At 40.4% G+C, this 521,218-nt stretch overlaps 2 protein-coding genes and 1 non-coding gene across 3 annotated transcripts; 2 read left to right on the top strand and 1 right to left on the bottom strand.

The window, feature by feature from the left end:
- The first annotated feature begins 35,432 nt into the window (after positions 1-35,432).
- On the top strand, positions 35,433-299,033 carry Ext1 (exostosin glycosyltransferase 1). The gene is made up of 11 exons (XM_076835598.2): positions 35,433-37,052; positions 264,432-264,525; positions 266,055-266,162; positions 270,247-270,366; positions 278,848-278,980; positions 281,370-281,488; positions 282,590-282,685; positions 287,350-287,439; positions 292,736-292,896; positions 294,703-294,874; positions 298,530-299,033. Exons 1-11 carry the CDS (start codon positions 36,091-36,093, stop codon positions 298,713-298,715), a joined length of 2,241 nt encoding a protein of 746 aa, XP_076691713.1. The 5' UTR covers positions 35,433-36,090; the 3' UTR covers positions 298,716-299,033.
- A 52,206-nt stretch (positions 299,034-351,239) lies between these two features.
- On the bottom strand, positions 351,240-374,279 carry LOC143382048 (uncharacterized). The gene is made up of 4 exons (XM_076835901.1): positions 374,230-374,279; positions 356,591-356,664; positions 353,677-353,885; positions 351,240-351,328 (listed from the first exon to the last, which is right to left on the bottom strand). Exons 2-4 carry the CDS (start codon positions 356,646-356,648, stop codon positions 351,284-351,286), a joined length of 312 nt encoding a protein of 103 aa, XP_076692016.1. The 5' UTR covers positions 356,649-356,664; positions 374,230-374,279; the 3' UTR covers positions 351,240-351,283.
- Positions 374,280-388,423: 14,144 nt separating this feature from the next.
- Positions 388,424-388,496, top strand: Trnaa-ugc (transfer RNA alanine (anticodon UGC)). Its single transcript has one exon. It is a non-coding gene; the product is annotated as a tRNA-Ala (tRNA).
- Positions 388,497-521,218: the final 132,722 nt, after the last annotated feature.

Genomic DNA, 521,218 nt, shown 5'->3' with positions numbered 1-521,218 from the left:
TGTTATTATTTTTATCCCTTCTGCTAAGACCATGATCTATGTAACCTAGTTCTTCAGTTTCAAAAATTAAAGAGACTCACAGGATGGAATTAGAATGAACATCCACCATTCCTGTAATACTTTTCAAATATAGCGTTCAACTAGTTAAATGCTACCATAAGGTTTTAGCTTATCCCAGGATAAAACTGCAAAGTGACATGACTTCTCATTTCTGTAAAAGCCACTCCCAAAAACTGGGGTGAAAAAAATTAACAACAGTAACAATAACAATAGTAAAGATAATAGCTAACTTCTCTTGAGTACTTACAATGTTCCAGGTACTGAAATATTTTCATATTTTACATTAGGCTCTCTACAAAAAGACCCAGATAAGGAATTAATGTGAACGATCCCAGGACAAATAAGTAAAGGAGACTTATTTTGGGTGAAGTCTTACGACAGCCTGAATTCTGTTTTCTTTGTGCCTTGGCAAAACAGCTCTAGCAGCCGGAAGTTAGTCATTAGAAAGATGTTCCGGCACTGACCTTCCGGAAGCACAAGGAAGCCAGGGGAGGAATACAAAGAAACGCTGAACAGGATTGCGGAGAATCAGGACAGAGCTCTGACGATGTCACTACAGCTTACTGTCTCATCTGTCCTCTGCCTTTCAGTTGAGAAAACTGAAGCTTAGGTAAAGAACCTTGCCTGATCAAGAATTCAAAACCAGATATTCTGTTCCTGGAGCCCACTCACTTCTTATACCTACTCTTGTTCTACCAAAGAAAGTTTATTCTGAAGCTTAGTTTGAAGAGCGTCTTGAGCCACTGAACCCCTTCTAAAAATTGGGCTCCTATGGAAAGTAAGTAGCTTTCCTAATCATGCTTGAGATTTCTTCATGCCACCTCACTGCTCCACTGAACATAGGTGAAAGTCACCAAACCCATCTACCTCCCTTATTTTGGTTAGGGAAAGTAGTCACAAAGAGGTTAAGTGATTGGCCCAGAGTATGCATGGAGAAAGTTAGTGTAGGGAACAGAAGTTGACCTCAAATTCCTGGGTTACTGTGTCAGGAATTGAACACAGGTCTTTAAACTAATTATTAAAACTGACTGTTACAGTTTAACTTTCCTTAAAAGGCTGAAGGAAAGATTGAATATATGAATTAGATACGTGAAGTATATATCCCTTTATATGTATGTGTATGTATATATGTATATATCATGTATGTTATATATATGACGTATATATAAGATACATATAAGATACATGTATATCTTAAGGGAAAACTAAAATGTTGAACATGGAAAATTAACTGGACAAAATAAAGCAGTTAGATATTTAGATATTTCAGAAAAATTAGAGAACTTAAGGATATAGCAATAGAAATGAAACAAAATGCAACACAGGAAAAAAAGAACTAACTTGAAAAATGAACAGAGTTGAAAGTTGAACTATATTACAACTTCTCAGCCAAATATAAATGTAACTGAAGGTCTCAAAGGGGAGAGGCTAGAAATACATTTGAGTAAGTGGAATCCTAGCACATGTAGCATCTTCTGAGTTACCCCAGTACTGTCTAATTTCAATTCTGTGTGATGGCAGATAAAAGTTATTACAGTATCCACTAGAAACCAAAGGGGGGAAATCTGGTACTGTCAACAAACAAAGTAATGAGAGCAAAAGACTTGTAGGAGAAAACACAAATTGTGCTACACTAAATTATACCACAAGAGACTTTTATAATGAAAAGCTAGAGACAATAAAGGGGAAAAAAAAAAAGGAAATTCTGCAGGATGTATAGAGAAGATCTTGAGAAGAGAGTCACAGAAATCAACATGAAAAATGAGACTTTGCAGAAGCCATGGTCATGGATGTTTATTGAGCTTGTTAGGGATGCAGTCATAGAAATCTGCAATAAAGATCCCTATATGAAACTTGGGCTACAGCAGACTAAAAATAGAAATGACTTTCAGCTGCAGTTGATTTGGGCACTTTTCCTTTTAAAAGGTCAAAAATATGCAGGTTAAAACAACACCATCCTAAAAACTAGAAAGATTAGCATCAAAGCATTATTGTCTGCTGCTCTTACATTTAAAGGTTAAGAAGGAAAGCAAGAGAAAGGGTGAATTTTCCCAACAGATGTCAGACAAACAACATTTGGAAACTAAGCAGTTTTTAAGGATAGCCTAGGTGTTGAGTTAGCAATGCATCTTCAGTTCTTGCTTGATTGATGCCCCAGTTATAGCCCAAAGCACATAGCAATTGCTGATGGTTCAGTGTGAGTTACTTCCATCTACTTTTAGCTAGTAATTTTCAGCTATTTACCTTTTTATTTTACATAATGATTTCAAAGCTAAAAATGCATTATTTTGTGAGTAAAGAAACAACTTACTAATAAATTAGTTAACATAAAAAAGGACTAATGGTTAAATATTTTCGAAAATGTTTAAAAAGTATAAATTTGCATATTCAAGAAGCTCAATAATCTCAAGTACAAGGAACATAAAGAAAAATACACTAAGGTATATTATAATAATCTTATTAAAACTAGTGATTAAAACAACACTTTTTAAAGCAGCTTGTGACAAAAGCCATTATGTACAGATAAACAAAACTAAGGATGACAGCAGATTTCTCATCAGAAATAATGTAAGCTATAAAGCAATGGAGAAAAAAATCTATCAACCTAGAAAATTTTTACCCCATAAAAATACTTTTCAAAATAGAAGACAAAGTTAAGGATTTTTTCAGATTTACAGTGAGTTGAAAGAATTCATCAGCAACAGACTTGCATTTCAACCGGAAGGAAAAGGATACCATATGGATATCTGAAGCTATATAATGGAAAGAAGAGCCCTAGAATGGGTAAATATAAACTCTCTTCTTTTTAAAGAATGTTTTAAAGATAACCAATTATTTAAAATAACAGTAATAATAATGTATCTGTGGTAAATATGTATGTACTTCTATATATTCAAAACATAGTTCCCTAATAGTGGCACTGTTGACATTTGAAGCTACACAATTCTTCACTGTGGGGCTATCTTGTGCATAGCAGGATACTTAGAATCCCTCCCTCTGCTCACTCATTTTCAGCACTGCTCTCCAGTAGTAAATCTGAAAATTGTGTACAGACTTTACCAAATACTCCCTCCTGTGGGTGGTGAAAGGGAAAAATTATTTCAATTGAGAATCACTGGAATAAAGCAATCAAGCGCTGTGGTACTAGTGGTAAGATGGGCAAGTAGATCAGTGATACAGAATAGAGAGCCCAGAAATAGGCCCATACACATATAGTTTATTGAATTTTGTAAAAAGGTACATATGTGATTCAGTTGAGAACAACAGTCTTTTTAACAAGTGGTACTGGAACAATTGGCTATCTATATGCAAATAAATAACTTAATCCATACCTCCAATTATATAAAAAAATGAAGTAATAAAAATTTATAATGGACATAAATGCAAAACTTAAAACTATAAAACTTCTAGAGGAAAACAGGAAAACATTATTGGAACCATGGATTAATTAGAGATTTCTTAGATAAGGCACCAAAAACACAATCTACAGAAGAAAAAATTGTTCCATTTTTTCATCAAGATTAAGAACTTGTGTTGTTTGGAAGACTCTTAAAAAAACACTCAAGCCAAAACTAAGAAAAATATTTGGAAGTCACATATCTGATAAAAGACTTGTATCCATAAGAAAATAATACTCAAAATTCAATTATAAGAAAACAACATCCCAATTTAAAAAGCAAAAGATTTGAAGTAATAGAGATGGCAAATAAGCTTATTTAAAAATGTTCAAAGTCAGGTGTGGTGGCATAAAACTCAGCTACTTGGGAGGCTGAGGCAGGAGGATCACAAGCTTAAAGCTGGCCTACGTAGTTTAGTGAGACTCTGTTTCAAAATAAAAAATAAAAAGGACTGGGGATGTGGCTCAGTGGTAGACTGCCCCAGGGTTCAATTCCCAGTAACACACACACACACACACACACACACACACACACACACACAATATCAACATCATTAGTCTTTAGATAAATACAAATTAAAATCACAATGAGATATGACTTCACATCTACTAGAATGGCTGCAAATAGTTGTAGACCATTACTAGTGTTGGTAAAGATATAGATAGACTGAAATTCTCACAAATTATCCAGTGGGAATGTAAAATGGTACCAGCCACAATGGAAGTATGTTTTGCACTTTCTTCAAAGTTAAAGGTACATCCATTAAATCACCTAGCAATTCTACACTTAATCTCTACTCAAGAAAAATGTAGGACTGGGGTTGTGGCTCAGTGGTAGAGCACTTGCCTAGCATGTGTGAGGCTCTGGGTTCAATTCTCTGCACCACATATAAATAAATGAATAAAATAAAGGTCCACCAACATCTAAAAAAATATTTAAAATAAGTATTTAAAAGATATTTTAAAAAATATTTTAAAAATCTATAAAAAGACTTACATGCAAATGTTCATGAGAGTATTATTCATAATTGTCAAAACGTAGAAACAATCCATATGGCCATCCACTGATAAAATGATTAATAAAACACGGAATAACCACACTGGGGAATAGTACTCAGTAGACAAAAAATAACAAACAATGATCATGTTATAACAAGGATAAATCTCAAAAACAGTATATTAAGTAAAAGAAAGATAGATGCAAATGATCACATTATATGCTTGTGTCTACACGAAATGTCTAGAAAGACAAATCAGTCAAGAAAGTATTGGGATTGCCTGTGGCTGCGGTAATAGCAATAAATGCAAATAGTGTGGCAGATTGCGAGAGGCTGTACGTAGTCTAAAGCTGGGTTGTGGTAATGGCTGTACTCTGTGAATTTCCCCAAAATCATTGAATTGTATGTTTATAATGGGTGAATTTTACAATGTGTAAATTATACCTCAATGATCTCTATTTTTAAAAGCATCTTTTGTATGTTCCATTTTGCATTCTGCTTTTTTTTTGGGGGGGGGGGGGGTACCAGGGGTTGAACTCAGGGACACTCAACCACTCAGCTGCCTTCCCAGCCTGATTGGTATTTATTTATAGACACGGTCTCACTGAGTTGCTTAGTGCTTCAGTTTTGCTGAGGCTGGCTTTGAACTCCTGATCCTTCTGACCAGCCTCCCCAGCCCCTGGGATTACAGGTGTGCATCACCACACCCAGCAATAAGAATCATGTATTTTTTTTGTTTCAGACATGCTAGGAATCAAACTCAGATCCTCACACATAGCCAGACAAGGGCTCTACGGCTAAGCTATATTCCTAGCATTTGCATTCCTCTATTTTCACTAAAATAATACCATAAAATATTTGTGAAGGTTGTTAATGACAATTTGAAAACATTTTTCTAATAACTACATAAATGTATTTCATATACACATAGTCAAAATTTATGCAATATTTTCGCTTTAGATCATTTATAGTTTTTTAAAACAATGCTTTGTTTATGCACATTATCTGTGTGACCTCAGACATGTATTCAACCTTTTTTTTTGTTTGTTTTAATTTTCTCAAAGGAAAATGGGCATGATTAATAGTTCCTGCCTTGTAGGTACAATATGGTTGTTGTGAGTTTTACATAAAATCAACTGTGAAGCACTCGGCATGGTAACAGGGAACACCAATTAGATGTTAGCCATCATTACTGTCATCAGCAATGATTTTCAAACTTGAAATTTATGATCATTTCCTCAGGATGGAATAATGGAAATGAAATCCCAGGGCTCATTTTTTAAACATTGCTTTTTAAATTATAACCAGGCAGAATACATGCGTGGCTCTTTTCCACTCTTTTTCTGATACTGGGAACCCAATATGGTTCTTCAGATTCTTGCTTGGATGCTTTGGTCTAATGCTGTGAGAATTCCATGACTCTGTGTTGCCCATGTCTCCAACCAAAGCCATCAGTCCTGGTTTCTCTCTCATTGGGGAACGGAATGAGTGGCCTTGGATGAAAATATTGGACAAAAGTCTGGATGCCGTGGTGCACATCTGTAATCCCAGCAGCTCGGGGGCGAGGGGGTGGGGCGCGGGGCGGCAGGGGTCGGTGGCTGAGGCAGGAAGATTGCAAGTTCAAAGCCAGCCTCAGCAATGGCAAGGCACTAAGCAACTCAGTGAGACTCTGTCTCTAAATAAAATTCAAAATAGGGCTGGAGATATGGCTCAGTGGTTGAGTGCTCCTGAGTTCAATTCCCAGTACCAAATCCACAAGGACCACTAGGGTTACAAACCCAGACTATTGGAATATGAGGTCTTTGTGATTCTCCAAAAAATCTGATGGGAAAAAAGGTTAGTGTTTTTTTTTTGTTCCAATCACAGACCATGTGGCTGTGCTTCCTGCATCCCTTAGCATGTACACAAAGCCCTTCATGTTTTTACCCCTTATTTACTTCTCCAGCTCCATCTTGCTATTACTCCCCTGAAGTCATACCGTAGGCCTTGCCATTCCCCGAAATGTGCCATGCTTTCACTCCCATGAGGCTTTGCACACCATGTTCCCCTGCATTGAACATTCTCTACCTATCCCTACCCTCCTTCATGTGGCTCCTACTTATAACCCAGGCATCCTCCCAAGCACTATATCTTCACATGAGATTCCGTGTCCCCAAGTCTGAGTCTGGTGCTCCATCTTTAGGCTCCCTGGCACCTTGTCATCACCCTTCCTGGATGTAAATTGCCTGTTTATTTGCCTTCTTCCTGGTCATATGTGGCAGCCATGGGGTTGTGTCACTTTGATCTCCCTTCAAGAGAGAACTTGCTATTTAGCTGCAAGGAGTGCAGTTAGCTGACAGCCTCCAGCTGTCAATGCCTTCAGGAGCTGCTTCAGCTGGAAAGCTGACACCGGGCAGCCCCACTCGGGCAGCCCCAGCCAATGAGTGAGCCTAACAGTGGAACCAGGGCCAACTCCAGACCCCTTCAGTAGGAAATCTTTGGATTGGCTGAGACTGCGACTGGTCCGCCTTGTGGTCTGAGGCTCTCTCTTCCCTCTTCGTCTCCTTCCTCTTTTCCTTTCACAGATGCGGTGTCTGCTGTGTGGTCTGAAACATTTCCCTGCCTGCTCCTGCTTCCTCACCCTTTCACGTCCACGGGCTTTCTCTCTAATAAGTCTCTTGCCCTCCTAACTTTGCATCTGCCTCCCAAAAACATCTGACATAGAGAGTGACCTGTTTGAAGGTAGAGGCCACATTCTTACCCAATTCTATCTCCAGCTCCCAGAATAACACATTTTAATATGATCTCACTAAATAACCATCGAATGAATGCAGGAATGAATAAATGAATGAATGCTCATTGAATGATGATATCTTGGTCAACCTTTGAGAGCATTCTGATTTGAAAACTTAGATTCGTTTATGAAATGTGCTGCAGGAATGATATAATTGTGCATTTTCAAATGGATATTTTTCAATGGTTGGATTTATGCCAAATATGTAATTTTCCCCTTAGGATAATCCCTTGGGCTAAGGTAGTTGAACATGAGCTACACTAGATATTTGTACTTGAAATTACATAATAGCTATAAAAATTGTTATTTACCATAAAAATAGCCAGTTTTAAATATTGCTGCTTGTGCCTGAAAAATCTCATCTAAATGCTGCTTTATAAAATAACATCCAAAGGCATTAAAAGACTCAGAATCTAGGCCCTGTTCATTTGTCACTTGCCACACCACCATCTGTAGGAAGCACCTAGCTGGCTGACTCCCCTCTGGACTGTAAGCTCTTTCAGGCTCGTGAACCACACAGGTTTCTGAATCCCATTGATACTGCTGTTGACCAGTGACGAGTCCTTGCTTCCCCAATGTTGAAGAATAACACCAAAGAAGCATGCAGAGGCAAGGTCAGAGTAGAAATTAGAAGTTTATTAAAGGACAGCAGAAAAGACTTCTCCCGGAGGAAGAAGGGGACCCAAGAGGTGGAATCCGTGGAAGTGCGGTTGTCTCCCCTTTTTATAGTTCTTTCAGTGATGGAATGTAGGTGGGAAGGCCTGAGGGCTGGGACACAGGTGGACCAAAGAAGTAATCTGGTCAGGGAGGACTTCTGAGTTAGCACCTTCAAGTTTGCTGGGGGCTGTTTTTTAACACTTCTTTGGGATGGGCTATCTTCAAGTTTGCTGGGGGCTGTTCATTAACACTTCTTTGGGATGGGCTTTGGGCCTAGGGCTTTTCTCAGGACTTCATTAACATTCCAAGAGTTGTTCAACTTTTCTGGAAATTCATTCTCAACATGGCCTCCATTTTAGACCGATTTACCTAACTACACTGACTACCTAACTTTAAATCTGGCTTCACCATCACCCCACCCTGACTTAACCTCCAGAATCCAGTGAGGGTGTTGGGAGACACATGGATTTTGAGAATTTCAGTTGACTTACAAGCTTCATTGTTTAGCAATGGTGCCCTTCAGCTTGAAAAACGCATCTTGGTCTTTCACTTTTAACCCAGTCTAATAAAAATCTGTAGTGAGGATTGGAAATAATATTTCCTTCCTTCCTTTTCCTTCTGTCTTTTTCCCTCTCCTCATCTTCCTAGCCCCTTTCCATCACATTTTTTATGATGAATTTTTATTTTATTAATTAAAATAATATATAATAAATATGATACATTATAACATTAATAAATTTAAAAAATATAACAAAATATAATAAAATAATATATTAATATTTATTACTAAGAGATCATTTTATTAACTTCTTTTCAGATGTGATTAGGATTTTTTTTTTGGGGGGCGCTATTGATCCTAGGGACGCTTAACCACTAAGCCACATTCCCAGCCCTTTTTATTTTTCTGTTTTGGGACAGAGTCTCACTAAGTTACTTAGGGCCTGAATCAATTGCTGAGGCTGGCTTTGAACCTTCAATCCTCCTGCCTCAGCCTCTTGAGCCACTGGAATTAGAGGCAATGCATCACCATGCCCAGCATGATAAAAGACCTTGAGAGAAGAGGTGGGCCCCACACACCATCACCAGTACCCTTATAGGAGAGACACACAGAAGGCCAGGAGGCAATGTGACCAAAGAGGTAGCAGCTGGAGTGCTGAAGCCACAAGCCAGGGAATGCCTCCAGCCACCAGAAGTGGAGGAAGGGAAGAAGGATCCTGCCCTAGAGCCAACAGCGGGAGCACAGCCCGGCCAATACTTGGTGTTGGATTTCTGGTCTCCAGAACTGTGAAAAAATGCATGGCTGGTATTTCAAGCCAGGTTTGTGATCATTTGTTCTCACAAGATGCCAATGCAAGGGAGTAAATAAACAAGGTGCTCAAACTCAGAAAGGGGATTTGGGAAATGAGGGCAGAGATTTCCATCCTGTGTCTTCCTACCTTCTGTATTTTGAGGCACTTTAGAATATCATTTCACATTCTGGGCTGTATCCCTTAAGATTTTTTTGTACTTTGCACTGTGATGTGGTACAAAGTGCACAGATGGACATGGTGACTCTGAGCTTTTAATCCAGCTTCTGATACCAATTGGTGTGCAATCATTGAGTCATTTGGTCATTCATAGGTCAGTTTCCTCCTGTATGAAATTAAATCCATTTGGGATGGATTTAACCCCAAAGTTCTCCTCTGGCTTTAAAAATAATCATAATTAAATAATAAATACTTTTTACAGAGTCTGGGATTGTGGCTCAGTGATAGAGCGATTGCCTGGCATATGTGAGGCACCGGGTTCTATTCTCAGCACTGCCTATAACTAAATGAGTAAAATAAAGGTCCATTAACAACTAAAACTTAGTAATATATACATATTAAAAAATACATTTTATATTTGTTCCAAAACATTTATGTAATTGGCTTGGTGTCCTACATAACCAATTCTGTAAATAAGGATTTTGCAAAACCCATTACCTAAATGGAATAGGATCCACCCTCTTAAGTGCTGTGTGTCTATTGTTTTGCACAACCTGAATGAGTTCCAATAGGTGTATAAGGAATCACAAGCTGACTATGCCCCCCAAAAAAACAAGCCTTAAAGTCATATTTTGGGAATCTTTTTTTTTTTAAAATGTTATAAATTTCATAGTGTCAAATGCTATTGTTAAGCTTGAACAAGTAGTATAGAAGCTGAGTTATTCAACAAGAAGAGGTTTGCCATCAGATTTCCATAATGAGTTTGGCAATAAACAGTCCCTATCTGGTGCCTGTGGTTTATTCGTTATTATTATTCATTATTCTAACAAGTTGCTGGGTCTGTGCTCTACACAGACCAAGTCTGAACATATCTCCTCTTCTCTCACTGGTCTCTCTCTCTCTCTCCGCACCTCCTGTAAGCTCTGTGACATGGGATAATATTAGTCACTTATATACAGCAGCAGATATTTATCAAGGAACCTACTTCTTCACCTGGCACTGCAGGTATCAAAAATGTATGACACACGAATGGCCCCTGCCATCAAAGAGCTTACCTGTGCTTATAATGCTAGGTGTTCCTGTCAGCAGCTATTCTTAGGGCCAGCATAGGAGGACTTGAATTTGTTGTAGAATCACAGACAGGAAGCAAGTACTTTGGTTTGTTAAGCTGAAAGTTAGGTCAGGGATCTAAGCCATCCAACACACTTATTGTGTTCCAGTCTTAGCAAGGGTTCTGCAATTAAAGCAAGCACTCCATAGATATGAATGGAATGGCTAAAAGGTTTGGTCAGAAGTGAGGAGCAATGGTCAGGGAAAGGTTCCCAGAAGAAGAAGGACAAAGTTGGGCTTGAGGGATGAAAAGATGTGAGATGACCAAAGGCAGGAGGACCCCTCTAGAGAGAATATAAGGAAACTTCCAGAAATAGGCTCTTTTCACAGAGATGAAAGCATGATTTGGATGCAAAATGAATTCTTAAAAGGTTAATGTCATTTCAGCTCAGGCTTCTACACTGTTGAATAGTCAGAGCCTGCCTCTAACATTTGTTAATTTTGGCAGTGGAAGCAAGAGGTTCAAGGTCCAGGGAGAGCTGCATGGCCTCCTGCTGAGTCTGACATGGAAAAACTTTCCTAATCCAGTGCTCATGTTTTTAGGTGTCTCCAAAACCTCCAGATATACAGTGAGAATCTTTAGTTGAGGCCACACGATGTTTGTGGCTATTGGTTTCTGAGTCTAAGAAGGCATAATTTCATGTTAAAATTGACTGGAGCTACAATTCCTAGAACACAGGACATTAACAACCATCTAAAATTTTCTAGCAACAACAACAGGGAATGACCAGGATGGTGTCTGTACCCTGATTCTTCCTAGCCCTCCTTTATTCTTCTCCCTGGACTTGGGGTCTCTGGAACTGAAAATCCAAATCTGATTTTTCTTCCTTGCTCACAGCCTAGTAATTGCCATGGAATCCAGTGGCAGAGCAAATGTAAATTAAGTATGAAGACGCTCCATTTAAGACCCATGGGATGGGCTGGGGATGTGGCTCAAGTGGTAGCACACTCGCCTGGCATGCATGCGGCCCGGGTTCGATCCTCAGCACCACATACAAAGGTGTTGTGTCTGCCGAAGACTAAAAAATAAATATTAAAAAATTCTTTCTCTCTCTCTCTCTCTCTAAAAAAATAAATAAATAAATAAAGACCCATGGGACTTCTGTTACTCACTAAGTCGAAACTAATATTCATAGTCTTTATTCAGAACTCTTCACCAGAGTTCCATGGGCTACCTTATTTCTGTCTCCTTACCATACATCTTGGTTTCTATATTTCTTTGTATCATGGAAATTCAAACATCAGACTGTCTCTTAGCAAGCAGCTTGCTGGATGGGTCACTGGCTTCGAAAGAGTAGAACTTGTTTTTGAGGCATGGATCTGTCATTTATCGGCAATGTGACCCTCCTCTGACCAAGCTTCATTATCCACTAGGGTGAAATGAGAGCAGTTATCCTCATCTTTACAGGATTATTAAGAAGACTCTAATAAGATCATGCAAATGTAAGGCACATGTACATGAAGAAACTATTCTTTTCATTTTTGTGTCTTCTATAAGTATATATGACAGTCTCAAATTACGGGAGTATATACAAACATACTAAGACTTTCAAAACACCTGAGTCAGGGAAGTGATGATAATGTTCTTTGAACTTCATAATGTTTTAGAATTTATTTCTATAACTTCTTATGTTATTGTTAGTTCCTAAATATTCTTGTCCCTTGACTAACACTCTGGAGTGCTCAGTAAATGTCTGTGAATTAATATATGAGTAACTCAATGTTTATTAGTCAGGATTGACTAGGCTATGTTGCAATAACAGATATATCCCAAAATCTAGGTGACTTAGCCCAGTGTTTCTCACTCATGTAAAATCCTGTGCAAGTCATGCAGCAGGAAGAGACTCCTAATGACTCAGAAAACCAGGACCAGTCTGCACTGTGGATTAAGACATGAATTCCAAAGTTGGAAGGAAGGGTAAGGGGAGGAAAACTTAGGGCTTCATCAGTGCTGGCTTAGAAGTGATACATGTCAATTCCACTCACACAGCCTATTGGCCAGAACTAACCCTACCAAAGTGCAAAGAAGGTTGGAAAATAAAGGGGAGCAAATGAAATATTTGTTGAATGCCAACTTTCCTGCAACAGGATGCCCACCCATTTAACAGGAGGAGTCCTTGTATGTTACATCCCGGATACTGTTCTGGGCACAGGGAAATAGAAAAATACATAAGACAGACAAACTGCCTGATTTTGTGGAAGGTAACTGAAAGTGGAAAAGGAAGGCTGTGTTCCAGTTTTACAATACCATGGACTGTCCTTTAACTTTGATTATTATTTCTCTTTTTGCTTTAGTAATGCCATTTTCAAGGGTGTCAAAGATTTCTGAAAGAATGAGTCTGGGACCATTTTAACAGCTCTGTGTTTCTCCCTAGGGAGGTAGACTTGCCTCCCTTGCTTCAGCTCATGTCTGCAGGTCCTGAGGTTCAAAAGTCCCTGTGGTTTGAGCAGGGAGGAGAGCAGAGGGAAGGAAGCCCAGCGCCTCCCAGCTGGATTGTTTGGATTGGCATGGTCTCCATAAGCAGCCGTGACTCCAGAGCTGCTGCAAAATGAGCTTATCACCCTAGGGGATTGAGTGGGAAGGAGAAGATCCCAGCTGATAGGATCGGAATGAAAGCTAATGGAAAAATGGGCCTCAGCCTTTTGGAAGGTGAGCAAGAGGAAGATGTGGGGCCCAGCTTCAGGGTGTGAGCAAGCTGTGATTAGCCTCTTCACTCTCCAACCTGACAGAATGGAATGTTTGTTCCTTTTCATCAGGTGAATGAGAAAACCCTGCAGTCACATTTCCTTCTTCACAATTTTCTTCTGAGAGTCTTCCGTCATTGCGTTTCCCTCCAGCCTAGAGGAAAGATTATTGCAATGTCTGTAAAACCTTGTCACTAATCTCTGAGCTGACTTCACCCACCATGGATTGCTCCTCCAGTACAGACTTTCTTAATTTTCTTTGCTGCTCTTGATACTTGTACTAGGTGTTGTGAACATCCACTTCTACCATCTCTAGCTCCACTATGCCTTATATCATGTGGGCCAGGAAGCTAAAAATTACATTTCCCAGGCTCCCTTGCTGTGAAATTGGTGCAAACGTAGGGTCTGCCACTGAGTCCTGCTTTCATGAGATTGAAACATGGAAGGGAGGAGGGACACCCTTTTCCAGTGTTGCCATCGGATGATACACATGCTCTTCAAATGAGAGCTTTTGCAGTGTGGGTTTGGGAACCAGGTTTGGGATAGATGTGCTAGTGAATGTGGTTTCCTGCAGTTTCCTGACCAGAGGTGCAAGAGAATATTTATGGCCTATTGGTGGACTTGTGTCTCCTATTCAGACCATCTTACTTATAAATGTACAACCCTTTATTTCCCTATTTTAAACCCTATTATGCTTATTTTTTTTTTTTTTTGGTACCAGGGATTAAACCCAGAGATGCTTAATCACTCTGTCACATCTCCAGTCCTTTTTAAAATTCTTTTGAGGAAGGGTCTCACTAAGTTGCTTAGGACCTCACTAAGTTGTTGATGCTGTCCTTAAACTTGCAAGCCTCCTGTTTCAGCCTCCTGAGCTGCTGGAAATTTTATTTCTCACCATTCTGAAGACTAGAAAGTCCAAGATCAAGGTGTCCCCAGATTTAGTGTCTAATGAGGGCCTGATTTCTGGTTCACGGGCAACACCCTATAAAAGTGTCCTCACATGGTGAAAGAAACAACTTCTTTTATAGCAGCATTAATTCCATTCATGAGAGCTTTGCTTCCAAAGGAGCCATATATGAACTTCAGGTTATACAAACATGCATCCCATGCCAAATAGCTAGAGTAGGTTCTATTTCCCACTCTTATTGCCTGATTTATGCAGCATTTCTATACACTGTGTCACTCCAAGACTCATTGACATTACAGCCTATTCAAAGTCGCCCACTCAGTGAGGGTAGAGTCAGGATGCAGATGTTAAGACCCTATTCTTATCTCTATTCTATGCTACTTCCTTTCTTATCCTTTGGGACAATAATCAAGTTTCACCTCCATCCTCTCCTCCTCCCTGATTTTCCATTCCAAACTGATGTCTGTCTCACACCTGTTTTTTCTAACTCATTTGGTCTAATGTTGATATTTAATTTTCCCCTCTAGTCTTAGTCACACAAAAAGAAAAGATAAGGAAAGTTAGCACTTATGAGCAAGATAAAATGCTTTCTCGTGATTTTTCTTTTTTTTAATTTTTATTTTTTTTCATTTTTATTAGTGCATCATAATTATACATAATGGCAGGATCTGTTGTTACATATCCACATGTGTACAAAATATTACGATATAGTTTGGCCAATTTCATTCCCTAGTATTCATGGATATTCTGAATATTTGTTGGATACACAGTCTAACTCACAGAGCACAAGAATGCAATCCAGAGGGAAAATGACCAAACTTTAATTTAAGCTGATACTTCTCCAAACCAAATAACTCTAGGGCAATCCTGAGGACTACTGGGAGACAGGGGCGCACATCCTGGTGAATAAAGAACCTATATTGGCGACCAAATGGGGGAAGAGGAGAAGCCAGAATGAAACTATCTAGGACTTTCTCATACAGGAGGCTCTGGGGTTTTTTTTCCTCTGCTAATTGGTCACCCTTTTGCGTAATTTTCCGTGTCCTCTATAGTCTCCTTGTGCCATTATTTTACAGCACACTTCAAAGTGACTCTCCCTCCCCTGATTTACACCTGTGCAGCTGGGCTAGGGGAAGCAGACCCCAGAACAAAGTTATCAGCTGTGCCTGCTGCTGGCTTTCTGCAAAGGAAACTTTGAAGTGTTTTCAAAGGTTAAAGGAAACTTGCCAGTCTAGAAACCACCAGAAGAATCCAACACCCATTTGACTTTGTCCCATCTAAAGAGGTTGAGTCCAAAGGCTCAAGAAACTGTAGCCCACTGCGTGAAGAACACCAGGTAACTGAGAAGTCAGCAATGAGCATCTCAAGGGTGATATTTGCAACTGGGAAAATCTCTTTCGGGGGCAAAGTTAGGACTTCTCCTTCAGTTCTACCTTATGACTTTCCCTTGTGACCTGCTCCAAAATTTTGGCACTGGTTCCAGCTTCTCAGTTCATGAGAATCGATGTGAGCATCCCCAAAGCTAGGGCTTCAGAATGAAAGGATCAGAGAGGTGAACAGTGTCCAGGGACAAAGTGGAGGAGTGGAGAGAAAGGAAGGATGGAGGGGTTATAGGAGTGGAAGTGGAGAGGGAAGAGTGGGGAGCACAAGAACCCCTAGGGGCAGGAAAGCAGACAGAAAAAACATTTCTGCAGCGGAAAGATCCTTGTCCAAGGCGCTCCTTCAAAGACCAACCTGACAGACTCTTACAGTAGTCATTGTATGGCTCTCTCGTTTTGTACCCATTAACCAGTAAGTCCTTTATATCATTTTTGTTTGTTTGTTTCCTCCAGTGTTTTGGCCACCGCTGTGTGGTCTCTAGACCACCTCCAGCAGCAGCAGCAGCAGCATCTGCAAGTTGTTAGAAATGCAGAATCTCAAGTCCCGCTCCCTCGCTCCGGCCATGCTAAATCAGACTCTGCATTTTAACAAGAATGCCCTATGATTTAAAAATTCAGAGGCACTGCCCTGCAACCCCGGAAAGAATGAGCAAAAATACTGACAGTGAAAAGGAGTGGGTTTGCTGCGAGGAGGCTGGTGTGAAGGCGAGTGTGTACTTTGTTCTATTGTAGGAAGACTAATGAAGATTAGAAATAGATGAGCTGAGCCTCAGCAATAGAGAGGCACTAAGCAACTCAGTGAGACCCTATCTCTAAATGAAATACAAAATAGGGGTAGGGATGTGGCTCAGGGGTTGAGTGCCCCTCAGTTAAATCCCCAGTACCAAAAAAAAAAAAAAAAAAAAAGGAAGAAATAGATGAGCTGATAATAGAATAAGAGCATCGCCCTCCACAAACCAGTAAAACCTGGTTGTACCCTAAACTAGTGGTTCTCAAAGTTTTGTGTTCATTACTGTCACCTGGGGAACTCATTAAAACACAGATTGCTGGACCCTCCCACTGACGTTTCTGGTTCCATAGGTCTAGAGTGGACCTGCAGATCTGCCTATCTAAGCAGTCGCTAGGTGATGCTGGTGGGGTGGGGCCAGGGGTGACACAACTGCCCAAAGCAATGAAGATATTCTGATAAAAGAATCTCGGGTCCTACAAATTATTTGGGATAATGATGATCTCAAATCCCCTATTGAATTTGTCACTGGAGACCAGAGCACTTTACAGTGACTTCCAGAAAGAGCCCCTCATGGGAAAGCCGGGCTGCATTTCAGGCCGCTGCATTGGGCTGAGAGCTAATTAGGAGGGAGGTTGCGATGGTCCTGCTTTCCCAGGCACGTTAGCCAGCAAACGCAGAGACAGTGGGTTGTGGAAGAAAATTATACAGACAAGGCCCAGAAGCTGCCATTTCATTGGGGAAGATTTTGCCTTTTCATTACAAGAGAAAGCTAACATTTCCCATCTCTCCCTCCACCAAAAGCAGGCGAGCATAAAACCAAAGTCAATTTCTTACAATTTAGTAACCTCAGTACCAACCAATTATATTCTGGGACATGAGAAACAGCTGTTGTAACATTAGAGCTCGAACAGTTTCATCTCAGCTATTTAAGGGGATAAAAGAGCCAATATTTTCATTCCCTTGTGATATTATCAAGACATGATAAACAACCAAGACTATAGTATTAATTACATTAATTTGGAGAGGAGAGAGACCACTTTAATTGCTCCAAGCTGGAGAATAATTTTTTATGGGCAGACAATCATTCCATAAATTCACATTAGAAAGGGTACTTTGTCTTATTCTATCAGCTGCAGGACTACTGGAAGCAGAAAACAACCACCATCCTCTTTTAAGGTGGACTTCAATAGAAAAATCATTTCTCACTGTCACTGTGTATCCATTATTGAACCCTGACACGTTGAGCTAGTGGTAAAAAGCATAAGGAAGGTATTTGTCCTAAAAGAATTCATGATGTAAACAAAGAAGTAGGAATGACACAGTTCAATTTAAATACTTTCTTTTTTCCCCATAGCTTTATTGAGATAAAGCTGAAATACAATAAAATGCACATATTTGAAGTATGCAATTTGATCGTTTTGACATGTATGTAACTAATACAATCAATATAAAAAGCACTTCCATTATTTTTTTTAAAAATTTAAATCATACAGACTGTGTTTTCTGCATGATTTATTCCATTAGAAATCAATCACCTTCGCTAGGCGCGGTGGCACTTTCCTGGAATCCCAGCAGCTCGGGAGGCTGAGACAGGAGGGTTGCAGGTTTCAAAGCCAGCCTCAGAAATGGCAAAGTGCTCAACAACTTAGTGAGACCCTGTTTCTAAATAAAACACAAAATAGGGCTGGGGATGTGGCTCAGGGTTGAATGCCTCTGAGTTCAATCCCTAGTACCCCTCCCCCCCAAAAAAATCAAGATATATAGAATCTCATCCCCACATCAACAATTTCAAAATTATATGGCACATTTATAAATATCTCTGAGGTCAAGGAAGAAAGCACAAGAAAAGTAAAATATATAAAATGGGTATAAAAATGTGTTGCTTCCCTCTCAGGGTTAAGAAGACCAAATGAATGATGGACATCGAAATGCTTTATTAGCCATAATACCCTATAAAAGCAACAGAAGAAAGGAAAATGCCATTTATTGAGCACTTTCTCCTCTGAGCTAGGTGTTCTACTTTTATTGTCATATTTTAATATACATAAGAAGTTTTAGAAAAATACAAACATTAAAGAGAATGGAATAAGCAAACAGTGAAAATTTTGCTTATTGTGGGAATTTTGTCAATGTGGAAATTATTCAGATAAAGTCTATGGCTCATATTAAGTACAATGATATGATAACACCACGTACCATGAGAATCCTCTTGCCCACCAAATACATATGATACATATTTGTATACCTGGTAGGTAGTCATATTCTGAAACCAACCAAGCAGAGACTAACAGTTCTGGAATGAAGATGTATACAAGTATATTCGTCTACTAAGGCTCTTGGATTAAAAATTACATTTAGTTCCAGTGTTTGGGATGGGAGTGGACATATGAATTGCCTTGAAGAATTCTGGGTATTCCAGCCAATAGCTCCTAGGAGCTGTTGAATGAAGCAAGTGTTGCTGAGCCTTTGAACTAGCCATTTATAATCTAGGGCCCAGGGACTCCATGCAGGATTCTAGAAGCAGTTGTTCTAGAAGCTTCCCATGAATAGTGCTAATCATGTCATTTTTTGCCAGATTGCCATGCATAGGTGTCCACAGTTACTGGGGAGCAGTTGTAGGGAGTGGTGTTCCAGTCCCATGACTGCTCTGGAAACTTGTGTTGAGGATGGAGCAATGCAGCACGGGACTAACAACAATACTCACCCTAAGGAAGAAGAGATGAGAAGAAATTGAGAGAGCACTCTCAGATTGTGCTCCCCAGTCATTAGAACCAAGCACAGTACTGTGAGCGGGGAGCACTAAATCAGAGTGTGAAAAGCTCTCTGTATTGCAAAGTTCTGGACCACAGAGTTCCTTTTAATGTAGAAATAGTTTCAGAACACAAATGTCCACTAGTGAAATTGCTTGAATAAAATGTGAAACAATGTTCTGAACACAAAAGACCATGCAGCAGAACTGTCTATATCAATCTGGAATAATGTATAAAATATACTGTAGGGAGAAAATTTCAATTACAAAGCAGTATTGTTCAATGTGATCTCACTTTTACTTTAAAATGTACAAATATGAATGGAAAAAAATGATGGAAATATGTGTGACAATATTAACTTTGGTTATTGCTTGATAATGGATATAGGTCATTTTTATTTTCTTTTGCTTATCTACGTTTTCTGAATTTTCTATAGGCCTATATAACTTGTAAAAATATTTTTTTTTTCTGAACAAATGTCATTTCTCTTATCACCAGGATAAACAACATGTATTGAAAGCTCACCACTGCACACAGTGTTTTTACTTCTGTTAGGTCATTTTCTCTTTGGGATGGTGTCTTTTCAAGGGAGGGGGAGGAAGCAGCCAAATCAACATTAATTGTAGAATTTTGTGTGTTCTTTCTACTACTCCTACTAAGCCATTTGGAAATTTGCCTCTTCCTGATTTCTTACTACAGAGGTTATTTTGGAAACAGGCAGTACGATTAGAAAGAGGATGAGTTGGGGAAGATGACATATGGACAGGTGTATGTTTAAATACAGAAAGAGGAATGCATGCCAGTGTTGATACTTTCAAAGCCCAGATACCTTGTGGACCTGGAACTAGCAGCTGACACCAGACTAAATCCATCAAGAGACCTCAAGCATATCCATACCCAAATGATCCCCCCAAATGCTGTTTCCTTCTATGTTATGATGCCCCAGGGAGACAATGATATGACTGTCATCCAAATATGCTATTGGTTTGTTGTCAACCAGTGTTTCAGAGCTTAATTGTCATGAACACATAGATCAGTGCATAGATCTGGGGCCACTGTGCCTTCTTCCTGCTAACTCAATCCAAATTTTGTTTGGGTCTTGAGCAGCAACACATAGAGAAGCAGACTCAGCTGTGGCAGAGTATTTTTAGCCTAAGCCAATCATGACCATTGTAATCTGATTTGCTGGTGATTATGAGCCACATGATAACTTTTGGTCAATGAAGTGTAAGGAGACTGCAATGGAGTAGGGGTTGGAGGACATTTTCATCTTTGATAAGAAAAAGTGAAGCACCAGGGGAAGTCTCTGTGGCTTACCTTTTCTTCGGTTTTTGCTAAATTTTATGTGAGAACAACATGCGTGGAGGTGGGACACTAGTGCAGACCTCACAGACAGACACAGTAAGAATTGGGAATGCTGGGCACAGTGGCACACACCAGTTATCCCAGCGGCTCGGAAGGATGAGGCAGGAGGATGGTGAGTTCAAAGCTAGCCTCACCAAAAGCGAGATGCTAAGCAACTCAGTGAGACCCTGTCTCTAAATAAAATACAAAATAGGGCTGGAGATTGGCTCAGTGGTTGAGTGGCCCTGAGTTCAATTCCCAGTACCAAAAAAATAAATAAATAAAAAGAAAAAGAATTGGGAAACAAGAAATCATTAAAACCCTGGATTCTTTTTAAAATTTTTAAAATTTTATTCTTATTAGTTATATATGACAGCAGAATGCATTTCAATTCATATTAAACAAATAAAGCACAATTTTTCATGTCTCCGGTTGAACACAAAGTAGAGTCACACCATTCATGTCTTTATACATGTACTTAGAGTAATGATGTCCATCTTGTTCCACCATCTTTCCTACACCCATACCACCCTTTCCCTCCCTCTCCTTTGCCCTATCTAAAGTTCATTTATTCCTCCCATGCTCTCTGCCCCATCCCTGTTATGAATCAGCATCCTGATATCAGAGAAGACTTTATGGCATTTGGTTTTTTGGGATTAGCTAACTGCACTTAGCATTATATTCTCCAACTTCATCCATTTATCTAAAAATGCCATGATTTTATTCTCTTTTAATGCTGAGTAATATTCCATTGTATAAATATACCAAAGTTTTATCTATTCAGCTACTGAGGGGCATTTAGGTTGGATCCACAATTTAGCTATTGTGAATTGTGCTGCTATAAACATTGATGTAGCTGTGTCCCTGTAGTATGCTAACACCCTGGATTCTTAGTGACGGTGATGACCTAATACAGTAACCAGTGCCTGTCTCTAGACCACCAGTTAGGCCACTTTTAGTTGGGAAATGTTTCGTGAGCCAGCCAGAGAAAAGAAAATTCAATTTTCTTTTATCATCATATTTTGTTAATCTGTTTTTTTACAGTTTGCTCTTTATAACCATTTAAGTCATCAAATTAGAAACTAACAAATGTATCATTTCATGTTTGCCTGCAGACACTGAAAGTCATCTCTGCAGGAAGGCAAGAACTCTAAGGAAACATAGATGCCTTCCACTAATGATGTTTTATTCCCACTATGCTTGGCTGGACGCATCCCTGCAGTTGGAGGAGAAAGCAGGAGAAGATGACCTTTTCTCTGTTGCTCACAGGTGGTATCAATGCTGCTGATCACTAGGATTTTCTGGGTTATTGGAAGAAAACAATAGTTACATCTTCTAAAGGGTAAAAATGGTTTTCTTTGACATTATAGTTTTGTAGTAAGTTTCATCTGTTCTTGTCTCTAAGAGAAGCCTTTATTTTAAGAGATCTACAGTAGGGGACACTTTATTGATGGCATTGACTGTGAAGCAGAGGAGACGCGTATAGCCTTGGGCTTTGGCACTGGCCTCCAAGCCTTTCCTCCTCAGGAGGCCAGGCCAGGCTGAGTTAGGAGATGCTACAATGCAGGACTTGGTGTTGGCTTCCTGGTCATGGGGCTGCTTTGTTACTGCAGGGACATCACCCTAGGAAAGCTAATGACTTCTCCTAGAGCCAAATAAATTGCATACACAGGTGAAGGATTTAGCTTTGAAAATTAGTTCCAGTCAGTAGTAAACCTATTGAGAATAAGGCAAATGGGCTCACAGAATAATATAGCAATCCTAAATGTGTGCCTCCCTTTACTGATTACAAGCAACCCTGAAATACAAATGAGAGTGAATTTATTGTAAAGAAATGTCCATTTTTCCTTTTGGCCTGTATATTTCAAAGATGATTTATCAGGCTGATTAATTTTCAGGTAGTATTTGTTTCCAAGTTTTCAACTTAAAAATTTTCTTTTCCTTTCTCAAACTTTCCCCTACCCAAATCCAACTTACATCACATTGCATTACATTGTTATTAGAAGGATTCCATCACTGCTTCATTCATTCACCACATATTTAATGGGCACTTATTGTGTATTGAGAGCTGGGCTAAATCACCTGGGTCCTCAGGAAGTTAATGTTCCTTCTGAGTTTTCTATTATGTTGTTGTGTTACATATAATTTTTAAAAGAAATTTTTAAAGCAGGCATGGTGATGTATGCCTGTAATCCTAGTGGCATGGGAGGCTGAGGCAGGAGGAGCGCAAGTTCAAAGCCAGCCTCAGCAATTTAGTGAGGACCTAAACAATTTAATGAAAACCTGTCTCAGAATAAAAAAAAATAAAATAAAAATAAGAAGTGGCTAAGTGCCCCTGGGTTGAATCCAAAGTGGGAAAAAATGCTTCTAAGAGTAGCAAAGTGCAGAACAAGGAAATGTAATAGGTGTAGGATATACTATTACATTACTTTGATCAACAATGGAAGAAGAGGTGAACAGCATTACTGCCCAGGCATGGGCAAGGCACAGGGATGGATGCACCAGGTGTGACCCACTTCACATGGAAGTCTTCCATTCAAAACAGATTTATTTTTTAAAATTTTGTTTTAATTTTTTATTTGTTCTTTTTAGATATATATATATATATATATGACTGTAGAGTGTATTTTGACATAGTATGCATACAGGGAGTATATATAACTTCCCATTCATGTGGCTGTACATGATGAGGAGTTACACTGGTCACATATTCATACATGAACATGGGAAAGTTATGTCCCACTCACTCTACTGTCTTTCCTATTCCCTTCCCCCTTCCTTCCCTTCATTTTTCTTTGTCTAATCCAATGAACTTCTATTCTTCCCTCCCCGGCCACCCACCCTTATTGTGTTTCAGCATCTGCATATCAGAGAAAACATTGGGCCTTTGATTTTCGGGGACTGGCTTATTTCACTTAGCATGATAGTCTCCAGTTCCATCTATTTACCAGCAAATGCCATAATTTCATTCTTTTTTATGGATCAGTAATATTCCAGTGGAATATACCACATTTTCTTTATCCATGCATCAGTTGAAGAATATCTAGGTTGGTTCCATAGTTTAGTGATTGTGAATTGAGCTGCTGTAAACATTAATGTGGCTGTGTCACTGCAGTAGGTTGATTTTAGGTATATACTGAAAAGTGGATAACTGGATCAAATGGTGTTTCCGTTCCAAGCAAAAACAGATTTCTTTACAACATTAGTAACCCTCACCAAAGTGACCCATTTTTAGTCAGAATTCAATAAGCCAATTTGTCTTAAAGGAGGACTTGGCTTAGACAATATATGTGCTCTATTTTATTTTAATTGGCTTTTCTTAAGGATATGACTTTATTCATTTAGCCATTCACTAAGAGGAAATTTGTGCATACCATTTGTGGCACGTAGGTAGGACAATTCTGGGTCCCCATAGGAGGCCAAGAGGGAAGAAGCAAAGACGGACTGGAAGGGAAGGAAGGTGACATCTGGGAAGGGAGGTCAGTTCCAAATTTGTGGCTAAGAGAATTTTTAGGAGCTGGAGACTTATAAATTTGAAAATCAATTTCCCACCTCAGATTAACAGACCAAGTGGTACAAACCACTTTCTTTCCAATTAAGGGAAGAATTTCAGTGCTATATTTAAATCAGTAAGCCAGCTTCCCGATGGTAACATCCCTATCAACATCAAGTTCACGATCTGATTTAGGGTCACGCCTTTGCTCATGTACAAACACACACTGTGCTATATACACACTCATGTAATATATTTAGAGATTTCTGGATATCAATTTATGGTTTAGACAGAAAAACTAACAGAGTGATAATTTGCCTGTGCTGTAAAGAAACTCTTCCCTGGCCATCTCACTCAAGATACCCTGAGTGCCACCCTGAGGAGGCTGGGATACCAAGAGGTTCAGAGACCTAAGCATGTGTAGTGGGGCATGTAGAGGGTCCTAGAAGATGTCACAACGTGGCAAAGGGGCATTTATTTTAAGAGTGTGGGGAGACAAATAAAGTAGGCTGCAATTGGATTCTTCATTTAGGGGCCAAGAGTCCAGAGGTCCAAGGAGGTTGGATAAGGAGTGTGGTTGCTTTTTTTTTTTTTTTTTTTTTTTTTTTTTTGGAGAACAAGGGTATAGAATTTTTCTTGACACACCAACGTACAACAAGAACATATATTTAGTAACGTTTGTTGGTCTCCCTGTGCCCTGAGCAGCTGCTCGGTTCCAGAAAATACTCTTCCTTCCAGACAGAGAAGGGGAAGAGTGTGCCCAGCAGCCTGCTGGCCTGCCAGGGAGAGCTGGGACCAGGCTTCCCAGCTGTCCTCTCCCGCCAGGCCACCGGGGTCGAACACAGCCCTAGGAAGGAAGCCAGTTCCAAGGAGCTGCTCCAAGGGAGGGCTGGTTTCAGCGTCCTGTTTAATTTAGGAGAAAGAGAAACTTGCTTTGATTTGGTCAGTCTCTTAAAGACCCTGGTGGAGTTCAGATCCATTCCTCTTATTGTGTCTTCTGAAGAGCAATGAGTGGGAAAGAGAATCTGTCAAAATCATCGGGGAGTCTGTGACTCTTGAGGCGAGGTTTTCGGCTATAAGGGAAAGGTTGTGGAGCACCTGGAGGTGGGACCTATAGGAGCACCTGAAGTAGCACTTGAAAACTTACTTCGGGTCAGTCCATCGGATTCCAAGGAGTGTCATGGCAGAGTCCTGGTTTCCTATGCTCTGTCTCCTTGGCAGTTTCTGACAGGAGTCTTGAAGGTGCAAGTGGCAGAGAGGACAGCCAGGGTAACACACAATCCAGTTAAGAATACTATTTTTTTTTATTTGCTGATTCATTCATTCATTCATTCATTCATTCACTGGCTTAGGCATTATAGTAGATTGGTGCTGTGCAGGGTGTGGTCCTCCACTGTCAGTGTCAATGTCTCTTGGGAGCTTGTCACACCACCCCACACCTACTTTGGTGGGAAGTCTCTAAGACTTGACAAATGTCACAGGACATCACTTTTGAGGTGAAGTTACATAAAGACTTGGTGCAGTCTTAGCTGTGCTCCCTCACTTGCATGAGGGCAGCCAGCTTCTATGCTGTGAACAGCCTTTTGGGGATGCCCAGGTGACAAGAAACTTGTTTGCTGCCGAGGGCCAGTGAGGACCCGAGGTCTACCAACAGCCAATATGCCATTGGTTCCTCCCCAATCAAGCCTTGAGCTGACCATAGCCCCTGGAACCAGAGTGCAGCCTGTCAAAGATTGAGCCAGAGAACCCAGTTAAGCAGCCCCTGACCTACCAAGACCCTGAAGTAAGAAGTGTTTGTTGTTTCAAGTCTCTAATTTTGGATTAATTTATTAGGCACCATTAGATGACTAATACAACTACTAACTATGCAAGAGGGAAACTGGAATGTGTATTTTAACATGTTCTCCAGGTTATTCTCATGCAAGGAGTTTGAGAGACACTTTTGTGCCTAAGGCAAGAACAAGGGCTTTGGAGCCCAAGTACCTGGGTTCAAATCCTAGCTCAACTACTTCTTAGCTGTAGAGGCTTGAGTGGGTTTCTTACCTCTCTGAGCCTTAATTTCTTCTGTAAAATGTCACTAATATTAGCCTATACCTTTAGGGTTGTAAAGAGGATTAATTAGGTTAATATAGCTGAAGCACTTAGTCTATTGCCTGGCAACAGCCAGCACAATAAATTCAGTGAGGATTCATTCATTCAACAAACATGTATAGGGCACCTGCCAAGGGTAGGCATGGTGCTAGAGACTGGAGTTACAAAGATGCATAAGCCATAGTCCACCTCTCTGGCACTATTGTCCTACAGGGGAGCTAGACATATAAAAGAATAAGCACTCTAAAGGGAAAAAGATACTAAGACTGACTTCTGCATAGAGTCCAGAAGATATCAGTTCTATCCTGGACAAAGGCATTAAGGAAAGGCTTAGCATATGGGGAAATTAGAGGGTTGAAAAAGAACGGAGGGCCAGGCACAGTGGTGCATGCCTGTAATCCCAGCAGCTAGGAAGGCTGAGACAGGAGGATCACGAGTTCAAAGCCAATTTCAGCAATGGCGGGGCACTAAGCATCTCAGTGAGACCCTGTCTCTAAATAAAATACAAAATAGGGCTGGGGATGTGGCTGAGTGGCTGAGTGCCCCCGAGTTGAATCCCCGGTTACCTCCCCCACCCCACCTTTCCCCTAAAAAAAGAAGCAGCTTTAAGTAACTTGCCCAAAGTCACAGCCAGTATGGTGCAGAGCCATAATTGAACTCAGGAGCTCAGACTCCAAAGTTCTTGTGTTTAATCCCTTTACATCCTTCCTCCAATGGTATGCGACTCACTAGGTAAATATGCTGCACAAATAGAAGTGTACACATTTGAATGGCCATATGACACTGTGACACCAGACCAGACAAATACCAGAAATGTGTCTCAAAGTTACAGCTAGGAGATGCTCACCATGGACACGGAATGGGCTATGGCCCAGTGGTTGCTTATTTATGGGGCCCCTTCCCCCACCCAGGGCTCCCATGCTGTTTGTAGTCAGGAGCCCCATTGACTATCCCTTCGCCTCCAATTGATGAGTGTGTTTTCACCCTGGAAAAAATGGTTTGGTGGTCTCTTCCGAAACTCAAAGGATTAGCATTCTCCTTGTCAAGGCTGTGGGTAATTTACAGCAATTGGCAGTTCCTGTTGCAAGGAATTCCAAGATCAGACAAGCCAAGCGGGTGACAGGTCAGATCAGAGCTCAGATGGAGGAGTTGTTGGAGGCAGGGTGGAGAAGGGTCATGAAGCTGGGGGAGGGGACGGCTTACAAAGCATCCCGTGCCTGGTGCCTGCAGCAGGCATTGATTGAGGGTTCCCATTAGCAACAGGTCTCCACAGGCCAGAAAAGAACGAAAAAGGAAGCAGGCTTATCCAGTCGTAAACAGGACTGAAGTCTGCATTTTTCCCATGTCATGAGGAATTATTGGGCCGGCAGCTAGGTAGGCTATACCACAGGCTGAAATCCTCAGTAGGAAAGAACAATTAGGAAAACTGTGAATTTTGCCTCTGTGAGCAATTCCCTTCTCAGGGATTATTTGAAGCCAGGATGGATATTTTTAGTCTACTTTGGTGAGATTTAAATATTCAGATTTTCAGGGAGATAAGGCTTATGCTGAAATTTACATATAAACATATCAAAATATATTTCATTTATTAGTCATTTTCATACCTTTTTCCTGATAGTTTCTGAGCTGAATTTCTGCTCTGGGATTAGTCTCTAAGAAATGAAGAAGGCTGTGTTCAAAGAGACAAGAGCTCAGGCTAAATGGCTGGGAAGTTACTATACTAGGTAGACATAAAGTCAAGTTGAGTTTGAAATTTAAGGAATGGTTTTGCTTGTTTGGAGGGCAAGTCTTCAGAATGGTGATTTACCTAGGCCAAAGAGAGTCCTCAGCTATGCAGACGTTTCTAGATATATGTGTGCATTTTTACCTATTTAGAAATATTCCAGGCTTTGTGCAAATAAAGACCTCAAGAATCCAGGATTCAGAGAAAAGAGAAGAAATTAAACCAAAGAAAGAAGCCTGGCACATCCAGGGGCCATTTGGATAACTAGTTCTTCGGTCCATCTTATCAGTGTGCAAAAAAACAAGCAACCCCACACACTAAGCACGGATCATCAACTAGAAATGATTTGGACGATCATGAAAGGCATTTAACTCACTGAAGTAGGACTGGACGTGATTTAACCTCACTTGAGTCAGCTGGCAGGTACTTAAAGCTCTTCCAGGGTCTCATGGTTATCGTTGTGAGCACCAATAATTATTGTAGCATCATAGCATAGAAGTGCTAGAGGATAAAAGATTGTTTTCCGTTGATGGAATGTAAGATAAACTTGATTCTACTGGGCAGCAGAAGTTAAAGATGGAAAGAAAAACTCCAGGCAGTGTTGACAGACCATTGTGTAATGCAATGAGTTCAAGCCCAGTGAGAGAAGCGGAGTTGGATTGTGGCCTATGTCCTGATTTCTCATTTTCTCTCAGTTACTCCATCTATAAATGGATCTACAGATGTTAATAGGGACCCACACAAGTGTAGCCACATCCTCCTCTTGCAAACTATAACACAAGCCAGTTTTATTGTGATAATTTCTTCCCAAGTCTGTTTCTCCTCCTGCAGTGGGAGGCCCTGGAAAGCAGGGACTGTGGGGGCATATATCTTCTTAAGGGAATGCAAGTCTTTGAAGAAAACAAGAGAAGAAAAAATAAGAAAACCAAGAGAAGCAGGCAGGGAAGAACTTCGGTACCTTCCACCAGGGGTCAGTAAAACTTTAGTGAGGCTCCCAGGATGACATCCTGACTCAGACAAGGCCAACTGCTTTGTCACCATTTGCCCCTCAGAGAACACCCGCCAACAAGAAGCTGTCCTCTCTCTGGAAATGGCACCCAGCTCCAAGTTGTTAAGCACACCACAGACACCGCTAAATGTGACGTAGGCCAGCAAGTCCACAGATCAAGCCCAAGAGCCAACACCATAGCATTCCCAGCTTAAAGGTGCAGTTTTGAAAAACCTGAAGCAAGCCAATCTGTCTCATTAGCCATCACTTGCTGAATGTCCAGTGGCTAGTACTTAGGACTCTGTCGTAGTTTCTATATCAACAAAAGGGGATATGAAGTTTCCCTTCTCATCCTGACTTGCCACTGTCGCGGCTTACTATAGGCCTTAGTGTAAGCGGTAAAGACTTTCAAACTCATGTACTAGATACATAACCTTGAGTCCTAGAAGCCAGAGTGCAATGTTGAAAATAGAAATCAGATCATATCACTCCCCTTCTTAAAAATCTGCAAGACCTTCCCACCCCTGAAATCAAACCCCAGCCCTTAGGCTGACATGCAGGGTGTGGGCTGGCCAGGCTTCCTGTAGCTTCTCCCACCTCACCTCCTGCCCCTTGTCCCTGCACTACGACTCCAGCTGTGCTCACCTTTCTGCTGATGCTCTAACCCAGTGGTTCTCAAAGTAGGCTCCCTGGATCAGTGGGCTCAATCTTTGCCTGGGAAATTGTTAGAAATGCAAAGTACAGGTTTATATTCCTACTGAGTCAGAAACTCTGGGATTGAGACTCAGTAATCTGTGCTTTGCCCAGCCCATCAGATGATTCTGATACCTGCTGAAGTTTGAGAAACACTGTTCCCATTCTTCTAACTCATTTCTGCCTCAGGGTCTTTGTACTGGCTAGACCCTGGACGTGGTACAGTCTTCTTAAGACTTTTCTCTTGCCGCTCATATAACAACTGAAATGTCACCTCATGACAGAGACCTCTACTGACCATTCTGTTTAAAGTGAGCTTCCCTCTTCCTCCTCATCTCCACCCCATGCTATTATCTTTTAGATATCTCCACAGAATTACCCAAAAGTAACTTGCTCACTCATTGTTATTTTAAAATCTAACATCCCCATTTCAATGATAGAAAATATCACCTGTCTTTTATACTGTTGACCCTCAGTACCTGAAATAATGCTTTGTACCTAGTAGGTTCCTAATAATACTTTCTTAAATTTATGTCTATGAGAGTTTTTGATCAGCCTACCTTGAAGTAGGAAGATAAATTAGGTTCTCTAAAGAAACCTGTAATCTTGTGGCAAGGCCTCAGCATGGAGCTAGAAGATGAGGGTCAAATTCTAAATTTACAATTTGAAAATCATCTGACCTTGGGCAAGTCAATTAACTAAGTTAGTGCATCTCAGCTGGAGATGATTTTTGCCTCCTAGCAGCATTTGACAAAGTCTGGAGAAATTTTTGGAGCTGGGTGTGCAGGTGGGAGCCGGAAGTGCTTATTGTCACCTGGAGGGTAGAGGCCAGGAAAGTGGCTAATTATCCTACAATACACAGGACTGCCCCTTACAGCAACAAATCATGTGGAGCAAAACTGCAATGGTGCCCAGGCTCAGAAATTCTGACCTACAGCCTTATTTTCTCCCTTGTAAAACTCAGAAAAATATTCTCTTCCTACTTTGAAGCTGGTGACACTCCAGCAAAATCCTCACCAAGTGTATGAGTATATTGTAAATGAGGAAGAATTGTATACAGATAGCCCCAAGGTCTGGCACCAAGCCTGGTACCGAGTAGCTGCTCAATAAATATTTGTCCAGGGAATGTGTGAATGAATTGTTGGGACCTCCTCTCAGAACTGAGTTTCCGTTTTTGTGGGAGTGGATAAGGACAATGCCAGTGTCCTAGGGATCTCCCTAGGATCAAAAAGATAATGCCTGTAAAGCCCTGGTCCCGGATTTGACACATGGGTATCGAATTTTCCTGCTTTGCCTTTGGCTGGCTCTCCTGCCTGACTGTCCTAGGGAAACCTGGTGGGGCTTCTTACTTACATATGTTAGTTGAAAGATTTACAATGGCCTAATTTGAGCTCTGTTAAGATAATTTTAGTAATAACTCCACTAGAATGAAAGACCCCGTCTTGTGTTGAAGCACTACTACAGTGTCTTTGTTTTTTATTTTTATACTCCAGTTTTCTTGGGGCGTAAATGACAAATTAAACACGTATACATTTAAGGCATATAACATGATGCTTTGATGCATGTGTACAATGTGAAATGATTACCCTAATCAACATAATTAATATGCCTGTTACCTCTGTTATTTTTTTCATGCATGTGATGAAAACACTTCAGATCAACTGTCTCAGTAAGTTCTAAATACAATGGTCCCCCTACTTGGGAGGACTCAACATAATGATTTTTTTACTTTATGATGGTGCAAAATTGATACACATCTAGCAGAAACCATACTTTCTTTGGATTTTGAATTCTGATATCCCTCTCCCCACCCAGAGATGTGCAGTAGGATGGTATCTTGAGACACAAGGCAGCAGTGGCCAGCCCTTGTCATAAGGGGCAAATGACACACATCCTACAGGGCACTACCTTGCTAATCATGATGCTCAGTGGGGTAGGTGTGTTAAATGCATTTTCAATTTAGGATGTTTTCAGTTTACAATGCATTTGGGACCTAACCATAATCAAAAGTCGAGAACATCCGTATACAATACAGCACTGTTAATTACTGTCACCATGCTTTGCATTAGAGCCCCAGACCTTCCTCATCTTTTAACAGAAACTGTGCGTTTTGGCCAACATCTTTCCATTTCCCCCTCAGCCCCTGGCAACCACCATTTTACTCTCTCTTCTGTTGGTTTGACTCTCATCTTATTTATTATTTTGTGTGGGTGCTGAAGAATTGAACCCATGTCCTTGAGCATGTTGGATGAGTCTCTGTCACTAAGCTATACCCCCAGCCAGGTTTGACTTGTTTAGATTCCACATGTAAGTCGATCATGCAGTATTTGTCTTCTTGCATCTCACTTAATTCTCTCTGTATATTGTCCTTCACGTTCAGCCATATTGTCACAAATGGAAGGATTTCCTTCTTATTATTATTTTATTTATTTTATTTTTTTTTAATTTAATTTTTTTTTTTTTTTTTTTTTTTTAGCTGTAGTTGGACAAATACCTTTATTTGTTTTTATGTGGTGCTGAGGATTGAATCCAGGGCCCCGCGCCTGCCAGGCGAGCGCACCACCGCTGAGCCACAACGCCAGCCCTTATTTTATTTTTTGGATTGAACCCAGGGGCTCTTTACCACTGAGCTACATCCCCAGTCCTTTTTATTTTTGTTTTTTTATTTGCTCTTTGCTAAGCTACTGAGCATCTTACTAAATTGCTGAGGCTTGTCTCAAACTTCCCATCCTTTTCCCTCACCTTCCAGAGTCCCTGGGATTACAGGTGTGTTCCTGGTTGAATGATATTCCATTTTATATAAGTACATTTGATCCAGTCATCAGTTAATCAGATACTTGAGTCCATAATCTTGGCTGTTGTGAATAACTCAATGAGTGTGGAGTGCAGATAGCTCTTTAACACAGTGATTTCATTGCCTTTGGATATCATGCTTAGAAGTCAGAGCAGATGGTAGTTCTATTTTTTTTTTTTTTTGGTACCAGGTATTGAACTCAGGGGTGTTCAACCACTGAGCCACATCCCCAGATATATTTTGTATTTTATTTAGAGACAGGGTCTTAGGGTCTTGCTGAGTTGCTAAGTACCTCACCATTGCTGAGGCTGGCTTTGAACTCTTAATTCTCCTGTCTCAAACTCCTGAGCCACTGGTATTACAGGCCTGCGCCACGCTACCAGTGGTAGTTCTATTTTTTAACGAAATCCATGCTAAGCTACATAATGGTTGCATTAACTTACAGTCCCACCAACAGTGTACAAGGATTCCCTTTTCTCCACACTCTCAACACTTGTCACCTCATTTTGATGATAGCCATTCTAATGGGTATTGCAGTAGCATCTCTTTGTGGTTTTAATTTGTATTCTCTGATGATTAGTGATATTAAGCACCATTTCATGTACCCATTGTTGCCATTAGTATATATTCTTTGGAAAAGGTATATTTAAACTCTGTGCTCATTTTTAACCCCTTATCTGCTGTATGGTTTGCAAATATTTTTGACTTTTAAGTCGCCTTTTTTATCTTGTTAATTGTTTTCTTTGCTGTGCAGAAGATCTTTAATTTGCTGTAGTCCATTTGTTTATTTTTGCTTTTGTTATCCATAGTTAGGGAACTTTTCAAGCTTGTTCATGGGCCTTGAAATAAAATTTTGGTCATTTATTCCTTCATTTAAATCAGTGGTTGACTCCACCTATGTAGTCCCTGAACTATCCTAGGCACTGGGGATTAAGGAGTAAAACAGACCATGCTCCTTAAGTGAAGAAACTAGTCAAAAATAAATAAATAAAATAAAAATAAAAGATTCAACAAGTGAAGAGGGCTAGGTAAAAGGAAAGCAAAGGGAGATGGAATGATAATACTCTTGAATGTTCTACTTTTGATTCCAGGTGACTTTGAAATGGAGACTTTGAGCTAATGATACTACACATGGAGAACAATTTACAGTTTACCAATTGAGATAGGCTGGCAAGACGAGTATTATTTTGAGCTTTCAAATGAGAAACTGAGGTTCTGTGAGATCAAGCCAACTATGTAAGGCATGAGTGAATGGCAGATCTAGGGTCCTAATTTAAGCTTTTCTAATTTTCAGTACCCAAGTTTTTCTCACCATATACAGCATGAAGGAATGTGAGTTTAACAGTGGGGCGTGGGATGAGGGAATCAGCCAGAATCAGGCAAGAAAGTCAAGGAACTCCTGCCAAAGAGGAAGAGGACACAAGAGAGCAAGAAGAACACCTAGCCTACTGCCAAGGTCACCCAGGACAACTGGTAGGATATAGAGGGACCACAGTGTACACAGTCCCACCTTCCCTGGGGTGGAGATCATTTGCACCCTTATCTTAATAGAAGGATCCCTGTCTTGAAGGACTGTTCTTAGCAACCCAGGGTGGGGGAACCCTAGTTCACATGTGGTCTCCATCACTGCATTTATGAGCATCGTTGTCAACGTGTTTGGAAGATGACCGAATCCTTGTTTCTGTCCCAGGCCACTCCAAGTTGTGCTGGGGGTACAGATCAAATCTGGAAAAGCTACCTCATCTTCATAGGGAGAGGCTTTAGGAATGTACAGTAATGTCCCACCCATTCACCCTCCTCCCTTTGTTAAAACAAATTTAAAACAACAAAGACCTAAAACTTTCCACTCTATCATTTTACTCTGCCTTGTTATAACTGTGCCCTCAGTCCACACCCCGCTGGGGTTTTCTGCTGCCTGAGGGAAGCCGGGAAGTGTCTCCCAGCTCTCAGTCACTCCCATAATAAACAATCACTAAACAGCTTGCTGCCCTAGGCAACTGCCTGTCCAGCTCGGCCAGGCCCTGAGACTTCAGCTAAGGAAGAGAGTGGTAAACCAGGATTTCAGGCTCTGAGGCCAGGGAGCTTGACTTTGACCACAGATGCGTCTTTGTGGTCCTAGAGGATCTTTAGAAGGACTCATTCATCTGAGTTATCCAGTGAAGTTCACCAGAGGCAGCGGTAGCTTGGGGGTGGGGAGTGGGAGGTCAATTGAATGAAGGACCCACCATCTATTCTAATGGTAAAGTATTTCCTGTTTCAAGGTTCCCTTTTACAACCGGGACAGCTGGTAGTTCTACAGTCATCTATGCTTAAGAGATCTTAAAAATCACCACCACCACAAAGAGAATAAACATTAGTTTTGAGGACTGACAGTAGCTTAAGTTAACCGTCTTCTCTCCAACCAATAGAATCCCCCCGCCTCTGCCCTCCCGCTGTCATTGAATAAAATAGACGGAGGGGGTCCAGGAATGGAGGAAAGGGCACTGAGAATTTGGAATAGTTGTTTCCTCTTAGTACAGAAGCAGGCATGGAGAATTCTAACAATTCTTCTCAATTATGATAATTGTTTTTTATTCTTGGGATTAGGGTGTCTCCGTGGTGAAGAAAGAAAAATGGATGGGCTACACAGGGGAATAAGGGAGAGTGTTTAAATGCTTAATAGGAAATAAAGATACTGGGCCTTGGAGGGTCGAAAGTGGGCTGGGATAGCATTCTTCCGATCCGCGGTCTTTTCCATGAAGTCCCTACGCTCCCCCACCTCGGGTTCTCCCCACTTCTCCATTTTCAAGCATCCTCTCCAGCAATCCGCACACACAGAGCCTCCTGCTAGGGGAGGCGTTCCCGGCAGGCACCAAAGGAGACGGGATTCTCGAGAGCGCCAGGGGTATCCCGAGCAGCTAGCAGCGCGGGGCGGGCCTGGTCGTCCTGGCTTCCCAGGCCAGCGGTGCCCCAGGTTCCCGGCACTACCCAGCCCGGATTCCGGGCCCACCCGCCCGGGAGGCTGCCCAGGGCCGCGCCGTACAGCGCACCGCTCCGCCCGCCCGCCAGCCGGCCAGCTAGCCGGCCAGTCAGGGCCACCGCGCTCCGGGGTCCCCGCGCCCCCGCGTCCCCGAGCCACGCCGGCGCCTCTGCCGGCGGCCGGGGGTTATGAATGGGCGCAGCGGAAGCACCGCCCCCCCCGGACGTGACGCTCGGCCAATGGCAGCGCGGGCTGCGTGGATGGATGAGGTCAGCGCTGTCGTGTCGGGAATGGAATGTGTAAGTGTAACATTCAGAACCGGGTAACATTCGGCGACCGAACGCGGCGGTCGGCAGCGATCGCGCGGGGGCCTGCGAAGCGCCGCTCGGGGCCGGCACTGCCCGCGGGGAGGACGCGCCGCCGCCGCCGCCCAGCGCCGCCGCCGCCGCCAGCCGGGCCGCCGCGCGTCCCGGGGGCCGGCCCCGCGAGCGCAGGAGTAAACACCGCCGGAGTCTCGGAGCCGCTGCAGAAGGGAATAAAGAGAGATGCAGGGATTTGTGAGGTTACGGCGCCCCAGCTGCAAGATGCACTAGCCGGCTGAACCCGGGATCGGCTGACTTGTTGGAACCGGAGTGCTCTGCACGCGAGCGTGGATGAGTTGAAGTTGCTTTCCCGGGGCTCATTTTCCACGCTGCCGAGAGGAATCCGAGAGGCCAGGCAATCACTTCGTCTTGCCATTCATTGGGTATCGGGAGCTTTTTCTTCCCCCCTCTCTTTCTTTTCCTCCGTCTTGTTGCATGCAAGAAAATTACAGTCCGCTGCTCGCCCGCCCTGGGTGCGAAATATTCAGCCCCGGTCTCTCCCGTGCATTGTGCAACCCAAAGATGAAAGACCGAAGGGGAGAAAGTTAAAGAAATCGCCCACATGCGCTGGATCAGTCCACGGCTTGGGGAAAGGCATCCAGAGAAGGTGGGAGCGGAGAGTTTGAAGTCTTTACAGGCGGGAAGATGGCGGACTGGAGCTGAAAGTGTTGATTGGGAAACTTGGGTGATTCTTGTGTTTATTTACAATCCTCTTGACCCAGGCAGGACACATGCAGGCCAAAAAACGCTATTTCATCCTGCTCTCAGCTGGCTCTTGTCTCGCCCTTTTGTTTTATTTCGGAGGCTTGCAGTTTAGGGCATCGAGGAGCCACAGCCGGAGAGAAGAGCAGAGCGGTCGGAATGGCTTGCACCAGCCCAGTCCGGATCATTTCTGGCCCCGCTTCCCGGACGCTCTGCGCCCCTTCTTTCCTTGGGATCAATTGGAAAACGAGGATTCCAGCGTGCACATTTCCCCCCGGCAGAAGCGAGATGCCAACTCGAGCATCTACAAAGGCAAGAAGTGTCGCATGGAGTCCTGCTTCGATTTCACCCTTTGCAAGAAAAACGGCTTCAAAGTCTACGTATACCCGCAGCAAAAAGGGGAGAAAATCGCCGAAAGTTACCAAAACATTCTAGCGGCCATCGAGGGCTCCAGGTTCTACACCTCGGACCCCAGCCAGGCGTGCCTCTTTGTCCTGAGTCTGGATACTTTAGACAGAGACCAGTTGTCACCTCAATATGTGCACAATTTGAGATCCAAAGTGCAGAGTCTCCACTTGTGGAATAATGGTAGGAATCATTTAATTTTTAATTTATATTCCGGCACTTGGCCTGACTACACCGAGGACGTGGGGTTTGACATCGGCCAGGCAATGCTGGCCAAAGCCAGCATCAGTACTGAAAACTTCCGACCCAACTTTGATGTTTCTATTCCCCTCTTTTCTAAGGATCATCCCAGGACAGGAGGGGAGAGGGGGTTTTTGAAGTTTAACACCATCCCTCCTCTCAGGAAGTACATGCTGGTATTCAAGGGGAAGAGGTACCTGACAGGGATAGGGTCAGACACCAGGAATGCCTTATATCACGTCCACAATGGGGAGGACGTCTTGCTCCTCACCACCTGCAAGCATGGCAAAGACTGGCAAAAGCACAAGGATGCTCGCTGTGACAGAGACAACACCGAGTACGAGAAGTAAGTAGTGGGGCTGGATGCCTTTAGGAGTCGCCCTGGGCCCGGCCCAACTCGGCCCACCTCGGCCCACCTCGGCCAGGTGTGAGGGTGGGGGAGGGAGCGGCTCAGGAGTCTCAGGTTTTTTCCTTCCTATTTGAAGCTTGGGACTGAGCACCCTGGTTCAAGTGTGTGGCCAGAAGTTGGGTAAACTGAAAAGCTTGAGCACTTTCTTGAGCCAAGTGGATGACAGAGTGTCTCCCTCTTGCTTAGAAAACCTTGAGGGGAATGTGTCTTCTGTTAAGGATGGGTTCTGATCTCTTTTGGAAACTGTACTTAAGTTTGGGGCATGGAAGGATGTTTCTGAGGGTATCTAGAGAACCCAAAAGGGGCTGATCTACCCACAATCAGCAGATCTTTCCCTGGAGATTGATGCTTTGTTTGCAAAACTCATGAACACCGTACCTGTTCTTCCTGGAGTTGTCCTGCTTCAAAATTTTATCTTTTTGTAAGCCTTCAGTTCATGTTAGCTGGGAGAGTGTTTTAATTATAACTACTAAACTTGTGTGCCTGTCTCCTCCTTCCTCCATGGCATTGACTTTTATGAAGAGAGATTGTAGGCCTGTCAGGGCCAGGAGGCTCATATTCATTCATTCATTCATTCATTCATTCATTTACATGTATGTGCCCTGTCTCCTTCCTAGGGGAAACTTTAAAAAATCTGGGCCTCAGGCCCATTGCTGTAAATGCTGCTGGCTAATTTAGATTTCCCTTTTCCCTTTGTCTTTATCCATTTGCATATAAATTGTAGACTGTTACTCTTTGAATGGGTGTGAGATGCCTCCTTAGCCTCTGTAGTGAGGCAAGTTTTGTCCAGTTGCTAAGTAACTGAGTTGGTTACTTTGTAGCCCTTTTCACCTTTCCTTTTCCTTTCCAGTGACAGTAACAGACAAAGTGAATTTGGGACTAAAGCTAGAATCCACAAATCTGCTTTAACCTGAACTTGGCCTGTCAGCTTCCTAATAGATGAGGTCTTCCCCAACCCCAGACTTTCCCTAATCTCTGGCTGTGAAAGAGTTAGTGAGTTCTTACAGTGCATTTCCACGTTACGCCAGTTAAAAACCAGAGCAGCCTTGTGCTACCCAGGGAAGGAAGGGGAACCTCTTGGCTGAGTATAAGAGGAACTGGCAGAGGTTGGCAGATTTTGCAATTGATTCATGAAATGCAGAATAGGGAAAATGCTTCGCAAACCTGCCTGGAACAGGAAGGGGCATGGTGGGAAAGCAGCCCTGAAAAGAAAGGTCTGATTGTAGTCTGTGGATTTCCTCAGACTCTCAGGCCTCTGTGGGAGTGATGGGAAGGGAAATTAAAGTCCTCCTGTACTTGGTCACAAAGAGTGAAGGAGGAAGTAGCAAGCTCTGGGATTCTGATCCTCAAGCCCAACACCTTTTGCTTTCAAGCATAAGAAAAGCCTGAGGCTAGGATCAATTCTGAATCTATTTTACTTTTACTCAGGGGTAGTTATGTGTGAATGTTGGGTGCAGTAGCAATGCATTAAAAATCTCTTACAAAAGAAATTTAAACTATGGTCAGTAATGAACTGCTCTGTTTGTGTGACATTTACATTGACCTGTTCCTGTGGGTGCTTTTAAGAAGAAATGCGCCTAGCCTTTCAGGAATTTCTTTGTCTAGTGTGTATGGTGGAGTAACTCAGTCTGAAGCCTAGCCTTTCTATGTCTCCTAAAGCAATCCTACCAAATTTTGTAGGATTGTGTTGTTCTTCCTACTGAAAGAACTAGCTGAGATTTCACTCTAGGAAACATGAATTATATATTTAGTTGGAAAACACCGCAATCCAATAAAAGAATTATATCTTCCTTGGCCTCTTATTCCCAAAGTAAATATTAAATCTCTACTTATTCTCCTGAGTGGAAGTTTGAGATTTCCAGAGATTGGCACTGGTTAGAGGTGGGGCTTGTTTCCTTGCAGCTTTAATTTTTTATAATTAAACTAATTTCTGACCTCTTTGTGATTGGGCCAAGAAATCTGACACCAACACCCTCTTTTGATTTATGTTTAAAGACCACCAGGGGTCAGGAGCTTCAGATTGGATCTCCTGGTAAAAGTAGCATTTAGAAGGAAAGCAAGTTTGCTCTTTATCCCAAGCAGGGCTTTCTTAAGCAGGGTCACCTCTGCTTTATGTTCCTCTTCTGTACACCTTACAGCCCTAACCTTGCTCGGTAGGACAGGATGCTGCCGCAGAACATGTGCATTCACTAACCTGGCATACCTGCAGTTTCTATACCCTCATTGGGTTGTCAGAATTTTTGTTCTTGGCAAATGAAGCTTGCAGAAACTATTGGCTCTACTATGACTTCGGAACCATGAAGATGAAGCAAGAACTCTGAAATATATAAGTGACATGCTCTCCTAGCAAGTGTGTGCTGTGCTCTGGAGGAAGAGCAACTGCTGTAAATATTGATGCTTTCTAGAAGTTAGTTTCCCATACATGAGATGCGCAGCTCCTCAGGTCTACTGCTGATCTTTGCAGGGCTTTACAGAGGAGGGGATAAAGAAGTTAGGACTATAGGAGTGGTCTGTATAAGTTTAACGGCTTACAGACTCCTGTGACTTTTGATTCTCATCTTGAACATTAATATTTCCTTCTGTGAAATGGATTTTCGGAAGCTTCAGGTTTCTGTAAGCATTCATTTGGTAATGGCTTGTAAAAAATGATTGATTTTTTTTTCATCTATCTCTCCTCTTTATTAGCAAGTGCCTATGAAAAGACTGTATTTTAATTTACTCCTGCCAACAAGCACATGTTAGTTTGCTTTGGACTTAGAGGGATCTGATAATTAGATTGAAAATTTATGGTGCCAAGTTAGGATATTATAGAATATATACAAATATATCCACTAAAAACAGTTGCTTTTCGAGAGATACAGCATTATGTGGTACTATCTCATTTTGTGAAAGTGGACATTATATAAAGGTATAGAAGAGCTACATGGAATGAATGAAAATACTTTTGTAATACAGAAAAAGTAAATTCCTCCTGTCATTTTTTGACCCAGACTTCCAAGATTATATTAAAACATTCATTTTTATGACACATATTATTAATTTTCATCAGTTACATATTTTAACAGATGTAGATAACACCAGCTAAAATAAGTCGCTGCAATGATTAGATGATTTGTAATGAGGCCTTAGAGAAATTCCTTGTATTTTACATTCTTTGAGCTTCTTATGCATCCTTATAGAATTACTATATTTTGCATGAGCTTCATAGTTCATATCCCTTCAAAGGACATTATTGCAAAACTTCAGATTTGGCTATTTGAAATAGAAGAAAGAGAAGAAATGTGAGGTGGCTTCTATCTTTGACCCCTCCAAGCAAAGTGGTGGCAATTATTTTAAGCAAATTCTGAGAATAGGGAAAATTCTGTGCAGGTCTTTTTGACAACTTCATTTTCTGTTTTTGCTAAAGCTGTACCCCACTGTCCTCTATCCTTAAGGGTAGGTGGTCATTCAACTTCTACCAGTCTCATTTCACAGCTGTTGAACAGAGGGACGGAATATTTAATTGACCAATCAGAAATCTGGTTAGTGGCAGGAGTAGCCCTACAATGCAGACCTCCTGGATTTCCCCATAATCTGCATTTTTGCATTTCTAATCACAGCCATCAGACACCCTTAAAAGCTCTCCAGCCACTAGGAGATCTGTATTGGGGGTCTTTCTTGTGAGACTTCTCTTGGAACCCTTTGGAAGCCTAATGGGAACTTGGACAAACTTCAAAAGGAGAAGGAAAAAAAAAAAAAAAAAAAGGGCAAGCACATATGTATACAAATTGTCACCTGGTTTTAAGGACTGACACACTCCTGCTAAGGCCATCCTCAGATTTACAACTCTTGCCTTGGGTCTTTTTACCTTTTTCTATCATTCCTAACTAAGGTGGATGGGTCCCTGGAGCTGGTTTGCCTAGACAGGAGTTCTTGGAACCCTCGAGTTTGGCCCTAAGGGATTTAGATTGACCAAACAATAAGTTGTGTTCAGATGCTTTATAGCAAAAAGAAAATGTGCACAAAAAAGTAATAATATAAATGACACTTTGTTTTTTCCTATTATCCCAAACTATTCACAGACACTTTGAGCAAGTTCATGATCCAACAGTGAATCTTAGGCAAATGTTTTCTCTCCTTCAATGAAAGATGAGAATTGTGATTCACACGTATCAAATATAAAATATTAGCATTTTTTCTCTCCACAGATGTATGAGAGCACAAAAGCATTTCTAAAATAGACTGCATGAGCACATATTAAGAATAAAGGGAGGGGGCTGGAGTTGTGGCTCAGCGGTAGAGCACTCGCCTAGCACATGCCAGGTGCTGGGTTCGATCCTCAGCACCACATAAAAATAAAATAAAATAAAGGTCCAAAGTACATGTATGAAGGCATGCATTGGTGTAAGTATACTTTGTATATAACCATAGTTATGAAAAATTGTGCTCTATGTGTGTAATAAGGATTGTAATGCATTCCACTGTCACATATAAATAAAAAAATTAAATAAATAAAGGTATTGTGATCAAACTACAATTAAAAACAATATTTTTTAAAAAAGAATAAAGGTAGAATCAGCTCTATGCAAAATGACGAAGTTGGCATGTGCGTCTTCTGACACTGACCTTCTAGTTCTCTCATTTCCTCCCCTTTTCACTTCTCCCTGAACCTGCTTTCTGGAGAGCACCTGAAAGCCTCATTCACAAGGAAACCCTGCATCCAGGTTGCTGTTTGTCGGGCCACTTCTAGAACATGTGCATGTTGATTGAGTCCAGTCTGGCAAAAAAATGAGGGTTCAAGTAGAATCTGTGGTCTGGACTAGGGGCCTACAGACTTTGTCCTACAGATCATGCATGGCTTGCAACTAAGGCATGGGCAGGCGCTCCCAATAGGAGGCCACTTTCAGTCCCTGTGACAATGACCACAGTGGGAAGTCACAGAATTGGCAAAAGAGGAGATGCCACGGGTGGATATTGTTCTTTTGGCCAGAGCCTGAAAATCTGTCTCCTCAGAACACAGTGCCAGATAGCCCTGCCAATAGTGACCTTGAGTATGTCAGTGCCACATCAAAGGCTGTGCTTGATGGCCAGCTGCTTTTCTCACGGCCACCTTGCCAGCTGCCTTATGAAGCCATCTACTAGGGTGTAAACCGAGGCCAGCAGGGGTGAAGTGGTTGTCTAAGATTTCCCAGCTTATAAGTGGCTGAACTGAGGCTACAGTCCAGGTTTTCTGGCTCCCAGTTCTCTGTTCACTGAGGTGTGCTGCTCCTTGATTCTGTTCACTTTTTGGCAGGTGTATTCAGAATGAACCAGGTAAGGTGAGGCGGTTCCTGGATTCTGCTGTCTACAAATGTGACCATCCAAGCACCCGTTTCCCTGAGCATAATGACTAATTGTTTTCATGGAAGAGCTCTTGCACCTCTACCAAGCTCCTGTAATAAAAAGGGCCTCCCTGTGAACTAAAAGATTTGTTGGGTGCCTGTTACTTGAATTTACCGTTTTTCTTTCATTTAAGCCTTTCAACAGTAGTTTGGGGGTATGTATCCATGTTACAGATTATAATGTAGGCTCCAGAGAGAGGGTCAAGTAAGAGCTCAGTGTCACACCTGGTGCATGAATGGCTTCCAACAAGGGATCTTAGATTCCAGAGTTCATTTTCCTTGTCAGAAATGTTACCACCTTAAAGGATCAAACTTTCCATCTGTTTACATGCAAATTTTTAACCAGTTGAGTCAGGGGTTTGTGGATCAACTCTTTTTTTTCTTTTTTAACTTTTCCCCCTAATGCCTTTACTTTGTAAACATGTTTCCCAAGGAAAGAACTTGGCTTGGAGATGTGGCCCTTAATTCTGACACCAGTCTCTGAACTCCTTGATCTCCTCCATTCAAGCAACATGGTGCCGTGGTCTATATGAATTCTGTTTTTAATTCTCTCCAAGAGCTCTTCTAAGAACAGTGAGGAAGCCACAAGTGATCTCCATGAGTGATCTTTGCCCTCACTGGTAGCCCCTACAGTGTTTCCCCCTTTAATTGTAAGTGAACCTTTGAAATGGAGACTGGGGTAACTGTGACCCAAGGTGGAGAGTGTGATCCAATGGCAAAGAAATGGAAGATTCTGTACCTGGAACACAGGATACCTGCTCCCAGGACCTCAAGCTCCTGAAAGAAGAGTACTGCTGGCTGGGGGTATAGCAGAGGGGAAGAGTAAGTGCTTGGCATTCACTAGGCTTCGGGTTCAAACCCAGCACTAAGAAGGAAAGAGGAGGGGGGAGGGAAAAAAGAAAAGATTAAATTTTGTTAAATTTTGTGGGAAATTGGGAAGGTTCAGATGATATGAGGTGAAGTTAAATTTCAAATCCCATTATAAGAGCTGGCTATTCTTGTGAAACTTTGCTGTATTCGGTCTACTCTAACACATAAATGCACCTGTATATTTATATCATTCTATCTCTTCATATCCAAGTGCCTGTGTAGACATATTAATTACTACTTAACTAATAAGAAGTGTATTCAACACAATTTTCTTAACTTCCTTGTTTGTACCAGATGCCCATGTTCCTTGGACGTGGGGCCACCACAGTGTGCCACCAGCTCCTGACTGTCTCCTGACCACTTCTGTTTATTGGTTTTCTAAAGTTGAAGTCAGACTTTAAATTTGGATTTTTTTTTCCTTTAACATTCTCCAGAAGCATGTATTTACCTGTCCTATTAAATAGTCTTTGAAAATAGAATTGTTTTTTACTTTTAGCATTGGGGATTGAATCCAGGGTCTGTGCATGCTAGGCAAGCACTCTACCACTGAGCTATAGCCCCAGCCCTGAAAATAGGATTTTTAAGATGTGATTTTTTTTTTTCCAACTCATACTTACCCCACAGTTTAACCATTGAACCACTTACATTTTCTTAGATACTGAGTTACCTTATGTGTATATATGTGTGTGTGTGTGTGTGTGTGTGTGTGTATATATATATATTTTTTTTCCACTAGAAATAAAGTGTGATCCATGTTGAGTGTTTTCTTCTTGACTGAGGTCCCTACCCCCAAACAATAAAGAACTTCCTGCCCTGTTCCCCTCACCCCATTCCAGTCCCATTGAGGCAATAGATCTTTAAGGTGCTGGTGAACATCCATTCAGGGAAATAGCCATCATTAAATGACTGCTTAAATAAACATTTGTAGGTGTTAATTGGTCCTGCAGGGGGTCTTTGAAGCTTCCTGGGCAGTGTTCCCTTTGAAGTTTTGTTTTTGCTCCTGTCAGAAACCTCCCTGCATCTTTTACTGAGCAGGAGGCCCGACTTCTCTCTCCAAGGACCTTGCTTCTTTTCTTAGGATTTCAGAGTCTGCAGGCCTGACCTGGGGAGGTATCTTTCTTCTAGCTATTTGTATCAGTAAATCAAGGCCACATTCCTATTTTCTCTTTGGTTGGTGAATCCATGATTCATAGGACCTGAATTTGTGTTGGTCCCTTCCCCTCTGGGCCTCCAAGTCACATTCTAAATGAAAAGTGCTGTTCTTAATTATTTTAAAAACAAAACAGAAAACAAAGTGAACCAACAGTTTATACCTAGTTATTTTCAGGCACCCCCTCCCCTTTCAGCTTAATTATTGCTTTTAATAGTACTGAGAGATTTGCAGGAATACACATCCTCTTTTGCTAATGTGCTCTATAGGGTGTTGTTATTATTAAGCCCCTTCCTGCCCTTTTCTAATGACCACAGGGGTTCACTTAAGTTTCATGACTTTTAACTAGGAACTCTATTCATCTTTTCCTTGAAACTTAAATCTCAGGCAGTTGTGGTAGGTGCCCTTGGAAGTTCAGCCATTGCTTTGTGGGCTGTGGAAAGACCTACTTAGTGCCTTTGAGCTGGAGCTTGCAGGTGGCAGGGGATGGAGATAGAAGAAGGAGGAGAACCAGGTAGTTCCTTACCTCCATGTTCCCTGGTCAGTTGCTCTGAGAATGCAGGTTATCCCTTTTGCAGTTAACTTGTACACCTTACCAGTTGAGGGTGACATTTGGAGGGACAACTTGTATGAATGGAGCTCAGCTACTTGGTAGCCTCTCTGAGGGGGAGAAGAATCCACCCAGTCCATTTTAAGTCACAAGATTTATTACAAGGGGTCCATGAAACAGAAACTGAACTGAAATTGGTCTGGTAAATTCTCAGGACTCAGCTTAATACCTGGGACAGGCTACATTGTGCCTGCTTTGGCCGACATCATTGCCTGTGTGTGTGTCTGCCAACTACTGGCCAGTTCTTTCCTAAATTCTCTTATCTGGACCTTGGAAAAAAGTCAGTCTAACTTTTCCAGTGCTTCTTCTGGGAGAGCCATTTGTATTAGGTCATGTCTTCAGTGTGCTGGGGACCTGATCAGTGAAAGGACTGCCTGTCACCTTACTATCCTTGATTTATTAGGTGGACAGCTTTTTGCAAAGAACAGCTTAGAGTTGCTTCCTGGAACCGGGGACTGTGGTTAGGGGAAGTTGTCTGTGGCAGGTACTGTTGAAGCCATATCCTGTTGGCACTTAGTATTTGAGCCTAGTTGTTGTTGTTGATGATGATGATGATTGCAATAGCAGCTAATATTTATTGAGGGTGTACTATATGCTGGGTAATGGACAGCATCTTCTTTAATCTTTATGCCTGCCTTGAAGTAAGATATCCATTTTATCTCAATTTTATAGATGTTGAAACTGAGTCACAGTGTCTCAAGGTGACCCATTTAAGAGTTGTGATATGAACTCTTAAGAGTTATGACATAACACGGTTATGATATAAACAGAATTGTCTGACTTCCAAACCTGTGGTCTTAACCACATCAACCTTACTGTTTGAATAGCTGGCATTGATGTCAACAAGATCATGCACTCACCTAAAATAATGTGATTGATTTATGGAGTATCATTTGGGTTTCTCTCCTAGAATTTATTCAGTCTTACTTTAGAGAGATGGTTCTAGTTTGACAATCTGGTTTCCCGGCTTACAGTAGGTTAGAAGCAGTAAATTTATAGATGAGAGAGTGATTCTTGTAGATGGATCTGGGAAGAAAGGTCAGCTGTCAACCAAAATACAAGGAAGTGGGTCAGAAAGTTACAGAATATAAAGCCCAGAAGTAAGGAAGCCTGGCAACTTAAGAAGTGCAGGCCCAGTGCCCAGGAGTGGCCTCCCCATTCCTCAGGGGTCCCAGTACCCACTTCCTTGCCTGTCACCCGGTGGAGCATCTGTAAATATCTGATGAACTGCTGCAAGGTTTAGGATTGACCCTGAGGCATCATTTGGGTTTACTGTCCTTTAAGAAAGTAGAAAAACAAACAATCTACTTGATAACTTTTGTAACCATGTGGGTAATATAAAAATATTTGGAGTCCCTTAAGAATAAACATGTCACCATCCGCGGTGCATTCTCAAGGGCTCTGAAGAGACAGGATCTCCTTTGGGTTTTTGGTGGGTTTGGCTAACTCAGATTTCTGTTTGTTTGTTTTTTTTTTTATGACACACCTGTAGTATAAACTCGAGACATGATATTGTGATGTGGGACTGTAGCACTAGCTTACCTCGATTGACTAGCGCCCAAATGCCTTTAGTAAAAAAAGTGGCCCTAAGCCAAGGTTGACCTTTCTGTCCAAGGTGTAACATGCATTCTGGGGTTTGGAAAAGGGAGGTGCCTGTGAGGTGATAAGGGGACATCTAGTCTGTTGCCCAGGAACTCTGGGAGGTATGTTGAGGCTCATGTCATTGCCTTCTTTTTTTCTATACTCCTTGATGGGCTTAGGATGGCAGATGATGGTGGAGGAGAATGGATTTCACGTTTCCTATGTGCATTCCAGCATCCTGGATTGGTGGAGATCATCCCTAGTGATCATACCACCATCCTGCTGGAATGTACCTTTGGGGTTTCTCCTAGTTCCTGTGTTGGCAAGGTGTGGTGAGCCAGCCTCTCACCCCCTCCCCACTCCCCAATTTTCATTCCTATGGCAGATCTGTGTTCTTCCTTCCCCCCTCTTTCCCATACACCCTCTTTCCTCTTTCTGGAGAGCTGCCACCCATCTCCATCTTCCAGAGTCATTTCCTCGGAGCCTAAGACCAGGCCAAATTCCCTGGGTCTATGCTTTCTCTTAGAATATTTAGTAATTACCCCAGCTGTAAATTTCCGTTGGTTTAACTATTTTTCTCTCTTCCCAATGGATTGTATAGGCCCAGAGGGGAGGATTCATGTGTGTGTGTGTGTGTGTGTGTGTGTGTCTTAATTTAATCAACAGATATTTATTGAGTTCCTTCGGTATGCAGGCACTGGGACTCAACAGTGAATAAAAGGCACTGGGACTCAGGACACCTACAGTCTAGTGGCTAGAGGTGAGACCGTACAAATCATGGCATGTGTTAAGAAGATGCTGTAAAATGTAAAGGCAGTGGCTCTTAACCTTGGTTGTACAACAGGATCTCAAGGGAGGACCTCTGAGGACAGGTCCTGGCCCCAATTTAGGTCAGTCAGACTCTATGGATGAAGGTCCAGCTTTCTGCACAGTTCACCAGGTGTACTGCATGCCCAGGGAGCTGGTGGAGTGGGGGAGGACTTTGCAGTTTTAAATATGGAGGGGGAGAAAAGCCTCTGGGAAAATGGCCTTGAGCTGTTTCCCTTCAGAACCTCAGTATGCAGGCCTGATTCATAGTAGGCACTGCGTTTTTGTTGAATAAATGAAAAAAGTTACATTTATTTAATAAACAGGAATGTTACCACTGTAGATTCAAAGTACCATGTCTGAGGCTGAGACAGGAGGCTCTCAAGTTCAAGTTCAGCCGCAGCAATGTAAGGAGGCTTTGAACAACAGCAAGACCCTTGTATATCCCCCCGCCCCCCCCCCCCCCCCAAAAAAAAAATAGGATGGGGGATGTGGCTCAGTGGCAAAGTGCTGCTGGGTTTAATCCCTAGTACCAAATAATAACAACAAAAATGTCACTCTTCTTGCTTTATAACATTGGCCTTCCTATTCCCCTTCCAAGGTCATTTTATTCATTTGCATATTCCCCTAGTTTCTGTTTATTGTCATAGGAAATTTCATTCAATAAGTGTCTTTAATTTTTTTTTAAAAGTTGTAGATGGACACAATACCTTTATTTTATTTATTTATTTTTATGCGTGCTGAGTATCAAACCCAGTGCCTCTACCACTGAGCCACAATCCCAGCCCTGGGTGTTTTATAATTTTTAAGTTATTTTCTGCCTTCTCCTTTCTTTTTTTTTTTTAAAAAAAAAGTATTTATTTTTTAGTTGTAGTTGGATATCTTTAGTAGTATCTTTATTTATTTATTTTTATGTGGTGCTGAGGATCAAATCCAGGGCCTCACCTGTGCTAAGCGAGCCCTCTACTGCTGAGCCACAACCCCAGTCCCCTCTGCCTTTCCCTTTTTTTAAAAAACATTGTTGTGTTAGATGTATCAGTGAAATCAAGTTAAAATGAAGCAAGGGGGTTTGCTGTATTATATAAATCCAAAGAATTTATTGCTATAGGCAAAACCATTCTGAACTTTTTATCATTTAATTTTAACTGTCTGTTGATATTGGACCCTCACCCCCTGCACTTTTCATTTCAATTTTTCTCCCCAAAGGTTGATTGAGTAGATCTTATGGCCTACATTTTTTTTTTTTTTTTTGCTCAGGTTACACCTGAACTCTGTTAACTGATACTGAAGTGTTGCCCTAGGGCGTTTACCAGCATAGTGCTTAATTGAGCTATCAACCTTCTAATGAATTCGTATTGAGATTTATCATTTAATTAAAAAGTGAAGGGAGAAAAAAGCAAAAGAAAGATGTGTCACTGTTTCTCCCACTGGCCTCTACTTCCTCCTTCTAAACTCTCCTGGTTTGATTGTGATGGCAAGTGGAATCATCTGGAATATCGTATTAAAGGACCCAGGGTGCATAGACAAAATGGATGGTGCACTGTATTACAATTACCTGACTGCTTAGTGGGTCTTAAAAATTGATTCAGATTTGGTGACAATCATATGGCACTTGATTAAATGTGAATTATGTTTTATGTTCATCCTAAGGTTGGAAAGGCCATTTTCCAAAATTATTGCAAGGTCTGTATATCTGAAGTAATCTGAAAATCCAATCAGAAGGAATCTAATACTGAAATGCTGCTGCTTTCCTGAGAGGCAGAGAATAAATTTTTCGTGAAAACACCATTTCTTATAAGCTACATGCTCCTTTAAAATTCACATTGCATTAAAAAAGCTACCTTTAAGCAGCACTTTTTATGATGACTGCATTTTTAAGTATGCAAGAGTAATGTTGCAAACCCATAAATGTAGGGCAGTCATCTTTTATTGATTCAAAGAGTAGAAATGTGTAATATTTTTTGTATTTGGATTGTGGAGTTATATTACGTGTTTTTTAAAAAATGAGTAGTATTTTATGTTAAGATAAAATTTAAGTACCTCAATGTTTAGTACAGTTAAAAGATGGGAGTAGTATTTTCCTGTATTTATTTTAGACTTCACTATGTCTAAGGAGCAACTCAAGTAGGGATAAAAGAGGGCAGAAAGGATTCAATGCCAAAATACATTTTAGGTTTCTATAAAAGTAATCTAAGCAATGTGCACCTTTGGGCTGGGGTTGTAGCTCAGTGGTGGAGCACTTGCCTGGCATGTGTGAGGCACTGAGTTCAATCGTCAGCATCACATATCAATAAATAAGATAAAGGTATTATGTTCATCTACAACTAAAAATATTAAAAAAAAAAAAGAAAAGAAAGGTACATCTTTAAATTTTAGAAACTGACATGATAATCCAAGGAGTGTTGGTGAGGGTTGGAGCTTCTTTGGACTGTTTCTCTCCTTTGATGTTCCTGCATGAGACCTGCTCACTAGCTGCTGATTGAGGACAATGGCTCTGTATATTTTGTGCACATCTGTCTGTCTGTTGTATATGTATTCATGGAGGGGAGCATGGTGTTCAACTGACCCTGAGTACTTGGGTCAGAGAGGAGAGGAGTAAGATTATGGAAGTGATCTTAAGATCTAGCATAAGTCTTGCATCATGTACATAACGAGATCAAGATCCAGGGAAGTTTGGCAAGTTGCCCAGGGCCATGTAGTTAGTTATGACAGACTTGAAAGTAGAGTACATGTCTCTTGACTTCCAGTGCAGGGGCATGTGGCGGTCACACATATGGGTCCTGGATACTGGTGGTTTGAATTCCAGAGGTGGCTCTGTCACTAGACGTGAGACCTTTGGCATATTCTGTTTCCATTTCTTCATTTGTAAAATGGGGATGATAGTAATTTCTGTTTCACAGGTTGTTATTGGGAGGATTAAGTGGGTAATAATGTGTGACATGCTTAGGACAGTGCTTGGTGCATAGTAAACAATAAAGAACCACTGTTACTGTCATTATTAATCTCTGCCATTAAACCACATTAGACCCAAATAATTCCAGTCTTACCATTTGTGTGTGTTTATCATTGTTTTAATTTCATTTTCTTTCCTTTGACCTGTTTACAGCTCTTTAAAATTGTAGTGTGCAACGTGATACCACAGCTTGCCAGTCACATCGAAGCTCATGGTGGTTTGGCAAGTGCCCAGAATTCCAACCACCTGTTGAAACTGTTGCCAAAATACAGTACATTTTCATTGTCTGGAAGTCGTTCAGTCAGGAGAGCAAATCATTAATATGACTGTGTCTTCAAGAAAATTTTTTCTCCTTTCACAAAAGTATTATATTCTGTGAAGATAAGTCTTTCTCCTATCTTCTGAGAAAACATTAAAATGGGTGGCAGGTGTGTTAATGGTATCCCCTGAAATAAATTTCAGAAATAAATCTGTGCAAGATTGAGAATATAAACTAATTAATTTCTTTCTCAAGCAATCCAAGAAGCCACACAAGAGATCCTGTCATGCAGGGGCATTGGGTGAATCCTGAAGCAATAACAGGAAATAACTTTCTGCTCTTAATAACTTGTACTGCTATTACCAATGGATGACTTTTCCTCTAGGATGGCATTTTTGGCCACTGCAGAACAAAGACTTGGGTACTGTTTCTGCATGTCATGTTTAAGTAGCATGCACCTGTCCTTGATGCTAAACCTAGAAGAGCAGCCAAGGTAAAAGGAAAGAAACTCAAACCTGTGGTTTGAAGAGCCAGGAGCATTCAGACACATCAGAAGGTCAATTTTCATCTTATCTCCCAAGAGACAGCTGCAGTTATGAACAAACATAGTGTAAGAGCTTTTCTGTAATACTGTGTTTGCCACCAAATCCAGATGTGATCTGATTCCTATTGGAATCCACTTTATAGCAAGCTTCACTGTCATCGGATCAACTAGGCCCCTTGAAGCTTCAGTGTCCATGTATATATATGTCTCTCTCTATAGATATTTATATATTTATATGTATATCATAATAGGATTATATTGTTATAAATCATAGAGTTATGCAGAGTGTTCCCTAACATACAGTTTTTTAAAAGGGCCTCTGTTGAGTGCTGAGTGGTTCACTAAGTACAGGTTAAAGTGAGCTCTTCCTGCTCTCATCCCCAATTTGATATTACGTGGCTCAAGACAAGAAGTGGGATGTGTATTCTATGTCTGTTTTTTTTTTTTTCTAGGAATATTCCTGAGACTGATATTGAATATTGTTTTACACCAAAAATCAAGGGACAATTTAAAAACCTTGTTTTAGTGGGCAGGGGCATGTGTGTTCCTTTTCCTTGTCCCAAGTTCCTCATTTCTTTTCTATTAAATCAAGATCTTCTTTTTTTTCAATGAACTGATTTATAGATCCAGGCAGTAGCTTGGTAAAAAAGACCGCATTGTATTTCTAGTGAATTCACTGTATTAGAAGAGATGTGTTAAGTGGACATTTTGAATAGGTCTCTGAAAATATAAAATACTTGCTTTTGGAACTCCTGGGTACGATGGCCTGGGAGCTTTCTCAGTTTGTTCCTATTCAGGCCATGGTACAAGAACTATCATTTGAAGCCTGTCATTTCGGTCCCCCCAGGGGTATAAAAATGGTCTAGTGATTTTTCAGATAGCAGAGCACAAATCAACAGGCCATTTGGCCTGCCCTTCAGCCCAGGGCATTACTTGTTAATCATCAGCTTCATCTGCAGCAGCTTCTATTAAGCATTACTCTGTCCACGCAGGTGAGATGGTAATCTGGGAGTCTGGTTCCAACATGTACTGAAGGATTCTCTGAAGTTTCCTTCCTCTTTCTATTCCCTCAACCTGCATAATTTTAGGGGTCCAGGCATGCAGACTTTGGGAGTCCTATTTATGTCATTCAGGCAAGTAAATTCTGGAAGTTAGACTGTAGCCCTTGAATCTGTTTTTGGACCTCAGATTGTTCTGCCTTGCATTATAATTATTTAGTTTCTATCTGTCTAGATTGTTACTCATTTAGGTGTAGAATTGACTTATTCCCTTGTGGACCTCAGAGTCCTCCTCCCAGTACAGTGACTTGCTTGATGTGTCCTTATTAAAGGTTATTTTATTTGATTAGCCCTCTGTAGTTCTTTCTTTCATGTGGAAATTCCAGAACCAAAACAAAAGGTAGAAACATGGCAAATTCTATACTTTAAAAAAATCTATTATAATTCTTTCTTTGATATGTGTATTTTTCAAATATAGAAAATATTAGATATAGAAAATATTAGAGTTCAAAGTATATAGCACTTCCTTTCATGGTGGAAAAATGTACCTGAGAGGCTTTTTCTTTCTACCATTTGCTTCTAAATATATTTTAACTGCAAAGTTATTTGAATGGTTCATACTTTATACATGACTTAGGCTCAGAATGGTTAGTTGTATGTTAGTTGAACATCAGTTACCCTTGAATATCAGCTAGCTCCAGGAGAACAGGGATGGTGTATATTTGTTTTTACTCTCTTTCCCTAGCACTTAGCACAGTGCTAAACTTACACTGGGTCCTCAAGGAGTATTTGTTGAATGAGCATTTTTCTTTGTGTTAGTGCAGGAAGACTTTGGAAACTGAATTGTTAAGAGTCTATTTATTTATTTATTTATTTATTTTCTTGAATAAACATCTCAAAGACAATGTTGATTGTGAAAAATATATTTAGAAAAGCTTTTTTTTTTTAACCCCCCACCTGGAGATTTAAGATAATAGGAGTAAAATTAAAGATTTACCAAAATCAGATGATGATTTGCAGCTTTAAATTAACTTTGATTGTCCTTTTAGCTACAAGGGAGGTCCTGGGTTGTAACTCATTCATATTTTGATAAACTAGTGCTTTATGGAACCTAGTCTGCATTGTATTGTTTGGGATGGGCCCCAGTTGTTGGCTAGATACAGTGTATATTGCTTGGAAGCTGGCTTCCTTTTGGGGAGCAGGCTGAGAGATGGTGATCCCCATGAAGAGAATCGTGGTAGAATTCTTTGGTAACTCCATCATAAAGAATGCCCTTGTTCATTCTTTTGGTGCCCTGGCTGCTTCCTGCCATGAAGGGACAGGCTGTGCCCTTGAGACCAGAGCTCATCCCATCTCCCTGCTGGTGGAATGGACACAACATGCCATGAACTTTGTTCCCACAGCATAAACCACACACACAGAAGGTGTAGGGATGTGATTCTGTGGTGTGACTGCACGGCATGAGTTTCTGCAGGCTGACCTCAGCTTCTACGCTGCATCCTAAGGCCACTTAGCTACAGGCCTTTGGTTGAAATTCACATCTCTGCAGAACTGTATCTGGCACTTCTGCCCACACCTGCCAAGGATGGATTTTGCACACTTCTTCCCAGGTGTTCTCTAGCAACTATCAAAGAACCATTGGAGGCCCTTCTTTGTGACTTCTCACAAAAGCCCTCTCTCCTGCCTGAGTCACATGACTTCACTCTGCTTCTTCCTTTTAGTTAATCTTGTTTTCAGGAACCCTCCTTCCTTCCTCTGAAGGCTTGTGTATGCTTATGCACTCATACATACACACACACATACACACTCACAGTCACACTCTTCCGGTGCCCCGATGCTCCCTTATTCTAGGTCAGGCCTCATATTGCCATTCAAGTCAAGCTTTCTTTGCACATGCGAGTTCTCCTCTCCTAAGCTCGACAGCAGATTTCACTTTTCACTAAAGAGCACTTAGGGCATAAACCACAATTAGTGGATGTGTTGGAGAAAAAAAAAATCTGTTTGCAGAAGTATGATTTTAGCATTGTTAAAAGTACAAACATGCGATGGTGCACACCTGTAATTCTGGCCGCTCAGGAGGCAGAGACAGAAGGATCGCGAGTTCAAAGCCAGCCTCAGCAAAAGCGAGGTGCTAAGCAACTCTGTGAGACCCTGTCTCTAAATAAAATACAAAATAGGGCTGGGGATGTGGTTTAGTGTCTTAGTGCTCCTGAGTTCAATCTGCGGCACCCCCCCAAAAGTATAAACATTATAGAAAGTTTCCCGACTAGATTTTCCAGGACCACCTTTAGCAGTTCAGTATTTAATTCTTCTTGTCTTAAGTACATATTATTTATGTTCTTGAAAACAGGATCATTACATACATGTTCTTTTTTGATATCTCTTTTAATCACTTAATTACATCTCAAGCATTATTTCATGCCTGTATGTATATCGGTCTTTCTCATTCTGTTTCAATAGTTTTGAGGTATGTGTTGTGAAAATAAGTACTTTGATTAGATTAGGGTTGAGGTAAGATTGACATCTGACTCTTGTTTGCGGTTTCTGTTTCTGTAGCATCACACCCCCATTCTTTGATAACAAGTAACACCCTAGATTTTTTTTTAGCAAAATGAATTTCAGGGAGGATATCTAAGTTAAATGCTATTTTCCCCCCCATTGCCCACACCTGTTTAAAAATCTGTTTTAAAGCCCCCCAAAAGCCTTGGGATGTTACTTTTAAAAATGTTTTTTAAAAATAGTGTTTTTCCTTTCCCCTATTTCTCTGAAAGACCAAAGTCCACTAACGGAAGACTTATCAGTCTCAGGTCTTATGTACATGAAGAAAAAAGCTTTTCTCTGAATTTGGATTACTCTGGGATTTGAAATTGCAAATAGAGGAAGTTAAGGTAGGACCCTTAAATAAAGGTGACTTAAATAAGTCCCTTAAATAAGGTGTTTTTGGTGGAAAATGGGTGGCAAGGTACAACCCGCTGTTTCTCATTATTTCACACAGTGCTTTCAAAATGTCTGTTTTGTCACTTGGCACTAGTGAGTACAAATCAAAACTGGCCACATGATCGAAATCTCTGACTGGGCGGTGCATGGGTCTTACTGTGATTTAGTCAAAATCAAATAAGAAAGCAAAAGCAAAGAAAGAAAAAGTTAAAAAGAGGGTTCACATTTTTCTCATCATGGGGCTAAATTGCTGCCCGCTGAATTTTCTCTTTATGATTAGAACTGACAGTTGAACAGATAGGTTTTATTTTTTTTTGTGGGGGGGTGAGGTCAGGAAGAAACTGTCAAGTTTTGGTTTGATTGTTCTCTTTTCTGGGTCTCTCCTTACTTCCCCCGTTTCTTCTTTTCTTTCTTTTTTTTAAAGCATGGTTGTATTTATCAGAGAGCAACCACTGTTGGGCACATCCTTCTGTGATAAGCATTTGCAGATTTAAGTCTGAACCATGCCAGAAATCACTTTGCATTTTTCTGGTGTAGCAGAAATGAACCCAGTTCATTCGCTCTCAACAGCTTTACCCAAGTGGCTCAGAAGGGACCTGCTTGATTTTCTAAAAAAGACCTCATGCAGGATCTGATTTAATATAGCTCCACTAAGGCAGATTGACTTTTTTTTTTTTTTTTTCATGTCCTAGTTTATGTTTCCATGAACATTGGCCTTAATTTCCCCCAAAATGAGGAATGACCTTGCTCAAGTGTCCCTGGCTCATTTCAGTTCTCAAGTAGTAAGCTTGGGAATGTTCTCAGCTGGGAGAAGGAGGGGTGTTCAGCAGTTGCCATTTGATACATTTGCTTTCTACCTGCTGGCTTCAAAGGGTATTAATTTTTATGTGCTCATTGTGCATTGTGTTTAATTAAAAGCAGTTCTATTCGCAGAGGCACTTGTAGGATGTTTTTTCCCTGAAATGAATAAAACAAATAGGCATCTGGTATTTGTTTTGTATAACACAATTCCCATAAAATGAGGAGTAATAAAACATAATTATCTGTAAAGGCTTGTTTTATAAGCCTGAGAATGGGCTTGTTTCTATCAGGTTTTTAAATTCTACTCGTGGGATGAAGAATCTCATTGTACTTTAATACATAACAACAATAGTAACAAATGCTTCCCAATTACATGCATGAGTCCAACATATCTTTTATTAAACAAATGTTATTTTCTGTTATAGGGTACGTGGTAAAAGGTTGTCATTACATTGCTTCTAGGTAAGCACATTAGGTTGAAGGATTTATTTATTTCCTTGTCTATCTTCTGAATAGTCTTATAGCTTTATATATAATTTATTTCCTTCAGCGTAATCATAGAAATGACTTCATAGCTGACCGTTGAGATTTTTAGGTCATAGACCACTCTGTAGTTTTCCAAACCTACTTTTAGAAAAATACACATCAAACTTAACACAGGTTTTTGTAGGGTTCATACACCTTCTGATGCTTGGTTCTTGACCTGTGCCATTGCCTAATAATTATTTTAAAAACTGTGCTTATAATCTGAAGCTAATATTTTAATTTTAATATATGAATATCTGGTGGAAGAAATCCATTCAGTGTTTTGAAAGCACTGGAGTAATTTCAGGGTTGGGCTCCTTTCTAGGAATGGAGGACCTCTTTCATCTGGGGGTGGGGGATAAAGAGTGTGGCTCCTATAAAAATTACTAATGCAAAGGTGGATGTGCTGTCAGATTGGATGGCAGTGTCTGCATCCCTTGGGGCTCCTGTTCCCAAAGCTGTTTTCATTGTTTCTGTTCAGTGCTGGGCATGAGCCTTGAAGTGGTGAATTCATCCTCTGAGGTTGTGTGTCCATTGCTGCAAGAATAAAAGAAGCAGTAGCAGAGTCCTGCAGCGCAGTATTTCATGTGACAGTTTTATGTGGTTGTGTGATGTTGCAGAGTCTTGCATGTAATATCGACCCTCTTCTTTTGAATCAAAGCACAGGATTTTACTGGAGAAGGGTGGTTTCAGAAATAACTGAGCCTTTTGCAAAATTAAGGCCCTATGTATGTATGCCATTCTTCTATAAAGCTATTGATTACAGGAAGTAGAAGGACATATATCTAATATTTGTATTCCACTAGAGAAGGGGTTTCTAATTTTAGATTTTTTAACTCTTTGCATTAGCTTTTTGCATTGGAATCGAATGGAACCATTCATATCATTGTGAATGTACGTTGAATTAAATAGACAAAGATACTTGGTCTCTCCCTTCATCTTGTCATCTTGTGGAGAATGAATAGCCTAAAATAAGTGCATTGGTTTATCATCCAGAGGGAAACTGAATATTCCAATTCTAGATCAGCAGTCACTTTGCATGCTTATTTGAAATACCATTTTTGAACATACTTGGCAACTTAAAGTGCCCAATTAAAAAGCTCTGTGGAAAGAGGAAATCTGTGGATATGCAATTAGTCCTTAGGATTCAGAGCATTTCCTTTATGTGTGGAAGGCCATAATATGAAATCACTGGACACAATAGCTTTATGCCAGGTGCTTAGAATAAAAGGCCCTTTCACGAGGATTATTTCTATACTTTTGCTCCTAAAATGGCTTACCTAAAGAGTCTCCTCTCTCCAGAAAAATGTTGATGGTGTGAAAAAGTTTTGGAGACATTCTTTGACAAAATTTTAGGCAATCAATACCTAATTAGTGATAGGCAATAAATATATAACCTGATACAAGAATTGCTTAAATTCTTGCACTCTCTATTTTATCTAATTGACAATCTCTTTCTCCCATCTTTGATGTATTTTTTATTAAGAGATGAGGGTTGGGTATCAGATAATTTGCCTGTGTCATGCTCTTCCTTACTCAAAAATGAAGCCTGATTGAGTAGAGCAAGATGAACTGTATATCTGAGATTATTTATGGAGTTTATGATAGAGAGAGCAAAAACACTAAGCGCTTATTAGCTTTCCTTATTTATAAGTCAGATTCACCTAAGGAATATTATTCTTTTATTTTTCTGGTGCTCAAAATGTTCCTTTAAAATAGTTTATCCAGGGGGATAAGCAGGGACACGAAATTTGTTACTCTGTACAGGACAGGTAGAGCTTTACTTTCTTAATGCTCTGCAATGAATCAGGTCCATTTGATTTCAGTAAAATCACTCCTTTTTTTTTTTTGCCCAAGTCACATACAATTAACATAGGATAGAAGAGTGTATGTGAACATGTGGCTTTTGTCTCCTAATTGGGTAGTAAATACCTTTCATTAAAGTTTGCAGAAAAACAAGTATCTATTCAGCGAATTATTTCCTCCTGGTGACTTCTGCTGTAAAAATGGTATTGTCATCTACTAGGCTGTGAGTGTAATATGTTTCCATATAAGAACAGGAAAACACTCCCCAAAACAGCAAAAAACAGAACCCTTTAAATTCCATAAAGAAAGAAAACACTAACTTTCGGATGAAGCTTCTGATGGCACTCAGAATATTGCCCCCATTTGAAGCTGTGGGACATGTGACTTCAGTGATGAAATGGTGACACACACTAAGCACATCCTCACCTTTCCCCGCCCTGTCCCTATGGAAGAAAGAACCATCACCAATGCTTTAGCAAATAGCTTATTTTAATAATTTCAGCATCCTTATCTTCAGACCTTGTCAACTTGATATCAGAGTTTTGTTTTATTAACATAAATATAAAAGTTGAATTTATGCGCCTGTTTCTAAACATTTTATCTTTACCCTTTATTAATGTGTTAACAGTGTCTTTGGAGGACCAGCAGTAGCTGATGATATATAATGTTTAACAGTTGAAACTTACACATCTTGTTGGCAATAAGGGCTTATCCCAGCTCCTTTGATGAAATATTATGATGCACAATGAATTATAGAAGGCACAGTGCTTTGTGTCCCCCACCCAGATATCTGTCATGTGTTAATTATTTACTTTGTATTGCAAAGGTATGCACTTAACACACTTACCTTGTAAAAATTCCCTGGGGTGTATGTTGGGCTGATCTCCATTTTACAGATAGGACATTGAGACTTGAGACATGCTCCATAATTTGCCCAGGGATCCTAAAAGAATAGGAGACAGAATTAGGATTTGAACCCATCTCAGATTGGGCTCTCAAATCCTAATGTTTACCAGTGCCAGGCCCTGGGTCTCATCTAGAGCTGTGCTTTCAGAGTCCTTCAGGAACTTCTCAAAATACTGATGTGCGTGGACCTAACGTTTCCAAGTGCTGTGCGCTGGGCATCTGTCTTCTGGAGGCTTCTCCAGTGACCACGATGCTCTGATGGTAGGCTTGAGAGTGACTGAATTATATAGCATGCTCAGCTTCGTTACTAGCTTGGCACTTGAACTGCTGAATGAAGGTCTGATCCTTGTGTTTTTGGATCTGCAGTCCAGTGAGGGAGACAGGCATATGTCCCTCACGGGAACTGTGGTCATGTAGACTTGTGTTCTTCAGGGATTCTGATGAAGGGGCTGACAGAGGGTCAGAGGAGGTAGTACCTGGGGCCTCGTCACTTTGGCAAGTCCTGTTTCTTTTAGTTCTGGAGAGCTCCTTGCATCTTTATTCAGTAAACCTTGTAATTACCAGATGGCCTTCGTCTAGGTTCTCAGGAAGGTCCTAGTTGGGGATCTTGAATTCCCCCTATTCAGGTTGGGTGAGAGAGTTTGGCAACTTGTCAGTTGTCTCCACACTAACAGGTGTGTTCCTCAGGGTCTGCCTCAATGAATAGGTTAGGGGCAACGGATTAGGGAGGGCTATCCAGACCGTTGGTGGGGTTCTCTTTGGTGCCCATTGAGGCTGATCGACCAAAAAGTAGTGCTTGATTCTTCGAGTTAAGAAAATCTGTGTTGGAGGCTTCTTCCATGTGCTGGTTAGTGAGCACACCAGCTTGAGAGGGGCTGCTTAGGAGTCAGCTAAGCAAGGTTGGGAAGAGAAGTGTGGAGGTACCAACCAAGACACGGACAAAGTCCGAGGACATGGGTTTGAGGTCTGAAATTCTTTATGTTCAGAATGTGGATCAGGGCCAGACTGGCCTTGACAACCTGAATCATTAAACTCTTAGGGTGACTGATGGGTGATTGGCCACATAAGAAGACTGATGTGTAACAGCTAATTGGAGCAGTGGGGACTAGGTGGAGAGTATTCAATAGTACGTGCTCTCTATAAATGTTATGGAGAGTGTCATTCTGTAGATTTATTCATTCTTGCATTGAATATGCATTTATTAAGTGCTTTTTGGGTGCCAGGCCCATTTATAAGCCTGAATTTCAAACGTAGTACTTGGATTCCCCAAGTTTGGAGTAACAAAAAAACATTATTTTATGCTGAAAAGGGAATTTTATCTGATTATATTTGTAAAATAAGGAGAGAAAAGTCTGTTTAGCTTCTAAGCCCCACCAGCTCTACTGCTGATGGTCCTTGTCAGTCAGCTGTAAAGTTTCCCAGCTTCCTTGGGCCACAGGTATGTCCTCCATGGTGCATCGTGGTAGTAAGACAGAGAAACAGACGGGAAGAGAAGTTTAATCAGAATACCCTATGTTCTGAGATGTCAGGTTCTTTTCTTCACCAAAAACTTTGTTTTGAGTTTTAGAAGAACTGTAGAATGGGTGAGGGACATTAAAATGAAGTTGGGAAGACTGGTGAATGTTTTACGGGGCATATGAACAGAAGAGAAGTGACTTGTAAGAAAATTAGTTGAAGTTGGATTTTTAAAAAAGTGGTCAGCTCCGCATGTATTATGTTTAGCCTGATCTAAGGCTCTTGGTTGCACTGTCTGTAAGATTGGAACTTTTTTAGGTAGTAAATGTTGGTAGCCCCCGGGTTCTTAAATTGCCCATCAGTTTCTTGCTAAAGGAAATTGTGGGAATCTTCGAACGTATCCTTGTTTTAGTGTACTTGTTCTTTTTTGGGGGGGAGGATACCAGGAATTGAACTCAGGGGCATTCAACCACTGAGCCACATCCCCAGCCCTATTTCGTATTTTATTTAGAGACAGGATCTTACTGAGTTGCTTAGTGCCTCACTGTTGCTGAGGGTGGCTTTGAACTCATACCTCAGCCTCCTGAGCTGCTGGTATTACAGGTATTACAGGCGTGCACCACTGTGTCCGGCTTCTGGCCATAAACATAAAATGTCCTGTCGTGGTGTCTCATTTTAGAACCTCTCTACCCACCGCCCCCACCTCACCCCATGAAGAACAATGCTTCTTAGGACAATAGTGAGACTAATCACTTGGGAATTATCCTTTTTGCATTGTGTTTGGGATCATGATGTGAAAGTTTAGAAATAACACGCCCCTGGGTACAGGAGCGTTTTAAGACATCTACTATTTTTAATGCATTTTGCTGTTTTTGGCTAGCATGTTTTATTAGGGTGAGAAAAGCCGTCCCCTTGTCTGGGTGTGAGGTCATATGTAGCCATCAGTTCTCTATAATGGACTTGATGATGTTATGGTTTTAAAATAACTGAAAGTTAACATTTCTTGTGCCCATGATTGTGGCTGTAGTATTTTATTATTTTTATACTCTTAATCATACCCCTCTTTCATTAAATGCTCCCCCTGTCCCCCCACCCCTGGAAGTTAAATGCCACAGTTTAATATACCTAAGTAATACTTACCTAAAATCCTGTAAATTTGTTTTGTTTTGTTTTGTTCTCAGTTTTTGTGACAGTGTTAAGGGGAAGGCAAGTAGTGTAGGGACTGGGTTGAAAGGGGAGAAAATGGAGCAGTTGTAACTCCCCAGAGGCTGGATGAGAGACTGTTAATACATTAGTGGTGGGAGGGCTTCTGCAGAAATACCACTGTACAATTAAATGGGGCTATTAAAAGCACTCACGCGTCAATTCATTAAATGACAGTGGCGATTTCTTTGTAAGTCTCTTTCCTCTTTCTCCTCCTGGGACTTGGTGAGTGTAGAATGAAAGACTGATATGCAAAGACCAGGAAGACTGCCAGAGAGAGGAGTCACTCACATGTCTGCTTCTTCACCTCCTGCTTTGGGAGCTAGTTTCCTGATGAAAGACTTTGGAAGGAAAGGACCCCAGATATCCATTTTTTTTTTTAAACAAAATTTTTGTAGTTGTGGATGGCCAGCATGCCTTTATTTTATATGTTTATTTTTATTTGGTGCTACGGGTAGAACCCAGTGACTCACACATGCTAGGCAAGCACTTTGCCACTGAGCCTTGCCCCAGCCCCCAAATATCCATTCTTGTCTGTAGACATTGAGGGATGAAAATAAGGTATTCTAGGGGATGCTCTGGGCCCCCCATCTAGAGCATCCTCTGGTTTTATAAGGAGGTGCCTAGGAGAGTCAGTCTGCTGGGGGTTAAAGAGAGAGTTTTGTGGAAAATTTCATATTGGAACCTTCTTATCCAAAAGTATACTGAATTCACATTTGTTAATTTTGTATGAAAAGACTGCAAAAATGTTTGTTTTGGGGGAAAGAATGTATTTATTTATTTATTGGGTACTAGGGATTGAACTTGAGGGCACTCCACCACTGAGCCACATCCCCAGCCCTATTTTGTATTTTATTTAGAGACAGGGACTCACTGAGTTGCTTAGCACCTTGCTTTTGCTGAGGCTGGCTTTGAACTTGAGATCCTCCTGCCTCAGCCCCTAGGATTATAAGCGTGTACTACCGCGCTCAGTGAAATCTATGAATTTAAACAAATCAGTTGGGATCCGATGCGTGACCTTGGGAGGACTTGGAGGCTTGGGGAAGTTGCAGAAGCGGAAGAGTTTGGTGGCCAGGAGTGCTTCATGCTGTCTTAGTGTCTCTTTGTTATTGAGGCCCCCACTTCCTCATGGGTACAATGGGATTCTAGTATCTTATTAGTGTTGCTCTGTGGAATTAAATGCCATATAAATGGAAAGCATTTAACACAGCAGGTAGCAAAATTGCCTCTCAGGTATTAGTTAGTATTATTATTGATTTAATTTTAAGTTCTTCTCCCCAAATAAAAATAGTTGATGAGCTTATCTATCTGCTGAAGGGTAGGGTGTGAGGAAGCTGAGGCCCAGAGAGATGCTGTGGTAACTAGTGGAGGAGCCAGAATTAGAAGCTACTCCTCAAGGACTTCCCTCTGGACCTGGGGCCTCTCCTTCTAAGGGACTGTTCTACATTTGGCAAAGAATGATCCACACCTCCTTCATCCCATTATTATAAGTGAATTATGATTTTTAAAAATATTCTTAATAAAGTAGTTTCAAGTTCTCCATTGTTCCACTTCTTTTGGTGGCAGAAATCCCTGCATTTCGAAGGCATTATCCTTGGCTGAGTTTTAAAAGAACTACCTTCAGAGAAAAATGCATACGTTTTGATTATGCCTGAGGCCTGCAGAATACCATTTAAACTACAAGTGATATAAAAGGGCAAGTATTTGATTAAAACCAATCTCTTGCCAAGACTAATGCTTCCATCTCTATCAGAAATTCTTTTAGGGGAACTTCAATGGGTTTTGCTGATAGCTAGAGCCAATTTATGGGGAAGTAAAAGAAAAGGCAATTATTTACTTAATTCACCTATTAGCTTCCAAACTTGGTGTACTAAAGCTAAAGTACAGTGATAGGCAAGAGAAGAAGTTCAAGTAATTTAAAATGCATGACATCTCTTGAACTTCATGAAGCTGCTATTAGATGAGTTTTGGGGTTGGTAGGAAATTCTCACTGATAATAGCCAGGTGGTATTCCCTAGCTGAATGACTGGTGGAGCATGCAGGATTGGAACTAATGGAGGGTCCCCCATCCTGTTTTTTGTATTGCACTTGTGACTGAGGTCTCTACTGAACAGATAGATAACTAGTATTCGTATTTCCAGGTCAAATCAGAGTTCTGTTATTTCCATGATCTGGTGAATCATCTGCCACTGGCTTCACCCATGTTCAATTTTTTGCTTACCTTTATTTTTTCTTTTTAATATTGTTTTAGTTGTTGATGGACCTTTATTTACTTATATGTGGTTGGTGCTGAGAATCGAACCCAGTGCCTCACACATGCTAGGCAAGTGCTCTACCACCGAGCTATAACCCCAGCCCACCCTTATCTTTGAAGGCTCAACTATGGCATAACATCACCTTATAAAAAATTCTTTTCTTTCCTTGTCTGTCTGTTCTGGCCAGAGGCTCCCCGCTTTGGGCTCTTCTGTTTCTTGTTCTAGCATATATGGTACAGTGTTGTAATTGTTGTCTAGTGGCTTCTCTTTCCTGTCATATAGTAAGCTCTTTAGGGACAGGGATTGTTCTCATCCAGTGCCTAGCCTTGTATCTGGAGGCATGAGTGAATGTTCATTGAATAAAAGAATGGCCCACTTTGTATCCAAACCTGGTTTCCTTGCGTTCATACGCCCTGATAACCATTTGTAAGTGAAACCATTTTTGTAGGAGAGCAATTTCTAATCTTTGTTTCTATAGAAGTTATTTTCTAATTCTACAGAAATCTTATTGTTCCCCGCCCCCCCCACCCCGCATGTGAATAATGTTTTTCTTTTTAATTTTTAGAGGAGTGTGAAGTACAAGATAGACTATAATGTGGGCTAAATCTGGGGCTATTCAACTTGACTAGACTCTTAGTCTTCCAGAATGTTGAGAAAGTGATTAGAGGGTGGGGTATCCCCCCACCCCCTTGGAAGAAATGGCCAGGATTCTTTGTATAGGAAAGAATGTTTCTCCTTGGTGATGAGGTAGGCATTGTCACCCTTATGAATAAATCCTCAAGCAAAGTACAAAAACACCAGCAGGCTGAACAATGCCCAGCAGTTCTAGCTTTAGGGTGCAGCACCTTGTGTGAGTTTAGAAATCAGTTTCCTCTTCAGGTTTTTGACATGTCCTAATGTTGAGTGGCAGTCTAACCTTTGAACTTTCTGTGTTTGTGACATCAAAAGGAATTCTGTGCTTTACAGAAAAAAAAAAAGTTTTATTCAAGTCATTAATGCTCTTGAGGCACAGAAGGAAATTAGCATCAAACTTGTGGATGTGGTGAAAAGGAGTATTTTCCCATTTGTTTGATGTATTTAGACTACGGTTGCTTTCTTTTCTTTCTTTTTTTGTTTTAAAAGATGGAGAGGTCAAATTTCCCTAATGTTTCAATGTGTTGCTTTTTCATACCCTTAAAATGATGTTCTTTCCTGTGCAGAAGTGACTTGACTGAATTATTTGATTACTTGAATATTCCAATTGCACCAATGTATCTAGTTGTGTTAATTTTATCCTGAAAAATCTCAGCTATGAACCGCATGTTTGAATAACACTTTTAGAGTATATTACAACTTTATAGCAAAACCACAAATCACTGAATGTTTTTTACCATAACTTCTCTCTAAATGGAACTTAAAAAAATCATAACTTGTGTTTTTGCAGACATTTTTTTTTTTTTTTTTTTGCACATAGTAGTTTCCTCGCAGGAACCCAGTTTGGCTATTCTTTGGGTTCTCAAAAGAGTTTTGGTTTGTCCTTTATTTGAGTTGTTCTGTGCATGTGCACATATCCATATTCATATGGAATTCATGAATGGGGGTTAGGAGTTTTGAACATGATAATTACACAGCTGTGTGCAGGGATTTTCCTTTCCTGGATTTCCTTTTCTTAATTAAAAAACAGAACAAAATGAAACTAAGCATATCCATCATGCCACATTTCCCTATATGTGAATAAAGTTGATTGAAATATTCTTGTGTGATGTGTATTACATAACCCGAAATGGCTACTTGCCCACTCTTGTTTCTTTTCTGCCCTTCATTTTTAGAAAGTTGACTTGCATATTTATCATGTGAAATGCCTTTTGTAATGACCTTTCAGGTTGAAATTTTATTTTCTAAAATAATGTTGACCTAGGAAGACTTACTAATAAAATCTAAAAATGAAAAATTAGTCAAATGGCTCTTGTTTTTCAAAAGGTAGCCAGTAAGTTTTATAAAGAAGGGTTGAAAGAGAAACTTGTGGATTCAAAATGACTTAAAGGCTAATGCAAATTTTTTTCTTGTTTTTTTTTTTTGGGAGGGGGTGTACCAGGGATTGAACTTGGGCACTTCCCACTGAGCCACATCGGCAGCCCTATTTTCTATTTTATTTACAGACAGGGTTGCACTAAGTTTAGCGTTTTGCTATTGCTGAGACTGGCTTTGAACTTGTGATCCTCCTGCCTCAGCCTCCTGAGCTGCTGGGATTACAAGCATGCACTACTGTACCTGGCCAAATTTTTGTTTTTTAAAATGGGCAAGACCAAATAATAGTGCTGAGGGAGGCATACTTAAGTGATAAAACTATATAAATGCCAAAATGTTATATTACCAAATATGATAACTATAAAATTGCTGTAGATATGTTGCCAATAGTACAGGGAATATACACTCAAATGACAACAGAATGTTCATTATTAAAAAAAAAAAAAACTATAATCGACATCCTTAACAGAGATTGTAATGAGAATTATAGTAAATGTGAAAGCACTGCTAGTAAAAATGAAGGATATTTTCTGAAATGTGGACCTAGCCAGAAATACTAGATAGAAAGGTGACTCTGAATTTTTTTTAAAATAAATCATGAAGTGAAATTTTTATCATTATCACTTTGGTATTTATTGTTGGAGTCCCTGTTTGAGTTCTGGGTTTATTGACTTTGAGAATAATTGATACCTTAATCTGCTGAATCTGCTTGATTTCATTATTCCTCTTGCCTTTTTCATTCATGACACACATGTTATTGAGTATAACCAAGGTACCAAGCCTTATGCCAAGGTTATAATGAAAAACATAGTAAAGTAACACTGCTTAAAAGGACCTCCCAGAATAGGGCCTTGTATGCTAGTAAGGATTTATTCTCTTTTGCTATAGAAGTTTATGGAGTGTTTCTAGGGTGCAACTAAATGGGAATAGTTTTTCTTCTGTTTTGGTTCAAATATGCATTTAGTCCCTGCCTACTGGGAATGTGACCCCTGTGGTCTCAGTTGAGTCCTGAACTGTGGAGCCTCACAGGGAAGCCTTGGAGCTGAATCCTGAGGGATTGTGGAGAGCCAGTTGTCTTTATAGGCTGCAGAGGCCCTCAAGCCAGGAACTCATTGCCCATTGTGACCTTTTCCATGTACAGCAAAGCCCTTGACATTCCTATCATACTACCTTGAAAGGATGGTTTATTGCCTTCTAGGAATTCTGGATTTTGTTGGAATCATTTGTTTATTTTATTTTATGTTTTGTTTTAAAACATCTAAAATGCATTTTCTAGAAGAAAAATGAACCTGTTTCTTTAACTACAACAGTTTGGACTTTTCTGTGTACTGTTTCTTTAATTGAAAATTCTCTCTGGAGGCCGATTTTAATTCTTCCTCCCTTCTCTCTCTTTTTTAAAGGGAGGAAGTCGAAACAGTGCTTTCCAAGTTTTTTTTTTTTTTTTAAAGTCCAAAAAAGGAAAATCTATATAAAATCATTTATTGTTTTAACTTTATGTTTATTTTTCCAATAATAATTCTTTATTTCCTATTTGGTTGCACAGTCAATTCTGTAATCTAAATATAAGATAATTATAATTTAAGTAAATGATTGATTTTTTTTCCCTAAAGACATTTCCATCTCCTGCAAATTCCATCAGGCCTTCGTTCCACAGATACATCTTTGTAATCGTAGCTCACCAACTCAGTGTGGATGCTGTGACTACTGGGTCACTTACTCTGTGCCCGGCCTGGGGCTCCTTGAGGGACCATAGGCCTAGCACTGTTCTTGGGGTCATGCGCAAACAACATCCTTGGGCCTCTGGGAGCTACAAGGTGGAAGCATACTGTGGGGAGAAGACTGACACAGACATTTTTCCTGGAGGAGTGATTACTGAGTGATAATAGAAGTGTCCACAAAGACTTAGGGGAGAGACAGAGATGGAGTGGCCCATGGAAAACATCCCCTTTCACATTTGCTGTTAAAATTCATGCAAAGTGGGCTGGGAACATAGCTCAGTGGTAGAGTACTTACATGCATGCCTGAGGCCCTGGGTTCCATCCCCAGTAACACATGCACACACACACACACACACACACACACACACACACACACACCCTCATCCAAAAAAAAGCAGTCAGTTATGCCTACAGTCCCTGACATGACAGTATTAGGTGATTACAGTAGACAATGTTTAAACACCACAATGCACACCATCCCCTTTTCCTTCTGGAATGGGAAGTGAATGGGAAAATGAAATTTGTTCTTGAAACTTATCAAAAATGATGCGTTACATTTTCATTAAAGGCAGTTTGTGCATGTGGGCTTTGAGGTCATTGAACTCTTCTGTTAACAACTTTTGAATTTTCTGCAGACCTTTAGGAATTGTTTTATGTTTATTCATGGCTTTGCTTCCCTTTCCCCTGATTTATAATAGTGCAGACAAAGAAATCTAACCTTAAAACATAACCTTGTACATAGTTGTTTTATGTTTCCCTTGAAGAGTATAAAAATGTAAAACAAAAACAACAAAAAACCCCAGAACTCCAGAAAACAACTACAGTACAAATTACAATTTCTTCTAAAGGACTTCTTTGGTTAAATGGCAATGAATTAGTCCTTAGTAACAGTGGTGTGTGGTGTATCTCCTCACTCAGACATTTCTAAATGTACCTGGTAGCATGTTCCCCCTGATGCTTCCTAAAGATCACAGACCAGCCTCTTCCTTCTGAGCAGATGGAGTGTGAGGGGTGGAGACTCTATGCAGTCAGGTTGCCCCAAACCTGGGAGGTCAGGCTCCATTAGGCCTGGATAGAATTCCTTGGCTTTGTCCTTTGCTAAATGCAGACTTCTCAGCCTGGCCTCTCAGGCCCAGGAATTTGGATGCTTTCTGAAAAGAGTCCCTTGCTGATGTCCCTGGAAAGATGTCTCTGATCAAAGATTATTGGATATTGTTTTTTTTTTTTTTGTTTTTTTTTTTGATCAGGATGGATTTTCTGTTTTAAGAATTTATACCTGACTTTCAGCAAGATTTAAAACAGTAACATCTGTCCAATGGAACCATGCTACTTCATTTGGGGAGAGGGGCAAAACTTTCAAGACCAAAAATGTCCTTTAGGAGTGTAGGATAATTGAAAACCCCCTTTCTGAGCAGTGTTTTACTGTAGTGATGAGAAATGAATGGCACTGTGTCCACACCTACTGGAATGCATTTAAATAAAATCTCCTGCCCTTCTCCCTGAGCTTCCAGCATCCTGTGGTCCAGATTTTCATATTCCTGTGTTTGCCTCAGAGCATGCTGTGACCCTCATCCGTCTTTTTTTTAAACAAAGTTGTAAAGGGATTTATGTGCTTTCCATTAGCCTTAGCAAAGCTGCTGTCATGAATATTTAATGGCGGGAACAGTTTGTTTTCTTTCACTTTCTTTCCCAGCTCCTGTCCCCCCACCCCCAGCCTGCTTGGAGAATGTAAATATCTTGGCCCCTCACCCGCTGGCTGGCGGGATCCCAAGTAGTACTGGGTTCCCTCAATTCCCAAAGTTCTGACCCTGTCTGGTGGGTTTTTCTTTTTCCTTCCCCACCAGCCTGCACGGTACCCCCTTTTTCTCTGCAGTTTCCCCCTCCCTGCTGCTGGATAGCAGTCTGGGGTGCGGCACAGTGGGTGCAGGGCTTATGGGGGATCCACCTTGCCCGGGTCCCCTGCGTGCTCCGCCCCTCGCCGCCTCCCCGCCTCCCCCAACGACGGTCTTTTCCTTTGAACTTCACAGTGGCACAATAGCTTCCCTGCAACTTAGCTGGGGCTCCCTTGGATGCATTCCTGACACTTCCACGGATCGCTGCCTCCTTTCTCTTTGCAACAGGAAAAAGGGCGAATGTCTGGGACACAAAATGACTTTTGAAGACAGCTCAAAGATTTACCGTGTCTAGAGCAACCTCTGAACTTTTCTGGTTGTTGTCTTAGAAAAATGCACTTTTCCTCTTGGTCGTTTAGATCATCTCTCATCCTTCCTCGCTCCCTCCCCTCATCCCAGCATTTACTTATGGAATTTCCCTATTCCTGCCTCATCCCCTCTCCCACATTCCCCCATCCCGGTTTTCTCTTTTTCCTTTATGCTTTGTCTACTACTTGTGGACTAAAGGAGTGGAAAAAAGATGAGGCTGGGAGGGGGAACTGCAGAGCTAAATGGTTATATGCAGAAGGAAAGTTCAGGACTATGGAAATCCCTCTGCTTGGGATGAGATTTGGGTGCACCTGCCTCAAAGGATTGTTTCAAAGATGAGACAAGGAAATCCATACAAAATGGTTAACACCTTACTTGGCTCTTGCCATTGCTCAATAGGTATTAGCTGTATGTTGTTGTTATATACATTTTTACTGTTTTTTTCTGAAATTCTTCATTGTGGCCTCAAACATTCCTGTTTTTTAAGGAAATCTTTCCTGTTTAATTAATTACAAAATGGAGGATTGCTAGAACTACTGAGCTAGATTCTGTTTATCTTCACATGTACAAATACAGCTTTCTTTGCACATTGTTGAAACACAAAGCCAAAGATTGTGAGCTTGGATTTTCTCTTACTTCCCGGCTCTTCACTTTCTCCGTGGATTCTCGGCCTTTTCTTTGCTTCTTTTTCTACCTGTTGGGTCAGACCTTATGCTTAGTTCCACTTGATGTGATTTTAACCCACTAAGCACATTGGATCAAAAGCCTCCAAAGTTGTATTTCTCTCTAATCCAGCGTCCATTGATCTCCATACCTTCCCCTCTTGCCTTGCTTAGAAAGGTCAAAACTGTCTCCTCCCACCTTTTCATCCCAGTGTCCCAGCCAACATTTATTTTCCTTTTAGTCTTTCTGGTGAAACAAACATATATATATATATATATATATATATATATATATATATATATATATATATATATATATATTAAATCTAGTGGCAACAGTGATGGGTGGAAATCACATTTCTTTTGAAATATTAAGTGGTTATTATTATTATTATTATTTCAAAAAGATGAGGTAAAAAAAAAATTGCTGCAATTTAGGGAAAGTCACCAAATTGCATAGGAGCCTGTATTACTCTAACCATGTAGAATACTATTAGAATCTTGTTTTCCTTTCAGTGTGGGTACAGTGGTAATTGTTACTTGGTGAGGTCAGGCACTAATCATCACGTACCTGCGCATGCAGGTGTACACACACACACACACACACACACACACACTCTGGCAGCTTATTCACCTGTACATGCTAGAAAACACATGGCCGGCTTTGAGTGGTTCATGAGTGGTTCACTTTCTCTGAAAGAATTATTTTAATAGATCCTTTTATTCTTCTTAATTGCTCCTCCTTTTTTAAGGGGTGCTGGGATTCAACCCAGGGGTGCTCTACCAATGAGCTACACCCCCATCTCTTATTTTGAGACAGGGTCTCACTAAGTTTCTGGTACTGGCCTTGAACTTGGGATCCTCCTGCCTCTTGAGTTCCTGGGATTACAGTCGTGAGCCACTGTACCTGGCAAGTGCTTACTTAACTGATGAATGCCTACCTCAGTATACTTAATTGATGGGGATATTCCTTTATTTCTCTTTGGGTAACCTAAAATTGAATTAGTTAGCTCATGTGTAACCTTGAATCCATGTCAGAGTTATCAACTGAAATCTGTTAAAGACTTCTACAGGGGTCACTAATTGAACATTTCTTTCTCTATCCCATTTGGTGGATTTGCTTACAACTTTTCAATATTTCTGTATTGAAACTCTTTTTAATAGATTTGACCCCAAATAATCCCAGCCTAATAAGGTACTATTGGATTCTGTCCCTCGAGACTAGTATTGGGTCATTCTTATTTTCTGGTTTCCTTGAGATTTGGTAAGAATGCCACCCATGTTTTCGATGGCCATGTTGATAAAGCAGTAGCAGGTCAGAGCCCTTCCATTCATCTCTGTGGACCTACCTGCTTTGAGTTGGCACAGACACATTAGCAGGTCCCTTTGGGAGAGAGTTCCCACCAACAGTGTTTTCCTCATGAATCTACCTTAAAAGATTTGTTCAATGTCTTGCTAAAACCCTGACACACTGGGAATGATTAGGCTGAAAGAATGGAAAAAACGTACAGCTGGTTCCTTCCCTACAACAAACCAATTTCCACCTTGCTTTTGATCTGGCCCCATTGTGTTTTCTGAAAATAAGGGTTCCCTGCAAATATTAATTGATGTTAATTCAATAACTACTAAGGCTCTGGTCACAGGGGACTAGGAAGGAAGGAGAGAAACAAAAAGGGTCTCTGTTAGAGTAAGCTGAAGTCTTGTTGGGTCAGATAATTAGGTAGCAGTGTAAATATATAATTAAGTGCTACATTATAAAGAGCAGATTACCGACGATGGGATGGGGAAATGACTTGCACAACAATTCTAATATCTTCAGTAGGATGCGGAACTGCTTCATGCAGTTCTCTTTTTCTACTCCAAGGCGGTTGACAATCACTCAGCTCTTCCTGCTTTCTGAAAGCAGTGATTATAGTTACCATTTTGTGATTGTCCACTCAGCTCCAGGGGACTGACTGGTGGCCCCCTGACTTTACACATATTAGTTTTATCACCATGCACCTCTGAGGTGACTATGCTTCTTTTTGCTCATTTTGCAGATGAGGAAACTAAAAGGGAGGCTGATATTGGTCCCACATGAGCTCTGATGAATTCCCCTCTCTTTTTGATATGGTGGGTCTGGGTGGAGGATGGATGAGGAGAGGTGGCAGTGCATTCTGGGCAGAGAACCTAGATTTTCATCCTGGCTTTTTTTTTTTTTTTTTTTTTTTCTACCCACTTATATAGGCACATAAGACTTGAGCAAGTTGCTGAACCTTTCAGAGCTTCTCAAATGTAAAATGGGGCAGATTTCAATGCTTCCTGAGCAGTAGGTGTGTAATGAGTGGGACTCTTGTTTATCAAAAATAATTGTCACATTTTCTATCCAAAGAGACCTGTTGGAATTGTATAGAAAGGGCCACATTTCTGTCTTGGTAAGTTTTCAAAGCCCACACCAAGTGTGGTGTGAGTCCTTGGTAGAATATTTGTAGAATGGGTGGATGGGAAGATGGACTAGGAGAGGGCTCAGAAGCTAGAGCAAGCAATGCCATCTTTCCATTGAGCTTCTTAGTTGTCTTGGTCTCGACCCATGCTTTTGTTTATTAAAACAGTCCTTTCTTCAGCCTCATTTCCTACTGTTTTTGTGAAGGTAATGGTTAGGTCCTGACTTATTTTCTCTGGAAAACACAAAGCTGTCTCTTCCTGTGGTGGAGATTTTAACAGTAAATTTCCATGTACCACCACCACCCCTGCCTTCTGTTGCAGACAGCGTTAAACCAACATCACAGTGTCAGAGCAAACAAGAACTGTAACTTTATCCCATGTTAACACAAGGCCACAAAGAAGGCACTGCCATTAGATGGCAATCTGTAAAATGGCTTCCAAGTTATTTATTCTTCAATTATTTATTTTGTCCTAAGGATGGCAGTGCTGACAGACCCTGGGAAAGGGCTATCTACCAATTTACAGAGTCTGAATGATGGAATCATTTGCAGAGTGAAGTACCTTACAATTGATACTATTTTTATTTATTTAAATCCTCATTTTCACTCTTAGCTACGTTTACTGTACCCACTTACATCACTGAAATGAGAGGCTGTTTTGTTCATAAAAACTACTTCAAAAAACAAATCGGTATTCTAAAGGGTCAGATCCCAAATGGAGGTTTTACAACTGCCTCAGGAACAGTCAAATTGCATCCTCAATATTTTATATGGTTTTTATTTTTAGATTGGGTATTTTATGTAAAGTCTCTTTTCCCTTTTTAGTGAGAAAACTTTGGATCCCTTGTTAGTTGGGTTGGAGAAAACAGTTACAGGTAGGTTCCATTGATGGTGATTTCAGGGGATTTTGTGAAGGCTCTTGCTCTTCTTTCTTCTCTAGTAAATTTTATTTATGGATGTCATTCTTGTGAATTTAGTGTACTACTTGTACAGGATAAAATATAATTCCCATTAATTTGCACTTAGCAGTCTTAAAGGAATTTTTCTCATCCTAACTCCTAAAATTTATTATTTACATTTGTACTGATACTGGAGTTCAAAAATGGAATCTTTCCTCACATGTGATGGATTCCTTTAGAAGTCATTTTTTTTTTCTTAAATCAGTTATTTTCGGTTTTGATTTTTCAAAGTCTTGGGTAGCCCCAATTAATTCCATGTTCTGACAAATGTGAAAAGTAACCTCAATTTATATTTACTTAATAATATTCTTATGCCAAACACTGGTTATATTTAAGAGATTGAAACAGAAATCACAAGAGCGATAAAGATGCTTTTTCAACAACGCTGTGAACTAGGTAATGTCCTCACATACCCAATTTACTGATAAGAATGAGACTTTAGAGGGGCTGGGGTTGTGGCTCAGAGGTAGAGCATTTTACAGAATGAGGCTTTAGAGGGGCTGGGGTTGTGGCTCAGAACTAGGGCATTACCTAGTTCACTGGGTTGTTGTCAAAAACATCTTTGTAGTAGCAGCTCAGGAGGCTAAGGCAGAAGGATTTTGAGTTGAAAGCAGTCTCAGCAAACTTAGTGAGGTGCTAAGCAACTCAGGGGAACCCTGTTTCTAAATTAAATATTAAACAAGGGATAGGGGTGTGGCTTAATGGTTAAGTGTCCTGAGTTCAATTCCTGGCATTAAAAAAAAAAAAAATCTTTGTAGTGGCCTGGATCATAGCTAATCTTCACAAAGCGATGGTTATTTCATTACATTGTGACTAGAGGTGGATTTTCTTCCTGGATCCTACCATGAACCATTTTGTGTACTGCGTGTAGTGCAGAGCTGTAGATTAAAAATCCAACCAACCAAACAAGAACCATCAAAAAATCTGAAAAATGCATCCTAGCCAATGTATCAATGCCTGTGATCATTTTTGCTCCCTCATCTGCTTAATGGGAGAATTTTATGAATTTCATGATTTGCAAATGGGAGAGAGTGCTAGGGTTACAAGACTGGCCTCCTCCAGCAGGTGTGCTGAGATCACTAGACTAGGGAGGAAAGAATGGAATCCGAAGAACAAAAACTTAGTGATTAGTACTACAAGAGTGCCAGGTAGGAGATTGCCCTTTCATTTTGTTTAAAGAAAATTTTAAGCTAAAAACTACAGATTGTTGCCCTTTGCTGTGTAATATTGATCAAGACAAGTCCTGGGCAATGGCAAAAACTAAAGGACTTACTTTAGTACACTAGCCTGTCTCTTGTCACTTCACACTACCTGCCTCTGGCCAGTCCAAGCTATGTCTGTCTAAATAAGAATTGCCATATTTTGAATGCTCCTACGAGCAGTTACTGTGCTGGAAGGGGTGTGGGTATTCCAGGGACAACATCCCCTTTAGGTGAGCTTGGACTTGATCACAGGGTGGAACTGTCCCCACACTGCAAGCCTAACAGAGCAGCTTAGGCTTGGACTTGACAAATAGCAACTGAAACAAAGCAGCAATTGGTAACAATGGAAAAAATTTTTCTAAGAAATTTCTAAGACATATCTCTTGTCCATTAAACAACAAAAATATTTACCATGAAGATCATTTTAAAAATTGTTTGTGAGTGTGTGTTCTTTTTTAGGAAGGTGGACTTGGAATACTTTCTTTTTTAAAATTTTTATTTTTTGATGGTACATTCTGCCACCCAAAAAGAGGCAGCATTTGTCCAGATTTAAGTGTTATGCAAGTGTTTTAATTCATCAGTTCTGGTATCCGTGTCAGTTGAATGTTACTCCACTCATTACATTATTTCACATGTGGATTGAAAAACAAACCTATGTGATCTTTCCTGGACAAGAAGCATATCTCCATTTTTTAATTTCTTTCAAGATGCTGGAAAGTGGTTGGCCACATTATTTGAAGAAGTGTTAGGAAGTTGACTGGTGTCAGCTGGACTTGAATTCCAAGTTAAGCTCTGGTACTATAAGCTCTCTGGTCCCACAATCTTGCTGAACCGATTTGCCTATTGCAGAATGAAGAGTGGCATCTCCATTGACAGATGCCATAAGGGTGAAACCAGAGGGTGTTTCTGGGGCCCATTTCTGGTAGTCAGAAAATGGTCATTGCAATTATTGTTATTGTTACATCAAATATCATGAAAGCCTGCCACCATGGCTGCGTCTTATAATGGTGACTGTAGCTCATCTTCCATGCTTGGAAATACATGATTTACTTTCCTGTAATGGTTGTCATATCATAGATCCAGTCCTGCAAAGCTTCAACATGGGGCTTATGAATCATGGATCAACACAAATGTCATCCAACTACAAGAGAGGTAGCAGAAGGAGCCTTTGTCATGATAAGGTCTCTGATTTAATGGGTAATATCTGAAAACCAACCAGCATTTAACTGGCCTTATTCTTGCTGAGATAAGATCTCTGAGTAGCTGCTTTGCAATTTTAGTAATTGGAAGAGGATAATTGCCATCATTTCCAATTAGTATTGACTGGACCACTGCTTTGGTCTAGGATGAACTCCTATATCTTAGTCTGATGTCCTCAGCTGTTTAAAGCTAGCTTTGCTTTGTTCTTTATCCTCCCTGGAGAGTGCACTGAGCAAGGGACAGAGCATTAAGTCCCTCGTCAAGACCGTCAATCAGCCATTGAACACTACAGACCTCCTTCCACCTGCCTTTCTCGTTCTCTGTTACTCCATACTACTTGCTCTCTTCCGCTAATCAAAGTTCCATCTCTCTAGATAAGAACTACCATCTCAGGAAAACTCGACGTGAACCAGATGCTCTGCCAGAGGGGGTCCTCCCCGGTGAAAGCCTCTCTCGCAGGGACTTGGCTCACGTGATGGCGGCCTCCAGAGAGGGCAATAGTGGAAAGTGCAGGGCTTCTGGAAGTTTAGGCTTCAGAGTCTCACTGTGTCATTTCCAGTCATTCTTTTGATCTAAGCAGGTCACCTAGCTAAACCGGAATCAGCAGGAGAGGGGGGTTACTCAACAGTGTCCATGTGGGGAGAGAATCATCCTGGCCATGTTGCAGCAGTCTGCCAGAAACTTGGTGGTGGCAGCTGTCTTTTTCCCTTTGCTTTGTCATCCCTGAACTGCCCTTTGTTAAGCAGGTACAGGGGGGAAACAACCTGCAAATTTGTTTTTAATTATTAAATTTTTTTTTCTTTAGTAAGGTTAAGTTTATCTATAAGTATTTGACTCTCTAATATACATCTATAAAATTATCTAGTTTTCAAACAGGTGTGGTGGCCAAGGGAGGAAACCTTTTAAGACAGGATTGCTGTAGCAGTAGAGCAGTACTGGTCCTTAGACTTGGAATCAAGCTTCTTCTCACCTCCTTCTCATAGATCGTCTTTCTCTCCATATGCCAGCTTCGACCATTACAGACTTCAGTCCCGGGTCCAAGGCCAGTAGCTATTTAGTGCCACAATGAGGACTCCAGTTCACGTCTGTGGCCCCCCCTCCACAGTTGGAAGATTTGAAACAAGTGGGTTGTTAAAAATGCCTACCCTCCAAATGTTATTCTCCTTACACACAAATATGCTTAAATTCTTAAAAACTTATCTTTGGTTGTGCTTGGTTTAGAATGGATGACCGTAACCACCTTGATGGTTGCAGACTCCCAGCATGTAGGTTCAAATGCAGTTTGTTCTTTTCCTGAATGCCTTAACATAGCGCAGTTTTACAACACCTACCACGTTCTTAGATCCCTTTGGTGAAGCCTCTGAACTAAAACCCCTGGCGATTGTCTGAAACTCAACTAAACCCTGACACCACATATGATGGTGTGCATGTGTAGTCTCAACTACCCGCTAGGCTGAGGCAGGAGGATTGCTGAGCCCAGGATTTGCAGATCAGCCTGGGCAACATAGCGAGACCCCGTCTAAAACAAACAATAGCAAAAAGTTTTGATTTGAAGCCAAAGGAGAAAGAATCAAATTAATACTTGTTTTTTTTTTTTTTTTTAAAAAATAGAACTTTGTGAAATTATGATGTCCTGACTTTTCTGATCTATTGGTGCTCCACTTTAGTTCCTTTCTTGATCTCTCCTTAAATCCACTTTAGAGGGTATCTGGAATGTTATCTATTTATCGGCTCCTGGGGAATTGACAGCCTTTTTGAGGACTCCATCTAGAAGCATATATTTAAAGTGTTTTTTTTTTTTTTTTTTTTTTTTTGGTTATCGGATATTGAACTCAGGGGCACTTGACCACTGGGCCATATCCCCAGCTCTATTTTATATTTTATTTAGAGTCAGGGTCTCAATGAGTTGCTTAGCACCTCCGCTGTTGCTGAGGCTGGCTTTGAACTCCCGATCCTCCTGCCTCAGCCTCCTGAGCTGCTGGGTTTATAGGCGTGTGCCACCATGCCCACCTTCAAAACATATTTAAAAGCATGAAACTCTGGTCTTACTAAGTGTATGGTATTTGTTTCCATGTAATAATAATAATGCAAAAATCTGAGAAATTACTATTTCAAGTATAACCTTGAATGTTTTCCTGAATTTGAATTGATCCATAGGCCAATCTAGTTGTAAGCAGAAGGTGAGAATTTGTAGCTACTGTTGCAGGGTTATCTGTAAAAGGCTTTCAGTTTGTCAGTTATACAGACCCTAAGAATTCCTGTGGAAAAGTGCAGTAGTCCATTCTCAGGACCGGGAAGAGCAAGACAGCTGCATGTAGAGGACGTCAGCCAGTGCCGGGAGCTGCTGGTCACAGCCGTTGCCAAGTTTGACTCCATCCAGACTGTGATTGTGTGAGGAGCAGGGATCAACCGAGCAAACGGGAGAAAAAGGCCTCCTCCACTTTTGTGGCAGGTGTAAAAATAACTTAGGAGCTGCTTTCAGTGAACATTGCAAGCCACGTTAAAGTGTGGGTGTACACCTTTCACACACGTCTCTTGTTGGAACTGCAGTGGGAAATGCCGGTTTGTGATAACTCTGAATGATGTGTGATTGCCTTGATTAGCACTATAGTTACTAAGCAGATACACACTTCTTTGTTTTAAAAGGGAACTCGATTTTTTTTTTTTAAATAAACGATAACTGCCAGTTGCTTAATCTCTATTGCCTTTGGACTGTGTTTTTAGTTCTTTTCATTTTTTGGTATTGGGGATTGAACCCAGGGATATTTTACCACTGAGCTACATCCCCAGTCCTTTTTATTTTACTTAATTTTGAATTTTGAGAGGGGGTCTCACTATGTTGTAGAGGGTCTCACCAAATTGCTGAGGCTGGCCTCAAACTTGTAGTCCTCCTGCCTCATCCTCCCAAATTGCTGGGATCACAGGTATGTGTCCCTGTGCCCAACTGGTCTTTTTTTTTTTTTTTCTTTTTTTGTAAATGAATTTCCACCTAGTATGTGCTTGTCAGTGAAGGCTAATTTTAAAAGTAACTCAAGTTAAAAAAAGAAAGAAAGAAAAGACACCCATCCCCAACCCACAAACTTCTACAGAAACAATTATCTATCCAAATGGTTACATGTCATTTTTTTTCTTTCAGGTAGTGATTAGACATTTTCTACCTCTACTTTCCAGATTGGTATCTTAATGTTTCAAAAACCTAGCTATTTGCATTATTTGGAGCTTAAGAATTCATAGTAATCTAGTAATAAAAAGGTGTTTGGGGAGGACCGAAGAGAGGGGGAGTTTCAGAAATATGGTAAGCAAAATAAATTATGTATTCTTTTTTGGGAGCAAATGGTCTATCATGCAATTTCCCTGCTTCCTTGAATGTGTGTATAGAATGACTTTTTCTAAAACACTGATCCAGTAGGGCTGTACCTGCCCCTTTCCCATGGGCAAAATCCCCAGCTTTGAGGCACACATCTTCCTGAATCAGCTCTAGTCATTCTTCTGAGTTCATCTTTACTGCTGCTGCTGCTAGTCACGAATGTCCCCCGACTTGGGTTGTTAGCATGCTAAGTCTTCTGCTTTGAATGCCCTGCAGATCCCCTGCTTCCTTCCACCAGCTGGTGACCTTCTGTTCATTTACTTAGACTTAGATCAAATAGCCTCTCTTTGCGGAGTCTTGGGACAGTGACTTGGTTAAGGCTGGCTCCGTATGCCCTTCGTCTGCTTCCTGAGCCCCTGAGCATCTTTCTCTACTGAATAGAGTAGAGACTGCCTTGGGACTTGTGTGTCTGCAGACCTACCTTCCTCTCCAGATATAGCTTACTCTTCTTTGGACCCCTGGGCTAACTGTTAAGCAAGTCAATGAATGAGCATGTGGTGAATGATCGTTCATGGAATCTCTGTCACTTGGAGGAGGATTGTTGAGACTCAGAGACCATAATGACCAGGAAGCTAGATAAAAACTCACTGAACAGGGGTCCCTTAGGAAGTTCTTAGACATGAATGACTGCTACCTGATACTTGATGAAGCTCTACCATGGCAAGACAAGTCCTCTCAGATTTTTGTATAACTTGTTTCCTTATTAAGGGAATGATACTTTGAAATATTGAATTTTAAAAATACAGTTGAAGCATTTTGTCAAGATTCAGCCTAGTTACTCGCTTTCTTAACCTGTAAGATGGAATGGATGTCCTTGTTATTAATTTATCTTAAGGGAGACAGAATGGAAGAATCACTTGACCTATAGGTCATTTTAAAAGATGGGTTGAACAACTCGTCTAGCGTGGTCGTGCGCGGATATTTTAAATCCCAGTGGCTTGGGAGGCTGAGGCAGGAGGGTCGTGAGTTCAAAGCCAGACTCAGTTCACAGCAACTCAGTGAAGCCTTGAGCAATTTAGTAAGACTGTCTCAAAATAAAAAATAAAAAAGGATTAGGCTCAGTGGTAGCACCCCTGGATTCAATCCCTGGCACACACCAAAAAAGATGAATTGAACAACCCTGGACTTTTAAACTAGAAATCTGTGCTTTTTAAAGTCTAAGAATGGCTAACCAACTAAACATAAGTATCTTGCTTTGTATGTCCCCTTACAAATGATTTGTGGCTGAATCTTGAAGTTTGAGTTGAACAAATTCCTTTTGAAATGACTCCAGGACCTAGCCTTCACCTTAGTTTGTCCTGAGGTAATCATGGGACAACTTATCTTTCTATGTTAAGAATTTACTGTTTTGTGTTTGGATATTTGGATAAAAAGCTTTGGATGTTGAACTAGGTGGGTTATGGAATGGTTTTAATAGTGTAATGAGCTGTACTATGATTCTACAAAGAGACAATTTTATTAGCACATTTTGTATGGAATGTATTTGCTGGTTACTCTTGATCCAAAGCAAACACAATCTCTAAATTATAGCCTATCCCGCCCCAACCCCAGCCCCAACTTGGTAACTTTTGATTTACAAGTCTATCTTTGATGGGAGTGACTGCCAAAGGAATCTCCTTCTGTTTTGATTGAATGTGTTTTTAATTTTGGAATGAGCTATCTTTGTTGATAATAATAAAACAGTAATAGTAAATTGAACCTTCGTTATATCTATGTGCCAGCTGTGGAACCAAACAGTATATGCTGTCTATAGTATTTAATCCATTTACACTACAGTGCTTTTATAATGACTGATTTTAGATGAGAAAGCCAGGGCAGTGTGTGTGTGTGTGTGTGTGTGTGTGTGTGTGTGTGTCGGGGCGGGGGTGACTTATTCCAAGTCTTTCAGCCACATTTACAGAAAGGGCTTTTTGGGAAGTTTTTGTCTGTCTTTGATGGGTCCCTGATTCAGGCATCTTGCTTGCAAATCACTTTCACTTGAGAGCATGCACTGTGCACTCATTTCTGCTTTTGCTTTTATTTCCTTATGATGTGAAGAAAGAGAAAATGACACAAGGCAGGGTCTTTTTAATAATAGAAAGCAGAGATATCTTCCGCAAACTGCCGTGCTTGGTAAAGAACAGTAGTTATGCTGGGAAAGACTCTGATGGTGTGATTCTTAGCTGGAGCAGCTGTGCTGAGTGGTGTTAAGGCTTGTTCCTGGACGTGTTGATACAGCTCTTAATTGCTAACGGTATGTGCCTCTTCTTAACCGTCTCTCCTTTAATGCAAGAGCTGTGCTACAGTCTGACCTGGAAAGCATAGGCTTTTATTTTAAAAGCAACACCAAACGTTAAGGGTCCACGCCAGCAGAGACCACTCAGACCCACAAATCTCCAGGTGAGGAGATTCTGATATTACGGGAAAGTTCCCATGGATCCCTTTGTGAACTGGCTCAAATTGGTGTTTGCAATTTTAAGTGTTCTCAGGATCCAAGGAATTATTGCCAGTGGGAGTGCAGAGGGACAGCCGAGGTGGTTGTCTTGCTGGAAAGGGGGTGGAGGGGCTACATATTATGATCTTTCAATAGTTGGATATATGAAATTTGAGGGGAAATTTTCCCAGTTTCCAGAAGTTAGAACCTGTTGGAATATGTGGAACAGTCTAAGGGCCAAGCTAAACACATCTGTGGGCCAGAATCTACTTGCAGGAGCCTAATTTGTGACCACTGGTTTAAGACATGATAACATGGACCAATCAGTACTTGACTAAATGGAACCTAGGAAAGATCTTTTGGGTAAAAATATAACACCCAAGGATAAAGTCACTTTTTCAATGTTACTTCAGAGTTGTTTGATCGTCTTGTAAAATATTGGAACCCTAGGAGTCACTGGGCACTCTGTAGATGGCAGGGAGCCATTTGTGATGATGGTGATATTTGTTGTGGTTCCTCTGTGTATGTCTTTGGGCGGGGCTGTAGAAACATGTTCTTTATTGAAAAAATTTTCAGTCCCTCCATCCAGTTGCATAAGATTATAAGTTTTTTTCATAGAAGGGACAGTAAATAGCACACACAGGGACTATGGACTTTTCTTTGTATTATCCTATTTTTCAACAAGTGGCCCGTCCAAGAAAACTGAAACATGGTGTTATGGGATTAAAGGATTTATTATAGAAATTGGCCCTTCTTCACATGGGAGAGGATCTTGGGGAAGTGAAGGTCTTGCTGGGGAGTGAGAAGATTAAAAAAAGTTCCACCCCAAGTTCTTGTCCAGGGGGACAAGGGTAGAGGTGCACTCTCCAAGAGCTCTAAGAGCCGTTTCCTCTCTGCCTATGGTCCCAACTCTGTGGTCTGTAGCCAGGTGGATGGTGGTGGACTGGAGCCACTGCTGATCAGCAGGACCATTTGCTGGGAAGACACAAGGGTGAGAGCAGAAGAAAGCAAGGGTGAGTTGGGACCATGGGCACTTCCATCAGTCCACCATACGCCTTCAGAGAGGAGTGGCTATGGCCTTACTTTCCCTTTCCAAATCTCACACAAGCAACTTGTGGCCAGTTGTCACCTCTGACCATAAAGGGCAGGTTCTTTTAAATGGGAGTTCCCAGATAGCCATGTGGGCAGAGTGCAGTTCAGAGTGAGTAAGAATCACCACACCCTGAGAGCAGTGCTACTGAGAACTGCTGACCTCCCACCTCCAGACTTCCACCCACTCTGAAAATAGGGCTCAGTAGGGTTGACATAACAGATTTCCATCTCTGGCCCTAGGAGGTGTTTTTCTGTTTACAAGCTTCCTAACTTTGCATCAGTCATTTGCATGTATTAAGGTAAATGACTTAATCTGTTTTTTCTTCCTGGAAAAAGTTTGGTTTAGTAGATTGAAGGAAAGTGGAATACTTGAGACCATCATATAAGGAAAGAGAGAGGGAGAAAGAATTTTAGAGGGTGGGTTGAGGGATGAAGAATTTTAGAGGGTGGGTTGAGGGAAGCAGAATTCAGTTTTGCCTTGGGCCCAACCAACATAAATCCTCTGCCTTGTAATTTTGTCTTCCTTTCTGTCTGTTGATCCATCCATCTATCAATCATATATTTATCTATATATCTGTATTCATATATCTATGCATGTGTTTATCTATTTGAATTTATCTTCAGTGTGTTTTTCTAACTTGTACCGTTACGTATATCAATTCATACACACACATCAAAAACTTTCCAATGGAGGATTTTATGGGTTTTTGACTAACTGATGTTAAATGTATTCTACATCAGATTGATTAGGAGTCCTCTTTTGAAGGAATCTCTAGTTCTAGAAATTCTTAGTTTTGAGAGAGATGTCTGAGCTTTCTATCACAAAGTAAACTCCAGTCTTAGATGTTCTCTTTTCAACCATTTAGTGAAATAATTGGTTTCTTTCTCTAAGAGTAGGCACTAGGGTAAATAAGAGCTCCTACGACCTGCTTTGCTACCCCATTACCTCACTGCAGAGTGGTTGAGTTAAATTTGTACACTGAAGGGAAGCATATTTGTAAGCTGGTGGTTGGAGGTGGCAGTTTTGGCCAGAGCAGGAGCTACTTTGAGGTGATACTTCAACTTTCTCTTGAAATATTGGCTACTTCTGCTTCTTGACTGGTCAGTGGTGTGGCTGCTGAACAAGATAAGGTAAATTACTTTCAAAACTTAGAACATTCATTTGGAAGTCCTGGGGCACAAGAAACAGGTTTTTCCTCCTTATTTCCTACAGAGGGAACTAAATTCTTTCTCACCTATTCCCAATTTGGTAGATGCTTTTTAGTATGGTTTTCCTTGCCATAAGATGACTGGTAGTTTTGCTCCTTATGTAGTATGTTTGTGTGTCTGTCTGTCTGGGGGTGGAGAAGTTGTATGGTATAGAAGTGCTGCTTCCAGGGAAGCATCAGAGAAGATTCTCCTGAAGCAATGAAACATTCCTGGCAGAGAGAGTGGTGTGGAGATGCAGGTCATTTGGTTTTTGTTGTTCTTTTCTCTTTTTTTGGTCCTGGGAATTGAACTAAGGGCACTCAACCACCACTGAACCACATCCCCAGCCCTATTTTGTAGTTTAGAGATGGGATCTCACTGAGGTGCTTAGTGCCTCGCCATTGCTGAGGTTAGATTTGAACTTGTAATCCTCCTGTCTCAGCCTCCTTAGCCACTGGGATCATAGGCATGTGCCACTGTGACCAGCTGAGAGCAGACATTTTTTTATTCCCTTGATATACTAGATGCTGACTTAGGTGTTTGACTACCCTTGGTGCTCAAAGGGAAGATTGTCTTTTCAAGGCTCTTAAGATACCAGTCATGCCCAGGTGCAAAACAAAAGAAAGGACTTCGAACATTCATGAATTCAACCTATGGCATTCATTAATGAGGCACTTATTTATTAAGCACTTGCTATGTGCATTGGGCTGGGTGCTAATGATATAGAAGTAAGCAAAAAAGGGCAGTTCTGTTGGAGCTTATAGCGTAGCTGGAGAACAGACAGTGGTCACATGATTATGTGACCACTTAATTAATATTAATTTCTATGGTAAGGGCTCTGCAGGGTTAGTGCAGTGGGAGCAAGAACTGGACTCTCAGTTGTGGGGGTTAGGAAAGGCTGTGTAGAAAAGACAGGAATCAGGGTGAAGACGAGCTGGAAAAAGAGCTGTCCTGCCCTCCATGTCTGCATGAGGCTACACTGCAGCCCTCTACATGCTGTGATCAGAAAGGAGAGTATCCCTGAGGACGTTCCTGCCCTGCATGCGGGCCCTGATTTTGGAAACTAAATCACATCTCTGTGGTTGTTGGGTGACAGGGCATAGCTGGCTTTCTCTGGGGAGTTGTTCTCCAGGCTGACGGAGCCATGCTCCTCTGCTTTTGAGCTCTCCTGCCAAGGCCACCAGCCACTTCATTCCCAGCTGAGGTTGGAAGTATACAGAGTTCCCCTCAGGCTCTCCTCCCTAGGAGGACCCTTTACAGACCCTGCCTGGGATGGCTTCAGTGTCTAGTAATGGCCCCTGCCGTCTCCCTGGGGAGCTGGCTGTCTGGACCAGACTGCCCAGTGCAGGGTCCTTTCACAGATGGTCACCCAGGCTCAGTGAGAGTCTGTTTCTTCCCCACTCTGAGCCAATGACTTCTCTCTCTTTGCAGACTCACCTCTCTGGGGATTGATAGATGGGGAGGTGGGACCAGGAAATGGGTGTGTCAGTGATATTTGCTCAAGTCTTCCTGGAAACTCCTTGGGTTTCACTGAGTCCATTCATTTCCTTCTCTCTGATGAGTGACTCACCGGAGCTGCTAGTTAGAAGGTTACAACATGTTCTCACTAGTTCTGTCCTACTAGTTCTGAAAAGGTTGTGTTGCCTGTGTTTGTGAGCATAATGTGCCATTCTTCCAAGATTTTTACTGTATTTTCCCCCTAAAGGAAGTGCGATTTTGAAAAGGTCTGAGAAATACCATGGTAGGCTATCTTTTGTTTGCTATATGATCTCCAAGTGGTAGAATAACCACGTAAGGTAAAATCAGTATAGAGAAATTTGGCAGAAATAATAGAATTTTCTGTGTGAAAGTGTAAAGAGGCTTAGTCATTTCACATTATAGGATATTAATGTTAATAGTAACCGTGTCCCTGTTTATGAACACTCAGCATGCATCGGGCACGGTTAAGATTTGGTGTGGGTAAGGGTCATCATTTAACCTTCACAATAACTCTATGCAGGAGACTCTATTATACCAATTTTATACATAAGGAAAATGAAATTAGATACATTTGTTATGAAGGGATGGGTGCAAATGGCAGGACAGGCCATCTGTCCTGGCTTTCACATGGATTCAACAAGAGGGCAAGGTTTTGTTTCTCATCTCCATTTCTTTATGCTGGCAAAAGGGTTCGAGATTGAATACAATTTTACCATCTGGCAAAAGTTTTCTTTGGATAGAGATGAATTTAAAAGACAGTGGTGATGTGTCCTCTTGGCAAGCACAGAGGCCCATCACCAGGTGAGTGGGCAACAGGCTGGTGTATCCACACCATGGCATAATGGTCAGCAAGAAGGGAGGGTGAACATGCCAACGTGGGTGCATCTCAAAATACTGTTCTGAGTGAAGAAAGCTAGAGAAGAAAAGTGTATACCCTATAGGATGTCATTTACATAAAGTTCTAGGAGATGCTAATTAACTGACAGTGACAGAAAGCAGATCATGGTTGTCTGGGGATGGTGGGTGGTGGGTGGTGGTGTTGGTAAGGATAAAGAGCATGAAGAAACTTCAAGGGGGGTGGTTATTTCATTAACTTAATTTTGGAGGTGGTTGCGTGAGTGCATGTGTATATCAAGCTTATCAAAATGTACAATATAATCATGTGCAATTTATTGCATGTCAATTGTACCTCCATAAAGCTGGTAAAATATATATGCAATAAGAGAATGATGTGTTTATATGTGGGGGGTCATAAAAAGAGAAATTTGTACAGTGGGAGCCTCATTGTCTGAGCAGTCTCTGAGCCACAGAGATGTGATTATAGTCTGGTCAGCCCATCATCAGCAGTTTATTAAACATTCTGTCAGGTACTTTGGGAGAACTGGAGGTGTGTGTATGAGACATGAGCTTACCTATGCCTGCCAATAGGAATCATTTGGAAAAAAAAAATGGATTGGTCTGATGGGAAGTTACATCTTGGCTCTCTTCCTTGTGTGGAATGGAATCTTTTGAAGTCCTTTCACCTTTTCATAGTCCTGGGGAAAGCAGAGAGGACAGTACCTTTATTTCAGGTCTGTCTTAAGGAGTAGTGATAACATGTGCCACACGCTTGGCCCAAGTATGGGCACATGGTAGGAAGCTGGAGGCAGACATCATTGCTGTCAGCGCTGTGTTGGCGTGTTTTCAGTGTGAAGCTGAAGGTGTGTTTGAGGAGGAGGCGGGAGCTTTGTGGGCTGACCTTCACTAGGAGTAGGTTTTGAAGACCATACGGGAGTGAGATGAAGTACACCAGCTGCGTGAAAGTACAGAAATGGTACTACATGTTCAGCAAGCTCCCTTAGGGGGTGGGTGATAGTGTAGGAGAAGAGCAAGGAATCCTACTGACTAGAAAAGATGGTTTCTTTGATAGTTTAAGGTGCAAATATTAAATAGACATAAATGCAATGTTGGCAGAAAGGGTGGGAGGAGGAAGATCCATGTCAGGAAAGTCTTTCTGTATTCAGCATTATTGACATGCTGGTCTAGGTGATTCTTTGTTGTGGATACCTGCCCTATGTCTTTAGGATGTTTGACTGTGTTGGTGACCTTTACCCACTAGATGCCAGTAGCATCCCCCACCCACATCCTTAGAATAATCAAAAATATCTCCTGACTGTAGGGGCACTGAAAACCACTGCTCTCACGATTAGACCAAGCATCGGTGCAGATGAGGTATTTTTTTCAATGCCGGCAGAGAGCAGAGAGTGGAGCTCATTTACAGTCCTGGAATGCAGTGCTTTAGTTGTATGGGTTTGGCAGAAGTAAGCCTGGTTCAGAGCATTTACCAGGATGCCCCTTAGAAGCCCTAAGGACTTTGACCAATAACCTATTTGGGCTCCGATTCCCTTCTCTATAAAATTGGGGCAGTGGTAGTACCCTCCTAGGGTTGGTGTGAGGACCAAATCAGTGGAACTGTCTTGAGTATTTGCATAGGGGAAACAGCCGTGCTTCTCTTCCTTTATTCAGAGGTCCTTGAAAGCAGCCTGAAGGAAGAAAAGGGAGCCTCACTGCCCCCAGCTCTCGAGTTGATTTTTATAAGTGCCCATCTCTTGAAAAGACCTGTTAAAACATTATTCTGGAAATGAAGGCATTGAGAGAGAAATGTGGAAAATGGTATTTTGTCCCTGAGCTGATTCTTCTTCCCTGGGCCACGGATAGATCCTCATGTTGTTAAGAAAGAATGAAGTCTCCTTGAGCAGAGCAGAAAGCGATATGGGGGCATGAAGTGGCTGTCATTGACCTGAGTGGCAGTGGGCCACGAGGAGCTCCCCAGAGTGACTTTGGGCTGACGGAAACGTCCCTCTTCTCAGCACTGGAGGGAGACCGGAGACCATCCCAGACTTCAAGACAGACCACACAAGGGCTCAGGATGGGCCCGCATGCTGCCAGGACTTCTCAGTGACACTCGGGACCTCCTGGGATCGCTGGAGTGTGACCACTTTCCAGCCAGAGCCTGCCACTCTTGTTACATCACACGTGTTTTACAGGCTGCGTAGGAAACACTATTAGGATGCGTCGGGCTTCCAGACATCAGAATTTCTTCCTCTCCACCTGACCACGGTGAGGCCAGCGCAGCCTGGCAGAGGCCCGGATACACGGCCTTATCAAGGTCAAGAGTGGCAGCTGGCCCCATGTATCCCCCATTGGAATAAAGAGCCCCCCAAACTGCAGCAGTCCAGGAATTGTCAAATTCCTCAGATTCCAAACACACAAAGGAGATGCTCTGGCCCTGAAGCTTCAGTACCCTGGAAGGAAGATTATCTTTAAACCCTTGTGTTGCCTTCATTACAGATAGATGGACCTTCTCCATCTTAAATAGAGGCTGTTTAATAATGTTTGCTTCTTGTTCTTAACTTTCATTACTCACCTCATCCACTGAACCTAAACTGCTTGGAACATCATTTGAAATGTTCCAAAACAAATCAGGAATCATTTGGCCTGGACTTCTTTTGGAGAAGTGAGTCTTAAACAGGGTTTAAATATATATTTTTTAAAAACTTATTTATTTTTTCTTTATATTTTTTACCTCTCAGGCTAGGAGCTCATTCCGTGACCTCGCACAACTCATCCTGTGATGTGATGCCAATATTAGCCCAGTTGTCTTAAAAGTATGTAAAATTCTCCCAGCAGTTTTGAGTGCGTTTGACATTCTTGCTGAATTTTCTGGGGTTAGGACTAGAATGAGAAAAGTGATAGAAATAAAAGTAACTTAAAAGAAATAGGATGGCAGACACAAAAATAAAAGCAATATCTTTCTCTATATCTTGTCATCCCAACCTATTGATTGGGGGAAAATGTGCAAAGATTGAGAAAAAAAAAAAATTGGACCGTAAGTAGTGTCCTGAGGATTTTCTTGGACAGTCTTTCGTCAAATAGCTCAAGCTGATTGACAAGGGATATGAATCCATCATATTGCCTACTTTTCAATGTTTCATGATATCTTAAACACCCCCCCCCCCCCCAGCTCTAAGAAGTGATCTTATTCAGGTATGCTAGCAATGCCCAATCCTATTGTTAAAGGTTGGGAATCAGTAAGGGTTAATTGATATGATTCACATATGACCTTCATGGAGAAAGACAAGGAGAGGGTGAAGACCCTCATCATTGGACTGTGGTCCATCATTTACCCTCAGCACTGTATTTGACTCTTAGAAAGACACACCCTCAGGTATCTTTGCTCTGTAGGAAGCGATCAGCATAACCCACTTTCCAAAGGCCAATGGCAAGGCCTCATCTGACTTCACAGTGTGGTCACACTTTGTGCTGGGAATGTATAGCAGAAAACAGTAGGCCAGCCATGTGGAGAAATGAATCCAGAAGAGACAGTATATTTTCAGGACCAATTTAGTGCATGATTGATCTTACGGATGCCGTTAGTGTAGTGTTTATAGCTGACTGGGTTTACTTACAACAACTAGGCAGCACCCTGGGTTTAGGAAAAATCATGGGAGAAAATACATTGATTAGTTGGTTAGTTAACTCTACTCTCTAAAATTAGGAAATCCGCCTGTCATTGCTAACTTGGAAGGATGTTTGTAATGCCATGTATCTCACTGATTCCCTGCCAGGATGGCCTTTCTTTATTTTGTGTTTTTCCTGACAATCAAATCCTCCCCAACTTTTGTGATTTAAAACAAACAAACAGACAAACAAATAGCAAACTGGCTTTATTCAGTCCATCCCCCTGCTACCTCTGGAATAACTGAGAGGGAATTGTGCCCAGAATGAATTTATAGGAGTGTTCAGAAATTCAAAAAAAGAAAAGAAAGAAAAAAAGAATTCCTAAATGGTATGTGAAAATGTAGACTGAATTTAATTAAGACACAGATTATCCTTTCTCAGATAATATACATAGTAGGGATTCTTTTTTCTTGTATTTTTTTCTGTGTGACATGATGGAGAAAATAGTCATAGCAAAGTGAGAGTGTGGTTTAAACAACATCAAATGACACAGGATACATCTCTACCATACTCTGCATTTTCTCATCTAATTCCTAGGACTGTGGAATGTCCTTCTTTCTTTGCCCACCCTAAAAATTAGAAAAATTAAATTAGAAAAATTAGAAAAATTAAAGCTATTATTGATGAATGATGTAGAACTGGAATTGTAAACTGAATTTGGGATCACCATGTTTTATATGGTCCAAAGGCTGAGATGGCTTTCATGTGTTTTTGTTTGTTCCCAGAGATTGGACCCAGGCAAACTCTACTATTGAGCTGCACTCCCACCACCCCCACCCCCCTTTTTTTTGTTATTGTTTTGAGAGAGGACCTTGCTAAGTTGCTGAGACTGCCCTTGAACTTGAGATCCTCCTGCCTCAGTCTCCTGAGTCACTGGGATTACAGGCATGTATCAATCATGCCCAGCAGGTGGTCACATTTTTAAATTATTAAAAAAAAAATCAAAAGAAGACTAGTATTCTGTAGCATGTGAAAATTATATGAAATTCAAATGTCAGTGTCCATAAATAAAGTTTTATTGGAACCCAGCCACGCTCATTCATTTGCATATCATCTCTGGCTGCTCTCAGACTGTGATGGCAGAGTTAGTAGTTTTAACTGATATCAACCATATGGCCCCAGAAAGCCTGGAATGTTCACTGTCTGGGCCTTCACAGAAAAGTCTGCTGACCCCTGGAAAGAACACAGAGTCTTTGGAGTTAGGCATTGGGAAGTCTAGGCCATGCCTGTTTCCTTCAGGGTAAAACAAGGTCACATTTGGGTAAACAAAGGTGACCCACGGTTTTGGTGAGGCTAAAATGAAACAAAACATGAAGTGTGCATAGAGGCTGCTGCCAGGTGCCTCTTTCCCCTTCAGGATTACCAGTATTTCAAATTTATTTTCTTGCCTGAGGTCACCTGTTCAAACAGAATCGGAGCAAAAAAATGTCCTTTCCAAGCCTGACAGTAGCAGCAGAGGCAGACTCTTGTCTCACTCTCTTCCTCCTCTTCCTGTATTTAGTTCCTTTTCTCCACAAAATTGGTGGTGTTCTGCACCTGCGGGCAGCAAAATGTCATTTTACCTTGAGGCGAATGGGTATATGGCATTGGTCTTGACCCTGAATGACAGAGAAGCTCACCTCTCCTGAGAGCCCAGTTCTTGCCTTTCCCTTGCTTCTTGTTAAGCTGGTCTGCGTGCTTGCTGAACTGCAGATCCAGTGGCCAGAGAGAAAGAAAAAGCTCTACCCTGTGAAGACAGAGCCTCATTGGCAAGCTCTTCCTCTGTGAGACCTCCCTTCTTTCCGACTTAAGTTACACATATTTTTCTCCCTTTTTTTTTTAACTTTCAAAGCTGGCAACCTCATAAGAGCACCATTCAAATGGGCTGTGCCAGGGATGCAGGGCATCATGAATGGGGCATTTCTTGTTCTCCTGGCCCCCTTTCGCTTTGTGCTATCTCTTTTCCATGTATTTTTAGCCACCTTTTGAAGTTGGAACTTTGCCAGCCGCTTCCTTCTGGGTCCTGTGGGTTGCTATCTGCATCTGCTGCCTGCTTGTGTAGTCAAATGAGTTAGGTGGTACTGTTGATAGAAAAAATAATCGGATTGTATCAAACCCACTTAGGTGACCAGGATGTGCTCAGCCAAGTAAACTACCATGTGCTCATTACAATTTAGATTTTAATGTGAATTTTGCACAGATTGATGAATGGTATACCCGTGTGCCCTTTTATGTTCTGCTAAAAATTATCTTTTACATTACTAGTTTTCTCTTCTTTAAAAAAATATTTTCTTGGGACCTACTAGTATGACTTAGTTGGCTATAAATGAGTGGTGCCATTTCAAACCTTTAATAATTTGGATTTTCTTTCTTTCTTTCTTTCTTTCTTTTCTTTTCTTTTTTTTTTTTTTTAGGTGGGGGTAGTAGAGCAGAGCTTTAGTTCTTGTTATTGGTTTCGGGTGATAGTCTGGAATTATTTTATAGATTGTGTTTGACTGCCAGCATGGTGCTTGGGTGTGATTAATTTGTGCAGCTTGCCATTGGATAAATAATATTCATTCCTTGGATCCTTGTTCAGAAGGGATTAGCCAAGTGAACTGGAAAACATGTCTTTGTAGGAGCGCTTTTGCTGTTTGTGATAATCAGTGAATGATCTAGTGGCTGATTTAATTCAACTCTTACAGAACCAGCTGATTTGCTGGCTCTTAATGCTTCTTAGTGTCTTCAGTAGTGTTTTAAATCTTTAGTTCCTTACACATACACCAATATTACAGTAGACATAGTTCAGAATTTAACATTTCCCCAAGGATTTGTTCCAGGAATTCAAAATAAATATCTTGTGAAATGGGTTTCAAGAAAGTTGTTTTCTGATAGGTCTTTTTTTTTTTTTTTCCTCCCTACTTTGCTTCTGATAGGATAGAAAAAAATATATTTAAAGGGTAAAATAAACTTAGCTCCCCTTGGAAAGGGAGGGTTAAAATAAAACAAAACAACAAACAAACAAACATACAAACCAGGGATGCTTTAGAGACCTGTATGGCATAGGACTCTCAAAGCTTATAACGTGGCTTTGGGTTTTGGCAGCCCATCCCTTATAGGGGTAAATAATTTATAGCTGAGCTTTTGCCTTGTGGGATGGTTGGAGCGTGTTCTCCAGGATGCAGGACCTTCTGTTCCAATCTGCCACTCACTTGATTTATGTATCCGCCAAGTGACTGTGAAATAGAGAGGTCAGTTTAGGAGAGCTTTCTCCCCTCTTACTCTCAGCCTTTGAATAGTTTCCTCCTGTGTTTTGTTCATGGGAACAATGCATGGACTTGCCCTGTGTAGGGGAGTTGGCTACTTGCTTGTGAGTTGCAATAACATGTCTTTTGGCTTTCAGGGAATGAAATTGTCAAGGCCCTGTGTACTGATTTTTATTTTTTATTTTTTATTTTTGGCGCCTCCATGGATTCGATTGCCTTTCTTAATTTTAGCCAAAACTTAAATGACAGGGGAGTCTAGGGCTGACAGATTTAGCAAAGAGAAATCCAGGGCACCCAGGTAAATTTGAATTTCAGATAAATAGCAGATGATGTTTTAATCTTAAGTATGCCCTGTATTTTATCTGATGGCGGAGGGTGAGTGTTGGTGGTGGGGAGAGGCTGGGGTTCTCCATTTTTAAAGTCCCCCCAGTTAGGTCAGTTATTCAGAGGTTATTGTGAATGGGAAAATAATTGTACAAGACTGCCATTTATTAAGAGCTTTCTATATCGAGTGCTTTATTTAGTCCTCAGCTTGTGAAGTACTTATTGTCAAGCAGCATACCTTTGGTGATGAGAATAGCTGACATTTATTGAGTCCATCTATGTGCTGGGCATTGTTCTAAGAACTTCCATGTATCCTCATTCTGTGCTTAAAATAACCCAATGAGGGTTAAATACTGTTATCTGTTACAAGGCCGGAAACTGGGCTGAGGTTGTATAGCCAGGAAGGGTCCTTTTGGGGTCTTACTTAAGGTCACGGGAGTCATTTATGGTGCTCTCATTCCAAGGCAACTCCCTTTCTGCCAGCTGTTCTTACCTCACCTGCATATTGGAACCACCTGGAGAGCTTTATAAAACACAGATGCCTGGGTCCACCCCCAGAGAGTCGGATTTAGTCCCTCTGAGATTGGCCTGGTCATGAGGATTTATCAAATCTCCGCAGGCAATTCTGATGTGCAGCCAGGGCTGAGGTCCACTGCTCTTTCTCCCAGTTTTGGAGTGAAATGAATTACTCTCCTTAGGAAATCTGGTCGCTCTATGTGGCCGCTCTTTTAGTTTGTACCCCTCCTCCACAGAAACACACCATTCCAAATCTGGCAGCTAATTTTTCATGGTCTTTGTTTCTTCAAAATTATTTTCAGGAAGTCCTGGTGGATATATGTTGGGGTATAAACAAACCACAAAGAAAGACCTCTTGGGGGTATTCTGTTGATGGATTTTCTGAGCGATCTTTACTTTTTCATTCCCCCATTGTACTTCCTGGAGGAGGGGAATATCCCTTTGTTCTTCATTTAGCTCCAGCTGGGTACCAGGCTGGGTATTTGTGAGGTTTACAGATTAATAAAACCAGACCACTACCCTCCAGGAGTTTTCAATTTTGGAAGGGAAGTATATAAATGTAATTCTAGGTTTAATTTTCTAAAAGTCACTTCAGAGGAACACAGAGGATTAAGGACTTCCCCGATTGCAGAGGCAGAGAGGAAGTGGTGTGGAATGTGGCCTCTGCAGTCCTTCCATGGCTTGAGTTCCTGCCCCAGCACTTAACTCCCTGCAGCACCCTGGCCAGTTCCCAAGCCTGTCTCATCTCTGTGACCTCCTTGGCACAGTGGTCACACCGGTTCTTCCCTGGGAGACACAGTGAGCGAATGCTTGTGGACTGGTGGATTGCACAGAGCTGACCTGTCCTGGAAGGAGGCTTAACAGTGTGAACTGCTGGGATCTGGGCATGGCTTTGAGCTCCCCAGCTGGCCTGCCCTTACCCACCATGGGCCTGAAGCATGAATAGTTACCAAGCTTTATCTATCTATTGCTCATTGAAATTGCAAGGTCATGACTTTTCCTTAACATGTTAACCAGTGAAGATCCATGGAAATGTGTGAATGGGAAACTAGACAGAGCCCTGGAAGATACCCTGTGACCTACTAGGTAGTGGAGCAGGAAGCCATGGGACATTAAGACGCTGGTTAGGTCAGGAAACAAACAAACAAACAAAAAACCACATTTAGGCCAAATGGGGTCACAGCTTAAAGGTTGCAGAAATTGAGAAGAAAACTTTTGGTGCAAGAACTCAGATACATGTTACATATGGTGGGTGCGTTGGAGGAGAGAGGGTAATGGAGGCTTCCAGTCTTGGTGACATTCACAGATGGAAAACACAGGAGAAGAGTCCGATTGTTAAAGGGAAAAAGGTGATAAATTAGGTTCTGAGCAAAGTTACATTGCAGGTTCATCCCAAGCAATGCAAAACCACACTCTGTGTTTTATGCACATGCTGTGTTTGCACATTTGGGGATAATGTGGAGTCTCTCTGCACCGCACTCTGAGTGGTTTCAGAGCTTGTGTGAAGAAGGCTTCACACCACGGCTCCTGTCCCATCTGTCCTTTATGTCCAACTTGTGCTTTTCTTCCTTGAGTTTGTTTAGGTCTGAATATAATACTTTGCATAGGAAATTGATAAATCTTCCATTGCTGTTTGACTGATGGGGCAGTTTCTTTATTACCAGACAAATCTGAAAGTGTTACCACTGTTGACCGGTCACGAGTCCTTGCTTCCCCAGTGTTGAAGAATAACACCAAAGAAGCACGCCGAGGCAAGGTCAGAGTAGAAATTAGAAGTTTATTAAAGGACAGCAGAAAAGACCTCTCCCAGAGGAAGAAGAGGACCCAAGAGGTGGAATCCATGGAAGTGCGGTTGTCTCCCGTTTTTATAGTTCTTTTAGTGATGGAATGTAGGTGGGAAGGTCTTGGGACATAGGTGGGCCAAAGAAGTAATCTGGGTACTTCCAGTCAAGTTTGTTGTTCATTAACATTTCTTTGGGATGGGCTGTCTTCAAATCTTTTGGGGGCTGTTTCCTGGGCTTCATTAACATTCTAAAAGTTGCTCAACTTTTCCGGAAATTCATTCTCAACATGGCCTCCATTTTAGATTTCATTCAATATTAGACCCGATTTACCTAACTACACTGACTACCTAATTTTAAATCTGGCTTCAAAAGCAATAAATACTTCTAATATCCTGAGTATATTTATTTCTAAATGGGAGTTAGAGTAGTGAGGCATTCACTAATGCCAGGCTCAGCTTATAATTCAGAAACAGAAGGTAGATGCTCCAGGGGATTGTCCCCACTCTAGGTTTTTAAGGTCATTAGGAAACTTATTTCATTGCAAGTTCTATACTTTGTATATGATACAACTGGGCCTTTGAGAAGGTTGCTAATGCATTTTATTTTGCCAGTGTAGCATGGACTAGAGGTTGGCCAACTTTTTCTGTTAAGTGCCAAATAGTAAATATTTTAGGCTTTGCCCTAGGACCTCTGTCCCAACAACTCAGCTCTGCTTTTACCCTGCAGAGCAGCCACAGAGGATGTGTAAACAAATGAACTTCACTATGTTTGCTTGCAAAAACATTCAGTGACTGGGTTTGACCCTCAGGCTATAGACTTCTGGCCCTAGGCTTATATCTGTGTTGTGTGACTAACCCTCTCTGTCCATTTTATCAGCTATTAAAATGGTATTAATAGAGGAACCAGCTTCATGGGGCTACTTTAATATTAAGCAAAACCACACAAAACTTTGCCCAGTGGCTGATGCAAAATAAGGGTACAGAAAAATGTTAACTAAATGAGAGATGATCTGTTTATTTCAATCTTTCAGTCTTCATGGTGACCTTGATCTTTAATTGCAATTATTTAAAGGTTAGAAGGAGAGACTGGCGAAGCAGAATTTTTGAAAAACCATTTAGGTTTGCAACTCTACACAATGAACAGATGTAAAAAGGCATATATTGACTTTTAACAGATTAGGAAAAAAAAAAATGAGATCCTGGAATCCACATGGCCAGTCTTGTTTGTTCTTTGGAAGGTTTTTCTTCTTGGAAATTTTGTTTCACTGTTTCTGGATGTGAGTTAAACTTTTACCTGCTTTTGGGCATAGTTTTTGGGATCCCCTTCCCCCAATAGCTGAAGTATAAGCTTTTCCTAGAAATGAAATGTAAAGAGCACTTATTGAGTGCCTACTGTGTACTCATGTTTGGTGAAGTGTTGCTACTATAGGGAGTTTTATTTATGGATCTTGCAATGGAGTTGGAAGAAAAATACACACACTTGTGTGGAGCAGCGAGGTGCATTTTTAAGTATGTATGAGTAGGAGCTGGGATGTAGCTCAGTGGTTTAGCACTTGCCTTGCATGTGTGAGGCATTGGGTTTGATCCTCAGCATCACATAAAAATAAATAAAAGCCCCCCAAAGATTAAAAAAAAAAGTATGTGTGAATATATAGGGCTTATGAGATGCAGGTAGACCACATAACGGAGCCAAAGGAAATCAGTGTGAGGAAAAAAGTCATATTAAATGGAATCAGTTGCTGGAAGTGTCATGGAGAAAGATCCGGATGGGGCTTTGTGAGTGTGGTTTATCTCAGTTTAGTAGATCTCTTTCCTAGGAAGTAATTCCTCCCTGTGCATTAAGCTTGATCTTTGGTGGATAAAGTGTCTCCTTGTTTTAAAGACTGGATGCCCAGTCTCCAAGGTGGTGGTGTAGGAGGTAGAACTTTGTGGTGACCTTAATGACTTTAGGCATTTGTTTTGCTCCACACTTCAAAGACTGAAAAGTGAAGGTGATTTATTCATTCATGAAAACATGCCTCCCTCAGATGCTACTTGTTCCTGGAATCCTTGAGGAGTGCAGTTAGGCCGATCTGGTGCAAACAATGGTGGGGAAAGAGATGAGGAGCAATTCCCCACTTGGGTGGAGGTTCCAGAGAGCACACATTTGGGGCTACTGGTTTTGTGGCCATGTACCCACATAGTAGAACACAGTGGGCCATAGAGTTAGTGCTCAGTGATTTCCGAATAAGGGAATGAGAGAAATATTTGTGATATGCCAAGTGTCCTAAACTCAGTGTTAGGCATATGTTCCTAAAGCCTGAAGGGATGGAGAGCAAGTGAGATGAATTCAATAGATGGAGCGTACAGAGGCAGAAGTGAGTGAGACCGACTGTTCATCTTTGACTTCAGGAATTTGGTCTTTAAGAATGAGTAGTATTCTGTGTATCAGGGCAAGGAGAGCAAGGAAAGGCATGCCTAGCAGGAGGAATGGCAAGTCTGAGCCACACTGGACTTGAAGAGCAGGGTGCATTTGAGCAAGCCCCCTGGTGACTGAGCCCCTGTGCTGCTGACTTCTTGATGCTCTTTGGGGCAAGAACCACAGTTGAAGAGCTCCTGGATCCCTCCTTGGGCTTTATGCACCAAAGGTCATGTGGTATCCCCGAACCTTCTATATCAGGGCAAACAGTAAGGATGGACGGGGGGGGAGTGGGGTGGGGGGGAGTTGGGGGAGCCTGCCTCATTCATATAGCTTGCAGGGTCTCCTGACCCAGTTCTGGGCTTAGCAAGGTGACAGAGGTGACATTCTCCTTGAAAATTAATCAATCAATCAATCAATTAATTAATTTTAGCATGCTTTCTTTGCCTTGTGTGTATTGACATTCCCTGCTTTGAATAGGCGCTACTATTCATCAAGGAATATGAGTCATGTGCCAGACACAGTGCTGAGAGCTTCACAGAGCTGTAATGCTTGGTCTAGAATTCCTCTAATATCTCTTTGAGATAGGGACTCTTTATCATCCTGTCCCTATTGTAGAGAGCTTATCTGTTTTGTTCCTGCTCTATCTCTTGAGCTTGAAAAGATGTCTCACATATGCTAGGTGCTGGATTTTGAACGGATGAATTAGGTGCAGACATAATTTGTTCAAGTTATACTGGTTATATGTAGGAGTGGGAGACCAGACCTGTATAGTTTCAAAGTCTGGACTCTAAACTTGTACCTGTCAGCTTTCTGATGCTTAGCTTAAGGAGAAAGTTCTGAGCTTTTGCACCCATGCACTCCTGAGGACTCTTTAAATGGTCAAATTGTAGAATGCCCCATATAGATACTTTGGGCCATTTTTTTAATCTGTTGAAGATAATCTTTTTTTTTTCTTATAAAACAAAATTTGTAACAAATTTGTTTAAAATCAGATAATATTTAAAAGTGACTTTGTATTTTGAACACTTGCAGCAACTTGTGTATGTACCTTTCTTAATTCCTTCTACTGAAAATGCTTGGTTTGCATGAGAATTGTACACCCTACAATAACATCTGCAGAAGCAGACAGATGGGGGGTGCTCATGGCTTAGAAAATGAACCTGTCTCTTTGATTAGGTCTGAGTGTACAGTGACCCAAGGGCTGGAAATTCAGTGGCAGAACTGTTCTGAACAGTTGCTACCATTTCTTCCTCAAAAGAGACAGTTCATTTCATTCACAGACTTTTTCTTAGACCTTGAGCTCATGCCCCAAGGGGGCCTGGGAAAGACAATTCCTTGCCCCGGGGAGTTTGTTTTTTGATGGAAGAGATACAACTAATAGAGACAGGGAAGAGTGGGAAGTGCCTTCTCAAAAACTGCTGGGGCTTGGGGGTGGAATGAGATGAACTTTGGACCTGTGTCTCTATGGTCCTGAATCTGGAAGCACATCACTGTTATCTGCCTGGTCATGCTTTGGCATGGTGTTCTTGAAGGAAACACCAGGGAAACTTAAACTGATTAAGAGTCAAACATGTCACGGCCCTCTAGGTTTGCTGTCCAATTTATTGAATCAGGGTGAAAACAGAGAGAAGAAGGTAAGGAAAGGAAGGATGTTTGGAATAATCAGGAACCCAAGCAAGTAGCTGGGGTAGAGCCCAGTAGTGGTGCTCAGCAATCACATGGCCCTGGGGTGCATCCCTAGCACCCAAAGAAACAGGAACCCAAACAGATCTGCCTAGAATCTCCTCCTAAGGTAACACAAAGAGTTACAGAAAGATTGCTTCCCACATCCTACATCACTTTAAATACCCTTGGGGATTCCTACTTCTGGGGAACAATGACACTTGTATGAAGACAGTTGACATAGGGGTTAGCATGAATCATAGTTTGAGGACTACTAATTAGGCCAGCAGGTTTTTATGGAACTGTAGAGCAATTTGTTTAAACATACACCCCAAATAAGATTTCTCACCATAATGAGAGTAAAAGTTCCAGAAGTCAAACTTTGGGTCTTTCCACTTCTTATTTGAGATTCTTATGAGCAAGAAAGCTTCTTCATTACACAGCAGCTTTAACCTTGCAGGACTGTTTTCTTTTTCTTTGTTTTTTTGTGAGTTGTTGTGCTTCCATAGAATTTTTGAAGTGTAGCCTCACTTTAGAATGAAGATTCAGGGTGAAAATGTTCATATGGCCTTAGTGGAAGTGCTGTTTTCTGCCTTTCTGCTGTAGTGGTTTTGTTTTGTTGATGTGCTTGTTTGTTTATCTATTCTTGGAAGAAATCATCAGGCCTGCTTAGTAAGCGGCCCATCTTACCAGATCAGCTAGAGTAGACTTGCAGGCCCTTCCACCTCCATCCATCATTCATGTGGCTCCTTGGTGCCTGTTTCCTTGTTCAGTGAAAATAGTTTCTCAGCATTTTCTTCAAAAAATTCTCATTTTTTTGGCATTTTGACTTGATATTACCAGTTGGAGGTCTTTACATTGCACATTTTGGTTATGTTGAAATAAAATATGGGTTTAATGTTGGAGTGAAATGAAGAATCAGCAAATAAATGATCAAGGCATATCTAACCCTCCATGTATTAAAATATATAAATGTATGTATATAAAACATATACACTTCCACTGTTCAGAATCGGATGATATCATAAAACTTGAGATCTTCACCTTTACAAAGATGTATTTATTTTAAATTTTGATAATTCTTTTTGTTTTTAACTTTGTTTTTGGTGGTACTGTGATCTTAAGAATCTGTATGAATGGAAGTCATGAGGCACCACAGCAGAAGCGTCATTGCACAGGAGTGTTTCTGTCTTTGAGGTTTAATGAGATAGAGCCAACACCCAGATTGCAATAGTGGAAGAGATGACTGAAATATCACCACAGGTCACACAGGTGACAGAATGGGTTCTCATCTGAATTTGTAAACTCTAATTTCTCATCCTAAATGTAGGAAATTCCTGAAGGAGCCAGCATACCACCCCCCCCCCCCTTTTTTTTTTTAACTTGGAAGAAATCTTTTTTTTTTTTTTAATTATTTATTTTTTAGTTTTCTGCGGACACAACATCTTTGTTTGTATGTGGTGCTGAGGATTGAACCCAGGCCGCACGCATGCCAGGCGAGCGTGCTACCACTTGAGCCACATCCCCAGCCCAACTTGGAAGAAATCTAAATGGAATATTTATGGATTAAAGAAATGTTTGATTTAGATTTCAGTCATGGTCATTCCCGTAGCTAAATGGTGGAAGAAACCTGGGTTTCCAAGAAAGCTGACTTTTTTAAGCATACCACTGGGAAACAATGACTATTTTGAGCTTAGAGATCTTATATTGAATGTTTGTGTGTATTGAGATTAATTCATAGGCGTTACATCTAAAATAAATCATCCGACTTCTGGGGAGAATGTTTGTTTTTGAAATCCGTTTGTTTCTATTTAGTCCTCTAAGTATTCTCAATTAGAAAGTAATGACAAGGATTACATCCTGGTTTTAAAATGTTGAACTTAAAGAAGGCAGCTTTATTTTTAAGACTTAAAATAGCCATGTAACTGTGTTATTTGTAAGTGGGTTTGTGGTAGATTCCAATTGTGTGGTTTTGTAAAGTATGCTAATTTTTCAACACTTTTTTTTTTCTTTTTTTTAGTTGTTATTATTTTCTTGAGATGGGGGTCTCACTGTGTTGTTCAGGCTGGTTTAGAACTCCTGGGCTCCAAGTGATCCTCCTGCTTTAGTCTTCCAGTTAGCTGGCACTAAGGCATGTGCCACTGAGCCAGGCCAGACCTGGGTTTGAATCTCAGCCCTTCCCTTCTCTTGTTCTGGAGAGTGGCTGGGTGCTGGTGAGTTTCAAGCCTCATGTTTGCTAGTGAGGGTGCCCACATGCACCGCAGGGTAGTTTGAGGATTAAGTTGCACTGTGGGTGAGAAGTCTCAGCGTTCATTGCTCTAACCTGCCCAGGGCTGGTATTCAAAAGAGGTCCACTTTCTTTTCACTTTCTCTTTCCTTTCCAAGAAACCTAACCGCTGCTCTGTTTCTGTTAAGACCCTTTTTTTTTTTTTTTTTAACACTGTGATATGATACTTAATGTTTTGTCAGAAAGTATGCTCCCCAGCACATGTGGTACAGTTTATAATTTCCAATTTAGCTTTTAAAGTAAAAACATACCTTTTGCTGCTAGCACCTATGGGAGTTGGTTTGTCTTGCTGCTTTTCTGGTGCCAGCTGAATCTCTGTGCTTACAGTGACGAGTGTCACTCCCTGCATTCTAAGAGGAACACCATGACCACATGCTTTGGACGTAGGGGTAATTATTTCCCCTACCTCTGCAGCCTGTGGCAAGGGTGGAATCAGGAGGTCCCTGTCCACAGTCCCATTTGGATTGGTAGTCACCATGATGTCACAGCAGCCTAGGGTCATAGCTGGATCAGGAGAGTAGCAGGTGGGGATTCTTCCACCAGCCACTTAGATTCCAGATGCTTCAGGTCATCAGGAGCTCTGTGACTTCAGGAGTGGGAGTGAGGCCAAGCCACTGTCACAGGCATGTTGTGTGATTTCAATCATCGTCAGGGCTGCTGTTGTCTCTGGGTCTTAAATTACCATCTCAGACTAGTCGATCCCATCCCAGAACTCAAGAGTGTTATAGGCCTTATCAATTCTCTCTTTGAGGAGACTTTGCACAGCTTCCTGAGACATGGTCTTGTGGGAGCTGGAAGGAAGGAAGTGTTTGAAATGGCACATGTGCTAGTGATTCTGGTAACCAAGGAAACGTGTCCCTGACACAAAGCTGCTTTTTAAAAAATGATGGTACCTTTCTGGGATTATCTCAGAATCACCCACAGCAAGAGTCCAGAGGGATTTGAAATTAAACAAGGTCACTTCCAGAAACTGTATCAAGAGTTAATGAGCACATGAGGATTCGCCTTTTAAAAAAATGTACTTTAAAACAGAAACCCAGTATATTGTACATATAGGGAGCTACCTTCTGAGTAATTTGAGTCTTTCCTAGACTGGATGTTTAATAAATCTTACCTGGATGTAGCTTCCCTCTCCTCTTGCCTTATTATTTGTATTATTTTTGTTCTTAGTTGCCTTCTAATTCCAATTAATCCTTTAGCTTCTCTCCACCCTATTTATAAACTATTAATATTATATAGTGATATTTTTATTTAACTGCTGTCTGTACCCGGGGTATGGATTTTGTAATATATCCATTATGCATAGCATTATAGAAACTGGACTTGACTTGGAAATTAATAATATATAAACTTATTATTGGTTTTTTTTTTTTTTTTTAATGGGGCCAGGGATTGAACCATTGGCCTGTTGCACATTAGATATGCTCTTTATCACTGAGCTAGTTGATACACAAACTTTTTTCATTAACTGAATCTTTACTAATAGCTAGAGACAGAAGTTATGGCCTGAACCTGAATATATGTTTTAATAGTGTTCTTGACAGAGGACCTGGTGTTTGTACAGATTATTACCAACACTATCTTCACATTCCCTTATGTGATAAAAGACTTCAGAGCATTGGACAACAGGAAAAAATTACTGAATTCACAAATAGCAAAGGATTAGGACAATCCTGAATGCCAGAGTCTCAAGCTCACACGCTACAGTGGCCAGACAGACTTTGCAAATATGTAGACTGGCCTGAGAACATGGAGTGGGCAGGTATTTGAATTGCAGTGGGCAGAAATACCTAGGGCTACTTAACCTCTGGTAGGACTCTCCATAGCCAGGTAGGGAGCGACCCCTTCCTTGGACTTCATTGTAACAAAGTACAAACTGAAATTGTGCTGCATTTTTCTAAGTGATATACTTCATAATTAAAGAGGCTGAAGTGGGGAGAAGTGTGCATAGAATTTTCCGCTTGAGAGCAAATTTTACACCTGCTGCCTGGTTATCTATTAATTAAACTATATACCTGGGGATAAAATTTCAGTTTAGTTTAAATGTTAAATTCTTACTCTCTTGTGAAAGATGTCATGAGGCTTTGATAGGATTTTAAAGATACCAGATTATAAGAGAGACATAAAAATTAGCACAGACCCTGAAAAAATTTATTGTCCCACAGTAGTGGTTCTCAGACATTAGTGTGCATCAGAATCCCCTGGAGGGCTTTATGGAACACAGACTCCTGGGCCTCACTTTGAAACTTCTGGTTCACTAAGTCTTGGGGGCATGAGAGTATGCATTTCTAAAATGTTCCCAGGAGTTGCTGCTATTGCCAGTCAGGAACTACACATTGTGGATCCCCGCATTAAAGGGAACTGGATTACTTGCTGAATTTAATGTAGGTATTGCATTTAATTTGGTGCCTTATTTTATTCACAATATAGTTACTCAGCCAGTTGCTTGAAGCCTGTAGCATCTTACGTAGACCATCAAGACCAGTGGTGTGTGGTAAATGCTTTATGGTTAGTTATAGGCTTGGGGAACAGCCCTGATTTGAAGTGTTGCCAGTTTCTGTGGTGTAAATACTCTATCATGATCCATTTAGAACTACTGATAAGACATCAACCAGCTGGTAGCATTTTTTTTTGAAAACTGAATAGTCATCTTCAGGACACCTCTGAATCAACCATGGGAAGTGTTGGAGAACATGTTGAAATTTAACCTTAGCTGAGACCCTTACCATCCATCCCTTTTGGGACAGGAGGGGGTGTGTGTGAAAAATAACCTCATTTACACCTGGAGGAAGCAAGGAGGTGTGCGCAGCAAACAGCTGACAGCTGCTCACCAAGGGGTTTTATTGGCCCAAAAGTCTTTTAATTTTTAATTAGTTGCTGACTCTCACCTGATTTTTTTTTTAACATGGAAAAGAATGTATAATTTTTTTTTTTCTTAAAAAAATGAATGAAGAAATGAGAACTGGTAGCAACTCCAACGCCTATTCTTAGTCACCAGTCACTAGCTGGAGTCGAGGAGCAGCTGTTTCCTCCCCACCTTTGCCTCCTCTAGACTGCGGGACAGTTTTCAGGTCATGGCCATCCATCCCTGACACTCCTGAACCTTGCAGTTGCCCTCATGCTCTGTACCACTGAGGATGCTCATCCTGACCCAGAGACTCTGCATCTTCCCTCCTTGGGTGCATATTTTGGGGGAGGTACTTGATGACCTTGAATAATCTTTAAAAACAAGTGAAAGTGAGGCAGGTATTCCTTTGTTTCCTTTCTTTAGTATTTCATCTCCTCTTCCCTTTACTTCGGTAGAGGGAGAGGAGGAAAGAGGAATTCACTTTCTAGAAGCAGAAACCAAGACCTTAAGAACCCTTTAATTTCTCTGTCTAAACTACAGACCTGGGACCTAGGTGAGGATCTTCCTGATAAGATCACGTGCTCCTGCGTGGCTTAATTGTTGTTTATGGGTTACACACACTTTTCTTTTCAGAATTCTATTATTTATTTGCCATTCTAGTGTTTTCTTTCTCCATTTTCTCTTCTTTCAGCATCTTGTGTCTGTTCTGCCCAGGTTCACTTTCCTATCCGTAGCTTTTTATTTTATTTTTATTTTTTTGGTATGGGAAAACAAAGAGTAGATGAAAACCTTTCTTACAAAATCACCTGCCTCAGCCACTCTGTGGTTATTTTATTTGAAAGTGGTAGAAGAAGGAACGTGCTTGAAGCGTCTAGGAGAGAAAAGTGAGGTTATAAATCTAGTCATTATCAGATTGAGAGCTAGCTACCTTGCAACTTTCATGAGGGAACATCCCTGGGAATTTTCTGGATAAATATTGTTCTTACATCTTGGCAGTATGCAGAATTTAGGCCACCCACATTTTGTGAGGCATAAACTCTCTGGTAAAATTCAAATAATATATTTCAAGAGTTTGGGTAGGCTTGTAATTTTTACCTGGGAGACAGCAGATACTCGTGGGAAATATTTGTGCTCAAAATCAATAAGGAATGTGCGAGAGAGTTGCCTCCACTCTGAGAGCTGCAGTCTGCCCCTGAAGCTAGTGCCAAGTGGCATTTGTCGATAGAAGGGGATGAGAGAACCACGGTGGGAGGAGGGAGATGATGACGCTCTCTGGGGCACACTGGCTTGCCTGGGGTGCACTGTCAATGGCTGCTTGGCTTATGGTGCCCAGGTCAAGTTCACAAGCAGATGAGTAATCACTATGGTATATTCAGTGTTTACTTGGTGCCACATAATGCAACGTAGGTTCTTAGCACTCTCCAGTTCTCGCTTGTGAGATGGGGACACTGGCTCTTGGAGAAGTGGCAGTGGTCTCATGGTTTGTGTTAAGGGAGCCAGGCTTTGGGTCCAGCTCTTCCTCATTCCACATTTCAAATCACATATTATCTGTAAAGGTCATGGCTTAAAAGAAGATCATTTGTTTTATTTTTTTAATCTTCCTCAATGTCAAATCTTTAAATGTAAATATATCTTTAAAATTTCTTATTTTAGACTCGTAAATGGAGTGTGTATCATTGTTTTTATATTTCCTAGGACATAGTGTCTATATGGCTAGGCAATAGCAATAAAATGTTTTGATTTTAAATGTATATTGACATTTATTTATATTGAGTATATCTTATTTTATAATACACAGCTTTATGGCTTATTTTTTTTATCCATTTTTGTAGTTCCTCCATTCATCAACAATTAACCAGTCACACACACACACACACACACACACACACATACACATACATGTACACAAACATACATACATATGTGTACATGTGTATAAACATGTATATAAACATATGCATTCATTTCATTTGGAAAAACTGGACAACACCAGGGTTTCAGATACCCACAAAAATGGAGCAGGCAGATTTCTATACTCTGGTGGGGTCGGACAAAGCACAGTGTCTGGTGAATGAAGCATGTTAGAATATCCATTGGGAACTCTTTTTTTTTTTTTTTTTTTTTAGATTTTTTTAATAGTTGTAGATGGACAGCATGCCTTTATTTTATTTGTTTGTTTTTATATGGTGCTAAGGATCAAACCCAGTGCCTCACGCATGCTAGGCTAGCGCTCTGCCCCTGAGCTATAGCCCCAGCTCCCCCATTGAGAATTGTTTCATGCATCAATTTTATGGAGATATCTGTTACTCTCCCAATTAACCTGGAAGTACGGTTTTATGAAGAATTTATTTTTCTAGAGGCCAGATGCATCCCTGCCCTTTCTCTGACATAGCCCTGGGCCACCAGTGAAGCGTTGGTAGCTCTGGGAAGGCAGCGCCTGCTGCAGGTGCCCAAGCACTGGCCCCTTCACCATCTGTCCAGTGTTGTAAGTTTTCATTGCTTTAGATGTTGTCCTTGTCCCAAGGGCCTTTGGTGGTTGGGGCCACAACTCTCCCTCCTGTTCTCCCCATCACAGCACATAATTAGTTGTAAAACTTTCACTTGTAGATGAAAACTCATTTTGGCAACCATTAATTCCCACTGTAATTCATTTAGAAACTGTAGCATTTCTATTATTGGAAAAATATGCTTAAGCATCAAGCAGTGTAGCTAATATGTATCGGTAATTGCACATTGTTGATAGCTGTAAACTCTGAGATTGCACTAAAAAAAGATATTCCCCAGATAACCATGAAGAGGACTGGGGAACCCTTGCAAATTCAGCCCTTGCCATTTTGCTGGGTTGGTCAGTGATGTTTCAATGGGTGGGAAATACAGTGCTGTTCAGGCACTGTGAATTCTTTTGGACTAAATACGGGTAATTGGAGATGGAACATTTTGCATGGATATGGGGACACAGAATGTGATGATGATGCAAAAGTTTTCCCCAGACAATTGCTAAGAACTCAGAGGGCAGTGGCAAGTGCTTCCAGGAAAGTTACAGCTCAGCACAAACCTTGTGTGGTCAAAAAGGAATTGGTTTGCTTTTTGGACCTATGTTTTATGTAAATGGACTTGGAAGTCATGTACTTGGAGTGGGGCAAGAGAGACAGAGAGGTGAAGATGGAAGGGAGGATTTGAGCTTGAGTCTGACTCCTGTGTACTTGAGTTTCTTTCAAAACACTGAGTAGTGCTTACAGTTTCTTTCTTAAAAGATTATCATTAGCAGTCAGTTTATGACCCATTCTCTCCCGGTGCCTTTTTGGTGACTGTGATTCCTGTGTTGTGCATTGGGTCATTACCCTGGACAATCTGATGCCTGAGAAGACCCTGTTTTCTGTGTGTCTCAGTGTAGGGCTTGGAAAAGACACTGTCCAGAATGTGTGGTCAATGGATTTGTTTGAAGGTGCTGGACATGGCCTGAACAATTTAGTGAGTCAGCAACTGACTGTTGTCTATAGTAGCTGACATTTTTTTTTTCTTTTTTTTCCCTTTTGGGAAGATGAAAGAAACAAAAACCAATTAAGGGGCTTGCTCCAACTCCAACATAGCATCCATGGCAGAGCTGGAAATCAAATGAAAGTCAACTTAACTACTGCCCCTCATTGTTCCCTAATGGCCTGGCATGGGTCAGACTATTAATGATTATGATGATGAATGTGTTGACTATTGACTCAAGGAGAGATCTCAGAAGTTCATTTTGCACTTTTGAAAATTTAAGAGTGTATATTAAAAACCCATACCTAAGAAATAGGTGGGTTATGAGTGCTTGCATGGAAAAAACAACTAAAGGAAAGGAAAAAAGAGCCTAATGATCATGGCCTTTTTTTTTTTTAAACCTTTATCAAGAAATAGCATGCTGTTAACTTTACATAAATAAAAAATAATAAGGCTTTCAGCTCAGGACTTTTAATGAAATAGATGCTGAAGTTTTAGTACTTTTTCACAGCTTTGGGCAAGGGAGTGTGTGTATTTTTTGTGAGCCAGTCAACTAGCATTTTCTCAGTAGCATTGTGTGGTCCCCAAGAAGATGGTAGGCCTTGCCATTAGCCCCCGTGTCTCTTGCCCTTACAGGTGGAAACATCTACCTTTTCACTTTGGTGACAGTGGTGGGTGGCATTACTTACCATAACTGCAGTGTCACTAGCCCCAACCTCTGTAAAGCAGGAAACACTTCTGAAGAGTACCACCCTTTCCCATCCAGAGAGGGGCAGCCATTTCTTCCATTTTTACTGTCTGCAAGGCCTCCTAGCCAGAGATGATGGTGCCTGGGTGATTTATGGCAGTGATTGTCAGGGACTTTTGAAACCCATCCAATTTCAGGATTCAGGTTCTCATTTCTTGTCATTTATGGCACATTTGATGAATTCTCACTATCAGCTGACACGTTTCATAATTGTCAAGCTTTGATTGAAGTGGTATATCTGGAAAAAAAAAATTAACCAGAGAGAAAAAAATGAGACTCTTTCACTACATTTCCCCCACCCTGTGCCCAAAACTGCTTTGCCTGAGGTTTGCAGCCCCATCATTCAGCCTTCCTGTGACTTGCTGACCTGGCAAACTGATCTCCTCACTCCTCTTTTACAGTCCTGTGCCTGCATTTACTGGGCCATGTATTTTGCTTATTTGGGTCTTTTCTAACCCAGATGGTAAAAGCTGTTGGAAGTAGCACTTTGGACAAAGTTTCTCAGCTCTCCCCTCAGCTGTCTTTCAAGGTACATCCAAGTGGGGTGCAAATAGATGCTATCAAGCTCTTCAGTTATCTTAAACCTGGTGTGGTTGGTTCTGTTTGTATTCTACAACCTTCTTTGGCTGGAATGTCAGCTCTCCAGGTCCTGGGCTGCTTTTGCAACCTAGAAATCTGTCCCTGCACTTTGAAGTTCTCTTCATGGTGAAGCCTCCAAAAATCAACAGGAATGTCTCTGGTCCCTTCATATATGAATTGATCCCCTTCTCCATACTCCCCAACCACTCGTCCCTGTGCATCTTTTAATTCAGAGGAAACTTCTTACAGCAGCTGACCTCTTTCCCCTCCTATTCAGCCCCCAGTATAGTTACAGGGAAGTCTCTATTCTCCCAGCTGTAGTTTCTCTTCTCAAAAGCAGCCTCTATTAGCACTGCGTTTTGTATCTTTCTAGAGGTACTTGATGCCTCTGTAAGGATTAATGTCACATCCATGGAAACACATTCATACACAGACACACATACACACACAAACACAAAAATATGGTTTGAAGGCATATACCTGGACTTGCTCTCTACTGTTTAAAACACATCTAGTATCTACTCTCTGACTCCTGCTGTTTACAGGACAGATAGCCTCCCTTCACATGCTGCAAAAACCAGGTCTCTTATGATGAGAATGCTCTCTGACTCTCCAGTTCATCTAACACCGCCCTCCCCTCCTTTTCAACCCTCCAGGCACTGCCTGTCCCTCTGTTATTTCCTCAAACAGATGCTTTCCCTAGTTCCTATTGCTGGGCCATCACCCTGCTCTGTAGTGTCCTGGACTGTTAAATGTAACTTTAATCAGTTTAGAATTTCTGTATTTGTGTGGTCACTTAACTGGTATCTTTCCCCCCTCTAGGAAAGAGCAAGTCCCATAAAGACAGACACCTTGCTGCTTTTAATTATTAGTTAATTAATCATTTTTAAAATGCACTTTATCCTAGAATCTGTGCATTGCCTGGGATCCAACAGAGTGTCCATAGATAGTTGAAGGAATAACAGACACATGGCTAGGTGGCTGGATGAATGAACTCATGATGTAGCATGAACTTATGGGTAGGGGGAAATTCTGCCTCTTGGAATACAACAGTACTTTGGTACCCACACCCATTTTCTATCTCTAGACCCTAGGTGTTTTCTCTTCATTGTTTCTGATCAATTCCTAAGAAGTCAGCTGTTACGCAAGGTATTCACTTAATGTGCTTACACCTTTTCTCCTTATCTTTTTAATTTTTTTCCCTACTATGGCTTATTTTTTGAAACCTTGAGGATTCCTTGTTTTCATTTTGAAATTTCCTCCTCATTGACCTCCTTCTGTGGGGCATCCACAAGATGATGAGGGGTGGACAAGAGAAGGAGATGGGGAAAGTCCTGACTAGAAAGTACATTCTGGACTCCCGTGCGCGGAAGGCAGGGTTGGTGGTGGATACCTCTGTGTTCCGGGCATCTGGCATAAGGTCGTACTGAGCACACAGCAAGGTCCTGAGACGAGGATGACACAGAGGCAGGACGAAGGGAAGCAGTGGCACTGCTGATCCCAGCGTGGACATTGTCATTAATGAGCAGCTTTTTGCACCAGTGTCACTCCTTGGAAGCTGTGTTGTTCGGTCCTGCAGCTGCTATTTCTGCAAATTTGCCATATTTTTTTTCGTTTCTAGTTTTTCCATCTGATTCTTCAGTGTTAATCTCTTTATTAAAAAAAAAGAAAGAAAGAAAGAAAAAAGAAAAGAAGAAAAATGCAGAGAATTTGGAGCAGGGACAGAAAAATTACTTTTTAGGTATGACTTGGCTCTGCACCCAGATGTGGTCCTCATTCATTTTTGAAGGCTGAGGGCTTAGTTGATGAGCCCCACCTTTTTCTTGTGGCTGAGGAGTTTCATTTCTTCAGTCTACTTCTCGCTCCTGAGGTGGCTCAGGGCGTTCCATGCCTTCCCTTCTGCTGACGGGCCTTTCTCTTCGGGCCTTTCTCTTCGCCTGGAAGGAGATTGTTTTTCCCATTGTCATTGAATGTGGTAACACCAAACTTAATTGCCAGTGGTCAGGAACATTCCTGCTTAATAGGAATTCTCAAGTTATTTATAATTAGCCCATTGTTGGTATATCAGTAATGTTATTGTATTTGAAGTGCTTGAAAATAGTTTATTTAATGTCTCTTAAGTAAATGACTGCTCCTTGCTTACCTTTTCCACAGCAAACTTCCTTTGCTTCCTTAAACCATACAAAAGTGAACTTTAATTCATCCTAAATAATGAAACCCTTTTGCTCATTTATGAAACATTTCGAGTGCTTATGTAACATTTGGTGATTTTTCTAGGAAATAGTGGGACCTTGCTTTGAAATTTTGTGTGGATTTTGACTTGTTTTATGTTACCAGACGCTCACAGAACTAAATCTTCTTAAGCACCTGTTTGTCTTTTTTGCCCTTCATTCATTTGGCTGTTGATAAGATCATCATAGCAAAACATCTCTAGGTGCTAAGCCTTCTGCTATAAATGTTCTTGGGGTCGAGATATTGGACCCTCACAGCCTTCCCAGGTATTCATCTTCATAAATGTTGTAGGACATACTTTCTTTTTGTCATGAAAGTAATTGGCTGTTTCTTTTAATCTGCCCTGTTGTATTCTGGAAAATTATTTTAATAAAACTTTGACATTATTGACATAATGAACAATGATCGTAGACATTGTTGGGTTAAGCTTGGGGGTCCATAGCTAATCCTAAAGGAAGTTAAGAATGTATTATTTTTTACATAATGGCCTTGCTCCCTGCATTGGTCTGTCTTCTTGCTTTCTCCATTATATATATTCACATATACCAACTTCACAGATACCAGATATATTATTGCTTGTAGGTAACATAATTTGTACCTAATATAAAGGCTGTGACTGAAGCTTCATTGATGGTTCATTTGCCTGAAATTTTATATGCCTAGTGACTTTACTAAAATTCTTGGATTTCAGCCAAGTTTCTATTTTATTTCAGGTAGAAACCCTTATGTGTGACCCAGTGTGCATGCTCTCTCTTTCTCTCTCTCTCTCTCTCTGCATATTCACTAAAATAGGTTGAGTAGGGCAACGAAAATGATTAAGAGGATAGTGTGGCACCAGATAAAGAGCAAAAACATTAGGACGGGAGAGCCTAAGGGGAAGTGAGTAGGGCGAAGTCAGACTCCCTCACCAAATCCCAGAGTGCTGCAAAGAAAAGACACCTCTTTAAGGTAGAAGGAGGTAGTTTTAGTTCAAATGAAGGATAATTGAGTGTCTTTGTCCAGAGGATAATGAGCAAATAGAGTTCATGTGCTCAAGCACCCACTCAGTCTAGAATCTAAGTTGTGTATTCAAGAACATTGGAGGCCAAGCCTGGACCGTGGCTCCTCCAGGAAAGTTAGAACTCTCCAGACAACATCCCTAATTGACCTTGAGCTGCATCCTCACGCAGGCTATGTTCGGATGCTGTTGTCAGACATCAGGTCTGGTGGGGACTGGACTTCTGGTCTGACCCAGAGTGACAATTTTTATGACTTTAAAATTGGCCATCTTCCAGAAGTGTCCATTTTATAGCTTATATATCAGTACCTGAACTTCTGCAGAGAAGTTTTATTTGAGTCATAAATTTTTAATGTCAAAACCTTCCTGACAATTATTAGCTAAATGTTTAGCCCAAAAGAGAGATTAAATACATATATCTTATAACTTAGCTACCAAATGACTTAACCCAGACAGAATTTTCAAGTTGGAAGGAGTTTCATAAGACTTTGGGGAGAGACATCTGAAGATCTAATACATGAGCAGTTGGTCAGAAGTAAAACTTTTATAATAAATTATCAACTGCCAGCCTTATGAAAAATATATTTATAGAAGCAACACAAAGTATATAGTTAGGTAGTCCTTACCAATTAAGTCCTTCTTCTTTTTAAAAATTTTAAAATAAAGTTTGTATTTGTGCAATAAATGATTTATGGAGAAATTTTAAAGTGTACACTTTCCACCAACTCTAACTGAAATTAGAAGGCTTTGAAATGAACTCATAAATATTGTTCTAACATACAAACTACACTTGAAGCTGTAAAAATATGCAGCAGTTTATCATGGAACAGTTAAACTACATTAAAGGATGTGGGTTTGGTTTAACTCCATCTTCCCCACATGACTCAGTGATAACTTTGGTTGATGCTGAATAATTTGCAAAGCACTCTTTACCTGTAGTGTTTTAATGGAGCTGTGTAACTACCCTTGCAGTCAGAAGGGGCAGGGGGGACAGTATTAGCATCCTGGCTTTACAGCTAAGGAAGCCATGGTTAAGAGAGGCTAAGGGACTGAAAGTTCACCAAGACAAAAGGTAAAGGTTTAGTTAGGAACAACAGACTCTGAGAGTCACACATCCAGACCTCTCTCCCTACTCAACCATGCTAACCTCAATAAAATACTATTCAATCAGGCACAGTCCTGAAATAACCTCTGATAGTGCTCAGTGCTGAAGGGCATATGCTGTGTTTTAATCAAAGATGACTATGACAACTAGGATTAACTGCACTGGTCCCTTTGTCTAATTCTGGGTAGCTGAGTATTTGAAAAAGCTCTGTATTTGTGTCTTTGATCAGATTATGCAGTCAGTGTAGTTTTGTGGGGATTATCATAATATCTATAATGCATTTTAGATAAGACAATTAACCTAGTTCTGCTTTTACTTGGTGCTTTTAAAGCCACCTGTATTTGGACACACACAGACGACTAGGACTAGATCTAAACTTAACATAAAAGTTAAAAGCAAAGGTGTAGAGAGAAAAGATCATGAAATGTCTCTTTTTCATGCTGGCATGGGTGAAGATTTGTAAATTAATTAAAATCTCTAATAACGTTAGAGTGAACCGTTTATCTTTTATGTGATACAGAAACTAAGACCAGATGGATTGATGACATCAGCTGATAATTTCCAAATGAAGTTCTGTTAAGATGCTTTCAAGATAAGCATTTTTAAAAGGATTACTAATAAAGACCCCAATACAGATTTTAGGTTCTATTCCTTAAAACAAAACAAAACAAAAAAAAACCGCAAGTTGCTTCTGAAGCTATTGGAAAAACATTAAAATAGATGTCAGTAAAGGTGGAAGAGATTCAGAGACTAACACACAAATTAGTAACCAGGACTCACTGGGGAATCTTTGCCATGTTGGACTAGGCAGAGGTCTGAAGCAGCAGACTGTGGAATAAGACTTCCTTTGCATTAGATTCACTGCAGTTGGTTATTTAACCACCATTTATTGGAAAGCAGTGTTGTGGGTGCTTGAGAGCGGAGCCTGGATGGATCCCAGATGCATGAGCTCAGGCCTTGCCTCTCCCACTTACCCACTTTTAACCTTTGCCTCATTTGCCCAAGTTTAAAAACAGATGCTGATAATGTTTAGTACATATCAAGTATTTAAATAGTATATGGCACAGAAAAATTTTCCTTCTTTTAAGTACAGCTTGTTTGAAATGTAAGGGATGGTGGGGGAAAAAAGACACCAAGACTCTGGAGTCTTCAAAGATTGGTAGAAGATTCCTTTTCTGGGTCCAAATGATGAATGATGAACAGTCACAGGAAATGAAGCTTTCCTGCAATAGAGTATGCACCCATCATTTACCTTGAAGCCCGAACAGTTTAATGCTGGGTTTCGCATATTAATGACTATTCCTCTGACAAGCGTGTCCCTGAATCGTATTTTCTTTCTCTCTCTCCCCCACACATTTTGAGTACAGTAGTTCAGAGGACTACTTCGAGATAAATGGGTCAGAACTTCAGTCTCCCCCTGTATAAAGTTTAAATCTATTTCTCCCATTCTCTCCTCTTTCCTCCCTGCCGCTACCATGCTTTATTACTTCTTAATTGAAAGGTAAAAAGAATCAATTAAAGTTAGGGTAATCAAAAGTTTCAAAAATGGAAAACCTATGAATTTCTAAAGCATTTACGATGCCAACTTATTTTGAGTCTATTTCTTTTTCTCCTCCCCCCACCCCCGTCCCCCTCCTCTGCCTCTGGAGGTACCAAAAGCACATTGATCACTTTTTTACAGCTTAGCCATGATAGGTGCTGTAGTTGCTTTTTTATTGAACCATAGATTGCAGCATTATAAAACACACTCATTCAGAGGAGTAATGAAGGCCATTTTTAATTGCACTCAGGAAGCAGGGCACTATTATTAAATTATACCTGCATCTGTATTGGAAGGAAGAGAGAGAAAACCAGATTGTGTTCTCTTTGGGATTTGAAGTTTCCCAGAGCTGAAGTGAATTCAGGGCTGCATGACAAAGTTTGGAACGTCAGTCTCTTGGGATTGTGAGTCAGAGTTTCCCCAGGCCTGTGATTACCGTCTTCTATGTAGAGCTATTGCAAATCAAACAACCAAGGGTTTAGGAAGAACTGAGGTTATTCACTGGTAGGTGACTCTCTGTACATGCATATGCAAGTAGCACAGAGTGGCACACAGAGCTTTGTAGTCAGAGGTTTGTGTCTCTACACCGTGTTTGCTAGGGCTGTCATAACAAAGTTCATAAACTCAGTGGCTTACATCACACAAACATGACAGTACTGGAGGCCAGAAATCCAGGATCAAATGTTGGCAGGGTTTCAAGTGTTGCAGGAGGTTATAGTACTTTCCATATCGCTCATCTACCTTCTGGTGGTTGACCAGAAAACATTGGCATTCCTTGTTTTTCTCTATGTCTGTGTCCAAATTCCTCTTCTCATAAGGATGCTAGTGAGACAGGCTCAGGGGTCCACCTTGATGCAGTACAACCTCATTCTGACTTATTGTATCTGCAACAACCTTATTTCCAAATAAGCTCACATGCAGAGGTACTGGGGTTTAACTCCTAACATACACCTGAATATATGTCTTTATTGGTATGTGTATATGTCACAGTGTTCTGTTATAGGTTATTGAGAATTTCTCAGAAGTGTGGAAATTAGTCATAGGGGTTGGGAGGTGGGGACCTTGTGTAAGAAATGGCATTAATTTTCTTCTTGACATTTCGGGGAAACATTCTGAAAAGTGAAGTTGCTCTGAGCCCATGCATGGAAAATCCTGCACGAGGGCTCATTCCTTTCGTTGCATTTTTCCAAAGATTCTTCTGGCAATTCTGGGCTCCTTCCAGATGCCGACCACGTCAGGTGGTTGAGCATGTGTGTACATGACTGTGTGCAGGTTTGTGCTGAACCAATTACAGTTGGAAACAGTTGCTTAGCCAGCAATTAGGTTCCTCGCAGCCTCGAATTATGTTGCTTTAAATTAAGATTGTGCAGATTTGAGTTGCTTTGATAATTTGCAAAAGCCATTTTGGGGTTATAACTAAAAATGTAATCTTCCAATTAGGAGGTTTTCTATCTGATACCTGTTTTGTTCATTAGGCTGTGGGGCTCATTTTAAATATTTTTCATCTGCTTTCCAAACCAGTGGCGAGAGTGTTCACATGCCAGCCAGCGAAAGGCAGACAGATACAGAGGCAGAATCCTGAATCTTTGTGGCTTTCTTATTGTTTACTTTAGCAACTCAGGTAAAAACATGCATCACAGAACTCTTCCATTTTACATAAAGCCCAAGGTCTTATAAGACACAAAACCTTTCAAAACCGAGATCTGTTGTTTAAATATGAAGTAATGTTCTATTATTAACCCAGGCCAGCTGAGACAAGCTTTTTAATTAGCTTACAAAAGAGAGGCTAATGTGTAGGGAGAATGAGGTAGGTTTTACTTAGTAATGTCTTGGAGGCTTAAAAATCCTTCTACCACGATCAGATTTGCACCCAAGCAAACAAATGGAAGGCCATATTTTCTGTTCTAGATGACTGCCATCTTTATCGGTGATTTAACCAGCTCATCAAACTGGTACCTATTCCCCCTTTCACTGGAGATTTTGTAAATGTACCATGAATACAGGTAAATACACAAGTCACATGGATTCATCTTGATGATTTTTTTTCACAAAGTGATCCATCTCAGTACCTAGGACTAAGATCAAGAAGCAGAATGTTGCAGGGCGCAGTGGCACATGCCTGTAATCCCAGCTGCTTGGGAGGCTAAGACAGAAGGATCGCAAGTTCAAAGCCAGCCTCAGCAAAAAATGAGGCGCTAATCAACTCAGTGAGATCCTGTCTCTAAATAGAATACAAAATAGGGCTGGGGATGTGGCTCAGTGGTCGGGTGCCCCCCCCCCCCCAGTAGTTCAATCCGTAGTAACAAAAACAACAACAATAAAGCAGAATGTGTCACCAGAACCAGAGAAGGCTGGTTATAGTCTCTTTCCCCTAATCACTAACTCAAAATTTTGTGATAGCTTTGAACACTATTTGTTTTTTGCCATCAGAAATGTTGACAATTTTGAAAACTGTGTTTCTTAAGTTGGAGGTTAATTTTTACTATCAGGCTTTTCATGTTTCTTGTTTGCTCTGCTGGAGGTTGGCTTAGTTCCTTGGAGGAGCCTTCTGGATGGCATGACACAGCAGAAGGTGGCCTTGACTGCATTCCTGGACCAAGGTGGTCTTCCCTTCTCCTCCAGGTCTTGTACCTGTTGGTACTCATGCAGGGACCCCATCCCCCTGGGTTCACTCCTACTACGTTAGTTTCCTAGGGTTGCTGTAACAAAGTACTGCCAACCTGTTGGCTTTAAATAACAGCCCAGAAATCCAGAATCCTGGTGTTGGCAGGCCCCTGCTCCCTGAAAACCTCTGGACTCTTCCTTGCCTATGGCAGCTTCTGGTGGTCCTTCTTGGTGTTGGGCAGCTAACTCCAGTCTCTGCATCTGCCCTGCCGTTCCCCTCCCCACCACCTTTTCCTCTGCCTTTGTGTGCCTCTGGAGTTTTGTTTCACATTCTCTCAGCTCTTCTTATAAGGATCCCAATCAGGGCTGGGGACATAGCTCATTTGGTAGAATGCTTGCCTCTTATGCACAAGGCTCTGGGTTCAATCCCCAGCAAAACACACACACACACACACACACACACACACACACACACACACATCACACTGGATTAAAGGCCCAGCCAATCCCAGGATAGGAGTTATAGCTGTAATACACCATTTTTTTCTGGTCAGGTCACATACTGAGGTCCTAGGTGTTAGGATACTGGCATATCTTTTTGGGAAACACAACTCATAGCATCTGAGTTCCCCTTCCTTTTTAGATGTCATCTTCTCTGATATTCCTTCCTTCAGCATCTGGCTTTGATGTTTCCCTCCTCACTGCAATCCCCCCCGTCCCCCCATTGTAATACTTTCTAATATCTCTTATAATTGTTTTTTTGTTTTTATTCCCTACTGGACTCTAAGCAATTAGAGTATTTCAGAAATACATATTTTTTTCAGATTGTGGGAAGCCTCACATTATAGACAAGTAGAGACATTTGTGAATTTTTATATTAAACTTGAAATCCTGGTACCCAAGTTGTCTTCATATTCTTTTTGGGGGAAGAAATAATACTTATCAGTAAGAGCAAAAGCTCTGGGGCCATTATTCACTCCCTTGAGTTTCCATGGGGGTGGACAAACAAGGCTCCTGACTCTCTGGCTTGTGAGATTCGATTGTTGAGCAGATGTGGCGGCCGTGCCTGTGAGGATTGTAAGCCGCTTACTGATCCAGCAGTTTGAAGACTGTTTACTGGTTGTGCTAACATTACTTCTGGTTGCCTGTCTTAATTCATTTTAGATTAATCTGTCTTGTAGTTCGAAGGAAAATGAATTGAGTCAGTAACTTCAAGAGTTATGTAAAATCTGTATAGTGCTAAATAATTGAATGGGGTTTTATGTACGGTCTTGAAATTGGAATGTCAATTTGACACAAATGCTCCAAAACAGAGTGTTGGATGAGCTGGTCTCTTCCTCATATACAAGCTTTGAAACTCCCTTTACCAGATGGCTCTAGAATTTACCATTCTCGTCCCTTGTGGACGATTCCGGTCCCAGTTATTTTCTTTGAAGGATAGTGAGCCTGTCCCAGAGGCGTGACTCTTGGGCCCAGGGTTGAGGATTTAGTGTGATGGTGCCCAGACTTTAGGAATGGCACTTTCTGGGTTCTACCCCAGAAAATCTGATTGGCTAGTTTTGTGGTAAGGCTTAGAGAAGTCCTTTGAAACCACAGCTGGTTGCAATGCTGGTGTCCTTGGGCCACACTTTAAAAAAATCTTGGCTTAGGGTATGCAAGGATGTGAGGGAGAGAGTATATGAACTCTTGAGAGGAAATTCAAGGCTATTTCCTATAAAACACATTTATCATAATCAGACAGACCAAAAATGACTTTTTTTTTTTTTCTTCTTGTTTTTGAGTAGGAGAGAGGGGGCATTTTGTCAACTGAAAGAAAATAAATTCTTGAGGTTTCCCGTGAGGTGTTTGAGAAGAAGGCTCAAGTAGAAAAATGTATTTGAATTTTATTACTAATATCTTTAACCCCATTTTTATATTTGAGAAGTATTTGAGGATCAAGGAGCAAAAAAACTATTTTATGAGCACTTAATGAATGAAGCAGCCTCATTTAGTAGCTATTATTTCCATCATCATCGCCTTTATTTCATTTAACCTGTGAGGTGTTATTTTTGCTCTTTACAGATACGTCACTTGGTGGGTAGTTCTGGTGACTCTCAGGGGCTACACAGTTAGTTTGTGGTAGGACCAGGATTCCAACACAGGTCTGTTTAACCCCCAAATCCATGATCTTTCTCCTATATCAGGTAGATTTTGGATATAAAGGCTGCTAGATAAAATACCAAATGCCCAGTGACGTATTGATTTCAGATAAACAATTAACACTTTTTAGTAAATGCCATAATATTTCTGAACATGTTTATGCTAAAAAATTAGTGGACCTTCATTTTCTTTTTTTAGTGGACATTTAACTGTGCTTCCTGTATTTGAACTTACTAAGTCTAACTTACTTATCCACAGATGGTAGGTTTTCAGGCTATGGGTTTGTACCCTTTTGACTTCTGACTCCAAGTCCATTCCTGCTTTCTGAGGGCCACGTTTTGGTGTGCTTTCTTGGGGGGCTAGAGTGAATGGCTTTACTACACAAGTCCTGTCTTTTTAGGTAAATATAACATAGCCCAGGTTAAGAATAGGGTCTGTTCTAAATCAGTGAACACTCACAGGTACTCATACTTCCTTGACTCCTAGCACAGATGTTTTCATTCGCTTACATTTAGAGTTAGGAACAAGAGCATCAGACACCTTCCTAGTGATGCAGAGAATGAGGCCACTGCTTTTTTTTTTTTTTTTTTTTTTAAGAGAGAGAGACAGAGAAAGAGAGAGTTTTAATATTTATTTTTTAGTTATCTGCAGACATTACATCTTTGTTTGTATGTTGTGCTGAGGATCGAACCCGGGCCGCACGCATGCCAGGCGAGTGTGCTACCACTTGAGCCACATCCCCAGCCCCGAGGCCACTGCTTTTTACAACATATTGAGGAAAAGGCTTTTTTTGTTTTGGGTATGAGTAGATTCATAGCACAAGGGTGAGTTAAATAACAGAATACAATCACAAATCCTAGTGTAAAATTTTTCTGAGAAGATTAATAATTATTTTTTTTTATTAATTTGCACATCATTTTTATAGGCTGCCCTGAGAGATCTTTTTTTTTTTTTTTTTAAATTGTCACCACTGCTCCCGCCCACCCCCCCCCACTTTTTTGTAGTGTTGGGGATTGAACCCAGGGCTTTCCTTGCACATGCTATGCAAGTACCTCACACTGAGCTATATCCCCAGCCCTTATAGGAAACGTATGATCAAGAGGTGATGTGCCCAGCTCCAGACCACATAGTAGTGATGTGCATAGCTGCAGTTTTTCCCCCGGCCCTGTTCTCATTACTGGCTCCTGCCACAGATGCATGTCCCTTCCCCTGCTGACTGCCTTGTCAGGTGGCGGTGGGGAAATCTGCTGCGTGGCTTTGGGAAGCCAGCAGCCTAAATGACGTTGAGTCTCCGAGACAGTGAAGAAGTCAGGACTCCAGTTAGTCTTAGGAATAAGCTTCCAGGAAAGGGGTTACCCCAGATGTGACTTTTGATACCCGTGAAAATCTAGGAAACCAAGGGGCTTCTCAAGGAGTTAGTTCTTGTTCCAGGGGAAGAAGCACTATCACCTGCCTTCTGGGTACAGAGGGACTTTCAGCAGTCTTAATTCTCTTTGGTTGCAGAGTCTCTTTGGATTTAAAATTGGCACCTGGCATGTGCTTACCTGGGGTCCCCTACTTTGGGTGAGGGCCAGTAAAGGGCTGCCTCTGTGAGCTTCCTTCATTAGTAGGTGAAAACCAAGCACTTCAAAGAAAGGAGAAACATAGTGGTGGGTAGTTCATGCTGTGTGAAGAGGGGGAAGCCCTGGGCCTGAGAGCAGGTCTTTGTGCCACCCTGCCCCTGCTTGTCCCCAGGGTGCCTGCTGCTGCAGGTGTGAGCATCTCTCTACCCACCAGGGCCAGCTGCTTCTCATGGTCTCTCATCCTCTCCATAGGACCCCAAATGCCACAAATGTCCTCCCTTCTAGAGCCATTTATGAAAACAGACTGTTCCCATTAAACTGTGATTAAAGGGGTTCCTTGAAACAGTGAGATCAAAGATGCAGTTCAGAGTTTGTCTTGAAGTGAATATTAACTACATGTCATGGAGGCATGTCAGAGGGGAACCTGATCTTGGGAAACCCAAATGAAAGCCTTTCGGAGGGAGTCAGAACCCCGGGCCAGGAGTGGGAGAGGAGGAGAATGAAAGATGTGGAATTTTGGAGTCGGGCAGATAAGAAATGTTCATCTTCCACATATGGGACTGGGGTAAGTTATTTTCTATTCTTCTCTGAACCCATTTTCCTACTCTGAAATACTATTAATGCTGATCTCCTGGGAATTCAGTGAAATATTGTATATCAAATGATGGACATGGTGACTTGGATCCAGTATTTGCTCAATTCTTTTCCACTTCTCCACACCCTAAGGTGGTGTGAGAAATGAGTTTCGATTCATAGAAATCTGGTTTTACAGGTACATTTTAAAATGAAGATAGCTATTGTGTAACTCCAACTATGCACCCATTGGTGTTAGTTACAGAACCCTTTGGTAGGTGCCTTCTATGTACCAGCCACACTTCAATCCCCTGGGGATAGAGTATTGCAAGACCAGCACTCTTCCTGCCTCCCTGCAGCTTGCATTCTGGATAGGGAGGTGGTTAATAGACATCAGCAGAGGGAGAACACTTTCAATGGCAGGTGTCATGCCGAGAATACTCTGGCAGGAGATAGGGACACATGGGGGTTTGACTATGGTGAGAGTTTCTCTGAGAAGGTGACATATAAGCTTATTGCTTCTTGTGAATTGGCTGCTGCAGCAGAGCTTGACCAATAGATGTCTTCCTGCTTGCATGCAGATTTTCTTGTGTGTGTCTCTGACTCTCATTTTCCCTTGCTTTTCTTCTTTCCCTCACTCTCCAGTTGTCTTCTCAGTGTCATGTTACCAGAGTTGAATTACCTCACAGAGAAGTTGATCTTGCTTCTGCCTTGGGGTGGCACAGTGAACTTTGGCACTGGCAGAGTCTGCCACAGAAGTAGCTTCTAGCAAAAGCAGAAACCGAAGCCTGAGATGGGGTAGGGTGAGAAGGAGTGAGCTGAGAGTCCTTGCACATTTCATGAAGCTCCAGGGAGGCTGTGATAACACTTAAGGACCTTGCCAGTGAGAATTGCTCAGTGCAGCAGAAGCCTCCCAGCTAAGTGTGATGCACCAGGTGAAATGTGCTACTTAAGGACCTGGAGACTAATATCAGGAGTAACTGCTCTAAAGTTTCCCCTTTTAAATAGATGAGATTTATTTCCCGATGTCAGTGTAACACAGTCAAGTGAAATTTATGTTGGTTTTCTTTGTAAACAGTTAATGCTTGGAATTCTTCCCAGCTGGTGGTCAGAATGCTTTTTTTTTTTTTTTTTTTTTTTTTTCTTATTTGCATGAGATTTGGGGAAAGGTGAAGTTGAAGCTTGCTGGTTAGAGTAAGCAAAAATATTAGAAAATGTATAGATATCCCGCCAACTTCCTTTGTGGACCAGAGCCATCAATCTCCTATAGACTTGTTTTCCAGTATTGAAAATGGGAACATATGACCTAGAGAAATTTAGAAATTTTTGTTTTTCCTTCCAAATCTAAGGTAACCTTGGCTGCCAAGAATTTGGCATTTCCAGGATACTGGTTGTTTATTAGATGAGTGTTAGGATCTGAGAGATGTGGTTACTTTCCCAAGGCACTGAGGAGGCACTTTCAACCTGAAAGGATGTTATAGTTTGAATATGAGGCATTCTTCAAAAGTTCTTATGTTCATGCAGGAACTAAAATAATTGCATTATGAGTACTATCACCTAATCAATGGATCAGTTCATTTAATGGATTAATAATTAAAATTTTTTTTTTGTAGTTAGACAGCATGTCTTTATTTTGTTTATATTTATGTGGTGCTAAGGATTGAAACCAGTGCCTTACATGTGCTAGGCAATCGATCTGCCACTCAGCCCCAGCCCCAGCTCCAGATTAATAATTTGAGTGAAGCAGTGGGTGGTAAATGTAGGCAGGTGGGGTGTGGTTGGACTGAGGCAGATGAGGTGGGGCTGTGCCCTGAGGGTTATGTATTTTGTCCCTGGCTCCTCTCACTTTCTCTCTGCTTCCTGGCTACCATAAGGTGAGCAGCTTTACTCTGCCATGTTCTTCCACCATGATGTGCTGCCTCACCTTGGGCCTGGAGCAACTGAGTCGGCCACTCATGGACTGAACCTCAAACCATGAGCCCCAATTAAACTTTTCCTCCTCTAAGTTGTTCTTGTCAGTTATTTTAGTCAATGCAACGAAGAGCTGACTAACAGAAAGGACATGCAGACTCCTGAAGTCACTATTTTGTTGTGGCTTCTGGGCACTGTTGGCCTCTGTTCCTGGTAAGCTGATGGCTTATATATAAACCTCATTTCAGATGTTGGTTTCCACAAATCTTTAGGACCTCCATATTAATGCCTGCTTCCACATTTCTTTTTAAATGTCCTGGCGGATCATCCGCTTAGCATTTATCTCACGTGTACACATGTATGATAAGGGGTGACATGTGGGCTAGTCACCGTTCTGTTGCTGTGACAATATACCTGAGAAAATCAACTCGAAAGGAGGAAAGAATTATTTTGGTGCACGGTTTTGAAGGATGTCTATTGTCACTTGGCATGGTGGCCAGGAAGCAGGGAGAAAAAAGAGAGGAATGGGCAGGGGACAAAATTTACCCTTTCAAGGCAATTCTCCCAGTGGTGTACTACACTCTACATCCCTCCTCCTAAATTTTCCACCACCTCCCAATAAACCATTGAGTTATGAATCTGTAGATGGATTTTGTTCTTTATTCCCAAGAAACCTGCCTGTTTGCCTTCTTTTTCTTCCTTCAACTGAGAAGTATTCCCAGGATTGAACCCAGGGCCATATGCATGCTAATCCCTGAGCTATATCCCAGCCCTTTAGGAGTTTTTGAATAGCTCTTCTGCTCTTGATTAGTTTTGACAAATTTCACATTCCTGGAAAAAAATGGTATTCCAAATCTCTGAAGCTCCGTGAAACTGTTGGCATGCTTTCATTGGTATTGGCTTGCTGGGTGGGAGCCCTGGTTTTCACCAAGTTTTTAGAGCTAGTCAAGATCCTCTGAGATTTCTTTGGAGTCTTTTAACTCAACTCTTCATTGTACTCCCAAACAGGTACAATGGTTCTTATGTAATCTCCCTGTAGACATGTTCTCTATGGCCATCAGCTTTTTTGTTTTTTAATTAAACTAATCTCTAACTCTAGCAATTGGGAGATATTACATAAAAATCTGGATTCTGTACTTATGTAGAAAAGTTGGAAGATTTGGCAGAAATACAAGGCTTGTATTTCTACCTGGAAAGAGTCTCCTGGACCTAAGGGAGGGATGCCCTCTCATGGGGCATGAATTCCCTAATTTTCCCAGACCCTCTCAACTTGAGTCACAGCAGGCTGCCATCTGTAGTGTTGGCTTGGGTTCAGGAGAAGTGGATTCTAGTCTTTCTTCTCCCAAAAGCAACTGTTAAGACGAGGTGCATAGTGTTTCATGGATGATGGAAACGAATCTCAGAGTTTAGATGACATCAGCCCATGTCCTTCATTGAAAGGTGTTAGGACAACATGAAACTTGAACTCGGTCTGACCTTGTTCCGGTGTTCTTGAACCACAGTTGCTTTCCATTATTATTTTATTTGACTCTTGCAGCATTACTAGAGGTAAGTAAAGTATCACATCCCCTTCACAGCCAGCAAGACAGAACAGGTGATGTGCCCCGAAGGTAGTGCCGGTATCCACCACCTCCATGTTTTCTGACTTCAAACATTTTATCCTTTTAGTTGTACTCAGTAACTTCAGGTCCTCATATGAATTCTGAGATTCTCTGCAGCCGAGACATTATGATTCTAACACATCTGATCTCAACAGAAGCAGGAAAGGTGGAGTTCCCCATTGCTGATGTTGTCATACAATAGGCAGAAAGAAAGTTCCTGGGGTCATTCTGACAACGACTTGAAGGAGACCCACTCCTTGTGAAACACTAAATGGTTGGGTTGCTGCAGGGCCTGGCTTGCAAAGAAGGAGAGATGCAAGAGGGATAACAAATTGCTTTCCAGAGCCCTATAAACTTGATGAGAAACCTAGCTGAATACACCTGAAGGATTTAACACCTTTATAGAGGCTGCATCCCAGCAAGCACATGTTAACATTATTTTAAGTGTGTTCCCACCTGTAGAGTACAAGCAATGTTCTCTTGCATGGTATCGTTGATGCTGCTTGATGGACACCTGCTGTAAACCATTGCCTAGTGATATTTGGAGCATATTAATAAGTGCTATGTATTGGAGACCATATTTGTAAGGGGAAGGTTCTCTGTCATGAATGAAGAACATAAGGTGTACTATTTTCCCAGATGATCCTTTCCCTGTTGAAGAATTCAAAGTCAAACTTCACTTACATTTGGTGTAGAAGGAAAAGTGAAAGGGCCTATTTTCTCAGAAAACAATTTGTATAATGGTGGAGAACCCAGTTTGACTTGAGCAGATCCTGGCTCTATCCCTTACTAGTTTGTGTGACCTTGGATCATGAACTTCCTTGACAGCCTATTGCCTGAATTTTCTGCTCTAAAAAGGGCAGAATAAAAATTTCCTATCTTAGCTGCTGTGAGGGTCAATGGCATGTGCAAAGTCCTTAGGACAGAGGCTGGCACATGCTCAGTAGCATATACTTGTTACCTGCTGCTGTTGCTGTTCCTATTCCTGTCAGTGCTGTTCCTGACTTGCTGTGCTGTAGTCAATAGTGCTTGGTACCTAGAGCTAAGAAACTGCTGGGAACCCAGGCATACAAGCTGTGATGAGTACCCTTCAAAGTTATTTTTCTTAAGCTCTAACATAAGGGGTTTGTTGTAATCCTGAGTAGTCTAGTTGCAAAAAAGTCTGGGGTGTGTTTCAGTCACAAGAAACATTATTGAACAGGTGATGATCCACATGGCTAGGCCACCCACATGCATAAAAACCACCAGCTTTCACAAGTCAGGTGTTCACACACAGGAATATGAGCTTTGGACCTTGAGTCCTGGCTGTCACTCTCTAACTGTGATCTCCTGCAAGTTAATTTTATCTGAGGGCTTTTTCTCTCCCATCCCCATGTAAAAGTGGTATAACAGTGTTCCCTTCCAGGTGTGGGGAAAAAAATTGATCCTGTTGGTTAAGTACACAGTGGGATGTGGTGACCCAGCAGGTACTCAGTAAATGCTTGGAACCTTCAGTATCATTATGAATGGCAAATTCTGGCCCCAGATTCCACATGTCAAAATACTTCACCCTAACTTCTCAGGAAAATTGTCAGCATATCTGAAGACCACTAATGCAGATTACTCATTTCTTAGAGAATGTGGGTAAGTTAATTGCATCCAGGTAGGGGTGAATTGTTTGAGATTAAAACCAAAAGGGAACTTCCTGGGTTTGTGATGGAAGGGAAGCCTAAGGTGTTGGTTAGCATACTGGTCACACTAAACTCCAGACGTAAGGACTGAGAACAGGGGTTACATGTGCTTGCAAGGATTGATCAGTGGGACATCTGCACTGTGCAACTCTGGTCAGTTTTCTCTGCTTAGTGACTGAAAGGTTTGGAATGTTAATGTTCCTTCCTCCTTAACCAAAAACTGTTTTAACTTGTTCTCTAGTCTGCCCACTCTCTCTTTTTCTCAATGCATTCACCCATCCTTCCAACAGATATTTGTTTTGATTCTGAATATTTATCTAGAAGCTAACCATGCCGGGTCTTCAAGATGGATCAGTAATTAACATGCTTACACATACATGCTTGCACATACGCATATGCAACAGCACCTGCATGCATATAGACATATATGGACACACATGCATGTGAATCCCTCTTTTTGAGAGTTTACATTCTGGTTGAGGAAGATAAAAAATTTAAATAAATAAATATGGGGTTTGTCCTTTCGGGATCATTGTGGGTTCCTCATATTTTTTTTCTGCTTCTGCTCTTGGTGCATTTATTCTTTTTCAGTTCTCCCAGGGACTTCAGATCTTTTTGCTTAAACTTTACAAAATCTCTTCAAACTCTCTTTAAGAGGCCTAGTTGTTCAGTACTGTGAAGTTTCAGAGAAGAATGTTTAATCTACAATTCATTAAAAAATTGTCAACATATTAGAATGTGGTGGTAACACTGTGTTTCTATTCTTTGTGTTAAAAGCAAAAGTATAGATGAGTACAGAAACATGAAAATATACCTTGTTTGAAAGTAAATAAAACTGAAAATGAAGGCTATTATTTAGCTATGCTGGAGGTCAATTTCAAATGAGTTCGGGTTTTCTGTGGGATTTTTTCCTTTAAAAACCTAACAAATAGTGTGTTGGCATCTTTTATGTAGAACAATATTTAAATTGAAACCAAAGTGGATTAAATGTATATTTTGACTTGAACATTTATGTCTGATTATGGGGAAAATAAGATTTGCAGGCAATAAAAAAATTTAAAAGTCTATAAAATATTTTTGAGTTTATGGATACAATTGGCCAAATCTCTGAGCTTGCTGTACATTTAGCTGTGCTTTTAGGGAACTTCATGGTTTTCTTTCCTTATCCCTTCTTTTTTTTTCAGATCTTAGAGTCCAGATTCCCATAAACATTGTGCCAAAAGTTCTAATGGTGCTTGGGATTTAGAAAAGTCTCATTTCTTAGTGGCCTGTTGGAATTTTAATAAACATCTGGAAAGAAGCAAACAGATGTTGAGTTTAACTCTTCATGTGAAGATGACAGCTAATGCATTAAAATGTCATTTTTTGGAAAGAAATTAGCGCTGAGGAAAAATTAATTTGAAAATAGTTTATTTGGAAATATTTCATTGTTAGATTTTCTCATTTTACAGCACCATTGAAAAAAATGAATGTTTTACGCTGTCTAAATATGTTCCGACAGGAGTTGCAGTAGTTTTCTTTTAGAAATTTGTTAAAAACATAGAAACTCAGTTTCTCCTGGTAAGTTTTTAAGAACAACCAATGGACGTCAGGGAAGTGGCCGTGTATTAGTGAATTTCAGTAAAATACTTTCTTCTGAAATCAGTCGGTGAGATTCAAAAGCTCAGGCGTGGTTTAATATGTTCAGTGCCAAATGCTCTTCTGCATAGATTCCCATGACTTTGTTAGATTTCCCATGCAGCTGTGATCGTTGTTAATTCCAAGCATCAGGAGAAGAAGATCTCTCCATTTCAAACCCGCTCTTTGAATCATTGGCTTAGAAAGTATAATCTGAGTTTAAAAATCATATTTTGCTTTCACTACATTTTTTCTTACTATTAATAAATAAAATTATTTAAAAATGATATCCTGTTGATGCCAAAAGATTAAAAATACTGTCTGGTGCTATTCACCTGGCAGGGACCTCCCAGGAACTGGCTGCTTGTATGTTTTATTGTAGATGTTTTATGAATGAAATGTTTTTATAATCAAATGAATAAAAATTTAGGACTATAGAGAGTGATTTTTCTTTCCTTCTATCCTTCTAGATCTACCTTTTTCTAGGATACGTTGGACTCCCAGTTTTACTTGTGTAAACTGGGAGCTTTTGCTGTTTTATGGGCCAGATCACTTTCTCTCGTGAATGTGGAATCTGTGTCCCTCCCTCCTCCCTCCCCCTCTTTCTCATGGAGGTAACACCCTCACTCTGACATCCATGATGTGGTGATTGGCCAGGTGCTCTATTTCTGGTTGCAGTTACTAAGGAATTGTAAGGAGGCATTGGAAAGCAGCACTTGGCCTCTGCTTAGCTTTATTCAGATTGGCTGTTTTCCAAGGACCCATAAGATCAATGATGCATGTAGTGCTAAAGGGCAGCTGCAGGGTCAGGGCATATTTATTGCTTGCTGGGGCATGTTATTGACCAATAAGAAGTTAAATAGTGCCTAGCTTCACCCGCCAGGACATTGCCTCTTAGGCAGGAAGACAAGCGATCACCTCAGGCACTTCCCTTTACATAGTGAGTGTGCAAAATGGAAGCAAGGCTCACTGCTGTGGGTTTCCCACATGCTGCAAGCATTTCAGCTTATTGGAGTGGTCTAAAGGTTTTGAGACACGATGCTATGTTGTTTTGGACTCACCCTTTCTCAAGGTAGATAGAGATTGTTCATTTTTAAACCTCTATAGGTATCTCAAATTTACTACAAAGGTTTGTCTAATGAGATGCCCTGATTTATGTTTCCTTTTTTCTTTTTAATATTTTTTTAAGTTGTAGATGGACACAATACCTTTATTTTATTTATTCATTTTTTTGTGGTGCTGAGAATCGAACCCAGTGCCTCATGCATGCTAGGCAAGCACTTTACCACTAAGCTATAGCCCCAGCTCCTGATCCATGTTTCTTAATGCCAACCAACTTCTCTCCCTCCCCTCCTCCCCTTTTCTTCCTTCCTTCCCTCTTTCTTTCTTTCCTTCCTTTCATCTCTTATTTGTAGAAATTATTTACAGTTTCCTTTCCATCGAAAGTATAATTTAACATTGGGTAAGTGAGGAACAGGAGAGATTTTGATTACATTTGATGAACTACAAGCAGGTTTTGCATGTGCTTAAGTGAATAAAGAATCTCGAAGTCGTGTTGGTCAGGATCACACACATACACAGACACAAATATGTGAATGTGCATGTGTGTGTATGTACACACTCACATATGTATATGTATGAAAATATATAGTGAAGAAAAATCTCCTTTTAGCTTTTTGTTGTGTTTTGAAGCACAAGTGTGAGTTTATGTTCTGGCTGTGAAAAATAAAATGTTTTTCAGGAGTTTTTTTTTTTAATAAAATTAATTTTATTTGCAGGAGACATACATGATCATGATATTGAAAATAAGATTGAATTTTTTGGGAGGGTTGTTGTATTTTTTTATACCTTTAGTTTATTTATTTATTTTTATGTGGTGCTAAGGATTAGGCAAGTGCTTTACCCCTGAGCTACAATCGTAGCCCTGTGTTTTTCTGAAGTTTTTAAAGATTATTTCTATTTTTTTTTTTTTTTAATTCCTAGGTGTAACAAGTGCTATTTTTGTGAACTACTGAATGAGGCAGGAGAAAGAAAACAATAGGAATCAGGAAAGGGCCTTACAGATTTAAAACTAGTGTCTCACCCCCTCCCCCTAAGATAGCCTTTCATTTGGTTCCTGGAATTAAAATAACATGAGGATTAAACTTGTGTGAACCTTTTCAAATTCAAAAGACATGTGTTTGTCTAACCCCTGCCTTATAATGGGAACTTTTTGTATGTTAGATGATATGTTTGGGGGCATTGATTGGAATGGCACTAGCAGTTCAAAAGAGCATATGAAACTGGAACACAGATGTGTTTGGGATTCTCTTGCTCAATCATGTTTAATGCATCTACAGAGTTGATAAATGGCATGTGCCTGAGTTAAGAAGGTATAGTGGGGGTGCAGTGTTTGTGCCACTGTCATTTCTGTGTGATCAGAACCATCTCCCTTTAAAATCTGAATCAAATATTAACTTGTCTTTTAGTTGAGTATTATTTAATTAAATTTTCATTGGTTTAGTCAATGGGAGCTGTTCTGTGCTGAATCTGTTTTTGCCTTAAAATACGGCAATCCCTTATTTTAAATAATTCTATGAAATACTAATTAAAAGAACCAACTTTTAAAATGATGGTACTGTTTAGTTGCTGCTGGCCTTCACATTCTCCTTTAAAAACCTAGCTGGCTTGCTAGGTTAGCCTCTCATTCAGTGTTTCGGAAAGGAAGAGGAAGAGTTCACATTTGCCATGGGCCTGTGGTGCCCCTGGCATTGTGTCACTTGTGACTTACATTCTCTCCATTTTCAGAACCCTGGCATGTTTGTGGTCTTACCTTTCTTTTACCAGAAAGGTTAGCTAGTTAGTGGCAAAGCCCCTCAGGGAGTAACTGAGCTGGAATTGGAATCCGTGCTTACTTTTATGTGTATAATCTTTTGCTTCAGTTTCACTGAAATGGGTTCATTCAGATTCCTTTGGGATATTTAAGAGTTTGCGTCAGGTAAGAAATGCCAGAAGCATTAGTCTTTATTTAGCTCTTCAATATTTGTGTGATGGGCACCAGACACATTTGTATGGATGCATTCTGGTCCTCCTAACCTTGATATTGTGAGATGTGTTTCTTTTGTCTTTAATAAAAAGGGACCAATCTGGGTAGTTAACTAATCCAGGAACCATCTGCTGTGTTCTGAATGTTGGTGGCCCCGGAGTTCATATGCTGAAACCTAATCTTCAAGGACTTAGCATTAAGAGTAGAACCTTTAGAAGGTGATTAGGTTGCAAGGGCTCCACCCTTATCACTGGGATTGGAAAAAAAAGACCCAAAGGAGATTTTTTTTTTGGTAAGGATACAGAAAGAAGGTGCCATCTGTGAACAGGCAATGGGACCTCACCAGACACTGAATCTGCTGGTGCCTTGATCTTGGACCCCTCTACCCCCAGAACTGTGAGCAATAAATTTCTCTTATTTATAAATTAACTAGTCTGTGGTATTTTGTTATAGTGGCTTGGGTGAACTAAGACACCATCCAAGCAAACTCTGTCTTTTTAAATCCTTGACACACAAAGGGGAAAAGGTTTTGTAATTTTGTGGCTTCCTGTGCACTGGGATATTAATGGTACAGAAGTTATACTTATTAGCCTATAAAAAAAATAGTCAGAATGAGGTAATCTGAGCTAATGCTTTTAGAATAAGGCCACAATAGGCTATTTACTCTCTTTGTCTCTAAAAAGTGATGGCAAATGTGTGAGTAGAGTCAGTTTGTTTAGGTTTTTATTTTTCTTAATTTCTTTCTTAAAGCAGTTTCCATATGAATTAAGAGATTAACCACTAATTCTTTAGTTTATGTCAGGGACTGGCAAAATGTGGCATACAGAGCACATCTGACCCCATATGGAAAAGGGTGGTGACCCTGGTCTATGTTAATGACTTTGGTTTTATTGCATTTCTGCATTTATTATTAAAAACCCTGCAAATCCATCCTGAAAGTAGGTGGGGATAGAAATGTAAATATATAATCTGTCAAGATATCCTTCTTGAAAGGTGGGAATTCTCACTTTCTTGTGTGTTATTGAGATTTGTAAAGAACAAGCATAACAAGACAACCCTACCACATAGGGAAAGGCCAATCAATGCCTAACTTCCTGTGTCACCCCCTAAATCAGATAAGCAGAGAGGACTCCCCTCTCCTCTGACTAGTGGCCATTCTTGCACTTGAGTATTTCTGAGCAGGGCAGCGTTTTCTTCAAATGACATTCCAGGTTTAACAACTGCCACAGAAGTGTGGGTGTAACATCAATGGGCATTTTGGCATCTTACCTGTGTGTGTGTGCGCGAGCAAGACAAGATCAAAGAGAATTCCTCCGGAATAAAAGCACTCTGCTGGCCTGTTCTCAGAAAAGGTACTGGTGGAAATTTTAGCTGCATCTCCTATAAAACATTAACTTCTTGGCCCAGACTGGGTAGAGGGTCAATGACAGAGAGTGAACGTTCAATCACATTATAATAAACCATTTCAGAAATGACTGTTTCCCATATTCTTGTTGCTTTTCCCTTCCCTTTTCCAATTTGCTTTAAGAATTGTAGGAATAAAGTAGTTTTGCAAAGGATATCAGAAATTCTAATATGAAAGATTGTTTTTCCAGTTACTGTAGCTGCATCACAAATTACTTTGAAATTTACTGGCATAAACAGCTCTTTATTAAATTGATGGATTCTGGGGTCAAGCATTTAGACAGGGCAGAGTGCAGATGGCTTGTCTGGGCTCTTCCATATTTAGAGCCTCTACCGAAGAACTCAAAGGCTGAGGCTCAGAGCATCTGAAGCAGCACAGTAGGGTTTCTGTGACGCGGAAATGAGTCTGTAGTAGTCCCCTCTTATCCACAGTAGATATCTGAAACTGTAGGTGGTGCTACACCTTATATATACTATGTTTTTTTCCTATACATACATGTCTGTAATAAAGTATATTTCATAAATTATGTCCAACAAGATATTGACAACAATAACAATAAAATAGAGGAATCATAACTTGATGCTATAACAAAATTTGTGTGAATGTGACCTCTCCCTTTCTCAGAATACCTTGTTGTACTGTACTTACCTTTCTTGTGATATGAAGTGATATGTTGTCTTTCTAATGAGATAAAGTGAGATAACTGATAAGGGAACTGCGATGGGGCCTTAGGGTAGCACATAGGGTTACTTAACACAATACTAGGAAACCTTGAATTGCTCTCATAATAGAGAAGGTTCTAAGTGACTAACAGGCAGGTACTGTACATAACATGGATATTCTGGAGAAAGGGGCGATTCACATACCAGGCATGAGGTTTCATTATGCTACTCAGAACAGCATGCAATTTAAAACTTATTTTCCATTTCACATTTTTGGGCTGCAGTTGACTGAATAAATGGAGCCAAGGATAAGGGGCTTGACTACTGACTACTATATACACTGTCCCGTATGGCAGCTACTAGATATGCAATTGAAATATAAGTAGTACAGTTATGGAACTGGATTTTAAATTTTGCTTTTCATTTTCAATTACAACTAGTGGCCACAACATTAGGCAGCACAAATCTGAAGGCCTGTTTGCTTCTGGGTACTTTTTTCTGTGGCCTGCTCTTACTCATCTTATGGTGCCTGGTTTTACAGGGCAAGCATCTTTACAGAAGGAGCCAAGTAACATAGCTTTGGAGTAACCAATCTTGCCCCCACCATATTCAAAAGGCAGGGGCAAGACTATTTCTTGATGACAAATGGTAAGTTTCCATAAAACTTAGAACTAGAAGTATTTCTATGCTCATATGTGAAAATAACCTGGTCCATCCATTCCTTCCTTCATTCAGCAGATATCGAGTGCCTACTCTGTGGAGATTGCTCCATTTCACTTTGCTTGTTGGTTAAAGCCATTCACATCCTTTATGTGGAGTGTGTGTCCCCACCCACACTATACATTTGAGAACCAGCCACATACCCAGCAGGTCACCAATCCAGAAAAATCCATAGCCCAAGGGGATATCATTGATGAATTACAGACAAGTTGCCTGTCAGCAGGAAACATGGATTGGATTAGAGAATCCTCATACCATGCCGGCTTTTCTAAAGGAGATCTGGCTCCGAACCAAAGATGCCTGAACACATGGTCAGCATTGAAAACAAATATTGATTGGCCCCTGCTGGGGAGCTGAGCTAGAGTGGGTTAGAGTCTGAAGTCAAAAAGTGCTGGGGTGTGGAAAACCATTAACTGTGTTGATTGACCAGAGTGAAAGAGCCATCTATTTTTGAGATCTCAAAAATGAGGGTGGGATATTTAAGCAGGTGGAAGGGCAGAGTGATGGTAAGAACCCGAGACTGGGTACAGGCGATCTTTCTTGGTTGGCTGTTGTGACTCTAGCCCCTGTCTTGGATCATGCGTCTTCTTCATTTCCTACTCTACATAGCTTTTTCTGGACCTGTGACTTATTTCTTAATGCTGCAGAAAATCCACTTAATTGAAAGTATATGTCCAAACAGCCGGTGTTCTGTGGTGTTCAGATTTAGGATTCAGACCGTCTGCTGGGTGTTCTTATTATGCTGGTAGAAAAATGCTCTGGCTATATCTCATTGCATTTGACTGTCAGCTAGAAATATTTCCATCTCTGCCAGATGTACAAGATACTGTAAAAGGAGCATTTTCTCTAGTGAATTAGACTTGCTAGCTCCATGGATCTAGACAGACTGAAACAGCTTGTTACTCCATGGATGAGGCTGGATTTGGTTCAGTCATTTGTTTGAAATACAGGACTTCGGAAGTCTGATCAAGAGCGCTTTCAATGAAGATTTTCCGAATCTGCTGTCTTTATGTTTAAACCAATGATTTGTTTGTCCTTGTGGAGCAGTTCTCTCCAGGAGAACTTTTTGTGATGATAAAATGTTCAGAAGGTGCATGGTAACCATTAGCCACATGTGGATATCGAGTACTTGAAATGTAGCTGGTGCAAATGAGGAGCAGAGTTTTTAATTTTATTTAATTTAGAGAGCCCCCTGGGACTGGTGGCTGCTCTACTGCACAGCATGGTCCCAGGGTCTGCATTTAGAGATGGTATTGGCTGAGGTGTGGCGAGAACTTTGCTGGCTCTCTGTTGAACGGCATCTGACCTCAGGGTCATTTTTTCCCTTAAGCAGATATCTATAGAAAGAAGCAGTGGCTAAGGTGGGCCGCTGGCAAATCAAGGGCTGAGATGCAGAACTGAGTGAGGTAGGGCCACTAATCTCGCCATACAAGCTTCATTTTGGCTTCTTTATGCATTTTCCTAAAGCCTTCTCTGTAAGATAGCCAGGACATTGTTAGAACCACAGAAGTTCAGGGAAGGCCAAGCTGATTGCAGTTATTCAAGTTTCCTTTCCTGAAGCTTGTCTCAGCTTTAAATATACTAATGTGGATTTTAGTCTCTCCAGATGAGGCTGTGCATGGTATCGGTGTGAAATATATTTGATCTGATCTGAACCTCTTTTCTCTTTCCGGGGTTATCCTATGAACATTCCTTTGGGAAGACTGGCTTAAGCAATGAGACTTTCTGCCACAATAGATGATGAACTTGATGTATATCATAGGCAGTTCATGTATACCTATTCTGGACTTCTGTGGAATTTAAAGTCTGCATTTATGGTTTGACTTGATCTGCCTTCACTGTGTTTCTATTATTAGGTAACTCTTCATGGACATAACTATCCAGGTTGGCCTGGCTAACTTTGTAACTCTTTGGAAAATACAGATATATGAGTATTTTGTTGGTATAGCTTTAGTCCCTTTACCCCAGGGCTGTGACATCCCATAGGAAAGACCTGAATGTAGTCTTTTGTTTTAAATGTTCACTACTACTGTACTATTGACTCTCTGAGTCCTTAAATTTAGTTCCCGTTTGGCAGGGAAAATGCTAGTGTTTCCTCCATCCGTAAGTATTCATTCTCCTTCTCTTTGTTGATCCTCATGTAGACATGGGTGTGAGTATGATTAAATGCTTATTTATTTCTCCTATTTAAAACAAAGCAACTTGGTAAGTTAGCAGGAGGCAAATACATTAGATCACAGCTCTCTGTTCATTTACCAAATGAATTATGAAAGGAGGGGGAAAGAAACAGAGAGAGATATTTTCTCCTTCTCCTCCTCTTTCTTCTTCTTTTCTCTGTTAAAATTACCTGCAGAAAACATTTGTCTCCCAAAGAATAAATATAATTTGATTTCTGAACTCCACTCGTCACCCTCTGGTTGGACAGAAGAGTTTTTACCCATGACAGAAACACAATCAGTAAGATGCTGTCTGTGAAGCTGAAATATTGAGCTTTCTGAGATGACAGTAAAGTGGCAAAAAATGGGTGTTTTTCTGCTTGACAATGTCACCATTGTGGGATAAGGAAGAATTCCCCATGAAGAGACATGATAAAGCGTGGGAGGGGGGTGCCTAGAGCTGTCTGTTCCCATGCCATTCTGGGCTCCCAGCTTCGTCGTTACCCAGGCAGAGAGAGTCATACCCACTTCCTCCTGGTAGTGGTTTTCTGGGCTGGGCTAACTATCTTGTCTGGAGATCTGCAAAGTTCCGGACCTATGAAGAGTCAACAGAGGCTCTGCAGGAACTGGAAGCTCAGAAGCCTGGGGAGAAAGTACTTGAGGAGGTGAGGAGGCTGGAGCCTCTTTGTTAAGAAGATTCATGGGTCTCCTGAGGAGTGGAGGAATCAGGGTTAGGGGAAGATTTGAGGCCAAGCCTTTGTTTCCTATATCCATCTGCTTAAACATTTTTTTTTTTTTTAAAGCTGGCTGAAAAGAGGAGGTCCCATGGAGGCTTATTTGAACAAATATTTGCTCTCCCTAATTATGTACCCAGAGCAGCTCTCCTGAATGTTTAATGCAAACCTTAATATTTACAATAGCATAAGGAAGAGTTTATAATGTGTTTGGGAGGCTTCTGAAGTTGGGGCAATAATTCTTCTTTGCACTTATATGAGACTTTTCTCCCTAAGAGACCTGAGCCATATTTACCTTAGCCACTGTTCAAGTTGAGATGAAGCGAGGGAGAGCAGGGAGGAGCCCCTGTGAGCAGCTGCCAACATGTTTTATAGGCGAGACGCTTGTGTTTGCCAAAAGTTTCATGCCAGCTGCAGATGTTCTTTTCAGAATGACATGTGAACCAGCATTCACGATGGCCTTCTGATTTGCATGTGGTGTCCTGGGGTCATTCTAGGCTGGTGATCCTGATGGTGGAGGTCTTCTACCTCACTTTCCTCCTTTTCTCAGACTCAAGATGTAGTGAGGCTTTTGGAGAAAATGTCTATACGTTGAAGACAAAGGAATAAATGAGTTTGAAACCTTTCTTCATCCCTCTTATGGACCTTGGCAAGGTTGTGGACCTCTCAGTACCTGGCTTTCCTCATCTGTAATGGCACCATTTGCGCATAGCATGAAGATTAGAAATGGAGCAAGTCCAGTGGCAGGTCTGGGTGGACTCCTGAGTTGGATAAGAAGTTATTTCTGCCAACTCCCTTAGAGACCTGGGCCACCTTCACTTTGGCAGGTTGGATAGAAAGGGCCTCCCTTGTGGTTTTCCTGAGTGATTTCTCCTTGCATGGGTTTCAGCACCATTCAATCTGGGCAGGTACCAAGAGGTCCCCCATCTCCAGAAACAAGGCATGAAAAAGATTTATTGTCATGCAGACAGGGAGATGAAGCACATGTGGACTATCTAAGGCCTCAAGGTCATCAGGTTTGGGGCAGCACAGACACACAGGGACACATTTCTTCACTCTCCAGAAATGGGCCTGTGGACCCATCACCAGTGTTGGAGCATTTCAGTATCGTGGCCTCTAGAGTAGGGTGCAAATGGCTACTGAGTATTTGCTGTCAGGATAAGCATTTATTATAAGTCCATGTTTAGGTGGACACGCTGGAATGTGTCTGTTCAGCTGAGGAATGTGCTTTTTTGGGTAACTTGGTTAGATGGATACTGTACCCAACTGTCCGCTGATCTTTTTTTTCTGAAATTTGCTTAAGTTATTTCTTATCTGTAGTCTTGAAAGAGAATTACTCTCCTTTCTAAAAACTGTTACTGTTTCTTCAAGGACAAGAGAAGTTAGCTTGCTGTATAGAAAGAGGAGACTCAACTGGTCTCTCAAAGGGTCATTCGGTTTTTTCCATTTTTCACATGAGCAGGTGCTTTTTGATTTGAGCATCACTGGTGTCACCTAAGTGGAGTAGGAGGGAAAGAGAAGCCTTCTTGTGGGGTGGGGTGGGGATGGAGCCTGTTGTTCTTGGATAATATCACCCAGATTGATTTTCCTTCGCTTGGATGCTGGTGTGGAAAGTCGGCTTCCTGTTCTGGGCATTTCTCTTTTGAGTGGTTGAGTGGGTGATGTTCTCAGATACCAGACTGTGACTTGGCAGTCTGCAAATGATGTTCAGCAGGGCTTCCCCCAAGTGGTGTTTCTACGTGAGAAAAACAGTTTAACATACAGAAGGGACTTGGTGCTGATCAGCGAGAACAAGGAATGGAAGAATGCATGCTCCATGACGGGGTTAGAGCCACAGGAATGAACTAGACAGTGAAGGGTCTTTGCTCTCAAGGAGTGTAGTCTAGTGGGGATAGGTGGATGACACATGGGAAGGAAAAATAAAACATAAATAAAGAAGACTGGGCAAGGGGCAGTGGAGTGGAAGCAGGGAGACCCTGTAGCAGGCTTTTGATGTAGTCTAGACCGCAGTGTAGCTTAGACAAGAAACCAGGAAGCTAGGAAAAGAATTCATTCTATGTTTTGGAGGCAGAGCCAGTGGGACTTGCTGGGTCTTGCCTCTGCCATGGCCTGGGTCTGTTATTTCACTTCTCTTTAAAACCTCTATTTGTTTTCCTCTATAAAAGGAGCATACTTGTAACTTTGCACAAGAGCTGTGGTTCAGACCAAATCGCCTTTTAGTTTTCAGTTTTCTTTAAGTATTTTTGTGGGAATGAGCACTTCACCCTGGTTTTCCAAAGACAGACCCTCATCTTCTCCGTGAGGCCACTTGTCCGGCTCTGAGATGGACCAGAAGGAATCCATGCTCATCTGTCCCTGGGAGCCACCTTGGAGTTTGGCATTGCATGGACAGCTGTATTCCTCTGCTCTTTTTTGGGCTGAGCTGGACCTCACCTGGAGCACCATGGAAAGAGGTTCCCACTTCCACCTCTGCAGATCCTGCAAGGCTGGGAGATGTAAATGGAGCCACTGAGGGTAGAAAGAGGAGCCTTAGGCCTGAGTGGTGTTCCTCTCTCTGCCTGGTGGTCCTGTCTTGTCTCAGTTCCCTGCAGCCACCACTAGGTTCTCTTGACACAGTGGTTACCTTATAGGCCAGTATTCCCCTGCATGGGGTCTGAGAAACCTCTGCATCAGCATCACCTGGGATTATTAAATTATTTAAACCCTTGGTCTTATCCCAGACTTACTGCATTAGAAATTAGAATCCTTTATAATCCTTGGGCTGACCCAGGGACCTGACCTGGGCTTTTTTTTTTTTTTTTTTCCAGTGTCAGAGATCGAATACAGGGCCTTACATAAAGCAGGCAAGCACTCTATCCCTGAGCCACATCCACAGCCCAGAGCCCGCACTTTCAATGAGCCTTGTGCCTTCTAACATTTTGAGAATCTTTTATTTAGAAAATTTGATTTTACTGACGGAATAATAGTAACAGCTAATCTTTATCGAGGGTTAATTACATAACGTCACTCTGTAACCAAATTCATCCTCAAAATATCAGTGTGCGGTAGATATTAAGATTATCTTTTGTTTTACCAGCAGGAATGCTGAAGCATAGTGTATTGAAAGGTTTGGCTCAAATACTGATTGAAGAGCCAGTCTTTGAGCCCTGGTCCCGAGCCTTGTCTTTCTCCTATTCTCTCCAACCAACCTACCTGGCATAGTGGTGTTCCACGAAAAAGTGTTCTTTGTTCAAACATAGCACTTAGTTCAACTTCCTGTTGAGTAAAAGGTGACACATTAAACACAGAGTATTTTTAAATTGAACTTTAACTGATATCAAAATCTAGAGTTCAACTTGAATTATGTCCCCCTGAGTATGTTATCTCAAGAAATGTTCCCTTCACTCACTTTGCTAAATGAGAACCCACTGTACAACTGTGCTTTTCTTGGAAACTTGTAGTGCTGTGACCCTCTGTGTGTGGCAAGGCATTGTGCTGGCCTGGGCTGCTTCTGGAACGTTTTCTGTGTAACGGGCCAGTACCTGCATAGGTAGAGAGCCATAGCTCCCCCACCCCTGCTGTTCCGTGCATCTTGGGAGGCTGGGTAAGGAATCAGAGAATCTGGGGCTTTCCCAGTGTCTGGAGGTGGTTGAAGGAATTTTTTTTCTTCTTAGTGATTTCAGCTTAGTGTCTGAGAAAAGTTGGCCATTGAAACAGGACCAGCCTGAGCAGGTTTGAAGATTAAAATCAATCATTCCATTCATAGTACCTTCTTTCTGTGGGTTCCTATTGTTTCCTACCCTATAAGGAATCTGCTAATGAAACGACCTCACAAATAACTTCAGGTGCAGGGAGGGTTTGGTATGCGTCAACCATGATATTTGAGTGGATATTATTTGGAGTGTTGGGGGGTGTTATGCTCACATTTTCTCCTTGCTTCTCAGGTCCTGAACCTTTCAAAAAGTGCTACTTGTTCCTCAAATTGGCCCAAATCTGCCTTTCTGAAAGTAGTTTTGTTTACTTTAATGACCTACAGTTGATATCACATTGAAAATCCCAAGCCTAATCTCTACTAAAAAGTCATTTAAACATGTAATGGTCTTCCGTTCAACAATGGCAAGTTTAGTTTAGTTGTGGAAGCCTCAAAGTTTATGACTAATTGTCTGATTAGCCACCAGCCAAATGCTTCCATGTAGTTGATATGTATTTTACAAGCTGTTTAGAATAACAATTCATGATACTATTGGGCAAGTTTTTAGAAAACGGATCTATGAACAATGTACAGTTTTCTCTAGAACTTACTTCTATCTCATTGTTACTTTTGAGTTTTTCCTCTCCTTGTTGGAAGCCCTACCTGGGAGGTATGGCCTTCCAGAGACTGTTCTGGATTAATGGGGTTGGGCCTATTTTCAGTCTTTCAGTCTCTATAATGGTAGATGAGGATCAAAGAATAAAGTGTAGCACATCTTGTTGCTTACTTTCTTGGAGAAATTTGAAATTTTATTGGGGCAGAGGGCAGAGATAGAGAAATCTTAGGTTAGAGTGTATAACTTATTGCTGTCCTAATGCTGAGCACTGGAAATGTTTTATTTTGATCCTTAAGTACTAAAGAAAAGTATAATTTTAAAAAGTACCCAGGAAAATTGTCCTTAAAGGCGGGCATGGTGGCGTATACCTGTAATCCTAATGGTTCCGGAGACTGAGGCAAAAGCATCATGAGTTCAAAGCCAGACTCAGTAATGGTGAGGTGCTAAGCAACTTGGTGAGACCCTGTTTCTAAATAAAATACAAAATAGGACTGGGGATGTGGCTCAAGTGTCCCTGAGTTCAATCTCTGGTACAAAAAAAATAAATAAGTAAATGAAAATTTGCCCCTAAAGCTATATTACTGCTAGTTAATTGATTCTAAGTTCAGTATTCTAAAAGCTTGAAATGTTTTCTGAGTATCCTGATGCTCTCAGTGTGGTGTGGGTTCTGGGACACACACAGCAGTCAACCCAACAAGCAAGACCAGGGCAAGGAGGTGTCATCGTAGGTGCTGTTTTCACTAAGGTCCTCCTGCTGAGCTATAGGATATGTTGCAGTTGCCTGGAGCATAATAAATTGTTTAAGTGGGAGGAAAAGTTAGTTTTAATCATCTCTTCTGATAAACCCCAATCCTTTCCTAACTTCTCATTCTTTACATTCTGGATAGTAAAGAGCACAGAACAAAGAATCATGACCACCACGAGTGTTTAAGATATTGAAATCAGTTATCCTTATATGCTTGAAGGACCTTCCTTATGTCCTAGGGGATGACTATCTTAGTTCCATGTTTTAAGGAAATCAGCATGCCCCATAGTGGAGGCCGAATTTTGAAATAGAAACAAATATAATATCTGGCTGGAGTCATCAGAGAAGGGACAGATGGCCCAGTGTGGAGATTTCCATGTGTCTGCCCTGGGGTGGCCAGGGCCCCACAAATGCGTGGAATAGGAAGCATTATATATGAGTATCCTTGCACTGTGTAAGCGAGGTGCAAGAGATGCACAAGGGAAAGAAGCAGAGAGTGAAAAGATTCAGAAAAAAGGAGCCCGAGGTGGGGAGAAAGGCCAGGTGCCAGTTTTTATATGAAGAACAAAAAGAAGCAACGTACAAAGCTTCTGTGTACATGTGTGTGTATGTGTATGTGCCTGCATGGGTAATTGTGGGATTCACTTCAAAATCACAGAAAGAAGTATCTGGATGTCTTTTTTTTTTTTTTTCCTGGAAAGGGTCTGGGATATCAAATCTTTACTGTTCATTGCTTCCCTTTCTTTTCACTCGGAATACTTAGGGCAACCTATAGTAATAAAACTTAGCAACTTTGTAAAAGGAAAGGCCTAACATTCAGGACCACCACTTTCCTTCTCCAAAAGACAAGCCTATAATAGGTTCATGTCACAGAAGAAATTTGCTGTCAAAAATCGCTGAAATAAGGATAGAGCATCAAATTATTTTGTTCAACCTAAAAATACTGGGCTGGGTGAAAAGACAAAGCTAGAAGTTAATGCAATCCTATAGCAAAATGATTTGTGAATCATTTTGCACATTTTAGATTTGTTAAAGTCACAAGATTGATAAATTAGCCAAAAAGCCAGCAATTGATAGGACATGGAGATAGCATAAGTTTTGACTTTTAAAACAAATGGAATCCATGTAGCTACCTTACCTGTATCACTTAATGCTTGGCCCAAGTTAGAAAAGGTAGCTCAGATGAACAGATTCACGTTTTGAGGCCCATAACCAAAGCTTTTGTAACGTGCTCCTTCTATCAGTCTCTTAATACCCTTTCAGTTCCTTGTTCTCTCACGGGCATGGAATCTCTCACACTTAGAGCAGCCTGGACGTGAGGATGCAGGTGTGACCGTCTCTTTGGGCTGTTCCCCACACCAGGAGCCCAGTTTGTTCCCCAGGAGTCCCCTTTTAGAGTTGCCCTGCCAGTGTCATGCCATGTAGGTGCTAAGTGCTGCAAAGTCCTCCTTTAGGGACTGAGCTACAAGGTGATAACAGGCAAGATCTGTGCCTGCTGGAGGCTTTCTCCCTGATATCATCAGGGGAAGAAAAACCACGCTGAAAGAGCAGCTGTGTACAGAGCAGAAGGGAAGTTGTGGGGAGAGATCTGTGGCTTGAGTCTTTGAGAGCTGGCAGCACAGCTTGGGTAGGATTCCAAAGTGAGGAGCCCCTCTGGCCCCCCAGAGATTTGATTTGCATACATGGCTCTTTGTGTTCAGCAGTTCCATGTTGAGAAGTTCCAAAGAGTAGTTACCATGTTGCTTTGTATGGGAAACCAGGGAGGAGAGCAGCTTGCTTGCTCTCTTAGCTACCTGGAAGACCTTTCCTCAGGACTGCAGGGAGAGAGAGCTGGGAGAGTGCACCACGCCGGCCCTCCTCCACTGCTGTCCCCAACTGCATCACAACTTCACTGTTGGCATTTCTCAGTCTCGGTCTGGGCTTTTCTGGTCATTGGTCATTTTTGAAGTGGTGGAAGCAGTTAGAATACACATTTATAGCTGGGCATGATGGCACGTGCCTGTAATCCCAGCAGCTCAGGAGACTGAGGCAGGAGGATCACAGGTTCAAAGCCAGCCTCAGCAATTTAGCAAGGCCCTAAGCAACTTCTAGTGACCTTGTCTCAAAATTAAAAAAATAAAATTAAAAAAAAATAAAAAAGGCCAGGGATGTGACTCAGTGATAAAGTGCCCTTGGATTCAATCCCAGTACAAAAAAAAGAGTACATGTTTGTTTTTATTTATTTATTTTCCAGTTTGATTGTAGGAGATTCACCAGCCAGCTTTTGATCAGTACTGTATCTTTTTAAAATCCTTACAAGAGACTTTGAGCTACTGTCCTCTCCCTGTCCTGGTCTATCTGCCTGCCAACCCCTCAAAGCACTCTTCCGTGTGTGAAACCTGATCACAACCCACTTCTGAGCAAAACTCATCAGTGCTTTCTGCACAAGTGACTTGGCTCTAGACTCCTCTCAGGCCTTCCTGCATGCTGCACTGTCACCATCCTCCTTCGGCCACGTTGGACTTTGTGCCCTCTCCCAACACTAGTCCAATAACACTAGTGTCTCCGGGCTCTTCCCAAGGTCTGTGCATGGCTCTGTCTTCACCCTTTCCCTTTTGCTCAAAGTCAGTCACAAGAGGCCACTTCCTCTGTCACACCCCACCAGGCCATCCAGCCTGTGCCACCACCGTGCTGCCTGGTTTTCCCTGCTGCCACTGGCTTGGTACTTGTCTTCCCCAGCAACTGGGCCTCTGTTGTGTTGACTCATCCATCCTTGGCACCCAGAGCAGTGCCAAGGCACACAGTAGGGCTTGGTAAATATTTGTTACCACAATGAATTGCAGGTGTGTGAGCTTTCCATTTCTCATTTATATACTCTCTGAAAAATTTAATAGAAGGAGAACCTGAGAAGACAGGGGGACCATTGACAGAATAAGGCAAGATGGATACATTCAGAGTGTGCAGGGCCAGACAGGGGTGTGATCAAGGCTCAGAATGCCACCTCTGCTTCCATAGGATGGTTGCCTCTGGAAATAGTTGCATGCCTATTTGTGTAACCCTTTGCAGCAAACACAGGCATACATGGAGGGAAGGGCTCATTAATATGGTGTTTAACTTTTTAATGCCCGTAATGTTGACCTAGTTTTCAGTAGGACTGCTTCTAGTGTTTGAGGGGAAGGGAACAAGTTAAGTACATGCCCATGACATCGAAGCTATTACTACCGAGTTTGCATGTTGACTTTTGGATTCTCTCATATTTTTTATTCTAATACCTAAGGCTGATGTTTATGACTTCTTCTTCCAGCTTACCCTGGCTGGTGTTATGTAAGTGAAGACTAGAAAAAGGAGGTAGGCCTTGCTAGTGGTCTTTAAGAAGACCACAAATCTTAATGGATGGGTGGGTGGGGAAGGTCTTAAAATAAAACTCTTATTAGCCTTGTTGAAGTGGCAAGACATTTAAGTCAAGAGGAGAAAAATAGTGCCAGACATCAAATTCAAATTTGCTTTTCATCTTGTGGAAAATATTATTTATTACTTTTGAAGACTGGAAGGAATGGAAGGTGGAACTCCATAGTTGCTCCTGACACTTTCATACCCTGCAGGATATGTGTCTTATCCAGTTATCTCATGGAACACTTAATGTAGCCATTGTTCTAGAAAGATCTTTGCAGGTGTAATTAGGATCCTATATAGATGACTTCAGAGAGGGAGTTAACCTTGAGTGGATCTGACCTAATCTGATGAGCCCTTATAAGTATCAACACACTTCTTCCAGATAAGATCCAAACTGGGAGGAAGCTGCTCTTTCGATGGTGTTGCAGAGTTGAGGAAGGGAGCTGGTGGAAAGAAATTCAAAATCCTCTGATAGCTGAGATTGGCTGTTGACTGACAGCAAGGAAACAGAGGCATCAGTCCTACAACCACAAGGAACTGAATTCTGCCACGCCACGTATGCATGGAAGAAAATCCAAGGCTCCAGATGACCACAGAGCCCAGCCTGTACCCTGTGAGCCCCTAAGTAGAGAAACCGGCCACACTGCCCAGACTTCTGACCCGCAGAGCTATGAGCTAAACAATGGGTGTCATTTTAATCTGCTGTGTTTATGGTAATTTATTACAACAGCAATTGAAAACTAATAAAGCACAGAAAACTCATTCAGATTCAAATCTGGATAAAGAAAATCTAAACTTTAAAAAAGGAAATGCAGGGAAAGAAAGTCTACTTTCAGGAACAAAGAGTTCATCTACACAAGCCAACAAGGTCAGGCTCAGCGCTGCTTGCCTTGCTCCTTAGGGACCTGGCTAAATGAGTAGATAAAAAGTTTTTGTAATTAGTAGATCAACTGTTTATAAATTAATGGGTAGCTCCACAGTACCAGAGGGGACGTAAAATAGTCTCTGCCAAGTGTTTTATCTATTCTTGGAACAACCTTATTCATGCATTATAATTTGCTTAGCAATCCTTTCTTCATAGATAGCACAAAGATTAGTTACAGCCCTCCTCCTGTCTGAATTACTGTAGTTTCCTTATTAGTAGCGTGGGAATTGATAGCCTTAAAAAAAAAAAAAAAGTAAACAAAGCATTTAAAATTCCCAGGGTTGCTGGTTTTGTGTAAGAAGATAAACTGTTATGAATATTATGATGCCCATAGATGTTTTCTTACAGAGGCAAATTTTTAAATGGGTTTGCGTAACTAAGATCTCTTTCTTGAGACTAGGGTGAAGCCTCCTTATAGAAGAAGCTGTGTATGTGCAGTCGATAAACTGATGGAAATGACCCTTTTGAACGATAGCCACTAGTGCATTCGAGGACTGGCTTCTACATGAATGACAGTGCAGTAATACAAAAAAAGACAACTGCTCCCTGGGCCACCACAGCCCCCACTGAGCACACACTGCAGGGGGCTGCCCTCCCAGCTGGAGCATGTGTTTGTCTTGGTGGCCAGAGGACTGCAGCTTGGCCTTTTTGTTTACAAGAGAGAGGACAGTGGCCTCTGTCCTCCAGCTGCTGTGAAAACAGTGTTGGAAAACCAGAGCAAAGTTTCCACTTAAGAACTCACTCTGGGAAAAATAAAAAAACCCCACCCGAACAAACAAACCCTTAACAAAAGACCATCTGGGTTAAAATGGAGACCACTGGGTTAGAAGCCAAACGACGGGAAAATGTAATGAGAATAATCGTTGTTCTTTAGCAAACTTTCTGAGTGGGATTTCCATATATTAAGTTTGGAAGAGGGCCCAGTGGTGAAAAACAGGAAGCTGGCTGGAAGGCACATGTGCGGTTGGGAATGAAGATTTTAACAGTGGCATTAACTGTGCATGTTGGTAAAGGATCCTCACCCGTGAGTTCTCCCCACAAGTGAAGTGCTTGGAAGCTGACTGCGTGGCTGACGTCTAGGGAGAGATCTAGGGCTGCAGCGAGGTGACCCCTCGAGGCTGAGCCCATCTGCTTAGTGTGGGGATCCCTTCACTTCTTCACCAGGAAGAGGACCTGGGCTGTTTTCTGTGGGATTCTAATCCTGCACTCACTCTGCATTCATGGAGCTTATGTTCTGCTGCAGGAGATGGAGGACAACAATCATTTAAAATTGGAATTTAAATATAATAATTGTATACCATAACCTTCTCACTAGAAATTTCTCTATGATATCAAAAAAAGCAAACAAGGCTCAGGGATGCAAAATGTGTTCCGTGGTGGGGGGAGGCCGGGTGACAGTAAGATGGGGCAATCAGAGAAGGCCTCTTTGAGAAGGTGACATTTAAGCAGAGATCGAAATTCAGGATGAACCATCCCTGTGAAGAACTGGAAGAATCTTCCAGTTGAGAGGGAAGCATGTTGAAGAATTAGCATCACTGGAAGGGTGTGGCCAGATGGGATGGAAGGTGAGCAAGATGTCCTTGCACTTGCTCTTGCTCTTCTTTCACTGTCAGGGGAGCCATTGAAGGCTGGACAGCACGAGAATACCATGCTCTGTTTTTCATTTTAAACTTCTCTTTGCCTTCTTTAATACAAAATTGCTGAAAGAGGGCAGGAGCCAGGCAGGGAATCAAGGTAGTGGCTATTTGTATGGCCTGGAGAGCAATGATGGTAACTTTAATTGACAGGTGACAGTCACAGTGGCACAAATGGGGATGGACTGGAACAGTACTCTCGGGAGGACTCTGAAGGACTGGGGTTGAGATGTATCATGCAATGGCGAAGGGGAGAATGGATAGGGGAAGTGTGGAAATGACTCCTGGTGATTTCTTCCCTGCCCTTCCCTTGCCCTTTCCCCTATATCAACATCTGGAGGAGATGGGAGGAGCCTGTGAGGTGGTTGAGCCTGTGGTTGCCTTATCAGCCGGAGCCAGCATCCAGTGGTCAGGAATCCTGTTCTGAGCATCTTGAAGCTTCTGCGTGTTAATGTGGCGTGTCCACCCTCCTTAGTTAATACCAGCTCAAGCTGTCTTGAGGCACCACAGTCTACTACACCATGGGGTCTGCCCATGATAGCCTGCCGCCTTGTCCTCAGTGTCCATAAGCTTGGCATTGAGGACTCTGGTCCTAATTCATCATTCATACTACCTGTGAGGGGCTCTGGGGAAGCAGACATAATGAAGCCATTTAGTTTAATGGGAACTTATTTTCTATCTTTTGTATGCCACTCACTAAAAGCACAGTGACCCAAACATATGTAGTCTTGGCTGTGTACTCCCTGTGACATTCGGTTCTGTGACAGAGCTGTGGAAAGAGAAGATTGGGGCCTAATGTGGAAGGTTCTGTTGTAGAAAAGAATGCAACCTGTATAAATTGTGTTGCCTGATGTAATTATTAGGCTGTAGTCTTTCCTGTGTTTCGTTACCTCTTCTTTAATAACCATTTTTCCATTATGCTTCAGGCTATTCTCTTGTCTGGAGGATATTTTCTCATTTTTCATATTTGATATTATATCGGGCCTGGTTCAGATTCGGGGCTTTTGCCACCTGCTCGCCGTGCCTGCTTCTCCGCACACCCAGCTTGGAACTGGGCTCCTGAAGTCAGACAGAGCTAGTAGAGAACAAATGATCCCTTTCTATTCAAACCCAATGTAATAATATCTTTCTGGGTCAGAGGCCTGAGACTGTTGCATGGACTGTGGGAGGAGCATGTCATTTGGGGTCCTTTCCACAGGGTCCACGTAGACAGAGCTCTGCTGGTTTCTAGCGGTGGAACCCAGTGTGGCTTTTCAGCTCCGGTCTCCTGTCTCCTCTTGTGTACCATGGGAGCAACTGCTGTCCTACCTCCATCAAGGTTGCAGGGAGCTTCAAGCATGGAGCGGCTGTCAATGGTGCCGCAGATGTTCCCACCTCTGCTTCTTGGTCATCTCCCCGGACTGGTTACAGAAGTGGTTGGCTATGTCCCAAACCAAACAAGCCCTTCCAGCCTCTCTGTACATCCCAGTAGGTCAGCACTGAAAGTGTGACTCGCAAATCTGTGACAGATGATAAATCTTTCTGGGCTGTCCTGGGAATGTGCTTGGCTATTCCCATATTGTCTAGGAAATAAACCCTTTCTCCTATCCCACCCCCCACATCCTTATACAAAAACATAACTCTCTTCATTCCCTTCCCTTCCTTTCTGTTTTCTTTTCTCCCTCTAATTTTTGTTTTCATTAGTTTACATAACTCATGACTTCTAGGGAGAGAATTCCAGATGAGAAGTGCTTTAACACAGTTGAGTGTGACCTCTAGATTCCTCTATGTGTGCAAGCATTTACACTGAAATTCCAAAGGGGTGATGAGCTGGCTGAAGGAAGCTGGCTGAGGGTGGGAAAATGTTAACTCCTGACTCAGTCTGCATTTTGTAACCACTTATAATAAGCGTATGTGTAAAATATGACTGTAATGGTGTGGTTTTAGAGCCAGAATATGTTTGTGCATAAATCATTAAGCTAAGTGTTGCCAACATCCACATTTCATTGGGTGTCATTTACTGTTGTTTGCTAAATCTGGTGACCCTTCCCATGAAGCTAGGTATACAGCATATTTCTACCCATTGCATTGCACTTGCACCTTCACGCGCAGAGGCTTCTGTCCATCAGAACAGACAGCAAGATGGCACCTTCTGTTGCCTTCCTCCAGGCAGATTTTCATCTCAAAGATCCTAGATAATTATCCGGGTCAGGAATTCTTTGCTTTGAAATGAAACCCAGAGCAGCTTCAGGTGTTTCCTCATTTACTCTTTTGTTGAATACCTAGATAATGGGAGCTCCCCAAATTTGGTGGAGAATGAACACCTAATGGCTAACTTCAGTGTTTGAGTCCTTAAATTTAAATTCCTTATTATGTACATACGAGGCCACTGGTCTTGGTTAGTGGGGGAGGAGAAGTTTACAATTCATGCTGATTCCTCTAGTCTGATCCTCTGTGGAGGAGTGGCTAGGCCTACAGTGATTAAGAGAACTCAGAAATTCAACTGAAGGATCAAATGGTGTTTCCTTTTATGCAAGGATTCATCTGCCCCTTCTACCATCTGTATTTCTCCCTGCTTTTATGTCTGTACTTGGTATTTGATTGACAGATTTAAGATGGCTCATGGTCTACTGTGAGCCCCACATCATCTTTACTTCTCACATTATTAACTCATTCTAAATTCATCCCAGTATCTGATAATTTCTTTACCTACTAACAGTTTTTTTTAAATTATTATTATTATTATTAATTTTTTCTTATTTGCCATGCCATCTGGTATCCTTACTAAGGGGGACACCTGGATATAAGGTAGTATATATGGTAAAAATCTCAGGATTTAGTGTCTTCATAAACCCCATTGAATTACATAACAGAGTCTATTTTGACTGATCAGTTGCAAAGAATTTACTCACTATATCTCAGGATGTAAATATTAGAACCTTAATATCCCTACTCTTTCTCTCTCCTGGGGTCAGACCCAGGACAGCGGTGCCAAGACATAGTTATTTTTGCTGCCCTCCCTCTCTAGCTTGCAGGATCCCTTACCTACTTCCCCTGGACCTTCAACCTGTCTTCTTCTACTTGATTTTAGGATTAATTTTCCCATTTGAGTTGACATTTCTAAAAAAAAAATTCTTATTTATTTAAATTTTCCTTGGAATATAAACTTACATAAAAAGCCAGCTTTTAGGGCTGGGGATGTGGCTTATGCGGTAGTGCGCTCGCCTGGCATGCGTGTGGCCCGCGTTCGATCCTCAGCACCACATACAAACAAAGATGTTGTGTCCGCCAAAAACTAAAAAAATAAATAAATAATAAAATCCCCCCCTCTCTAAAAAAAAAGCCAGCTTTTATTTTTATTTTATTTTATTTTTTTTTAAACAACAACGACAAAAAAAGCCAGCTTTTAAATGTACAGCCTCATGAAGTTTGATGACTCTGTACACCCATGTAATTGCCACCAGATTCAAGAAATAGGCCACTTCCAGCACCTAGATGCCCTGTTGCACATTCACTCAGTCAGTCTTTCCTTGGGTGTGTTGTTAGGTTTCATATTAATGGAGCCCTACTGCCTGTGCTCTTTAGGCCTAATTTCTGTAACTCAGCGTTAGGACTCTAAGGTCAATCCTGGAGGTGGTGTGGGCCTGTGGTCCATTCCTTTTTGTTGCTACAGGATGTCCCACTGTGTAGATATGTCTGAGTGTGTTTGTCTTTTCTGTATAGGTGAACTGTCCCATTGTCTCCAGGTTGGGGCCATTGATGAATAAAACTTCTTTACATGTTCTTGTACAGATCTCAAAGCAGTTGAACACTTATTTCTGTTGGCTACATGGCCCCTAGTGGAATTGCAAGGTGGTAGGCTATTTGCATGAGATTTTTAATGGAAGATAAGAGAATTTGATCTTGATAGTTATGCTCCATGATAAGTTGTTTTTTTCATGGACTGAGAAATTGCCCTAAAGTGGGCCCAGATACATTTTTGCTTAATTTGCTCACTCTGAGATCAACTATTTCTCCAACTTGCCAATATCATGAATTCATATGTATTTGTTTTTTAAACCCTAGGCCTCTTTCTTAGCTCATGTGACAGTTTTCTCTATTAGCCCTCTTTCTCTTCTAGCATTTAGATTATTGGTAAAATAAAATAAAATAATAATAATAATAGTAACAATAACACATTGGTTCAGGGTCATTGCTGTCAATCTTTCTTCAAGAATTACTCCTGGGTTGATGCTCAAATACAGATGACAAGTTCGTCCGATCACAAGAGGTAAAAGAGTAAGGAGGTTGATTTTTCAAATGGATTCATTTCAGCAGCAAGCATTTATGAACCACTCTAAGACACTGTTGCTCTGTCAGGAACCATAAAACATTGCTGTTATTTGCAGGAAGCAGGCAGTTTGCGTGTTGGGGGCAGGAAAGGAAACCATTGCTTGCAACGTCCTTTAAATATCACCCTGCACATCACGGGGAGCACAGGGTAGAGTCAGGGAACATGAAAGCATGGACTCAAGAGCATACTTCCCAAAGGAATACAATTTGAAAGAAGAGGAAAATGTAGATTTCTGGGGAGACAGAGCAGGAGAGAAGACTTTGCACGAGGCTGAGGGACCAATGGCATATTAAAGGGAGTGGCAGTAGTGAAATAGCCATATCCATCTAGGCGTCAAGTTAGGGGATAAAACATTTTTTTATTCCATTGATGGTGTTATTGCTATATACATTTCTGGAATGACTTTTTGGGAATGACTTTCAGAACTAATTTTCCAACCACACCAGAAAATCACTCTTGATACTTTATAGCTTTGACCCAAATGGTATTCCCCAGCTGGAGACTCACCAGATTTGTCTCTAAACACTTTTGGCTCATTCCAAAGAAATGCAATCTGTCTTCAGAAGGTTTAAGACTTAGCACTATTGAGAACATTCAAAAGCGTGTACGTGCCCCAGAACTCTGAAATCAATTGCAAAAGGCCAGTTGTGCACAAAAAAGCACTTATCATCGGAATAAGTCTGTAACCTCCTAACGTTGAGGTTCAGTTTCCCAAAGACTCGCCTTTCAACCAAGTTTCTATTTTAGAGATTTTCTGTCAAAATTGGATCATTTTATGTGGCAGGGGGTAGGGCACAGGGAAGGTGGGGAGAGAGGAGATGTGCTTTATACCAAGCCCCATTGCTTTTGAGGAAGAACTCTATTCTTGAAATACTAAAGTAGCCCTAGATTTGGTTGAAGTTGTAGACTATGGAAAAGAGTCACCAAAGAGACAGGACGGAAAAACAGAATCAAGGCGTTTGTAGTTTGTGCTGTCTGCCTGATTAGAGAAAATAGGATTTAGAGGAAGACATGGAGCAGGTGGGGAAGGGTATGATGGGAGGCCAGGGGTGGGGGTGGGAGCAGAGGCTAGGGAAGGCCTGTGATGGGACTGGAGCATCACAGGAGTTGACCCAGTTCTGACAACAGTCAGCTACGAGTTTTCCTCCAACTGTATATCCTAAGTTGACCTCTTCTTAGTTCATCCACTCCTATGCATGTAAATAAACAAACCCAAAGCCTTACTGTCTGTACAGATCTTATCTAATTTCCCATTAAATTAGTCAACCCTAGTTGTTTTTGAAGATAGGAATGGTTTGTATGACCCCGTGGGATGAGAGAGAGGATGGAAAGAATGATATACTTTTCACCTGCATAAACACTTTACTGATTGAGGAACTAAGCAGTTGGGGTTAGTCTACACCACTCCCCAAATTTATAATCCTGTGGAGTCACATATTTGTTTCCATTTTACCAAAGGTCATGTGAGTTTTCTTTGACGTGCCTTGATTATAAACACATATACCAAGTACTTTGGATTTCTAAAGCCAGTCTTTGCTAGTATCTTTCTTCTAGATGTATTTTACGTTGTGAAGTCTTTTGTAATGACTTTTAAGTTGTAAAGTCCCCATTATCAATCAGAGTAATTACTGTTAATTCGCAAATTGCTATCAACACCTTTGGGGATGGAGATCCTGAAGGCTGTCAGAGTTGTCATCTCTTTGTTCACATACATGACATATTCCTGGGGAGAATTGGTTACAGCCAAGCTGAGGGTTACCTAGCGGCCCCCACCCCCTAGCCAGGAGGGTTTCCACTAGCTGGTGTGTTAGAAGGTGAAGGACTTGTTGCAGTTTATACCATCATTTATCTTGTATCACATGTTGCCACCAGTTCCTTGTTTCATGAGGTGGCCCATGTGGAAGAGAGCAGCGGGTATCTAGGGAGGAGACTTTACACTTCCACGCAAGAAGCATTAGCACTTAATTTCTCACATTATGAAATATTTTACAATGATTCTAGAACCTCCACATATTAGCATCCCTTATCTGAAAATTCCAAATCTAAATGTTCTAACATCTGAAACATGTGGATCCTGGACACGATGTCACAAGTGTTAAGTTCCACTCTGTGAGAGTTTCATGCACAGATTATTGTATTTTACAAAGTTACCCTCCTGTCTATGTGCATAGGTGTATATAAAACATAAATGAATTTCGTTTTTCGACTTGGGTCTCATCCCCAAGTTCTCTCATTATATAAATGCAAATATTTCAAAATTCAAAATCTGAAATACAGGCAGGTAGTTTGTGTCTGGAAACTGCCTTTCTCTTTAAGGAGAGGTCAACACCAGTCTGTTGTCAGTTTTCTGAATCTCTTGTTGGTTTCTGTTGAGATATTTCAAAACTATTAAAGAAAAGCTCTTAGCGTTAGACTGTATTTGCCATGATTTTTTTTCTTTTTCTTTCTTTCTTTCTTTCTTTTTTTTTTTTTTTTTTTTTTTGTGTGTGTGTGTGTGGTGTAAGTGCATTTTTCCCCTGGAATGAATAAAAGGTACTTGAACAATAATGAAGTTGCTCTCCTGATACTTTACCTGCCTCTGCCATCTAATCAAGAGTGGTTTTTTTATATCATCTTCTGGCAATGGACCTTCCCAGTGTCTGTTACTTACTAATTTCATCTATGCCCAGCCCTCTTACCACACATTTGCTTTTCAAGCAGAAAATGTAAATGTTTTTCAATAGTGTTTATCGCGCTGAAAAAATACATGGGCAGAGGTTATAAAATATTACACGCTGCACTATGAATTCTGAGCTGCTCTGTGGAAATCCAGGAGCCTTTCCTGGTGCCCAAGTGCATTTCATTTTTCTGCTGGTCAGGTTGTCATGTGTTATGAATGGTCCTCTTGGTGATTCTAAACACATTGGCATAGACCTTTTTGGGTGAAAAAACCCACAAGAAATGGGGTACCATTTGCTAAAAGAGTCCCACCCAGGTGATTATTAAGCATCTGTAATTTATATGCACACAATCAATTTTTCCATGGGTGTTGTTTTATTTCTTGGTGAAGAGGAGATATGCTGAGCATTCATTCCTTATCTTTATTACCAATATTAATTTAAATGGCTTCTTTACTTCCGTACAGTTGAATTATTAATAACCACAAAAGAGTTTATAAACTTTGAATTTAATCTTCATTAATATATAAAACACAAAGGATAATGCTATTTGACTATGAATAGACTGCTCCTCTAATTTATCCTCAAAACTGTCCTCCTCCCCCCCCCCCCCCTTCCTTCAGGTTTCTATGGATCAGCTTCTATAAGCGAGTGGCTTCGAATGATTTTGATCAGGGGACATAAGACAGTAATTGTTCTCTGACTTATCCCCTGCAATAGTTATGGCTCAGCTAAAGTTTATCATTGAATTTTCACTTGAGGAATTTGCCCCAGTTCCTCCAGCTTGGAGGCAGGGAGATGCAGCAGTGCTGGGGGAGGGGAGGAACGGGGGCCTTTTCCTTCCAGTTTTCATAGTGAGTACAATGGTCTGGTTTGAAAGGAGTGCAGGCGGTGCAGGGCACTCCCTTTCCATACAGGAAGAATGAAGATCATTTTGCTTTTTTGAGGAGCTGAAAGCAAGTCTGCACAGGTAGGACCTGATAGGCAAGCCTGCAGACACCTGGTGGTTTCTCAGAGGCTGGCTACACACAGTACAGTGCCTCTGCAGGGGATGGGGCCAGGCGAGGCCGTCCGTGATAAAGTTTGAGGACCTTCTGTGTCACCAAGAACCAGGCAGGTAACCTCTGGGGGCTCCTTGGCTTCCTGAGAGTTCTGGGAGAGAATCCTGCCTGTCCTTGTTTTTCTAGATGGAAAAACTGAGAATACCCTGTATTATTTATGCTGCTTGTAAGTAGCAGAATTGGATCCTTGCTCTGCATATATAATGTGCTACATGTGCTTGTCTAATGCATGTTCTCAGTTCATTTAAATCAGATAGTGGGTTCATCTCCATTTGGTCTGAATTTGCTAATTCATGATGTAAGCACCCAGACTGCCACGAATTTCATCTAAACCATGCTTTCTCAAAGGATGATCCATGAACCAAGTAACCTAGAGTCACTTGAGGGCCCCCTGGTCAAAAATGCAGATCATATCTGGAGTTTAAGACTCAGGTGGAGGCTTTCTGGAAGCTTCTATTGTATACTGAAAGTTTGAGAGCCATACAATGAAACCTCTTTATAATTTTCCAACATAGAAATAGTCTTATGGTGGGAATGTCTAACCAAATATCTCTGCCAGTGTGTGGAATTCAGCCTAAAGAGCATCTGGTTTTCTCCTCATTTCATACAAAAGAAAACTGTGGCATGGAGAATTTTAGTAACTTGCTAAAATTCTCCTGGCTTATTTGTGACAGGGAGAGACTAGAACCAGTTCTCCTTCCACACCATAGCTTGCTGCCTACAGACTTTTAAAAATCAGCTAATCAAGGCGACTTGGATCCATTTCAATCCTGTCAGTGACCCTCCACTCACCATGAAAGATGAGTCCTGTGAGAACCACCATTCTGATTCACACTCATTTGAATGTTGAAAAAAGCAGTGCATTTCTTCAGAGTTCTCTGTAGGAGGTGGAAAGATTCAATAAGCTTGCTAAAAAGGTTTCCATCTCACACACGCACGCGCACACACACACACAAAACCATCCGGCCCAGATCTGTCACCACACGAGGGAGGGGACTGGCAAACAGGCAGAACCTATGCAGAGTTTTCAGTATTGGGAAGCAATTTTTTTTTTTCCTGGCTATAGAAACAGTTCCATAAAGATGAAGCTGTAGTTTCACAATGACTGGAAATATAAGAGAATTTGCATCTTTAGGGTTGATGTGCATATTTTAAAGTGAGACATTTCATTCTCTATAATACCAAGGGTCTGACACTGTGGCTGGTAGTTTTAATCTGAAGGGCTGAACAACTGATTGCCTAACACTGTTGTAAAGAAAAAGGTACAAGAGGTTGCTTGGAAAACCACAATCAATTAAGAAACATTAAATTCCTGAATACAATTTACTTGTTTATTACGTATGATTTTTCTTAACATCGTGTGAAAGAATCTTCTTGTGTGGGATTGGGGGTGGGATGGTGACAGAGAAGGGACCAAACCCTGCTTGTTCACACTTTCACTGTGTTTGGATTCCAAATAACAAGGCTTCTAGTAGCCAACTTGCACTCTGCCCTTGGCCTTTGGTAATCAATATGGCTGCCCTTTTTTGTTTCCTAAGTGGATTCCTTGTAAAGTCTTATCTTCCAACAAAGATGGAAAACTCCTTTGGACTGGGTCTGCTTTTTATAGTTTCCTCCTTTTGTATACCATCATGGAATAGAACTCATTTTTATTTAATACATAATTTTGGACATCAGCTGAAAAGACTTATTTCTTCTTTCACTCAACACAACATTGTCGAGTGTCTTCTGTGTTCAGTATCACATATCAATATCTGTCTCTAGGTTATTGAAAAAAGCTTTATACAGTACAGTTGGTAGTTAAATGGTTACTTCTACAAACAAGGCAGAGGTTAATCAGATCGTGAACTTTGGGGTGAGGTAGGCCTAGCTCTGATTCTACTGCATCATTTAGACAAATTTTATTATGTGTATTTAAGGCATATGATAGGATGTTATATGATATATATGTAGATAGTAAGATGATTACTGTAGTGAAGCAAGTTAGCTGTCATCTCACATAGTCACCCTCATGTGTGTGTGGAGGGAACAAGAGCAACTAAAATCTCCTCATTTAGCAAAAAATATAGAATCTAGTATTGTATCATCAACTACAGTCCTCACAATGTACTTTCCATCTCTAAATTCATTTACCTTACATTTCTGCCACTTTGTTCTGATTGCCCCTTGTATGACGTTGGGCAAGTGGCTTATAATAGTAGTTTCATTATTGGAGAGGGATGACTATGCTGGTGCTCATCTCACTTGACTTTTGGCCATTGGAAACAACAAACTAGGCTTAATTCCTAGGTTTGATATTCCTTTTCAGAATTTGGTTTGATCAGTTCATATCCATATTTGGTGATAGTCATCTTAAACACATTGTCCCAAGTTGACCAGGCTGAAATTTTAAGTATGGAAGTCCAATGATACCTCCTCTTCCTCTTCCAAATGGTATTTTCTTTTTGTTTGAGGAAAGGACAATATTTCCCTGACCATTGGCCAAAACAAAGACATGATTCAGGGACTGGGGACGTAACAGAACTGTGGAGTTTGTGTGTGAGGGAGTGGTTCTGCAGACAGCCCTCCTTCCTCAGGCGTTCAGGTGCATTCTGGGAGAGTTAACTGAATGCAAACTGCTCACCTTGCTGGGGTCACCTTTAAGTGCCAGGCGCAAACCATAATGAGCTTCCTTTCTCTTAATTCTTCTTTTCATGATTTTCTCAGCTGGGTTCTTCAAAGGATTATTTGTAAAGACCTTTATGGTGTGTTATGATTTAATCAGAGGTAGCTCCAATTTCCCAAGATGTGTTAATTATCATTGCCACACAAGTGCAACAGAGGAAGCAAAATGTTTTTCATTTGGGCAGGTTGAGGGTTTGTTTAAAATGTACTTAGAGCCATTAGGATCAAATCAAAATATAGTTCATGGTAATTATGCATGAAATAAAAGATTACCTGCTGTTTAAGTAGCCAGTTTCCTGATAATATTGCAGTAAACTCTTGAGAGAAAATTGGTTTCCCAATAGTAGCAGAATACCTTATTTAAGGGACATACTGGATTGTATTAGGTTGAAAATGAAAAAAGAAAACTAGATTTAATTATCAAAATTATCAAAGGATATTATCCTTAGTCTTAAAGAAAAAAAAATGTCTTTTTAGTGTTTTTATCTTGACTAAAGTAGAGAGTGATTTGTTTGTATTTAGATAGCTATGGAGTTGGTATGTTTCAGATTTGATGAAAAACAGAAAAGAATAAATCTGTAATGAAAAAAAAAAGCTTATATTAGTCATAGTATGTAAGTAGTTAAAAGCCAGACTTCAAAAGTCAATGAATCCCAAAGTTGAAACCAGTCTCTGTGCTTACTCCATGTAATTTACCTTTTCTGATCCTCAGTGTCTTTATGTTAACAGACCTTGTCTTGAAGGTTAAGAGAGATTATTCATATAAAGCACTTAAGGAGATATGTCTATCCCATAGTAGTGCTAAATTAATATTAGATATTGTTATTATGCTGTCAAGGGGCTGTAGTTGACTAAAAGTGCCTGACTAGCAAAGAGTGTGTGTGTGTGTGTGTGTGTATATGTGTGGGGGGGTGTGTTGTGTGTGTGTGTGTGTTGCTCATTGGATCATTATATTTTTATATTTGGTAGAGAATTAAATTATGAAATAGACCAGATCTTGATGCCTGGATTGGATTAGGTACTGGATTGTATTAGGTTGAAAATGAAAAAGAAAACTAGATTTTATTCGCCCCTTTGAAGGGGCTGTGAGCAGAGTTGCATGTGATAAAATCAATTTCTGTTGGGGACAAACAGCCACACACATAGCCTTGGTCTATGTCAAAACAGAATTGGTAATTTCTGTGAAGAGTTTTCTGCCTTGGACCTGCTCTTGATGAAAAAGAAACACTTGTCATGTCACCCACCCCAGGAGGAAATTTGGACATTGCCCTTTGTTCCTGTTGGGGCAAGGTTTTAGTTCCTCCACCTATCTCAACTATCTGTTTCACTAGTTAGCACATATTTATGGTTGAAAATTAACTAGTTAGGGACACCCCATTTCCCTCCCTAAATCTAAGAAAGGAGGTTCATTTTGGGTATTCGAGGAAAAGCCCAAGAGACTCCCCCATCACCACGCATTCTGCCTTATTTCTAACTTGAATAAAAAAATAATTGCAAAAGGGAAAAATATTACTCTATTGTATCAGAAAACTATCTTTTAAGTTCCAAAAATTGTCTAGGGTCTGCTGAAAGGCATGGTATCCCTCAGCAGATCTTGAAATTATTTAACCAGTTGCCACGGACCTCAGAGCGCCATACAGCATCACTTGCAGTGGTCTTTGGTGTTAATTTCCCCTTGTTTTTCATGTAGTCATTGAAAAACAAGGAGATTTTAGTGCTTTGGGCTGAGGGAGTCCTCCAGTTGGCCCTGGTCCCACTCCAGGTTGTTAATTGACGAGCAATCATCCACCTGATCTTTAATGTTCTAATGCTGCTGACGGGTGCCCAGAGAGCAGACATTCTGTAATCGAATACGAAATTGTTCTGTTCTTAAGTCAAGAGAAACAACACATGCTTTAGACCATGTTTTATCTTTATCCTCAAGTTCCAGAGGATATGCTGGTTTGTATCTTTTTTTATGGTCAAGTTAACTCTGAAAGCAAGACCCTTGATATCTTAAGCCCAACATGAAGGGTATTAAAAATAAATGATTATTGCTGAGTATCCATTTTCCTTTGTTCATTTATGCAATAAATGTTTGTCAAATGCTGACTGTGTGCACTTGGATTATAATAATGAGTGAAACAAAGGTTTCTGTTTGTGTGAAATTCACATTCCTGCTAAATGAAGGTTGTTGGAAATTCTGCAAGGTGCTTTTTTGCCTCCCGTGGTTGTATTTGGAAAGAAGACCGAGCCAGAAGACAAAATACACTACAGGAATTATATTTTGGTGATTTGATGGACTTCCTCCCCACTCTTACTCCCTATCTCTTCTTTACCACTGCCCATAAATGTCCTGCTATGCATACACCTTGGACAAAGGAGAAAGGGAAGACAAAGTTGAAATTTACTCTATGTGTTGTTTTCGAAAACACCATTGTGATAGTTGACCTCAGGGAATCCTTATACGAACTGAACAGACAAGAATTATAAACACTTCATTGGAATTCTACTAATTCTGGATTTAGGATCAGCTGGGAGGGTTGTCTAGACGAAGCTTATCTTTGCTTTACATGGCTATCTTCAAAGATAATGTAAATTAAAAGGATGGAGGGGAAATATTTAAAGTATATAAGTAAACAAGTGATAAGAAGTTCTGATTCCCCAAAGCAGGTTCTTTGAGAATGTTCAATGCTTTGTACTTAAATTAATATTCCATATTTTGTAGTTTTTACTACCTTCAATCAGCATAACCATTTAGTCAAAATTATTAAGACTTTCACCAAAAGGATCTGACTTTGAAGGGGCTGTAAGCAGAGTTGCATGTGATAAAATCAATTTCTGTTGGGGACAAACAGCCACACACATGATAATCTTGGGAATAACTAGCTAACAGTGGTTAAATTTTACTTCCCTTGCTTTACAGAAGCAACTTAAGCTGTTTCTCCCTTTCATAGCGTAGATTCCTAGAAAGAAGAGTATTTTGATAATGGTTTACTATAGCCACTGTGTAGCATGCAGTACATTCTTCTACCAGGAGGTGGCGGTTCTGTCAGATTACCCAGTCAGTGAAGGAGGAAAAAACCAGACTCACTCTGAAAGATGGGCATCTTGAGGGTAGCACTGCATAAGAGGACAAAATTTGAGACAATGAAAAGAAGAAATTGATAGCCTTGTTACTTTTTCTCCCTGGTTCTGATCATTTTTAATTAATATCTGAGATCTTATTTATAAAACAGATTTTGCATCACTAACTTAGAGAGGATACTGAGGGAAATTCCTTGTTCAGACTGAAAGTTGAGAATCTAGGCCCCATTCACATATTTGTGGCTCTGTGCAAGGTGAACTCAATAAAAGGAGTAGTTTAAATATCATGTTTCAAGATGGTAGCAGCTCGATGCCATGAAAAAATCTATTCCATGAGCATCTTGTAGGTACCTGCAATTTCCCTTGAATTTTCTCAGAAAGATGCTTAGTTGCTGCAAAAATGTTTGTCCTCATGTGAAAAATATTTGTCCTTATGTGAATTTTTCAAATAACTGCATGTAAGTTGCATGTTTGCAAATAGCATCCTGTTTGAAAAGCTTATTTTAAAAGCTCTGTTAGAGAATTCACCTGTATAAACTCATAAAATGTCAACTTACTGCCTAATATTCTTTTTTAGTACATTTACATTTCTGTGTCCTGGGTTTACTTAAATTCACTATAAATCTTAATTGCAAAACATATTCAAGTTGGTGATTATTGTCAAAGACAACTATTTACCCTCAGGGCTGTATGCAAGGACACCCCCTCACCCCCAATTCCATATGCTTCTTGCTCAGCATCTGTTTCAAACTCAAGATATATTTTGGAAAAGTAAATGCTGAAATTTGGCCAATATTAGCATCTCCTTAATACCAAAGTAAATGACTATTTGTCTCCCGCTCCACCCCAACCCCAAAATGTCTGTGCTCTTGGACAGAGTATTGCATATTTTTTGGTTCCCTTTGTAGCTGCTGGAATCACCAAGGTCTGGGTACAGGACAACTCAGGCATGTTTCACCAATTTGGAATTCTTTCCCATTATTTGGAAAGCAATGGCTTCCTTCTAGCCCTTTCCTGCACTATCACTCACAAAATTTGCCCCAGGCTTCTCATAAGTGGCAGTCCCAAATGTCTAATTTCACAGCTTTGACATTTTTTGCTGATGCCTTCTCTCCCTGTTCTTATCACTCACCCAGGATGACCATCAAAGGAGTGCATTCACTCCTAACCAAATTGTAATTGAGCTATTTTACTTTTACATACCTCCTGTCACCTTGTGTTTTCATCTGTTACCCATGGCGAAAGTTTTTCACTGAACAGTTCAAGGTACTTATATTATACAAAGGAAATGAAACTGTTTTCTAAGATTTTCTCATTTTTCTGATTTCCTTTTTTATCTGATGTTGGTTCTGTTCCTGTAAGATGGGATTATGGTGGTGAGGAATAATTTGTATTTGATTGGGGCAAATAACGCCTGGAAGAGGTCATTATATTTGGAATTTTTTAATTCTTGAAGCATAGTTATAGTGAGAATAACATGTTGTTGGGGGATGAACTTAGATTAGGTGTAAAGTTTTACTGTGAAAAGCTCAAAGTGTATCCAATTTGAAAACAAATTTGTAACTTGTATTTTGGGGGTATTTATTGTATGTACTCACTGTGCTAAATCTAATGTTCTATCTAACATTCATGACAATTCTGTGCAGTTACATAGAAGCTTTGAGACATTAAATGTCTCTTAGAGAAAGATAGTGGAAAAATTGGGCTTCTAGGACAGAAGGGGGATTTAAATTTAGACATCCAGCCTCTTACAACATGGCTTCTAGACTCTAACACCAGGCTCATGTACCTGATTTGGTGTGGTTTGTATGACTCTATTATAAAGAAACTTTACAGTTCATTTATAATGAACAGGGATCTGCAATCAATATGGTTCTAACATGGTTCCTTCTCTTACTCTCTATGACCTCTGGTGCCCTGTGAAATAGGGAGGTTGAATGGAAAGTGCTATTCAGTATCAGTATTAAGCAGACGATGCTAATGATAGAGATAAGGGCTCAGGTTGGTTTGATAACTCCTTGGGGTTGCATTTTTCTCTCCCTGGGTGGTATACCTCCCATAGTTATAGCTTCAACTGGCAAAGACTGCTAGCCAGCTAAGGCACAGAGGAATGAAATGACTCTGTGGGAAGCTGAAGTCCAGAGGTTTGACAGGCAGAGGCAAGATCAGAAAGGCAGGCTGGCCTCTGGTCAAGGTAGGACAATGTGCCTGGTATGAGTTTCCATGCCTGCTACAAGGCCACCTGTCCCTTGCCTGTTCTTCCCTAATGAACACAACTTGCTAGGCACTAGCCATTCTTAAACTACTTTTTCTTTTGACCGGTGTATAATCTGTTGCAATCTCCCGGTTGCAGAGTGATGCTAATTGGAGGAAGTGTTGAATATCAGACCTCCTCATAGTTCACATGGGAACTTCAGCTACATGCCTCAGCTGGACTCTATAGTACAGGGCAGAATCAGTGAGATATACCCATTACATTGCTTGGTCTCAGTGGCCTCAGAAAAAGGGACTCACATGTGGAATAAAATGGAAACATTTAATAGAGAAGCTAGGGAGAATAAATGTGAGACTTGTGGAGGGAAATGGGGAGACAGGGGAAGATCTTGCTTCTATTTTTTTTTTCCTGAATAACTTAAACTTCAGTAAATTACATATTTCCCCTTAGTCTCATAGAAAAAAGGATCCAGTTTGAATTGCAGGGATTAAAACCGGTGCCTGTGAGTATATAGTAAATGCTCAGTAATTATTTACTAACAAATGCCTTAAAATTATGTTCCTCTAATAGTACATTTTGGGAATCTAGTTCATTTTTATTATTATTATTGTCATTTTAATTTTGAAAGCAACCTAATTATTGTTAGGACAATTTAAATGGAAGGAAAGATTAGTTTAAGTCTGGATTTGATTCAGAGAGTATTTTTTGACAACCTAGTTTTACTGGGTTTCATAGATGTTCAGCATCACTCTCTGACCATTTCCTGTGTGTTTCTGGTGTTGGGTAATAGGGGCAACTTGTGTCTAATTCAGATGGGAGAGAACACAATAGTTTGGTTCCTTTTGGAAATCAAGGTCTTTTTAGAAGGCTGACAGTCCTGTGTGAACTGTGATGATGTGTCCTTGTGGATTTCATTTTCTGGGCCCAGTCCATACATTCTATTTCTCTCTCTCTCTTTCTCCATTCTTGTTCTGTGTGTACCTTCAACATCTGGATGTTTTCTTAGAAGACTGAAGTATTGCTCACAAAAACACTTTATACTTGAGAAAAGCCTTGAGGGCATCTCCCTTGGTCCCCATTACCTTTGAAAATAAAGTGCACTTATTAAAAAAAAAAAAAAAAGGACTTGCTAATAAGAACTCTTGAGGAGGTGCTGGGTTAGTTAAGGGCATTAAAGACCCTTCCCTTCTTTTCTCTTCCAAACTAACTATCCACCTTTAGTCTTCTTATTAACGCCATTTCTCCAGTGAGCTGATTGTGTAGTTGGTTAAGATCATATCACTTCAGTATCTCCTGGCTTAGTGTTATCTGACAGTCCTGTGTGTGTTCTAAGGAAGCCCACTCCAACAGAATCATAGTTAAGTATCTTAACTTATCTGAACTGCATTGATATGCTTTCAACTTTGAGCTGGAAGTCTGCATTTTTATCTTCTTTGAGGAATGAGCAAAGAGAAAGAAAAGAATGATTTTTTTTTTTTCACTCCCTGCACCCCAAACCCTCTGTTACATTTTTATTAAAGTGCAAATATTCTCACATTCTTTGAAAGTCTGCATGCACCATTCAAATGTCTCAAACATTTTCACTGGATAAGTAGGGCAGGGTTTTGCTTTTTCAAAAACATACCAGGGAACCTTGAGAAATTTGTATGTTTATGAACCACTCCCCTGAAGCCTGTGCACATATGTATCTGCTCCACACAGACCTGTCCTGGTCCAGTCCCCAGTCCTTTTCAAATAAAATTAGGAGTCAGTTTGCAGGCATCATGTTACAGTACTGACCACTCCTGATCAAAACATTGCTTGATACCTAATAAGAATTTGTTCTGTCTACAATTTCAACAAATGTTCGAATTTTTCATTCCATAACTATATTATTAGTGCATAGCAAAGTCTTGATGGATAGACGTGTATCGCATCCCTGATCTTCTAGGTGAGGAGACTGAGGCCAAGGCAGAGCAAGACTTGTACAAGGGCCTCTTGTTTTCCTGTTTTAGTGCTTTGTCTCAGAGGGGAGGACCTGCCACTGAGGAAGACTAGCCCCTGTGCTCTGGGCAGGGGCATCAGGAACTCATTGCCATTCAAGGAGTTATTGGCTGTTTATTAGAGGCCCTGGCTTCTCTGTAGATGATTTAATTAAGTGGCACTGTTTTGCTGTTTGAATCACTTGCAACTTTGTCAAAAGTAATGGATTTAACCAGTTCCTCTGCTTTTATCTCCAGGCTTTAGCCCTTTCTAAAAACAGCAATAATGAGGTGATGTCGAAAAGTCCTAAAACACACACACAGGATTGTCTGCTTTTAATATTTCTGTGGTTTCTCTGCACTTTTAAACCTCTTCCCTTTGGTATGTGTATAACTCTGGGTGACTGTTAACACGGTATTGCCATCAAGACACAAAGAAGGAGAACATGCCCCGAACCGGGTCTCCAGAACTGTCAGATGGTTCAAGTTTAAGAGGAAATTATGAGCCTGTGTTGTTGTAGCCTGGGAAAAGTGAAATGGCATGTTTCAGACTTGCCACTTTTTCCTACGGGGGAGAAATGGCCCCAGTCAGACATGGAATTGAATTTGCACCACACTTTCCGGTTCCTAGACAGAAGAGGCTTCCCCAAGGAGCAGGTGGGTGTCTGGTACCCACCCTGTGTTGTCCTCCCATGCCCAGGCCTCCTCTTTCTCCACTCTCCCCCATTGGGAATTATATCCTTTGATAAGGAATGTGGCTGAGAATGCCTGTCACCTCATACTTGAGGATCTTAGGGCAAGAATGCAAAAGGATCTTTGTTCTTTATTTTAAAATACTTCCCGGAATCATCTATACCTGCTCATAGGATGGTAGTTGGGATCCTCCAACAGTAGTGAGGAACTTCCTTTTTTTTTTTTTTCTTTTTTTCTTTTTTTGAAATCCATACTTATATTTGGGACCTTTTTGGGGCCATCATTTATTAATAACCATGCTTAAAATAGATACCAGAGCTTTAAATTATGTGTAAACGCAGATACTTTAAAATCATTTTGATTTACTTCTTAAATCCCATGCTTTTGTTCTTTCATTAAGATTCCACCTTTGAGTGTATTGTTTATTGTAATGCAAGAAGTCTGGCACACCACGGTCCACTCCAGGTGGGCCAGTGTTATAAGGAGATACTGGGCTAGAGGGTGATATGGCTAGAGGGTGATTTGGTTCCCGGCTGCCCTAGATTCCTGAAACAGAGCTGCTAAAACTCTTGTAATTTCCTGAGTGATAGGGATGCTATGGGCATCTTTTGTTCTGATATTTGGTCTTTGACCTGGGTTTCTGATACAGAGCTCTCAAAACCCTTGTAATTTCCTGAGTGATAAGATCATAGTACACAGAGCTCTCAAATCTCTTGGAATTTCCTGGGTGGCAGGGGTGTTTTTTGTTCTTATGATGGAGTCCTGGTGGGCTCCTGGACAGCATCAGGGTGGGGGCTGCTCACTTCTGGTGAGATTAGATTAGAAGAATCTTGGAACCTTCATCTCCATCCCCTCTCCCTCCAGAGAGGAGAGCAAGGCTGCTTAATGAAGCCTTTATTAAAAATTCCCCTCTGTTACATTTTTATTAAAGTGTAAATATTCTCACATTCTTTGAAAAATGTGGGATCTGGAAGTCTTGTGGGTTGGTGAACACATCTGCGTGCTGAGAGGGTGGTAGATGGACCTCAGATCCATGAAAACTGGCACTTGGGTCTCTTCTGGACCTCAGCCTGTGTTGAGGACTTTCTGAACCTCTTCACTTGGCTTTCTATCTGCACCCTCTTTGGTAATGTTTATTATAAACCGGTAATAGTAAATAAGCTGTTTCCCTGAGTTCTGTGATCTCTTCTAGCAAATAATTGACCCCACCCAGAGGCTCATGGGAACTTCTGATTTCTAGCCTATTGGCCAGAAGGTCGGGAGTGAGGGAGGCCCAGACTTGTAATTTGCATTTGAAGTTGGAGGTCATCTTTGAGACTGAGCCACAAACCTGTGGGGTCTGCACTAAGGGTAGTTAGTGTCAAGATTAAATTGAATCACTGGACCACTCATTGGTGTCCAGAGTTGGAGAATTGGTTTTTGGTGTCAGAAGTGTTGTGAGTAGAGAGAGGAAACAGTTGTTTTCCTTCATGAGGTTGATGGTAGCATGCACTTGGTTGGGCATTTGTTTTAAATAATTCACAGTTGCAGAGAACATGCTAAATTATAATGAGTTTTGCATTATCACCCCACTGAGCATTGGGGGTGGGGGTAAAAAATAAGGCTTCAAATGTAGGCCTGGTTGGATTGCTGTCAGTTAGTAAGGGTAGGTATTCACCTACACAAGGAGCAGAGTGATAGGGAGCCCAGGGCTGGTTCATGCCACAATTTAGGACATGCACCAGATTCCAGGCGTTTTACCCTTTCCACCCTGTCATCTCAGCATACCAGTTTGGTTCACAAATGGATTCTATTCATGAGAGCATGACAGCATTCAGATCAGGGCCTGGCAGTGCCTGGAGAAACCCTCCTCTGCTTTCCTAGGAGCAGGAGACCTTCCTGGTGTCCTTGGCAGACTTCCTCCAGGTTTTCTGTCTACATCCTTCACTGAGGAGCAGAAGAACAGCACCACAAATGGCTAACCCACCAGGAGCCATCCTCTGCTGGGAGTCAGAGCTGGACTAGGCCATTCTCCCCTGAAGCAAAGAGCACCTTAGGGAAGAGTAGAAGCTTGTTGAAAGGGGGAAGGTGGCTGGAAATGAATGCTGTGTGACAAGGTACTCACCACACCTCAGTTGTAAATAAGGATAACAATAGCACTTAATAGGAGAATTGTGACAATCAAATGAGTTAATGTGTATAAAGTCCCCAAGGCAGTGCCAGCCCCTGATAAACATTCAGTGTATGAAAGGTTCTATTAGGATACCGAAAGCATTATAATCTATTGGTTTTATAATGAATGTTAAAAACAGGAAAGGTGATTAAACAGTTACTGGAATGACTCATAGCACACTGTGGTCAGAACTGGAGCAAAGGCATCATTCAGTCTTGATGGTTTGGGGCTGGTCATTTGGCACATGGAGCCACAAGTACTGGAGGCTTTCAAGGTGGCACTGTCACCAGGAGTGTGGCCAAATCCATCACCTCATTATAGGCAGGATGGGGACAGCAGGCAGCTGAGAGCACTCAGGGCATTGGGGAGGCTGTGTGCTTTCATGGGATTCCCAGACTGGGGAAGACCATTCACAGTCATGGGAGCAGAATGACCCTTTCCCATAACTTGGGGTCCCAGCCTGAGGGCATATTCCCAGTCAGCACCAAAGACCAGCTTTCCTAAATGTCAAGGCAACCCAGCACACTACCCCCCATGGCTTTTGGGGAGAGATTCAGGCAAAGTGCATAGTGTGTGTGTGTGTGTGTAAACTTTTGGGGGGGCCATATTTGGCTAAGTGGTAACTGAGGAGCCAGCTGGGCTGGAGCTCAAAATAAGGTAATCTACAAATCCCTGGAAGCCTCCAGAAATTGTTATTTGGGGCACAGTGGGAAAAGTGGGCAAAATGAAGAAAAGCAAATTAGTGAAGATAATTAACACACTCACATCCTTGCCAATATTAAAAGCTATTAAGTATTTGGTTTCTAACTGTATCATTCAGTCACTTGGTAAATATGGCTTGTAGTATGTCAGTGGATGAATAACCTTTATGTTACTATAAAATTGATGAATTTCTTCACTGCGCATAGATCTGTCTTCTCTTTCTTCCTGGCTGGCCTCTCTTAAGCCAATGTGGAACTGAAAGGAGGGGAGGAGCATCAAGGCTGTATTTGAAGTTGATTTTGTTTTCCTTCTAAATTGTAGGTTCCTTCAGGAAATTGGTATCCTGCTCTTTCTATCTCCACTCCTAAGCGCTCAACAAGTGAACCAATTGTATCTTAAAAGTAATATGATGCCGAGCACGGTGGGGGAATCTCAGAGTTCAAAGCCAGCCTCGGCAGAAGCAAGGTGCTAAGCAACTTAATAAGACCCTGTCTCTAAATAAAAGGCTGGGGATGTGGCTCAGTGGTGGAGTCCCTGAGTTTAATCCCTGGTACCCGCCTCCCCCCCAAAAGGTAATATGACACTAATTTTGTACTTAATTAACATTTAAACATTTTATAATTTATCATCTGTACCACCAACATGCGTGTTATTTAATCAAGGCAGAAGATGGTGGTGTGCATTAGGGGGGGAAAAAGGATTCTTTATACTATGTGCTGGGTTGCTGTCCTAGGGTAATCACAGCCCAAGTTCCATGGGAAGCTGCTGAGAGCCATATTTGATGTGTTCTGATCCTAATAATTTCTGACATGATTTAATTTACTCTTATGTTAGATAAGAGCTCAACCATCAAAACCAAGGGTCAGCCAACTTTTTTTCTTTAATAAACCAAATAGTAAATATTTTTTGTTTTGTAAGCCATATGGTCTCTGTCACAACTACTCAAATCTGCCATGGTAGCTTGAAAATAGCCATAAATATCACATAAGTGAATGTGCATGGCTCTGTTCCAATAGAGCTATTTATGACCCTGAAATTTGAATTTCATATATTTTTCTCCCTTGCCCCCACCTCAACCCATTGAAAAATGAAGAAAACATTCTTAGCTTACAGGCTGTACCAAAACAGGCCCCAGACCTCTGATGTGAACCAAGTTACCTGCCAAATGTGCTACTATTTAAGGGAGTAGTTCATATAAAGAGGTTTTTTTTTTTTTTTTTTTTTTTTTTTTTTTTTTTAATCAGGGGTAGGCAGACAAAAAGACTTGCTTGTGGTCTTTTGCATAGATCTCTTTACACTAAGTTCCCCCTACTCTTTTTTTTTTCTTTATTTTTTTTGTACCAGTATTGAACCCAGGAGCACTTAACCACTGAGCCACATCCCAGTCCTTTTTTGTATTTTACTTAGAGACACGATCTCGATGAGTTGCTTAGGACCTCAGCCTCCCAAGCTGCTAGGATTACAGGCGTTCGCCCCTGACCCTTTCTCCCTTACTGCTGGTCTTTCCCTGTGGGCAGCAGGTAACCTCTATGAGGCAGAGTCATTGCTCATTTTTCTTATATTCTTAGGGTGCAGTTCATATGAGTGAATGAATAAATGAATGGATCAAATGTGCAGGCATGATGGGTGTTTATGACTGCTGATATGCAAAGGAGGAAATATCTTTTGAGAAAAGCTTAGGAACAGAATTCCGACCACGCTGCTACTGGTCCACTGAGACCCTGAACCTATTTCTTCACCTTCATAAACAGAGTTTGTGTAGCATCTGGAAGATAGACAAGTGAAAGGAGCTTCTCAAATGGCAAAGCATACACAGCATTGAAGAAAATCTTCCACTTCTCTTGACTCCCGGTTGCTCAAGTATTTCACTTCTTCCCCTACATTGATGGGTCATATGATATTATCAAATCTTATCTCTTCTCCCACTTTCCGCTTTTACAAGGAACTTATTAACCCTCAGAAAAGTTTCCATATGGAAACGATCTCAAATAGGATTAGATTTTTAATCTAGGAACTATCATTGTGTGTGTTTGTAACTCTGTTCTGACATTGATTTAATTTATTCTTATCTCAATTGAAGCCCAAAATTCAATAAGACTTTCCCCTAAATATAATGGGCCCCATTGTTTAAAAGTATAGAGACCACTTTTTTTCTTTTTAAATTTTTGTTTATCCATGAATACAGTGCAGCCAGCCAGTTCAAATCTTCATATTAAATATACCAGAAGGGACTATCGTTAGTTGAGTGACGCAGAACTTCTGGCTGGTTCCCACTAAAACAATCAAGATGAGGTTGTCCAATACCTTTGTGCACAGTTCACCCACTTGAATGCTTCAGTATCCTGATTTTTGGCCTCATTCTATGCCTGTCTTTTCTATCCATCTTTCCCCCAGTGTGTTCATCCTGATTCTATCAAGTTAAGCTGATTTAAGCTCCACAGGGACAATCTGGGCTTCTCCATGATACTGGCACAAGACAGCTTTTCTTCCTATTATGGCTACTTTCATTTAGCCGTTATGTTCTCATATTTTGACAAAGTAAAGGTTCATTGTGGCAGAAGCTTAAATAAACAGAAACTGGACTCGTACCCCATTTCCAGGAAAAATGGGAACAGTACCTTATCTGATGTAAGTAAAGTGTGTTGAACTCTGAACAGAGCACTCAGAGTAAATCCCCATTGGGCCCTTACAATGAGCCTGCTCAGAGTCAATTGTATGAAATACCTGCTGGTTGGCAGGTTTGTGGCCTCCATAAGGACGTGTTGTAGCTTTTATGGCAAGCCTTCTAGAAATTTTCTTGTCAGTAATTTTAAAATACTTAGATGACATTATTTAGTTTTTCTTTCCCTGAGCCCCACTTTTCTTGTCTATGAATGGGCATAATTTCATTTCCCATGTGGGATTGATGTTGGGCTTAAAAGAAGTACCCTAAATGAAGTACTCAGCAGAGTTTCTCAGGTTAGCAGATGGAGAATGGGTGATTCTTTTTCTGTCTTTCCTTTTCCAAATATCTCTTGGAAAGTCTTGAAAAGTTAATGGCGTCTTTATGACCGGATTTTGTACTGTTGGAAAGTTTCTCTCATTTTATTACTTACATATGAAATAGTTGAACTCTAATCCTAATTTATTCTGTATATTTTCATAAATGATTCATAATCAAGCCTAAATGAATAACTTCCAGATGTTTACAGGAATTCCTACCTTTATACTTGGGACACACACACACACACACACACACACACACAATACTGACATAGAATCCCAGATTGTAAGTATGTCAGCTCTCTCTTTTGCCCATTATGATTTTTCTCATGCTCTTAAGTGCTTCTCATGCTCTGGGTGTGTAGGCTCATGATGGATCTTTTGGTTTCAGACAGGCATTTGTTTTTCAGGCTCAATATTACTTAATGAGCTTCAGTTGCCTTTTCGTTTATTTGGCTTAATGTTTCCTTAATCCTGAAGATGATTTTATAAACAAATTACTAATTTTTTAAAACAGTTAATATGAGGAAATTGGGACTATGTGGAATCATCTGGTTCTGGGGGCGAAGGACTTTGGAATATTTATCTCCCCAGGAGACAATAACCTGTGTTTTAAATACAGAGTCTTTAGATAGCATTTACAGTTCAGGCCTCTCCGCCCTTTCAGTTCCAAGTTGGAGTAGAGTTGTCTTCCACTGGGGAATAATTTGTCTCTATTAATTGAGAACAAATGTGAATGGGTGTTTTAATTACACAGTAAATTAGGAGAATTTAAGATGCAGAATATCTGAAAGCCAAGAATTCAAAACCAACAACTCAAAAACATAAGTAGATAAACAGGGAATATATCGCAGCATCAGAATACAAGTAGCTCCCAAGATAAAGAAGGAAAAAAAATGAGATCAAGACAAATTACCAGGGTTTTGCTAAAGCTAAAGCTCCTTTCAGGTGGAATGATTCTGATTTATGGCTACAAGCCATTGTTGGCTGTACATGGCAGGAGGAAGAAACCATGTTCACAGGGTGGCTTTAACGAGTGGTCTTGTGTGCCTTCAGTGAGAATGCTTATTGAAGTTAGAATGAATTTAAACTTTACAAAAAAACCTCCCAAAGACAGTGTTCTATCTGGATCCATGAAGACTGACCGACCATAGGAGCAAGAGAGTGTGATTGACAGTTTACCTTGAGAAAGGTTCCAGAATTTTCCTCAGACTGTCTGTAGAGTTCATGGTCTTAAAATGTCGGAATTGAAAGATGCTGCTTGAGCAGTATTTGTCGCCTTTGTTCTATGGTCATTTAAGATTAACCAAAGATTAAGATTAAGGTTATGCCTTCTCATAAACTGTTATTGCTACTTTTCTCAGAATGATATCCATCCCTCTTCCTCCACCCCTCTGTCTGTCTGTGTCTCTGTCTCTCTCTTCACTGTGGATGGCAGAATGCTTTCAACCAAATTCGGTGTTTCCTGGCAAGTCCAACCTGTTAGTAGTCCAGAGCATCCTTCTCTGTCTCCTCTTACAATAAAATATTTAGATATCTCTTTTTTTCTTTCTCTTTGAAATTGTCTCGTGGATATGAGTGTTGATTGTAAGCTATCTTAAACCTATTTTGGAAGCAGATTGGACATAAATAAAACACATGCCTCCCCATACTCAGTGCTGATGGACTGGTAACAGAGAGATGCTGACATTCGCTCTATTATCCCTGGGGGCAGAAAAATAGCCTCCAAGTGTTGGTTGTACTGATGGTAGTTGGGAAAAGTTCTCTTCAAATGAGAGGGTAGGAGTGGGGACTTTGGCTGACCTCCAGAGTGAAACTGAGATAATAATTTCTGCCTTCCTATTACAACTTTAGGCTAATTACTTGGCCACAATCACTTTTACTGTCTTCAGTCAGGCGGGTTTGGGCCTTGCCTTTGCTTATCTTCTACCCCCATTAGACTTTGAGCTCCCTAAGTTTGAAGGCCATCACTCCCTCCCTGGGGATCATTTGTTCTTTGGGCTTGGCTCTCCCCAGAGCCGGCAGGAATGAGATTCAAGTTAATGATCAAGACACTAATCTCTGATTACTGCAAGTTAGGCAAGTTTTGACTTTCACATCTATAACCCTGACCTTGTCCTCACTGTGAAGCACCCTGGAGTGAACCTCCTGGGGTTGTTTGTGGCGAAAGCATCACTGACTTTTGGGGAAGCTTCAGAATTTAGTGGTGATTTGTGTTTTACTAGGACAACTTGCTGCGCCAGCACTGAAGAGATAAACGTCCCCTCTTAAATAGAGGTGATCAAGTTTAATTCACAGACCTAATCCCTGAAAATCATAGGATGCAGTTTGTGTGTTTTTCATAGGCGCATTATCTCAACAGAAATTAGTGGAAAGAAAGCAAAGAGTGACCTTGGATAAATGCCAAGTGTAACTCATGTGTTTGAGCCTGAAGTCAATGCTAGATCTTTAGGCAATACTTGGAAATACTGTAGTGGGATTGCAAGTGTATTTGCCCACGAGAGTGGCTTATCTCCTTATTTCTGTGGGTCACACACATCTGTGCTTCATCATGTCTGCCTTTCTTCTTTCTTGAATCCTAAGTGGAATGAATAGCTCACTGTGGTCCCCTTTAACAAGACAGAACAGGTCTTTACCTCAGGCTTAGGAGTTGCCTTTGTTAACAGTTCTTGGCTCAGGTAGCTCATATGCTTCTCCAAAATACGCCCCGTAAATGTCATGAAACTGGCCTCAAAGCCATCCCCCTTTTCCTCTATGAAATGCTGATGAAGCAATTGTGGAACAAGGAAGTGTTCTCAAGGAGCCAGAAGTCAATTCTCTCAGTTCTCTAAAATAAGTTTCACTTTTCTCAAAAGAGGATGGTGGAAAATCCCTCAGCACAGTGCCAGGTGGCGGTCAGTGCTAATGGTGGAGTCACATGGGAACAGGAGGAGTTCCTAATCAAGACTCTGTGGGCCTCTCACCCTCCCCTGGACCAGTGCCTGTCGTCTACTGAAGCAAGGACACCTGATCTCCAAGCCAAGGATTTGCTCTATTTGTTGATGATGGTTGTGTCTGCTTTCTTTGCAGGGCTACACTGTGTGCTGGCTCCTATGGGTGGTTCAACTCCCAGTTGAGCCTTGGCAGGCCCTGGCCTGCCTTACCTTTCTTCTTTGTCAGGAATAGGCCCTAAAGGGTGCTAGAATTAAGCACCAGAAAGCACTTATGAAGCACTTCACTGTGTTCTAAGTGCTTTACAGTGACTTTTATTGGTTCTCCATCAGAATGTTGACCTAAAGTGGAAAAAAAAAAAAAGATCATTACTCAGGTTTTAATGCCAAGAGGGAAACTGAGTTAGGCACAAATACACTTCACCAACAAGTCCAGATTAAAAATGGATACTGTCTAAACTCCAGCCATTCTTTTGACATTTCTAGTTTCTTTATCCATAATGTAGAAACTTTGCACATCAACAATTTTCAAATATTCTGTAGATGTAGAATTTTATGGGAAAATTCAGCATTAAAATAAATAATCATAGAGCACCTCAATTAGAAAAGGGGGGTAGAGCCAGGTGTGGTGGTACACATCTGAAATGCCCATGACTTGGGAGGCCAAGGGAGGAGGATCACAAGTTCAAGGCCAGTCTAGACAATGTATGGAGTCCCTGTCTCAAAATAAAAAATGAAAAGGACGGTAGTGGAGCTCAGTGGGAGAGTGTCCTGGATTCAATCCACACTACTGGGGGGGAAAAAGAGGAGGGTGGTTCCCCCTGATTTATCACATTTTGGCCCTTTCTTTCCAATTGGCCATGGAGAGGGCTCCACAGAGTTCAGCTTGAGAAAAGCAAGCCTGGACAATTATAGGAGTCTGTACATGCTACCACAGAGCCTCAGAGAGAGCGTTGTTATGGTGTGGATCTTCAGTGTCTCCCCAAAGCTCAGGTGTTAAAGGCTTGGTCCCAGGTTGGTGGCGCCATTGGCAGGGTTGATGGAACGTGTAGGAGGTGGGGTCTCATTGGAGGAAGTAGGTCAATGAATTTGTGCCCTTGAAGGGGATATTGGGACCTGGGGCTCCCTCTCTGTTTACTTCTGAGCTGTATGAGGGAACAGCCTTGCTCTACCACACCCCCCCAACCATGATGTGCTGCAATAGGGCCAAGCTACCACGTGCTAAACCTCCAAAATGGTGAGTCCAAATAAGGCTTTCCTATCTTAAGTTGACTTCTCAGGTATTTTTTTTTTCACATTTATGGAAAGCTAAATAATACAGCCTGGTGATTTGCTTGAGGAAAGGTAGAAGAAACTGGGAACTCTGGCAGTAATACCTACCTTTGCTCACCTGCAATATGCTATTAGTTCTTAACCTTCCCAAGTCTGAGTTTTCTCATTAATAAAATGGGAACAATAAATGAGAGCATCTGTTTTATAGCACTATGCATGAGCCCAGTCTAGGTTCCCAGGAAGTAAGGGTAATATTCTCTTATTTTTTTGTTGTTGGTATAAAAGGCCAATAATAATTGCTATATTTTGAATTTGGGAAATGAGTATAAAAATAGAAATATATCAGCAATAAATAGTTGCCTGTTCTTTTAGTGCATGTGTTCTTCATTAGTAAGCATTTTAACCCAACCATGTTCTGTTTTTTTTTTTGTTTTTGTTTTTTTTTTTAATTTAAAAGTCATGGAATGGTTCTTCCTCAAAATCTATCATGTATGTCATTTCTAAGCAATCTTTTATGTATATATAGTCATAGTGGGCAAAGCTATTATCTACTGAATTTTCTCTTATCAATCAAGTGGGAATGAAATATCAAATCAGCTCTAAAGAGCAATAAGAAAACAATTAGTAGTAACTGAGTTCTGGGACAACACTGTTACTGACTCTAGGGTATAGATTCCATGTTCCCACTTTTGAAAGTTAAGAATATAGTTGGCAAGGAGCAACAAATAAAAACTCCAGAATTTCTCCATCTTTTTAATGCTCATTATACAGAAATGAAGATTTCTTAGAAAGGCTTAGAACTGAATGGGTCAGTAGGTGATGAGGTTATTGCCCAGGGAGCAGTGGGATGAAGCCCTACGGCTTGGTGAGGTTTGCAGGAGTCCCTGCTGGGGCCCTGGCATAGGCTACCTTGCAGCAGGAGCCAGGTGACACTAGGTCTTGGGGAGGGGGCATCACACCCTAGCTTTCCACTTTCTGTGCCAATGCCAGGAGGTTGTTTCACATGGCAAATTAGAAAACACACACGCACATACTATTAAACATGTAATGAATATCTGTGGGAAAATTGAATAACATTCATATTCCCATCTCTCGGACATTAATGCTGATTGCAGTTATATGCCCATGTACTAGATATAACCCCCCCGCCCCCCACACACACACTCTTTCTTTTGCAAGAACATCATCATCACTTTAGCCCAGTCATCTACCATAGGAGTTTCCTATTCTAGTAAATAGATTTGTATGCATGCATTTTGGAGGGTATGTGGTGATACAGTATTCCTTTTTGTGGCATATCTACTTTATCAAATTACTTATTGCCAGCCATTAAATTGTTTGTAATTGCATTATTATAAACTGTCAAATTATTCTCCACCAAAAGATCTCCCAACTCACTTTCCAGCTGTTTGTAAGAGTGTTTGCTAACTCCATTCTTGCCAATTTCAGGAAATGTTTAAAGATTTAAATAAAACCATTTTTAATTGCCTAAATAAATGCTTCCATAGAAAACACTTAGAAAAGAAGAAAGTGCCCAGAGTTTCTGGTTAAACTGCTTAGGGCTTCTACATGAATATACACATACACATTTAAATAAACTGCTGGGTAATAAGTTAGGGGTTATTTCATTTTAGTATATATGTGTATGTTGACTAGATTATTTGTATAGGATTTTCTAATCCCAAACTGCAGATTCTAAATAGTTCCATTATCCAAAGCTTTTTTAGCCACCAATATAATACATGTAGAAAACTCCACCCTGACCTCATGGCTCATGTCACAATTGGAAAATAAGAGCACCAAAAATATTGTGTAAAATTACCTCAGGCTGGTATGTACAGGTTGCATAGGAAACATTAATGAATTTTCTGTTTAGACTTGGTCCTGTCTCCAATATATATACATACAATATATGTATCTGAAAGCATTCCATAATCTCAAAAATTCCAAAATTGAAAACACTTCTGCACAGAAACATTTCAGATATGGCATATTCAACCTGTTTTGGAAAAGATCTCTGAGAGTTTCTATCTCAGTGGTGTCATGTTCCAATAATCACTGGGTCTAAGGAAGCCACAGATTTTCCCAGCATCTCTTGATTGCTAAATCCCTGTGCTGAAAGTAAACCCTAGGCCATCTGACTTTTTATCAAATGTAATTTTTATTATATAGGAATGTTCAGCAGCTGTTTCTGGATTGAACGTAGAAATTTTCTCATCAATTCTTCACTGTGGAAACCTCGGGATATGAAGGATAGGGATATTGCCCTGTACCATTAGGGACAACAAACCCTGGGAAGAGACCCAGAAGCAGTGGCAATCACCTGGTTCACGTATACAGGCAGCGTGTTTAGCAGCCGTGCACAGGGTATAGTGAGCTTGCAGAGAAAGCTGCAATTCTTTTTAAGTTTCAGACCTAATAGAAGACGCGAACGTGGAATGGAGTTTAAAGAGGTGAGGAATTGGGTTTCATGTTAAAATTGATGATGTGGGGCCTTAACAAGGCTAAGAAAGTAGCATGAGGTGGTGAAAGGCTCATGGACTTTGGGGCCAGATCAGCCTGTGTGTATGACCTGACTCCTTGTACAGTTTATATTCTCTGAGCTGCAGTTGTCCCATCTGAAAATAGAATGATAATGTGTATCCAAGTTGTAGCATTAAGACTGTAGGATTAGCACAGAGCCCGACTGAGTAAAGGGCAGGCAGAACCTGTTGGAGCTCAGTGCTTTCATTAGCAGGGTGGAGGGAGGTGGTGTGGGGATGCTGCCCAAATGTTATTACATTTGACACACATGTTGTAGCTTGGATGGCATGAGGCTCGAAGTCATGATTTCTACCCTGGGCTTTAATTAAAAAATGAGTGGCACTTGAAGAAAAATGACAGTTTTGTGTTTTGAAGTGTTTTGCAGGGCCCATGGTAGAATAGCTGAGGTTTGAGCCTGAGGGTATAATTGGATATGAACAGAGACCTTCTTTGCCAAGCTTCTTCAGAGCCCCTTTGAGCTGAGAAAGGGTCATTCACAATCGACCTTCCTGTGCTATATGTGGTCGAGGCCTCAGTTTGCTTCCTTAGCAATGGGTCTTAAGGCATTGTTGTTCCTTTTGCTCTTCTTCCCACCCCTTTCCACATCCCAGTTCCTTTGCCTTAGATAGAGCATTTTTGGAGTTTGCCTGGACCACCAACTTTCTCCATGATGAGCCTAGCCCAAGCTCCTTGCTCCCTTCTATAGATATTAACATTTAGTAATTTATAAAGCTGAAGTTCTTTCTTCTCTATAAATATCCAGTGGCATTGCATTGCCTGCGTGATAGTTCCAAACTTCTTAGCATGACACCTGCATCCCCTGCCCCTCACAGCCTCTTCACCTTAACCCTCTCTTGCCTTAACCCTCTCTTGTCCACCTCATGGGCCTGCTGTCTTAGGGAGGGTTCCCCTGAGGCCAGCCCAAGGTGAGGATTCTTGTGTGAGTGACTTATTGAGAGTATTCTATAGAGAAACCAGTAAATCAATGAGGGCAGCTGAATAGAGCAAGCCCATGAAGTGATCAGTGGTCCCACTTCAGGGCTAGAAGGCTAGACTTCAGACTCCTGTATCATTTTAGTCCTTGGCATTAGCAAGCTACTCCTGGGCAGAGGAGGCAATCATGCAAGCACTTCCCCTAGAGGTGACACTACAAGGGGCTCAGCTACAAGGGCAATTCTCTGGAAAATTAGTGACCAACACTCACAGCAGCTTGCGGATGATGGCACTGTCCTAGTAAAAGGGATCCAAGCAGGATACCAGCAACTTCCACTATGCACACAGGGCAGGCTCGTACTGATCCTTCAAGACCAGATTTCACCTTTGTGAAGTTTTCCCCAGACCAGAAACCCTCATTCTGAATTAACGATGTTATTTCTGCTTCTTTACGCCTCATTATAAGACCTTATCAATATCTACCTGGTTATCTTGGTGGATTGACTTAGCATTTGGCTCCTTGCTAGAATAATGAGTTTCTTGAGAGTACAGCATGTTTTAATTCACCTTTAAATAGCTACTCCCCAGACCCCAGGGCTGTCCCTGTGTAGCTATTTAGTAAAGGTCATTTGAATTGAAATGAGCTGTGACATCTTTCCAGGCTGCCCAGTGCTTTGGCCCTACAAGATCATTTCTCCAAGGCTCCCCTGCCTGGCTGGCTCTTCAGGAATGCTAGCTCAGCCTACTGTTCTTTTTTCCCCAGAATCCCATGACTGTTGAGATTTTTCATCCCACTCTCTGGATCTTCTTTCTGGACTAGCATTTTCTTCTACCTGCTTGCCTGGATATCACCCTACTTGATCTTACTGGGCAGGCTGCTGTCATCTATCCCCTGCATGTGCTGGGCCCTGGAGAAGATGCATTGAAATCAGTACTGTTGTGGGGCAGGTCTCTCAGAAAACACACCAAGTCCCAGTTTTGTTGAAATTGAAGAGTATTTATTTAGCTGGCCTGCCAGCGACTGCTCCCCACAGGACTCATACTGTCTCTGCAAGGAACAGCCCCGAGCCTGAGCATTTTAGGATATTTAAAGGCAAAAAGTGCAAAAACCATATCTGGATTGATGTAACTGCAAGCAAACAGGTACAGAAGCTGAATTGGGCGGTTGGGGAGACACTGGGTATATATTGGTATCTCCCACAGGACTTTCCAGGTTGGCATAGCAGCAAGCAAGCAGAAGGGAAGTGGGTCAAAATGATACTAGTTCAGAACAAGTTAGAGAATGGTTACTAATGTCTAGACAATCAATCTCTGACAAGGTACATTGCCCAAGAAAAATGCAAACCAAAGAGAACAATTTTACATTGTATAAGAATTGATATTTTGTGTTGCCAAGTATGCTATGCTAGGTAACTATTAATGGGTACAGAAGGGGGGCTTTCCCAAGGGAGAAGCAATTCTTACATGATATGGAGTCTCAGGGTAAAATGGAATCTGTTTGGTCATTGCCCACATATCGTGGCCCGTAAGAGTCCCACTTCTTGGATGATACTTGGGCTGATACTAGGAATCTGGGAGCTGGTAAATCTTGGCATTGAGGACTTACCAGTGTAATTATTAAAATTGTTCAGAGGAAAACCAAGACATCTTTGATAGGCCTAAGAATCATTTTAGGGTATTGAAAAGGGCTACCACTTCCCAGTTTGGTCTAGAATTAGATTATGCAAATTGTGGTAACTATGAACTAATGCAACCGTTCATTCTTTTATTCACTTACCCATAAATCTTTTGTTCCTTGTTTTCTATCTTTTGTGCTAGATGACGGCAAAATGAGCAACAAGTACTTTCTGCATTCGGGGAATTTACAATCAAAGGAAGGAGATGGGTTTGAGACAGAAATATACCTAACTCATTCTCATCAAAGGAATAGTGGGATACATACTGCAGGAAGGAGAGTGCATAGGGCATCAGTTAAGAGTTTATCATCCAGGGGAGGAGGCCTCTCTGAGAGAGTGTAAGCTTAGTAAATGCAAAGCCCTGGGTTCAATCCCTAACACAAAGAAAACAACAACAAAAGAATTTAATCTAGGTTAAAGGGCCTTGAGTCAAATTCCAGGTGTGAGACTTTGAGCAAGTAATTTAATTTTTTCAATTTTGTCTTTTTCATGTGTCAAATGGAAATAACAATGGTACCCACCTCACAGGGTCAGATTAGCTGGGTTAAAGATTAAATAAGATGAACTTTGTAAAAAATACAAATTGGCACACACACTAAGTGTTAGCTGATATTCTAATGTATTATGGATAGGCCAGTCAGTATGGGGTGCTGGCTCTTCATGGAGTAGGTGGCATTTGAGTGGGGCTACAATGTTCACATGTGATGGGGGCATCCGACGAGAAGAAACAGCTTGAGAGAGAGGACAGAGCATGACATCATGTAATCTATTTGGGAAATACAAATGGTCTGGATTAGCTGGGATAATGAATGTTTGATGGGTTTCAGCTCCTCCAGAAAGATATTGTAAGGTAGATAGTGACTGCTCAGTAAGTATTTCCTGAATCTCTTTGATCTAGAGACCTTGGAAAACTTTTCTCTATTTATGTGTTAATGTTCATTTGTCTTAAAGAATGCCAGGGGGTATGGAGTCCAAATTTATCTTATCTAGTCAGTGGCTAGAGTAAGCTCCAAGAGAGTGTTTGAAAAATCCCAAGAGCCATAGGAAGTAACTATCATAATCAGGCCCTGTTAATAAACTAGAGACGACAGACCAGTATGCATGCTTATTTTGCAAAAAGATAAATTTTGCAATGAAAATAATCAGGTATACTTTGATAGGTGGCTCACTCCTTTCTACCACCCTAAGGAAAGGTAAGTGCTTAACATCTGGCACTTTTTGATGCTTCCATTTGAAGATAATGCTGTGCTTTGAGTTATAGGGCTTTCCTGTAGACTTTGTTGTGATGCTGGAATATTCTGTAACTGTACCATCTAGTGCACCAGCTATAAGCCACACGGGGCTATCAAGCTCTCAAAGTATGCCTAATTTCACTAAGAAATTGAGTTTTTAATTTTGTTTAATTTTAATTATTTTCAATTGAAGTAGTCCCAGATGGCTCAGGGCTACCATACTGCATCACACAGCAGTCTGGAAACCACTTTGGATGTCCATAGAGGGAAAGTGCAAATATAAGCCTGGATTTGGTGACCCTTTTTGGTGAGGGGAGGTATCCATCTCCTGGTTAGGCTTCTGGTACTGGGATCCCAGGAGGAAAGGACCACAAAACTAGCTGCCCGCTTTAGTCGGTATTGTTTTGGAGACTGTTCAGGCAGTCTGTGGCTAGAGTAAGCTATAAGAGCCACAGGAAGTAACTGTCATAATCAGGCTCTGCTAATAAACTAGAGACGACAGGCCAGTATGCACACTTTCCTGCATGCTTCCTCTCTCAATCCAGTGCTCTCTCTGCACATGGTGCATAGGAGTGATTTTTCTTCCCAGACTCAGACTTTAAACAAATGGGAAAATGCTCTGAAGCACATTGAGTTCAGGAGAAAACCTTACAGCCTTTATTGTGCGTGAACAGCTAATGACAAGAGCTCACTTTGTGTCGTGGCTTCTGGCCTGCAGCCAGTGTGTTTGCTTTGTGGGATGACTATCTCCAGGCCGGCAGAGTTGAGCAACAGGGAGGGGTAGTGTACAGAGATAGACTTCATAAATCAGGACAGTTCAGCCAGATTCCATTTGAATTGAATCTGGGCCAGGGGCAGGCATGCCATGGAGTGTGGAAGTTGACATTTTAATGATTTGATTAGTTTAGGAAGAATATTTTTATGGGTTGTGTCGTCGGATATATTAAGCACTGAGTAAAGTTGTTATGTTATGATGGACTTCCACTGCCTACCTGGGCTGTGTACATGTGCAGTGACTTCAGCCCAAGACCCTAAGGGTAATCTCATACAATCCTCTTAAAGAAACACTCTTTAATGACTAAAGCTGTTAATCATATTAAATACACACAGCCACGCTGGGAAAAAAATTGCCAAACAAGCATAAATCTGAAAAAGGTTTTTGAATGAGTTAAGTGGGGTGTTTTAGGGCAGGGAGCTGCAGGAGAACATGATGAAGTGGAGGAGACTGTGGTAGTGGTTATTGGTCCTGTTTATTGATCTCCTATGCGACAGGGGCAGGGTGTAGCTAACAGTGTCTCAGGTCAATCTTAGAGCATAGTCCAACTTTAGACAATAGAGAAAATTTATTGTGTCAGCCTTAAAAGAATTGGGGAGGTAGATGGGACCCTAACCCACACAATGCTTATTATTGTGCTTTTTTGTTTGTAAATCAGCAGTTGGATGATGTCAGGGCTCCAGGTTGGACTTCTCTTTAACCTCTATTTTCTCTAAATTTGGTGGGTCTTAGTGGCCTTTAGTTGAGAAGTAAAAATGGCAGCTGCCCACGTACTTCTTTTACCACTGAAGGTTCTCTTGACTGGTGAAGGGTCTGGGATGGCAGAGATCCCAATCAAATTCCTGCAATGTCTGTGACAGGATTTGGGAGTTCTGGATCCACACCCCATCAGAGATGTTGACTAAGAGCAGGCCCTGGCCTCACCTACTCGGGAGACAGGCAGAAAAATTCTGGTTCTCAGGTTTTTGTTTGTGAGAACATGGGTATGCAAATAATTCCACCTTCCTCCCACGACCCCCCCCCCTTTTTTTTTTTTTGTACAGTTCAGTGTAAATATGTTGTGAAGTTAGACCACCATTGTACTTGGGCAAATATGGAATTTGTCCAGTTGTCCAAAGACAAAGGTGTTGTTGGAAAAATGATCTGAATTGAGGGAGGCGTAAATGCACTTCTTCTACTGAGACAGTGTTTCCTAAGAGCATTGCCCTAAGTTCCCCTGGTTAAGGTTCCTTCTTGCAAACCAGGAACTTAGAACATAGCATTGTGCCAGAGGGTCTGGTTTTTCTCAAATCTTATACCTGCCCATAATAGTTATAGCCCAGTATGTTGACAACTCAGGATCTCTCTGTACCTGTGATAGTCTATGTTAAGAAACTATTATAGAGGTCTAATCAATCAGTAAATCAATAAATAGAGCTATGGTTCACAAAATGACATCTTTGCATTGGATTACTCAAAACAATTGAGTTTGGATGTCACAAGAAAGGTAACCTGGTAGGTTTTTGGAGAAAAATGATTTGCATTAAGGGATGGAGGAGAGAGAGAGAGAGAAAGAGAGTGAGAGAGGGAAGGAGGGGAGGGAGGGAGGGAGGACACTAGTGTGTGTGTGTGGAGACAGGGAACCAGCCATAGAAGTGACAATATCAGCTCCTACCACTGCTGTATGGTTTCTTGAGAGCTCACCGTGGGTGACCGTCCTCTTTAACCCACATTATCATTTAATTCTCACCATATCCCAGGAAATGTGCAGGCCTTCATTTTAGAGATAAGGAAATCAAGGCGAAGAGTGGCCAGAGAGTTAGTAAGCCACAGGGTGATTTTGAAGCCCCATCTGTTTGGACAGCCAAGTGCCCATGCTATCTCCCTCATGGTCCTCCTTAAGCTGTGTCCTGCTGACTCCTAAGGATTTTCTCAAACAGATGCATGACTGGGATCAATTCATGGAGAAAGGACTGGAGTGGCTTCCATTCCTAACCTCACCTCTTAACCGGTTTGAATCCTCAGTTCCCACATACCTTTTATTGGGAAAAAAGTTTTGGTGCTTTAAAAAAAAATAGATAAAAGAAGATTGTGCTGTGCCTGCTGGTGCCCGTGTGCATCGTGGAGGAGCTGGAGGGGGCACCTCTGGTTTCTTTGAGCATCCAGCTAGCTGGCTGCCTTTCATTCTATAGCCAGAAGCTGAAAGGTAGGAGCCCTTTGAGGTGATACAGGGAAGCAAAGAGGGTCATGCAGATAAGAAGGAAGGGAAGGGAATGTGACAGCTTCTTGGAGGGCCTGTCCCCAGTAGGTGCTGCCTCCCCAGCTGGTCACACTAGAGCTTAATGGGAAGTCACTTCCAGGTTTCAGTGGAAGCCCTGGACATGCTTGCAACCCCCAGGCAGGTTTCTCCATCCCCACTTACTTCTTCCCTTATAAAGTCAGCCATGTCCCACTCCATCCCTCAGCCTCCCGAGTCCTGCCTCCATGTCTTCCTGTAGGAAAGTAGTATTAGCTGTCCTGAGCTTAGCTTTTCTCTCCCCCTGCTCCCAGACTCAAAAATTGGATTAGATACCATGTAATACAGCTTGCAGTGCCTCAAAACTAGTCTTATCATCAGGTGAACAAAATACTGTCTCAGATTTACCAAATAAATCTGTAAAATCTGTTAAATTAGCCTGGAGGGATTGCTCCCTGGCTAACATGCGGTTAAGTTGAAGTCTAATTATCCCGAGCTGGCAAACAAAGCTTTGAAGTCTCTAATAACTTCCCTGCTCAACGTGCTTATGTAAACAGACACTAACATTTTGAAGTTTTAGCCCCCCAAAGCCTTAAGTACAGATCCTAACCAGAGGCTCCATTTTTCTGCTGTAAAACTCAACATGGACCACTGAATTTTAGTACAAACACATGATCCTAAATTAAAATAATTTAAGATTCTTTTGTTTAAAAAATATTTGTGCATCATGAGTAACATTTCAGCAAAAATAAGTAAATGCATTCACTTAATTTATTTTCCACATGGGCACTTTCTTCTTCCCATGTGATTCTAATTACTCAAGTTTGTGATTTACTGCTCTAATTTGCAGAGCACTTCAAGGGGTGAAAAATCTAGATCCCAGACTGGGTGAGTGCAAAGCTCTCAGACTCCGGACCTAGCTGCAGTAGGAGCACAAGGAATGAACTGGTATTGCAGTGATGTCCTCATAAAGGAATATATCTGAAGGATGCATTGATCTGATGTGGTTGTGATAAAAGTAGATTTTCCAGGGGCAGCTATTCTTCACTGGTATCTGGCATTGGGTGTCTTTGGAAAATAGGTATTTTCAGTTTCTCCTTGTCATTTTATTTTTGGTCTCTGAAAGAATGATAGCCTTGGTTATCATACATATCAAGAGCTGGCCAATAACCACCTGTCACTCCCTCTCTCTCTCTACACACACACACACACACACACACACACACACACACACACACACCCTCCCATAGATGTCAATGTAGCTTGTAATTTGTAAAGATATATCAATTCTAAATATCTCAGCCTACCGTATAACTAATCATGTCTCCTTTGCTGGGCTTGGGTATGTGTGGGTATGTACAGGAAATGTATCCAATTATCAATCTGCCTGCCTGTTGGAGAGGACTTTGTCAACTTGTCATGTTGCATATATATAGAAATATATATTTAAAACTTGATAGACACTTTGCCATCACATTCTCTCTTCCTCTCCCACATCCCTCTAGCCCTCATCCATTTTTAGAAATGATTTTTTGGGGTGGGGGTTGACCAGATGTAGATTTTTAGAAAGAAGTCTAAAGTAAATTTTCAAAATGAAGAAGCCTCTATGATCTTTGACAGCTTGATTTTGTGTGTAAATGTCCTAATTTTGTGGCTCTATGGATAAAAGAATTAATTTGCATTGCACTGCCTAAATGGGACTTATAGCCTGGGGAGAAATGATGGTTGTCACTCATTGTGCCCACCCCCATATTTTATTTGGTACTTTCTCTCTTCCTCTCAGTTTGTGAGCATCTGGAGAAAGATGTTGACGGGCCCCAGTGGTGGGGGTGACACTGAGTGACAGTCTGACCCTACTTGATCAGTGACAAGATCATCCATTTGACCTACTCTTCCAGTCTAATATTAGACACATTAAGCAAAGCACATGAATATGGCTACAGTCTTTGCAGTCAGGAATTTCTAGAAGACCTTCATTTTTGGTACACTGCTCTATTCTCTTTATCTGTGACCTCAATAGGAGCAGTAATGGTAAATGGTTATCATCATCATTACTTTGGCATGATGATGATTCACTAGAAAAACTACTTATAATTTGTTGAGTATTTGGGGGGATGGCGTTATTTATTTTCAGTTAGTTCATTCAGAAAATATTGGTCTCCTTCTCCATGTGGCATAGCTGCTTCCTGGCTAGCTTGAGCATCACCTCCAGAGATGATGTCTCCCACCTAGGGCTTTCACATCACACAGCATGGCATGTGGCATGCTCACATTTATGCACGGGGTAATGGGGAGGCTCTTGGAGAGTGGGGCACTTCCTGTGCTTTTAGCCAGCTGCCTGTGGATTTCCTTTGTGAGCCTTGTGTCTCATGCCTCCACTGCCAGTGCGTTTCTTTACCTTTCCCGTGGTCATTCTTTCTTGGGCCCTGCATTAAGGCAGACAACACTTATTAATTCCTTACCCAATGCCCTGCCATGCACTATACACATATGAGCTGATTTCTTCCTCCAGGCAGCCTGGGAGCTGTAGCCATTATCACCGCAGCTGAAAAAACGAAGGATCAGAAAGGATTCAGACTTAATGCCAGTAGTTTACTATCTGGGATGCTATTTAGTCAACCAGGTCTCAATTACCTCAGTTTTCTATTTGGCCTTGACCTTCTTCTTGTCTGTTCTGTTTTTAATGGGTGCATAACTCAAGGTCCTTGGCCTTTTCATGCCCATTTTCCTCTTTGTCACAAGTCTTTGCACCATAAGAAAATAGTCTCATTTTTACTTTTCTCTCCAAATAAAAAAATCCTCCCCTTTAATGCAGTGGATGATGATGATGATGATGATGATTATTATTATTATTATTATTATTACATATTGATTGATGTTGTCAAGAGATCCTGCAGACTCTGTTTCCAGTCATATCTGATAGATCACAGCTGAGGTTTCACATACTCAAGGGTTACCAGGGGCTGAGGGGAGAAGACATATTGCTGATTTTTATTGGTTTGAGATCTGAGCCAATTGCAAACTAGACTTTAACTTTTCTTCAAGTGTAGTGTCCTAAATAAATGTTATTGTTATCATCATCATCATCATCATCATTATTCTGCAATTTCCACTTTATTTTTCCAGAGGAGGATTTTTTTCTTCTTCAGTCTTTCCATAAAGACTTTAACAACTGAAGACTCTGAGAAAGTTTGAGGTTAAGTAAACAACAACAACAAAAAAAAAGAGAGAGAGAGAGAATTTTTAGATTCTTTGTCTAGTGGGATATAATTTATTGTCTATTGCATTCTTGTTTGTTTGCATGCATGGAATCCACCAAATATTTATTGCATGGCAGGCACTGGGCTAAGTGCTGACGTAAAGTAAGGAGCTGGATGGATAAGTTCCTGCCCTGGTTCAACAGGCTTATCAGATGGAACCCAAAGTCCTGGAAAGAGCCCTGGCCTTGGTTTTAGCCTCTCTGCCAGGAAATAACTGTTCATTGACAAGTCACCCCCATGTCCAGGTTCTTCACCTGAGAGATGAGGCCATTGGCCTAGGTGCTCTTAATCCACTCCAAAGGTCTGAGATGTCATGATAAGGATGTGCCATCCAGTGATCCACAGCATCATTCATACCAGGCCTCTGCTATAAGGAGGAAGTGGCCTCTCATTCCAGGCCCTCCTGAACAAGTAGCATTCTGTTCTGCTCTAGCTTCTCATATACCCATGGCAGCGAACATGAAAGGGAGCTGTTTGTAAGCCAGTGAGACTAAGGCTTAGAGGATTTAGCTTGCAAAGCAGGACTGACTCCATAGTTTACTGGGTCTAGTGCAAAATGAAAACACATACCCTCTTATTCAAAAACTACTATAGATGTCAAGAAATAGCAGAGCATTAAACCAAGAACAGGACCCTTCTGAGAGTATAGGGTTTTGTTCCTCTGTCACGATATGGACCATTCGTCCATAAGGCCATCCATACCTGTAAATAAATCTGATTAAAAATGGAAGGATCTTCCTAGTTTACAACCCGATTGAGTGGCAGGTTACCAACCCACAATGTTATTTTTGTTATTTTTACTGAGATTGTATTTTGAATGATAGAACCCCTGTGCCCATTTTTCTCTTAGAGAGTAAAAAGGACAGGAACTAGAGTTTACTTAATTTGCCACCCCCACCCCGCCCTGCCCCATGAATTTGTTGAGTAGAACAAATATTCATTTGTCACAAGGAGAATTGATCGTTTTTTTCCAGAGATCACTTTTTCCAGGTAAATCGATTTTTAAAACCCATCTTTGAGAGGTCAAAATAATGTTTAACCAAGTATTCATGGGAACTAAGATGGGCCATGGGTTGAGATGCTCTGAAATAGAAGTGAGCCCATGCAGTCTAAATGCTAAGAGGCATAAGACGGCAAATTTTGTTTGGAAACATTTTTGATGGAACAGAGAGATGATTATTTGTGTTGCCAGTTGGACCTTCAGAAAGGAGGATAGCCAGCTGAGGCAGGGCTGAGAAAGTCAGGGAAGAGAGTTTACAGGCCCAGGGTGCTTGTAACTCTGCATTTCTTCCATGCTATATGTTAAGTAAACCGTTTTCATATGTTGGGGCTCATCATTATTGTGTAGAACCTACCTGGCAGAGAACCCAAAGATGGTGTGCTGAAGGGGTTATAAATTGTACCTCTAAAGGCTGGACTGAAAGTGAAGCTTCTGCCATGAGACTGATGAAATGGATTCTGACATTCGGGGCTTTAGTTGCTAGACTTCTGGAATTTTTGGCAGATCTTTTAACCAAGATATATCAGCAGTGCAGTTATGTTCATTTGTGTGGATTTAGAGATCCACACAATGGAAGGGAAACAGAGATGTTTATAGGCAGAGGCTTTTCTGAGAGTGTTTCTGTTTGGTGAGGATCTTCTGGCTGCCTTTTCTTTCTCTTCTGCCTTTGTCGCCATGCATTGTCACTTTGGCCTCAGTGATCCCTGCCTCCTTCCAGTTTCCTGGAAACTGGTGTCTTTATGAACTGTTGTATTGGATCCTCAGGACTTACTCGATAATTATAGTAATTAATGAATTTGGGAGGATTGATTCTTGGTACCTCAATTGCACTCCTGCATCTGTCCTGACCCTCTGCACTACTGATGCAGCTGGAGGAAAGTAGGGAGAACTTGTGTGAGGAGCAGAACATGGAGGAAGAGGCCCGGCCTGGGGTTTTATCCCATTCGGTTTAAAAGGAAATCGCCTGAGTTCTCAACCCCAGGCTCACAGACTGTACAGCAGCCATTGGCTTACGTCCATATGGGACCAGTAAATCTTTCTAAAGTACTTTGAATACAAAAAGGAGGAAATGAACAAAGGAGAAGCAAAGAAGTTCCACCATTCAGGGATGTAGAGAACATTACCGAAGTCTGCTAAGGCAGTTGCATGGAGGTTTTACTGAGAGTATGGACTTTATGTTCTTTATGTATATGGTGGGGGTGGAGAGAGAGAGAGAGTCATTTACGAGTATACCCTATTAATAACTCTTACCTCTAGTAGGAAATCCTCTTTAAACAGGCAGGTTCCAATATATAGAACTAAGAGATGCTAGTTTTGCCTAATGTTTAATAGATCTAGGGTTGAGTTTTATGTCTTTTTAAACCATAGCAGATCTCTCCTTCCTTCCTCCCTCTCCTGCTCCATGTCTGCCGTAGGGTAGAGGCCCTGGTCCTCTGATTTTCTACTTTACCTCTTTTGGCCTATAGTGATAATTATTTTTCTGTGCAGGGCATGATGTAACCAAGGAAGCCAGTGTGAGGTCAGTAGTATCCACATGGCCCAGTGATTACTGGCAATTGCTGACTGCCTTTGTACACAGAAGATTTGGAAAGAAGCAGCATAGAGGCGTAAATGGATAATTTCCTGTTAGATTCTGTTAGGCATGCAGTCCAGAGGGATTCTCACTCATTTAGCATTGTTCCTCTTGGCTTTTATAGCAGCGAACACAAACCCCCTGAGTACTACTCTGGAGGGTGGCTGATGACACATAAAGTCAATCTCTTAATTGTATGTGAACTCTGGACCAGATAGGTCAGTTCCTTGTAGATTCTAATAGCCTCCCTCATCCAGGGCCATGCATAGGTGGGGCCTGCAATAAAGATTTCACTAGTCAAGTGGAGACAAAGAAAGGAATTTTTTTCTCCCAGAGCAGGCAATTCTAAAGTTGGCTTTATGTGAATCACCTTAGTTATTCTCTTCAAATTCAGATTGTGAGTCAGCATATCTAAATTTCCATATTTTGAACACACTTCCACATGAGAACAATTCCTTCCATCCAGGGGCCTACAGGCTCCATGGTGCTAGAGCCAGAACCACACCTGTTTAATTCTTCGTCTTGAGAGACCTTTTCAGTGTGTTACTGATGGCAAGTACATGCCCTTGTGTTTCCCCTCTCCTTAAGTGATTGCGATGTTAATTGGCTGGTGAGCTCATACCCACTGAGCCAAGCTGCAGGTTTGGGATGACTCTAAATGTGTGCTTCATGCAGCTCTGTGGACTAAGTAGAGTTATTTCAGATGGCACCTGGGGGATAGGGTGGATGATGGGGTCTGCCTTATATTGCATGTTGCTTAAGTCAGTTAAACATACTGAGAATTCAGTGCCCATTTATTCCTGCTTGTCTCCGCAAGCCTCTTCCCTCTTGTTATCCTTTCCTTTTCCCCTCTTTTCACTATCAATTTTTGGCCAAGATCTTGCTAAATGACTTTGGGTCAGTCGCCTTCCTCTTGCATTCTCCTGGTTCTTGGATCTGTGAAATGAACTGCCCCCTGAGAATGGCTCAGGTCCCCTCTGGCATTAACAGTAGAAAGTTTCCTCTTCATTCTGTGGCGAATCCAGTGAGGGATCTTTGCAGCAAACAATAGAAACTGAGTCCAGCTACATTAACCAGAAAAAGAAACTATTAAAGAATATTGGACAGTTCAGGAAATTGGCAGGATGGTTAGGAATTCCTCAATCATAGGCAAGGGGGATGAGCCCAAGGATGACCGATGTCACCCATAACATTCATGCTTATAGAAAGTTACTTAGTAAAAGTTTTTGTATGAAACTAAACCTTGACTACCAATCAGCTCTAAAACAATCCTTCTGCCCCCCACCCCCTGCATGTCCCATTCTTTTCAGATCTGACTTTTGATTACTTGTCCATCTGTTCTCATCTTGGGAAAGTACTGTTGATATTTCTAAGCAAATCACCAGAGTTCTTTTTCACTAGACCAGGGAAGATAAATTAGTTCAAATAATGGAGATGCCCTCTTTCCCTTTTAGGAAGGGCTTGGAATTTCCAGAACTGGGGAAGGAAGTGCTAGGGTTGTTTTGGTCCTAGTAGTCCATGACAGTTTTTTAGGAAGATGTTGGTCCTTCCAAAAGCTGCTGCATCTGAACCAAAGTGGATTATCTCCTCTAGCAGCAAAACCAATTGGCAACTGAACATTTGCAGTTCTTATAGAGATTTAAATGAAACTTTTAAAGCTGCAGTTTTTCTAACTGGAGTTGGTGTGGGGTGGGAAGAGAAGAACAAATCTGAATAAGGCAAGATAATCCTTTGAGGAGTTTGTACAGTTCTATTTCTTCAGTCATGAATGTTTTCTAGACAGATGAATTTTTTTTAATATTGAAGATAAGCAAACATTACAATCAAGGGACATTGTCATGTCTGTATGCTCTGACTCTCATTTTGCTTTCTTTGACTTGGTCTCCTCCTGTCCCTTTTAGGAATCTGATCACAGACATAGAAATAGAATTTGCATTTGTATAAATAATGCCCAAGCTGTATGAAGAAAAGGAAAGCTGTATGGGTCACAGTATTTAGAAATGACATTTTCTGCCTCAAGTCTAGGTTTGGTTCAGATAATAGAAATAAAGCCTTTTATTCGTTTGGACATCAGAGTTTACTCAGCACCTTTACATCTACTCTTTCATTTGATCTTCACTCAGACCCCATGAAGTTGGCTGAATGGGTGTCATTATTCTTATTTTGCCAAAGAGGGAATGATGCTCAGAAAAAAAGCATCTAGATTAGAGATTTCTAGGTAATGTTCCTAATGATGTCCTCCAGTAATATTGTTGCTGCTCTACCAAGTATATGAACTGGTTGCTGTTTTCTCCTCTGGTGAATGACGGGATTTGCCTTGATGTGTCTCATTGGGTCTGTCCCTGCCAGGCGGCATGAGGCTTAATGAGGAGCATGTGTAAGGTGCACTAGAATCTTCAGATAAAAGCAACACCTGTTAGTATTTATTATCTAAGCCCTTGTTGTTAATGAAGCTGGTCAGAGGAGTTGCAGATGGGACTTTGCCCGAAGCCTTTATTAGTCATTGCTCTCAGGAAGTGCATCTCCACCAGGATGTTACTTTGTAAGCTGTAATTACATTTTTAAAATAGGGAAAGGAAAATAAAAAATCACTTTTTTTGATGTCAAATGTGAAAGGATGACTTGTTATTGTGAGGTTGCATTTTGCAATTTGAAGACAGCAACTTGTTTCAAAATTCATATGGTGTACGCTTGGGATGGGGCGCTTGTAGCTCCATGCTGCGGGTAGGCTCCTCCTTGATCCCATGCAGGAGGTGCAGGAGTTAACGGGCGGCATCCAGGGCTCTATTCTGAATCAGCCCTTCCTGTGGCTCCAGGCCAGTTGTGTGAAGCTGACTTCATGGTCACAGTCTGTTTCTTCCTCCCCCAAGTAGTCCCTGGCATGACTTGCTGACCTCCCTCCCCAGGGGTTGGGGAAAAGTAAGTACTGAGTGGTGGGTCTGTAAATTGGTCCTGTTAAGGCATGCTGCGAACCCTAGCTGCAGTAACTAATAAGAAATCAGTCCCTCTGATGGCCCAGGAGATTTCGCATAATGATTATTTTCTGTGGTGTTTTCTTTGCTAAATGACAACAATGTCCTTGTTGTCCCTACTTAGGAGATAACATGGGGGCCAGAACACCGGAGACACTGCCATTTGGGAATGTGTTTCTAATTGTGGAGTGATTTTCCTGTTAGGTCTCACTACTAATGCTGATTAAAAAACACAATTTTACCCCCGCTTCTGTTCTCATTCCTTTTCTTTTACTTCAAAACTCACTCCCTTCTCCCCCTTTTCACCCCACAATAGCAACTATCAACAAAAAGAAATGAGAATTTAAAAACCTTCTTGAAAAATATATATGTAAAAACTACTTTCATGATTTGTAAAATATATTATCATTGATGCATTTATTATAATTTGAACTTGGAATCAGTATCAAATAATCAGCTCTTAAAAACTCGGGTGTTTTCTCAATTTTCACTTTAATGAGCATCGAAGTAAAGAAAAGTACTATTTTATTATTTGTCTATGAAGCTGCTTTCTTGTTTCTCCATGAGTATGAATTTGTGGAGCAAATTTCCATCTTTGGAAACTTGTGGAGCAAAAATAAGGGTCTCCTCCACAGTGGGAGTAAACTATTGAATTCAGCTGACCCATAGATTATTTTTTTTCCTCAAGAATTTTAGATATTTCATTTAAGGTAAATTGATCTACAGATATTGTCCTTGTATTCTGCTCCTACAGTGTGCCTGATGTGTCATGGCAGGGATTATTCGTGTGTATCATAAAACACCCTCCCCCAATAGTGGCTTAAAAACAACCTGAGGATTCTATGCATTGACTGGATGGTTCTTCCATTCCCTGTGGTGGGAGCTGGGGTCCCTGGGTGGCTGTGTTCACCTGAGAGCTCAGCTGGAAAGCCTTGGTTGTCTCCCATGCAGCATCCACTCCAGAGGAGAATCTGATTTCCCCACAACATGGCAGCTAGGTTCCAAGGGCAGATCCTAAACAGTACAAGCAAAAGTACTGGGCTGATAAGGGGGTGGGTGGGCATTCCAAACAGACATAGTGCTACCTCTGCAACATCCTAATGATCAAAGCAATTCCCAAGGCCAGCCCGGATTCAAGAGGAGGAGGTACTGTCTTCACTTCTAGAAGGAAGAATTAGTACATGTATTCAGAAAAGGGAGCAATTGATGGAGACCATCTTTGGAGACTAGTACCTGCATTATACCTAAGCAGCATGGTCATTACTGCCTACTGGGGCCATATTTCCAAGTGAGAATGATCTATGGAGCTCCTTTGGGAAATCATTGATAATGTTCTTAATGATTCTTATAGGGCCTAGACTATGTCAGGTGTAGGGCAAAAGCTCACTATTATTGAATGAAAGAATGTGCTATTAAATTTAGCAAGTTAAATCTAATATAAATTCCAAGAAGTAATATTGCTGGGATGTCTTTTTTGTTATAGTATCTCATGCTGTTTAATGCTATATTACAGGAGGCTGTGAAGCTCAGACAGAAAGTCATTTGCAGGTATTAATGCTAACTGGAGGCTTATGCAGCATCTCTGGGACAGGCACAGGATTCTCTGCATTGATGTTCTTTATGGTAGAATCCTGTTTCCAGCCTCCAACATGTGCTGACCAAGCTTTGGTCATTTGTGTATTTCTGGAACCTTGCACCGAGGGCACAGAGCACATTAAGCACTCAGTAAGTGCTAAGCTGGTGAGTGACAAGTGTCAAGAAAGAAGGGAATGTTGGTTCTGTACACTAATAGTATTCCCCACAAATAATCCTTTGCTTCATTTTGTGCTTCTGTAGCAGAATACCAGACTGGAGAATTTATAAACAATAGCAGTTTATTTGGCTCATAGTCTTGGATGTTGAAAAGCTTAAGGTCAAGAGGCCATATCTAGTGAGGGCCTTTTACAGCGTCATAACATGGCCAGTGGGAGCAGGAGATTAAACTTGTATACGGCCTGTAGTCCCTTCATAATCAGTGTTAAGCCATTCATGAAGGTGTGACTCTGAGACCTAAACCCTGCCCACTAGCCCTTACTCCCAACCCTTTTGATGGGACACACTCAAACCTGGCAATTACCTCTGGGATGGAATGTCGTTTGCTTGCCCAGGCATACGCTCATCTGCAGTTCTCTGGAGGGGCATCAGTGTTACATGCAACCAGAAGGTGCAAATTATTTCAGGTCTGGCCAGAGCTTTGCATCTTAGAGGCTACCCCCATTAGCTCGGTTAAATTAGTATTAGACCACAGTTTTCTAGTGAGCACTTATGAAAGCCTACTGACAATGAAAATATTAAAGAAGCATCCATAGATTTTTTAGATTTTTTCTATGAGCATTCAGATAGAGATAAAAAGGACATAGCTATAGGAGGCTACTTATGAAAAGATCTTTAGAGATGGAAACTTACAGAAATCCATTTTCTCATCTCCTTTGGTTTTCTTCTCCATGATGTTATTACCAATATAACTATTTAGGTAATGTCCAGAGAGAAGAAATTAATTTCCATAGACTTTCTGAAATTATTTGCATTTCTCTTTATCCATCATGCTTTGAAATAGCTTTTCTTAAATAGTATTGTTAAAATTTAAACTGAAGTCTGAACACTTTGTTAAAGTGCTAATTTCCAGCTTGAATCCCTAGTCATTTTTAACTTCTTGCTACCTTCTCCTGCGTTTTAATTATGCATATATTGTCATTCCCAGAACTCAGTTGCAGAACAAGTGTAGGTCCCCATCCTGAGAACTGTTCATCTCAAAGGAAGAGGAGGGTCCGCAGGGTTTCCTGAGTAGTGGAAGTGACTGTGTGTGTGTTATTAGAGACAGGGTAAATGAGGGAGGGAGAGAGACTAGTCACTGGTGCCCTGGAGACGGGTATCAGAATTACTCTGACCTAAAAATGCACTCAAGATTTTAACAACCCTCTAGCAGAAGAGAGAAGGAAGCATTTGCAGTATGGAATTATCGGTCCCATTACCACCCAGGTGCCAAAGAAATGAAGCTTTTCTATTACAAGATCACAGTAAATCACACAAGAGGATGACAGCCTCGTTAACATGGGTGACGTTACTGTAATTTATGTATAAATAACTTTTCTGTGTCAAGACATCATATCATTCAGTCCCTCCGGAATAGCATCTTTTCCATGAAAAAAAAAAATAGTGAAATACCCCAAACCCAACAGTTTCTATGAAGAAAATCCGCAAAAGACAATGGTTTCCTGTGATAAAACTAGCTTTGCAGTCAATAGTATCTCTGCATCAGAGTTTCAGGTTTTTATATCCAGCTTAAACAGAATTTTTCAGGTTTTATCTCAAATAGTCACTTGCTGACTATTTGTATATTTGATTTGTTTGTACATTTGATTGTAGAAAGAAATGTTTTCATGTTTTTGGTAAAAATATAAAATTTGAAATAACCAAAATTTCTATTATTGACCAACTGGTTTAAAAATTATAGTATATTTATATGAAAGAATACCGGCCAGAATTTTAAGAGAACAAGGGTAGATATAAATGTGTGCTGTTTGTTTAGGTGTGTAGAAAGATCTTTACCATCTATTAAGTTAAAAAAAACAAAAACAGTGTGAACATTATGTATAGAATTATTACATTCAAACAATGTCAGCAGAAAACTGCTGATAAGCTTCTAATGATTAGCCTGTAGATGAGAACCATGTTGAAATAGCCTGAATTTTATAGTGGAATAGCCCTTTATGTGTTGAAGAACCTGCCAGAGAAACCATACAAATTATAGTTCAAAGTAAAGCAATCATTTATCCTCCCTCCCCCGGGAGATAAATAGGACATGCTGGTTCTTCTATCTGTCCTTAGGTTGGAAGTCCAGCCCCAGCTTTGATGTTGGCATCGCTTTGATATAGAAGACTACTAGAATTAAACTTGCCAACCAACCAAGGTTCAAGTCACAAGGCGGGCAAATCACCTAATCTTTTCTAGAATCAATTGCATTTAATCCTGGAGCCTTAAGTTCCTCATGGGGAAAAAAAAAATGACGTGAGTTGTGCTGTCTTCCAATATTATTGTACAGAACAAATGAGATAATGTTTATGGAATTATTTTGCAAGCTACTTCTATTATTATAGAATCGTTGATGAAGTAAATCCAAGGAGTTATTTTTTCCCACTCCTTCAGCTGAAATCCAGCTAAGAAGCTAAGAGTAGCAGACATGCAATTCTGTCTTTGCTGAAGATGACGTTAATGGCATGAGTCATGGGACAGGGAACCAGTTTAGGGCAAAGAGAGGTTGGGATCTCCTTGGCATTCTCTGGGAAAGAGGCTGTGTAGGGTGACGGGTGTCTCCACTCTTGATTTTATACTCGACTAGCGTCAACAGTGAAGGGATCCTCTGAAATGATTTAAGAAAGGGAGATTGTACCCTGGTGTTCCTAAAAGAATGGTGGAAACATCTGAGACAGACAGAATGAATTACTATCGAGTCCAGGCTGCAACTACTGAAGCATACTCTGTTCTCTCCCTAGTTTGATGTTAATTTGCGGTGAGGAGTCAGATGAGCAAGGCGGACCAGGACCCCCGAGTGGCCTGAGGTTTCCTTGAACTGCTTGAAATCTTTTAACAACTCCAGGTTGTCCCCTTGTCAGCTCTATCACCTACCATTGTTTTTAATTCTTAGGCTGCAGCTGGAATGATCTGGAGCCCATTTCAGAGCTTCTGCATGATCCTCTGCCAATGTTGTCAGAGACAAGGTTTCCAGATATTTTCATAAATTCCAGGAAAGAATTTTTCTTCAGATGGGTCTTGACTTCAGGACGTTATATTTATATGCCTTCTGGAAGTCATGTTGTATAATCATGGATGACTCACTCACAGGGGTCAGGGTCCAGTCTAGCAGAATAAACCGATTATTTCTTGTTGCTCCTCCCTGGCATCTGCCACCTAGTGCCTTGAGAGTGCTGGTATGGTATAGGAAGCTGAAAATTACTGGCCGCAAATCAGGAGGCCTGCACCCCAGCCAGACTGGGTCTCCCTTCTCTTCTACCCTAGTTGTCTCTCCAATGAGTCCCACCCCTGAAATAGCTTCTTTTCTACATATCTTCTAGATGTGAAGGGAGATCATTATTTTTTTAGATGCAAATGTGTATTTGCTTTTTGTAATAAATAAATAAGAAGGAAAGGAGCAAAATGAGAGTGCTCATGCCCCTTCCCTAAGTCCCCAAATATAAAATTTTAAAGAGAAAGTCTCAGGATTTGAACATTATTGGGTGATCTTGATGGTAGCACACACAGCCCTGGAAGTTTTCTATGAAGAATCCCTCTTGAGCTCTGCAGTTGGCAAAGCCACTTGCAAGAAGGGAGCGCTTGTTTGGGGTTTGTCTCTCACTTGCAACGTGGCCTCCCCCCTCCAGCCACTCTCCCCTACCCCCACCCCACCCCCATCACAAATCCTTCCTGCTTCCTGCGAATACCACATCAGTCAGCAGTGATTTTTTTTCCTCCTGTGTTTAAAAATCAGCTCTTTGTCTCTTCACCTCTGTCTCTTCTCTTTCATCTTCTCTTCTTTATACTCTTTCTTCTTTTTTGCCTTTTCCTCTTTATTGCATTTTCACAGGGGTACTCTAAAAATAAACAAATACTATAAGAAAGACAATTGATAGTTCAGATTGACTGTCAGTGTTTTTTGAAAATGTAAATGGTGCTCTTAGAAAACAGTGACTGAACCTTGCTCTGTAGAAGACATTGAGCTGAGAACTAGAAGAAGATGTGATCATGTGGTATTAACAGCATATTTATGCAGCTGGCCAGTCCAGTTCGGAGTGAAAGATGAGAGATGGACCTGGCACATTTTGCTGCTTTCAGAAGACACAGATGTTGAATGCTTTTTACGATCTTCAAGAAAAAGCATATGAGAAATTCAAAATTTGGATCCACCATTTATATTTCCCCAAGGTGCAGAGAAGGTTCCCATTTGCTCTTGGCTCTCCATTTGTTTTTTGTTGGTGACCAGAGCAGTTCTCTGAGCTTGAGTGGGCTGTGACGGTCAGTTGCAGACTGTGTCCCCTTTGGGTGTTTTACTTTTGATGTTCAGACTCAACCACCCATTCCATAGAGAATCTGAACAGGCCATTCAGGCTGAGGGAGTTTTATCCCTCAGGTTGTCCTGGTTGGAGAATCACCTGCTGGAGTGGTAGGTGGGCTGGGAGGCAGGAGGCTCCTGCCTGCACCAGAGGCTAATTTAGGGATCATCTAATCATCTGTGATCTTTTCTTACACTGGCATAATTGTACAACTGGGGAAATTTATTCCTGGAAGTACTTAGTAATTCTAAAAAATTTACCATGTGCCTGAACCTGGGCTAAATGTGCAATTACACCTGAGTCAAGCGCTATTATCCTATCCATTTTGAGCGAAAGAGGCTGGACCTTGGAGAGCACCAGTTGACTGAATTGTTTTGTTAGTCCAGAGTCTTGTGGATCCTGCCATGATCTTATAAAAAGAATCCTCAAGGTAGTCTCAAAACACTCAGTCCTATGAACTTGTCTGTAAAGTGAGAACAATGACCCTTGACCAGATTGTCATAGTGTTTAAATTGCTAACCTATGGAACAGAGGCAGACTCACATGGAATTGGTTTTCCATTTATTTTTTTCCCCTTTTCCCCACGGACACTTCTTCATCTCTCCTTGTACTTCTTGAATTTTCTCTTTTCTGTCACAATAGCTCAGCATATCTCTTGCCCAGTGACACTCCAAGTGCAAGAAAGCAGACTGGATGTGTTTGCAGCAGCCGTGAGCTCTCAGGGGGCCGTTCCTTGTGCTTGTCAGCTGTGGTCACATCTACACCAGGGGACCATTTCCCCAGAAGTTCTGGAGAGCAAGGATTATTCAGCCAGTAGACAGATGTGTCACAGTACCTGTGAGGTGGCTGACGAGTGGAAACATTTCTGATTTCCTTTTCTTGTGGGAGTGATTTGATGGGCAGCAATCCATCGCCACCTCTTTGCCTTCTCTGGTGTGGTCTAACTGGGACTTGTGGAATGAGAACTTCTGTGGGCATCTGGCTGAGGAATTTAATCTACTTTGGGGACACCCTTTTATGGAAGAGAAGAATGCAGATAGTGCTCACCATAGGGAAAACACTGGGCCCCATCTTCCTGTCCAATTTTTAGATGATTGACATACTTCCCCCCAGCAGGATTTCTAGGGAACCAATCTTAGAAATGGAGGCAGTGAATGGTGATAGTGAGTGAATGGTGGCAAATACATTTAGCATCCAACCATGGTATTTTTCTTTTCAAAGTCTTAATAACAGAGCTAAAAACATAAGAAATGAAAATGTGTTTGAGTTATAGATCACCAGCAATCATATGATTGCAAACCAGCTTTTCATTGTCTTTGCATTTGATTTTGCAACCATTTTATACTTACAAAAAAGATACCAAAGTAGTATAGAGTTCCTTATATCCTTCATCCATCTTCCCCTAAAGTTGGCATATTACCTATGAGAGCATTTTAAATGCCTTTGAAATGCTCATCTCATTTTGCTATCATCAAACTGAGAATTAGCATTGGTGTGGTGCTATTCATTAAGCCATGGACTCTGTTAGAAACCCACCAGTATTTTTTCTCAACTCTCCTTTCTGTTCCAGCTATTGCATTTATACTCTTCAGATCTTCTTAGCCTTCTGTGGCTCTGTGACAGCATCAGGCTTTGCTTATCTCCCATGACATTGACACTAATTACTGCTTTGGAAGCTCCATTCAACCCTTATTTGTGCTTAATGGTCATCATTATTGTACTGTCGTTTTATTTTATTGGCTGAGCATCCTGCTGAATGAAATTTCTGATGTAAGCTGTGTAAGTGGCTAGAAGTTCCATCTGAGGCATATTTCAGGGTTTGGTTAGTTTGGTTAAAAGCCTTGGTTTAAACCTCCACCATTTTCCCATTGCAGTTGAAATGAAGCCTGTTCACCTCACAAGGCCCTGAGAGGTCCAGCCTGGGCCAGCTCCTACCTGCACCTTGTCTCCAGAATGTTCTGCTTCTCTTGCTGTTCTTGACCATACTGGCCTTTTCCCTGCTTCACACATGCCAACTCATCCCTCCCTCCCACCCTGGGTCCCTGCTCCTGTCTTTCTCTCTACCTCCGTTACTTTCTGCCTGATCTTCAGGGTTACTTTCATCCTTCTGGCTATTTTGGCCTCAACCTGGCAGACCTGCCTTGACCATCACATCTAGTGTGGGCATCTCCACATCATGTGCACTTGCTTCAACCTTCTTTATTTTCTCTGCTTCCTCTTGCTTGTCCCTCCTACCTCTAAAATTTGAGCCCCATAGAATATGGCTCTTGTTTTGCCCATGTGTGTATCCCTTAAGACAAGACTGTACCTGACACCAGAGAAGTAGCTCAATAAATATCTGTTTGACTGCATCCCTTTTCTGAGAGAGGTGATTCCAGGAGACAGAAAGCACTCCTCACTCTTTTTCTGGAGCACTTGAGAAATCTTTCCTGGGTCATTTCCTCAACAAGAATTTATTGAATGTTTTTATAATGCTTGGCATCATGGTAGTTTTTTGTTAAAGCGGCCCACCTCCTTTTTTTTTTTTTTCTGTTTAACTTGAATAGTGTAAGGGACAGATAGCAAAATGAGATGAGCATTTCAGAGGCATTTAAATTAATGTCAGCTCTGCCAGTAGGCCTCTAGTGTGTCTGCTTTATTGAGAAACCTAACCCCTGTCCATTAAAGGTGTTACAGTGGGATACCTCTTTCCCAGACCTTTTGGAGGTGAATTAGATTTCTTAAAGGATAATAAATGCCGTGGTTTAAACACAGTTCTGACAGCTCCATTGTGTAAGAGTGGCAATTGAGGGGCTGTGAAAGGGCCTTTACCAGCAGATCAAAAGAAGGGAAGTGCTGTAAGCCCTGAGGATGCACCAGCCAGAAGCACAAGGGCAGTGGCTTCCTTTCTTGGGCATGTGCCCCAGCCCAGGGGACACTTTGCATTGTTAGATCTGGATGGCGCCCTGTTTTATGTGAGTGGCTGGGCAGCCTTTCATTGCTTAATACATTTTTTTATGGCGTTTACTTAGCCAGCTTATTTGGCATGATTTACAGAAGGCTGCTGTAGATAAGTCTGCTGACAGGACTAGAAAAGAACAAAACATATGTAATTGTGACCTATTCTAAACGAAGAGTGAGAGGGTGAGGAATACCAAATCAGGGCATTTAGTTGCCATTGGGAATATACAAGTATCCTTTTCATTTATAACTGAAGATCATTAGTGACAACTTCCAGCATGTTCTCTTTATAATCCAATTTACAGATGACAGCACAGCACCATAGTTCAAGGGAGTGCATAATAAAGGGTGAACTGAAGTCTTTAAAAAATTATGAACATCAATGTGTTTGTTCCTATTTATGGACGGGTAGGGATTATACTCACTTGATCTAGTGACTTAGGTGAATGATAAATATACTCTAAAAAGACTCATTTGATTGTTGTTACCATTTTGTTTATATTTATTTCATATTTACAAAACAACCAAACTTAGGTTGTTGCCAATTTTCAGTGAATTAGGGGCAGGAATCCTCTCTTGTAACCACACTTTCCCTTACCTGGCAAGTTCTGATTTTCATCATGTCTTTCATCAATGATGAAAGAGAGTAATTCTTAGGAGATACAGAGCGATCTTAACTTTTACTTACTTTTGTAAATCTAGTTTTGGAAAATAGTTTTCCTAAGGGAACAAATATCATTCCCCTTAATTCTCCATTATTGACAATATTTCTTTGTTTTAATTTTTTTTTTTTTTAGTATACAGTATTGAGGCTAATTTCTGAATACCAGACAAATATAGTCCAAATTAGAAAAGCTTTAATATTTGATTACAATAAGCCAGGAAGCCATTTCTTTAAAGTTTAGATCCTATTTGGGAAAGAGAAATGTGAGCCATGTTGGTCGATGGCCCTCTGATATTACAAATGATGTGGAAAGAGGATTTTGCCTTCTTGCGAAATGTTATAGAACCTGTGCTGTGTTCAAGTGTAAAATGGCCCACATGCAGCAGGTGTGTTTTACAGGCTTATAAATACCTGAACTTACTAACAGACTGATTACCAAACTTTATAGGTTGCTTTAAAAAGTGAGAGCTTCCTAATAGTGGATACAGACTTATCAGTTAATTTGTTTTTAAAAATGTGGATTTAATCAGGAAGACCTAGAATAGATTTTTGCCAAGTATGCTGTGACAGTAACACTGTATCTCATGGATTCATACACAGGACCGCAGAACTTGTGGCGACTAAAATCAGCAGAGTGAGAGCTTATTTCCCATTCAGAGTATCTCATTTTCCATTATTAATAATTAATAGAGCTCTTCATTTTTAAGTGTCACTACCGAAAGTGCCAGTGTGCTCAGCAGTAAGCGTGTGAGTTCAGGATGTTATTTGAAGGTAATGATGTTCCCACCAATAACAAAAGTCTGAAGCTGGGAGGAAACACACTGCAGAGAGGGGCATTGTCCTGACTCAGGCAGACAGAGGCCTATGGAATGTTTCCCCCAACCCTCTGCCCAGGGCTCTGGGGCTAGGTATCTTGAGCAAGCATTTTACAGTAAGCTCAGAAAAATAGGGGTGAGAGCAGAAAGAGGTGTGGTGACAGGAAAATGGCCACCCTGGGAGATGGGCTGACTGCATTAGCTATTGAAATGCTGGGGACTAACTCCTTGCCACCTGCTGATGTTCGGGCAGCTATCTGACTTGCTTCTGTGAAAGCATCTTTGCTGAGGCAGTCGTCTTGTCTGATCTCAGAAGTGTTTGGGCCATGGAGAGGAGAAAATTCGTTAAGGGATGTGGTCTTCCACAGAGAACTCAGGTGGCTTGTGGGTGAGCACACAGGCTAGCACGTGGTCTGGGCCGTCTTAATACCCAAAGAGATGTGCAAAAGCAGGCCATCTCTCTTTTCTTGTTTGCTCTCTGCACTCAGAATTGTGATTCTCTCAATTTTGAATTTGTCAAGTCATATAGGATGGAGTTTGGGGGTGGGGGTAGGGTCCGTGTGACATGACCTGTGTCTTCTGCTCTCTCACAAGGGACACCTGCTTGTGCTGCCGCTGTTCTCCTTAAAACAGATGCACATTGTACATTGTTCTTTCCCAGGGAGACAAGTATTTCCCCTGTAGGATATTTTTCATTCATTCATTTTCAGGTGCCCATGTGTATAAGATGATGTTTTGGTTTTGACACACACCAGTTGTGTGTAAGGGGTTTAACACACAAAGCATGAATGTTCTGTGCTTCTAAGGAATTATGTAGGAAACATTGAATATATTAGGGCAGATTTCAGATACGTTCTCTGAGATTATGAAGTGTTGGAGGGCTGCCATACGAGAGGATATATATCCCTTGGAATGACTAACAGATTTCAACTGATGACAGGTCAGATTGATTGGTAGTGGCTTCCTAGACTGCTGCTTTAGAAGGATTCTGAATGCTCCTCAGAATTCAATGGATAAGAAATCTATTACTTATGTCTGCCTGGGCATCCATCTTGTCTTTTTGTTTTCTTGTTTGTTTGCTCCTCCTGGTATGTTCAATCTTCTTACACGAAACTAGTTGATTGGAGACTTAATATAAATTGTTTTTTAGATAGGTTCTAAGTTAGTGTTCCAAGAATTAAATCAAGCCCAAGAAGTAAATTAATCGAGATTTAATATGTGATGATTACTTACTGTGTGCTAGATGCTATGAAAGAAATAAATAGCAGTGATAAAGGGAGGTATGAGGAGACTCCGAAGGGAGAAGAATGGTTCGCCAGCAGAGAATCCCAGGTTAAGACTCAGAGACACTAAAGAACGGCAACGGAAAGTTGATTTGGGGTAAGGGAAGGCCAGTGGCAGGAAGTGTAGCCTTTTCTAAAAAATGTGAGGACCACAGCCAATGGGAGAGGTTGATTGTGATTTAGAAAAAAAATGGGAGCCACCAGCTGGTAGAGGACCTTGAAAATGACGAGTATTTTTCACAGTCTTCTTCTTGTCACTTTGTTGTAGGTGGTAGGTCCCTAGAAGGCAAGAAACTGGTTATATCAATCAGCTTTCATTCAGCAAGGATTTATCAAGCTTTTCACAATGTGTCAGACTCCATATCAAGATGATGGGACTTGGTAGGGACTCTGACTTCAAGGGCTTTTCAAAGTAGAGTGGGAATAAGAAAGGGGAATCACACTAATACCCACATGCCTCCGAAGAGACCCACTGTGAACCCCAAGGCCCCAACATGTTAACTTGCCCCAGGTCAGACGGAAGCACTGGATTTGAACCTGCGTCTCTTCCACTTGGGATTCTGACTTTTCACCAGTTTCCAATAAGTAAATTTGATTAAGTGGTATGTTTATGGACCCTTTTGAGTTAAATTTTCCTTTACCCAGAGATAAAAATGGAATGCCTTTTTAGTTTGTTTAGTTTTTTTAAAGATACATTTAAATAAGTTTTTAATTGAAGTACCACACACATACCAAAAGTCCATAAAACTTATGTGTTCAGCTTGAGTAGTTTCCCAGAGAGACCACACATCTTGTAATTCCATAGAGAAACTCAGTTTTATCTCACTTAAAGTGAATGAAATGTAACCATAGGGTAATTTTTCTGCACACTTTTTTTCTTTCTTTCTCACCTATTCCCCTCTCTCTTGCCTCCACCCCTACCCCCCATTTTCTTCAGGCTGATATGGTCCCTTGGACTTCTTGCTCAGGGAACTTGGTAACAAGGATATCCATGAAGACACCTGGCAGGGGGTGCTCTGAGGTACCCCTCTTCTGGGAGTCCTGATAATAAATGGAAGAGTGACAGCCATCATATGTGCAGATCTAATTCTACCTCAAGTCTTGCTAATGGTCACCATAGACCTAGACTGGGCCAGCTTCAGTGCTGTTTTAGAGAACATACCTGTTTCATTCTTCCCAGATATACTGTTTTTCATACGAAGAAGCTGAAATCCAAAGACGTTTTAATGATTTGCTCAAGATCATATACACTCCCCAAATGGTAGATTTCTTTACAATCATCCATTTTTCCTTAAAATAATACCATAGCTGCCTTCTTTTACCGTCATTCCTTGCTAAACATAAGTTTGCATGCTTAAAATAAAACTAAATTAAGCAAGAAAGGCCTGGGTATACCAGGTTTGTTACAGGAACTGCTTTTTTTTTTTTTCCTTCCCTTTCTTTTTTAGAGTAAGAACTCTGATTCCAGATAATTGCAGTCCTGGAAATAGGACAAAGCCTCATATTTGAGAGGCTGTTCTCACATCTCCAATTCTCCTTCAAGCTGGTCTTTGCAGGCTTGCTTAGTATCACTGTCAGATGGAAATGGTAGCAACTGGTTTTCTTAGCACAATCAGAAGATCCTGAAGAGACACTCAGAGTTAAGTCAGCTTTCTAACAGATTATAAAAACTTAAGGTGTTTACTGTTGCTCGAGTGACCCAAGTTCCTGGGAAATCTTTTCCGTACTCTGAATTGGTACAAAGGAACTTAGAGAAAAGTGTCCCTAAGAATTCAACATTTCCAACAGCTGTCATTAGTATAACTTTTACAGTTGAATTCTTTGGCTGAGGACCCACTTCATTATTTTCAGTTCTTTCTCATGCCTTTGGGAACCTGGGAATATGGTCATGCTGGGATTGAGCCTGTCCTTAGATTCTGATTAGAGGCGCCATTTAATTTGATATTTTGATAAAGACTGTCTGTGTCAAGTTGTTATAAAACTAATTTCTCTAGGCAAGCAAGAGTTGGAACAAAAAGGAGGAAATGGGGTTTAAGTATAGGTCATTGAGATGGAAAATAATTTTTAACACTGTCTGACTGCTTTCAGGAATGCCATTTTGATTCATGTTTAGTTGACTCTATGATAAATCATTAAATATTTGTTTACTTTGTCAGTTGTAACTCATGGGTGATCTGACAACATTAGGAAGTTTATAAAATGTCCTAATATATTGATAATAGAAATAGAGGTTTTAAAGTAGAAAGGAGGTATTTTCTTTCTTCCCATCATTCATGCATACAGAGTTCACCGAGGGAGTGCATTCTGTAGCGCCTGGGCCATCCATGGAACTAATAAGGCATTAGAATCAAGTAGCACCCTCCCCCGCTCTGTTCCTTCCCTAGTGTCTTCAAGGATGTTGAGGTTCTGCATTTGCAACTTCCTGTTCCCTCTTTTCCTTGGTGTGAGCCTTCAGATGTGGCTGAAAGTAACGGAACCCTCCTTCCATAGGTGACAGATACAATTTCATGCCTCCTTTGTGCCGGGCACAGGTTTAGACAAACTCAGTGTTGCGTGCATATTAAGAGCTTAATAAATGCAGATGAATGAATGATTCATGACAATGAAGCTTGTTTAGTTTGGTGGTAATACTCACACATCCTGAATCATGTCTTTGTGCAATAAAAACAAGCTCATCTATGTACGATTAGGAACTTGATGGGAGAATCAAGAACTACCTTGTGGGCTAAAGAAAGAAAAACCTTGTGTCCAGATTGCTGAGTGTATTTGCAATGTCCCTATCCCTGTACAACAATGACGAGGATTCTATTTAAGGATATGTGTGCTAAATCAAGAGCCTGAGCTGCTCCTTGGCGGTAATGGAGGAGGAAGGAAACATAAAATGAGTGGAAGAAAATGCCAAATGTGCTGTTGGACTAGCGGGCCCTCTCTCCTCTTTGCACAGGGTTCCTGCGGGCTGTGGCAGGTCTCTGTATTGTTTTCCTGATGTTTTACCATTACCCCCTTGTTTGCCTGGGAAGCCATACAAGTGCTGGAAAAAAAAAAATTATAATAGTACATGGCCAAATCTTCTAAAAGTCATTGCTCTGATTTTGCCAAGTAGTTTCCTGAAAAATGCTAAATTTAACACTCTAGGTTTCATTTCTTGCAGACCGGAATTCTAGCTTCAGTGGGACTTCTTACAAGTCCTCTCTGCTTCATATAGGACTGAATCTTAGCACTGGGTTTACCCAAGTGTCTACCTCAGTAGGAAGCAGAGGATGCTCTTAATGCCCTTAAGGCAGGTGACCTGAGCTTAATCCCTACATGTGCTGATTACTTGAGAACACATAGTAACACACCTATAAAAAGTAGCTAGTAGTTTACTGCTTCACTTTTTTTCTTCTGCCTTTTCTTACTCCTAGATTCAGTAGCCACGAAATAGGTGATTGATAAATAGTAAAACACACAAGGCTTGGGAAAACCAGGGGACTTAGAGCAGACCATGATGAGGAATTCTCCAGGAATCTTCTAGGAATCTGCTGATTCCAAATCAAAGGGCTTTTGAGTTCACTCAACTTGGTAGCTATGTCTTGGCAAAATGTGGTAGTTTTCCCCATTTGTTATTGGTAGGAAGAACACAGGGTGCAATGGATTCCTACCCCAGAATTAGACTTGTGATGAACAACAGCCACTCACAGTGAATTCATGTCCTGACTTCAGCCCTGGTTTTTCTGCCCTGTCTCTACCCAATCTTGATCTTGAATTGGAACTGACTCATTGAGCAACCATGCCCAGGCATTCTTCGGCAGACTATAATAATACAATAAAACCATTTTGAACATGTTTTTAAATACAATGTGTGAGGAGCTTCCCCATGAGTTTTATATGTGAAAGGCACACAGCGTATACAAAAAGCACGCTTTTGTGGAGAAGCAATGCCTAAGTTGCCTTAGCAAACATTGGCTCTGCTTACCTGGGTACCACTAGACCGTGACTTAGCCCAGATGTTGGCTGCGGACCATCCACTCAAGCTCCAGCAGGACTTCCCTCTTCTCTGTGCTCCCACAGAGCACTTCTCGATGAGCGCCCTCCATACTGTGTGCACATGAACTGTTCACGCTTTGGTTCACCCCCCTGAGCCTCATGCCCCTGGAAGGCAAGAACCTCCCTATAGCCATCTTGGTGAATCCCCTCCTAGTCCACATCTGGCGTGGAGTGGAGGCCTGACCTGTTTTGCTGCAGTTAATCTAAACCTCTCCCGTTCATCAGGGGGACACTTGCCTGTGTAGCTCCAGGTTGGATTTAGATCAACTCTTAGGAGCACACATAAAGTGCATTTTGACATAGAATGTTCTTTGCTCAAGTTGTCGTAGATAGACATTTTACTCAAATATGTGCTTTCTTGACTCCCCAGCCCAAAAGGTGACATCATCTAAAAAACGCTGACAGCTGATAAGCTTTGATTTTATGTGGGTCACATTTATCTTGCTGCTTCTTCGAAACACAGGCCTCGAGTACCTTTGAGAGACAATCTTTGGTCTCCCCTACTCTCTAGATAGGATGAATAGGTTTTTGTAGCTATTGAACACCAACTGCCTCAAATGCTTGTGTTTTAACCCAGTAGGAACCCAGCTGATCCTTTTGAAAGCATCTTTTAAGAGAAGCTGGTGTCCTGTGAACACGTTAGCAAGCTGTCATTGTGACTGTCAGCAGGCTCATCTCAGAGCATCTGCAGACTCATTTTGAGATTGCCTAATTATTTATACGCACAGATTTCTCTCTCGGTGATGGGCTGAGACTGAGCTGGCCCTTGGGTACAGCAAGAAATGTTATGAATGTGTTGCTATTAAAATAGGTCACTTTTCTATTATGTTTTCTCAAATCTTAAAGTGAATAGTAGGAAAGTGTATTTCTAATAGTTAAAGTTGTAAACTGATTTAAAAAAAAAAAAAAAAAAAACTGGCCTTTCCAGTGTTTGCAGATGTGAGCTCAACATGTACCACTGTCAGTTAAAAAATGTGTATGTCTGTGTTTGGACAGAGAATGTAAATTTAATCCTAGTAAGTGCCTATTCTGAAGACCATCTTCTCTCCAGTGTAAATGTGTGTTTATCAGAATGGAATAAATGTATTCAAAATATAAGAGAGTAAATGGCCCTTCATTCAAACCCTGCACACCCCAGACTATAAAACTCAAATCACTTCATTTTCCTCCAGCTTTAAATTTGGAGAGCAGAAAGGAAGCTTGGCGAGGGGGCAGAGGGGGCAGGTTTTTATTTTTATTGTTTTAATCAAAACAAATCAAAAATTGGCAAAACTGTAGTTTCCAAGTTCTTTACTGACCTGATTGTTATCATTTCCTAGCCTCGGCGGGTTCACTCATCTTTATTTTTCTTTTGCAAACTGGATTTAGTAGGTCATGTGGAAACCATCTACCATCAATGCATTTCTGCAAGGTATCAAACACACCTGGAGTCCCTGCTCACCTTCACCGGGGCTTTGGTTTTTCTCACATCCTGCTCTGCTTGATCAGGCAGGTGGTCCATTCTTGAGGAGGTTTCCTGTCCTGACAGGGAAAGCCTCTGGCAGCCCACTTCACTTGGCCTATGGCCCTTCATGCATTTTACAAACCCTGGAAAGGACATAGTGGGGATGGAAGTTAGACTGCAGCTTGTCATGGAGGGAGAGTTAGACAGTGGCTGCCGGGAGCCTTGACAATATGAGGCACCTGACCACTCAACAAGGGGTGTGGGAATCTGCATTGCTGAGGGACTGCCATTGAATCCAGCATTTCTGTGGCTTTGAAGCCCCTCACCCCTTCTAGACACCAAATTTGTATTGAAACTAGAAAAGGGTGAGTGTCTAACCTTCCCCAGGAGGGCCTTGCCTTCCTTTGCTTGGCATACCAGAGAGAACTACCTCCTCCCCCCAAAATTGGCATGTCTCCTATTGCTTACTTAAAGTAATTAATTTATTTATGTGTGGACAAGTTCTTGCTCTGTTGCTGAGGCTGGCCTCCAATTTGTGATCCTTCTACCTCAGTCTCCTGAGTAGCTGGGATTACACAAGCACCACTGTACCTAGCTCCTCAACTGTACTTCTGAAAAGAAGGACATCAAATTACAAAGTCCTGTGGGATCATGGAAGCCAAGGGTTGCTTGGTAAGTGAAGCTTTGATGGTTTAAAGGGCCCTGACACCTCTGCTATTGGGCTTTGTCCCTGCAGGTTGGATCCATGAGGAGGCAAACAGTGCAGTAGAAAGAGTACACAGGGGTCAAACGAATGAAGAAGGGCTCCTTAATTCTTGGCTTTGCCTCGTAGACAAAGGACTTCCTTTCATCTATAAAATGGGTATAATAACAATAAGAAGAAGAAAAATAACCACTTAGAAAGCATTTCTTTGTGCCAAAGCCCTTTGTTCAGTAACAGTCCTATCCTTGAGATAGGTTCTTGCATTCAGAGGAGCAAATTTGAGGCTTAAAAATGTGAAGCGTGGGGCCAGAAAGACCCTCTGGGAAAGGTGGGCCTGGGATTGAAACAGAGGCCTGCTTTGGATCCAGGGCTCAGGTCCTTAGCCCACTTGACCTTGGAGATTGTTGTAGCATTAGTTGAAACAACACAGGAAGGGTGCCAAGCAAGGGTTCTGGCCCAGGGTAGCCCTGGCACTTCCATTCACTGAGAAGCAGTCAGGCTTTTAGTCTGCCCGTTGGCAGTGAGATTCCCACACCCCTGTGACATGACTGCCAGCCACTTTTGAAATCACCTCCTCTGGAGGCGGGCAGGATGCATGCTCTGTGCCCTGCTGGATGCAGTTTAATTTTATCACTCAGATACTGGGTTTCCAAGAGGCCGTGGATTGCAGGTGAGAAAGCCCCATGCAGCCTGTACGGACAGCACGACCAGAACTATTCAGTTAGAATTACTCAGGTGGAATCATTCCGTTTTTAACTGTCTGCTGCTTTGGCATTATAGAAACACAGCCTTGCCTTGTATTCTTTCCAGTTGAAAAATATGATGTAGTTGCCCAGCAGGGAGATTCTGTGGACAGAATAACAAGTGAGGCACCCTTAGAGCAGGGCGTGGGGGAGGCCTCCATTGCCCCTCAGGGTGGAAACCTGTGAAGGTGAACTCTCCACTGAAGGGCAGTGGATTTAGAAGCAGCTATTCTCTTGGTCCCCTGTTCTTCCTCTCCATGTAATTAAGAAGACTTTGTACAAGGAATACTGCGTGAAAGCCTAGATAAGAACCGCTCTCCATCTACTTCCCCAAATCCCTGAAGCCTCTCTCGATTTTAATATTTTCCTTTTGGATTTGATGCTGCTGCTCTGTGAAGGGGCAGCAGGTGGGGACGGGAGAGAGGAGGGTTCCTGGGGAAGCAGAAGTCCTTATGGAAACCCATTTTTAATCTGAATGATGGCTCCGAATTGTAAGCCCTGAGAGTTGGCAAAGGAGCATAAACTGTGGGATTAATGGCCTTAGGCCTGATTCCCTGATACCTTTTAAAAGGCCAGGTAACCAGCTGGCTTCCTCTTGCTCCAAGTTCACTCCTTCCCATATCCCCATTATTGTTTGTTTTCTTTTTGACTGATTTTTAACTCCTGAATCTGAATTTTATTACCAAAATAGTGCGTGAGAGAGACTTGTCTGTGTATGATCGATTATGCATTTAAGCTGGTTAGAAGTCAATATATGACCTGGAAGGCTTTGTGATAAAATAGAAGAGATCGTTATTTGCACTATAAAGTGGGTTACATTATTTCTTTAAATAGAAATTCTTCAATTTGTGTGTGTGAGTGTGTGTGTGTGTTTGCATGCACACGCGCAAGCCTGTGTACATATGCAAGCACACATATGAGCATGCCTGTGTATGATTTTCCAAGTTTAAATCCTTGGAATATGTATTTTTTGTATATGTAGCAATAAAATCTAACACACTATCAATTCTTGGATGTTCCAGATAAAATAAAAGTGCATAGCCCTGATTGCATTTTAAAGTATTGTTGCTTTCTTTCCTCAAGTGCCCCTTTCTTAACTTTGAGGAAATCATGTGACTGCACAAGCTGTGGTCTGGTGTGGAAGTAGGCCCTGTGTGCTGGGATGCGTGTGTGGGCTGCTGCAGGTTTGACTGGTTAGTAATGAGCATTACTCTGGGTGTGAATGGAGACACTAGGCAGGAAGCAAAAGGATATGACTTACTCCAGCAAAGGAGGACAGGATTAGTGTTTCCAGCATGAAACCTTTGAAGTGGGTCAGCAGGAAAGTAGGAAAAAGGCAAGCTGCCACACTTGGGAGAAGAAAAACGTTTCTTGTTGGCTAGGTTATTTTGGTAGACTTTGAAATGCCAGTCCCTATTAGTTTGCTGGGTAAATAGTCTCATTATTTTCTGTAATTTGCATTATTATTGGAAGGTAATTAACGGCACTAACATTTTTATATAACACTCAGACCTGGATGGGTCTTAATGACTTGCCTTCAATCTTGCGTGAAGTTGTTTACTGTTTGATTTTTGAATGCTCGAAACTACTTAGGGTTCTGACTGTGAATAGACTCTGCAGGCCCTGCTATGTTTTATAATATAATTGCATTGACCAAGCTTGTTAGATTGTCTTCATTCTTTACAACCTAGCCTAATACCTAGCTAGTGTATTATACTATTTGTAACCAAAATATTGAAGTCCCTTGATAACTTTCCTGGTCAGGACTGACTGATGTCCATAGACAACATCTGACATTTCTGCATTGTATAGTCCTTTTTCCCCCGATCATAGATAAGCCCCACAGAGATGCTATTAAAACTGAGCCCACCAAGTCAGGATGTGACCACATCCCTAACTTGAAAGTCTTTCCTGATTGATACCCATTTTGATTCTGTTGTCTAAGATTTTCTGTTGACAGAGGGTTAGCGTGTCCATCAGAGGTTTTGATAGAGCATGCCCACCAGCTTATAGACATTGTGTCCACTGGTCGAGGCTAGGCTAGTCAGTCTGTTTACATTCAGTTAAACTCTCCTTTACATACACTTCCACATTTATTTTTAGCTCCTTTGCCATTTCTCGTCGTTTTCCTCTGCTGTCTCCTCACCTCTGCAGATGAAGGGCCAGGATCATGCTGGACACTGTGATAAAGGAGGCAGCATCATGGAGCACATGTTTCCCATAATGCAGTTAATTTGACACAGTCAGGATCAGCTGAGGTCTCTCTAATTCCAGGTGGCAGAGGTGACAGTCTTGGGAAGAGGAACCTACGCTGTCCACTCTCCACTCTGAAACAGTTCCTTCATCCTGGTCGTGGTGGGAAGGAAGTGGCATAACTAATTCATGATCACTTTAAATTCATTCCCAAGAGGGACTTTCTGTTTTTCCTGGATTACTTAAAAAGGAATAAAAGGCAGGGGAGCAGTGGGGGGCGGGCAGCAGCACTATGAATATAACTACAGATAGAGCTGTCTTGTGTTCTTCTGGACTGATTCTGTTAATTTTAACAGCATTGTAAAATAAAGATGGAATCAGAAACCTTGTGAGCTATATATACACACACAGACATACGTATATATGTAGGTACATATATATGCTATATGCGTGTGTGTGTGTGTGTATATATATATATTTAGTGATACACACGTGCATATCTATAAATGTAGCTATGAAGTGTCAGGAATGTCCAGAAATGAAACAGAGAACACGATTTTAAATAGAGATGAAATCAGGATCCCGTGCTGCACTCAGTTGCCTTGCCTGTCTTACCAGCAGCCTCATAAATAGCAACAACAGGACCTCCAGGGACAGAAATATTCTAAGGGCTATTTACTCTGCTGGTGTCAAAGAAAAAAACAGAGCTGGACAGTAGTTAAAGCAATAAAAACAGATTTTAGTCAGAAACTATTGCAATGGGGGGAAAGAGACCTTCCCTGGAACTGGGACCAAATTTGGATACTGCAGGGATAAGTCATGATTGATGACCAAGAAGCAGGGTTGGAGTGGTCAATGGATAACTCCTGGGAAATCCAGCAGGGCTGAGGGGGATACTGCTAAATAGACCTGCCTGGAGTCCTGCAGAAGTCAGGCCAGGTGCTGAGCTGTCCCTGGGGGGACAGTGGGAGATGAGGAATTGGGCCAGATATCCAGGGTGGGTGGTTCTTTCTAAACCAACTCAGTGGATTGTGCTCAAACCAGGTGATGCAGGCCTGGGCAGCAGGCTTTGAGGAGCTTGACTAAAGTTAGGATGGGAGTCTCATCACTGTCAAACCTCAGCAAATGTAAGCCAGAAGTACAGCGACTGTTACTTGTCCCTTGGTTCCTCCCAGCTGGGCTGAGAAAAGGAGGGCCCATGTAGACAGGGATTCAGGGTGAGCATAGATGTCGGGCTGCACTAGGGGTTTAAGAGCCTGCTCAAGTGCAGAGATCTTGAGTTGCTGGTGCTGTACCCCATGGGGGTCAACCTGGATACTTCTTGCCTCACTGCCCAAATTCCATTTTCACTCTGCAATCCTCAGAGGGGTGCAGGGACCTTTGATTTCTCCGTGCAATTCTCCCGTAAGCTTCCCATATGGCGTTGGCATGGAACAGGTTTATGTAGCCTGGTGGTATTAACAGCATGGCTTTACTTGTTCTTGGAGACCTTTGCTTCTGTCCAAATGTCTTTTCTGTGCCTCATCTGTTAATAGATTAATGTTTTTTTTTTTTTTCTTTTACTTCATTGTACTTATACTCTTTGTTTATTCAGTAGAAAGTTCACTTCAGAAAGAGAGAGGATGGCATATAGGACATTTTTGGTTCTGAAAGAAATGGCCAGCTCAAGAAAAGAATCTGCCATCCAGCCATCCATCGATCTGTTCTCACTTTCAATACACACATGGTCCTATATAAATACATATTTGTACATATATACACATACATATGTGCATATATATAAATGTAGCCATAAAGTGTCTAGAAGTGAAACAGAGAGCATGATTTTAAATATAAAAGATCATGATATTTTGGAATAACATGTCCAAAACCAAGCTGTTGATTTCTCCCTCTGACGATGCCCCCAAATATGGTCCTTCTTCTACAGTCTTCTCATCTCAGTCAAAACAAGTCCTTTCTCTCAGTCGCTCAGGCCAGAAGCCTTGGTGTTGTCCTTGACACCCTTCTTCCCCTCATGGACCAATCGGCCACATTTGCACATGATGTTTGTTGCAGCTGTGGGTATGTCCACGTTCTTACCACCTCCACTGCTGCCTCTCTAGTTTCAGCCACAGTCACCCCTCACCTGATCATGGCAGCAGCCTTCTCACCATCCTTACGGCTTCCACATCCCATCTTTCCCCACGACTAATTCTTCTCCACCCAACAAATCCCCAGCCCCTACCTCAGCTCAGCTCCAAATCCTCAATGATGTTCCATCGCAGTGACAGCAACATCCACTTACTATGACCTTCACGGTCCTGTATTTCGATGCCATCTCATAGCACTGCATCTTCTTCTCTGGTCTCCCAGTTGACAGGTTTCTCTAAACAGTAGTCATTCAGGTTGAATATTCCATTTCCCACAGTACTTGGGTCCAGAAGCATTTTAGATTTTTGGAGTTTTTCAGATTTGGGAATATTTGCAGATTTTACTAGTTGAGCATTCCTAATCCAAAAATCCGATTTTGAAGCATTTTGAAATTTTGGATTAGGGATGCTCAACCTGTAGGAGTAGAAACAGTTTTCTTGCCAGATTTAATCTGGTCTTTTCTGGTAAGAATCCTCACATCCCAAGTCTTGTGAGAGCACTGACTTTGGGCATTCTCCTTTGGGCACACTTGGGACCTGGCTGATAGGAGTTGAGGCAGTGCCTAGCTCTAGGAATTGTGGTTTTAGTGTTGTAAGAATCTTCCTTTGAGTGTTAGTGGACAAGGCTTGTGTCCAAAGCTCTGGACACATGGGGCTAATGGAAATTTTTTACTTGGATTGGCCCATGTAGACAAATGTTGCGTGCAGGTAAATATCAAGTAACTGTCAATTCCCCGAGGAACTTGATACAGTCTGTGGGAGTAGAAGGGGCAGCAGGCCTGAGAAGAGGGTTGGAAGCTGCTCAGGAGAAGTGTCCACTGGAAACAGAAGCCGCTGTCCAGGGTCTGGTGCTAAGGGGGCTTTTCTTGCCCTCAGTCTTTCAGTACAGGGTGGCCTCATCCTGACCCTCTTTAACCTGCATGCCCTTCTGCAAGGGGGAAGCTCCTCTGAAATGAACATTTCCTACGTTAGGAAAAATTAAAGGCTAAATAAACACTGTTACATTTGACATTGTGAGTGCCCTTACCTACAGCAGTGCTGGGTGACTCCTTTTGAGTTTATATGACAAACATTTAAATATATTTTGAATCCAGGGTGATGATTCTGATCATACCTGCTCTGCCTTCTTGACTGGGAGGCTTTTTCTCCTCAAGGGCATTTCCAACAAAGGAGTATAGCTTTCAGATTTGTAAACTGCCACCTTATTATCCCATTAGCCAATTATAGCTGCTCAGGAGCAGGGTAAGTGACAGTATGGCAGATTACAGCAATTTATTTGCTGTTCTCATAGTCTTGTTCCGCATATCATCAAGCTGTTTAAATTTAATGATAGGACTTTTACATGTATTTTAGAGCATTTAAAGCCATAATCAAAATGTTTAGGGAAACTGCTACTCACCTGCATAAATGCTGCCTCTTCGGGGTTGCGTGTAAAGCCATGCTATAATCTTCATTAGCAAAACTGACTCTAATTAGGAGAAGCAATGGGTTTTCAAAAGGAAGTTGGGCTTTTGGGTATGCCAATGACCAAGGCTTAGGAAAAATGGGACTTAATCGAATTTTCATTTCACTTGGGTTGGCCCTTGTAAGTTGTATGCAAATTAGTGCCAAGTGACTATAAATTCCCTGAGAAACTTGATAGTCATTGTCGTTAGAAGGGGTTGCCAGCCTGAGGGCAGAATGTGGTGTACAGCTTGGCATTGAGGAAGGAGAGCTGTGGGTGAGAGGAAAAAATTACTGCCTTATGTTTTGCCTTCAGTCTAAGGGCATAAGGTTATTGTAGTGGTGTTTGCATTGAAACGAAAAGAGTTATCCTAAAAAAAAAAGAAAGAAAGAAAGAAAGAAAAACTTAAGTCCTTAGATAGACTCTTGAGATTTTGAAGGACCTGTCACCTTAAACTTGCCCATGCCTTCAACTTCACCAATGGATCTGAGGAACTGTTGTTATTAACTGAATAATCAGAAGGCTTGAACCTGGGGATACCCTGTTTATTCTAAGCTTCCTTTGCTATCTGGCCTTCATTGATAATTACAGACTCTGTTTATTATTTTATCAAGCTCTTAGGGTGCTGCATCAATTGGAAAGTCAACATGGTTCTGCCTCCTATGAGTTTAATCTCAAGAGTTTAATACCCATGACCTTAAGCCAATGTAAAACCAGAGTTTCTAAACTTTGGCACTACTGACATATTGGACCTGAAAATTCTTATTGCGAGGAATGTGTTATGCACTGGAGGATGTTTAGCAGCCTCCCTGGCCTCTACTTTAGATGCTAAAACACCTGCCCATATCCCAAATGCAACAACCAAAACCTCTCTAGACATTGCAAAAGGTCCCTGGGAGGCAAAATCACCCACAGTTGAGGACCTCTACTTTTTTTTTTTTTTTTTTTTTTGGAACTTTACTATTGAGAGATTCAAACTTCACATTATCGATGGCAGATAAGTTTTGATGTTATTCATGTACCTTTTTGAAATATATGTCCTTTGTTGTACATGTAACAATATTTAGTAAATATCCACTATATAAAAATCAGTGTGGAAGGTACCAAAATAAGGTAATAATATGCTTATTTTGTGCCAGCATATCCGTACATTGTTGATGTCAATGATATTCCCCCAAATCATACTGAATTGGGGGGGATGGGACAGTTTTTTCATATTTTTATCATATATTTTTGAAAGTTATTTAAGGCAAGTTTGTAAGGGAAATAATTGCTTTATTCATGTAGAAACTGTAATTATGTGCCAGAATGCAGCTATAGGTGGTTCAGAGTTGGCAGACCACTTCAATGGCATGGGCTTTAGATGCTGTGAGCAGAACAAAGGGATGTTGACCTTTCCTGTGCAGCTAGACCTCATGATGACTTCGTAACTTGGCACACTGCTCTCCTCCCATGATATAGGACCATTGGATGCAGTTATTTTTAGATACTGTTTTCTGAGGATGAAAGGGGAAGCTGAACATATCTAATCTGCCAGCGATATCAAAAGGTATATGAGGCCCCTTTTCTGTGTGTGCTCATGGTATTAGGGATTAAAAGCAATGGTCAGCTTTCAGAAACCTGCATATCATTGTGAAGATAAAAATATACGTCCTTCCATATTCAGTCAGACACTTATTGGGGGTCCTCCAAGCCAGACCCTTATAAGTCCCCTGGGATATGCATTCCCATACAAAACAATCCCAGCTCTTTAAGGAAATTAAGGTCTAATGGTTATTCATTTTTTTTAAATGTTAATACCTATACAAGCTACAGAGCAGCGTGTCCTGGAACCAGATCTGTTGCTCACACCTGTTACCTAACTCAAAGCATATATTTTAAAAACTTGCATTAGTTATAGTGTTGGAGAGATTAAAAAATAGCCAGGAGTGATTAAAAAACAAAATTCAAGAAAACAGTGGCTCAAATAAGACAGTTCATTTCTTACTCTCTGAAGTGTAGGAGCCCAGGGCTACTAAGGAGGCTGCATGATGGTCCGGGATCCAACCCTTCTGTTTTGTTGCTCCAACAATTAAAGCATGTAGCTTCCACCTTGGATCCAATACAGCTGCCCCTGCTCCAGCTGTCTCAACTATTTTATCTCATAGAAAGGAATACAGAACCCATCAACCCCCACCCCCTAGCCCATGAACATTTCTTGGGAATTTCACTCTCTACCACCCTCAAGTGGCTGCAGGAATTCCCAGTGAGCCACCATCAGGGTTAAGGATGTATGTGGATTGACCACATGAACATCATCAACGTGGTTTTTGCCTTGGAGGAAGAGTGGGTCATCAGAAGTGGAAAGAACACAGGACTGGACAGGTCGAGGTTTGAATACTGACTGCTCGGCTTACTAGTTGAGGGAGGAGTGGTAAGGGCTAAATGACAGCAAAGGGTGACATCAGGGCCTGGAGGCAGTGGAAAAATACAAGGGAGAGGAGGTGATTTGAATAGGTCTTGATAGAAAGATAGAGCCTGGATAACAGAGAACTCAACAGAGTCAGTTTGAAAGAGAAACCCAGCTCTGGCCTCTTAGAAGCCAGGGTTCAAGGCCATTAGCTGAGATCTGAGAGTAGAAAATGCTCAGCTTCCTCAGGGTCTAGCAAGCATTCAGTTTCTCTAGACCATCTACAGGACATTGCACTAATCCATATCATTCTTTAAGGCAATGTGTGTGCATGTGCATGCGCGTGCACACACACACACAATCACACACAATCACACACACAGTGATGTGTCTGTAACTGTATGTGACAATGGCCTTGGGATTTTGCAGAATGAGAGATCTCATATTACTTTATTCAGCCTATTTCCCAAGCTGTTAAGCAACCAAATTTGAAGGTCTGAAACTCATGCTGTCTCCATCTACAGGACCATGAATCTATATGAATGTAATTGTATTATTTAATCTATTATTATATCATCTATTATTTTTATTATCACCATAATCTTGAGACAGTTCATTATAGTATAAAATGATGGTCTCCATGAAAATGACTACATGTATCTCTACTAACTTCATTTGTTTGTCTCAGTGCCGCAAGTCTGCTGAATTTTTGCTTTCAATGTGCTTTTAAAAATAATTACTCTGAGAAGTGACATTATATTTGAATAGAATACTCTTACTCTTATCAGTTTGGGGACAACAATCCTTTACATTGTAGATATTTAATCAAAGGGAGAAGTCAGATAAGCAATAAGAAAGAAACTACTAAATGAGAAGAATAATAAATGGATTGGAAATGTTCTGCTTGGTACTAAGTCTTTATGATATTTTTTGGAAGACTGAATATGGCATTCTTAATAGAGAAAAGATAAAGAAATGTCACAGGGCTTTATAAATATTGTTCTGAATGAACTAAAAGACCTACTTATAAAATAAGTAGCTGATAGATGTCTTAGTTAAGGTATGGCCTAGAACAAAAACATAGTAATATTTGTTATAGATTACAAACAAAAGACAAAGGTGATTACATCTCATGAAAAGAAAGCTTTCTTTGAACTGTTAAGCAAAGTTTGCTTTATCAATGATAGGCTCCCTGTGATTTATTGTTACTATTTTACAGATGCATAATTGAGACTCAGTGAGATTATCATGCCAAAAGTCATAAAGGTAGTGAATTGCAAATTTGGGGATCAAACTCTGGCAATGGTCAGGGATGATGGTCAGGGATCCAACCCTTCTGTTTTGTTGCTCAGATCCTAAGCTTTTTTGGTTTTGGTAGTAGTGGTCTTAAGCTTTTACATCTCTCCTGTTTTTCATTGTTGTTTTTACCTGGGTTTTCCAGATAGGAAGATTGAGACCCTTGAATTATTTTGCCCATTTTGGTCACCCCATCTTAGCAGGTAGCAAGGCTGCCTTCTGAAATTGATAAATGGGATAAATGCAATTAATTAATTAGCTTAGGAATAGATCGAGATGATGGGGTAAATTGCAGAGATGTGGGAGTTTCTGCAGAGTTTTTCCCAGGGGTGGCAGATGACTAGATAAATATCTAGTTTCAATATCCAAAGTGTAGTTTTCCTTTGGAAAATTTGATATATATTTTTTGTGCTCAATTTGCAGTGAATCAGTCACATATGTCAAATAGTGCTGACAATTCATCTTAGTGTTTACCAAGTCGACAGTTTAGCTGCTTTGTCTTTGAGCGTAGGAACATTCACAGTCATTGTTACATGGGAACATTGAGTAGCCACCAACTATTTGTGGAATTGAATTGATTGACAAGTCACTTGTGTAGTGTTTCTACTAGAGCTCCCTGTGGGATGGAAAGGAACTAACAGATACTGGAGCCCTCATGAATAGTATTCACCAGGGCACTGAGTTCAGTCGGTAGAAGGTGGAGCATTTTGAAATACATCCAGGAATATTTAATTCCAGACATACCCAAGGAAGTTTATTCTCAGGCCAACTGACTTAATAAAGTATAATTTTACATACAACACAGTTGCCATTTTTGATTTCTCTAGTATGTGCCAGGTATTTAAAAACACATCATCTCATTCACGGCTTGTTGCAACCTCATGAGAGGTGTATTATTAGATGCATCACATAAACATGAAAACTGAGGATACAGAGAGATGCTGTGCAGTTGAACTTATACACAGTCACACGACTTATAAAAGGTTTTGAAGCCAAGTGTTATGGGTTCAAAATTCTAAGTTCCTTTTGCTGATCCCTAGTATCTATCAACCCTTGATTAAAAATCAAAGGGCCAGTTGGGTACAGTGAGGCACACCTGTAATCCCAGGGGCTCAGGAGGCTGAGGCAGGAGGATCACAAGTTTAAAGCCAAACTCAGCAACTCATCAAGACCTTGTCTTCAAATGAAAAAGGACTGGGGATATGGGGGATGTGGCTCAGTGGTTTAGCACCCCTGGGTTCTATCCCCGATACCAATAAATAAATAAATAAATAAATAAATAAATAAAAATCAAAGGGCCAATGTCCACTGGAAAAGACCACAGAAATTCTGGCTTTCACAGAGACAGTGGATTGGGGAGGGCTCCAAGGATGCACCTGGGTTAGAGCAAAATATGAGACAAGGAGGAAAAAATGAATTAATTCTTTCATAGGGTAGCCATTAAAAGAGTTCTGAATTTCCTCCAAATACAGGAATGCTATCAGAAACCTAGAAGCAGGGCAGGAAGGAAACTGTCAATGATATCAACTGGTAGGAGTACCTTCAAGAATTTCAACATATACTTTGAGCCCCTCCTCATTTTGTACCTGTAGGAGGTACTGACTGACCTGTGTCTCCATCGCTATATCTTAGAACTAACATTCTAGATCCCCCCCACACACTTTTTTTTCTTCTGTTACTTTTCATTCTCAGGGGAATAAAAGAATCTATTATAGGGTTCCTTTCTCCTCCTGTGCCAAGACTAATGTCAATATTGCCAGAACAGTTTCAAATTTTAGATATTAAGAAACCTTGACTTAATACAATAATTTGGTTTTGCTGTTAAATTTACATGTGAATCTCTAGGCAAGTTCCCATCTTTTAATATTTACTTAAAATATTTGCATTCACACATATACACAGCTCTTTGTAGGAATGCATTTAAGATGAGTGTTGATTTATTTGCTCAGTTCTTGAGTAGATAATGCCATCTGTGTGGAAATGGGTTGAAAGGGGGTCATTATATTGGCTACCCTTCATCCTGAAGGCTATATTGATGGTAGGCTGTGTTTTGATGCCATCTTCTGTGTTTTAGTAGTATATGGTAACTGAGTATTTTCAAAATAAACAGCTATTTGTAGCAGTGTTTTTAAATTAGTCCCTAATGTAGCACTCTGCGGGTGGGTGGATGGGTGGGTCAGCAGACCTGTATTAACAGAGTGACCACTTTTGTGCTGCATTTCCATTAAACCTAAACTGATTAGCACTTTTTGAAAAGCAAATCTAAATCCTTGTGGTAATCAAGGGCAATTGAGCCATGTTGTTACTACAGAAAGCTGGAGAAAGAAATGGATGTAATGGTAAGTTTCCTTTTTATTAATCATTTAGCATATAGCTTGGTTCCATACCCACCCCCTTCCCCAACAAACCCGCTCTCCTAAGTGCTTGTTTAATAAAGCAACGCAGCAGGTGAACATTTAGGTGTTAGTGGGATTCAGTTTCATTTCAGTGCAATCGACAGCAGAGATGAGAATTTATGGGATGGGGGCTATCTCCAGCATGCTGTTAAGAAAAGTGTATGGATCTTTGCACATTAATGACACCACTGTAATTTGAAGTGGGATGTATTTGCAGTGTGTTTGCTGTAATCAGTGGCTGTTCTTCCTTGGTGGTATGGAGCTGGATGCTCATGTTGTACCTTTGGCACTGATGACTGCATTTAAGAGAACCTCACTTTCACCATGTCTAAGTGGGTGCAGATTTCAACAGCTGGGCACGCTGAGGGTAGACCTGACTTTCACCCTTTACCAAGCATTGATACCAAGGCCCACTTGTCAATCTCTTCCCCACTTTTCTTTGGTGGCTGTTCAGAATAAAAGATCCCTCTTTTTCTTCCTACTGCCTGACATGGAGCAGCAGATGCCAAGAAATGGGGTGGAGAAAAGAGAAGGAGGTATGATAATATTTAGTTTTATTCTTTTTATCTCCAACAGAGTTAAGGAATTTCCAGAGCAGAATCTTGTTTCAAGTATAAGGCCAGTTTTTGATCAGAGTCACTTATTAACCTCTACTTACATAAGCAGAAACTCCAGTCTCTTTGAAGAGGCACGCAGAAAAGATTTCCTTCCTCCCTTTGACCCTCTGCAAATCCCCAAATGCCACTTATAAGGTGGTTGAGAGGGTGAAAACCTCACGGAAGCGAAGGCAAAAGCAGATTTGCACTTTTCTGGTGGGAAAACTTTGAAGTGTTCTCACAGATGAACTATTTTGTATAATTCAAAATTTTAGATGTACATTCAAGTCTGACGGCAATCTTCCTGTTCATGCTGTTAGAATGATATCTAACCTTTACTCTAGCAGATCTGTGGTCTCTGCAAAGACCCCCCAAAGCCACCTGCACAGCTCCTTACCTGCCAAAAGTCCTCTCTCCAGGTGCATGCCAGTGACCAGTGCTGAGTTTGTGGCATTATGGAGGATAGCTCAAGTTTAAATTTGTCAGTTTGCTTACTATGAAAGCTATAAGGACCCTCCAAAAGCCAGAAAGAGAAGTGGTATCAATAGATGTGCCTTTAGGAGACAGCCTGAGTGGGCCCAAGCATTAGCCCCAGCCTTTCCGCCTCACCAATGTGTGCTTCAGAGCTGTGATGATTTGGATGGGCTTTTATTGTTGCTTTCCCAGGCAGCACCATCCAGGGCAATAAGGCTAAGCATTGTTTGCTGAAGAGAAGTTTCTGAAATTACTTGGAAATGGGTTGTAATCTCAAGAAATGCAGCATAGAGGCCAAAGGAAGTTTAAAATGGAAGTAGAAGTTGACCAGTAGATGATGTGAGACAAATGGAACCTTAAGAGCTGATTTCCTCCCATAATGCTGGGTGCCCAGGACCCCTGTTAGATATTCCAGTACTTAAAAGAAAATTTAAATCACATCCATGGATGCTTTGTTTACTGGTGATGGAGGACAAGATGTATACCTCTGGGGTGGGTTCGCTGGGTGAGAGCACTGCTTTGAATGTGGGATATGGCTGTAGTATTCTTGGTTTCTACTCTCTTCTTCATCTTCTTCTTGGTGCCAGGGATGGAACCCAGCAGTGCTTAACCATTGAGCCACATCCCCAGCCCTTTTTTATTTTGAGACAGGGCTTTGCTATAAGTTGGTGACGCTGGCTTTGAGCCTCTGATCCTCCTGCCTCAGCCTCCTGATTACAGGTGTGCACCACCACACCTGGCTAGTTTCTTCTCTTTATTATTTGTTTAGCCCTTGGTATTGTGTGGATTTAGTCCCTTTTCTTGGCAGACAATAAAATATCTTTGCACAAAAGTATAATGTCATACTATATTTTCATACCCACAGCACAGTGATTGACATCGAGGACTAGGTGGCCCTGCTTTGAAGAAAATGAGCTGGCTCAGGGCACCTCTGAAGCTTCACAGTCATCATTGATGTCTGTATCCTATCCTGGGCATATTAACTGAGGCTGATTATGAATTGGAGTGTGGGGTGGGGCTAGAGGAGTTAGTCCACAATAGGAAATTAAAGCAGGCTACTGGATACCCCCTTGCAACAAGTAAGCAAAACCTTATTGCTTGCCATTTGAAATAAATGAACCAACAAAAATATGAGGCACTTGGTTTGGTTTGGTTTCCTTAATAGGCATCAGTTTGACCTAAGCATTAAATGGCAGAAAATCCCTATTAGATTTAATCCTGCTTGACTTTTTTTAAAAAATATTTTTTAGTTGTAGATGGGACACCATACCTTTATTTTATTTATTTATTTATGTTTGTGTGGTGCTTAGGATTGAACCCAGTGCCTCACAGGCGCTAGGTGAGCTCTCTACCACTGAGCCCTAGCCAAAGCCCCTTGCTTGACTTATAAATAGTATTTTTCATCAAGCCAAGTTTATGGAAGCTGTGTTATGCCAGGAGAGTGCTGTGCTCTCTGGAAGAAGATGCACATTTTGATGTGTGCAGTGTTTTGCACTTTGGGAAGAGCCCCGGGCATGGGTTTTGCGGTTTCCTTCCTTCTTTTGGAGAAGCTCATCACCTCAACCACTGTCAGCCTTCGGAAGGGGGAAGACATACTGGCCAGCCTATGATTTCTTTTTCTTTTTAGAGATAAAGAGTGACTGGGGTTTTTAGAGACTGGTGAGCTTAGTTGTGTTTCCCAATATAGTCTGCAAAAATGTGGGTTGGTTTCCACATTGCTGCAAACCGATCGTCTGCCTCAGGGTTGGCCAACTTCCTGGAACCACAGAAGTGGTTGAATCTACCCACTGACTCAAGTTACCTCACTTGTGTGTCACCATGTAGAACTAACAGCCCTCCCCACCCAGGAGCTCACAAGGGAGTGAGCTTTGAAATGGGTGGTAATTCTTCAGCCCTGCATCAGAAACCAAGGGCCACTCTCAAGTTTATTCATTCAACTTGCATTTCGGGAGCCTCCCAAGTGAGCCAGGCATGGCATCAGGAGTTGTGGATATGGTAATGAACTGGATCCAAGTCACAGACTTTTTCTTTGAGGTGCCAAATAATAACTATTTTAGACTCTAGGTTTTATTGTTGCATTTTAGTCTCTCAACTATGCCATATTTTTGCACAATAGCTGCCACAGAAGTAATAAAACAAATGTTGACTATGTTCCATTAAAACTTGATTTATAAAGACAGGCAACACGTGGACTTGATCACCTCCAAACTAGATCATACCTGCCCTAGACCATAGCTGCCCTTGTTGAGCATATATTCTAGTCACGGGCCCTTGATTTTTATTCAGTGATTATATGTTATAGGAAAGATATGTCCCTAAATACTGTACTTCATTGAAACTGTTGAAAACTTGGGTTCATAAGGTAAAAGAATCCTGAAAAGGTTAAAATGCTGTAAGGCCAAACAGAGTCAAAAAGAGTCCAAACAAACTTATGTATTTTTAAGCTTCCTGTTGACTCATTGGTTACTAATTAAGGAAAATACTTTTCTAGATCTTAAACATTCAGAAGAAAACTAAGTCATCTTTAGCTTTTGATGACTTGACCATTCCCAAGATGCTTCGAAGGTAGCATGTCACTACCAGAATGCTCCTTCCCATCACATTAAACGACTGCAAACTCCATAAATAATTTGAAGAAAAATGTTTGTAAATTTGGTGAATTCAGCAAGTTGGTCATTCAGCACGCATATTTAGAGAATTGGCCATTCATTGCTTTGGTAGCCTGACATCTTGATCTTTAGCAAATGAAGCTGAATGGATAAGTGAAGTTATAAGGTCCATGTTGTGACTCAAAATGTCCTTTGGATAAATGACTGAGTCCATGCATGGGACCAGACTTGCTAGTGAAATGGTATTAGTTGTTTATGTTATACACACTATCAAAAATTCCTACATGGAACGGGACTTTCATTCATGATTATATGTAGACACTCAAACATGTATAAAACTTGAATTCTTTAGTTATGAATTTTAATAGAACATTTTTAATCATGCAGAACAATGGGTTGCATGGTAGCATATTCTACATATGCAAAGAATTGCCCAACAAACACATGGCTTAGGAATGTCCTAAGTGGTTGGCCCTCTGTTCCCAAAGTGGCACAAAGAATACCAACTGAGATCTTTTTAGGATTGACCAGAGACTGTACTGAACAATTTCTAATTCTCTTTTGTCCTTCCTTCTTTCTTTCTTTTGAGACAGGGTCTCTCTGTGCTGGTCTTGAGTTCTGGGCTCAAGTGATCCTCTGGCTCCTATCTCCCTTGTAGCTGGGACTAAAGGTGTGCACACAGCCACCAGCACTTTTGTTGGATTGAGAAAATCCATCAAATATGTATTTTCTCTAGATTATTGTGCATACCCTTATACTCACTCTCACTTTCAAAGATATTTTTGTTGTTTTTGTTTTAAAAAGGAAAAAAATTATCTGTTAAGTTTCTTTGGTGTCATAGAATCATCATGGCTAAGGCTTACAGTAAAGGAAATGAGTATCAATAATTGTAAGGCTGGGTCTGAACTGGTGTGACTGAATACTAAAGTTTATTCCTCAGGATGTTGTTGCTAAGAAACAAGCCCTGAGATGATTTTTACAGCTGGCTGAGGTGTGTCTTTCTAGTAGTCTAATTCCACTTAATGGCTATGTCGAAAAATTCAGGAAACTTACATTACCTGCTTTCACTTGCCAGTATAAGGTATCATGTGAATCTCAGAAAGAATTTCCTAGCTGCAAAGGAAAATGTAGGCTTCCAGGCTATCATTTCTTGAATTTCTTTACCTTCGTGTTGAAAGGAATGATTGAGGGGGAAAAGAAATCGTTTGACATCTAACCACAGAAGGAAAAATTCTTCTCCTGAAACTTCTCCAGGCTGTTTTTGTTTCATTCTCCATCCTGTGTGCATCTGGTCTGGTGAAGAATGATGATGTGAAAGGGAGTTATTTCCCTTCTGAAGATTTGGTCACAATTTAATAGTAATCACAAGTCCGGGAAAATGAAAGGGTTGGAAATATTTTCTATCTTTTTTTGGTAGTTGGCTGCACTCTGATAAATGCTACAACACACTCATCATCGATTGTTTTGTTCCCCACTCCTAGCTGTGGGATAATATTATATTCTTCCACTGTTGACCTCTGGCTGTGTTAACCTGCTTTGGCCAATGCCATGTGAGCTGCAGTCACCAGCCCCACGTAGGAGCGAAAGCTTGGAGACCTGCTGAGTGGCTCCTCCATTCTCTCTGCTCCTTCTGCCATGAAAGCAGTAATGTCACAAAGGCATGGCTGCCCTGGAGCCTGGGCCTCATATGACGATGTGGACTGTGGCCTACAGCCAACCCTCAGTTGATATGCTGAAAGCCACTGAGAACTGGGTCATTTGTAACTGCAGCAACGTAACAGCCCAAGTTGACTGGTGTGCCACCTTGGTCACTACAGTGCCTTTTCATAGTTCTCATGTTCCAGAGTAGAATCCTAGGAAGATTGTAAACCTAGACCAGTGTGTTAGGGAAACGAGGAGGGCCAATTGCATTTAAAATGATGGCTTTTTTCCTGTCTGTTGTTTTAAAAATCTTCTTTCTCCTGCCTTAATTCTCTTCAGGTTAGCAGTTTGAGAGAATTTTAAATGGATTGCAAGTGACTTGGCCAGGACACCTACTTTCTAGAACATGGCTTGTATATTTACAGGTATATTAGAATAAATTCTCCATGAATGTGGGGGTTTGCTTTTGATGATGTATCTCAAGTGTCCTGCACATAGTCAGTCACTCACCAAATATCTGGCAAATGAATGAGCAGTGTCACTTATTTCCAATGAGTTTCCCCTTTGATTCGATTTTAGTGAAGCGGGTAGTCAGAATAATCGCCCTTCTTAACATTTCTGAACCTGTAGTAAAAAGTCTGACTCTAGGTGATAGGCTGAGTGTTTCTCATAGTAAATTGGTTGCTACCACAGGTTCTGTCACCATGTGGACTCTGTATTACAGGCAAGTGTCGCCATTCACTTCAAATAGTGCCTCTGCCTCACTTCAGGTGAGGGGTATTAAAACTTTCATTTTGACAACAACAACAGAGCTGGTTATGTTCCTTGCCCAAGTTTGAGATTCTGCTTGCTGTCAGTATCCTGATGAATGAACGGAATCTGACCACCTTGCCGTGTCCTGGGCCTTTCTGAGCCGAGATGCCGGCTCAGGCGGGGAGAGCTGCTGCATCTCCACAGCGAAGCCGTTCACTCACTCCTCTGCTTTGTCACCTTCAGTCTGCATTTAAGTTAGCATTACTGTAAAATTTCCCGCTGAGAAATTTCAACACAAGGAGGTTTTCTGATCTCTTTAAAATAAAACTGTTAAAAATAGACCCGGTGGGAACAGTTTTCCACTTCAAGAACAAAATCCTGCAAAAATGTTTTAATGCAGATTTGGGACCTAATTATTTTTTACCACCTCAGTTTCACAGTAGTGACACTAGAGTCTCATAGAGTCTGGCCAGCCAGCACCCTCCACACCCTGCCCCCCAGGGGGTTCTAAGTGGAGTTGGGCTTTGGCTTCCCTCCCCCTCCCCAGGGCTTCTCCCGGGGCAGCAGCTCCAACTATGACATCCTACATCTGATTCTTTATTAATTTGGTGACCCTCCCTTGTGAGGGCAGGGAAGGTCTGGCCATTTCAGCTGTACTGGTCTCTAGTCATTGAAGATGCTGAAGTTCATGCTGGACGAAGCTGAGCCAGCTGGAGGAAGAGCCGTGTGCAAAAGAGACGAGGATCACCATCCAAGGTCTTCAAGACCCCCAGTCATTAGGGCTAAATGCACCCTCTGTCACACACTCAGCCATGGTCAGTTCTGAGATTCACCCAAGGACTATATATAGAAAAGTAGGTTCGAATTGGCCATATAGTTTTCTTATTTTAAATTTCATCTTCTTTCCCACAGACCCAAGATAAGTATTTGCGTGTGACATTTCTTTACATGATTTTGTTGTGGTTGTTTATGTTGTAGTTTTTAATACCTTAGAAAAGTGCCCAAGTCAGGTAATCCCAGCGACTCAGGAGGCTGAGGCAGGAGGATTGTAAGTTTGAGACCAACCTTGACAATTTAGCAAGACCCTCAGCAAGTAAGTGAGACCCTGTCTCAAAATTAAACAATTTTTTAAAAAGGTCTGGGGATGCAGCTCAGTGGTAAAGTAACCCTGGGTTCAATCCCGAGTATGAAGAAAAGTGCCTAAGACTTAATGTATGCTTAATAATTATTCATTGAATGAAAAATGAATAGTAAACAGGCAAATCTCCAATCACTAGTGATGAGTAATTGTTTAATTTCATGTCATCTTTCTACTTTATTGTCAGTTCTGTACTTTGTCATGAAAAATGCTCAGATGGAGAGAAAAGTCCACGTTAAGATCTTTTGCAAATAGATGTAACACTATGGCCCACATCTTTTATTATTATTATCATCACCATCATCATCATCATCATCATCCTCATCGTCATCCTGTGTCTTTACTTTTAATAACAGGTCAAAATGTCTGTTAGAAATAGCAAATAATTCAAAATCTGTTTTGTAGACAAGGAATGCAATGCATTTCTCCAAAATCCCATTGGACCACATGTGTGAGGGCATTTTTAAAAAGCAGTTTTATAAGATCCATCCTTAGTCTCTAGGTCTGGAGTCTAGTGTGTTTTAAAATAAATTTGAGTGTTTCTGAAATAAACTGCTCTTGCTTCTGCCTGTTTCTGTTATGAAGTTCTCAATTTTGTGTGCTCTTTTGCAATCTCTGCTCACACACACATACTCCTCCTTCCCCCGTCTCTAAATCCTATCATTCTTTAAAATTCATTTCAAGTGTCATTTCCTCTGGATACACCCCTCACGAATTAGATGCTTCTCTATCTTACTGCACCCTGATGCACTTGGAGTACTCTTGCAGCACATCTTATTCATCACTCTTTATTGTTGCTGTTTGATCCACGGTAAGATGATTAGATTCTTAGCACCTCCAGGCCAAGACCTGGATATTACTCATCTCTGCACGGTGGGCAGCTCATGTAGTTTCTTGGCACCAATAGGTGCTCAGAATATTTGTTGCACGAATTCCCTTGTTTTCTGTACGTGCTAAAGAAAGCACGTACAGAAAACAGTTAGGCTTAGAGTCTGTAGCATCTGAATTCCCACTAGCCAGTTGCCCGCTTCACTCCCTGGAAGGTTTGAATTTACAGCCTGGTTCCACCTGCTGCAGCAGCCCCCATGACCTCTGTCCATTGCCTACATGGGAAGAAAGGCCAGACATCCATTTGTTGAGATGGAAGCCTGGAATTCCAGTTTTCCATCGTATTCTTCCCTGTCTTTATTTTTTTTTCCCTTTCTTCTCCCCCAACAGAGGGACTTGATAACTGATTATTTTGCTCTCTTAGAAACTACAAGGCCCTGGAAATAAGGCAAATAAAAGAACAACTCTCACATAGTAAAGGCATCGCCTGAAACAGTTTGACATGTGCAGTTAGCACCCAGGACTCTGAACCACAGCTCTGCTTTTCATACTGAGACTTTTTTTCCTTCTCTGTCCTTTAGCAGGTGATTCCCAGCCACAATATCAAAGCCCGGAGAAGAGCACCTCCTTTTGTGTTGGCAGTGTCTTTAGATGCCTCCTTCATAGAAAACCTGACCAACACTTAACAATATTTTTTTTCCTTTGACCTGCAATTTATACTCTTACATTTTTGTCTGACATATAGATAGAAAGGAAAATAACTGCCTGACCCTTTTGTAGGATCCCCTTAGGGCTGGTTAGAAAGAAGTAATTCAGAAATTAAAATGGTGTTTTAAAACTGGCAGTGTTTAAAATGCAGTCACCTGTATCTGGGATTTGACAGTGAGGAAGATAGAAAAGGGATGTGTTTGTTAGTTTCAGCTGTCATCAATATTGGACTCCATTTGGTTGAGAGAACTTTTAAGTTCCTATAGTCAGTAGAGTGCTACCTACATTTTTATGGCCCATGATTAAGAGAGTTTAGCAGATAGTTGTTGGGATTATATCATACATAGCTCATCAGCCAATTACTGTGGTAATTAAAAGAAAGAAGATAGGGTTATTACTTATAGTTTTAAAAATTCATAGAAAGACATTGAATATATATCCATTCATCATCCTGCATTATGACATGGTCTAGCATTATGACATGGACGTTAAAAAGAAATGGTTATTTAAACTTAGGAATTTCTTACTATAAGACTGACCCATTATGCCCAAATTTGCTTACCTATTGGTTTATACTAATACTGAGGTTTACAGGGGTAAAGAGGATCAATGTCTTGGCAAAGAAGATACCTAAGAAATTCTCCTAGTCTACTTAGCCTCTCATAAGCCACACAGCCTGTCTTTCCTGGTAAAGGGAGTCATAGTATGTCATGTTTTGATGGCATTTTAACAAACAACCAGAAACACAAAACAGAAATGTCAAATGAATCTCCTCTGAATATTGATTAGCTGTTTTTATTTATGTGAAGGTGGAAAATCGCCCCAATCCCATAGGGGTGCCTACCTTCTGATAACATTTTAGTTCTCTTCTTACAAATGAGAGAGGTCCATGTTGGTCTTAGTCATGCTTACTCATATTCTTATTGCTTCCCTATTTCAGAGGAAATTGTAATTTTATTGTCAGGAAAAATTTGCAATTGTAGATTATTCTATGTGGACTACTTTGAACTGACCAAAGTATTTACTGTACTCCTAGTTGTTTGAGTTTCAGAACAAAATACCATAAACTGGGTGGCTTATAAACAACAGAAATTAATTTCTCACACTCTGGACACTAGCAGTCTGAGATCTAGGTCCCGTGCAGTATGGCCAGATTCTGTAGAGGATCCTCTTACTGGTTGCAACCTGCCAGCTTCTCATGGAATCCTTACCTGACTGATGTGAGCGCTCTTTTGGGGGCTCATGAGATCTCCACACTCATGACCAAATCACCACGTAAAGGCTCAACTCCATATGCCATCACTCTTAGGATTTCAATATGAATTTTTTAGGGGACCCAGACCTTAAGATGACAGCAAACTCTACGACTTTTTCTCTCATTTCTCCCTCATCTTTGGAGAAAATTCAGACTCTATTATGTCAAATCCCATCTTGGTCTCCTCAGCCCTGAATTGGACATGAATTCTTCCCCTATCTCAGTATTTGATTTATGTATTTGAAGGTCTTAGAAATTAATGAAATAGTAGAATTTATGTTAGACACATAATACATTACTGATATTTCTTTTCCATATTAAAATAATAAAACACAAATTTGAATAAAATACAATTTAAAAAAAATCTAGCCTTTCTTTTAGTGATACACAATTAGCAGTTATCCAAACATGCCACAGAAAACATTAAAATCCACGCTCCATAATTTTAGGTAACTCTGTGCATCCAGATACTCTTCATTTTGTAAATTAGGCAATCCCCTAACATTTGATAGTGTTATTCTCAGTTCTTATCTGTAGCTATACAGTCATTGAGCTGGATAAAATGTTGCAATGTAGCAATTAAGAACATCCTATCCCTTCTTATTTTTTTTAATCCACAAGTTCAGTAAATTACTACTTGATTGTCTGAGTAAACAATATTACCTGCTGTGGCTGCCTTGTTGTAGAACAGAGTTCTGCATGCAAATTAACAGCGGTTTGTAATTCCCAGTATGACAGTATATTCTTCTATTATAATTTAAACTTCCCTCTTCCAACCCAGAAAAGCAGATTAAGACAAAACACACTGTCATCTCTAGTTCCTTCCTAAGTAACCACACCCACTCCAGCCCTGTCAAGGGGATACTATGGGAACACGTTTAGGAAACTATACCTGAGTGTACAAGATCATCCTTTGCTATCACAAATACACTGTGCAATGTGTGCAATACACCCAAAGCATGCATAATCTAATGACGATGGAGGAAATGCCAACTCATTTTCTCATTGGGAGATAGAAATATGTGTGGACCAGAATGCACATATCCATTCTTGCAACAGGACGACCAACCTGTGGTATTTCAGTGAGTGTGTACTGCATATGGTTCACTGTCAGATAATTTAACAACCAAGAAAATCTGCCTTGAATAAATTAGAATATATTTGCAAATTAATTGGTTAATTAGATTTTAGACATCTCTGGGGGACTGAGCTGAAACAGATGTGTGCAAAAGCCCCTCACAGAGCTGGGGATGAGAGCTTCTTACAGAGCTTTCTGAAGGAAAGGCTCTAACACTTAAGCCTGTGGTTGGTGCCAGATATTCCAGTGTATGCATTTCTGCCTTGCCATTCATTTTTAGAGAGACATGCTTAGAAGGTGCCCTACTATCTACATAATTGTACAATGAAATAATCAAAGGGCTTTTAGGGTTGATTCTTTCTCAGTTACTTTAAGAAACCATATGGGGATAAAGTTCAGACTAAAGAAAGGCAAGGCTGGAGGTGTAGCTCAGGGGTAGAGTGTTTGCCTAGCATGTGTCTGCCTAGCATGAGGCCTGGGGTTCAACACGCAGCACTGCTAAAAAACTAAAATAAAAAAAAAAGAAAGAAAGAAAGAAAAAAAGAAAAGGAAAGCATGTTAGGGTATATTTTTAAAATATCTATGTTAGATACTACTCATATGGAAATTCCTTTATAAATGTCAAAACTTGAGCTCTGACCTTGAAGTTAGCTGTCCTAGTTAGTTAGTATTTACCCTTCTGCTTTTTCCTCCCCTCTATAGCTTTAGCCTTCTTGGAATGAAAACTCACTTTATGAATTCCTCCAAATGCTGCTTTTAATGATTTTTCTTTAAGAGTGGCAAAGTCCTGTTTTCAATAGGCTCCCAATCTCTCTATGCTTCATGCAGTGGTAAAATTGCCTTCTATTTCCTAGCACTTGCAGTGGGTAGAGGCCTCCTACTCCAGAGCAAGTTGCATAACAATAAATTAAATGTGGACCAAAGACTGGTTATGAATGAGCTGCCTGGGCATGATTATGAATTCACTGTGAGCAGAGCCACTGTATGGCAAATAGTGTAGACTTTTAGACAATTTGTTAGAATTTGGAAACACATGGTACACCCAAGATCAACACAGACCCCTCCTTGCTCTTTCTGCTTGATGCCCATCATTACATCATTACAGTATCAGCTCTCAGATCACCTTTGTGTCCCCTGTGCCAGCAAGTCCTTAGCAGGCAGCAGATATTGAACGTGGGTGGATATCCAGGCACAGCAATGCTCAAGTGCTTGAATAAAGGTGACCCATTTCTTAAAATCATGGGAGAAGTTAGGGTACAGGACATGTGTGAATGCCCCTGTGCCTCCCCTTTTACCCTGCAATTTCAGGGATGTGTTGTTACCACACTTGATCAGTTCAATTTTAGTTTTGCTATGTGTTCAGAAGAATGAGCCCTCATGGTAATAGCCGATGAATAATTTGGTCTTCTTTAGATGAAGTTTTTTTCATTTTTCTAAATCCAGTTTTCGTGAAGTAAGAAGCAAAACCTTAGAAGTATAGAAATGGCATTGAATCATTTCATGATTGACTTTCAGCAGTGTTTAAGTTTGGGGTCCATTGTTAGGGGTGGTGATATTACCTCATGCTATTTTCTTGCTTAATCTCTCATGGTAAAATGCATTTTTCTCTAAATCTTTCAAGGTAATTCATGATCTAAAAGACAATTATGTTTGATGTCATTTTCTCAACTATATATCGAAAGCACTCACTACTCACCTAGCATAAGAGTATTCCCAGGAGGGGGAAGTCTATGCTAGAGCAAGGGAATATGAACATTTATGGCTAAAGAATTTGAAGTACCCTTTCTTTCCAAAAAGAATCCACTAAAATGTAGCTTAATCAAATTGGATTGTTTTAAGTCAGGAACTTATATGCTGGTGGTTTTTATGTTTGACATTAGAATATGGATACTATAAAATGAACCATTACATTGAAAAAAGGGCTTTGTTCCCAGTATGCCATCCTTCAGTAAGGGCCAATGTGGCTAGAGCAAAATAAATTTACTAAGTTTATTTGATGTTTTACGATGAGGAGGTTGATGTTTTGGAGGATTTGAGAAGTTTCTGCTAATTGATTTCATCATGCATTTGAGATCAGAACATTCTCAAGCATCCAATACCCAGGAACTTGAACTGCCCACCAGCCCCGTAGTCAGCTCTGACTTGGATCTGAGTTAAGGTGGAATATGTGTAGAAGTTTGTCCTTCTAATCCTGTGGGCTGAAGAAACAAACCTCTGCTTAATGGAAAAGTCAAGTTTCTTTACTCTTTGGAATTCCTGTTCTAATACTCTATATCGGCAAATTGGTTTCCATTCCATTCTTCCCCATTTGGATGTGGAGGCCAACACGGGAAGGTTAATTGGGGTCTGGAGGGAAGCCTTACCTGCTGGAGTGGGGGAGACACTGGGAGGGGGCCTGTGGGTGTTGGCAAGAGGTCCAGCGCTCCAGGAAGAACACACATGCCCGGGAATATGAAGTTGTGCAAAAAGTGAGATTTGGGGGTAGTGGGGAGGTCAGTGGAGGAAGTCGAAGGAGTAACCTCTTGTCCGCATGGCTGCTCAGAGTCTGGCATGAGTAACAGACCCTGCTTCCTGGGATGTGATTTTGACAAAACTTCAAAATTTGTTCTGAGACATGTTTTCATTGCAGTATACCACTTGGTGGCCAGGACATGTGGAAGGATACACACACACACACACACACACACACACACACACACATATAACCCCTTCCTACCCCCAGTGCAGGCACCGACATTGACTGAAAGAGCTTGCCAGAGGAGCAGCCATGTCTCCTAAATGATCCCCAGCACCCTATGTGGCTAGGGAATGTGACCATGTGCTGATGGCTCACACTTTGATTATGTGCTGCCTCTAGGGTGATCAGTCTCACCTAAGCCAAAAGGATCAGGTGGCTCCCCAGAGGGGACTGGATGACAGGAAGAAAGGCAGTGATTTTCTCGTGTGGAAACCCACAGGGAAGCCATCTAAACCCACAGGATGCCACAGATGGCTGCCTCTGACAACTGCCTGGGCTTTTTTCAACAGGTGTTCACCCTGGTGGAGGGATCTTTTACTTGGAGAAAAGCCAATAAGCATGCTCTTGGCCAGCAGTGGTCCCTAGGTCTCAGTTCCTGAGCCTAAATATGAAGTAAGGACTTGGTCCCCGGAATAAGGGAAAAGTCCAGTTACAAGTGATTAAAAGGGCTAACAACCTTCTGGGCTGAATCTTTCAATATGGAGCCCAGGTTTCACTTTAGAGGTGGACCAGTTCTAGAACTGTGGGTTGAATGAGACCCACAAATTACATGGTCATGCATTTCACCAAGAGGTTTTGAGAAGTGCAGGGTTAGGAACTGACCAGCTTTATGCTCAAGCACATAAATGATGTTGTTAGTACAGATGAGCCATGGCTGGGTTCATTGGTTGGTTAGTAGTCGAGTTTAAGAATGGATGTTTCCCCGTGGGGGCAAGAGAACTTTTAAAGAGGAGAACTTTTCGCACAGGAGTAGGGAGATATTCAGGGGGAGTGGGTAGATCTGAAACAGTCAAACTCTCTTTGAAGATTGGTGGAACATTATCAAGGATTTTACCCCCAAGTCTTTAATCCAGCCAATTTTTCACTGACTGAAAATCATTTTCATATGGCCATTTGCTATTTGGTGGAGAGCTTGGAATGAGCTAGTTAATCCCCATCCAATTCATAATGGGCAGGTAGCCAATTCATACAAACCACCTCGACAATCCACACTAATTGGTTTGTCTCCATGGAACAGCTAAAAATTGAATTACCATAGAGGTGGGCTTTTCCTTCCACCCACCCCTTTCTTCCTCCTCCTCCTCTTCTGTGTCTGCTCCCACCACTGATTACCTCCCTGCCCCCCACCCCTGAAAAAAGATCCACACTTCAGTGATTTTGCATTCAAATAACGTCAGTTTTTTTTTTTTCCAACCCATCTTCCTGGACTATAAATTTCGAAGCTTTCTTTTTGAAAGAAGGGGTGGATTATATGTAAGGAAAGCAAACTAGATGTCCTTGGGACATTTTCAGGGTCATGTATATTCTTAGATTTGGTTTTATTGCCAAGAGTAGTAAGAAGGGAAGCTATCTATGAACAGAGGAAAATGCCCTTCATTTTTTGAAAGGCCAGGGAAACAGATTCCTAGACAAAGATTCATACAGCCTGGAAATAGTTTTAAAAAGATTTACCAACCCGCAAAAACTTCTTACCAGCTCATAGAATCATCTCCAAGAATGGCTAATCATGTACCACTGGGAAATAACCAAAAAGGGATAAAAGTCTAGGTTTCTGTAATTTTAATAGATGCTGCTTCCTGATGAAATAATTATACTTTCCACCTGCACAGCTGGTTCTGAACCATCCTTCCCATGCACAAGCTCAGCTGATTCTCTGGGCAATTCTAGGAGAAAGGTGTGGTGGGCAGTGCTTACCTTAGTTCGCTAGCAGACAGACAGTTCCACACTGCAGCAGATATATTTGTGCTTCAGAGCTGGGCTGAATCCTGGCTCTCTTCAGGTAGCCACTGGCTGTTACTACAGGTAGCCACTTAGCCCTGTTTTTACCAGTCATCCTTGAGAAGAAATTTCTGCTGAATTGAAAAATTACATTTTACTATTTAAAAATGTCTTTTTAATGATTTTCAGACAGCTTGTGGGTTTTATTTACTTGCCTTTTGGTTTTGTTTTTGTTTTGTGGTGCTGGGGATCAAACCTAGGCAAGTGCTCTACACTGAGGTACATCTTGAGCCCCAGATTTCAGCGGTCTAATCTTCGTACTTTTAGGATTTATACGAGGAAGGAAAAGTTCTGTGTAACAAGTAACCATAATGCCCATTTCCTTTATTAGTGTAATATTGCCCTTCTCCCCATCAGCTGAGAGTAGCTTAAAGTACTCTAACTCCATTCTGGGACACTCAGTATATGCTACCACCTGGTTTCTTAACAGCAATTTATAGATCAGCGTCATCATCTCCAGACAGGACTGGGATTGGTGAGTCCTGATGTCAGAAACGAACATTCTTACCCATAACTCTCGCTGCCTGTAGAATGACCCTGGCAGAAACAACGGGTATGGAATATTCCAGCTCCAAGTGCCCCCGAGGGATGAGGGAAATAGAGAAAGCTGTCACCAAGAAAAGACAAAAGGAAGTCATTTCTAAGGCAGCCCGTGGATGTTTTTCTCCCTCTGTGACCAGAAGGCCTGGGTAACACTGAATAGAGGATAATGCGAGAGGTCCCTGTTTTCTGGAGGTTGAAGTAATGGAGGTTTGATGTGAGCCTCTGACCTCCATGAAAAATCCAATAAGTAGGAGACTAAACTTTTGCACAGCGTGGCTAGCTCATCTCCAGCACTCATCTGGCCCTGAGATCTTTGGGCTTCCATCATGATAATTCATCTTTTATGCAGATGAGTGAATGCTAGGACTGTGACCTCTGCAGGAAATACTACAGCTTCTACTTTTTGAAAAATCCGTGTATTTTTGGAGAAGAGGAAGGAAAGTAGGGGATATCTAGTCCATCCTGACAGTGTGCCAGCCTTAGTAACCATGATCTGTCCTGTGGGGCTTCTTTTTTTAAATTTTTTTTTTTTTTTTTTGTATCAGGAATTTATAAGGGACACTCAACTCCTAAGCCACATCCCCAATCCTATTTTGTATTTTATTTAGAGACAGGGTCTCACTGAGTTGCTTAGCACCTTGCTTTTGCTGAAGATGGCTTTGAACTTGCAATCCTCCTGCCTTAGCCTCCCGAGCACCTCTGGGATTATAGGCATATGCCACCACTCCCAGCTGGGGCTTCTTATACATGTGCATAAATTGCTGTATGAAGTCAAGGATACTTATAATTTAGGTATAAAGAAAGATGTGTAAACCTGTTAAAATGTTCCTTGGTCTGGGAGATTTTTTTTTTTTTTTTTTTTTTGTAAAAACCTCTGATTTTTTTTTTTTCAATTGGTTTGAAATATGCATTTTAAGGATTATTTTTTTTTAAACATCTTGCTGGAAACCATTTCTCAGCATTACTCTTCTTCCTTTTGAGAGAGTGGGGTAGTTATAGAATTGTCTGGTCTATATGTGAGTTTGCTAAAATTCTGTGCACCTTCTTGCTCATGGAAGAGGTTGGGATAAATTGTGGCAGGCAACTTGTTAACTGGCAGCAGAAACCTTTTCTGCAATATATAAAACAACTTCATCTTTTGGAAAATTGGATCCAGGTAGAAAAAGTGGGCAGTGATTTATGCCGCCTTGTGTGCATGTATGAAATTCTGCTGGGTTCCCTGGGGCTTCTTAAAAGATCACACCAGCTCTGGACCTTCCACCTTCCCCCTCAAATTGCATTGCTGGAAGGTCTGAAGTACCTGCAGGAGAAAGGAGCCAGGCTTTGGAGCCATCTGGAGCCTGGGAGAGTAAGCAGAGGATGCTTCTCTGTTTGAAACTTTACAGAGATATCTAGCACTCTGATTTACTGTCCTTTGGGGACCAATGTACAGAAGGCAGACTCATGAGGAAGTTGGTGTCTGGCAAGAGTAGGGATTGATTATCAGTCCGCTTAGTCTCATTTTCATTGCCAAATTGAAGATTTCTTATTTGGGTCACACTGATCCTCTCTGCCACCAAACCAAAGCAATACCAAATGTGTGTGTGTGTGTGTGTGTGTGTGTGTATGTGTGTAGCCTAGACTTAACATACTTTCATCAAAATATATAGAGTAGCATTTAAATCAAATGATGCTTCTCAGAATATGGAAGTTAAAAGCATGCACCCTGGAGTCACACTGCTAGAGTTTTAATCAGGGCTCTGACATTAGCTGTGTCAAGAAGGGCAAGTGACTGAACCTTCTCTGCCTTTGTTACCTTCTCTATAAAAAAAAAAAGAGGATGATCATAATAGTACTTACCTTTTAGGGCTATTTTGAGAAGTAAATGAAGTTGCTATGTGGAATTTAAAGTAGCAACTGGAAAATGAAACACCTACTATGTGTGTGTGTGTGTGTGTGTGTGTGTTTTCACTGAAGTCCATGAGCATGCATCAGAGCCAGGGACACCCACTGCCCTGTTAGACAGGTACTTTGGCCTTGTCACTTGCATTCCTTCCTCTGCCAACCCATCCTGCCCACCCACACTGGCTTTGTCTCCACTGTTCCTTGAGTGTGGAAAGAGTGTTCCAACACAAGAAACCTATGGTTTCCACTTTCTGAACTGTACTTCCTACAGCCCTTTGTGGATGTGGGCTTCTCCTCAGCCCTCAGACCTGAGGGTCAGTATTGCTTCTTCAGAGCAGGCTCCCCTGACCACTCAGTCTTCACGTGGGGGCCATCCCCACCTATAATCCCTCTACTGCCTGTCTGTTCTTAACCCCTCTCACAATCCTAACTGTGCACAATGTACATTTGCATGTCCTCATTGTCTGTAGTCTGCAATAATTGTCCACTTGCAGAAGTATCATGATGGAATGAGCACTCAGTACATATTGGCCCAGAGCAAGAACAAGAAAGTGACTGACTGAGTGTGTGTGATTACAGTGTGTCGTCCATGTGGTGTGCATAAGGTTATTTCCCTCTTAGACAGGTCATCCACTAGTCTCTACCCCTGTCAATTTATACTGAAATCGGAATGAGAGAGAAGTCAGGAAATTATCAAATGTGTTTTTTAGAGTTAAGCTGCATCCTCACCCTCTCCACTTGGTATGTTTTTGACTATGTGGGAGGGGGTCATGAAGGAGGAAAGCAGGATCTAGTTTCCTTCTCCCCAGGCCAGATCAGTGGCAACACTTGCCATGTGGATGTACCCCATCTACTGGTTGAAGCGAGTGGCTACATTCTTAATGGATGGTAATGCCGTGTGCAGTTAATGCTTCCTGGCCATTCGGTCTCTTTAAAAGCAAGGGAGACTGTGCTGGAGTTTGTAGCATACATTGTTATCCTGCTGGCAACAAAATTAACCATGAAGCATGGTTTGCTTGTACAGCACACATTTCCGCATCTCTAGTGTATAAACACTCATCAGCGGGGCACAGATTCTGTTCTGTGGGCTTTATAAATTGGAAGCTGCAAAGTTTCACACTCGTGTCCAGGGTCTAAAATCCATACCGAAATATCAATGTTCCCTGTTTAGTTGTCCCCTACACACATTATGTTGACCAGATTTTTAGCATATAGTAAGTGCTGTCTCCACAAGAGAGTTCAGGAGGTCTAGCCACTGCACCCATTTTTTTGGTCCTCAAAGAATCATGAACTTCAATATAAAAATTTCCGGGAGCACACAGAATTTTTTGCTTTCCTTTTACACCCACAAATTCAGGATTTAACTTGCCTATAAGGCTCAATAAATAAACTGGAGAAGATGGAATTTGTCAGTTTCTTAAAGAAACATAATTGTTTTAAAATGACAGACTGTTCCCTTTGTCAATAAATGTTTTATGTCTTAGCTTCCATGCCTGAATACCTTGTGTAAATTATGAATCAGCTTGTAAGCAGACTTAGCGGAGGAGGCCCATCAGGGTCTGTCAACTGGGGGCTAAGTGGGTAGCACTGATGATGTGCAGTGGCTATTCTGCTAATGTTGCATGAGGGGTGTAGATGTCTGTGGTTTCATGTTTAGGGCCATAAAGTACGTTCCCAGGAGGGAAGAGGACATGGTTTGGATGGGTAGAGAGAGGCCAGACTCATTTGGAAAGAAGCTCAAAATGTCCTGCATTGAGTTTGGATAATTTTAGAGCCCACATAAAGCATTTCATATTGCAGTGACATCACTAATCCTTATTGGATAGGACAGCTGCTTCTAGCTTGGCTCCCTCCTTCTAAGGCAAGTTATTTCTGACCTCCAGCCACTTTACCTATGGACCTAGGTTACTGACTCAAATGCCTCCTGGGGCCAAATAAGTGACATCACAAATGAGAGCAGCACCTTCCAATTTGCCTCAAGGGAGTGCAGGTAGTCTTGCAGGATCTTCCCCCCTCCTTTTTTTTTTTTTTTTTTTTTTCATGAGTAACCTGAAATATAGACTTTTGTCATGAAATCTCGTGATTAGGAAATGGGCAATTACTTGAAGAAATGTGTAGATTCAGTATGGGTGAAACTGAATCTGTGAGCAGGATCGTGCTGGTAATTTTCTCTAATTGTGCACTATAGAGTCCCCAGAACAGATTACTCTGTGGAATATGTTCTTCTCTTTCCTTTACAAAGAACATTACTGAAAGTCACCAGCTTATGGTGTTGAAAACATGTTAAATACATATATGCATATAAGTATGTGATCTAGATGTATGTTTAAAATACCATGAAAGTAATAAACAGTAGCATCTCAGAATAAGGTTACTGAACACATTTCATTGATGAATGTTTTATCTTTTTGGTTCTTGCTTCTGATAGAATAGTCCAGAGACAGCATATGCATGTAAACCCAGACCTGAATCCAAGTAGGTATTTTATATCTTTAACTTAGGTTACTTTGTAAGGATTCATCCAAAACCCATTCAAAAGAGTTTCCCCTCATGTATATCCTCCAAATTTCTACATCAGAAGTAGTGAGAAGACATGAAGCTGTTCTAATTTGGTTTCAGTTTTCTGAGTTTACTTACTCTCAATTACTTCATTATTTTCTTCCTTTCCCCCGCCCCCCCACAAAACTATTGAGCAGTTTCTGACTTTTTCTTTCTTGTCTCAGCCTCCAAAAGGTTTTAACGCAATGGCTGGGTTTGGTGCCCATACCTTTGATCACTGAGTAATTTACAAGAGGATCTCATGTGGCAGGTGAATTGAAAGCACCTGCTGCTGATATATATATATATATATTAGAGAGAGAGAGAGAGAGAGAGAGAGAGAGAGAGAGAGAGAGGGGTATGTGTGTGTGTGAGAGAGAGAGAGAGAAAGAGAGAGAGAGAGAGAAAGAGAGAGAGAGACAGAGACAGAGACAGAGAGAGAAACTAACTGAATGCATTGACTTATCCAAAATGCAGCTATAAGAAAACATAGAGATAAGCCTCTTTAAGGTCAGCATACATGTAGTTCTATGTTTTACATTTCATGGTACATATGGGAATGAGCACCAAAATCTTTTCCATACGAAATGCTTTGAAGGATCTCATTTATAACATTTCTTCTCATGACATTAGAGTTGCCAATGTGAAGTGCCAGTGAAGTTCAGCAGCGTCTCACACTTCACGTTCAGGGGCCACGTTCAGGTTGTAACTCTTTCACTGGCTGTGAAAATATCTGAGCAAATTATTGGATCTCTTTCAGCTTGTCAGCTCTGAGTTCATTTGTGAAATGGGCGTCATGGTGTATATGAATGTCAGAGGTCGTGACCCTCAGAGCACGACACTGTAATGTAAAGCTGTTGGCACATTGCTGAACACACGGGGTTGCTGTCCATTGTCATGGTCATTACATTTGTTATTATTTCTACCTATTAAGGTATTATTTTGAAACATGTTTTGTATTATTTATAAGTCTTTCCTTGAACTCTTTCTAGCAGCTTTCTTATTCTAAGTAGGATTTTGATTTGAAGAACAGAAAATGTATTTTGTGAGCTATCATCTGTATGCATGTATGTATTTTTCAACTCTTCCTAGTTTTTTCTTAAGGGATTAGCATCCTTGAAGATACAGGTGGCAGTGCTGTGACCTGATCCAGCCTCATAACATGATCTTTATTTTGTAGCATCGGAAGTTCTTGGGGAGGTCCCGTAATCCCTAAATTAGTCTAAGAGGAAGATGGATGGAAACGGTATCTTTGTTGGGGTGAAGCCCAGTTGTGGCTTTTCTTTGGCTCTTGGCTCCAATCCAAGCTAATGCCTTAATAACTGAAATTCCCTGGTCCACCTCTCTCACCTTAATGATTAGAGGCAGCAGGAAGGACTTGTCACTGGAGCAGAAAGATGTCTTCACCTGGCTTCTCCCCACAAGCAGTTCGTACTTGAGGAACAGAATAGCCAGACTCCTGGGTGCCCATGCTGCGAGCAGCCTCTTTCCCTGGGCGCCCATTCCAGCAGGCTCAGGTTTCCTTTTCCTCCCAGTCCAATGCTACTTTATTGGAAGGCTGCCTTTTTGTGCAATTAAGTCATAGTTTTCCTTCACCCTAGAGATGTGCAACGTTAGGGCAAAATACAGGCATTCAAGCTGCTCGTGCATTTAGGGAATTAGGGAATTGGGCTTTTAATTACTGTGAAAATGTGATTATTTAGGGACTCAGCATCATCTCTACAGAATCTGTAGGATTTTGAGGCAACAGGAAAAGGGGTTCATAAATAAGTGGTCCATAGGTGAGTTGCTAGGTCCTAGGGGACAGAGCAGGTAAAATGGACTGCCCCAGTCCTAAGTGTGTTTCATTAGCTCTAGCCAAGTTGCCAAGGCACATTCTGCCATAGCTTTCCTGTCTGTGACACGGGTTAATTCTAGCCCCTCAGCTGTTGCTCAGCGGGCTGTAGAATCTGGAATGCTTCATTACTATCAATTTGTCAATGGAAAGTTCTCCACTCTCCAGACCTCTAACCTAGGAGCACTCATTTTTCCAGGCAGTAAGAAGTCCCAGCCTTTGTTTTGTATAACATCCTATGGATTTAGTTTATGTCACAGCAAGATTTTTTTGACTTGTCAAGATAACTGGCTGCGGCATGTATGTTCTGCTTTCCGAGATGTATTTTATTTTATTTTATTTTAAATTTATTTTTATTTTTTTAAAATATTTATTTGATTTTTTTTCTTTGTAGTTTTCGGCGGACACAACATCTTTGTTTGTATGTGGTGCTGAGGATCGAACCCGGGCCGCACGCATGCCAGGCGAGCGCGCCACCGCTTGAGCCACATCCCCAGCCCCCAGATGTACTTTAAATGTCATAAATGGCCTTTGCAACTACTGTCACCCCTGCATCCCCAACCCCAGTCCTGTTTGACACTTATCCTTTAGATCTCTGTTTAATCCCCATCTCCTAAGTCAGACTTCTTTCCCATGTCCTCTCTCTCCTTGATCCATTCACTCCAAGCTGTTGATTTTATTATGTGCTTAGTTATTTCCTCTCAGTTTCCCCAAACAAGGTAGTAGATTCTGTAGGGTAAAGGAACATGATTTTTTGTTTGTTTGTTTGTTTGTCTGTTCACCATTGTATTACCTGCTCCTGGTAATACGTAGGGTTCCAGTGTAAGTACCAATGGCAGATGGAGGAATGGATGGATGAATGAAACAGCATCACCTTCAGCAGGCTTGATGTCTGTCCTCTAGTCTGTCTGCATGGCCTCAAGTACTTGCACACACAGCAGGGACTCCACCCAAGCTTATAGGAGAATTAAAAGGCAGCTTGTAGATCCCCACACCAAAGCCTCATGACAAGTTGGGAGAATAAAAATAACATGAAGTCTTAGAAAGAGGTCTGGAGATTTTCATCTTCTAAAGGTGGACCTGGCCAGAATAAAGTATAGCAGAAGAATGGACGTTTGTTTCATATCTTCACTATCTACTCACCACCACCTGAGAGTGATGTGATAGATAGGAAACCCTATCTGACTAGGGCTGCATAGGAGCTCTGTCCCTATGCCACACACATCTATGGTTAGAAGACCGTAAATTAATCCAGTAGATTCGATAGTGATCCTCATGGTGTCCTTCAAGATAGAGCTCACTTGGCTAGTTCATGGCACATTTCCAAAAGCATTAAGCAAGGGAAACTCTATGCATTGGGTATAATAACTTGGGCTCTGTCTTCCAAAAGCCTCAGTTCAAAGCTCACCTGCCTGCTTAGTAAGTGAATTTTTTTTTGCATGCAACTTCTTTTTTTTAATTATTATTAGTTGTTCAAAACATTACAAAGTTCTTGACATATCATATTTCATACATTTGATTCAATACAACAGACACTAGTATGGCAGTATTAAAAAAAGTGGATGTGGAACCGATGTGAATCTGCAATATGTATATGGGGTAAAAATGGGAGTTCATTATCTGCTAGTAAGTGAATTTATATAAATTAGACTGATCCCTAATTTCCTCTTCCATAAAATAGGGGAGGCATACCTCTACCTGCATTTTAGGATTTTGAAAAATAAAACAGGCAAGTGGACATAAAGTGCCCTGCAGAGGGTGGGAATGCAGTAAGTTCTCAATATATTTTAACTTTAATTTTCCCCACTGTTCCCAGTCATTGGTTTCTACTGCAACCCTGATCTAGTCTCTATGAATGGTTTTCTACTGTAGCCTTTCAGTCTGTAGTAAAGCTGGGGTTTCCCCTGCCCTATCAGCCCACATGCCTTTGGACAAAGCTCTTAATAGCAAGCCCAGATACATTGTCTAGGAATGGCACTGATGGTTGCCTCTTGCCTTATGAGATCTGAGCCAGAAGTGTAAAGGCCAATTTGATCCATCTGAAAATACATATCATACAGTGGTTTGGGCACGTGCCTGCTGTGTACACAGTCATGAAATAAATAATGCCGACAGTGTGTGTGGGCCCCCAGCCAGATTGTCCTGTCTTCGTAAATCATTTAAGCGCACTTATTCTAATGCAACTTGTTATGACTTCAGCAGCTTCTGAATAAAATTTGGAAGGGAAAAAAAAAAATCCCATATGTGGCACCAACTCAACTGCCCGTGCAGTTATTTAAGGCTGCTCAAGCACTTCTGTGGAAACTGGGCTCTGGTGAAGATTAGATACTCTAATGGAATGAGCTTAACTTTTTTCCCCTGTCTCTTTTAAAAACTTCCCTCTTTTGTTTGAGATCTTGGGCACGATGGAACTCCAAATGCATTTTCAAGCTATCTCTTCCTTTCTCTGCTCCCTCAGAACTACCCTTTTTATCTTGTCAGGTCCCTGGTGGTCTCTTGGGCAGGTTTCTGACTTTGCTGATCATCTGAGATGTCTGGACAGGATGCTCTTTGTGGTGCCTTCTAGCTGTTAACATTTTTTTTTTTTTTTTGATTTCATGATTTCCCTCCCTTGTTATTACTGAAATCACAAGTGTTGTGCCTTAAGCATAAGATAGAAAAGTATTCATTGATCAAGTTGCAAAAACTGTACTTTCCATGTTCTGGGACGCTTAGAGTTTATAGTTGTCTCCCCCTCACCACCGCCATTCTTTTTCTTTCTTTTCTTTTTAAGGGCATTTGGGCTTCATGTCTGCTTTACCATAGACCTTACTAGATGTGTGGCCATTTGACCTCAGAGAATACTGTGCCTGGATACACACCAGTGGTTTGACTGTTGGCCTGTTTTGGAAGCATGCAGGCAGGGTCCCAAGGCTGCCGGAGTTCCCATTAATGACCAAACTGCCTGAAATGTTCCAATGGTTGCCTTTTGGCACTTGGTGGGCAAATCCTTTTCATGTCGGTTTCAAGGTTGTCAGATATCATTATCCCCAAGTATTAAAAATTTCAAAGAAAGGAGGCAGTGTGTTTGATTTATAGAATAATTATCTAGCTTTAGCTCTAACTTGGCTTTGGCAATGGTTTTGCAAGCACTCGAAAATTAAATCCATTTTTTATGGCACTACAAGGTATTATCTCACAGCAAATGATAATTAAACACCTGTGAAATCAATTAGCCCTTTAAGCAGGGAAAAAAAGTTTTCCAATTATGTTTTCGCACCTCCAAAACTTTTCTAATTCCAAAACCAACACTTGTGGAGAGGGATATGGTTGATCAGCCGTTGCTGGGTTAACTTTCCATAAAGATCATTCCTGAATTTTGTTTAGACTTAATCCCAAGAAAGGTGGTTTGTGGTAGCGGCAGCCTTCCAAAGGGGACACAGTCTCCTTTGGAGCTGACTCTCAGCAGCTATCTATCTGACACACAGCGGAGCTGTCAGCTTCTCTACAAAGCAAGTTCCTCACTTTGTGTTTTGATGCCAAGTTTTACTTGACAGTTATTTAAAAGCCAAGATATCTGAAGGGAAACCAAGCAACAAGATGGTCCATGTGACAGGTTTGCTTTCTCTTTGAGGGTCCCCTAGCCAAGAGTTCAGAGCCATCTTCATTACAAATTCATACCCTGAAAATAGACTGATTGGCTAATAGCTGAAACCTAATACAAGGGAAAACTGGGAATCATGGCTGGCCACTTAGTCTCACGGTATGGTGTGTTTCATCATCGGCTTTGGTAACAAATTAGCTGTTCCAGATGCTTCTTTTGGAAAATGATCTGTACTTCTGAAGCTGAAGCTGGATTTTTGGGTATATGCCATAGCAATTTGGGATTCATAGAAGATGAAAAATAAATAAATAAATAAACAATGCCAGGCCTTTGACATCTTCTACATGATGCCTCCTATGTACAAAAACCATTCCAAGAAAAGTTTAACTTCATCCCTCCTAATATCTGTAAGTCCTCTAAGTTTGCATATACTTTCATGTACACTGCCTCCCTGGATGGATCCTTAAGTCGGCAAGACTAGAATGATATCTCATTTTGTAAATAGAATAAGCGTGGACTCGTAACTTAAGTCGCTTGTTTAAATCAGTTAATACACAATCAAGATCAGGAACTCTATATTCTGAATATGAATTTGGGCAGGTTTCATTGTATCACTCTATATAAACACTTATAAAGACATTCTTTTCTTTTTAATTTCTTTTTTCTGAAGACATTTTTCATGGGCTCTTGCTTCTATAGCATATGGCTTTTGGAGAAATTGATGAATCTTAACATTAATTAGAGAAATAAGGCTAGCATTACGTGCAACAAAGATGAAGGGAACTTCTCCACATCCTTAGAAACTTGTCATGTGAATTTTCCTTGTGAATATTGCAGCAGTCTGGACACTTCATGACCTCATAGGCATTATCAATCCCTGAGGAATGGGATGAGGGTAGAATGATCTGACATCCATTCAACAAAGATTTTTTCAAAGATCACTCTAGGCCAGGCACAGTCCTGGGGTCTAGGGCCAGAGCAACGAAGAAGAGCCAGGTGGGTTGGGGAGAAAAACAGGAAGCCAGCAAAACACTCTAATGCATGACTTCAGATAGCATTAGATGTCAGGCCAGAGATGAGACGGAACAGTAGGAAGGGAGTGCCCAGCACCCAGACCACTCTGTGAGCCTCTCTGAGAGAGGCTGTTGAACACCCATGGACATCTGGGTCTGGGAGAAACATGTTCTGGGCAGAGGGCACAGCAAGTGCAGGAGGTGGAAGAGAGTGTGCTATGTTGAGAAATTGAGAGCTGCAGGTGGCAAGCGAGGACAGGGGCCATCAGCTGTGAGCAGGTGGGGCAGTTTTCATGGGCCCCTTCAACCAAGGTGAGGGGTGTGAATATTTTTCTAAGGGTCAGTCAGTGAGCAAATATCAAGGCCCATAATATGTATACACGTGTGTGTGTGTGTGTGTGTGTGTGTGTGTGTGTGAGAGAGAGAAAGAGAGAGAGCCATCTCCTCAGGTCAGGTCCCCTGGTCTACTTCTCCCCATTTCAGATGCTTTAATTTTCTCTCTGTCCCACAACCTCTTTCCAGAATGAGGCCACCTAGGAAATGGCTAGCTCATTAACTGCTTTTCAAGGGGACTGTGGGAGGTACGGCCAGCTGGAAGAGGAGGGAGGGGTGACTCAGCTTCATAGACTGTCTTCCCCAGGGAGCTGTAGAGCTTCTGCCAAAGGATATGACAGGATCAAGACTTCTGGACCTCCCCAATCCCTAAGAATTCAATTATTGTGCAAGGTTGATCTGGCAAATCAATATGTGCCATCAGACCTTTCGCCATAACACAAGTTTTTATGTCCTAGGGTCACCCACACCCCCTTGCATCTATGTTTCTACATTCACATACCCAGATAAGACAAACTTTCCAGTGAAAACTTACTTCATGAAAATTTCATATCATGTTGCTTGTCTAGAATTTTTTGAAGATACAGCATGTTCAGTGCAAAAGGCCCAGGAAGGAGCCGGCCCTGATCATCAAAAGCCACAGAGTGGAACCCTGGGATGGGAATTGTGGGAGAGGAGAAGGGAAAGTGGGGTTAGCAGAACCAGCACCATTTCATGAACAGTCATTGGATTCTCAAGGTATTTTTATAATCACTTAAGTTCGGGGACCAGACAAAAGGCTTAAGCACTGACAAAGAATTCAGGGCACCAGACAGCCTCTGTCTGCACAGGGCCTTCCCTGGTTACGAGAAACAGCCCAGCAGGAATTCCAAGCATCCTCCTAATCTGGGGACTGATTAAGGTTGACCTCTGAGGAAAATGTGTCTTGGATCAAGAAGGGAAGTGGTTGGAACATTGGGTTGAGCTCAGGGTTTTCTGTGGATTGAAAGTCATTGTTTCTGGACCAAGAAGTGTTTGTCATTGGATAAGCCACGGAGGACGTTCTATGCATATTTTTTTTTTTCCCAGCCTTGGTCATGGAAGGTGTGAACACTGCTCTGCATTCATTCAGCTCAATTCACAAATAAAGCTATTTATCAGACCTGGTGAAACACACATTTTCCACCCTTGTCATTGTACAGAGAGAAGATGAAATATTTTTCCCAAGTTGCTAGGCCTTTAGAAATAAAGCCCCTAAGTAAGTTGGTTTCCACCTAAATATAAAAGTGAAAATCTAGGCAGGCCTGGCAGAGCATGATCAAGAGCTGGACTGTGATTACTAGCTAGGGTTGAGATTGTTGTGATCAGGGGCTTGAATCTTTTCCTCCTTCTCGCTTCAATGGCCCTTTATACAGCAAAAGGTGTATTGGTGGACCCTAACCACTTTCAACCACTTAATGTCTCCTCTTAGTGACCACCTTAGAGTGGGTAGGCGTGGAGTTGACAGCAAGTAGGCCCAAAGCCCTTCCTTCCTGGAGGAGGGGAAGGAAGTTAAGAAAAGGGGTGACTTGATGTAAACTTCAGAGTCAGCGTGGAGGCCAAGACTCCAGGATCAAGGGAGGCTTCTTTCAGGCAGCAGGAGTGGAAGTTAAGGAGATGAAGGAAACAGGGGCATGAAGTGCCCTTCCACAGCTAGCCTCCTGGGACTTGACCTGTCCTGGGGAGGAGCTGCATCTGAGGATACACATTCCACCCTGAATGCCTTCCCTGTGCTGTTCTTCTTGGGCTTCAGGCCATACTTCTTGGGTCCAAACCACCAGGCCTCCCACTGCAGGGCAGTGCTTGGTGAAAGGTTGATGGTAAGATAATGACCTCAGGCTTCCCTGTTGTGCAGGATGCAGCCTGCACAAGCCCCTTCTGGGCCATTTATCCATCCCAGGCCATTGTTGCTGTTGGCTGTTTTATAGTCAATGCCTTCCCTTGCTCTCTGTACCCAGGTAGCTCTTTATTTAGCATTGTCAGAAATGCTTTATTTCTAACCAGAGAATTTAGACCCACGTGTCTTGGAATTGCATTTATCTCCAAATAGTTTTGAAATTTGGCATTACCAAGTATAAAAGCTGGTGCTGCTAAACCTCGCCTCCTCTCAAAAGCTTCCTGAGATGAATGTCATGGGGCACAATGTATTCAGAATCTCTTATTTTCACCTTTGCTGGCTCCCTGTTACTCTTCCCTCCTAGGAAAGGTTCTGAGGCAACGTAACACACTGTAGACCCTGCTGCCCTCCTGGTACAAACCCCACAAGACCTTCTACACTCTACCGTATTGTCATCTGTGAAATGGGGCAGACAGCACCTGTTTCACATGGTAGCTGTCAAGATAAATGGTACAGATTGAACAACACAGTGTCCCCCTCCCCTGCCCAGGAAGCATTTGATCATTGGGGTTATTATTATTATCATTATCATTATACAATTAAACATTATGATACATTATACATATTATAATAATAATACAATTATTATCATTAATGGCAGTCATATTTCTTCACATAACCTTTATCCATTGGCCATTAAGCTGCTATTTAATGATCAGGAATCAACATGGTCTTCCCCCACTTTGGAAGTATAAGCTGACCTGGCACATGCACTATCACCACCTAGTCTAAGCTTATCGTTCTGCACTGTCAATAGATATTTAAGACAGGGAATTGGCGGGGGACTTTAGAAATGACATGAGAATTTGATTCAGTGTGTTCAGATGGGATGTTTGATTCCAAGGATCCTCCCAACTCTCTTCTTCTGTGAAAGGTGGATGTGACTCTATGCACAACATATGTGGCTTCTAGGAGGCGACGTATGGGAACCTGAGTGCCTCTCCAGACCCTCACACCCCAGCCACAGTGCCCAGATTGTTATCTCCCTCCCTTCCCCATACTGAAGTGGATTATGAGTGGTCATAGAGAGGAGACTGTCTTCCACGGAAAGCCAAGAAGTATAACAAATACCTGCCCCTGATTTTTCCTGAACATTGCTCTCTGTGGTGGACAGCTTGGGACTGGCCATCTCATGCTGAGGAGCATCATAAAAAAGAAATTGCTACTCCTTGGCATGACCGGGGTACCCTGGCAGTCCTACCAGTAGGCAGTGCTCCGGGCAGCATATTGCCTGTGTGAGGAACTGCACCACCTCCAAGGAACAAGCCTCCGCAACTCCCTTGGCCTCCAGTGTCCCTGAAGCTGTGGCCAAATATATCAGCCCTGCCAAGGGCCCATCTCCATAAATTTGAGTAGCTCCTTTGCAGCTACCTGACTCCAGTACATGGAGCAGCTTACTCATGTGTAGAGACTGGGTGAGCAGGTATCATGAAGAAACTGAGACTCAAGCCCAGGGAATTCTCAAAGACCACAGGAGCCTGTGCCATTCCGCTCTATGTGTTTTCAAGACAACTCAGAGGAAGAACAGTGGCCAGCTGGATCTGTTTTCCAGCCAAATGATTGGCTCCAACCCATGCATTTCTCAATTAGAATCTGTGCCATGGGCCAGTTTCATATTACATGCTATAAACTTTAAGATTTTCTCAAAAATAATTGAAATTTTAGTGTTAAATGTGGGACAGCTAAGGAGGGTCTGAGGCAACATGCTTAGTAAATAACAGGGTCATCTTGAACTGACCTGCTCGTGGTGACCTGGAACAGGGTTTTGAGTAGGAAAGAAAGGGTCCTTTTTAATGGTGGCTTTTGTTGTCAATGCTTGAAATCAGGTGAGCTGCTTAGGGTGTGGCCTCATAGGAAGTTTGGTTTCCAGGCAGAGCAGGTTGTGTGGGCTGACCAGAGGCAGCCTGGTGTCATGGAAAGAAAGTGGCCTTAGACTCAAGAAGCCTGGATTTGAAATGCGGTTGCTACTAGTCCTAGCCATGACCAATGTTGACAGGGTTTTGAGCTTTCTGAACCATTCCTTCCCTATGGAGCTGGGTTACATTGAGTCCTGAAGGTACCTTTGATATCATTTCATATTCTTCAGCTTAAGCCCTTTAGTGATTCAGAATCACCTGCACAAAGTCATTGTACTCATCACCCCCATTGTGCCCACCTTGGTGCCTTTGTCCCTGCTGTACTATCTCTGTCTCCAGAAATGCCCAGGGCCTCCTCATACCTCTCGAGCAGACTAACTTTTCCTGCATCTTTACTACTTAATGGGGATGTCCTTTCCTCCAGGAGCATCTCTGTCTCCCACTGTCCCCACCAGTGACAACTATGGCCCTCCTCCTCTACCCCACATCACTCCCACCCCAGACCTCCATCCTAGTACTTCCATCTCTGAGTTCTAATCATTTGATAACATGTCTGTTCCTGGGCCACAGCTCCTTGAATAGTGCCTGATACACCGCAAGCATCCACCTGCTGTTTTCTGGATGCATGATAAAAGCACAGAGATGTTGCTCCACGGATGTTAATTTTATTTTCCTCATCCCAGAGGTTTATGGAATTATGAAATTCCCACTGTCATAAGCTCTTCATGTTTTCTTTCTTCCCTTCCTTCCTTCTTTCTTTCCTTAAGCAATATGGTTCAAACCTGAGTGTAAGCCGAGAAGATTAATTACTTATGAGAATGGGGGCTGGAGGGAGCAGATCGGCTATAGATGTTAAGTTACTTTATAAATAAATACTTGAGACAAACTGTAACATCCTGGGGAGAGTAGAATTGTGTGAATACAGAGATGAGAGGCTAGGTCTCTTGCTTCTTTCCTGTCCTCTTTAGTTAGCAAAAAGCAGGCTCATTTGGCAAATGTGCATGCTACAGAGGGACTGTGTGGTAGCCACAGGAGGACCTGCTCCATCCACCAGCGACATCCTTGTCTGTGTAGCTTTTGATAATAAGGCAAAATCCTTTCAATTAGAAGCTGCTGTTCTGTTGTGATTCACAGCTTCTGTTTTCATTTTATTTTAAAGGGTCTGTTCCACATTTGTCTCTTGGCTGTATCTTTGGGAATCTGATTTTTCTTTTTTTCTTTTCTTTTTTTTTAATTGTTGGTAGTTTTTTTTTTTTATTCCTCCCTTCTAATATAATTTACCATAATAACTTGCAATTGCATAGTGCTTTACTGATTATACTGCAGGTACATGATTTCATTTGCTCTTCACAACTTTGAGATGCAGCAAAGTTAAATGATTTGTGTGGGGTCAGACAGGAAGTGGTAAATTCAAAACCCAATTCCTCAACCCAGATTTTCTAACTTTAATTGGCTGTGTTTTCCATTATGTTCTGTTGCCTCCTTTCAGCTGTAATGACTAGAGCTGCCCTTTATGGGTTGCTTATAATGTGCCTGCGCTTTAGTTAAAATGTATCATTTAATCCCCACAAAGGAAGTATTATCCTTCTTTGACCAACTAGGAAACTAAGATTAAACAAATTAAATAACTTTCCCAAGATCATTCAGCTTGTAAATAGCAAAGCTGGAATTCGAACCCGGGTTTGGTTGAGTCTAAAGCTGCTTAACCACTAAGCTCTTAATTACTATGCTGTTAACTACCATGCCAGTGGTTCTCTCAATTTAGGGTGCATCATAATTACCTGGTGGGCTTGCTAAAACAGAATCCTGGGCCCTTTCCCTGGAGTTTCTGACTCAGCAGGTCTGCATAAAGCTGAGAATTTGCTATGCTATCAAGTTCCCAGGTGATGCAAAGCATGCTAGTGCCTGAGAGAACACTTTGTGGCACTGTGCCACTCTGGTCTCCTTTCCCCAGTTGCACTGAATTGCTGCCAGCAAAAGTGTGTTTCATATGGAGGGGAAATATTTCATTATGCATTAATACATAGCCCATTTTAAGTAGGTTGTATCCCATATATTGTTCAATGCAACTTTAAGGAGAAAATTACGATGGCTATTGAGTGGTATTGGTTTCTGGGTTAAATTCAGGGTCATGTCATTTTTATTGCACTTTTCTTTGTAGTCATTTATGAAAACCCTCTACCTTCTGTGTTATTACCTACAGAGTAGGGACAATGACCATGTGAAAAGGTTAACAAAACCATTTATTAACTAAAGCCAAACATTCTATAAGATTCTCATCTACTTACCTTCTTGTCTGAGATAGTATATGTTTATCTTTTACTTCTAAGTAATATAAGATTATAATATGATTTACATTTCTAAACTTAAGTAAGGGGAAGAACAGCCAGTTTGAAAAGATTGTTCCCTCGTTTGACCTGTCAAATCTGCCTTTCTCCCCCACCCCTAACCAATGGTAACCACTAATCTGTTTGCTAGCCCTGTAACTATGTTATTTCATGAATGTCGTGTAAATGGAATAATGCAGTGTGTACCTCTTTGAGATTCGCTTTTTGACTTAGCATGATTTCTTTAAGGTTGTTGTGTACATCAGGAGTTGGTTCTGCTTTATTGCTGAGAAGTATTCTATCTATGGATATACTGCAATTTCTTATGTCATTCATGCATTGAAGGACATTTGGGTAGTTTCCACTTTGGGGTTATTGCAGATAAAACTGCTGTGCACATTTGTGGACAAGTTTCCACATGAAAATAGGTTTTCATTTCTCTGGAATAAATGTCCCCAAGAGTATAATTGCTGGGTCATCTGGTAAATCCTTTTTTAATTTGAAAAGGAACCATCGGGCTGTTTTCCAAAGTGGCTACACCATTTCTCTTTCCTACCAGCAGTGTATGAAGAGTTCTGATCTCTCCCCATCCTCATCAGCACTTGTTCTCATCTGTCCTTTCTAATACCTTAACCATCCTGGTGCATGAAAAGTGATACCTCATGTTGGCTTTGATTTGCATTTCCCCAGTGACTAACTAACGATGCTGAGTATCTTTTCTTGTGCTTACTGCATTTTGTGTATGTGTGTATTTATATTTATTTATATGTATTTTTATATATTATATAAATATTATATATTATTATTTTATATATGTAGTATTCTATATTATAAATATATATATATTTATATATTTGTGTGTATATATACTTATATATATATATATATATGGGAAAACATCCATTCAAATTCTTGCCATATTTTAAAATTGATTTATCTTTTTATTGCTGAGCCAGAAGAGTTCTTTATGTATTCTAGCTAAAAGTCCCTTAGAAGATACATGATTTGCAAATATTTTTTCTCCTCTTCTGTGAGTTGTCTTTTTCACTTTCCTGATGGAAGATAGGATGCTGCCCAGGGTAGAGCTCTTGCAGGCGGAGCGGGTAGCAGGTGTAAGGGGCAGGTCCTGGATCCGATGGCACAGACAATTCTTGCCAAGAGTGGATGGATTTTCTCAGATGAACATTTCTCTATTTGTCATTATCCCCCCTAGAAAAGTTTTTAGAGACTTTAAATAAAATGTTTTTATAGTTTTTTGCCGGTTAAATTGTTTTGCTGAGGAGAGTTCTTTAAGTGTCCTTCTGGAAAGTGACTATAATCTCCTCTTGTGAAACAAACACTCCCAGGTGGTTTTACAAAACTTGAAGTTCTCATTTCATTGCTGGTCAGTTTGTTCTTTGGTAGATCTAGCCACTATGGAAGACCTCTGGACAACATCTGTAGGAATGATACCATGTGTGAAACATCGTGTTTCCCAAAAGAATGACTGAATAAATGAATGGGTTTAGGTAACTAGAAATTAGAGCATCCCATGGACTAAATGGGAGGATAACAAGCACAAGGCTAAGCGGAACCACCATTGTCCCAACTGAAACCACCATTGTCCCCACTGAGAGGGTGTCACTACCTTTTAGCTAGAGCACACCAAGAATGCCTAGCCTCACTGTCCATAGAGCCCAAAGGAGAGGTGCGTTCATGGCTGAGCAGGCTTGGAAATCTGAATTACTCTTACATTATGCATGTATGTTCTGAATGTCTTCATGTGTCCAGGTAAACACACACATAGTAAACATGCCTTATGTATGTATAAGTGATATCTATGTGACATACAAACTTAATGGATGTGGAAACCTTCTAAGCCGTGGAATATTCTCAAAGGACATTCCTTTCTCTTACCAAAAAAAAATGCTAACATGAAATATTAAAGGAGTTTTGTAGTTGAATCTTTACTCATCTAGTCCTACTGGCTTTTTTTTTTTTTTTTTTTTTGCAGATGATGAAACTGGGACCCAGAAAGCACCCGTGTTTTGCTCTTGGTCTCATAGCTACCTTGCAGGTTCCTAATTCCTTCCAGAATGTTCTCCCACATCTCATTATGAGAATGACTACAAGCTTCAGTCATGTCACTTCATTTGCTACATCAGCAGCTGGTCCTTCTGTGCAACCATTTAAGTCAACACCGTCGTTTAGCTCTCATTTAAATTTTTCCTATAAGTTTTCTGCCCTTCCTCTTCCTCCACCCATTCCCTAAAGTAAATTCTGCAACTGGCAACTTTGAAACTTGTTACAATCCAGAACACTAATAGGGTTTTACATTTTTAGCAGCCTAATGATGAGGATGTAGGACCTTCTCTGCCAGTCCCTCAGGGGTTTCTATTCTGGGCATCCATTAAATCTTGCTGTAATCTACAGTATATTCGACCTTTCTATAATAAAATCTGATTAAACTTTACATATAAGTGTGTGTGTGTGTGTGTGTGTGTGTGTGTACACTTTTCCCCCTGTAAGATAGGGATTCAGTTATTATCAACATTTGAACTTGAAGAAACTTTTCAATTATTTTTCTCTGCTTGGTGAGGAAAGAGAAGTCATTACCATCATAATTTAATATATTTTTTTATTTAACTAAATTTGAGGCTTCTTAAAAATCTTTTCTACTTTGAAGTCTATTTTGCAGATTAATTAATGCAGCAAGGGTTTTTTATTTTATTCTCAATGGAGATAATCTTAATCTATTCACAGTGACCTTTTCTTGTGCAAATTAGTTGTACACGCTTGTTTAAGCAAATGGTCCTTTGCATGATGTCTCTTCTTAATGACGGGTTTATAATTGAAAATTGGCTTACTCCCATATGCCTAGTTTGTATGAGAATATAAAAATAGATGTGGACTTTAAAAATATAAATGTATATATCAATATCCCAAAAAGAGGAGGAAGAATCCAATGCCTTCAGGCTATGATTAAATTAGACTATTAGAGTTAGAAAATGCTGGTGACATATGCTACTGTCAAAGTCACACCTGTCTGCTCAGCATTGGAAGCTCTTGAAAAATGAGAGTGATTTCCTCCTGGCTGTAGGAACCAGTGCTTTCACAGGACGTGCGCCATCTCTAGCTGCCCAAGTTTTCTCCAACTCATAATGAACTTGAAACTGCATGTGTGTGGGAATGTGTTTGTGGTCATCACTTTTCAAGTGACAGTCTTACACAAAGTATTACATTTAATCTTTCCTAAACTTCACTACCATAAAGAGACAGGTGATACTCATAGTTTGCATTTTTTTTTCCAAAATACAATAACAGTATAATACCACTAAATGGTATGTCAGTGAAAGAAGTCAAAATTTCTTCTGTATCCTGTTTGCCATGCCCACTTCTACCCCACCCCCCTGGCGTCGTTCTGTCTCATTTCTTGGGCTAGCTTCCTTATGTCTCATCTCTTCTTTCTCCTGTAAGTCGTGTCTTATACAGCCGTGATTGTCTCTAGCTGAATGTTCTTGGTTAAATGTGGAAACCCAGCTTGGGGGAGAAAGTAAGTGTTGTGTCGTGCTTCTGATCAAGTGGCCCAGGTAGTTTTTAATAGCATGGTTTGGAGGATAAGGAACAAGAACTGTTTTAGTTGTGCTGCATGGTGTGGCGGTAAAGGAGAAGACAGCAGGGACTTTTTTTTTTTTTTTTTTTTTTTTATTTTAAGCCTATGGGAGCAATATATTTCATCATTTTGGAAGAAAAGATTGGACAAGGCAAATTGTTACTAGGACCTTCAGACTTGTCTTTTTATGTACTGTTTGCAAAAGAGAACACAATTGCCATGTCCAATGTGACTATTTACATTTGTTCTCCTCTGTACCACATTGCCTCTCCCCCCAAATGGAAAAGCGTGAGCTGCTCCCTACCAACCACCCCCGGGGCTCTCCTCAGTGTTCTGGGTAAATTTATGCCTGTGAGCACCCACCAATGCTCAGCCATCCCTGCTTCCCTGGTGGGTCTTCATGTGCTGATGATGCCCCCTTTCTTTCTAGGTATGATTATCGGGAAATGCTGCACAATGCCACTTTCTGTCTGGTTCCTCGTGGTCGCAGGCTTGGATCCTTCAGATTCCTGGAGGCTTTGCAGGTAAGAGACCCTGAAACTTCCCCAGAATAGGGCTGAAGATGAAGTCACACTGGGTGGATTTGACCTTAACAACAGATAAACACTTTTCTTGAAAGTATGAATTTTTTCCCGAGAAAATCTGAAACATTACTGAAAAGTGGGCACAGTCGGAAGGAATACTCACTTCCTGTAGACAGAAGATGAAATGGCTTTGCCACCAGGGAAAGTGGGTTCCTCAGGGACATGATTGTGAACAGAAGGCAGATCTGCTTGCCAGTCTGGCCTGCTGGGCTCCTGGAAGGAACCTTGCCCTTTCTCTGGAAGCTAATCTCAAAAGCAATGAAAATGGTATATTGTTGGTACTCCCCCAAAACAAAATATAAGCTTCATCCTCATCATGGGTTCTGTTGCTGGGTCTCTGTAAATTTAAAGTAATGCTCCACAGGACGATGCTACTTATTTGACCCCACTGTTCCCATGCTCTGCAATTCAGAGATTCTGATCCACTTTAGAACCTGTGTGGGGGTTTCTCTTCTCATCAATCACATTCTGCAGAAAACCCTTCTTCTGCTCAGAGAGTAGCCGGCATTTTCTACCTGGCAGTAGCAACCAGCCTTCTTTGACTATAGAGAGAAAGCATGCTCTCAACCTCTCGACATTTCCTGCCCTTTTGCTACTGTGTCCTTTGCCCACTGTGCTCTGTGCCTTGTCTGAATCTGTGCTTTGCAGCAGTACTTCATGACTTTCTGCCCCTGTCATCGTAACTGCAGATCATTCTGTTGTGTCCTCCAACAGAAGAGCCTCCTTCTCCTGAAAGTCTTTCCCAGTGTGCTCTGTGTGTTCTGTGAGGCATGCATCACTAATGTTCTAGCTTTCTGAGATGTTGCACGGAATGAATTTTCCCTGGTTTGGATTATGAGTTATCTGGAACCAGCATTTCATCATTAGCTTATTTATATGTATCGGCTGTTAGATTCCAGTACAGATGGTAATTGGTGTGACTGTGCCTTCGATCACTCCACACTGAAGGGAACAAGGTTCTGGGTTAGGTGTTTGCAGAGCAAAGGAAAGGTAGACACCTATGATAATGAAGTTTACAAAATGCTACATTGGAAGGTCAGGTCCCATTCTGCTCTTTGTTGCTCATGACATGGAGGTAAACCACTTTGCAGTTCCATTGATAAAACTGTTTATATTCAAGGTTGGTGTTATGCTCAAACTTTGTTAGTGAAAGCTTTTGTTTCATCAATAAAACTTCTGCAGCAAGGCCTGTCATCTCCATGGAAGTAAGGTCAGCCAAGCCATGGGATAGAATAGAAATGGCGTTTTGGCATTCTAGGGCAAATCTTGCAAATATTAAAATAAGTCTGGATACATACAACCTTCATGTGTCTTGACAGTTCTGACAGCTCATTTTCTCCCCAGTCTAAGCAGCCCAGGACCATGCAACATAAGAAAGGGCATTGATTGGATTTGAACTGATTTCACTTGTGACTGGGATGGTCCTGCTTTTGCTAACCTCACGCTCATGAAGTCCCTTCTTTACCCAGGCTGCCTGTGTCCCTGTGATGCTCAGCAATGGATGGGAGTTGCCATTCTCTGAAGTGATTAATTGGAACCAAGCTGCCGTCATAGGCGATGAGAGATTGTTATTACAGGTAAGGAAGGGGCTGTGTGTGGCCTTCAATAGATCAGCAGATTCTTGCTGCCCCCAACCAAACTTTCAAAGAAGATGAATCCAAAAGGTCAGCTCTATAAAAGAAATTTTATCAGCAGAAAATTACCTGTGTCACGGTGCACATGAAGTAATTTAATATGATATTGTTCACTTTCCAACACAAAAATCTGTCCAGGCCCACAGAATGTATTCTGAAAAGGAGAGATTGTAGGTAAAGAACATGAGTTTCAATGGTAAGAAGTGGAGCTCCGCCCCCTTCAGCAACCAGAGTTTTTGGAAACGATATTCCTCTGCTCCTTCAGATTCCTCTCCTCTCTTTCTGCATTCAGCTTCAGATTAGTTTTCAGAACAGAACTCTGTGGATGGGTTCTTACACTTAATGTTATCATTACTCAGATGATCCAGTTTGTGGGCCTACCTGAATGTTCTCTTTTAAATGTTCATTTAAAGAGCAGCCCCTAATGAAAATTTAAACTGCTTAAGGGAGATGGATACAACGTTCATAGAGAAATCCAAGGGCAAGAATGTCCATCCAGAATTCCTAAAGCCCCTTGTGCAGTATTGTTTGAGGTTCACTATGGTTGTCATACTCTCTCCTCTGAAAATTACAGAATATTTTGATGCTTTTCTTTCATTGCATTGTATACTTTATCTTTGAACTACTGCATTATATGTAGGAAGATTGTCTATAATATCCTTGCTTCTTAAAAAGTGTTGTTTGATACCCATAAAATTGGGTTTCTAACTCTGTTATTGATTCTAATTCTAGTGATGCTGGCCAGTTGGCCAGGGGGTGGGTAAAGTCTAGCAGTCCTCTCCCTAAAGGAGGAGGTGAATTGTCTGTAACCCAGGGCCCTGGGTTAAGCAAGCCCAGCCCACTATAGCTCCTGAAACAGTCCTTTTGTCTGGTCCTCAGGTCTGTCTGTGTCTTGTGGGCCCCTGGGACTTCAGAAACAAAACTAAGGAATTTCCAAACCAATGTGGCCTGGAAATGGCAGAACCTATGTATTAGGGATAGCTCAAACTTTGTTTCTTAGGTGTTCACTGAGAAAGGGTCTGGAGATTTTGTGAAAGGGCTGCTTTTGTAGCAATGATTCTCCTTTATGATTCCATAAGGAATCCTTGCTTACATCCTGAAGAAGGGACCTCCCCTGCAACTCTCCTGCATACAGAGAGCAGATAGATGCCAAATCATCTACTTGTAAAGTCCAAACAAAAGTGATATATCTGTTCCTTTTCCATGTTTCCTTTTTTTCTTCCTTTTATGTTTTTCAAAATACGTGCTTATTAGAGGAAATTTGGGAAGTAAAGGAAATACTTTAGCCATAATTTCTCCATTTATACACCAAGGCTCCCACGGATTCTCTGTGAACAGGTCGGGAATTTGTCTTGGGGATGGGGAGCATTCTAGCACCCAATTGTAGATGTCTAGTTTCTACCATTTCACCCAAGTTCATGGGTGTTTCACCTTCTGAAGTAACTTTTTGGCTTGACTCTGAAGATTGTGCTTTCCATCCCCCTCGCTCACCCTGCTTGACGATATTCTTCCTTCTCATCTGCACACTGTCTTTGCACAGCTGCCTCCATATTGAACAGCGACTGTACTGTCATTAACAGTGGTTTTAAAGAGTTGGCACTGAGCCCAAATGTGCGCTCTGGGAAATGTTTTTGTTATGTTACAATTTTTCATTTCCTGTTTTAGAACAGCTCGGATGTTTTTATTTGCATATATTCTTGTCATCCTGTCATCGAGAGAGCTCACTGTGGCTTTCCTATATCTATTTTGGTAGATTCTATTAGTTTTGTTACCATACCTGACCTTTTATTAAGACTTTATTGAGTTCTTCCAGTTCCAAAACAATCCAGCCAAATTGGAATTAATTTATCACTTTCCCATACCTGTCTCTTAGGACAAGCAGATTAATAACCAATAGCCAAATGCCATTAAAACTTGGAACTCTGTCCTTTCAATCAATTGGAATTGTCTTCCAGAGCCCTTTGCAGAGCTCTGTCATACACGAGTATCACGTGCACAGGCTGATAAGACACATGCCCCAGAGCGGGAAGATGAAGCTGGGGCTATGTCACAGAGGGGACCCTCTTGTGGGGTGATCGGTGCTACTCCTCTTGCTTCAGGACCACAGCAGACTCAATTTCTGGAGACCCCCTGGCAATGATAGCTTTAGGCATCTTTCCAGTGGATTGGTTCCTTGCCACGATGCTAACCTACATGACTCAGAAAATGCCATTGACATTTAGAAGAGGGCATGATTATGAAAATTGAATATGATAATTATCTTTCTAATTCTCCTTTGGCGATCTAGGCAATTTTCAGTGAGTAAATAAAAATAAATTTTCTTTGACTTACCAAGGATTCATGATACAAATGATGCTCTTTACCTCCTCCAAGGATATTTTATTTCCACTTGACCTTGAACTTTGTAGGCTGTTTACCTACCAGTGCTGCTTCTTTACCTGCTGCCTCATGTTTTTTTCAGTGTTGTAAATCCAGATATACCATTTAGGGCACAAATTTAGTGTCTAGTTTGGGGCATTGCCAAAGCAAGTGAGCTTTTCCTTCTGTTCTTACTGCAAAGCAGTTTCATTGCTTCTCTTAAGGAGAGTCTTGACTCAAACAGTGTGCTACCATTTTCTTCTCTTCTAATGGGAACTCAGTTATACGCTTAGTCAATGTCATGGGTAACTTTCCTATTAATGCGGCTAACAGAGCATTCCTCCTCAGTCCAGGCTCCCATGTCTGTCTGATTAGTCATGCATTAGAGAGGCAAGCATGCAGAAAGAGGTGAGCACAAAAGGGCAGTTGCTAATCACAAGGAATCTCCCCTAAGAATATAGAGTCCATAAATGCAATAGACCTTGAACTGTAGGTGAAAATAGGAAGTAAGCCCAGAAAACTTGCCAGAAACACAGGAAATATATTCTACATGTGTAGACCCAAGCAGGTTCACATACAGATACTAAGCATTTGGCTAACTTTGAGCAGAATCAATGGTCCAGCTTAGAATAGCATTGCCCTGATGTCAATAATGATAATAGTAGCAATAAGCCACATGGATTAAACTTCCCATGTTTTAGTCACTTTGCTAAGTAGGTACTCACATAGTCTTGATTACAACTTTATGATGTTTGTTCACCCTATTTTATAAATAAGGAAATGGAGATCTCCTAACTTGTCCAAGGAAACACAGCTAGTAAATGATAGCGTCAAGAATTCTCCTTGGTCTGTTTGACTCCTATGCCCCTGTGCTTCACCACTAAGCAGTATTGCTATTGAAAACAGTGATATCCCTGTAGAGACTTTAGGTAGTGATGCTCAGTTCACCTCTTATGTCTTAAGTAATTACAACATAAAAGCTACTCTCCTAACCTTAAGATGTGTGCAGCAGTATGGACAGGACATGGGACCTTTCTTAAAGTTTGTGCAGCTTGGCAGAGAGTAGTGTATGACTAAATGTATATGGTGTTTGAGAGCTTCAGTCATATTGGGGTGTGGGCTGGAGCCAGACAGATCCAGAGACTGCAAAGGATCAAAGGGGGAGGGAGCAAGGCTGGGCACTTAGAAGGGACTAACCTAATTTCATGTTGGATGGGGAGACTGAGAAACATTCTCTAAAAAGTCCTTTTGTAGATATTTACAGGTGACAAATCTTACTAGTGCTTGGGAGCCTTTCCCCAAGGCCTTTGGCTTCTCTTCTGTACAATTTGGTGGTCTATGTTCAGGTCAAGGATTTCTGAGACTCCAAGAGGAAGAAATAGCAATGGTGACTGTAGGAACACCCTAAGCAACGGATGAGAGCTCCTGAATCTTAGAATCAAACTAACTTCCACGTATTAAAAGCCTTTGAGGCTGATTCCCTGAAGTGCTGTTTATATCTGTCGTCTCTTAGGCACATTTCTACTCAAGGGTTGCTGATTTTACTAGACCTGTGTGTTAAAAGCTGAATGCTGGGAACAATTAAAATGTAACCCAGTTGGGTTGTTTTGATCAAATGCATCTCTTTGTTTTACGATTATAATTACTATGTGTTCACCTTATGTTACAGATTCCTTCTACAATCAGGTCTATTCATCAGGATAAAATCCTAGCACTTAGACAGCAGACACAATTCTTGTGGGAGGCTTATTTTTCTTCAGTTGAGAAGATTGTATTAACTACACTAGAGGTAAGTGAGACTGCTTGGCTCCTGATCTCGAATAATAATTCTTTATTCACTTATATTTTGCTCTTGGTGGTGTGTGGTTGGTCAAAGGGGCAAAACCAAATTTTCTATACTTGGATATGTCAGTTACCCCTTCTTTGACTGCTTTCCTTGTTCAGCAAGCACCTGGTTCCTGACATACGCCAAGAGCAAAAGCAACAGGGGGAGAAATTATGCTCCTTGACTCTGAGATTAACTCTGCCTTACATCATTTCAGGGATATGTGGGTAATGACCACTTTCCTGTCATTCACACTCAATGGCATCCTTTGAAGACCTATTTCTGGAGCCATTTAGAAAAAAAGATTGAGACTAAGTAAAGGGAAGTCCTCTATAACTCTAAAAATATGAGTGGTTTACTGGGCACCAGAGTCTCTGATGGCTTTGGGGGACAGCAAAACTAATTCTCAAGACATATATAAGCCAATCAACCAGCACCTATATTGCAAGGTTATATTAAGAGGAAAATTAGGATTACACCCATCTGGTGCAGAAAGTGTTAAACTTTATGAAAGCCAAAAATCTTTTAGGAGACGGATGCCCATCTTCACATTGCTTTTTATTTTTTAAGGCAGGAGGGGAAAAGGAACGGGAAGCATGCCAATGATAAAAAGCTTTGGAAGTATAGCAGAGAGCAGTGGCCTGAGGCTACACCTGAGCCACGCAAAGAGCTAAGAAAAGATTTAGGAAACTGCACGCTCATGAGTTACAGGCTTGCAGGAGTGGGGGGTGGAGATCCCCTGGGGAGTTGCCTCATGGAGGTGACTCTGAGGTGTTCACAGAAGGACTTGGGGACATTTGTCACCATGCTTTAGGAATATTTTCTTTGGAAATACTGTCTTTTTATTTTTACTCTAGAATCTAATGTAGTTTGGAGCATACACCGAGAAGTCTGAGTTATACCAAGGAAACTAAGTCACCCTGTTTAGTCCACATGTCACTTTACTTACCCTAGTGTGTACTATAATCAGTGCTGGTCATGGTGCACTGGAGGTTTGTCTGACCCCAGCTTTACTGCAGCTCCTGCTGCCACCCTGAGACAAGCTGCCCAGTGTCCTCTCCTGCATGGCGTACATTGTTTTCATGCTGGAAGTAGGTGAAAAGGGTTGTGCAGGACCCACCCCCATCCCCAGGAAGGCAGCAGGGACATGGTGACTGCCAGGTGCTTCCTTATTGCAAGCAAACTTTTCTTATGACTCCACAAGTACTCTCCTCAGTTAAAATGGAGTTTCCATTTGTGTTCATAGCAGCAGATTTGAATATTTAACAAACAATGTACCTTTTTCTTCAATCCTTTTGTCTATCCAAGATCCTGCCTAGGCCCTTCTTTAACAAAGATGAGTATTACTTTTCTTTCTTTTCTTTTTGGAGTGGATAGTGCTTTTATCAAAGAAAGTATGTGTTTATTTTAGAAAGCAATAGAAAATCCTTGCAGCCTTTAAAAAAAAAAAAAAAAAAAGCATATAAAACCACTGTCAGCATACCATAGAGTCCCATGACACATATACATTAGTGTTTTTATACACAAATTTCAGTTTGTTTTAATTTTTTTTTATTTAAAACAGTGACTGTTTATACTTGGATTATAACCTGGTTTTTTTCTGCATAATGACATATTATTAATATTTTCTCATGTCATTAGATTTTCAACTATTTAATTATTTTTCAAAATTATCATAATGACTATCTAATATTTTATTTATAATATCACTTAATGTATTTGCAGGAAGCAGGGTGGTATTTGGGGTTGAACTCAGGGACACCCATCCACTGAGGTACATCCTCAGCCCTTTTTATATTTTCTTTTTCTTCCTTTGGAATGGGGTCTTGCTAAGTTATCCAGGCTGGTCTTAAGTCTGTGATCCTCCTGCCACAGTGTCCCCAGTTGCTGAGATTATAGGCATGCACCATAGCACCTGGCCTGATATTTCTTAATTTTAAAAATTAATTACCAATTTGGATACATTATAATTGTCTCTGGTTTTTCATCATCATACCCATCACCAAAACAAACAGCCTGAAAGCTAAATGGTTGCACAAAGTCAAGATTCTGTCCTTCTGAAAAATACCTTTAATTCCATATCCTGGTTCAGAGAATATGCTAGATGTTAAGATTTCTAATTTATCAATTTTTCTGCAGTAGAAACCTAACTCATTTAAACTTCCTCTGGCTTATATAAGAGGACTTATTTTGATTATTCTGTTTTTTACCCCTTCTCACTCAGAGTGGACATTATAGCTTTTAAAATAATAAATCATTTTCTTAATTTCTATTTCTGAAGATGCTAGTAAAAACAAAGACAAGGAAAAATCGCCATGATATTATTGTTACATTTTTCTTATTAATTTTTGCTAGAAACTTCCCTCCCCAGGTACCCCGGCAGGCAACCCCTCTACCACAGAGCTACATCTCCAGCCTTAATTTTTAAGAGCTTATTAATATTAAATAACCCTTTGTTTCTTCTGTTATACATGTTTCCCCCAGTTTATGACATGCTTTTCTCCTTTCCTTAGGATTAGGCAATATTTTCATCTGCAGCTTCTCTTCTTGCTACTTTTTAGAAAGGATATTTTGACTCATAATTTTATTTCTCTTGTGTGTAGTTATGTAAATATTTATTTAGAGATGGAATCTCATTATGTTGCCCATTTGGGTCTCAAACTCTTGATCTTCTTGCCACAGCCTCGTAAGTATTAGTATTACAGGTGTGTGGCATAATGCCAGCTTTTATTTAGTATGTATGCACACACAGACACACAAATAAATTTTTCTAATATATTCATGGCTAATTGTAACTATTTAATACAGATTGCTTTTATGTATAATCTGTGTTAGAAAATCTAACCTTTTTCTTTTCTTTGAATTAATAAATTTTTGTCTAGTTTTCCCAACATATTTCTTAAGCTCTTCTTTCTTCAGTATTTTCACACACCATTTTTATGCATCTTTGGGTGTGTTTCTGGCCTTTTGATTCTGACCTTTTGTGTCTATCTCTAATATGCCCAGATCATATGTTTTAATTTTTTTTTTTAACCCTACCATGCCACCCGAGGGTAAACCTATTTACTTAACCAGTTTGCTATTAGTTACTATTGATGTTTCAAATTATTTATTTTTTTATAGGTAACAGTCTTTATCCAAGCGGTGACTTTCTGCATGTGTTTTAAACTACATCTCTGCCTATTTCTTTAGGATGGAGTTCCTAATGTAAGATTACTGGGCCAAAGAGTCTAGGCATTTTGAAGGCTCAATTTATTTTGCCAAATTACTCTTCAAAAAAAATGTTTCAGTCTAAACCCTCACAGGCTTCCTGGGAGAGACCCTGTCTTGCTATATTCTGATCAGCCTTAAAGGTTGTAACTTAAGCACGCACATACACACTTTGCTAAGTTGCCATTTGAAAGATAGTGGCTTATTTGTTTTATTTCTTTAGAGTTTGGTCTTGCATGGATCTGTTTCCTTGTCTCTGATGTTAGTGCTCCGTTATCCTAAACTAATTGTTGGATGTGTTGTATTCATCTGAATTCAATATAAAGTTCAGCCATTTTCATCTCTGAGCCCTGAAAGGCCTAGTTCCTTTGAATTTAAGCTGTGCAGTTCTTCATCAACACAGTTATTTTTTAAAACACTAAAAATCACATACTTCATTCAGATTTATAGTGACTGTCAAATCTCTTTATATCAATCCAAGATTGGGTTGTAATAATTTGACCTCTCTACCAAATTATGTAGAGAAACCATTCACTTTTCCCATCTTAATTCATTACTCCAATTACCCCCCCAAAATCAGCATAAACAGAAAGCAGGGAAAGTGGCAGAAAATGCCATCTGCACACACAAATAAACAAAGCCAATGTGTTAAAAATAATTTAAGTATTGTATATAAAAAAATGTCCACTTTGGATGATAAAAGTCAATTGATCAGCACTAGAGCTCCTCAGGTATGAGAATAATCAAAGTTACCTTTAGGCAGCAGAGACCTGAGGATTCTTTGCTCAAGATATTATGTTCAGACTTGAACTCTCAGTCCTTCTTTCTTACTATTATTCCAGGCCATGGAAATGGAATTACTGGGTCTTTGGAGACTATGAGCCCTAGAATTTTATGTGACGCTCCCAGACACAATTGAAGACAGGATTCCGCATCCTTCTTTCCAAAACCTGGGTCAAGGCACTAGAACGTTTCATTTGTGAAGCACGCTGTCATAGTGGAATTCTGATGGTTTTTCCAGTCTGAGTGAAATTTTCTTGTCCTGTTTCTTGGAATTAACGGGCTATTTAATCATTGCTAAGCTTTTTAGAGCAGGAGGTATATATTGTGCAATTGAAAAGTAATGTTAGGGCCACTGGTAAATTACTACCAGGACAGTATTCATTCCTTCATGGACTCCATTGTTTTTTGTTTTTTTGGTTTTTTTGAGAGAGAGAGAGAGAGAATTTCAATATTTATTTTTTAGTTATCGGCGGACACGACATCTTTGTTTGTATGTGGTGCTGAGGATCGAACCTGGGCCGCACGCATGCTAGGCGAGCGCGCTACCGCTTGAGCCACATCCCCAGTCCGGACTCCATTGTTTATCAGAGCATTGCACAATTACCTGGCACTCAGGATTAAACCATATGCTGAGTCAGAGTCAAGATGAGCAAAAGAAAAGTGCATGAGATTATAATGATATATGGAAACAGCTAATGGTAACTAGGAAAGCACTGTTTGTGGGAGATTTGTGAAGTTTTTCCCATTTTCCTCTTCAGTTATCAGACTGTGAATATTCAAACTACAGTATTATTGATCTTGTTATTTCAGCAAGGTGGTGTATGGTGGAACTGTGTATTGGACAACATTGCTTTGGTCAAAAGCTCAAATCAGGGCCACATAGAATGACTATAACCTATAACCGATTGCCCATTATTTTGAAAAGTTAAGACGGCACATAAAAAAAGAAAAAATAAGGAGCCTGTCATTCTTTCATTTAAATTTGTAAGACATATCATCTTTATTCCAATAAAAAAGAAATATTATCTTTATTGAGGGTGCCATTTTGGACCATAACAAAATATTATTGTATTATGTGTGTGTATTTGTGTGTGTGTGAGTATTGATTTTCTTTACAGCCAAAGAAGTGTCCAAATGTGAAGTCTCTTACAACAATAAAGCATAAGCACTAGGTGCAATGAAAGAATTCTGGGAGCTGTCCAGTGTAGTGATAGGGAGAACTGGGTACTAGAAGAGGAAAAATGATCTTTTTATTTGATAAAATGAGATCCCTACTCTTTCAAACTTCTGCCAAATCAAGTTGATATAAACCTTTTAGAAAGATGCTTGGCAATACATGTGAATGGCCTCAATAACATTCATATTCTTTACCCAAGTCCTAAAGAATTGATCCTTAATCTGGAAAAAAACAATGCATGCATAAATATGTTCATTGCTTTACATGGAAAAATCGCCCCATTTATGGTCATTTAGAATAACTAAACCATGAAAATACTATGGAAAATATCCATATGGATAATATCTGTTACAGCTGTGCACAAATAAGAAAAAATATACCTAGAAAATGAGCACAGGGACAAGGATTTATCAAGTCTTAGGTATAAATACTTAAGCAGCTATTCTTAAATCCTAAGAGATTGTTACAATTAATGCGATGCTTTATTATTTTATTACAAATGAGGAAAGTGAGATATAAGGCGGCAATTGCTTGGCCAAGGTTAAATTCAACATTTGCTATTGCTCTCATACCTGTTCTGGTATTTTCTTGTCTGGATCCATTTGAAGAGAATATAAAATGCTTATTAGTATTTCAAAAGAGTACTATAACTGATTATCATATCCTAGAAGTTGAAAAGATAAAAATGTTGTGATACCAAACCAAAGAGATAATAACAATGAAAAGCGTACCACTCAGAGACCTGGAGGGAAGGTGCACCTCTGACATCTCTGAGTTTCATGTCCTTTGTGTGTTGGTTGGATTTACAATGCTATCTGTTAACAATTCATTCTGTGTCTTGATATCCAGACTAGACTATATACTGAAAGGCACATACATTTGGAAAAACAACAATAAAAAACAGGATGTAGATGGAAAAAAATACATAAAGGAAAATAAATTAGATAATTGGATAATTTAGATTTGGAAGGTATAACTAAGGAAGGTACAAAGTGAAATTGCAAACCATGTGAAACCTCTTCATACCCATGACAGTTTTCTCACAGTTAATGGGTAGGCAACAGCATTATAACCCATCGTTCTTGTACCATAGTGAATAAAATCCATATTTTAGCTATGTTCCTAAAATCTGTACCAAGTCAGAAACCTCTGCCCAGCCATATGAAATTAGCAATTTTGATCTGAGTGAAAGGTAAAGTTCAGAAATCATTAGACCAAGATATATGCACTCCTTTAAATTTTCTCCCTGCTTTCTTCCATCTCTCTCATTAAGAAAATAAATATGACAAGATTTTCAAAGATTAATGTAGCCCACTTTATTACTTGTTGAGTCACCATGTGGGATGAGACAAGGGTGTAAATAATTTAGCAAATAATAAAACTCCATTTCAAATTATTTATACCTAAAATCACATTGTATTAAATAGAGATCTGGAAAATGGTGATGTGGACCTTCAGTCTCTCCTTAACATTAAGATTTTATCCTATTTTCATGTTTGTTTGTTTATTTATTTATTTATTTATTCATTCATTTATTTATTTATTTATTTTGGTGCTGGGGTATGAGCTCAGGGCCTCATATATTCTAAGCACACACTCTCACATGCACATGCACACACGCACGTGTACGGTTATGCTTGAATTCAGGACCCCCAAAAGACTACCAGAGACCAAGATCGATGTAAGCAGCAAAGAGGTGTTTATTGCGAGCTAGCTCGGTCATCTGCATGCACACAGCAACTGGTGACACAGAGAGGCTCCGAGCCCAGGGTTTGCAGCAGTTTTATACACTCTTTGGGGAAGGCAGGGACTTCATGTACATCATAGCATCTCTTAGCAAATCAAAGCACACCACGGGAAAATCATAAAACAACTCTAAAACATGATTAGCACATTCACTGGCGGGAACAAGTTGGGTAAAGGTGATTGGTTAGTACAAGAGGGGGAGTCATTTGAATTGATTGGTTTAGCCACAAGGGGAGTACGTGCTGAACTACATGGTTTCCCAACATGTTATCAACCACCATAAACTACTGGGAGGGTCATCTGGCATCCCAGGTATTTTCCCTGTCTCATGCTGTTTGGTGGTTGCTAGGGGGTTGCTATGGGTCCTCACCTAGCCTGACTGAGTCAGGGACACCTGGTGCTGCAGATCTCTCCTGTTATTTGTAGATAAACAGCTCAGCAGGGTGGGTATATGCCTATGAGTACTCTGTGGGTCTTTCCAAGGACAAGGGTCACACCAGCTTCCTTGGACAGGCTTTGCTCTGAGGTAGAGGCTGGTTTTTCGGTACAAAACAAAAAAAAAAAACTGGAAACGTGAAATTTTGTATCAAGTTAATGATTTTCCAAATCTTATCTTGGGTGTGTGTGTATGTGGGGGGTGTTTGTTGTTGTTTTGTTTTGTTTGGGTGCTGGGGATCGAACCCAGGGCCTTGTGCATGTATCCAAATCTTATATTGTAAGGAATAGATGATATAATTATGAGTTCGAAGCCCTGAAGTAAACCAATCACTTTCAACTGACAAATGATTTGGGATGGAAAAGTGTTTGACTCTAAACATATAGAATTTAATGATCTGCAAGGTCCCAAAATCCAAAGAAACTAATGAACTAGCTTGACTATTCTTAGTCTTCATATGTTGTATTTTTTGTCCTATTCACAGGATGTTTTGAGTGATTGTTAAGTCACTACTTTTAGAGGTTGAGATATAGGAAAACTTCAGCTCATCAGTACCCAAAGTCCCTGACTTTGGAAGGAAAATATTATAAGCAAATAAGTCTACCCCCTGAATTAAGGGAAATGATCAAAACCTCAACAGCCTGGAGAAGATGTCTTGCCTTCCATATGTTTGGAGTTGGGTCTCTGCATAGTCCACATTGACCTCTGTGTACATGGAAAGCAGATCTTGCTTGTATTGATCTGGATCCATGCTAGATACCCTACCATCAAGGACAGGTTGTCTGTACTACACACTCTACTTCTAAATGAGCTTGGACTCATCCATAGAACAACAAGATGGAATTTATGGTTAAACTGAAGTTTTAGTAGGACATTTGTATAGCCATAATCTCTGTCCCCTACTGTTTCCCATTGCCTGTCGCTTCTCTTTGTCTTGCAGATGTTTTTTAATCCATGTGAATGGGGGGATGGGGGGTGGGGAAGGGGGTAGTGTCATACTTTGAATGCCTTAGTCCCTCAATTTTGGATGAACAAGATCCTGATCAAATATCAGGCTCTTGTCCTCACTATGTGCAATGTTTTTGTTTTCTAGATTATTCAGGACAGAATATTCAAGCACATATCACGTAACAGTTTAATATGGAACAAACATCCTGGAGGATTGTTCGTACTACCACAGTATTCATCTTATCTGGGAGATTTTCCTTACTACTATGCTAATTTAGGTGAGTGCATTCCTTGCAGACAGCTGCCTTTGCCTACACTCAAGGTGTGACCCAACATGACAGACTGCCTTCTGAGCCCTGTTGTAAATGACATATCAAGTTCAAGAATTATAAATCCAGTAGAGCACTGAAAAGTGAGGGCGGTGGTGTTGGGGAGCCTCATTTCTCATTGGAGAAGCTACTCTTTATATTTAATAGAGTTATTTCTTATTAAAATATAGGATCCTCAAATTATGGGTCATTTTGAATGTAATAATGTTAGCTATAAATTTAGGTCTCTTCATATATAAACTAGAGTTAGAAGAGCTCTCCCAACTTTTTTTTTTTTCCCACAGTCTCTATCTATACCAAAGAAAAACTGAATTAATAAAGGTAAAGGAGAAATAACTAGGAATGTATGACAAGGGCACATTTATTAATTCTCTGAACATTTATGGTGCTCCTCTTATATGCTGTTCTAATGCAATGCTAGGTGCATGGAATAAAAGGTCAAATAAAATACATCTCTGCTCTCAAGCAGCATTTAATCTAATCACAGTGGGGAAAGGGAGACGACGGGCAGAAAGCTTCACTATAGGCCACTTCTGCTGCCATAGACATTTACACGGTTTGAGCCCTGGTGGCTCTCATGGTACCCGGGCCTTGGACGTTGTCTTTCATCAGAGCACTACAAAAACCCTGAGATGGTAAAGCATCTTGCAAGTTGCTGTGGCAGAAAGACTCAAGATTTCGCTCTAGGCTATTATTTTCCAAACCATCTCACCATTTTAAACTTACATGTTTAACATGAAACCAATAATATGAAACATAAAGAAATCCATGGCCTGAAGCACCCACAGTGAGTGACACAGAACCCTTAAACCCAAACCAAACATGTTATGGGGACCATATGAAATTCACCAAACAGTCCAGATAGGGTAATACATTTAGAATTTAGTAATTGTCCAATGAAGGCAGCAGTTAAGAATTTTCATATCATCTCTTTTAGAGTTTTGTGGTTTTTACTCTGAGTTAGCACATTAGAAGTGTGTCAAGGATGCTTCTTAAACTATTATAGGGAAATCTAAAACCAGCAACTTGTTCCCATTGTTAAAAATGCAGTTCCTCAATTGTGTTTATTCTTTCTTGAATGTTTGCCTAGGTAGCGGGGCCATTATATTCTTTCTGCGTTACAAATAAAGTGCTGATCAGATGATATAATCTTCTCTACAAAACATTCATATAACTGTCTAACATGTATAGTCTGATTCTAACCTTGATCCCTTCCATATAAAGCTTAACTCCAAAGTCCCTGTGCTCTCTTGTTCTGATTTAAGCTACTAAAGCCAAATTAGTGGCTCTAAACTAATGAAGTTTAAAAGGTTCTTAACCTAATTCTAACTTTTTAGTGGGTTCTTGTGGGAAGACTCACCGGGAGAAGCCATCTTATTGCTTTGCTTTCTCTTTGGTGGTAGTGGTTGTGTTGCATATGTATGACCCTTCTCTACCCAGGGCTTCAGAGCACACCATGTGTAGGAGTCAGCATCACATACTTTTGGTCTCAGATATGTTACTGACTCACTGAGAAAAGATTCTTGGAGTACTGGGGCTTCCTTTCCAAAATAATGATTCTGGTGGTAGGGGAATTAGGGAAAACAGCCAACGTGTACTGAACTCATATGACTTGTAAGTCCCATTCTAATTGTTTCACGTGCATGAACTTATTTAATCCTCACAGTAACTCTGAAGTTTTATACTGTTACTTGAAGCCCTATTTCACGGCTGTGGGAACTCAGAGAGTTAAGTAATTTTCCAAGGTCCCACCACTACGTGGTAGAACTCAGATAGAACCCTAGCCTAAACAGGCAGGTTCTGGGTGCTGTTCTTTTAACCTTTGTCAGTTGCTCGTTATTATTTGAAATACTATTAATCAGGCAAAAAAAAAAAATGTCACTTGCATAATTAAGAATCAGATACATGCAAACCCCTGGGAGAGAGAACACATTTGTGTAAATTCATATTGAGATAGAAGTGAACTGGAAGAGAAGATTGGTTGAGAGTGTGAGTGGTGTGTGTGTGTGTGTGTGTGTGTGTGTGTGTGTGTGTAGACATTGGGACTGAGAAACTGAAGAAAGATGCAAGAAGCATCGCCAAGGGAGGGAGGGGGTGCCAGAGGAAGAACCTGGGAATGGACATTAATCTGTCATGTTTTGAGGTCTCTCGAGACTGAGGCAGTAGTTAAGTAGCAGCTTTTCACCTCATTTGTGTTCTGTCAGGACGTAAGAGGCAAAGGGAAAATATGCTAGAAGGGAACATTAGCTCCAAGGTGAAGCAATGGAGCAAGAAGGAGTCATTTTCTCAGTCTTGTTTTTCAGTGTTCCATTAGGCCCCTCTCTGCTTTCCTTCGCAGGTTTAAAGCCTCCCTCCAAATTCACTGCAGTCATCCATGCGGTGACCCCCCTGGTCTCTCAGTCCCAGCCAGTGTTGAAGCTTCTCGTGGCTGCAGCCAAGTCTCAGTACTGTGCCCAGGTGAGTGCACCTGCCCTCTTCTCAGCAGATCAGAGATTCCTCCTGGCTCCTTACCTGTTAGACACTTGGCTCGCGGGGCTCATGGAGCATCAGACCCTGTTACTCTCCTTTCATGGGCCAAGCCCTGTTACTGTTTCCATCAACCCAAAGATTCTTAGAAGTAAAACCTGGCACAGGTAGGGGTGAGTTACAGAAAGACCTTTGTGGTATTGTAGATTTACACACATACACTCAGAAACGCACACTTTACACATTTCTATATGTAAGTACGTTATTTTGTTTTTAAGTGTCAAAATGATAAGAGTAATATCAGAAAAGCCCCTGGATCACCCAGAGCTGCGGGATGCTAAGTTCAATAGAAGAAACAGCCTTGTTGGTGTCAGGAGGCACCAACTTTTCTTTTTCACCAACTTTTGACTATAAAATTAAGAGCAGAAGATCATGACTATGATAACAGTATTTTTCAAATCAGTATTGCCCCATACTCTTTAACAGTGGTTTTTCTGATTTGTGAATTAGTATATGTAAGAAGGTTTATAAATGTGGAAAGAATCAACGCATGTTGAAGCACACATGTTTTTGAACTAAGTGTCTTTATTGGAAATTATAAAGTCACATAAAAATCAGCAATCATTCTGGAAACTCCAAACATGAGCTCATCCTAGATCTATCTTGAATTCTTTTATTTCGCCCACATTGCCTGGCATAGCGCTAGTGTACAACAGATGTTCAGATGTTTAGTATACATTTTTATTTAACTTGATCAGAGTTGATCTTCCTCATCATCGTAAGATAACAGAATTTTGGAAACTACTTTATTAAGCTCCAGCAACCTTGAAGTTACTTCTTTCCTCCTACCCCACAGACCCATTTTTAGGTTGTGCTTTCTGTTTCTTTCTCTGGTTGTGGAAGTGATGAGATTCTCAGGGTTGTATGGGAACAATCTCACTTTGGATTTCAGTTTTGGTATTATCTCTTCTGCCTAACTGGACTCCCCAGCTTTCCTGTGGCTCTCTCAATCTACCAGAAGAGCCTTTGGGTTGGAGACTTACGTTAGATACACCTAAACCAGCCATCCATCTAATGACCTGTTCCTTTCAGATCATAGTTCTATGGAATTGTGACAAACCTCTACCAGCCAAACACCGCTGGCCTGCCACTGCTGTGCCTGTCATCGTCATAGAAGGAGAAAGCAAGGTAGGCCTCAAGTTCCTCATGGGGAACCACCATGGAATCTTTATTTCTTCATGGGCCACTGAAGGTGTTCACCCTAGAAGGGTCAACACCCATAAGAGCTCTGCAGATTATGCTTTCTAAAACTGCACTTGTCTCAGAATATCCTTAACTTTAACAGCAATCGGCTTTGGAATCAGCAAACCTGGGTCCTAATCCCAAAACTAGTAACTTTTGACTTTGTGTATATATATGTAAGTTCTTAGAGCTTCATTTTCCTCATTCACAAAGTAGAAATAATGATGTATATCCCATAGGGTTGCATGAATTCAGGGCCTGGCAATAGTAACCTCTCCACAAATCTTGAGGATGGTGGTGCTACGTGAATTTGCCTAGTTATGAATCCAAATGAACTGTGTCTTTCAGAAAAGATGTTAGATAATTTCCTCACAGTTACCTAAAAAGGACATTTTCACCCTAATTTCGTTTGGGTGCTTCTATCCAAAGTCTCTCACTGGGGCTGCTCTCTGATCCCTGCTTCAGATCTCCAGTCCACTCTGCCCAGCTGAACGCTCTTGGATCATCTTGTGGCCCTTTGGATACTTCATTTGCTAATGTGCTAACCTGACAGTTGATGCCAAGTGTCATCTGGCCATACCCAGCCTTCTCGTCTTTCCACTGTTTCACCATATAGATTCCGTTGACCATTATGTCCCTCTCTCTACTTCCTGTCTTGCCATTTACCTTAAAACTTGACTGCTGTCCTCAACTCTCCCTGTTTGTCATCATTCCCCTACGTCCTATAAGCCTTGTTTACCAGCTACTACTCCTGGAAACTTCCTCTGCTCTTGGCAGCGGGTGGCGAGCTCATCTCTCCAGCCTCTGCTTGTTGCTTTCTTGTAAATTTTCCCATTTGTGAAGAAATCAGTCGCTACTAAATGAAATTAAGATGGATGAAGCAGTGTCATCTAAAAGACTAACTTTATCAAGGGATCAGGTCATGAGAGACTGGCTCCCACTAAGTAAAACACCCCTGAGCCAGAATAACAGAATATCAACTTATTGGTCAAACCATTTGAAATCATCATCCAATAACTCAAAAGTGACAGCTTCATATGGCTCAACCTAATGCATAGAGAGTTGCTGTGGTCGCCCGGTCAGGATCTATTCAGTTGCCATTTATGATGCCTACTGTGTGCTTGGCACTGTGTTCTATGCTTAGAACACCATGAGGAACCAGATAAATGCAGTTAATGTTTATAGGGCTGGAGTCCAGCCACATGCTCTGGGCATCAGTCGTTCTACCCTGTCAACCCTAGTTTCCCAAAGGGACTAGCACACAAAACTCTTTTGCCCCCAACCCCTTATATCTACCTTCCTAGAAGAACAGTCAGTCATAGTAACTGCAGTGATCCCGTGGCAGAGCCTACAGCTCTGGTCAGTGCTCAGAGGTATGCAGGCAACTCCGTTTGTACCCTGCCCTGGGTGACCAGATCTCTTTCTGGGTTGATGTCTTTGTTTGGATGTGTCAGGATGTTCAGATCAGATCCAGTCTCAGTGACTGGAGCTGTTCTGACTCCTGTAGGTAGTATAGCACCATCCTGCACTGATTCATTAACTGACTTTATTTTTTTACTCTTGGTGAGGAAAAAAATAAAAAATAAAAAAACCTCCCAATTGCTTTATTTGTAAAATGGTGATGATGAAAATAGTACCTTTCCCGTGGACTTTATCCAGTGTCTTTCATGAGATACCTCTGATTCTCCCAGCCATATCTATGTCTGGGTTCCTGGTAGTTTGTTTAGTCACAGGCTAATTATTGGCCACTGATCTAGTGGGCCCCATGATGTAAGTCTTTTCTCTCCCTGTCAATGTCCTGTGATTGCCCCTCCTAGGGAAGAAGCCTTTGCATTGAAGCCTCGCTTCAGACTGGGTATTTTAGGGAGCCTGAGCTACTACAGAGAGCTACTCAAAGATTAAATGAGATACTGTCAATCATCTGCTTAGCCCAGTGTACCTGTTACACACACACACACACACCAGGAGTTCAGTAGCTATTGGCTATTCTTCTGGGAGGTATTATCACATCCTGATTTGTCACAGGTTCTAGAATCAGACTTACTCTTGTGTGACCTAATGTGAGTTACTAAAAGTGCTTCCTCCTTCAGTAGGTGGAAGCACTCATAATACCTAACTAATGCAGTAGCTAAAAGAATCAAATGAGTGCTGCTATGCATACAGGTGTACCAAGGAGTGTGGACACATAGTAAATGCTCAACGAGTACTACCAAGCTTTGTGGAATTATTCGTATGCATTTCTTATCTGCCACACTAGACAGTAAACTTCCTGAATCTTGGTCATTACCTAGTGCTATTTTTTAGTTCTGAAGGAGTGGGATGCTCATGTGGTGAAATACTTTTTAAGTGAACTCACAGGGAAAATCCAGTTCACTCATGATTGACTTGGCACTTTCCGTGGTTCCTCTCCCACTAACCCACTTTGACTGAGGCAAAGTATTTAAAAAAAAAAAAAAAAAGCCCCTGTTTTTCCACTACACTTGAAAGTGGCTGGCTGATGGGTTCGTGACCCATTGATGAAGCAGGTTCCGAAAAGAGAAAACAGATCCTTTAAAGCCAGTGAGCAAATGACAGGGAAGAATTCTAGGACCTCCTTATTCTCCATTTAAAATCTCCAGATCTAGCCTTGAATTGAAAATCGATGTGTGCATGCTGCTTTGGCTGTGAAATTCTGTTTTGAATTTATGGGCCTTGTCTTCGCAGTTTTCCCCTACAGGCCTAACAAGGGAAAGGTCAGGGCAACGCTAAGCTGGCAGCTAATGGGTCTTTCCTTCCTCGGTGGACATGTAAACAGGATCAGGAGAACTGCTTCGGGCTGAGATTTCCGAGTGCCGAGTGTATGTGGCTGCTGATCGCTTTGTGTTTTATTTTATTTTGAAAGCCTGAGAAAGATGTTTTAGGAAAGAAAGCCTGACTCAGTTGACAAATGTGTAGGAGCAGCCCCTGAAGCCAGTCACACTGCAGCTTTGTTCCTTGAGCTCTCAGAGAAAGGTTAGCATGGCTCCGGCCCGTCAGTCTTTAATGTCTGAAGATGCCCATGCTTCCAAGGCATGGAGCCTGAATGGGAGGCGAGTCCTGCAGACGAGCTGGCTTCTCTGTATCAGCACAGCTGTGCCTTCTTTGGGGAGCTCCGATTTGTGGAGTGTGTGTGCCTTGGCAGCCAATTAGGTGTCTCCTCTTCCTTCTCCCCTTCCCCTTCATCTCCATTGTTGAGCTCCTTCTGTCTCTGGGCTTTGTGCTTCTCAGACGACGGCAAGCATGTCTTGTCTCAGGTCTATCTGTGTGAATTCAGAAGAGCCGACCGACATAACCGCTACATACTTCCAGAGGACAGCAATGAAGGTGCAGTCACCTCATCTGTCCCCATGTTCACTTTGAGGTTCTTTCCAGACCTGCCACAGTTACAGCACTGCGGCTGAAATGCTCAGAGTCATAGCTCCCAGGTTGAAACCAGGGTGCATCTTGGGCAAAGCACTTTCCCTTCTTGCTCCCCAGTTTCCTCCTCTATAATATGGGTTGTTATAAAGATGAAATGAGATGATGTTTATAAAGGACTTGGAACATTTCCTGGTACATACTAAATGGTCAAAAAAATACTAGTTCTTGGGTGATGTATTCTACACAAAGGTGAGGAGGCATGAGTGTCATACAGTGGCCTCCCCAGTCTCCATGTTCCTACTGATGCCCTTGTTCTCAAAGCCCCAACCAGACACATACACACACTCACACATCTCACCATGCCTGATTCTGGATTTGCCCAGAATTTATTCTTATATTATTTGCACAATTTTTCTAAATCTGTGAATTACATGTGTTATTACTTACTAAAGATTTTTCTTTAAGTCAACTTAGTCTTATTTATTTATTTATTGTGATGCTGGGGATTGAACCCAGGGCTTTGTGCATGCAAGGCAAGCACTCTACCAACTGAGCTATATCCCCTGCCCATACTTAGTTTTACTTTAATGAAATGATTTGTAAATCCTAGATTGGTATAGCTACAATAGAAATCCTAGATTGGTATAGCTACAATAGAAATGACAATATATTCTTTAGATTCTGTACTAAAATAAACATATAGTGGAATTTGTAAATATTTGCAGACCTGTGATCAGCCTGGCCACACCTCTTTTTCACTCCATCCTGCCTTCCAGGTGCTGATTCTCTCTTCCATCCCTTTGCATCTGCAGAGCCTCCTATGTGTACTGCCCACTGCCATCTGCACCTGGTGATTTCTGCCCCTCAAGGTCTTCCTCTGCTCTTCCAGGCAACTGACTGCTCTGTCCTCTGGTCTCTTGGCATTTTTCAGTTTGAGCTAAAACTAGTCAAATGAATCGTGGTCTCTACAGACTACGAGCTCCTCAAAGACAGGGCACATATCTTATTTATCTTTGTCCTCCTTCAACCAGCAAGGTGCCTGGTACACGGAAGGTGCCCAGTAGTTGCTGAACAAAAGGGAGCAGAAATCTTTCAAAGTTGAGGAATGACCAGGCAGTAGAGCATCTTTATGAAGGCGAGGAAGGGGGAATTCTCCTGAAAACAGGACTCTGACGATACCTCTGTTTTTCCCTCCTTCCCTCCCTCCTGCCTGCATTCTGCCTACTCTGCAGGTGATGAGCAGCCGGTTTCTGCCCTATGACAACATCATCACAGACGCTGTGCTCAGCCTTGACGAGGACACTGTGCTTTCCACGACTGAGGTAAGGGCCAGCCCTAGAGTGGACTGGAGACTTCTTCCAGCCAGTGCCCCCACGTCCCCAGGTGCCAGCCCTTCTCTTGCCTTTGCTGTGGTGAAAGTTGAAAACATTTTTCAAAACTTTCTGCAGAATTGGTTTTAATTAACCCAGCACCTTGCTCCACCTGGCACCCGGAGGAGGGCATTTCTTCTTTTGTTTTCTCTGCTAATTGGCTTCTCATTTGCATGACTGGGCCTGTCTCTCCCCTGCAGCCTGCCCTCCGTTTTTTTGTTCTTAAAAAGCACAGTTGGGGGCAGGTGAGTACTACCAATGGTAGGGGGTTCTCTAATGCATTATCCTGAGACTGTGTGGTCCAGATTCCGACACCCATCCTTCCCTACTTATCCCAATCCCTGTGAGATGCCTGTTAGGAATTGCTGTTCTGGGTTCTAAATGCAGTTTTCCTGTCTTGACCTAAAGCACTCTTCCCCCCCCCCCCACTTTAAGGCTGAGATGGAGACCCCTGCTATTTTAGGTGTTCAGATATTTGACCAAAAATAAGATTCCCCCCACAAAAAATGCATGTGGGGGAGAAGACAGATATGATAGAAAACCAATTTTTTACAACTCGAATGAGTATTGATCTCTGAAGCCTTACTTTAAGGCATAGTTGAGATCAAAGACAACTGTATAAAAATGTAATATATCAGAAACATTCTATTCATGGTAGCTGCTGAAACAGCATGGAGACTTAACTGTTTATCCTCCCCCCTCCACCTTTCTTTTGCCTCTTTTACTCATTTTTATTTTCCTTTCTAGTTCAGCATAAGCACTGAGCAGCACACACTCTTCTGGACCCACCCCACATTGGCTCTAACAGTGGGCCTTGGTGTTGACCTAGGCCGCCCAATTCAGTGTCTCTTTCTTGAAATTCCACGGCTGCTTCCAATTTCCATCCGATGGAGTTGAACCGACGCTATATACAAGGGCAACCTAAATAACCCCAGGACACAATGTCCCGGACCTCACCTTGTTAAAATGCTTTCTATGTAGCCAAAGCTCTATAAATACTTGTTGAATGAATGGCTGAGGGAGTGAGCGCTGTGTGGATTAAAGGGGGAACACACAGCCAATTGTGCCTGTGCAGCGGCCAGAGCAAGGGTTGTCCGGAGCAAGGGTTGCTGGGAGAAGAGATGCTTCACATTCAGAGGGAAAAATAGCTATGAAATACAAGCTGGGAGACACACCAGCCTACATTTTTCTGCTGCTTCCTGCAAGGGAAGCTGGCATCCCAGGAGCACATTCATTCAACAAGTATTTATCGAGAGATTTCTTTGTTCTGGTCTCTATGCCAGGTACTTTGGTTACACAGTTCCTGCCTCTATCTATCAAAGTCCTGGCAGCAAACCGAATTTGAATCAGATGATTCAAGGGGAAGGATTCAAGTGGAAGAATCTGGGATTACTGAGGAGGGATGGGTGGGGAGGTACCTGCAAGATCAGGAAGCAGTGTCTACCCCTAGACCTGAAGGAAAAGGAAAGGCCTCCCTACAAGGGCTGGGATCACAGAGAGACATGGCTGGTGCCAGAACTCTGGTGCCAAAGTAAGAAGGTCGCGGGAAGGAGACATTTGGCTTCTCTGGTCCCATCTACATTTTCTTGCTGGTGTTTCCCATTGACCTGACCTAACCAGACACCCGCCAGTAAGGAGGACCAGGTGGTGCAGTCCCTGAGGTCCCTTCATTCCCAGTGCCTAGAGCAGGGCAGAAAGAGTGGGCAGTACATCTCAGAGGGCAAACACTGCAAAACAGCACATTGTCATGGGGGATTGAATGGTCAAGACCACTACCTGAGTCATCGTCCTGTGGCCTGGAGTATGGATTCCTCTTTATCTCTTCCCCTGGGCATGAGGCAATTAGTCTCATCCTGAGGTTTGTTTTTTCATGTCCCATTGTGAAATAACTTTCAGCTGTTGTGATGCATCTTTGTGCTGGTGAATTTCCTTTCAAAGAATAGCAATTCCAACCACTCTGTGCATGCTGGGAAGAACATGTGTTGTATGTGAAGTAATTAGAAGTCAACGTGGGTTGAAAATGATATGTAAATTTAAGAGGCTGGCAGTCTGGTTTGCTTTTGCCCGCTCATCAGTGGAGTGGTTATGTTGCCTAAAATGGTCGTGGGCAAGGATTTCTCTTCTCTCTTTTTTTAGGTGAATAGATGTTGGTTCAGCTTATTTCCTCTCTAAGGGTTCCCAGCTTGTGTAAATGTCTCTCTGTAGCATTAACGATAGAGTTTTAAACAGCATCCTATAAAGGGTATTAGATATAGTTGGTTTATAGTTATTTACATTTATCTGGGTTGCTGCAAATCCTCAAAAGAAAACAGATGTTGATTTTTAAGAGAACAGGCCTTAAGCTGACCTCTGCCTTCTTTGATGTGTTAATGATCTCCATGAAAGCAGTGCTATCCCAAGAATCATAGTTTTATCTGAATTTACTTTTGAGTTTCTTTGAAATGACTTGAAACAGCTTTGAGAGGGTAAGAAATTCATGTGATAAAAACACCCCATTGGGTTCTATAGTAGCTGCCGGTGCATGTGTTTCCTTTTCAAAGAATAATGGAAAACCCCAAAGAGTGCTGACAGCCGGGCAGATTCTTTGACAACAGGCAGCAGAATGTACTGGCCCATCAGTTGGTGCCATTAGTATTGGATGCCAGTGACAATGTATAGGTTATCGTGACCTAATTTCAGTCTCCTGGCAAATGCTGCCCGCTCCCTTGCTGTGTTTTTGAGATGTCCCGTTCCCCACCAAGTTTTCTTAATGTATGTTACACCAGCCTCCTCCCCCAAGGTACGTTTCTGGGGAATAAGCCATGTTAAATCTTTTCATCTTGAGATAGGGGAGTGTATTAGAGTTTTCCACAGAAACAGAGCTAGTGGAGATTTATTATGAGGAGTTGCCTGAAGGATTGTGGAGTATGGGATGTCCACAATCTGCCATCTGTAAACTGGGGATACAGGAAGGTCTGAGAATCATGGCAGCTAATGGTTAAGTCTCAGAACAATAGCTGTAGGGGGTGATGTCCCAGAAGCCAGCAGGCAGGAAGGAAAGAAAGTGAATTCCTCATTCCTCCACCTTTTTGTTGCCTCCTGCCCCTCCATGCATTGAATGCTGCCCAGGCAGGTTGGGAGCACAGTCTGCCTCATTGGAGTCCGTAGATTGGAATGTGAATCTCTCAGACATGCCCAGAAGTGATCTTTTCTCCAGGTTCTTCTTGGTACAGTCAAGTTAGTGCATACAATTAACCATCACAGACACCAAAGTTTTACACAGAATTTATGGCTGTTTACAAAAAGAGTGACTTGGAAGCCTGAAGAATTTGTAGATAAAAGTATCTTTAAAAATCACCCAGGCCAGTGTTTCCAAAAAGATGGTTTGTATACATAAAATAGAAAAGAGTTGTTCATGGTTCGTTACAAGTATTTTATTTAAACAATTGTTTTTAATTTAGTCTTTGTTAGAAAATAATATTCCCAATAATCAAACCCAGAATTTTACTGGTATTTTTACCTAGGATAAGTGTTATTTTTTTTTTATAAAAGTCAATTTGAAGAAAAATCTTTCCTAATACATTGAATATGTGATATGAGAATGGCAAAAAAGCTTGGGAAATATTGATCAAGGCACATTGGCTTCGTTTTTTTTTTTTTTTTTTTTTTTTTTTTTTGAGGTAAAAATTTTTAAAAAAGTAAAATTAGCATTTTAAAAAATTAACATTTAAGTATATAATTCTGTGCTGATTCATTTGTTCACAATATTGGGCAGTTATGATAACCTCTGTCTTAGAAAACATTTTTATTACCCACAATGGAAACCCTGGACTAGTCAAGCAATCATTCCCAGCCTTTGGCAACCCCCGGCTCTGTCTTCTATCTCTGGGGATTTGCCTATCCTGGCTCCTTTCTCTTAGTATAATGTTTCTGAGTCTCCATGCTGTGGCACTTGCTTTACCGGTGTGTCTCATGATCACACTCTGTGGTGGATGGAACTTGGGTTGTTTTCAGCTTTTGGCTTTGGTGAATGGTTACTTGCTCTTCTTTTGAACTTCTTTGATGGCGAGACTCAGCAACATCCTTCAATCCCCCAGCCACCATCACAGTCCTGAGACTTGAATTATTTGCAGAATCAATGAAATTTCTATTTGCCTTGCTTATCAAGAAGAAATGGGGCAAAGACTGTAAATAGTAACCCTTATAAAGACATAAATTGATTTCAACACTATAGCGAGAGAGCCAAAGAGAGGTTAGAATACAGTACACACTGAACTTGAAACCAGATTGCCTGGGTTGGAATCTTGGCCCTGCCACTTATTGCTGCACACAAATGTTCATTTTCCATCCTGTAAATTAAAGATTATAAGAGCATATACCTCACAGGGTGAGGATGAACTGAGTAAAGACATATAAGCACCTAGAAGTAGGTTTATCGCATTATAAGCACTACACCATTATGAGCATTATATGGTGGATTATAGTTTTATTTTTGATTCATCAAATGATCATAGCAAGTCAGAAGTGAGCTTACACACTTGAAAACAGAAGCAGGTTCAGAAGGACTTGCGTTGGATCCTTATAAACACTGGAAAGCCCTCAGCTACCTTTTCTTTAAAATAATCCTGTGGCTTCCCTGGGCCTGGTCCTCACTTACTCTTAGTGATTTCACTTATGGGTGCTTTTGTGGAATTTCCTTGCACTTCAAACCTGAGAAGCCTGAATTCTTCTTTCTTTAGGGTCATCTACTCTGTCTTCATGTTAAACTTGTGCTTTAAAAAAAAAAAAAAAAAATCTTTTCTCTTGCTCTTAAGATGCTTTAATTTCGGTCACTTTGGCTTGATATCTGCTGGTTAGATGCATGGTATAGATTCACTATGGACGCACACAGGAAGTCTGCTCTCATTTATAAAACAGATGTGTCATCTCTGCCTCTTGTGACTCAATAGTCACATGTACCTTGTGTGGGGGCAGGGAATAACTGCTTTTTTTTTGCTTGAACAGAGAGGATTTCTAAAAGACATATCATCAAACTTTTTTTCCTTTCATTTCCACACTAATCTGAAATTTCCTTAACAGAAAACATTAAAATGTGCATAATTATGGGGCGAAATGTCAAGCAGTCAGTTTAATTTGCTGATGAATACATGGAATTAATGTTTCGAAACAGTCTCGGGCTTTTGCATCATGAATTAGAGGGGGAAGGTAATGTTTTGTTGACATTTGTTAACACTGTTGATTGCTTATTTGGCTTGTGTTCTGCCTGCAGGTGGATTTTGCCTTCACAGTGTGGCAGAGCTTTCCCGAGAGGATTGTGGGGTACCCTGCACGCAGCCATTTCTGGGATAACTCTAAGGAGCGGTGGGGGTACACATCCAAGTGGACGAACGACTACTCCATGGTGTTGACAGGAGCTGCTATTTACCACAAGTGAGCAGTTTACACATTTCTCTCATTTCTCCTCATATTTTAGTTTCTGGCAACTGCACAAATAGGGACTTGGACCAAATCTTAACTTTATTGAACATTAGTCTGTGTCCCCATATAAGTTTTGTCGTTGTGGCAAGTGTGTTTGTTAAACCAGTGAAACTTTTTGGCTTATTGCATTTCCTGAAATTGTGGCAGAATAGTATTTTTCAGTTAAACTGAAATGTGGAAACTCTGCTCAGGGGTATATTGGGTAATTCAGTGTTGAGAATATTGACAATAAAAACGTATCTTAATTCAAGAGCTCCAGTCATTGTTGTAGGTGTTTGGGGCCGCCATTGAGTAAAACAGAAAAATAAAAGTTTCTGCCAATGCAAGGGAGACACCATAGGATGTTAAGGAGATAGGTGATGTATCAAGATAAAGGATCAGAAATGGTAGAGATGGAACAGGTTGGCAGGTGGCCAAGGCAATGCTTATTGAGCAGGTGAGATATGCACAGAGACTACGAAGTTGGTCAAGAGCATTCTGGCTTTGGAGTACAGCTAGAATAAACACCAAGAGGCAGAATGTGGGTGGAACAGTATGATGAGAGTGGAGTAAGTCAGAACAGGTCAGGGAGTTTAGGGAGCCCAGATGCAAGAGGACTTGACTTTTCTTCTAAGTGACCCAGGGAGCCAGTGCAGGGGTTTGAACATTAACAGATACCGTGTCAATGTTCCAGGCATCCACTCTGGATGCTGTGTTGATAATAGGCTACACAGGGACCAGGTAGAGAAGGAACACCTATAAAGAGGTGATTGGCATTTTCTAGAGATGATGGAACCTGGGACCAGGAAGCCAACAGTGGAGATAATAAGTAATGACTAGATTGTGGGCATATTTTGAAGATGCTTTAGCATGATGCCTTAATAGATTGGGTGTAGAATTTAATGACTTCTGTGTTTGGGGGATTTGATGTTGTTGTTTTGTTTCTTTGATCCAAGAACAAGAGTAGTCATCAACAGGGATGGGGAAAGCTACAGATGGAATGAGAATTGTGAAAAATATAGAAGTTCAGTCTTGGACATGTAAACACACCCAAAAGGATATGTTGAAAAAAGCCATGGATGGAGATTTAAATTTTGCACTCAATTGCATATATTTGGTCTTTAAAACCAGCCATCTGGAGAAAGGTAGCCAGACTAGTGAGTACACATAGGTAGCATTTCCCACTGGATCACTGGTGGAACCCTGTTTTTTTGTCTTAGTGAGGGGATCACACCAGTCATACCTTAATCTTTGCTGTAAAGAATAGAAAATCTTGCCATCTCCGAGACAGGGTTGGAAATGCCCAATGTGTGAGCATTTAAACTGAACCCTGATCTCAAGATTTCACCTCTCAAAAGTTCATTGTTCCCCTTCCTCCTCCACCGCCACACAGATGAATCTGATTCTTTCTTATGGTTTGTCTCACGTGTAAGTAACTTCTCTTACCATCTAAGTATTCAGTTTGTTTCTAACTGACCAGACTGATATTAAAGTTAGCCGAGCAAGCAGTATCTGCAGCTATGTGTATCTCTGTACCTTGTGTCCTCATCTGTAGAATGGGAATAATAATACCGCCCTCCTCATAGATTCCATATAAGGATTAGAGGAGGCATTTATAAAACACATTAGAATATTATCTGGCATATAGCAGGTAAGAGATAGTGATCATCATCATCACCATCCAGCAACATGTTTAGGGACTGAAGGAAGGTTATGTGCATCAGGTCCACCTGTCATTATGTAATGACACCCTGGGAAACCTGTCTTTGGTTTTTACAGATATTATCACTACCTGTACTCCCATTACCTGCCAGCCAGCTTGAAGAACATGGTGGACCAACTGGCCAATTGTGAGGACATTCTCATGAATTTCCTGGTGTCTGCTGTGACAAAATTGCCTCCAATAAAAGTGACCCAGAAGAAGCAGTATAAGGAGACAATGATGGGACAGGTAAGGCAAAGAGAACTCTCTTCCCTTGCTTAGCTCACTGGTGGTTCAGCCAAAGGTAAAGAGGACTTGTGTTCCTCCAGGAACTCTGTAGAAGCTTGATGAGGAGATATCAGAAATACCCGACATTTGAAAGCTCTGGAATGAACGTAAAGCTCTCATTTAACCTACAGGGACCTGCAAAAGATATGTCCTTAGAGTTCGTCTTAGTCCCTTCAGGCTGCTATAACAAGCATACCATAGACAGGGTGGCTTAAATAACAAACATCCATTTCTTACCCTTCTGCAAGCTAGAGAGTGCCCAATCAAGGTTCCAGCATATTCAGCATCTGGTGAGAGCCTGCTCCTAACTCTTCCATGACTGTCTGCTTGCAGGATTCTCACTTGCTAGAAAAAGGGCAAGAGAGCTCTCTGGGGTCCCTTTTATAAGGTCTCTAATCCCATTCTTAAACACTCTACCCTCATGACCTAATCTCTTCCCAGAGTTCCCATCTGCAGTACCATCACAGTGAGGATTAGGCTTCATATGGAAATGGGGCTGCTGCGGCAGTGGTGGTGGTAGGGGGTTGTTGCACAAACATTTGATCCATAGAGTTGAAGACCTATGAAAATGCATTTAAAGTTTTTCATGGTGTCTTATTTAATGACAAGCAAACAATATTGTCTTCAGCACAGCCCACCAGTGTTTGCTCATGAGTAGAGTATGTATCATAGTAAAATGCCAAGAGTCACAGTATTTGATTTTCAGTTCTAGAACCAGCTTTAACAACCTGTGGGCACATCAATTGCCTTCTGAAATTCAGCTCATCTTTAAAATGAAAATGGTGAAATCATTCTCATAGAAGGGAAAGCTTTTTTAAAAGTAAAGGAAATTTTACTAGACTCTGTTCATTCCACTGATAGATTTCCTATACCTTAGACTCCTGGTACCCATCTGAAGATGTTGAAGTTTTTCTATTTTTATTCTTCTTGGACAGAGCCAATGTTGTATGTAAGAATCAAAAAACATAAATTAAGGCCATTAGAGCTACCTAACTTAGATCACAGAGCAGGCAGCAGGATTAGAGTCGACCTGGATAAGCAGTCTTTAACTTGATTGTGTCAGTTCAGTTTGGGCTGTGTTCTAACAGGTGTTGATCTGGGTGTTAATAACTTAGGTTTTGACAAGGGTCATGTTAACCAAATTGATTTTTTTTTTCACATTTACTTGATTTAGTGAGAGCAAACAATATAAAGGATTTTAAGTTCATAAAAGTTAGTCATCTAGCATTTCCTGAGCAATACAGGTTACCAGGCACTGTTCTAGTTCCTGTTTATGACAAAAGAGGTGTCCTTAGTGAGCAAAGGGTTCCAGTGGAAAATTCTACTGCCCTCCGGTTACTGAAAGAACTAGCAAGAGGAGTTGCAGGGATATTTAATCTTAGGGGTTCATTTTGTCCCCTCTCGTAGATTTGCCAAATTCAGTCAAAGCAATGTTTCTAGTAATTTTTCAAATCTCATGGGGGCAAATTTCAATGGAACCTTAGATCTACCTGTATGCAACCAGGTCCTGCATTTGCCCCCTTCTCCCTTCCATACCCATGAGTTTGTTGAAATTTTGTGTGCCCAGTAAAGCAAGCAGACATCATGCTCTAAGATCAGTTTTCATTACAGAGGAACGATGTCTTTTCTAATACATGTTGGTTGACCCAGAATAAATGTTCAAATCTAGTGGCAAAGAAAGATACTTAAATGATTCAATTCACCTTTTTTTTTTTTTTTTTTTTTAATTTGTGAATGAGAATGAGCCGATGCTCTTGGGTATTTCCATTTGCATATGTGAGCACTCCTGCCCTTGTGTGGGGTTCAGCCACTATGGAAAAGAGCCCCTCCAAAATGGCCCATAAAGCCACATGGATTTAGGAACAAAGCAAGACACCTATGGGACTGAGTGTCCCTTCCAATAGGAACCCACAGTCGGCTTCATTTGTGACCTCGCCCTGATTTACCATGTGGAGTTCTCCTAGTGTGAATGCTAAGGAAGGGAGCAAGCAAATGACTGGAGCGTCCCTGAGCCTGCCCCCTCATCCATAAAATGGGGGTGTTATTACCTCATGCTTTTACTTTCCCCGCTGGTTGTGAGCTCAAATGAACTTCATGAAAACACTTCATAGATAGTGTTTTTTTTTTCTGCTGCTCAGAGATAACTTGACATTTGTATTTACTTTTGATGTTATTTTCAAGCATGATGACACTAACAGTTTTAAAGTGACTCTGAATGATTTTCACACTAAAATGTACTTTCCCATGAAAGTGTATTTGTAACAATGTGTGGGGACATAAACACATTGAACACACACACACACACACATACGTACATACAAACTTACACACACACACACACACACACACACACACCATTAAAGAGTTGCTTATTTACCTTGTTTTTTTTTTTTTTCCTATAACAGGGCAGCCTATCTTTTTCTTGTTTTCATAAAAACTTGGCTTTAAAGACAATAGGCTTAGTTTTCTATTTAAATTTTGTCACTCAAGTCATTTAAAGCTTGCTTTTATATCAATGTCAATCATTTACATGATCTAAAAATATTTAATCAACCTTAGGGGCAACATAGAGAGCTAAAAAGATTTTAATGGTCTTTTTTACTTGCCTAGAATAAATCTTTTTCTGTTGTAGGTGAGCACTGACTCTTTACAGGAACTGATTGCCCTTTAAAAAGTAATCTTTGGGCACTTTAGAGGAATAGAAAATGCAGCCATTCTGGGTTAAGAGAAGAGAATAATCAGGGGATTTAAGTGCAGAAGAACAGCCTTACAGACAAACTCCTTGTGCTTTGTGGAGTCATCTCAGTAGAAAAGTCTATAGAGGAGAGGTCAGATTTTTAGCGGCCATGTGATACTAGTCCCGCATGAAGTGTAAGGTTTTGTTTCTTCTTCAGCCATACATATGAGTTTTAAACAAAGGGATTCCGTAGATCTTTAAAAAGGTAGAAAGACAGGAGAAGACCAGAGTGGAATAGGTAGAAAGACAGACTTCACAGTTGACTACTAGTATCTTCAAATCAACCAAATCAATAAGGATTTTTTGTATTAGGAATTGAACCTAGGGGAACTCAGCCACTGAGCCATATCTCCAGCCCCATTGTGTATTTTATTTAGAGACAGGATCTCACTGAGTTGCTTAGTGCCTCGAGGCTGGCTTTGAACTCGCCATCCTCCTGTCTCCTAAACTGCTGGGATTATAGGCGTGCGCCACCCCAGCCCCACAACAAGAAGGATTTTAAAAACTGTTTTTGAAACCAAGAAAGCATTGTTAGTCACAGTAGTTGGTCCTAGGTGACAAGAGAAGTGCATTTAGTGACCATCGTGGTTGAGTTTTACTTGATAAGCATTTTCATTCCCTGACTAGAGAATTGGTCAACTCAGAAAAGTTGAAGGAAATAGGTGTGTTTCCCCGGTGATGAACTTGGGTGCCCTGGGGACAGCTGGCAAGGCTGCCGCCCCTGCACCTTGCTTCTTCCCCCGCCGTGTGCACGGTGAGGCTGGGCCCAGGCCTGGACTCTGCTGCTGGCCCACCACTCACCTGGCTTGGCTCATTGTCCTGCAGCGTTTCCCTCTCACCGGGCACACCTCTCATTGTCCTGTCTCTCCTTCTCCCTAGACTTCCCGGGCTTCCCGTTGGGCTGACCCTGACCACTTTGCCCAGCGACAGAGCTGCATGAATACGTTTGCCAGCTGGTTTGGCTACATGCCGCTGATCCACTCTCAGATGAGGCTCGACCCCGTGCTTTTTAAAGACCAGGTCTCCATCCTGAGGAAGAAATACCGAGACATTGAACGACTTTGAGGAATGCGGCCGAGTGGGGGAGGGGAAGCGAGCAGGTCCCGGGTCAAGCTGCGCTCTCTTCCCAGTGCAGATCCGCTCATCGGCGGAGCCAGATTGTGCCAAGTATCCAAAAAAAACCTAGACGAACAGAATGACAAAAAAAAAAAAAGGCCAATGAGAACCTGACTCCTGGCTCCTGGGACTGCACCAAACTCACCTCACTGGCTTCTATGTCCCAAGACTAGGTTGTGTACAGTTTAATTATGGAACATTAAATAATTATTTTTGAAATGATTGCTATGCAGGTTTAAACTTTTTTAATGATCAAAACTATTAAAAACCAGAGTTCTTTCTTTAATCAAAATTGTGTTGGTTGTGAATATTTCAAAGCTGCTGCTCCCCTTCCCACAGACATGGATGCGGCTGGTCACGCAGGGTCTCCTGCAATTGCAAAAGCTCAGACTTCACGGGAAACACAATAAGTCACTCTACCCAGTGTCAAGAAGTAACTAAGCATAAGTTAAGACAAGTTCATTATTCAACTTTGCCAGTGCAAATTGTTTTCCAATTTGAATTTTCAAACCCATTTGAACTTTTATCTCTAAAATGTCGCTGCATGAGAGCAAGTATTATGACTTTCAGGTAGGCAATTCTAACTGAATTGAGATATATAAGTTTTGTTTGAGATATATAAGTATGATAATGTTTTTCATTGGGGGGTGGGGGGAGTTAGTACCAAGAAAACACTACTAGTATAATTAAGAAATGTTCATATTGCACAAGGAACCATCCACACAACCCACCAGCATGTTAGTAAGATGGAAATGTCAACCCACAATGCCTTTCAGAGGTTTTGGGCCTGATGACAGAGTCAGCCATTAACCTGTGTCTGATTAGAGCTGGGAAAGGCTTTGGTTTAGAGGCCAAGGAAAAAATGGCTGTACTGGGGGAACAGATTATTTATAACACAAGCTCTTAAATGCTTGTGAAAACCTCAAGTTTCGGAAGCTTCTCTGTTGAGAAAGAAGTAATAATGTATAAATGCACACCATTGAACAAGAGGATTGCTGTAAACAGAGTATGCCTCACCATTGGGACCCTAATACCATTTTTGCTCAAACATTATTTTGAGCAAGAAACTGGCGAGCGAAATAATCAGAAACAAAAGTGAATACTCTTTTTATTTTGTTTTTTTGGTACTGGGGATTGAATCCAGGATCACTTTACCATTGAGCTGCATTCCCAGCCCTTCTCTTTTTTGGTTTTGAGACAGGATCTCGCTAAGTTGATGACACTAGCCTCAAACTTAACAATCCTCTTGCCTCATCCTCCATGTTGCTGGGATTGCAGGCAAGCACCACTGCGCCTGGCATAATACTCTTTTATTTCATTGTAATTTTTTAGTCTGTGAGAAGTTCAGTTGTGCTTCTTGTTAAAAAGAACATTTCTATTGCTGCAAAGGCTGTCTTGAGCTTATGATGATTGTGAAACTACAAAAACAAATGAACAAACAAAAAAACTCACAAATCATATCTCAGTTCTCTTATAAAAAATGGGGACTTCTGATATCAAATGCTTTCTTCTACTTGGAAGAGGCAAAAGAGAACAGGGACTAGACAGATTATTGGTCCCTACGATCTATTATGCAGAATAAACAAAAAGCACTTTAGTCCCCCCGCAAAAAAAAAAAAAAAAAAAAACACCTGCCATATTCCATACATGTATTTCCAGTTTTGTCTTAGAAGGAAAGTTCATCACAAAACTGTGTTCCAATAACGTCAAGTATGTGGCTAAAGTCAGTGGAAATCCTGTCTGGTGGATGCTAACTCATCCTTTCTTTGTAGATACCTGGGAGAGAAAGAGGAACTTGGATATCTTTCGGGGAACTATGAACAGGAGTGAAAGCAGGTGTTTTTAGAGGTCAAAGAGATGATGATTCCAGGTTGCCTAGCAGCAGAGCAAGGATCAGAGCCCCCAGGTCCAGATGCCGTCCTGCGAGTGATATATAGGCAAGGAAGTTCAAGAAGAGGGACTTTTCTCTGTCACCTGTGACTCAGAACAGCTCCCTACATCTCTCTCCTCCAGACTGACTCTCCTTAGCCCACTTTCAAACATGTGACATTGTCCCTTAAGTAGATGTGATGTCTCTTATGCATTTGATACAATTAGCTCTTAGTCCACGTGTATTTTTCTATTAAATGTCCAATAGGTTTCATGTCATCTAAGCTGCATGTTAAAGGGTTAGCAGTTAATCCTTTATTCATCTAGCCTTCACAAATTTGTATTTAAATTATTTTTTTTTCAGAACTGGAATATTATTCTTGTGTCTGTCGCCTTCACAAAAAATGCAATACTTTATCCAACAACCCCAAGCCACGCTAAAACTCATGTTGTCATCTTGGCTTACAAAGCAGTGTCCCTAATTGTACCAGTCAGTCACATGAGGACATTCAGCGACCTGCCTTGCCAAATTTACCTGTCATAAAGCTCATGGGGCACATAGTCCCCACAAAAAAAAAAAAAAAAAAAAAAAGTGCCATATGAAAAAAAAGACAGTAATTATAAATGAGAACAGCATCTGACACACTTTTCATCTACTTTAAATCTCCATGGTTTCATTTTGTCATTCTCTGGGTAAATCTCTTGGGGATGCTAGCTAGCATGTTCTTTTCTCATTTGAAATATGCAGCTGGGAATCGAACAATGCTCAGCAAATCAGCGAGGCCCAACAGTAAGATGTAATTTTAATTCTCTTAGGAAAGAGTTGTATATTGCATTGCAGCAAGTTGACAAATCGTAGCCATTGCTGTAGGATGTCAGGAGTTATCTCTTAGCCAACTTTAATGATAACCAGGGGTCCCTAGGTGACCTACATGAGCTGAGCTGGCAGGATGCCAAAGCAGAGAGTAGTGCCAACCACATAATGAATTACATGCAGGAACTCCCGAGAGGACTCAGCCACTTGTGATTTCCACACATCTTTTCCAGCCCCACATTAGGACATGTGGTCTTAAAAATATTCTTTTTAAAGAATTGCTGGCTATGTATTTATTTACATGAAAAGGCTTATAAATACCAGAGATTATACATTATACATTTAGCAGATCATTTTGTTAAAAATGAAATGACCCAAAGTTGAGACTGTAGAGAAAAATCCATGCAATAATCACTATAGTCATGACACAAAAGATAACTAGGTGGGTGTACCTGGCATATTAGCACACCTCCAGATATGATGCTTCAGAAGTAAGGAAAATTTTGTATCTGGAATCCTATGTGCATTACAGTTTAATTTCTTCTTGTTACAAATGGTGCTCAAAGAAGGATCAATTCCGGTTGCTTCCTTCAATTTCCCTTTTGGAATGATTTTTTGTTTTTCATTACAGTAGGCTATGTTAGCCTTTATTTTGGTGATTCACAAATTCCTGGTGACTTGAAGGAATATTATGCTGGTGGCCTTTCATAAAGGTTACTGAACTTTAATTTAATCAGGGGTGAGATGAGTGATGTGAATAGACCTATATAGTGTTTTCTAAAAAAAAAAACAAAGAGGAAGCACTTGATTTAAGAACTCACAAAATTTTAATTCAACCTGTTTGAAGGACGCAGAGAAGGCAGAAAGCTTTATCAGATTAGAATCTGTATGAGACTCTTGCTGGACAAGGCTGAATTACACATGCAAATGCGGAGATGAAGTTTCCAGGGTCAAAGTGTCTTATGTTCCTTCAGGTCTCTGAGAGCTCCAAGTTTTAAAAGGACCACTTATTGCCATGAGCTCTGAAATAAAAATGCCTCTGCCTTCTAATAGTTTATATGACCACCATGCAGCCGTACATCAGGACTCCAGTTGCTGAAGTCATCTACCCAGTTTCCATGTACAGCAACTGCAGACAAGAACCCTTGAGATGCTTTGTCACTCTTAACCAAATTTAACCAAGAAGTCCTTTCACAGCTGGACTTCTTTTCTCAGGCATGTTTGATGGGGACAAAGTTTTTTTTTTTTTTTTGAGTTCTCAGTGAACATACATTAATATCAGACTGTGCTAAACTTGTCTCACTCAATATTTAAAATTTAGTATGTAGAGATTATATTATTCCTGACTCCGAGTCTATTTAAAAGGAGGAAAGAAATGGAGTATCCTAAGAACCACCCCCCCACTCACATACATAATTGAGTAATGCTGTCCAGAAGCTCTGGATAGAAAACCTGCTATTTACAGCATGATTTTTGATAATGAAGATAACTCCTGGAAGCTCTCTCCTTTTTACCTATTCCAAAAATCAAAGGATTTTATTTCCATGACTTTTACTTAGCTGGGGCCATGGTTTTCACTAGTCTACAGTTGCAATATATTCCATAGCAGGAGGCTAGTGATATACCCACAGTTGGGCCTTCCGGGTCCAGTGAATAGGAAGGGAAGGCAGCCACTGAGAAGGCTGAGCTCCCAGAGTGGCGTAGTCTCACCCTTGTTTAAAATCAAGTCAAGCTAGCCTTTCAGTCACTCTATTTTTGTAATGATTTGCCTTTAGGCCTCAAAGGTCATTTGATTTCTGCAATAGTTTTTCTGTTCTATAAAAATAACATTCCTTTTTTTTTTTTCCGGTTGTAATTCTTACTAAAATTTGAGCCGTGCAAATGACCTAGTTACCATGTAATGAACCTTGTATATTGATTTTGAGAGAAAAATATGTATAGGATATGTTGAGGGGTAGAAAGAAAGACATTAAAAACTGGAATTATTTTAGGTGGCAGATTGTAAAGCAAAAAAAAAAAGTATACCTTATTTTGTATACAATGTACATTTGGGACAGAGTTTTCTAATATGTTGCCAATGTTTTTTTTTTTTTTTTTTTTTTTGTAGTGTCACCACAGGTCTTTCCGGAAGTGTTTTCCTCCATTTGTTATAGACTATTAATGATTTAATGCAATTAAGCCCTAAAGTGTGCGTGGGAGTGTGCAAGCAATGACAAAGCCATAGCTCTTGATTTACTTCACTGACCTGTGTAACTTTATGTCTGGGTTTTGCCATCCAAGATAGATTGTTCTATAGAGAGTGTCACCAAAGACTTTTTCGGTCCAATTTATAGAAGAAAAAAAAAATTATTAATAAATGACATAACTTTTCATCTGCGTGGTTTTCATTCCATCCTTTCTCTTGACTACAGAAAGACACCTGTTCCCAGGAGCATGCAGTGTGCTGGGAAACCCAATGCCTCCGTGGGGGTTGCAGGGGAGACAGGCAGAGGATGCTGGACTGAGCATGCCCGGTGGAGGCCCAGCTCTCACAGCCTGGCTGCAGCCCAGCACCCAGCCTCATGGGGAACACAGGGGCCGCCAGCAACTGCCATCTTCCAGGCCAGATGCAGCTGGTGCTGTTGGAAGCTGGCCAGTGTGAAGAGTGGTGATGTGCCCAGTTCACAGCGTTCCTCCACACGGACGCTGGGACAAAGTGGCAGGGCCAGGCCCCAGAGCATCTGGAGCCTGACAGCTGTGGCCATTACCCCCCTTGGTTCCAACTGCTGCCTGGAGCTCATGAATTACCGGCTGGTGAAGCATTTATTGGACTGGCATTTCTCAAAAGAATTTATAAACGGTTCCAGGTGTGTTGGAGCTCATGATTCAGGGCCACTACAGTAAGGTTTTAGGACAGAAATGAACCTCCTTCTATGTTCCTCTCTTATCCTTTCCTTTCTTCCTCCCTCCCTCCTCCCATCTCTGTGAATGACCCACCTACATTCTTTCAGTGGACATTTTTACAGAAAGGACACATCACCAACCTTGCATATTCGAAAGGGAGTGAATGTCAAGTTGATTGGTCTCAGGACATCAGTCAGGTTTTTATGTATTTCAGCTTGTCCCTCTGTAAAATGGTGACTTAAAGATACTTATACATATTTTCTGAATGAGTACTTTATACTGAGTATTGTGTGAAGAGGAAATCAGGATGAGTTTGCACAAGCCAATCAAAGGCAAATCATCAGAAACGAATGTATAAAGTTTCAGGTTCCAGACTGAAGGTGGAGAAACTTGTAATATCTAGCCCCCCCCCCCCGCCCGAGTGTGACTAATGATAGCATCACCCTCCCATTGGAGAATGACTGAGAAGGCTAGTTGGAAAAGTTCCTTTTAAAAATCTGGTCTCAGCCTACCTCACAGATGTTTCAGTGAGAACTACAACATGTAGAGATACCTTGAGAAATCCTCCTTTACAAATTACAGATGGTGCTGCTTGATGGTCTGAGCATTTCTGCCAAGTCCACTCAGGAGAAGAGAAAACTAGAAGCTATTTGTAGACACCTGAGTCATTCTGTGTTGGACTCCCCTGACTTAGTGCAGTCTTTCTGGTTGGCAGGAGCTCAAAATGTTGAGAGGAAGAAGGAGGCTCTGGGCCTGATGTTAGAAGTGAAAATCTGCTTTGGAAGACAGAGTAAGGGGACTCATCTGCTTCCCTGGATTGGGGTTTTTTATTGGTTTTTAACCTCACACTGATTGACTGTCCAAATGTGCTGGTTAAAAGCACAGTTGGGAGCCCAACCACCTACGTTCCAGTCTTGACTCTTTCTCCCAATGGTTTTATGACCTTGCCTGACCTCTCTGTGCTTCAGTTTCTTCCAGTTAGGACTTGTCTATACCATATGGAGTTTTTGTGAGGATTAAATGAATTAATATGTTAGCATCTGGAATAGTAGTATGTTATAGGTGCCTGTTAATAATAACAAATATGTTACCAAAAGTGGCTTAACAATCTCTCCCTAACCTGTTAAAGTGGAAACATTCTTAGCCCAATGTTCCAGATTTCAATACTGACCCCAAATAAGCTGTGGTCTTTCTAGTGCCACAGGTACCTCTTGTTTTCATTTAGAATCGGGTTTTAATGCCCAACAACATGAAATCATCATAATATTCAGGAATGGGCTGTCCGTCAGCCAAAATTGCGCCAAGTGGCATTTTTATTTTTCTGGCTGAACTTTGTTGAGAGATGGTCTGTTTTTCATTCTCACTCAGTGGAATATATTTGAGGTAGCTCAAGACTGAAATGGCATTTGGGTGCCAATCCTAATGGATTGTTGTTCCCCCCTCTCCGGTGGTTTAAATAAATAAGTTACACCCTCACTGATATGTAAGTCATTTGCCAAGTTTAAATTCTATCCCAAACTGAATGACAATAACCTGGTTTCCTTGGCCAAATCTGCTTGTGAAACAGATCTGAAGTGTGTCTTTAATCATACAGACTTAGATCATCCTATCTTAGAGTAGAAAAAAAATTAGGCTGGGAAGAGAAAGACTTGGAGGCTATTTTATCTGTTTCCCAAAGATCCATATGCATGTTATTTCAGGACATTTTAAAAAACTTATAGTAAGCATTGTCCCATGTCATTGAATTATATCCAGTCAAATTTTAATGACTGTATAGTACTCCATTATGTGGCCATTCCATATATTCCATAATTTTTTTAATCAACTCCTAACCATTAGAAATTTGGGCATTTTATAATTTTTAGGTGTTTTAAATTTTATTTTAAATTTAGGTGTTTTATTTTAGATTTAAGTGTATTTACCATATATAATTATGTGGTAAATATCTGATCAGAATTTAATCAGTGAGATCAGTGCTGTGGTATATATTCCTAAAGAGAAATCTTTGTTCATATCTGTAACCATTCATTTAGGATGAGTCAGAGACATGAAGCTGGCATTTCAAATATTATCAATATTTAAAAATATTTTGCTGTATATTTGCAACATGTTTCACTAAAACTTACTGGGAGCAAATTTAAACTTACTTAATAAAAAGCTATATAGATTTTTGAATGAGGAAATAAAAATATTTATTTTTGATTTACTAAATCAACTGCCATGTGATTAAAAAGAAGGGATAATAATACTGAATTATATTTGCTAAGAGTCAATAGTTTGAAATTTTTTTTAAAAAATGTATAGAAAATATACAATCAAAATAGTTTGATAGCCAAAATATTTAAAATATTTGGGTTCTTAGAGAGAAAGTTAACAAACAATGGTCTTCAGTGTTTTTTAAAAAAAGAAAAAAAAAACAGTCATGTATCATTTCCCTCAGCAACTAATTTATAATAATAGCCCTCTTATAGGATGTTGGAGATTTTTTCCTAGGTACCATGTCCTTCACATTCATCTTGTCTTCGGGTCGAAATGGATAGTCCCCCTCAAATTTTCTCCTCTTTCTTTTGTGAATATCAATATCAATTATGTTTTAAGGAAAAGCGATTTAATTAGCATTCTTCATGACAGTTAATGCCCCTTCCTTACCAATAGCAGCCTGTTTTTCTTAGGAGATCCACCTTCCTTTCCCTTTTGGTTCCCTTCCCTTGAACGTTGCTGACCCCTCCCCTCATCCTGACTCCAGGGGAGTTGAGGTATCCCCTGTCAGGTCAGTGAGACTCATCCTAGAATGTTTGATGGCACCTGGAAGAAGGAAGCGCCATCTTTTCCCTTCCATTGTATGCACCTACAGAGGGTCAGGCTTATATCCACAGTGCAGCAAAGCTCTAAGAGGCATTTAGCATGTTAGGGAAGGCATCATAGAAGGTGTACATTCAAGTGCATGCTGAAGCCATAACTTGGAAGAGAAGAGAAGAGTGAAAAGGACACTGCTTACAAAGGTCCATGGACTTGAATACCCTCCATCAGATATAGATAGTGGACAGGAAAGTGAGAGATGGATGTGAAAGATGTGACCATAGCACAAAGGTTTGTTTGGCGTGGCTCAGGATGACTGCTTGGCTAACAGGAGGCACTCCTAGTGGTAGTTCCATGGATTCCCATTTTTCTTCTCCCCAATGGACAAGTTTGGTACAAAATCCCGGAACTGTGGATCATATCAGATGACATGAGGAAGATGCAGGAAACAGTAGGAAACTTGTTCTTTTCAAAATCTTTAGGAAAGGTCTAGGTCTGAAGACTTTTGAAATGGAAGAATAGACGTCTGTTTCTGGTTAGGATGTAGAAAGTTTCAAGAGATCATAACTTTCATCCTTATAATGAGCACAATGAGCGCAAGTCAGATAGACTGTTATATCATGATCACTTAAAACCTTGCAGGGAGCTAAAATGCAAAGGAACTTAAGTGAACTAAATCTTAGATGTGACAGTCCCTTCCTAGGAATACCCATGGTTGCCTTTATCCCTAGCAATTCCAGGATATTGCTCCATTCTAAGGGAGTGTAAGGAGAATCAAGGCAAACTGCCATAAGTGGGTGAGGTTCATGAGGCCTTAACTAGGGCCTCCCCAAATCCTCGGACCAGGGCACAAAGCTGAGCATCCTTCAAGGTGCATAGGATCTCTATCAGATGCAAGGAATGGACTCACTGAGAGCTGAGGCAGAGCAGGATTGCTGAGATAGATATCCTGAGGTGCATAGGACTGTTCTCTACTGCAATGTGGCATCTTTCTGAAAACTTGGGTCAATGTAACAGCTTGAGAAGAAGTAGATCACCCATGGTGAAGAAATCTAGGAGTAGAGATGAGAAGCAGAGGAAACTTCTCAGTTCCTAACAAAGCTGGCAGCTGAGCTGTAAAGCATAGAGAAATCTCAAGAAAATTGGAAAGCTGTAAGCTGGGATTAAGGCACAGAAAGAGCTTCAGAGTCTGATGGTATTGGTGCTCAGATCTAAAGCCCACTAAAGGAAAAGTCTTGACCTTGTCCTCAAGTATTTGAATTCAGTGGTGAATAGAATCCAAGTAGTGCTGCAATGAAGTCCAGACTAAGTTCAACTACAGATCATTGGTTTAGCCCTCACACTAGCAGCATAACAGACGAAGAGGTATATTTTCTATAATCACTACAATTATTTTGCACACAATATCTGATATATAATAAAAAAATTATAAGACATGCAAAAGGAAAAAGAAAAATGTGTCCATGATAAAGAGGGGAAAGTTAACAGAAGATAGCCACATATAACCCAACTGTTAAAATTAGCAGAAAAAGACTTTAAAGTAATTATAATAAATATGTCAAACCATCTATGAGGGAGGTACATAACATTTTTGAAAAGCTATAAAATTTCATCAGAAGATATAAAAACTGTGGGAAAAAATCTTAATGGAAATTCTAGAACTAAAAATGAAAACATCAGAAGTGAATACCTTGTTTGATGGGTTTAACAACTGCATGAGTACAGCAGAATAAAGAACCAATGAGCTGAGCCTGGTGGTGCATGCCTGTAATTCCAGCAGCTTAGGGAGGCTGAGGCAGTAGGATCATGAGTTCAAAGCCAGCCTCAGCAACTTAGCAAGACTCTAAGCAACTCGATGAGATTCTGTCTCTAAGTAAAATATTTAAAAAAGGGTTAGGGATGTGGCTCAGTGATTGAGTGCCTCTGGGTTCAAACCCTGGTACAAAAGAAAAGAACTAATGAACCTAAAGAGGTGGTAACAAGTTATCTAAACTAAAGTATGTAAAGAAATAAGTAATTTTAAAACTGAACAGAGCTTCCTCAGGAACAAAGTTCCATTAAAAAGAAATGATAATAATCAAAATTCCATTAAATAGAATAAGAGAGAAAAAAATATTTGAAGAGACAAAGACTAAGAACTTTTCAAAGTGGACAGAAGCTGAGTGAGGTGGCACACTCCTGTAATCCCAGTGACTTGGGAGGCTGAGGCAGGAGGATCACAAGTTCAAAACCAGCCTCAGCAATTTAGCGAAGCCTTAAGCAACTTAGTGAAACCCTGTCTCTAATAAAATATAAAAAAGGGCTGGGGGTGTTGCTCAGTGGTTAAGCACCCCTTCATTCAATCCCCAGTACCAAAGGAAAAATAAAGGTGGATGGAAGACATCAACCCACGAGTCCAAGACATGAAATTCTAAACAGCATAAAAATGAAGAAAAATATACCTCAGCCCCAAATAGTCAAGTTATTGAAATCCAAAGATAAATAATACACCATGAAAATATTCTCATAATGTTGGAAAAACATTTCAGACAGAAAATAGCTGAGAAATTTCATCTCAGCAGACTTTTAACTTCATAAATTACTAATATGAGGAACAAAGAGACCATCACTATAAATTCCCAGTTATTTAAAGGCTTTTTAGAAAGATGATATTATTAAAAAATCATGTCAATTTAGCAAGTCAAAGTGCAAGAATTTCTTGAAAAATGTAATTTACCAAAATCATCACAAAAAGAAAAAAATATTTGGCTTTATACCTATTAAAATTTTGAATTTACAACAAGATCTTTCCTTTTGAAAAATCATAATGCAATTGGCGTCATTAATGAATTTTATCAAATATTTAAGAATGAAATAATATTGGCATTACACAAACTTTTCCAGAAAATAGTGAACATTTTCTAATACATTCTATAAAGTCAGCATAATGCTCATTAAACAAACCTGACAAAGATATAACAAGAAAAAAAATTACATATTGGTATCCTTCATAAAACAGACAGCATAAAAACCCTTTTATATAGCAATATATAAAAAGGATTACTGCTATAGTTTGGTTCTTGAATGTTCTCAGACGTGCCCTTAAAGGGGACTGTGGTTCTCTCTATCTATCTATCTATATCTATCTATCTATCTATCTATCTATCTATCTATCTATATATCTTCCCCCCTTCCTGGCCATGAGGTAAGCAATTTTGCTGCAACATACACTCACACCATTATGCATTATGTATTATTTTTACACAAACCTAAAACAAAGAGGCTTACTGATTATGAACTGGACCCTCCAAACCCATGATCAAAAATCAAATTTAATCAACCTTTTCTAATTATAAATTGATTATTTCAGGTATTTCACTATGGTAATGGGAAGCTGACTAATAACAACAACACATCAAGACCTGGGATGCAAGGTTGGTTGAACATTGGAAAGTCAATCGCTGTCATTCACACTGAAAACAAAGGGCAAAGGAATATGACCATCTCAATAGATACAGAGAAGCATCAATAAAATTCATGATAAAAATTCTCAATAAAATAGGAACAGAGGAGAACTTCCTTATCCTGATTAAGTGTATCTTTTTTTAAAAAAAATATTTTTAGTTGTAAATGGAAACAATGCCTTTATTTTATTCATTTATTTATATGTGGTGTTGAGAATCGAACCCAGTGCCTCAACACATGCTAGGCAAGCGCTCTACCACTGAGCCACAACCTCAGCCCCTGATTAAGTGTATCTCTGAAAACCTAATAGCTAACATCATAGTCTTTGGTGAATCATGAGTACTTTCCTTCTAAAATAAAAAAAAAAAAAATCAGTCTAGTCTCACTACTTCAATTTATCATTGTATGGGATCTCAGTCAGTGCCATAGTGTCATAATACAAGAAACGAAAACTGTTTTAAGTGTATTTAGAAAACCCAAAGAATATACCCACCCCCAAACAATAAATAAGCAAACAGATGAAGGTGTTGGTATACAAGATCAGCATATCAAAATAAGTGGCATTTAGGAAAAGATTGGAAACCATTCCCCTAAACTTGACATAAACAAACATTTCTTATTAAAAAATATAAATAAAAATATAAAAATTGAAAAAGGAATAAAAATAAACATTTAACAATAAAAACTATTTGTTTTGATTCTGCTTATCAACAGACACCACAAAGACAAATATTCTTATTGTTTTAAAATAGGCAAAACTAATTGATGTAATAATAATCACAGTGGTTGTCTCTGGGCTTGGATGGAGATAAGATATAACCAGAGAGCAGAATGAGGGAGCCTGGCTAATGGAACTCTTCGAAGTCTTGATTTGGGAGGTGGTTACATCAGTGTGACTAACAGTCAAAACCCAAGGACTATGCACTTTACCTCTTGCGTTTTATTATGTATTATTTATATTTCAATTTAAAATAAGTTGTCAGAATATGAAAATTAACCAGCAAGAAAAGAAATAGAATTTTGAAAATAATTAGCAAAAGATTCCACCCTTGGTTGGTGGGGGACTCCAAATATCAGTCAACGAGAATGCCTTTAGGGAGACATTTGAAACTTAGGAAATGTAGTTCTTTATGCTATTGTGAGATGCTAAAAGAATGGTTTTCAAGTTGAGTTTCATGAACTCCCTGAAGGTTATCCATGTTTGCCCAGGATTTTACTGATAGCAGGGCAGGAAACACATTCCTAAATCTTTAAAGTCATAGAAAATTGCCAAAGGAAGAACCCATCTTTTATTAAACGAGATGCCATATTTTTTAAACAGTCTCTCCAAACATAAGATTTTAATTTTGTAAGACGAGGCATCCTCCAGTTGATATGACATAAACACTAAATATAGCATGTCAAATCTCACCAAGCTTTCCGGATTTTTTTGCTATACAATCTTCTGGGAGCAAAAGAAAAACTTTACCAATTACTTGCAGTTCTCAAATGAGATTTAGTTCATTGGACTGAGGACTCTCACTGGTAAAATGAACCCACCTCTAAATCCAAGTCACCTTGAGTCCAAGAATAAACCATTATACTGAAGTTACCCAAACCACAACTCATGCCAAAGAGTCACTTGGTGGAAATAATCGCCTCCATGGTGATGATTTGTAAAACTGCTTATGGAGACAGGAGAGGAGGTGGGGGCTCTGGGGTGGTTGACATTTTGCATTTTTAACAGATGTGGGAAATTATCTGTGTGGTGTGTATAATTAATTCATTTTTGTTTTTCTTTCTGATCCCCAAATGTAGAATAGCTTTGCTGAGAGCATCTATGAATGCTTTTCCATTTAATGAGTGTGCTCTTCTGCCCTCTTTCTTAGGTAAGAAAGAGAACATTCAGATTTTTCATCAAATATCATATATATGGCCAATCTGTTTCCAACTTTTTTGAAGAAATCTTTTTAAGCCAAGCATATCTCAGAAGCATTGCATGTTAGGTTTCTTCCTTTTCACGCTCTAACTCCTTATTTATAGCTTCTAGATATTGGCAGGAACAAATTCCCTCAGCTATTTTTTGCCTAACATTGTCTAAATACTTTATTTTGAGGGCCCCCCCCCTTTTTTTTTCTCTCGCCCATCAACTTGTAGTGTCTATAAAAATAAAGCACCCAACTGCTTGGCGGCAGTGACTCTGCAGTATATTACTGAATCTTTCATTGCAGAAGCAACTTTTCTCCTGTGATTTAGATGAGTGCTGTAGTCATTCTATGTGGATGCTAAGGACTGCTCCCAAGGTGACCACCCGAAAGCTTTTGAGTTAGCATGGGTCATCTCAGAGTCACCCTACTCCATTACTCCGTGGGCCATGGCCCTTGTATAAAAACTGAGAGTACCTTATTCAATTATGATTATCCCATTGTAACCTTCAAAGGAAAACCACATTCTTATATAACATTTGGGCCTCACTTGAGCATATTTATGATATATAAAAGGAGAAGAAAATGGAAACCGAGGGTATGAAACCTGGGCAGGCAAGGGTGAAGGCCTCGCCTCTCAGTCCTAACCAGCAGCTCTTGAACTTGAGGGCCTAGAAGCTTTAAAAAATATTTAGATTTCTAAGCCCACATCCAGAATGTGATTCAAAAAGCAGGGGTTATGTCCTTTCGTCTGAACGTTTCTAAATATGGCTAGATATTTCTGACTTGTGATCATATTCAGAATCACTGCCCAAACTCAGATCAGGTCCCTGAGCCTTTTGGGTCATGGATGCTTTTCAGAAACTGGTGAAAGCTACAGGATCTTTTTTGAGGGGATGGGTGTTCCTGGGGATAGAGCCCAAGGGCACTTCAACACTGAGCCACATCCCCCACCCTTTTCAATTTCTTATTTTGAGACAGGGTCCCACTAAGTTACTTAGACCCCTCACTACATTGCTGAGGCTGACTTGGAACTTACAATTTGCTTGCCTCAGCTTCTACCTCCTGAGTTGCTGGGATTACAGGTGTGAGCCATTATGCCTGGCGCTATGGGCCACTTTTTATTTTTATTTTTATTTATTTATTTTTTTATTGGTTGTTCAAAACATTACAAAGCTCTTGACATATCATATTTCATACATTTGATTCAAGTGGGTTATGAACTCCCATTTTTACCCCAAATACAGATTGCAGAATCACATCAGTTACACATCCACGATTTTACATAATGCCATATTAGTGACTGTTGTATTCTGTACCTTTCCTATCCTCTACTATCCCCCCTCTCCTCCCCTCCCATCTTCTGTCTCTACCCCATCTGCTGTAATTCAATTCTCTCCCTTGTTGTTTTTTTTTCCCTTTCCCCTCACAACCTCTTATATGTAATTTTGTATAACAATGAGGGTCTCCTTCCATTTCCATGCAATTTCCCTTCTCTCTCCCTTTCCTTCCCACCTCTCGTCATGGGCCACTTTTTAAAGGAATGCTGTTGCAGTCCATTCAGGCTACTATAACAAAATACCTTAGATCAGGTGATTTATAAACAACAGAAATTTATTAAAGTTCTAGAGGTTGTGAAGACCAATATTAAGATTCCAGCAGATTCTGTGCCTTCATGTTAGCCTCACTTGGTGGAACAGGCTCTCAAGGCTATTTTATAAGGGCACTAATCCCAATCTAGAAGGCAAAGACCTCATCACCTCTGATACCTCTTAACACTGTCGCATTGGGGATTCAGATTCAGTCTACAAAATTTTAGGGAGGTATGAACATTCAGACCATTGCAAATACATAATATAGGGGGAAAAAACATGGAATGGTCTATCTAAATACAAATCTGCAAGGTCTCCCATGATCTCCCATTTGATGTCTCTTATTGTCCGTCTACCTTCATTTTTTTTTTTTTCTTTTCAGCAATACTGAATGGTTTCTGTTTTTAGCCTTTATACTTTTCCTGTGCTGTCCCTATTACCTGGGATTCTGCGGTCTTCTTTTCCTAAGCCTACCCTAGCCATTTGTTCACTGATTCCTCAACAGTGAACTCAGCCAATACTTTCTTGGTTCATCCTCTTCAGCAACTTTCTCGGGATATGTTAGGACTCCTTTACCTGTTCTACCATAGCATCCTGTGCATTTTTCTTTCACAGCGTATATCACATTATGCTGGAGTTTTTTAGGTGTCTGACTGGCACAAGTTGGGGAGTTAGGTGAGGACCAAGAGAGTTTCTTAGTCATTTTTGAGGACACTCAAATTAGACGTGCCTGATCCACAATTATCACTCAATGCATGTTTGTTGAATAAATGACTTGAACGAATTAGTAGGCTGAGGAAGCCATATTCAAGCAGGGATGGTCAAATACGCCCTCTCTAACATGGAAACAGAAAGTAGTTGGAAGCATTTTCCCCAAGGGCCATGTGTTAATGGAACCGAACGTTTGAGCCTAGAGAGAGAACACTGTGTCTTGCCAATCAGAATAGCTAACCCTGTGCTTCTTTTGTTCTTTGTTGGTTATTCCCCAACTTTAATAAAATACTTTTTGAACATGCTGCCCCTTAGTTATGCTGTGCTGTGAGGAATCTAGGGCAGAAGGTTAAAAGGAGACTCTCTGTCCTCTTAATACTCCCTGGATAGAGGTTCTCCCCAGCTGGTCTTCAGAGTTGAGATTTTTATTTGTTTTATTTTGCTTTTGGTTCCCATTAAAGAAGGGATGTGTGTTTCCACTATTCATGCAATTATTCATATTCATCAACTCATTTATTCATTCGAAAATGATTTGTGAAGTGCTTGTCAATAAGGTTGAGCACTAGCTACCTGAGGTCTTATCCTCTTCTAGAAAATTCCCTCAAACTACTAAAATCAATTTTTAAAAATCACAAAATTCTTTCTCATCTACCGGACAGTGTACAAGTGTGCATGCTTGTGCACATGTCCACCCACACACACGAACATGCACGTAAACTGGATTTGTCTACAGGAGGAAAACTTTCTCATCAGAGGCACTAATGCTTTCTGCTAATGCAGAAGAGCTCTCAGGCTGCCTCTGACATCAATCTTGGCAAACCCAGTGCTCAGGAAAGAACACTAACAGGTGAATCAGGAAGCTTAGGCTTTTTTACCTCTTCGGTATTTGACAATTACTTTCCTCTTCATACCACCAGATGGGTGGTGGTTCATCTATTGATATATTTAGCAACCCGGAATGAAATTTACTGTGCTCTGAAGAGAGGAAAGAGTATTAATATCTTTTAATATTATTAGAGATGTTAGATTTTTTTTTTCTATTTTGGTAGTTAGTATGCAAAGCAGAAATCTTAAACCCATGCAATTAATTATGAATTAGAGTATGAGATCACAAAGCACTTCTAAATACGTCCCAGGGCATGTTTCCTTGTAGTATTCTGCCATGGGTGGGATGTGAAGGACACTGATGGTGGCTTATATACTGGTCCTTCTCCAGGGGCCAGAATGAGCTAGAAAGGTATACCTATAGCTTTAAGTAAGGCTTGTGACTAGACATTTTCTGACGAAGTATGTTTTTGGGGGAAGCCAAAAGAAGCATAGGCAGAATCTATATTAATGACAAGGGGCATTGTGATCCAGTGGAACAGGGTTTCATTCATATCAAAACTAGAGCAGGGGTGAAAGGACAAGAAGATGCCATCTTCTGAAAATATGTCACAATGTAAGAGAAGAGGATAATCAGGACCAGAACACTCAGTATTGTGAGAACTGAACTAGAGAAAATCATTTGCATTGAAGGCTGTGGGCTTCCCCTTCTGACTGTGTTAGTATAGCGTATAGTGGGCCAGACCATTAGGAACCATTAACAACAGCTATGAAAGCACAAAAATAATGTGTTGAAAAAAATGGGAGAGCTTTCAAGGCAGGCAGAAGATTCTGGAAAGAAGGGGAAATGGCCAAGAAATTAAATAAACCTCAGGATAAATACCAAGTGTTTTCATCTTCCCAGAACTGAGAGCACAAATGGAAATCCAGGGTGCAAGAAAGAAGAGGGGTCCTGATAGATACCCTGCCCACATTCTTGGCTGCTACCCCCAAAGGGCTAAACTTCAGAACTGAAGGCAAACAGAAATAAGCAAAACTTTCAAAGTCTATTAACCAGCCTGGAATCTGTTAATTGGAATGATATAATCTACTTCACCAATTTTCTCTCTCTTTTGATGCCAATTTGCTTTTCTTTGAATCTTCCATGAATATAAATATGCCACAAATATACCCAGAAAGTGGCCTTCTGGGATTTCTGAGACTAAGAGAAAAATAAGCCTGGAAGCTCCCACCTAGACCATTTGGAATATTCTCTATTGATTTGCCCACTCTGTGGGAAACCAGTTGCCACAAAAAAAAGGTCTTGCTATCTTAAGACCACAGTGTGTGGAAAGTGATTCGAGCCAGTTCTTCTCTGTTCTAGACATCCCAATGCAGGTCACAAGGAGGTATGTAAAGGAGCCAGCCCCCCAGCAGATCCCCAGGAAGAGAGCAGAGGCCCCAGACATAGGACTCGAAATTGTCCCAATCTTCTACAGTTATTTAAATCATCCCAGCCGTGACCCTAGACAACATAGGACAGAGGTGAACTATCCCTGCTGGGGCCTCTCTGAAATCCTGACTTCCAGAATTATGATGCTAAGTGCTTGTCATTTCTTTTAATGCAACCAACTTTTGGAGTGGTTTTGTTAGACAGGAATAACTGATGGAGACATGTCTTCTTTTGGCTACCTGCCATGTGATTGGGCAAATCCTCTCTAGCAGGAAAATATCATCCAAAGTGTCTATAGTTTTTTTTTAAATACAAGATCTAGCATTATAAGTTTTATCAAAATTGGACAAAGAGAAAGATAAATAAAGGGAACATAACTACAAGTGATCCAAAATTGTAGTTTGTTATGAACTTGAATATTGCTAATGATTAATATGTTTAAGAAAATAGATGACAAGATGGAAATTTTACCATACAAACTGTGATTATTTTTTTGGTGGGTGTGGGTAAGGGGATTGAACTCAAGGGCACTCAACCACTGAGCCACATCCCCAGCCCTATTTTGTACTTTATTTAGAGACAGGGTCTCACTGAGTTGACTGGGTTGCTTAGCAACACACCATTGCTGAGGCTGGCTTTGAACTTGCTCTCCTTCTGCCTCAGCCTCCCAAGCTGCTAAGATTACAGGTGTGGGTAACCACACCTGACCAACCTGTGATTATTTTTAAAGAATCAAATGGATTGATACAGGTGAAGAGATTATTAGTAAATAGGAAAATCTAACCCAATAAAAAAAATCCAGTTTGAGCATGGTGAGAAACAAAACAAGCAAAAAAAAAAAAAAAAAAAAAAAAAAAAAAAAAAAAAAAAAGAAAAAGAAAAAGAAAAGTATAGTAATAATCATGAAAATATATGAAAGGCTATAAATATACCAGACATATGTGTTAACTCTAGTTTAACAAAAAAAAATTGGGCAGAGCAAAAATCTGAAGAGAAAATGAGTGAGAATTTCCCCAAGCTAATTAATGATGCAAACTATATAAATCCCAAGTAGAACAGATATAAAGAAATAATACGTCAAAATAAGCCTGTTGAAAAATAAATAAATAAATAAAATCTGAAACACTGTAAAGGTGAAAAAGATGAAAATGCAATCTTAGCTTTAATAAGACAGTCAACCGATTTAATAATAGAAAACACGGAAGCCCGAAGACAGTGGACAGAATGTGCAGTAGAAGGACTTTATTCCTAAAAGCAAATGATGCCATAGTATGGTTTTCTCTAGGAGTAGTACAGGTGAATGTGAAATAAAGCAATTCCACATAAAAAGTATGCAAGTTGATTTCCAGTAGGCCAGCCTGGAAATAAATAATGAGAATTCTTAGGAAGAAAATAAAAAGTAAAATACTCAGTAGATGCTATTTGATGATGGCTTTGGGGGAATTCTATTTTGTGTTCATCTTTGATTTCAAACATGATCTTTGCATTCAGGATCTTTTATTTCTCAGACCCTCTATTACCGTTCAGTTTTCATCCCTCCTCTTTGAACATGCCAGTCAATCTTCTGCTCCAAGATAGAAGTTTTGGTAAGTTGTGCACATTTATTATTTATTATTATATCCCTAGTGCTTATATCGGTCACAGTAGTCTGCTTAATAAAAAAATTAGCTAAATTAATGAATTGAAAACATGGGAAATCTATTATTTCTACTTTGAAAATAGAGATATCAATGCAATAGGAGAAAAGAAATATTTTCTCGATTTTCAGCAAGTACCTATAGTTGCTTGAGCATCTGTGTCCATCAAGACCACAGCATTGGCTAGAGCTAAGAGGATAGGTGGCAGGTAGCAATGGGGACTTAGGAGATGCCAGATATGGAATAATTCTTGGGTAGAAACTGGAGAAAAATGTTTGGGATGTGCTTGGGGGACCCAGAGAAACCTTTGTGAGTGTGTATACACAGGTGAGGGTTAGAAGTTGAGGTTGAGGTGGTCAGAACCCTGGGAATCCTAAAATGTAGGATAGGGGTTGAGGGTTATTTTTGTAGAAGTAGACTATTAACATTTCTCAGTAAGTAGGTAAGTGTCAGAAATAGAGCTGGTCTTGATGAAAATCGAGCCAACAATTGGTAGAGCAGCTGGAAGATGGGAAATGGACAACTAGTGATGAGATTACTTTAGTATTTCAAAAGAAAAGTAACGGGGTCTGAATTTGGGTGACAACAAATGGTATGAAGAGGGAGAGACAGAAAGAAGCGTAGAAGAGGTAGAACTGACAGGTCTTGGCGGCTGATTAGCAATGGGGATGAGGGAGAAGGAGAAGTCAAATTTAACTAGGAGGCTCTAGACTTGAATGACTGACAGATGGTGAAGACATTAACAGACTAAAAGAATTAAGGGAGCAAAACTGCTTTGAGGGTTGATTTGAGATTCAGGTTCTTCATTGAACTTGGTATTATTCAGAGCACACTTTATCTTTTGAGGGACTCTAGCTGTTTTCCTTCCTGGGCCATGTCATTCTACCTTATGGAAGTCCACACCTTCTAGTGTAACCTGTTATCCAAGGTGCGGTGGGGTCTGTATGGAACCTTCCCAGTGGGCTGCTCTATGCTGAAACTTAAGACTCTATAAAGACTAAGTAGGTTTCTATTGCTCTCCTGCTGTAAAAGTTGAAGAGGATGATTTGCTGAGCCAAAGGATGGGGATTATTTGCCCAAGGGCTAGGCTCAGTATGAGCAGCCTCTAGTGCGAACCCAGGCTTCTATGGGTGGAGCTACAGCCTCCCTACCCTCCCTCTCCCATCCCCAGGGATGCTCTGCAGCTCACAGCTCCAGGCTGGCAATGATGACGGTTTCCTCCTGAGAATGCTTGCTGATAAGTTATTGAGTTTTCATTAAGTGTAATGCATCTACTTTAATGAGCAGCAAAATACTGTTTGTAATAAAACAGTGGCTTTTAGCGTTCCTAGAGTAGTCCAATTACATTTAATATACTGAAAGGTAAGAGAAGCAAGGGGATGATTTTCATACAGGAAGATCTGGATTGATGTTAACGACTTATTCTTGAAAGTCATAGGAAAATCAGAACTTTCTGTTTTCTAACCTTTTAAAATTACTGGTGAGAAGCTCACTATTTAAAGAAACTATGTTGCTCTTTTATAAGAAAAGAAGTTGTGTAAAGATGCAACTAACCATTTCTTACTTAATTGTAAGTTTTAAAGTTTCTTCAGATAAGAAATAGCATGTTTTATGGTTTGGTGGCAACCACAGGCAGGTGGGGTGTGGCTAGAGGAGATAGATCACTGGGGGAGGGCCTGGGAAGGGTGCATCTTTGCATCTTTCCTTCCCCACTCTTCTTTCTCTCCGCTGACCCTGCACATAACTCCACTATGAGCAGCTTTTCACAGATGTGCTCTTCCCCCACTATGTGTGCTGCTTCACCTTAGGTCAGAGCAATAGAGTTGGCCATGTATGGACTAAGACCTCTGAAAATATGAGCTCCAATAAACTTTTCCTATTTTAGGTTGTTCTGGTTGGTTTCTGTCTTTTTTTTGGGGGGGGGGCTTTTCCTTTCTTTCTTTCTTTTATTTTTTTTAATTAATTAATTTATTTATTAATTTATTTATTTATTTTGGTCATAGTGATGAAAAACTAACTAAAACATCATGGCAGCCAGGTGTGTGGTGAACGCCTGTATCCCAGCAACTTGAGAGGCTGAGGCAGGAAGGTCACAAGTTCAAGGCCAACCTCCAAAATTTAGAGAGGCTCTGAGCAACTTAGTAAGACCCTGTCTAAAAACAAACAAACAAAAAAAAAAATTAAAAGGGCTTGGGGATGTAGCCCCCAAAGTAGTCCTAGGTTCAATCTCTTTTACCATAGAAATAAATAAATAATTGATTAATTTTAAAAACAGCATAGAACAGACAGGAAAAAGCTGTTCCTATTCCAGGTGGGCTGCTGTAGTGAACATTACAGATTGCCTACCTTATGTTCATTTGCCTTCCTCCTTAAGAGAGAAGTATTGTTATTGCACTGGGGTGAGAAGGTACCTGAATGGCTGAAGACAATCCTTGACAATGACTGGATTGTAAATGGGCATGTGAATCCAAATTGGGCCAGTGAGATGTGAAGAGGGGTCTGGGGAGGAATCTGAAAAAGCTCTTGTTCACCCATCAGGAACAATTTAAAGTGACTCTATTATCTGTAAGATGTGAAGGAAGATGTGATCCTATCACCTTGAAGGGCGCTGTCTTCAGGGCAGTACTGACACTCTGGATGTAGCTCAGAAGTATTTGAGTCTTTGAGCACAGTATAGGGCTTCTGGATAAAGACATCCTGAATTATGTACATGTCTTTGCCTTGCAGTTCTGTAAGCCAGTGCATTTCTACTTGTTTATAGCTGTTTGAATCATTACTGCATTATTTGCCTCTGAAAGCCGCTTACCTGACACTGCGAGAACTAATTTGGAAGCTTGGACAGATTGCTTCACCACAAAAACCTCACTACTGATAACCATGAAAGGGAAAAATGGAAAGAAACAGAGAGTTTTGAAAGCTCTCAGGTTGAAATATGGTACTTGGGGATCATCAGAGCTGAGCACTCTGGTGTTGTACCTCTACTAATGGCCACGATGACTTATAGATTGAGAAGTTTCCACCCCGGGCAGGACTCAGTGTCATGGCTGCATAGTTTGCATCAGATCTGAGAAGTAGCTGCTTCTTTTTCGCTCTTGACTCCTAAATGGCCCTGGTTTTGACTCCACTGGATGTCAGACAGATTCTTCTCCCGGGATGGTGTTGCCTTTGCCCCAGTGACTTCTTGTGCAAAGCATCTTCTCAGTTTCACAAAGGACAGAGATTTGGGAGTCCACTGAGCTTCCAGACATGCTTGTGACTGTTTTATGCAGGCTGTCGATAAATGTGCTTTTATTAAAATCAGGGTGCCAGCTGACAACTGCTCCTGTTCTGTTGTATTTATTCAACAAATATTTATTGAACACCAACTGCATGTCTGACACTTTTCTAGGCCTTTGGAATTGCATTAGCTTCCCGGGCTGCCATAACAAGATTCCACAGACCTGTTGGCTTAAACAACAGAAATGCATTGTCTCACAGTTCTGAAGGAAGGTTAGAAGGCCAAGATCAAGGTGTAGGCAGGGTTGGTTTACCCTGAGGCCTCCTCTTTGGCTTCTCCATATATCTTTCACATGATCTTCCCTCTGAAGTCTGTGTCCAAATGTCTTTTTGTTGTTGTTGTTGTTGTTGTTAGGATGCCAGTCATGTTGGATTGGGGACTTCCATAAAGACCTTTTTTTTTTTTTTTAAACTTTATTACCTTTTCAAAGACCTTCTTTTCAAGCCTAGTTATATTGGGAGGTACTTGGATTATGACTTTGCCATGTGGGTTTTTTTTTTTTTTTAATTTATATATGACAGTGGAATGCGTTAAATTCTTATTACACATACAGAGCACAATTTTTCATATCTCTGGTTGTATGCATAGTATATTCACACCAATTCTTGTCTTCATACCTGTACTTTGAATAATAATGATCATCACATTCCACCGTCATTATTTACCCTACCCCATGCCCCCTCCCTTCCCCTCCAATTTCTTTGCCCTATCTAGAGTTCATCTACTCCTCCCATGCCCTTTCTCCCTATCCCACTATGAATCAGCCTCCTTATATCAAAGAAAACATTCAGCATTTGGTTTGGGGGGATTGGCTAACTTCACTTAGCATTATCTTCTCTAACTCCATCCATTTACCTGCAAATGCCATGATTTTATTCTCTTTTATTGCTGAGTAATATGCCATTAAGTGAACAGAGTTTAGCCCATAACAGCCCATGCATCGGGGAACAAAGAAAGCATGTTCTAAGACGTGGCTTCCTTTGAATAGAAGCTGCTTGCCAGCAACACCTCCTCGGTGTTTCCTGAACCACCTCTTAGCAAAGCGATGGGCTACAGGACAGCAGCCATTAAGTTCAGGAACAAAGGGGGTCTGGATCCTTTCTCTCCTTGGCAAGAAACTCTGATCCTTTACAAATATCTGCCATTACTCACCGGCAGTACCCCCTATTACTGTTTTTGCTGATTCTATGCAAAGTGATAAATTTAGCCTAACTCTTTCTGAGTTGTAGGTAAAACACATTTAGAATTCCAGAAGAAGAAATAGCACGCTTTCTGCAAAAATATATTTATTCAGTGGCAGGATGACTGTGATCTGTGTTCAGCTGTAGCTGTAACAGCACTGTGGCCAGCCTTCATTAAACACATGTTCTGTTGCAGGCCGTGATAAGTGGGTTGTGTACATTACCTCATTAGCCCACACAGCTATACCTTGGTCTCATGGCTCCCGTTTATCAGATGAGAAAATGGACACTTGGAGAGGTGAGGTCATTAGCTCAGGCTTGGCACCTATCCCCTAGGGTCCAGAGCCTGTGCTATTTGTTAGACATCACTGTTAGGGAAAGGATTCAATAACCATTGTCCAGGGAGGCACACAATAGGAAGTGATACTTGCTGAAATTTTACTGAACTTTATATATAACTCTAGAGCTGGAAGGGACTGGGAGATCATTGAATCCTTGTTCATGGACATATTTAGGTGAGTTAAAAGTTAGAACTATAGCTCTGTTTTGTTTTGTTTTTTTAATTCCAAACATGGTATTCTTCAATCTATCCCTATGACGTCTTGATTCTTTATTTACCACATAATAATAATTACAACCACAAACATAATTATTTTTAGAGTGCTATTTATAGCTCAATATAATTTCACCTACTTGTATTGAAAAAAAAAACAAGAACAATAGACTTCAATTGACTAAATAGGAAATGCCCTCAGCTCCTTCAGGCAAAGAGGAATTTAACCATGAGAAACAGGAAATACCTTGGAAACCATGTCTCAGCCTGGTTTCTAGTCATTAAAACTGAAACAAAAGGAACAGACTGTGCCTGGTCATCACCTGGGGCAGAGGACAAGGTTTTCAGATCTGTTGATTGACAAGACACTCAATGTAAAGCACACAACAACAACGTGTGGAGAACACATAGAGAGACTGTTTTTAGGGTAAAGCAAGACATTAATATATTATCAAGATTTTTTTTGCTAACAGGCATCAGAATCTGATGCCAGCTAAATCAGGGAGGGCTTGTGTGGGGATGAAACGGGGAGAGATGAATATTTTAAAGGAAGAAAGGAAGGCTGAGGAAACTGGGTTTAGAACAGAGAGAGCAAGGCACCTCCAAATGGTCTTAGAAACTAGAATGGAGGAACAGAAGCCACACCATCTACCATAGTTTCAATTCATTCAAAAATTAAAAATCCCAGAGGAGAAAATCCGACGGGCTAACCGTGTGTGCCTGCCTTGACTGTCCAGTGTGGTTAGTGGGAGGAGCACCTGTCCAGTAGCCCCCAGCAGAGTGCCAGCCGCCTTGATGGCAGGGTGGGCCCCTGGGTTTCCCACCCTTCCAGTAAGAACCCACAGGATTTCAGGAGACCTTTATATTCTTTCAAATTAGTGAGTCTTCCAAAGATTTGTTCTGTGTAGATACTGCTTTAGAAACAAAAACTGAGACGTTTTAAAATTTATTTATTAAATTTTAAAATTGAATTTATTAATTTATCTAAAAGTAACAGTGAACTCATTTCATTTACATGATATATTTCATATACATGATGTACTTTTAAGTGAAAATAACTATTTTTAAAACAAAAATATTGGTGGGAAAAGGGGTATTACTTGTGATTATTATTATTGTTATTATTTTGCAGTGCTGGGAATCAAACCAAGGGCCTTGTGAATGCTATTCAACTGCACTACCACTAAACTACATCTCTAGTCTATTTTTTAAAAACTCCCCAATTTTTAGCTTAATATAAAACAACCAAATGCTCATATCAGCTTTTACATTTATTTTATTGTGGTTAAATTATGTGAAGAAAAGCTCGTCTCACACCGATATGGAATAGAAAAAGGGCAGAATATTTTTATAACCTCTCAGATCATTGTGAAGCTTCTCTTTAAATACTATATCAGTAAGTAGTAATTTTTTTTAAAAAAAACATTGAAACCTTATTAATAGACTTTTCATTCTCAGTTACACTGAAATCCATTAGCATCTCTTGTACTTTGAATGATTCTCATCTCTGCATGATTTTGTACTATCATGCATTGGTCCTTTACATGATATTGGTTCAATGAGTCATGCAGATCTTCCAAATATTGACCCATTTCATTTATTATATATAAAATCATAGTATTCAGGATCTTTACTAATATCATCAGAGAAATATTTACGCATTGCAAGTGCCAAGCTCAAAGTGGTAGATCCTAAGCTTTCCAATTTTCATGACAGCTCAGAGTTTATTATCAGTGAAAAATACTAACAATCATTTTTCCTTGAAGTGAAGTCTCATTTTCTTGATTTCTGAGAAAGTATCTGCCCAGTACCCAGGTGTGAATCACCATAGTCTGTCCACCAGTCATTCTTTTAACTCGAAGTTGAATTCCATGAGGAAAGCTGCGGAGGCAGCTCACACCTCGAGCTCTTGCACTCTGGCTCTTCGTCGCCGTGAGCATCACCCTTGAGCACACAGCAGAAGTGCTCTCTGTGTTCTTCCCATTTCCCAATATTAAAACATTCCTAAGGTTAACAGGGCATGGGTCAGGGTGGAAGCATTATAAAATTAATAATTTTATTGTTTCATCAATGACATTCTTAAATAAAAGTCGATCTTTTCCTATTTAAAAAAAAATACCATCTGGTGGCATTAATGCCTCCTTGTGTGCAAAAGTACCAGCGGTTTGATCCACCGCATTTTTCCTTTTAATTTTTCTTGGGGGTGGGGGAAATAAATGTAAACTTTTAAGAGCGTCAGAAATAAAAATAACACCAAGAACAGACAGATACTGTCTCATTTGAGTCCCAAGTTTCACGGTTTTATTTCACTTGCCTTATCATTTATCCTCTCTCCCCCATCCTCTCATTTGTTTCTTTCTTCTTTTTTTTTTTTTTGGATTCATTTGGGGTTAGGTTAGATATATCATGGCCTTTTACACCTAAATATGTCAGTGTTCACTTCCAAAGAAATGAGATTTTCTCTACAGTAACTACAGTGCAGTTTCCACTTTATAAAGTTATGTTGTCAATACTACTTTTATTGTCCTTATTCCAGTTTTGTCAGTTGACCTAATGAGGCCATCTACAGGTACAAGATGCAGTTCTGGGTTCAGGCACTGCATTTAGTTCTCCTGTCTTTGAAACATCCTTTAATGTGGAATATTTCTACAATCTTCCCCTGTCCCCTCCCCCCCTTTTGTTTTAAGACAGTGACACTTTTAAGAGCAAGAGCCGCCACCCTCCTTCATTACATAAAAATAAAGAAAAGAAACAACATTCTTCCTTTGGGGATTTTGTAATGTTTTGTTGCGGCTAGATTCAGATGATACATTCCTGGCCCGGATACCGCATAGGCATCCTTCTCAGGAGCCACATCTGGAGGCAGGTGATCACTGTATGTCTTTCATTAGTGATGTTAATTGTGGTCACCAGTCAAGTTGTGGTCCAAGTTCTCTACTATAAAATTACTGGGTCACCATAAATAGTCTGTAGGGAGACAAGGAAATATTGTGCTTCTTATCCAAAACATTCCTAATGTTAAAAGGGCATGGGTCAGGGTGGAAGCATTATAAAATTAATAATTTTATTGTTTCATCAATGACATTCTTAAATAAAAGTCGATCTATTTCTATTTTTTAAAAAATACCCCCTAGATTTAGTATCCACAGATGACTCCAGCCTGATCCAACCTTGACTCTGATGGCCGCATGCAGGCCACACTAACCACAGCTTCAGCATGCTGCTGTGAGCAGGAGCCCCTGCCTCCCCTTGACCTATCATTCATCCATCATGCATCGGTCGATCTTTTTCTTATCTATCTACCTCTTATTGACCTAAACTTAGTCCCATTTTCTTTCGGTTGCTTATAATATATTCCTGCAGTTAATTATTTCCCTGCTAAAATTGTCTTAGGTCTTGGAGTCTCTGCAAACTGTCTCCTGCATCTTTGTGACATGTTCCAATCATGTTTGTTCCTTGAGCGGGTGTGGTAAGTAGCTCCCTGCTCATCTTGTCCCTGCCTTACCTCAGTCCTTGACTCGGCTCTTTCTTCCAGGAGGCCTCCTTCTTTCTCACTTCCATTTCCTTTGCACCATCATTACTCAATTCAAGTGAAAAGAACCAGTAAAGTCCTGGTATTATTAGGACAATCGTTTTGACCTCTTGGGTTTCCTGAAAATGTTTCAGGGACTCTTCAAGACCCAGACACTTTGCGACTAATTGCCAAATATAAATCATGCTTGCATTACTGACGTGTTAAGGTATAATTTGTCTTGTAGAATATGTGTTCAATTAACTTCACTGAGGAGCCAATGACCTCCACTTGCTGCTCTGGGCCTTATTTTCATCCTCTGGAATGAGGGATAAAGTTACCAACTTCTCCGGACTGCTGAGGATTAAACGTGATAACTCACCTAACTGCTAGGTGCAAGGCTTCATAGGGGATTTAATAAATGATGTGTCGGGGGCAGGTAACTTGTCTCTGTCATTCACACATGTTCAGACGGAGGAAGAGAGTACTTATCCAAGGAGCCTCACCCTTGGATAAGTACTTAAGCCTCACTTACTGTTTTAGTCAGCCTTTTCACTGCTGTGAACAAAAGACCTGGCAAGGACAATTAGAGGAATAAAAGCTTATTTGGGGGCTCACGGTTTCAGAGGTCTCAGTCCATAGACGGCCGACTCCATTCCTTGAGGCTCAAGGTGAGGTTGAACATCATGGCAGAAGAGAGCACGCACTGTGCTCAGCAAGGACAAAATATATCACCCCCAGTGACTCACCTCCTTCAATCATATCTTACCTGACTACACTTACCACCCAGTTAATCTCTATCGGGTGATTAACGCACTGATTAGATTGAATCTCTTATAACCCAATCATTTTCATCTCTATACCTTCTTGCATTGCTCCACACATGAACTTTTGAGGGACACCTAGTATCTAAACCATAACACTTGGTTGATGAGCCCCTGCCTTTGAGTTGATGCTGTAATGGTGTGAGATTTGGTGGTCTTGGGAAAAGGGATTGAGTATATTTTGCACATGGGAGACAAGTGAAATGAGCAGAGGGCACACAGGCAGAATAGTATCCAAGATGGCCACAAGATCCCCCTCTGCACATGCTCTTTCTACAATGTCACAGTGACACTCCTTTCATCAGAAAATGAAATCTATGGCCCCTCCCCTTGAATCTAGGAAGAGCCATGAGGGTGGCAGAAGAGAACCTATGAGATCTCCAAGGTCAAGTCATAAAGCCTATGTAGCTGCCCCTAGTCTGTGGAACCCAGGCCCATGTTGTGGGTAGCTCCACCCACATAGTGAGGCTAACATGCAGATATTCTGGAAGACAGCCTCAGGTGAGGCACCAAATTCCAGCATCAACCAAAGATATAAGTGAGGAAGCCCTGGAGATGCTGTGCCTGCCTGATGTGGCCACACAAGAGACCCTGAGCAAGAACCATCTGTCCAGTTATCCCTCAAGATCATGAAAGATAATCATCAAATGAGGCTGTTGGAAGCTACCACACTTGATGTTTATTTACACAGTGATGGATAACAGAGTTCACATGTGAGAGAGCAAGACCTAAAACTGCAAAGATGAGTGATTTTATACCCAAACATGGGCTATAAAGTAGGTCATAAGTGAAATGTGACACCATGCACTTGTGGCAAATGCCCCAAGAAAAGGCTTGATGAGGAAAGACTCCTAAAAGAATTGCACCTTCTGATGATTGCTGTTCTAGAATCGAGTCATAAAACGAGCAGGATGTGGTGTTTGACTTTGATGGCCCACTCTGGTGCCCTTGGAGCACCTTCCTGTACCTCCTTCTCCACTTCTCCATTTGTTCTCATGTTCATTCTTTCTTCACCAGCCACAGAAGTTGGGTAAAAAGGGAAAGAACATGAATTCTGAAGTTTAACCAACCTGGGTTTGAACCTCCTTATTAGAGGTGAGGTTGAACATCATGGCAAAAGAATGTGGTGGAGGAAAGCCACTCAGGACATGAAGATCAGGAAGGAGAGGGAGAGAGAGAGAGAGAGAGAGAGAGAGAGAGAGAGAGAGAGAGAGAGAGAGGAGGGAGGGAGCTGTGCTCAGCAAGGACAAAACATATAAACCAAAAACTATAAAGAAGGTCATAGGTGAAATTTTTGTGACTTCTTGTTAATTATTTTGTTTCTCTATCTCGGTGTTACTTCTTCCATCTCTGAATTGAAACTAAGGGTTCCTGCAGTCATTGAGATGATTTGACAACATTAGTAAAAGCACACAGTAGGTCCACAGTATACCACACCTGTTGCTTTATTTCCCCTTCCCTTCAGCATAGCTGGAGTGTTCTCCTTGCTTACTGGGAGCACCGGGGGTGTCTGCTCCTGTACCATCCCACTCCATAGATGCTATTTTGTTTCCATTTGTTATAAGCTCTGCCAATGCACACAGCTACCCACAAATTTCAGATGCTAAGAGAAAAAAAACCCTGATTCAGGCTGAAAGAGGAGATAATACTTGCTAAGATGCAGATGGCACATTAGGTACCTGTGGGAAGCTTGTATGTTGGATAGGAAACAGACAAAACCAAAATCTCCTGCAAAAATGGGCTCCCAGGCGAGAGCAGGTAGGACAGGACAAAGGTAGGTAGAAGCCAAGTGATCTCTGTTTGGCTCTCCCTGAGCTGAGGTCCCCACCATGTCCAGTTTCAAATAAAGTGGATGTGCTGAGGAAGGAGGAAGTGGCCTGTAGGAAGGGAGAGGGAGCTGTGTTTCTGGGAAACAGCAAATAATTTATCCCTAGGCTCTGAAGGGTGAGCCCTTGGGGAGCACTGAGGGATTCAGGCAGAAAATGCAGTCAGGAAACCTTCACAGCTTTGAGAATACAGTTGGAATCCATGGTGTTTAATTATCCACCTTTGGATTGGGTAGCTGTGCTGGTTAAATGAGCCTGAGAGTCAATGGCTGTGCAGAGGCTAGGGGAGCTTGGAGGGCAGAGTAAATGCAGCTCCAGAAGAACCATGAACTCTTCAGCCTCCCAGGGGCCAGTGCCGAGCCCAGGGAGGGGAGAGGATGCCCTGCATATAAAGGGGACATTTAGGAAATGATGTTCATTCAAGGCCATTGTACTAACTACATGGGTGCAGAGGCATGCTCCAGGGTAAAAAGTAAGACCTGGGTTGGTTCTAGAATCCTCTCACAGACACATGCATTTCCATACAGATTCTTTTCTTTTGACACCTGGTTTATATTTTTCAGAACTCCAATCCAAGTGTTAGATTGCTTGTTAGAGCCTTAGAGTTCACCAGCTTTCCTGTTATTTCTTGGCCAAGATCACAGAAGCCCAGAGAAGTCTAATGAATTCTCCACAATCACACAGCTAATAAGGGGTGAGGCCAAGGCTAGAAGCAGGGCTGCTTGACTGCCAGGGCTCTTTCCCAGTCCTTCTCCCCATAGCAACACAATAATTACGGATTCTGCCCCCCCCCACCGCCCCTTTTTGGTCAAACTACCTCTTAATGAAAAATGTTTATTAGGTGCCTCATTTTTGCTCCAAGTGAAGTCACTTTCCATTTTCAGAAAGGTTCTTAGTAATCTGAAAGACAGGCATACTCTAAAAAACAGATTGTATTCCACAGAAGTTAATTCACAGTTGTTTATACACACATTCCTCGGATATTTATCAATCATGTACTATGTGCCAGGTACTGTGTTACTTACCATGGTTTCAACACAAAAGACAGAGAACAGAGACTAAACATATGCACATACAGTAGAAGGAAACCTAGCATTCATCAGTGACCATAAATTTAATACATCGTAGGGAGGAAAGGAATATGTTCTATGAGGGGTGAGAGGTAGTTATTTTTGCTACAAATTAGTCAGATCTTATAATGTTATATTTGGCTCATAAAAACTGCAGAAGAATAAGAAAAAGAGATTATTACAGGGAGTTTTAAAAATGACACCCATATTCCTATAAGGACAAAAATAAAATGGAATGAGCTATTTAGATTTGAACTTAGAAACCTAAGAGAGCACTGGAAGCCAATTTGAGTATGAGGAAACCATTAACCGTTTGTGCTCTACTTTCATAGAGAACATTGCAAAAATTAAAATAAAACAACTTAAAGGACAGTCAGACATATTGTGGTTGGACAGAAGAGAGAAATGTTCCTCAGCACTCAGGGTGATCAACCCAGGGTTGTAGGGGGGAAGCTCCCCGCTGCACCATCACAGAGAGAACTGCTGTGGTGGTGTTTTCATTCTTTTCCTGAAGGTAAATTGAATGCTGGTTCACAAGTTCATGAAGATTTGCAGCCCCTGAATCCAGTTCTGCCCTGCTTGGCCTGTCCACTGCCACAGACTTCCATGGCAAGAGCTGGCTCTCCGTGGCTCTATACTTGTGACTTTTGCCTAGGGCCAGCCCAACACATGTTCCCCTGGTACAGGGGTGTAGGGCCTTGTACTCACATGTGGTTCTGAGCCCAGCAGAAACAGCACCACCCAGATCCATCAAATAAGAATCTGTAGTTGATTATGCCCTCCCCCTTCTCCAGACAAAATATATATAAATAAAAGCTTGACAAAATTTATTCTAGACCCGTGGCCACTGAGTCCATGGACTTGACTTTGAAGCTTTCCTCTGATGTTTTTTGGCTCTATGATGCTGGCTAAGTCACTGAAACTATCAGGGGTTAGATAAAAGTATTTTATCTCTAAAATAGGTACAAGAATTCTTATCTCGTAGACACTCAGAAAGTTCCTTCCTGGCTAATTTATTTCAGACGAATCCTTCTTATTTCACTTCCTTCAGTCCTTTATTCATTTCCTTGAAAGCAGTTTTGCATCTTGAATTATTTGTGTCGACACCATTTGAACGTTAAGTTCCATGAAGGTAGGAACCATGCCTGTCTTGGTTATTCTAGTATCCTGGCACCATATCTGGAATTTAATGGGTTGTTCAACATTTGTTGAATAATTGCATATTATAAGGATTAAATGAGATGATGCTCAATATCTGGCTTGGAGAAAATATTCACTAAATGGTTTCTGCTGATGAAACTGGCTGTGTCATGTGTGGAGCCTAAGAAAAACAAAAACGGAGGCCCCTGGCTTAAAACACCAAGAATTTCAAGATGGTGGCAGCAGAGAAATAAGCCAAGCTTTGGACCTGGAATGCCATCCCTGTCTGTGAATGGCATTGCTGTTATTGTGATATCTGTAGGAGACGTTGCCAGCACTGGGGAGGACAGGCCATCTCACTCTTCTCCTTAAGGTGTGACATCACGGGCACATGCCGCACGTCACATTGCCTTCCTGGGCTCCCCTCAGATACATGCTCAGATCAAAGAGCCTGGGGACAGCCTGAGACTTGTGAAAGTACTTGCCAGGTCAGCCAGCTCTGAATAGGCCCCACAGAAACATGCTGGTTTACACCTGATGGGTTAAGTGTCACTTAGTCAGCAAAGTCCTACAAATGTGTGCTGAACAGAATTTTAAATGAGTTTATAATGCACATGTCACGTATCTATAATGTATGGCTTTAATTTACATGACGATGGAAAAATACAGAGTGAGATAAGGAATGAGGCCGACAGAGTCACTCGATTCTACTCTAACAATTTTTTTTTTCCAAGAAATACTGAAAATAAATGGAAGGCCCAGAATATGAAGTAGTCATATTGAACTTGAAAACGGGGAGAAACAAACTCACTTGAAAGCAGCCCACCTGGTGCTGCTTCCAGGATCAGCTGAACTGGGGAATCACAATTCCTAAGATCAGGTGTTTTCAAGGTTCTGGCCCAGCTGGGTTGAGTGACTTCTTGACTGGGCTCAGCTTATCATCACAGTGTTGGTCCCCTTAGCTAAGAAGTGGGGGAAATCACCTGCCTCCTACCTAGCCAGTGGAGATAAAGGGAAAAGAGGACATCAGTCTTGCACAAAGACTTTGTTCACCTGATAGCATAAATAAGAAACGTGCTGGCTGGGTTGAAAGAGCACGAGGCAGGATGTCCGCCAGCCTTGTTTCAGACTCAGTTGTTCCTGTTCATTAACTTTGGAACCGGGCTAATAGACCAGAGTGAGAAGTCCACATACCTGTGCTCTCTGGCTGTGCAAGATGGACAGCCACTTTAAACTCTCAGAGCCTCAGTTTCCTCAGCCATAAAATGTGGTTGAGCTAAAACCCAGGGAGTATTGAGGGTCATCTGACAACGTGACCCTTTCTCTACAAATCTTTCTCAGCATCACTATTCTCTTCTGCTAGTGGGGGACATTAGCGTTCAGAAAACACCAAAGCACTGTCCTGACATATGACATTATTGTGCGCTAAATTCAAACTGGGAAAGACCCATTGCCCCTCCTTCTCCTAGCCTCAATTCCTATCATTTTCTCATTCTGCTGCTGCAGGATCTTTGGGTCAGATCCACCTGGCCATAACTTATAACTATGGCAGGAGCCCTCTCTTAAAGGCTTGTGCTTGAATTGTGGGATTTTGAAACTTACAGAATCTTACAGGTGCAAAAGACCAACAGGTAGATGGATGTACTATTTTAGAATATCTGAACCCTTCAAAGTGTACTGCTTAGGCATCACAAATTGCTCAGGCCCCCTTAATCCAAGATCTTAAATATATATTGACTAGTAAAGGAGACATTATCTCAGTATTTCTGCTCAGTATTAATGACTATGTGATTTTGATAATGACTCCAATTCTTCCCCCATCTATGATTGTGTTCTGCATGATTCTTAGTGGTTCAACATAGGTCTATTTAGTAGACACAAATCACGGAAACTGTACAGTTCACAGCAGCCATGTATGTGGCTCCCCAGCTGCTTCTAGTACCAGATGTTACTTGATTTTAGCCAGCCTCCAAACCCAGGACAGAGATGGACCCAACCGCTATAGCTTTCCCTTGGCCACAGCAAATGTGTTAAGAGGTGGCCATAAGACTCAAGGCAAGCCAATTTTGACCTTCCTCTGGATTTCCCCAGCAGACCAGTGGACACAATGAAAATGGTCTATGGCTCATTTTCCATGTTGGCACACAACTACAAAAATGAGAGACAGATGGACAGTCGTGCAGAACACCCCAATGATGTGCTAGCAAGATCCAGTCTTGCTCTTTCCAAGGTTTGGGTATGTGAACCAGTAAACTAACACTTGACCACCTTTATCCTTCTGTCACTCATAAACAGATTTCTCCATGGCACAATCTAATACAAGTATCTATGAAGCCCTCTCACTTGGATCATGGTGACATAGGTGACATTACAGAAGGTAATAGAGGAAGAGGTAGAGATGAAGATAGAGTCCATTATGTTTCTGTTATTCTTGCAAGAATATTGGAGGGGCCTGAAAAGAAAGAGATCAGGCATTAGCAGGTAGCCAGCTCAAGGGAGAGAATGTTTTGTGGGGAAGAGGAAAACTGTGAATGCCTGAGTTCTCACTCTGTTCTTTAAGATGGAAGGAGACAACCAGTGGAGAAGTGTCTCAGGAGAAATGGATATGAGAGCCCCAGAAGGGCAGCAGCAACGGTAAAGAGGGAAATGGTTTCTTCAGAGAGCAAAAGGAGAGAAGGTGCTGATAGAGAAAAATAGAGATGAAGAGACATTGAGGAAGCTCCTGTTAGGGTGGCCATGATTTTCTCGCAACAGAAGGTTCAGAAGCCTAAACAGGACTAGGGTCCACCAGCTAATGGCTATGTGGCCACCCTGCCTGGATCTACTCAGCAGCTAAGGAAAGGAGAAGTGGCAGTAACAAACTGCAGAACTAAGGACTCTGGGACTGATCTCTGCATTGTCATTGAAAACTTGGCATCAATTGTCATATCCCCAACTCCCCCACTTGGCAAGGACATCTGTTGAGGCTATGCATGTGGCCCTGGAGAGAAGACAGGTTATGAGAAGTTTGTGAACCTGACAGAGTTGGGGGAATCAATGGGCCATGTGCCCATGTGATCTCTCTTTCATCTCCTAGTTAACTGCTGTAATGAAATTTCCCAGGGGAAATTTTCTGATGTCTTGGTCCCATTGGGATTGTGCAAAGTGATTGTCCTATGTTGTCATGGCTCTTTATTATTCCTTGGCCCCAAGAGAGCAGGCTGATGTGAAGCTCTTAAAGAACTGGCACAATCTTGGCAGTGCCCACCTGCCTCCACTTATGTTGGGGTTATATCCCAGTAAACCCACCATAAGTTGAAAATGCATTAAATACACCTAACCTACTAGAGGCTGTAACTTAGCAACACTGCATGCTATAGAGCACGGATTGTTTACCCCCAGGGGAGCCATACTTCACAGCCACGGCCAGCATTGCAATGGAGGATGGTGCCACATCTCACCAACCCCAGGAATTCAAAATTCAAAATAAGGTTTCTACTGAACATACATTGCTTTTGCACTGTCATCAAGTAGAAGAAATGTAAGTTGAACAATTGTTTGTTTCTATTCTGGCCTTGGTATATCTGGTTGAGACAGTATAAATTCCAAGAGCTCTTTTATAAATTTGGGTGGTGTTGGATTTAAATCTTATTGCTACCATTGATGACCTTGCATGACCTTTACACAGTTATTTTGCCTCTTTAATACCCCATTCTTCATTTGTGAAAAGGAATGATAAAAGTGTCTAATATGTCATGAGTATTAAATGAGATTAAAACATAAGTGCTTAGAATACAGCACAGCACGTAATAGGTGTGCGCATAGCTAAATCCCATTAGACAGCCAGGGTGAGAATCTAGGGTTCCTTGTCCTTCTACCATAAAGAATTTTCTTTTCTTTTTTTTTTTTTTTTTTTTTTTTCAGGTTCGTATCATTCTCCTTTTTCATCCTGTCACAGGATTCCAATGTACCTTGGAATTAAACAAGGAGATAAATTTAAAACTGCCATCACTCGCTTTATTTTAAATTCAGGGACATGTTGAAAGGTTAACCATTGGGCCTCACTGGTCAGTAAGTTTTATTACAAGCTAAATCTAGTGATTCTTGAGGGATGATCATGAGAATTTTGTAGGATACTTTAAGAGAAGTGATGTGATTGACTAGTGTTGTCTGCCGAGGACATGGTTAGGGTAATGACTTTGCCTGTTTATATGTTGACTCTGTGATATACCCTGAGGTCATGAGTCACAGATGCAAATTGTAGGCCAAGGAGTGTGACATATCTTCCAGAATTGCCATTGCTCATGGAGAAGTTATCTGCTAATTTGAAGAGCGGGAGAAGTCACTGTCATTAAATTCAAGGTCATGAAACAGTGGATAGCTATAAAGAGAAAGAAACATTGCATTTTGAAGTCTTGTACTTTGGAGAACGGCAGCGCAGTATGCATGTGTAAATCTGGAGCATCTCAAATTGACAGGTTTAAGACTGTCTGCACAATTTCAGGGAAACTGTTTGCAAAGTTAAAAAAAAAAAAAGTGCCAATCAATTGGTTGCTGATGTCGGAGCTTGTTTGATTTTCTACTTTTCCTCTGTTCCTCCCACATCTGGATCTACTTGAGTCCCACCTGCAGCTCAGCTGGTGCCACCCCATCCTCTGAGCCTAATCCTTCCTACTGTCAACAGGGATTCTTTAACAACTCAGTGGGCTTCTAGATCACCTGGAGCCCCCCATCCTGCTGTCTGAGGCAACTCTGCTCTGAGTCTTACTTCGTGGCCATGGGCTCTTGAATCTACCCTTGGGGTATACCTTGCTGATGATGCCGAACAGCCCCATTTGTCCAGATCTCTGAAACAAATGTTCCTTTGAATTCTACAAACTCATCTGTCAGGAAGTCTTGCTGTCTCTTACTTCCATATGCCAAAGTTTTTCTTAGATTATAGCCTGCATCTCATTAATGATGCTTTACCCGCATGGTAGTCTTAGCAATGCATATAATGTGGGCTTTGAAATAAGAAGACCCAGATTCTATTTTCAGCTCCACTTTCTCTTAACCATGTGGCTTTGGATATTTGGGTCCATATTCTCCTCTATAAAATGGGGATGAAAGCCCTCAACTCCTGCACAAAGAAATGGCCACCATTAACACACTTTTGGAAACTTATTGATGGGTGTGAAAGTATATATAAGACTTTAAATAAACAGCAGCCTATTAAAATAAATAAATAAATAAATAAATAAAATGGGGATGTTAATAACATGACAAGGTGTTTGTTATATCCTGAAGGATCAGAGGCAAAATAAGGAGATGATCTAACACATAGTACCTGCTAATACACAACAACAACAAAATAACATCAACAGCTATCATTTACTCAGTACTTATAATCTGTGAGTATCAAGCCAAGTGCTTTTCTATATTATGTCTCTCCCTACAACAACATTAATATTATGATTCTCATTTCACAGATAAAGAAATAGAGGCTTAGCAAGCTCTATTGTCACCTGGAGAATAAATAGTAGATCTTGGACTTAAACCAAGATCCAACTCCACTGCCTGATCTTCTTTAATTACACTATACTGTTGACAGATAGTATAAACATCTTCCACCCCTTTGGATGATTTTTTTTTTCTATTTTCTGAAACTGAGTTTATCCTGGGCATTTACTATGCCCCTCTGGACGTAAGTAATTACAATTTTCCTCTTCTCACTCCCTGCAGCATGCCCCATTCTCTTCCCATGGAACATTTTATGACTGGCCATGTCACAAGATCTGACAGCCTCAAGTCTATTATGCCAAACAAATTTGAGTTTTAAAATATTGAATTGGTTTTAGATACAGCCATGGGAGTAATTTTAAAATCTGGGCTCCCAACCAACAAAGTAATTTCCTTTTATTAATGGGGAAATAAACATCTCCTATAAAGAATGTTGCCTTCCTTCTATGGCCCTTGTCCTCAGAGATGCATGACTGGGTGATCATCATTCATGCCAAAGGATATCATGTGACACCGAGTGTGCAAATGTGGGTCCAGAACAGACCTTTTGTAAGTGTCTGCCCAGCCCTGTCCTGTGGGCTTGATTCCTGCTCCTTTGGTTCCTATTAAATACTGTCTTTGTCTTCACATTAATGATTGGGCAGGAGTCATGAAGGGACCACCTTCTTCTCCTTCTCCTTCTTCCTCTTTTTTTTTTTTTTTTTTTTTTTTTGAGGCTTCTTTAACAAGGCAATACATTAAGATTTGGTTACTTGGCAGTTTTCAAGTGACCATCAGGGTGATCTGGCAACAGAGAATAGGAAAAATTGTAATTTACTGATCCACAAATATTTTCCTGAGTACTTTGTACACATTGTGTTATTTAATTATCCCATAATCCTATCAGGGAGTCATCACTGTCCCCATTTTCCAACACTGTGGTTCAGAGCAAGTAAATAACCGTGTCAGTTCAAACAGCTACCAAATAACGGTACCAACCCACACATTTTATCATAAAGATGTACCATTCAAACCCAAGGTACAAATAGTGAATAATGAGAGTTAACTCTCAAAACTAGTGCTGGAATTTCTCATTGATTCAATGCCTATTATATCAGATGCATAATTAGAATCTATCCAAAACTGATGTGAGTTTACAGCCAGAGTCTGAAATTGAGAGATGCCGTTCAGCTATTTGCATACAAATAGACTACACTTATTATGAAGTATAGTCCATTATGGAATTCAGTTGAGCTTGCATTTTAGCTGAAACCGTAAAAAGTCAGCTAGGAAAGAGTTAGCTTTATCAATTACATTCTCATGAACCCAGTTTTGTTTTTTAAGTTTTCTAAATTGATGTTCTCAAGGGAAAAACAAAAACAAGAAAAGAAGCACCCATTCGCTGAAATTGTGCAATCAACAATGTGAAAAATGAGATTCAGCTTTAAAAATTTGGGGCCCTTTCTACAGAATGTGCCAGAAACCTCAATTCTCACTTTGATGTTGGGTCTGATCTTCATGATGCATCAGTACTAAGCATTAGCTGTGAAACAAACTTTAGAGAGCATGATTTCCCTGGTGCATCTGAAGGTTCCTGGATTCTAGATTCACAGTTCTGGCTTTTCCTTTTTCTTTCAGGACAATTACAGAGCTGTCCTGCTCAGGGGCTCCTGTGAGAAGCAATGGAGGGGATTTAGAGTCAGACAAACATGAGCCTGTCATTACTTATCTGTGTATCTGTAGAAAATTTCTTTTATTCCTCTGTTGTATTGCCTCATCTGAAAAATGAGGATTATAATAGTATGCACCTCAAAGGGTTGCTGAAAGAATTAAATTAGGTAACAAATATAAAGGCCTTAGTACAGTTCATGGTACACAATAAAATCACGACGTGTGCAAATCATTATAATTGCTATTGGATCAATGTGCATAACCTTATAAATTCAGTGACCCATGTGGTCCAGTCATATAATGGTGTGTCATATTTAAGAGAAGATAGTCTAACAATTAAAAGTGGTTCAAAGCAATTGAAGTCTTTCATTTACATTTTTTGGAGAACATCAAAGAGAATCTCATTGATAAGCTACTTCGGCACTTTACAATATCACCTTTCATTTTTCTCTCTGATTCCTTTGCACTTTGCAGCTGCTCCAGTGTCTCCTACTTATAAAAACCTCAGCTCCAAAAATACTTTTCCTTGATAACCAGGCTACAAAGTTTTACAATCTCTTCTACCTTTACCCTGCTTCCTATCACTTTGTTATGTAGGTCACCCGTGCTCCTCTTCCAGCAAGCAAAAATCCTTCCTTGGTAGGACTGGGAAGGAGTGGAAAGGAGCAGCCAGTGTTCCTCATTATTTGTAATTGGCTGGGGAAGGGGAGGTGGCTTTGAGGACTGATGTAGATTAATAATTTTCATGTCACATAAATGGAATTTCTAGAGCAAGGATTGTTCTGGCTTCTGAGCTGCTAACCTACACCCTACACCGAAACACAACTAAAAGTAGTGTTCATATGTTTAGACACATGGATAGAGACCAGAAGGAAAACCCTGATGTCCATTAAAGATCAATCCATGTGAAAGTAATTGAAGGACCTGGGAAAAGGAAAACTCAGGGTGACATGAATAGCTGCCCTCAAAATGGCAAAAGTGACCATCAACAAAATTTCTAGGAGAGGACTTTAGTTCAGTGTAATGAAGCATGTTTTTATTCATCAGAGCTATTGGAAGATAGAATGAGCTTCATTTGGAGTCAATGAGTTTTTCCTTGTGAGAAATGTTTTTAAAAAGCTGTGACTTGTAGGTAGATATATTTCTAAATGGAGTAAAGCAACCCAGGAGACTTGAAGAACGATGGCAATATCGTTCCATGCAGAGATCCTAAATTCTTTCCATCAGAATAGAGTACAATACATTTTCCACATCAACAACTTGTAGTTCCTAACCTGTGGCAAAAGACCACTCATGGCGACTGAAGAGTCATTTGTTTGTCTTTCTGCAGCATTTTGGGCTTTAGTGCATCTGCCCTTGACCCTCCCGTAGCTCATTTTCATCCTCACCCCAGTTCTTTTTTAATTCCTCTGAAAGTTGGTGTGATTTCAAATTTCTTTGCTTTCTTCTTGCTAATCTAGAGGGTCAGAGGAACACAGAGTTAGCAGAGTCATAAGAAAGGGTCATGTGAGGAGCACCATGAAACCTTAGGATTTCTGGGTTCTTGCCTTGGCTTTGACACTAGTTCTGTTAAGACTCCTCACCTCTGGGGCCTCTGCTCTTTGAACTTAGGACTTTAAGGGCCCCAACTCTTCTTGAATAAAGCAAGTGGACTTGGGAAGCTGATTAATAAGCTGAAGCAACATCTGGAATCTGGGTATTGTACTATTCAACCAACATTCATTATGCACCTGCTCCAGGAGATACAGCAGCCAGGGGAGTTGATGTGCCTGCTCCCACAGGGACAAGAGAACCCTAGAAAGGTAAACAAACAAACAGACAGACAGACAGGCTCACTTCTTACTTTGTTTTATGAAGACAACAGAGTGTTATCATCTTCATGGGATGCATCGGAGGAAGTTTGTTTGAGCAGACTTTTGAATCAGAATCAGAAGCCAGCTATCTGATGTTATGGGAGGGAGGGAGGGAGGGAGGGAGAGAGAGAGAGAGAGAGAGAGAGAGAGAGAGAGAGAGAGAGAGAGAGAGCTCTTGGTTGGTTTGAGGAGCAGGATAAAGACCAGAGCGTCCAATATGAAGTGATAAGGAGGGCTCAAGATTCTGGAAGAGCTAAGTATATCCAGACTATCCAGAAACATGGGAAGAATTTAGAATTCATTTTTTGTATCATGGGCTGCTACTTTAGGGGCTTGGCAAATAATGTCAATGATTTTAATGGTATAAAAATATATGACAAAGCCAGGTACAGTGGCACATACCTGTGATCCCAGCAACTCTGGAGGGCAAACCAGAAAGATTGCAAATTTGAGGCCAACCTGCAGAAATTAGTGAGACCATGTCTGGAAAAAAAGAAAAAGAAAAGAAAGAAAAAGAAAAATCAGTGACCAACTTTTGCAGGGAGGATGTAAGGAAAATGGATGACCAAGATGGTTGTGGGAAGCCCAGCTAGAGGCTATGATTGACTTGATAGTGGCCTGGGCTGGGTTGGGCAGAAGTAGATAAGGTGCTTTCCAAAAGCAAGACAGTGGAGCCAACAGGACTGAAGATGGAATGGATATGAGGTAGGAGACAAGAGGCAGAACAGAATCCTTCCTTTTTTTTTCTTCTCTGAGTACTTCAGAATGGATGCGGTGGGGGTAAGGACCTAATATTATTAACAATAACAATGGACATTTATTACATAAATTCCATGGGGGTACTTTTGTCTGCTTTATGTCTTCAACTCAATATATTTCTTAAAAGATAATGAATATCAGGCTGCATTTTAACTTGGCTACATTATTTAATTTAATCCTGAAAATAATCTTAGGTCAGTTATATTTCACACAGTAAATCAGGGAGATTAAGTAATTTGTCCAAAGTAACACAGCTTATCAGTTACAGAAGTAAGATTTGAACCCAAATCCTGTTGGTCTCGTTGTAAAATCTGAGTTCTTAATATCTACATATATGTTTCCTAGCAGAGCACACATTGTAAAAGGAGCTGCCAAACAGTTCTGGGGACCTCAGGGGACTCCAGAGAGGCCTGTTCAGAAAGTGCCATAACAGAAGTAGGATTACTTCTGTTGATTTTACCTATAAGAATTGGGAAAACATGGAAATTAATTTGAGAAGCCGAGTGCTTATATTCCATGGCTCTTCCTAACCACAATCATTGCAACACTTCAATGTTTCCCAAATCTAGTTTGGAAATTTCCAATTTTATAATCACCCAATGAGGCCCAAACCATGTGTAAAATAAATAATTACAAGTCTAGCTAATAGGTGTCTGGCTTTTTTAACAGGAAGAAAAAGTTTCTTTCTACAGAGGAAGGTAGCTGAGAGGGTAGTTTCAACCATCTAATGATATCAAACAGAGAAGATGTTTTTTCCTTACATGCACATAATTACCAAGAGCTATGCACAGTAGGTAATGTGTTCTGATTTTCTATAATTCTGCAGCCTGTTCCATCTTCAGAGATTAAAAAAAAAATAACCTTTGAAAAGGGAAATTTCCAGACTGTGTCCAGAAATAGGAATCAAGATGAAGGGACCTGCTTACTCTTGGCTCTTAATTCTAGGAAGGTGTTCTCTTTTCCCTCTCTTAAGACATAATGGTTAACAATGAAAAGTGATGAAGAAATAAGAATTAAGCCAATTTCTGCAGTGATTTGCTACACTAGTGCTAATTACTCACTCTTTTTCTATCATTCACTGACTGCTCTTCAAAGACTAATTGAAACCGATAAAGCTACCTTTCTTGTATCTTTGCCAACATCTCATTCTTCCCTTCTTTTATTTCTGGAACATGATTCTCTTGTCCTTATGTAACTAATAAACAGCAGGGCTACAATTCCATGCTCATCCACTCTCATTTGGGAGCTTCATGAGGGTTGTTCATCTCTCATTGATCTTAGTAGTTCTATGAGTTAGAATATGTATGCGTGTAAGCAATAAGAAAAATAAGAAAAATGCAAGGCTCAAGCCAATAGGAACAATAAGGAAAGGTGCTGAGTGACATAACTGGAAGTCCAGATGTGGAACACTAAAAAGCTGACTTGATCTGTGGGAACTGACTCTGTTTCCATATTTCCTTGGCCCCTCTCTCTTTTTTACATTCAATCTGGTGACAAGATGTAAGAAGTACTAGAATGGATTTCACCACCATGCCTGGCAACAGACTGAGAGAGACTTCTGTGTCCTCCTGGGATAGAAGAACTTCCCAGAAGCCTCAAACTATTATGGTTTAAATATGTGCTGTCCCCCCAAAACTATGCGTGAGACACTGAAAGGATTCTCAGAGGTGAAATGATTGGATGAGGAGAGATCTATGGGTTAACTGGCTAGTGACTGGCAGGCAGGTAGTATGGCTGGAGGAAGTAATCATTGGGGGGTGCACTTTGGAATATATATTTTGTCTGTAGTAAGCAGAACTCTCTCTGCTTCCTCAGCCATGCCCTTCCACCATGATGTTCTGTCTCATCTTTGACCTAGAGCTATGGAGTCAGTCACCACAAACCGAACCTCTGAAACTGTGAGCCAAAATAAAATTTTCCTCCTTCAGATTGTTCTTGTTGGGTTTTATGGTCACTGTGATCCAAAAGATGATGAGAACACCGACTCTTCTCAACCTCAGTGGCCATTTGGGAGAATGAGGATACCATGCTGGGTACAGCTCATCAGTTTCCCCAGCTGCATGACTATTACACCGTGGAGGACGGTAGGGAAGAAAGGCCGCAGTGCCCTCTACCTGTGACCAGAGCCTAACACAGAAACTGGCACACAGTGCTCAAAAATGTTTGTTTAGTGAACAAGTAAATGATTGTGATCCACTGTCTCATGTGTCTTTTCAGAATTACTGTATTTATAATCAGCACCATTTACTTAGCCCAGCACTTAATTACATGCTTTCTATTGTTCTTTGATAATCTTTCATGTATTATTATTGTTGTAACAACCAGACATTAACTACTGAAAAGCAGGGTCCCTGGAAAATAAACGTTAGTTGAATGAACAAATAATGCTTTTTTTGGTGTCCACTCAAGTGTGAAGACCAGGAGTGGACGTGTAAGACATGTAGCAGGTTATTTGTGAGTTTTTACTACCTAGTGAAGAGCAAGGTAAATGTTTCTTTGATAGAAAATCAATTGGAAAAGGAAAGAAAAACCTTCTTGTTTAATTTAACTAAGACTCTGTGGAACTCCATTTAAATAAGCTGGAGTCAACAAGGAATTAATCACTGAATAAGAAAGTTTCAGTGTTTCCTATAGTGTCTTTCTCTGTCTTAGCCACGTGTGTCCATGTAACAGAAATAAGTGCTTTCTCCTCCATCAGGTTATTAGGAGAGGGACCTGGAAGGTTTTTGCACTGGGTATTTTCCCAGGTTGACTAAAGTGTCCAGGTGGCTATAGAGGTGACAGAAAAAGACCCCATAATTGGTCATGTTTACTGAGCAATTCTATGGTGCCAGATATTGTTCTGATTGTTTTGCATATGCATCAGTTTACCATCTAAGGATGAAGACTGGGCATAGTAGTGCATAACTGTAATCCCAGGGATTCTGGAGGCTGAGGCAGGAGAATTGCAAATTCAAAGCCAGCCTCAACAATTTAGTGAGGTCCTAAGAAATTTAGCAAGACCTTGTCTCAATATGAAAAAGAAAAAAGAGCTAGGAATGTAGCTCAGTAGTTAAGTGCTCCTAGGTTCAATCCTCAGCAAAAGAAAGAAAGAAACAATGAAAGAAAGAAAGAAAGAAGAATTCAAGAAGGTATATGCATCACTTTACAGTTGAGAAAAGAAAGGTTTGGAGAGTTAAAATAATTCGTGCAGGGTAATACTGCTAATATATGGTGGTATCAGAATTTGGATTCAGGAAGTTTGGCCTGTTGTCTTACTGACTACTGAAGGAGGTCCCAAGTTCAAGGCTAAATACAAGAAGCAAAGAAAAATTATCTGTAAGAAGATAGATGAAAAGGTTAAAAGCCAGGAAAAATAGTTTAGGAAGCAAGAAATGAGATGAATTAGAGCAAATGATTCATTCCAAATCATGTATAATGCAAGATATTGAAATATAGTCCTTTTTTTTGAAGGCTAAGTGTGAGGTGTTTGAGGGGTCTGTTCTCATGGATTAGAATTGCTAAATAGGGCTAGACTGTCTCTGCTCTCATACAACTTATGATCTAGTTAAGAAGAGAAGAATGATATATAGGGAAAGGTTAGCAAATTATATAAGAAAGCAGATACTCACGGGCAACTGAATAGGCATTGTGGATTATATAGAGATTGAATGAACAGTCTTGATTGTCATCATTCTGTATTGAACAGATTGACAAAGTGGGAATTGCCTTTCCTGGAGTCAGAGTTCTGAGAGCCAGAGGACACCTGTCCCTGTAGTTTATGGACCTATATTTGAGAGTGGCGTTTTGAGAAGGCCAAGCAGAGCATCCTTGGCTTGCTCAGATGAGCACATCCAGTGGAGCTGTCAAAGAGACTTCCTGAACCTCTTTGCATTATTACCTGACCCTGGCCATTGGATGCCATTCCTTTGGGTATTCTGTGACAAAGCTTTGTTCCTTACTGTATTTGGCTAAGACAGCGGTCCTGTGGGTGACTTCAGTATTAAGTTTGGAACAGAAGAAATATTGCAACACATGCCAAGAATTGAATTTTATTTTTAAAAGCTGTTTTTTACAGAATCGAGTATCGGTGACCCTCCCTGGTTACAGCAGCGCGCATGTGGTAATTGGTGTAGGGTGGGTGAGGTGACCATCCTTCAGTGACAGGTATGCATTCACTAAAGGTCAATTCTCAGAGAGAATATCACTTCCTTTCAATTCAATCTCTCAAACTCTTCATTTTGGCCTTTGTGCCTGCCATTGTTCCTGCCACTGTGTTTTAGCGTCGTGACAATCTGAGTGACTTATAGATTGCTTGGCTATAGGAGAATGACGTTGTATTTTGTTGTTTCACATTCTAGTGTCCTGTTCCTTCCTGTGAGCACTGGGGTCAAATAGTTGAGGCATAAATCTGGGAAGTGGGGTTGATGGAGCAAATCAGGATACCAAAGATTTGCCCTCTGGCCTTGAGAATAGTCTTCATTTATCCCTTGTGTGGATGCTCCTTCGTAACCCAAGTTGAAGATATTCACTAGAAGATTTTGGTGAGAGAAATGATGCACAGCCTGTAAAATGAGGGAGTTGTTTGGATGGAAGAAAGCCTAGAAGTTCTGGTAACAGCATTACTTTCCATTCCCACCAGCCTCTTAATTGATTGGTGGCAACAGTGCCAGGATTTGACCAGCATGAGACACTGGTGATTTAGAGGTCAAGGTGTGGGGATTTTAGATCTCAATAACTTGAATGCCATGCTGACCCACTAAGTGTGAATAGAAAGGGGAATCTGTTTCCTAAACAGCCTGGGGCCCCTGATCTAGTTCTGGGGAAGTCGAGCTCTGTGCTAGTGTTGGTCTGGAGGGTGTGAAGGTGCGCTGTTGCTGGGGGGTGGTCTACTTTTCCTGCCTCAGCTCCGGCTCACAGAATTGGAGGCAGCTCTGTCCATTAGGGCTCTGTACTGTTAAGAGGTCTGCTTAGTAGGTCTTCGGTAGCATGACAGCAGTATCTTCATCAGATAACCTGCCAGGACAAGCTTTGCTCAGGATTGCAATCCACTTGGCTGTGTCCTCTTTCGAAATATGCTTTTAGTTAAGCGATTGATGTATTTGATTTTGACTTTGCCTCACATTAGGTATTAACTCATGCTCAGTCTTGTGAGCTGTCAGCCGATTCTCTGGAGAGGGGAGACTGAAGGAGCTTTGGAGAGAGGTCCTCTTGGTAAAGACAGCATCTTAATGTTTTAGAGGTAAATTCTTACTCAAGGGATAGGAATGGGGAGGAGTGCCAGGTGTGGGGAGGGGCCCCTCTGCCTCTTCCCTTAAAGGCTTAATCTTTCAAAACTTTCAAGTGATATTGAGGATACTTTAAGTTGATTTCAAAAATATCACAAAGAAAAGGTAAAACTCAAGAGGAAAATGTGTTCTGTATCTAAACATCATATTTATCAGTGAAAGGCAAAGGGACTTGTAGAGTCTTGATTACATAGATATATATTAATTGATAGATTGATATCTACCTTCCAGCAAGTAAGACTTGAGAAGAAAGGGAGATCACAGGCAAAGATTCCAGAACAGATTTGAATCGTGCCATTCTCTTTATCTAAGACCAGACCCAGAAAATTCATGGTCAGGAGATGGGGCATGTACACCAGGCATCAAAATAAAGACAGATGGGGGGAGTGGCAGAAAAATGAGAAACCTGAGAGCCCAGGTGCCACAGATCAAAGCGAATTAGAGGTCTCAGGACAAATACATCATCAGTATCCATGGCTTCTGGGGGAAGCTCCTTTTCTATGTGCAGCCCCCAATTTTATTGCCAAAAATAAATGCTGATGAGGAATTAAGGTCAAGGCCATTTATGGGGCCACAATGCCAGATGTTTGAAGATTTTTGCTAACAAGAAAAGGGATAAGCCCTGGGTTCCCTGGGGTGGCAGTTTCTCAAGAGTCCTTTAGCTGCTCTAGAGATTTTCTTTCTTTGTCTTGTTCTTCCCTGTACAAGTGTAGAAAAAGTCACCATGCCCAAAAAATGTCCTGCACTTGATCACTATTCCAGGAAAATGGCAAATGCCATGTCTCAGCTTCCTTGGTTTGGTATGTTTCTCCATGAACTCATTGTACCTCACCATGGCTGTGCATGAAGAGGAGAGAGGTCCAGCTAGGCCTTCCTACAGCCTTGACACAGCTCTTCAAATCCTCTAGCTTTGCTCAATGGGGACTAGAGACGGAGACGGATGTTGGAGCAAAATTCTCGTGCACTAAATATACGCGTTTTGTGGTTCTTCTCTACATATATCTTTGAGGATTTCTTGAGAAGGGAGTTTGCAGTATGGTAGAATTCAAGGTTCAGATTTTGTGTCATGGCCAAATAGGACTTTCTCAATGCCCTCTTGTCATATCATGATTTATGGCTACAGAATCTGAAAGGGTAAAACAACGAGTCTGGATGTTGGGTCAAATTTAGCCACTAAGAGAATCATAGAAATGAAGAAAATGTGTCACTCATTCTCAATCCCTGAAAGAATGTACATGTCAGCATAGCATAAAACAGCATTGCAAACGTACCTGAGGTAGGATGCCTTTAATCAAAGGGCTTACTATCTAGCAGGGTAGGAACTTACAAATGAATGGCCATTATCAGTGGGAGAAGGGCTGTGTGGAAGAGCAGGGTTAGGAGCAGATTGTAATTGCTAGGCAGAGCTCCAGTCTTCATCCTTATGAGATCCATCCCCATTTATCTTGTCTTCTGTCATTCCCTCTTTAGTCCCTCTGTAACTATTATTATTAACATTTAAATGCCATAGCACATTTCAATAGGCATGGCGCTTCGGCTGCTCAAAGCTTTTCTACCTTGAAAAGCCATTATGGAATGGTGGAATAATAAGACCAGTTCCACCCTGGGCTCCTTTTCCCTTTGGTTACTTTTTCTTGGACTTCATTCCCTTCCTTCTGAGGCACCAGTCAGACAGCCAAGAGTGTGTGGGTGGGAGTCTAGTGGGGAAAGAGGAAAGGAGATATAAAAGGCTTTGATGCCAACACATGGCATGTTCTTGATGTGCCATGTGAACTACTCTAGTTCAATAAGAACCAGTACTGCCACCTGGGACCCAACACTCAACCAGTAACAACACTTCTTTTTTTTTCCCCCCATCATTCTCTGTATTGGCATCTCCAAGAGAACAGAAAAAAGTCTGGCTGTGACTGGACAGATGGGATGGGCATTTTCCTATCGGTGATTCAAGCTCTCCAGTGGAGCAGAGGTCGGTGGTCAGTGGCTGGATATAAACCAGGGCAGAGAATCCCTGTGTGTCATGGGTATCGAAGAGATGGGGTTCCTTTTGCTTTCCTTCTTATATATGTGTGTGTAGCGCGCACACACACACACACACATACACACACACACACAAGCTTGGTAGGATAATGGCTAGAGGGTGTGGTGAGATTAGTAGAAGCCCCTACTATCTCTGCTGGTAAAGACACGCAAGGCCCAGGCTGTAGAAGTGGAACAGTAGTAATGCCTTCCTCAAGCAGAGACAGTGTGTCCTGGGTGGACCCCAGCTTTGGTGGTAGAGGACTGACTGCGATCCTTACCTTTACTACTGTTAACAATAACTGGAACATCTGGGGTAACTGACATAAGATCTCTAAATCTGGTCTTCTTCATTGTTATATAGAGGTATTTCTTTAATTATTGACTGTTATATGGAAGAATGATAATATGTATATCTGTGTGTGTGTGTGTGTGTGTATGTGTGTGTGTGTGTGTGTGTATTCCTTGGCATAGGAGAAAGGGCAGGCACTTAGAAATAGCTGAATGAATGATGCTCATGTTGTTACTATTAAAGGATGACACTGTTAGGAATATCAGGGCATGAGCCAGTCTTCTCAAACTCTCAGCATAGGTTGGAGGTAGACTCTCTTCCTCCTGACGCTTCAGAAAAGTAGCTGCTAGACTAGAAAAGCAGAGTTCACTTCATAGCTGTACTTGATACTATGCTCAGAATACTGTTTCAGGTTACCTAAAGTCATGACCAAACCACCCAAAATGACAGCAAAAACAATACCATTTATTTATCTACGTTATTTGGCAACTTGGACAGGACTCAGCAAAATCAGCTCATCTCTGCTTTGTGTTGTACTGGCCAGCACGGTTCACTGGGGAAGGCTCAACGGTGGCTGCAGGATCTTTTTCTAAAGCTGATTCTCTCTGCCCCGATGGCTGGTGAATTGAGACTGGGTGTTTGTGAAGAGTGCAGCTGGGGCCCTCAGAATGGGCCTCAGTTTTTCACCTGGTTAATTTGGGCTTCTCACAGTGTGGTTCCCAGGCCTCAAGAGAGTGTGTGTCCCCAGAGCAAGCATTCTAAGATAAGTCTCTTTAATATCATACATGCTGATGTTCCATAGACCAAAGTCAGTGCCACAGCCAAGCGCAGACCAATGGAGGGGAGAAGGCAGAAAATGACACAAGTCATGACTGCTGGCATGCGTGGCTTGTTTTGGTCACAAAAGCAAGGTATACTACAATTAGAATTCTGTGAGAACAGAACAAATTCCCAAACTACTGGATTCTAGGCTTTATTGTAATAGGTGCTTATGAATTATTCTTCGAATCAATGCATGCCTGATCTTTAAATAGCCCTGGATGGTGCCAAGCAGCCTTTGCTAATGTGCTGTTTCCTTCACCCTCCACTTTCCAAAATATAAATGTTTTAGATTAATGTGCAAGGAGTCCATGCCTGGGTGGATCAATGATTTACATCTAATATGTCCCACTTTCTTGAGTATGAGCTGAACTACCTAAAAATGTCATCAGATCTGCTCACCTCCCTCTGTTCCCTCTACATGAACAACTTTAAAAAATGTATTGACAAGGAATTAATTTTCTGAAATCAAGAGCTGAACTATTGTATTTTACCTATAGGTACACATTACCTGAATAAATGAATAAAAGGCTTTATTTAAAGAAAAAATCCACCAGGTGATTGAAATAACTTGCTCTTTTATAGCTTGTAATGTTAATTAACCTCCCCCTTTCTCTCCTCTTTTAAAAAGAGCATGTTTTAATTGTTGTCTTTCCCATATCCCCTGTTTTATATCTGTACTTTCCAAATTAATACAGAGCCTGCCCATAAGGTCTTAAAAATAGGCTTGTATTACTTTTGAGAAAGACAATTTTCAATTAATTATAAATGATTTCATTTCAAAATGCAGAAACCTACTGTGAATCCTGAACCTAATACTTATCTTCTCTAATTGCATGAAGGGGAATGCAGAAATAAATTTGGTTGAATATGTAATTGGCATGCTTGTATTGAGGTTACTCTTTGAGCCACTTTAGGCTTCCCAGGGAATGCAGTGCAGTTTCTACTCCCACAAAAAAGTTTTTTTAATTCTTTGGCATCAAGTGACTTAGGGGAGGAATTGCATAGGCAATGAGTGGGCCATCCAAGGGTGGACTGAAGGGAGGGAGGAGTGGAGCAGCTCTCCCTTGGGGTCCTCTCCAGATGTCTGTTTAGATCAAGTTATGCTTGCAAATGTTCCATGCTGCTGATTTCTCCTAGAGACAGAAGCATAAAAACAAATGAGCATTCAGAGTCAACATTATGTGGCCTACTCTTTTCTTTTCTTCTTTCTCCAGCTGAACCTTCTTCTCTGTCCAGACCCACTTGGCACATGTTGCCCATAGAACACTATCATTGGTACAGCCCTCACGGCGTGTGTGGCTGGGTGACAGTCTACAGGTAGTGTCTCCCAATTCTAAGATGTAGATGCAGTTATATGTCTTTTACAAATGAAGAAACACAGGTCTATAAACATTAAGTGCTTTGTCTAAAGTCCCATGGCTCAATTTTGAGCTTCATTCTCAAGTCCACTCTCTCAACCATTTCTTTGTTGCTTTTCCTGGAAATAAGACCAAAGTTACTAGGACCCATGAAGTAATTTTCCTGGTGTACTTAACTTCTCTAAGGAAAGACATGCTTTGGAGCTCACGTAGCAGGAATTTGAGAATATGGTTTTGATGCTATGCTAGATTTCTCTTGGCTGTCTGTGTGACCTTGGGTGATTTATTTTATTTTGCTGAATCTTAGTTTTCTCATGTAAAAAATGATAATAATAATACCAGCCTCAGAGACTAACACAGTGTAGTGGTTAAGATTGTGATGATTTGACAATAAAAAATGAAATATTAATATATGCCATAACATGGGGGAACCTTGAAACATTATGCTAAGTGAAAGAAGTCAGCCATAAAGACCACATATTACATATTATATATTATATACAATGTCCAGAAAAGGAAAATCTATAGAAACAGAATAAATTGCCTAGGAGTGGAAGTAGTGGTTACCTAGGCCTGGGAATGGTGGAAGGTTTGGGAGAGACTGCTAATGGAGATAGGGTTTCTTTCTGGGGTGATGAAAACGTTCTAAAATTGATTGTGATGAAGGTTGTACAATTCTGTGAATATACTAAGAAATTTTTGAATTGTTGTCTATTTATTTTTGCTGCACTGGGGATTGAACCCAGGGCCTCGAACATGTTAGCACACCCTAGCCATTTTTATGTTATTATGAGACAGACTCTAGCTAAATTGCCTGGTTGGCCTGGAACTTGTGATCCTTCAACCTTAGACTCTGGAGTTGCTGGGAGAATTGCACACTTTATAAAGGTGAATTTTATGTTATGAGTCACACCTCAATAACGTTGTTATTAAAAAAACAAAAGTAGAGACTGGGAGACAGATCTTTGCCCAAGTTCATATTGGAATCACCCCAGTCAGCACTTGTGTGCTGATGACACTATTAGATATCCAACTCAACTTTTTCACAGCAAAATTAAGACCATAGACCTGCTTGATGGGGTCACTGAGAGGGCTTAATACATTGTTATGAGGTATGTTGAGAGTACAGAGCAGTGCCCGGCACCCAAATTTTCTTAATCAATATTCTTCCTGAGTTATTTAGAGGATTAAGCAAATACAGCATCTATGAGGAATGCTGAATAAACACAGCTATTGATAATAGCAACTTGGCTGTTTGGACATCCTTGCATTAAGGAATTATCTTGAGTCTTAGAAATTCCAATATGGGTCCACTGTCAAAAGTTCAGGTGTTATGGACCTAACTAGCATGCTGTTCATCATGCCTGGGAGGTTGTGACTTGGGATTCAAAGCCATCTCTCTTGGCTCTGAGCCTTTGATTGTGTCAACAGGACTTGATTCACATGTTGCATGGGACTCCTCACTCTGTGGGGACAGGAGTGTGCTCCTGCTGCCCCTAAAGCTCTCTCAGGAATGATGCCAAAGGCTGCCTCCCTGCTGGCTTGTGAATATTCAAATTCTTTAGTAGGGACTTGCATGCACTTGCAATCTGTTCCTTTTTTCTGGCTTGACTTCAGGAAAACTTGAAGCTCACATTTTGCCCAAGAATGATAATCTACTCAGTTCAGGCCCACGAAGCACACTCATCCCTTCTGTTTCCTTCAGATGAACTGGGTGCTATTTTACTCCTAATGGTCAGGATTGTTTCTCAAAGCCTATCAGCAGCAGATGGAGGAAGAGACTTTGACTGAATGAAAAGATAAACAAACTTAGAAATCTTGACTATTTAATACCTGGAAGTCAGAATGATGTAAGCAGACGTATTTTTTAAATTGCTAAATTGAAGGTCATCCAAAACCTACACAGATCATTCAAAACCAAGGAAAGTTTACGGATGATAAAAAAAAAAATGACTAGATTCATGAACCCAGATTCTCCATTGAGTCCATGGACCTTTTGGGAGACTTGAACATCTGAACCAAGAGAGGAAATGTACATCCTGAGTGATTGGAGAGCAGAAAGATGGGGATGCATGGTGGGGGACCATGGAAAGGCTGTGCCTTTGGCAACACCCATCACTCACCTTGTTATGTGCCAGGGAGAGAAGTTGAGGGCTGCAGGCATGATTGGCAGAGCTGGGCCTGTTACTGGCTGCGTTTTTCTTTTTAAAGGGGTGAGTTCGTGTGAAAGTCTCATTCCTCACAAGTCTGCTATGAATCATCGCTGGAGCCGGGTCTGTCTTGGACCGCCAACAGCCAGATACAGGCTGATATGTTGCTATGGCCAAGAAATCTGGGAAAGCAGCATTGTGATAAAGTTACTTCTTATTTGACTGCTTTTCTTTTAAAATAGAAACTTCTGTTACTCACAGGAAGGTGCCAGCGGCTGTTTTTCTGGGCAAAAGTGCTTGATTTTTAAGCAGCCTATTTTTACCATCCTTTCCCACCAGTATTAGGAGTTCATATAGTTGCTTTGAGGGCACTGGTCGAATGTCTCTTGAACCTGAAATGTTAGTAGTGTGGGCAAAGGGGTGGTCATTGTGGTTTGCTTGGCTTCTATCCTATTTGGAAACTGAAGAAAAAATTGACTTTTACAGTAAAAATTAGAGTAGCTGAATATAGAACAAATGCTGGAACCAGATTTCCCCCTACAAATGTATTCATTTCAAACACATGCATTATATACCTACTAAGGGCCAGGTGCTGTGGTAGGGGCTTAGGAAACTGAAAATAAGACTTGGTCTCTGAGCGCTAATGAGGAGGTAATGGGAAGGTTATGAAGGAGACAAACAGGTAATCAATAATGGCAATGAAGTTATGTGGTTTCTATCCCAGAGTTATAAGTGGGATTCAATTAGGGTACAAAGGAAAGGGGGATCATTTCTTTCTGTGAAGTGTAAGAGGAGACTTCATATTGGAAGTGACACTTTTGAGCTTTTAAGAGGAATAAGGGTTCACCCTGTGGATAGGGCATGTGGGGCAGGGCAGGCTACAGGAGCAACCTGAGGATCATTTTGCTCCAATGATTCATCCCAAGATAACATCAGAAAAATTAATGTAATGCGACAAGGATGCTCCTTAATAACTAACATCAAGGATAGTGCTTATGCACGACAACATATTATTGGATGGAAAAAAAAATACTAGGGGCCAGGCTCAGTGGTTCACGACAGTTATCCCAGTGACTTGGGAGGCTGAGACAGGAGTATTGCAAGTTCAAAGCCAGCCTCGGCAATTTACTGAGGCCCAAGGGAACTCAGTGAGACCCTATCTCTAAATAAAATACAAAAAAGGGATGGGGATGTGGCTCAGTGATTAAGTGCCCCTGCGTTCAATCCCTGGTACCCGCCATCACCATCACATAAAAAAGATACTAGAATGTATTCAGGGCAACATGACAAGATCAAGGCACTGTTGACATTTTAGACTGGATAATTCTAAAATTATGTGGGATTGTCTTCTGCATTGTAGAGTATTTAGCAGCATCAGTGGCCTCTACCCACTGGATTCCAGTAGCACCTCATCTCCATTCTCACCCAAATACCTTCCCAAATATTGCCAATGATCCCTGAGGGACAAAACACCTTCACTGGAGAAATATGCGGCTAGCAAGATAGGTAGTGCAATTTGGGAACCAAGTGATTATAAGGATATTTAGCAGAACTTTAAGAGACATTAGACACAGGCTTCCCTGGAGCTTCTTGGTTGCTTGGGAGAACTGTTGACCATTGTTATATAAATAACTCCTTGGAGCTATTCACCTGGAGACTTGCTATTCACCTGGAGGTTAAAGTGAAGTTGTTCATGTGAGAAGCAGCCTGATCATTCATTGACACATGTGATTCAGAACATCCATGCAAAAGACTTTCTATTTGGAACTCATAATCGAAACCACTGTTGTTTCACTCACTCTGTGGAGCCTTAATACATAGACTAGGTCTCTCCCAATTGTCAGCCAAATCAGCTTTGTGTTGAATTTCCATTGCAGCTTCTCTAAAAGATACCAGTCTTTGTCACATGACCCAAGAGTCTCACCAAATGAATTCCACTTTTAAGTCAGACCATCACAAATGTGTGATAAACTAATGTGTATCAACTAATGTGTCACCAAATGTGTATAAATTCATATGGCCATTTCTGCCTGATTTGATGAAATACATGCAGAGAGTAGTTCCATTTTGTTATGTGAATTAATTAAGGTCTATTTGAAGCGTTGAGCTTAAAACCCTTGCTTAGAGTCAGACCTTCATGGAGCATATAAATTAGAGAACCACATAGTTCCTGTTATCCAACAGAGTGAAAATTGGAATTAATGGTGATCCTACACAAGTTATTTAATGTGTTTATCAATTTCTTCTTTTACAAAACGAGAGGATAAAAATGCACATCTTTTTCTGATGGTGGTAAGAAATGAAAGGAGATCATCCATGTTAACAATCAGCTAAGGACTTGGTATCCAGTAAGGACTTTATACATGTTTACTGCACTTTATTATCATCAATATTTTAAAGGCTATCATACAAGTATGACTGGAAGATCTGACAGCTTTGAGATGGTATCCTTAATTGCAAATGAGCAATGGGAGTAGAAAAGAATCATGTAGTGGAAGATCCAATAGGAGTCCTGAAGGGTGAACTATGGAAGCCAAGCTGGGCAGACAAGGGGGATGAGGAGAGCATTCAACTTTGCTCCATCGGTGGGAACACTTTTCCATAGATATCTACAAGACTCACTGCCTCTCTCAGCAGGAGTTTGCTCAAATAGCCTCTTCTTTCCCATCAAGGTCCTCCATCATAACCTCTTTAAAATTAAACTTCTTGCTTTTCTTGCTTTATGTTTCTCCTTGGCACACGTCACCATTGGACATTCTACTTATTGATTTTGTTTATTGCCTACATTATCCTATTAGAAAGTAAGCTCCATGAGGGCAGGATTCTTATCACTTTTGTTGATAGCTATACGACTACATTCTAGATTCTAATATGATGTCTGGCTCACCTTTGGATTCCATGATGGTTGTCGCATAAATGAATTCCAAGCATGTGGGAGGCAGCATGGAAGTCAAAGAGCACCTGCCAAGGGAAATGCAATGGCTTAAGTCTAAGGGTCACATATTGTGAGGAACGAGAGGCGAGGCTGGAGAAGCCAGCAGGGAGCTCATCATAGAAGCCTGTTTAGAGCTTGGACTTTATCTGAGGAACTGGTACAAGGCTTAGGGGATTGGCCATATTTTCATCTCTAAAACTCACTATGCAAGATTCTTCTTCTTCTTCTTCTTCTTTTTTTTTTTTTTAAGATTCCAGACTAAGGACAAAGAGACCAGAGAGACCAGTCACTTGCCTTTTGTGTTTCAAGGGAAAGATGATGAGGGTCTGAACTGGACCCAAACATCATGGATGAGGAAACATTTTTGAAAGGAGTGGGCTGAAGTGTCAATGAGTGATGATGAAATAAATGAGGAAGGTCAACGGAGAATGGGGAGCCTACGCTATCTCAAGATTTTGGACTTGGGCATTTAGGCAACCAAATAGCTGGCATGCATTCAAGGCCTAGTTCATGCTCTGGCCTGAGACTGAATCTGGGACCCAGCAAAATGTTTCAGGAGCCCAGAATCAGGCAGGGCCCTGCAGTAGCATCCTGGGGAGAGGGCTCTGTTTTCCTTTCTGCTTATTTGTCCTGACTCTGCCTTTGCCTTGGTTTGGATTAATTCAGGAAGCAGTCACTGAGCCTTGGGTTTGAGTGTATGTATGTGGTTTGTTGGGGGAGGAGGGACAGCACAGGGGGAGGGAAAGAGGTGAAAAGTGAGTTACTGAATATTGCCAATTTACCACCACCAGCAACTGAAACCCAATTCCTCTCATTCCTGACTCAAAATAAAGAATAAAAAGTTCTGGAGATGAAGATGAGTTCAATCCCCAGTACCTTTAACAACAATAACAAAAAACTGAAGCAACAACATCACCTGAGGCCAAGTTAGAGATGTAGGTTCATGGGCTAGGTTCTGATCTGCTAGATATCAATCTGTGAGGATAGGTAATTCTTACACATAAAGTTTTAGAACCACTGGTATAGAGCACACCTTAGTGCTATCCACCAGGAACAGCAGAAATTTGGGTGTTTTTTCCCTTCATATTGCTGCTCATTTGGGACATTCAAAAGAAAAAGCACTGTGGGGAAAAAAATAAAATTTCAAAGTCCTCTTAGTTTGTGAAGTTTTCTGAAGTTTTTCAGAAAGAAAAAGCTGAACATGGGTCTTGCATTAATCACAATGACTTGTAATACTAAGACAGGAGGATCTGAAGTTTAAGGCCAGTCTGGGCAGTTTAGAGAGTCCTATCTCAAAATAGAATTAAAAAAAAAAAAAAAAAAGCATTGGGACATAGCTCAGACATAGCTCAGAGTACCCCTGCGTTAAATTGCTAGTTCCACAATAAATGAAGGAAGGAAGGAAGGAATAAATAAATAAATAAGTATATGGGAAGTGGATGATTATACTGTTACCTTGAATGAACTGACTAGGTATTTTTAGGTAAATACTAATTCTGTGCCATGAAATATTTTCCATGATTACACCTGGACATGATAATGTTTTCAAAGCACTATGGGAAAAAATAAAATTTCAAAGTCCTCTTAGTTTGTGAAGTTTTCTGAAAATTTTTCAGAAATTTAACCATAACAAATTTCTGAAAAATTTCAGAAAACCTCACAAACTAAGAGGGCTTTAAATAAAGATGTAGGCTGTTGCCTAAGTATCAACCCTAATAAATACCTATTCGTACTTGGTTCTTTCTTTTGTTATCTACTCACTGGATTTCCATTAAGTGTCTGAATGGTAGGATTTGATAACTACTTTCTGGCTCAATACGTGGTGATTTCACTAGGATAACAGGGCTAGTAAGAACATCAACACTAAAAATTTGCAGATGGCACTTTTGGGGAGAAATCCTAGTACCAAAAAGTAAATAGCACACACCCCAGACATATACCCCCACTTTACATAACCAGGATTCTTATATCACCATAGTGCTATACTTTTGCAGATGGATTTCAGACTGGGAGAAGGGAAGAACTGCAAAGTCCTGAGATGGCTTGGAAGTGTCACAGAAAACCTCCCTGGCATCCTAACACCATCATTTTAATTGAAAGTAAATCTGTCCCTTATTCTTTATGGATCCAAAGACAAACCCTCCCCGGTGACAGTTAACAGTGGTTAATTCTAGCAGTAACCAGATCTTATTCCCTCATTCTCTTCTCACTTTTCATTCTCCCTTGGGGATCTTCCCTCTCAGTGGGCTTTAAATACCATGAATAAGTTGACAAATTCCAAATTTATATCTTCATCTCAGTTATCTTTTTTTGTGTGTGTGCTTCAGACTTGAATATCCAAGTGACTGCTAGTAGCTTCTGCATATAGCTCTTAAAACTCAGTGTGCCCAGAAGGGAATTCCTGACCCTCCTCTGGGCTCCAGTTATGCTCCTTCTGCATAGTTGCCCATCTCTTAAAAGGGCACCTCCATTCATGCAGTTATTCCAGCCAGAAATTTGGACACCATCTTTGTCAGTCCCTTTCTCTTATCCTCTGCATCTCTGCAACCAGGGCTGTTGCTTCTGTCTCAAAATGTATCTTGACTCCATCTTCTTTTCTCCATCTAATGCTGTCAGAATAGACCAACCAGAGGACTCTGGACTGACATTTCAGCAGTCCTTCTGCAATTCATTTATTATGTGATATCCTGGGTGAACTTTCGAGAACACAGAATTGATCATGTCCCTCTCCTGCTTCAAATTCTTTGGTGATTTTTTTTAAAATTTAGGATCCAGTTAAGAAGACCCAAATGACCCTCTGTGGTATAGCTTTCCAATTTACCTCTTGCTTCTCTCTCATTTAATTTCTTTCTGAATTCAAGGTTTTATTTTCCTTATCCCCATTCTGTGTAATTCATATCTCGTTTTAAATGTGACTTTTCCAAAGGAAGCTTTCCCTAATTCCTCAGGTTAAAATTTCTAGCTCACCCATTTTTTTTTTCACAGCATGTATCAAAAGCATAGTTATAAATTATCCATGTAACTTTTTATGATCTATTGCCCAGAATAGGCTATTAGGTTCACAATAGCAGAGTCCTTTTTTTTTTTTTTTTGTTCTCTAGACTGCTGAATATCTAAGGACATTTTACAGAATGGACACAAACTAAGTGCTCAAATATCTGTTGAATGAATAGGTGAGTGAGTGAGTGAGTGAGTGAGTAGATGATGTTGGCAGTAGTTAAATCCCAGTGTAAATGATGACAAGAGAATCAGAGTGTTCAGAAAAGCTCAAAAGAGAAGACCAGGGAAGCCACTATGGTAGGCTGAAGATGAAGAAGCTAAGTTTCTTTCCTCCTCTTCTCTGGGTCCTCAACTGTAGAGAAGAAACCTAAGAATTACCCACCATGAAGTGTCCACTTCATGTTGCTGAACAAGAATCTATCACCACCCGTGATCTGGGCCCCTGGTGACCTTGTTGGAGCTTCTTACCCACCTGGAAACTGGGGCCTGAGTCTCATACTCAGTTACTAGTAAAAGATAGAGCGAGAGCGAGAGAGTGAGAGAGCCAGAAAGAGAGAGAGAGAGAGAGAGAGAGAGAGAGAGAGAGAGAGAGAGGAGAAGGAGAAAAGGAGAAAAGGAGAGAGAGAGGTAGAGAAGAGAAAGAGAGACATAGAGAGAGAACATTATATGGTGTGAGAGTGGGCTTTAGGAGACCGGATATAGAGGAGAAAGAAGCACACTTTCTTCCTTGTCCTCATCAAAAGACCAAGGGACACATTGAAAGGCCTCGATCACTGGCTGTCAGTAAATTAGCCTGGCTATTGCCTGGGTCCCAGGGAGACAGGAATCCTGTAGCTGGTGGGACAAATAGACTAAATACTAATTCTCATGAGACCCCTTATTGGAAGGGACTAGAATTTCCTCAGATCCTGAGGAAAAAACATAATAAAGTCTCCCCTATGACCAGGAATTTGAATGCTTTCACAAGCCTTATTAGCACCTGTGGGGAACATCCTAATAATATTCTCCTTTAATCTATTATAGTGATTTTTCATTATATTTTGTATATTCATTTTTTTATATCTCTTATAATTTTAGATTGTTAGATTCTTTAAGAATTAATGCCTCCCAATAGTTTTTCAGCTTTGGAGGAAAAGCCCCATCTTTTCTTTTTCTTTTCTTTTCTTTTTTTTTTTTTTTTTTTTTTGGTACTGGCAATTGAATCTAGAGGTACCTAACCACTGAAACACATCTCCAGCCCTTTATATTTTTTTATTTTGAGACAGGGTCTTGTTAAGTTGCTCAGGGCCTCCCGAAGTTGCTGAGGTTGGCCTTGAAATTGAGATCCTCCTGCCTCTGAGTCTCTAGGATTACAGGTGTGCTGGCCACCATATCTGACTCCAAATCTTTTTTTTTTTGTGTGTGTGTGTGTGTGGCTTTCAGATCTATGAAGAATTTCACACATTTTAAATACTCAATAATTTTTGTTAAATGAAAAAAAAATAGGATCTGAAGGTGATGAGATTCTCTTTATACCCTTAGAAGTTAGAAGTTCTTAGAAGTTCTCCCTGCCTTTGCTGGTGTTTGTGTGTCTCCTCTACTGCTCTGAATCACTAAAGTTAGTCCATGATCATTACAATCTGTAATTCTCTAACCAATCCCTAAGTGTGTGTTTAAATACCTGTTTCTCCTTAAGTTATCCAAAGAGAGACAACAGGCTCCCATGATTCTAGACATAGATGTGTGGAGTTCACATACATTTTCAAGAGTGCTTTCAGCTTACAAAAAAATTTAAGGGCTTGTTGCATTATTTATAAATAATGAACTAAAGTGACTTACCTCTTCATGTGTGTCTGACTAAGAGTAGAGCTTTTTATTTTCTAACCAAGGTTTTGTGTGTGAGAGTGTGAGGAGACACTTTGAAATTGGAGTAACTGCTACCATGCTTTTAATGAGGACCTAGAAATAATGAGACGATAGAACCAGTGTGAACTTGATGTTATGCAGCTAATTTTGTCCAAGAATTTTTAAGATACTTTATAAGACAAAGGGCTTAAGCTCCACTGAGGTCTCACTCTTCTCTCTAATGATGAATTCACCAAAACACAAGGATGTGTGACACATTGTTTATGTTTTAAACCAAGAACAACATTCTTATTCTTGCTGAATGATCAGTTGACTGGGTCAGCATCAAATGTGAGTGAAAATGTAGATTTTTTTTCTGCCTGATACTGAAAGCCACCAGAAAAATTATTAAGAGATATGAATTGAAGCTGTGCTCTAGTCAGTTTCTCAATAATAAATTTAGGGGTTGCAAGAGTCACATGTTTGTTGAAGAAAGAGGAAGAGAAAATACAGTCAAGTACTCAAAAAGCGGTCTCAGTCTTGAGTATTTTTTAAAAATTGTTATTTTATGATAACTCTTTGGAAATTAAATGGAACAGCATTGAGCAGACACTGTGACACTGAGCTATATGAGCCTGGCATGAGTACTTTTTTGTGTGTAGAATGAGGGAGGAAAGTGTCAAGGGAACCTAAAGACAATTCTGGATATCTGAGTATATTGATGGGATGGTGGAGAGAACAGCTTCAGTCACCCACTTCTATGAGGCCATTTGCTTCATATTAACAGGGTTTCTTTTTAAAAGAGATCGATGCCTCCATCCATGAAGGGCAAGAGCATTGGAGAAGAAAGGAGAATATCAGAGTACCTGAACCCGGATTCACATATTTATTCTGTGACCTGGAACAGAGGTAGGAGAGCCTGGTGGAAGTTGGAAGATCCATTTTTACTAGAAGAAATTAATCATGTTTGAAAGAAATATGGGACAACATATGATGGAGACCGTGGTAAAGAGCTGTCTTTCTTCTGCTGATGGATGTTGTTTGGTATCACAGAGATTTGTTCATTGATGACAAAGAATTAACCGGGTGTTACTCAGTACTGACAAAGCTCTGGACTATTTATGTTAGAGAAAGGAGGTGCTCAGTATAGATCTAAAACTATGTCATCTCAGCGGCCTATAGTCTATCCCTGGACCAAGGAATGGCCTATCTCTGAACCAAGGCTGAAGAGTCCCAGGACTATAATCACACTTTCTGCCGTGGAGTCTCTCAGTGTGTCTCATGAAATTCCGGAGCTCAGGTTCAAAGCAACCACAATCAAGGCAATTTAGGATGGTTATTGCTAGTGATATTGGTGGGAAAACACTAAGTTCAACAACTGCTCTGTACCAGTAAAAAGTGTTCATAATCATGAGGGGGACCTCAGCCTTCTTTAGCTCTGATCTACCTTCACCATCTTTTCTGAACAGGAAATTGTTCCTGTGGATATCAAAGGGGAGGGATCGCTAATGGGCCACTGTGCTGGGCCGTCTTTCTTTCCTTAGAATTTCTTCTCCTTTAACATGAAATGCTCCTGAGTTGAGTGGCCTATGTAGTCATAGACTGAGGACATAATATATAAAAACTGGGATTTAGGAGAATAGGACATTTAATGAGGAAGAAAGAAGATAGGATAGACCACAATTTTCACCACTGTTAGGAGTTATTTTAGGGCTAGCTTTGTTCAAAACCAACATTGTTTTCAATGTGCTGCATCTATCTCTGGTGGTCTCACTGAAAAATGAAATTTTTCCTTCTCTGAACTAATGAATTCAGAGTAAAAGTATTCCTGCAGAATTTGAAACCGATGTATTATGACACAAGGTGGATTTTGTAACATGATCAATTCTGGGTTTGTGCTGGCTATAACAGGGGATCTTTCATCCAAGCATGACAAAGTGCTTTATATCCTGTCTATATTCTTCTCTACCTTTTGTAATTAATGAAGAGAAAAGTGGAGAGATGGCTGCTGGCTTGAAAACAGAGGCAGAGCCAGAAATAGAACCTAGATGTCTAAGATTTTTTTCTGTCTTTCTAAAATTACAGGAGCATTTAGTTCCTCCTCCTCCTTGTCCCATTGCTCTTCCCACTTGTAACTGTTGTTCACACCAATGCTTCACGGAAATGACTTCCCTGGAAGTAAAGAAGATAGAATTGTGAAAGCAAAGTCCTGAATTTTCAACAGTCTATATTCTTGGAATGCCAGAGTAGGATTTCTTGTCATTTGGAAAGATGTTCAGAAATCATTAGGAAAGTGTTACCTGTAGGTTTATATCTACGTCAGATATCATCAGACTTTATTTCTTTTATGTTAAAACATGGTGTTATGATCTGTTAAATAGAAGCAAAATGACATCCTTGGTAAGGGTTTTATGAGGAGTAAATGAGATAATTTATATAAAATGCTGAACTACTTCTATTTTATGGATTAAACTAAAGGAAAAATGTTGCCATTTAATTCAATATAAGAAAATTCAAATAATTCTAGTTTCATAAATATTTCCTGTATACCTATTTAGTGTGAAGAAGTGGCCTGTCCTCCTGGGAAAAAGAAGGTAATAACTGAGTTACAATGAGTTTTCTTTCTAAGTGAGTGAGTGCAGGGATTACTGGGTATGAAAACAGAATACTAACAGTGTGGGTACCATCTTGGTTGCAGTTTTCTTTTAAACATTGTGGCTCAAACCATGGATTCTACAAATAAAGCTGCTTTGGATGAAAAGTTGCTTCTGGTCCTTTCTAGCTATGTGGTCTTGGGAAATTTTTTTTAACCTCTCTCCGTTGCAATATCTTCATATAGTACCTATTTCATAGAGTTGTTGTAGAGAATAAAAAGTCCAATTCATGTAAGACACTGAGAGTAATGTCTAGCTTGGTAGTATATGTACATTTGCTGTTGATGAGTGTCCTTATTCATTTCAATTTGTTCAGGTAGGATGTGCTGTCATCTAGAGGGTGTAGCTGGCCATTCATCATAGCTTTAAAAGAGGAAATGCCTTGGTGGATTGTGTGTTCCAGGACACAGTCTTCCACTTACAAGTTCAAACTCATGGTCTTGTAAATGCCCTAAAACTTATAAAACTAAATGCCAATTCATTAATTTGTCACAATAAATGCAATCTCAACATAGTCTAGATATGTTAGATATGTTATAATGTTGCTTTGGCTCAGATGTAACTTTTTACCTGTTTTTAGAAAGATACTTATCCCAGCTGAGCTTTAGTTTACTTTCTTATACATTAGAATACTCTGAGTGTACCCCACCTTTAAGAAATGTGACTGGGATTATATGATATAACTAGTGTAAAGCACTTAGTGCAAAGATGATTAGGGCATGACAATTTCTAGGCTCTCCTTTCAAATCATTCAGGAAATATTTCTGATTCGGACTTTAGGAGCTTAAAAATGAGGGAACTCTCTGAAGATAAAACCTGTCATGTATGCAAGAAATAAAGTTAAAATAAATAAATTAATTTAAAAAAATAAAAAATAAATAAATAAATAAATAAAATTGGAATTTTTATTTTATTGGAATGTGACTGCAAGGAAGTGTTTTAATTTCACACTGGCCCAGTAGCTCTCTGACGTACTTACTCTCTTTCTCTCTCTGCCAGTTGTTTAAAGAGCTTTCCATGGACCTGGGGGGCTGGTGGTGCAAATGATAAGAAAGGTCTAGGTTTCTGATGAAACTAGAGTCTCCCTGCCTGTCCCCAGCAAAGACCACACTCAACCATAGTGAGGAAAAAATTGTTAAGCTTTTGCTGTGTTAAGCACTGAGATTTAGGTTTTCTGAAACAGCCTTTTTAATCTATCCTGAATTATATAGCACAGTACCTAGCTGATCAGAACAATCAACAATTGTTAGTTAATAATCTTTATCAGCCATGATGTCCACAGTCACATTCTCTCCAGATAGGTGGCTCCATGTGAGAAATTAAATGAGGTCTCTGTACATTTCTCAGGACATTTCAAAGTAAGGGAACAGAACAAAGAGAGGTGGTTCAACTCCAAATCAATTGAAAGTAGGCAAGAATAATACAGAAAATGCCACTTGTCCCCTCAACAGTGAACTCCTTTCTATTAACCATAATACTTCTGCTTTCTGATCCCAAGTCAAGACAGGACAAGGTAAATGCTGGCACATTTGCTCCTTATGGGGTAGCTTTTATAGATGGCATGCCTACCTATGCTTACACATCCTTTCTTCAGATAAGGTTCAAGGGAGTAGATAATGTTATCAGCTCTGGCCAAGTTACCAAGAATTGATTTATTTTTCTCTGATAAGGTGGCTCACCCCTATGAGCCAAGCTGATACTATGTGTTTGCGGTTTGAGGTTTCTAGTATAACTTAATGATTTTGTGCATTTTCTCAAGCTCTTTTAGTACTGATTGGTGAACATTGATAGATAGGCTGGGTCATCCTTCACAGATAGGATTTATTTATTTATTAAAATTTAATTTTTTTAATTTTTATTTTTTTAAATTAATTGATTTATTTTTAATTTATTTCTTACATACATGACAGGTTTTATCTTCAGAGAGTTCCCTCATTTTTAAGCTCCTGAAGTCCGTTCATTTTTACATACACTATTGCCAAACCTGTTTTGAATTCTATTTATATTTTGCATTCTCCAAACCCTCCCTGAGGCCACCTGGCATTATTGGGCATTCTTTTCAATCTCAGCATTCCCAGGTATTGGCAGATTTGAGGTTGGTACTTTCAGAAGCTTGACTATTGCCATGTGGTAGCTGGAACGACTGACCCAACACAGCAGAAACAATGGATTTCTAGAGATTTCCCATCAGGAATGCACCATCCCGTGAGTTAGAGAGAGCACTTTAAATGGGGAAGCATGCCCATTTTATGTCCCCACATTGTTGTAATTCAGTAAATTCAATGATCACACATTGGACACCTACTAGGTGCCAAGAAGTAAGAGTGTAATTATGAATCAGCTGTAATTTTGTTACTGGGGGCTTATGGGCTTGCAGAGTAGAAATAGGTATACCATCATTATTTATGTTATTATGTGACTGTTGTTTTCAAAGGATAATTTGTTGTTAAACTGTTGTACCTTTTAACTTAATGGTTAATTTGAATTGTCAACTTGATTGGATTAAGAGGTGCCAAAGATTACCAGGCTTCTAGGCATGTCTAGGAATGATTGGCATGTGAGGTAGCAAAGTGAAGTGGAGAACCTCCCTAAATGTCTGGTGGCTTGGATGGAATAAAAGTTGGGAGAACAAGGAATTAGCAGCAGATACAAACTCAATTGTACTTGAACAGGTTCTTGATTGCTGCTGCGATTGCCTGAGGACATCAGAGTCTTATTCCTTCACTCTTCCAAAGTGAACTCTACCAGAGCTTTTCCAGGAAATTTCCAGAAGTCTTGATCTCATACTGGGGTAGCATATTGATCCTTATTTTTTGAGACTTCGGCCTCTTGGACTGCACAGCTGCTGGTTCTTCTAGCTCTCCAGCCTGCAGACGACCATTGTGGACTTTCAGCCTCTGGACGTGTAAGCCAATCTGATAAATCAGCTTTTTTTTTTTTTTTTTTTTTTTTTTGGTGGTGTTAGGGATTGAATCCAGGGCCTTGTGCATGCAAGGCAAACACTCTACCAACTGAGCTATATCCCCAGCCCCTAAATTCCCTTTTATAATCATACCTTCTATTGGTTCTGTTCCTTTAGAGAATCCTAATACCCTGAGGCATAATTCACATACAATGAAGTACATGAATCTTAGGTATAGTGCTCAATAAACTTACATATATTCACAATTATGAGATGATTTCTCAGATCAAGATGTGGGAAATTTCTAGCCTTCTACTAGCCAATATACTCTAGATTAGTGTATCCCATCTCTGACACTATGGGTTAGTATTATAATTTTGAATTTCATAGGAATAAACTTACACAGTGAGAACCTACTCTGTCTAGCTTTTTTAGCTAGTATTATCTGTAAGATTTACAGAGCTTGGGTATAGATTCATCCGTCCTACTTTTAGATATTTGGCTATTTCTATTTTGGGGGTTTTATGATAGAACTGTTACAAAAATTCTTTAAGATGCATTTGTTGGACAAAAGCACACATTTTGGAGGGCTACATACACAGAATTGGAATTGAGTGGTCACAGAGACAATTGTGTTTGTCTTAGTAGATGTTTTAGTCAGATGTTTTGCTGCTGTGGCCAAAGGATCTGACCAGAACAACTATAGCGGAGGAAAAGTTTATTTGAGGGCTTACAGTTTCAGACATCTTAATCCATAGAATGCTCCATTCCCCGGGGGGCTCGAGGTGAGGCTGAACATTATGGCAGGGGAAGGTGACAGAGAGAAGCAGCTCACATCACGGTAATCAGGAAGCAGAAAGAGACTCCACTCTCCAGAAGCAAATATATACACCAAAGCCATGCCCTAAATCCCACCTCCTCAGCCACACCCATACCAATCAGAGGATTGAATCACTGATAGGGTTAAGACTTTTACAACCCAATCATTTCTCCTCCAAACCTTCTTGCATTGTCTCACAGGTGAGCTTTTGGGAGACAACTCATATCCAAACCATAACAGTAGGCATTGATAAATAGTTTTCCAAAGTATCAATTTGTACTCCCACTAATAGTATCTGTGAGTTCTAATTATTCTCTGTCTTCATCAAAACTTAGTTTTGTTAATTAATTCTTTTGATTTTAGTCATCCCTAGGGATGTGTGGTAGTACCTTATGGTAGCTTTAATTATATTTTCATAGTGGCTAATCCACTAGTTTGTTGACATTTTTATATTTTCTTATGAGAACTGCCTGTTAAGGTTTTTGCTTTGTAAAATTTGGGTTGCTTTGTTTCTTTTTCTTACCGATTTGTAGGAATTCTTTATGTATTCTGTCTAAGAACATTTTGTGGAATATATGTATTGCATTATCCTCTTAATTCTTTAGGAACTGTAGCGATGGGTCTTTTCTTGATCAGTGTCATTTGGGTTTTATCAATTTGGTCAATATCCTTAAAACCTCTTTTACTTTGATTGACTTTTCTGAATTGTCTTTTTAGTTTTGCTTTGTCAAAACACAATTATTATTATTATTTACTAACTTTGGGTTCTTTATCCTTTCTTTGCCTCTTAAAATGAAAGCTTAGGAGATGGAATATAGCAGAGTAGTGTGCATTCCAAGGCACACTGTGGCTCAGGACCAGAGCAGGAGATGTACAGCTTTTCAGTGAGGTGGGTGAACAAAGGATTTCACTAAAATTCAATATCAAATATTCAAAGTGGGCTTGGGACTCAGAAATTTGGGTATAGTAAACAAAGAAGAAAGAAAACATTGGTGCCCAAAGTGGCACAATTGTGGCACAGATTCACCACAGAAGGAGGAAGAACACAAGTTTGGTACAGAAAAACCTGAGATCCAAAGAGCTGCCCAATCTTAGCTGATCCAGAGGGTGCATTGTGCACTGGTATTTGAAAAGTGCACTCTGTATCTCAATTGGCCCTGGAGAGCTGAGGGGGAGCCATGCTGGGCAATTGCACCACCACAGCTGTGGGAGCTGGGATATCAGAACAAACACTGCCACAATATTCCAGCAGTGCCTACTGTGTGCCTATAGTATGCCTGGTGGAAAGTGAGCAAAACAGGTCCAGGGGGATTTGAGTCAGAATGAAAACCTGACTCACTTCTCTGTGTGTCTGACAGTTCACATAGCCAGCCGAAGTGGGCCAGGCATCTGAGTGGGTAGGGGTGAAGATACTCAGGGACTAAGACTGTGCTCCTGGGCAGGAGTGAGTGGAGGTTTGCGCCCCCCCCCCCACATCCCATGATTGGAATTCTTGGGAGGCTCCTGGGAACCAGACTTGAATTAGAGATCTGCTACTGCAAAACCCTAGGGGTGGGTTCCTCTAATCTCTCCAAATCAGATATCACCCAACAGAACCCTGAAGCCTGATTAGACATAAGCCCCACCTGCTGGAACTCCCCTCACAGGACTGAAGCTGTACCCTGGGAGTGCACCAAACTGGTCCGAAAGAACAAAATGCCCACTGACAGTACTTCCTAGCCCATCCCCCTTATACTGGTGAGTAAGGAAATTGAATCTTAAAAAGCTTCAATCTTAGGCCACTTCAACTGGCAATTCAGAGAGCAACACAAAAAATAAAAAGGGGTTAACAACACCCACCCCTTGCTCCATCAGTACATAACTCAAAAAGAATTGGAAAGAAAGACTATTGGACATAGACAGTGACCAACCAATCTGGTCAACTATTTTGATCACCTCAGTGGAAACAATTCCTTCTTTCTTTATTAGGAAGTCTTTATTTTTATTTTTTATTTTTTTTGGTGCGCTCACGCGCGCGCGCACATGTGTGTGAGAGAGAGAGGAAGAGGGAGAGAAGGGGAAGAGGGAAAGAGAAAAGAGAATTCTTGTTGTGTCAATTTCGGGGACATAGATACATACACTTATTTTTGTTTTCCTCTCTCTTTTTTTTTTTTTAGCTTTTTAAAATGTAGTTATTTTTTTCTTTGCTTTGTCTTTGGAGGTCTTGGGTTTTTTGGACTGTATATTTTGGTTTGGTACTGTATTATTTTTGTTTATTTATCTACTCCTGCTAATGACCAAATTCATTTGTTCTCTATCCCCCTCTTCCAATACTTTGCTTCTTCCACTTTTCTCCTTCCTCTGTATAGACATTACCTGCCATATCTTCTCTGCATTTTCTCTGTTCACTTTTTTAAATTGGAGAGGCTTTTCTCACACTCTAACACATTTTCTTTTCCCTTAATTAACTGTATTTTCACCATCTTTCAGAACTAATTGGCTTACATAACCCCTGCCCCCATTATTAATGCTGATACAATCATTACTGCTGTGGATGATATAGTTGACACCTGCTGTTTGCCAGATCCATTTCATGGTTATTGTTTTTACTGTTGACAATTGCTGGACCCACTATTCCTGTTTCTTGATGGTAATTAATGTTGAAGATGTCATAATAGGAACTGGGTATTTACCTTAATATCATGAATTATTTGCAATTGTTGTTGCTAAACTAAACCCAATCAAAAGACAGCTTCCCTTCTCCAGACATAAATTAATAACACTTAATCTTCATCTATACTTTAATACAAAAGTATTGAACAGTTAGACTATGTAATTTCCACTCATTCAAGTTGAGTTGATCATTAATATACTAGACAACATAGTGGACACCTGCTGCCTAATTCTTGATCTAGTTCACTGTTTTTTTATTGTTGGAACTGTTGGTAAATGCTGACCTCACCATTTCTATATAGGTGGCAAATAGTATTACAGATATCAATTTTATTTAAAGGTGTATATCTGTTGCTGACCTTAGTACCCCTCCTGGTTTCCCCCTCCCTCTGAGAGGGGCTGGAAGAGACTGGGACACTTCAAAATCACAATGGACAGATCCTGCAGGTAAAAAATACTCACAGCTAAGCCACATTGAATCTCACTTTACACACAAATCTACTCCACCTGAGCCCTGACATTCCTCCAACCCAAAGAAGTGAGGAGATGAAAGTCCCAAACCAACAACAAGGACCCAAGGACCTCGACTCAGCCATAAAGAAGAGTGAAATTATGACATTTGTTCGTAAATGGATGGAAATGGAGACTATCATTCTAAGTGAAATAAGCCAAACTCAGAAATTCAAAGATCAAATGCTTTCTCTCATATGTGGAAACTAGAGTAAAATAAAGGAAAAGAGAAGGAAGGAAAGGATATCATAAAGATAAAGGAAAGATCAGAAATGTAGAAGAGGGAGCTCCAGAAGCAGAGTGATGATGGGCGAGGGGAGGCGATGTAGAATAAAATCTTTTAAAAGCATGTTATGTGCACATGTAAATATGCCACAGGAGCCCTCATCTTTACCCTTAGGTAGAAAGAACTAATCAAATATAAATTAATAGATGAATGAAAAGAAGTCTGTCTAGTAGAGGAAGGAGAATCAGAGAGGGGAGGGAGGAGGGGAGGGAAAGAGGAAAGGATAGGGTGGGTATTATGAACTGAAATCGAATTCCATGCCAGTGTGTTTGCTGGGATGAACCTAACTTCTATGTATAACTGTAAAGCTCTAATAAAAAAAATTAATAAAAAAGAAATAAGTTCAAAAAAATTCTAAGCTTTAAACATTGATTTTAAGCCTTTACAAATTTTCCCATCATGTGCATTGTTTTGGTATTGCATCACAAGTTTTGGTATTTAGTATCAAATTGAATTGCCATTCAGTTTGAAATGATTTTTAAATTTCCTTCTGACTTTTGTTTGGCCCTTGGATTATTTTTGTGAATGTGCTTATTTCTCCATTAAGTTCTGTCAACTTCATGTATTTGGACTGTGTCTTATTGATTGCATATAAATTCTGGATTGCTATGTTCTCCCTGTTGAGTTTCCCTGTTTATTACGATGGAGCGCTCTTCTTTTGCCTTACAGCTCAGTTCTCTGATATTAACATTGCAAAGCTAGCTTTCTTACGATAAGTTTTCTATTTTTTTTCCATTCCATTCTTTTTTTTTTCATTCTTTTACGTTCACTTTTTTCACACGTTCTATCTTGTTTAAAGATGTAGTTGATTTTTGTGTAATCTGACAATATTTACCTTTCAATTTGATTTTTAGAACTATTTACATTAATGCAATCACTGATATAAATTTTATGCTAACCATAAATAAAAATTCTTTAAAAATCACATCTGGATTTTTTTGTTGTTCTTTCTCTTTTCTTCTTTTGGTTAATCAAGTAAATATTTATCTTGTAAATACATTATATGTGGTAGATTCAACAGCACATTAATATTATTGTTGCTTTTAACAGTTAATATTTATTTTTATATTAATCGTTGCTGCCAGAATTCTTTACCAGTATTTCCTTACCATTTACTTGAATCTTGTGATAAATGCTTGGAGTGGGGCAGTGGGCGTTGTTACTCTGTAATTGTCAAACAGAAAACTTAATGTTTGATGTGGGACAAGAGAAAAACCAGAGGGAGTGTTGGGGTGGAGCAGGAGTCAGTGAAATGGCAGAAGGCCAAGAACTGTGTGACACGATACCATCTTGAAACCCCTCGTTACCAAATATGTGGCTAATACTGCAGAAATGTTCAGTGCTTGGCAGGCGGGCACTTTTAATGACAATTTTTCTTTTATAAAATCATTTTTCTTTCATTTATAAAATACAAACTGAATTTGTATAATTCTTTGATATTTGATATTGTCACTTACATATCTCAGAAATCTCCAATCGATTTCTGTTGGACTTGGGGAAAAAAAATTCTTTATTGGGGCTACTACCTGTCTTTGTTTTCCTTTATCACTTTTTTTCCTAGAATACACAGAACTTATTGCTACCCTTGCAGTATATACCTTACAGTATTTTCAGTTTATAACACTGGTCTCAGGCTTACCACATGCTCAGTTCCTCTACCTCTTAAACTCTCAGCTGAAACGTCACCTCTGTGATCTGGCCAGGCTGACCACTACATCTTAATTGGTCACTGTCCACTCCACCAAGTTACTTTCACATCACCACAATCAGAAATCATCTAATTTGTTAATTTGAATGTCCCCCTCTACCAGTATGTCATCTTCATAGCAATGGAGATCGTATCTATTCTGTATGTATTTATCTAAGTTAAATCACAGATATGGGCACTTAATAAATAATTGGTAAATACAGGAGAATTTGAGAAGCCAGCTGCCCCCTTCCCCATACTCCACTTACAACGGCTCATGGTTCCTTTACGCGGAGGCCTTGATGACAGTCGGTGCCTGGAATCTTTCCCAGGAACGTTGTTCTACACAGACTTAGTGAACAATCTGGGGAGTTATATGGCTCATAAGAGAACAGGGAAAGGGATAAGGCTGGGGGTAAACAAGATGGTCAAGGGCAGAGTGCTACACTATGTGATTCCATTTGATGTTTACCCTCAAACTTGTAAGTCATGAAAAACTTGTATTGATTGTAGAGCTCAAAGAAGGTGTTTCAAATTGTGTAGTGATATGGGGTGGGGGGGGGCGGGGGCCGGGGAGAGCGGGGAAGCAATGATAGAGAAAGCTAGAGCTTAAAACAGAACAGATCAGGAGATATCGCACCCTTGGAAATTAGCAAAACTCTTTAGGGAGCATTTCCCGAAGCCATGGAAATGGGGAATTCAAATCAATTTTCCTAGCTCTCTTGAGAGAGTGATTAAATCCTTGACATTTAAAGAATTGTTCCACATATGCCGTGATAGAGACACATGATAGTGTGGAAGAAATGATTAGGATTGCCCATTGGATGAGGGAAGGGGAACTTCCTTGTAAAGTCTTTCTTTTCTTACCGTATGTGATGATTAAAATAGATTTTGAAGAATCATTACATGTTTCTAAGTAATGTGGTTGTAAAGAATAGCGGTATGAATAGGTCTTCCTTAAAAACAATCCAGCCAGCCAGCCTTTACTGAGGGGCCCCTAAAGTCCAGGCTCTCGCCAATTAGGAAACTGGATAGAATTTGCACTGGCTGGCATGCAGGCAGACAAAACGGGTCATAGTTCTGAGCTTAAAAGCTCCGTCACACAGACATGAGTTCAGATCCCAGCTCCACTTCTGACCTGCGCACACTTGGCAAGTTTTTCAATCTCTTTTTCCTCATCCCTTGGTGTTTTAGTCAGCTTTTTCACCACTGTGACTAAAAAATTTAGGGGACCAAAGGTTTATTTGGGTACTCACGGTTTTGGAGGTCTTAATCCATTCCTCAGGGCTCAGAGGTGAGACTGAACATTATGGCGACAGAGTGTGGCAGAGAGAAGCAGCTCACATGATGATCAGAAAAGCAGAGAGAGACTCATGCTCCAGATACAAAATATATATCCCGCAGCCATGCCCCCAGTAACCCACCTCCTGCAGCCACACCCTACCACTTCAGTTGCCACTCAGTTAATCCCTATCAGGGGATTAATTCACTAGTTGAATTAAAGCTCTCAGAACCCAATCATTTCTCCTCTGAAACTTCTTGCATTGTGTCACACGTGAGCTTTTGAGGGACACCTCACATCCAATAACCGTAATACTTGATTTCCTCATCCATCAGTGGCTTACTGTGAGTGTACGTAAGAAAACCCACGTTGAACACTTTGCCCCGTGCCCTGCATGTGACCAGATATCAGCCACCTGGGCTTCTTCCATATTATTAATTTGGTATCAATGAGATACATTTCAATTATATGTGAGATAATAATATTTTTGTGACCACTGACAGGCCTTCTTGTGCATCATTATGGAGGAAGCAAGAAGCTTTTCCAGAGTCTTCTTCTGGGAGCCAAGGTGGGGCTGTGATTCTTGGTTTCCTTCCATTGGCTAGGGAAAGTTTCGACACAGCACAAATCTACCTCCCTCTGGGGGGATGGGGAAAGTTGCTGGGTGAATACATCTGCATCACAGCTTTTCTGGGTAAACTGGCCACTCCCTACTGATTTGTTATCTTGCTAAATGTGTCTCCTCCCTTCCTTTCTGGAGCTTTTGCAGCTGTTCCTGGAAGGAGACCCAGTTGAAAGGGGTTGTTATGGCTCAGGAACAGCTGGGATCCTTAATGATTTGTCAGCAGCTCACAGCAAAGTTCCAACACCCTGAGGTAATGATGGGAGTGGGGACGTCTCAGAGGAGGAGCTGATTATGCAATAAGCCCCTTTGAAATCTGGTGACACAGCTATTGAGAGGCCAGTCGGCTAGAGAAGGACAGGGGAAGGATGGTAAGAGAAGTCTCTCTCTAGGGATGCTTTGAAGGCAAACAAATGAGATCCAGTGGGAGACTTCTGGTAAGGGCAACAGGGGAAAAGTCCTAGGACCCAGGGAATTATAGGCTGATAATTAGCTGGCCAGAGCAATCAATAGTTATGTCGATTGTCATTTGCTTGCAAATTGCACACCTGGTATCCCTCAGAAAAACTTGGTCACAAGACTTAGCTGGTTGTTTCTGAAGTTTATGAATAAGAATAGCCCCATCTCTCATCACAGTATCAGTCTTAAGATCCTTGGTCTCTGGCTTCCAACATGGGGCAGTTAGGACCCATCAAATCAATATGGAGGCAAAGTGGTATTCCCAATGGCCCATTTGTTCAATTTTCAGGAAGACTAATTATGAACTAAGATTCAAGTTCCTGAGTTTAGTTTCTGGTGGGGTGGTGCTAATTTGGATTTTCCCATAACCAGAGATTAGTACCCCATGTTTACTTGTTTTTGGTTGCAAGTTGCAAAAACCCAACTCTACTTAATAAATGGGAAAGTGTTTGTTCATTTCATATGCCCTTCAGAAGCTTGTGAATGCGGTACATTCACCATTGCTTTTTTTTTTTGGTGTGTGTGTGTATGGTGCAGGGGATCAAGCCTAGGGCCTGGCGCATGTGAGGCAAGCACTCTGCCAACTGAGCTTTATCCTCAGCCCCTCTCCATTGCTTTCATTTATTTATTTTTATTTGTTCTTTTTAGTATACATGACAGTAGAGTGTATGTTGACATATTATACATACATGGAGTATAACTTATTCTAATTAGGCTCCCATTCTTCTTGTTGTCGATGTGGAGTTTCACTGATTGTGTATTCATGTATCAATGTAGGAAATTTCTTATAGTTGACCAGACTGAATTGCTTGTCTGCAAGACTGAATTGCCAAGACCACCCAGCTCCCAAGGAGCACACAACTGAGGGCACATTTCCTCAGCCAACAAATTATTTTAGAATACTAATCCCACAAAGCTGCGCTAGATTTCTGCTCTTAGAACGCAGAGGAAAAAGGGGCTTCCTCCTAACATTGCAGACTTCATGGGAAGTCAAGATCATCAAATAACATATGATTTAGAGATAGAGTCTTATAGGAAGAAAAGTAAGAGATTTGAAATGAGAGGACTTGGTTTTGAATCTGCTATTTCCCTGATGAGCCATGACCTTGAACTACACTGTGAACTCAGGTTCTTTAGAGAAGTCACATCTGTATTGATCCTGCAGACTGTTTGGCTGACTAGAATATTGTGATTGTGGAGAGATGGAATTTGTAGATCAAGGCCCCAAATTATTGTAGGATGCCTTTAGTCTCATTTAATACTCATTTACTATCAATTTCTGACCTAACATCCTTGTGACTACTAGGTAAAACTTTGGAATGTACGGTTGAGCTTTGCAGACCTCTTTGGAGAATCCTAAAGTAAAGAGCATTATAAGATAATATTTAATATGTATACAAGAGCTATCTCCACTCTGTATATTGCACCTACCTGAAACCCCCACTAATCCATTTGCTAAACATATTGATTAATAACTCTTTTCTGTTCTATGACTATAAAAGTTCATTTAACTTCTTGCATAATGGAGTATGTTATCCAGGATAACCTGAATCTGTGTTCCAGGGCCTCCATCATTCATGTTTAGCTCAGAATAAACCATCTTTTATTTGTTTTGGAGGAAGAGCTGTTTTGTGTCGACAACATACTCCTCTTTGAATCTCATTTTCCTCCTCACTTAGAGCACATTGTCCAAGATGGCTTACTGCTATGACTGAGTCTCAGACACAGAGAGTGGGAGAGAGGAGAGGGAGGACACACATCCCTCCCTTGTAAAGGCAGGATCATGCATTTGTCACTGCTATTCTTAGTCTAGTGACTATAACTCAGTCACAGGGTCATAGCTTTTTTCTCAGTGCTGATCATGTTTAGGAAAAATGATTAGCAAACTATAAAGCTCTAAGTCATGCAAATAACTAAATGAGATCCTGGGAGTGTTAAAGATACCTAAAAACGTACTACAGGGAAAAGCAGAGCAAGACACTGATCCCAGGGAGCGCTCAACTGGGACTATGTGCTTCAAAAATGTTTTACAAAGTCTGGTTTGGGATGAGATTTTAAGGAAGTCTCAAGTGCAATTTGGTAGGAGGAGACAAAGGTAAGGAAAGGGACAGGGGATTCTAGGGAGGAAGTATATCCAAAATTCTTCTTCTTCTTTTTTTTTTTTTAGAATTCAATTTTGAATCTCAATGTTCAGTGTTGAACAGATTTTCTCTTTCTGGAAACCAATTGTGTTCAACAAGTCCTGGGAAATTTGAAGGATCAAGGTACCTTGAGATTCTTGTATTATTTGAGGATCCCATCTTTTCAGTGGTTGGGTTGCAGTGGTCCAATGACTTCTGAAGATTTTGGAGAATAGCTCCAATTTCAATTATAAAGCAAATTGTTTGACTAATTACCAAGTGTTTTCCTGACAGGCTGATGGGGCTAGTCAATAAGATCACCCTGAATTTCTTTTCTGTCAAAAGGCCATGCCTAGAAGCAGAGTCCTCTCATGTGCCACCAGCAGGGACTTGCTCCAGTTACATCCTAGGTTTGAAAGAGGAGGTCTTACAAAGTCTGGTTTGGGTTGAGATTTTAAGGTCTTCCCAAATCATGGGATGCTGCTCACTTTCTATCTGGTAAATTACCAAATTCACTCTGACAGTGCAAGGAGGGTCTGAGTCACAGGAGACACTGAACAAAGACTTTAAGGTGAATTCAGAATAATATCAGGGGCAAGAATATGGTGAGAAGAAATCCAGAATGGTGTGGATCCTGGGACAGCTTTTTTTATTTTTTTTCAACTTATGAATTACTTATCTCTGGAATTTTCCATTTAATATTTTCTTTTTTCACTTTTTATTGGTTCCTATTATTCATAAATAACATGAAGTTTCATTTTGATATAATTATAAAAGCATAGAATAAAATTTGCTCCAATCTGGGATAACTTTAGTGAGACTAAATCTAGGAGGAGTTATCAGCTACAGCACAGTGAGGGATATATTTTGATATCTCTGTTTTATATCTTTTTCCTCTTCTTTTGGAATATAATCCTTCTTTTTTTTTTTTTCCTTCTTCTGGGACTTGTGTGGTGTTAATACGGTGGATCTCTCTTGTAGCTTCAGGAAATGTGACCTAGATATGTCCAATAAAATGCCGAAATCTTTTGGCCATAAATGCTCAGGTATGGACATATGTCCCAGACTGGACCAATCAATCAAATTACTCCCTGTCACCTTTTGACACAGGTGTTCAGGAACATATTCTTTGCTGGGCTGCTGGGTTTGCTAGACTAAGTCTTGGGCAACTAAGGACTATCATGAACAGAGCGCTATCATAGGAAGACACGTCTAAGACATGGACACACACACACACACACACACACACACAGAGGCATAGATCTAATGACTTATTTTGAATGTCTGCATCTAGCAATAGCTAAGGTGCACATTAGAATTCTCTGCAAGACTAAAAATTTCTTTTTGCATAAATCGTCTGTCAAGCTTCTATTGCTTACAGTTGAAAGTGTTTTAATTAACATAAGTATAAACCTAAAGATCAAAATCTTCTCTCCTTGGCAACACCCACATTAAGTTATTAGTTTGGAGGCACCTAGTCATGAAGTCCGAGGCATTATTCTAGATATTAGGGTTGAACTAAGAATCATTTGTCCATCAATAAACATTTGCTGAGTTGAACTCAGGTGCTGCGGAGGCAGAGCTTATTATGACATACTTTTTGGAATTTGAGAACATCACAATTTAGGAAAACATATAAACAAACCATTAAAGACCACAAGAGCTTTGAGAGTTCAGAGCATGATGCTTCTTGGCTAAAAATGACTTCCCAAAATCTGATCAAAATTCAAAAATCTGACAAATATGTCTAAAACACAGTTCTTTCTGTCAATGAGTTTGCTTTTAAGATAAAGAGGAAGGGCATGCACCAAAACAAATGAAATCTGTGAGCTAGAAAACATTGTGTAGCTGGAAGCTGCCGTGGAGCTCAGACAAGGGAAATCCTCTGAGAACTCTCATTTAGGAGGGAGAGCCTTACAGACAAGGGTGGCCATGGAAGGGGTTTTCAAAGCTAGGTTGGATTCTGACTGGTTGTCCATTTGCAGGGACTTGATGTCTGTGGACAGGCAAGCCAGTAAGAGGGGTGCAGACAGCACCAGCCAATCAGATCAGCCTTGTCTGATGACTGGGAGCCTCTCCGGGGAGGCTGAAAAAGTGCCCAAGGTCAAAATTTGTCATTAACAAAGGTTGGATATTCACAGATCTCCTAATATCTCTGTGTTATGACAGGCAACAATAAAGACTCAAAGTATCTGTGGTTTAAGCCAGAGAAATATTTATTTCTCACTCTGCTGACTGAATGTAAGCATTCGGGGGTGACATGGTTTCTCCATGGTTCAGGGACATAGTCTACTACTATGGTGTGAATGTTGGTGTCCCCTCACCCCAAATTCATATGTGGGAACATAATACCCAATGTGTATAGTATCCATTTTCTTTTTTCCTCAGTATGTGCTCAGTCATTGAGCTACCACCCCAGCCCTTTTTTGCTTTAAGACGGGGTCTCATTAAGTTTTGCTGAGGCTGGCCTCAGACTTGGGATTCTCCTGCCTTAGCCTTCTGAGGGTTTTCAGGTGGGTGCCATCACACCAGATAATATAGATAACAGAAAGCTGACTAATACAATTGCCTTCAAAATGACAATAAAAGTCTCTGATGGAGACTTTGGGAGATATTTAAGTCATGAGGGTGGAACTGGATCGATGCCCTTATTAAAGAGGCTGAAGTGAGCTTCCTTACCCCTTCCACCATGGGAGGATGCGGCAAGGAGTCCCCATCTATGAAACACAGAGTGAGCCTCCACCAGAGACCAGATCTGCTAGCACCTTGGTCTTGGACTTCCTGGCCTCTAGAACTGTGAGCGTCAAAGACCTGTTCTGTATAAACTGCCCAGTCTGGGGTGTTTTGTGACAGTAGTAGGAGAGACTGAGACAGCTACTGGTACATATGGTCTGCCTGCCAGAGGTCAGTGTACTTGTCCACATTGTCCACGGTGGCTCACCACTGTGACTGAGTCTCAAACACCAGGCCTGGGAAGGAGAGAAGGGAAGGCACACACCCCTCTCCTGTAAAGACAGGGTATAGAAGTGCATTCATCACTGCTATTCATTGATAGTAACTCAGTCACATGGCCACTGTTAGCTGCAGGAAATGCTAGGAAGTGTGGTTTTATTCTGAGCATCCTGTTATTAAAACCCAGGTACTCTAGACTTGAGAAAAAGAGGAGCATAAATTTTAGGGCACAGGCGGTGTCTGTTACAGTCTCCTTTCCCAGGAAGTGTTGAAGAATTAAAGACTAAGAAACACTTGCTCTGAGACTCTTATCGAGAGCTAAACCGATCCTTTATTCCAGCCTCTTCTATTCATCCATTAGCTTCAAAATGAAATTGGGAGAAATGTAAGGAGTAGAGAGAGAATATTTGCTAAGCACTGTGTAAGGAACTTTCTGCAGCAACTTAATCCTCACAACTTAATCCTTTGTGGTACAACAGTACCACAAAGAAGGCAACATTATTGTCATTTTGAAGGCAATTGTATTAGTCAGCTTTCTGTTACCACAATGGAATACTCGAGATAAGTTACTTAAGAATTAAACAGTGGTTGAAGGTTCAAAGTCCAAAATCAAGCAGGGGTCCCCATTGGCTTTGCCTCAGGTGACAGCAGTGGACAGTGGCAACTCATAGTTGGGAGCGTGTATTAGAGCAGAGTGTCGCATTTCCAACTAGAGCTGAGAGAAGAGAGACCAGTGATCCAAAATTTCCTTTGAGGGAACACCCCTCAGTGATCTAACATCCTCCCACCAGGCCCCACAGGACCTCCCAGCACCACCACCCTCAGAATCAGACCTCCAACACATGGACACACGGGAAACATAAACAATCTGTCTCCCAAAAAATGAAATGAGAAATCCAGGTGAGAAATTAGAATTTTTTGATGCATTAGAAAGAACCAGGTACTATATAGCAATTAAATATGCCAGGCCTTTCATGTTCATTAACTTATTAAATCCTTAGGATTCAATCAGATAAATATCATTTCCTTTTATATATTGGGACACCAGAATTAGGATGTTAAGCCTAAATTTGAATATAGGTCCAATTCCAAAAGCTAAAATATTTCCACTGTACATTCCACCTCCTGCCACTGTCAACTACAACATTTTTTTTGTGTGTGTGAGTTGATTACTTTATTGACTACTTAATTAATTAATTAATGTCACAGCTTAGATATTTAAGCCCTCGGGAGGTGTCAGGTTCAAGTCTATGACCTCCTAGGGCCTACATGTTGGTTGGGGAAATATTCATCCATTGAAACAAATAAACAAAAACTATATACTTATTTTGACTAAGGCTTTTATTACTAAAAAGACAGATAAGTATAATGTTTGGCATTTAGCAGTTCAATAAATATTGAACTCATTAAGGACTTAGCCCTCAGGGGCACCACAGTCTATCAGTTCAGATGCAGAGCAATGTGACTTGGAAGAGAAAGGTCTAAGCACTTCCCCACTTTGGGTACAGCTGACACCAAGACTTTCCTGGAATCGGTGGAGCTGGAGGGACTGTCGGACACAGTTCTGTTGTCCCCAGTTCTCACATGCACAGGCACTTGTTCTCCTTTTCTGAGCTCCCTGTGGATGGGGTCTGCTCCTAAGGCCAAGGATATGCAGATCTCAGGCAGGAAGCAGGACCTGAATTTGGGGCCAATGGCCAGCAAATGAGCTAGTTCCTTGACCAAGCTTGCTGCAGGGGCTGCCTTTCTTTACTACCAAACCTGGTCAAAATTTCAGGTGACCAAGGGCCACTTGGAGAAACAGAGAAGAAGGAAAGAACCCCTTAAATATATTACCATCAAATAATGCTTGGGTTTGGTAAATGAATACAAGGCATTCTTGAGTCGGATGAGCCCAATGCTGGGAAAACATTGCTAATACTTTGTTCTTTACCCTTTCTGTTTCCCTCCCACCTCCCGTCTCCCTCCAGGGAACTTTGATCACATATCTATGACTTATCTGTCCTGGAGCCAGGGGTGATGCTGGCTTTGCGATGGAGATTTCTTAAAAGAAAGACTTGCATTTTAACATCTGGACGGATACCAAGTGGGAAAAAGCGTGAAGATGAGAGACAGCATTGAGATGGGATGTCTCTAGAGTAGTGAGTTACTGGAGAATGCATGGCAGTCTCTTCATCCCAGGCCTGGCTATAGGGCTGCTGGACCTTTTTTGTGAGGTGGTCACCATCTCCATTCCTATTTTGTGGTTTGGACTGTTGACAGTCATCATGAAAATCTCTGATTCTGAAAGAAGGAAAAGAAAGGGTAATAGTGATTCTTTTTCAAATTTGGGACCACCTGTAAACCCATGTTCCAATAGGGTTGTGTTTTAGTTCAGTGGGATGGTTAAACATTAAGTATAAAAAATTTAGCTTCGGGAGAAGAGGTGGGGCAGAGGGGTAGCAATGTTGGTGAAATGTGATGGACATCATTATCCAAAGTACATGTATGAAGACATGAATTGGTATGAACATATTTTATATACAGAGATATGAAAAATTGTGCTCTATATGTGTAATAAGAATTGTAATGCATTGTGCTCGCATGTATTTAAAAAATAAAATCAATTAAAAAAATTTAATTTCAATGTGGGTTCACAGCCTGATAGTGAAACAATGTCTGGAAAATCTACAGAAGAAAAAAAGATTAAAATCAAGAAAAAGTAAAATCAATTCAAGTGTTCATATCTCACACCATTGTTACCTTTAATTTAGTCACTTCATAAACTTACATGGTGATTCCTTTGGAGCTATTATTTTAAAAAGCAGTTTTGGAATGTCCTCATTATTTCTTTCAAAGTGCTTTTACAATCATGGTCTCTGACCTTCAATAAAGTAATTAGTATTATTTCCTAGTTTTTCTTCATTAAAAGAATGTTTGCATACTAATAAGTTTGGTAAAGGAATTAGAAAAAATAAAGAAATATAGTTGACACTGGATGTGGTGGCATGTGCCTGTATTCCCAGCGGCTTGGGAGGCTGAGACAGGAGGATCTCGAGTTCAAAGCCAGCCTCAGCAAAAAGCGAGGCACTAAGCAACTCAGTGAGACCCTGTCTCTAAATAAATACAAAATAGGGCTGGAGATGTGGCTAAAGGCTGAGTTCCCCTGAGTTCAATTCCCGGTACCAAAAAAAAAAAAAAAAAAGAAAGAAAGAAAGAAAGAAAACAAATTAGAAATATAGTTGACATCTTAGTAGGAAAAGAAAAATGTACTCTTGGCCTGAGGATAAATATTTTTGTAGAAAATTATATGAATACAAAGAAGAAAATAAGAATATTCCTTTAATTCCAGCATGCAGAGAAAATTACTTGAAACATTTTCAGACTTTTGAATACAGACATATATGGTGGTCTGGTGACATGTTCTCACTGCTTAGCAGAAAGATAATTTCTCCACTTCCCCCATTTCACCCTTTCCATTTCTCTTCTCCCAACACACATAAACATACACGTACGCATGTGCACACACGTACACATGTGCACACACACACACACACATACACACTCACACTCTCTTCTGGAAACTGCAAAAAAGTCACTCATGCTGGGTGTGGTAGTGTATGCCTGTAATCTCAGCTACGTGGAAGGCTGAGGTTGGAAGGATCACAATTTGGAGGCCAGGCTAGCCAGAGCTATCTCAAAAAAAAAAAAAAAGGCAGGTGTTGTAGTAGATCAGTGTTTGCCTAGCATGTGCAAAGCTCTGGATTCAATGCCTAATATTGGGATGGGGGTGGGGTGGCAGAATAAGACACTCATCCCTTTGAATTCCTGTGTGTGTGTGATACTGAAGATAGAACCACCCAGGCCTGGCACATGGTGGGTAAGCACTCTACCACTACTCTATATCCCAGCCCCATCCTTTTTGAATTCTTAGGGTTAAATGCATCTGTGTGTGGGTTTGTATGTGTCTTTGAGTGTGTGTGTGTATCCATGTGGGTTGGATTTGGGGAATGGAGACTGGTCAGTTTATTTGGTCTCAGGAGTCATCAAAGAAATAATCAACCAAGGCCTTCATTTGGAAGACTAGGCTTACCATGGAATTAAGGCAGAACTGCCTTCCCAGGGGAGGCGAGAGAGAAACTGGAGCTTAAATACAGGGGCAGTATGACCTCGGAAGAGTGCTGAAGAGGTTAAGAAGAGAGAATGGCAGGGTTCCTCCTCCCAGTCCCCTGGCAGCGGACAAGCCTCTGGGGAGTGTCCCTGGGGACAGAATTCCAACCACCACGTCTGTGACAGGTGCAGTGCTGTCCCATGTCCCCTTTCATTATCAAGCTGTAGTTCGAGGAGTTAACGCCAGCAGAGGAAATGGCCATGGCAAAAGACAGGCAGCTCTTTCTTTTCTTGGTGCCACACAAGCGCTGGGATAGCACAAAAATCCGAATAAAGATACACAGAGGTGTGTGTGTGGAGGTGGAGGGAGGTTGTGGGGAGAGGGTGCCCCAACTGTTCCTGATGTGGTGCTTAGTTTCAGCCACGGAGGTGGAGTTCTGAGTCAGATTTCATTTAAAGCAGAAAAATGAAGGAATGTGATAGTTCTTGCACCTGCGTGGAAAGAGCAAATTCATGCCTGATATAGATGTGTTTTTTTAAAACACAATGAGAGTGGAATCGCACTGTATAATGTATCATGATCATTCTGTGGTGCTAAATATTCTCTTGCAACATAATTTAAAATAGCTGCATAGTAACTTATGTGTGGCCAAAATATAATTTTTCCACTTCCCTTTAACTGAATATTTAAGTGGTTTTTACTAGTCTCTATTATACAAATTTTGGAGATAAACAATATAGTGACTCGTAAATAAAATGACTCATATTCCTTATTTTTTTATTAAGAAAATTTCCAAAAGAATTCCCAGATCCAAAGTTTTAAAGAGCAGGGCGCAGTGGCATGTGCCTGTAATCCCAGCGGCTCAGGAGGCTGAGGCAGGAGGATTACGAGTTCAAAGTCAGCCTCATCAAAAGTGTGATGCTAAGCAACTCAGTGAAACCCTGTCTCTAAATAAAATGAAAAAATGGGGCTCGAGATGTGGCTCAGTGGTTGAGTGTCCCTGAGTTCAATCCCTGGTACCAAAAAGAAAAAAAAAAACTTTTAAAGATTTCTAAAGTATTGAACTCTTGATACATATTATTAATTGCCCACAAAAACTCATTTTCACCAGCATGATGGAAAATTATCATTTCCTGGCACTCTCTTCAATTCTGAGGAGTAAAATTTTTTGAATGTTGGCCATTGAACTGGTAAAGAAGACATTGTGATTTAAAAAAAAAAATTTGTAGTTGTAGATGGACAGAATACCTTTATTTTATTTTATGTGGTGCTGAGGCTCGAAGCCAGTGCCTTACAGATGCTAGGCAAGCGCTCTGCCACTGAGCTACAGCCTCAGCCCAGGCATTGCCATTTTTTAACACCATTAAAAAAAAATGAAATTAATCGCTCATCTTAGTTTCAGGCTCCTAATTTATAGACCCAACTCTCCTCCATAGATCAGTGTTTGACCTGCTGAAGAGGAAACTATAGGATGTGCTGATTTCCAGTAACATGGCTCTTTCTGTATGGAATGGGGAGGATGAGGGAGAAAGGAGGAGGCAGATCTGGAACCGTTCCTGGCTCAGTAGCTACTTCCCAGTCACAATCCTGCACTATGAAGAGGAAGCATGTGTTTTGGGGGACACTTAGCCACTTTTCTGATAACTGCTTGTTGTTTGCACTTGGATGGTTTACTTTACCTCTCTGGGTCTCAAGTTCTTATCAGCTAAGTTACAGAAGATAACCATATTTACCTCAGTAGCTTACTGGAGGACTAAATGAGAGAGTTCTGTAAAGCACTGGAGACAATGTTGGGCACATTGTAAGATTTCAGAAAGTGTCAGCTGTTATTATTAATGTCCCAGCCTTTATTTATTTAAGTATTCCTATGTTAGAATATACCTTTTCCAATTGCAAGCATTGTCTAAGCTTCATTTATCTATATACATAGGAATGTCTTGTTTTCCTCAATAAGATTTTAGTTTTTCAAGATATACAACTTAAAATTTTGGAAGTTTGAAATACATAAAAAGGAAGAGAGAGAGAGAGAAAAAAAAGAAGAGCTAACATTTAAATTTTTTTTGTGTTAGTCATAGTTGTTTTTTATTTTTATTAATTTTGTAGTGGTACCAGGGATTGAACTCAGAGGCACTTAGCCAGTTGGCCCCATCCTCAGCCCTATTTTGTATTTTACTTAAAGACAGAATCTCATTGAGTTGCTTAGCGCCTTGCTTCTGCTGAAGCTGGCTTTGAACTTTCGATCCCCCTACCTCAGCCTCCGGCGGCACTGGAATTACAGGCATACACCATCAAGCCTGGCTCCTAGTTGTTTTTTATTTGCATGTGTTTGTCTAATTATAATTATAATGCATATGTAATTTACATACAAATTTGTGAATTTATATTAATTTTTATGTTGGTGTTTGGTTTTTATATTTGCCATTTTGGGTGTCTATATATTATTCCCTTGAACGAATGTCCTGGAATTTATGTGATGATTCCTTTATTATTGGATTTTTGGAAGCATTTCTAATTTCACATAGTGTTTTTCATGTTTTGACTTACTCCTCACAGTTTGTGACCAGAAATGCATTGTCAGATTGTATTTACTGATGAACAATATCACCAGCAAAATGAAAAAAATGTCTTTTGTTGCACTGGAGGTAGCAAAGCTCTCTAGCTTTTGGTTATGATTATGCAAACTTGTGAAGAGTAACCCCATTGCCTTTTAATATGCATTTCTTCCATTACTTGTAATGAATGGTCTTCTCTTGCACTTGGCAAAGCTAGTTGTTCTTCCTCTTTCATGATTTTGCAGAACCATCATGATAACATCTTGAATTGAATTGTCTTAAAAATGGTTTTCTGCCCACTTCAAACCATGATTACATTGTCCTGAAGTAGTTATTTAGTGTCTACCTTGTGCACAGAATTGTCCAGGCACTTGGTGTGGCATAATAATGGGAGAGAGCTGGGTTGGACAATAATGTGGAGAGAATGGTAGGGAGATAAGGCTTGTCTGTTGAGCCGATGCAGCCCAAAAGGAGGATAAAATGAAGCTGACCATCCATCTTCATCATATATATATATATATAATAGATTCATTCTACTATGAATTGCCTATGTATCCATGTTTCTATGTTTTTAACTTGATGACTTATAGTGGTTTTGTATATTTTGATTATGTTTTGAAATGTTTTCTCATATACATGTTAGAGACCACACACACACTTCTATATGGATTGTATCTATATAATTGCTAGGGCTTCCATTAAAATGATTTCATACACTGGGTGCCTTAAATGGCAGGAATATGTTTTCTCACACTTCTGGTGGCTAGAAGTCCAAGGTCAAGGCATCAGTAGGTTTGGTTTCTGTTGAGTTCTCTCTCCTTTGCTTGTAAGTTGTCACATTCTCACTGTGTCTTTTCATGATGGTCCTTCTGTGCACACATATTTTATGGTCACTCTGTGTGTTCCATTTCCTTTTCTTACAAGGACACCAACCACTCAGATAACATCAGGACCTGCCCTAATTGCCCTATTATAATTTATTTAGCTCTTAAAAGATCTTATCACCAAATATAGTCACATTCTTAGAATTGGGACTAGGATTTGTACATATGAATTTTGAGGAGGACCCCCAACTAAGGCCATTGATACAGAGCTATACACATATACTTGATTCACACATAAAAAATACCTTTTAAAATTTATTTATGGCCTATTTCCACATAAGTATTTGTGATTTATTTAGTTAAGTCAGATATCATAATCAAATTTCATACAGAGAATGAAGTAGAGATCAGAATGTATGTGATTTATTAGGGAAACATTCTTAGGAGAAAACTGTAAGTGAAGTGAGGAAATTGGGATGACAAGGGGAAGAAGTAAGAATGTGTTTTAGGGTTAAGTGTAGCCTCAGTTTCAAGGAGCCAGCAGGAGCTGGGGATATAGCTCAGTTGGTAGAGTGTTTGCCTTGCATGCACAAGGCCCTGGGTTCAATCCCCAGCATACACACAAACAAGAAGTTAGCAAGAGGAGCTCATGGAAGCTCCTAGCCCAGGAGGCTTAAGTATTTGAAGGACAATCTTCCAGAGAACTTCTGCGGCAGAAACTGGCACGAAATATTCCCAAGAGCAAAAGGATCCTGGGGACCTTGACCAGGAGCATACATCATTTACAACATCACTTTTGGCTCCATTGTTTCTGAAACTTAGCCCATATGTAAAAATAAAAATGGTCTTCGGTATTTGCTTATATTTTCTTCTAATAGTTTAATGTTTTTTTTTAAAGTGTATTTGAAATTTATTTTCCTGTAGAGTTTGAGGTAAAGATTTCATGTAACCTTCTTCTAATGACTAACGAATTTTCTTCACACATATCACTGAAATAGGACTTTGGGATCTTGTCGGGTCAACGAAAGCAGAAAATTGCTGTTTGTTGTTGAGGTGAGTATAGAAATTGAGAACACAGACTTTTGGCAAAAGCTCTAATTCCCAGCTTCCTGACTAGTTCTCCTTGGTCTAAGACCAAGTGTTCAATGCAACTGAATTTCCACAATGAGCAGGAAACAGCAGAAGTGATGGATCTTGGCGACAAGGAAGGGAGTTTATCTCCAGTTTTGACATCTGGTCTGTCAATGGTGTCTTACCATCATGGAATTGGAAGTGCCTGTCCTGGACCTGCTGGAACAGGGACTCTGAGAAGATGGAAGCCTTTCTCAGGGACCCTTGGGCTCAAAATGCTTCTTGTACTCCTTGTGAGCACTGGAAATTCCTGGCTCAAGTTCCAAATGGACGTCCAGATTCCCTTCTTCTTGGAGATGTTCTTGCCTTTCTTTCTTAAACAAAACACTTATGTTCTTAGCTTTCTTTCCTAAACAAAACACTTTGCCTTGGCTCACAGTGTATTTTCCTCCCTACTGAACACTAAAAAGGCACATTCATTCATTTTTTTTTTCCATAATGTTGAACTCCTCTGGCAAGTGACCTTCCTCCCTATCTTGGCAAAACCTTACTGAGTCCTTAGTTGACTTCTCATTGCTTTTATAGTAGAAAAAGAGTTGTTCTATTATTTATCTTATCTTCTCATAAAATCTTTATTTTATTCTCAGTTCACTTTTCTTATCACTTTGGTGCACTCCTTTCATCTCCCAGTAAACTTCACCTTCCTTCTGGGTAGCGCCTCTGACGCGTGTATTTTTATGACTCCTCTGGCTTTTCCTTATCTCTGATTACTTCATGTTAAATTAGCTCAGTCTGGCTGGGGGCACTCAAACACATGATTGCTTTAGTGGTACAGTGACCTTGCTGGAAAGGTCTCCTCGTGTTGCTGATGAACTATTTGAAAAATGCTGACTTCAGTTTAGCATGGGACTTGTGTCAGGGATGGGAGTGGGGCATAACCCTGACTCCACAGGCCTGTAAGTTGCTGGCTCAGTTGAGTTGTTCTGAAGCACTAACAGGAAGTAAGTCCTCCTGGCTATTGTAAAGAAGGAAGTAGGGTGACTTCCAGGGTGAATTATAGTATGCAATTAGTAGTGGGATAATGGTCAGAGAGGCTGGTGAATTTCCAAATAGAGGCAATATTCCTTTGAATCAGCCTGCATGGGACTTTGTCAAAGTCACAGTCAACAGAAAAGACAAGGTCAACAATCTTTGGGTTCAGCTTTGGGCCCTACCTACCCGTGGTGCACACACTGGGCAGTAGGCATTTGTCACACAGCTCTAATAGGTTAGGTGTGTTCGAAAGATGAGATCAATACAGCCTATTTGGTCCAGTCTCTAATCATTTAGATATGCTTTATGCTCCCATTCTTTCATTCATCTTTATAAAACAGGGCCAGGCTAACCCCGGGCCAAAACTGCAATGTAGGTAGTTAATTTTTCTCTTGTGCCTTCTCTCCTCTTCTGAAAAGACAGGCTGCTTTTCTTCTCCGTTGTCGTGTGTTTTGGCCATCATGCTTGCCAATTATCTTCCTACGTTCCCCTCCTTTCTCTTCCCTGTTCAGCTTCTCTTATCTCCTGCTACTTCTTCAAAACATGCCCCTCCCTGGTTCTATTCCCACAGAGTCCTGAGGGCAACTGGCTGGGCGATCTAGTTCTCCGAGACTCACCTAGGGCTTTCTAACAGGACTGACTTAACTCGCAATGAGTTTCCATTGTGGGAATTTCCAGCACCAGGGGAGCTGTCCGGAAAAGATTTTTAAAGGGGGCAGGCGTTGGAGGCAAGTGAAAGGGGTCAGATGAGAGAATGAAAAGTGGCTGCTCATTTCCTAAGCATAATTTTCAAATTAAGTTAGAAAAAAGACTTCCATGGAAAATAGAATGAATTCATGTCAAAATGTATTCAGTTCATTAATGATGGAACCAAAAACATGGCAAAGATAATTTCAAAGAAAAATAGATGAACTAAGTATAACTGACAATGAAAAGAAGAATGTTAGACTAACATTGGTAACTGAGACTGCTAGGTAAGATATGGAGCTGCACAATATCCTATCGGGACTGTAATCATAACTGTGGGGGTTATCTATTTTGCTGGATATAAATCATTTGTGGGTGTACCAGACACAAGTGTACAGGTGAACTTGGAGCAGTGTTTGAGTTCCAGTCAATAGCAAGGAACTATTGGTTCGGATGAGTATATTCCCCTAGAGGACTAGATAATGTTTGAGTCAGCCAGGGAAATGATGTTGTAGTGTGAAACTGTGGAGGACTTGTGGTCCTCTTTCCTTTTTCCTGGTTTTGGAAACTTGTTTGGAAACAAATCTGGAGGAGATAGATGATAGATAGATATACACATCCTGTTCCTCATTCCATATTAGGTGGCAGGCTCAGTTTTCTACTCTTTATCCTCTGGCCCAGGTTCTATGTGTGTGTATGTGCATACACATAAATATCTTTTATGTATCTGTATGTGCTTATGTGTATGTGTGTGTGTGTGTATACACATACATAAATGTGTAAATTCCACCTAACAGCTTCTTCTAAAGCACTGATCTACAGCTTGGTAGTGTCCCGACCCTGGTTTCCAAATGCCATCCCTAGAGATTCTGCTTTAAGTGATTTGGGGTACAACCTGGCATCAGTTTGTCCAAGTCACTCCTGATAATGACCTTTTATCTCTTTCACCAGATACAGAGTTCTGAGAAATGATGGAGAGGCTTTTTTACCTGGGGGGTGGGGGAAGAATCCTGTGACATCCTTTTGGATTCCTCAGATTTCACCTTCACCTCATGCTTCTTTATAAGAGAAGGACACTAAGGGCTCATGATTTGGCTGGCTAAAAGAGCAAAACTTAGAGCAGTGTAGATTGGGCAGTCCCTGTCAGGAATCTGGCAGCCTGTTAAAATGGGGTGGCCAGTTTGAAAAGGGCGCACGGAAGCAGAAGCTTGCTAACCAGGGAAAGTCTGGCAGAGGCAGCCAAGCCAGTCCATCAAGCTCAAGGTTGCCCAGGCCAGCCCACCGCGCATGTGCACACAGCTCCAGCGCGACCACATCCATTTCTCCTGCTTTTCTTGGGAAACTAGAAAAGACTTATTCCAATCTGCCTTGATCCGTTTATCTTGGCATTTCATAGTCAAGGATGTTTTTTTCTCTCTTCATCATTACACTTTTCCATTTTCCATCCTGTTCCTCATCCTGTAGTTGTCGGTGGGCTCAGTTTTCTGCAAAGTCTTGATCCTCTGGGACCCTGAGGGCACCACCCTGCTGCTTCTGATGCGCCACAGGTGTGGCATGGGCTCCTCTTGCTTCAAATGTCGCCCTTGCTGCTCTGCCACTGCGGTTTATTTTTAAACCAGACATGTTTCTTCCTCTTGCACCCTTCATCCTTTTCCCTAATCCCTCGTCTTTCTAGTCTCACCCTCCCTACAGGAATCAAGTAATCACACTTTGGGGATGGCACCAGAAGATCTAAGAAATGACTGGCCCTCATATTAACAGGTGAATTCCAGCTCTGGACAGAGGACACTTGGACCACAGCCTTTGAATCACCTCTTTAAAAACCCCCTGTTCCCCCTGATGGGCTGGATCGCGACCTCTGTGTCAGGAGTCCCTGTATTTCTCCTTTGCTAGCAAAGCAATAAAACTTCTTTTTCCTTTTCCTCAAAACCATGTCCTCCTTATTGGATTGGCATTCAGGACAAGGACCCAGCTTTCAGTAACATGCACTAGAGCCACTTTCTCCAAAACATGTTCCCCAGAGGTGGAGGCTTCCTGGAGTCACCTGAGAAACTAGAGGAGGCAACTGATGGGTCTACAGATCCTTCCAGCCAAACCTTAGAACTGGAGCCTTATGTAAGTTCTCATTTGTAACAGCTCATCAGCCATAAAAAAATAAAAAAATAAATTTCACACACACACACACACACACACACACACACACACACACACACACGGAACCCATTCAGTCCCCTAAAAACAGGAGACTTCAACATTTTGTGAATCTTCCAAATGCTCTTTTTTTTTTTTTTTTTTTTTTCTGAAGTGTCTTAGTCTGTGCTGAACTGGGATAATTTTCCTCTCATAATCAGCTATTTTCAAGGTCAAGCAGACTTACTCCTGGAGACGTGGAGTCAGGAGAGGGGAGGTGTCCAGGCACTAAAGTCACAGCCTGCCTTCCCAAGTTGCAGGAGTAGAGGGCTCCGCCAACACCTTTCGCCCAGAGCAGGTCAGCCAGCAGCTTGGCTAACGGGGCTGGTTCCATCTGGCAAAGGGAGAATGAGACAAGCACAGAGCCTTGGCACGGAGACCACTGGCAGGGCTCAATTTGGTTTCCAAACAACAGTCCTAGCCAGTCTGGGTCCCCTGACCCTCTGGTTCAGGGTCATGCTCACCCACCTTTGCTGCTGACACTGCATTCTTCCCTCCAGAATCAAGGGCCATTTGCTCTGTTGTGAGGTGGGGGCTTGGGGTCACCTCTGCTGTGGTGGACTTGGAAGTATATCCTAACCTTTCTATTGGCCTCCCAGACTTACCTTTCTTCATTGTCCCCATGCTCCAACTACTTGGCATGATCCACTCATAGATTCTAAAGTCTTAACAAAGTTCAAGGGCACTTTTATAATGATATCTGTGGCCATGGGAGCAGGGAGTAAAGAGCCAAGAAATAGAGTAGCCTCAGTAAAAGAGATAAAAATCCACACTGTGCTGAGCATGATTCTGAGAGCTCTTGCAACTGTCCTCTCAGGTAAGTACTATTTATCAGCATCTAACAGATGATAAAACAGGCTCAAGAGAGGTGAAGTTGGACAGTGTGGCATGGTCAATAAATGGCAGAGAAGGAATGAAACCCAGGCTGCCTGGCTCCAGAGCCCTGTGTCACACCACCATTCAGGACCATTCACAGTTGAAGGGCAAAAACTCTGGCCCAGGAGAGTGCATGTTTGGGTATGTTTCTGAGAACCAAAAGAAAGTCCTGAAAGCAGCAGGGAAGGTGCCATTAACAGCAATTCACAAATTAACAGGGTTGTTCCCTCTTATACAAAGAACACAATAAGGACTGAACTAAATTGCTATTATGAAAATTTTCACCAAACAAAAATAAGTGGCAGATTATCACATTTTCCATTTGGGCACTAGGCCAACCTAAATGAAATGTTAAACTGTGGAAATGTATCCCTGTCTTAGCCATGGTAAGATAGCTATACATCTTTAAACAAGGTGATAAATAGCCAGTGTTTTATTGTCACTTCCACACCTAATTTCACTTGGAAGATAGGCGTTTCTGCCAAAAATTTCCTAGAAATGAATGCAAGCAGAGAATTATTTCCTCTAAGTGGTGCACATTTTCAATACCTTTCTGTTTGTATGGACCTTCCTGTTTAGGTTGTGGGATCACATGAATTTGATGGAATGATAGGTATTGCCACTTGCGGGGTTATCCATCCTGCCTCCTCTGGGGACCTGTTTTCCATGTGATTTCTGTGGCAGGGTCCTAGGTTCATGTACATGTTAAACACCCAGGTGAAACTTGATGGATGGCTGTAGCATCTCAGCTAATTCATGGATGGGTCCCCCTGTTCTGCTGCCAGACTACAGCTTGGGCTTTATTGAATGCTACTCTTGGCTTGTCCCTGTGCTGGTGGAGAAGGCATTTTCCAACATGTGGAGCTGCAAGCTGAGTCCAGCGGGGCTATGTCCGATGGAGTAATTGGAGCTGGGGCCTCTGCTGGACTCACACAGGAGGTTAAGAGACAGAACTGCTAATAGGCACTGAGAGCAGCGGTGTCTCCCTGGAGGCACAGAGAGGCTCACGGGAGAAATCGATATGGCAGAGATTACCATGCTTCTACACTTGTCCCTTTTCACCAAGACTAGATATTGGGAGGGATGTCCCCAGAGCACACTATTAATTTTACGCAGAGTTTGGAGGTGAGACCAGAGGAGCCTATAGCCTCTCTATCAATGTGCCTTCTGCTATGGACTTTTGATTATAGGACTATTGACTGTCTTCTCCTTCTAGACAAGAGAGCCTCTCTTTAGAAAAGTTACATGGAAATTTAATCTATGAAACAGAGTGGAGCAAACAGTGCAGGGGACAGTGGTAGAGTCCCCAGCTGAGGTATTGCACTCACCCACTCATGAGAACTTTGTAGCCTATAGAGTGGCTGTCTGCTGGCACTGAGGGGTTTGAGACACCCGAGGGGCCACCCCAAACCAATGATTTGCAGATATGGTGGGAAAATTCTGCAACTTTTTGTCCTCTATGGGCAACATCTGAGAGAGTGTCACATAGGTTGTCCAAGAGTCTCCAACCAATCATGCCCCTTTTGGTTGCAGAGTGCAAAGACAATCCTCTTTTTTTGGTGGTGGTGGGTTACCCGGCACTGAACTAAGAGGCACTGGGCCACTAAGCCACACCCCCAACCCTATTTTGTATTTTATTATTTAGAGACAGAGTCTCACTGAGTTGCTTAGTGCCTTGCTTTTGCTGAGGCTGGGACAATCCACTCTTGAATAAACTCTTGTGTGTGTGTGTGTGTGTGTGTGTGTGTGTGTGTGTGTGTGTGTGTTTTCCCTCTCTTTCCATTTTCATTATCACTATCTGGTTCCTGGGATCATCTTTCCCTATACTACCAGTGAAGTAGTCTTTCCCTTAGTCTGTAAGTGGTGGGATCGAACCAAGACAGAAGTTGAGCTCTGGCATTGGAAGGGCAAGGTCAGAACTAGAGCCCTTAACTTTCTCCTTGTCCCATATTCCTGTACAATTTGTCCCTGAAATTCCTGTGGAACTCCAGGTATGTTATTTATAAGCCATCAATCCCTTCTTTACAATGAAAATACTTAGGCTGAATTTATATCTTGTCCCAAATCCTGCACTAGCTCTTCATTTCTTATCTTTGACCATGGCCCCACCATTTCTCCAGTTCTCCAGGGCCTGAGCATGATCCTATACCTCCTATATCTGCTAAACTCCCTCTTCCCTGTCTCCTATATACAATTAACTGCATGTCCTCCCAATTTGACAATGGAAATATTTGTTGAACACATGCCTCCTAACCCCCTCCACACAGGCTTACTTCAGAGTCTAGCTTTCCTGAGTGGGGTGGTTGTCTTAAGATCTCTGTGGCAGAAGCCATGTTTGGCCACACCCTAAACCCCTTTACAGTTGCTATGCCCATTCAGTGAGTGCTGCAACCAGCAGCTCATACTGCCCACTCTTGCAGGGAATCACCTTGGCTTATGAGATTCTCACCCAGAGATGCTGGGTGCTGATACCTCCTACTCCTCAGGGGCCTTGGATGACTGGCACATGTAGAGTATAAATGATGTCCAACCAGCCCCTTGTCTCAAGTTGGATGATTTTGTGGTGCAATTTACATTCTACAGAAACCTGTGGATCAGGTCAAGGGCACTCTTAATTTGGGACTACATCCTTGCTATGTTTCTGCCTCTTCTGTATCCATTCCTTACTCCCTGTTTTCCTTGGACAGCAGCTTTTTAAAAAAAATTTTTTAGTTGTAGATGGACACTATCTATCTATCTATCTATCTATCTATCTATCTATCTATTTTACATGGTGCTGAGGATCAAACTCAGTGAATGCCTCACCCATGCAAGGCAAGTGCTCTACCACTGAGCCCCAGCCCCAGCTCAATGGACAGCAGCTTTTGGGTAAATCACATGCATCAGAATCCCTGTCTCCTCTCTGCTTCTTGGTAGATCAACCTAAGAATATTCATGAACCAGGTTGCAAGGCCCATTAGACAAACACTGAACACTAGGATCAAATGCTCAGAAATTCTGAGGCAATGCCACCTATCATTTGTTTCTAACCTAGTTTGGGTGGTGAGTTTCCTGTATAACCATTTTCTGCCTCATCCTGACTTCTCTCTTTCTTTCTGGTCCCTTTGGATTAATAGCATTATTGGACCATAAAATTCCATTGCTGAACTTTGTTAAGAATTCTTGAATTTCCTTTAAATATGGATATTGCTTTGCAGTTTCCTTTTCTTGGAATGCCATTTTGTTTTTGATATCAGAATAATGCTGGTCTCCTAGAATGAGTTGGTAAGCAGAGTAGAATTGGTTTACATTCTTAGTATTTAGCTTAATTGACCATTTGGGCCTAGAGTTTCCTTTCTTTTCTTCTTTCCTTCTCTCTTCTCCCTCATGGTCCTTTGCAGGTTCTGCCCACTCTCCCCTTTGTCTAGGTTAGGCCTCGAATATCACATTTTCTTAGGCTCTGGATTCCAACGAATATTGCGCATCCCTCTTCCACAGACATGGAAACATTCCCTATTTTGCTCCTATGGGGCTCCACACGTTGGTCAAACCCACATCACTGCAGGTGCCCTGTAAGTAAGCTACGGTATGCACATAGAACTTTCTTCTCTGGATTCCCAAGCCCTCTTCAGGTTGCTGTCTTGAGGCTTTGTGCATCCAGGCTCAACCTGACAGTGGGGTACTCTTATGGTTTAGGTGTTTGTCCCCCCAAAGCTCATTTGTTAAACAATGTTTAGAGATGAAATGACTGGTTTTGAAAGCCTTAACCCAATTAGTAAATTAATCTCTTGATAGGGGTTAATTGAGTGATAGCTATTAACAGGTAGGGCATGGCTGGAGGAGGTGGGTCCCGGTGGTATGTCTTTGGGGTATATATTTTGTCTTTGTTGAGTTGGGTACTCTCTCCCCCCTTCTCTCCGTCTCCCTCTCTCCCTTTCTCCTTCTCCCTCTCCTTCCCTCTCTCTCTGTCCTTACTGATCCTCACTCTCGAGCCATTTTCCCCCACCACACTCTTCCACCATGGTGTTCTGCCTCACTTTGAGCACCGAGGAATGGAGCCAGCTATCTATGGAATGAAATCTCTGAAATCATGAGCTCCCATGAGCTTTCCTCCTCTAAAACTGTTTTTTTTTTTTTTTCAGGTCTTTTAGTCACAGCATTGAAAAAGCTGACTTACACTGGTGCTGCCAACCCTACTCTGTGCCCCTAGCTCTGGACACTCTCAATGTAACCATGGGTTTGAGATCTGGGCCCAGGACTACTAGTGACCATGTCCCTCTTAAGCATCAAGAAATACTCAGATAGAGTTCCCAGTTTGTGTTCCATTCTTGGCCTTGCTGGAGAAGGGAGCGAGGGGATGATGACTTGCTCTGACTGAGGACTATCCAGGCATTTCGGGAGTAATGAGAACCATTTGGGTACCTCTGTCACAGGAGGAGACCAAAACGCCACAAGTTCTCAAGGGAGGATGTGTCTGCAAACTTTGGGAAAGTTCTTCTCTAAATTTCAGTTTCTTCATCTAAAAATGAAGGCAATAATTTCTAGATCAAAACATTGTTAGAAGGAGGGCTGGGATTGTGGCTCAGCAGTAGAACGCTCACCTACCATGTGTGAGGCCCGGGGTTTGATCGTCAGCATCACATAGAAATAAAAAAATAAAATAAAGATATTATGTCCAACTACAACTAAAAAATAAATATTAAAAAAAGAATTGTTAGAAGGATTAATGAATTAACACACAAGTATATTACAGATGTCCAATGCCTTGTTCAAAAATTTTCAAATTTATGAAGTCCCCCTGTTCATTAATATTCAAATAAAAATTGTCTCAATATGCCATTGCATAGGGGGTAGGAAATCCAGTACTCCCCTGGCCCTCTAGCTTCAGGAGTTCCCACAGGACAGATAGTCTCTTGATGGTCCCTTGCTCTGGATTTGCTGCTATGCAAACGGTTCAGTTTCATCCAGCTCTGCGCTGATTGGACAGGTCTTTTTCCTCAGCTTCATAGGGGGACCCTGTCCCTTTTGCTTCATCTCCCTAGACTTCTCCTAGCCCAAGGTATTTCTACGTTGCAGCCCTGTAAATAATAAAAGGTTCAGAATAACATCAGGTGTTATGGAGCTGAGAGTCTCCTGAGATGTCTTGGGAAACATGCACTCTCCTTCCTCCCCTCCGTCCTTGTCCTTGGATGTAAAGGCAAGCTCTACCCACGTTCCCAAGGAAGGGCAGAGTTACTGTCCTGACTTCCTCTAATTCATCTGCAAATAGGCATCATGAAACCCTGGGGTAGAGGGTCTAAAGTACATCGCAGAGGGCAACTTAAAAATGGCCCAAGATTTTACTATTTGAGGCTCCTAAGTGACCCTTATTCCCCTGCTCTAAAGTGGCCCAAATTTGTTTCTCACAACCAGGGGAAAAGATTTAGTTAGCTATCTCTAATTTTTGGAATACAGACCAAATTGGCTCCATGCTAGATTAGGGGAGAAAGATTTTCGAAACAAGACAAAGAGTCCCTTGGTCTAGGACTTACCCCTGGGGGATAGATAATTTCTGCTCAAGGTGAAACTCTTCCTAGGATGGTCTGTAATGGCAACTTCTGTTCCTTTCTGAAAAATACTGTGACTGCAAGCTCCGTCCTAGTCCTCCACCCCAATCCAACAATGAAGTCAAGGTCTTGAGAAAAAGGAAAATGTTTTATTGCTTTGCTAGCAAAGGAGAAACACAGGGGACTCCTGTCCAGAGCCTGTGATTCTGCCCATCTTGGGGAACAGGGCCGGGGTGGGGGGTGTTAAAGAGGTGATTCAGAGAAAAGAAGATAAGGGAGGAGAAGGTCAGGGAAGAGAAGTTTAGAGAAAATAAGATTAGGAAAAAAGAAGGTCAGGGAGGAGAAGGTCAGGGAAAAGATTGGGAAAAAGAAAACATGTAAGTTGCAAAGCGACAAGGGATATAGTCAAAGCATCAAGTGAACCCCTGTTACAATACCATTTTCTTTTGCAGCAGCGTAAATTAACCCTTAGGTCAGACAAGACGTTGAACAATCACCCAACACTGGTGTGATTCTCAAAGTCTAAGTTAGTCCCTTCTATGTAGTCTTAACCCTTAGTTTTTTTCTACATAAATGTGAAACATTTTGCTGAATGCCAAGATCACTGTTATTAATAAATGTAACATTACTGATTTTTGTGATGCTGCTGTTGCTACTGTTGATTGCTACATGATATCCTGGGTTTTAGCCACTATACATCTGACTTTGCAGTTCCTATTTTTACCCTTCCATGCATCCAGCCTCTAAATTCTAAAATGCTGCCAAGTCTGCTGTGGTGGTAATGCTCTGGAACATATTTCCCACATTTACAAACTGAGAGTGTTAAAATACATGCATTTTAAAGTCCCTTGCTGTATTAGCATTCTATATTTCCAAGGTGGATCTGCAGGCCCCTTAAATTTTTATCTATTAAAGAGGGGGATTTTCCACTCACTTTTGGTGACTGAGAGTCCTATTATTCCTTTGATTGATATAATAGACTCTGCAAACACACTGCAAGTATATTAACATCAAACAAGTATATATATATATATATATATATATATATATATATATATATATATATATATATATATATATAATGAATTATTTACATTGTGTATCAGCATCAGTGCCAGTGGTTTTGTTGAAATGGAATTACAAGTCAAAAATTAGTGCTGGATGAAGGGAGGGGAGTCTTTCTTCACTTCCAGTTGGTTGGAGACAGATTTCTGGGAAAAGTGGAAGTTTGAAGAACTTTGTAACAAGGAAGGGGAGGTAGCCCAAAGGCATTTTGGCAAAGAGCGATAAGAAAAATCTTCTAGTTGAAGGGTGTGAAATAAGAAACGAAAGGAGGGAGAAAGACATGGTAATTTTTGTTTACCCAGATGTGCTCTGTGTGAGCTCTGGGCAAAGCAAAAGCCTAGGGCCCCTGTACCCATAAGCCACAATAAGTTTGTACGGGTGATCAAGAGCATTATGTGTATCAGTAAGGATAAGAACAACTATTGTGGAGATAATATCCATGACCTACAAATGTTACCAATATTTACTGAGCGCTTGCTATAAACAGGTCTTAGTGCTTTATATGCATGACCTGGTTTGACCAGCCCAACGTCTGGAAAGGTGATGTCATCACATCATCTCCCCTCTGCACATGAGGAAACTGAGGTGGACAGTTGTCAGCCAGTTGCCCAAGCCCATACAATTATTAAAGTTTGAAACTAGGACTCAAATTAAGGTTTGCTTCACTCTAACACTACATTGATTTTGGTGCACTAAAATAAATAAATAATAAATAAATGTATGCATAAATAAATTGATAAATCAATTAATAACATGCATGTCTAGAAAAAAAATTAAGTTCTGCGGTTATTTTGTATTAGCCAAGCTCTTCAGCTGGAGTGATCTTAGCTCATAACCTTGAAATGATCTCTTTTCTGCACATGGACTATTTATTTTTTTATTTTTTCTTTCTTTTTTTATTGGTTATTCAGACATGGACTATTTAAACCTTTGAGAATTTCTATAGAATCAAACCATTTTCTCAGAAATTAACTGTTTCCTTTCCTGGTTCAGATTTGTAACTGGAATAACCTTGTCCTTGGTAGCTAAGACTTTTGAATTATGTGGGTTTAAAGAAAGGCTCATGTTTTTTTAAGTAGAGGAAAGTTATCTTTTTACATTTCTTCCCTCCTTCTTTTCCTCTCTTTTCTCTTCCCTCCTTCTCAACCCCTATCTTTCTTTCTTTCTTTCTTTCTTTCTTTCTTTCTTTCTTTCTTTCTTTCTTTCTTTCTTTCTTTCTTTCTTTCTTTCTTTCTTTCTTTCTTTCTTTCTTTCTTTCTTTCTCTCTTCCCTTCCCTCCCTCCTCTCTCTTTCTTTCTCCATCTATCTCCTTTCCCTTCCCTCCCCTTTCCTTCCTTCCTTCCTTTCCTCCTTTTCTTCCCTCCCCTCTCTCCCTCTCTTTCCTTCTTTCTTTTCTTCCATGACAACCTAAATAAGATCTTCCAGTTGCCTTTCATGTTCCAAAAGAGGTTTGTATTTTGAACAAATTAAATGGCTATCAAAATTTACACCTCCCCTCCAAATATTAGAAATCAAATATTTTTTTTCTCTTGGTGGTACTGAGGATTGCTTCAGGGATGCTCTACCCCAGCCCTTTTTATTTTCTTATTTTGAGACAGGGTCTGGCTGATTTTCCCAGTCAGGCCTTGAACTTGTCATTCTTCTGCCTCAACCTCCTGAGTCTCTGTGACCACAGGGATGTACTGCTGCACTCAGCTGGAAGTTTCAACCAAATTTTGACTGATATGAAGTGTGAGCATTTTAAAATATATGCTGAATATTACACTTAGCAATCCATTATCTTTTTTTTTTTCAGTACTGGGGATCAACCGTAGGGCCTTTGTACATGGTGGGCAAGTGGTCTATCACTGAGCTATATCTCCAGCCTAAATGTACATTATCTCATAGCACCTTTGGAAGTAGATCTTATAATTCAGATTTAAGTGCTATTATTATTTCTCATTTGAAAAAGAATAAACTGAGATTTAGAGAGGATAAATCACTTGCCCAAGGTCACATAGCTAGTAAATCATAGAGACAGATTGAACTAAGCTTCCTGATCCAAAAATTATGTATTTAATCATGATCAAATATTACATGTCACTGGAGCTGAGCCATCCCTGCCCAATCTATAGGGAGTATGGATACTAGCTTACTATTAGTCATCTACCAATCTCTTTTGCCTGACATCCACTCACTCATCCATCCATTCATGCGTTCATCCATCCAGTAAGTATCTATGATGTACAAAAAATTTACCTGCAATCTTTGGAGCTTTATATCCTCTTAATCTTCTTTTTTTTTTTTTTTTTTTTTTAAGATCGAACTGGAGGAAAGGATGAACTGAAGGAGAAGAATTGAGAATCTTGTTTTTCCAAATAAGGTATTAAGTGGGCCTCAAGAGCCACTGATTTAAGAGGCTAGGCAGGGCATGACGGGGAGGGCCAGGATGAGGCATCTTACTTTCTGGGTCTTGGCACTTCACTTTAATGGGGGAAAGGAAACATGGCTGAATCACTCCGATTGCCCTACTTTCTCCCGGCTGTAGCAGGTCCGGCAGATCTCTCCACGTAAACTCTTCTAAGAACTCCTGCCTAGAACATATTCAACAACATTCTCTACTATGCTGGGCACTGAATGGGAGAGTCCTTACCCTTAAGTGGTATTCAGTACATGATAATTTTCTTATATTTAATTGTGCTATGGTTTCTAAATGATTCAGATTCTGAATCATCAGAATCACTCAGTGAGTTTCGTAATTCATTTTATTTTTTTATTTTTTTTTGAGAATCTGTAAAACAAAGAATCTGTAAACTCTGACTCCCTGGCTTCAAATCCCAACACCGTTTGGAGTTTGTCAAGTTATTTGGCCTCTCTGGGTTTCATCATTAAGAATATCATAACAGCTCCTAACTTGTATGGTTAAAAAGAGGATTTAGAAAAATAACAAAACATTGAGAAGGGTCCGCCACAGAGTAAGTGCTATAAAGTATCAGTCACAATTATCACTAAAAGTGTAAGTCATAAAACTCTGCTCAGATGAACCCAATGAGAATCTCTGGAGTTGGGGAATTGATTGATTGATTGATTGATTGAGCATTTCCAGGTGGATCTAATTAAAGACCCCTGGGGTAAATGTTCAACCAAATATTCTAAATATGAGTCTCTATTCTAGGTCTCTATCTCTCTCTTTAAACAAATGGCTTTTACTCCTTTATTGCAAATCTCACTTCTTCCAAACATCTTGTCTAAATTTGACTGAGGCCCCTAATGACTTGGTAGTGATTGGGACAACTGCAAAACCAGCAGCTGATCAAGTGTTTCCTCCGCATGGATTCATCTTCCCTGGTGGTTCTACTTTGGTTGGCCATGTGAGGTTATAAATACTGTAAGTGTAGACCCACACCTATGGGGATGCACACAGTCAGAGCTCAATAAACATCAAGTTTGGTAATGATCCAAGCACATAGTTGAAGCAGGTGTTCTGATTACACTTGCTGCAATCACTTAGAAGAGTTCCATTTAGCTGATACGAGTACTTTTCCTGATACCTGTGATGATAAATGAGTAGCTAGTTTATTTTGTGAATCTTAAAAATATAAAGCCAAACCTACAATAAAAATTAATTTAAAAAAATATAAAGCCAATATAAAGAAAATATCACATAGTTTGTATAAAACCATGTATTTTAATTTACATGTGTCATATATCTGCGATTCATTGTCTACAGGACAATGACCACAGAATCAGAATAGGTTCTAAGAAAGTGAGTGAAGAGATTAAACACAATTTCAGATAACTGTAAACCCAATGATGCCAAGCTCAAAAAAACACGTTGGGCTAGCAGAGACCTCCCCTGGAGTTTCTCAAATTGAAGCTGCAAATGAGGATCTTCTAGACCTGCTTATGGTGATGGCCATTCTTGTACACTGGGTGGCTTAAAGAATACATCCAGTGGGCCGAGATGTATTGATAAGAGATCGAACAAGGGAGAGAGTCTGAGCTGGATTTGAAGCCCTGTCCTTAATTCTCTCAGCCTTATTCGAGCCCCATCCTCTCTGCAGCATAGTATATGCAGTGACTGTTTTCTCTTTATTGCTTATGCTATTAGGATTTGGTTTCATCTGAATGCCCTAGAATTCTGACTTGGTGGTGTGGCATTAAGGTTTGAGTTAGGACTCTCCAAAACTTTTTTCTTCTACTAATACATTTATATAAATATATACTTTGAGGGTCTAAATCATGAATAATAAATACTGTTGGCTCACAGCAAAATGAGGGTTAATTAATATCAGCAAATAAATAGCTGTATTTCTGCCTTTTTGCAGTGGGCATTTTAATTCTTTCAATTATATGCAAGATGTTATCGTTCTTAAATCCCAGCTTGCTGATTATGACCCAGTATTCTCACTTATGAAAAGTCTGAACATTGATTTTCATCATCCATCACATCATTTTTCTTTTCAGAGTTAATTTCAACTACAAATTTGTTATATATGTATTTTATATCTTTACACATGTGTGTAAGTTATACATGTTTAAAATGTTTTAAAAATCCTGTTTTTGACCTTGAAACATCTCCTTTATGCATATATCTCTCACATCTGCATGAAGGGACATGTTGAAGGACGTCCCTTGCTGAAATTTTATAGATACACATGCGAATAACCACAATATCCAGTAATAGGTAAGTAGATAATAACATGCGACATATTCATATAATGAATTCCATTACTGCAGTTAAAAAATGAGCTAGAGTGTTAAGTATGAGCACTGATCATTCCTAAAACATTGGCTAGGGCTCAGTTGGTAAAGTGCTTGCCTAGCATGCATGAGGCAATGTGCAAAGTGATATGTATACACTGCCTATGATATTGTAACAAAATGCTAAAAACAGTTCTAGCTGATGGGAATATAGGTGATTATTATATCATACCTGTGATTTTCTATATTTTTTGTCTTATTGGACTAGCCAGTGCTTCCAATGTGAATTAAAAAAAAAATGGTTTCAAGCCAGGTGTGGTGGTGCATGCTTGTAATCCCAGCAACTCAGAAGGCTGAGGCAGTAGGACTCAGAGCTCAAAGCCAGTCTCACAAATAGCAAAGTGCTAAGCAACTCAGTGAGATCCTGTCTCTCAATAAAATACAAAATAGGACTGGGGATGTGGCTCAGTGGTCAAGTGCCCCTGAGTTCAATGCCTGGTACCAAAAAAAAAAAAAAAAAGATTTTATTTAATTGTGACAAGAACAACATGGGATCTATCCTTCTTGTTCACGTTTTTCTCAAGTGTATGGTGAAATATTGTTAACTATGACCATGATGCTGTACAGCAGATCTTTACAAACTTCCATTGTCTGATTGATACTTTATACTTGAACTGCAGCTCCCCAGTTTCCACTCTGCTGAGGCCCTGGAAACCATGGTTCTACTTTCGGCTTCTGTGAATTTTGCTATTTTAGGTACTTCATATAAGTGGAGCCATGCAGAATTTGTCCTTCTGTGACTAGTTTATTTCTCTAAACATAATGTCTTCAGTGTTCATCCATGTTGTCACAAATGACAGGATTTCCTTCTATTTATCAGTTTGAACAGTATTTCATTGTGTATGAATACTATATTTTCTTTATCCACTCATCCACTTGATGGACAATTAGCTTATTTCCACATCTTGCCTACTATGAATAATGCTGCTAAGAACATGGGAGCACAAATATCTCTTTGAGATTCTGATTTTAATTCTTTTAGATGAATAGAAGGGAGATTATTGGATCATATGGTAGTTCTGTTTTAATTTTCTTAGAAGCCCTATATCATTTTCCATAATGGCTGCACCATTTTACGTCACCCCTCATGCTTTATATGTATTTCAGCTTCTCCACGTCCCTGCCACCGTTTGTTATCTTTTATTTTTTGAACAGGCACCCTAACAACTGTGAGATGGTATCCCATTGTGACTTTGATTTACATTTTCCCTGATGATGAGTGTTGTTGAGAATACTTTCATATATACCTACTGGCCATTATAGTTTTTTCTAATTTCAAAATATGTATTGGACATTCCAATAGAAGCACCCATCAGCCTGACTGACTGCTTTATAAATTTATCAAGAAATCAAATAAAGTCTGTTTGATATGGAAAAGTCGGCAAAAAATAGGTAGATGATCTCTGATTCCACTCTTCTTCTTGGGCACAGAGGAAGATTATATTTCCCAAAATTCTTTGCAGTGCAGTCTGGGCCGGGCAATCAGATTCTGGCCTATAGCATGTGGACTGAGGGGACATAGGTCACTTGTAGACTTGGCCATCTAATCCCCAGCATGACCCTCCCTGTTCTCTGATCCCTTCCATGGAGGCTGCAGAGGCTGAGAAACATGAAGCATAGCCATTTAGAAGGCAGCCATCTTGGTAGCTGCCTCCTGTATCAGACTGTGAAGTGAACTACTGATAAAACCCACTTGTGTGGAGTCACTGAGAACCGGGGATTATTTTTCATGGTTGATACTGTTTATACTTTTGATGTAGTAGCTCTTTTACAAAGATTTGTTTATTGAGTGAGCACAACTAAACTATTAAAGGAAAACAAGCCAGAGAGCATTTCACTATCTTAAATCAGCTTTTAACATATTTTCCCCTTTTCTCTTTCCATTTTAATCTGTGGACATATTTTGAAAAAGTTGTATGATTGCAAAATAATTTGGAACAGCTCTTCTCTAGGAGAGAAGTTTTTTTTTTTTTAGGCGGGGGGACAGAATTTTTAAACAAAACGTTTCTTCTTCTTTTAAACATTATTTTAGGATATATTGTTGAGGTATAAACCTATTTAATATTTTCCAGAATAATTATATCAATTTGTAATACCATTGGCAGTCCAGGCAGTATTACAAACAAGAACTTTTTAAAATTTTTGTTTTTAACATGAAAACATTTTGCATTTCTTTATGTAAAAATGTTATAATCTCATTTGTAAACCTCACATAATATAGAAAGGATTAAAAAAGAATATAAAAATCATCTACATTGCCACTGTCCAGTACACAAGGATGACACTTTGTTTTGATTTGTTTTGTTTTGGTACTTGGGATTGAACCTGGAAGTACTTAAGCACTGAGATACATCCTCAGTCCTTTTCGTTTTTTAATTTTGAGACAAGGTCTCTATGAGTTGCTCAGGGCCTAGCTTAGTTGCTGAGGCTGATTTTGAACTTGTGATCCTCCTGCCTCAGCCTCCTGAGTTGCTGGGATTATAGGTATATGCCACCATGCCCAGCTTAATGACATTTTTTGGTGGGGAGTCCTCGGATGATATATGTATTTGTGTACACATGCACACTCTTGTACATATTCAAAGAAGTTAATTACAAATTCTCTCTGAATTACCAGACTTGGTGACAAATTATGAACATTTTCAATGCCAACAAATACAGATCTATGCCATAACTTTAAACATGAACTGTTGAATTCAGAAGCCACTAACTAATGTGGTATTTAAATTAAATTTATGAAGATTATATCAAATTGAATAATATTGAAAACTATGTTTCTTCAGTTATAACAGTAATATTCAAATGCTCAATAGATACCTGTGATAGAGGTTACTGCACTGTACAGTACACACATAGAACATTTTGTTAGTGTTGGACAACACTGTTATAAAGATTTGCACATTTATTGAGCAAGTTCCCTATTCTTGGATATTAGGTTTTCCTTGTTTTTTTTTTTCTTTATTCTATTCTAAACTATACTGCAATGAACAATTTTGTAGCATTCTTTGGGCACATCTATAATCATTTTCCAAATTCCACAGTGGGACTTAATTCCAATATGATGGTATAGGGTAGTTTTGGTTCTGGCTCAGCTCTTGCCATAGGCATTTCCTAATTTTTCTTCTTTGACTTTTCTACCTCACTATTAATCTCACTTGGAAGCCTTGGAATCTCATGTTTTAGCTGTTGTTCCATAGACCTATTCTATCTTCACATCTCTAAATATATAAAGCAATTATTATCCAAAACTCTTTACTCTTTTTCTTGAAGTAAGATTTTAGAAATAGTTACCTCTTTCCCTTTTACTTCTGTATCAGTCTGTATAGGCTATGTTATGCTATAGTAACAAATGGACTCAATATCTTAGTGGCTTTGACAACCACATTTTCATTTTTCACTTGTGCTATACAACTAACTTCAAGTTACCCTCACTGCAGGATTCAATCACCATCAGCTGTGGTAGCTGTGCTTGAGGAAGAAATATCTTGGTGAACTCATGCAACAACTTGTAAAGTTGCCTCTCAGAAGTTATGTATACAAGACTTCCATCCAGTTCAATGATCACAATGAGTCTCCCTAACCCTAAAGGAGACTCCACACCATTCTCCCTAACTCTAAAGTAGGTGATAAGTACATATGCCTGGGAGAACAACTAAAAATACTTTGCAAAAAGAATGAAATAATAAATATATCAAGTTTATCTATTTTATGTTAATTACAAAATTTTTGTTTAGACATAGTAATTTAAGGTTGATGATGGCAACATTTTTAACATTTACCATATGTCACACATTTTGATATTTTAAATGAGGATGATTACCCTCTTTTTATAAATGAGGCATAGAAAGGTTAATTATCTTGCCCAAGGTTGCATGGCTAGTAAATGGTACTGCTGGGATCCTAATTCTAGAGTTTACATGCTCAAATGCACCCACTGTTACTTTTCTGTTTCTTAGATTCATATTGGCATTTCTTTTTTCACTCCCTCTTTGAAGGAGGAAAGTTCTATCCAAACTTATCACTTGCCCCTAAGTGATGCAAATAGTTAAGTTTCCATCTGTGGTTGTTTGGGTGCAACTGGGCTTCTCTCCTTAAAAAAATATGTGGAGAGCTGGCTGAAGTGACATCACATGTGCAAGGAGGTCTTAATCAATTTGTAAAGATAAAAGGGCTCATTGAACCATAGGCTTGAAATCCTGGGTACTTTGCAAAATTGTTTTCTGTTCAATCTACCTCAGAAGTGGTGACTTCTTCGAAAAGAGGAATATTCAGTCCTTTGGGGAGGGTCTTTCCAGTTCTGTGTTGAGCCTCAGGCTTAGGGCAAAGAAACAGTGTTAGAAATAATATAGTTAAGAAAAAATCCTTTGGCCTGTGGGCTTCCTGCTTGATTTGGCTGCAAATAAATTCTCCCGAATGCCTACCTTTGCCTCCGATCCTCATAAACCATTAATTCCCATCTCTCCCACAGGATGCCTGTGTTTCTAAACCTTACAAAAATTCCTCACCCCTCTCTCCCTCAATTCCCTGTTAAACTCACTAGAGCCACTTTCAGGTTGCCAACTGTGAAGAACATGGCTAGGAGTGGCCTGCAGCTTTCTCCTCCCTTCTTGACAACAGGTCTGTGGATGACCCACGGCTAAGGGGAGGGAGACTCCAAGTGCAACCACATTTCACCAGCACCTTTACCTGCTCATGGGCTTTGCCATAATTTCCCTCTCCTCTTTCCTGCAACCACCACCGAGGAAAGGTCATTTTGGTTTTTTTCACAGTTAGTACTGACAATGGCAGACGTTTTTTACTCTGTAGTTCATATGTGGTTGGCACCATTCCCTGGTCCAAGGCTGATGCTCCCTGCCCTCACCCCATCTCCCACTTCTTTGGGTAATTTCAGTTATTTTCCTGGAAGGGAGTGGAGACTATATTTATGTTGTCATCCTTCCTGTAAGTCTGGTTTTTATTTTTTCAAGCATTTTTTTTTAAAACTTAGCAGATGTTAAAAAGTTGCTTAAATTTGCATTTCTTGATTACAAGTTAGTTTGAACATTTTCCCAGACATTTGTTTCCTATTTGTATTTTCTCCTGTGTAAATCTTGTTGGTTTGAGACTTGATAGCTTGGCTAGTGGAGCCCTGAGGGGTAGTTTCTAGAAATATATATATGCATTCTGGAATCATTAAGGAATTGTTCTTTTCTGTCATTTTGGATGCAAATATTTTCTTACAGTTATATTTCTTTTTCATTTTATGTACATTTACAATGGCTTTTCTTTCATGTTCTTGCTCTACAGGATTATTTTCTTTCCTAACCTATTCAAATGTCGGGTGCCTGTCTCCTAGAATATAGGGTTGGTATAAAACTCGGGGTTCTGTTTACCATGTCTCCCCAGTACCAAGAAAATACCCACCACAGATAAGCAGCTTAGTAATATTTATTATACAAAATATATTTGATTGCTTCAAACTCTTCAAACTGACCGTGTCTCCTTAATGGTGTAGGTGTTTAATTGGTGTCTTATGGTGTTTGATTAAATTAAAGCATGTTTCTTTTGTTTAGCTAAAATTTATGTTTTCCCTTCATATTATTATCATTCCCCCATATATTACATATTTCCTTCTCTGGTTTTTATAGCAAGCATTTAAAAATTATACTGAATTATCACATTTCATGGAATAACTTTTCAAAGTTTGAAATACTAAAACCAGATGATGAGAATGGTGGCTGCATGAATGCCACCAAGGCCAGTAGCTTCCAGGGCTCAAGAAGGGTAGTGAATGCCCAAAAGCTCAGCCACGCATTAGACAGCAGAGCCCACAGACTAGGGCCTGTGTGAACCCCTCCAGCTGGTGGGATCCACGCACCCTCACGGCACCTATTCTTGCCAGACCTGCACTTCAGCTAGCGAGACCACACCTTGACCACATCTCAACCCGCGAGACCTGCACTTCCACTCATGATCACGACTCCGAAATAGCAGTTGGTGTTCCTTCTGCCAAAGATTAAAAAAAAAAAAAAAAGATAGAGTATCATACTATATTTAACCAATTGGAAATGCCCACCACCCTTTGGGAAGATTTACTAGTCATTTGTAGAAGCCTGTGTATGTAATATGAAAAACCTGCTGTCAACTTGCCCCCCAACCTTTTAAAATTTTGGCTACATCTGCACATTCTTAGTGTAAAGAGGTTGCCAACGTGTGATAGAATTAGAGAATAACATCTTGTAAATCCCATTTGTTTAAAACAAAAAATCAGAAGTGTCTTTGAAATGGATTTGTGAGACCACCTCTAGGACCCGCCCTGGTCCACGTTTGTTCAGTGGGTTAGAGGACATGGAGAAGACTTTGACCATGAGAAGAAAGAGGTCTTTGGCAGATAGATTTTATGTAAAAGTCATTCTCCTGTTAGAACCATTGTTTTGTAAGTGCATTTTATTCCTCATTACTGTATATATATAGTTGAAAATGCTAAGTACTTTCTTAAAATAGCTAGACTTTCTAGATGTTTAAAGTGCCTGGGATATGTTAAAAGTAGAAGTGGTAAAATATAACACATTTTATAAATTAAAAAAAAAAAAAGAAATACTAAAACCATGTGAGTCTTATTATTATTGCTTAAAATAAGTTAAAAACAGATCTTATAAGTCTAAATTCCCCTCATAGTTCTTCTTTTAAGAGTAATCATTCATAAGTATGCTCACACTCTTTCAAATTAATTTTGAAATCATTTGGACATCTTTTCTGAGGAAGTCTCATGAGTGCTACCATCTTTCTTAAATGCTCAGAAAACAGGTAATGGTCAATTTGGTTATGGATTGGCAGCCATAATTTTTCATTCATAATATCCATATTTGTGTCTTGTAAAACTCTGAATGATATTTTCTTATCTCTGAACTTTTCAAGCTTCTTCCATTTTTCATGATTCACTGAATGTTAGTGACAATAACTCTAGGGTTGCACCTTTGAGTTTCTGGAGTGTCCTGGAATGCAATCCATTTTGTATTGCTAATGAAAACTTTTTAAATAAATGTGGTGCTTTTAAAACTATATCTTCATTGATATCTTGACTTTCACTTTCTACCCTGTTTATGTTTTACCCTGTTACAGTAAAAACTTAAATGTAGTTAATCAGAAAATTAGCTCCTCCTCTTATGTGTAATCTATGGAACCAACCTTTCACTTTCTGCTTTCATTCAATCAGAGAAGTGCTCATTTTTCAGATTCTGTATTAGACCCTGGGGATATATTGATGAGCAAAATGGACATGTCCCTGTCTTTATGTAGATTACACTTTGAGGTCGTCTTTTCTTTCTTCACTGTCAGCAATAGTTGGAAGAGGGATGCAGAGAGATATAAAGACAAATACACTGGAGTTTTCTAGGATTAAGATTTCCAACTAGAACAGTAGGCTTTTCAGAGATGCATTTCAGTTTTTCCCCCAACTTCATCATTTTTCCACAATTAATCATCAAAAGTAGGTAGCAATTTGTGGCCTCCATGAGCCTCATCAGACTGCCAAATATTGGTCATATGTTTCAATGCTACAAACTACGCAATTGCTTGGTCAGGTCAGAAGAAAGATCCTTATGGACCATCTTAATGAGCTGCTCCTTTTGGGGCACCAGTAGTGTTTCCAGAAGTTCGAATCTGTCTGTTCTTCATGGCAGCCATATAGAGGTTGGGGATGCATTTCCAGGAGGAAACCCTGCTCTGCTCTCCCCGTCTCCCCTCCATGTCACATTCCTCTCTCCTGCTGTGTACCATTCACCCTCTGTTCCTTAGCAGTGGATTTGCTCTCTGCCCTCCTAGTGCATCCTTCCTACCATCCCATGTTGAAATCTGCCGTCCTCTCTTACGGAGTACAGTGTTTCTCCCTCTGTGACACTTTCTTCTGTCACAGGCTACTTAAGCAGCAAATGCAGTTAAGTCTTCAACATGAACTTCAGAGATCCCTAAAATGGTTCTTTGATATTCATTATCTTGATATTCAGATTGCTGTTCACTTCAAATCCTTATCACCCCTCCTCCTACCTCTAGAAAACTGTGAAGCCTGCAAGTAGAATTCAGAAAAGTCAAGTTGTTTATCACAGAAATTATAAAGTTGAGAGATACAAATAAAGATGTAACATCTTTACTTTATTAACAATTGGTTTGTAATGGTAATGCTTTGTTGACATTAGATTTCATTTATTGATAGGTTATACATATATAATGTCAATACTTTACTGTATTTATCATATATATATATAATGTCAATAAAGTAATTTAGAAGAAAATATCAGATGTATAAAATCTTGGGGAGACAATTGAATCTGCCTAAAAGGCCAAGGAGAATCTTTCTCTAGAAAATGCCAAGGGGATGCCTAAGAAAATGTCTCTCGCCTGACAAATCACTGAAATCTGAGGTGATCCACAATCAAAATGATTAACATTGGCCTGATCAACACATTCTCTTTAATCATTTCAATGGCTTTTTGGTATCTATAATGTGCTAGAATCTGTGCTGGGTTCTGAAGCTATAAGAAACAGAACAAAGACTAGTCCTTGGCTTTAGGAATCTTTTTTTTTTTTAATTCTTTGTTGGTGGATTATACCATTCCACAATGGTGGGATTCGTTGTTGCATATTCATACACATACAATAGAACAATGATGTAGTCAGCTTCTTCCCCCAGTATTTCCCCTTTCCTTTTCCTCTAGCCTCCTAGACTCCTGTCTGTTCTTCTTGGCAGCTACTGTTTTTCTCTGGGCTACTGTTCTCCCTTTGATTTTCATGACACACCCTTCATCTACTTCTTTTCCATTTTTCCTCTCTAACTTCCAAATAGGAGAGAAAACATACCACCTTTGACCTTCTGAGCTTGCCTTATTTTGCTTAACACGATGTTCTCAAATTCCATGCATTTTCCTGAAAATGACACAATTTCATTTTTCTTTATGGCTGAATAAAACTCCATTGTTATATATTCCACATTTTCTTTATCCATTCATCTGTTGATGGACACCTAGGCTGGTTCCAGAGTTTGGCTATTGTGAATTATGCTGCTATAAACATAGTAGGCATGAATCTCTTTAGTATGCTAACTTTAATATTTTAGGATAAATACCAAGGAGTGGTACAGTTGGGTCATTTGGAAGTTCCATTCCTCGTCTTTGGAGGAATCTCCATACTGATTTCCATAGTGGTAGTACTAATTTAGAGTGCCATCAGCAGTGTGAAGTGTTCCTTTTTCTCCATCCTCTCCAGCATCTATTATTGTTTGTGTTCTAGATGGCTGCCATTCTGACTGGAGTGAGATGAAATCTCAGTGTAGTTTTGATTTGCATTTCCCAGAATGCTAAAAAGGTTGGACATTTCTTCGTATACTTGTTGCCAATTTCATTTCTTCTTTTTGAGAAGTGTCTCTTTAGTTAATTTGCCCAATTATTGATTAGGTTGTGTATTTACTTATTTTGGTATAAAGCTTTTTGACTTCTTTGTGTATTCTGTATTGTTGATCCTCAAGGAGATCTTTAAACAAGGAGGAACAGATAGTGAGACGCTGGATAAGAAGGGCTTTGATAAAGGGAGTGCAGGAGGGTTCCCAAAAGTACAGGAGAGTCATGAAATCTGGGGAAGGACTCTCAGGGGGAAGCGGCTTCTGACTGAGACTGAGGGTGGAAAAATCATTAGCTTGTCAATCTCGTGATGGACACAAGTGTGAGGGATGGTTCTGGCTGAAAGGACATGAGGATATTATACATCATCAAGTTATATTAAAATTAGGCCTCGGTTTCATCATAAATAATTTGAAACTGAGACACATTTAAAATCTGCTGTCTCTATTCAGTTCCATATTGGAATTATATTATCCTGCAGACTAGAATAATTTAAGTCCAAAATAGCCACAGCTTTCTTCTCCTTGGACAGTGCTTGTCTGGGCACTGCTAAGGTTGGCCTTAGTCACTTCCTTTTCATTTGTTTTCATAGCTGACCAAATTTCCCCCTTTCTTCCTCTTCAATTCCAAGAATGATGTAGTCTCAAAACTATGATAATATATTAAAATAGGTTTCTGCAAAGTTATGTTGGCTTGGAAACCATGCTGTCTCCATCGAGGGTTTCTATGTACGTGTGTTCCGACCCATAGCTCTACTTTGCATTCTGACTCTCAGAGGCAATCTACTTCTCTGTTTCTAGGAGTAACATAATTATTCTCCAAGTTCTTATATGGCTAACATATTGTTTACTTTTTTTTTTTCCTGTAGACAGAAAACAAATTTAATTTGGAACCAAATGAGTCTTCTGCACAAAAGACCACTGTCTCACATGGTTGATGCTCATTTAAAACGTTAAAGCATTGTTTGGTAATTATCTTTGAGACATGATATATATGTGATTCCAGCTGTTGAGGGGAAGTTGACTGTTTTTCCAAAATTCTTCAAACCCTAGACTCTTGCTTACAGTTAGCAGAGAAATGATCAGAAGACATATGTAGCTGTTGATAAAGTCCAGTGGCACACAATTTTGCAAATGAATGTAAAAGTGTCAAGAGTAAAGATCTTGAAGGTTGTAGTTCTCGTTGTATAGAAAGGAGAAAAACACCTGATGAGACTCTTGGCTCAGTAATACAGCCGAAAAACCAGGTTGTGCTACACTTTAAAAACTACTAGATGACCTTTCTGGCCTGTCAAAATTATCAGAGAAAATTTTAATGATTGTCAGATGTATTGACATTTTATGTGCTGAACTTTCTTGGAGAGATCGGGGGACAATATGCCATTATAAAGTTTCATTTCTACTCCTTCTCTCTTACTGTCACAACTTCTGATCCCATGCTTTATTTATTCCTCTCTGCCACTTTTCTTTCTTTTTTGGAATGAAAATGCTTTAGGAAATGTCATCCTTGAGAGTTTTAGTCGATGTTGCAGGGGTTTGTCATTTTTGCTAGTCATCAGATAGCTGTGTCATGTATGGCAATATGTAAGGGTGATTGACTGATAATACTGATCACCCCTACAGAATGTTTAGACCTCTCTGCAATGTTGATTTCAGAAGGGGACTTTTCCTAACTCTAATTTTCCTGAGAAGTTACTTGCTCCCAGGGAGTTCCATGACCTTTGCTCTCCCAGCATAAAGGAAATGAAGAGTGACTTGTTTATGGGTGACCATGTAATGGTCCTGTGCTTATTAACTCACCCAGAGTTGGCTAGTCGATGTTTGTGTAGTAGTTACACAGGGCCTCAAACATTGTGGGTGCACTGAGAGGTATCTGGGAAATGTAATGTACTTTAAATTACCAAGAAGTAATTTGATCTGAATAAGGCAACTCCAAAGAGAGCTCATTATGTTTCACCAAAATGCAATTGCAAACTGTAATTGGATTTCTTTTTAAGATGAACAGCAAACCCAGGGAAGTGGCACATTTATCATTTTTGTCAATCCTTTCTAGAACTTGAACACAAGGGACAAAGGTACACAGTGTTACCCCTTTGGGCACAGAGAGTGTTGTATAACTCAGGTAGAGCACCCAGATATTACTATCACTCTTCTCTTAAACACAATGGCCATTAATGGGTATTTGAGCAGAGGCTGAGGAGGCATTACTCAGTGGATGTTTTTAGAAAGTTAATCTGAAAGCAGTGTTTAGGGAAGGTTGTGGGTCAGGAAAGAAAAAAGGAAGATAGAATATGGGGTTGTCATACTAGTTCAAGCCTATAATGTTGGGGTTTGGACCTGAGTTGGGGCAGTGGAATTGGAAATGTGGGTATGAGTAATAATTCAAGGCAACTGCACCCAGCGCACCTAATAACTAGTTGCCTATTGGAGACTGTGTGGAATGGAAATAACCCTGGTCCCTGCATCAAGAAGAAAGGCATGTCTGGGTCAGGTTAAGGTTTGGTTTTCTACTTTATAAATAAAGACATTGAACTAGAATTATCTCTGCTTTTTTTTTTTTTCAGACCTAACATATCAAGTTACAAGTATGTAAGCCATTACAGGTTTGGCCCTCATTCCTTTTAGAAAAGCCTCATGACAGGAAAGAGCAAAAAGTATAGTTTCTATCTGGTGTCTTTCCAACTTCTCATAAGCACCCAGGGCTCCATGTAAGTCCCTGGCTACTGAGACCCTGTTTTAAAACCACATCACCCTTTCTGATCCCTCTCCACAGTCAGAAAGGGTAAACTTATGTTGGTGAATTTTGTCTCCTGAACTAATAATTGGTAGTAAGGGATCAAAAGTCCATAATAGTGAACCCTAGAAGAGATGATGTTTCCATTTTCAGAAACATTCACATTTCACTTAGATTTCTCAGGAACACTGTGAGGTTTGTAGATGTGGGAGGTGTCAGTATGCCTATTTTACAGATGACAAGACTGAGACTGAGGACGGTTAAGTAGGTTGGACCAGATCACACAGCCAAGGAGTGGCAAAAATCGAATGCACTGCAGGCCTTCTGACTCTAAGTCCAACATTAAATTAGTTTAAATGTGGACATTTTAAGTCCCTGGACAAGAATATTGAAGAAAGTATTTTTAAGCTGGGGCACTTGGAAACCATTGAAAGATCATCATTTGGCTTGTTTTCCAATTCCCAGATATAATCCCTGCCACCATCTCATTTTGAATAGTTCTGATAATGTTCTACTTAGTAATCCATAGCAATAATGATCATAATCACATTTCTCCCTGACCATCCCAAAGAACATTTACTGTATTAATGTGGTTAATTAATCTTCATGACATCCTACCAAATGAAGCAGATTGCAAGTAGGATGTCCCACTTGGCTGACTGGGAAGCTGAGGTAGAAAGCAAGGTTACAGAGCTGCCTCAAGGTGAGACCCCATCAGTGGCGCTGGTGAGCCAAGCATAGCCTTTCCCCAGCTGAGGCTGAAATCCACTGGGAAGGGCTCTTGCTAATGCTCCTTAGCAGATTACTGTTCAGTCACTGGGAAAAAAAAATGTCATTTTTAAAGCTAAGATTTTCCTTGCTTAGTTATTTTTCAATGGTTTATTTTTTTTTATTTATTTTTTTTTTTAGTTTTAGTTTTCTACTTCTCTTTCTATAGGGTCTTCACACTTTAGCCAGAGAGGTGACGCAATCCTTTCTCTGTTCTTAGGGAAACATAAGTAATTTTCCTGCAGATGACAGTCTCTTTTACCCCTGAATGTCACACCCCCTTAACTTCTCTGAAACTGGATCAGTCTAGCTTTTATCGAGTTCTCAGGAATTTGTCCCATTGGTCCCCTCACCCCCCTCCTTACGCATCTCCAGTGGAGTCTTGTCTTTATAACAAACATTTCTCTTTTGGGAGAGCATTTGTTTCTGATGTTGAATTTCAACATTTTTATCTGCATCAGAGAAAAATCAAGTGACTTCATCTCTCTGTGTTGAAAATGATGACTGTGCTCATGACCACGTGCTTGGTCCTGGCTCTGTGCGGTTTCTGTGGTTACTGCCACACTTGGAGATGGGTCTTGTGCAGCAGTGACTGATCACCCTGTGGTGAAGCTACAGAGAATGTTGTTTCTCTGTGGCAGGGAGTCTGGTTACACTGAGGGAAAGGGAATGGGATTCCCGTAGGCTGACAGGAAGACCATCGTTATCTGTGGGAAAAGGAATGATTATGTTGCTCTGTTGTTGGGAAATGTGGTTGCCTTTAACCTTGAGCCTGACCGAAGAATCCTGTTATGATTTACTTTGACACTGTATTTAAACCCCCCACAATAATTAAATATCCTTCAAACATCACCAGGAAGTGGGTTATCAAAATAATATTGCACTGATGGTAAAAGTGTCTTTAAAAGCCTAAGCCACTTAGCTCAGCAAAGATAAAAAAGACCAAACAAAGCCCACACCAAAACATTACCAAAGTATTTATGGGACATTTTTTCAATATCATTTTCTGTGACCTTTAAAAAAAAAGTTTCATGTGATGCAGAACGGTCTTCCAGGCATGGCAAAGAGCACAAGTCATCCCTTCACTGAATATTTACTCAGTAATTACCTTCTGTGACTTGAGATGAATTAAGTGGAAGAGGAGAAGATTAAAATGCTGGCAGAATTTTAGCAGCTTCAAGGGCAGGAAAGGCAAATAAATACCATATATGCTGCCACCTGCCATTCTCAAGTTCATGGCAGACATCACTAATGGATCACATCACTCTTCCCTGTTGACCTGTCCTCAGTTTCACAGTTTCTCATTATGTCACTAAACCTAGATGCAATCTAATTATAGCACTTGTTTCTCCAGTTGAAGCCCTTTTATCAACCCTGTTTTAGAGCAAGCTGACTTACCTTGTGATCCTCCAGAAAAAATCCAAAGGTACAAGGAAACCAAGTGTCAGTGGTGGGTGAGTTGTGTTGGGTTCCAGGATTTTCCAAGAGCTGTGGGACAATCTGAATTCTGGGGCTTTGATAGGATTCTCTTCCAGTTAAAAACAAGCATGCTGCATCATTAATGAAATAATGCAATTTAAACTATCAATATTTTACCTTCTGAATTAAAAATCTGACAATACAAAGAGTTTGGGAATCCTTTGTGGAATTGTACTCTCATATATCTTGGGTTAGCATAAATTGATACAGTATTTTTAGAGAGCAATTTAGGAGTGTCTGAACAAATTACATGCACATACTATTAGTTTTGGTAATTCTGCTTCTACAGATACGCTTTCACAAGTATTTAAAGAATTGATTTGAGGAAAACTATTACAGCATTGATTGGAAAAATAAAAATTAGGGATACAATCTACATATTTCTCAATAGAACACTATGCAGATATTTAGAAGAATGGAGTAGATTCAGATATGAAAGATGGCACTATTTCTGAATTAACAATTATTCAATTCCTTTCTGTATATGCTCTATTAACCCCATGCTTGACCATATACCATATCCTGCCCATGGGATATAAATGGGTGTGATGTTTGCCACATTCTAAAATTTGATGGTATAGCCCTTCTGTCACAAGAGCCATGAGCATAATGTCACACAGTCACTTGATTCTCAGCTTGGATTCCAAAGTGAAGAATTAAGCCGAGCTCACTGGGGGAAAGCCCAGTTAAACAGCCCAGATCCCTGTTAAACAATGCCACACACACAAACAACATGTGATCTTCATGTTTCATGTAACACATCAAGAAATAAGTATCAGAGGTTGGTTGTTGTATAACATCACTGCAGTAAAACCTGATTGGTACATAAAATGTAGAGAAAATACCAGAAGTATGCTAATTGAAAAAGAAGAAGTTATATAGCGACATTATTAATACGATTGGCATTCAGAAACCATTCATCCATCTTTGCTTATAATACACACAGAAAATATCTAAATAGGTGAAACTGACAACTGGCCACCAACAAGGCTGACTGACCCTAAGCAAAATTGGGAATTGCTTGGGGGCAGAACAGATAGAGAGAAGAGAGATTTAGTATTTAATTTGTATTCTTTATTCTAAATTTTTCATCAAAATGGGTTACTCTTAATAAAATATTAAGAAAAGTTTTTAGTATTTGCTATCTCAAGTATTTTAATCCAACCTTGATGATTGATTTCCATTATATCAGTATGCCTTTGAAGTTTTACGAGTCCTGGCGGGAAAATAAATGTCCATGAGAAATGCCTAGGCTCTGAAGAAACAAAGCCCAGATGAGTTCTGTATCCAGCCCACAGAGACCCACCCTGGGAGCTCACCTCGGAGACTCCTGGATGCAGAGAAGCGTGAGAGGAGGTGGCAGGGGGGAGCTGCTGCTTGGGTTCACCTTCCTGAGTCACCAGGGCAAAGACATGTTCTGAGAGACTGGAATACAGAGTAGCGCATTTTCTTCCAGAATTGACTTTGTCCATGTGAAAAGCAAGAAATCATGTCCTTAAAATGTTTACTATTAAAAAAAAAAAAGCCTGACTCCAGGCAAAACTGGGAAGAATTCAATCCTTTCTATTCTTTTCCAACCAAGAAAGCCAGCCTTTCCTTACTCTCCGTCCTTTGTGATTCTTGCTCTGGAGAAACAATGATCTCTTTTTCCCTTGAGGCGGTTACTGCCCTGCTCCTCTGCCTCCCAGTGCATCTCTCTCTCTCACCTTCACTTTTTACCTCATTAATTCCTGGTTGCCTTCAGGTCTCAGATGTTACCTGATCCAGATACCTGCCTGTCCCCCCAGGGCCAGGTGGTTGGCCTTCTGTGTGTGCTCCAATATTACTGTGTGTTTTTAAAATGTGTGAAACTATCATGCTCTGTTGCCAGTCCCTATTTATTTGACTTTCTTGCCACCAGATTGTAGGTTCTTTAATATGTGGCAGTGTGAATTACTTATCATCAGACCCTTAGTACCTCATCCGGAGGGATAGTTCTTAATAAGTATTTGTTGAGTCAATGAATAAAATGTGTCAATTTGGTTAGTAATCTGTCTTTTAATGGAAAGGGGCACAACATTTTAGATCCTTTCATTAATATGCCCATGGGGACCTACTTTGGCCAGGGGAGTCTTCTGACTTCTAGGGTGATCAAGAGTCTTGATTTGTAGTGGACCTCATGAGTTACCTGGCACGTGGGACTTTCAGTGCTAACATGGTGATAGTCCTGGGCAAACTGGGGTGGTTGGTCTCTCTATTTCGAGATCAGTCACATGAAGAATCATGAATTCTGCTTATACACAGATCATGACAATGGTCCTGTTCTCCTTTCACTAGAGCTTAGAAAGTGTTCTCAATGAATCTGTTATTGCCCATACCCTCATTTCTCCAGACTCTCAGGGGATCATCACATCTCCATTCATAACTCATGTGGTTTTACAATGCCCAAATCAAAGTATTTGTTAAACTTTCCTCTGTGTGCATGGAGGGTTGTCAATCAACACGAGGAACTTATTGAGAGCCTGGATGTGAACACATAGAGGGCAGGGACTAGGCTGTTTCTATAGTGACAGGAATAGTCCTCAACAAACACTGCTTTCTTTTCATGTCAGTATTGATGATGATGATGACAGAGAGGGGTTTCTGATTATTACTCTGAATTACCATAAGTTGTTCAGTTTGGCTAATATCTGCCCTGTGCAAATACACTGTAAAGAGGCCCCCACGTGGTGTTTATATGCTAGAGCTAGACAGACAAGCTCTGGTCTTTGTCAGATCTGCATATTCCTACCAGAAGTCAAACAGCCTCCCCTCAGAGGTGAAAGGGCTGGTGAAGGCCAGCTGGTGGGCACAGCTGTGAAATATAGCCATTTCCCAGTTGAGGCTCTGTTAGGAAATCAGCCCTGTGGCCGGCAGCTGTGCTCCAGCTGTGACACTCCCAGAAGACAGCTGAGGCCCACCCAGATCCCCAGTTCCCAGGCCACTACACCATGCTTCTCCGGAAGCATCACATTACGCCAAAGAGGGGTGTTCTTCAAACTGTGGCTTGGCGGGGTTTGACCTCTGGACAGTACAGTCAGTCTCCTTTTTGTGTTCTTTCCTCTCTGGAACTTGTGCTCTGGGCTACTTAGGGGCCTGGATGAGCAGAGGCAGAAAGAGAACATCAATTCAATAAGAGCAGTGTCTTGAGCATTCATTCAGCTAGCAAATACTGACTGAGCACCTCCTTGCAGCTGTGAGCTCTCTGTGGGAGTGGGTGCATAATCAGCCTACTGTCTGTGACTTCTGGGTCAGGCTCTGGAGCATCCTTGGGAAGAATACCGAGGTATTGCATTTCCAGGTAGAAGTTTGTGTGAAACATTTTTTTAAGAGAGCATTTTGAAAGGCTAATCATGAAAATGAATAGTAAGATGTTGAAAGAAGCTGAGTACAGAACATCAGAACAGAGGGAAGGAGGTAAAGGGTGGCATCAAGCATGGATTGTGAGCCTTCTTTCCTCCTTCCCTACCATTGCCTAGGGCTTGCTTGTAAGGGACCTCTGATTTCAGGGAACCCATGATGACTGCCTTGCTGGCTTCTCCATGGATTCAGGTAGGGGCAACCCCATAGAATGGGAGTGGTAACCATGCATGGTGACATGGCAAGTAGCATCTGTCCCCATGGAAAGATGAAAATTTCCTATTCTGGCTACTATTACTGAGTAAAAATCCACCTCAAATATTAGGGGACTAAGACAAGCACTGGATTTTGCTCACAGATGGGTGAGTCAGGAATTAGGACAGGCAAAGCAGGCTGGCTTGTCTCTGAGCCATGTTTGGCATGTACGTTGGGAAGCCCCAGAGACTGAGAGTGACATGACAGACGAAGGTTGGAATCACCTGGAGGCATTTTCTTTACATCTTTGGAGGTTCATGTCTATGGTCTGAATGTTTTTGTCTTCTCAAATTCTTAGGTTGAAATCCTAACTCCCACAGTGATACAGTTAGAATACTGGGCTTTTGGGAGATTTCGCCTTTGTGATTGAGATTAATGCCCTTCATAAAAGAGACCTTAGAGATCTAGCTAGCTTATTCCCAACCGCATGAGGACAAAAGGAGAAGGCCCTGTCTGTGAGGAACCAGCCCTCATCAGACTCTGAACCTGCCAGCACTTTGATCTTGAACTTTATAGCCTCCAGAATGTGAGAAAAAAAAAAGTTTCTGTGGTTTCTAAAATCCACTTGATGGTGTTTTGCTGTAGCAGGCTGAACAGACCAAGACAATGCTGGCTGTTGGCTGACCCTCAGCTAGGCTGTTGACTGAAGCACCTAAGTGGACTTCTCCTTGTGGTCTTTCTTCAGGCACTAATTTGAGCCTCCTTACAGCATGGAGTGAGTAGTCCAAGAGAACTGGATGAAGTGATGGGCATTTTTACAATATGTCCTTAGAGGTTACTTCTGCTCTACTCTACTGACTGAGGCGATGAGGAAGAGGAGGAGACCTAGACTCCGTCACTTGGAAGAGGTACAGCACATCCATGTAAGATGGTAGGCATCACCATAGCCATCACTAAAAAATACGTCTGCCACATCTAAGTTAAAAGTTGGAGAAGAGATTATAATTTAGACAAGTTTGGGAATCTGGAAGTCATGACTCTTAGTGTTGTTGAAATTTGTCTTGACTTTTTGAATAAGCTCTGCTAATTAAATTTTTGGACCTCTGAACTTGATGTTCACTCTGACATGAAAGTGCTTTCCCATCTTCTTTGTCAAGTATACTTTGACTTGATGTTCCGGACATTGGTAAAATCTCTGAGAAGCCAAGACAGAAGTAATTCTACCCTTTTCTGGGCTACAAATGCCGTTTAATATGAACATTAAATGTGCTAATATTTAGTGAGCACTTATTTTTCTATGCCTTGGCAGAGTTTTAAGGAACATATTTGTTTTAAATAGTTTTCTAAACAATTTTATATGGTAAAGAACATTAGTATGAATTTTATTTTATATGGAGAAACTCTGACATAGGAAGATTAAATAACTTGGCTCGAGCAATACAGGTTAGAGTTTATGGAGCCAGGGTTTGAGTGGGAGATGGGCAGTTTAACCCCATTAGCCCCAGTGCTGTATCCTCCCCAAAGGACTTGAATTTATTATATTCTATTCATTATATTCTAACTCTTATCATGTTGAACTGTATTACTTTACCTGTTTGTATCTTCAAATTGTGATTTCTTTTGTCCTTCTTATGATGCCTAGTATTTATTTGTTAAATGAATCAGTAATTCTTAAGAGAGTCAAGACCATATAACATTGTCTCAGCAGAAAGAATTTAATTAGATTCATTTCGTCTTGCAGAGTATTTAATGAAGCTAGTATTTAATTTATTTACCACATATCTACATACATTTAAAAATATTTTGCTTGGAAAAATGGTAGTGTCAACAGTGATGTCATTAGTAAAGGAAAAGCAATTATTTTGAAAGTAAAGAAGGACCTAGAAATTTGGCAGTCATGTAAGGATTTGGGTTACAAACAGGAATGTTGACAGAGAGAAACATCTAAAGAAGGAGAAGCAACAGAGGGATTTCCCAGGGAGAAGCTCTGGGGTTTTTGCTTTGTACTTGTATTAACTAAGGAAAAACATAGAAATGTTTCTGTGAGGTATGGAGTACCAAACTGTGCTTTCAGGATGATGGCCTTATCAGTTAATTATATTTAATTTCCAGGTAATTATATTTAATTTCCCCAAGAATGAACATCGAAGTGCTGTTCAAGGGGAAGAGACAAGCAAAGGTATAAATAGAACAAAACCTTGATACCTCGCTTGGACAAAATTTGCATCCAGGAGAACACAAAGTGTAATTTGATCCATGAAATACATGGCATGTAGTAAGTCTTCAATAAATGCTAGTTACCATTATTATTTAGTAGTGGGGATACTGTTATGACTTGTAGTGCTGGCTTTTATGAGAAGTAAATGTATATATGTATATAAATTTATATGTATATTATTTATATGTATATAAAACCCTTCATAGAGAGCCAGCACACAGTGTTTTCTTGTTCTGCTTGCTTATTAAGATGATAGTAATGCACTGTTGGGGTTTTACTGAAGACCTGACCGAAGAATGGATGAATGTTTTTCTAAAAAGATATGAAAAGACTCCCATTCTAAGAGGGACATTGGAGTTTCCATGCATTCAGCCTGCTATAACAAAATGCCTTAAACTGTGTCTCTTGTACACATTAGAAATTTATTGCTCACGGTTCTGGAGGCTGAGAAGTCAAGATCATGATACCAGCACACTGGTGTACTGTGAGGGCCTGGTCTCTGGTGCATAGATAAAGCCTTCTCACTGTGTTCCACATGGTGGAGGAGATGGCAGGTTCTCTGAACTCTGTTTTATAAGTTCACTAATCCCACTCATGAGGGCAGTCACCTCTTAAAATCCCCAAGTTATAATGCCATGACCTTGGGGGTTAGGATTTCAGCATTTGAACTTAAAAGGGATGTTAACATTCAGATAGTAATTGGACTAGACTTTGAAAGTGGCCTCCAACTCTGTCTGAATGCATGCACATGTTCAAGAGCACAAGAATTTAGAGCATTTCCCCAAAGGTTCAGATAGGTGTCGGTAAGATATAGGTAGGACAAATATGTTATTCTACCAAAGAAAAGTTCCACCAAACTTTCACAATATGAATATAAATTTGCTCACTCTGTGACCATGAACCTACTGTCTGCAAAACATTCCTAAGCCTCTATACAAAGAACAATGACCAATCTCAAAGGAGACTTCACTATCCTCTCCTTTTTTAAAAAATATTTTTTAGTTATAGTTGACACAATACCTTTATTTTATTTATTTATTTTTATGTAGTGCTGGGGATTGAACCCAGGGCTTTGCACATGCTAGGTGAGTGCTCTACCACTGAGCCACAACCCCAGCCCTCACTATCCTCTCCTTAACCAGGGAAATATGCATTTCAAGATTCAGACTCATTTTCCTAAAGCCTTCTCTCTCTCTCTTTTTTCCTAAGATTTTCTTGTCATTTTGCTTTTAACTCAGAGTGATTAGTGGCACTGGCTGTTGAGCATAGTGGTCCTTGCTTGCTTACCAAGAAATAACTCAGCTTTGTTTTTGTTTTTTACCATCCCTAGTCATCTTTGCATTTTTGATTTGATAATGTTGATGGTAGAAAACTTAAGAATTTGGTACCTTATTTTAGGAGATTCTCTAATAGAGAGATTGTGTCTCTAGCAATGATGTGACTGTACAGCTGTGAGCCCCCTGTAAGTTTGAGAAACTTCACTACCAACTGCACCTAGCACCGCATGCATAGCAGGTGCTCACAGGCACTTGCTGAATAAATTAATAAACGCTGGGGAGCAAATGGGCAAATGAGCTGTTTCTCTAGCTCACAGATCTTGGATCTAAGCCACACTCACTGTGAGGGGCCATGGAAGAAAGACTTCAGAATACTATTTATAGACAATATTTACTAAACCACTTACCCAAAGAGTGTAGGTAAGGTTGGAACCACATTCTAAAACCTTGGTCAACTGAGTCCTTTCAGCACTCTTGGGCACCAGTTCCCCTCATAGTATCCCATGAATCAAAAACCCAATTAAGATCAGACACTGAAGTACTAACAGGAAATATTTTCCAGAAATGCAAAACTACTTTTTCAAAAGGAGCATGAGAGAAGTCCAAGAATACACAATTTGAAATCATCATTTCATAAACATTACTGTGAGTCTGAGAAGGGTTGAAGGATGTGACAGCCTCTTTTCTCCCCATGGAAGAAAAGTAGAATTTTAAATAACTCCTCTTTTCCAGCTTGGCAGAGCTGACTTTGGAAGATGCCTCTAATTGCTCAGAAGCACAATCTTCCCTGCTTGAGAATTCTGGCAAGTGATTTAGGCATTTTACCTTTTTCTTTCAGGATTCTTTGCCCTTCTACCCACTTCCAATGATACGCACCTGCTCCACCTCCGACTCCAGGCTGCCTTCTTCGAAGAGATCCTTAAGTGAATGGACAAGAGATATTCCAAAGTCATTGGGCCATTCTTAATTTTCCTCGAAAGAGAGTAATGTTGGCAATAGTCTGATTACATGGGCAGTTAGCATTAAATATGCAAATGCTTGTTTTATTTCAGGAGAGTTAGTGGTCAAAGTGACAGGGATTATAAAAGCTCTGGGCAGAGGAAACTCAAATATTCAGATGCAGATCCTTCATCCAAAAATAGTCCTGGATATTTTTTTTTTCCTTGCAAGAGGCTTTCAAAAGCCTATGTGGTCCCATTTCTCTGCTGTTTCTTGCTGTGCAGCTACTATCACACACCCTGACCTCCTCCTCCAAAGTCAAAGTGAGTTTATGAAAAGCTGTGGGAATACTTTCTACTGGGAGATCTAACACTTACTTTCAGCTGGAGATCTACAGAGTGATCCAGCACCCAAGAGCCAGATTAAAATGCTTACCTGCTACAGGATTCCATAGAACCAGTTTCCACTCCATCTCCCCAAACCCAAGGTTCCCAGTAGGACAGCCATCTGAGTACCACACTATTGCCAAGCAATTCATCATTTTATATACCCACTTGCTATTTATCTGCCTGTGTGTAAATAATACTTTGTTGGCAATGTTTTTTTTTTTTTTTTTTTTTTTTTTTTTACACAGAATGTGTTTGAATTTAAAATATAGGGAATTTTCTATAGATATTCTTAGAGGGCACTCAACAGCCTTCAAACATGATCTCTGCAGAATGGAATCTTCTGATGAGACCCATATCTGCAAAGCTGTCTCACCCATTTTTGTTCCCTCTCTTCTTGATTCTCTGTGAAATGATTGATTAGAAATTTATACATTGAGCCAAAACTATTGATATGCTTTATTTCCTGTTCTGTTTTGCTTTTCTCTTGAGTCTCAGGTAGAATTTCAGTTATGTCATATTGGCTGTGTCTGTGTGGCTACTTCATGCTTGACTCAATCCAGAGATGCAGTTTTGGAGCGGGGACAAGGGAAAAATGTAAATTGCTGTACTCTGCTCCTCAGCCATCAAACATCCTTTGTTAACGTTCTCATTTTCCATTAAATGAGCTATTGTTGCTACAAGTCAGTGGTTCCACTACAGAATTTGTAGCACAATAAACAAAGTGTAAAATGTATGTAATGAGGACTGCCTTTAATTTCCCTTAATTGCACATTGAGTTACAGCCAGCGTGACCCTGACACCGACATTACTTCCTCAATACATAGCCTTGATGTACAGCAAATTTTTCTTCCGTGACAGGTTTATTTCTTTGTTGAAGAATTGTTTAAGAGATATTTCATTGTATGTTGCAACGATGTAATTGGGCTCTGGCTGGTTTATTCAGTTAATAGGCACGGTAATAATTATATGTCACTTTTTAGTATATGGGCTCCTCATTTCTCTCCAGGTTGATTGCTTTATCTAGGAGACATTGAATGGAGTTGCTCCAAAATAACATCTGTGGGAAGATGAACTGTAGATTTATTTCTCTCTCTAGGCTCAGGGCTTTGGCATATTCAGAGAAAAATTGCAGCTTCAGATCAAAAAGAGCTAAAAAAGAAAGGTAGCAGAATCTGCGCATAGGATTATTTCTACTTAATATTTGAGGTGTATTTTTCTTGAAAAATTTTGTGAGAATGACAGGTAATTTCTCTAGAGATATTAACCACTTACCAACCAACTGAACACAAAAGGAATGATCTGCATTGGATTAAGTTCCAAGAAACGCATTCATGGTGCTGGATGATTTAATCTGTAAACCATCATTTAATTCAAAATTATTTTCTATTTTACGTTTTGCACCTCCAATCTTAGTTTGAATGGCTAATCCATTTTAGATATTCTGATTCTGTTTACTGAGTCTCTGTTTGCTCTTTCAACTTTATGTTGAGCCCACACTGTATTTATCATAAAATCATAAATGTCTACATAGGTATTGAGGATGGGTATAGCTAAGGGGAGAAAAGAAGCAAAAAATCTTAAAGGGACAGGTGATACTGGGCATAGTGCAGGAGAACATAATGAATAAATCCCCAGAAATAGTCATTGCTTAGGATATGACAAGGTGGCATTACTTAGACAAGCATCAAGATTGGCATAACTATAGTAACATTGGTGGTGACAGGTACATGACTGGCTGTGGTCATCAGTGGTGGCTGCTTCTGTGATCTTGTTGGTCTATGTTCTCAGTGGTGGTAGCATCAGTACCTGAACCTTCAACAGACAAAAGCACTTGTCATGGTGCCTTGAATGGAATGGGGACTCATGTCAAGACTGATATTTTTGAGGTTGAGTGACTGAAGGTATTGCCCCAGTAAGTGAGAGAAATAGAGAGGAAGAAAGTTGAACACTGTGGTCTCCAAATAAATGAGTGTCCCCAAAAAGACATGCTTATAAATGATCAGAACTGTATGACTCAGCTTTGTAGAGTGGTGGGTGGGAGGTTATTTTTCCAAAAGAGCTGATAGGAGTGTAGTCAGATAGTAATAGTATATGTCCTACAAAATTGCTATTAGATTAAATGCAATAGCACCTGTGTAGCACTTAACAATGCATGGCATATATTAAAAATTAGCTAATTTGATTAATATAATATGGCAATCTATTATATTACAGTTCTCTCTTATTAAGACTCATATTCAAGTAGTGGACTAAGATTTACTTACAACGTTTAGGTAAAACTTTTTTTATTTTTTTTGTCACTCCCTGAGATGTCTTATTCACTCAGCATTGACTAGGGATTGAACTCAGGGGCACTTGACCACTGAGCCACATCCCCAGCCCTATTTTGCATTTTATTGAGATACAGGGTCTCGTTGAGTTGCTTAGCCATCAAGCTTTAGCTGAGGCTGGCTTTGAACTCATGATACTCCTGCCTCAACCTCCTGAACCACTAGGATTATAGGCATGTGCCGCCAAACCTGGCTAGACAAAACTTTTTTATGCTACAACTTTTGTCAGTTTACATGTGGGCTGAACTGTGTCCTTCCAAAATCCATATTTTAAAACTCTAACTTCCAATATGATTGTTTTGACTGGTTTTGAAGACAGGAAATTTAAGGAGGTAATTAAGATTAAATGAGGTCATAATGGATAGGCCTTAATCCGATAGGAATGAAAGAGAGAGAGGAAGAGACACCAGTGCACTCTCTCTGCACACAGGGAAAGGCCTCAGCAGAAACCAGCCTTGATGACACCTTCATCTTGAACTTCAACCTCCAGAGCTAAGAGAAAATAAATTTCTATTGTTTAATCCACTCTATTGTATTCTATTATGGCAGCCTGAGCAGACCAATGCATATATTCAAACAAAAATACTAACCCCTCCCCAACCTTCTTTTATTTTCCAAAATTCAATTTATTTTCTATGACTTCTTCTTTCACTTTCCTAACCTACTTGTGAGGAAAACACTTGACCTTGCCAGTACGAATTTTCAACTTTCTGGTTTGAAATGGGTTATGTGGATAGTTACTCCCTCCTCCCTGCTTTCTCCAAGATGGTGCCTGGGAGCAGATGGACTATGACTTCTTTTTGAGATTTTGGGGCATGAGTTCTCTCTGCTCCTCTCCTAAGAAGGGGCATGTGCTCTATTCGTTGCTGTATCCTGTGTGCATCAGGGTAACTTATTTGCCTATCACATTAGGGCCTGGGGATTTCCCCCACAGTGGACCTGGGCATTATCTTAACTATCCCAGGAGCTGCTGGGTTCATCTCCTGGTCTATCCCAGGGGCTCATGGGAATGTCAAATCTCTCACAGATTACAGGGAATGGGACTGAGGAGAGTGGAGAGTAGGAAGTGGGAGATGTACTCTCAGGTCCGCCCATCCATCAGGCACTTTTTACTCCAACATCTAGACACCATGTTGTATGGCTGCTGTGCTGACTGAGGTCATCTCTGCAAGGTGTGAGTTCTGGGCAGGTGTCTTGAGGTGTCTTATTCCCTCAGCATTGACATGCAGGAGGCAGGGAAGTGAGTTCACTTGTCTACAGTCTGACTTCTCCCCCTCTCAAGCTCTATCCATGGGTCTTCCACACCAACTGCAGTGACAAAAACTGCTTTTCAGTTCCATCCTCCCCTTTGCCCACCTCCAGGTTTATGCTAAACCCATGTTTCAGTCTTTCTGACTTTGCTCTTGATTTGGAATTTGGAATTTGAAGAACATACCTCATCAAAATTCTGGGTTCTAAAACTTAAAGGTGCTTATATTTAGCCTCTGGTTCTGCAACCAACTATAGGAAGCCTACTTTTAAAATTTTGAAGCCAAGCAATGATTTATTTGATCTGAGATGTTCTAGCTTTCCCCCTAAAGCACTAAATGCCTCAAGGGTAACAGGAATGAGCAATAATTAGGATTTTTTTTTTTTTAAAAAAAGATCCATTGATTAAATATTTTCAAAGACATTCTCCTTGCTAAGCCTTCCTCCTCAATCCCTCCTCCCAGTGCATCTCTGCCCCTATCTTGGTGTTCTCCTCCCTTCTGAGAAAGTGAGAGCTACTATCTGTCTAGGTTGTTTTCTCTCCTCTCCCTCTTGTCTTTGGAGCTCAATCACACAGAGCAGGCAGAGATTTTTGGGAGCAGATATAAACTTCTGCAGGGCCTTGAATTACCATGGGACGGTAAGCAGCTGATTTGCTTAAAAACTAGAGGAAGTGAAGGCTGCCACCCATTCACCTACCACCTCCCAACCAAAGGACAGGACCAGTCAGCTAAACAGAAGCTGAGATTGGGGGTGGTGGGAGGCAGAGTACTGTGCTATAACCTGAAGCTTACTTTTTGTGTCCCAAATTCTGGGTCATCATTCCAGCCTGTCCAAATTCTGTCCCACACTTTCTCACTCCCTTTCATTTCCCCCAACTCTTCTCCATGCCTCCACCCATCCAAGAACAGATGATGTGGTCTGTAGCTGTTAGAGTTGCCCTCACCTTCCCAAGAAAGCTTTTAGTCCTTCCAAAGATTTAAATCTCAAGATATTGACTTTAAAATTCCTTCTCCTGTGCATCCTTTTCTTCCTTGGTTACCTCTGCACATCTTGTTTCAATAGGTAAAGATAATGGAGCTCCAAGTCAAGGGTTGATCATTAACCCAGAGTCCTTCCTTCACCGAGTGCGGACAGACTGGGAAATCGATATCTGCTCAGGTAAATTCCATTACTGGCTTCATTCCGTGTCCCATATGGTGGAAGAAGTATGGAGTAGCAGTGATCAAGGGTCGGGCATGGATGGTGAGCTGCAGGTCACCTCTCAGGAACTTTCTGATATTATGTGAATTGAATTAATACAGCATTCTCCAGACTTTCAAGGGGACTACAGAATTGTAGAATAGCTTCATGAGATGAAGGGGTCTGAGGTCAGGACAGAGACACTATAGAAGTCAAGGAGTTTTTGATCAGGGGTGTTCACTAGGAGGGAGCAACAAGACACCACAAAGATCAAGCAAGATCAGCTTTCCTTGAATGGAGGCCAACTCACAATGCCCAGGGCTCAGCTAAAATACAGAAGGGATAGAGCAGAAGCCAGTTCCAAAGGCCAATTGGAAAAAGACCTCAACAGCCAGATTAGAAGCTACAACATTACATAAAACACCTCTTCTCTTAACTGACTTATTTACCCTCAGGTAAAAGGTGAGATGTAGTAGGGGAAACCTTAGAAATAATGAATTCTTGATCAAAAGCATCTGTGATTTGAATAGGAGAAAGACTGAGAGAATGATATTTTAATTTGGCTTTATAAAAGCCACTGAATACAAATTGTACTGCAATGTGGTAAAATATAACTTCTGCTATAGGCAGATTGGGAGTTTATACATGAAGTTAAATTTGCTTACTTTTTAAAAGATTAATCTGTTTTTATACCCATCTACTATGCATTTTTAATATATTAATCAACCTAGTGATGAATCTAGATTCAAAGAGTTGAAATAATTTACTCAAGGTCACAACTAATAATTGGTAGAGCCAAGATTTGAGACTTCAATTTATTCAGTTATCAAAGTTTGTGTTTCTAACCATTAATACAAAGGGTTGTAGTTATATGGCTATTATTTTCCACCTCCACTACTTCTAATTCATTGGAATGCAAAAATAAGGATTATAACTATTATGCCATTATAAAGTTCTTTATTTGCCTTTGTCCTTATTTTTTTTATTCAGACTTCATTCCTTTTATTTTACTGGTCCCCCATTTTTTCCTTCACCTGCCATTCCACTGAGGTCCTGGGCTAATGACTGGTCCTTCCAGAGCTTTCTTTGCCTATATCTAGCTTTATAGTCCTTAGGACATAAATTGTAGCACATGGAGTCACTTAATCCAGCATTTCCCCTGCTCAGAAGGAAAAACATGAAAAATAGCACTGTCTTTGGATTTGCAATCCTACAAATTAAGAGTTCATTGTGTTGGAGAGGTACAGGAGAATTGGGTTAAAGATGAATGGAATAATCATCTTCCAGAGAAGTAAATTTACTTGGCAAGTTTCCACTAAAATGGATTTTTAAAATGTCAGATGGAACTAAAACATTTAAGACATATGGTGCATTAACTAAATGTTTAAACATTTGCCTTTAGCTGCGTGAACATATCATTGATGAGCTGAGCTCAGTGAGCTATGTTGAACATCTTTGCCTGAATCACTGTCCAGTAGAGAGCTCTATTTCTTGAATTTCTATAATATAAACCATCCCCAGATGCTTACAACAGATACCAGATATGTGTTGTAATTTCACCGCTGAATGCAAATGCACATAAAAATGAAAGGTGTAAATGAGAAAATGTGTCTGTAATCTCAGTCATTACCTTTTATTTGAAATAACTTCTATAGGAGAAGGGTGCAAAGAAAAGTGCCAGGAGGCAGGGAGCAGTGTAAGACACTGGGATGTTGCCACCCCGTTTTACTGTCTTCCTGAAAATCCCTTAATACTTTAATGCATGGTCAGCAAGCAAGCAGCCAGTGTGGAAGTGTTCCCCCTCACCCCAAGTCCTTTGCAGACATCACTAATCAATCACAACTCTCATTTATCCTGCTGAGCCTGCACTTGGCCTGAGAATTTTTCTCCACCCCAGCACTCCAGGCAGCCACTGCCAATTGATCCAAGTTGGCACTTAGAAAGAAACCTAATTGCAATCCCCAGACACAGAACAATGGTAGAACAGTGGGATGTTCCCCCAAAAGCCATTGAAGATGATTGGAATTTATTTCTTAAATTAAAAGGGTAGCTTTGGAGATTCATGGAAGAACACAGTAGGACCTTGGACTAGCATATATATACTTGTGTTATCTGTTTGCCAGGAAGGTGGACTGATTCCACATATATACATTCTTTCCTTCTTCATACTCTGAGCTTTACAAGTTCAATGAAAATGCCAAGGACTTTAGGCCAATTGAAATAGAATGAATCAGAACTACAGAGACCTTGAAACTAAGATAATCACTTAGATGTTGGGTACTGGAGAGAACTGCCTGGGTAAAGGTGTGCATGGGAGAGTGGGGGACTAGTATATAAGCCTGACCTTGTAAGCATTCATATTTCCTAAGAAGGCTATAAATAATAACAGCTACGCTTTATATGCTCAAGAAGGGGTTAGGCATCAAAGTACATGCAATGTTCATTCACTCTTTGTAACTTCCCTCGGAAGTACATCATCCTTATTTTACAGATGATGGAACTGAGGCTTGTGATGCTAGGAAACTTATCTAAGATCACATTGTTTATGTCTGTGTGGAACAGAGTTGTGATGGAAATAGATGTAAAATTCTAAAAGATGATTGAAAGCTTTTTCTAAAAGTATTTTTTTTTTTTGGTTGTAGTTGGACACAATACCTTTATTTTTAAAATTTATTTTTATGTGGAGCTGAGGATTGAGCCCTGGGCCTTGAAGGTGCTAGGCAAGTGCTCTACTGCTGAGCCACAACTCCAGCTCCTGAAAGAAGTTTTAATAGAGGACTATTTATAGAAGTGATGACAGGATTAAAGGAATCAATAAGGGATAGCTCCAAAGTCTCCAAAGATGGACAATAATCAGAATCCTTTACCAGCCCTAAATACAGTGTTACTGAAATAGCAGAACTTGCTGGGAGAAATTCCTGAATGAGAGTCCTTACTGTCCAAACTGACCATGTCTTGGATGGCTGGAGGGATAGGGGAGGGGAGAGTCCATGTGTCCCAGTGACTGGTCTAACTAATGGGCAGCCAGAAGGTGAAGCAGTCCACAGAGCTCAGCACAGAGCAGAGAATTCATTTTAGGATACAATGGTAATAATGAGCTTGACTGTGGAGCAGCACTTAAAACCAGTGTTACCCTGAGCCTCTTCCATAGCTACTGCTTAATATTCTAGCCCTTGCCTGGTGTTTAGGAGGTCTAGTTTCAGATGGATCACTCGGTCCTTGCTTTCACTTGAGAGGACAGAGGGAGAGAATATAGACTTCTGAGCATGTAATGGTAGTGCACATGGTCCTTGCCACCTAGCAAGTGCTCAGTGAGTGGTGTTTGTTATTATTTCTTCTGTTGCCCTTCCCCCATCTACTTCTCCATTTCTGCACCTTCGTTCCAAGATTAAAGCATTGCTGCTCAGTGCAAAAGAAGCCAATTCACAATTTTCAATGCTTTACTTACAGAACTTTATCCATAAGAGGAGGGTGGTGTGTATAAGTCCAATATCCAGAAGAGGAAATTGAGTCTTGCAGATTTTAAAGCCAGCCTTGTTCTAATACTTGAAGCCTTCTCTAGCAAATTCGTGGTAAGAGACTCTTATGGTATTAAAAAAATGTTGATAAAAACGTTGAGAAAAGATGATAAGAATTTTAAGGGTTCCTAAATTTATCCAAAATCTATTGTGCACATATTATCCAAGCTATAAACCATGGCTCTCTCTCTCTTTCTCTTTTTTTCCCTGCTTCTCTAATGTTCTCTCCTTTATTCCACCTCAGTCTTCTTCCCCTTGTCTCCCAATTTTCTCCTTTCCACTCGTCTTCTTCTCCTTTTCCCCTCCTTTTGCTTCTGCTACTTTCATGAGTGTTGAGATATTGCTTAGGCTTTACGAGAGTCAACTCTAAATGCAAACCATTGAATTCAAATCTTAGTTCTGTCATTATTAGGGATGTGATTATTTGTAAATTATTCAATCTCTTTGAGCCTTAGTTTCCTCATCTATAAAACGAGATAATAAGGATACTCATAGTTTTGATGGAAGATGGATAATGGATATGTAAAAAACTTCCTATCACAATCACTCATTCTCTCTCTCTCTCTCTCTCTCTCTCTCTCTCTCTCTCTCTCTTTTTGCTTTCCTATTCACCTTACGTCTTTCTGTCTTTGGTCCTCAGTGCCAAAATGTTTGCTGACTTGTAGAATAATAAAGATTAAAAGTTAGAGGATGTTGAATTCCACAACTCAAGCTCTGGGAGAAAAACATAGTGAAGCCTAGGCAGCACTGGAAGTGTGTTAAGAACGTCTAAAAATGAACGCTTTGCTCTTCATGTGTATTCTGAAGACATTTCTGTTTGTGGGTTGAGAGACTGCTTATGGACAGCGGCCTTTGTGCATCAGCTGGGACGTCCCAACAGCCTTCAAGAATAGCAGATAGGACTACAGTGATGTTCTTTTGAACCCGAGCTGTAAAGACCACAGGTTAACAAAAGAGTTGTGTAATTGTTCAGTATTTCACTTTCCCTGGAATGGCTCAAAGTGGGAGCTATGTGAGAAGTGAACTTGGGGATAAATAACTCTGGCACGGAACTTCACACCATCTGCAGACTTGGCAGAAATGAGCAAGGGAAGCCAACGAGCTGTGAGTGACAGAGATTAATCTTCAAAGTCACAAAGGCATATAGTTCCGTTTGGGATTTAGGCAACGCTGGAGAGCGCCACAGCCCTGGAACATTTCTTTGAGGCAATGAAGACATTTATCAGCTATAATGCTCAGGTGACTGCTGTGTCCTGGAATCCTTGATGCTTTGGAATCAAAAAGAACACAGGAGAAAGAGATTTACTTTTAGAATTAGGAGAGGCAGCAAGATGAATATGTTCCATTCTTTACTTAAAACCACTCAGCGCACCCTGTGGGCTCTGCTTCTCTAGATGGTGTGTGGACTCCCTGTTGGGGATGAGTGGCCCCCGATAGAACTGATAGTTGGAGAGAGGATTCTTTAAAAAATTAATTATTTGGGAATAATTATGTATTAATTAATGTATTTGTTTTTATAAAATGCATCTAGGATTATTAGATAATTCTATTGAAAATCCATTTTAAACATAAATTTTTTCTAAGCATAAAAATAAGCATAAATATCCATTTACATTTAAAGTAAAATCAAAATTGATTATTACATTGATTATCTGAAACATCAAAAGTTACAAAAACAGAACACCTATGTTTGCTTAGTGCACTACATATACATTAATCCATTTCATACCTTTATCTGTTTCTAATACTGTTTGATATTTTCCTAAGAAATATTTTTTTGTGTGTGTGTGTGTGTGGTGCTGGGGATTGAACCAGTGCAAGGCAAGCACTCTACCAACTGAGCTATATCCCCAGCATAAGAAATTAATTTTTTTAACATGATCTTACTCTGATTTTTATCAAAAAATTGCCTACAGTCTTACTCTAAGTGTAGTTTCTTGTTAATAAATGTGAAATTATTAGCATATTTAATATGCTTATCTGCATATCAAAAAACTTTGAATTAAATAAAAATTCTTTATTTTAAGCAAACCCATTTTTATTTTTTTATTAGAGCATTGTAATTATACATAATCATTGGGTTCATTTTGACAAAATCGTACATGCAACGAATTTGATTTCAAGTCCCATCTCCCTCTTTTTCTCCCCTCTTCTCTCCTCCATTTGCCCCCTTTATTCTACTCAGCTTCCTTTCTTCTACATACACTTTAAGCTGAACTTCCCTTTGGTATCTTTATATGTAAATACAACAGGATTTTGTTAAATTCCTTCTGATTATCTTTCCCTTTCTCTTCCTCCCTCCCTCAATCTGGTTCTCTCTCTACTCAATTGATCTTCCCTTTATCTTTATGATTTCTGATTCCCTCTCTAATTACATTGATTCATCTGCATATTAAAGTACTTTTAATTGAATAAAAATTCTTCCTTAGATATCCAAGTACCTGGTAAACCCAGAGAAAATGCTCTTACATGGAAGATATCCTCAATTCTATTTAAAAAATAAAAATGTGTAGATATGTCAGCCCAAATATTTTTACATGACATATCCTTTTGGCCACCATTCAGGGTGTGTGTGTGTATATACATATATAGGTTGAACCCAGAAGTAGTTAACCACTGAACTGCATCCCCAGCCTATTTTATTTTTTATTTAAGACAAGGTCTCACTAAGATGCATAGGGCCTTGACAAGTTGCTGAGGCTGGATATGAACTTGTGATCCTCCAGCCTCAACCTCCTGAGCCACTGGAATTACAGGCATGTGCCACCATGCCCAGTCAGCGTATATACTTTTGAAAACATTTTAAACCAAAAATTTCAATTAAATTGTTCTATGACTCAAGTATTTCTCCAAACCAAACTAAGAGGTTGCAAAATCATGGGGATTCTTATTTTCACTCCTTTTCCCTTCATAAAATAAATTGATCTGACTAAAAACAGGAGTTCCATCAAAAGAGTCTCACCATGAGTTGAGATACTACAAGTGCATTTGCAGAATTTCAGATTCAGACATTACACACAGCACCTCTCCAGAGGATTTTTCCTCCTTTGATGTATTAATGGTAAGTTTAGAGGAAAACCTGCACCCAGGAGCTATTAACTTTGAAACAGATGCTGATGTTTCTTCTGTAGATTTGCACTTAGTTTTCAAGTGGTCAGTAATATCATTATGACCTCCATGTTGGACATCAAATACTTGCAAAAGTTAATACCAGTTACATATTCATCAACTTTCCTAAGAACAGGAAATTTAATATTTAAAATTGTATGAAACATATGTTTCTGTACCCCTGGAATTCATTGCTGCTGAAAAAGGTAATCAGAAAAGTTTTAAAAATTAATAAGTAAAAATATTTTTGATTTATAGAATGTAGTGAATAATAAAACCATTGCAGTAGGAACTACTCTATACACTCGGTGGAAGGACCTCGAGTTTCTATTTCCCACGTCTTGTCTTTTACACACACCTAACCTACAACATCTGAGTGACTCTCAGAGTGTGGCCATGGTATTTGGTAGTTTTGTGCATCTTGCAGACTGTTTAGCACTGGTCATGGTGCCATTGTTGGATCATAGCAGCACTACTGGACAGTTCCACCATGACCACCATCATCAGACTGCAAGGAGTTAGTTTCTGCCAGCCCCTAGTGCACAAGTTCTTGCTGTTACGTTTGTTACATTGCATTCAGAACGGTTTGCAGAAGAAAGAAAGGTCATCTCTGATTGTTTTTCAAGTACAATTATGTATTAAATTGATGACTTTGTTTATGATAGGTGCATTTCACACATCATATAGTTGAAACTGAAGTTGGAGAAGCTGGAGGTAAATATGCAAGACTAATAACCTGGCATGTTTTAATGCAGCTATTAATAATAATATTTTTATTAAAATGAGAAATATGCACAGATACTACACTAGATGGAATGCCAAGATACTAGATCTGGAGACTGGGATTAAACCTGAATATATGCTTCCTTTGTTGAGCTCAATCTTCAGATCATCCTGGATCAAATTCTGGCAGTATCAATTCACAGATGATACTATGCCTAACTGTAGGCATAGATTTATTTTTAACCTTTTTTATTTGCAAAATAAGGGCAAAAATTTCTGTCTTTCCAGGCTGTTGGAAGAAGAAAAGTGTGTTAAAATTGCTCAGAGCAGAAAAATGAGGTACACAAACAAGTGCTCACTGTGGGAGACAGGTCTGTCATTATTGTCGCCTTGCTTCTGTTACCAATGACTTATCCGCACAAATGCCATGGGATGATTGCTACTCAGAATGATTTCTCTCATGAAAACAATGAAGCAGAATCAGCAAGAATCAGGTAGAACAGAAAACAGGAGAAAAGTAGGTAATAATGTGGAGTAACAGCCCTGCAATATTGGTACGGGACCTGAATTCGTGTTATCCCTTCAAGGCAGGAGGAGGGCCATAATTTATTGAGTGCTTCCTCTAAGTCCAGCCCTGGAACAAACACTTACTCCTGTTCACAACGGGGCTCTTCTGTCCTCACTGGTGGTTCTCTCCAGAAGTACCACGTGGAGCAGAGTCATCATCCTCTGCATTCTACAAGTTAGGGAACTAGGGCTTCAAAAGGTCAGAGAATGAGAGCAGTAACAAGGGATGCAGTCAGAAATAAAAACAATGCTCCTGAATCCAGACTTTTTTATTAGTGTATTTTAGTTTTACCTAATATTAGGGTTCATTTTGACACAATTATACAAGCATGGAATATATTCAGGTCCCAGTACTTCCCCTTTCTCTTCTCCCTCCCTCTCTTCCCTCCTCTCTATTCTACTGATCTTTCTGCTATTTATTTATTGTGTGTTTTAAAATTAGTGCCTTGTGGATATATGTATAGAAACCATAATCCCTAACATCACTCCTCAGAAGTTAAAAATGTCCACAGTTATCCTATATCTGGAATGCCCAAATATGGTTCTGTTCAGCAATACTAGGTAGAATTTTATAGGAAAAAAATGGTTGTCCTATTGAAAACCTGAAACTCAAAATTTTATTTTTTTATTTATTCTTTTTATATATACATGCCAGTAGAGTATATTTTGACATATTATACAAACATGAAATGTAATTTATTCTAATTAGGATCCCATTCTTGTGGTTGTGCATGTGGTTCAGCATCCACATACCAGAAAGAATATTTGGCCTTTGGACAAACAACTTATTAACAGCCTCAAAAAGTAGAAAAATCCATAAAACTCTGTCATGGTTGGTTCATCTCTAAATTTATGCAAGCAGTATTTTGAGATGATTTGTAATTTTTACCTATTGGCAATAGCAAGTTCCATAATGTCTTCAAAATAAAGCTTAAAATGGGCTTAAGTTGCAGTAACAAATAATACATAGATCTGAGTAGTTTAAGGTAACACAGGATTATTTCTTGGTCATGCTGTCTGTTTATTGCGAATCAACAGGGGTTGACTTCCCAAAGCAGTGACATGGGGACTTTGATTGACAAGATAGTTGTATTTGTCGGCTTCATGTTACTATATGAAATACCTGAGGCAATTAATTTATAAAGAGGAAAAGTTTATTATGGCTCACAGTCTGGAAATTCATCTGAGATTGAGTGATCCTGTTGCTCTGAGCCTCTGGCAAGGGTAGAAAATCATGACAGACTCATGTGGCAGGGCAAACAGCTAACATCATGAGCCAGGAAGCAGAGAGAGATTTAGATACTGCCCAGACACTCTCCTTCAAGTGCATGACCCCATGGCCTAAAGTCCTTCCATAAGGCCCCACCTCCCAAGGTTCTACCACCTCACAATAATGTCACCATGAGGACCAATCCTTGAACACATGATCCTTTGGGGGAAACTCATCCAAGTCATTGCTGTTAGTCATTGTCTCAAACTTTGTCCACTGCCAGCTGGGAGGAACAGAGAGCTCTTGGGGATCTTGCTTTGCATGCTGCAGAAGTTATACACCAGATGGTCATTGGGCAGAACAAGCTACCAAGTCCTACAAGGGCCCTGAGGAAACCAATTCTGCCAAGTGTGTGGAAGGGGAGAAATGAAAATATTTGTGAAATGGCAATAATCATTGCTTACATGTCAAGTTACTGTAATTGTTACAAATTATTATTCTCTCTTAATATCATAAAATGCTTAAAGTGATTCCTTTTCCATAACATGTTGTATTATTTGGTAAATTCTTATTCACTTACTTTAACAAAAGTTCCCCCTTGTTTCTAATGGAAGAACAGCAGGTTTTAAGAATCACTTCAGTCTTTTCCAAAAAGTTTTATAAAAAATTGACATCAACTCCTAGCTGGGCAGGTGGGATTACTTAAGGAAATGTGTCATTTTCTTGTCTAGGAGACAATGGGTTCAAAGAAAAATAAGGGTAAGACTGAAAGGATGTGGAATAAAAGACCCAGTTAATACCTAAAAGATGCCAAATTGGAAAGTGCTACTTTCTCTTGTGTCATCCATCAGTGCAAGTAGCTCCGCAGGCGCGAGCCCATCTCTAGCTGGCAATCTAACCGTGGAAATAGATCATTTCAGTGAGAGCAGCAGAGTTACAGAGCTCAACATGGCCAGCAACATCCCATTGACTAGTTCAGAACCAAGGAAAGGTGAGGGCCAAGCAATTGAAAACGAAACAAGTCAATCAAATCCAATAAGTGTAAAGTTCAATAAATCTGGAAAATATTCTTATATTGAATCTGGGGGTATTTAACTATCAATCCACTGTAAGTTACTTTCAGCTCATACATTCAGCTTTTAAAAATCGATTGAACTTTTCATAGGAAAACATATTCAATGATGAAGATGGAATTTAACGTTTTCAACGTAGTTGTTCTTCATAGAAGTGAGCAGTCTTTCTTGGCACATAACAAATAAGGAAATTGTAGCAGATATTTCAAGTGGGACTTAGGACCCCAGAAGAACTCAGCTCTCCATGCTACACAGAAAATTTCTTGATGGTATCGTTGTTAAACTCATATTTAGAAGCAACAAAGAAGCAGGTGAATTCAACCCAACAAGTAGGCATGAAGCATCTACTAATATTTCTTCAAGTGCTTTCCATACTTCAAAGAACCACATGAGATGAAAGGTATCATTGTTGTTATGCACCATACTTGAAACTGCAGAGAGAACACAGGTCATCAAGAGCAGGCAATGAAGAGGAAAGTGATTGGATAAATGGGTGGATTGGAGTTACTGAAATAGAGGGTCTATATTTGTAGAGCATGTATAAGTCCAGAGCAAGTGTTGGTGAAAAAGAAATGACATATTTTGATGTCTATGTCAAAGAACATTTTACATACCACAGAGCAAAGAAAATATTTAAGCCGAGTCTTATGAGTACATAATTCTGACCTCTAAAGCAGTTTAATTGTCCATCTCATCAGCTGATTAATTAAAGAAGATTGATTGATATTAAGTCAACGTATTTTGATATCATTTGGCATAACTCATGATGTAGACATGACTGTATGTTGGTTAGCAATTTGTAGCTATCAGATGTTTTCAGAGACTGATACTAAATGCTCTTGAATGAAATATCTTAACAAAAAAGCATAAGCTGCATGTAGAAGTACTTTATAAAATATAAGATCATCAAAATTTTTGATATTAATGAAATCATTTAAGGGCACCTCAAGTATAAAAGAATCCCTTAATAAGCTAAACCATTGGTTGAAAAACATACAGGATTTCAGCTAGCTGATATAATTATGTTAATATTTAACAAAAATATACCTTAAGGAAAGAAGAATTATTATTTATAAAAATAGATTAAATGATGATAAAGTATTCAATACCAGGAAGATTAATAATTATAAACTCATATGCACCTAATAGTCTCAAATGTGTACAATGCAAATTAAGAGGACTATAAGAAGAAAGTGACAACTTTACCTTCAAAATGAGAGACTGTAACATTTTTCTCCCAGTTGTTAAATCAAGCACATAAAAATATCAATAAGAGTGTAGAAAATTTGAATGGAAGCTGATAGACATTTATGGAAAACTGTGTTCAACAGTTGTAGAATACATATAATTTTCAAAGAAACATAAAAACTTTATGGAAATTTCCCATGGCTAAGCCACAAAATTGGTCTCAACCGATTACAGCGAGTGGGTATCTGTGGCAAAGACGAGCTAAATGCTTCTGATTCCTGCTTCCTCTTCTGCAGCTAAACTACATTTTACAGTCTCCTTGCATCCAGCTGGGAAGATGGGATTAGTTTTGGTGACAGGAACCTAAGTGAAAGTGATTGCCACTTCCAGGCCTGGGCCCTGAACACAGCCCGTAGATTATCACATGCTCTTTCTCTAGGGGGCCAAAGTCACTAGATGAATGTGGTTTGGATCCCTGTGTTGTCACTTGGAGGTGAGCCACACAGAAAAGTGTGCTGACCAGTGGTTTTATGTGACAAATGAACTTTTTTGTGAGTGCCAAGCCACTGAGGTTTTAGAGATGCTTATAATACCAAAGAGCTGACTGGAACAGTATTCCACAAACTGCATTATCTGACAAACTTGCAATTAGATTAAAAATTAAGCCTAAATTGTGTGTGTGTGTGTGTGTATATATATATATATATATATATATATATATATATATATATATATATATATGCTATACTCTTGGATGTTACAAAAACATTTTTAAACAACTCATGGATGAAAGAATAAATAATGAAGAAAATCAGAATGTATGCCACACTGTGTGATAATTAAAATACTAAATCTCAAGAAGTGTAGGTAACAGCTGAAACAGTATTTATAGGAAAATAGATACCTTAAATATTAATATTAGAAAATAATAAGGGTTCATAAACAATGAAGTAGATTTCTCATTGAAGGAATTAAAAAAATAATAGCAGAATGAAGATCAGAGCAGAAATCCATGAAATAGAAAACAAGTACATAATAAATAGTATCAATAAGCTAAAAGTTGACTTTTAAAATTGAAGTATGTAATTCATATGCATAGTATTCGCCATTTTAAAGTGGACAATTCAGTAATCTTCAGTATATTCACAAATGAGTGCAATTATCTTCACTATCTAATTCCATTACATTTTCATTTCCACAAAAAGAAACCCAGTAGCCGTAAGCAGACAGGCTTCAATGTCCCCTCACCTCAGTTCCTGGCAACCACTAGTCTACTTTTCTGTCACTCTGGATTTGCCTTTTTTTAGACATTTCATGTCAACAGAATCACAAAAAAATATGTGGCCTTTGGAAATGGTTTCTTTGTTTAGCATAATGATGTCAAGTTTTATCCATTTGTAGCAGGTATCAGTCCTTCATTCTTAGGCTCAAATAATCTTCCATTGTATGAATATATCACATTTTATTAACCCAATTATTGGTTGATGGTTATTTATGTTGTTCCAACTTTGGGAATACTAGAAATAATGCTCTTATGAAAATGAATAAACATGTTTTTGCATGGGCATGTGTTCACATCTACATATATCTAAGTGTGTGTATGGGTGTATAAGGGTGCATATGTTTACATTGTACTTATATGTACCTGAGTTATCTTCAGTATATATCTAGAAGTAGAATTGCCAGGTCTTAAGATAAGTTGATGGTAAACTTTTTGAGGAACCACCAAAGCACTCTTCCAAAGCCTAGCCCTGTTTTATATTCCCGCAGCACTAAGTGCTCTGTTTTCTTCACATCCATACCAGTGTTTGAAATTTTCTGCCTTTATTTACTGTAGCTATCCTATGGGTATAAAGCAGTGGGTCATTGTAGTTTTGTACTTCTCCAGTGACAAATGATGTTGAGCATCTTTTCATGTGTTTATATCTTTTTTTTTTTTTTTGTAGAAATGTCTGTTAAAATTCTTTGCTCATTTTAAAATTCAGTTGGTTTTTTTATTATTGAATTGCAGGCATTCTTTATGTATTCTGGATTTAGACTTATTAGAGACAAATAATTCATGCCTAATTTCTCCTACTTTATAGGTTTCCTTTTTACTTTATGGTAGGTATCATTCGCACCATAAAATTTTCAAAATTTTATTAAAGTCCAATTTATCTTCAGTAGTGTCCCCTTATCTGTTGATTCACTTACTGTGGTTCCAGTCATCCAGTCAACTGTGATTCTAAAATATTACACAGAAAATTCCTCAAATTAAAAAAAAATTCATTAATTTGAAATGATGTGCCATTCTGAGTAGCGTGATGAAATTTCATGCTCTGCACTGTCTGGGAAGTGGAGCATCCCTTTGTCCAGTGCGTCTGTTCTGTGTACCCTACCTTCCCATAGGCTGCTTCGCAGCACTTACTAGTCGTGGTACCATGACCCACCATCAGCCTTGGTTGTCAGATAGACTCTAGTGATATTGCACGCCTGTGTTCATTACTTGACTTAATAATGGTTCCAAGCAGCAAGAGTAGTGAAGCTGGTTATTCAGATATACTAAACAGAAGCTGTAAAATGCTTTAGGTGAAAAGGAGAAAGTGTTTGATTTAACAAAGAAAAGAAAAAAAAATGTATTCTGCATTGGCTAAGGTCTACAGTAAGAATGAATCTTCCATCTGTGAAATTGTGAAGAAGGGAAAAAAATTATATTAATTTTGCTGCCGCTCCTACAAGAGTTACAAGTGTTCAAGTGCTTAGTTAAGTTGGGAAAGGCACTAAATCATAGGACTCAGTGCCATGTGGGGTTTCAGACATCCACTGGGGACTGGGATTGTGTCCCCCATGGATAAGGATGACGACTACATTTTTTGTTTTGTTGCTTCTGCTTTTGGTGACGTATCAAAGAACCATTGCCTAATCCAAAGTCGTAAAGACTTACACTGTGTTCTTCTAAGATTTCTATAGTTTTAGCCTTTATATTTGGGTATTTTGTCCATTTGGGGTTAATTTTTTAATATGGTATGATACAGAGGCCCAACTTCATTCTTTTGCATATGGAATTTTCGTTGCCATAGCACATTTATTAATATGTGAATATTTTCTAGTTTCCTTTGTAATTTCTTCTTTGAGCCACTGGTTACTTATTGTTGCATTGTTCTATTCCCATATATTTGTGAATTTCCTAATTTTCTTCTGTTTACCAATTTCTAATTTCATCTCACTGTGACCTGAGAACATCCTTTACATGATTTCAATTCTTCTAAGCTTAGTGAAACTTGTTCTGTGGTTTAATATATAGCCCTTCCTGGAGAATTTTCCGTGTGCACTTAAGATGAACATGCATTCTGCTATTACTGCCTAGAGTGTTCTGTAGGTGTCTGTAATCTACAGTTGGTTTATGATATTATTCAAATCTTCTATCTCCTTGTCTAGATGTTCTATCCATTATTGAGAGTAGAGCATTGAATTATCCATTTTTCCCTCTCAGTTTTGGCTTCATATTTTCTTGCTCCTCTGTAAAGTGCCTACCTATTTATAATTCTTATATCTTCTTGATGGATTGGCCCTTTCATCATTATAAAATGTCCTTCTTTGCCTGCAGTAACACTTTTTGTCTTAAAGTCTATTTTGTTTGATATTAATATAGTCACTCCACCTCTCTTCTGGTTACTGTCTGGTCTATCTTTTGCTATAATTTGCTTTCAACTTATTTGTGTCTTTGAGTCTAAATTGTTCATCTTGTTAAAAACTGCTTAAGAGGACATCTATAGCTCTAAATATACATACTAAAATGAAGAAAGACCTTAAATTAATAACCTAAAGTTAGTTCAAACATTTCCAAATAGCAATGCTTTCATGTAAGAAAAGAGACTTCCCTACCAGATTTAACCTCATTTTAAAGCTATTGTAATTATGACTGTGTTATTGCTGCAGGGATAAACAAACGGAGCAAAACCAAGAGCTCAGAAACAGACCCACAACATATATATATATATATATATATATATATATATATATATATAAACTTAAGCTATGTCAGTCCAAGCTCTGCAAGTCAGTGAGGCAAGGATCAACTATTTAATAAATGGTACTTGGAAAATTGGTTATTCAAATGGAAAATATTTTAAAAATTTGGTTCTATACCTCACACTGAAAACTATAATTAGTTCTAAGCAGATTAAAGATATGTGTGAAAAATGATATTTTAATACTTCCAGAAGAATAGTCTTATAAATTTAAAAAAATGTTTCTTAAACAAATCACAAAGTCCAAAAGAAATTTCTGGTAATATTTATGTACATTAAAATCTAAAGCTTCTATGAATAAAAACACCATGTAGGCAGTGAAAAGAAATCCCAATATTGAAAGAAGTTATTTGCAATTCATATAAATGACTAAGAATTTGTGTCTGTTATGGTTTGAATGTGTTCGCCAAAAGTTCATGTGTTAGAAATGTAATCACCAAATTTATAGGATAATGATATTTGGAGGTGGGGCCATTGGGAGGTAATTAGGATTAAAAGAGGTCATAAGGGTGGTGCCATCATGATAGGATTAGTGACTTTATGTGAAAGAGAAGAGAGGATGGAGCTAGAACACTTGTTTTGTTATGCCACAGGGTGCCCTCTGCCATGTTATGAATGCACCAGAGGCTGAGCACAGGCTGGCAGCAAGCTGTTGGATTTTCTAGTTTCTAGAATTATGAGCCAAATAAGCTGTGTTCTTTATAAATTACTCAGTCTCAGGTATACTTACATAGTAACAGGAAACATATGGATAGATACACCATACAAAAAGGTAAACAACACAATAGAAAAAGGACAAAAGACTTAATCATACACCCTATAGAAGAAGAAATACAAACTATCAATTGTGAAACAAGAGGCTCTGCTTCATTATGAATCAAGGGCATGCTAATGAAAACCTCAGTGAGATATTATTTCATGCCTACTAGCTTGCCAAGAAATTCAAAGGTGATTAACGTCAAGTGTGGTGAGGATATAGGCAATAGAAATTCTCATTTTTTTTTGTGGGTAAAAGTACAAGCAAGTACAACTGGAAAACAGTATGCCCATGTAGCAGATATGTGGGTGGGCATTTCCTACAACCATAACCTCACTCCTATTGAGGAATTCTACTGTGTGTGCACAGCAGACAGCACAAGATTGTTCAAGCAGCATTGTACATAGTAGCAGAAAACAAGAAGCTGCTCATAGTGTCTACCAATAATTGAATGGGTTGCTAAATTGTTATATATTCATAGACTGAAATAATATCACATAGCTAAAAGAATGAAATACAAGAATCTGCTTCAATGTGGGTGAACCTTACAGATAAAGGAAGGAATATAGTAAGCTGATCACGAAAGTTCACACAGAATCTCATTGTCTCTAATCTTTGGTAAGTACATGAGCATCTTATTATTCCTTTCTAAGATATACTTATGAATGTATATTTTATTCACTTCTTAATGCATATTTTTACTATAAAATGTATTCATCCAACCATGGGATTGCTCCTGTGTTCTGCTTATACACAGCTTAAGGATAGGCTGTAGTCACTTTGGATTTTCAGGAGTGTTGTGAAGAAGAATGAATGCTTACAATGAGCACAAGAGTGACTTTTGCCCCTGCTTTCTTGCAGCTAAATGAGATGATGTTTTTAAAAGTTAACTTTGAGAAAAGAAGGTCATGTTAAAGAAGATTTCCAGTGAATTAATGCAATAGAATGGGAAGCTGAGCAGACCTTATTATCTCTGGGAGGATTTGGTTTCAGGTAATGTATGTAAGGCTGTGCCACTCTGCAAGTCCTTCTGCTGGTGCCAAATGCTAAGTAAAGCTTGGTATTAGCACTTTGCATTTAGTGATCCCACTTTCCAAGTCTACACACAAGTGGCATGGATATGTTACAGGTTTGGAGAATACTTTCAGAAGCAACCAAAGCCATTAGAAAAGAAGGATACACTTTCAGTGTGGCTGGGAGAATATGTATTTTCACATCCTGGGCAAACAGAGAATCTGATGTTGAAAAAATTAATATCATAAGGAAAGATAATTTTCTGAAGTGACTTTTGCAGGGTGAGACGAATTTAGATAACACAGGACATTACAAAAAAATCAGAATGAATATCTAAATGTTCCAGAGTCATTTAAATCAATATGAAGTGCCTTTGCATTTCATTTCTGAGGACCATGCACTCCTCAAAATTGTTTTGACTATCACAATCAAAGGAAGGAGCGCTTGTGATGGGTCAAACAGTTTGACATACGTACAGCTTAAGAAATATTCATAAGTTAATTGGACATGAAGAGTGAAAAATAAAGCCTAATGTTAGGCTTCAGGATAGAGCTGGAGATTATGCTTACAAACTACACAGGCTAGAAAAAAACATCTCTGTGAAAGAATTGTGGATCAGAAAAAGAGAATGACTGAGGTAGAGGCAGATTTTCAGTTATGATGCCACAAAATCAAACAAGAAGTTTTTATATTTATTTACAGCAATGCCTAAGTCAAGGCTGTCAGTTCTACTGGGGGAAAGTTTGGCACAAATAATGTCAAATGACAGAATGTTAAGTGTTACATGCACTAGCACTTCAGTGTGAATTTGCCCTGGATCTGGGGAGGGCATAGCATAGCCAGCTCATGTGAACACTTTTATGCACTTGGGGTTCTGTATTAAATAGTGTAACAAATGTGATGAATAATAAAATAAGTTTCCTATCTTCAAAGACTTTGTCATCTAGCAACAGACACACTATTAGGGTGTAAAACTGAGATAAAATGTGAAACAGGATTCTATGAGCATGCGTCCCATGCTCCAGGAGACCCTGAGAAGCCTCATCCTCAGGGCCTGGTGTCCCAGGTGGCTGGAACACAAAGTACTCCCTAACTGCACTCTCATGCATTGCTACCAACTTCTAATGATGACTCTCCTTTGAGCTTACATATGAAAACTAGAATGGCTCCTCTTTACCATGCAGTTCTAGCAGGAATTTGTTATTGACTTTCTATAGATTAAAAACAGGAAATTAAAGGAATGAAAAATTACTTGGAGCAGGAGCATTGAAAACTGATAAAAAGGGAACTGATCATGAGAAAGGAAATACAGAGTCAGTTACAGACAGGGCTCAGAAAGCAGAACAAGTCAGAAACCCTGAGCAAAAGGGCAAGCAAGCTGCCCCCTCCCCGGCTTCCCTCTGCCGGTGATGTGGTCCCATACAATAGCTGATAGTCTCATGCCGACTGTACCATTAAGAACAGGTTAATAGCTTCAAGCCTATACTTAATTAGGCTGGAAACTGTGTAATGCATTTGAGAAATCTTTGCATCAAAATTAGTTCAAATAAAACCTTTTTGGCATGTGTAGAGAATAAGCCTCAGTTATCAGAACAAATCACAATACACACCACCTCATTACCCAGCCATCCTGGATAAATGAGGCATTACTCCATAACATTGAGTCAGCCATTGTGTGCTGCAGACCACATTTTCTATATTATTATAAAATAAAATTAGAATAAAATATGATTTTTGTAATATCAAAACTTTATAGTGGTTCCTAAGGTAGCAAATTAGTTAAATTTCAGGCACAGTAATGAAAACAGATTCCAGATCAAATGGCTTATTAAATAGATAGGATTGAATGAAAATAAGTATGTGTCTCATGCAAGGCTTCTGTTTTAATATTTGAATGTGGAATTTTCCAATGTTCTAGGATAATGGACAGCCATGTAAAAGGCTTTGCAATGAATACCATTACCCACACACATTTGGATTATATAGGAAAGCAAGGTATGCAGATTCTTAATCATAACAGATTTTGGTAGGGTGTTAACCATGATAGCAACTAAGTTTGGAAAAAAAGAATAGATAGAAGGAGTAGGAACCCAGGTCAAAGCAACAGAATATATATTTTCTTATCATTGTTCATTTTTTTAAAATTTAAATTTAAAAATCAACAATGAAGGAGACCTGAGAAACCATAAAAGCAATTCTTCAAATTGAAGTTGGAAGAAGCAAATCATCTCTCCACCTACCCTGGTTGGTAACAATTAACTTGGGAGTATGTCAGTTACTCTTCCATTAAGCAGTTCTCCTAGGGGTCAAACTTATTTTGCATTATTTATTGGATTCATCCTAAGCACTCCTACGGTGCTTTTAAAGGATATAATTCAAACTGTTAGCATTACTTTTTGCACGTAGTAAATTATAGTATCGTATAACTTAGAACAGACATAGGGCTTTATGAGGAAAGCATGAAATCATTCCCATTTTATAGAGAAATTAACCATCGCAGGCAGGCAGAGGAAAGATGTGCCCAAAAATCAGACAGGAAATTTTGGGAAATAAAGATCCGTAAAGACATCCTTGGTAGGTTGCAATTTTCACTGTGCCCAAGTTGAATTTGCTAGAGAAGTATATTTCAGGAATAAATGAATTGTACTGGGAAAGAATTGTTGATTCTTGGATTCTGGAATGATAATAAGAGTTCTTATAAAAAACACTTGGAGGGATGGTCATTAAACACCTATATTTATGTGGCCATCATTCGGTTTGCATTTGTCAATTGGTATCTCCTGTTAGCCAGTGAGAGGAAGGAGGGACATGAAAGGGAAATAGAGATCAAAGATATCTTTCATAAGAGTGCAAATTGATGAATATAGTAAACTCCTTTTTCAATATGAAAACATGAAGTTCTGTGCCTAGTTTTTTGTTTGTTTGTTTGTTTTTTTGTTTGTTTGGTTTTTTTTTTTTTTTTTTTTTGTACAAGGGGTTGAACTCAGGGATTCTAGCCCTCTGTATTTCTTCCCAAAGAACTCCAACTTTGGCTGGAATTTTCCACCAATATATAAGTTATGTTTGGTTTCCTATACCCTATCTCCAACATCTTGTTTTTATCCTATCCTCTTTTTTTTTTTTTCCAATAAAGCCATTTCTACTGAAGGAGGAAAAAAAGTAGAAAAAGAAAATAATGAATACTGGAGGTTGATGCATTGATTAAAATTAAAAAGTGATCATTTTTCACTCATGACTTTTCAAAATACATATGATTGCTTTCCAATGCAGGGAAAAAAAGAACAAAGGGAAAGAGGAAAATCTTTGTTGTTTTATTGATCTGCTTTAATTGTATTCTTTCATCTCAGAGGTAAGTTAAACTTAGAAGCTGCTCTCTGTGGCTTGGTTTGAAGCTGACAAAATCTGAAAAGCACATGATAGGTCAATATCACTTTCTTGGTGGCAGCCCTGAATGGATCCAGTGACAAATCAAAAACAAAAGTGAGAGCAATTCCTGTACTGAAGCACAGGAGGGTGATAAGCACATGAGTGGTGATGAAATAGGTTCAAGTATGGTTAGCTTCATAAGAAGATTGACAGATACTTACTTTGGGGACATAGCAGGATAGGAAAATAATGAATATTTGGGAAATCAAGATGACTTCATGAAAAAGAAGGCTTTTGTTAAGTGTGTAAAGAGTGTTGAAGGAAGTAGAGGTAGGTAGTTCCAAAGACATAAAGTGGCAAAGTTAGTATATCTTTAGAGAAAACAAGCTGTCCATATGTCTGTGGGTAAAACGAAAGAGAGGGAGGTGAGACACGGTACTAAAAGCCATGTTGTGAGAGGTCTGAAACATTCATTGATTGATGGGCAATGGTGGAGCCATTAGAGGTTTTTAGGCTTGAACAAAATAGAATTTGAATTTAAGAAAATTTGGAGTACAGACTGAAGAGGGAAGTAGAATTAACAACCAGGGAGTTTTACAGTAGCATAAATTTAAAAATTTGTGAGTCAAAACTAGAGGAAATGAAATCACAGATTTCATTGGTTGCCTTTTCATGGACTCAAAAAAAAAATAGTGATTGCATAAGCCATAGGTTCCTTAAAAAACTTAATAAAATTATGTGGAAATCCCCCAATCATACCTCACATTTGCACATGTTCCTCAAATGTTGCTTATAATTTCAGGGGATTTGTAGACCTCTGGGAACCAGGGACCCTGTAGGGAATTCTAGACTACGAATTAAGCAGTTTTGATTCAGACTGATTTGACTGGCACTTTAAAACATGAATCAATCGGTTATAAAAAAAATTGCCAACTGTATTGATAGAATGTAGACCAGAATTTCCCATACCTTTTCCCCTGCATTCTACCTTAAAAAGCAATCTCTGGAATTAAAAGCCAGAAGCGGAAGTATATTGTGATTATAAGGTACCCTTTGTGGCCCTTGGAAATCCTAATTTTATAATATGTACCTCAGTATTTGAGAAATTTTGCCACATATTCTGTTATCCTCTGGAAGGTGACTATTGCGTGCCATCATATTAAATACTCTGCAGTGAAGGGCACTGGCTTGCTCTCATGCCTCCATGCATTGATCCAATTGTGGTCAGAGTCTGTCCCTGTGGTCTTCAACCAGGAACAAATGCTAGGTGTCTTCATCATCTTCAGGTGTGACTTACATATGCTTTCACCTCTCTCAGCTCTCACTCTCTAAATCGGGGGATAGACATTCTGGTCTTCACTAACTCTTTGTGTGATGGGGGGAAATCATGTATCTTGGTACTGTGAAATGAGGGCATGAGTTGTACTGAGCTTTAGTTCAGTGGGTCTTGAACTTGAGCATTCATAGAATTATTATAAAACTCTGTTAAAATACAGATTACTGTGCCCCACAGAAAAGTCCCTGATTTCAAAGGCAGGATGGCGCCTGAGAGTTTATGTCGCTATTGAGATTCCAGGTGATGTTGATGCTGATGGTCCATGGACCCGAGTTGGAGGACTGCTCCCTTAGTGACCTGCGACCTCTTATACCTTTTTTGTTTTGAGTGCCTCTTATACTCTTTCCCATCTACGTTTCACTCCTAAGATGACAATTCACTGCCTAGCTCTTCCTGGTTTATGTCTGAAATTCTCCAAAGTTCTTTTATATATTTATATATGTGAATATATAAAAAATTTATATATATACATATATAAATATATATATATTTTTCTTTATTATACATTTATGTGGTGCTGAGGATTGAACCTGGTGCCTCGTGCATGCTAGGCAAGCACTCTACCACCAAGCCACCACCCCAGCCCCTCTCCAAAGTTCTTAATGCATTATTCTGCCTAAACATGTTGTGTGAGAAAAAAATGCTCTATCATAAATGACTTTTTAAAAATTTGGAACATGTAGGCACACTACTGAATAGTGCTCCTCCTGCTACTGACACCGGGTAAACACAAACTTTTAAGGATACCGCATATTTGATAAATCCAGCCAAGATGCAGAGGGGTCTGATGGCACAAGGGACCTATTCACTTGGCATTTCTATTAGGGGGACACAGCTCTTTACAATATGAGGGTTAGTGTGGATGCTGCTTAAACAAGAAAAGGAGTCTCTCCATCAGAATGCGTGGGAGCACCTTCAGCAGAGTCAATGCCAGGACAAAATTATGACATTGATGAAGTTTGACTTTGGGGTCCCTTCATTCTATGTTCAATCATTTAATAAATATTTGCTCATTGCTAGCATATAAAGCATTAAGCTAGATGCTTTGGGGGATACAAAGATAAATCAGATCCAATCCTTGCCTGGAATGGAATTTATAACCTACTATAAGACATAAGATGTGTATGTCTCTCGAGGTGGTATGTAAGGTTGCTGCATTATCATCTGGGCTCAAATGACAATAAATCTAATTACTGGTTACGAGACCTCAGACAATTTATGTAACTCCTTTGAGCTTTAGTTTCATAATGGTGGAGAGGTAAAACAAAAACCATGGCTGCACTATGAAAATCCACAAAAGGTTCTTTTCTCCAGAGCCCAATGTATAGTATATGCTCAATAAAGGTAACAGTTTTGAAACTGTCATCGTAAAAGTGGAGAGTGGTCACTATAATACTTGAGTGCTTGGACATGCTAGCTATTGAACAAAAAGCTTTTAATTTATTGCCCATTTAATCCTTGTAACAATCCTAATGGAATGAATCCTACCATTGACTCCCTTGTGTAGATAAGGAAGCAGTGCTCAGGGACTGTAAACAATTTTCCCAATTTATTGCAGCTGTAAACACCTTAGCTAGCATTTAAGCATTCTGGATCTAGGGCTTGGATCCTTCACCACTTTGTATACTGTTGCTTGATAAGTGCTCAGAGAGGAATGAACAATGTTTCTTGGGGGAGGTCAGAGGCAGGAATATATACTTCCTTAGAATCCTTAAAATTTGAGGTGGGGTGGGTTGGGGTTGTGGCTCAGTGGTAGAGCACTTGCCTTGCACATGTGAGGCACTGGGTTTGATCCTCAGCACCACATAAAAAATAAATAAACAAATAAAAATAAGGTTTTAAAAAATTTGAGCTGGGACTTGAAGGGAGAATTTGGGTTCTATACCTTTTATCCTCTCTGTTGAGCACATTTGTTTATTCAACAAATATTTGACCAGAATGTATTTTGTGCCATGCATGAACATTGCCCTCATGGATCTTGTGATCCAAGAGTGAGGACAGCAACCCGGCTGGCCCACTGAGTGAGTAATTAGCTATGAAGGAGAAATGTAAGATGGTGTTTAATCAGGAGCTATAAGCTCAGAATTTACTTAGTCCCACACCGTGTGACAGGCCACGGGGGCACAAGTCCAGCAATTAGGCCATGCCTGGAAAGCACTTCTGTTCTCATCTCATATTTTGTGCTGCTACACACATTCTTTGTGGTGGTTGAAATTTCTCTGAGGTGAGATCCATTCACTTAGTCATATTGGATCTCTTACTTTTTGTTTTTGGTACCAGAGATCAAACCCAGGGGCACTTAACCACTGAGCCACATCCCCAGACCTTTTAAAAAAATGTTTGATTTTGAGACAGAGACTCACTAAGTTTCTTAGAGCCTTGATAAGTTACTGAGGCTGGCTTTGAACTCAGGATCCTCCTGCCTCAGTCTCCCAAGTCCCTGGGATTACAAGCATGCGCCACTGCACCTGGCCCTGATTGCTTACTTTTTAAATAAGCTAATGTGACAGAATTTTTAAAAAATTATTCACCAATCCCCTCCCCCAGAATTTCTCTTTTATTCCTGTCTTCCACCTGCTACCTCCATTCATGCATATTAGGGCATTTATAGCCTGAGGAAATGGATATTTCAGCACAGAAAATTGGTAAAGTCAGAGGTCTTGACTGTGTGTTCTGAAAACCTTGCCCTCAAAGGAAGGCAGAGGTCTCTTAGCATAGTCCCCAAATTAGAAGACAAGAGAAATGAAGATTCCCCCGCTGCTGCTCTATCACAGGTCCAGGGTCATAGTGTCTGGGCTGGGGTTGTTTCTACCAGTGCTGGAGGCAATAAAGCAACTGGGACTAAATTTCTGTTGCGTCAGCTATGAATGGAGAATTGAAAATAAAAATTAAAGTTAAATTATAGGAAAGTTAAGAAGGTTAATGCTTCTTGCCCGATTGCATTTGTGATGAATATTGGAATTCGTTGCTCTGATTCATGCTAAAGTTTATGATCCTTTCCAGATAACTTTGGGTTTCATCAGGGACTTTTAATATTACGCTTATTCTTTCAATAAATATTTATTGAGCATCTACTCTTTTCAGGTCAGTGGCAGAGGCTAGTATTACAAAGTCAAGCAAGAACAGACACAGTTCTGGCTTAATGATCTTTACTTTCAAGACAGAGAGTCATTAATCAAATAGTTACACAAACAGATGTGAATTTACAAGTGCAAAAAAAAAATGTCACTAAGGAAAAATACTTGGAATCTGAGCAGTAAGGGGGCTCTGACCTTCTTTGGGGGTATTTGAGAAGTCTCCTGGGAATTGACATTAGACTTTGGACCCCAAAATGAACAGTAGCAATAAATAAGGTAAAGCGGAATGGAACGTGCATTCTAGAGAGAAAGAAGGAGCATTTTAGCCCTTCAGGAGGTAGTAGAGCCACTAGAAGACGTGGGGAGGCAGGGTAGGAAGAGATACTTGATCACATCAAGAGAGCAGATACTGACGTAAGGCCCTTTCCCAGGTGTGAAGGTCTGTTCTGTGCATGGGTGTCTCCTGTTATCTTTGTTCATGTCTCCCTGAGGCCTCAAAGATGTTCAAGGCTAACCTCCTCCTCTTTCCCCAAATCTGCCCCTGTTCCTGAATGTCCCTCCTTGACCACTGGTGACTCCATCCTTGCGTTTTGTATAAGCCCGAACCTCCAATATCAGCTTTCCCTCTTTTCTCTTCCTCAACCCCCACGTCCAGTGCGTCTTCAAGTTGGACTCCAGTTGCAAGATGGACTTCTGTCTCATTAGTATCACTCACGTCCATTTCAGTTCACTCCAGTCCCACAGTGGGTGCTGCTGCAAGCACCCCACCCAAACTGTGTGTACTGAGAGGCTTCTTATTTTCAGATTACTTATTAGAAGCTGCACCTTTCCCTTTCTCTGGGATCTTCTGTGTATCTTTACCTCCACCTAGAATCCCTTTTCTCTCTGTCATCAACTAAAGAACTCCTATTCATCTGAAAGAGATTTCTTTCCTTTGAAGGACCCTCCCTGACCACCAGACATAGCCACTGTAGAAATAACTTGGCTTTTCCTCCTTCGCGCTCACTATAAATATCTCATGTGTACCCCAACAATTGCCTGACTAGACCTGGGCTGCCCAATATGGTGGCCAATAGCCATTATGATAGCTACTGAGCACTTGGAATGTGACAGGGTTGGGTTGAGATGTGCTGTTGTATATGTAATCTAGACACAGCACAAAAATGCAAAATATGTAATAAGTAATTTTAGAAATCTGATTACATGTTGAAATGACAATATTTTGAATATATTGAGTCAAATATTATTAGAATTAACTTTACCTGTTGCTTTTTATTTTTTAAAGTGTGCCCACTTGAAAATTTAAAAGAATACACATATGGCTTACATTTGAGCCTCACGTGATATGCTTATTGCATAGTACTGATTCAGGCCTGAAGCAACTAGGATAGGCATTGTCAAAGCATGGCCAGGGGGCCAAATCTAGTCTGCCACTTGCACAAGCCTGAAATATTTGCTGCTTGGTTCTTTACAGAAAAGATAGCTGAACTCTGTTCTAGAAGGTTGATATTGTATTTTATTTATCATTGTATCTCCAAATGCTGGCCCAGTACCTGGCCCTGAGTAAGCACACAATAAGTATTTGTGGAGTGAATAAAAGTTTATTCAAAATATATTTGTTGAGCAAATACAAGTTTGAGAAGGATGTTGCCAGGATCATCACTAAAATTAGTTTATGACCCATGGCTATGGAGACCATATGATCAAAGTTAAAGTTTAAAATACAACTTAACTAATGAGTGAACTTGAGTAATAGTTATACAAAGAATTTTAAATTGAAACGGTCTTAAAACCCGGAATGGGTGGGTTTCCTTGCCATTACCATGGCATGCCTTGATTCTGGGGTTGCTGTTATTTTATTTATGCCTGAAACAAGATAGACTATTGGGTAGGTGAGAAAGGGAATTAACACATAGGGTGAGTATCTGGATAAGGGTTGGTATCCTAACAACCTTCACTGTCCCACCTGGTAGTCACTCTGACAAGACTCTCTGTTCTACAGCCACTGTCTAATGGGATCTGAAAACGAGCAGCCATGGTGGGGACTGAAGGTCAGCCCAGAAAAGACTCTTGAGAAAGTCACATTCCAACCTCATGGAGATACTGGTCTTCCAGAAGGGATACCCAGATGTCTCTTTTCAGTCAGTTCTTTTCATACAAGGTTTTGCAGGTAATTTTGGCCTGGAAATGTAACTCATATGGAAATATGGATCTGGTTGGCATACATAAGATTTAATTCTTATATCTTAAAAATGGGGCTGAGAATGAGTGTTGGAAGAGAATTGAGTACATTTTCACACTTTGATCCAAATATACTCTTGTCATTTACTCCCCGCTCACAAATCTGCAGCTGTGAGAAGACACAAGATCATTTTCTTTTGCTTTTCTCTGTCAAAAATTGTTAATGAAAATGACTTCACAAAGTTGAAACAGTCAGTCACCATAGATGAGAATTGAATTTCAAGTCTTAGTTATGCAACATTATCTCACCTCCCAAGAATCAGTAATTAAAAAAACAAACAAACAAAAAAACATTCTTGGTGTTGAATTGGATTATTTCTTTTTTAGAAGTCAACTTTATAAAAGCAACTAAATAGATATCCTTCTTGGAACAGGTAAATTCAAAAGGACTTTCTGAAGAGAGGAAGAAAATTTTATTTTATTGAAACAGATTTGAAAAGCAAATAGAAAAAAAATAATATTCATTAGTATATATGTCATTAATATAGAACAAGAATGATTAAATATTTGAAGATTTTCATTTTTAACTGGTTCGAAGAAACGAGAGATAACAGAGTCAAGAAGATCACAGAACTATATCACCCACCTATCCACCTTCTCCTCGATTTACCAAGTCATTTATTGAATGTATTAAATTACATTTTTTACTTAACTCTTTGTCCAGCTCTGTAGTAGACATTATAAAAGATACAAGGGAAAAGACCGTTCTTCCCCTTGAAGAGTCAAGGAATGTTAAATGTGAAGGCACTTTAAAGATGAGACCTCTCCACTACCTTTTTAAGATAAGCAAACAGTTGTTAGGTGATTTATTTAAGTTAATATTTTAAAAAAAATTGAATGGCGGGCCACAGGGCACTAACTACTAGTGCAGTCATTTTTCTTTTGATATTTACAGGGTAAATCAGACATGCCTCTCTGCCTAGAAAGTTATGGAATAAATAATCCCCGTCATCATGTAAGCAAGTGGGGGTCACCAGATACGCCCCATATTTATGGGACATCCTCTGTAATAGAGCAAGAAAATCAAGGGCAGGTTGAAGGGTAGAGGTGAGTCTGCAGTAGAACTCAAAAGGAATATAGAGCCAGGATCACAAATGGTAGGGAGGAGACGTTTCAGAGGTGACATGCAGAAGAAGCAAATGCAAGGGGAGGTCATCTCTGTAGAAGAGAAGAAAAAGAGAGGCAGGTAGGTTAGAAAAGGGCTGCAGAAGTGGCTGAGAAAGGCCTGGGGGTAGCAGGGCTCTATGAGGAGCTGGAGGAGGGAGGTCAGATCACTGAGGAGACAGCAGTGGAGGAGAGGGGCTGAAGGCCTTCTGGAGAGATCTTTTTTCTGTTATTAATAGACTAAGTATGAACCAGATTTGGGGAAGGTTTGGATACTCTAGGGAAAGACAAAATATCCCTTAAGGACCCAGCAAGGGACTCAAAAGAAAGAGCATCATCCTGGCAAATTAAATAAATACAGCCCCAAGTGTATCCTGTTTCCTTTTCTGTATCTGCATCTTTCCGTTGCACACACACCCGAATTTACAAGCTTGGTGGACAAATCTAAATAGAGATACTTGAAACACTCCATAGAGAACTCATCATATTAAAGCTATTCACACACTTACTTTCAGAAATAGTTAATTTCTATTCTACTGGGGTTTGGATTCTTTGTAAAGGTTTTGATATACAGCTCACATTATTGCTTATGTAGGATAAAATGCATCCTTAAACACTATGCTGTCACAGTAGTATCTATAAATCACTCAGAACACCATCCCTGGCAGGTAGTAAATATTTTATATCTTATTGAAAAATAATATTTTCCTTATAAGCTATCGGAATCGTATTCCTGCAGGCTCTTTCTAAAATTCTCCCTTGAGAGGCTTAAAATGAGCATGCCTAAAACCCCATCATACAAACTTGCCAGTGAATTTTCAGGGTAGGTGTTTTTGATTTGGATTTCAACTTCCATGGATTGGGGGTTCCAAATTCTGTCCTCTACCATCACTGTGTATGTGCATTTCATATATATGTGAAGCTGGAATGGAAAAAGAACATAGTTTTCCACTTTCTTTAATTTCTGATTTCTTATAATTTTATCTACATAATTATATTAGATGATATTTCTACATAATCATATAAAAGTTTCTACCTGCATAAATATTACCACCAATAGCTGTTTCTCCAACTTCATTTTTATTGGTCTGAAAAGAGTGCTAGTTTATTGTGACCACACTTTTTCAACCATACAACTGTCCCTGCCTTTATTTGCATAATTAACTTGCTTTTCAGCAAAGAGAAAGATACACAGGGCGATTGGGCACACAGTATTTGCTACTGCAGACAAGTCCAGACTGGGAAGTGGAAGTAGAGATGAGATGCAGCGCTATCTCCTGCAGCTAGGAATAGTTTTACTTGTTCTTTCTTAAGGACCTGATAGTCAGTGGAGGGAAAAAAACAAACAACTCCTACAAACGGAAAAGTGCTGTGAAATGGACAAAGCATCATAAACAAGTGAGACTGGCCCTGTTTCACAAGTTGACTGATTTTAACAAATCTTATTAGATTTGTATCAACTAGTTTCATGTTCTATTCATAGTCTTTTGTGAACCATTGCCTTTTTTTTTTTTTAAAGATGGCCCATTTTGAGCCTTTGTGTAGGTACATTCCTGTTTTTGTGACAAAAGAAAAACTTTAACCTGTCCCAAAAGGAAAAGTAGCTATCAGAAGTACATTTTGTTTTAGTGTGAGTTACCATTACTCTACTTGTTTATTGTGAAGGTGGACATTTAGTGTTCAGTGCAGTTTTCAATGAAAAATAATTTTAAAAAAAAGAAGGTTGACCACTAATTTTAGTTTGTGATGTACACTTTTCTGAAAATAAACATGTGTATTTTGGTTAGACTGTGTTTGTGGGGATATTATCACTCTTGTTATTTTCCAATATGGGTGAGACATTCCAGATAGATGATGTTATGAGTCTCAAGAAGATATTTATGGTCTCTTGAGCAATGAGACTAAGGGTGTGGAAAGTGGGCACTCAAATTTTGTTGGTAATAGGATGTATCTGAGGACACTGGTAGACTCTCTGGAAGCAATTTGTTAATATGCTTCATGAAGTCTTTGTACAGCTTGTTTATTGCACTAACCTTAATGTCTAGAATGTAGCTTGATTAATGACTAAATGTCCGAATCATTAATATTTCGCATATACTTTAATGTTCAAGTTTTAAGAATTGGTAATCACCATGACTCTACCATTAAGATTTAGCTGTAAGAATATACATTATGGGCTAGGAATGTAACTCAGTGACAGAGTGCTTGCCTAGTATGTATGAGGTCCTGGGGTCAATTCACAGTACCATCAGGAAAAAAAAATCCGTTATATATTAAAATATTAAAAGTTTGAAATGGCTCATTTAGATTTGTCAATATGGGATTGAGTAAAAATCATATAATATCTTGACTATGGATTATTAGGCAGCCATGAATGCTGATGTTGCAGAAAAATATATAAATGACAGAAAAAGATACATGGGACTATTTTATGACTAGGTCATAAAACAGTGCATAGAGCATTAATTTCTTGTTAGAAAATGATAAAATAAGAATTTAAAAAAATGATATCAAAGAAGAGAGCTTACCAGAGGCTCAGACACTGGTAAACTCAAAACAAAACAAAACAAACAAAAAAAAAAACTGCAATTTCAGCGGTTTATGCTTATGGTTACTGTGAGATAGCAGAGAAGCTCTGCAGATCATAGTTGCTCTGGATCACAGAATGAAAAGTATATAAAAACTAACACTGTACATCAGGCCACAGGAAAAAGAGCTCTGGAGGTAAGTGCTCGAACTTGGAGGTAAAACATGTCACTTTTGCCTACAACTCAGTGATCGAATTTAGTTCCATGTCTCTTGCATCCAAAAGGGAGCAAGGAATTGCGATCCTCCCATGTGATTAGGAGAGAGGGAATTAAGAATATTTTATGACCACTTATGGTCATCATTATTCCTTCAGTGTCTCTCTAGAGAGACAACCCCAAAGTGTATCCAATCAATGCATAAAACTTCCAGTTCATGATTTCTGAATATTGACCAGTTGATCTCTATATCAGATATGGATGTGGCTCCTTTTGATCATCAAACCAAGTGAAAAAATAAATTACTTCTCCCCACTTCAGGGTCACAGATGAGCTCAGTGCACTGGGGGGAATGGAAAGGCCAGGGAGGCAGGAGAGTGGTGGGGAGAGAGGAGTGTGGTTGTCTGAGAGTTTGGTCAGGGGGTGCTCTGTATGGCTTTGATGCTTATGTTGAGGAGAATGTTTTCCTCTATATAAAGCAGAACTGCTGCAGGCTTTTAAACAATAGATTGACTTGATCTGTTTTATGCTTTAAAATGATCACCCTGGCTGGACGCTGGATGAAGAACAAACTCCACAAGGGAAGAGTGATTATTGACCACTGTAGCCCAGTTGTAAGATACTGGTCACTTGGATGAGGGTTGTAACAACAGAAATGGTGATAAATGGCGGGATCTTGAACGTATTTTGAAAATAATCATTGGTAAGACTTGTAGGTAGATTGGATAAGAGGTGTGGGGAAAAGTGAAAAAATAATGGTCATTTATACTTTCGTGGCAAAAGAAACTTGGTGGTGATGACACCATTAACTGAGATAAGGAAGAAAACTGTGGTGACCAAGAGTTTTATTTTGGACATACTAAATTTAAGGTGTCTATTAGATAGCTAAGAGACAGTATCAAGTAGGCAGTTGGATACATAAATCTAGAGCCCAGGGGACTATTAATAGCTAGAGATAGAGATTTATGAGTCATCAGTACAAAAATGTTATTTTAAGTCATGGAAGTGAATGAGATCACCTAGGGAAGGAATTTAGAGAGAAAAGAGGGTGGAGGGCAGAGCTGAGGGTTAACAGAGGGGGAGGAACTTAAATGGGATCTCAGAAGAGCTCAGAAGTCAGATTTGGGCCAGAAGAAAGTCAGGACTGATGGTGCTCTACAAACCAAGAGGAGATGTTTCTGCAAGAAGAAAGTCACATGCCGAAACTGACGAGTGTCCCATCTCATTTCTTGCTTTATATTTCTCTCAAACATCCATATATTTCTCCTTAGCATTCGATCTTACTGGAAAGGAGGTTAGTTACAGAGCAATAATATTCGGATGATTTTCCCTTTTTAGTTATATTAAGTGGATGAATTGGCATCTTGAGGACCAGGGAAGCCTTGGGTCTCTGGTTTAACATTGGCATCAACACCACCGCTCACGGGCTACAGGATTGTTTTCTCCTTTGTTATCTGGAGATTACAATACTCACATTGCAGTTTTGTTATGGGGGTTAATTAATATAATGTATGGAAAGTACTAAGTTCAACACCTGGTAGAAGGTAAGTAGATCACAGTAGGAGTTTTTACTATTTTTTTTTCCTCACATTCTGATTGGTTAATTATGAAATTGGATCAGTATCAAGTAATCCCAGGAAGATGAGTTGGTTAATTGTTTAGGAATATGTTGGAAGTATGCTTTCTACACAACTATTGCTATTAGATAGAAGTCAAGTACTCAACCTATAAACAAATAGCCCAGTACTGCCTTCCTATCCCCTACCATATAGTTGATAGAGTGACTTATCTCATTCAGTGTTGCGATTTCTGAAACTGAAATGAGCAATGTTTTAAGAGATGGGGCATATGTGATAGGAACACACTTCAGTGCTTCTCAGGTGAATTATCCAGGCCTGTCTTTGAGACTGGAGTATCAAACTGCCAGTGAGCAGATAGGATGGGAATAGGGGCCCCTGCAGAGCTAAGAGGGGGTTATGAACTCCGTTAAAATAAGCAAGCATTTCCCCACCTTGGGGCAGCTCACAGCCCATCTTATGCTCTGAAGCACAAGAGAACAGGTCAGGGATATAATTGAGGAAGTGTCTCAGCTTCATTTTGTAGAAAATGAGGCTGTTAGCCTTAGCTGCTCTCTGAGAGGTTTTTGTTAAACATAACAATTCCTTTGAAAATGTTACGATTCCCCTTATGGTTCCTCTGTGCCGACCAGTTTTAACTATAGAGACAGTTGGGTGGTCGTGGCTGCTCTGGGAGGGAGTCACCCCTGATGGAAATTGAACATACCCCTTCCTCCAATGATCAGTCTCCGTCTCTTCGAAGGCATCTGTAGAGGTTTGGAAATGATACCTTTGCCATAATCCTTCACTCAACTCACCTATTTCTTATTTCAAATGAACCCTTTGAGTTAATTTTCCCTTGATGCGAACTATCACGTTGGCTTCATTATCAAAAAGGTAGCACATCACCTGTGGAACTGGACTACTTCAGTTTCAGTCTTGATTCCATCATTTACGATCTCCATGAAATTGATGAAATTGGTTAATCTCTCTAATCCTCAATTTCATCATCTGTAACATGGGATTAATTACTGTTATATAGCATACTGTGTAGGTTGATAAGTGAATCTATACAAAGGACTGATATGAACTTAATAAATATTGAAGGGATATTTTTTCTTTTTTTGCAAGCAAGAATATGGAGAAGCACTTTAAAAAATTTTTTTGTTTGATACTGATATTTGTACATATTTATAAGGCACAATGTGTTATTTCAGTCCATGTGTATATTGGGTAGTGACTGACTCAGAGTAATTAAAATATCTATCAAATTAAACTTTCATCATTTCTTTGTAGCAAGTACTTCAAAATCCTTTCATCTAACTATTTTGAGATATATAATTCGTTTCTGTTAATTATATTCACCCCGCTGGGCCAAAGAACATCATATTCTTCCTTATCTAACTATGCAGGAAGCGCATATTAAGAGGCTTTTTTTATGCTCAGTCTTCACCAGTAGTATTTCAAATAATTGTTAGAGGTTTACATTTTTTTTATTCCATTCTCTGATGCTTAAAAAAAAAAAAGAAGAAGCTATTAGGAGCATCTAGGAAACGAGCTATATGATGTAGCAGAGGATGATGACATCTCCTCTAGCTTTATATTTATGAGACTGTCCAACCCATCAAACAGAATGTCAGCCCTGAGCTGGAGTCATTTAACTGAATATTATCTATAGGGTGTTTTCAGCTGTGTGTAGCAGAAAATTGTGACAAAAATTGGCTTAAATAATAACAAAAATGTGTCTCACAAAGCTGCGAGCCTAGCAGGTAGGATGGGTAGCCAGGTGCTGAGGGTTCCATTGATGCCACATCTTTGGCCTGCCATCCTCAGAGCAGGGTGCAAGCATGGCTCTCTCTTGTCTCAAAATGACTTATTAGAGTGCCAGGCATTAGCTCTAGACACAGTTATGTCTAGAGAAGGAAGAAAGGCCTCTTTCCCTGTGTCTCTTTCTTATAGGAGTCTATGATGAGTATAAGTAATTGCTAGCATTAGCCAACCTCCTGTACAAATCCTATGAATTTCACTCTCATGGTAGCTTCCTTCACATGGAGATGCTCTCAAGAGCTCACTACAAAATAGTTCAACACTTTGCCAGCCCAGCATTACCGGGATCCTCTCTTCCCTCTTCTCCTGTCTTTTTCCACACAGGCAATTAGACAGTTTAAATTCTGTTACTTGCAGAACCTCATCCCTGTTTCCAATTTTTTAAAAATCCATTTGATTTATCAGTCACAAGCCACAGAAAAATGACTCTCGCTGACTTAGAAGGGAGAGAAACTTATTTAAAATGTACTAAGTAGTTCCAGAATGATTTAAATTTTTTTTTCTTCTAAAGGAAATTATTGAGATATCTGGCAAACGTTGGAAAAGATCCAGAGACCAGATAACAGTATGGTATCCATGTTCATTTTATGATTTTGAAAATTATGTTGTGATCATGTAAGAGAATCTTTTTAATGATGTTTTAAGAAAATGGCATCTTGTCTACAATTCAACAGATTTAGAAATATTACACACATGTTGAAGAATCTGGCTGAAGGGATATCCAGAAATTCTTTCAATGACTCTTAACTTTTGTGTAATTTTAAATCACATCCAAATTTTAAAAGAAGTGTTTAATGGTACAAAGAGATGGAAGGTAAGATAGCAATGCTTCATGGGTCCTAACAGCTTGCTTTAGTCACTGAAGACAATAGGGAAGATACTTAGCAAATAGTTCAAGAGAGGACAAGATTGCAAGAGATTCTGCTGAAAGACTTCCAGGCAGGAAAGGATGCTCTAAACCACAGCACGGAGCTGGACCCTTGTGGACAATGCTGCCACCTCCATGATGTGCTGTACATTGCAGCTTGCCCTGCTGCTGTGGCCAGCGCTGGACATGCCACAACATCATCATCAAAGTTGCTGTCCCAGTTGATTAACCTTTTTATAATCACTACAACTCAACTCTGGGACCTTACATTTTTAGATTCATCATGTAAGATTCCAAGTCCAAAGTCCAGGAACCAGATTCATAGAGCCCAAGTTAAAAGTCTGTATCCAGGCGCAAGGTTAGCTTGTCAAAGGAGTGTCAGGTTTTTCAGTCTCTAGAGTGACACGTAAGTTTTGCTTTGCCCACACAGGGAGGGTTTCCATACTGCATAACCTACAAGAATGATGAGTTTAGTGAGGCCCTAAGCAATCAGTGAGACCTGTCTCTAAATAAAATACAAAAAAGGGCTCAGGATGTGGCTCAGTGGTTTAGTGTCCCTGGGTTTAATCCCTGGTACTGAAGGGCGGGGGTGGGGGGAGATTGACAAGTGACCTAAGATGTTTGCAGTTCCTCTCTTGGGATGTTAGAATACACTCTGAATGTTGTCCCATTGAAGGAAGGAGTGAAGGAAAATGCATTTCTCTCAACTTGAAAGGAATAAACTATTTTACAGATATTGGATCCTAACTCTCATGTATGCTCAAAGTAGGTTAATATGAAAGAAATGATCCCTGATGAGGCTTAACTACCTTCTGACATACATGGAAAAATTGAACCCTTTGTTTAGTTGATTTTATCCTGAATATTTTTTTTTATTCTGGACATAGATATCTATCTTTGTCCTCTCTCATCCATTTTTTAAAATTTTTAGCTCTTGAATTTCCTTTTGTAAAAACTACTGGCTTATTTTTTAATTAATTCATTTATTTCAATTAGGTATATATAACAGCTTAATGCATTTTGATTCCTTGTACCAAATTGCAGCACAACTTTTCATTTTTCTGGTTGTACACGATGTAGCATCACACCATATGTGCAGGTCATACATGTACCTAGATATAGGCTTATTTTACCCAAGGTTGACATCTTTGCTTTTGAAGATACAGAGTTCATGTTTCTCAAGAAGAAAGTCCTCAGTCTTATATACAGTACCTGGTGCATAACAGGGACTCAATATACTTATTTTTTCCATATTCAAATCTTGCTTTACTATATAATACAATTATGTGCTATAACACAGGTATTACTGTGGCCTAATGGGGTAAGTGTTGTTTGTGGTTTAGCATTAAGAATACATTTGGAGCTCTTGATAGTTTATTGGAAAAGTAAGCTTTATGCTTCAGTTAAGGAAAAAACAGCAATGTCATATAATTCTTAAGAGCATCATATTTTATTTTTACAAATGTATTCCATAAAAATGATTAGAGGAAAGAAGCAAGATATGAGAAATTGTACTCTAAAAGTACTTGACATCTGACTGGAATTATGTTACTTGACTGCAGGTTTCTTTGGAGGGGTAGAGGGAATTTTAGCATTTCATTTGGCAGTCAGATTGGCAGTGCGCTTAATTGGCCTTGGATAGTGCTGGCCTGCTCCTTAGAAAGAAAGAATGGAGGGAGAGGAGGTGCAATGGAGAAAGAAACCCTACTCGCATTCTTTGAAAAGTGATTCAGATGGACAGTCTGAAATATGGGACTTATTGTCAGCAGGTAAATACTGTCTGAGTGGATTATTGTGAGATGCTTTTCGTTGGAGATGGCTTTGAAAACCATTCATTAATTACAACTCTGACCCTGTGAAGTCGCAGAAGTACCCTCAAAGACTTCTGTCCAGAAAATTCAAGGAAACCTGCTATCTCTAACCTCCTCTAGCTTACCCAAAGACCTTAGCTATTTTTCACAAACCTGCCATTCAGAACCACATGTTAATTATTTAACAATGTCTACTGTAGAACAGTGATTTTAGATTGTCTCAGAAGTGATAAAGACCAGCATTTGTCTTTAATCCACTGAGTGATTCTGTGGTGAAAAGATCCAGTTTGGAATTGCTAGATGTCATATTAGGATAATGGTATCCAAATTTTCCTAAAGTAACTTTGGCTTGTTTGAGACAGGAAGTAAGGTGGAATGTTTTAACATGCTGGAACTTGGTGGGCAAGGGAACCCACCCAAGGGACAGTGATAATTGATAAGTTCTTTGACATCTAGAAAGGCCTCAGAATATTCACGAATGCATTCAAAGTATACGCAAATTTTGTGTGTATTTCTTGTGTGCATTTATTTTCCTGAGGAATGCCCATACTTTCCTTTCTTTTCTTTGAGTTTCAAAGAAATGAAGGACCCAGATAGAACATTTTGGAATTACTGCTCTACAATGAGTGACATAAATCTCTCTGAACCAAAGATATCTCTAAGCTTAGCCAAAGCCAGGTTAAATGGCAGACCAGAGTCCCCTTCCTGGAGTTTCCTCTATAAGGAAAATTGACTGGAATGAGCTGACAAGCATAAATTCATCTCACTCCTGCTGGATGTTGCCCTTAAATGAAATTAAAGACGGAAAACTTGTTGATGTACCTTTTGAGCATTTTTGTAAAGCTCCCATAGAGTTGTAGATAAAAGTCTGTAACAATTATATAGCCTTAAAAACCCTGGTGACCTTATTGGCTCAGTTTCTTAAAGGAGTCATGTGGAAGAATTACAGATGATTAACTATAAACAATCAAAATTGTTTTCATTCACATCTCATAAAATGAAAGAATATAAGACATGTCTTATCTCATTTCTCGTAGCTTCCCCCACACATCCCCATTCTCTCATCCCACAGATGGTATGAAACCCTTTTTCACATGGTCAGGTCACCCTCCATATTGCCTCTCATGGTCACAGGTGCTTCTTTTCTTCTCTCTGGCTGTGTCCCTATAGGCTTGCTCTTGATTATGGAGATCCATTTATTTGCTCGGCCTAGTCCTCCCATCTTCTCTTACTGGGCCTGCCCCCTCCATTCATTTTCCAAAGTCCACATCCAATAGGCTAATGACTGTGCTGGGAAAAAACTCAATTTAAGGAGCAGAAGAGGAAGGGAAAAGAGGAAAACAGGAAACACACTTCTAAATCTCGCTCTGGTTACTCACGGCATAGAGCTGATTATAATAAATGAGTGATTTATTTCATTACTTAATTTTAAAACCATTTAATATGCCTCCTAGGTAGTTTCTTGATTCAGAAAGCCACAAAAGAAAATGGAAATGTTTAATGCTTTCCAGAATTCTGAATTCTCAATGTAGCTTTCATTAATATGAAATCAGTTTTATTCCAGTCCCACTCAGAGATGATGGGCTTGTACAAATCATGTGACCTGTGCCAGCTAGCAGGCTAGATGCTGGTTAAATGGAGATGAAGAGCTCATCTCACTTTCGAGGAAAGACTCCCTAGTGGAGAGGGAGGTAAACAGACGATGACAGTATGTGGAGATAAATGCACTGAGAGGGTATGCATCTTGGGCCATGGGAACTCAGGGGAAGTGTCTATATTTGCCTATAGGAAGTGAACCTAAAGCTAACTTCTGGAAAGTGCATATACATTAGGCAAAGGTGAGAGGGGAATCCACACAGGAAGCACACAATGCATAAAAAGTCATGAGAGGGCATAAGAAGGCCCGATGAGAAGGAGCTGGAAGAAAAAACATGAAGCCAAATATGCCTGATGAGGTGACTTGAGTCTCCATGGTCAGGACTCTTGTTTTCCTCTGTGGGTTATTGTAAACTTCGAGTCACCCTTCTGTAGCCACCACTGTAATGGTTCAGCATGGTATGGTGACTGGACAGCTCACATGACACACTGCTGTGATCAAACCCTTCTCTTCCTGCTAGCAGAGTGCCATTGGGCAGTTTGTACCTGGGCTTTCTGTGTGCCCATTTTCTACCAGAGGAAGATGAGATTGTCTCCTACACAGAGGGGCAGGGAGGTTTCATTAATCTGTGTAAGACATTTAGGATTGTACCCGGCCTAAGAGTGCAAAAAACATGAAATCTTATATGCATTCATTTTGAACATCAATATGTTCAATGCTATCGATATGCTAAATGTTCTGCAGCATTCCAACGTGTGATCTCCTACCATGTTGGCTTTGGAGTACATGGGGGATCAGAAACTCAATATATGGCAAGATGAAAAGCATCAAGTTTTCTCTGTTTTACCGTATTTTCTTTCATGGGAAAGTTTCGATATGTAGCGATGACATATCATTAGTGTAATCTAGAGGCAGTTGATAACGAAGTCATTATCAAACACTAACATCTTGGTGTAAATAGTTATCAGAGATGGGAGAACAGTCCTGAGGAAGTGGATCACAAAACTGGTGAGGCCAAGCAGAAAATGGGAAGTAAGGAGTAAAAATTAAATTATGCCTCTAAAATAATATTTTTAGACCTTGTTTTGAAGATCAATATGCTTATTATTTACAAAAACACTTTCCCAGGGTAGAAGTATAGATAGAGTCCATTTATTATGAGTACATACAAGATAGGAAACCATCATACAAATGTGACAATTTTTGTTCTAGTGCCCCTCTCCATCCCATTCAGTTCTACAGTTGTTTTTTTTTTTTTATTGAGAAGGGAAAAAAGTCTAAAACCCACTTTCAGGAGAGCATAACTTTTAGGAGAGCACTTGTTATATTTATCAAGAAGTTACAGTCGCTGGCAGGATTGTTTAGTGGCAGTATCTGCTGCCCGGTTGAGGAATTTGCTTAGGATGTATGTATTATTCATATTTATAGCCAGCCTGTTATAACAAGACTTCAGAGTTGCCACCTCGTGTTTATAGACACATAGCAACAACAAGGGGCAGAGAAATGGACTTGGAATTGATTCAGTGGATATTTTTATAGCTTATACTATGTGTAGAGTCACCATGGAGTGACTCAAAGAGCTCACAGACAAGATGGGAGAGGTGTGAACTGCACATTTAAAAGGTTAAATAAAAATAAGGATGAGAAGAAATAAATAAAAATATCTTCCAGTGTCATAATTGACTATGAAATAATTGGAAATGAGTGGTGGACAGAACATTTTATCAGTTTCCACTTAAAAATGGACACCTTAATCCCATAGCATGCCAATCCCTCATGACTCAGCAAAGACCTTATTAGAGTAAGCATGTGGAAGGAAAAGGGGAAATGAAGACAGAACCAGGTGGAGACGCAAGAGCAAATGCTGCATTCATTCAGGAACAAAGATTGAATTATTTGCTGAATCATTAGGGCTTGATAGAATATATTAATAGGTGCTCCATAAATATGTGCTCAATTAATGGATGAACACATGCATAGATGAATGCCAGACTATCTTACCTCTGGAAGATGCTACTAGACCAGGGCAGTGTGTGTGAGTTTGTGTGCATATGTACCCGCTTGACATGTAGCACATAATAGATGATCAATAAAATGTGGAAGAAAGGACAATTTCCTTTACAGTGAACCAATCACCTACCCAACACCCTGTTTTGCCAAGGAAAAAGTGAGGAATTTGATGTGCATGTGTATAAGATTCAAAGCATGTCAAGTTATTAAGAAAACACCATGGAATTGGAAGGAAGTTTGTGAGGTCATTAGTTATTCCCTTAAGTCTCAAGAAAAAAGTGTTAATAACTTTAATAGAAAGGAGGAAATGGCCAGGCAAGGTGGTGCACGCCTGTAATCCCAGCGACTCCGGAGATTGAGGCATGAGGATGGCAAGTCCTAAGCCAGGTTCAGCAACTCATCTAGGCCCTCAGCAACTTGGTGAGATCCTGTCTCAAAATAAAACACAAAAAAGTCTGGGGATGTGGCTCATTGATTAAGCACCCATGGATTCAATCTCTGGTACTCCCCGCCCCACAAAAAAAAAAAAAAAAAAAAAAGAGTAAAGGGCCAGGATCTGAGAAAGAATTCTGAGCTCTGGAGGTCAATGCAAATAAATCCTTGCTTTGCTAACTTCTCCTTCTGTGACCTTGTTACAAACTGCTTACAAAATAGGCCTCACTTTTATCACCTCTTCAAGGGGAATGTGAAATTATTATGCTATAGTATTTTATAAAGATTAAATAAGATAGTGTATTAAAATATACTTAATCGTTCAACAAATATTTGTATAAAGAAGAAAATTCCTAAAATCCGTTGAGCTGTTAAATATTAATAACTATGCTAAGGAAAGATTTTTCTCTGGAGCCTTTTAGGAGAAATGCTAACCAAGCTCACAAGCATCTTTTCTGAAAATTTAACTTATGGAAAACCCTAGTGCTTTGGGTTGGTGGCATGTCTTAGGGATTTTGCATACTAGGGAAAGTGCTTTAAAAAATAATGTAACACGATAGTGTAAATTATCTGGCAGCAGGCTGTCATGTTGTGCCACAAAAATTCTTCAATATTTAATTAAAAACTTCAACAACTTAAGATTCAAAGCATGTCAAGAATATTAATTGGGGGTATGGATTAGCTGTTGAAGGACTTTAGCTGTCAGCTCCAAAGCCAAACATCTCTCCTGGTTCGTATTACTGGGGAAATTTTAAAGAGTGTGTCCAACGACTACAACAGATGTCCATGGTTACAGCAGAAAGTGTAGATATTAGTGTCTATTTTTGATACACTGCTCTTGCCTGAGCTCCAGGATGGATCTTTTGGAGAGTCAGAAATGGAAGGAACTGAGATGCCTGTCAGAGCTAACAGCCAAGAAGTTTCAGGCAGTATGTGAAAGGTGGCTTCCAAATCTGCAGAGGTTACAGCTGTGCAGGCAGATTATGTAAAGTTTTAGAAATATTAAATAAACTAAACCATTTCTTTCAGTTTCTTGTACTATGCTTAGTGCCAGCTCTGGGCTCAGGGACAAATCCAGTGACAAGTGATTAATATCAGGGAGAACCACCCAAATCCAGAGACATACATAAATTTTCCTCTTCCTGCATTTGGTCGACAGCCACTTGGATAGGACACAGTCACTTGGACAAGATGTGCCCACGGGGTCAAGTGTGGTCATGGCAAAAGTTGCCCACAGGTTTATCCTCGCCACTAGTATATTCTGTCATTTGAGGGATCGTGGAGGGCAGGGTGATTTGTTTTCCTAGATACTGGCTTTGTGAATTAACCCTCTTTCCTCATTGATGTAATTTAGTCAAGTCATACAATACCTGGTCAGCCTATTCCCAGGTCTCCTTCTACCTACTCCAGCCTTCAATAACCCCAGTAGTTCTTTGCTAAAATCAGAAAAATAGGAACAGGAAAAAGATTTACAACCAGCAATTTCCTTTACAGTGAACCAATCACCTACCTAACACCCTGTTTTGCCGAGGAAAAAGTGGAAGACTTGAGAGGGGGCATAATCACGTGACTGGCTTCAGGGGAGAACCCTGACTAAGCCCAAGCTCTTGACAGTTGACCCACAGCACTGTCCAGCATTTCTAGCTTGAGAAGCAGGATCCTCTGAAGGTGACAGTCTGAATAGACCTAGAAAACCTACAAGGAGAAAGGCTGCACAGGAAGTATTTGAAAATAGAGCAACATCCCAAAAGAACAAAGGAGTTTGATGTGCATGTGTATAAAGTAAAAATGAAAGGAGCCAGTTAGTGCTTAAATGATATTAAATGATTTTAAAAGGAGTATGCACTGATGGTCCTCCAAGGAGATGAATGAATGCATGAGCCAAAGATTTCTTTGTCCTCATATTTCTCATTCTGGAACATCTAACACTGAACTTGTCAGGGAGAGAAAAAAAAGGGAGATGGGGAGGCAGTGAAAGTCAGCTTAAGCAATATGTGTCCATGGACTAGATCCATTAGAGAACAGACACATGTACCACTGAAGAGCAGTTAGTTAAACTGGTCTGCCTGCATAAGGCTTCTTCAATGTGAAGGGAAAAAAACAATAGAACTGAAAAAGGAAATGGTGATTGTAGCTTGTGCTTATTAAGAATTGCTAAGGATTCTGAGTTCCTAGGGATAGCCTAGCCAATGGAAACACAGGTTGCCTGTGCAGCGTATTAAAGCCAACAGCCAACAGGCCAACCATTCTGTTAGAAGCAGCTTAATCCCCAGTTAATAACAGCTTGACCACTCTGTTAATGGACAGGTTCAGTCCAGATGATTATCGGGTGAGCTAAGATGAATACAACCATCCTGCCTCCCCATCTACAGATTCAGGGCAATGACAACCTCCTTTCGTGGATGAACATCCCCTCAAGGTTATGATGTTAGGACGTGCCAGTTCATGCAGGACGCCTATAAAACAATTTATTTAGTTGAAGCAGTAAATTCAGCAAAAATCCAGTATTTAATGAAGAAGGCTACTTTCTAGGGGACTCTAGGGTAAACAAATCATGGAGATATGTATTTTCAAATAGTCCCTGAGCCTAAAGGCTTCAGACATAGACCACCTGGTTCAAATCATTCCACCACCCTTTACTGTGTCCTTGAACAAGTTATGTAAGATTTTTTTTTTAAATGGTAGCTGTAGATGAACACAATATCTTCATTTTATTTATTTTTTTATGTGGTGCTGAGAATCGAACTCAGAGCCTCACACATGCTAGGCAAGTGCTCTACCACTGAGTCACAACTCCAGCTCTTATGTAAGCTTTTGATGCATTAGTTCCCTCATCTGTAAAAGAATAATTCCTTTCTTTTTTTTTTTTTTAAAGAGAGAGTGGGAGAGAGAGAGAGAGTGGGGGAGGGAGAAAGAGAGAGAGAGAGAATTTTTTAATATTTATTTTTTAGTTCTCGGCGGACACAACATCTTTGTTTGTATGTGGTGCTGAGGATCGAACCCGGGCAGCATGCATGCCAGGCGAGTGCGCTACCACTTGAGCCACATCCCCAGCCCTAATTCCTTTCTTATGTGAAATAAAATATTTACAAAAGCCTAGAGGGAGGTGTAACACAAAATAAGTTTCTTATAAATATTAATGCAATTAATATTAGTAAATAATCATTGATGTTATTTAAATATATTGAGCCTGGTTAACACCAGGAAATAAAGTATATTTCCCATCATTGAGGGTCATGCAGAATAGTGGGGGAAGAACCATAATCCAAAGAACAAGGGTCATACTATTTTCTCAGGGAAACCAACATTGGTGCTTTAACTCCTTCCCATAGTCTGTTTATTCTCTCATTTCTCTCCACTGAGTCTAGTGGTCCTTATTACACATCCTCAAAACTCCATGTCCTTATCTTTTGAAGCCTTTAGCATCATTGTAATTTAAAAATCCTTTCTGCAGTTTTGAGCAATATTAACCTGTCTGACGTCATTTGACAGTAACTTCCTGAAACACAAGACCATGTTGTTCTTGCTAAATCCCTAATCCTAAGCACAATTCCAAGCACATAAAGTACTTTTACTGAAAGAATAAAAGTGGCAGAACTGAGAAAAGGCACACAGATGAAGAACCGGGCTTTGAAGGGTATGGAAGGGGTCCCTAGGGGAAATGTAAATTTGAACATGTAAAACCAGTGGAACACTCCCAAATAACTAACCGATCTGATTTGTTCCTACTACATGGACCTGTTCTTTATCTGGAAGCTTTCACCCTTTGGACATTTTGCAGACACATTTACTAAACAAGAGAAACTGAGTTCTATAGCTGGTCAGGCACCTAAGTTCAAGTTCTTTCTCTGACATTTAGGAGCTCCATACAGGTTGCCCGGATCACCTGAGACTCAGTGTCCACATCACCGTGATGGAAGTAGTAATATTTGCTCTCATTGAACTTTTGCAAGAATTGAGCCAGTACGTGAGAGAGAGAACCCCTTGGAAATTGCAAGCAGTGTGTGAGATCTGCTTTTTAATATACTTAGCCCTAACTGTATTTTCAAAAGAACCAGAATTGTCCAACAGCATTTACAACTGCCCATCATACAAGGAGGCCCCGGAAGATCCCAGAGTGGCCAATGTGTTCTACAAATCTAGGTTCTCCATGAAAGGACCCAGCCTATCAACAAAACAGCATTGCCTCCCTCTGAATCTGGGCCAGGTCTGTTGCCCAAATTTTATGTTAAGAAATAAAAGCACTGACATTAAATGTGTCACCACGAATCAACAACCTATTCATGGTAAGATATTATGGCACAGCAGTCCCCAAGAAATGTGTGTTTTTAAAAATATGCTTAAAACTGCAAGAGCTTTGTGTGACTGCTTTGCAAAATCACTACAGCTGAAGTATTTGTATTTTAATGTTTATCCCCAAACTGGCCTGCTGTTTTCAAATTGCCCAGGAAACGAAATGTTGAAAATGGAAGAAAAACAGCACAAGCTAGATTTGGAAATGTAGAGTTAGTGAAGCAAGCTGTGGGGTTCTGCTACCTTAACAGCACCATAAAATGCTCTTAATTAAATAACTGTTCTTAACACAACTATTCCTATTTCCCCCCCAGCCACTTATGTAAAAGCATTTAGTGTTCATTCGTTCATTACCAACCAGAGACTCTTGTAAAGAGGTAACTGGTTTCAGAAATTGTTAAAAAATATTTTAATAATGGTGTCCTTTACAAAGGGGAAAATGTATTAGAAAACAAAATCAGCCTTTAGATTCTACTGTGATTATTTTTATTGGCAGTTGGCCTGCCAATAAATGATTTATATGGAGGAATGTCGTGCCATGGAGGTGCTCCATGAACCATAGTGGTAAAAGCTAAAAAAAAAAAATGCATTCTGGTTATCAGTGTCCCAGACACAATGGCAGAGCATGGGGCTACCAACAGCTGGAAAAGAAGGGATGAGTTTTCTGGATAATTCAGCATAATTCATACAAAATTTTGAAAACCTCACATCAACTGTGTGAAGTGGCAGTGTAACCGAGGCTGAGATTTCTTGAAGAAGGATCTCAAAGTTGTACAAGTAATGGCAGAACTAATATTATGTCTCATGTGTGGCTCGCTATTCCATTTGCTCCCTGCTATTCAATGCATGACATTAAGGTAACAAGTCAAGCTATCAAGGCTAGAAAGCAATGGAGAAGTATTTTGAATCTGGAAAAAAATCCAAGAACAGGAAAAATACTGTAAAATGAAACTTCTCCAGGTATGGTGCTGGGGGAATCTGCCTCAGAATCACCTCAAAAGCTTGTTCAAGATGAAAAATAAAATCCCAAATGTCCCCACTTAATGCTACAGAATCAGAATTCTTAGGGGCTGAGACTCAGTGATATAAAAATACACATTTTTTTTTCTCAAAGAACTTAAAGCAATTCTTATGCATACTTAGGGGCCAACCATAATCACCAACTATGACATAATAGTGTGCTCTCAATGTTTAACTTGAGGGGAATAGTCTTAAAAGAGCTACCTCTGTTGTTTGGTGAGACACATTTTGAGAAACACTAGTTTACACTGGTGCAATTATAATCCTCTCTAATTCATCCATGGTATGAACAAAGGAGTCCTAGGAAAGTGAGTTTGAGGTTATTGTGAATTTCTTTTCTTTGGTATGAACACTTATATGAGGTATTCGTTCCATGTACATGTTTTTGTACCCAGTGGTAAATCTCTTTTCAGCTCATTCTAATCAGAAAGCAATTTTCCCCACAAGAGTGGTGTATTAGTTATCTATTGCTGCATAACAAATCGCTACAAAACTTAATGGCTTAAAACAAAAAACAGATGGATATGAAGGGCACTATGCTCAATGAAAAAGTCAACCTTGACAGGTCACATGTGGTATCATTCTATTCATATAACCTTCTTGAAATAACAAAATCACAGAGATGGAGAACAAATTAGTGGTTGTCAGGGAGGAGAGATACTGCTCAGCATGGATATGACTATAAGGAGTAACGTGAGGGAGACTTTTGTGGCAATAGAAAGACTTTGTGTCTTGATTGTTGTGATTGATTACGCAAATCTGTACAGGAGGCAAATAGCACAGAACTCTGTACACATGGTACCTGGTTTGTTCTTGGTTGTGACATTGTGCTATAGTTATATAACCATTGGGAGATACTGAGTGAGCCTTCTCTGTACTATTCCTGAAACTTCCTGTGAATCTATAATTATTTCAAAATAAAAAAGTAAACAAAACAAAAACATTATCTCATCATTCCTGATGATCAGAAATACAGTGATGGGAGCCCTGGACTCAGGTTTCAGTGGAGCTGTGAACTAAAGCTGAAGGCTCATTGGATGATAATCTGCTTCTAAGCTCATTCTTGAAAAGCTTCACTTCCTCATGGGTGTTGGAGTAAGGACCTCAGGTCCTCACTGGCCTGACTGGAGTTCTCTCTCAGTTGCGACTTTGCCTATAAGTCCTCTCACAAACTAGCAGTTGAATTTTAAAAAATAAAAAAATAAATAAGAAAGAGCAGGCAAACGCCCAAGATGGCAGCTACAATTTTTTTTTTAGACTCTATAGTTGAAGCTGATATCTAATTATTTTTGTTATGTTCTTTTCACTACAAGTGAGTCAAAAAGCTCAGCCAATACTCCAGGGGAAGAGACTACACAAGGGCACAAACATCAGAAAACAGGCATAACTGTGATAGGTTTAACTAAAGGCAGAAAAAAACAACTGATAGTTTAGTTAAATAATATTGTCTCCCAACAGTATAAATTTCTCCTCCTCCTCCTCCTCCTCCTCCTCCTCCTCTTCTTCTTCTTCATATCAAACTTTGTTGAAAAAAGTGTTGAGGACAGTAGAGGTACTTTCCAATGTTGACAGTTACAAAATGTATTGATCAACCTATTAGCAACTATTTTAAGGAATGGCACAAAGAATGTGATGTGCTACAAAAACTTGGGTGCCTAAAGAGTTAATGGGTAGAATCTTCATTTCCAAAATAATGTGTGCTAGGAAAACCTATTACAGATATCTGTCTCAAGAAGAGGTGATGAAACAGCCTCTTAGCAAGGCCACTTGTGTTTGGAGAAGAAAGAAGGGTCAACATGCTTGGAGGTCCTCCCTTCCCCTAAGGATCAATATGAATGTCCCAGGGAGCAAAAGAGCACAACATGTAGTGGAAATTCCACTTGGGCAGAGAGAGAGAGTGCTCACTCATATCTTTGTTTCTCTCTTTCTTTCTGGCCACTGTTTTGACATTCCCAGAACCCATTCACTTAGGTGAAGCCATGTGCCATAGTATGGGCAGAAGGGATAGATGCCATTTCCTGGAATGGTCCATAAGTTTTTTTCCATGCATGATCACCATGGTGCCTGATGTGAATGAGAGACAAATTTTTACCATGCTAGGACTTGGGGATATTTGTGACAGCAGTTCCACTCCGTTAATGAATATAGCCATTGTTCCATAAGATAAGGCATGAAACCAAGTGTTTTCCAAAACATCTGATGGTTTTGAGGACGTGCCTCACTGCTTTGAATCCAGAAACACACTGCAGGATTGCTCCCAAGTTGTTTTTACAAATAGGAAATCGTTTAACCCAAGGGAGTGGAAAGCGAAGATTCACATTTTAACACCATCAAATAATTTCTGGCTTCATTTGTGTGTATGTGTGTATTTATGTGATGTCAAATTATTAGTTTGATTAAACATACACTTTTCATAATTACCTGGCTATAGTCTAGTTAGTTATAATATTTAGTGTGGCAGAAATCATTTTTCCTCAAGATATCCTTTTATCATTTCATACCCTTGTTTATATGAAAAACAAAGGTGCATTGAATCTATGATTTAGGAGTAGGAATTCTGGTGATGAACAGGCTTCTCATTTCAGTGTGGAAGGGTCAGTGCAAGATTGAGGGAAATATAGGCAGTTAGGGGGGCCTGCAGGGAATAGGCTTAGCAGCGATTTCAACTTGGATGCCAATTAAGATACTTAGGTTCACCTTCTTTTAGATGGTTGAGTGCTGCCACCTGGCCTCTTCCATGGTGGTCCCTCATGGTCCACACTGCTTGCAGGGAGCCCACTTCCTTAGCAGCATTGCGTACTGTCAGTACTGATCTGCAGAAAACAAACACTATTAGCTTCTCAACAGTATTGCTTTTTCCCCTTGGAAAAACAAATTGTCCTGTGGGCCCTCCAGGGGGAACATAGTCAGATGATGATGGGCTCTTGGTTCCTACATTCTCAATTCTCTCAGCTTTCTTGATTCTTCCCTCTATACTCTGTTATTGAAATTCTGACATCTCTACAGTGTTTACTGTGGTCATTACTCTTTTAAATTTATTTAGAGACTTCCTAGCAAATGTGTCAGGAGCAGTGCTGATGCTCCTATCAGGATAAGCCCTGTGCCATGAGAGGTGTCCCATATCAATAAATTAGACTTCATTTAGCTCTCAGGATGTTGTCCAATGCTTACTCTCAGAATCAAAGTCTAACTTTTCCCCCAGTGCTCTAACTTTTGATTAGGAGTCTTATCAAAGCTAAGAATTCAATTCCCTCACAAGTTTCTGGCTCTTAGAATTAGGTTCTGGTCTCGATTTTCAGCATGATTGGCTCTCTTGCTATAGGAGAGGGTCTTCATAAATACCATTAAGAATGCTTTCTGACAGTCACATTTTGTTTTGAATTATTGATTAATCTATGTAAATCAGCACTTATCTCTTCAGCAAGCAGCTAACCAATTCTACAAGTCATATAATTACCACGTTTTTTAGCACCTCTCAAATGCAGGGATATTACATAGGAATCAGCACATGCCCCTCTACCTGCACCATAGCCTAGTACACCCTAGGTGAAAGATGCAGGTACACAGTTACCTAGGCTCAATAATCCATCCACCTCTGGGGGTGGAGCTGTCATTATTACCAACCTGAGCTGAAGATGGGGATTCTTGTGTGATGGATTTATTAAAGGAGTACATCAGGGAAAACTATGAAGAAGTGAGGATGTAGGATATGATGGGAAGAACTTAAGTCCAGATAAGAGTTTGGCTAAAATCTAGTCTAATCCTGATCCCACAGGGAGCTCTAGTGACTGAATGACACCACAGAATTGCTCCACCTTGAGGCAAGGGACCATCGTTTGTATTCTTGAATCATTGTCCTTGGCAAATGGCCATTCCTAGGAAGGGGTTCCATAATCTTCCATACATTTACAGTGAGGCCACTCTTATCAGCTAAAAATAATTTTCCAGAGAATGGTGCTGCTCTGTGCCCTTAGATGTTGATATTCATAAAACTTGGAGGATGGATGATCAGCCTTATAAAGGGATCTGATTAAGGTGATAACACTTCTATTATAAAGACAGAGGTCTCAACAGACTGGTTAAGGAAGCCACTATGAGTATTGGGTCTTAAACCCTTTTTCTGACAGTGAATGTTATGGCCATAATCCTAGGTTCACTAATTAGTTTATTGATACATTAATTCATGCACATACTTATGCATTCATGCAACAAATGGGTAGAGCATGACCACTATGTGGCAGACACTGCTTCTCTATGCAATGAATAGATAGCAACGAAACTGGAAGATGTGATCCCTGACCTTGAGGAGCTTCAACCTAGTGACAGAAATCATTGCAATACTATTAGAGGGAAGCTGCATGGTGTGTATTAACAATCTCCAGCTAAGTGATCTGCATTCAGGAAGAAAGGACTTCACAATTTAAAGGGGATAAGCTCCTATGCTCAATATCAACTCGGTGAATGTGTTCTCTGTACCTAGTAGAAGATGGGAGACATTCCATTTTCTCAGCCTGAACTTAACCTACCCAGAACTTAATTGCTGTGTCAGACATGGTTCTATCAAAATTAATTTTAAAAATTTTCACTTTTATATATAAGTTTAGCTCATTTCAACTACTGTTTCTGAAAAATAAAAATACAGACTGTAAATAGAAAAATAAGCACGTAGACTTCTGTTTCTAGAAGCTTCTAAATAGGTCCACTGAATGTTGTTAGCTACAACGTTAGGCTGTATTTACCTTCACATAATCTTTTACCCAATTTTTATAGATGCCTGCAAGTTCCGGAATAATACCTCTTTGACCTGCATTTTGTTGTTGTTGTTGTTAAGTGTAGCCTATATATAGCAAATGAAGCCTTGAAGTAGACAGACTTTGAGCAGAGAAAATGAGAGTCTTTTTTAAGAGACAGCATACAAATAAGCCTTCTTAGGTTTACTCAAGCCCAGACTGATTTGCTGATTCTGAGACCTTGGTCTCTGTTTTCCACTGGAGGGAGAGAGTCAGTCTTTATATTGATTGGTTAAAGTGAGCTTGAGTCAGCTGATGTGTAGCAATGGCAATATTGAGTTGTTGGGTTGTATTTGCGGCTTGCCTAGAAATGAAAGCTTTTTACTGGATTATTGTGAGGATGGGTAATGAAAGCAAGTAGTCATCAAAGTTATTGATGACTTTGCATTTGGAATCAGTAACTAGGGTACACAGGGCTAGTTGGTGTGCTAGATTTAGCCATAATATATGAATAGGAATTAATTGGCGAAGTGCTTGTTAATAGATCATCATAATGCATTCTTTCCTTGTCTATTGGAGAAAATTTCAGCCTTTGAAAAGAAATTTAAGGAGATCAATATTCTGTTTGAAGCAATTTTTACAAAAAATCCATCAGGGTCAGAGAAACTATGGAGTTACATGACATCTACTGACGGTAGAGAATATCACAATTCAGGCTCTGCTGAGAGATGATCCCCCCTACCTATAAATATTTGTAACAAATATCTGCATGTGAAAATATTGTGGCTCTGGCCTATCAAGTTAGAAACCTAGGCCCTGAAGTTCCCTAGTCAGCTCTTACTCTTGCCAGGGATTGGATGGAAAATGGTTGGGCCTAGGAGCTAGTGTTCGATTTCACTTCTTTCAGGTTGAAGGATGATGCCAGCAGCCTGCCTCCAGCTCTGCCACAGAGCAGCCTGCAAGAGATTTGTAGGCTGTATTGTACACAAGAGCAAAACACATCACTGTCTTCTACCGGAAGGGTGCTGCTTGCTCGCACAAGGCAGAAATCTGGCATAACTCAGACAAAGCTCCGAATCCACCGTATCCAGGCAGAGAAAATTAAATTCTCAAGATAGGAAAGGGATTGAAATTCTTGCCATGTTGGTTATCTATTGCCACAATAATGCTGCATAAAAACAATCAAAACCAGTGTGGCATATGTTAATAAACATCTGGTTTTGCTCATGTTTCTGTAGGTGGGTGAGGAGGCCTTACTGATCTGGGGTAGGTGTGGCTGACCTCATCTATGCTCACTCATGTGCTTGTGGTCAGCTAGCAGGTCTTCCGGGGGCTAGAGGTCTGTGATGGCCTTGGCTCAGATGCCTTGGCTTTGCTCACGTGGCTTCCCATCTTCCAGCAGATTAATCCAGGATGGTCTGCATAGTGAGGTACTTCCTAAGGGGAGGCTCTCGAGGCCTGTTGAATCCTAGGCATGAAACTGTCAGGCCTTCACCTTTTCCACATGCTATTGGTTAAAGCAGATCATAAGGCATCCCAGACTCAAGGTCATAGGAAAAGCTCCAAAACTACATGTAAAAGATATGGAAAAAATTGGTATGGTCTGAATAAGTTCTGCAGGTTGCACTAACACCAATGTCCTGACTTTCATTTTATACCATAGTTATATAAGATGTTTCTTTTAGGGATATTGGAGGATGTGTACACCAGACTTACTGGTGTTATTTTTTTAAACTTCCTACAAGTCTATAACTACTTCAGAATGAAAAGTTAAACACAAAGATGTATTTATTTATGTGTTCTTACGGCAACTGATGTTACCTTCAATACCTTTGCTACATGGCTCACATCTTTCTCTCCTGAGGATAGGAATTCTGTCTTGCTTACCATTATGTCTCCAGGTCTAGCCTGACATTCAGCAAATGGTTTTCAAATTATTTGGTGAACATTGGAATGAATGGAAAAATCTGTGTTGGAGGAACCTAAGGCTTGGCTTAATTAAAGACAATTAACTAAAATTAGCTAAGGTTATTTACTTAACTTCACATAGTTAACTAGTGATGGTGTCAGGATTTGCTCCCTTCTATCATCCGGGAAGGGACAGTAGGAAGGCAGAGTGTCTAGTGACTGTGTGTTTAAGTGGAGGGAGTGCCCACTCTGACAGATCCCCCCACAGGATATTTATCTAAGATGAAAGTGAAGAAAATGAAGCCCTGTCCTGCTGTAGATATTCCCTCCTGCCGAATGGTCTGTTCTTGTCCATGGCAGAGGACCAGCTGCTCTGATGTGGGGTGAACAGCACAGAGAAAAAGTTTGCCCTGAGGCCCCGTCAACTGCCACTACCCAGGCAGGTCATTTTAATAATATTTTCCACTTTACTTTCCATCCACAAAACACTTTGCAGCCATTAACTAATTACTCATCTCTGGTCAAAGTCGATAGCCATCCAATCCTCTGCCTTTAAATATTTAACTGTGTTCAAGAAAAGAAAACAGAACTCTAAACTGGCTGGGCAGGCACATGACATCATCAAATGCCAGATAGCACTTTCCAATTTCCTCTAACCAGGATTATGTTGCTTTGGAGAAGTAAGTCCTGATAGGCCAGGAGAGGCTGCAGGAAGCAGAGAAAGCCTTCCCCTTGATCATTCTGCTCCCTGCTTAAAACCCATCAGAACCTTTCCTTTGCTCTTAAAGTGTACATTTCTTATAAAAGCTCAGAAGGCCCTAAGTTTCCTGGTCTTGGCCTCCTGCACCCCATTTCTCCCGTGCGAGGTTTGTTCCTGCTCTCTACACTCTAGCTGCATTGGTCTTCCTGGCTCTTGATCTCCCTGTCCCTGCTCACACCTGGGCCTAGGATGTATCTTTCCACCCCTTTGACCACATTCCTAGACGTGCAGCTATAATCTTAGATAAATGTCCTGGTGTCAGGGGAGGGGGGCTCCCAGGTTCCATGGGATCCCTCATTTTATACTCTTGATATTTCTTTGTAGCTATTATCATGATTTTTTAAAAAGTGAACTATATCATAAGCTGTTTATTTTCTCCTTCTCCTTCATACTATAAGTTCCTTGGCACCAGTATAAATAATGAGAATTTGTGGAAAAAAAAATACAAATGAATCAATGAATAAATCAGCAAATAAAACAAGTTGACCCAATAAATGAGTGAAAGAAGGAACCAAGAAATTAATGAGGCCCTCACCTTTGAATGCATCAATGAATGAACTAAAGAATCAATTTCATGGATTAAGAGGCAATAATGACCTTTATAATAACACTTCATGCACCCTCTTAAACTACTGAGCCAGCCACCTACAGAGACACCAACATACTTCCCCAGAGTCTTTCCCAGGGAAGGCGACCATGAAAACAGCATTTGCCTTTGCTACTGTAGAAGCTGGAGTAAAGCTAACCTAAAATTTTAAAGGAGAATGAAGAAAATAAAATAGCAGGCTACCATGATAGGCCTATTCTCCATGGCTTAAGAGCTCCCGGTGGGCTTCTCAAAGAATAAACGAAATAGCTGAGCTGGATTCTCACTTACAATTTTCTGTTTCGTAAAACAGATTATCTCAGATAGATGAATTTTAAATTTTAAAAATATGTTCTTATTTTTAATTGACACATAGTAATTGTACCTATTTATGGGGCATGCTATGACACTTGAATTCCTATATAGAAAGTGTAATGTCACTGGCGTATTAATTGCCTCTGACATGTACCATTTGGTGGTGGTGGGGATTGGAAAATCTTCTCTACTATTTTGAAACATTTAATTAATTGTTGTCAATCTGTTATGGTTTAGATGGGAGGTGTCCCCCAAAAGCTCATGTGAGAGAAAATGCAAGAAAGTTTAGAGGAGAAACGTTTGGGTTATGAGCACCTTAACCTAATCAGTGAATTAATCTTCCGATGGGATTAACTGGGTGGTAACTGAAGGTGGGAGGGTGTGGCTGGAGGAGGTGGGCATTGGGGGTGTGCCTTTGGGGTATATATTTTATATCTAGCGAGTGGAGTCTTTCTTCCTGCCTTGGGATCATCATGTGAGCCACTTCCCCCCCGCCATACTCTTCCGCCATGTTGTTTAGCTTCACTGGTAACCCCAAGGAGTGGGACCAGCTGTCTATGATCTGAGACCTCTGAAACCATGAAACCTGAATACACTTCTCCTCCTCTACAGGCGTTCTGATCAGATCTTTTAGTCACAGCAGTGAAAAGGCTGACTAAAACACATAGTTATCATACCATTCTTTAGAACAGTAGAAGTTCATAGGAAAGAAAATTTTAAATATGAATTTTGACAGTTGTTTTTACTCACGGTTAAAATATAAAGCTTATCAGCTTTAATTTTTCTTGAACTGGCACTTATACAAAAATGATTATTTCCTAAATTCTGCAGCCAGACATGCTAATTTCTTCCTGGTGTTACTTGTCCCCTTTCTAGCCACACTCTACATCTTAAAAATTGGCACTGAGTTCCCCCACAGGGTCACCTATGTCAGCCAGGATCATTTTCCATTTTTTAATTCTAGACATTTCATCTTCCTTAGTAAGTCTCACAAATCCAGTTTTGTTCCCACAGAGAATTTTTCTGACAGAGATGAGAGTGCGTTCCTTCTCCTATGCATATGCCAGCTCTTGTTTCTGGACATCTGACACCAACTGTAAAAATATAAATATAAATAGAAGCATGGAAAACAATGTTAGCAAATATAGACCTAGCCTTTATCTGTTGGGACTGCCATAACAAAATACCATAGACTAGGTGGCTTCAACAACAGAAATTTATTTTCTCACAGTTCTAGAAAGTCTAAGACCAAGGAGCCCACCTGGTCAAGTTCTGGTGAGGGCTCTTTCTGGCCAGCATTCAATTGCCTTTTTGCTATGTCCTGGCAGGGCCTTTCCGTGTGTGTGTGTGTGTGTGTGTGTGTGTGTGTGTGTACATGTGTGCAGGAAGCAAGAGAGCTTTCTTATTTTCTCTTTTTCTAAAGCTACCAATTCTATTAGATGAGGACCTCACCCTTATGACCTCATTTAACCTTAATTACTTTCTAAAAGCCATATCTCCAAATACAGTCATAATGGGAGAGAGCTGCTACTTATAAATTTGAGGGTATATGCAAAATTCAGTCCATTGCAATGGATGAGCATTTAAGGTTTCCTAGTGAATTCTCATTACATAGTTCCTGTGGCTTTCTTGCATTGTATATATTCAAAGGATTCACATACATTATATCATTTAATTAATGATTGGTATTTTTGGATTTTACATGTTGAGAATAAAAAAGATACAAAGTGACTTTTCAAGGTCATTTGGCCAAGAAGTGGCAAAGCAGGGACTTGAACTTGGATTTCCTGATTCCTGATTCAGTGCTATTTCTAAGATCTCAGTTGTGTATCAGAGTTGGCATTTCTACTATGAAGGTGTGATTTGTGGCACTGAGATGACCCTTCTTTTCAGAATTCTCTTCCTTTTACTGGGCCATGCTATTGGGCATAGCAGTTAAGAAGATTCCAACCTATTCCAGATATCTACACACAAAGTTCTCTACTGTACTCTCTTTTCTTCAATAAAGACTGTGTCTACTCTATAAAATTCTGCTGCTTCCATTCATGGTTCCTCGTTTCAGGCAAAGCTCCTGATCACTTGTCACATTTCCCCGGTTTAATGGTCTTCATGGATGGATACCACTGGTTGTTTCCATTTTTAATTTTCATACTTAGCACATCCAGTGGACATTGTGGGCTACATACATTTGCCCAGGGCAGAGGTTTCCCCATGAATAATACTTGGTGATTTCATTAGTGTCTTAACCCCTTCTCCTCCCAGGGCATCTTCTCCACTCCAACCATCCTGGTCACCCTCTTCTCTTCTGCTACATGCATTGCCCAGAGCTCAGAAAATGAGCTTTTTGTCATTTAAATGAGCTTTGGTTGACTGAACTCAACAAATCCCTCCCTACAGTCAGAATGAGATCACAGTGGAATCCTGGAGACCCAGGCAACACTCATCTGATAATTGGTGTTATTGAACCCAGCTTTCTCTGTGGGCAGGTGTGAGGTTCTATAAACCTAATTCACCTATGTGCCAAAAAAAACTGTTGAGTACACTTATGCTCCAGGTACTTTTCCTTTTTCTTGGGATAAAATGAAAAATAAAACATGGTTTCCACACTCACAGAGCCTGAACCCTACTAGGAGAGACAGATGTTTTAGACAACTAATTACAGTGCACTATGCCGAGTGCAGAATCCAGAATCTGAGTGTTGTTGAGGGCACCAGCCAATCTTTCACCAGCAGTCATTCCATCCATTTGCCAAATGGTTAATGGGGCATTACTTTATGCCAGGAATTTAATTAGACCCAAAAACACAGAGAAAAAATGATCCAGGGCAACGTCTTTTAGAAGCAAAAATCTTTTTTTTTTTTTTTTTTGAGGATGGGTCACATGGCTTGAGTAGCACCTGAATCTATGAATGCAAAAAGTTCTAATCCACAGGCTTGATGATGAATCTGAAAGGAATCACTTAGTGTACTTTTCAGACCTTGTCCAGGGATGCAATGGTACAAACATTGCCCACAAAGCACGTGAGGATTAAGATCACGGGCCCTGCAGTCAGACTGAGTGAGTACCAGGCCTGGCCATGATGTTTGCTGTCATGTGACCTCAGGCATGTTATCTGGCCTCTGTTTGCCTCAGTGTCTTGGTATGTAAAACGGAAATAATAATAAGATCTACTTCATAGGACTGTTGTTGAGTGATGAATGAATTAATTGATATTAATTGCTCAGAACTGAAAAACAGCTCTCAATGAATGGTAGCTATTATTATTAGTATCCTATTATCCCTGTATAAAGTGTCTCATTACTGCCAGTCTCTCCTCCAGTGGGGCAGGGAAGATGTTGCTGCCAAACACATGATTAGAACCATATTCATGCCTGGTATTCACTGGGCTTCTTGTTTTAATTTCCAATCCCAAAGTGGATGTGAAATGGGCTGCTAAATTTTGCACTCATTTGAATATTGGCCTCCTAAAAAGGACTGAGAGCTCTGGATTCTAGTTTGGTTTTCTCAGTATCTTATTTACGCTTAGATTCTTCTGTTAACATAATAAACCAGTGTCGATTTCCTCCCAGTGGAGACTGAATAGCTGATCTCCTTGTGAAACCCAAGAACACTGGACGTGAAGTGTTTCTACCTTTTGTAGAGTCCCTGTCGGTTGCTGCTTCTCCCCTCTAGGGAGGCAAAGGTGTGGAAGAAGCCAGCTGGCCTCCATGCGGGAATGTCTCCTCCTGTGGGGTAGGGCCCATACACATTGGCCCTGCTTCAGCCCCTTGAACTGGAAATTTCCAGAAAGAACTGAAAAAGCTACTAGAAAGTATCAAAATAAATCTTTGAAAATAATGTGTTGCATCCTACAAATTAAATATTTATCAGATTACTAGACAGTTAAACTAAGCATTAGAACTGTTTATAAGCAGACTTCCAATCCCTCCTTACAAAGTCAGGGTCTCAGCCTCGTTCCTGTGACCTTTTGACCTTGAAGGTTTTTTTTTCTTTTCTTTTTTCTCCAGATATGTGCAAGAGACTTCCCCCTCCCTCTATATTTAGCCAATATACAGACGATACTCTCCCAATGGCCTGTTCTTGATGTCCACTTCCCCTTTCTCTGTTCTCCTTTCCTTTTCTGCAACTCACTTCCCCCGAGCCTGTGCCTCTGCAGCCACAGCATGTCCTGTGCTTTTCCTCACGTGCCTTGACTTTGCCTGATGCTTTTTATTTCACCCTCCTCTTCATTTTCTTCTCACCTGCCTTGAGATGCTGAACATGGTCCCCATGGCACAGCACTTGCTTTCCGACCTCCTCAGAGGCCCTACTTGGCACAAAGGCTGTCTCTTTAGGAGCCACATGTCCTGTGAGGACATGGTGCACATCACTGGCTTCAAACTTAATCCCTGTCCTGGTGACCAGGCCCTTGTTATCATAGATGACTTCTATTCACCATAGCCCTTGGTCATTACAAGATGGGGATATTTGGGGGGATGAAATGAACTGGAATCCTGAAAATGGCTCCCCAAGAAAATTACAATTCTTTCTCATCCTTTATGTATGGATTACAAGCACATTTGGGACATAGAATGGGAGGTAAGTGGAGTTGTTTTGTCATATGTGTGTGTGTGTGTGTGTGCGATATTTATATATTAAGGAATGTACCTGAGAGAAGAGGAAGAAACAGAGAAATAGAGAAAATATTCAAAGGAAAAAATCAGCATCCTCCATTTAATTCTTGGCTCCAAAATAGAATTTCTAAGTTTTAGAAGAAGCATCCAGCATTCTGACTTTATATACTTTCAAGTAAGAAAAAATATGCACTCTTCATATTCACTTAAGCCTAATGAAAGAGAGCAATTGAATTATAATAATAGTTAACAATGTATTGAGCACTTATTATAGACCTTGTGCTTTCCCAAAATCTATTTATATAGCAATCTGATTTAAAATTCACAGGAATCTGAATGAGGGCTAGGGACTATCATTATTTTCTCTTTCAAGTGTGATAACTGAGGCATAGAGAGGACAAAGGTCATGGGTGGTACAGTAGATTCAAGTTCAAGCAACTCCCCTCCAGAACATATCCCTAGCTCCCTATAAACCTTACCTTTACAATTAAGGTAACCGTATGTACCTTCTTATATGAGTATGCATTTTATTTGAAAGGCTGCTGTCATTCTAGCTGTACGTCCAAATCCCCTGGGCTGGCTCAGGAAGGCTTTATGGGCATTTACTCCACAGCTATCTGATCATGTGTCAGCTGCCAGAACCTATCTATGCAGCTTTGCTTGTTCAAGGCTGTGGAAGGGACTGGCTGAGCTGGGTTGGGTTATTCTCATCTTGTCCTGTCATGCTGGGGGACTGCATCCTCTCCTCCTATGCTATGATGTGAGAAGAGACCCTGAGGCTCAAGGTCCCAAGGTTGTGGTTGCCAAACACACACCACCCTCAAGATGATAAATGAAGAGAAAGTGACCATGTGATTGGGGACAAGCTCCTCTCTCGTGTCCTGAGACTGTCACCCAGCCAAAGGCAGCTGTAGGCCGCTATTTTGGATTGGATGCAAATGTGAATCACAGTCTGTCAGGCATTCTCTGAGTGTGATTGACATATTTACTGTTGACAACACAAGGTGAACTGGCAGTCCTTTTAAATATGTGGCCCGTTGCCTCCAGACAACGTTCAGGGAAAGAACGGAATGTGGGATTGTGTTTCAGATGCACATCTGCCTGGGAATTTTTTTTTTAAACCCCCTTGAGAATTCCCCAGGCTTTTTTTTGACTGACAGCTAGCACAGAAGTCTTGTCGTCTGAACATGTAAATCTTCTGGCAACTGGCACATGTATTGTTTACAGAATGGGCTTAAAATCTCCAGTGTGATGGCTTTTCATAGCTGTCAGTTCCTTGTCGCACCATGATTTACTCCAAGTTTGGGTTCTTCATTGGCCAGTGCATACTCTAACTAGGGCTGAGCAGAAGGGCACCCATCAGAAGCCACACCCATTTGAAGGAATGGTAACAAAGGTTGATATGGAAAGGGTCTTTTTTTTTTTTTTTTTTAACCTTGGTAAGGCTAATATTCTGCCTGATCTAGAAGTTTCCAAAGTTGCATTCCACATGACACTTGGTTTGTAGAATGTTAATAGGTACAAAAAGAGAACTCCATAGTCAAATAAGTCTGCAACAATTTTCTGCCCATGTTGCCTCACTCTTGGAATTTCTTGATGCCTACCAAAAGTTCTGAGAAGCTATGAAGCTAAATACTTGTATAACTTTAACCACATGACCCCAAGCAATTGATTGTACAATAATTTCCCATAGTACCTATTAACATTGTGTATAGCACATTTTGGAAAAAAAAATTACATAGGAAAAAAGGCTCTCATTCCTTGAGACATGGTTTATCAAATGTGACCCGGTAACTGTAATTGCTGAAAGAGAGGAGAAGACAGATGGGGGAACTTTCCAGAAAAATGCAGGTAAGGGGTATCATGAGGAGGTGAGAGAATGACTTGTGTTTTAAAGACCATGCACCTATTTTGCAAGGCCCAGCTCAGAACCTTCCTGCCAATGACACTTTCTCTGGTGACCCCAGTCAGAGTAAATTCTGTTTCCTTCTTATATGACTCACTGGCAAATTAAACCTTCTATCTGTGATGCCAAAGTCTTTGAAGCAACCTGGAAAAATACAAAATCCATGTTTCAAGTGATTGAGAACCAAGGTAGATATTTAAGTCATCTTTTACATATATTGACATTTTTGCCCATATGTGGAATTGCTAGGTAAAAGGGTATGCATTTTTTTAAAGACTTTTCATACTATTACCCAAATAAAGTTTCAGAAAACTTTTATCAATGTATGTCTGTGTTTGACAGTGGCTCTCCTGGTGGTTGTTCGCCTGTGTTAAAGTTATTATTATTATTATCAACTCATTATATGACCATTAGATCCTGAGAAAAAAGAGGAACCAACATGCCAAAGTTGACCTCCCACCCCCAGGTAACTGGGGGTTTTGAACTCTGAAGGGTTGCTTGATAACAACGGGATGTCATTGGCTGGCTTGGGAATCACCTAGTGCAGCATCCAGGAGTCTGGCACTTCCAGGAAAGCTTTTTCCTGGCTAATTCCTGCCTTCACACTTTAACTGGCTCTGCACATGGCAGCTGATATAGCTTGGTATTTGCATTTGTGATCACCTCACCCAGCAAATTCAGGGGAAGAGCACACCCAACAGGGGATCTGTCGGATGCTGTTATTGAGGTGAGCAGCCCATTTGTCACAGTCATGCATGTCCTCCTTGTAAAATGGTACTGAAAAAGTATTAGAGGAGACTCTGGTATTCTTTGGATTCTGGCCAGCATTAGAGATTTTGATCTTTCACAGACCCTGTTATGACAACACTAAGAAAAAGAATTAAAACACATGATCATATCACCTCCTTTTGAAGCTTTTAAATAGCTTCCTGCATCACTCAAAATAAAAGGCCAAGTCCTTATTTTGAACCTCAAATAAGGTTCATGCACCACCCCTTCCCCCCAACTGTAACCTACATGAATTCATATCTTTCTCTGTTCTAGCCACATTGGAATTCCCTAATCTGCTTTAAACACCCCAGCCACTCTTCTGTCTCTGGACCTTTGTACATGCTCCTCCCTCTCCCTGGGATGTTTTGACAACTATTATCTATGGTTATGCACCCATGATCTTTGATCTTTATTCAAGAATCACCTTTTTAGTAAGTAAGTGTTGTTGTTGTTGTTGATGTTGTTATTATTATTATTATTATTTGGCCAATCCATCAACTTGTTACTTAAAATCTTCCTTTTCTAATTTATTTATTTTTCTTGTAGCATGATCCTGTAAGTTTAACTTATCTGGCATTCTGTCTGTCTTTCTCATTAGAATGTAACTTCTTCTGAGGAGTTTTTCACAAGTTGGAGTATATCAGCAGCATGCAGAAGGATGCCTGCAAATAGTAACTGCTCAATAAGTATTTGTGTTTGAATGAATAAACTCACCTCATTCTTGCATCAGCCCTAGGAGAAAGAACCTATTGTTTCCTTCATTAATCAATCAAACCAGGTGTGTGTTTGTTTGATATTTGTAGACAAAACAGGAATACTGTTTTATATGGTAGTTTTTACTCCTATAAAAAAAGGCCCTGAGACATAAGGTGCTCTACAAACTTAATGCTTTCTGAAATACATAGGCCAGGCAACTTAATCTTAGAGGGGCTAAGTAATCAGCCCGGGAAGTAGGGTCTCTGGGTTTGAGTCCCTGTACTTAGCCAGGGACTAAAAAGAGCTCTGAGAAACCAAAATTCTCTGTGCACACCTAGAGAGGTTTAGCCTCCACAGCCAATGTCCCAAACCACTGCAGGTCACCCCAACCTAATTTTCCAAAGTGTCCACCCTCAGCTCCACACCTTGGCCATGGCCAAGCAGACCCCGGTGTTCCCACCTCCATGGTTTTGCTCATACTCCTCTCAACACCTTCAAATCCTTTGTATATCTGTAGGCTCAAGTCAAATGCCTTGTTTCCATGAAGCTCCCCTTCATGATCCTTATTTCTGTGTTCATGACCATCACAAACAAAGATCCCCTCCTTTACAGAGTTCTTAAGCCAGAGGCTGAGTCAGTTTGACCTTTTTCATTTTCACAATGCCACAAAGAGACTCCATACTTAAAAAAAAAAACTGTCTAATGAACACATTGATAACTCTTAATACAATGTAGTGACATATTTCAGCATCAACATCTTAATAATAAATGCTAATAAAACTTGATGCTAAACATGAGGCTACATTTAGGAAAGAGAAGGATTAAATGGCATGTTTGCTACATGAGAACTGCCAATCCACTCCTTCAGCACAATTTAGAAAAATCAATCAAACCAGGTGCTTGGTTGTTTGACATTTGTAGACAAAACAGCAAGAAGATTGAATTTCCTCTGCTTTATATGATGGCTTATGCTGTTACATAAAATGCCCTTAGACATTTAAGGTACTTTAAAGATGTTAACTTTTTTTTCCAGAAATACTGGACAGGGACAGGGAATGAAACATGGGGAATAGAGAAAAGTGGTTGTATTTAGAGGAGATACACTTATAATGACATTTCACATTCTCCTAAATAAGAAGGTGGGTTTAAGACAAGTGTGTAGCTTAAGTTCTCACAGGGCAACATAATAGAATAGTCACTCATCACTTAATGATGGGTACACCTTCTGAGAAATGTGCCATTAGGTGATGTCATTGTACAGATATCTACTAGTGTATTTACACAAACTAGGACATCACCAGGCTGTATAATCTTACAGGACCACCATTGCATTTGGGGTTCACTGTCGACTTAAGCATCGTTATGCAGCACATGGCTGTACACTGAGAAGAACTGGAGGACTTACCCTTCTTTAGGATTCCCTTTGTAACTTTGGGCAATGAACTCATTATATAAGCCTTGGGATTTCAGTAACCAAATAAGAACATGCATGTCTACATCCAAATGGCACGGACATCTTTGAAAAGCATTTTTCTATCTCTATATCTAGGTAAAATATACAAGGAAATCATTAAAGTTTTTAGTTTCAGAAATACTATAAGGATCCAAATGTAGATTGCTTTCCTCTCTGAGTATCACTTGGTTCTTTTAGGTAACTAATTGAATTATGGAACTGAATGACCAGCCTTGGAGAGGTACTTGGGCCTGGGAAATGGGAGGAGAGCAACAAATGATCTGATTCTTCGTTTGCTCCCCCTGTGCTCCAGAGCCTTCCTTTCCCTGCCTCTCTACCATTGTCCTGTTGCCTCTTTGCTTCTGTCTTTAAGCCTGAGCCCCAGACGTTGGGGACAGAGCATGAGGGTGGGTGCTAGTTGATCTGGAAGGTGGGGCTGCAGTTAGGCTTGTAGGGAAACTGGCCCTAGACCCTGCCTAGACAACACAGAAGAGCATTAGGAACTTTTGCGAACTATCTTACTATTTGTGTTAACACCAGTACTTCAAAATGTGCATTTAAAAATTTAAACTTAGCAAGATCTTGTTCTTTTGACCAAAAAAAATGGCAATAGTTGGTCCTTTTTATACCCTTCAGTGCTTCTGAATAAAGCCCAGGGTCTTAATTAAGTAAATGCAATCTTATCTTAAACACAAATGCACATGTACTGCTAATTCATTTTAAAAATTCGCTTTCCTCAGCTCCAGTCCTAAAGGAAAGTTTAGCATTTGTCTCTGAAGCAGAATCCAAACCTTGCTCGCCAGACTGCTAGCTTTGTGTACTATTAATAGAGGCCTATGAAGAAAAGATTCTATTGATGTTGTTGAAAATACCAGATGAAATACAGTCAAATAGCTTTTTGTTTTGTTTTCTGCCTGACTTTGCGGAGCCTTTAGCATGCAATGTCACATATTATGAATCTCAGGGGGGAAGAGATAATATGTAATGTTTCCCAAACTTATTTGACCTTGGAATCCCCCTCCTTCTTTGTTCAAGGGCTTCTGTAAGACTAGTCATCTTCTATGAAAAACTTTTTGGAAAATGCTGGTAAGAAGTATAAATTATTGAGAAGCATGAACATTAAACCCCTTCCTTGTATGGGGGTGCATCGATGAGTAAAAACCCAATCACCCTAGTTCCTCAAGAGGCAGAATTGGAATGGGAGCCTAGAGAAGGCTTGAGTGAAGACATCTTAACTTTCCTTGCACATTTGGACAGAGCAGACAGGCCATCAGGTTCCATTTATTAATCCAATCATAATTAACATGGAATCAGTTATAAAAAGGTGTGGAGTTGGAAAGATTTGAACATGATCAAGAGAAGCGTTTATAAGATCGGGATGGAATTAAACCTTTTAACTCTCATCTTTCTGGCAGATATTGCTTTACTGTCATTCATTTTCTGTGAAATTTGACTTGGTGACGGCTGAAGGACATTCAATGTCAGTGTCTACCTAGATATAGTTGCGGGGAGGCAGATGCCCTAGGGCCACCTCTTCTGTGCCTCCAGATGCATGGTCAGAGCAAGGGGCGGGGCAACTGTGTTTTCAGAGTGGCAGCCAGGACTGGAAGAGGAGCACTGATCTACTTCCCCTACATCCTTCTGCTAGAGGCTTTGCACTTTAATACCCAATAAGCAACTGAACTACTTAGATGGTTCTTTTGAAAATAGGCTCATTTATTGGCTTAATGGCATAGGATGCATTCTTTGTAAATTCAGCCCTGAGGGTCCAATCAAAAGATGAAATACGTCCGGCTTGTCCACGGCAGGAATTGATGAAAGAAGTGCTTGCTTGACTCCTGGCCCCCTGCTGGACAGGAATCAAACTGCAAACAAGATATTGTCTTAACCTTCAGTGATTTGGACTGAGAGGTTTTCCTCGTACATAAGAGAAAGTGGCTGAGTGGCTCCATCCAAACCAATACATAAGTACAAATAAAAGCTTCTCTAAAAGGTATGATTTTGAAGCAAGACTGTGTCTTTTTAAATATGACAACTATCCAGAACAAAAATTGTGGGGTGTGAAGAGCATCTGGCCAGGTAAGCTTGACCAAGTGTGCTCTGGGTCCTTTCTCTGTACTTATAATTGGAGTGGGAACAAATAGACTTCAGTGTCCTGGCCACAAGGACTTTGGTGGAAACTGCAGGAGGGAGTTTCTCCTCTCCTTCAGGATTCTACTAGAACAGGGCAAGGTGGAGTGTCACAGCTCCATCATTGAACAGTGAGGAAGATAGGTGAGGCCTCTGCCTTTTGGGGTTGGCACAATTATAAGTTTGGGGATCTGTCCCTATATGGATTGCTTGGTTCTGGGGTCTGGGGAAGGCCTAAGCATGCAGAGACTCCTGCTGCCATCCAGTGAAGTGAGTGTTTTAGAGGAGAGCTCTCCTTCAACCCCAGTATCTTACCACCTAAACGACATTTTCTCTTTCTGTCCACAGTGTAAACCTGGAACAGCATGGGACAATCTAACCATCCTCTTCAGCTTGGGCAGTAACGACAATACCATTAACAGGGAATGGCTTTACATGGGCCACATCCTATCTATGATGCCCCTTTTATGGAGAAACAATCTGAGATACAGAGTTAGAGAATGTGGCCTTGTTGCTCAGTCCTTAGGGAAGTGCAGGGCTGGTACTTATTAAGGAAACCTGGCAATTGTTACCCTCTTCCCCTCTGAGTCATTTCTCAAGGCATGGGGAGAAGGTGACCCAGAGAGAGTTCGGGGTGATGGGGGGATGCAAAGGTTGTCCCTTCTAAGCAGCATCTCCATGAGGTGTACTTTACTTCATGCAATAGCTGTGTTTTTCATAGATGTTCAAAAATCTCCCTTGTACAAATCAATTCCTATTTCCTTTCAGTCTTTGATAAAACACCCAATGAGTAACATGAACTCTCTCTGTACTGGAATTTTCCTGAATGGATAATGAGTTAAAATAATCCAACATGGAATGGGACTTGGGAATCATTTTTGAAAATGAGATGGTGGGTTTTGCTGTGTTATATGCTTCTTAAAAATGGTCATCCCCTGTAAGCCCTCTATCGCATCCTAATGGAGAAAGTTGACACCATCTTTTATCCTATTATTCTTGAGTTTTTATTGAATCTGCTGTACTCTAATTTAGTCTAAAGGAATACTGTGGCTTTGCAACTTTTTTGGGGGGGAGGGTGAATTTTACAATCATTTTCCTTAGCTAGAAAACATACCAGTTTTTTTCCTTAGCCTATTTGTAAAGGTCACTTATATTTCTGTGATGCTTTTACTAGGATGAACTTGAATTGCAGATTAGTAAATGCAATGCTATTTCCAACTAGGTTTTGTGAACCTATGTGACAACATTGTTTTTTGAAAGTGGCCAATTACTAAGCCTCCCTACCAGTTAACAATGGAAAGGTGAGGAGAAGATTATTAGGTACCCACTGGGTTTGACCTATACTTTGAAATAAGACTTCCTGGCAACTGATTCTCTTAGGGTGGTTAATACAGCAGACCACTTGGATATGCAGGAAGCCAATCACCAAATATGAAGTTCTAACCCAAATGGGTAATCACCTTGTAATGGATAAGTTCTTAGAGTAAGTTTGTCCCTTCCAAGGCTTTTAGAGGAAACAGATAAAAACTTTTTTAAAAGTACTTATGTTCATTAGGTAGTTAAAAAATGGAAGATGCATTCAGTTTTCCTTCAATAGAGGCAATATTTTTCTCAGAGCTCTGGAAACAGAAAACAAAATGCCCTTGACTTTCAGGTCATCAGCTTCGAGGCTGCTGTTTTCTGGGTAGTTAGAGTTTAAGATTTGTTATGTTTGATGATCATTTGTATCTTCCTTCTGAGTAGAAAAGATTTTCAAATCGCAAACCACAAGGCAAGCATCAAACCAAATGTGAAAATCAATGACCCATCCTAGTTACAAGTATGTAGATGGCCATGCCATGATGCGTAGGCCATAGCAGGGAAGGACATGCTTCACCAAGAACAGACAAGGGCAGGCTTATTGACTCACTTCTCTCTGCCCTCTGCCTCCACTACCCGTTCCGCCATTCAAATGTGTCAGTGAATTTAAGTCAAGTAATAATCTGTGACTAATCTATCTACAGCTTCTGAGCCATTGCTCTCATTTCAACTTAGCAGAGAAACAGCTTCCCCCTCTGCCCTGAGATTCCTCCTGCCGCCTTGTTTCTACAGGGCGCGGCTCCTGAAGCTCTGTTGGCAAGAAACAGAACCGGGTTCCTTAAGATCTCCAACTGGAAGTCAGAAGCCACGCAACAGGAAAATTCAGGGTTCTTTTATTATTATTTATGGCAGTCACCATTTCAGTGAACACTTCCTGTTTGCAGGCAATCTGGTAACATTTTTGAATCTCATCTCATCAGCTTCTCTGGAGGTGGTTGTGAGGTAGACATCATTACTCCCATTTTACAGGAAAGGAGGCAGAGCTTCGAGAAATTAGCTTGTCCAAATGATGTAAGACCAGGTGTGTACTCTCAGCCACAGCACAAAAATTAGATTAGAGACTAACAATTCTCAGCATCCAATGTCCATCTCAGAAGCAAGTTGGAAAATCTCCTTGGTGTGATCTATTTTTCTCTTTATTTGGTTTTTAAACTATTTTAAAATTTTTTTTGAATAGTTTTAAAGGATGTGTTAAAGACAGTACAGATAACACACACACCCCAAACCTGGTTTCCCCTGTTGTTAACATCTTACATTAGCATGGGGCACTCATCACAACTCATAAGCCAGTACCATTCATTACTACCCACCAAATTTCCTTAATTGAAGAGTATTTTCTTAGGTTTTTGCCTTTTCTATCCTAGGATCCCATCTAAAATCTTTCCTTTCTTTGGAATGTCATATCTCCTTGGGGTGCTTGAGACTGTGACAGTTTCTCAGACTTCCCTTGGTTTTGATGACCTTAACAATTTTGAGAGATACTGACCAGTATTTTGTAAAATGTCTGTCAATATGTGTCTGTCTGATAATTTTCTCTGAGATCTATTTTGACTGTTAAAAAAATGCATGATAGCTCCGCTAGGAGTATTTCTTGAATGAGCTTTGCATTGTTAGGTCTGAGCCGTGTAGATGAGGATTGCAGTTCTTTCCTACTCTAGGGTCAGTGTTAAATGAGCCACTCAGGAAAATACACACATGTCCATGCAAGACAGCTATGTACTTTGGGGTAAATGAATGAAAGGACATATTTCAAAAGAAATTCTCTACTCTAGAAATATTAGACTCTTTGCAAATACACATTTATATATGTACACATATGTGTGTGTGTATATATATATGTATATATATATCATAAAGTTAGACATTTTGAGAACAATATATATGGTAGATGGAGCCATGATTTCAGCTAATGATAAAATTGTCATTGTAAATAGCATGTTTGTGGCCAACAAAAACAGATGTCCATATAACAATTTGGAACCATCCAGTGCATAAAGCAATTTGTGGATAATGTCCTAGGCAGATATAGTATCAAAAATGTATTCATTGTCAATTAGAAGTACATCCAGGCTGTATGTCTAATTGACCAGCTAATTTCCAGGCTGTCCCAGGAGCTACTAAACATGGTTTAAAATAGAGCCCTTGGTGCTGCACCTCAGAATGACCTCATGTCAATAAACAAAAGAACAGATTCCTCTCTGCTTGTGAAGGAATCTAGAGTTCAGTGTGGTCTGTTCTCTTTGCAAAATCAGGTCCCCCGTCAAGCTGTTGTTGACTCGCTCTGAATAGTTAATGTAATGGTGTAATAATGTGCCATCTCCATTCAGGGGACCTGCAGCTGAAACTGACATAAAGAAAGACATCTTTTACCAACATGTGACATTAGTCATGAGGCTAAATGTCCAATTATATTAGAGAAAAAAACTTCTCAGCAGTGGAAACTCTTTATAATGGATATTCTATAAAACACACCTGAGCTTTGGTACCTAGGTGGGTGAAAGTGTTCCCCTTTAGCTGTTTCCCCAAGAGGCTTTCTCACTCTGGTGTCCACGTGAAAGTGCCTCTCACCCTCACCACGGGCCACGTCCATAGCCACAATTAAATTGTGGCCACTTTGATAGCCACAATTAAAAATAACTACTTCAATTTCTTGGCAGGAAAGAATATTTGTTAGAATAAAAAAAAAAGATTCATTGTAACAGGAATGCAGAACTTGTAAGAAGCCTCAGGGTGATGGCTAAACACCTATAGACAATCATGTTCTCCTTCCTGTATGCATTTCCCTGACTGCTGCTTGCTGCCCTGGAACATACCCAAAGAAGGGACTGGAAGGAGTGGGGGTCTTTGATGGCTGGGCTACATGAGGCTTTATCTCTAACTAAGGGCTCTAAATTTTCTTTATGGGACTTGACTTCCAAAGCCCTCCTCACCTGGAGCTTGCACTGGGATGGGAGTTGGAAGCACTCTGTTATTGACTGCAGCTGTGTCCTTGTTTGGCAGGGGAAGTTGGGTGCAGAAAGCAAATGTAGTATCACTTGGCAAGGACACATTCCAGGTGAACAACAATCAGGGAAGATGCCCAAAGGCAGGGTTACAAGCCAGGGAGACAGAGCTGACATCCCAGGGTAGATGATCAACCCTCTCCATCAGAGATACAGGGAGTATACCACTTTCCTTTTTTACCTAGGTACCCTTTCATTATTAGGACCTGGAAAAGAAGTGTGCTTTTGTATGTGGTGTGTGTGTTGTGTGTGTGTGTGTGTGTGTGTGTGTGAGAGAGAGAGAGAGAGAGAGAGAGAGTGCAAACGCAAGAGAGCCCCCTAACAAGCCTCCTCTGGGCTTCTCTACCTCTGAATTAGACCTGCAGAATGGTATTTGATGATTAATCTCAGAGATCTTAACTATTCCCAAAACCCTTTCACTGTGGCACAGATTTGAATTTTTTTTTCCTGTAGGTTTGAGTCATTTATCTATGGAATAAACTTAATCGCCAACTTAGCAAGCACATCACAGTGCAGTTTTGTAGGAGGAAAATATCAACTCTTCAGCTAAATAGTGATTTTATTTGTTTAATAAAAACAAAGTCCTGAAATGTGTGCCATTTGCCAGATTGAGACTGGCAATGTAAAGAAAGCTAATAGGACTTCGGATCAAATGTGACTGATGACACAGAGAGGTGTCTTCTTTCTTGCTTGAAATGTCACTGAAATGGAGTGAGAGAATTTACAATGTAGAATCTCATAAGAACCAAGGGAACTAAAGAAGAGTTAGGAGGAGGCCCAAGTCGGTGATAGTAGGAAAGGATCAGGACAGATTGTTGGAAGATGCACAGGGGTTGAGGAGGAGGAAAGGACTTAGCAAACAAGAGGAAGTTTACAATTAGGTGACCACAGATGCAGGAACTGCAATTTAGATACTAAATTGTATCTGCAATTTAGACACTAAATTAGTATTTTGGGAAGTGGGAGGGAATCATGGGCTAAAAATAGGCGCATTGATGGAAGATACATCTGGATTCCCAGATCCTCTTCCTTGTCCCTACCATCAAGTATATTCTTTCTTTAAAAAAAAAATTTATTTAACTGATTCACTGAAAACTAAAACTAAAAATATATAAATGTGGTACCATGTGATGTTTTACTGCATCATATACAGTATGTTTAAATCAGATTAAACATATCTGTTTCCTCAAACACACTTCTTAATGTGGAAGACATTCAACATCGTCTCATCTAGCTTTCTGAAATATACAGTATATTGTCATCATCTCTGATCCCCCTACAGTGCAGTACCACCCCAGAGCTTCTTTCTGACTATAACTGGGTACCTGCTGGTCAACCTCTCCTAGTCCTTCCCTCCTCCAATTCTGTCCAGCTGCTGGTAACCACCATTCTACTCTCAACTTCTATGAGATCAACATTTTTTAGACTCTACTTGTGAGATCATGTGGTACTTGTGTTTCTGTGCCTGGTTTATTCCACTTAACATAATGATCTCCAATTCCATCCATATCATCACAAATGACAGAATTTAATTTTTTTTAATGTATGAAGAGTTTTCCATTGTGTATATGTGCCACATTTTCTCTATCCATTCATCAGTTGTTGGACATTTAGGTGCTTCCTTCTCTACCTGCCCATAATATCCCCATACACACACACTTATATTTTAGATAAATTTAATCTCACGTGCAGAAGGCAAGCATAATAGAACCATATAACTGAACCAAAGTGGATAAAGGTGAGGCTGGAAATGGGGGAGCTAAGTAAAACCCTGAAGAATGGAGCGACCTTCAGCCTTCTTTTCCTGCCTGCTCCTAGGATCTCCACAGACAAGAACATAACTAGAAGCAAGAGATGCAAGAAATCATTAACAAACAAATTGAACCGCTCCAGGGAAAAGACAGATAGTGATACACAGAAGTCCTTCAGAGAAAAAGCCAACTCATTGCTCAGGTAGCCTAGGGCAAAACTTGCCAGCCCTCGGCCTCCATCTACACTCACAAAGTTGAATTCTTAGTTCCTCATCCAAGTATTTCCTGACATTTGAGGAGAATCTCTGACATGAATAAGCAAGACCAAAATGATAATAAGAAAAAGAGAGCTGGGATGAGAGTATGAGAAGAAATGTAAGGAACTGAAGAGAAACATACACAAATCCTCTCCCCCCTCAGGAAGAGAAAAGAATATATTGTATTCTGGAACTAGGAACAGGAACAATTAAAAAAACCAGGAACTCTTAGAAAGTACAAAAATGTGTTCCTAAACTTAAAAATTTCATTCAAAGTTTTGAAAGTAAAAGTTGAAGAAATACTCTAAAACAGAGAACAAAAAGAGAACTGCAAGAAATTCAAGAAGAAAGATAAGACAATTAGAAATCGAATGCAACTGCTTTTTGAAAACTTCAATATGTAGAAAATCCAGGAAAAAGAGGAGAAAGTAGAAGAGGTCAAACCTTCCAAGAAATAATACAAGAAAATTTCCAAGAAGTGAATTCTATGAGTTTCCACATTGTAATGGTCCATGGGATGCCCAAGACAACAAAGACAAATCCACACAGATGTGTTGTGATAAAATTTTGGATACAGGAGATACAGAACCTGAAATAAGAATGCATACAGATTTTCAGCAGCAACACTAGAGTCTAGCTCAGAAAACAATGGAAAGACGACATTAAAAATTTTGAGGATACATGGTGTTTTCAGTTACAAATTCCAAATCCTGCCTAACCTTGATCAACGCTTTTTTGAGATATCTGAGAACTCAAAACTTTTTTGGCCTTGTTTCTTAGGAAAGTACTAGAAGAAGTACTTGATGATGCTGAATAAGATAGTAAATCAGGAAAGAGCAAGACATGAATCCAAGAAAGAAGCCATAAAGCATAAAGATGAGATGAAGGGGCGTTGCATACAGGGAGAGAGCTGACCTGGAAGGAAATTGACTGGCTCTAGGAAAAAGTTGGAACTGATGAATTATTAGATGCATTCAACCTTGCGAATAATAGTGTCAGCCAGGGTGGGTCAGGTGGTCAGGGTGGAGTAGCGTAGATCTGCCAAAGCTATAGGAAGAGTTTGTGATTGGACTCAAGCCAATTAACCAAATTTAAAAAACAAAACAAAACAAAAAAAGATAACTGAAAAATCCAGGAAAAATAAAAATTTTATACCTTGCTCAGCAGAGTACAATATTCATGTAGTCATAAAATATAAACACATAATATGATTTACTCTAAACATATGGACGGAAATATTTTTAAGACAGGCATATGGGTGAGAGAGTGTGTCTCAGTGTATAAAGGAAGGGGAGGTGACTTAATTTAACAAAATGTAAAAAAATCAATGTCTCAAACGGATGCTAGAAGAAATAAAAGGGAAAATACATTATGGAATTATGGAAGTATTCTAGAAGAAATAGTTAAGAGTCAAAAGTGTTTGATACTAGAACACAAAACTGCTTTTTTTATTATAAAGCTTTTACTGTTATTTGACTTTTCAACAATGTTTATGCATTATTTTGCTAAAAATCAAAATTTATTTGAAAAATAAAAAGCATCGATGAATTTTTTAAAAAGTTATTGGATAGGGAAAAAAATGTTATTGAGCAGGTCTATGGAATTGATGATTGGTTCTTATCCAGAAGATGGAGGTCTGGGATAGATTTTTTAAAGTGGAGTATGCTGTGTTAGAAAAAAAATCTTAAAATGTTTCTTGAATATTCAATTATAGTTATTGATTTTTGGGGGGGGCAGGGCAAAAGTATGTTAGAATGATCTTTTTACACTTGGAAATTCTTGAAGGTCTTTGATTATATCCTTATGAATGTCAAAGATTTGAACTAAATACAAATGAACAGAGCAAATAAATTTAGAAGAGATTTCTGGCATCAGGAAGAATTTCTTACTGGACTGAGATTTTCTCTAAGATTCCTTTAAATAGGGACTTCCTTTGGTTCATTTAGATCTATAGATATGAACCTCAGCCAAGAATATAGGGAAGATCAAGAGAAGAGATGCTTAAAGAGCTAAGGAGCTGCGGTCGTTGCTCAGTGGCTTCTAAGAAGACAAGATAAAGCAGTTTGTGAGTTAACAAGAAAAGATATTCTTCACCAAAGTTTGACACCTGTGCTACTTTTGAGGCACACATCACTGCTTGGTTAGGTAGGGTGCATATTTATGACTGCTAAACGGCATGGCCAGATCCAAGAACTCTGTCAGCATGACTTGGAAACTGCTGTGATTAAGAAACTTCCAAACTGATTCTTTAGAGAAAGAAAGAAAGAAAGAATCCATCCCCTTGAATGAAGTTAAAGGTGAATTTATGTCACTTTTGAAAAGTTTCTGACCCTTCTTGTTATAAAAATAATGTCACTGTGAGAGCTGCCTTAACTGGCAGGAAAGTGGCAACATGCATTGAATCTTGAGGGAGTAAGCATAAAGGGCAGGTCATCCTGCAGCCTTATTAGGCAAAGCTCAGTAAGTAAGACTAACTCTAATGGATGGTGACACGTGGCCTCTTTCACTACCACCGGGGCCTGAAAACTTAGCCCCAAGTTATAAAGCAACAGTGCTGGTCAAGAGCAAGGTTGAGAGCAGCTCCCTTTTGGTGTCTTTTATTATCTTTGCTGACTTCCAGAAAGCCACCTCCTCCGCCATCAGTGCCCCCACCACCTTCTAATGAGGACTCAAGGCAACCCTCTGAGGTGAGGGCACAGGCATCTGGCTCTCCAGGATATTTGGGGAAAGGAAGAACATGGAAATCGAAGCAGCAGGCTCTTTGGTTGACATTGCAGAACAGGAGGACATCTCAGTCTCTGAGGCGTCTCACCAGGGAGAGAGATGCCGCAGCAGCAGGACGGAGATTGAGGATGTTCTCCCGTTTACAGATTTATGTGGAGCCAGTGAAGAACAGCCCCTCCCCCTTCAGGGATGAAAGGTCACGGGGCCCCAGCAGCAGCTGGGCCCTCTCTATTTGCGGGGACCTGGGAGGAAGTCTTTCTGTCTCTCTCTCCCTGTGATTTAGGTGGCTCCCACCTCTGTAGCTTATTCCAGAGGCTCAGCCCAGTAACCAAAGGCTGCTGGGAAACTTCAGCAAGAAAAGAGCTCCAACAACTTGGGATGGTGATTCCTTCTCCTTTGACCTCTGGGTATTAATAATAGTAGCTGATTCATGGGATTGTTCTGATGATTAAATTAGTGGTTAAGTAAATGTAAGAGGATTAAAAGACTCTGTGGCACAATGAATGTTGGCCCTCACAGCGTAGTCATGGTAGTAGCTGGAAGTGCAAAAACACGTTAGAGATGAATTTACAGCTTACCCAAGACGGCCCCTTTACATTGTCTGTGAAATAGAGTGTCATGGTTCTGAATGAGGATTTCTGTGGTAGAGAAGATGGGTCAATGTGCGCAGAGTCCTACCAACGAAGCCAAAGAGGTCACAGAAACAACGTCTGTCAGAAGCTGGATGTCACTGGATATTACCAGTTACACCATTGGATGGACAGGAATGCATTTATGTCATTGATTTACTGATGAATAGTTTTGAGCTTTTAGTCCAAGGCTTTCTTTCATGGTTGATAAAATGGAAGGGCCAGGAGACCAGAAGGGAAGGCCTGATTTTCCTGAAGTTGTAGCCAGTTTTGAGCCTTCTTCCGGCAGCTGGGAAGTCATGCAAGTCAGACAAGGTCTGAAACACTTGAGAAGGAGAACAGGAGAGCCTAGCCACATGGTCAGAGTCTCCACATTGTGGACACATGATAATTATAGTAATGGCAACTGGAGGATTATGTGGTGGGATGGTGATGAGCTTTGATCTTGACTCCTAGGCAGGTTACCTGACCTCTCTAAGCCTTGACTTCGTCGCATATAAAAACCTGATTAATTACGGGAGCTGCCTCCTCCTAGAATCGTAGGGATTAGAACTGGAGTGCATAAAGCACTTGGCCCCAGAGGAAGGGAACTGCTCAATAAATATCATTTCTCAAAATGTAAGAGGATTAAACGACTCTGTGGCACAACGAATGTTAGCCATCGCTAATTTGTTTCCAAAGTACACAAATAGTACCGTCAGAATGAGGATTTGGACCCAGGGCTCACTGGCCATGTAGGTTTAAGTCAGGTGACCGCCAGGCAAAGCAGAAATGTGGCAGGAAGAAAGATGGGGGAAAGAGGAGCCTAGTTTCAGGTGCTCACAGTAGATTCCAAATCTAAGAAAGTAAATGAAACTCTAGGTTGCAAGGAGACACCATGTTGTCTCGTCTCTCGGTTTCCTTTTGATTCTCCTTGTCAGTGCACATGGGATCCCGACTTGCCCGGGAGTGTTGAGAAGTGGAAAGAGGGGACTGGCCCCTTAACCTCTAACTACGATGGCCCAGGCAGTCCCTTGGCACGAGGGAGCCAGAATCTGCTTGGCAAGTGTTCTTCAGCAGGGGATGAGAGGGAATCAGCCGAAAAACAGAAGAGGAAAACAAGCTGGCAAGAATGATTGTTGCAGGAGCAGGCACTGGAGAGGTGAAAGGAACTCTCTTATGCCGCTGAGCAATTTACACCTTAGGAACAGCGCTCAATCCAGAAGCTGCTTAGGTGTGATGCTGATGATCTGGTGACTCTCCCAGCAGCGCCTTGTCTGCCCCACCATAGCTCAGCATTCATTCATTCAACACGTGCTGGTACTCACCAAGGCACGTGCTCGGTGTTGGAGACGCGGTCATGATTTTGTTGTTGCTGCTGCTTTTTGTTTTGTTTTTAAGCATCTTACACTCTGGACGGGAAGGCAGACAATGAACAAGGAAATAAAGAAATATAGAATAAAATGCTGAGCCATGGTGTGAAGGAAAAAGTAAGAGGGCAAGAAATAGAAAATGTTTGGAGATAGCAAGGCTATACTAGACTCAGGGAAGGGCCTACTGGTGACTGATGTTTGAGCAGAGAATGGCGGGAGTGAGCTTGCAGCTCTGTGGGGGAAAAGAATTCCAGGTAGAGAAAACAGTAAGTGCAAAAGTCCTGAGGCAGATTCATGTCTGGACCCTAAAGGGCTGGAGTGAGGAGGCAGGGCAGTCAGAGCAGAGGGAGCAGGAGGAAAGATCAGGAGATGAGACCAGATGAGAAACAGGATGCAGAGCATGTTGGTGGGCCTCAAGGGCAGGCAAGCATTCTGAGATGAGAACTTTCACTTCTCATTTACCTTCTAATAGCATCATTTCCTTCAAGATGGAGACTAAAATGTTGGGTTCCTAAATCTTCCCACAAGAACAATCTACATTGCTGAGAAGGGGACAATAAAGAGAAAGGAAATGGAGCCTTGATGTTTCTTCAAACTTTCAATGAGTCTAACTCCTCCAGTATATAGGGTCTGTTTTAAAGAAGAACAGGATAGCCATCTACCCTAGGGGTGGACAGAAAGGAAGAATTGTGACAAAATAGACAGGGGACCATGTAGGGAATGCCTGAGTAAACCACTTAGAAGCAATGAATATAGAAATTGATTTTGCTAGATCTGGCGATGGAAAAAAGAGGCAGGAGCCCAGTGGTTGGCCTGTGCAAGCCAACACAGTATTAAACACTTCCCCCAAATGCTGGGTGATGGCACCCGGTGGCAATCCCAGGTAGCCGGAATTATAAGGCCAGCCTGGGCAACTTGGGGCACCTGATCTCAAGATTAAATAACAGGGCTGGGGACGGAGCTCAGAGGCGGAGCACTTGGGCAGCATGCATGACGTCCCAGGTGAAATCTACAGCACCACAAAAAGAAAAAATTCCCCAAAATGGTCTTCCAAAGGGGAAATCCACAGGCAAGTAGCAGTAAGGCAACCCTGAAGATGGAGCAAACTCCGAGGTCACAAAGGGTCTTAGAAAGAAAATGAATCAGCTTTGCCTCCTAAGAGAGAAGCATATAGCCATCTACCAACAGTGGGTCAGGATTTGGGGGAGGGCCAATCAGCAGGGCGTCAGTCTTGTGCTTGTTGATCCTCCTGCTGCAAGAATGTACTCTCTGGGTTGCTGATAGAAAGCAACTCGGCCATTCGCATCTCAGAAGCCTCCTGGTGTACTAGATCTTTCTCATTCACAAAATAAGGGAAAATATTAGGGCTCCTGGGAGGACTTTGTGTAATATGCACACATACACACAACACTGAATGATACAGAAGTCCTCATTTACTGCTTTTAGTGATATCAACTCATATTTTGTTTTTCTTTCTTTTCTCCCTTCTTTGCCTTTCTTCTTCTTCCTCTAAGATTTTTCTTCTTGTTTCTTCCATATTCTTATTATCCTTAGTCATCATCATGCCTTGGTTATTCTAGCGGTATTATGGTCCACGAAGAGGCTGTAGGTCATTGCTCTTGGTGAATGATGCGGTGGGAGGGTGAATGGCGTGCAGGCTGGTCCAGTCAGCATGTTAAAAGGCTCAACTTTACCGGGGGGGGGGGGGGCTGAACTCCTCCTAAGTTAGAAGGCAGATTGTTATGGTTTGGATCCGAGATGAGCCCCCAAAAGCTCAGGTGTAAGACAATGCAAGAAGGATTGTAGGAGAAATGATTGGATTATAAGAGCCTTAAGCCTGATGGGGATTCACTGAATGGTAACTGGAGGCAGGTAGGGTGTGGCTAGAGAGGTGAGTCCCCCCGGGGGGTGTGGCCTTGGGGTATATAGTTTGTATCTGGTGAGTGGAGTCTCTCTCTCTCTGTTTTCTGATCATCACGTGAGCTGCTTCCCACCGCCACACTCTTCTGCCATTGATGTCCTGCCTCACCTTGAGCCCCGAGGAATGGAGCCAGCTGCCTATGGACTGAGACCTCGGAAACTGTTAGCCCCCAAATGAACTTTCCCTCCTCTACAATCGTTCCAGTCAGGTCTTTTAGGCAGCAATGAAAAAGCTGACTGAAACACAGACGGGTGGGAACGAGACAAGTGGGGTGGTGGGAGCAGTCTTCTGAGAGAGAAGAAAGGGGAAGATGGGAAGAGAAGCAGGTGAAGACGGGCCACACAGGCTCGTCTTTAGGGTGACTTGCCCACCGTGAGGAATGCAAACATGGAGTCGTTTTTCTAGTCTTTTACAGGAGGGGGAGAATTCATCCTCCATTATAACTGCTGTTGTGGTTAATAAACTAAAATGTAAATGGAAGCTTCAGGAAGGTCTGTGTCTATAGGAGGGAGGTTCTTATAGGGCACAGAAAGGTTAGGAAGTTGGAAGGGTAGAACAGGAAGTGGAGACCACGAGGAAAGGGATGGTTTTGGGGAAGTGGGATGAGCAATTGGTACATGATCAGCTGATGGGCTACATCCGAAGCCAGTTTTTAAAGACAGTGCAACTTACCTGAAAAGTCAGGAACGCTCCCCTCTGGGGAACACGACAAGTTACCACGTGTCTGGCTACAAATCTTTTTTTAAAAAAAATTGGGGGGGGGGGTGCCTAAGGAACTGAACAGATACTTCTCAGAAGAAGATAAATAATCAATCAACAAATATATAAAAAATGTACAATTTCTCTAGTAATTAGGGAATCAAAACTACTCTAAGATTTCATCTCATTCCCGTCAGAATGGCAATTATCAAGAATACAAGCAATAATAAGTGTTAGCAAGGATGTGGGGGAAAAGGCACACTCATACATTGCTGGTAGGACTGCAAATTGGTGCAACAACTCTAAAAAGAAGTATGGAGATTATTTAGAAAACTTGGAATGAAACCATCATTTGACCCAGCTATTCCACTCCTTGGTCTATACTCAAAGGACTTAAAAACAGCATACTATAGTATGGACACAACCACTTCAATGTTTATAGCAGCTCAGTTCACAATAGCTAAACTGTGGAACCAACATAGATGCCCTTCAATAGATGAATGGATAAAGAAACTGTGGTATATATACACAATGGAATATTACTCAGCATTAAAAGAGAATAAAATCATGACATTTTCAGGTAAATGAATGGAGTTGGAGAATATCATGCTAAGTGAAGTTAGCCAATCCCCCCAAACCAAAGGCCAAATGTTTTCTCTGATAAGTGGATGCTGATCCATATGGGTGTGAGGGGGCATGGGGAAAATGGAGGAATTTGATTGGACAAAGGGGATGGTGGGGAGGGGAGGGGGAATTGGGGTAGGAAAGATGGTGAAATGAGATGGACATCATTGCTCTAGGTACATTTACGACTGAACCTACGGTGTGATTCTACATCGTGTACAACCAGAGAAATGAAAAGTTGTGCTCCATTTATGTACAATGAATCAAAATGCATTCTGCTGTCATGTATAACTAATTAGAACAAATTAAAAAAAAAAAGAAAAAAGAGACTTTTTATTATTATCAGGTGACACCAAGGGCTATGAAGACAGAGATTTCCATCTGGAATAGGGGTGGGGGAGGGGAAGTAGAGCCATTACCTGGAGCTAAAGGAATGAGCAATCTGGCTGGGGGAGGTAGGGGATGGACATCCCCAGATCTGGCTCATATCATCCCACTGAGCTCCCCAGAGTTCTATCTCAGGAGACTGGGCATCTCTACCTCACTTCTGAAAGCCTGTGTTCTGTGCTCTGACCCATAACAGGAACAGTACAAGTTCTGCCCCATCCGACTTTGCAAACTCAGAAAAAGTTCTTGTCCCTCTGAGGATTCAGTCTCCTAGTCTGTAAAGTGGGTGATGGAAGAATGACATTCGACCAGGCTATTGATATGGAGTGGTGTCCACCAGAAGCCACTTAAGGGTGAAGAGCCAGGAAGAGCAGAAAAAGGTCTCACTTCAACATCGCCCACATCCATCCCTGCTTCGCCCAGCGTGGTGCATGGGTTATGTACCTGCACTACAGGGTGAAGGTAGATCTGAACAAAGGGCTTCAATGCTAAGGTGGGACACCCACTGGCTGTGCAATCTCCAGCACTGCCTCTCTCGTTTTCTGTTTCTTGGGAGATGTCATGAGAGTATAAAGTACTGGAGATACGATGAAAAAGGGGACCGGGCAGAAATAAGTAGGAAAAATGAGTGTCTCAAGGACGTTAGGGTTTTGTGTAGGGGACCCTCAGGGCTTGCTGTACGAAGTGGTAGTGGAGAGCGTCACATCTCACTGCAGGGGACAATTTCTTCCTGTCTTCTCCACATTGATAGCTTTTCAACGAAGAATTGATCCTTTCTGCCTCAGATCAGGGGCAGAATCCAATTGGAATAATCTATTTCTTTTCAAGAATCTAGTATGTGGTCTAGAGTTTATTACATATCTCCAAAGACACTACAATAAAAATTAGTTGCCCCAATTTGTTTACACATCGCAGGTTCATTATCATTTCATCAAAAGGCCAAACTGCAGAAAAGGTGGATACAAGCATCCAGGGAACAGAGGGAGGGAGGAGAGGGAAAGGGAAAATACTGGGGACTGAATTGGAGCAAATTTTATTCCATGCTTGTATAATTATGTTAAGTGAACCCCAATATTATGTATAACTTAAAGTGAACTAATAATAAAATTAATTTTTTTTTAAAAAAAGTTTGAAGAGTTCTGTTATAGACTCTACCAACCTCTTACTTTAGATGTTATTGATATTAAAGGCATGTGTGAGACACTGGGTTCAATTCTCAGCACCATGTATAAATAAATGAAAATAAAGGTCTCTCAATACCGAAAAAAATTTTTTTAAATAGATGTGTTTTACCTGATTTAAACATTACAAAATATATACATGTATCAAAACATGATATTGTACCTCATTACTACATTTCATATTTGTGATTTTATGTATCAGTTAAAATAAATTTAAATTTTAAGAAAAAGGGAAAATAAAGGATCTGATAGGTGTGAAGTGTGAGATTGGCTTAGGCCAGTCTGTAAGGGCAAGCAAGGACGATTTCCAGGGACTTAATGCTGGGCCTTCTGCAAGGTGCACGGAAGGAAGGGGAAGGTGACCAGAGCTCAGAGTGAAGCTTAGAATAAGTTGCAAACTCTTAACACCCTCAGGGACAAGGCCAGTTAGGAAAACAAAGTGATTCACATCTTTCCAAGACCTAATCCTCTTCCTGAGTCTGGGTGGATGCTTCACAGAATGAGTGTCCATCAATATCAGAACTTCTCATTGTGCTCAGAAACCCAGAATATATATATTTAACAGGAAATTACCTGCTTTTTATTCACGGAGGACAATGAGACAAAATCTATCAGCTAACAACACCTGAAACCAACTCAGCCACCAACTCCTTCAAAAGGCCCACAGCAAGTCATTTCTATTCGTGTATTCTGTGCATGGATTATTACTAGGGAACATATAATTTCCCAAATCCATTAGAATAATAATGATGTACTTAGGAGACCTGAGCCAAAGGCTCTGAGGATGCATTGCTTGATATCCTTGGGAAGCTGGCAACCTGCAGCTTTCCAACAGGATCTTAATTTTCTGATGGAGAATCTGAGGGTTTGGAGATCACACTGGTTAACCATTCACTGCTATCTGCACAGGTGTCTGCTATAGGCTTTGCAGTTCAGTGATATGCCACTGAGTTCAGAGTTGGGGATTCTTGATGAATAGAGTTTTATTTCTCCGAAGAGACACAGGGCACTGGGGGATGAGCAGGGTGTGAGGGTAGAATTGCTTGGAGCTCTTTCGAGAATGCAGAGAGCTGCTTCCCTAAGGTGTGCTGCAGCCTTGAATGATTTTCAAGATATTCTGAGGGCCAATTGCATTACAACTTCTCGGAGTGTATTCTAAAAATGTAGGATCCCAGGTCCAATTACAAGCCTACTAAATACAGATTGTAGGTGTGAAGCTATAAAAAAGCATTTTATATGGACACCACAGATGATTCTTATGTGTGTTAAAATTGTAGAGCTATAGTATTTCAGTGATATGATATTAGGTGGTAGCCAATTGTTCTTTATTTCTACCAAGGATAGAATGAAAAGAAACATACTTTTTTTTTTTCTGTTGGAAGAAGAATTAAAGTGCATTGGAAGGGGGGCTGGGGATGTGGCTCAAGCGGTAGCTCGCTCGCCTGGCATGCGTGCAGCCCAGGTTCGATCCTCAGCACCACATACAAACAAAGATGTTGTGTCCGCCGAAAACTAAAAAATAAATATTAAAAAATTCTCATTCTCTCTCTCTCTCTCTCTCTCTCTCTCTCTCTTTCTCTCTCTCCCTCTCTCTCTCTCTCTCCCTCCCTCCCTCTCCTCTCTCTCTCAAAAAAAAAAATAAATAAATAAATAAATAAATAAACATAAAATAAATAAAATAAAGTGCATTGGAAGGGACAATAGGATTGAGATGCTTGTGTAATTATGCCAGGGAACCAGCGACTTTGGCTTTCACTGGGTATGTTACAAAAGAGTTCTCTGGAAGGAAATGTTCTGATTTGTAGTGTTCTCCTATTTCAGTGGTGTAAATACTTCCACCATGGCCAAATCCTGGCTATCAGCAGGGCATCTCTGAATGCCAAGTTCGGAAAAGACATGTAGAACAGGCTGTTCAGAGCCTCTCCCCCTTGCTCCAATTCACACGAAGGAGCCCCTCACACAGCAGACCCAGAGGCAATGCTATGGGAAAGGATATCTTTAAAAAACCAACCAGAAATTTATGCCAAATCTTAGCAGAGTGGTCCAGACAGCTAGGCTGGACTAGGTAAATAACTATTTTATGTAAATGAAACCAGTTTACAGACCTGGTATGGCCTTTTTCAAATATAATATGCATATGAATCCTCTGTGGATCTTGTTAAAATTCGATTTCCAGTTCAGTACCCTTTGGGAGTGGCCTGGATTTGGTGTGGCTAACAAGCTTCCTGGTCAGGCTGGTGATGCTGGTCCACGGATCACCCTTGGAGAACCTCAGCCTAGAATCAAAGCTTGTTGATTTACTTTTCCTTTTTTGAACCCTAACCAAAGCCACAAAGCCTTCCTACTCCAAGGGCTTAAAAAGCAATACTCTAACCAGCACCAGAGAAAAAAGAAACAACTCCAAACTCTGGAAAAACTGTACTGGTATTTGACCAATCCATTCAACTGTGTTATTTTGCAAGGACAGACAAACTGGAAAGTTGGAAAGACTACTTTTCCTAGGGGCCAAAATTCCCTGCTTGTGTGGGAAACTGAGATTAGGGATTTTTAACAAAAGTTGACTGTGAAATCTACTTTAATAGACATGATATAGTTATTAGACATAATAAATCAATTACTCATCACAGCCATAATAATTGATTGCCCATAGAAGGCATGTGGACCTTGGGGGGACCAGAGACATTTACTGAAATTAGGGCTACTGTTTGATGTCACTGTTTTAGATGTACCACTGTAGGTTCCTAAGCCAACCTTGTCAGTAACAACAAATCTCTCCTCTCCTTGCCTGAACAATAATAAAGTATTTAAGGGTATGGATAAAGCTTGTGTGAGATGCTCCATTCACTTTTTCTCTAAGTCCCCCACCAATCATGCAGAATGGGTGTTACTGTCTCATGAAAAGTTGCATGTCGAATGTCAAGGTGAAAGTGAATGGGAAGACAACTTGTTTTCTTAGTTACTTCTTCTCATTTATAATCCTTTGAAGGTGAGGATTGGACTTCTTTTATTTACTTTACCATTGACTTTTTGACTTTCCTGGTAGGGGTGGTGTGTGTGTGTGCGTGCGTGTGTGTGTGTGTGTGTGTGTGTGTGTGTATGAGAGAGAGAGAGAGAGAGAGAGAGAGAGAGAGAGAGAGAGAGGAGAGATGTCTGTATGTACAAAAAGTCCATATGCAATGTTTTGTTTCTTGGGAATCATCTTGGGGACTGTTAAGTGTGCAAATGAAAGTATAAGTTTTAAATCCACATTATTGGTGTATTTATATGTTAAAAAAAGTCAATATGTGCAAATAATTCCAATGCTGTTATATAATTATTAGACATAAATTTCTCAATATGCAACTGACAGAATCCATTAATGGTGCCAAGAAAATGTGTATGTGTTATGGAGTAGGAACACCTCTGGATCACTCAGAGAGACCCCTAAAAATGCAGCAGAAGATGGGAGGTGAAGAAGCATTGTACATAAAATGGGCATAGAGCTGAAGAGCACTGAAATTGTGACACACACCTTCACCCAGCGGCGAGCTTGGGCGAACCAGGCAAGAGATGCCCTGCTCAGACCCTCACCCCTGCTCAGACCCCAGGAGCGTGGGCTCAGCCTTGGTCAAGCCTGGATGACTTTCTGTTCTCCAGGGAGAAGACAGTTTGATTCCCTGGAGACTTCATACCCAAGGGACACTCGGAATCCCAGCACCTACAGTGGGAATCCCAGATCCCTAGCCTCTGACTGACTTGCTGGCAACCTTCCACCCGTGGCTGACTCACTTTGAACACATGGCCTGGTATTAAAAGTGGCAGGCTGTGCCTGTCCAAGGGAAGGCTTCCCTATTTCTTCTGCATGGGGTGGGTCAAAAGGTACGTGCTGTTTGAAATGAGAGCCAGGTCTCTAAACTTGGTGATTCCACCAGACATGGCTGGGGTCGGCTCAGTTGCCTTTCTTCTCCCTTCTCTTTCTTTTTCCTTCTTCCTGGAAAGCTGCCTTCAATGACAATGGCTAAAAGACTCACTTGCTCAACATCCTGCATGACTTTAGACAGCCATGTGATTCATTTCTAGCAAATTAGGTAAAGGAGAGGTCTATTAGGTGGCCCAGGGCAAATTTTTCTTTTCCTGATAAAAAGGATGCTGCAGCAAGAGCAGCCCCTGCTGTCCTCTATCTTACCTGAGGTCTTAGCAGCATAAACAAGTGATGTTTGGAGCTGCTGCAGCCATCATACAACCATGAGACAAAAAGCCTTTACACTACCAGCCAACCTGCTAAGGGAGGAGATGTAGAAGAAGGGATAGAGCCAGAGTCCTACTCAACCTTGGAAACTAGACTTCCAGACTTCTTGTTATAGAGGATAACATGAGGTGATTTTTATATAAGTCCTTTAAAGGCATAGTTAACCTACAGTTTAAAGCACTCTGATACACAAGTTACATGATTTCTTTAAGCCTAAACTTTTTCATTTAAAAAGTGAAGCTGATATCACCTAGGAAGAGTTGGGAGTAATTAAATGATGTGATCTACATAGGTCACCTGATATAATGCTGTCTATTTTTTTTAAAAGGTATTCAGTACATTTTAAATATGAAAAAATATGTGAATATCAAGCACTGATTTAGGTTATATAGGAATATTACCACTGCTGTTTGATGAACCTTCTAATATGCAGAATGAACAAATAGTACAGTGAAATCTTTGCTTCTTCCTGCTTTGTATTGTCACTCTGTATGTAAATGTCACGTGTGTGCGGATGTGCATACTTGTATTTATGTGTATTTTTTCTACCACCCTTTTCAGAGTGTCCTTAGGGAGCCATTTCCCCCTTCCCTGGGGAGGCAGGCTTATCACAGGAGTGTTTAAAGGCTCAGAACGCGTTCTGCTTACTTGCAATAATTATCTATTTAAGAACTCGCTCCACATCTGTCTAGGCTGGGTGAGGCCTTGTTATATAGCACATTTTCCTGGTTACCTTTTTCCCCGTTTGGATAAGCGTCTGCAGGCCACAGACGGTAGTAGAGCCCCGGGTAGGATGTTCATCCATCTACCCTGGAACGTTGCGAAGCCCATTTTGCCCCCCGGTCGGAGGGGAAAGCCAGCGGGCTGCTAAAGTCACCTCGGCTTTGCGTCCTTTCTCTGGATCCTTTCAGGAGTGGCTCTTGGGTAGGTGTTGAAATTGGCTTTATTTTTCTGCTGCTTAGAAAGCAATCAACTTGTCTATGAAAATCATCTTCCATTGTCAGGACAACAATGGCCCTGGCAGCCTCCTCTCTGTCTTCAAGTGGAATTCAGAAGGCACTGGTCTCTTTGGTTTCCAAAAGGGAAGAAAGTAGCCATGGCTCTGCCTCTGCGGCTGAAGTGCTGCGTGAAGTACTCCTGAGTCCTCCCTCCTTCTCAGCAAAGTGTGCAAAACGGCCCTGCCTCCCTGGGAAATGTTCAGGAGGGTGGATCCGACAATGTCTAGGCTTTCCTCTTGTCTATCGTGTTGCAATATTACACTCCAAGGTGCAGAGACCAATCTCTTTGGTGAAAGTGGCCGTGGTGCTGGGATAGACCAGGGAGGCAGTTCAGTGCACACACTGACCAGGCAGGTGGAGGGCCTGTGACAGTGACATCCCACAAATGCAGAACCAAAATATCACCCAAAATTTAGCTCTCACAAATAGTGTTAACTCTTAGAGGTAGACACTCAGTACTTATTTCTAGAACATTCCAGAGCACACCCAGTCAAGCAAAGCCTCCTTGAACAGTGGCAGTGGAATATACTCTGCATGAGCATAAATGTTATGACAACAGTGATGTGAATTTGAATCTTCTAGCTCTCAGAGTAGTTTCAAGTCCCAAGGGCAAGTTATTTAACCTCGGTTTCCTCATTTGTAAAATGAGGGTGTTTTAATAAAACCTACCTCACAGCAGCGTCTTTAAGTTTTAGGTGAGGTGATAAATATAAATCACATGGCACAGAAGTCAATAAATAGATTATTTCCATAAATACTCTGAAATCTCTTTATGGATCACTTATTCATTCAACAAATATTTATTGAGTGCCTATTATGCGTTAGGGACTGTTTTTGTGCCAGGAAATTCTCTCTTCTTGTTGATGTTCAGAAAACTTCATCCACTGTGAATGAGGTGTGGCTTGAGGTGTGGCTTGTCCATCTCCCCTTGCAACTGTCCAGTCCTCATTGGCTCATTCCTGCTGGAAGTTCTCCCTTTCTGAAGACACTCTACCTCCTGGCTGGAAGTGCAGTTGCTCATCCTACTTTTGTGTTATATTATCAAATCTGGCCTGTGACAGAGGGGGAGGGGGAAGGGGAGATTTCTGAGGGTAGAAAATATTAAAGGACCATATGTTAGCTCTGTTTTCAGGTATCTCCTATTTAAGGCCTGTTCAAAAAGTTCTTTCCAATGCTGTAGAGGGAGAAAAGATGATCAGTTGTTCCAAATTCCCCTCT

Source organism: Callospermophilus lateralis, chromosome 16 (assembly GCF_048772815.1).
Source record: "Callospermophilus lateralis isolate mCalLat2 chromosome 16, mCalLat2.hap1, whole genome shotgun sequence".
In the NCBI taxonomy this organism is placed as follows: domain Eukaryota; kingdom Metazoa; phylum Chordata; class Mammalia; order Rodentia; family Sciuridae; genus Callospermophilus; species Callospermophilus lateralis.
This window is presented reverse-complemented; position numbering and strand designations above follow the sequence as displayed.

Bases quoted from the DNA above. Each gene is read 5' to 3' on its own strand.
- LOC143382048 (XM_076835901.1), bottom strand. From the start codon at position 356,648: ATGCTGCCTCCCACATGCTTGGAATTCATTTATGCGACAACCATCATG. The intron at 353,886-356,590 runs GTGAGCCAGACA...CTGCTTTCCCAG, and splicing joins AACCATCATGGAATCCAAAG to ATTTCTTGGCCATAGCAACA. The intron at 351,329-353,676 runs GTGAGTGATGGG...TTCTGTCTCTAG, and splicing joins TCTCCCTGGCACATAACAAG to GAGAAATCAGCAGCATGGAA.
- Ext1 (XM_076835598.2), top strand. From the start codon at position 36,091: ATGCAGGCCAAAAAACGCTATTTCATCCTGCTCTCAGCTGGCTCTTGT. The intron at 292,897-294,702 runs GTGAGCAGTTTA...TGGTTTTTACAG, and splicing joins GGAGCTGCTATTTACCACAA to ATATTATCACTACCTGTACT. The intron at 294,875-298,529 runs GTAAGGCAAAGA...CCTTCTCCCTAG, and splicing joins AGGAGACAATGATGGGACAG to ACTTCCCGGGCTTCCCGTTG.